Below are 470080 nucleotides of genomic sequence, written 5' to 3'. Positions count from 1 at the left end.
GATCCACTCGGACATCAACTCCCCATCTCAACCCCACCTTATGAGTTTTCCCTCCTTTTGCCATTTTTTGATGTCCGAGTGGATCGAGGTCACGATAGCTCAGGTGGTAGAGCAGCGGCGTATCTAGCCGAAGGTCGTGGGTTCGAATCCCTCTCGTGCCATTAACTTTTTTTCATCTCAACTAAAAACCTTAATTAATTGTCAGTACTTAGTGTTGACAATAAATTATTACTAAAGTATTAGTAAGACATGTACTACTACATTCAGCCTCCTCATTTAGTTTCATCTCTAGCACTAACTTACAAATTTGCTACGAGTACTAAATAAATTTCTAAGGTTTGCTTTGATGCACCAAGGTGTACAACAATATGTAAACTGCACAAAGTCACAGATATGCCCTACATAAAGGATTTTATAATATTCATTGATGATGTATCTTTTGTGAAGATTGCACACAGCGAAAATACTGAAATAAGAACAATAGAGCAGTAAAATGTACATAATATGTGTAATAAACATAAAATAGTTAAAAATGATGTAAGCAAGCAATGATGAGTGTTCCTTAGTGTGTTTTAGTCCATCACTGGATTTCATTTTAAAATTTAAGTTTAATATGTACATCAGTGAGAGGTGGTTTGGACCCTAAACTGGTCCGCCAACCAAATATTTTTTTAAGGGCTTAAAATCAAATAATTATGTTTTGATAAACCAAATTACACATTTATAATCTTGCCAACCACTTGAAAAAAATCTCATGACTATTAAGAAAGATGTAGAAAAATCATTATGATGACCATCTGTTAAGAAAATTAGGCAACCAGAAATGAGATCCATCAGATGCTACATAGCAGAAGTCCTTACCATTAAAAATGGGCTCCTGAATTTTTATTTTTTTAATAAGATGGAGAGGTTGCAGAATTCCCTCTACTGCAACCTAAGCAGATCTATTGAGCAACCCCTATAGCTTATACCTATACCTAGGAAAGTGCACTTTTCCTTATAAAACTAAGCATTTTCCTTGATGCCTCTTCACGGACCTCTTTCTGTGAGAATGTCCTACCAAAGTGGCTGTACCGTAACCGAGCCAATGCTTACATTCACAGAGCACATATGATGACTGGACTTCATAGTCTAAAAATTTTTGTGTAGCAATACTGAAGGTTAGGACTAGAAAAATAACACTAAATAAATTTTATTACTTTAACTTTATTTGGGAAAAAGGTATAATCCAAAACAATTTTAAGAATTTAAAGTCACCAAATGACTCTGTTATCACTATCACGTTTTAAATGTGACTAGAAAATAGTTTTGTCCAACAAAACACCAAATTCATTTTTGTTGTCATTTTTCTTCTAATATTGTTGAGACTATAGAGTTTCTAATGGTTTAAGATTCTACTATCGGAAAACTTTTCAATTTGTTTTGAATAAATGCAAGATGTTCATTATAATTACACAAACTTTACACAGTACCAACAATTAATCTTGATTAATTACAAGTTAAAAAATATAGGAATTTGCATAATATATTTTCATTTTATGTATTAAGACTGAGGATTGTACATGCATTAAATATAAATACTTTAAACAAAAATCCTGCAAAAATAAAAATATGACACAATACACAGATAAATATTATATTACATGTTGGCATCTAAGTTTATACAATATTTCTAAGTTTATATTTTTATACATTATATTCTTGTTTCTTGTGCGGTAGACAATGCCAATTCTTTTAATTGGCCCACTACTTTATCTAGAGTTTGCCTGTTCATTTTTACAGGTTTGAGAGTCGATACCCTCTTTGGATCGTGCCCTTTTAGTGCAGTCGCGACTCCTCCTATTTGCCGTGTGACCTCCTTCATCCATGCATCGGCTTCAAGGGCACTTTCCTGGAAAGCGTTTTTATTTAAAGAAATTTCAAGATTATGGTTTTTATGAATACGAACCTTCGGAGTGCAGCATCTCACCGACAGAGAACCCCTGTTATACGCAAACAGCATTATCGGTAGATCCGGACAGAGCTTGGTGAGCTTTTCCAATTCGCAATCTTCGCCTGTATAATGGACGACCGCTTGTTTATCCTTCTTACATTGTTCGACAAGACGGACCACTTCATTCACCTGCTCCTCCCTAAAACAATTTAAATTGCACTTTGAACTAAAGTTTTGTTTAAAACTAATTGTTATAAGTATAATTTACAAGACAAAACATTAAATTCAAATTCACTAATTTCATGGTCCGCTTGACCAATTAATACATTACAATTAATTAAGGTTTTTAGTCGAGATGAAAAAAAGTCAATGGCACGAGAGGGATTCGATCCCACGACCTTCGGCTAGATACGCCGCTGCTCTACCTTGAAAAATGGCAAAAGGAGGGAAAGCTCATAAGATGGGGTTGAAGTGGGGAGTTGATGTCCGAGTGGATCGAGGTCACGATAGCTCAAGTGGTAGAGCAGCGGCGTATCTAGCCGAAGGTGGTGGGTTCGAATCCCTCTTGTGCCATTGACTTTTTTTCATCTCGACTAAAAACCTTAATTAATTGTAATTAAATTCAAAATGTTTTGTTTTGATAACTAATCAATAATTACAATTAATTAAGGTTTTTAGTTGAGATAAAAAAGTGAATTTTCCCTCCTTTTTGCCATTTTTCAAATGTCGTGTAATCGGATTGGATTCTTGACAAAAATGAAATGGCCATGGAGAGCTTTAGTGAAGATATACTTCATTTTAATTCATTAAATTCACTAATTTTGTGGTCCGCTTGACCAATTAATATATTACTATTAATTAAGGTTTTTAGTTGAGATAAAAAATCAATGGCACGAGCGGGATTCGAACCCACGATCTTCGGTTTGATACGCCGCTGCTCTACCGCTTGAGCTATCGTGACCTCGATCCACTCGGACACCAACTTCCCACGCTTCCACGCTCGTGCCATTGACTTTTTTTATCTCAACTAGAAACCTTAATTAATTGTAATACATTAATTGGTCAAACGGACCACAAAATTAGTGAATTTAATGATTTAAAATGAAGTATACTTCACTAAAGCTCTTCGTGGCCATTTCATTTGTCATCCATAATCCAATCCGATTACACAACATTTGAAAAATGGCAAAAAGAAGGGAAAATTCAAAAGGTGCGGTTGAGATGGGAAGTTGGTGTCCGAGTGGATCAGCGGCGTATCAAGCTGAAGATCGTGGGTTCGAATCCCGCTCGTGCCATTGACTTTTTTATCTCAACTAAAAACCTTAATTAATTGTAATATATTAATTGGTCAAGCTGACCACGAAATTAGTGAATCTAATCAATAATTATAAACAATTTTATTTGAAATACTCACAGACTTTTCTTTTTAATGATCGCACTTAATTTTGAGACAATATAGTTTAACTCTATTCTACGTGACATTGGTACTAGGTTCTGATTAATTAGATCCTTTGCATTAGTAATCTCTTTGTTGATTAAACTCATCTGTAAATTATCTCCAATTTATTTAAAATAATGACAAAAGAAAAACATTTATAAATTTACCTCAGACTCACAGTTTAATTTTTGTAACCTATTCAATAGTTCTTCGGTTTTTTTATAGGCATCATCAACGTTAGGACCAGTCAGACAAGTGAATGTATACTTTCTTTTTTTCTTGTTGATATTTATAGAAGTGAAACAAAATTCAATTATATCCCTTGTATTAAGGACATTCGGCCCATAAGATAATTCTCTATATAAACAAAATTAATATAGAAAAATTCGCTGACGATTATTTAAATATATTAATACTTTGTATTTTCTCCTGAGAATTTAATGAGAGGAAAGTGTGAGCTTTCCAAACTTAATATCTGAGGTATGGCGATTCCAGATACTACATCTTTGCTTGAAATCGAAGCGACGTCGATTTTAATCCCGTCCTGAATTTCTTTATTTACAAGATATTCAAACAGCATACACTCTAAATAGTAAAATTTACAGGAGATATGTCACTACCGATTATCACTGTTATTTGAACATACCTCCTTCTGAAATATTCTCTCCGTACAAACAATACGTGACTGTTAGGTTGTGCTTGGAGTTAACAAAAAGTTGGAGATCTGCCACAAACTTCTTGTTAAGCAGTTTAGTTAGTATGTGAGATGCAGTAGTATTTCTCATGAGATTGAATCTATGATCAGTATCTATGTGTAGCGATACTGAAGATCCAATAAGGTTAACACTAAAAAAAAAACAAATTAATATAAAAAATAAACTTCATTTAGTAAAAAACATAATCCGAACCTATTTTTAGAATTTAAAGTTCCAAAGTGAAGAATGTAATCTCCCCATCTTACTACATTATCTACATTCACTTCTTCCGAATCGGTTAGTTTTATGACTCCTTTATCACTATCACCTTTTAAATGCGACCAGAAATTGGTTTTGTCCAACAAAATGCCGACGCGTTCACCCGGCTCGATAGGACTTCCTTCCAATACGGAATCGTTGTGTATTACAGCGAGCACAGTTGCTTGAATCGGTTCAAAGCGATATTTCCCATTGACAACATACGAATATTTTGCAGTTTCATCAGTCGGTTCAAAACGACTTGAAAGCGATTCGAGAGTTCTTTTGGAAATCCCTTGCAATTTGGAAGAATGGAGTGCAGCCTTGTTAATCCTTTTCAGCTCGATTATATCAGAATTTAAACGAGGCCGATCTAATTTATACCCTGCAAATTAAAATATAAGGATAATTTATTAAATAATTTAATTATTTTTTATTAATTATTAAAAATAGCAAGCATATAAAATTTTGAGCTTCTTTTGGAGCTACAAGTTGATGAACTAGTTTTGGTAGTTTATTAGTTAAAAAAAAGCTAAAATTAGTTTGGTAATTCGTAATAATTTTGATCTGCCTACTCTCACTAGTCTGATCTGACAGTAATGTTTCAACTAATTTGTACATGTAGTACTGCACCTCTTGCAAGGACAAAATTCTGACTCTTATTTGTATTTGTATGTATAAGTAATGTATAAATGGGTTGAGGTGGGAAGTTGGTGTCCGAGTGGATCGAAACGATAGCTTAAGTGGTAGAGTAGAGCGTATTTAGCCGAAGGTCATGGGTTCGAATCCTGCTCGTGACACTGTCACTGACTTTTTATCTCAAACAATACCTTACATAAAGATTAATTAATTGAAAGAGGCTATTTGGTTAATCGGACCACGAAATCTACCGGATGTAATGTATAAATTTTGTATTTTTAAGCCGTGTTCTTTGGTTAAATGAAACAGTAGAAAATATACAAAGTAGTAGTATGAATTCTATACAATTAAACCTTCTTATTAGTTTCCAGATAACAAGAAAAGTTTAATTTTTCTGTTGTTCATATTCTTTTATAGGAGAATTAGCTGTTTATATCACATTATATCAAGGGATGTATCAGTTCATAAAGAAAAGTGTCTTCAACTGTTCACTGTAAATTATTTAAAAAAATTTCTTTCCCATGGCTTCAAAATTGATAATTAGTGCATGCTTAGTGTATGAATTTAAGCTTAGTACTAAGGTAGTCAAGGCATGTTGTAAAATTTGCACTGTGGGAATGGGGGCATTGAAGATGAACCAGGTCTGTACATCTTCTGGTTAGGGATGGTTCTTTGTCTTGAGTGACAATTATTTGAGGGAAGCTGTCAAAGTTGATTCGAGTCATATCAGTAGCTTGCCAGTGTTCAACTGGAAACCAGCATAGATTTGGAATGGTGTGGAAACTGAGCAAATGGTTCCTTATAAGCTTCAATGTCTAAACATTTGCTTTTCATTGCTTACACATCACAAAGATGTTTTTCGACTGGATTATCACATACGATGATAAATGAATCCTATGCAGTAACACCAGAGTTCAAATTGATGGCTGCCACCAAATGACCCTATACCATTTATGCAAAAACCAAATATTCACCAACACAAAAGGTGTGACCCTCTGGACCGATATGGCCAAAAAGAGACGGTCTGCGTGGATCGACCTGTCCCCAAATTGAAATAAAACCCAAAAATATTCTACGGAAATAAAGTGAAGTAAAAAGAAAGTTGAATACAATCGCAAAAATTTATTTAAAATAATATATATTACGCACCCCGGACTCAATAACTTTAGAATCTACAAGCAAGCCCAGAATTACCCATCACCAAAATCAATTAGAAACCAAAAAAATATTCTGCTATACAAATAAAAATTAAATATTATTCAAAACTACTTAGCCAATATCTTGGAAACACCTCAGAATCTCCCTTGTCTCAACCACAATAAGGCGTCCAGCCTGAGGGGGGGTGCTCTCACCCCTAGCTGAGCCATTGTCCTCGTGTATCATCCCCCCTATTGTCCTTTCATTTTTTATTGGCCCTATACCCACCAGCAGGCTTAACAGTGTACCACAGTCGCTCACACTACCCCCATCTGGAACTTTGCAATGCCATTTTATATAATTAATATGACATCCCAGGATGGGCCTCGTCCAGATCAGGATTGGAGGTGGGGCTATTATCTCTTCTTTCCTTCATTTTGCCCAGCCAATTTTTACTGTACTTTCTTTTTTTTCCGCAAAATTGACTGGCTTTATGTTGTGAAAGTGTCAACCCCCAATCTGCATCAATCCCAAGGTGACAAAGGTGATTCTTTGTATTTGCTAGAGCACTACAAACTCCTACCATGTGGGCAGTCCATCCCCTTAGAAATCTACTCAAAACTGCAATGAGATCTCTTGCCTGGCCCAGAAAAAACCTCCTCTCGTGAACTGATGGTGAAATTTTCACCCGGACACAGAAGTCCTCATACAGCTAGTACAATGGAGGTGATAATGAAGCTTCGTTGGGATGTCCTACCATACCCTCCATAATCTCCGGATCTAACCCTATCTGACCTTTTCTTAGCAATGGACAATCATATGTACAATTGGGAATTTAATAACAGCTGGAAAATGAGCTGAATTTATTTTTTATGTACCAGGACACAAATTGGCATAAAAAGAGCATAATTGGGCTAGTAACTCGGGAGAAGGTTATAGATGTCAAAGGAGACCATTTCCCCCGAATAAAATATTTCTAAACTAATTTTAATTGTGACAATTATTAAACCCTTTAAAATGATTAGCCTTTTATGGAAATCTTATTTTGTTTCAAAAATAAATCCTGCTAATTCGAACATATTTCAGTTAGCAGAGAATAAATTTTTTGCTTTGCAAAATATACTTTTTGTGTATTTTTCAGTTAAATTAAATGGTATTAACATTAAGTTATTGTGGATTTGCTCAAGTTAACTCACCACCTACTGTCAGTATTTTTGGAGAAAAAAAAAAAGCCTATTTGGAAGTATGTTAGGGTTGAATAAAGTGCCTTGTAAACATTGTGATTCAAACCCGGGACCTTTTCAGTCGTAAGTTGCCATGTCAATTCTTTACCATTGTGCCTACCAACGGCTCCTTTTCACACATAAATTGTTAGATTTCCGGGTCTGCAGGGTAATGAAGTTGTAGTTTGGTCATATCCGAGCAATTCAACTCTCAAAATTTTGGTCATCAGATACACTCAAGCTGTTCACCATCTTGTTAAGTTGTTGTGTTTAACTGATTTAAAAAACATAGTATGATAGAAGACACAATGCAAAAGAAAAAATCAACATGGTTGGTAATGACCAAACATTTTCACCCTTGTCCAGTCCACCTTTCTTGTATTTTTAAATTCTTTCCTTAACCCTTTCAGGATGGTGAGTCCCTCTGAGGTACTGAGAGCAAGGCATCGCACTCTAATCTCTTCAACTAATTATTACCTTTTATTGATGCGACTTCTTCGATCAGTTGAACATTAAGGCCATACCGATCGAATAAGGCTAATGCAAGGGATGGTTCGAGACATTCTCCTTTCTTGATCTTCAGCTTTTCCAATTCTTTTAGAGCCGCAACGAGGCCAACACTCTGTACATCTGTTAGTTTTCCAAGTAAAGGATCCGTCTTGAGCAGTTGATCCCAATTACTTTTGAGTTGTGTTCGGACATCCCGCCAAAGTTCGTATTCGTCCTTCAAAATAAACTCTATCTGAAAACGATTTTAAAATAAAAAATATTTTAAAAAATGTAAAATTGAACCGATCTATTTTAACCGATCTACCTGCCTACTATTTTGGAGAATTTCAGGATAAAAATCACCAAGAGAATCTCCAACAACTTTTGTGAGATCAATCAGTAAATTAACGCCGCTATTTGGAGCAAAATAATCAGAAATTGCTAATGTTTTCCTGATCACCCTCCTCAAACTATGACTGAACATAATATAAACGAATAATAAATGACAATTTCGAAAATCTTGTAAAAATAGGTTTAAATGTATTTATATTTAATAAAACTGTACTACAATAAAAAAATAAATGTATAAAAAATAGTTCATGTTTTGTTGTATTCGACTTAAAACAGCGATTAAGGATAGGCCATGTGAGGTTGACACTTTTAGGCCAAAGAATGTGAAAGTGTCCGGAATGTATGTTCCTCTTAATTGAAGGGTGCATCTCCTTGGCTCCACATAAAAAGTGTGTAGGAATGCCACCCAATATGAAAGTCATGCATGAGCACAGTATCTGGGTCCCCCGTTCCGATTTCTAGAGGAAACAGTTGTTTTTGTTGTTTATAGTAATGTGTTCCTCGCGTGTGTTGACAGTGTAATAGGGTAGAATATTGAGCACCCCTATCAACCCTCAATTAGGTTAGTTATATAATATGTGTAGAGGGTGATGAAGGAATTTCGGGTACCCCACCACCCTAACTAAATGAATGGTAAATAGGGGAGAATGTATTTAAAAATGAGTGGGTGTGAATGAGTTTGGAACAGCATACATTGGGTACTGAAGTGACCTAGCTGTTGACAGCACCTGGAGCAAACCTCAGTGGCTCTTCGGATAATCCAAGGTCTGACCCTGAAGAGCCAACACCCGAGGTGGGTGATTTTTGAGGCCTGCAGGTAATTTATTGTAAATTACAAAACTGGAATTACCAGTTGGAGTCAATCGAGAATTCTTTAATTTTTTGTATATTTTTAAAAGGTTATTTTTAATTTAACAATTTGCTGGGAACTAGAGTGCACTTTATAGTCTATGTATAATAGTAGTAAGCTAGTTTTAAATAGTGTATAAGCAGGTGTGAAGGTGTTTCCATGAATAAGCCCCTCACACTCATGGAAGGTAGTATGATGTCTTCAAACAAACCAATTACTGAAGTGTATTAATACAAACCGTATAATAACATACAATAACATAACAGATTAAATTTATAAAATGAGGAACAATGTTAATACAAGTAATTAAAATATCTAAACATACATGTAAAGAACACATACGAAAAAATCGCATGAAAACATCTAGTATTGCATGCAATAAAATAGGTCTGTTGTGGTAATAAAATTAATAATTTCAAACTAAAAGAACATATTAATATGACTAGGGGCGTCGGTGGCCACAACGGTTTAGATGTTGATATGGCGCTTATCACTGTAAGGTGAAGGTCAGGGGGGCCGCAGTAGCCGAGTGGTTAAGGCGTCAGACTCTCGGCTAGTAGATCCTGTGTCGTGGGTTCGATCCCCATAGCCACCTCTGGACTTTTTCTGACCCCTAAGGGGACCAGTGGCCGAAATTGAAAGAAATTGACACGGCACTCATCAATGGAAGGGGCGGGATCGGATCTAGTGACCCTGAATTTGGTCCCAACCCCCTTCAAAAATGAGTTTCTTCGATGGAAGAACACCGGTACAACGGGGGCTCAAGTCCACATTTGTGTTGCAAGACCTCCTCCAAAATATGGAGCTCAGGGCTCAGGAGGGAACTCCTCCAGTCCCTGGAATTCATTGAAGAAAGGGGAGGGGAAAAAAAAGGTGAAGGTCCCGGGTTCGAATGCAGGGGCGCTGGATTATGCTTACATACTTACAAATGGGCTTTTTGTAAAAACACCGGCACCCTTCAAAAAAATAAAATAAAATTTAATATGACTACTAGATATGTACAATTAGAAAAATAATCTGGCCGACTGTTACGGGGCATAGTGTCCAAGATGATGCAGGCTGGATGGAGATTGGAAAAGAAAGAACTGGATGTTTGAATGAACGAGATGTTCCACGAAGTTGGCAGATTCTACTGACTCTCAATTCCACAGATTCGATTAATTACAAGAAGTAACTCGTAAAATGAGCTACCACAGATGTGTAATGCGGCTCTCAGTCTCAAAGAAACGTTGGAGAATAGACACCAAATGGGCAGAAGGAAAGGAATTTTTCTGCAGGGTCCCGCATACATGTTGTCTGCTCATCACACTGTTTGGCACTTCCCCCCCACTCACCATGTCGATTTATCAAAAACTCTGTACACAACTAAGCCTATGGTCAATCGCACCTTCGCACTTGCTTATACACTATTTAAAACTAGCTTAATATTATTATACATAGACTATAAAATCCATTCTAGTTTCCAGGGAATTATTAAATTAAAAATAATATTTTAAAAATAGATAAAAAATTAAAGAATTCCCGACTGACCCGCAACACCAGTGAACTGTGAGAAGTGATAGGCTCAACCCTGTACTTGGATATAAGCATATCTGTGCAGATTCGAGCTTATATAAGAAAGCAAATCGGAAGATTGCCTTACCTATAATCTGGAAACATATTATCAGCCAAAGAAATTGCTATCATACGAGAATGATCTGCTAAAATTCTGTAGTATGTGTCATTGCCATAAGTATCATCGTTACCAAATTTACCTCCATATTCATCTTTCTTTGAATACTAAAATAGTGCAATTAATATTAATAAAATTAATTAAAAAATTTAAACTGAACACATTTAAAAAAATTACTTTAGCAATATACTGAAACAAAGGTGTGAACAAATCTGTGTCATAGTTGGATGATTTATTTTGCAACAAAGCGACAAGACGTTCGAGGCCCATTCCAGTATCAACAAATGATTGTTTTAACTGAGTTAAATTGCCATCTTCATTTCTGCAATAAAAACAAATATTATTGATTAATGCTATATAATCTTCTTGACATATAATCTGCATACATGTTATCTAAACTCACCTCTGATATTGTATAAAAACTAAATTCCAGAGTTCAGTTAAATTTTCTAAATTGGCATTGACGCACTCTGATCTTAATTTAGAACCGAGATGGTCAAAATGAATCTCAGTGCTTGGACCGCACGGCCCTGTCATACCCATTTCCCAAAAATTATCTTTGATTCCGAAAGGTAAAATTCTCTCATCTGGAACACTGAGTAGGATGAATCAAACGATCGTTATTGTAACAAGGGTCTAAAAGTACCCTATTTTCCTCCAGATTTCTTTCGTCTCCAAATCGGGAGGGAGAGAAAGGCTTTCGTCTCCTCTGAAGTATGTCACATACAGCTGGCTCTTTGGAAGGGAGAAAGGTGCAGAGGTGACGAGCTTCCAAGCAGATTGGCATGCTTCCTCCTACAAGAAGTGTGTAAGCAGTACAGTGGATACATTCAATCATACTCTCGCAGCAAACCTTGAAGTAATCTCCAAATGACCAATTTCCAAGCATTTCAAAAAATGTGTGATGATAAGAGTCATGTCCTACAGCGAGTAAATCATTATGTTTCCCACCGATCCTTATGCATTTTTGACTGTTGGTCGCCCTGGCTGTTAAAGGTGGACTCAGCCCGAGAAAAACGTTTTTGAACTGAAAACAAAACAAATTTGTCTTTAAAACAATATACAAAATATCACTAAATATGGATGGAACTAGGAAGAACAAATTCCAGCTAACACCTACATCATTTAAAGGTAGGTCTAGACATGCAACACTGATGCAAAGTCATCATCATGACACATCACAACAGGATATGGTAGTCACTCATACATCATGTAACACTGAACTGTTCCATCCAACAGGTCTTGTAAAAGCATAAACCGGTGCAGAATCGAAGCAAGGAAACAAGTGGTAGGGTGTGCATTGCACTATTTTTCTGGGAAAACAACTTTCCTACCTGTGCAACAGATATATGCAATTCTGCACCATTCCATCCAACAGTCCTTTCAAAATATATTCAGGTGCAGTAGCGTGGCTAGGAATCCAGTGGTTGGACTGTTGTTTTTGCCTTTGAACAGTACCCTTACTAGAAGGGACTTTATTTCCAGCATGCTACATATCACATAAATAAGCATTGAAGTTGCCCAGGAGTAGCTTGTAGTATGACTGTCCTGACCACCAAAGCCCTTACTTGATCTGACAGGGTGCAGTATAAAATTATGTGTTCAACAGTTTGTGGATGGTTTGACCATCTTCATGTTGGTCTGTCTATTATGTTGAAGCGATGGAGATAAGCCATTCCACCATGACCATGGAGTGTCTTGAAAATGACTTGTTGACGTGTTCCAATTGTAGGAAAGAAAAGTTTCATGGTAGCGCCGTTTTCACAATTCTACCTTTCTTCATTCCATGGTGCATCGTATATGAGTCTGTACCTGATCGGTAGGATGGTTGAGTAAGCAGCCTCCTGAGCAAGCTTATCAGCTCATTCATTTCCCTCAATGGTGTGCTTTAACCCAAGCAAAATGTACCATCCATCCCAATTCCTCAGACAAACACCAGTTTTTTTCTGGCACCTTCTGAAGTGACAATTGATAGTTACCATTTCTCAACTTGCCAAGAGTGATGCAACTGTCTGTCATGATATATGCTGATCTGTTGTCAGAAGATAATTCTTCTGGGACTTCGAGTGCCTGAATCATCACTTGGTTGTTTGAACCTTTCTTACTAGAAATTCTTTTTTTCATTGGCATCCAAGTAGCTACAACATTGATGCTTTCAACTATAAGTAGTATGCAGGTCAAAATTATGTTTATTGATTTAAAATATAATTTATCATACATACTCTATGGTACAATATAGTACAAAATACAACACTTTAGAAACTATGGTGACATGTGCAGTTAAAAGCAAAATGTACTGTACCAGTCATGTTCAGACATGCAAGATTGATGCTGGCATACAGACAAGCAATGGAACCCCTGCCACTCTGATCTTACGTTCAGTTACGGTATAGGGTTGTATTACGCTATTTTGTTGCTTGTCTGAATACAGGTACATCGAGCGCCTGAATCACAGCTAAGCATTCCACATGGTTGTTTGAACCTTTCTTACTAGAAATTCTTTTTCCTAAAGATTGAGTTTAACCTAATGGTTGGGTATTGCGCTCATTGGCATCCAAGTAGCATCAACATTGATGCCTTCAACTATAAGTAGTATGCAGGTCAAAATTATGTTTATTGATTTAAAATATAATTTATCATACATACTCTATGGTGCAATATAGTACAACATACAACGCTTTAGAAACTATGGTGACATGTACAGCTAAAACTAAAATGTACTGTAACAGTCATGTTCAGACATGATAGATTGATGCTGGCATACAGACATGCAATTGTACCCATGCCACAATCTGACCTTTCGTTCAGTTAGGTTATAGGGTTGTATTATGCTATCTTGTTGCATGACTGAACACACCTTACCAGGAATAAATCCAAAGATCCTCTTACCTGGTTCATCCCGGCGTTTACAAATTCGAGTGTAGGGTCGTTGAAAGGTTTGACTGAGCTCGATTTGACGAAGTCATGACCTCGGCCGAGGAAGAAGTTGATGAAATGCCGTCTCACTTCTCGTCCGGATAGCTTTCGACTGGAATACCGGCACAGCGAGCGCCGGTCCCCCAACAGTTTCCAGCGGATATTCATCTTGATTTATTTATATTGTATCACCCAGGCGTATAATTAACTGATAATTTATTCTAGGTGATACTTTTAACATTTGGTAAGTTGTTACAAGGAGCAGACCCAGTCCCGAAGATACATTCCGGTAACTGACTCCTTATCAGTTATCACAAAGGTACTAGGTTCATCACATGGGTTCTGATATCACAATGCTATCAACCTGAAGAATGCACAATAATGTATACATCAAGAAAACAATAAAATTAACATAAAAATCATTACTTTACTTAGGTACGTTTATATTAATCATGTTTATTGCCTGAAAAGCTCTTTCACAGTAAAATCGTAACAAAATTTCAGTTTTTATACGTTTGTTATCGATAGAATCGAGCAGAATCGAACTGTGCCAATATTACGCCCGGAAAAATCGAAATTTCATTAAATAATAAAATGGGAAAATAATTGATTCAAAGTTACTGCATAAACTAACCGGTGATCTCAATGATGATGAAAAAAGGCCGACCCGTTTACTTTCGACAAGCGTTTAAATGAGACAAGATGGACAAAATAACACACGCCTAAAATGTCTCTGTGAAGCGTTTAAACCTAACTTTACCAGAATCTCTGGAGCATCAACTTTACTGTTATATAATTTCCAGCAAAAAGTAACACAACCCATTATTGGTTGAAATTCAATCGTATTTAGCTCACATGTATCGAACAAAGCACAATATAAATCACCAACATAGTTACCTGATAAACCTTTGAACCCTCACAAGTCTGTCAGCATCAACCAAATCACAGGAACTGTAAACAATTTGTGCATTATGACTTCTATACAAGGACCAGTACAAAACTCTTATGGCAAATGAGTCATTGTTTTCATAACAGCCAAGTTCCTTGGAGATCACAGCATCAATATGATCAGAGAAGTTGCGTTAATCGTTACAAATTACCATGAGATCTTAGAGTTTTCCTCCACATTTACCCTTTTTGAAAAATGAATAACTTTAATTTTTCACAATTCACCCTAGTGCAATCCAACAAATGCTTTAAGATCATCCTGAATAGCAACATAATCACAGCTTTAAATCATCAGCCATTAAAGTTACAGAGCTATTCCTGAATGTCATTAAAAAAATAAAGAACAAAATTGTACTTAAGATAGATCTCTGGGGAATGCCAGAGTCAATCTGAATTACCTCAAACAGGAAACCATTAAATCTAACTGAAAATGACTTGGTAGGCAAAGAATGAATCCAACCAAGCAAGGGATCATGCACACCTCATCGGGACAGCTCTGTAATCAATATGCACCTATTTCCACTGTCAAATGCCTTGTAAAGGTCTGCAAAAATGTGAACATCAAGTCCCGGTTCTAAATGATTCAAAATAAAATCTTTATAAAAGCAAATATTCATAAAGCCATGCTTCTTGCCTGGGGATGATTTAATAAAATCTCCAGGGGTCGGCGCAGTTCTCCTCAGTTATTCCTTTGGATACCACTTAGCAGCGCTTTCTACAGTTGTTTTCCCACCATATACTGGCCTAACGACAGGTAAAACCAAAGGGTAATTTTTTCACTTCTTTCCATAAAGGAATACCTGACGGCAACAGATCATTCTCTTTTCAAATTGCATATAAACATTATGATGAAGAAAGATTGTCATATCCAATGTTTGATCGATTGTTAAACCTGATGAACTAAGATTGTCAGATCTGACAATTTGAAAGATTGTAAGATTTGACAGTTTAGCAGACTTGTCATATCCGACATTTGAAGGATTCCTTAGGCCTGATAAATAGAATGACTGTTAGAATTGATGGATGAAAAGATTGTCAGGCCTGATGAATAGAAAGACTCAGATCCAAAGATAAATTGTCAGTCATGACAGTTTAAAAGTTTGTCAGACCTGATGAACTGAGACTGGCAGATCCGGTGGTAAGATAGATTGTCAGACCTAATGATTTCAAAGATTGCCAGATTTGACAGTTTAGTAGACTGTCAGATCTGATGGATGAAAAGATTGTCAGACCTGATGAATAGAAAGACTGTCAGATGCAACAATATGATAATTAGGCTTATGGTTTGAATGATTGTCAGAACTGATGAATAGAATTAACGTCAGATTTGATGGTTTAAAAAGATCTTCAGATACAATGTTTTGACAAAATTGTCCTACCCGACACGTGGAAAGTCAGATAAAGACTGCAATCACCTGAATGGGCTGTTAGACCCTGAGTAAAGAGGAACGTCGACTAGAGCCAAGAGGCCTAAGGCTTAGTTTAAAGTAAAATTCGTTTTTGTTGGAGCAGCGTCTGTTCAAAAGTAACTTAAGATTTAACGCTTTCGGTATAATTCTGTATTGTATGTGTACGATTTAGAGATTTAAACCGACTCCGTTGGGGTGGGAAAAGAATATCAGCGACGACGTCAGCTGAATAATAACAGTACAGAGAAGAAAAAAATTCAAAATCGTATTAAAATTCTTGGAGTTTTGTCACAAAAATCATGTTATTTGCACCAATGTAACTGGGCGAGGGGTAGCGCCTGGAACGCTGTATCGCCGGTGAGGACAAACTACAGTGGAAATCCGAAGATCTAGTCATCCCGTCGCCGGTACTCGTCCGACGTTCAGACTTCGTATCACGTTTTTTACACTAGGTCACTTATTTTTTCGATAGAGAATCGCAAATTTTTTCGTGGCTGAAGCATGGCACAAAGCAAGCTGAACGACTTGGCCGGCCGCCTGAGCCAAAATCCCAAAGGGCTCGGACTAGGCATCAAATTGCTAGCATTCGCCGGCGCCACAGCCTATGGGGTTAGCCAGTCCATGTACACAGGTATGTCCTAGCTAAAGACCCATTCATCCAACGTTAATCCTCATTCCTCCAAAAGGGTCTTTCATCTTTGGCGGAAAAAAACATAAACATTCACCTCGACACGATTTGAGCTTATGTCATAAAATATAAAAATTTTAAAATGAAAATACCCAGGATGGAGGAGTGTAGAAAAATCATATGCCTAAACGTACGTTTTGAATCTTTACAGTTGAGGGAGGACACAGAGCCATAATTTTCAGTCGGATTGGAGGGATTCAAAAGGAAGTCTATCCAGAGGGTCTACATTTCCGAGTCCCCTGGTTTCAGTATCCTATCATCTACGACATCAGGTATAAGAATAATTTAATTTTAACTGTAAAACCGTAAAAATAATGAAAAAGCAGAAATAGATCAACTGTAAAATTGAACATTGTTACACATTATTAGGAGATCGTGAGATGCAGTCTGGTGTGACGTAGGTTTTAGAACTTTTTTTTCTTTATCGTCCCGTTTCGATCTTTATTGAGGATCTTCAGGGCTTGGGATTTACAAACATAGTTTAAATTATACAAATACATGTAAGTTGTGAAAATGGATTTTTACAATGATAGAAATTTTAGGTTTGATCAAAACGCGGAACAAAAAAACAAACATAACTTTTTAGAAATGGTCATCAACAGAGATAAACACAGCATCAATTACAGAACAGACACATGTAAACTCAGTTGCAGCTATGCTAATATCATTAATCAAATTCAATATTAATACATATAACACACAAAGCATATAAAACAATCATTTCTCTCCACACATCAAACAATTCTACGTAGCCTAATTCTTCAAATTCCATAATTTGTCTCTCCTTTCCCTAATTATCCCCATCCTGAAAGGCTAAGCAGGCCCGAACAACAAATCATTACCCACTTTTCCCCATTGTCGGCTCCTTTCACCTCAAAGAAGCCGACTCCTCATATAAAAATGCCTTTATCTCTACTTCCTTCCCCACTCCTTCAAAATCAAACATATATAAACAAAAAAATTAACTTAATTAAAAATTAATCTCACTAACACCCTTAACACGACACACAGCAAAAAACAGACTACATAGAAAAAACAGACTTGATTACAAATACTTTGATTAAACCAAAAATTTCTATATTGTGTCCATCATTGTATAAATTCATTTTCACATCTTATATGTATTTGTATAATTTAAACAATGATTATTTGAAGATCGTGAGATGCGGTCTGGCGTGATCTCCAAATAATCATTAACTAACAGTCACTAAACACCACACAAATTTAAACAGTGTTTATAAATCCCAGGCCCTGAAGATGATCACAATAAAGATAGAAACGTTGGCACAATAAAGAAAATGTTTTTCTAACCCTACGTCACACCAGACCGCATCTCGCAATTTCCTAATAATCATTAATTAACGGTCACTAAATACCAGACTTTTGTTTCAATGTGGCATGGCATCGTTTGTTTAAATGATTTTCTGAAGTGACCAGTGCTGAGCACATTGACAAAATGGAATCGCAGAACATATAAAGAAAATTTGAAGAAACTTTAGGCTGTAAGGTAAATTTAGAGGAATATAACAAAGAAAAAAATGCAAATTATAAACATGGCAAATGTCTCCATTTCTAATGATAGCATGCTTTTTCTCCTGTTACAAAAAATATTTCGTATTACCGAGTGTATCAAAATGCCCAGAATCTTTCTAACCGAAGTGACCTGCTTAGGAGTCCAATAAATTCGAATTAGCAAGTTTCAAATTAACAATAGTGCAATTATATCATCAGGGTTGTTTACAGAAAGATCTTTGAGCTAAAACACGCTGGACAAAATGTGATAATATGCTGGGTTAAAGATCATGCATGTATTTATCATGACAAAACTATAGATGCATTTATGAAGGAGCCACTATATCAGATGAACTATGAATACAAACGGAAATTTTTTTTTCAACCAATTGTGTCCCACCTATGGCATAAAGACTACAGCTGACAAGTCAAGCTTTATTTCCAAGGTTTAAAACAAAACTGAGGTTGGCAAAAGGAATTCTATTTATTTTCAGAATGAAAACTTAACATGGCATGTGAAGGAGTTATGCATAAAATTGGAATATGCACATCCCCTAACTGACCATAAAATCTCGCTTCTTCTAATATTAGAATGCCCAGTCCATGAAAAATAGAGGAAATAACTATTGGATGATCTGTATAGTGACCTCAGGATATTTGTCCCAATAAGTCTTGAAACACTGTAGGCTAGTAACAGCATGACTGTTTTTTATTTAATTTATGTATTTCTTAAATCAGTTAACATTTCTTTTAAAAATAATATAGAAACAGTGGGCTCCCAGACAGTGGGGGATTGGCAGGTTTGGTCTCTGGGGGTGTGTCATCGGCATCCTTTCTCCTTCATCATCCCTCTCGGGTAGAGGGGAAAAAACTAGAAGAAAAAATTGTAGTTAAGTGGTATAATGCTGTGGAGTACCCACAAAACGTTGAAATTTAGTGAGGACATACATTCCCTTAGTTTTTACGATAAGTAAGTTCCAGTGAATATAGAAACTGTGATTTTAAAAAATTGGTGGAGTTTTGTAAGGTTTAAGTAGTCAAAATTGAAAAAAAAAATTTGCACACCATGAAAGGCCAACTTTGTCATGAGAATAAAAAACTAAAAACAAGAAAAGTTATGCCAAATGTTCTTGGTTCGGCTATGAGCCTTTATTATTTTTGCAACCTTGATATAGCTTTTTTCCATTACATACTTCCTTATCCTCAAACAAACCGATACTTCAAGATCAGGTACCTATTCTTCTTCTATTTCTGTTTTTTGTGAGAGTACTATGTTGTTAAAAATTAGGCTCTCCTGGCTGACGAGTTTAGTGAGGAAATTCAAAGCCAATTTTAACTGCCTTATCTCCAGAGGAGGCTCACAAGTGTTGCGTGTATTATTTTATCTAATTGTGTAGTTTTTTAAAATTAAGAAATGACTATCCTTTACACCAAAAAAATGTATTGTATATTTCTACACTACGTGATGTGACCAAGTTCCCCACTGTCTAGATTTTTGTTGAGTAGCATCAGTACAGTTGAAGAAAAAAGAACTTATTTCAAACTATATGTATTATTGCTGTGATATTAATTACAACATATTTATTTTAATATAAACCAATTAAACAAGATCAAAAATTCATTAGTTTTTATTTTAAAAAATTAATTTTAATGGTTTGGCAGAAAATTTATCAAAACACCAGAATACGATTTATTGTTAGAATGAATTTAACTAACAATTTATTACATTGTTTTACTCATAAAATTTATTACAGTTTTGCACATGAAATTTAACTAACAATTTATTTCATGATTTTGCTCATAAAATTTATTACACGGTTTTGCTCATAAAATTTAACTAACAGTTTATTTCATGGTTTTGTTTGTAAAAATTACATGGTTTTGTTAATAAAATTTAACTAACAATTTATTACATGGTTACCGCTGATAAAACTAGACCATTTTCGTCGATTAGCGTCAGAACCGGATGCTCATATTTTTTGTAGTTTATTTTAAACTATGTATTTGAAATTTTGTCGTTATATTAATTACAACATGGTTATTTTAATGTAAACCAAATTAAACGAGATCAAAAATTCATCGGTTTTTATAAAAATTATTTAATTTGCAGAAAATTTATTGAAACTAAGGAATAATTAGGTTGTAGTTCTACTAGGTAGATTACAGCTGATCCTATGAGTGGGATAATATTGCAGTTTTCAAAACCGTTACAATTTTATATCATTGACATTAACAAAACCATCTGAATAAATGTTTAAACTAATGACAATGCCTACTGGCTTTGTTGTTATACGATTGATTACTTTTTGTTATAGGTCTCGCCCTAGGAAAATATCATCACCGACTGGTTCAAAGGATTTACAGATGGTCAATATTTCTCTCAGGGTCCTTTCGAGACCAGATTCCATCCAGCTGCCCACTATGTACCGTCAGCTGGGTCTCGACTATGATGAAAAAGTCCTCCCATCAATCTGTAATGAAGTTCTCAAGTCCGTAGTGGCCAAATTTAACGCATCGCAACTTATTACACAACGACAACAAGCAAGTTTTATAAAGACTGTTGTTATTTTAAAGGTATTTATTGTTTGTTTGTTTTACATTACATTTTAGGTTTCATTATTAATTAGGAGGGAATTGATCGAAAGGGCAAGAGATTTCAACATAATATTGGATGATGTTTCAATAACGGAGCTCAGTTTCGGCAAAGAATACACTGCAGCTGTTGAAGCAAAACAGGTCAATTGGGGGAAAAAAAAGATATAACACAATGTTTGATTATATTTAATTAATAATTATTTTAATTAAGGTCGCCCAACAAGAAGCCCAAAGAGCAGTTTTTGTTGTGGAACGCGCCAAACAAGAACGACAACAGAAAATTCTTCAGGCTGAGGGTGAAGCACAGGCTGCCTCGATGATATCCTTTTTTTAAACATAATTGTATTGCTGGCATGTATCACAAGCTATTTTATTGGGTGTGCAGTGCAAATTTTTTTTCATTTTTAAAATGTCCATGATCTAAGCGATCTATTATTCTGCTAACCATGTTAGCTTTAGGGTGGGAAAAGCTCTACTCAAAGAGGTAGTTAAGAAAGGGATACCAAAGCTTGGTGAATGCCTTCCAAAATTTGTATGGAATTTATGGTGATACTACTACTCATGTTGTAACTTAATGTGTGGTTTGAGTTTTCGTATCACCACCTAACAAGCTTAAGAGCTATGACTAATTAATAACATGGTAAGTGATGACAAATTAACTCTACTAGAGCTCTCAAGAGATTTCAGATAGATCACACAACAATAGAAGGAAAAATCTGATCTCTGGATTACATTGTGAAACTCGATTCTTGGGTTCACCATAAATTATCCCTCAGGAACAAGGAAGAGTTTATTCCCTATTTGATCGCTGGGGTGAAAGTGGCTCCTTTATACAAAATATATTAAATGAAGGAACATTTGCAAGAAGAAAAAAACGCTGCCATTGTAGTCAAGAGCAGAATTACCTCATTGTAAAGTCCTGTTGTCTGGTAGGATATTCAAGGAATAATTTATTAGGAACTTACCACAAAGTCCTCTTTGCCCACCTAGTCTTGGGTTAGCATTGAAGTAAAAATGTCCAACCCTGATTATAGACGCATCATGTTTCACCCTGACAATGTCTGGTCTCAAACATCTGCACTCACTCAGAGTAAAATAGCCAAGTTAAGCCAGGATCACACTCGATGCAAATCCAAAGTCCATTTTTCCATTAGATTGTACCCTACCCTACTCTACGCTCTGCGATCCCCACTGTCCAGATTTTTGTCGGATCGCATCGAGTACAGTTGAAGACAAAAGAACCAGACACTTAAATTTTTATTCAAACTAGATGTACTCTCTAGACCTTGCTCCGTTATATCTTTATCTGTTCTACTCCGTAACACTTAAAATGTAGGGGGGGACTCTCGACTGGCAGACCCCGCTAGGTCATGGGTTCGATTCCCATTGTCACTCCCGGCCCGTTTTTCCATGATACCCCCCCCCCCAAAAAAAAAAAAAAAAAAATGAATAATATATTGTCTCCCAGGCTAATATGCACTAGTTCAATCATATAGATTTATTCTAGTCAAGAAAAAGTTATCATTCATTTGTAGATATAGATGTAATATTCGGGATGTAATATTACATCTATAATGCCCTTTAAGAGCTATTGTAGCCCCCGTTCTCTGCCTAAAGCACATCGGTGAGTCCTATTTCATCAAGGAACTTCAGTGGTTGAAGCTCTTCTATGGTCACATTATACATCCTAAAACATTTTCTCTGCAGTTTGTAAATAAATGTGTTGGTGTCTGTTCTGCCTCCTTGCAGAATCTGCACGTGCCATCTTGGATTGTTCCAATTTTCTTTAAGTGTCCATTTAATATGCAGTGTCCTGTTAGGATTTGCAGTCTGTTCCTGCTTCCTTTGACACATTCTGTGATTTCTTTCCTACCAAAATTGTTTAGAAGATTCTTGGATTGTCTTTGTCCATTGTTCCTTCATTTTCTTTTTGTCCTTCTGTCTGAGATATTCGTTAATAGTGTGGATTCCTATGCCACAGAAAGGTTATCATTCATTTACAAGCAGGAGATATTTATGCTACTAGAATAGTATGTTATAGAAAACAAAGGAGCTAATGCTTTGGATTAAAAATAAAATACATTTATATTTGGAAGTTAACTTTTCAGTCACCTCCAATTATATATAAATATAAATAAATANTATATATGTTTTGATGTAACTACATCATTTTATTTATTTTGAATGTCGCGAAAAAGTTCAATAAAGAAAGTTCAATTTATTGTTGTGAGCACGTTTGAAAGTATTGCAGTTCATATTTTATTGTAAATAAAAGATTATGTAATATTAGAAAAGTGTATGAGTATATCTATGAAAAGATGATTACGAAGAGTTACATGCTGGTTCATATTAAAATGATTAAGCACATATTTTCCTTAATTGTGTTTTACTTGGGAGAGGCAGTTGGAAGGAACCCCGGCTACTTAAAACTGAGGAAAATTAGGGCAGCCCAGAGCATTTCTAGGACTGTTAGTATTGTATCCGCCTACTTCTACATAAAACGTTCAATTTTGTTTAATATTTTTGTTTTGTGTTTGTGTGATTTTAGATTGCCAATTCCCAAAACAAAGTCTTCTTGAGCGGCGCCAACCTGATGTTGAACATCAGCGATCCTAATTTCGATGATATGAGTGACAAGCTTAAGAGTAAGAAATAATATACGGTTGATTTAGTAGAGTCAGTTTGAAAATATTATTTGATGAAACGGACATGCCAGATTCTTGTTCGTTTCAGTCTGAATTTGTTTAAAATTTTTACACTTTTTTGAATTAATTAAATTTTTAGCTTTCGTTACTTTTATTTTTGAAAAATATAATTTAATGAATGAAGCTAATAGTACATTAGTTGAAGGTTAAAATAGAAAATGGGCATGTCAGATGTAAATATTGTTTGTAAATAAAACCTGGCACTGAAATGTACTCTTAGTAAAATAAAATGTTAGCATTCAAATCAATTATTTGCTGCCAATCCTCAAAATCCTGATCATTTCCAAATAGCTTTAGTTAATTCAAGGTATATAGTTTTAAAAAATTTAATAGGCAAATTTAAACTACTAAAACTTTAGTGTAGATAGGAAATTTATATATGGGCATTCTGTCAGTAACATCTAGTATAAATAAATCCTTTTTGGTTTAATGTCTAACCTACCCTTGGGTGGAACGAGGGGTCAAATTCCTTCACAATATTTTTTTTTTTTTTCAAATTATTCTTAAATAAAATTACACGAGCTGTGCCAGGATTCGAACCCTGAACCACTTGCATGGCAGATTACACCCTAATGACGACTCTCCACCATGTTTTTGACCCAATTTGATATAAAACCAAATGGAGTATTTTTTATTGTAATGGATAAATTAAATGGATTCATTGTGTATCCAGTCATTAGATCCTAACAACTAAAATGAAGTAATAAAATTTTTTAACCTCGCTCGGATGTAGCTATAAGTATACATTATATCTGTTTGCCAGTTCCTATGAGTAACTTGGCAATTTTTTATTTTCCTGGGAAATAAAAAGTATTGCAAATTATAAAAGTGTAGGCAAAGAAATTATATCTAAGTACAATTTTAAGAATTAGTGTATCTAACTAATGCCTTCAAATGGTAGGAAAGTTAAGGATCACATTTGACAGATTCAATAGAAAAATTAGTTCAAGTTTTAATAGTTTTATAAGTTAAATAAATTTTGCAAATATCAAGTTTAAAAAAATTTCTTTGTGTAAAAACTTGAGTAATTTTGGTAAAGAACTATCATACATATAACAAAACGTAATTAGCTAAAAATAATCAAGTCCAGTTTATTTAAGAACACACTTTAATACAGTATAGATTGCGATCAAATATTTATTTTATTTTGTGGTGTGTTTACTCTACTCAGTTTTATTTAACCTTTGTTAACAGGTGAACCCGGCGCTGGCGATTACACTGCGAATACTTCGCTTAACTCAGGTGTTAATTACGCGGCATCTGGAGCTGCGGCTAGATTAGTTTCATAATCACCCTAGTGTCAGAAACACTGTTTACTAATAACACATGGAAATTGTGATATCTTTTTTCGATCAATAAAATTTACATTTATTACAAAATCAAGACTTTTAGCGACAAAATCAATACTTTTTGTGAATGTTTTGAACAAACTATAAATTCTTTTATTTAATTTTTTTTTTTCTTTCTACATTTTAAATGTCATATAATTGTTTTTCAGATGAAATACTCCAAAATTCGAGTGAATATGAAACTAAATCGAGGAATAACATATCTGGAGTGCATTCTGCAGCTCACGGCACTGCTGCTAGAATGGTATCCAAGTCAGATTGAACTCTCATAGATTATGGAGACTGATTAATTTATTTGGAGTTTTGTTAAATAATAAATGGTTCACCTCAGTTAAATCATCTAAGTTTAGAACAGTTATTTTTGTAATTGTTTAGTATTTGTTAGAATGATGTAAAAAAAATATTTTTCTAATGTTAGCCTTAATTTTTAATTAAAGGCAGAATTGTTTGAACATTTTTGATTAAAAAAGGATATAAAACAATTATTACAAAAAAAGTTGTTTATTTATAGTAAGAATTGGATGTTCTTAGTTTGACAGATTTCTGATTAAAAGTGAATTAATATTTAAATCGATTGCAAGGGTCCTGACCAATAAGATTGTTTACTTTCAAAAAATGAGTTCTATTTAAAAATTCGTTACTTTGATGTAATGCTTGATTCACTTCATCATTTTCGTCTTGGCAATCGTCGTCCTAAAAAATTGTTTTATTAAAGACAGTCTTAAAATTTACTCAAAATAAAATTTTCTTACGGCATATTGAGCTGGTGTTTGTTTCCACTTAAGACGACGAAAGCCGATTGCGTTTCTTTCTGCTTATGCTGGAGCATCTGTAGTGTTCCTAACGGTGTGTCAGTAGAACTCATCTGTTTCATAAGCTTAAAAAAAAAAAAATAAATAAACAACAGGGGAAAAATTCTACTAATATATTAAATTTAAAATAATAATTACCCCTTCTTGCTCATTTTTCTTCATCCTCTTTTCGACTTTATTCTTACCAGGCCCCTTTCCGTGGAACTTGTGAGAAAGATATCTGTCAAAAATTAAATGTGTTATTACAAGGCATACTGTATGTACAAAAGTAAGTAAAGTAATTCCTGTCATACAGGAGGGCTTAATGTCTATCTACCCATTGGGTGTCATGGATAAGAGGTCAAACCACTTCACAATACTTCTTTCATGCTATCAATTAAAAAACCATGGGCTGTGTATGGATTAAAACCCAGGACTGCTAGGGAGGCACTATGTTCCCTTAATTTGTAAAAGGAAGCATTGTCTTAATCAATTTAAATTTAATTTTACCTAAAAGCTTCTTTAGCTGATAATAGATGTCCTTCATCATCGATATATTCAAGTTTAATATTCGGCTTGTAACCGTCTTTCTCCTTGAAATCTAAAGTCGGACCCAGATACCTCTCCCTCCTTCCTAGTTTCTCGTCCTCGCTGAAGACAAAAATTATAATTAACAAAGCAAAAAAATAAACAATTTTGTGTGACTTACACTGAATGTGCTTTATCGTCAATTGAATAATTCTGAGCTGCTAGATGTGAAAATCGTGATGCCGAGGGCCGGTTGGCCATGTCTTTTTCAAGGTAACCCTTTGAAACGGCTAATCTGAGCGCTCCAGCAACACCCGCTCCCAAATCTGGTTCAGCGTCAAGTATGGGCGCTTCAACAGGCTTGACTTCCACAACTTTCTCATCTAAAAACCAATGTGTAAGTACAATTCCAAAGATACTATTAATTAAAATTATAACAAACAAAATTTACTCATTTCAACATCGTTCCAGCCTCCTTTGTCTTCGACAACATCCGGTTTCTTTTTTTGTTTTACTTTCTTTTCCTTCTCTCGTTCAAAATCCTAAAATCATGAGTATAAATAAATTGGGGGATTAATAACAATTCTAAAAAAAAGAAACTTGCTTAAGTACTTACAAGTAGGATATCTGGTTCTTCATCCCTATTACCAGCCATACCGTAAGTTGGAATATCTCCAAGAGTTCTACAAAACTCAGCAGTCGAATTTAAAATAATTGTCGATCCCAGTGTATCAACTGGCTCTTCTTTCACTTCCATGATTACTTCTTCTATTTTCTGTTTAAAAAAAAAATTAAATTATAACATAATAAATAAATGCAACAATAAAAAAAATTGAAATTACTGGTAATTTTGTGTTTAATTTTTCCACGGGAAGAGACTTGAGCTTCATTGCCTTCTTGACAGCCCGTTTTAAGTAGGGATCTTCTTCTTCTTCCTTGATTTTGATGATTGGTTCATCTACCTCCATGAATTCCTGGGGGCCAGTGTAAACATCTTCCTTTTCCTCGACTTTTCTTTTTCCAAGATCTTCTTGCGTCGTTGGAATAGGTTTCTCTCTTAGCAAATCGTCAGCGGTTAACTTTCGTATCTTTTTCTACAAGAGGAAAAACATTCATGTACATCTACAGGTAGATCAGGCTCTAGCTCTATCTACACTGAACAAAAACAAATACCTTCTTTTTAGGTTTTTTTATTTTAATCATTTCATCCCTAGAGAAATACTCGTTGGCTATCTTGGGCTCAGGAAGGACGAGGGATTCTAATCTCATGTTCGCTTTTTCTTTAAGCTGCCTCTTCACCATTAATTTCTTGGCTTCCAAATTTTCTTCACCTGGTTTCAATAAATTAAAATGAGAACCCAACAAATATATGGATATTTAGATATTATATATTTACAATATATCGTATGATATCTAAATATAATATATATTTAGATATTATTTATTATATATACAGATTTATTACACAAGTTCTCTTTAGTGCTTACCAATTGTGAATGCGGGCTTAATTGGTTTAGCACCCTCAATTTCTTCATCGTACTTAGTAAGAACTCCTTTAGGCTCATCCATATCCAGTTCACCCGTATCGACACCATTGTAACCAAACGGCTTTTGTTTTTTGTTGAAAAGATTCTGAAAATTATGTAAAGTTGTGGTTAGTTTTATGATAAATGTATTCTGCCAATGAAATAATGATTGGCAAATATTGTAATCAAAGGTTGAGATGCGAGAGAGTAAATTTCGGAAGGTAAATTGAAGGACAAATGTTAACTTCTTGTGAAAAGAAAAATTTTAAATTTATAATTAAAAAAATAATTGTGTTGACATAACCACAGCTTCCTTGCACAATTGTCCCTCTAGATAATTTATATTGTGTAAATTTTGTTTGTATTACCTTTTTATAACGTTCGTCATCCAACATATTTACATTGACAAGTGCATCTGTATTTTCGTCTAGTATGTCTTGATCTTTTAGAGTCAAGATTATAGCTTTGCCCTCTTGGAATGTCTCCTGAAAAAGTAATATTTTTACAATTTACGCTCTACAACAAATTAGTAAATGTATTAACGTACGATATCATGTTCGACTTTGAGCCCTTTAAGATGAGCTGCTGTGTAAGCTGCAGATTTTTCCTTCTTAATTTCTTCCTCTACTAATTCACCGATTCCAAATTCTTGATCCATTTCGTCCAACTCTTTCGCCTGAAACAAAAATTACCAAAATTGTATGGTGTATCAAAACAAACTAAATGATGAATTTCTACCTTTAATTCAGCTTTCATTCTTGCTTCTAAAAGAATTTTATTTTTGTTAACCCAAGCAGTTGCTGATTCGTCTTCGCTACCATCGTCTCCTAATGATTTCATGGCCAATAATTTTTTCTCTATTTCTCTTTTGGCTTTCCTCTCGGCGATTTTACTCCTCAATTTCTCTGTCATTTTTTTGTCCATAATATTTTCTGTACAAAAAGTCATCGATTAATTACAAGTAATTGTAAAAACCACAAAATGGGAAACGTACCAGCCGGTTTATGTACAAATTCTTCACTTTTGTCAGTCGATTTGCCTGTGGAAGATGAATCGGGCGTAGAGAGTGGTTTGAGACCAAGCTTCGCCCTGAGGGCATTGGTCTCAGCAACCGAAAGTACATTGTCACCAGATGAACTGTTAGATACGACAGGAGCAGTCGGCTGGTGGGAAGACGGTACGTCCTTTGCCTTCACGTTCTCAGGTGATGATGACTTAGTGTCCGGTTTTGAGACCTTCAAAGGTACAAAGATAACATCATCTGTTGGAACAGAAAAAACAAACAAAATATTCTATCAGTGAAAACATTTTTAAGAACAATAAACATTACACGTTTATACAAATTAACTGTGTTAATTATTTGTCATTGACTATGGAATACAGACATCTATAAAGAAAAGTGTACCATGCATGCAACATAACTGGATTATTTTTCTATTGTTACTGTATTGTTTCCTTCAAGTTTCAAAAATAAATATTTAAAAAAATAAAATCCTTAAATTTCTGCAAAAAACTATTGCAATTTTCCTTTATTAAAGAACATTAAGGAAGAGACTAATATTAAACTTTTTATGAATTTAAAGCTTAATTTAAAAATCAAAAAACAACCAAGCCAGCATAAACATAGCAAAGGCAATTTGTTCTGAAAATAATTAACATACTTTCCCCGGAATTTAAAACACAATCTATGTTAACTTGACAATCTGAAAGTCAAAAGCAAAAAATTTCTATCAAATAATTATATTTCTTGTTTTTTAATATAAGTTCTTTATATCAAATGTTTGACTGATTTGAAGTGGATTAGAACAATGATGGTTCAGATACGATATTTACATAACTAAAATTCATAGGACAACAGTAATACAGTTGATTTGCAAAATATAATCCTAGATATTATTAATGAATGTGTTAATTGATGTTTTGGCTGTGGTTCACAGCAGATATGTGTAAGTATTTTCTGTTTTTCGCCTTAATAAATAATGTTTAGATTTTGTTCAACAGAAATGGAATACTTTTTTCTAGAAGTAATAAGTTTGGTTCATTTAGGCGACAACTTTTACAGCAAATTTTGTAGCACAACACAATTAAACTGTAGCTTGTTTTTACTCATTCATATAAGCCTTGGGAAATAAGTCACTGTCTTTCAAGAAGAGACTGGTGCTGTTGAACATTGTGCCAAGAAGGGATAGGGGATAGGGGTAAAAGAGGCGGCCACAAGGCCTTCTGCACCTTGACTTGTGCTCTCGTTTTTTTTTTTTTTTTTTATAACTGGCCAAGTTCAGGTTGTTAATCAACCTTCATAGCCTTGCCAGCGGCTCCTTAGTGTAAGATATTGCTTGTGGCTTTTCCTGTTCTAGTTGCAACAATCTGCACCCACCTTCAGACCTTCACAAAAACATAAAATGTGTTCTGCCTTCCCTCCTCTTCCTGGCAGTATCTGCACAGTTCCATCGGTATTCCCAATTGGTGTATGTGCTTTCTTTAGTAGCAGTTCCATGTCAGGAGACCAACCAGAATTCTAGGTTCTGTTGCAGTTGCTATCCAGTAATTCCTTTTATAGGCTTGTGGAGGTCCTTCTCTCGGGTCTCTGCCTGGGCTGTTCCACCAGGTTTTGGACTCATTTTTGGATATATCCTCTTTTGTGTCCTAAGCCACAGTAGGGTTCAGGTCAAGAGAGTCCATGTTGGCTCCCTCTTTGGCCAACATATCAACTTTTCGTTCTCTCTATGCCCTGTAAACCCAGGGACCTATGCCAGGGTCAGGTCATAAGTGTCACTGACTTCCACCAGGGTCTGCCTGTCAGAGAAAATGGCTATCTTCCGGGAATGTATTCCTAGCTTTTTATTCCTCTAGTGCATTGTTCAATCGCTATTATTTCGGACTGGAAAACTGTAGCATAATTACCTAGGTTTACCAACGGTTCGGTCTTTTGATTCATCCCAAAGATTCTAGCCCCCATGTCCTTGTAGGTTTTGGAGATGTCAGTGTACCAGTAGGATTTTGCCTTTAGCGGTATTCCTTTGGCCCATTCTTCCCATTCTTGTATCAGTTCCTTGTACTTTTTAGTAAAATTATATTTTGGAGAAATGGCTTCGATTGGCATGCCTAATATGGCATCAGCCTGTATCCCCTCCCTTAATTTCCATTGTTTATTTACAAGGCCTACCTTTGCAGATGGTTGTCTATTTATGAGCCTGTGGGCTGCTGCTCAGGCATTTCCTTGGATTAAAATATGAAGTGGTGGGAGGTTTAACAACACCTCCAGGGCCACAGTTGGCGCTGTGCTCATGACTCCAGTGACACTGAGACAAGCTTGTCTTTGCCACTTAATATCCTGATTGCGTTGGCCTGCAAAGTCTTGGTCCACCACACCACTAGCCCTGTCAGCATTGGTCTTAAGATGCAGGTATATAGCCATAGGGTCATTTTGGGGTTTAATCCTTCCGTACCTCCCCATACAATTTTGGCTCTCTGGTTGGTTTTAGTTAAATGTTGATTCCATGTGAGTTGCTGATCTAGTGTGATTCCTATATATTTGGCATCCTTGGAAAATGGAATTGGGGTCCCGTTTATACTTGTAGTTTTTAGGCTTCCTGTTGTCCTCTTCCTTGTAAATGGAATCATTATGGCTTTGGAGGGTTAATAGATAAATCCACCCGTTAACACCACCTGACAAGTTGAGTGCTCGTTGTGTATGATCCATCACAAGGAGATTCAAAGACGAAGTATCGCTAACAGAAGAATGCCATCAACTTGGACAGCCAGCGCACTGGCTTGCAACTGCATCAGTAGTAAAGTCCAGTAGTTCGGGACTGCATTAGGGCCCTGTCTAACTTTTTGGAAAACCACAAAATTACCCTTGTCTAAGTATCAGGGCTGAGGGGAAAGAAGAGGCTGAAAAACTGGCCAAGGCAAGTTCAATGACATTCAAGGTCCTGAACCTTTTATGCATACCAAACTTCCAAAATATGGATTCATCAGAGACAATGGATTAAAAGTAAGTCCTCCGTTCAATGGGGATGTAGTCCATCACAGAAACTAACAGAAGAACTAGGTGAGATATTAGGACTAGACCAGTTAGACTACTAACTGGACACTGCAGAATCCGGAGGCATATTTATAGACTCAGATTGGTAGAAACAAGACTGTACAGATATTGACAAAACGAAGAGACAGAGGAATGTGTCCTCTTTTGGTGCATTGGTACAAAGGCTTATGTAGGCTGGGTATTGATTAGGAGTCAGATAGAAAATATAATCAACTTTGGTGATATTCAGAGCTTTTTTGACTGTGGGCAGTTCAGTGCTAAATTTGATGCAGGTAGTATTGAGGGAAAATTGATACCTTTTTTTTACTGCTGATACAAGCAGCTCTTACTACATTATTTCCTCTAGAGCCATCTGTGTAGACAAAAGTGGCTCTAGGAAGAGCACTCTTAACTTTAAAAATTCATGTTTGTAAATATGTAGAAGTAGAAGTTTAACATAATAGTAATTTTTGGTCAGCAACTGGTGCATTATGGGTTTGGGGAAATCCCAGGGAGAGAGAAAGAATGTTTTTGGACGGTGGTTTCAAAATGTGAAAGTCTCGTAGGAGGAACGATGCTCAGTTAGCACGATGTAGATCCTGTAGTTTGATTTGGACTATTCTGAGAATGGTTCATTAAAGGTAGAAGGTTGTTAAGAGGATATGGCACTGGTGATATGCTTTTCAGTAATAACTTTTACGTCCAAAAAGTCATGAGAAGTTTAGAGGGATTTCACCAGCATCAATGTAAACGCTACAAGTGGAGTTGGATTTAAAAGCACCTGTGCATCTGGTGTTCTGCACTAAGTTCAGCATTTGAAGTTCGTTCGCAGTGATTGAGCTATGTGGTACACCCATAATCAAGGCAGGATGTCAATAAGCTTTTGTAAAATATCAAAAGACTTTTTCAGCCCAATAACAAAATGTTACCATTTCATTCTACATTGTCATAATTTCATCAACTGCAAAATTTCATTATACTGCATTTTTTCTAATTTATAATAGTGATAAACAGAGGGTTCTAAAAAATGAGTCATCAGATCAGATTGGATGTCAATTTTTTTTCTTCCCCCTGAATAAGCACAAGTAGTGAAGTCCTGCTAATCAAAACAGGTGAAGAAATTTGTCAGTTCACAAAATATACACTTTTCTCTTTTTCACATAAATTTAAAAGGTGTTGCTTTTCTATTATTATGGACTTGCCCACTTTAAACTCAACTCTTAATTTGATTGCACTTTGTTACCCCAGGAGTGACGCAGATTAGGGATTGACACCAAAGCCCAGGTTGGACTTCTTTTCGCGTGAGCAACGGGGGAGACCCTGAGGGCCTTTAAGTGTTCGTGAGACATTGGCTAATAGTGAAGAGCTCCTAACCATTTTCTTAAGTTCAAATAGATAATTTTCACATGTGTGTGATCTTTTACTTTTAACTTAATTGGTTTTGAATAATATTTAATTTTTGTGTAGCAGATTTTTTTTTTTTTTTTTGGTTTCTAGTTGAATTTTGGTGATGGTTTTGGGCTAGCTTGTAGATTTCAAAGGTGATGGGTTTGGGGTGTATATTTTCTTTCAAATAAATTTTTTCAGATTGGATTCATCTTTGCCTTTATTTCACTTTAATTTCCCTAAGACTTTTTTTTTTAAATTTGGGGAGAGGTCGATCAGTGCAAAAGGTCCCCCGAACATATCAGACCAGAACATCACAACTTTCACCCTCAAATCGTGATTTATTTCGGAGAGCGGGTTGATGGACCTGTAATTTGGTCTTTTCGAATCATTTTGATCTGTCAGGAGTGTTTCAGCTTCACTGCAAGTTAGGTTTTAACTAAAAATAATAAAATTATGTAGATAAGGAGAAGCCAAATTACGTCTGATGGGTTAAAATGCTAAGTGATGACAAACTTTCACCCTCACTCAGCTATTTTTAAAACGTCCAGCTTATGTATCTGTAAACATATTCCTTAACAAACCAGTTTTAACTGTATTACAGCTACTTTTTCAATACAGTTTTTCAGCTAATCCAAATTTCTTCTAATACGGACAGTTTTAGACCCGATTAGTTAGCACTAGCAAAACTCCACTGTAATTAATTATTAGAATATAAAATGACATTCATAGTTGAGACCACGGTAGGATAGAATATTATGGTTGAAAGAAACCAGGTATTCCATGGCAGTTTAATTGATTTAGAGATGGATGTTTTGGGCTATAAAGACCATCTTCGCATTCTAAGCAAAGAATTTCTAGATATGTTTATCAGCAATCAATGGTTCATGTCACAGTTATGCATAAACTATGGGCCGATGCCACAACAGTGTGGACAACAGAAAATCTCAAATACATGGAAAAGCCTAATTAAACTTGAGTTGGAGCAAGTTACCTTGTAAGGCCAAAAAAATTTAACTGAAAAACCTATTTACTAATCTGTAATACTAACTTAACCCCCGGCTAATCGCTAAAACTGACCAATTGGATGTATTTCAACTTTGATATTCTAGGATTAATAAATACTTAAGATTGTGCATTTAATAAACCTTGTGAGCGCTGGTTGGTCACAATAAAAATAATATAAAGTACTGTCAACAGTTTCCTTATTTTCTCAACAACCGAGGTGGTGAACAGTTTAATAGTAAAAGCTGTAACAACCGTGGCCAAAAGTAAAATAGATTCTTAGTCTTTTAATTACATTCAGGGCTCCGACTGAACCCTGGATGATGTGACACGTTAAGGATGCAGGAGGCGACACATGTGCATTATTTTGGACGCAATAATCATCAAAATGTAAAATAAGTCTTTTTTTTTAAAGAGAAAAACTGAAGGAAAATAACTGTTGGAGGCTGATTAATTAGTGGACTGTATAAAAGCGATATGGAAGTGAACAGGATAGGCAGCAACAGGAAGGACTGTGGGAGGGAGCAGGGCTAGGATAAATTTTAGATTAGCAGCATTTAGGAAACAAAATGAACAATTATAATTCGCGATATTTGGTGCAAACAAACCTAATTTAGAAACTCAAGGTTTATTCTTTTTTAATATACTCTGGGGATTGAAGATAGGATCTTTTAACGTTCCTGTGGCTTTTTTTTTTAAATTCTTTCTTTAGGCATCCTTTCGGCCATGCAGTTCTTCTAAAGGGCAACCTGCCCCTACTCAAATTTAATAAGGCTGACATTTTCCGTGTATATGGGATTTTCCATTGTCCACACTGTTGTTGCATCAGCCCATAGTTATGTATAACTTTGACATGAACTGTATTGATTGCTGGTTGTCATATCTCGAAATTCTATACATGGAAGACTGAAGATGGGTTTTATAGCCCGAACGACCATCTCCAAAAAATTAAACAACTATTTCAACCTTAATCAAATAAAATAATATAGATTCCAATGAAAGTTTGGCTCTGAAATGTTGGCCCAGTTTGTCTTCTTGCGGTGAACATTGCTCATCAGCGATGGAGGATCAGCGCCAATGGTCAAATTGGCGATCAAACCAGCAGATTGCCACCAAGTGAGTCAAAACTGAATAGCACTACTTTGAACCTAACGTTTTATAGTGTTAACGTAATGGGCCAATTTACAATTAATTTTATAAGAAACTTTCCTACCTTGGGCGCCTCCACATTGTCTCCCAGCCCGAATCACGGGGAGTCTGAAAAACGGACAAAACTGCAGGCAATATTACTAGTTCAGAGCGACATCAGAACTTTTTCTTTGTTTTTTTGCTGCTTTTGACCAATTAAATAAGCAAACTTCTCGTGACACTCACCTTCAGAATTGGATGAAGAATCCCTTTTACAACTCTTCTCCCTTTTTTTGTCTTTGTGGTGCCTTTTGTGGTGTCTCCTCTTATCCTTGTCCTTATCCTTATCGTAGTCCTTCTCGAGAGACCTGGAGCGGCTCCTGTGCCTCCTTTTCCTCGATTCCTTCTTGTGCTTCTTGCCCATTTCCAAGCCCGAGAAAAGTTCCTTCAGGGAAAATCACGGGACCTGACGATAAGAAGTACTCAAGTCAACGAGGTGATTCACAACACAGAAAGCCTATGACACTCAAAAGTACAGACGAAAAACGCGATGAATGGAACGTCCAACAAACGTTTTCTAATTTCAATCGATAAATTTAAATTATCTTCAATCCATTTTCATATTGTAACTTTTTGTATTTCCTTTTTTCTTGTTAACTCACTTTCCAACAGTCTGTTCAGCCACAAAATAAAATAAAACCTGAATAGAGCGAATACGACGAATCAACGATATCAACATCACAGAACACACGTTGCGTCTAGAAAGTTGATGGAGGAGTGTAACTTCAGCACACTCACAGCGAACAATTATCAACTAACGAATTTCTGTTCGTTCAGCCAAATTTTTTAACTGCCCCACGCTCAGTTTTACTGTCAATTTTCCTCTTCTCGATCTTAATTTGTTAAGGAATGAAGGAACCGATGTCTGGGAATAGGATTTCCTAATCGTAAACTAAACGATTAGTTGAACTATGCGTTTGTAGTCACTGCTTAGTTTTCCATCCAGTTTGACGTTTGTTTTCTTGTCATTGTGATTTTACCAAGAAAATTGTTGCATGTATGATTAAAAAAAATTATTTTTGTAGCTGGTTCAACTCTGGGTGAGGAGAAAAATGAAAAGCAGTCCAGACAAATATTATTTTTTATATCATTGATAAATTTTCCACTCAGTCCTATTACACTTCATCTTATTTTTCCAATCAGGATTCATTATTAACGCTTAAATATCCCTAATAAAACTGTAAAATATTTTGTTGGATTCGTGAGGAGCGGTCAAGAATAGATAGTTTAGAAAACACCTTTTTTCATTTTTTTTTGCCGATGTTTCGACCTTTATTCGGGCCATCTTCATGGTGTGGCCTGGGTGAATTACAAAACATATGTTTATTGGAAAAAAATACAATACGGATGTAAATATAAACTTGGAACCAAGTATTTCATATTCACGTAAAGTGTGGTGCTATTCTTCTAGTGTAATATTGTTGTGAAACGTGAGTTTGTATTATTTTTACGTGAGTTTCATTATAAATAAACTTTACAGACTCTGCTCATGATAAACAAGAAGTTTTGATAAACATCAAGTCCATCGCTAAAAACAGTGGATACGACAACCGCCTAATAGATAAATTAATTTCATAGAAAGAATCTATCATTGTCAGAGATCTGATAATTCCTAGACCGACCCCCACACCAAAAATGTACCTAACACTTCCATACCAAGGCACCATTGCAAAAAAAAATAATAGGCACCACAGTGGTTGAGTGGTTATGGTGCCTGTCTAGTATTTGCTAGCGGCTCTGGATTCAAATTTCGGCACAGCCTTGAAATTTCAACTGATAATAATTTGAAGAAAAAAAAAGTATTGTAAAATGTTTTAATCCTTTGTCCACAACACCCAATGGTACCTGTACCTAATGCCTGTACAATGCGTAGACTTTTTTCCTCCTTCTTCACCACTGCCAACTAAAAGATCTATCGTGGAATTGACCTTTCTTTATTTCCAAGCCTGGAATGCCCTTAAGGTAGTTTGACATATTCTCGGATTCTTCATCTTTTTAGCCCCTTTTCAAAGAAGCTTTAATGACTCTGAGTCTATGGTTTGCACTTTGCAGTCGCAAATGACAAACCCTGACCTTTCCACCTCTAATTAAATAATTAATTTCCACCTCTAATTATATAATTCATATTTAAAAATATATTATTGTCATTATTGTTTTGTATATGGTATTGTTTTGTATATTTTTTTATATATCAACCCTCGGGGAGCCGGTGTTTTTGAAAAAGAGTCCACTTGTAAGTATGTCTGGTTCGAATGGGGCCGCTGGATTCGAACCCGGGACCTTTACCTTACAGTGATGGGCGCCTGTAAACGCCTAACCGTTGCGGCCACCCCCCCCCCTCAAAGTTATATTATGTTTTAATATTATTACTGTTATTGTTTTATTGTGTTAATATAACTCAATTTATTTCTAAAGTAGAGCCAGATAAGGGGGTAGAAAGCCCCATTTTTAAAATTAAATAAATTCTCGCCGATACACGTTCTTTCAAATGAGCGGTAATGTCGGGCGGATGGAAAGGAAATTTTTGGATAGAAAATTGTCGAATATTCTCGTATAAATTGAAGAGACGATCGAGTAAAAATATCTGCATGATATAATGGTAGTTTTTAAATTTATTATTCACCGGTTTGAAACTTTCGGACGTTATTTTCTTTGTGACGACTCGGGTTCAGTCTAATTTTTGTGGCAGTGGCTTAATAAATCAGCTGAGGGCGATTGTCGGGGGTTTTGTTGTGGCTTTTGTATTTAGTAATTTTCCGAGGAGTCGGTGTTCACTCGCGGAAATGATAAGGGCCCCGAGGAGCGGATTGGAAAAGTTTTGATCGTGTGTCCAACGGGAGGAGTCGAGCTAGATCGCTGACCACTCCAGACAAACATGAATGGGCCCTTTTACAGGAAATCGGCACAAACGTGATTCGAACGTCTCTCCAGAGGAAAAATCAACTCTCAAAACATCACAGATTCGGTTTTTTACGGCGGAAAACAATAATCAACTTAATCGACATAAATGGCCAATAATTTGACTCCGGAACAACGACAGGTACACAAAAGCTTTTTTCGATATTTAAATTTATCCTTACTTTTTAAGGGAGCAAACTGGCACAAACGGTTTGGACCAATTCAAAACCGATTTTCGACGATCGTATGCCAACTGTTTTTATACATTCATTTTCTGTTATTACGCATTTAAAGAAAGGAAAACGTTATTTTTTTGTTTTTAAGGCATATGGAAAAGCTTAGACAAAATCATTGCGAGTCAACTCTTTTCTTTAAAAAAAAAAGAAAAAGGTTATGATCTTCGTTAAGTTTTATGTCTGTTTATTGTCTTTTTCCATTGATTTTAAATACATACTTAATCCTCCTCCCGTGTACGTATTTTGGTTCGACCCACTCGGACACCAACCTCCCATCTCAACCACACCTTTTGAATTTTACCTCCTTTTTGCCATTTTTCAAATGTTATTCATTGTTCAAATTTGAACAATCATTGAATAATTTTTTCTCATGATGTTAATTAAATGTTTGAGTTGGTATCGACAAGGTTCCTCAACTTGTCACAGAGATGGTCTTGGGTCCATCGCTTCAAACGTCTTGACCCATGTCCATGTAACAACAGGAACTTTCTACCACTTGTCAGTTTTTCATTGTTGCATCGATGTACATGGAATGGTCCTAGTATGTCTTGATGGGACTGCATAAGTGTTTTAGCCTTAACTGTACCCACCATGATACTTTTCATTTCATGTATACTAATCTAAGTTGTGTATTGTAGTAAGTTGTGTTGTGAGATTTCCCCCTGTGGTCTGTGAGGTGATAAACCTATTATTAGATTGTTACCTATCATCCTGATCTATCCTAGCTGATTTTTGTAAATTTAGATGTGTAAGATGGTGAAATCTGCATTGCTTGAATTAACAAAAATCAGCGAGGGTAGGCAGACCAGGATGATAGTCTTTTTTTGCATCAATAAAACAATAATTCATGAGTGCCTAGTAACCAGAAAAGTTCTTGTGGTTTTTTATTGGTTATTGTTTTATTACCGTTAATCAATGTTTTTATATCCATAGGAGGATGAGGTGTTTAAATCACAATACCTCATGAATAAAAACTATCTTGGATAGTTAATTGTAAATAATAAAATCTTTTCTTTTTCATGGCTTCAAAACTAATAATTCATACATGCTTATTGCATTGGCCTGAGGCAAGTTGTAAAATTTGCACTGCATTTAGTGATGAAACAAACAAGCGCACTGCCCAAAAGTGGTTCAAAAGGTTTGCTTCTGGCAATTTGAGTTGAAGATGAACTGTGGACTGGTAGACCTGTCTTGAATGACGACAAATTGAGTTTATTTATCGAACATGATTTGTGTCAAACATATCAGGGGTATGCCAAAACCTCCAACGTAAATGACGAAACCATACTTAAGATGTGGAATCTGAGCAAATGGGTTCCTCATAAATTTACCTTTAAACATTGGCCTTTCATTGTTTTGATGGTACAAAATGGACATTTTTTGACCAAGAAGTTGTACCATTGGCTGTCACCAAATGACCCTGCCTCATTAATGTGAATGTAATATTCTCCAAGTGACTTTGGTGGAGTAATTTTTAAAACTTTTTGAAACACTTTTGGGTAGTGTGACCATGTATTGTCTCATCACCAAATGCTGTGGAAATTGTAATTCTTGGTATTACGCCTAACCCTTCTATATAAATAGAAATATTGATTAATGATATTAAAACAATAGCAAAATACAACTGCATGAGCTTTTCTGGTTAACCAGTATGTACAATTTTCTACTGCACACTGCATAAATTAACAGTTGTAGCTACTGGGTGAATTACAGCTGGGTATCGGGAATTAGGTGGCCCTCAAAATAGCCTAAAGAAGGATGGGTTCAAAAACTGAACAGTTCCATAAAACGGTTGTCCATCGTGTATTTGCTTGTAGGCCTCCAAATTCCTAGCTACCTGTGTATGTTTTCAACAAGAAATGAATAGAAACAGTGCAGTGTTGCACAATATGATGTGCCACAGCTACGTTCTATGATTCTAACAATGATGAGTTGCATTTTGATATTCAAATGAAGACCTTTTTTAAAGAATTTTCAGGTAGGGTATGATAATTGTTGAATTAGGGAGATTATTGTGAATTTCTTCCTTAGGTCAGTAGGATGATGCACTTGTAGTTTGATTATTTCTGACTGTTTTAGACTGCCTATCTTCACCCTTTTGGTGTGTCACAGACAGACCAAAACAATGACGATAGGCAGAACAAAAACGATCAGACATGTCCAAACTACAGTTTAATTGTTTCTTATTTTCTAATGGTTTTGGTGGAAGAGGAGTATTGTTTAGTATAAATCTGGTAATTCTGGACAAGTTTTTCATAATGAATGGTGTGGAATATGATTGAAAAGTACTCTGCAAACAATCCATGTCGTTATTAGATTTAGCCCAAGCATTTTACGGGTACAGTTCTTCAAAGATTTGTCTGTTTTGATAATCTAGTGTATTTTGGACTTGTTCAGCCCTAAGTGTGACTAGTTCTTGTTTAAAGTACGTCATTAGTTATTTCACACATCGGTGATTTGCATTGTCAGACTACGCAGACCTGCGTTTTTCACTTGGCTAGTGTGCTCAAAAAGAAATAGTCTGTTCAGTCCTTAAATTCCTAAATCGAAATGACTTGTGTTGAATAAAATTTAAACATTGTGATTTTTCTTGAAATCGAGTGTCAAGCCGTCTGCTTGCAGTTTCAAAAAATGCAAGGCTCGGAATATTTGGCATTCTTTATCTTCTTTTGTAGTACTATTATAATCAAAGCAAAAGTGTAGATTGAAAATGCTTCAAATGACATCATCATCAAAAATAACATTGAAATTTATCATGGCTTTGTTCTATCAGTTAAAAGTAGATGGAATTATGAAATTATTGCCTCATATAATAGCTACACAAAATTGACATTTATTGTTAATTATTCTTAATAGTATATAAATTTTACGTAGTAAAAAAATAAATGTTTTCTATTATTCTGTTGGCTTACATTTGAATAGAACAAAATAGTCAACAACTTTATAAGATAAAACCAATTATCAAGAGATAACATAATTATTAACATTCTGATTTAAAAAAAAAATTATGATCAGATTATTTCTCTGGCCAGTTTTAATAAGGTTTTCCCATAAATAAACTGTCCATCGTTCAATACTATTTATGATTTCCTATTTGAGATGGGGGTTTATAAAGCAAGTTTTAACAAACAGGCCCTGAACGGTTAACTTTTCCGGTTCTTTGGAGAAGTTCACATCATAATTTTGTGCCATTTTGTCTTATGTAACTAAGTGTCTATAAATGTATGATTAGAGGCTTCTAGTTCTTACAATTATCATTACAGCAGATTATTTGAGTGCTAAGGATTGTACGTATTCCAAGAATACTTGTCGGTACCTTTAAATCCATTGAATGGAAACCTTTTTATATATCAGATACAATTTTTTGGGAAAGAACAAGAGAGATGACTAAGATGGAGAATTAGAAAAGTGGACTTTCATTGTGCAGCCCTTTGGATTTTTTAACCGATTGACTCGTTTCAAACCAGTAAAATATAATTTCCTATTGTTAAATTGATTTGTCTATTTCTCATTTTCATAAAATTTAAACAACTTGTTAAATTTGTGTCTGAATTACTTACATGATAAATACCTTTTTGTATAAGTTAAGTAAATAAGAGATATTCATCAAATAACAATCAGCAATATTTGCCTATTTGCTTCATTCCTTTACAGTGTTGTAAAGTTTTATAGGCTATAAGTTTTCTTAACTTATAGAATAAATTAGCAAAAAAAAACAATTTATTCTTAATATTTTTATAGTTTTTTTAAAATTGGATTCTAAATACATAGTACCAGCCTACAGCATTTAATTTTCAATGTCAGTTAAAATAATTCAATCTTTAGCACTCATGCCATCTATATGTTTTTCCCCATACTTTTAACTTTTTTTTTAACAATAAAAGACAAATCGGTTAAAATATCTAAATTTTCAGAGAACTAGCAATTTTGTAAGAATAGCGATGGGAAAGCTGAGCCCTCTGATCCCAGAGAACCTATCAAAACCTCCGTGGAATTATCTGGTTGGGATATTATTTATCGGCTTCCTATTGATGTTCTTCATCATGCCGTTACCAAAGTTCATCGCATACACGACATTCACATTGCTCTTCAATCTAGTTGTGCTCAAGTACCACGGTCTGATCATGACAAGGCCCAGTTCCTTAGAGTAAAATGGTCACAAAGCTCAGTGAATGTCAGTCGGTTTATTTAAAAACAAGAAAAAAAATTTAAAGTGAAATACAATAATATTTAAAACAACTGCTTTGTCTTTTATTTACTTTTGTTGAGTTACACTAAGTACGTTAGTAACATAGTATTGATTTTTTGTTTTGTTTCAAAACTGTGTACTCGCACAGAAAATAAACGATAAGTAATTTTAACAAGTGAAATAAAGAGGGAATGAGTATCTTTAAAATTAAGACATTTTATTTGAAAATCGATATTCCACTCCTCATCAAATTGCAGGAATCTAGAACCCCACAAGTCTCATGGGGCTCTGGATATGCTAGAGATGATAGACTCACCCCTCAACATAAAGATTTCACAGATGTAAGTCCCTTTTTTTCCCTTATGTCTACTCATTTTGGTGTTTCTCCACGTATAATTTAATGTAATGTTTAGTTCTTTTTTTTTTTTTAACTTTTTTGAAGTCCAGAATCTTTGAGACAAAATTGATCAATAATTCAACTTCCGCACAAATTTATTTTTAGTAAGTGTAAAAAGTTCACAATTTAGGAGTTAATGCGTATGAATTTTTGATTAATATATCAATAAACTGTTCACATTTATTTCTTAAAAAAAAGTAAAAGAAAAAAAAAGGAAAAAGATGGATGTATGGTTCAGGATTATATAGCTGTTTCTATAATTAAAAAATAAATAAAACAGATAAATTAATAAATATTTCCAATGATTATCCATATCATTCTTAACATTTTAGACAATAGAGTAACTTTACTTGATGATTAATGTCTGTATTTTGGATTATGATTTGTATTATTAGCATCATTTTGTATTTTAACATAACAAAATAATAAAATATAGTCCATACATGTTTAGTAGTCATGATTGACCTTATTAATTATTCTAATTAATTATACTTTTATCTAAGGTTTTTGTTGAGATGAAAAAGTTAATGTAGAAAAAAAGAATAATTAATTTAAATTAAAATAAATGTAAATAATAAATGTTATGATAGCTAAGTGGTTAGAGCAGCGGCTTATTGAGCTGAAGGTCATGGGTTCGAATCCTGCTCATGACAATAACTTTTTCATTTCTATCGAGACCTTACATAAAAAGAATAACTAATTGAAAGAAATAATTTCGTCAATCAGACCACTAAACATAACGGATTAAAATAAATGGTCACTTTTAAAATTTTATATTTATGTGTTAAATTTGGAATTGGCCCATTTTATAATTGTAACATTTTTAACATGAATACTCTATTTTTTGTTTCCAAAAAGTTTTATATATCTTAAAGGTCCCATACACGCTCAGTTAAACTGTTAGCAAATGATTATCTAAGTGGTATATATTTCTAACCAGTGAAATGTCCTTAATTTGGGAATACTGGGACCTTAATTCTCTTTCGTAAACTGAGAGTTATTTCAGCAATCATTCAGCAGGTTTACACTTATAAGCACTCACACCACTTATAAGCTCCTATTAACCCACTCCATAATATATGTATCTCTTTTATTGTGTTTTTCATTTTTCTCCTCTTCTGTTGAAATAGCAGCTAACAGATCAAATTCTACATTCCTTTTGTCACCCATATGACCGATGATGAACAAATGCAATTAATACTGAGAAAACTGAAAGAAAAAATTGATAGGAAACTGAGCTATATATATANGGAATTGTTTCATGCCCCAGCTACCTATACTCTCTTTTGCTGTGCTTAAAGAGTGGGGTAATACCGGTTGTGGTCCGACGAACTCAGTATTTGATCCTTCCTTGGCCAGGCTGTCCGCTTGCTCTTTGCCATAGTGCCCCTTATGAGCAGGTATCCATATGAGGGTTACCCTATTCTCATACCTGGTGATAGTCCTATTAATGAGTTCAACGACGTTTTTAATGAGCTATAGGTGAATATGTGAATAGTTCAAATTGTTTTACAACCTGCATTCATTCAGGCAAACTGACAGTTTAACTAAGTGTGTATACTGTATGGTACCCATTACAAAGTTGTTTTAAAAAATACCTAGTCAGTAGGTAAGTATAGAAAAATTGCACATGAAATAATTTGTTCGCACATTAATTCAAGTAGTTCAAAAATTAAAATTGTTAGTTAGTAGTAGTTCTTCTGTTTTGCTTTCTGGTAAAATTAAATTTGTGGCTAGCACCAAATAAATTTGTAATTGTTGAAAAATATATGGTAGACCAACCCAGCAAGGATTGGCAGACCAAAATAATAGGTAATGACCAAATTACCCCACAGACCACACAGAGAAATCTTAAAATTAAACAAATTGCTATATCAAGATCTAGATGGTTTCTTTTTTTTTTTTTTTTTAAATATACAGTGTGTTGTATAAAAATACACACAAAAAGTGTGTTGTAAATAATTAAATGTAATTTAAATTGATATCTGAAGTTGTGTTCTTTAAAAAGACAAAACTATGTAATCTTAATATTCCATGTTAAACATGTTTAAGATACTAAAATCTATCCCACTGAGATTTAAGAGTTACTTACATAAAATTCAACTCATCTCATTTTATTTATTTTGATTCTTTTCTACTGTAACCATATGCTACAGTATTTAAACAAGAAGGGAACTAACTAAAAACCATGTTTATTTCCTTAAAAATACAAATTAATGAATAAATAAAATACAATCACTGCATCCAAAATTAATGAGACTTTTTAAACTGTAATTATGCAGAAATTTATTATTTTTTATTATCACAACACTCATTTAAGATTTATACCATATTGAGATTAATACATGCGCAAATAAGTAGGAGGGGCAGTAGTGAAGAAATTTCAACAGATAATAAGGAAGTAGAATTTAACTTTATAATTGAAACACATTGAACAAGAGGTGGTGTATTCTATCTATTATATTTGTTGAATTAATAGTTTATTGTATAATATAAACTCAAAAACGTTGAATTAGTCAGTTGTGTTCTTTGTGAGGTTTATATACACCTAGAAAAAAAAGCAAATTAAACTTATCTTTTATCTTTGTAATAACCTACCTAAAACAAGTGATGCTATTACAAATACAAACTAATTTGGTATTAACTATATATTTAACTTTTTGCAATCTTAGCTTGTAAAAAAATTATGAAAACGTATCTGCTTTCTGATTGACGTTTATTGAAAGTTTGTGCACAGTTTGGTCGTCCCTGATCATCGCAGTATCTCACCTTTGCTGGTGACACTTGTTGCTTTTGTGAGTATGATTTTAGTTTCGTAAACATACAGCCATAATAGGTCAGGGAAGATCAAGCTGTAGACAAACGTTTTTCCATGTTCATTATTGCTCGATTAATTTAATATAGTTATAACAAAGAACACAATTGTAAACTTATATTACCGTATATAAAATAAGTATTATTTTATAAGTTTGTATTGGTGTATAATTTTAACTAAACCGTTTTCTATGTAAGAAAAATCCATTTTATAATAATTTTTTAATGAAAGAATTTGTGTGAGTAAGTAGCATATGGATTAAAAAATCTAGAACTTTTAAATGATTTTCCATAACTCATGTGCGTTTTCAACCTTCCAGTACCCATTACAAGAAGCTGCGATAGATGCACTGCGCGAGCAGCTGCCGACTGTACTTCGCGAACCACCCTGGCACATTTTGACGTGGACTGTGATTATCGTTAGCTTATCCCTTTTTTGCAACATGCCGTACTGCTCGTTTATCCTCTACATGTTTTTCAACACTTTCTTGGCTGCAGTCCTGCTGCGTTATTTTGGAGCACTTTAACACACCTTTGTTTTTATAGCATTTAAAATTATATACTTTCAATTCTAAAAAAAGTGTGTTTTTATTTCATAACTAGTTTTTAAATGATTTGATTATTTCTTATTCATACTATATAAATATGGACATAAAGTTAAAAACAAAAAAGAACTGCACAAGAAGGATGCACAAATAAATTCGGAGACTGCAATATCAAAAATCGTATACTTGTGTTACACAAATATTTGATTAATCATTTACATTAAACTCTATGATGGCTAATTTTTATTCCATTTTTTTAGTTATACAAAGTTACTCTAGTTACCACCGTCTTCTGTTCTTATTATAATTAACAAATATCTTGGGCGCCTACTGCTGGAACCTACAGTAAAATCAAATCAAGCATCTTGACTAAGTAGTCAAGAAAGTTAAATTGAAATTGTCACTGCTTGGTGAGATAAAGTAATTAGAATATTTAAATATTGCATACATGGTTGATGGATTTAATTTGAAGGTTGAATTAATTAACACACATCAGTTTGAATTTTTTTTAAATAAATTGCAATTTACATTTACATATACATGCACTCAAAATAGAAAAAATACTTTTCATTTGACTAGAAAAATTAATCATGAACAAAAAATATACACACTTATAAATTATCTGTTTCTTTAATTATTTTTGTCATATTATAGTACAAATACATAAAACATCAATTCATGAAATAAATTACACAGTTAATAGTTACAATTAGTATTTAATTTAGAATGTCACATGCAACATTTTTTTCAAATACAATTTATTTGAATACCTGCATCTTTTGCAAAATTAAAGTTTCTAACGTTAAATATAATTATAAAGGAATCATTTAATTTACTCAAACATCATTCAAGTAACAACTGAAAATTAATGATATATTTTCACATTGCTTGGACCAAAATTTGCGAGAAACAATAAGGTTTTGGCATTTACTGAGTGTACCAAATATTATTTCAGAGATGATTTTTGTGTGACTTGGCATGGATTTTTTTTTTAATGCACTATTCTAAGCAAATTTTTAGAATTTCATACAAAACTGAGGACAGAAATCAGTAAAAGAAAATGATAATAATTTTAAAATATCATAAATTATAGAGGAACCTAGCAAATTAAGACAGCCTGGCCTGGTCTCATATTTCCAAAAGAAATTACATAAATTTGTTTTAAAAAAAATCTAGTATATCAGATAATAAAATGCTTGCAGGTTGTCCTTATAATTATATCTATTATATTTAGTGGTCTATTGACCAAAGTACTTCTTCCAATTAATTAATCTTTTTACATAAGGTTTTAGTTGAAATTAAAAAGTTAGTGTCATGAGTGGGATTCGAACCCACGACCTTTGGCTCAAGAGCAGCCAACATTACAGTTAAAGTAATTAATGTAAGTTAATGTCATTTTTTTAAGATTTTTGAAGCATAAAAAATAACACCATAGCTGCCATTGTATGTACATATAAATAATTTTTTTTGGTTTTCATTATTGAACCCTTGAACCCAGGTGGTAAATATTTCTGACATAAGTCATAATAAATTAATGTTGTACTGTCATCAGCATCCAAATTGAAACTAAATGGAAAATAAAAGAAAATAATTGAACAAAAGAGGTTTTTACTTGCTGTAAGTTTGCTAGAAATGTGAAAATATTTTTTCACCACTGTAATATTCAAGTATGAAATTCAGATTTGTTTAATGGATAAAATAGAATTTCTATGATATGTGATAAAATTCAATGTAATGTTTGCAGTTTGATAATAGAAGTCCACTCAATTTTTTGTTTTATGTCGTTTGAATGTCGTTCCCCCTTTTTGCTTTAGGCAACAAAAACGTTTCTAGAAGCTGTCAATAAACTCAGAAGGAAGAGGTCCGGCAATTCAGCCGCCGTGTCGCCTTCGACGGCGGTCAAGTTCCTGTCAGCCAGGAAATTTGAAGTATCGAGGGCGATAACACTGTTCGAACAGCATGAACTGACGAGGCAGAGGGAAGGATTGGTTGATTTGAATCCTCAAGAGGAGCCGCTGAAAAGTGAACTTGATTCTGGGAAATTTACAATTTTGGTAAGTATTCTTTAAACTTTAGGATGGAAAATAATTGGGAGATATTTTTCCACTCTTGAACTATGTTTGCTAACAGAAAATAATGCAAAAATTGAACAGAAGCAGTATTCTACTGTTTATCTTCATAAGTGCAACGATTGCATCTAGTATGTTTATTTCAATGAACAATATTTTTATTTGATTAATATATTTCATTTTGCAATAAAATATTTATTGTATCTTTTAAAACTCTACTTTTTATGCTATGTCCCCTCTTTATTATGGAAGATTTATTTTAAGGGAAATGTCGATTAGATTTTTAAATTTTTTTTGTTCTTTCAGCCCACGAGAGATTCTACTGGCGCTGCGATCGCTGTTTTTACAGCTAGGATACACTGTCCACAGACCTCAACCCACCAAACCACATTGCAGGTAATCAGACTTCTTATCCTTATATTATCAGGACTATTAATTTTATAGAAAATATTAAGACTTTTGATTTTATTTGACATAGGGTCTGGTTTACCAGTTAGATGTCGCCTTGGAGAGCGTGGATACACAAAAGGCCGGAATTGTTTTCATATATGATATGTCAGATTCCAAATATTCGCATTTCGACTATGACCTTAGCCAAAAAATTTTAACTCTTCTAAAGGTAAGCCATTTCTTTTATTAGTAATGGAAGTACAAATGTACAAAATGTACGAATGTACAAAATTTATTACCACTCCATTGGGAAATTATAGGCAACAAGCTATACATTTCAGAATGAATGCTTGGAAATTTAATTTACTTACTCATTAAATGCAGCTACTATTTTTTTGGTGGTTTAAACTATACAAATTTTGCACAACAATTATTTATTAGACCATTAAAGCATGGGATGTTTATGTTAATGTTAATGTATGACCCATTTGAAGAACATTGGTAATTCATGGAGGCTGAAATTCAAACCCACTCTTCCAGTGATAATTCCCCATGTCAATGCAACAAGAAACTCAATCAAAGCTGTTGCACCCTCCCACACTCCCGCCATTATTGCTATTGACTAAATATCACATAATACTGCAAATAATTTGCTAACCAACCTGATAATAAAAAATCAAAATCAGCAGGCAGTAGCAAAGTTTTAAAACATTTACAATGTGTAATGTATTTAAATCGATAATTGGTTTTCAATATTTAATGGCATGGATGAACTTAATGTCAAAACATTGGTTTCTTGAGTTCTCAAAGGTTCTTTATGATATTAAGAAATTAGAAGCCTTATAATGGACACACTTGATCTTATGTTATGTAACTTCCTCCTTATGTTGATATTTATTCTTGACTGAGCTTTGGGGGAAAAAGTTTAAACTAGACAAAAAATTGAGCTACATGCTCAGTTTAGTCATTTTTTCTGATCTGGATTTAGTAAACTGTCAAATAAATTGGGTCTCTAAAAATCGATTAATCGTACAAAAAACAGAGCTTATGTTATTCAGTTTATTCTTCTGATCTGGATTCAGGTAAACAGAGCATGTAAAGAAACGACTAAAATCTGAGCTGTGGCTGGCTGCTCATTTAAATCAATACTCAATGTACTCAATTCTGCCAATCTGGATTCAGCAACAACAAGCAACAAAGAACGATAAGCAACATTGACAAATAAACTAAGCGTGTGTGGGGGGACTCTAAAAATGGAGAAATTGTTCAAAAACCTCAGCTTTGGCTGATGCGTTATTTAGTTTTCTTCTGATGTGATTTTGGAAAATCTGAGCATTTATGGAACACACTCACTTGGCAAACGTGCCTTCATTCATTTAGACTACCAACCCATTAGAAGCAATTACTGAATTTCCTTAAAGGAAAAGTGTGTCACTCATTGGAAGGCATCAAACTTGTAGTAGACGTTATTTTTAAACTTTTTTAAAATTTAAAATTCATGCGTAAAAACGGAAGAGGAGTTTTATAATAAAATTAAAAACAAAAATTCTGTGGTACACTAGAAATTCCAGTTATCCTCATAATGATGACAATTAACCAAGTATGATTGGCAATATTTTGATTATTGCAAATATAAAATAAATCTACTTTTAACTCTTAATTTTTTAAAATTATATTTAAGTTTAAATGTGTCGACATGGTTTATTTGAATAGGAAGGAAGCTAGAGAAATATTCAATGGGAACATGTAAAAATATTAAAATGTTGGAATAGTAAGAGAATTTTACGGCCATGCATTAAATGTTTTAATTACTGTCCTTGTCCTATGTTATTGTATTGTGAATAGTCCTCTGGACCTTTTCTTGTTTTTCGAGACTTTATCCTGGTAAATATTGAATAGGGTAAAATTTTTAATCTAAAAAACATGATGCAGAAAGTGATTAATAAAATAAGGAAACCCATTCCAGCTTTGCTGAAAGATGCCTGAATTAAAATTGAAAGGAATGTCAATTGGTTTGTGGGGTGCTAAGCAGGAATTATCCCATTTGGGCTGAAGATAGGCCAATGGCCCAATACTTCCTAAAAATAAAAACGTCACCATTGAATTTTTTTTGTACCAATAGCCTTCATCTGTACTGATGAACGCAGCATACAATAAAACGTAATAAAATAGTTAATTTTTGAAAAATATATATACTGTGTAAATAATGTTTGGGGGATATGTACCAATATTTGTAGCTTGGTCATTTTAGTCTGTCGGACACATTTCGGCTTTTTGGGGTTGTCTACTATTTTACTTAGGTGAGTTAGTAAAAGATGAAAGGTACTTGTACTCTTCTCTGAAGATTGTGAAAAGCTGAAACATGTCTGACAGACAAAAGCATTGAAAATACTAGAAACCTTCAAACTACAAGAAGAAATTCACAAAATATATTTTTGTTAAAACAATATTAAAATACTAATAGTACCAACAAAAATTGTTTAATTGATTGTTTAAAATGTTACAAATCTTAGCCACAAGCTTAGGTATTTATGCAATAATTATGCTAATGAAACTAATGAAGAAACTCCAGCTGACTAGTGGCAATGTACCCTAATTAAATTACTAAAAATTTAATCTGTGTAAAATGTGCAATTACCAAAAATAATAAATAATGCCACACTATTTATCCACTGTTCACAAAAGGAACTAATTAAAAATATGAAATATGTCGCGCAATGTAGAATTATTAGCTTTTGAGGCTGACTGTTTAGGCCATAAAAATATTTTTGTGATACACATTAATAATTCTCGTTGTTCGTCAGATGCGTTTAGGCTTCTCAACATCTTCAGTGGTGTATTGTACATACAAAATCTTCTATTCTAAAGGTAGAACCCCGTCTTTAAATAAAACAACGAAATAAATTAATATTTGTAGTTTGGTCGTTTTCAATCTACCAGATCTCTTGTTTTGCCTTTCCTTGCTTATAACCCTGATAATATGCACTGAAGATGGCGAGAAGCACAAACGACTAAACTTCGCAGACTTCAAGAGGTATTGAATAATGCAAAAATGTGTCTGGTTTAATAGTAAAATTTTCAAACTTGCCACAATGATTCGTACTTGTTGAAAAGTTATGTGACCATCAGAAGAGCTGGGCGATCGGTAAAATCGAAATTGAGTGATCACTAGAATATTGCCCTCCCTCTGTCAAAAGTTTTCATTTTTAAAGACCCCAGTGTGATTTTGTATTTTTACACGTCTCCCTCTCCCCCGGGTTGGAGGACTTGGAACCGTCTCAAGTGCCAGGGAATTGAGAAAGAAACCCTTTAAATATAAACTGTGCTTTAATGACGTACTTTCCAACTTTATACAGCGAGATCATCCATTAAAAACCATAAACTGGCGTCCCAGTGGCGTAAACGTTGGCCGCCGAAAGGTAAAGGATTTATGAATTATTACACCTACAACCTTTGTCCAGAAGTGCTTGTATTTATGGTCTAATGTTAAATTTAACAAAGTTATTTTTAATTTCTTATATCGCTTTTAATAATCGCGACCGACGGGGGCTATGGTTTAAAAACGAAAACTATCAATAAAGAGTTCGCAGAAAATCAGACGTGCTTATTAATGCATCTCATTAATTATCTGATTAAAATTGCTCGTTGTGAAATGCATTAAATCGCAGTTTTACGCGAAGAATTATATTCAAAAACCTACTACAAACATAGTAATATTATAACTATTATTTATTGTTATAGAAAGGATCTAGAGGATAGTTGGCAATGGCCTTAATGCACAAAATAAAAATAAAATACATACAATAAGTGAAAGCACAATAAATTTTCTAAATCATACCTAATATAATATTGCTCAAGATAACAGGTTTCACATTTAACTCGCTTTTTTTAACAAAGATAAGCAGAAATAATAAATATCATGTACATGTTCCTGGTTGTTTTTACATGAAATCAAATCTGGAGTGTTTTTTAAATATTTACTACGATCGGAAACTTGGAAATGGCATTCAAAAAGGAAGCGACCTACAGTATCTAATTTTGGGTTTAAACAAATTTGGAAATAGTGGTTGGTTTTGAATTTATATTTTAACCCTTTTATAGCAAATGATGAGTTGGGGGGGGGGATAGGGTTGAAAATAATGTTTTCTCATTGTCAAGTGAAAGATGGTGATTTGCAGATTTTTTAATTATATTACCCATTTTATTCATTAGGATATTCGTCTTGTGCCTACCACATATCATTTGTTCCAATTCGAAGATTCCTAAGAGAAACTGTCCAGTGAACAGCAAACATCGTAATATGCAAAATAGAATTCTTCAGATATACAGTTTATACATTTCACTCGGAGAAAAAATTTTCTACGGGAATGTATCACCAAGGTGAAGTATTAATTACCGCCAATAAAAAATAAATGTGTGAAAAAAGAAAGAAGATGACTTTGTTACTTCATAGCGTATTTATTATACTGTTCTAAAGGAAGTATACTTTATTTTTTATTTGGAAGATTCTAATTTTTCGGTTGTTATAGATTTAGAGTATTTTAGTTTTCGTTTGGCACAGTCCGAGACCATTGTTGCTGAGCATTCTTTGCATAGTAAATTATCGACTTTTCTTGGCCGATTGATATTTTCTTCTGTTTTGATTTTCCAGTCTTTAGTGAAATATTTTCATTCCCTTCTGCGGTAAATTTAACATTGGAAAAATTGCAAAAAAATTACATGATTTAATATACTATGATGGCCTTATTTATTTAATGTTTGTGTTTTGAGTGTGGGTTTTATTAGTTGTAGGGTCTAAGTTTCCTTTTGCGATTGCGTCATATCTATTGTTTAAGGTAAAGATTGGAAACTAATTTTAAAGCGGATCCATAACAAAAAAGAATGTGTATGCAATGAAAAAACTCTTGTTTTCATGTACAGCGTGCTTTTGAGATAAATTAACTTTCATTATCAAAAGGATATCGGTATGGAGTAGGTTGAAGACACAATAAAATTGGTCTAGTTGAAACACATTGCACTAGGTTTGTAAATCATTAGCGAATAAACTTTACAAAAGAGTAAAAGATAAGCATAATACAAACGACGACACAACGAAACTAGTTTAAAATCAAGAGAAAATACAGGATGTTCGGCTACTCGTGTTACAAACTTTACCCGTAGATTCTTCATTCAAAATGGAGCCCAAAAGTCCTAATTAACTATGGTCCTGATCTCAACAGTTTCGGAGTTACTCCACTTTTTCTGATTTTTTAAGATTTCACGACCTTGCTTCAAATAAACAATGGTAACTCCAAAACTAAAAGGTTTTGGACAAATCCGTTGATACCATTGAAAATTGCGTTACATTTCTAATAAGATCAATACTAAACTTGTAAACGTTGGTGAAATAAGCGTTTTAGTAGCCAGATCTATGAAAAATAATTTTTTGTTCAATGTTGACAAACTTACTATAGAGATTCTAAAATAATATTTCCAAATATAGGGACCAGCAAATTTCAGAAAACGTACTCCATTTAATATCCTTTTTAGTTGTGTAATTGCTTTTTTAATTACTTGTTTTAAAGATTAAGAAATTGATGGTGGAAAGGAAAAAACCGTGGCTGAAGAAAGATTAATAATAATATTAAAAAAACTTAAGAAAATTTTGAATGAATTTATTAAAACGACATTAAATGGAGTACGTTTTCTGAAATTTGCTGGTCTCTAGGTTTGGAAGTCACTAGCTTTTCAACTTTTAATTTTTTTTTTTAAGTTCTCGCTACTAAAACGCTTAATTCACGAAGGTTTACAAGTTTAGCATTGATCACATCTTACTGGAAATTTATCGTAGTTTTAAATGGTATCAACGGATTGGTCTAAAACCTTTTAGGTTTGGAGTTATGATTGTTTATTTGAAGCAAGGTCGTGAAATCTCAAGAAATCAGAAAAAATGAATTAACTCCGAAAAAGTTGAGATTCGGACCATAGGAAAAGTTCTCAAGAAAGTTGAGATTAGGACTTTTTTGTTCCTTTTTAAAGTAAAGAATCTACTAGAAAAGTTTGTAACACGAGTACCCGAACACCCTGTATACACGCAAAAGACGGATTAGGAATCCACTTCAGCCATACTCGCAGAAGTATTTTTGTAACATTTTGTAAATTCACCGAAATTTCGGCAAAACATCACACAAATGCGTAGACTTCATACTCGCCATACTAGACACCAGCAAGAAAAACAGCATAATCAACGTAATGACAGACCTGAACTCATTACACGAAAGCATAAAATTCACCGCAGAAATAGAAACGAATAACAGTATAAACCTACAAGACTTAACAAACACAAAAACAAACAAACTACATTGGACATAGACAGAAAACCGACTGCAACTGACATCATACAAGTCGACTCATACCATCGCTGATACAAAGTGGCAGCAGTGAAGTACATGACAGAAGAAAAATAATACAAACTATAGCACGCAATAACGGATATAACACGAACACAATCAACAAAATCATAAAAATGCAAACAAAAAAATGGACCACATTCACATACGTTGGGAAAGAGACATACAAGCTCAATAACTTATTCAACAAATTAGGCATAAAAACAGCACTAAAAACTTCAAACAAAATAGGAAAAGTACTAAGACAAGACGGACCAACTAAAAGAAAAGAAAGAAAAAACATATTGTGCACACCAACATGCGAATGCGGAGACAAATACATCGGAAAGACTGGACAAAAATTAAAAGACAGATACAAAGAGCAAATCCAATCGTTTAGGGGCAAAGACGAAAAATCGAAATTTGCGAATGACCTAATAGAATTCAACCACAAACCATCGACAATACAAATATGAAACAACTACACAACCTACAAAAATGATGGAAAATGAACGTACTCGAAAACTAATTAATATGTAAACAACACATTCAACACTAAAAAAATCCCAAATACACAAATTAACAATATCTCTCAAACATCGGTTACATTATTTAAAATAATACACAAATTAAAAAGGAAAAGGACCATAGATAAAGGCCAACTAGAATAATTAAAAACCAGACTTGATCCATCAAACTCACCGACAAACAATTCTAATATCCACCCAGTCCCCACACCATCTACGATTTCTAAACTAAATAACACTCCACAGAAATCACACAAACTCTAAAAATGGCTAAATACCGAAAAGCTTCTAAACCAACAAAAATCAGCGAGGATAGGCAGTCCAGGATGATAACTTTCAACCAATATGTTCATCATCGTGCAGGCCACATGAGGAAATCCCACAAAACATAATAGATATATCAACTTGCGAGATTTCTTCTGGAACTTCTTGCGTGATGATCTGAGTGTGTGATGAGTTTTTAGGTATTTAACAACATTTCATTCTATCAGACGTGTCTTACCATCTTCTGTGTGGTATCAAGGATATAAGCAGGGAAAGGCAGGGGGTCAGATGCAACGCTGAATATATCGAAACATGTAACAGATAGACAACAATGATCGGAAACGAACAAACAGACAATACATAGACATCATTATTTTACATAGACTGATTTAACTCGAGTTATAACGTTTTTTTTCACGTTTTGTTTTCTTTTTTGCGTGAATCCATTTACATAACGCCTTGTTCTTCCGGTGGTTTCAAATTCAATGTATTTTTTTACAGACGGTGTTAAAATAATAATGCAAGACTGTTATTATTATGAACAAGAGAGACAGGAAATCCAGTGACATACTTTTTCCGAAATACAAAGTAAACAGTTTCTATTTATTTTAGAAGAGAAAATCACAGAAAAGTTTCTGTCATTTCTTATTTTTAAAGAAATTCATTATAAACAGTGTATTAAGCAAGTAAAAGCTATAAAACATTTCATTTAGAAAGAGTTTTAAAATTAAACTTTGTTGATGGAAACTGAAAACTTAGGTTCTTTCTTGGATTAATTCCTTTCATCCAGTGATAACTGATCTCAAGACCTTATTTATGTCGCAGAATGGATCAGCGATGCAGAAGTAAATTTATATTAATGAGAGTGATTAAAATGCCCCTTCATTTTTCATTCCTCGTCCGTACTTTGGTGATTAATAATTATTAGGCCCGATTATAGTGGTTGTATTTTGTCCACATTTGCGTTTCAGGTACATTTTTCCCCCGCGGAGCACCACAGCAACAGGTCTGTTGGGATTTCTCCTGTCTCATTGCCGAAGTGTGTTTAATTAATTCCAATCTTTATCCAATGGTTTAGCGTTATAACCATATAAATTTACATAGATGTTGCACCAAACGAGAGCAACAAGATTCCGATTAGCAATGGTACATAATGTATTAGAGTGAAGCGTGGGTTGAGGGAATCTAAGATCGATTTCGTATATCCCTGGGGAATCAATTATTTAAAACTTTTAACGAACGCATCGAGGCCAAAGTCCTCCTACCCTCGATTGATTCTGTAGGAACATGTTAATTTCGAAAATATAATATTTGGAAGCTCGTTTCTGGACCCTTGTTACCTAGCCACCTAGACGCAAACTACAAAATGGTACGGAGCTAGGATTGGTAGATTTTTTTAAAATAAAACACTCAAAGTTCGCTGTTCACTTTTTTCTGAAGCTCTTAAATCTCAGAGTCTGCCTTCATTTTCATGAAGCCCTCAAAGTCCGATGTTTGCTTTTTATGAAAAGCTCTTAACTAATCATACGCTAAATATTTCTTCAAATTATAAGAAAATGAAATTGATAGTCGATTTTGTAAAGTCGACATGAAGATGTCATTATTATTCAAGGGTTTTTGTTTTAAAATGATATTTTTAATAATATAATAATGCTATTTAAAATGCAAATTTACAAGCGTAATAATTATTTTATAGAAAATGCAGTTGCAACAGTTAATGAGGATAATGAGTGTTCCTCATGGGGTCTGTGGGGTCATCAGTCTATCCTTCAGTGTTTGATTTGTGTGCTTGTCTCTCCATGTTTACAACCCTGATGTCAGGCTCTGAAGATGACGAAAAGCGTCCAACAGAATAAAACAGCTAGGAAAGCCAGACCAAAAGTTCGGAAACTACCAAACTACAGAATCAGTATTTGAAGATGAAATTTTTGAGGTTTAGAGCCGGAATATGTCCCACATAGTTTTCGATTCAATATTCGATCCTAAACTGGAGAGGTTGGTCAAATTGTCGTTTCTTCAACAGTTTCAAACTTCTCTTTTAAGATTAATTTTGATACTAAAGTTACACCGACAGACGCAACGAGAAACCCTGCGAACTTGTGGATGGGAGGAACTTCTAACTCCGATTTATGTACCGTTATGTTGTACTTGCAAATAAAAATGATAATTTAGAGTTTTTACTTGAAAGCTGAAACAATTTTAGATTTCGATAATAAAAAAAAAAAAAAACTAAATATAACAACTTGATCTTAAAAGACAAAGTTTTTATTTTATCAATGTATTTTTTTTTTTCAATTTACTAAGAAGAATTTTTTGGGTGCTTAATTATGCTTAAGGGGCAATTTGGACACGCCGCTGTTCGATTCCAAATGCCTTCAGATAAGATTATTTAAGTGCACAAGAATTATCGTACCAAGCTTAACGAGTTGTCGTATAAATAAAACAATTTAAAAAAAAGGAAAAAAAGGTCAAAATGTTGAGCTTATGGGGGTGTTTTATGTGCGCATGGGGTGGTGGAATGCGCATGTCGCCACATATCGGCGTTTTCCACCCCTTCGCTTTTCTCCACCATTCCAAGCTCGGCATCTTCTACAAATTTACCATTGTACGTTACCGTTTTTTTATGACTATACCGTTAATAGCTGTTTTATAGATAAAAAGTCCAAACTTTACGCCTTTTAAAAACCAAACTTTCCCAACTATCAACCTACTTAGAAACTTGGTCGAATCGTTCATTTCGATAGTTTTCATGACTAAAGTGTATTGCTTTAATTACAGGGCGGATATCCAGCCAGATTGAAAAAAGTGCTTATAGTAACAGCTCCACTATGGTTTAAAGCCCCTTTCAAGATTCTAAGACTGTTCGTGAGAGAGAAACTGAGAGATAGGGTCTTCACTGTAAGTCTTCCACAGGTGAGTGCGTTCTTCTATTATTTAAAAGGTTTTAAATGGATAATCAATGCCTCATTTTCGAAATTCGTCGTAAAATTTAAAAAAATAAATCGATAACAAAAACTATACGGCATTAGTTATGACAAACAAGGGTCCTAAAAATAGACAATCTTTATGAAAATTATAACATTAATAATTACTAAAGGTAGTATATCAGTCAGTTGATATATTAAGCAAAAGTGAGTTAGTGAGTATGAGAGAGTGAAAAAAAAGTATGGGTGAAAAATGACAGGGGAAATGGAACTCGCCTGCAGCAGGAGCAGAGTAGGAGAGACAGGAATAAAAGACCTACAAAGATAGTAGCAGATTCAAAAGAAAATAAATATAGCGATGTAAAATAGAAAAAGATATGAAAACGAAGTGAGTGATATGAAAAAGTGTGAAAAGAAAGTAATTAGTAACGGTGGGAAATAGACATACATAGCTAGAGGAGTATGAACTGACAACAAGTAATCCTGTGAACTGAAAAGAGATAGAGTTGAAGAGGAAAACAAACCTCGCGTGCGCATGAGAGAAAGAAACAAGAGAAAAAAAAATTGGCGAGGAAAACTTCCGATTAGAGATCAGACCAACCTGCCGAGTTCGTGAAAGCGAGTAAGCGAGTGAGTGAGACTAGAGTAAGGGGGAGCAACGGACAGACCTACCGAGCAGATAAATAGTGTTAAGCAGAAAAAACTGACAAAACTAGCTAGGGCTTGTGTAAAAGAGAAAAAAGAAAAAAATATTGGGTTGAAATGGACGGATAAATCTCGCGAGCGCGTGAGAAAAAGACAAATAGTGTGCTAGAAAATAAAATCAAAGGTCAAAACTCTCTAGCCTAACGTATGAGAAAAAGAGAAAGGGTTAGGGGAAAAATGGGCACGTAAACATATGAGCATGTAAGAGAAAGATAGCGTTAGGGGCGAAATGCACATACAAACTTAGCGAGCTCGTGAGAGGGAGAAAAATAATTTTTTAAGTGCAAAATAGAGCACGTAGTGAAAAAGAGAGATATAGTTTTCGGGGGAAAAATAGACAAACATCGCGTGCGCGTTATAAAAGTAGAAATGTGGTGTACAGGAAAAATGAGAAACAGACCTACCGAGTACGTTAGAAAATTATAAAGAGCGTTAGGCGGAAAATTGACAAACCTAGCTAGTGCGTGAGAGAAATAGAAATTAGCTTAGGGGGAATAAACAAAGATAAATCTAGCGAGAATTAATAGCAAGACAAATAATATTAGGGCAAAAACATGGACAGACAAAGCTAGCTAACAAATGAGAAAGAAAAAGGGTTAGGGAGGAAAATGGATTGACAATTTTGCAAGTGCAAAAGAGGGAAAAATGTCATAGGGGAAAACTTTCGTTTCATAAGTTATAAAAAGAGTGATAAAAAAGAGTGAGATAAATAGTGTGAGGGAGGGGAAGGGGAGAGAGAGTGGTAAGGAAGGAAATAGGGTGAGAGAGAAAGAGAACTAAACCACAGACATTATAAAAAGAATTTTCGAAAAAAGGCGATAGGGGGTGAGAGAGAGGGAGTGAGAAAGAGAGAGGGTGAAAGAGAGAAAAAAGGGTGAGAGAGACAGAGTGAAAGAAAGAGAGAGAGAGAGAGAGTGTGAAAGAAAGAGATAGAGAGTGAAAGAGAGAGAGAGAGAGTGAGTGAAAGAGAGAGAGAGAGGAGAGAGAGAGAGGGGAGAGAGAGAGAGAAAGAGAAAGAGAGAGAGAGAGAGAGAGAAAGAGGGAGTGAGGGAAGGAGGGAGAGAAAGATAGGTGAAAGAAAGAGAGTGGTAGGAGAGAAAGGGAGAGAGAGAGAGAGATGTTGTGAGGGTGAGAAAGAGAGGGTGAAAGAAAAGAGAGAGGGAGAGAGAGAGGGATGGAGAAGGAGTGAGAAGAGGAGGAGAGGGAGTGAGAGAGGGGGCGAGAAAGAGAGGGTGAAAGAAAGAGAGAGGGAGAGAGAAAGAGAGAGATGAGGAGGAGAGGGGTGTGTGTGTGTGAGAGAGAGAGAGAGAGTAAGGGTGAAAGAAAGAGAGAGGGTGAGAGAGGGGGGTGAAAGAAAGAGAGAAATGGTGGGAGAGAGAGAGAAAAGGGGGGAGAGGTGGAGAGGGAGTGAGAGAGTGCGGGTGAAAGAAAGAGAGAGATGGTGGGAGAGAGAGAGAGAAAGAGAGAGAGTGAGATAGAGAAAGTGAGAGGGGGAGGGGGGATTGCAGCAGGATGAAGGCATGAGAGGATGTAGCAGTTAGTTATTAACTAGTTTTAGTTGGTAGTTGGGCATATTATTTTTAATAATCTAATTTGTAATTGTAATCTTTGTTTGTACATTTAAAATTTTGCTTCCAGTTAAGCTTACACATTCCACGAGAAAGCCTTCCAGTGGCTCTGGGAGGGGGTCTACAAGTGGCCCACCATGCCTGGCTGCTCTATTGCCAAATTTCCATGGCCAATAAAACTCTCGATTATAACCAATCACAAAACAACGTGAGTTGAAGTGTTACAAATTTGAACCATTGCAAATCTTTTATTTGTCTTTTTTTCTCTCACAGCTAGAAAGTTATGCAGATTCCCCTGTTGTATCCGAAGATGAGGAGATAAACTCCCATCCGAACAATGAATCCTGGCAGCCTATTACAGAATCTGCAGGTAATGCAAATGCAAGAACATTTCAAGTACATATGGATCCCCCCATTTTTGATGATTTAACAAATTTGACCATATTTCACTTGCATATTTCGCTGGATCACTCGTTGTAAATCAGTTCAGTTTAGGAAAGATGTGTACGTTTTCTTGTGAATTTTGATGCTTGTCCTATCAAATCATCTAAAGAAATAAAACACACTTTACTCAACTTTCATTAACTCATATCACATCTAATTGTAAATTTGTAGTTTAGGTTCTTTCACTAAATCCCTTTTAAATGAAAATCTGTTTCCAACTTAGCTTTTTTTGCTTTGTCTGCTTGGATTTCCTGTACAGCTTATTTAACTTGATCCAGTCTTATAAATGTGCTTATTGTAGAAAAATGGTCCATGTAAGAATGGTCATTTATCTGTTGTTTTCACAGCGTCACCTGTGGCTCCTTCGTCAGCGAGCAGTGGCTTTTCGGATGATGACAGCCTACACTGTGATAGCCCAGGAGGGCAAAGTCTTATCGAGTTCGTCGAAAAAGTCAGGTCGAAAGGTAAAGCCGGGCTTAGTATCGAATATGCTGAGATCAAAGCCAGGCCTCCTGATGGAACTTTCAATCATTCCAAGTAATTTCAAATATTTCTTGATGGGAAAAGGATAGATCATTGTATTTTTTTTGTTATATTTGCAGGATGAAACAAAATCAAGCGAAGAATAGGTACACAGATGTACTGTGTTATGACCACTCCCGTGTTTTACTCTCTGTAATCGATGATGACCCTACTTCTGATTACATAAATGCAAATTTTGTGGATGGCTACAAACAAAAAAATGCATTTATTTCTACCCAAGGTATTTTTTTAATTATTGCTTTTCTTAATTTTACTGTTTGAAACACTAATAAATCGTATATAAGGATATAGACTTTGTGGGTGTGTGTTTTAAGCATCATTGGAAAATAAAATGACAATTTTGAATTTTTTTTTTCTTTCCTCCAAAAAGCAGTGATTAAATATTTTTCACCTATTAACAAGAATATTATTTTTATTATAAAATAAATATAAAAAAGAGTTGCAAACAAGTTTTTAAAGTTAATTTTAGTTTAAATAATTGAAAAAGTGCAAAACATTTTTGTAAATTTTTAAATAATTTTAAGACTGCCATAAGATATCTCGTAATATAATTTTAAATTACTGATAAAAACTATTATCTTCATATTTTTTTAAAATTATCATAATTTTGCTTTGTCATCGCTTGATTATAAGAAAAATATAGGAAGAATATTAATAAAATGAATCTATAAATTAAAACCTAGATTGATCGAGTATTATTGCCAATAATATTTCAATACATTTTTGTTTTATTATTGAAAATATAAATTTCAACATACAAGCTTTTAAATTGTTGTTTGCATGAGTTGACTGAACAAGCAAAATTATTGGTGTTGATGAATATAACGATAAAAAATTCGAACACAATTGAACTGTGTTCAATTTATCAAAGACATATTTATGTGTGTGTTTTTTAGGACCATTACATAAAACCTGTGATGATTTTTGGAGAATGGTGTGGGAACAGGGGACTGTGGTTATAGTGATGACGACGAGGGTTGTTGAAAGGGCGAGGTATAAATGCTGGCAGTATTGGCCTCCGGATGCTGGCACGACCCAAACCTACGGCATCTTCACAGTTCAAACCATGGCGGTCGAATCTCATGCCGATTTTATTGTATCGATTATAAGTTTGGTTAATACCAAAGTAAGTTCACAATTAATTTCATCATTATATAACATTTTTATATAATATATTATTGTTTAAAACTAAATGCGAATTTTTTTTTTTAAGACTGATGAGAGAAGACACGTTGAACATTTGCAGTACATCTCTTGGCCTGATTACGGTGTACCGGAAAGCGCAGCTGCGGTGCTCAGCTTTCTCCAACTGGTCAGGAGCACTCAGGAAAAGCTGGTGAATTCGTTGGGTGACACCTGGGCAGGACATCCTAGGGGGCCACCTGTGGTTGTCCATTGTTCTGCTGGCATTGGAAGAACAGGTAAATATTGACAATAGATTATTAATTTTCATAAAACTATTAAAAGTCAGTTTAAAACATTTTTTATTCTCCTGTACTGTACTGTATTTTATAATAACAATCTATTAATATGTAGTTTTTTTTTTTTTTTTTTTTTTTTTTTTTTTTTTTTTTTTTTTTTTTTGGGAATATAGTCAGCTGAGGTCATCGCCTGCCCTCTATGTGTTTTTACTCTTTTTTTATAATGCTCGAGAATAACTATTTAACCATTGCTTTTTGGCATATTGAACTTTACTTTTTTATTCAAGGAAATTGAAACAAATATAAACACTCAGACTCCATTATGTTACCGGTTCCTCCTCAGAACGTTGACAATCGATCCTGTCTCTGGGGTACCTAGGGCTCAGTGGAGATTTTTTGCGTGGCCTCTTCTTTTCCAAAAATAAAATAATTAGCTGCCACTCTGTTTTTTCTCTTTTACTTTAAGGGAAACAGTGAACCCTCAAGGTGGAATAAAAAAGTATATATCAGTGTGCTCTATATTTTGAATAAAATAGAAAACAATAAGGAAAGTAAGTTCTCTTCTAGAATTTAAAAAAAAGAAAGAAAAAGAAATGGCCACAAAACAAAATTGCATAAAAGAAAATCAAAGTTCGAACCTCGTCCTGGTCCTTTTTCTTCTCGTTCCAGGGTGGTTCTTCCCATGCACATGCGAACTGTCAGCTCCACAATGATAAGAAAATCATTATTTTTTGTGGTCTGCTTGACCAATTAATACATTCAGTTAATTAAGGTTTTTAGTCGAGATAAAAAAGTCAGTGTCATGAGCGGGATTCGAACCCACGACCTTCGACTTGAGAAGTCACGATAGCTCAAGCAGTAGAGTAGTGGCGTATCAAGCCGAAGGTCGTGGGTTCGAATCCCGCTCGTGACACTTGACTTTTTTATCTCAACAAAAAACCTTAATTAATTGAATGATAAGAAAATGAAGTCCAAAATAATTTTTTAAAAAGTCATTTTTCACCCTTTTCTCCAACTCATCCATTCTTGTTCGAGCTTTGCTTATTCTTGGTGGCTGGGCCCCAATCCTCGCCAATGTCCCTGCTGAGTCTCCTTTGGCTCCCAAAGACCACCCATGTGTCTTTGACCTCTTGCCAACCTCGCTCTACCTTGCTGAGGGCCAGGTTGAATCTGGTTTCCCCTTTGCAAAATAAATTTTTGTTTGTTTTCCACTTGTAACAATTAAATATAACTTTAATGACTTTTTTATAATCCTTATTGTGTGTAATAATAGACATTTTGTAATTATCATATTAATGAACAAACCCAAAGTAATAAAACTTCAGGGTCATGAAACTATTATAACATATTTATTTAAAACAATTTATTTAATTTATTTGAGAGGATCCCCGCGGTAGCCGAGTGGTTAGCGTGAGAGACTCTCACGCCGCGGTCGTGGGTTCGATTCCCTCTGTCGCCTCTGGCCTTTTTTTCACGATAACCCCCCCCCCCCAATTTGAACACACATGTAAGAATTCGTCACCATGGCTAATATGCATAGATCATAACGAAAAAAAAAAGATTATTTGAATACAATTTGCTGTGCTTTTCACACGTTATCACTTAATAAAAGAGCCTCCTCCCTCCAAACAATTTATTTACAAGATGATGTCATTATTTCAGGAACATTTTGCACATTAGACATTTGCATCAGCCGTTTAGACGAAACAGGGAGTGTCGACGTTAGAAGTACTGTTGAGAGAATACGTGGGCAGAGGGCATTCTCGATTCAAATGCCCGACCAATACATATTCTGCCACCTCGCTCTCATAGAATACGCTGTTGCCAAGGGGATGATACCTCCCACCGACCTTTTTGTTAACCTGCAAGACCATGACTCGGACTAGACAATAATTGCCTAATTAAAAACCAAAAACAAAAAAAATCAGCTTGGGTTGATCTGTGCGTGACATATTTTATTTTATGTCATTTAGCTGGAACTCATACGTTACATTTTTATTTCCTTATTTATTTATGACTTATTCATAAGCAAACAAATTTTGTTTGGTTTCAAAGCCAAAGTCAACTATTTTATGAAAGTTATTAAAAGTAGTAATTGTTTTTAAAAGAAACAAACCATTTACAATTAATTGTGAAAAGATATTTTAAATCTTAATGTAAGGGGCTATGAATTCAGTGTGAACTCCTTTGGTTTTGTGTGGATTTGTATATTTAAAAATACAACCATAATTGTAAATTGTCAATAAGTTCTTAACTTATATCTTTGTATAGTTAAAAGCTGTCTCAATAATTTATTTAATTTTACTAATAAGGACAATTACAAACGAGAGAAACTTATTTTGTTACGATACTTTTTGTGATTATATTTAAGCGAAATCTCTTGTTTTATCTTTCTTTAAATAAAATAATTTAAAAAAAAGTAGCTGCAAGATATTATAATTCTCCAGAGAAACTTACTGTATTTATTATTTATTATTATATTGTAACTAAATAGGTTTGTAAATAATCATCTTATTTATGAAAAAATTCACTTTAACAATAAACACTTTTTAACATTTTATTTTATTTGTAAACCTTTCCTTGTCCATTGTTCTTCCGACCTCTCTTTAGTAAAAGAAATTGTTTGTGCAATGTTCCAAAAATTTTACAAATTGTGGCTAAAAGGCCAACAATTTAATAGGATAAGATATCAAATTTATCTAATTTTTTAGTTGAAATTTTTTGTTATGACTTTCAACAAGTGTAAACTTCAGTATATGCATACAACCATATAAACTTGTAATATTCATACAAAACAAACTAAATAGTTGAAATAAGCAAGTTTTGTTTAAATCATTATTATCCTCCAGTAGAGCAAAACTTTATTAGCACGGTTCTTAAATGAAAGAAGCAAATTAAAATAATTTTGACCTCCTTAATATTTTAAGTACTTCTATGGTGAAAATTGACATGTTTGACACCACCTCACTAACTGTAAGATTATTGTTTCTGATTAAAATAATTATGAAGTTCATAGAACAGATCTAAGACAAAAATGTTACATCACCTGGAATAACTAACTTAGACATGTAAGATTTACTGAAATTTACATGCAGAGCTGCCTTTCGAGAAAAGTTGTTTGAAAAAAGCTGTTAAAGAAGTTCGATAAAACAGTTAAATTTTATGCCTCCACTTGATGACATTTCCATTCTTGCTGGTGTTATTGTTAGATTTCTGTCAAATATGAAGTCTGGAAGGATATTCAGGAGTGTAACCTTAGTAGAGTGACCTGAATCCTTCAAAACAATGTTTTATGTAATATAACTATAAGATAAAAATGTTGAATAAATATTATTTTGTTATTAATATGGACCATGATAAAATGGAAAATATTTTTAAGAAGATGGAGAAACACCAAATTTAAAAGGTTTACGTTAGGAGATTTTTTTCACGATGAACTTTGTACTACCAAATTACAAACTTTAACACTGTATTAACTTGGCTGGATCGGCAGAGAAACTCTTGTGTATATCAAGTGCACTGTTGATATGCCCTTGGAGAACCGACTTGTAAAAGAAGGGTAATTCCCCATTAAGCATAGACTATATGAGGTTGATGTATGGCCATTTACTTTTCGGCCAAAGCCCATGTATGTCTTTGGCATGTAAAAAAAGGTTGCTTGATGTGTCGCACATTAAGGGTGCAATTCTTTGCCTCCATATAGAGTGCATGTAGGAATGCCACCTGATATGAGAATTGCACTTGAGCATGGCAACAAGTTCCCCCTGTTCTGATTCTTGGAGGAAGCGTATTGTTTTATTGCATACAGTGATAATCTTGTGTCCCCCTGTGTGTGCAGGGAGTGAATGTATTTATTAGCGTGAGTGTGTAGTGAGTAGATTGACAGTGGAATGTTGAGTACCCATTGATCCTTAATTAGGTTAGTTATGTAATAGGTTTAAAGGATGATAGAGGAATATTCAGTACTCCACTACTCTATCTGAGTGAAATGTAAATAAGAAAATGAATTTATGAGAAAGTGAGAATACGCTTGGGGGCTGAAATGACCTAGTTGTTGATTGTTCCTGGAGCACAACCTTAGTGGCTGGATGGATAAAGACTGGTTTGACCCTGTACTGCCCTCTCCCAGGCAGGAAGATTGCCGAGGTCTGTCAGTAATTTACTGTAACTTACATAAGCTGGAATTGCTAGTCGACCGCAAGAAGTTATATGTTCAACTCTCTACATATGTGCAATATGTACATACTTGCGCAGATTTGAGCATATGTAAATCAGTTATTAGAATTCATATATGATGATATGTGGTATGTTTGAGGCACATAAACAACAACCGTGCTGGGTCTGTGCCTATATCTCCATGCTTATACCCTTGACATAACAGCTTTATCATACTGAAGGTGGCATGTGCCAATATGCTCATCACCCTGCAGATCCCATGAATTTTGTTACATAACTAGCAAAAAAAAAAAAAAATTCCGATTGCAGGATAAAGTAAGTATGTATACATTTAATGTGAGTGTTTAAATCCAGACATACATAAATTTATACAGAATTTGATATTTGTTTATTATAAAAGATCAAATTTGGAAGCAATTTTAATTTGTTGTAGTTCTTGTTTGTCGTGACTATGATCTTACAATGATGACATTTAATTATGCAATTGTGACAACACTGAAATAAGTTTTATTTTTGTTTCTTGTTAGAATTAATTATAAAATAAGATTATTTGTTATAACGGTCAGTGGCTATTGAACTGACAAAATGTAATAATATTGATTTAACCCTAGAGTTTACTGGTTGCCATAGTTCGAAAGAAGTGTACGTTGAGTCTTGTTTTCAGTATCACATATTTTTTCCAATTTTCAGATAAAACATGGCACCGAAGAAAAAAGGAAAAGTAAATAAACTTGCTCGGATGTCCGAGGAAGAAAAGTTGAGATATCTTCAACACCGTGCAGCTGTCGAAGAAGAGGCAAAAAGAAGAAAAGAACACATTATTTCTTCTTACATGAAAGTCGGTTGTTTTATTACTAGACTAGACTTTACTATTTCCAAATACAATTTTTTGTTTTATGCATAATTTTTTCAAAAATATTTAGAATAAATTGAAACGTGAAGAAGCATTTACAAGGCTGAATACAGCAAAGATAAACCAGCAGTGGCGACAGACATTAAGGCAAATCAAAAATAAAGAACTACACGATGCTACTGAGGTGAATTAAATTTGTCAAACTAAATCAGTTTTAATTTTTTAATTTTCTATTTCAGACATTGAGACAAGTATTCGAGATTGCATTGAAAACTAAGAATAAGATCATTGAAAATCTTATTACAGACTTGGACAGCTCAATAAAACTTCATAACCTCGCTGTGAAAACACATTTGATAGCGATTGATAAAATTTTAGGTGAATATACGAGCTCTATTATAAATATTAAAAAGATTACTACCTGAGACAAATTTAGAAAGTTTTATTGCATAAAAGCAGCTTTGTACTTGTTTGTTTTCTTTGAGCAGATAATTTGCAATTAATAGTTAATTGAAATTTAAAAAAAGGTTTATCTCAACTGAAAACCTTAATTAATTTTAAAAAAAGGTTCAAATATATATACGAGTTGCCATGTCAATGCCTTAACTGTTGTGGCCACCAGCACTGCTACACCTGAAGTTTGAAATATATAATTAAAAATTAATAAGTATATTATATATAGTGGTCTACTGACCAAATTACTTCTTTCAATTAATTAATCTTTTGAGGTAAGGTTTTTGGTTGAAATGAAAAAGTTAGTGCCACAAACGGTAGAGCTGTCGAAGGTCGTGGGTTCGAATCCCGCTTGTGGCACTAACTTTTTAATTTCAACCAAAAACCTTACATAAAAAGATTATTTAATTAAAAGAATTAATAAATACGTTAATGTAAACTCCATCCCCAGGAATACGCATGGGAAGAATGGAGACGATTTCTTTGAACTACAGCAATTCGCACATACAAAAGATGGCTCAGGCTACTTCAGAAAGGGACAGACTTGAAAGTACTTTTGATGAAGACAAAGATAAACTACAGACGATGATACACTGGGAAGAAGTGTGCAACAACGAGAAAAATAAAAATTTGAAGAAAAAATCTCTCAATTACAAAAATGACATAATGCACCAAGTAATATATTTAAAAAAATTGTAAATAATTAATATAAGAATATTTAAAATGACTTGATATTTTAGTTGATGAGTGAAACGAGAGAATTTGAAATTCAAGGGAAACTGCAAATGAAAGACATGAAGAAAGAAGTTCAAAATGTTGTAGGCGAATACCACAAGAAATTTGCACCGTTCAAAGCCCATTACAATGAACTTCTTGAAAATGATAAAATCAGTATTAACAATTACAAAGAGAACTGCAAAATAATTGAAGATCACAAAGTAACCTGTATTATTGTAACTACTACAATAAATGTCTAATCTAATATTTTTTTAGAAAATGATAACAAAAGTTAAAAAGGAAATTGAAGCAAATGAAAAAACAAACCAGTCAGAAATCAAGAGACTTGAATTGGAGATAAAAGAAGTTAAAATGGAATATATTAATATTAAAAAAGAGTTTGGAAAGAAGGAGAACGAATTTCAAAACATGCTGAACCATTTATCCATCCACAGTAATTCAACAATAAATGTAACTAATTTATTTTATACATAAATAAATATATTAAAACCAGTTTATTTTGCTTGAATAAGATATATTTGTAAAAGTTTAAAATAAAGAAATATAAATAAATAAGTGGTAAAAATAAATTTTTACTTTATGTTATATAGAAAAATATGAAATAACAATTTATGCTTTTAGTATTTTAAGGACTTGGAAAAAGTTGTTGATTCTATAAATCATTATTTGGATCTTTGTAAAAGATATATGTATAGTCATGAACACAACGTTCCAATGGCCTCTACGGCTGTACAATGCGATGAGGTAGTGCTCAAGATTTATTATTTATCTCCTGAGGAATAAATAATTATATTTATGCTTTCAGGTGCCTCTCATTGAGTTGACACATTTCTGGAAGATATTCGGAGAATTGCAAGTCGAAGTGACGAACCTCGAAGCGTTTTATAGCAATTACCTCGAGGAGAACAATTATCTTAAGAGGCTTGTAGAGCAATATATGAATACGGTGGCCAGACCTAATACTGTCCCTAGTATGCCTCGTACGAGCCAGGAAATGCCAAAAGTCAGAGCAAAATCTAGCAGTAAATTGTATCGATCAAGTGTGACACCTACATTTACCTAATGGTTGTATTGTATAAATTTTATTGTAATATTCAGCAAATATCTTTCCTACATCATTCGATTGCTTTTTGTACTACAATTTCAATATTATAATTATTGATTAATCTTAAAAATTAAAACATTTGCTTTTTAAATATGGAAATAAAAACAATTTTTATTGATTTTTTTTCATAGTTCATACATAATATTACTAGTCTATTCATTTTTCTTATTACGTACTATATTGTATGTACTGTAATAAATTATAAATATTTCATTTTAGTTAACAACAATTTAAGCCCTTTGTAGTTCATACTCATTGTAATTGTTACTTTTCCCTTTTTCTTTTCTTTTAGGATTATAAAGTTGGTATATGCTTTTTCGTAGTTATTTCTTGTAAATATTATGTAATGAGTTTAGAAGCCTTGGAATTATTTTTGATGATCTTGTAGTTTGATCGTTGGTTTTGGCATGGTAGTAAGGATATAAGTAAGGAAAGGCAGCCCAGCAGTGAATATGACTAGAATCCACAATGCATCTGACAGTCCAAAACAGCAAGGGTAACCAGACATAACGATCTGAAAAAGCCAAACTATATTAAAAATTGTGATCACTGTTTAAATGTCATGTCAGCCCCAACTTTGTCTCGCATTCACACTCTCACTCACTCTTAAATGCATTTTTCCTATTTATATACCATTCGTACAGTTAGATTAGTAAAGTACTTGATATTCCTCCATCAATCTTTACAACTATTGTATTACTAACCTTGGATTGTTGGGGTACTCTATATTGTTTCTCTCTCAGACTACACATTCACAACAATAAATACATTTACTCCGAAGACACAAAACGGTCTGTACTGTATACAATAAAACAACCCTATTTACTCCATGAATTGAACAGGGGACAAATGCTCGCTGCCCTGCTTAATCACACTTTTTATATCATCATTTCGCTCTCTATATGGAGCCAAAGGAATGGGCATCCCTTCAATAAGTGGGGTTACATCAACCGACCTTTCTCTACATGTCAGACACATATGCAGGCTTTGGTCAAAAGTAAGTGTCCATTGGTGACCTCACACGACCTATTTTTGAGGTGAGAATGATCCCTCTGAAGCGTTAACATATTACAGGCCAAAATGTCCAGTAATCAATTTTAATTTATTGTAAATTTTGAAATCCTGATTAACTGATTGTATGTAAATCATTTTGTAAATTTAGATTTCTTAACTGTTTTTTGGAATTATATTGGCCAGTTCCCTGTCTGTTTTCACTCCTTATTTATTCCCACCTCTTATCTACTCTTCATTATAATATATATTTTTTTCTTAGGCTTAACAGTATAGTTTCTTTATTTCCTTACTAAGAAAAATAAGCAGATCTATAAAATCCTAAATATAATTTATTCTTGTTGATTACATCATTTTCTTTGCAGTCACTCGTTAAGATTTTGGATCAATAATGCATTTTTATCATGTTTTTAATGGTAAGGATTGGAATTTTGCCCTTAATTTCAACTTTAATAGTAAGTTTTTTTATATAATTTTTTTTTAATTACATAAAACCAATTTATTTTCTGGACTTTTTTGAAATTATCATAACTCACAGTGGTGCACCAACCATCTATTTTGGGTTCTTCTTTGTTTATTGTCTTGATTGAGAAGAAAGAATAACAAATAATTAAATATTTAGCCTTTTGTACAAATTTAGTTAATATGTGTGAGGAATATAAAAATACTTTTTTCTTTGTAAAACCAACAGTTTATCAATGAGCAAGCATCAGAATTAATTTGTTCTAATTCTTTTTTTAATAAAAAAAAAAAAAAAAATCAGAAAGAGGGTGTGTGTAACACATGGGGGTTGCTATTTCATGGAAATTATATTTTCCAAAGTACTTTCAATTGGGTATCAGTTTTTTATTTTTTATTTTATTTTATTTATTTATTTTTTTGTAACCTAAGATAACAATTTCAACATTTGTTAGGGATTAGTTTTATTTACAAAACTAATTTGAAATTTTTCATAAAATACTCCACATAAAACTGTGGTTGAAACATTTTGTACAATATTAAGTTTAAATAAATAACGTCGATAGATTTGAATACTGGGCTAAGAGTAGAATGTGATAACTGGCGCTTGATTCCCACGTATAAGAAGAAAAGGTGGCAAATCTTTTGTCAGAGCTTCCAACCAGGCCATGTAGATTGGCGCAGAAACGAGCCCTTTCCTCGGCATGGGCAACGACCTAAGACAAAAATCTACAGTGAGAGGCGTACTTTATCATTCTTTGACTACTTACATAACAACAAGAGTAGATTCTCTCGAATGTTTAAGGAGCAGTTCCCTTAATCTTAATTGCCTGTCAGTTTTTTCACTAAGCGTTACCAGGTCCTCGTCAGTGACTTTAAAACCTAGGAAAAACATTATACAGTTTATTTATTTAATTTAAAATAAAAAGACAGTATTGTTACCATTATCTCTTGTTCGAAAGCCTGCAATTAGGTCATGGAAAAAGCTGATAGTCTTCTTGTCAGGCTCTTCCATAATGTCATTTATCATAGTCAGGCTTTCATACGATATCCTGAATTTGGCCAAAAGCCTCGCCATACTGAAAATTAAAATTTATTTTATATATTGATCGACATTTTAATGAACGACCTTTATCATACTTGGCTTCTTCAGTTTTTAAATCATGATGACGATTGGCCAGGGCAAAAATTCTCATCTTGCAGTTTGCAAACACAGACCTTGTATGCAGAATATAAGGCAGCAATATTGTGAGACCTAAAGAAAATCGATTAAATGTTTACTTGAATTGGGTGCTACATTGGGCCACTAAATCACTTACCGCCGTCATCATACAGCCACCATACATCAACGTATCCATCCTTGTACTTTTTGTCAAAAATCCTCATATTGTCTAAGGCATTTTTTTCAAGTTTTTCCCCTCCTGGGAATCTAAAATACCAATTCATTTGATATTAAAATATGTTTTTAGTGTCTTTTCATAATGATTGAAACTTAATAAGTTTAAATAGTTAATAAATATAGTAAATATTAATTATTTATAAGTGATTGATATTACTAATAATTAATAGATTTGTTATGATTATACAACCAGAAAATTTTGTGAAATAGCAGAGTATTTAGCACAGATCAGTGAGGGGAATTTTTGATAAGAAAGACAGATTTGTTGTGGTACAATTAAAAAGAAACTTATTTTCTAGTGTTTTCTTCCTCATTGAATTTATTAATTTTGGTTGTACTTATTTCACACTATGAATCTGTAGTTTGGCTCTCTTGAAACAAACTAACTGAACTAAATTAGGGTTATAAGCAGGGAGAGGCAAATCATGGACTGAAATGGTGGCCTTATCATCCTTAATCACACCGTTAGACAGGTAGGGCCTCAGGAGGGTGTTAAGTTTAATAGCCGCTTTTCCAGAACCAAAATTTTAGTAAATTGGCAGGGGGAAACCGAGATGGCGAAAAACCAAAATGCACTGGCAGGCCAAAATGATCGGAGTCTACCAAACTACAAATAATGCTAGGACTATTTAATTATTTTGTATGTGATCTCAGAATATATAATTGAAAGGTTTTTGTTATTTGATAATATAAAATACAAAAATAAAATTGACATACTCATGAAGTATCTGCTGTTTTGCTGTAGCCTTCTTTCGTATTTTCAATATGTCAGATGGATTGCCATTGTTCATATGCTCTGTCAGCAGTGACGGTCGTTCGGTATCAGGCTTACTTCCTATCAATTAAAAATGGATTAATACTTTAAAACAGTAATCGGAGAAAAATTATTTACCTGGTATAGTCAACGAAGATTGTGATAAAACATTGCTCGCTTCCATTGCCGCTTTGTTAAGTTGGAAGCTTCCACTTGTCAAGTCCAAGTAGGAATTACTGAGATCATCCAGTGCAGACATTTGATTCGCAAGTTGATTCTCTTGTGGGCTGGTTTGCACTGAATAATCCAAACCGTCGGGAATTCTCAAAATAGCCACTGCCATTCTGTTCGCAAAAGCCTCACTAAAAACACAAAAAATAATGATATTTAAATTATACATATCTATCAATACAAATCAAATGACAATCTATTAGATAAAAATTTAAATTTTACTTAAAACTTCAGAACATTATACTATTTAAGATTTTTTTAAATTGTGTATTTTACTTTATTGAAATAATTATTAATAATATATCAAGAGAAACAGAAAAACGCACTGCATTGTGTTGAAGTACATTTCTAGATCTTCATCCTTACAGGTTTGCCAATCAGATTTGTATCCTATGAGTAGCACGTTCGGCCTCAACTTTCCAATACCAGCAATTTGCATCATGGCCTTCGCAGCATGCTCCATTTGCAAACCATCGGTCACAACAAAAAATCCTTTAATTTTTTTAACAGCCAACCAATCGTATCCAGCTTGAATTTTAGCTATGCGTGCTTTGTAGTAAAGTTTTTCCTGAAATTCCAAATACATGGTGTAAAACAAAATTACAACGTTTAGTTAGAAAATGCATACTCTGGTAATTTCCGCACAGACAAGCAATGAATTATGCTTTGTGATCAAATTCGCCAAATCGATAAGCGCAGGCCTGTTTTGCGGTGGGCCTGAAAGAACAAGGACTTGAGGCTGGTAATTCTTAACATGCTCGTTACTCGTCGCAAGCTTCTGAACGGTGAGCAGGGCTGTCTTATAGGTCTGCGCTTGTGTAGATGAACCCCAGTTTGCATCTGTAAAAAGTGCACAATGTATAAATATATTTTTAAAAAAATTGAAGTACAGTAATTTAAATATACCTGGTTTTCTGTAAACTACTATGACATAAAGGACAAAAAATACAGCAAAAGTCACAAGTGAAGTACGCCAATCAATGAGAAACATAATCAACACACACATGAAGAAACCTAAAAGCGATAGCCACATATTGTAGAACTGAAACAAAATAATTTAATTTTAAAAACTTGATACTTTTAATTTTATAGATGTTGTTACCTTAAAAGTCGGCCTCCAGCCTAAAGGTTTAATAAGTGCAGCGTGGAACGTACAGAAATTAATCAGGGCGTAAGATGCCAAATAGAAATTGGAAATGAGTGTTGCTATTATATTAAGATCGGCTGAAACAAAAATAAAATAATACAAATTGATTAGGTTGTTGAAAATAATATGAATATAATAAAAACGTATTTTTTAATTTTTAACAGAAACTGAAGGAATACATTTTCCAATATTGTTTAAAAACTGTTATTGTTAGTTAATAAATTAAATAGACAAATCAATAAAAGATTAAGCCTACTAGCAGTCAACTAATTAAAATAATAATTTTGTTGAATTGAAAATAGTATTAGTAAAAATATTTTTTTTAAATTAATCTCCTTTTTTAAATACCCTTTATGCTCTACTGTTTACTATTCTTTGAGATTGTTGCATTGTAGTTTCTATTTTCTCATTATGGGTTTAGAATAAAGTATTTGTAATAATTAATAAAGGAATAAATAATTTTGTGAATTTATTATTATAATATATTATATATATAAATTTAAAATAATATATTATATATAAATTTTTATTATTTTTATTAAGCTTTCTGTTTCTGGTTGTGTGCTGACTAAGTTAGCCGTAAACTAATATCATGTGTAGTGAATTGGACACACGAATTATCCAACTATTTATTATGCACTCTCATTTTGGCAAGTGATTGATCTCATTGATCAAGTGAGATTGATTAATTATCTTTAATATAATTTAATTTAATTGTAGTATTTAGTTAATTGAAAAATGGCAAAAAGGAGGGAAAATTCAAAAGGTGTGGTTGAGATGGGAGGTTGGTGTCCGAGTGGATCAAGGTCACGATAGCTCAAGTGGTAGAGCAGCAGCGTATCAAGCCGAAGATCATGGGTTCGAATCCCGCTCGTGCCATTGACTTTTTTATATCAACTGAAAACCTTAATTAATTGTAGTATTTAGTTTTGAGCACAAGAGCTGCTTTGCGATTTTCAAGCAAACGTGTGTCAATCTGTCTAGGATATTTGAAAAAAATTAAAAATTGTTAGAGAGAAGTTCTTTTTACAATATTTTCTTTTTAAATTGTCATGAAATGAAATTCTAAGGACTAAAACCCACATTATGAGAGTTGGATTCTCCATTGCTTAACTATGACAGTTTCTAAGTTTTCTTACATTATAGCTATTCGAAAACTGTAAATTTATAAAGTAGGAAAATTAATTTTACTCACCAATAACAACAAATGCAGAAGATATGAAGAAAGTAAGCACATATCCTCGATAAGGTTCTCCTGCTTTCCCATAGCCTTTTGAGAAGAATATCAGCCCAGGGTATATGTGATCAATGCCCAGTGCCTGTAAAAGCCTTGGTACTGAAAGTAGATTTGTAAGTGCTGTTGAAATGGTAGCAGCAAAGCAGCCTGCGTAAATAAGCCATCCCCAGACCGACATAAGTTGCATGATCTAAAATTAACACAATTTAAATAAATGTTGCTATTTAAAAACAAATAAAATATCCACATACACTGTAGTCGTTGTGTAGACCGAATTGACAGGAGTGGTCGCTAGCACAAGGAAAATTGCCCAGTGCTAAATCTGTGACATTTCCACTGGCATCCCTTAATGCAGCACCACCGGCAAAGACAACAAAAAGCGCATAGGAAAACATTGAGATGGCGAGTGAAAGTAGTGTGCCTTTTGGAATCGCTTCAGCAGGGTCCTAAAAGAAAAGAATTACTAATCACCCTCCAATGTTATAATTATTGGTACTTACTTTCAAGTCACCGGATATATTAGCTCCAGCCTGTATGCCTGTTACAGAGGGGAAAAAGATAGAGAAAACTGAGAAAAAATCTTGATTCACGTTTTCACTGAACCTGTAGTCTGAACCCCAATTGTCTTTCATAACATCAACTGAAAATGAAGCATTTAATTTAAACTTTCACAAATAGAAAGGAAAATAAAAAATTAATGTTTTTTTTTAATCTGTTGTAAATATTTGAAAGTAGAATTTATTATACATATATTATATTTGATGCAATGTCCTTAATTATGTTACATTAATTTTATAAGATATTAAGTATGCATCACCCTATACAATTTGAACAAAAAGACTTACGGCTAAATCCATGAAAGCCTTGGGCTTGAGCCTCATCTGTCCTTGGTCCAATTAGAGATCCGATCAAAAAATTAGCAATAGCTGCAAAAATGATGACGACCAAGAAGTTTTGCGCCTGAAAAATCAAATTTTGTTTTATTAGCGATGTGCTGTCATTGGAGGACTGATGCAGTCTTTTATTGTCACCTTTGTCTCCCATTCCATTCCAACGGCACAGATAATGACCATGAAGAATAGAGCGACAATACCGACTATCCTTATATCATTGACAGCGTTGTCAATTATCTTGAGTCCGTTCTCTTTCAGGAGACTGTTCAAAGAGCTGCAGAAACCGATTGTGTTCATCGAGGCAGCGACAGCATTGGCAAAAGCAAGGATGAGACCCACAGAGGCCCCGAATTCAGGACCAAGTGATCTTGAAATGATGTAATAAATACCTCCTGTAATTTTATATCACATTAATTGCACTTTTAATTTAAATCTTTCAATTTTCTAAAATTAAATTATTTAGGTGTCTAAGAAATAACCTGAACATTGTTCAGATTGAGATGTCATTCTTTAAAAATCTGAGGTCTACTAGAATTCTAATTAAATAAATTTATATTTTCATGTTTGAATGTAATATGTCATTATATGAATGCCAAGACTCTTTAAAGCAAATTTAATAGAAAAAAAAGAAACTTAATACAGCACACAATTTTCTGTTCACATGGCACTACACAACACAATAAATTGTGAAAATATTGTAATAGATTAAACACAATGTAACTTTAAAACAATAAAAATGATTAAAATAAATGCAATGGGGTTCAATTTATCATATGCAAAAGTAGCTCAACTAAAGAATGCAGATTTAAGTAGAAATGGCATGTGTATTTAAATGTTTTATTTATATGAATCAATGTAATATGAAAATGCATACCTCCTTTGACTTCTCCATTAGTGCTTATAGCAGAAAGTGACAGAGTTGTGATGATGCAGACTGTAGCGGATATCCCTATGATGACGAGTGACTGGCCTATCCCGGATTGTGAGACAACCCAGGACAACCTCAGGAAAAGCATAACACCCCATATGTTTAGTAGGCATGGTATGAGCACACCGACAATCCACCCTAACTTGACTCCGTGCCCTTCACCAATTTTGATTTCTTTCTTTTTTTTCACTGGTTCTTCTTCCTGTGAAGGATAATTTGACTTAGAAGAATATACTATATTTTTTTCTTGGTGCTGTTGGTCGGGTCTGCCATTGGATGGACCACACTGATACTCTCAATTGATCAAAGTCGACAAATTATTATAAATTATTAAAGCAATTTAATGGGCGAGAGATTTGACCCAAAAATTAAAAAAAAATATGTGTGATTTTTTCACTGTGTGGAGATAAACGTGTACTTTGGTTGTTAAACTGTTGAAATAAAGCAGATGAAAAGATATTTCAGGGGGAAAATAGATTTTATTTCACTAGCTTCAATGCTGCCTGCAGGGCCTGTATGCTTACCTCTCCCTGCTATACCTTGATGCACTGAAGATGGCGATGTGCCAAAACCAGTGAGGATAGGCATACCAAAATGATCAGAAATGACCATATTTCGGAACAATAGTTTATAAGCAGAGTCGAGGAGTTGTATATTGACAAAATATTATAAAATCAAAATAAAAAAATACTTATTATAATACAAAAAATTATATATATATATATATAAAATTATAGGGCAGTTATTATTATTGTACAGTATTTAAACATGGATTTATTAAAGACATATTGTCTTTTTATAATATTATAAAATGTGGTTTTTCTTAAAAATCATTTAAATGCGGTTTTTTATAAAAGATTTTTGTTTTATTTTTACGAAATAAAATCTTGAACGTTCGGGAATTTATACCCATCGTCAGTCAGCAACTACATATTATCTTTTTTATTTGTAAAAAATATTTTTAAAAAATTAAAAAATCACATGTAAATGTTTTTTTTAAAAGAAAAATAACATTTTATTACTATTGTATGTGGCAAGCACGTTCACTTTCCTGGTCTCCTTGCAGATAACGACAGGATAAAAAGAAGCAGCTTTTTTTCACGTGATATAAGCGCTCCATTGTATTTCTTATTGTCACTAAATATTCAGTTAATAAGCTTTTAATTTTAGTTTTAGTCGAGTGTGACGCTCAAGACGTTCTCAATGTCATTCATTTTGAGGAAGAGCTCGCGTTCGCGCCAGATCCATTTTTCGAACTGTTTCTGATAAATTTCTTGCTTGTTTGTCTTAAATGAATTTCGGAAATTAGTCTTTATTGTTATTTTATTTCTATAATAAAAGTCAAGATGAAAGCATCGTTTCGATTTCAGGGATGAAGGACCATACTGAAATCCGGTCACGACTGGAGCCATCCGGATATTTCAGGAGATAAACCAAAACCAGATTTGTCTCTTTTATTTGTACGCTGACTAATCCCGCCGATTCATTTACATTCCGTGGGCACAAGCTTATACATATTACATAATTTGGCCCGTTGTAATTCTTTCCAATCGTAAATGGTCATTTTATCAGTCGGCAAAGTTTTGGACTTATTGAGGCTTTTGTTATTCCTTTTCTTTTCAAAATTGTACAAACACCCTTGGTGTCACGCCAGCTTCCTTTTGTCTCACGGTTCTTGTTAATAAATAACGATTTATTTTCCATTCTTAACTACGCGATCTTTAAAATTGAGACTTAACGTCCTCATCTGACAGACAACAGCTGTTTTGCTAATTTTCTGCAGTTTAGGATCGGACGACTTTTTCATGGTAAATCATAAATGGCCATAAAAGGAAAACGTGCTAATCGACCCGTTCTTAATCTATTTCAAGGTTTGCGAATTTAAATCCTTATTGGCTTGGAACTGAGTCCTTTAAACATTGGCATAATTCCATAAAAACCTATCTATACCACAGGAGTCATACGAATATGAGAGAACCAGTCTGGTTGCTGACTTGACCAAGGTACAAACGGCAGTTTATCAGTAATTTTCTCTCTCTCATGAACAAATCCGTTTGAACGATGAATAAAAACGAGGAAAAAAACAGTTTGGCATCAACAAACAGTGTTAATCAGGATCTAAATTTCATCCAGATGAACTTGTAGTTTTGCCGTTTCCGATGGTCTCGGTCAGCCTATCCTCGCTGCTTTCGGCATTTCGCCTTCATCAGTAATAGGTTCTAATTTAAAACGTCTGAAACATGACAGCAAAGCAGCGAGGATAGGCAAACCAAAAAACAGGTTCATCACCCCCGCAAAAATCAAGAACAAACACAATTTAAGTACATGTGTATAAGTTGACATCATATTTGACGGATAAGTACAGTAGACTCTCATTATCCGCGGAGGGATTCGTACCATCACCGCTGATAGTAGGAAACACCTCGGAGCATTTTCTTCTATCTGCATATCAAACTTATATACACATATTTCAAGTTTTGTTTTGCACCTATGCACGATTTATTAGGTGCCTAAAAAAGATAAAATGAATAAAAGGAAATATAATGTAAATTTAAGATAAAAAAACTGGGTTAACGAGGACCTAGTATACAATCACCAAGGCAACAATCAGGATATAACATTCCTCTATGCAATTTACGTTGCTTGCAAGTTCAAATTCATTAAGATAATTATAAATTATGTTACCATACAATAAAATTAATTTTTTAACAAAATTTAACAATTGGCTACATATATGATAATTTGAAGCAATTGGTCCCAAACTTCTGCCAAAAATAAGCATATGCGAATCTGGGAGGAACGACCAAACTCAAACAAGAAAGCGTACAATTTCTTTATATTTCAGGTGGATCTTGTAAAAACTTTAACGACAGCTATCCTTTGTATATTTTATATTATTTATTGTTTGCCATTATTTTATCATATTATTTCTTGAATGACGAGCACTGAAGATGCTGAAATACATCTGACAGACCAAAATAATACGAAACGACCAAACTACAGGTTCACACCACAGACTCCAAGAGGAAATCCCAACAATAAATATCATTAATTTCACTTTAACATAATCATCTTGTTCTTTTCTTATTAATAACAAATAAAATTGGTGCTTGTCATTTGGTCGTTTTCGAACAATTGCATTTAGCAATTCGGCATCTTTACCGCTTGACAAGGATATAAGCAGGGAAAGGCAGCTTCATTGGCGGCACTGACGAGCAGATCAAAATATGTAATCGGAAGCGATTAAACTGTATGAATTAGCTTTGATCCGGTATATGTCAACTCTTCAAAAAGATCATATCATAAATCAGTCCAATAACACTGCCATTTTCTTTTTTTGAAAAAGATAGTTCTACTCACAGAAGTTTTAGGCAGCTATCCGGATTTCGAGTATTAAATACTCTCTCATCATCAGGTGAGAAACAAACAAGATTCTGAACGTGAATTGTAGAAATGTATGAAATTTATTGAAGGATTAAAATAATCGGAAGCGACCAAATTGCAGGTTCATCACACCGTAATCCTATAGGAATTTCCGTAATCAATAGGAAATTTTACAATATGCATTGATTATAATGTAACCCAACAATCTTGTCCTTTTGTTTTATATTTACATTGGCTGTTTTTAATACATTTTTAAACCATTTGGACTGGTTTGAACTTTTCTTTTGGCAGGAAATCTCGCAATGTCCTAATTGTAGATGATCGTTTCTGGTTTGGTATACCTATTCTAGCTGTTTTGGTCTGACAAACGCTTTTTATCGAGGATATAAGCAGAGAAGCAGGTGACCAAGACCCACGTCTGAAAATGGCGAGACACCGAAACGCGTCTGACAAACCAAAATGAAAACGACCAAACTACAGGTCATCACCCCGCTCTCCTAAAGATCAAATCTCACGATTCTTTTATTTGAAAGCGAGCTACTTAAAAAAATTTCCATGGACATTAAAAGAAAAATTAATGTTTGGCATCCATATGGATGGCAGTACAGACAATAACATATAGAATGATTAAAAATGAAATTGGGTACTTAATCATCCTTTCATTTTAATGAGACGTGGCTGAACTACTAAAAAGGGTTTATTATTGATTATCGTATTTAAGCCCGGACTTTTATTGCAATTAAAATTTAAACAAATTAATAATTTAAAATGCATACATTTAATTAAATCGTATAAATACACTTTTTAATTGATCTTACTCCTTGCGTTGTTTTCGTCCCTCAATGCGTTATAAAAGTAATTTGATTAATTCCGGCACAAAGAATTTTAATTGTAGGACAATTAAATTTTATAATTATATTAAATTTATAATTTTAAATAAACTACACATACGTTCCATCTGATCTTTTGTTTTCATTTAATCCGATAAGGATGATTCAATTGTAGGTCAAATAAGTCAAATTATAGTTGCAATTATTCTTAAAATTAAAGAATTATTCTGATAATAATATAATATTATATATACATTCAACATGACAATTTAAAATACCCAGAACACCGAAAAAAATCACAAAATTTTTATTGTTAAGTTACTTCAGCTTGGGATATCATTCACCTCCAGTCGGTAAAACTATCACAGAGCTATGGATATTAAATAATTTAAGTTTTTATAAGTCAGACAAACAGGCTAGAAGACGTTATTTGTCGCTAGGGTATTTGTTTTGAAAACAAATTTCATTACCAATATATCGCTCGAATTGGCTACAATAAAAATCATTCCTGTGTAAAGAAAAATTCGCAAACGTAAATTTTTGAAAGAATTGTACGTCGCCCATGGAGTCTCTCATGTGAGATTTTATAAGGTAATGAAGGTGTAGCGAATTTTAAAGTGAAAGTAAAATTTCCTGTGTTTAAAATTAGAATGAGTGCAAACAGTAAAATAATACATTGCAAAATATTTACACAGAACGTTCAAACTACCCAATAATTTTTTTCTTTGTAAACTTTAAAAAAATTTTAATTATTAATACGTCTAACTTTAAACTTGGACTAATTAAAAATTTAGGCATATGATTCCATTTACTTTATTTAATACGTTTATTGATTTATAAATAATCTGAATTTTTTAGTCAAAATCTAGACATTTTTCTTCATGTTTATTCGACTTAGCTTATGTGTGAGTCTGTGCGATTTCCTCGTAAGTTTGTCCTGTTGTCCAGTGTTGTCATTTACTGCTTATTGTTCGGATAAGTTTGTTTTCGACTGTGTTCCTGATTTTTCTCTAATGGTACGTCCATATATTTGATTATTCTGTCGTATTCTGTTGACCTGATCATCCCTAAACTATTCTTCGTATTAACATTTGATTTTTATTGCCAGGATGTTCAATCAAATCCTCGAGTCACTCGGTCCTGTCTAGACTAAGTAAAATTCAAAAATTATTCCACATGAAAGTTCCGAATTTTTTTAAACTTATTGGCATATAAATTTATAACATTTTTGTACCAAAACGAACAATTAATTGTTTATTTTTCTTATTCTCTTTGCTGTGTAAAGACAAGTCAATATTTCCCGTGCTTGCAGTTGATTTAATTAAATAATATAATATTTCAAAGTCTGTGGTAGTTTTGAACACACTTCAGATACTCAGATTAGCAAAGGTAATTTTTTTGCTCTAGCTTTTAACTTTATTCCAAGTTTGAATGAAAATTCATTTCTTTGGGTAAAGAGTTTTGTTAGATAAATTGATTTATCGTGAGATTTCCTAGAGGTATGCTAGGCGATATCCCTTTCCTATCTTTTGGTCTAAACAGTGACCTTTCATCTTTAAATTTAAATTTGTCAGATTTTCCTTCAGGTCGGCGGATAGATTAATCCATTTGGTCAGTGCGAAGCGTAAAGGTTATAAGCAGGGAGAGGCAGCCGCTCAGACCCAGCGTTGGTACGCAGACCAAAATGATCAGAACTGAACAAACAACATACAGTATTGCTTAAAACTAACTTATCGTTTAAAACTCAACTAGTAAAAAGTTAATTTGTCTATTTTATATATCACTTAGGAGTTCAATCCTAGTAGATTATTCAGATAGGATGAAAGATGTTTTGGAATTACGGAAAAAAACACAAATTACGAATTATGTGTGTAAAAACGGAGACAGTTTTGCAGTAAATAACACAACACGAAAATGTAACATACGATAACTGTCAATGACATCACTTTCAAAGATAAGTACCGTTAACATGCGGAAATTTCTTTTCCCTTTTGTTTTAAATTGTAGATTAGTTTAGAATTTTGCATGAACATAAACGTAGCAAGTATGGAGTTGTAACATTCGTTTAAATTTAATATTAATAAGAACCTTTTTTTAGGTAACAACTTATATTTAGCAAGCTTACAATAGTAAATAATAAAGTTTACTCTTTAAGGACATAATTATATTAATAGTTTAGTAAACTATTTTTGTCTTCTAAAGTTTGTTTTCTTGTTTAATAAACTTAAATTCACAAAGTGGCACCTTACAATTGCACCTTTAAAATGATATAAGATTTTAAATTGATAAATCAAGTTTTATTATTTTATCTACTTTTTTAAAGGTTGCACGTTAATTTGCACGGTTTTTGTATATTTTTTTTCGAATAGTGTACTGCTAGTGTAGTGAAAGTGAATAATTTATGTGATTTTTTTGTGAAAATTGCGAGTTCTCTTTGTGGTCTGTTACGAACCTGAAATTTGGCCTGTTATGCGTTTCGGCTGCCTTCAGCGCTTGTCATCAAGGATATAAGCAGGGTGAGGCGGACACACTGAAGATGGCGAAATGCCGAAACGCGTCTGACACCAATATAGTAGGTATAGGCGGACCTGGACGACCGTAATGAGTAAAAATTCTAATGTATAGTTAAATTTTTTTATACTCTCATCGATTCGTTTTGAACTGTGTATAGAATGTATTGAACCGAAAATAATAAAGATATTAATACGTAGGTTTTTCAAAAGGAAAAATTAATAGTGGCGTTATATTTGTATGCTCTGTTTGGGCACATCTTTTGTGGCATAGTCATGATAGAACGTATATATTATTTTTATAAATTATCATATTTTATTTTTATTCTTTAATAATTATAAAAAACCTACGCAATAATCATTGATTCATAATGTAAAACAAAAAAGAAAAGGAAAAATAAAGATATATATAAACGAAAACCTATTGCTAGTTCGTGTTTCAATTATAAAACGATAGAAGTGATTCTTTAATTCAACAGATACATTTTAATGCAATTATTACAATTTATGTTCGGACCACTCGATTATTTTGAAATACAAACATGCAAGAGAAAAACCACTATGCTGAATGTCAAAAACCGAAAAAATTGGCTCAAGGCGCGCGTTCTCGCAGACCCGTTCATGGACGAACATGCTTAATTATTTATCCATACATGAAAAAAATTAATTACATTTTTTAATTATAGATGTTATTAATTAGCTTGTTGCTTGTTACACTGGATTCTTTGCACCCGTAAACATTTGGTTATGAATAATGAAATAACGCGTTTGTAAATTTTTATTCTATGTACTGTTTTTATATAAATGAAAGGTCAAAACGCTTTGTCTACGATTGAAATTTTATCGGTCTGGAAATTCATTCTGAGGAAGACATGATTAATTAGATCTCGGGTAGTTCCTAGATATCATCTCCAGTTCAAACGTAGGTTGAAAGTAAAACAAAAGAACTAGAGAAGTGAACGTCAAGTAGGTTAAGTTAAGATTAAGTTTTGCCTAAAAAAAAAACTCAAAAATAACACGTTGATTTAAACTTAAAGTACGTTTCAATCAATTCGATCACATAGTTTAAAACTTTGTAATTATTTCAAAGGGGTCTTCGGGGTGATGAACGTATCCGATCATTCTGGTATGCCATATGATAATTCTCCCTGCTATAAACCTTCATGACACTCAATGAAGACGGCGAAAAGCCGAAATACGCCAGGCAGTTCAAAACAGCGAGGTTGGACCAAAATAATCGGAAACCAAACTACTGATTTGTACTAGTGATCACTACTGTAATGCTCTTTGTAAAAACTTGTCTCAGGTGTAAATCGAGCCTCAAATAATTGCGCTTGTTTAAAAAAAAAAATATAAAAAGATAGTTGGCACTTTGTTAAATCGGTAATTTAAGTTCAAGAGAAATTGAACAAAACTGAATTTCAAAACGCTAAATAAGTTTTTTCATGACTGTATTATTTATTTGTTTGTCGAGGGTCAAACGTTGTAAAGTGTAAAGCTATATGCATATATATGAACTTATAATCCTTATCTTTGAACAATTAAATCGAACAAATGTACGACCTATTTAGCTATTTTTGAAGTACTTTCACATCAGTTTATCGAATTGCGTTTTGCCTTGAGGTAAATTGAAGTTATCTCCGATATAATTAACATCATCCTTCAATATTATAATTTTACATTAAAGAAACAAAACGTGAAAAAGGCAAATTGAAAGTCTCAGATCCTTCGACGAACTTTAGAGGAATAAACTTCATCAGGATTTTTAAACTATCATTAATATTTAAAAGATCGTAACAGGTTCTAAGAACATTTATTTTCAATATTGGAACTTATGATTTCAAGTAGAAAATAATTAAAAATTGAATTTATAATGAACGAGATGATACACGTGTCCATTCTATATCAAAAATATCAACGAAGGGATTGAGTGTTTGCTGTCAAATATTATCTTTGATTTTTAATATAAAATTAAAAAAATGGCAAATTGATACAGTTTGAAACGATGTTCACTTGAGTTCACTCGATGTTTTATCTTCCTGTCGTCAAATTTAGACTTTAGATTAAATCTGTATAAAGATTCATGGTGTACCAATTGCATCACCTCGCTCGTACTGGGCTTTGTTCATTTTTCATATATTTTAATCAAAAATTTAGATTGGGTTTTAACTTTAGTGTAATTTTTAATAATTAAGACTTTTAAAGAATAAGAAATAATTCAAGTTGAACACTCAATAAAGAAAAAACACTGCCCAGCCATGTATTCAGTATTTTATGTATTAAGCGATATATCGTAAATTTATGCAAGTCTGTTAATTATCAGCACTACAAATCGTCAGAGGTAAACGATGTGTTATTTGCACCGATCTGTTTACAGAACAATACTGTTGGGAAAATATTTGAAATACTTGTCAATATTGTAAATTGATTTTAAATAAACGTTTTTAACAAACAGTTCAATTAGATTGACTAGACGTTTATTTCTAAGCTTCCTTTAACCCAAAGATTGTCAGAACAAGAAGAAAGCGCAAATAAGCGATTTGGTCGAACCAATTTTGAAAAATTGCGTTTTTTTAAAATACGAAACGTCAACTTGTAATCAATAGTAAATAGTTTTTCATTGTGCGTTTAGAAATTGAATGAACATATTCGTTCTTTTGGGTAATCTTCATTGACTCAATGAAGTAGAATATGATAGAAAAAATAGGGTTTTTTGGTAAAAACTATGAATAAACTAAAAACAATACTAAAAATATGAACAATGATTATATTTTTAAAATAGTTTAGAGGTAATTAAATAAAACTACCAAGACCTAAAGAAACACCAAGCAGTTGCGATTTAGATTTTGATGGAAACTAATACAGAGTACAAAGTAAAGGTTTTACTGTCAAAAATTTAAAAAGCTTCAAGATGCAGGCGAGAAAAAAAATCTTCCAGCTTCATATTTAACAAAGTTTGATCATTTCCGAATAGAATTGACACAAGTATGATTGAAAATGACCAAAATACTTGTTAATCACATACCTCAAGAGAAAATTTCACAATACCATGATTTTTTATATATCTTCCTAGTTATTTAAGGAAATAAAGTGTCCTGCCGGAATCTCATCCTTGATCTTAAGGTCCTTAATTAGCCGTACATGATAGTAGTAGCATTTTTTTGTAATAATTACCGTTTTGATGAATGTCGGTTCTCCGTGAAGTTCTCCGAGGGATGGCCTTTTGTTGCACCCTTTGATGTTGCTGTACGAGTCGAGACGTGGTAGCGCTTCGAGGGTGAGGGTGCAAAAAGAGTTCCTCTCCCTTGTCGGCCCTTTTCCCTTCACCCCTTCGTCCCCTTCATTCGCCCGATATTCGCCGTCAAGAGTGAGGCCCGGGTTTTCGTAGCCGCCCCCGGGGCTCCTGCTGACACCTTTGCTCACGTCGAACCGGCCGCTCATCTCCAGTCCAACTGACTTTCTTCCACGCGGCGATACCTGTTATCACCTTGTTGGGAGAGGGAGTGTCCCCTCCTCGCCGTCACGGTCCCGGTCAAATTGTATAAAAATGATTATTTTATTGAAAAGTAATACCAAATAATAATCCAAAAAATACTCTAGGGAGGGAGAGAGAGAGAGAGAGAGAGAGAGTGAGAGAGAGTGAGAGAGAGTGAGAGAGAGTGAGTGAGAGAGAGAGAGAGATAGGTAGATAGATAGATAAATAGGTACAGATAGAGATAGATAGATAGATAGAGCGAGCGAGCGAACGAAAACGAGAGAGAGAGAGAGAGAGAGAGAGAGAGAGAGAGAGAGAGAGAGAGATAGAGCGAGCGAGCGAACGAAAACGAGAGAGAGAGAGAGAGAGAGAGAGAGAGAGAGAGAGAGAGAGAGAGAGAGAGAGAGAGAGAGAGAGAGAGAGAGAGAGAGAGAGAGAGAGAGAGAGAGAGAGAGAGAGAGAGAGAGAGAGAGAGAGAGAGAGAGAGAGAGAGAGAGAGAGAGAGAGAGAGAGAGAGAGAGAGAGAGAGAGAGAGAGAGAGAGAGAGAGAGAGAGAGAGAGAGAGAGAGAGAGAGAGAGAGAGAGAGAGAGAGAGAGAGAGAGAGAGAGAGAGAGAGAGAGAGAGAGAGAGAGAGAGAGAGAGAGAGAGAGAGAGAGAGAGAGAGAGAGAGAGAGAGAGAGAGAGAGAGAGAGAGAGAGAGAGAGAGAGAGAGAGAGAGAGAGAGAGAGAGAGAGAGAGAGAGAGAGAGAGAGAGAGAGAGAGAGAGAGAGAGAGAGAGANTAAATTCAAAAGCCTCACTCTTGATGATACGCTCAAGAATATTCTTTATCGCTTGTCATTTACGGTAAACCTTCCTCTAGCCTTACTAATTTTAAATTGTGAAATTGGCAAGTGAAAGAGGTCTTCTCCGATCACTTTTACGTTACCAAAACAAAAACTATAAACTTAAAACAGGCTTAAAAGAACCGAAGCCGTCTTTTCTTGTCTTTCCAGTTTCTAAAATGTTTCCCCCCTTTAGGTAACCATTGAAATTCCATGTACATCCGTACATCTATTTATTATGAGTAGTACTGAAAAATTACTAGGTCAGTTTGAAAGTCAACTTATACTCAAACATACGATAATATAAATTCCATTTAAAACTTTTAATGTAAGACAACCATACACTTCTGCCCTTAGGGTTCTATCATGAAGATTACCTGTTTCTTCATATCATTACATGGTTAGGGAAAGAAAATGGAGACGGAGAGGAAGGAGAGAGAGAGAGAGAGTGAGAGAGAGAGAGAGAGAGAGGAGAGAGGAGAGAGAGAGAGAGAGAGAGAAAATATGAATGAATGAATGTTGTTTTAGTTAAAAATCTCGCAAATTTAGGTCACGAACGACCTGTCTTACAATTAACGAGTAAACGGGATAGATAGGTGGATAGATAGGTGGATAGATAGGTGGATAGATAGATAGAGAGTGAGTGAGTGAGTGAGTGAGAGATTCAGGATTGTGGATTGCAGGTAACTGATGCATCTGTAAATTATACTTAAGTTAACTCAACTTGAAACTTACGTGCTTTACGACTTAAATCAAAAAGTTTTAAGCTCAAAATGTACTAGTTTACTTAGAAGTTCAGAAAGAGTCTTATTTTGCCTTTCGCGTTTTCTAATGTGTTTTCTCCTATCAGCTCCAATTGAAATTACCTGGTAACCTGTTAAAACTGTTTTAGTAGAAGGTAATTATCCAAATCAGTATAAATTATTTTTTGACTTAATTTCATGGTTTGCTCAAGAATATTTTGTTTCCCCTTGTCGTCTACAATAAAACCTTCCACTACTCCAACTAATTTTAAATTGAAGAATATTTCGATAGAAAAATCAATATTGACTTTTAATCTATTTTTACGTATACCTATCCAAAAATCATAACAGTAATCTCAAAAATATAAGTTTTTAAAGATTTCATTTAAAATACCGAAGGCCACAGCTTTCATAGGTCGCCCAAGTATAGTTTTTGTGTCTTGCTGTCCTCTATAGAAATATACAACGCAAACTAAATTTAAATTGTGAAATTTGCAAGTCACTTGTCTTTTCTACTAATTTTATCATTACCAATCAATAAAGAGCTTTAAGCTAAAACGTACTTAGAAAGAAAAAAGAAAAGGAAGAGAAAGAAAGAAAAAGAGAGATGGATAAATAGATAGCTGAGAGAGAGAAAGGGAAAGAAAGAAAGATAGATAGATAGATAAATAGATAGATAGATAGAGCGAGCGAGCGAACGAAAACGAGAGAGAGAGAGAGAGAGAGAGGGGAAGAGAGAGAGAGAGAAAGAGAGAGAGAGAGCCTGTATAATGGTAGATATTTAAAAAAAATCTCTCTTTCTCTTAAGGCTTATGTGGTTTACAGATTAAATCAAAATAACTGGTTTTATTATATAATCAATATAATTAACATACAAAAAGCCTCAGTCCTCAAAACTTGCACCGATTTTCTTGTTTCCTCGTGTCATCTATAAAAAATCTTTCAAAATCCCAGCTAATTTTAAAGTAAGTTAACTTGAAAGTTCATTTCATTCTCTATAATTTTACCGATCCGAAGCCCGAACCATAAACCTAAAGTTTTAAGTTACAATATAAACTTATAAACTTGAAAGAACAGAAGCAATCTTGAATTTAGCGTTTTCAACATGTTTTTCTTTTGTACAGGCAGACGTTTAATTTCCTAGTTATAATTTTATTACAAACCATTTAATCAGAAAATTATATTTTTTTAAAGTTTATTTTCACTTATTTTTTTCGGTGCCGCAACGGTTTAGGCGTTAAGACGGCACCCATCACTGCAAGGTAAAGGTCCCGGGTTCGAATCCAGCGGCCCTGCATTCGAACCCGACATACTTACAAATGGGCTTTTTCCCAAAAAACACCGTCACCCTGAGGGTTGATCTGACTCTGCTCCCTCGTAAAAAATTTGTTAAAAAAAATTTAAAAAATAAAAATAAATAAATATAATTTTTTTAAAACATTTCAAAACTACAAAATCCATTCATTTCATTTTTTATCATTTTACCATCATCTTATGTTCGAACTATAAACCTAAAGTTTTAAGTTATAATACAGGAAAAAATTCTAAAATCAAGGGAAAAGATAGAATTTTTTCCGACAGTCAGGCCAGTCATTACAAAAAGAGTTATCAACATCTAGGTTGGTGGAGGAAACTGTTGAACTTATCAATAGTATCACTTCTAGGTATGAGAATAGGGTAACCCTCATTTGGATACCAGCACATAAAGGACACTAAGGCAATGAAGAGGCGGATAGCCTGGCCAAAGAAGGCTCACATACTGCGTTTGTCGGGCCGCAACCGGTATTACCCCTCTCTATAAGCACGGCGAAAGAGAGTATTAATAGCTGTGGCATGAAACAATTCCTTAAAGAATGGAATCTGTCCCTCGGACATAGGCAATCGAAGGAGTTCGTGAAGGAAATCAAACCAAAAGAATCGAAATGGATATTCTCTAACTCAAGGAAGGGAATTAGGAGGCTGGTAGGTATCCTGACGAGCCATTGTCCTTTGAGAAGACACCTCTTCGTAATGAGTATTTTACCAGACCCCTTTCTGCGTTTTGTTTTTGTGAAATAAAAGAAGAAACGGCAAAGCACTACCTCGCAGAGTGTGATAGGTATGCCATAGATTCGAAACTTTTGAAGGAGAGGACATTACCAAATCACTCCCCGAGATTAAATGGTCCAAAATCTTGGGGTTTGTGAACAAGTCCAAGAGGTTTATGCACGACACGTGCACCGACCAAGTCCCGGACCTTTTAGGGATGGGGTACGAGTCTGCCCAGGCATTTAACCCCTCGGGTCTTGGTATACAAACTTATGATAAAGTTATGAGCTTAAAAGTACAGTAACAATTTTGTATTTAGCGTTTTCAACATGTTTTTCTCTCGTATAGGCACACCATTTAATCAGAAAATTATTATTTTTTAAACTTATTTCAACTACTACTAAAGATACAAACTGCCATAGACCTTGCACCAATATTCTTTGGTTTCTCGCGTCATCTGTACAAAAATCTTTCGAAATCCCAGCTAGTTGTCAATTAAGTTAACATGAAAGTTCATTTTGCGTTTTTCAATAATTTTACCGATCCGAAGCCCGAATTATAAACTTAAAGTTGAGTTATAAACTTACGATAAAGTAATACACTTAAAAAAACCAAAACAGTCTTGTATTTAGCGTTTCTCTCGCATAGGCAGACGAGACCTGTTAATCAATTAAAAAAAAGTAATTTTATTATAAAACTTTTACATATCAATAGATATTCTTTTTGTTAACAATTTAAATTCAAAAGCCTCACTCTTGATGATACGCTCAAGAATATTCTTTATCGCTTGTCATTTACGGTAAACCTTCCTCTAGCCTTACTAATTTTAAATTGTGAAATTGGCAAGTGAAAGAGGTCTTCTCCGATCACTTTTACGTTACCAAAACAAAAACTATAAACTTAAAACAGGCTTAAAAGAACCGAAGCCGTCTTTTCTTGTCTTTCCAGTTTCTAAAATGTTTCCCCCCTTTAGGTAACCATTGAAATTCCATGTACATCCGTACATCTATTTATTATGAGTAGTACTGAAAAATTACTAGGTCAGTTTGAAAGTCAACTTATACTCAAACATACGATAATATAAATTCCATTTAAAACTTTTAATGTAAGACAACCATACACTTCTGCCCTTAGGGTTCTATCATGAAGATTACCTGTTTCTTCATATCATTACATGGTTAGGGAAAGAAAATGGAGACGGAGAGGAAGGAGAGAGAGAGAGAGAGAGAGAGAGAGAGAGAGAGAGAGAGAGAGAGAGAGTGAGAGAGAGAGAGAGAAAATATGAATGAATGAATGTTGTTTTAGTTAAAAATCTCGCAAATTTAGGTCACGAACGACCTGTCTTACAATTAACGAGTAAACGGGATAGATAGGTGGATAGATAGGTGGATAGATAGGTGGATAGATAGATAGAGAGTGAGTGAGTGAGTGAGTGAGAGATTCAGGATTGTGGATTGCAGGTAACTGATGCATCTGTAAATTATACTTAAGTTAACTCAACTTGAAACTTACGTGCTTTACGACTTAAATCAAAAAGTTTTAAGCTCAAAATGTACTAGTTTACTTAGAAGTTCAGAAAGAGTCTTATTTTGCCTTTCGCGTTTTCTAANTAGTGAGAGAGAGAGAGAGAGAGAGAGAGAGAGAATGAATGAATGTTGTTTTATTTCACAAACTCACGAAAGAAAGAAAGAATGAAAGTAAAAGATAGATAGGGATAGATATAGAGATAGATAGGTAGATAGATAGAGAGAGACAGAGTGAGTGAGAGAGAGTGGGTGAGTGTGTACGTGTGCGTTTGAAACTGTGCATTTGGTATATCTTAGGGGATGGTAACCCAGAAACTTATAACTATTATAAATGTGAGGCACGTTCAAATATTTTTTTATTTATTGAACTGAGTGTTGCGGTGCAAAGCTTATGGTAGTTAAGAACTATTTACTAGATTAATAATAAAGTGTTACGTACAGAGATAAGCGGTGTTTCGCTTAATAAGAATTCTATTGTTGTTACTTGAAACTTCAACAAGAATATTTTCAGTATTACGTCGCTTTGGAAAATTCTTAGTATTTTTTAAACGTCTTATAAATACTTTATCATTTATTTAATCGTTAATTCTTTCAAAAATGACGTTTTGCACATTTTATAAAGGCTACGTCAGCCGGCTAATTTATTTATTTAAAATCGAAAGGAGCCTTTGTGCTCGCAATTCCAATAGAATAAGACATAAATTTATGTTGAATGTGATATTGTTTTGGTGGGGAAATCTAATTGACCGATTTGCGTCTCGGCAGTCAATATTTCACACTACTCACGTCCAAATACTCAAGCTACTAAAAGATACTAAAAAGCACTTCAAAATTAAATTCAATCTGTAAATCGCAGATAATAGCTTTAATTTAATAAAAGATAAATCAGAAGCTAAATTGAAAGTAACGATAATTTTGAGATGGCTCAAGGTAACAAAATCTAGTTCTTCTGCAATATCACAATCTTGATAAATGTAATATTCCATATCGCCTTACTAACACGTTCATTAAAATAAATAAATAAATAAAAAAAATAAATAAATAAATAAAAAAAAATATATATATACTAATTGCTTTTGTTCGAACACACTATATATTTATTATAACATAATCAAATCCTTTTACAAGTGCTAAAAGCTACTTAAATTTCATGTTCATGAGAAGTTTTAAAAATACATATAAAAATGTCATATTCAATGTGAATTATAATTTGAAAATAAATTCAAATTCAAAGGACTTTTGTCCGCAGTGGCCTGGTTTGTCGTTGTTGAAAGAAATTTTATTATGTAAAACATTTGGAATTTCAATAACGTCGTGTATCAGTACCTGTCAGTTATTGGCCATTCAAAATGTGCCTTTTGAAAGTTTAAATATTTAAAACCAAATTATAACTGTCTTCTTAGTTTTGTGTCATACAAACCCCGGCAATATATTTCCTTTACCTTTATATTTCTTGAACTCCAAATATTTTTAATTAAGAATTATATAATTAAAGTGTCAACAGAATTGGAGTGTTATCGCGGGATTGATTACCCTACAATTTAATTTCTGCGAAGTAAATAGAAACACAATAATATGTCCTCGATTTTGAAAAGTTATCTTGATTAATAAAAGTGAGGCGACGTTTGTCATCCGCCGAAAGGCAGAAAATGTGGAGAAACGGAGTTGGTTCAATTAAACGACGAATAAGTGGATAATTATTATGGCAATTATTAAACTAGGAATAGACAAGAATTCGTTGTAATTGGAAATTACTGTTTACAAGGAACAACTTTTAACATTTTTACTGTTGTTTGTCGAAAAGTGGGAAATTTTTAAATTTATAATACCCTGAAATCCTCCATACGCATCTGCGTACATTTGTGTATTGTGGACACTGACATAAACATAAATCGCATTAAATTGTGTAACCATTCGTTACCGATTAAATTTCACATCAATTTAGGACAGATAATATTTATTTAAAAATCGTGAGATGCGGTCTGGTGTGATGTAGGTTTCAGAAAAACATTTTCTTTATCGTGCCAACGTTTCGATCTTTATTGGGATCATCTTCAGGGCCTGGGATTTACAAACATTGTTTACATATTACAATTGCATTTTGGGTGTGGAAAAGTGAATTTATCCACACCCAAAATGTAATTGTAATATGTAAACAATGTTTGTAAATCCCAAGCCCTGAAGATGATCTCAATAAAGATCGAAACGTTGGCATGATAAAGAAAATATTTTTCTGAAACGTACATCACACCAGACCGCATCTCACGATTTCTAAATAAATATCGATCAACGGTCACTATTCACCACACATTACCAGATAATATTTTAATTATTTTAATCCATATTTGCTTCCTAATGGACTGTATTAATTATTCCAATTAATGATTCTTTTTATGTAAGGTTTTTCATCTCAACCAAAAACCTTAAATAAAATGAAATAAATAATTTCATTAAATAATTGGGATTTTTATTATTTATTAATTAAAGATAACTTATTGATTTGTTTCAATAGATTTAAAGTTTAGTTTTAATACATGCTTGTGATTACTTATACATTTCTTTTTTGATGTAAATAAAAGTATTTCTATCATACTAAGTTTATCTTTCAGTTTACATTAATCCAGTTCGGAAGAATCAAACGTAGCCACAGCTCAGTTTTTCATTGAAATTATTTGAAGTTGGATGAGTTTGGTGTTTCACTTTTTGGAAAAGCTCAGTTTTCGTCCAGTTTCTAGGGCTCATAAATGGTTAGTTCATCTTTCAGTATGAATCAATCCAAATCGTACGAGTCAACTGATTGCATGTAGTCACACCCTGTTTTTAGTTAAGTTTCTTCGATTTTTAGGGACCATACATGTTTGTTTCATCTTTCAGCTTGCATCAATCAAATGAAGAAATCAACAAAGTGTATGTAGAACCAGTCATTTCCTCCAGTTTCTTCGTTTATTGGGCCCATATATGTTCAATCTATAATTCAATTTGCATCAATACAGATTGAAAAAAAATCAACTAACTGTATGTAGCCATAGGTCATTTTTTCGTCCAGTTTCTTGGTTTTTTTAAGACCCATATATTTTTGTTCCATCTCTTAGCTTTCATCAATCCAGATCGAAGGAATCACTAAGTGTATATAGCCAGATCAGTTTTTCCTCCGGTGTTTATTAGGCCCATATATCCTCAGTCTATTGTTCAGTTTGCATTAATATATGTAGATCGAAAAAAACTCCAAAAAACAAGTGTCTGTTTGTAGCGATAGGTCAGTTTTTTGTTCAGTTCCTCGTTTTTTAGGACCCATACTTGTTTGTTTCATCTCTCATCAACCAGATCGGAAGAATCAACTGATTGTATGTAGCAGGTTCTTCCTTTTTGATGTCCCTTACATGCTCAGTTCTCCTTTCAGTTTGCATCAATCCAGATTGAAAGAATCAACCGAGTGTATTTAGCCACGTCTCAGTTTTTCGTCGTTTCGTTGGGTTTAACATTTATACAAATCAGTTGATCTTTCAGTTTCAGTCAATGAAACGAATCGCCTAAATGTATGCAGCCACAGGTCAGTTTTTCGTCGTTTCTACGAATATAATAGCCAATACAACTGAAGGAAATGTGAACAAAAACTGGATGACGAAAATCTGATTTGTATTAACTTACATTCAGTTTACATATTCTCCCGATCTGGATTCAATCAAACCAAAGGATAAACTATGGTATTTATATCTTGTAAATAAATTTAAATTTATTTAACATATCCGTTTTTTATTTTTGTTTTACTATTTTACAATCACAGTAGTACAAAGGGTGCAGTCTCATTTTTGTGAATACCTTTTTCTCCTTTGAAAGCTACCTAATGTTTTTAATTTTTTGGAAAATTAAATATATTTAATTCAGCATTTTTACAAAGGAATAAATCCATAACTTAACCAATTTATTCAAAACTCGACAACTCAAGGCTGCCTTATCCATCATTTTGTTTGTGTTTCCTGACAAAATTTGCAAAATGGTTATATTTAATTTTGATAAAAAGCTCCTCAGCCGAGTGTGTATGGGGCCAAAGAAGACAGAATGGGATAATGTAGTTATAGAATATTTTTTTATTACTGTTTATAAATTAGTAGACGGACTGAATAAAAAAATCGTATATTATTAATTTTTTCAATGTTAAAGAGTTTATTCCAAACAGCTTTTTTCTTGTTATTAATCAAAGGCCAAAATTCAATTCAAGTATTTACCAATTGCGCACTAACAACTGATAAGATCATAAATATTACCTATGTGAGCTTGTAAATTTTTCAATTAATATATTTATTTTTATTCATTCAAACATTTATCAATTAATCGGTTAAATATCAAAATAATTTTAATTCCATAAATAAACAATCGGTATTCTTGTGTTTTGGAAGAGACCGCCTTAAAAAATTTCTTCTGATTCGGTTAAATCGTCAATTTAATGTTAGCCATGGCTCGAAAACGTTTGTCCTTTTACATTTAGTCTTATTATTATAAAAAAAATAGGCCGATTAGGACATATTCAACGAGAAGAAGGCCGATAAAAAAATCGGATATGTACCGAAGGACGGTACGCGCTTTGTTTTCGTCAGGTCCGACTCTTCATAAGCAGGCTTTTACTAATTCGCCCTTTATCGTCCGGGGGCACGTATGAATTATCGGGAATATATTCTAAGTAGGATGGCTTATTATTATATTCAAGAAGTGTAATGCGGGAAAGGTCGGCGAGTATATAGACTAGGCCGAGGTGAGCCAAACCTACGTCGATACACCGCCAGATCGGATGCACAACAATAGCTTGGTTGGCAATGATATGTGTAAATAAGGAAATTCAATCTTGCCCCGTATACTCGTGGGCTTTTATTTATTTTTCCATCGACAGAAAGGAAATTAAGTACGAGGAAACTCATCCGGCCTTGCCGAATAAATCCAATCAGAGTTATATACAATAGAACATATCGGAACTGCTACGATATAACAACAGAAGAAAGTCAGGATCGGCAATGATTCTTCCTTTAAATTGATTTATGCGTTGAGAAATCGTATGTTGAAGGTAATTATTCATGGCAAAAACAGTTTCACTCGTTAAATTGTCAAATTCCCTCTTGGGATGATCGGGGATTCCAATCCTATCTTTGCTTTTTTGGCCTGTCATCTTGCCATTTTGGGTGTATTCACCAGTATCTCTGCTTATATCCTTGATATGACGACATGAAGCCATGAAGACGCCGGAAGAAATCTGACAGATTAAAACAGGATAGACAGAAAAATGTCTCTCTCTCTCTCTCTCTCTCTCTCTCTCTCTCTCTCTCTCTCTCTCTCTCTCTTGCTCTCGCTCTCTCTTCCTCAGTGGAATCAAGAATATAAGCAGAGAGAGGCAGATGAAAAGGCTACCGCCGAAGAAGGTGAGATGTCGAAACGCGTGTGACAGAAATGATCGGGCATTCTTTTTCTCCCAGCCCATCTCACGAAGAAATCTCATAATATTCAAATCGTAGTTCGGCCGTTTACGATAATTTTGGTCTGCCTGTTACGGACGTTATGACATTTCGTTTTCTTCAGTGCACGTCATCAATGGTATAAGCAAAGAGAAGCAGGCGCACGACCACCGAATGGCTTGATGGCACACCAATCGAGCAAAGATAAAAAAACGAAAATAAACAGAAACGACCATACTACAAGTCATCAACGTTCCATGAAGACATCTCATCGTTAAATCTGACGCCAGAAACTGCCCGAACCCGCCTGACTTTTCATTTCTTCGACTCATAATCGCCTGCAACCAAAGACTGCCTAAACTGCCTAGTATAGGCAGACCAAAACGACCGGAAACGACCGAACTTTCCCTCGTGTTTACTAAACACTGGACATCCCTCGCTCATAATTAGACTTGCTAACGGCTTTATTTTATTTTATTTTTGTTCGGGTTTGGACGTTTCTAACGTGATTCGACAGTTTAAGAAGAGACACAATTGTATACTTTAACTTCCACTGATAATGAAAAGAAATCATTTTAAGACAAGCAGATTCAAGGATTTTATTTTACATTTTTCGTATTATGGTTTCGACATTATTCAACCCTTTTGTACTTGGTTTTTACTTATTCATTTTCCTCTTCGGTCGAGTGTTTTTCATAACGTATCAAAGAAGATATGAAATGCTTTGAGTGAGGATGTTTCTGAGGGATATATTTCAACGTTTTCAAGGATTCAGCAGATCAGAAAGCGGTAAGAATTTTAGATCTTCGAAGATGGCTTAAAACAAAAACGGGAATTCCGAATAGTTGTTAAAAATAAGAAATGTTAAACTTAAGAAGGTCCGCGGACCTTGGGCAATCGTTGTGCAAAACCTGGCCAATGTCGAGGAGCCGTCTTCGAGTGGCGTATTGCCAGTCTTGAACTTGCGCCGAATCGTTTATGAGGCAAATGGGCCGCAACATGAAGTCTTATGCAATTCCCAAGGCTGAGAAAGACAGAAACGGAGTACGATTTTGAAGTCTTAGAACGTAATTTCTTAAACACACCAGTTTCCATATTGATCAATTTCGCTGAACGAATCCGGTTGACCTTTGTTTTTTTCAGAGGCGATCGAATTCCAAAAGTGGTTGTCATATCCTTGTAAACTTACAAATAATGACTGAAAAATATAATTCTGATCGAAATAAGGAAAAAGCAAGCCTACGAACATTTCTTTGCACATACAATTTAAGTTGTAAAGGGGTGACACTATCTTAGGATTATGCTCGCAGTTTACTGCGGATTCTGTTGACCAATGTATCAGCGGGTTGGGCGAGTCATTTCTGATCATTTTGTCAGACGCTTCTCGGCTTCTCACCATCTTTGGTGGTGGCCTGTACGCCAGCCTTGTTAAGCCAGTCATGGTCGATAGCCTCATTCCTGAAAGAATAATGTAGATAAACAGGAATAACCCATGGCATGGGGCGCAACCTGAAAACGTAAGCTTCGTATTTTTTTCTCAATCTTTTGCGTCCTATGATTTCTGAATATCCTCTCCCAACCCTTAGTTAAAAATTGGGCTTCCAGACGCAAAATAATACCGCAGCCCAGAGAACAAACTTTAAGCACAAGTTGTCTTCGTACACTGACTAAAGAGACTGTCTATGGACGAACGGTGCACGATCAGTCTCACAGGTGAGTCGAGAACCAGATCTATATGAAAAGACATGGAACGGATATTCACGGTCTGAACTACGGGTGCAAACAATTTCCAAGTCCATAGGTTGATATTGGGTTTGGATCCGTTGGGGCTTGATGATGAGACTCATAGACTTAGTACTTGATGCTGTCGTTCAGGTGGTACTGTTATCAGAAATCTTTACCGAACTGCTAGGTTCTCCTAGGGATGGTTAACATTCCACATAAAGCGAAAGCCTGTTCCGTCCTGTATTTAATATCTTGTCTACTTGGGAGTGATGGAACGGCCCATTCTATTATCAGGTGGACGCTGGGGGTTCGGACAAAAATCATTTCAGTACTTTGAGCTTCTCGCCTTGAAAAGTAACGTGATTCCTACAAGGAAAGTATGTACTCCAGCCTTTCCCTAATTATCTACTTAGCTTGATGAATCTTTATTTTGGTTGTTTCCGATTATTTTGATTCGTCGTTTCGTCTCTTGGCCATCTTCGGTAGTGGGCCTTGCGCCTGCCTCTCCCTACTGATTATCTTGATGCAATGTACATAGGCAGTCTAACAGGCAAAAACTGTGAGGATAGATAGAACTAAATGATCGCAAAATCCCTTCTGTGTCATAGGAACCCACACTATCGATGAGTATCACAGACAGAAGGACAAAAAGAAAAAGAAGGAACAATGGAATTCACTTATTGGACACAAGCAATCCAAGAATCTCCTAACTAATTTCGGAAAAAAAGAAACTACAGGATGTGTCCAAGGAAGCAGGAATAAACTGCGAATCCTAATAGGAATAATCCAAGACGGCAGATTTAGAATGGTCAAGAGCGAGATAAAACCGTGCCAACCTCTGCCCACGCCAATTAATTGAAAATTGGGAAACAAACTACTTCCAACAAATTACGAAATATAAAAGAGACTGTTTAGACCTTGGGAAACATCCTTCCAAACTTCCTGGAGTGATGAGGTCGTACTATGCTGATTATGTATAGGGCACATAAATATGATCCACAGGCACCTCATGGAAAAATTTATACCATCAACATGCCTTTGTTACCACAATGCCACTTATAATTAACAAGACACTGCAAACTAACTGGGCATTTAAAAAAATTGATATAATCCAAGACGGCACACGCAGATTCTGCAAAGAGGCAGAGGAGACACCAACACACCTACTAACAAACTGCGGTGCTGCACTTGCCGTGACCTTAGAAGAGAACCATTGAAACCGGGCCTATTAATCAAGTTCCTTGATGAAACTCACCGATGTGCTTTAGGCAGAGAACGGGGGATAAAATAGCCTTAAAGGCGCAGTATATTACACCCCGTCTATTACATCTCTACATCTACATGATCGCAAAATACCAAACTACAGGTTCATTAATCTGAAGACTTCAGAAGAATTGTTCAAAATTCAATCTCTAGATTGAAAACGAACAACCTACAATTTGGACATGGAGAATTTCAAAACCATGGCTTAATACAATTCATTTGGTTTAGAAATAATCAATGTAAAGATAAAACAAAAGCACAATACTGTTGGGTTAAAGTAAAATTAATGGATATTGCGCGAATTTCTTCTGGGGGTGCGGGTGTACCTGTGGTTGCTATCATTTTGGTCTGTCTACACTTGCTTTTTGTGCTGCTACAAAGAAAATGACAGTAGTGTTGGTCAGAATAGCAATTCTCTTTTTGGCAAAGATAGTTCTAGGCAGAATTTTAGGCAGCTATACGGATTTCGAGTAGTAAATACTCATCATCAGCAGAATATAGGAAATGGCTCGTAAATCCACCGCCACCGCCGTTCCAATGAGCTCAATTTTGAATGTGCGAAAAATGTTAAATATTTGTTAGGTGTTTAAAATAGGAGGTAAATCAAAATCTATTATTATATTATTTATGCATTATCTCCCTGTTTGATTTTACACTTTTTATTTCAAATTTCTCCAACCAATCTAGTTCCCTCCTTTTGTTGAAACTATTTAATACTGTTGTATTTAAATTCAAATTAAAATTGTGTTTTCTTTCATACAGATGCTCCTTAAATTTAAAAAAAATTGTTCGATTTAGTATTCTTTAACTATCGTTTTAATTTCTCTGAAGTTTTGTCCTATATATTTTATATCGCAATCAAGTTACTTTGCAAACCCCGCTTTTTGACAAGTTGTCAACCTTGTCTTTAGGTTTTGAGAGGATGTTTCACTTGGAAAAAAATTCTGTTCAAATCAAATATAAATTAATTAAATTTGTCCTTTTTTGGAAACGCTACGTAGACGATATTTTATGCATATGATCGGGAACCCCTCAGGACCTAAAAGAATTCCTCCATTTAATTCCTACAATTCACGTTGGGAGACTTGTTTGTATCTCACCTGATGATGAGTGATTATTTAATACTCGAAATCCGAATAGCTGCCTAAAACTTCTGTGAGTAGTTTCCATCTTTTTATCTTTTCCAAAAAAGAAAATGGCAGTGATATTCGACTGATTTATAATATGATCTTTATGATGAATTGACCGGATCAAAGCTAATTCATATAGTTTGATTGTTTCCGATTACATATTTTGATCTGTCCGTCAGTGCCGCCATTGCAACCGCCTTTCCCTGCTTATATCCTCGTCAAGCGATGAAGATGCCGCATTGCTAAACGCATCTTGTAAACCAAATGATCGTAAATGATCAAAATACAAGCACCAATTTTATTTAAGTTTTTAATAAGAAAAGGACAAGATGATCGTGTTAAAGAGGAATTAATGGATATTGTGGGATTTCCTCTTGGAGTCTGTGGTGAGAACCTGTGTTTGGTCGTTTCTTATTATTTTGGTCTGTCAGACGCGTTTTAGCATTTTCAGTGCTCGGCATTCAAGGAATGACATGATAAAATAATGGCAAACATACAATAAATAATGTAAAATGTTCAAAGGACAGCTATCGTTAAAAGTTTTTAAAAAACCCACCTGAAATATAAAGAAATGTTATGCTTTCTTGTATGTAATTTGGTCATTCCTCCAGATTCGTATATCTTTACTTTTGGCAGAAGTTTGGTCCTAACTGCTTTAAATTAACTTAAAATGTAGTCAATGGTAAAATTTAAAAAAATTGAATGGGAACTTAATTTATAATTTACCATTAAATTCTGTAAGCGTTTGTTTCAGTTCCTTCCAATTATAAAATTGGTCTAACTGGTTTCTTCATTGTCTTTATTTTGTCTATGCTATACTTTAAGTTTATTCTTTTGTACAAAACTCTCTGAACATCTCTGAAACAATACTAAAAGCAAATTTTGACATAAGTGCCACCCTCTAAAAATGTCTCGAAGTCATCTGACAGCAAGTTTAGGCAGGCCAAAATTATCGGGAACGACCAACCTATTAGGATATGATATTTTGAGATCTGATAAGTGATAAAATTGTAGTTTGGTCGTCCCCGATCATTTGGGCCTTCTAATATCTTATATCTTTATGTTTTACATACTAAGTTCGTTTTATTTGTCAGTAAAACATGTAAGGTAAACATATCCTTCAGTGAACATTGGAAAGAAGCCGAAACACATCTGACATACCAAAATAGGGAGTTTAGGCAGACCATAATTATCAGAAACAACACAACTACAATTATTATACTGAGAAATTTCCTCTTTAAAAAAAATTCCTTTTTTGATCCCTCACAGGGTTTATGCATTTCGCCATCTTCAGTGCCCCTTCTTATTGCCGTGACGCCTCGAACAGCGACAGCTCAAAATGGTGAATTTCGGCAGGCGACACTACAATCCCTATTTTCACTTCAATTTAACATTTAATTATCAATAATTTTAAAATTCTGTTGACTTTTTGGATCCGATTATGTTTCATGATGCTTATAGGGAAAATGTTCTTAACGTAAAATTTGATCAGGAATAGTGTTTTGTAAGAAATTCTTCAGCTGTTAGAGCATATCAATTAGTAAGTAAAAGCAATTTTCATTTATTTAATTTTTTATTATTTTTTACGTTTTATTAACGCAAATATTGTAAGGTGTTGATATCACTTCAAATATCCTCATTAAAATCAATAAATGAAATAATCGTTTCATAAAAGTGAATTGACTGTGGTAAGTCAGTAATCTCAAAGTATTAGTGATTCTGCCGAAATTGTTTTCAGACAGATAAGGTTTTTCCCCCCACATAATCCGGCACTTAAGGTTTACAGCTGTTGACTTTGACCGAAGAAAGGAAAAGTTCCATTTCCAGACGGACACATCCACTCGGCAGAAACTTTTACACCGAGGCCCTTGGAACGTCGAGGCCGGAGGACGGTGAAACATCAGAGAAAAGGCCGTTTGCGGTGAGCCAAGTCGAGAAATTACTCATCACTGACAGTTTTCGATACGGTCGGGCAAAGAACAAAAAAGTGTTGAACTCGAAACGCCTCTTAAAGACAATAATTAAAAATAGAGAAATAAATAAAGATGAAAGCGGCCTTAATGATGCTTAGACAAATTGTAATAAAAACTTGCTGCTCGATCATCATGTCAGATGCTGCAAAAAATGCTGCTTCAGAACCGGTTGTTGTATCTCAACATTCCTTGCTACCTTTATTGGATTGAACTAAAATGAGCTTTTATTCAATTTGAAAAATAGGAAACACCTTCAATTTAAACAGATTTCCCCTTTTTTTTTACTTAAGGGGCTGAAGCTCAACTGTTATTGAAGGCTACGATGGGAAATAATAATTGAACAATGTGCACACTTTAAGCAATAACATTTTCCTTGAGTTTGGCGTAATTACACAGGAGAAAAAAATGTAATGTTAGCAGTCTGGCTCACACAATTTTACATGAACGAGAGGTCCTTGAATTTTGAATTTATAAATTTCTTTTATTTTATTTGTAGTACAATACAAGTACCTTCAAAAAGGTACCATGTAAAATGAGAGAAATACATTGACAGGCAAAAAATTCCACTCACTTGTAATATAACTTGATTTATATACATTTTTATATATTAATCACAGTTTCACGTTTTTAACGTTTAATAATTGAGTCTTTGTCGAAAAATTAAAAAAAAGAAGTAAATTGCTAAGGCAAATGAAATAAAAAAGCCGTACATATAAAATTTGTTTTAGATTTTTAATTAACACTTCCATATCGCGTATTTCCTCCTCTTGTTTTCATTACATCGAGACGCCTCAGCATACTTTCTACCATTTTGGAAATGCCTCTTTGCTGGAGGTTAGCCCATTCTTCACGAAGAGTCCTTTTAAGGTTGTGGAGTTATCAGGAAGTGATGGACGTGCTCTTTTGAGGTTATCCTATAAATGTTCGAGGGTTCAATGGGCTAGCCAGGCTAAGACCCTGATGTTATGCTGTTGAAGGTACCTTTGTACTGTGGGAGCGACATGTGGACGAGCATTATCGGGCATTAGATTAGGATTGTCGCTAATTTCATCGAGGATAGGCAACGCATGGTGTTCCAAAATTTCATCCACCTAGCAAGTGGCTGTCGAAGACCCTCTACGAACAACACCAACTCTTTGCGACTCTCCATTGAAATTCCCGCTCACACCATCACTGAGCTGAGTTGAAAAGGTTTGCTCTGGGAAAAATTACAGTCTTCATACCTTTCATTTCGCCTTCTCCACACTCTTTCACGCCCATCTGAAGATCGTAGGGCAAATCTACACGCATCTGTAGAAAGTTCAGCAGAACAATCGTTCAAAGACCAATGTTCTCGAGCAAATGCGAGCCGTGCAACTCTGCGTTCTGGTCAATTCTGGTCCTCTTACGGGCAAGAAGCCATTAGTCCATACTGATTTAATGTTCTTCGAGCAGTGCGTTCAGAAATTTGGATACCTCGAACTTTCTGTAGCCGGTTTCGCAAAATTATCCAAGTCAAAAAAGGGTCATCCTGTGGTTCTGTTTGTTACCGTAGGATGTCCACGACCGGGTACTTTTTGATTTCTCGAAAACGTCTAACGGCGTCTCGCAGTGTTTCGTAGGGAACTCCGATGGCAATAGCCGCATGATGAACGTCCATCATCAATGATGCAAACTAAACAGTTTATTGCTTCAGAATTCAAATGAGGCTGAATTAATATTTTAAATTCAGTAAAAAGTAAACATCGAAAAATCCTTTATCTTTGTTTTGGATTAAGGAATAAGTGTGTTTATCTCTAATTGATATTCCCAATTTAAAACATAGCTTAAAGAAATATCTATTGTAAAAAAATAAGATAAATTAAGGGCAGAATTTTCTTTTATCCAGAAATGAAAAAAAAAATCAATTGAGTGGACTTATTTGCCTGCCAGTGTTTGTACAAAATTAAAAACAAGAATGGAGAAAATACCCGTAGTACTCCAATGATAGTAAAATGTTGTCTGTTTAATTAATATTTGTGTCATTATCACTTTCACTATCATCACCATCATTTCCAAGAGGATCTCGCGGCCATCTCTTCAGTCGGCGAGGAGGGTTCGAGGGAATTCGTCGGGATGCGAAGTTTCTGATGTGCTGATTTACGGTGGTTGGGAGGATTTCGTGAAATTTGAGGCAAAGGTACTTTATACGTGTGTGATGTTTAGTGACCGTTAATCAATGATTATTTGGAGGTCGTGAGAAGCGGTCTGGTGTGACGTAGGTTTTCGATAAACATTTTCTTTATCATGCCAACGTTTCGATCTTTATTGAGATCATCTTCAGAGCTCGAAATGTTTGTTTACTGTGTTGAGACTGCCCAACACGACACAGGAATGACACATCTACACAGAAACAAACACTTTGAGCCCTGAAGATGATCTCGATAAAGATCGAAACGTTGGCATGATAAAGAAAATGTTTTACAAAAGTCACACCAGACCGCTTCTCACGATCTCCAAATAATCGGTAATTTATACATTAATCCGTGAATGATTAGAACATATAAAATATCAAATACATTTTAATGTCTCCAATAGGATTGTCTTTGTTTTTTTAGAGATACTCCTAAAGAGTTGAGAAATTCTTATAAAAAGAACTAGTGAAAATGTCGCCATTGAAATCGGAAAGATAATTAAGATCGAAAATGGTTTTTGAGAAATAACCGTGCACTCTAAACACCTCAAATGGACTTACACGTACAGCTACGAAAGTGAGTTTGTCACGTAACATTTTTAATCTTAATTATGGCGGTATCAGTGTTTCTAAATTCAATATTTATGAAGTCTTGTTTAAAAAAAAAAAATGTCACAAGCTGAAATACATTACCGAAAAATCTTTTTATAAAACTTGTTATCGATTCACTTTCATTTTGGATTCAAGTTACCTGATAGCAAAATGATTTTTTGACATCTTTGCTATGAGTTAATTTGTTTTTTGTACATATGAATCCAAGCTAGGTTTGAAAATTGCGAATTTCGTTCAGTATCTATTTAATCATTATTTTCCTATACATGTTTTCTCCTTAAAAGATGTTTTACATTCGTTATATATTCGATATTAGAGGTTAGGAGGTGAAAAATGAAGGGGTTAAATTTGCAAAAGATTAATGAATACTCTAGGTCTACTACCACTCCCATGATCATGTTATGGGAAATGTGCTATTGGTTAAGTTTGCTTAAGACTAAGTTCTACGTAGATATTTAAATCTAGTTTAGTTATAATTTAATTTATTTAAATTTGATTTGATATCTTTGATGGCCTCGTATTATTGAATTCAATTTTCTATAATAATCTTCAATAATTTTTATGTTAACGGTTGTTGTAGTGAAATTTGAGCTTGTAGATCATCGTGATTCTTTTACAAAAGTAATAACATTTCCTTATAATGCTTATCATCGTTAGCATCTAAATTACTAGTGATAAATATGACAAAGGTGCCAAGACCATCGATTAAACCATTTTGTATCTTCTATGGTTAACAGTTTCTAATTTTTCATAAATCCTATCTCTAGTTTAATTTATTAACTTACAGTAGTTATTAAAAGTGTTTACCTTTACTTTTTATCATCAAAAAAGTCCTTATCAACTAAGTTTTTATCGCTATACAAATTATCTACTATACTAAGATACCATCAATATAATTCAATTGACGTAAAATTTTATGAACTCGAAATAATGTACAAATGTGTATTCGGACTTTTGCATTCTAGGTTCCCCTGGTTTGACGGGTATAATTCCAGGATTGGTTGTTAATTTACTACTCGTGAGTCCGAAACGTTGGAAGAAACTGGAACATCAAAATTGTAAGTCTGGGTTTGTTGGTTTTTAATGTTCAAAAGTGTATTAAAATGTGTAAGTAATATTTATCTTGAGAATTTTTGTGGGCAGGAATAATTCGCGCTGTTTGTAATATGGTGTTCACACAAGTTATTTTTGCTGGCTTAAATTTAGAAAGCATCTTACACTGTTTTTGCTTATTCTTAATGAAAGTTCAGGTATCTGTGTTAGTGCTTCTCAATTTTTATTTGATTTGCCTATGACTTGTTCCATATTTATGATTATATTTTCTTTACATTTTCCTTTAGTCTGTTAGTAACAGTTTAATCTTATCTTTATGCGACTTTACATAAATAAATATCAATTCATTCACCTTCAAAATCAACAAAACACAAGTTCAAGTTAAACCTTTCATATTGCATTCAGCTGCAGCCCTTTATGCTTCAACATAAGGGTTTTTAGCCAAAATACCATCAAGGGCTTAGAAACCGCGCGGACTATTTTTTTAAATTCTCTGGGTGTCCTGAACGTGCATCCACAACATTCGGAGTCTGTATATAGTTGACTGTATGACGGAACTACATCCTCACGTAGCACAAATCTGATCGATGAATCAGAACCTTGTATTTAAAACAGTAATGTCCAACGCATGGAATCCTTTCTTTATCGCAGAAAAGGAGTCAAATTAATAATAGTCAATAAATTTGGACAATTAAGGAATAAATTTAACTCCAAACTGATTTGTTTTTCTCGGAGTGAATAAGGCCATTGTGGCAGCATGTGTAAAATGGCAGTTGGTTTTCTCGATTTCAATGTGCACACATCTAACAACAATCTTCTGGTTGTTGGTTGTAACCCTAAGCCGTGCTTGGGTTTGGAGTTTTCGTACAACATAGATTGTCGAAATCGAATAAGGAGCGAGTAAGGCTGATTTTTTCGTGTTTTTCTCATGACCCGAACGGAAAAATGCCCTAGCTTGGTGGACGGTCAATTCTTCCTTGATTTGATCCCAACTATCACACTCTTAAGGTCAGTGGTTTGTACAACAAAATACAAAATACAAAAAAAAATTATAAAGTAAATAAATACAATATAATACAAATTAACGGTTATATGGATAGTCAAAGGCCACTGAATAGTACAACAACAAAATATAATGCACAACTAAAAAAAAGATAATAAACAATAACACAACATTATTAGTACTGAAAAGTACTGTAACTGCAAGGCGGAGAGACGTGCTCAAGGCCGACGGATGATCGTCCTACGATTAATAATTTATACTTTTGATAATTTTTCAAATAAATTTGAGGTCAGGGCTCAATCAAGAACGCGGTTCGACTGTAATTTTGATCGACGTTTCAGGCATTCACAATTATATATGTTAAGCGTATAAATCAGTTATTAAGTATAAATAGCTAGTTATTATATATAGCGTTTTTAGTTAAAAGTATATAATTCCAACTTTTCTACACACTTTTCCTAGGGAATATATTTAATAACTTAAAGTAGAAAATTTAATGCAAACTCTAGAATTTATGATTTTTGAGACCTTTGACAATCGATTGAATCATTTATTGTAGGGGAAAGTTTGAGAAGAAAGAACAGGCCAGGATTTTCATTATTAGCTTTTAATTCGTCACAAAATAGCAATTGAATGATAATTAAACATGTTTAGAGGTAATAAAGTATCTGTCAGAAAAATGTTTCATTTATTACCACTTGGGTTGCTGTGGTGGGATTTGGAATTTCATAGAATATTATTTTTGATGCACTTGCAATTTTTTGAACCGCATATTGTTGTGCAGTTGCTGAAGCCACTCATAGAACTGATGAATGAATTTCATGATGAACGTGATGAATTTCACCGGAATTCAGGGATCGTTCATCGCCAACAGTGAATTGAGATCTGGCGTAAAGCTGTTTCCTTTTTTAGGCCCAAGTTTGAAGAAATTTTCGTCAGTGATTTCCATTACACAAGCCAAAATTTTACGGGCATCGGCTTTTCCACGGTTCACATCTGGTACTTGTAATCTGACTGTGACTCCTACCAGAACTGAGTTTATAACTAAGTTCGTATTTAATCGTGTTATAACTTCTCCGGTTGACCTCTCGTTATTATAGTTAACTAGTTAAAGTGTGAAATGTGAGAAAATTATACCCTCTTACTGGCCTCCTTAGTTATTATATATAATAAGTAGTTATTATATTTACATTGTAACGGAACCAAAAACAAACGAATAATAACGGATTTACTTAAGAATAGTAAACATGAAGATTACTCATTTTCTAAACAAACACCTTTTCTCCATTTTAATCCTGTTATATTCTCTTTAACCATGGAAAGACATCATCGTGAACCAGAAGTTCGCAATATTATTGTGAGAATGAGTCGTCCAGGTTCGGCTTTAATTCGTTCCCGGCTTTAACCCGATTCCGAGTGACTGGAAGTGCCAAGAAGAGGCCTGTTAGTGGATCTCAGTCCATTACGACGCTAAGAGAGGACAGAAATATTGTCATTGCTGCAAGACGGAACCTTTGCCATAATGCTCGCCAGATCCTAAATGAAGTACAAGATGTTTTGGCAAGATCTTTATCGTAATCGTTTTTGGGAAGGCCTCACATCGTATGCCCCTTTGAGACGACTTGCAGCAACAGCCCGCCACCAGCAACTCAGGGGAGTATGGTGCAGCTGGCGCCTAAAAGAGAACACCAATTGGAATGCTATTTTGTTTACTGATGAGTGGCGTTTCTGTCAGTATAGAGGATAGCAGGCGCGGAGAGCCTACCGAGAACAGGGGATGCGTACAATGCCCCATTTTGTGCTCATGTCAGTGCAGTTTGGAGGAAGCGGTGTAATGGTCTGGGCTGGGATTTATACTGGAGGGCGAGCTGGACTCCATATTGTTGAAGGCACCTCACCGCATTCGTTATGCCCAATGTATCAAGCCAGGGATCTCATTGACAGGGATTTTCGATTTCTGGATAACAATGCCAGATCTCATGGAGGCAGTTGTTCATCAATGTTTATAAAACCTGGGAAATTCCCATCTGCCACATCCCCCCTTGTCTCTAGGCTTCAATCCCATTGAGCACTGGATGCGTTGTAGAGGTTTTTCGATCACCATCCGCAGCCAGTTTTTTCTGTTTGGACATATCCTGATTTTGAGTATGTACTTTTTGTTTGTAAATTTGTAGATACTTGTAGAATCTTGTTCGTATAAGTAGGTATTTTGTCCTTAGTATGTATAACGTCTTTTATTTTGTTCGGAAAAGATAGATTTGCTTGATGTACATAGGTTTTTGATAGGTTCTGGAACCCGGGCATGCTTTATAAATTTAAACCTTTCTACCCCTCTTTAGTACCTTATACTGAAATCCTATCTATCCAGTCGCTGCTTCAGGTGAGATGCGGTAACGAGTTCTCGGAAATCAGGCCGATACAAGGCGGCATCCCTCAAGGGAGTCGGTCCCATCCTTTATATCACTATACTGATGACCTACCTGCACATCCCAAGACCATCATCACCCTAACCCGGACGATGCCGCAATTTCGTCCTCTAATTCGAATTCTATCTAAGCTACTTCCAACATCCAAGAACCCCTGATATTATCGAAGGCAGGTGCAAAATGTGAAGGGCTACACGGAATGAAGAAAAAGTGTTGTGTTCGAATTGAAAAAAAAACAGCCTTGCTCTCCAACAACAAAGAGATACCGACTTTCAAGTTCATCGACCCTAGACAGCAGGGTGATGTGGAATCCTCAAACAAGACAACCACTTACCAGAAGACTTGGAATACTACGAAGACTTCTAGGACCGAAATCCACCATTGAACTAACCGTATACAAGACAACTTCGACCGCTTTGGAGGTACAGAATGTAACTGTGGGGTTCTGCCAAGCCATACAACAGCCAACGCATCCGATCTTTCCAATCAAAAGCCCTTTTTTCGTCTCTAACTGCACGGTCCACAACGACCTCAACATTCCTTTTGTCGACGAACTCGTCTGTTTCCGATCCCAAAAGTTTCACGCCAACCTCTCGATCCAACCTAACCCTACTCCTCGAGCCCTTCCTACACATTCCCATACCTAGAACCCGCCACGTCGCCTTAATCGACGATGTCCTTTTAATTAACTAATGGTGGACGGCGTCAATCCATCAACTAAACTTGTACGCCTTCTACCCTTGGTCATTATTTTCCAAAATCCAATCATCTTTCTCTTTCGTATGATTTTTAACTTTATTTTAATACATTATACTTCCGGAGAGCGCCTCTAATGTGAAGAACGGGATTTAACTTCGACGAGCTAACAGATTTTTTGTTTACTCGTTGTTCCTTATCAGTTTCTAATAATTTTTATTCGCTGTTTTCTCGTCATTCTTAAAATATAACTTATTTATTTAAAATCTTTATACTATCCAATCTAAATAACATGTCGAAATTAATATGGAAGTCAAATAAGAATAATTCTAGAGCTATAATTTTCGATTAATTTTTTTTCATTTGAAGCGTAATACTATGTTTGTCCTTACCAATCCCATGAACTATCTTTAATTCATATGGATTTTCTGATTGGCGGAATGGTTAAAATGATCCTTCGCAACTGTAGTATTGATGAATGACCTAGTACTACCCGCATCACATACAATTATCGGTGTTTCCCATCTCAGTATTTCAAAGGTTGAATTTACGTTTTGCAAGTAATAATTTTGTGGGTCGTGGTTACCTAGGGGACCTCATAATATTTGTTACGCATTCGTAGTTATTTGATGAAGGTGTGAATTTCTTGTACTGTGTGGTTGGAACTGAGATGGGTTGTGGAAATACTCATCGGTGTCGGGTTTTCTCGTTGATAGTTTATTTGATTTGGGTGTACAAAATTATGTACTGAATAATGTTTTTGTGGGGGGAAAAATGGTGAGTGTTGTGGGCCCTTGGTTTTGGTGGAAATACATTTGCGTTTTTTATCTGCCCCAAATTTATGGTTGAGTAGCGCTGCAATTCGATGAGATCTGAAGGGTTCCAATGTTGAGTTTTAAAAAAGTTATTTAATATTGCATAAAACTTAGTCAGTACACCAGTTCCCGGTCGCGAGTGGATCTGAGTATCGAAATGGTGATTTGATGCACAGGTCAATGTTTTACCTCAGCAATTATTGAATCGACTCCAAGGATAATCAGGATGTAATGTACATAAACTTCGAGCATATAATTTTTGGCTTATCTTCAATCAATTTTTAAAATTATATAATGTCCACGAGACATAACTTTCCGTGGTAAAATAAAAGATACCATTATCATCACCTTCATTTATATGCACAGTCATCAATATTTTGGCAATATTCCTGAAATTTGTTTCCGCATCATTAAAGGATCTGCTTTATGAGAGGACAGGTTTTTCGCCTGCAAATTGTACAAGTTCAATGTTTTCATACATACTCATATACTATGCAAATCAGCCAGGACACTACCATCTGGAATTCCCGTGTTTTGCAGAACCGAGTCTACTACTTTTTAAGTGACTTTTTAAGTTTTCTGTCGATCAGGAATCTTGAAAATTTTTGCGTACGAGGCAGTATGAAAAGACCCAGGTTCATAGGTTTAATATGTTATCCACCAACCTATGCCATGGACTAGGAGTGAGACGTCCTGAATCCAAATTGAGCGTTAGGTATCAAGGGTTAAAGTGGATCAATATCAATCTCCCAAGGACTTTTATAAGTAAACAAACAGCTTTGGCCGATAACTAGATGGTTACGCCATTCTTTTTTTAACATTACACTTGTCGGTTACATGACGCAAAAGGATTTATTGATGATCCAAATTCAGTTTTATAATTGGATTGATAGAATACAAACACACAGTTAAACAGATCGATTTTGCCGTCTTGGCCTCAGCCTCCTCTTCACAAATTAGCAGAATTCAAGCGGCTCACAATGAAATACAAAAATGGAATACCATGACAAATCAGGAACAGAAATTCCTTTATTTAACCAGTGTTCCACAAACTGGCACGCCCTGCATCCCAAACTTGTAAAAGAGAACATTACCACAACTGAACTACTACTTCTTTTCTTCATTATGTTTTCCTATTATCCTTTATGGGCTAATTATTGGGCACCGCCAAAGCACACGTGAATGTGTAATTGAATTGCATAATCATACACTATATAAAGCTTAAGAAATAGGAGGAGGGATAACGCATCATGTGCAGCAATGATGGCTTAGGACAATGTTAAAAACTAGAAAAGCTGAGTCGAAAACGAGAGACTGCTATCCTGTGGAGTGTTGAAGAACTCGTAAATAGGTAAATCTCAAAGAGATAGAATATAAAAATTATGTAGACGAGATAGTCCATACTCGATATTATACGAAAAAATTATGAACTATAAACAAATGTTGAAAATCTGTTGGCTGGAGGCCGCTAACAAAGTAAGAACAAAAGAACAATAGTCCGTATGAAGCGATAAGCCAATGCCAGAATAATGCAGCCAATGAGCTGACAAATAAGCTTAAATAGCTAAGTAACTTTCAGGGAACTTAAGACATAGTACCATCTAGTTACATCCATAACTTCAAAGTTGGTTCTGATTGGAAGACCAAATTAAATTCGCGAATGAAAAAAAGGGTACCAGAACATCCAGAATTTGAGGAAAGTGGAAGAAAAGGAGGTGTCACACCGCTGGCGCGACCATTCTGAGGATAGGAATTCATGCTATCGAAAATCTTAGCATAGAGGACGAGGTGAGAGTGAAGAAACTAGGAATATCGAACTGTATATTACAAATTCTTGCGAAATTTGAAGACATTACACGATGCAATGATTCAGCAGTGGAAACAGACAGGGACTAGGACTGTTCTTGAATCCCATACTGATTGCAGACATCTGACAAAAATCAAAGTCAAGCCTCACAATGTGCAGAAGGAACCCAAACGGCCCAACTCAATTTCTTACGAACTCTCTGGAACAAGGTATGGTCTTAAAGAAGAAAGCAAATTTAGTTGCTATTGCCAAGCTTTCGACCTTGACCCAGAATGTTCATAAGTGATAAAAGTGGTCGATATTTCTAATACTGAAACCAGCATATTTTCTGAAATGTAGTGCTCCACCCCTAGTCGGTAGGGTGATGAAACTGCAGTTTGATGGTTTGCGATTTTCTCCTTTACCGTTTAGAGTCAGTAACAGTCAAATTTTTGTCTATTGTGGCGATCTCGCTAATGTATTTCTTGGAAGATTTTCGTTTCTTTAATGAAGTAGAGCAATCTTCTCAGGGGTATGGTATATGCATGCGTCAAGAACTGCATTCCCAGGTACCATAGCTATAACCTAGCTGTTGCGGGCAGTTATGTTCTATCGTTTCTTTCTCTTCTAGACACAATCACATTCACTGACAGGAAAAGATAGTTTTACTTACAAACTGGTTCTAAAAACTAGTGTTAACTATATTGTTGTTTCATAATTTGTTTTAATTAGTCTTAGCCTAACTAGTAAACTAGTTCAATGCACTAGCTAGTTCTACTCACCATTTATACCATATACTCGCTGTTTCTGATAATCGACATTCGTCAACTGTTGATAGTACCATTTTGTATGTGGTACTTTACTGGATCATGTTATGTAAATACACTCGTTAGAGTTTTTAATACCTTTCTGTTAAGTAGGATCTCCTCTTTCTCCCATTACATAGAGTGCTTTTGTCTCAAACCTGGTTTTCGCTTCCAATATTTGTTGTGTATTTTAGTTATTCCAGGCTAATGTGTACACAGTTTATGCCAAAAAATGGATTTGAGCCTATTAGATGTCCCGAGGCTCCTTTTTTGGCATGTATATCTGCTGCCTTGTTCCCTGAAATTCCCTCATCACCTGGGGAACATGACACAACCTTAGCATTTGGTTTTTTCTAGATCTTTTTTTTATATCTTTTTATCTTTTTTTTATCTCGTTTATGATATCCATGGTCAAACCTACCCAACCCGAATACATTGTCATATTTCCTATTGGGATCTGCGGGATGATACATACCTGTAGTTGTTTTCATTTTGGTCTGTCTATTCTTATTTGTTTGTGCTGCACGAAGAAGCCTTTGTAACGTTATAAAGAAAATGACAGTGTTATCCGATTGATTTATGAACTATGTAAAGAGTTGGCATATCAACGGACTGAAGGATCAAAGCAATTTCATGTTGCTTGGTCGTTTCCGATTATTTTGATATGTACATCAGGGGCGGATCTGTGCAGATGCCTCTCCCTGCTTATATCCCCGTCATGTGATTAAGATGTCGTATCTTGTAAACAAATGTTAGGAAACGATCGTACTACAAGCATTCATTTCATTTGGATAACTTACAAATAGTCGCCAATTTATATAAATATAATAATTCTCTATTCCACATTCTATTTTAATTTATAATCAAAATTATAAAAATATTTTTCAGAGAAGTTTTGAAACTTGAAAGCTTCACATTGTCACTTCGGAGTTGAAGTCTCCACCCGGTCTGGTTCGACCGCCGCGGCCTAACTTCGCCAAGATTCCATTAAAGAAGACTAATCAACCTGGATTTTTTTCGACATAAACCCATCACCCAATTTTATTATTGCTTTTAAATTAAAATAACGCTTATCTAATAGAAATTTTGTTCGAGATTCTTTCTCTCGAATTGGTCAATTGTTAGTTTCTAAACATTACAATGTAGGATGATTTACCAGCACCGGTACGTTTGTTGACACGAATGATTATCGCTGTAGGAAAAATTAACAACTGCAGTCCTTTACACTTTACAGATCGGTTCGAACGAGAACACGGTCGGTAGGGTGACGAGGTTCGTTGAACTTCTCCGTCATGTTGCCTGAGCCGAAGAGGAGGGGAAACTAAAAGTGACCTGCACGAGGATCGTAGTTATAATTACCGTCTTCCATTTATTTTCACGGGATAGATTTATTATACAATCGGGAGTCGGGTGAACCGGGGTATTCCAACAGAGATGGATCCCCCAACTGAAGAACTGTCCGTGGATCACATCGGTAACTTTTATACCAACGCTCAGCCACTGTTCAATGTTTATTCATTATATGTTTAAGATTCGGCATTCTTACTTAATTGACGAGTGGCTCTTCTTCGACAAGAAAGCACAGATTCATCATAGAACTGGATTTTGAAAAGATCAAATTGGTTTCAGACTTATTCTCTCTGTTGTCTTTTGATATACTTATCCATAGTTAAAGATGCCATTGTCAACTCCTCTGCTGCATTTTAAGCGGCAAAATTTTAGAAATGAAAGTCCCTGGAAGGTTCGAGTGATCGAGTCCTGCGTCGATCCTTGGAAAAGGACGTCGGTGGGTGTCGCACGGACTTGACAAACGAACTTGAACAATTGTAAATCCAAAAAAATGGTTTGAAATCGGCCCAGCGTGGGCGAGTGGACGTCGGCTCAAATCTGGTAGCCGTAAATCGCCCATGTCGACCTGTCCAAGGTCTGAACTTCTGGAGAAAGAAGTTCTATTTTACCGACCTTGAACCCCATGGACAGTCCGGCCGGTTCACCACCGACCCCTGCTAGCTATAACGATGTGTACAACCTTATTATGCAATTATTCAAAAATATAAATAAGAAGATAAGATTAAAAAAAATATAACTGCGTTAATTATAATTATGTAGGAAATTGAGGGATACTAACTAATGCCAAGGTTATGGATCATTAGGTGTTGCAAAATTACCCCAGGTGTTTATCAGTTGCAAACAATTTATAAATGCTATAAAGTAAAGTGTCGTATAAGCAATTCTAACATTATTGTTATATGTAGCTACAGAAACATAAAAAATTAGAATGAAGACAAAGTAGAGAAGATGTTTTCTTCGCAGTTCTCATCAGAAACATCTAAATAAAATTATCTATATGGAACAGTATCAGTTTAAAATATTAAGCCATCTCTTCTGTTTTCATATTTATTTTTTGTACACTAATAGCTGTATTTTGTGTCTTTACAAGGTTTTTCCAAAAGCAATGAATTCACTCCACTCAACCCAGAAAAGACCAACGACAATGTTTCAAAGTTATAATAGGTTGTTTCACCATCCTGACTGCTGTCGTATCAGTTGCTCTTATGGTGCACATCTACCAGGGAGAAAATACAGGAAATGTCAGTTTTTTTAAGTTTAACAATTATTTTATTAACAAAATCTCCAGTTTCGGACAGGCACGCTTGGTGGTTTGGTGGCTGACAACAAAGAATGCGCCAAAGTGGGCAAAAATCTTGAGAGAAGGTGGCAATGCTGTGAATGTAGCTGTTGGAGTTTCATTCTGCATGGGAGTTGTTCATCCGCATTTGACCGGGATCGGAGGGTATGTAAAATCGAAATAAACTTTTCACTGGAGTGTGATAAGTGAAGTATGGTTTTATTTGATTAAAAACATTATTAGCATTAAAATCAATGTTCTCTTAGTTGTTATCAGGGATGTGATCTAAGAAAGTTTAGACAACATCTCTGATAACAACTAAGTGAACATTATCTGCATAAGTTGGTCGATAAATCTACAAAACATTAAAATCAAAGTAAACCAAATAAATAAATGTTCTTTCTTGTATAATTTAATTACACTATTTTTATTGATTATAAATAATTAAAATTTTAAAAAAGAATCAAGGAGTATGATAAACTGTCTTAAGAAGCTTATTTTGTATTAAAAAATAGCTCAAAGAGAAATTTCAAATAGGTAGAGTATTTAGGAAAGCTAAGAAAGCAAGTAGCAAGTTCAATTACTTTTATGATGTGTATCAAAGTCATTTAAAATTGCATAGGTAATTTTGAACCAAGTTCCTCAATACCAACACAAGGTTCAAAAACTAATAATTTATAGCAATTGGTCATACCAAAATAGGTTGATGAAATTGATTAAAAACTACAAAACTTCAGGTTCATCTAGGCGCAGACGCAATGGGGAACTCCCTGTAAAACGTTTAGCTATAGTTCGCTGACCCTATTGTCCAAAATTTTAAAGCATTTCTATAAAATAACTTGAAAAATGTTTTCCTCCTGTGGGGTCAAATTTCTCCATCTTATATTCTGACAAAAATCAAACTAATCCCTTGATGAAATGGGTTCTTTGTGATTCCTGAACAAATTTTTGTCAAAATACAATAATTAATTAATTGATTTAACAAGTTATTAGGATATTAAATTTCTGAGCTAATTTCTCAAAACTCACACTGGATACTTGACAAAAGTACCATAATTATTATAATGTATGAAAAATTGCTTTCATTTATAAAAATAAAATATTACAACTGATAAAGCATATAAAGTCAACAGCTCTATCTATTAATTGGCAGAGAAGCTCTGACGTATCAAGAACACCATCGATGGGTGGCCCTCGGAGGAACTGAGTCGTAGAAGGATCATCCTCACCCAATTAAGAATAGGATATGCAAGGTTGACACACAGACATTTACTTTTAGGCCAAAGCCCGCATATGTGTCTGGCATGCAGAGAAAGGCTGCTTGATGAGACCCACCTAATTAAAAGTTGCAATTCCTTGGCTCCATATAAAGAGTGCGTAGGAATGCCACCCAATATGAGAATTATCCTTGAGCATGGCTGCAAATGGATCTACTGGTCTGATTCTTGGAGGAAAAGTTTTATTTTATTGTATATAGTGCTGACTGTTTTGGGTCCGAAGCGTGTGTTAAGAGGAAATGCATTTATCAGTGCGAATGTGTAGTGTGAGAGGGCCATGCAGATTTGAGCTTACACAAATCAGTAATGTATTGATTAATAAAGATGAAATTCATTATATTCAAATTGTTAATTTATTTATTATATTCAGTAACAAGACTAGATCCCCCACAACAATCCACATTTTAAATTATTAAAAACATCTGTAAAGTGTAATGAGAACTAAAAATTTAGACTACTAAATATAATGGATTTAATTAGAAACTATTTTCCTAAAGAGTTAAAAGCATCTTTGTCATTAAATGTTTGAGATTATAAAATTGTGTAAATTGGCATAAAAACAAAACAATGATACATTTAATTTTTTTAAATTTTTATTTATGCATCAACTATTCTGTAGAGATGTATTTAAGAACACAAAGTCTTTCAGGTAATATAGATTTTTTTTTCTTTTTGCCTTAGGAATGGCCTTGTGCTCATTTATGACCACAAACTAGGAAAACTAAGAGATTGTATTAATTTCAACAGGAAAGGCAGCACCAGTTCAGAAACCGTGGGGATCCCAGGTTTCATAAATGGCCTGTCTTTTGCCCATAGCAAGTTTGGAAGACTTCCCTGGAAAAAAATTCTTTCATATTCTATTGAACTTGCAAGGTGAAAAACAACTTTGTGCAACATTCTGAAATTTGTCTTTAATAAAATATATGTTTACTTTAGAACAGGATTTATAGTTACAGAAAGCTTGAAGAGTTCAGTACAACATTTGAAAACCGAAAATATCAAAACCAAACTTGGCCTGTGGCTTAATTCTCTAAAAGTGGGAAAAGTAACCACATCCAAGCCCCTTGCTGAAACTCTTGAGTTGTTGGCAGAACAAGGAGGAAACGGTGGCAAACTGGTTTAACCTTTGAAGCAAAGATTGTATATTTACTTATATATATTTTTTTAGTTTTTTACAGCGGAGCTTTTACAAAAAATCTTGCCCATGTTTTGTCGGAAGATGATATGAAAAATTACAAAGTTCTAAATAACGTATGCGCTATGGAGGAATGGAATAAATTCAAGTTATTCACTACTGGCCAAGTTACAGGAGGCCCGCTGTTGCTGAAAGCTTTGAAAAATATGAACAATGCTTCAAATCCCTATGCATCAATTAAAGCAATAAATGGTATAATTTATTTAAATTATTTATTATTTTATTTATTTTTTTAATTTTTGCATAGAAGCATTGACAACTGCAGAAAATTACACACATGGAGTTGTAGTAACTTCTGTTGACAAGGATGATAATTATGTGTGTGGTAAGGTAAGTACAAAAAATTATATATTCACTAGTTCAACTCTCTTCATTATGTATTTCTTGGTGTCACACTTTTTTTTACAAAAAACCTAAAATCTCATAAATCCTGTGGTAATTCATGGAATTAATCTAATTGTGTTGTAATTAGAATGAAATCAGTCCACCCCATAAATTACCAATTAATCACAGGATTTCTTCTGATATGTGATAATTGGTTTTACTCAATTGTTTTAGCAGATTAGGATCAGTTTTGGGCTCGCAAATATTAACACCAGGAGGGTTCGTTCTCAACGATGCTGCCAAATACGGAACGGGGAAAATGTTTACGAATGAACTTGATACACTTTCACATTCACTTGTCACTGAAGCTCAAATTTGTTCTTCAATATATGTCACAGGTGATGTTTATTATTAAAAAAAAAAAAAAAACATAGTTTACAATTTTTGTTTTTGTGCAGGTGCGAATGATTTTAGGGATTTGCTACAAACACTTTTTGATGTTGGAAGGAAATCAGGATTTGCAGACTGTTGTCGAGAGTCCGCGTATGAGAATGATCGATGATACAATATTCAGAGTTGGATCACGCTCCATCATTCCCGCCTAAAGAGATAGATCAACTTTCTAAGGCGGGAGTTATGCTAGTCCCAGCAGCCAAACCCTAACCGAGCATAAATGTGATCCACAAATTTAGAGACGGTTAAACCCGTGTGCTGATTCCAGGGGGCTTGGTCTAGGAGTAACCGTATAATTTACACATTATACAAAATTGTTGTTAAATTTACATAATCTTAAAATGTAAATATGTATATATTGTACTGGGAATAAGTCAAAAGAATGTTATGCATCATTGTGCAATAAATAATACTAATTTTGGCTCAAATTTTTCAGTTCATATCATTAATTTCATAAATTTATATTCAAACTAGATAGTTTTAAAAAACTGTTTTAACGCTCACTGGAGTAAAAATGAATTTTTATTTAACTGTATGTAGATTAACCCGTGCACAAACCACTGGTTGTGCAAACCGTTGTGGGCCAGTTGATCTAGTGTCTCTAAATAAGTGTGATTTTTTTTTAGTAGTAACTAACAATCATGCAAAAAACTAAAAATAATTAATTTTCTTGTTGTTGATTTCATATTTTTCTTTTTTATAAAATTATGTAATAACCTTATACCACTCTGGCCCTTACATCATAGGCCGCTGTACAGTAATGCAAAAGTATTTTCAAATTTTTACCATTTATTTAAACTGACATTTTTTGAGCCAAAGGCTTGCTTTTGTGAAAATGGGCGAATCTTAGTTGGACAATTTGGGGGTCATCGCGTAATGGGCACCCTCATCTTCTATCTCCTCGTAGGGTTGTCAACTTAAGTTTCAGGGTCTGACATTATTACAATTGCAAAAAGAAGAGTGCGTGCAAACAGCTTTGATCTTTCAACTCAAAATTTAATTCCCGATACAGTGGGTATTTTTTCTTGACCAGCCTCAAGAACTTCTGCCATTCTTTAACAATATTTAATTGTGTGCCTACACAAGGATATTTTTGAACCACGATAATTTCTTAGCCTCCATAGCCACTATTCTGACTTATTCAGTATATTTACTATGTAATCACGATGGAGTTTGTATGATGGAACCTCAAATTAGGCACTCTGTACAGACTAAATTTGTTGGGGTGCTGCAGAGTAGTTTTGAACAGCTTCTTGGTTCAAAACACGTGTTTGAGGAATTCCATCTACCTCCCTATATTCTTTCCCTCCCTGCACCATATTAGACTTTAGTCTAATTAGACCTGCATCAGACCCTCCCGATCACACTCAACTCATGTTTTAATTATAAAATTATTCTTTAAGGGAGTTGTGAGATTATGTTCACTCCAAAGTAGACGTATCCATGAACTACCTCAAAATTATTTTCTCTCATTGACTACTTTTCACTTCTGGCTGGTCTTCCTCCTGTTCTAAATACCACAGATTTTGGATTTGCCTAAATTCACTTTGGAGTCCCATACCATATAATCTGGTTTATCATCTGCTGGAAAAATTTGGTTGTGACGCTAAGTGACCTTGTCGTCTGCATAAGCTTGTAAGTTGAGCCTCTTTTTTCCAACTCGATCCCAAGGTTCCTCTACATCATTCATAAAGAATGAGAATAGCAAAGGGTTCAGTAGAAATCAAGTTTCACATCAGCCATTATTTCAAAATCCGTGCTTCTTCCTTCCCCGCACCATACCGAGCCCATCTTTTCTGATATCATCTCTTCTTTAGCACATATTGTTTTCTGTGAAAGATTTCCTCATTTATACAGGAGAGACTATATTCTGCAATGCAGAGGACAGATACACAAAGAAAGCCAATAGTTTTGCCTTTTTTTGGTGAAGTTCAGTTCGACGAAACTTGCTAAACAGGTTGTCCGACGTGGAGTAGCCTCACTGAAATTCTTTTAAGTTTACCTGACAAATGAAATTTCAATCATTTCAGGATGACTTGCACACAGCATTAATGTAAAGATAAGCCTCATTATTTTTGCCCACTTTTTTTAAATGGAAAGATTAACAAATTTTTAAACATTTTAGAGGCTTTTCCTGACTAAAAAATGGTGTTAAAAACCTGAATTCATCTAGCTGGTTCAAAGTCATTTTTGTATAGCTCATAAGCCAACCGTAACAGCCTAAGTCAGGGGACTTAGCCTTCTTAGTTCTTTGCCTTAGTTAAAACCAGCTAAAGTCTCTCATCATGGAGGGTTTACCCAAAAAATCATTTTTATGTTTATTTTATTATGACAATGATTTATTGCAATTATTGTGGGTCAATTAAATGAGTGTGCTCACAATATTAGGTCGGTTTTTTAAAATGTGTTTAATGATTAGTTTTATTGAACAAAATAGAAAAAAAATTATGTTAAGTAGGTATTTAATAATAAACCCGTCAAACAGTTTTACTGGACATCGTTTTAATATGAATTGATAATCCAAAAATTTAGAATAATTTGCTTACAACTAAAGGGTAAATAATATTAATAATTTATAAAAATGTATATATTTTATAGATGTTATACAAAAAGACAAAACAACTCAAAATACATTTATTTGTTTCTTGTACCTCATGTAGTTATTACATTTTAGTTATATAATTTTTTTAAATTAATTTATTATTTACAGAAAATATCAAACCCACTTATACGAAATTCCATTACATTTAACCTATTGCTTATAAATTATGCATAGTTAATTCTCTCGTATTTTAATAAACGAAATCAGAACGTGCTTATAAATGGGTAAAACAAACTTCATTTTTTTTAAATCTTAACCTTTTTTTTATTTCCTCGTTTTAACTTAACCATGGATACAGTGCAGATTATGATGTAATTTATTAGTGTACACATACAACGAGCAAATTCTAAATGCGAATTTGTTTTTAATTAAGAAAACCGGCAACTTAAGTGCTAATATCCGGTGTACTTAAAAAAACTTATTAAAGAATCTAAATACAAATAAAAAATAAATAAATAAAAATAATCCATGGGTAATCTTTGTTTATTCATCTATTGAGAAAATTGAGATCATTTCATAATCCGCAATTTCTCCTTTATTCATTAAGGCCTTTTTCAATATAATAGAAAGTGTTCTAGTTTTTATTTAATCCTTGTTCATATCATCAACTAACAATTTGGAATTACAATTTTAATTAAAATATACAGTAATTGCAGCTCTTTTGAATTTTTTTTTTTTAACAGCTAGTGGTGAATACAAATCTCATGGTCAAGTTTTCAAGTGAAGCCAAGTAAACTTTAAGGCCTAGCATTATACCGACCGATTACTCTTGATCAATTCAACAATTAATCTTATCCTTTTAAAATAATCGGCTTGCACCTTTTTAATATTTAATTAATTTCATCTGTACAGTGAATGATATATGTAAATCTTTTTTAAAAACAATTTTTAAAATATGTTAACATTAGTAGAAAACAACAAAAAATAATACAGATATTCACATCAAAACCGATTTTAATTTAGAAAGCACATCCCTAAAAACTTACTGAAATACCAAGTCTGTTACTACTATAAATCCATATTGCACCACCTATTTGTTTGGTTTTTAGTTCTCAAACAACATATAAAATTTGTTAAATTTTGTGGGGGAGTATCAATTAACAAGAGAGGGGCAGGAAATAACAGGAACAAATAAAAGAAATACACCCAATTTTAATGAATTATGGTTAACAAGTAGAAAAAAAAAGAAAAACTAAGAAACATTTTTTTAAAAAAAATCTTGATTTCTCCACCAGATGTTTTAAAATAAATTAAAAACTACAACTATAATATAAACTATTTACAATATTCTGTAAAACAAACAAGCACTAAAGATTAAGGGACAATAATTAAATTATTTACATTTTTTCACTCTCATATCGAGTTGCAAAGTAATGAGCTGATTATGTCAAAATAAGTGTTTTTCGCAGAGTAATGACTGAATGGTGTTGTAATGAGGCTCACAGATATCTGAGAGTGTTGAGGCACTTCCACTACGAAGTCATCTCCGCATTCCAACTTGTTCCGTTTGAACAACTACTTGAACTTTCGCCCAAACTGTCTGCAAATTGGAAAAATTAAAATGTAAAACTTATGCCAATAAGCTTAATTAATTTACTGAAGCTCAGCAGTCAGTTAGAATAGTTAAAAACAACTTGTATGTGTGATGAAAATTATAGTGGGGTACAATGGCACGTATGTTCATGCATTTGCAAATTAAGCAAAGTACACTGAAATAATTTTAAATTCAAATAGTCTTTAACAGGGTAACCAGCCTTTATGGGAATTTCTTGCTTCATATAATACACCACATTTATGCTATTAACATTTGTGTAAAAAAATATTAGGATGTCCGGAAAATAATGCAGGTTTATGGTTATAAAATAAAATCAATTAAATAAATGATTTTAAACATTCTTTTTTTTTACGAAGGTTCGCAACAGCAGTGTTATATCAACCCTCAGGGTGCTGGTGTTTTTGAAAAAAAGCCCATTTGTAAGTATGTCGGGTTCGAATGCAGCGGCCCTGCATTCGAACCCAGGACCTTTACCTTACAGTGATGAGCGCCATGTCAACGCCTAAACCGTTGCAGCCACCGACGCCCCTAACATTTCTTATTAATTAAAATTACTCTCAATACACAATGAATAGAATTTTGAGTCTTTATTATTAACTAATTCTGTAAACATATTTTCTAACAATTTTTGATCAATAAATTTTTGTTGCTGTAAAACGTCCAGATTTCTGAAAATTTGTTAGTTAGCAGGTGAGAGGTCTGGAGAGTGAGGCAGAACCTCATAACTAAGTTCCAACTGTTTTTGTGTTGTTACATGTGGGACAAGGGTTCTAGCATTGTCGTGTAAACAGAATCGGCCTTGTCCAAAGATGGCTTCAATAATGCCAATTTCAGGTGCATTGCTTCAACTTGAGAGCAATACATTTTGGCATTGATTGTTTCACCAGGATTCAAGAAGCTGTAGTAAATCAGCCCAAATGAAACCCACCGAAGTCACCATCGCCTTTTTTTTTAATGAATTGGAGGGTTTGGAAAATGTAGTGCTGCTTCTCCTTTGTCAAGCCATTATCCAGAACATCTGTTGTTATCATAAAGACTACACTTTTCAATCACAAGTAACAATTCTATCCGGAAAAAGTTTGTTTCTCTTGAACTAAAGAGGTGTTGTATAAACTTAAGAAGATTTTTTTGGCGGTCATTTAATGCAAGAGGAACCCTTATTTCGATCTTTTTCAACTTTCCAATTGCCTTAACGTGGTCAGCAATGGTCGATTTGCTAACTGAAAGATTATCTGTAAATTTTTGAACTATTGTTCTGGGATTTTCTTTGATCAAAGTTTGAAGAACATCATCATCAAAGGAAGAAAACCTTTCACGACACTCTTTGCCTCCAAGGTTAAAGTCTTCCTTTCAAATTTTTTTACTATCTCTCTGAACTCCTCTCACTCACACTGTCATCACCCCAAACTTCGCTAATGTTTCTGACCATTTCCGTTCTGACCGAGTTTAAATTCGTAAAACAAAATTAAGCAAAAATCACGCATTGACGTCTTAGTAATGACTAAATTATTCCCAAGTAACAAAATGTTACTGAGGTAAACAAACATTTTTGATTGGAAGAGTTAAAAAGTGTTGACATTCGTACAAAAGAATAATCTATATAAACAGTTTATTCCATAGAGGGGTAATCGAAAGAAAAAATTAAAACGTGCATTATTTTCCAAAAAATCCAATAGTAATACAGATAATCACTTCGAAAATGATTTTGATTTCAAAAGCAGATCACTAATAACTGACATACAAGCACTGTGCTGTGATGTAATATTGATTATTAAAAATTAAATGAAGTTGTGAAATAATATTATTGCAATTTTTAAATTGTTGATTTTGGCTATTCTGTTTTTCCACAATACGTTTTGTCATAAGAGCGTTATATATACTCAGTTTATCTGCCAGTTTGCTTGAATCCACATCTAAGCAATAAACTGAACAACCAACTAAACTGAGCGTTTGTAGGGACAACTTCATCCAGTTTCTTGATTTTTAGGGCCTAGACACTGTTTATCCGTTAGTTTGCTTGCATCCACATCTGAAGCATAAATTGAACAGAGTGTGTACAACCATGGCTCAATTTTTCATTCTCCATTTTTAGAGCCCATACACACTGTTTATCTGTCAGTTTGTCTGAATACACATTGAAAGAACAAACAAGTTGTAGCCACAACTCAGTTGTCTATTTTCTCCACTTTTTCCTTCATCTGTCTTTCTTGATGTTGTGGCAAATAGTGGTACGACAAAAAAAAAATTTGTATTGCTTTTTGATTGTTGCTTCCATTTTGGAAAATCAACCCAAAAAGAAGACTTTTAATGAAACTTTTCATTTAACAGGACTAAGCAATTATAACTTTTAAATAATTTTCAGCTTACCAAGTGGAACTGAGGCTCCAAAGCTCAGACCAAATGCCTGGACATTAACCGGATAGAACTGTATTCTTATTTCAGTTGTTCAACATCATTTATTGATACCGTAAAATTTCTTTCATTTTAAAACAATAAACTTAAAAATTTTTATGGGTTAATAACAAGAAATTCCCGTATCGGTGAATGAGTTCTATGGTTGTGTATGTCAACTAAAGTTCTTATTATAATTTAAAATCAATCATTTACTTGATTTGAAGAAATGACTTACCCATGTAGGTTGGTTCGAGCTTCGGAGAAAAGTTGCCATCTAGAATAAATAATAAAAAAAACTCACAAATGAAAAAACTCATAGATTCATTTGTGTTGAAGGCAAGATAAATTAATTTGGATAAATTGTCCCTAATCTTACTCAACTGACACCATGAAAATAAACTTGGCAAATTTAATTTGTTATAAATTGGTGAGAAAATAAGTTATTGATAATAATCATGTATTTAAAACATCGGAATGTTTTACTTTTGTATACTAAATGTCTAGATATAAACAATGCTCAGGCATTATTATTCAGAAATTGTGAGATGCAGTCTGGTGTAATGTAGGTTTTAGAAAAACATTTTCTTTAATGTGCCAACGTTTTGATCTACGATTGCAAAAAAACTCAAGCAAAATCCTACAGCACTCACTACCCACCATTTTGAACACCAACACAATTTCGACTTCAACAATCCAAAAATATTACACACAGAACAAAGCGAACATAAACGTAACTTTTTAGAAACGGTTTACATCAACAGAGATAAACACAGCATCAAATACAGAACAGATACATGTAAACTCAGTCGCAGCATTATTAATCAAATTCAATATCGATAACATACATTTATCATCATCACATCACACAAAACATATAATATAACATATAAAACAATCATTACATTCCACACATCAAACATTTTTGCATAGTCTAATTTTTGAACAATTTGGCTTTCCATTTCCTATTTATCCCCGTCTATAAAATCCTGAAAAGATAATCTGGCCGAACCATTACCAACGTTTTTTCCCATCGTCGGCTCTTTTCACCTCAAAGAAGCCGACTTCTTATACAAAAATGTCTTTCTATACTGACTTCCTTCCCCACCTCTTCAAAATCCAACGTATATAGACATAAAACAGCAATCTCACTGGCACTCTCAACACAACATGCAAGAATGGCACAATTACACAGAAAATAAACACTGAGTGAGTAGAAATACTTTGATTTTTTGCACTGTATAAATTCACTCTTTTCCACCTCCTACATGTTTTTGTTAAATTTAAACAATGTTTGCCAATCCCAGGCCCTGAAGATGATCTCAATAAAGATCGAAACATTGGCACAGTAAAGGAAATGTTTTTTCTGAAACCTACGTCACACCAGACCGCATCTCACGATTTCTGAATAATCATCGACTAACGGTCACTAATCACCACACAATGCTCAGGCATTCGTTCTACCGCAAATATTCATTTATCTCAGAATTTATTTTATTGCAAGTCTTTCTTAATCAAAGCACATCTGTAAAAAATTGAGAAATATTGTATCCACTTACAAATGTGGCTTAACACGTTGACTGTGTAATGCAACATGTGACAACTGTCCTTCTGGGTGCGGTGGGCACATGGTCTGTGTTCTCCTGTTTATACTTTTTAGGCAGAGTGACCATTGGAGCGGGATGCAATAGGTAATGCATCTGAAGCCAAGCAACATCATCGCCCGATATGACTTTTATCGACACAACACTCTTGTGCCCACTGTGACAAGCGATACAATACACACAATAGTACCTTTTTACACAGTTGTAATCATAAGCTCTTCAGAAAACGTACACGTTACTGGTACGTCAGCGGAAAAAAAAAAAAATTGGGTTCACCAATATAATGTTAACAATATTTTCTTCCATGCTATGTTAAATGTTGTTTTCCATGTTAAATTAGTTCTTTAATAACTTTTCAAGAATAGTTCCATAAACATGGGTACCATTCAACTAACGAAATAACAGCAGAGATGTCCTCCTGTTTAGCCGACAAGATTTACTGACAAGTCACACCTTTCTTAGCCTGGAACGATCGACAAGGTGTGTTGCTCCAACTGATTAGATCACACTGGTATGCAGATGTTGAACTGCTTATCACATAACTTGTCAAGTACTGCTCGCTCAGTGGGCACCCCAACTTAAAATCTCCCTCTAAAACCCTCAACCCAATTCTGTTCAAGGTTCCTAGGGCCACCTTAGAAAGGACAATATTGTCACTGGCTTGGTCATTTCAATTTTCAACTTGAAGTGATTTTTTATTGATTCTGTGAAAAAAAACATCATATGCTTTTCTGTTTACGTATTTGGTTATTTTAATTACTTACACATTTTGTATGATTATATAAAATAAATTCCCTAATTTTGCGGTCCGCTTGACCAATTAATATATTACAATTAATTAAGGCTTTTAGTTGAGATAAAAATTGGAGATTAATTGGTCAAGCGGACCACAAAATTAGTGAATTTAATGTTTTGAAATGAAGTATACTTCACTAAAGCTCTCCGTGGCCATTTCATTTGTCGTCGAGAATCCAATCCGATTACACGACATTTGAAAAATAGCAAAAAGGAGGGAAAATTCAAAAGGTGAGGTTGAGATAGGAAGTTGGTGTCCGAGTGGATCGAGGTTACGATAGCTCAAGTGGTAGAGCAGCGGCGTATCAAGCCGAAGATCGTGGGTTCGAATCCCGCTCGTGCCATTGACTTTTTATCTCTACTAAAAACCTTAATTAATTGTAATATAAAATACAGACAAAATTATTGTAGAAAATTGAAACTACCTTTATTCAACTAAACACCCAAATTGAACAAACCTTCCGCAAGTTGCCAACTACAAACTACTACTTAGTGCTGCAGATGACGCAACAGTTGAGCCATAGAATTTACATCACTTAGATAAGCATAATACAAATAAAAACATAATTTACATTATTTTAAAGTACCAGAAAGCTATTTTACATGATAAACTGAGTTCTGCCATAGGCAACCAAAATGGCCAAACATAAGAAGCAGTCAACGTGTTAAGATAGAACAGGAACTATTTACTATTTACACCAAGCTTTTTTTTTTTTAACTATACATAATTTTGGGGTCAAATAAATTTGGAAATGTCACTGTATGAAACCACAGTGAAAAAATGGAAAAGGTTAATCAAATTTGTGTGAACAAACAAAAACACGTAAGAAAGGAAAGGGAATGCCAAAACATAGGCATCATCCGATAGGCAAAAAAATCAACAAGCCTTTACAACAGGACAAAACCAGTACAAAAAGAGCCATCTAAGATTTGAGGTGGTTAGCAAAAAAGATAAAATTGTGATAATTAAAAAAAAAATAAAAATATATATAGCTAAAAAAGTTTTGGAATTTTAAATAAAAAATTATGTCATCTATTAAAATTTCTTTCTCTCTGGCTTCATAGTAATATTTTAAAAAATTATAAACCTTTGCTTCCTTGAGGTGCCATGTTAGCAGGAGCCCAGATTCGAACTGTGCAGTCATCAGAGGCCGAAGCCATCATCCTATGGTAAACAGGATTCCATGATACACAATTGACCGTTCTTGTGTGACCAGTTAAAGTCGCAATTGGTCTTTCTCTCTTTATATGCCAGACATACACTTTGTGATCTGAAAAAAATGTTTCTATTAATATCCCGCTATTATAAAGTACCTTAAAATTTAATACCTTCACTCCCGCTTGCAATGAAATCCTGATTGACTCCTCCAAAACACGAATGGATTGTGAAATGACCTTGTGTCACCCCTTGAAACTTCCTGATAAGAACCTTGTCCTCAAGGTCCCAAAGATGCACGCCTTGCGTTGCAACATTTAACAGTGCTAATCTGTCGCTGTCATCCACACAAAATGTCACCACGGGCTGATCTTCAAGTAGGCTGTAAATCGAAATGACACATCAGCTCTGGCAAGAACAATAACTATGAAACCCTTACATATTTGCATCAGAAAGATCATCAAAATTATATGTTCTTATTCTATGATGAGTATCGGCTGCAAGAACACTTTTTCCATCTGATCTGCACCACAGGCAATTAACTCTCACCCCTTCCCAAGAGTCTATAACATTGCCTGAAAGGTCCTAAAAAGTGAAAATTAAATAAGAAACAAATCTGTGGATTGGATGATTAATTGTTTGAAATATTAAAAAAAAAATGTCCTCATATTTTTTTTGGTCTACTGTGCACAATTTAATTCAATTGGAAATCTTAAAAATTAGATTAATTTAACAAATTATAATGGTTTTTGAACATTGTTTAATAACTGGAAGGTGTAAATAACCACAGGATACATTTTGAAAATTGTCAAAAATGTTTGAATTAAAATTTTGCTAAAATTTTATTGACAAACATTTGTTGTCCATATAGGTTTGTAAGAATGAGATAAATATTTGTGATATTTTCCATGGGATGGGATGAAGAACCTGTAATTTCGTTGTTTCCAATCTTTTTGTTGTGTTTTGTGCCTATTCTCGTTTGTTTTGTCATCTCAGGTCATCAGCAGTGTTAATCAACCAACTATAGTTTCATAATTTGGCACCTTTTGGTCATTCAGTCACCAAAAATTTCTCCAACCAAACCAGCAAGGATAGGATATTTTTGTAGATTTTTTCCCCAACAGAAATTCTAATTCGCTTGATAATCTTGATGGCAAACAAGAAACATAAGAAAAAGTAGTGTAAAAAATCACTTACACATTGGTAGAATTGACCTCTAATCCCTCCTGTTACAAATCTGGTTCCATCTTTATGCCAGGAACATGATGTGAGGGAATCATCAGGAGAGTGAGACAGTTTGACACGTAGCTCTTCAGTTTCGACGTTCCATAGCCAGAGCTCGGGGCTGTCCTCTGGGCCACAAGCGATGAGATGGGTGCCATCCGGGGACCAAGCGAGGAAGGCGACACCATACGAGTGCCCTTCCAAAGTTTTACGATGTGTACAAGTAAGTGTCTCCTATAATAATTCAATTTTGTCTTATTGGCCAGTTTACAATTAAGATTGGTTTTATACTGTAAAAAAACAAAACATACTGGGTCAACATCCCAGATGATGACTGTCGTGTCCTTGGACCCGGTTGCTAATTTGAGTCCATCTGGGGAAAAACGGCAATACCACACTTCATCGCAATGATCATTCAACACTTGGATTGTCTCACATGGGAACTGCTCCCTGTTTAATAAATCATACCAATTATTTAAAATGTTAAGTGAAGTTACCATTTGTATTAATTGTAAAATTTTTGAATTACTGGTAGATAAAATATTATTATGCAAACCTTGAACATTTGTGATCAACAAGCAATGAAATGTTTTCAAGGCCTTCTTCCATTTTTGTGTTGTGATACGGACATTTTTTCTTCTGTAGCTCAACAGCTTGAGACAATAGTGCATGTAACCTGAAATAATTTCCAATTATAGATTTTTATTATATATATTTTTTTAAATTACCTTCTTGGTGGTAGCATTATGGACGGAGGGAGAAATTGTTGTAATTTGTCCATCAGCTTTGACCTGGAGGCGTTCCCTTTTCCTTCCCAACCAGTGATACATTTAAGTTCTTCTGGACCTCCACACATCATAAAACTGAAATGACATGAAATATATAAATTAAATCTATAAAAAGTTTTAAAAAAATAGAAGATACAACCAAACCATACCTGCTTATCTCATGCACACGGTTTATATTGTACTGAAGTGGAGTGAGCTCATTCCTAAGAACATGGAGGGCATCCAAAACTCTTCTGTCCTCTAAATATTCCAAATACTTTTGCTCAAGTATTAAAAACTTCATCTCCTTAAAACCCAATTAATCAAGTGTTAACAAATTTCAAAAAGAGATGAGTTATCATACTCACTGATAAACTGTGTGTGGATTTCTCCAGCAAAGGTCTAAGCTCATTTAAGTCATTATCAGCCTATGAAAAAATAATTAATTAACAATACATAAAAAATTATTTATTTTTTCTAAATGACTCACTTTATTCCATTCCCCATCCATGACATGCTGCCTAAATTTGGCAGCTGCAGGGTGGTCTAAACGACAGCCAGATTCCCTCATGAGCATTTCAGCTGTTTGTCTAAAAGAATATACATTTATAAAAAAATACTATCCATTCTAAAATTGTGGCAAAACATTCACAGTAAATTGAACAATTGAAATAGCCATTATGTTTAAACACTATTAACTGTTTACACTTCATACAACCTTAATCAAAAAGTGGTGTTTTAAGCATGTAGAGAGAAAGAATACTGTGAGGGCATAAAAATCTCCAAACACTGGATAGAAACTGGTGGCCGTAATCTGGGTAGCAGATCGTGGGCTTTGAGGGAATTGAACTAGCTGACAAACTTGCAAATGAAGGAACATCCCTTGCACGTAAATTCTGATAACGGAACTGAACAAATGGAAAAAGGAAAAGATAACTGGACAAAAATAACATAAAGCACAAAGGAAGAAACAGATGTGGTCAAAATAAGGAAAGGTTGGGAAGGAAGTAAAAAAAAAAATGGTAGAAGAAGCAAGGTTGACTAAGCAGTAGTGTAATGTGAATAAAGAAGGGGGAGAATGTAAGAAAAAAAGGACTCATAATAGAGAACACGAGAGAAAGCCTATTAGAAAAGTTGAGAAGAAAGCGGAAAATCAATGAGATTAATACGAGGAAATTCAGGGAGGGAAAGACGTTTGTTTATTAGGAATAGTAAAATGTAATAATAGAAAGAGCACAGACAAAAATAATGATGAAGAGAAAAAGATAGGGAGTAGTTGAGGAAAAGGAAGAAGGTGAGAGAGAGTGTGAGACTGAAAGGGGGATGGGGAGGGAGAGCTAATGAGAAAAGAACGGATTGTGATAAGCAGTTACATAGTAAAAGATAATGTGTGGGGATTAGTGACCGTTAATCGATAATTATTCAGAAATCGTGAGATGTGGTCTTTATTGAGCCCTGAAGATGATCTCAATAAAGATCGAAACGTTGGCACGATAAAGAAAATGTTTTTCTGAAACCTATCACACCAGACCAGACCGCATCTCATGATTTCTGAATAAGTAAAAGATAATGAGAGTTTTGACACAGATTTAAAAGCATTGATAGAAAGGGTAAACCTTTAATCAGGAAAATCAAAAATAGAAGGAGAGAGAGAAAAAGAGAAGGTTGAGGGAGAGAGTGAGGGGGAGGTGAAAATGTTGGTGTATGCATGAGAGCGAGAAAATAAAAAAAACAATAGCATAATAGTTCTTTTTTTTTTATCATTTATACCAGTCTTCTCTGTTGACTGCAGGTTTTTCAAATTATTGTAAGGTCAAATTAGTGTAAGTAAACTGCAGTTTATTGCCATCGTTCTTTTTTCTACATTCGTAACATTAATTTAAAATATATTTTAAGTGTTACTATCAATTTGACTGAGAGAGACATAGAGGAGTGATGGAGTATTTTGTAAGAGATGGAAAAAGAGGTTGCAAGAGAGAAAGAGATTGATTAAATAAGAGAGTGATTGAGTGAGAGAAAGGGTGTGTTTTGTAAGAGGAAGGGAGAGTGGGTGTGAATGTTCGTGTTTGTGGAGATAATTGGTACGAGATAGGGAGGGAGTGAAAAAATAATATTACAATAGTTCTATTTCTAGAATCCCAACTATATCCTTTTTTTTCAGTACTAAAAATTAAAATATAAGAAGTACAGAGGAAGTGATGACGTGTTTTACAATGTGTGTATGGGGGAAATAGATAGATAGATATATAGATAGAGAAAGAGAAAGAAAAAAAAAAGAGAGAGAAAAAAAAAGAAGGAAGAAAGAGAGAGAGAGAGAGAGAGAGGAGAGAGGAGAGGAGAGGAGAGGGAAGGAGGGAGAGAGGGAGAGGGAGTGAGAGGGAGAGAGAGTGAGAGAGAGAGGAGAGAGAGGAGAGAGAGGAGAGAGGAGGAGAGAGGGGGAGGTGAAAACGTTAGTGTATAAATGAAAGTGAAAAAATAAAGAAAACAATAGCGTAATTGTTCTTTTTTATCTTTTATAATAGTCTTCTCTGTTGACTGCAGGGTTTTTTTAAATTATTGGATGTAATGCTTATCTGCAAACAACCAGTGTATGTAAACTGTAGATTATTGCCACTGTTTTTTTTCTACATTAATTTAAAATATATTTTAAGTGTTACTAACAATTTGATTGAGAGAGACACAGAGGAGTGACAGAATGTTTTGTAAGAGATGGGAAAAGAGGTTGGAGATAGATAGATAGAAAGACAGAGATAGAGAGATAGAGACAGAGGTGAGAGAGAGAGAAAGAGAGAGAAGGAGATAAAGAGAGAGAGAGAGAATGAAAATGTTGTGGGTTGTGTAAGAGGTAGAGGAGTGAGTAAATGAAGGAGTGAAGAGGAGTAAGTGTGAGTGTTGTGTATGTGGAAATTGTTGATCAAAGAGGAGCAGCAGGCGAAGTAAATAGTATTACAATTATTCTATAAGTTCAATTACATCCTTTCTTAATATAAATATATAAAGTGTTTTCTTATATATTTAATTATAAGAGAGACAGATAGAGTGTTTTATAAGAGAGAGGAAAAGAGGAATAAGAGAGTGATTGAGTGAAAGAATGTGGGTGAAAGAGAGTGTGTATGTGTGAGTATTTTAAAATGGAGGGGGAAAAGTGAATAAATGAAGGAGTGAGGGTTAATGTGTTTGTGTACGGGAGTTAGTATTATAAAGTGTTTTTTTTTGCCACAGCAGAGGTCATATAAACCCTCAGGGTGCCGGTGTTTTTGAAAAAAAAGCCCATTTGTAAGTATGTCGGTTCGAATGCAGGGCCGCTAGATTCGAACCCAGGACCTTTACCTTACAGTGATGAGCGCTGTGTCAAAGACTAAACCTTGCGGCCACCGATGCCCCCTATAAAGTGTTTACTTATAATTTTAATTATAAGAGATACAGATGGAGTGTTTTATAAGAGAGGGGAAAAGAGGGAGTAAGAGAGAACTGAGTAAGAGAGAGTGTGTGTGAGTGTATGTGCACAGAGAATGTGTTTTGTAAGAGAGAGGAAAAGGGGTGAGTAAATGAGAGAGAGAGAGAGTGAGGGGGGAGTGAGTGAGTGTTTCAGTTTAAGAGATAATTGATAAGACAGTGAGTGAAAAAAATAATTTAGCAACAGTTGTTTCCATACCAAATATTTCTTTATTTACATACCTATACAAAGGGTTTCCTAAAAATGTAATTTTTGTTACGTAAGAGAAAGGAAAAGAGGAAGTGATCGAGTGAGAGAATGTGTGGTGTGTGTGTGTGTGTGTNGAGAGTGAGAGGAGGGAGGGAGGGAGGGTAGGAGGGAGAGAGAGAGTGGGAGGGAGAGAAAGAGAGAGAAAGAGAGAGAGAGAGAGAGAGAGATAGAGAGGGAGAGGGAGACAGAGAAAGAGAGATATAGAGAGGGAGAGGGAGACAGAGAAAGAGAGAGTGATAGAAAGAGAAAGGGAGAGTGAGTGTGAATGTATTTGTGTGAGAGTATTGGTAAGAAAGAAGTGAGTGAAGAAAATATTTCAATATTCCAATTACAACCTTTTTTTTAAATATACAGACAAAAGTGTTTAATATCGATTTGCTTAATTATAAAACTATAACCGATGGAATAAATCTCTGAAAAACTAAGGAAGAAGGAAACAATACAAGGACGAACTTTGAGAACCGTTTGAGAAACGGTGAACGAGAAATAACCTATATTTAAATGAAACTTTTTCTTAATTTATAATTTAAATTTAATTGTTGATTTGGTTCGTGTTTGCCGTAATAGCTTAGAAAGCCTTCGGAGAAGGAGTGATTTCCTCAGCGACGGGCTAAAATGGAAAAAGAGGTTATGTCTAAAGTAAAACAAAGTTTTTTTTAAAATAAAATTGTACTTGTACGTTAGACGAAGGAAGGAACGTTAAAAAAACAAGTAAGATTTGTAATTTTAAAAAAAAATGGAGAGACTGATAATAAAATCGACTTTTTGTTTAATCGTGCAACTTTAATCAACGGAAAAGATGGAACGTCATTATTTTTGCGTTGAATCCGGGTTAAAATTGTAAAACAAGACAAATAGAGGAGATCCAGAAGGGAGACTAATCAGGGTGATAGATAATACGTGAAGTGTTTGCAGGAAGATTTCTGAATTTTTTTAAAGGAAAAATTGAAATGGGGGCAAATAAGGAATTTCTGCGTCTGCTTTCTTTTAAGATGGGGGTTTGATAAATTTTCTAAAATGAAATGGTCGATCTGTGGGTACTTACTGAAGGCCCATGCTCTTGAGGTGCTGGCCGATGAGCCTGACGATGTCCTGGTCTGTTTTATTGAATATCCTGTCGTTCTCAGCTCCGTTTTCCGTCTTGATGTGAACGGGGTCGCCCTTTGGCGACGGGCTGGGGTTGGACTGCTCTTCCTTGAGCAGGAGCTGGGGCGAGGGCGAAGAGCCATTCGCTTGCATCGTAGCCGTCGCTTCGACTTCAACCGAAGTCCGAGACTTCTTTCGCGGTGGCGGGTCCAAGCCGCCCTCCTCCGGGTCTCCCTGCGAGTCCAGGCTGCTATCGGGCCTCCGTCTTGAAATCCCGAGCTCCGGTCTACGCTCCCGATAGACGTGTACCGAGTCGCTCCGTCCTTCTACCTTCTCGAACCGAGTAGCATAGCCCGTCTTTTTCAACTCGGCTTACTATCACAGATGGGAGACAGCTGAGCAATGTTTGGCCCTGTGACGTCACACGCGAGTATGGATTCCTTTGTTTTCCCTCGGCCTGGCCCCTGAGACGTGAGGGCGAACCTCTTCCCTGCGCACGACAACCACGGCAGAAGAAGGCAGCCCCTCTGTCGACGACCGCGCCAATCAAAAAACGCCCACAAACCACACAGATCACTGCCCAATACAAAACACGACATACAACACTTATGACGTCATCTAAGAACACTCATTCATTAACACACCGCACAGATTAACCGTCAATCCAGTCCTCACTCATTAACTAACCTAGAAAAGTGGTGCATCAACAACTGTATGACACTGAACATTAACAATTGCAACATCTCTTTTAGCAGACTTAAATCTACACCTTACTCCATATGTAATATCTCATTGAGTAAAGTAAAAATTATCAAATTCATTAACATATACAACACACAAATTAACCGTCAATACCCTCAATCCATTCCTCAATCACTAACTAACCTAGAAAAGTGGTGCACCAACCAATATTTATTATATCTTTTTTAACAAATGCAACAACATATCTTTTAGAAGACTTAAATCTTCTAAAATTAACCCTTACTCCATAGATGTATTAGTCATGGTGTAATATACTGCGCCGTTTAAAAGCTATTGTATCCCCCGTTCTGTGCCTATAGCACACCGGTAGTTCTATTTCAACAAGGAACTTGATTAGTAGGTCCGGTTTCAATAGTTGAATTTCTTCTACAGTCACATTGTACATCCCAAAACACTTCCTCCTGTGGGCAAGTGTGACACCACAGATTGTTGTCTCATCTGCCTCTTTGCAGAATCTGCATGTGCCGTCTTGGATTATACCAATTTTCTTTAAATTTCCAGTAGTTTGCAGTTTCTTGTTAATTGTTAGCAAAGGCATTTGGTGGTATAGATTTTTCCATGAGGTGTCTGTGGGTCATATTGGTGTGCCCTATATGTAATCGGCATAATACAACCTCATCACGCCTGGAAGTTTGGAAGGATGTTTCCCAAGGTCTAAACAGTCTCTTTTATAATTAATAATTTGTTGGAAGTAGTTTGTTTCCCAATTTTCAATTAATTGGCTTGGGAATTGGTTGGCAATGGTTTTATGTCGTTATTGTCCATTCTAAGATTATTATTCGTCTCTCTCCCACTCAGAATCAGCTCAAGAATGAGAATGCTCAGAATGAGGATGTGGATTTTACTGATTGCATCGTGCACTGCCAACAGCTATTGCACTGGAAAGACCTAGGTTGGCAGCGCATGGAGTGCTAGACCTAGGTAACTACCAATACCTGGGGTAGGTGATTCTCAGGAACCATTGGCAATCTGTTGAGAAACTGGAACTATCAGAGAATCAGTGGATTCTGAGAAGTGATAGTCCCAACTCTGCAAATGTGGATAATGTGCACACCTTCTGTGGATTTGTGCATATATAAAGCAGCAATATTTTTTTCCTTATGACAGGTACCTTGGCCAAACGTCGTACAGGTGGCACAAACAGAAAACAAGGAGCACCCCAGGCCCAGCCTCACTATAATTATGTCCTTTATGTCAATTTCTACTTGTACTATGACCAGCAGGGGGGGGATGTGGATAAAAACCATTTACATCGAAATCAACATGAAAAAGTCCACTTCCCCTAGGTCACAGGGGCCTGTCCCGGACAAACCACCCCCAACACCCTGCTGACAGTCAGTTTTAAAATCTTACTTTTCATTAATTCTTACAACAAGTGTAAATGATTGGTTGATTCATATGTAAGGCATATAAGTAATAATTCATTAACAATATGTATCAATAAAGATATGTGATTTTTGTTGAATTTTATTTTTAAAATAATATTTGTTATTATTTATTTCCAAGAAATGTGCAAAGAATAATCAATAAATTATATACAATGACACTGAGTTTTAGCTAATATGATTAACATAAGGCCATAAGATAGCTTTAAAAAAAAAAAAAATATTACTATCATCATTACTTTTCTCTCTTAAATTACAACGATTTTATACAATTTATATATTTAATATTAATACTACATTACATTTTTCGTTGTTGCAAATGTATACTAGAACTGAAAATTAATTTGAATTATGGCGGGAAATTTGGAAGAAGGAGAAGAATAAACAAAAAGCTGTTGTAACAGGAATGGGGAGAAAAGGAAGAATGGGATAAAAGACTAACTTCAGAGATTGAATCGTAGGGAATCGATTCCCTTAAAAGAATCATTCTTTCCATCACAAGCTCACAATAGTCAGAATGCTCAAGCTTAGGGTGGCCAAGTATATTTTTGAACACTGCAACTCTGAGCGGACGTGCGCCAAACATTATAAATAATAAAATTATGTTAAAATTAATAACAATAGAATATTTTATTTGACAAAAGTTGTTCTATTATTAAAAAGTTTATAATTAACCAAACAGAATGCTTTTTGTAAATGTATGTAAGTTTTTAGTCGATACATTTCACGTCAAAATTTGGTTAAAATCCTGTTTCTTATTAATAAAAAAATGGTTTAAACCAATTTTGCCGTTAATATTTATTAGTAAATGTCGTGTTGTTTTTTTAAATTGATATTTGATATTGAAAGGGCATTGGTTGTGACAGGGAGGTTAAGAGGGTTGAGAAAAATCTTTTTTTCTTGAGTGTGAGTTTCGATTTTTGAGATGGCTGTTGTCGCCGATCCGAGAAAATTGCTCCTTCCAGACCCGGAAGAGAAGAAAACCGTTCTGTATGACAAATTTACACCCCTCTGCCTAGCGAGTATCTTATTCTTAGGCGTTTTAGCATCCAGACGGTTCAACAGGAAACCTGTGTTCTCTGGTATGACCTGTTCCAATCAGGCTCTTTTCTTTACACCCTCTTTTAAAAAAGGTCTCCAGACACCTGTTAATATCTAGTTTTTGAAGCATCAAAAGACAACAGTATTGTTAATCTTTGTTTATTTAGTATATACAGTAAAACTTCGTTATAACGCTCTTCTGGTCCAAGTCAAAACGCAACTAAACTGCTCAAAAATGAATAGGAAAATTGCCAGTTTTGTAGTATTTACTTTCCCTAGCATTTTTATTTTATTTCGTCTATAAATTGCATTAAAATTTATTGTTTTTTACTGAAGAAAAATTTGATTAAGGTATTTTGAAAAATAAAAAAGTTTTAATTCTATAATTTTGGTTATTGGACACAAGAATTTTTTAAAACAATTAATACCGTATATAAGGTCCTTTGATAGCTAAAACCTCTGCACCTGTGGGGCATACTGCGAATAAGGTTGTCTCTAATTTCATTAGGGATTTCACTCCATAGATGTTGCAATGCTGCACTCAGTTGTTGCAGTCAATTGGCTGTGGTAGGTGATCGAAAAACTTCTACAACGCATACGGTGCTCAGTGGGATTGAGGCCTGGAGACAAGACCAGATGGGAAATTCTCAGGTTTTATAAATATTGATGAAGAATTTTGCTTCTGTCAGGTATGGCATTGCATCCAGAAATTGAAAATCCTTTCCAATGAGATCCCTGGCTTGAGGGATTTATTCCTCAGTAATTTCTTGTATATAACGGACTGCAGTGAGGTTGCCTTCAACAATATGGAGTCCAGTTTGTCCTCCAGTGTAAATCTTGGCCCAGACCATTACACCTCCTCTTCCAAACTGCACTGAAAGGTTTTGTACGCATCTCCTGTTTTCGGTAGACTCTTTGGCACCTGCTATCACTATACTGACAAACATTACTCATCAGTAAACATAACAGCAGTCCAATTGTTCTCTTCTAGGCGCTTGCTGCTCCATATTCTCCTAAGTTGCTGGTGACGGGCTGTTGCTGCATGTCGCTTCAAAGGGGTATACGATGTGAGGCCTTCCCAAAAACGATTCGTAATTGGTAAATGCTTGCCAAAACATCTTATACTTTATTTAGTATCTGATGAGCACTATGGAATCCATCTTGCAGCAGTGACAATATCGTTGTCCTCCATTAGGTCATAGGGCACTGAGATCCATTACCAGGCCTCCTATTGCATTTCCAGTCTCTCAGAATCAGGCTAAAGCCCCAGAAATGATACTCTGAGAAACGTTAACTGCCTCTGCGATATCCACTTGCGGTGAACTCGATGACTCATTCTCACAATAATGGTTGAGATGATGTCTTTCCATGGTTAAAGAGAATGCAACTGGATTAAAACAGAAAAAAAAAGTTTTCAAAATTAGTAATCTTCATGTTTACTATTCTTAAGTAAATCTGTTGTTAAAAATGAGGATTAACATTTGTTTCTTTTTGGTTTGTATTAGCTATTTTGTTTTATCCAACTAACAAGAAAATAAATCGGTTAATTTAATTAAAATTAATATAGTAAGAATAAATTACAAATATCTCTATTCATATTTGAGCAGTTTATAACTGGTAAAACAGTATTACCGGGTAATCATAAAAACACAGCTTAAAATGAACAACATTTATTTAAAAACATATAATGTGTAATTTTTTTTTTTCTTTTGGATACCAGGGACTGGAGGAGTTCCAATCCAGGAGGCAAACACAAATGTGAACTTGAGCCCCCGTTGTACCGGTGTTCTTCCATTGAAGAAACTCAATTTTGAAGGGGGTTGGGACCAAATTCGCCGAGTGCCGTGTCAATTTCTTTCAGTTGTGGCCACCAGTCCCCTTAGGTGTCAGAAAAAGTCCAGAGGCGACGGTGGGAATCGAACCCACGACCGCAGGATCTACTAGCTGAGAGTCTGACGCCTTAACCACTCGGCTACTGCGGCCGACTGGTGGGAGAACCGAGGAAAAGAAGTGTTAGAGCCGGGAAATCTTTATAAGCAGTAGTGTAAATGCATGTTGCCAGACATTCTACACTGACAAGCAATCCAGCACCGTGACAGAAGATAGCATGTCACGTCGTATGTGCAGTGGACTTCGACTTCAAAACCCCACACGCACTCAGTTTATTTGTCAGTTTGCCTGAATCTAGATTGGAATAATATACTGAACAACTATGTATAGCCACAGTTCATTTCTTATGCAGTGTGTATCATACTCGGTTAAGTGATAGTTTGTCTGAGTTCTGATGAATTAACCGAGTGTTCAACAGTTTACTTTTCATCCAGTTTCTCCTTTTTTGTGCCCTCTTGCCCCTCAACCCATTCAGTCCTCAGTTTATTTGAATTCTGACTGGAATAATATACTGCACAATTCTAAACTATGTATAGCTACAGTTCCATTTTTGTGTCCGTTCCTCCATTTTTAAGGAACCATATATGCTCAGTTTATTTGCCAGCTTGCCTGAATCTAGATTGGAATAATATACTGAACTACATATAGCCACAGTTAATTTTTTTTTCATCATATTCAGTTAACTGTTAGTTTGCCTGAATTCCGATCGCAAGAATTAACTGAGTTAATTACTGAGAGTAGCCATAGTTCAGTTTTCTTCCAGTTTCTCCTAGCTTAGCGCCCTCGTACCCATTAACCTGAACAGTCTCAGTATATTTGAATCCAGATTGGAATAATGTACAGATCTATGTATCCTTTGTTTTTAAGGAAACATAAACACTCAGTTTGGCGGAATTCAGATAGGAAGAAGCTGAGTGCGTGAAGCCATAGTTTTTATTTTTTTTCCAAGCTCATACACAGTTTATATGCAGTTTGCTTTTTATCTTCAGTTGTCAGTTTCGCTTCGCTTGCTATTATCACAAAACTTTATTTGATGATATACGATTCCATCTCGGTAAAAACCTCAAAATACTTTTATAATCATTAGTCTCATTACATATTTTCTGATTCCTGATGAAAGTTATTAAGGCAAGTTATTTGCTGTCTGTTACAGCGAGCAGCCCTCATCTTTTTTCCAGGGGTAGAACCCATATTTTAAATTTATAATTTTATATACAACAATAATTTTAATGCCAAAGGTTGTGGGTTTGAATCCGGCTTGTGGCACTAGCTTTTTCATTTCAACTAAGACCTTCTGTAAAAAGAATAATTAATCAGACCAACTAAACAGAATGGATTTGATAATTTTAATTATGGCTCACTTGGTCATCCTTGTTTCTTTATTATTTCTGCTTTTTTGATTCTCTCACCATAGCTCCTGAAGTCCCATTCAGATAAAATATTTTTTAAACTACATTATTAATTGTAAAATATTGACATTATTTCACTATGGTTTAAAAGTATTTTATACATAAAGTTGATATTGTTATTAATTTTGAAGGTATACAACATCATATTATGGCTGTGGTCGGAGGATGGGTGGTAGGTAAAGCATTACACAACATGATGGAAAATCACAATGCAGAAAAAGATGCAATCTACAGGCATTATATCGATCTCCACCCTGATGACTTTCCCACACCACGTACGTTATCAGTACAGTATATCAGTTTAATTGAAAATTTGGCTTATGTTTTGGTTTGTTTCAGAAAGAATAAAAGTAGGCGAGAAGTTTGGGCCATGGACTCCGATTCGTTAATTCTAGTCTGGCCCAGTTCGGAAGAATGTAAAAAGGTTTCATGTTATCAATGTCTCAATAGTTAAATATTTAATTATAAATAGTTTAAATAAATTGTTTTTGCTTATACCCTAGATATAAACTTTCTTTATCCAAGATTTAAATTGCATTGTTTTGTTAAATTATTTGTCGACGTTTGTTTGCTCCAATCAGCACACCAAAACCTCTTAACTTGACAATGCAAGGGGGAAAATATTTTATCTATTCATAATTAAAACAATTTCCTATGGACAGTATTTAAAATAGCATAATGAATACCATTTTAATGATATACATATAGTAAAAACAGATATTTGTTTTTATCATTAAGACAAGACTGGTAGGATTATCACAAATTCTTTTATTATTGATTGTTAATTTGTTTAAGCTCAAATCTGCACCCGGTTATACATACATTTACAGAATTGACTATCTACTTTTTTGTAGTCCACAGGCAGTTCCAGCTTTTGTAATTTACAATAGATTACCAAAGGCCTCAAGAATCACCCAACTCTGGTGTTGACAGTCCGGGGTTATAAGTCAGTCTTGTCTATCCAGCTGCCAAGATTGGGTTCCAGGGCTATCAATAGCTAGATTATTTCAGCCCTTAACACAATCATTTCCTAAATTCAAATCCATTCACTCACTCTGAAATACACTCTTATTTATTACATACTATTCCCCCAGTAAGGGTGATCGAGTACTAGATATTCCTCCATCAGCCATTCAATTTTATAACTAATCTAATTGAGTTTTGATGGTTATTAATATCTTGTCATTGGCCCTATCACACATTCTTTCATTAAATGCATTCACTCTCAACACATGCTAGGGGCACAAAACTATCAGGATTATATGCAATAAAACAACCGTTTCCTCGAATAATCAAAACAAACCCCTCACTCACAATCTCATATAAGGTGTCAGACACATATGCTTTGGCCAAAAAGTAAGTCGCCTGGCCTAATCCTAATCGGGTGTGGATGACCCTTCTTCTATGAGTCAGGTCCTCTGAGGCCCACCTGATAATTTTAATATTATAATCGTATTATTATGTATAATTAATTATACTTTATTTAAATCTAAGGTCTTGGTTGAGATGAAAAAGCTAGTGTCACGAGCAGGATTTGAACATTATTATGTATAACTATTATCTATCATATCACATACGAATATTTAAATGATTGTATCTCCTTTTAAAAATATTTTGATGTCTTCTCAACTTAATGCATGGCTATAGACTAATTAATGCTGATAACTGCAAGGTCTTGATGTTTTTAAAGATTACTCCCTACAATCAGAATGTTATAGGGATGTTGTGGAAGTGTGGGACAATTTACGGTTGTTAGGATGTTTCACATCTTCAAGACAACAAACCATAGGAATGGATTTAACAATGATCAATCAATGTACTTTAACAACAGTAAAAAAGATTTTTCAGAAATCATGAGATGCAGTCTGGTGTGATGTAAAAAGATTTTTCAGAAATCATGAGATGCAGTCTGGTGTGATGTAGGTTTCAGAAAAACATTTTCTTTATCGTACCAACGTTTCGATCTTTATTGAGATCATCTTCAGGGCCTGGGATTTACAAACATTGTTTAAATTTAACAAATACAAATGTAAATCCCAGGCCCTGAAGAAGATCTCAATAAAGATCGAAATGTTGGCATGATAAAGAAAATGTTTTTTTGAAACCTACATCACACCAGACCGCATCTCCCGATTTCCGAATAATCATCGACTAATGGTCACTAACCACCATACACAAACAGTATAAAACTTAAATTGTTTTGAGGGGGAAAAAATATAATACAAATTATGGTTAAAATATGCTATAGCTATTAAAAATATATGGTTTAACAAAAAATGTCTAGGATCCAACCTGTTGTCACATCAATAATAAAATTCAAGTCCTGAAATCCCCAATCAAAAACAAAAATATGTAATCACATTGTAACAACCCTAAACTGTATCAAAGAAGTGGTGTGAAACATCCTAACAACAATTAAATCGATCACTCCCTGGTTTAAATACTGCATAAAGGTTAACCAAGTAGACGAGGTCTCCATGTTCTCGGAACTGGGTGTGACTTTTAACTCAAGTTCTTCAGGTTCTTTCTGGTGTGACAATAATGGACAATTACTCCTAATACTGTTCTCTGGCCGAGGGAGTACCGCAGAGTGCGTGCACAATCCTCTATCCTTTATACTGCACTTGTTCCCACTATACCTATCACCCTCCTTGTATCTTTTGCCAATTTCTATCCTCCAACCCTGATCCTGCTGTCGATTTGAAAGATCTACAAGGATATATCACTAATACAGCAGATAAAATGAATATCAATGAAAGCAAATGCATCCATGTCACATTTACACTCTAAAGGATATCTCCTCTAACAATCTATTACAACAATGTTCCTATCCCCAAATGCAATATTCGTTAACTTGGGCTCCGACTAGACTAACAATTAACATGGAATCAGCATACATGCCTGAAACGACAACACAAAGAGACATTTGGTTTACTCTACAAACTTATGGGATGATAATTCAAGCTATCAGTGAAAAACAAACTAACAATCTACAATATGCTACTACAACTGACATACGGTATATATATATTACACAGGGCGGGCGACCAGGACCCGAGGGGTTAAAAGCCTGAGTAGGCCCGTACCCCATCCCTAAAAGGTCCGGGACCTGGTCGGCTCACGAGTCCTGCATAAACCTATTGGACCTATTCACAAACCCCAGGATTGTGGACCATTTTATCCTGGGGAGTGTTTTGGTTATGTCCTCTCCTTCGAAAGTATTAAATCTTTCCCTAGCATACCTATCGCATTCTGCGAGGTGGTGTCGGGCCGTTTCTTCTTTTGTTTCGCAGAAGCGGCAGAAGGGGTTTGGTAGAGTACCCATTATGAAGAGGTGTCTTCTCAAGGGGCAATGGCCCGTTAGGATACCTATCAGCCTCCTTATTCCCCTCCTAGAGTTAGAGAATAGCCATTTCGATTCTTTAGGTTTGATTTCCTTCAGAAACTCCTTCGATTGCCTGCATCCTGGGGACATATTCCATTCCTTAAGGAATTGTTTCATGCCCCAGCTACCTATACTCTCTTTTGCTGTGCTTAAAGAGTGGGGTAATACCGGTTGTGGTCCGACGAACTCAGTATTTGATCCTTCCTTGGCCAGGCTGTCCGCCTCCTCATTGCCATAGTGCCCCTTATGAGCAGGTATCCATATGAGGGTTACCCTATTCTCATACCTGGTGATTGACATACGGTATAGAACTGTAAGGAACCGCTAAACCTTCCAATATCCACCATACGCCAATTCTTCTTTCAGTCCAAAGTCCTCAATCTAAATCTCTTTAGATAAATCTAAATCACTCTGTCTTGTCTCCAATACTACCCTCCACAACGACGTTAAAATCCCATTTATCCAAACATTAATTCCTCCATATTAAACAATATCGTGCCCAAGTCCAACAGAACCCATCCGTACAATTCCAGGTGTCACAAGAGGAAATGGCTTTGCAACCTCCGCATGAAGTTTATTTAGTGAAGTAAAATGGGAAAATAATATTGTTTATGTAAATGTAATTATGTAAATACATTTATACATCATCAAATTACATGTTGTAATCAGAAATGTGGATTGTAATAAAGTATTGAAATAAAAAAAAATTGACAAACTGAGCATGTAATACGTATAGACCCTAAAAAATGAAGAAATGTCAAAAAACCGGTACTGAGCCTGTATGGGGGAACCAAATATATTTTGAATTGATGGCACATTCTGTGTCATAGATTGTGAATTTCCAATCTGATATTCAAATTTTGCATTTTTGATCTCGGAAAATCTTGCTTATTCTTTAAGTCCACCAAGCTCATGATATTACTAAGTAGGGAGAATTGAATTATTGAATTATATGTAACAAAGTAGGAAGTTTATGGGCCAACAAATAGCTGAGGCCACTGCCAGCCCTCTACATGTTATCCTTGTTTTTCTCTTCTTTCAGGCTTATTTTGTTTTATATATAATTATTGAATTATTATTGCATCATTTTCAATTAGGTTAAAAGTTGTTTAAACAAACTTAATTGGAAATTGTACTATGAAATTTAAGCAAAAAAAAACTTAAATTTTACTTTATATTTTTTACGCATTCTAGTCTGTCCAGTTTCAATTTTATTTTAGTTGCTTGCTATAGCAGCTTTCTTTAATTATACCATCCTGGCTTGGGGACATTCTGTTTCCTCAAAAATTATTTTTTATAGACAAAGAAAGGCTATGAGTACCATGAAAATAATAGATTTTAATGTTGATTGTAAAAATCGACATGTTGGGCGGGGTCTATTATGTTGAACTGATATGGAGATATGCTTTGACCATGAATGTCTACCATGACTGCTGAGGATATGCGTCATTTTGTAAAGTTTGAAAATGACTTGCTGTCGTGTTCCAACAGTAGGAAAGAAAAGCTTCGGGCCCTTTTCACAATTTTGCCATTTTTCATTCTATTGTTCATCGTATACAAGTTTCCAGAATGATGAAAAAGCCACTTTGTTAGACCTGAATGGTAAAATGTGAAAGCTCGCTCATTTCCCTTAAGAACCATGTGTGCTTTAACCCAAGCAAAATGTACCATCCATTTCAATTCCTCAGATTAAAAAAAATTGTTTTTTCTGGTATCTTTGGGTCCTGAACACTACTTTGCAGCAAAAGAGCATCTTGCCACAAAAGAGGATACATCTTAAAATGGATCTTTAATGAGTCCAAAACCTGGTGGAATAATACGGGGTATGAGGCACGCGAAGAGATTCCTAGAAGGACCATCTGCAAAACTTACAAAAGAATTACTGCAACTGCAACTGAACTAGGATTCTGTTGGACTCCTAACAGAACTTAAGAAAGCACCGGATAGGGGTACCGACAAGAAACACTGCAGATACTGCCAGGAAGAGGAGGAGACCGCAGAACATTGAAGGTCTTTGTAGGTGCAGCTTTTTGAAACTAGGACAAGAAAAACCACAAGCAATATCCTACACTAAGAAGCTGTTGGGAAAACTATGGATTTCCTGATTAACAACCTAACGCTGGCCAGGGAATTATAAAAAAAAAGAAGGGGTATATCTATTCAGGTTGAGGTGCAGAAGGCCTTGTGGCCGCCTCTTTTATCCCTATCCTTATCTGATGTCTTCTATAAGCGGCCAGTATCAATTACCATTCCTCAATATGTCAAGAGTGATTTTTTTACAACATTTTGACAGCTGTCAGTCATGATACATATTGATCTGTTGTCAGGAGATAATATTCCCAGTACTTTGAGCATCTGAACCACAGCTAAGCATTCTTTGTTGTTTGAACAATCAGCTCTTACTAGAAATTCTTTTTGCTGCCTAGCTCTATAGCAACTACAGAACAGCCATTTCCACCATCCTTACTACTCTCTATATACATGTTCAAGGCATACTGAACATTCTCTTTCCTTTCATCAATTAGTGGTAATCTAGTAGGATGAGACCAGTTGACACAGTTTAATCTACGTTGCCTGTATTCAGTTGTCATGATGTAAATGCCACTGTCTGTGGCATGTATGCCATGATGTGTAGAACTGACTATGTGCAGGTATGTAGGAATCGACCTTTTCAGGTTTTATTTACATTTAGTTCCATGTTGTTACAAGAACACCTCTCCACAAGATTAAAGATTTTTCAGAAGGAGAGCATAAAAGTTATAGTGGTACTTCAGGTCATCAGCAAAGAGGTTAACCAAGTAAAAACAAAGAAAAATATCTAAATGCTTTCTAATGGGCATAAGTTTTCACTGGAGGTCTGCTTTTATTTTAAATATTCCGTATACAGTTCGAGTATATACACAAAGCTGGGTCTGCACCAATAAAAATTTATTCCGAATAAGACACACAGTGTAAATTTTTGTGCATATGTGAGTTTGTGTGTGTGAACTTGACAATGCAAGCTATAATTTGTCCAATATTCAGCAAACACGCTCCGAGACCTAGTTGGTTTTTAGATGAACATTAAAGTATTTGCTGTAGAAAAGAAATAATAAAGGTGGGGTGGTATGTCGATTCTCTTTTTGCAAAAGATAGTTCTCACTTTTCTGATAGTTCACCTCTTCTCTTTTATGATTTAACCATCATTTACAAAAAGTGAAGCAACGGATTTGCGCCGCATGAATTCTCTCGATGTGGACGTTTCTGCTGCAAAAGATTGTCCGCCTACCTTAGTAAGTTTGTGTACTTAATTAACAAGCACAGAGTTGTTTGTGACCTTCGAAGTGTGGATAGAGCAAAAAAAAAAAAAAAAATGCGTAGATAGCAAAAACTTGAACTTAAAAAACTTAAGTCATTCTGAGGTATTGAATGTAGGCAAACTGGAGGACAATCTTTTGCGACAGAAGCGGCCACATCGAGTCTTTATGCGGCGCAAATGCTTTTATGTTCATCAAAAAACCTATTACATCCCGGTGTGTGCGTTGAAGGTGGGATAAATTCTTGCGTGCTACCTCCCACACAGAAATTCCCGCACATGCACAAAAATTTACGCTGTGTCGTATTCGGCGTAAATTTTTATACGTGTGGACCCACCATTGAAGGTAAAAGTTTGTGTGAAAATCATTGGGTTGGGTTTTGAGGGTAGCAAGAAGCTAAATAGCAATAGCGTACGAGACTACGAGTTACGACGGCATCGGGAGTCGGGCATACCATTTTGAAAATCCCCTCCCAGCAACTGAGACGTATGTACAAAGTTGGCAGGTTGGTACCGACTTAGTTTTCATTTGGATGTGAGCAATTTTTTTCTTTCTCTGAGTTCGACTTATTGGTAATGGTTTAAAGTTGGAAATTGTACAAAAGTTGTCTCTGAAGCGATTTCAATGCCACCTTTTCCGGCTCGGGGGGAGAGATGGCATGAAGACTGGTGGCCGTTTCTTGTAGCTGCCGACGTCAGATGCTTGTTTGCTTTCTTAAATTATCACCCTTTTCCAAGGTAGTTGTTTTGTTGACAGCGTTCCTCGGTATACAACTGCGGTTCGACTCGCCTTCTCGGCCAGTGCGGACGGCTTCTCCGAAAAGGCGTGAACTGCTTCACATCCACGGGTCAGAAAGGTATGCAGCCCGACTCTAGAGTCGAGGACAGGCTATTCGCCGCCATGTATGATTTCGGTATTAGTTTACCCCTATTTACTGCTTTGTTCTCTTTTGGGGCGGATTCGCCTGTTTATTTGAGACGTTTGCCCTATTTGATATGTTTCTCATCGCCACGACGTTTTGAAAGGTATGACGGTGTAAGATGTGCGACCAGACGGAGGTGACTTACTTGCCAGACCAGGTCGTTTGGGTGAAACTTGCCAGCGTTTGGTGGCCGGCCCAGGTCGTCGACCAAGACAAGCTCGACGAAGATGTGACCGCGGGTTTGAAGAAAAAACCGCTCGTCGTCGTCAAATTTTTCAACGAGGATTACTAGTGAGTGATTTTCAATTTTTTTAATCGGTGTATTTTTACTTTTCAATACTAATTTATTCAATTTAAAAGCGATTAAATTCTCCACATTTCTAAATACGATATTACAAAATAAAATCCACAATTTTCATTGAACACATTTTATTGTACTGATTATGCCCTTTCAAGCGGTCAATAATAACCAAAACACACATATATTGTCTCATAAAAGTAATCAGAAATCACATTTTTCTTTAAAATGCACTGCTCCATAAAAAAAAGTGGTTCAATTTGAAATTTTAATATTTTTTTATGCACTTGCCTTTTCAGTAATATTAACACACATATTTTTTTATAATTCAGGTATTTATTAAAAGATTTGGTTAGTGTAAAAATAATAAATGTCACAGAAACAAAAAATAATAATTAAAAAAATCACTTTTTGTTTGAACATAAAACATATTAGGTTTTCTAGAAAATAATGCAGGTTTATGGTTATAAAATAACAACAATTAATTAAATGATTTTAACATTTTTTCTCACTGTATTTTTCCTTCTCAATTCTAATTTATTCATTTTAAAAGTCACGACATATCTAATACTATATTACAAAAGAAATCTACAATTTTTATTGTATACACATACACTGACAGGCAAAAAATTCCACCCATCTGATTTTTTTTCATTCTCTTCTCTTTCAATTTGTCTCATTATTTTTATCAATAAATATTTGTTTATGCTGTTTTAAATTGGGAATATCAATTAGAGGTAAACACACTTAATCCTTATTCCAAAACAAGGATAAAGGATTTTTCAATGTTTGATTTTTACGGAATTTAAAATGTTTATTCAGTCTCATTTGAATTCTGAAGCAATAAACTGTTTAGTTTTCATCTTTGTTGTCTTAATTTCAATTTTTAAACTTAAAAATGCCACTTAGTGCTGAGGGTGTTGCGTGTTGTGTGGCACTTATTGATGATGGACGTTCCATCAGATATGCAGCTATTTCTATCGGAGTTCCCTACGAAACACTGTGTTACACCATTAGATATTTTCGAGAGACTGAGTCCTACCATAGAAGGCTTGGTTCTGGATGTCCTAGGGCATCAGAACTACAGAATAGCCATTTTTTAACCTTGAGAATTTTGCAAAACAGTCACCTCACTGTTGTTCAAGCGATTCATCAGCTACAGGAAGTTTGAGGTTTCCAAATTTCTGAACACTGCTCGAAGAAGATTAAATCAGTTTGGATTGATGGCTTTTCGCTCTGTAAGAGGACCAGAATTGACCAGAACATACAGAGTAGCAGGGCTCGCATTTGCTCAAGAACACAGCCATCCAATCTTTGGACGATTGGTCTGCTGTACTTTTTACAGATTTGCTCTACGATCTCCAGATGGGAAGAAAGAGTCTGGAGAAGGTGAAATTAAAGGTACGAAGCCTGTAATTTTTCCCAGAGCCGACCTTGTCAATGTAGCTCAGTGATGGTGTGGGTGGGAATTTCAATGCTGAGTCGCACAGAGTTGTTTGTTGTTTGTGGAGGGTCTTTGACGGCTACATGAAATTTTGGAACATCATTCGTTGCCTGTCCTTGTTGAAATCAGCACAATCCTAATTTAACGCAAGATAATGCCCATCCACATGTCGCTCGCATAGTACATACGTCCCTCCAATAGCATAACATCACGGGGCTTCGCCTGACCAGCCCGTTCTCTAGACTTGATCCCCATCAAACATTTATGGGATAACCTTAAAAGACAAATAAGAGCACGTCCTCCTCATACACTCCATGATCATGAAAGGACTCTTTGTGAAGAATGGGCTAACCTCAAGGAAAGAGACATTTCCTGACTGGTAGAAAGTATGCCGAGGCGTCTTTGAAATGTAATTAAGGCAAGGCAAGAGGAGCAAAATATGCGATATTGAAATGTTAATTAAAATCTAAAACAAAATTAAAAGAAATTTTATGTCTTTTTTTTCATTTTTCATTTCCTTAGCAATTTATATTTTTTTAAATTTTTTATTTTATTTTTCATTTTCCTTAGCAATATACATTTTATATTATTACTATTATTTTTTACTTTTTTAAACAAAGTCTCAATTATTATACGTTAAAAAATGTGAAACTTTGATTAATACATAAAAATATATAGAAATCATGTTATATTACAAATGGGTGGAATGTTTTTCCTGTCAATGTATTTTATTGTACTGGTTTTGACCTTTCATGCAGTTAATAATCAAAAGATATAATACAGTGTCTCACTCACAAAAGTAATTGGAAATCACTTTTTTCTTTAAAAAATGCTGCTCCACAAAAAAAGTGGCACACTTTAAAATTTTAATATTTTCTTTATGTTCTTGCCTTTTCAGTAATATTAATACAGATATTTTTTATAATTCAGGTATTTATTAAAATATTTGGTTAGTGTAAATATAAAAAATGTCTCAGAAAGAAATTGATTTTTAAAATTATTTCGTGCGTTGATAAGTTCACACAAATTCCCGCACATGCACAAAAATTTACACTGTGTGACTTACTCGAAGCAAATTTTTATAGCTGTGCCAAAGCTGTTACAAGGGCACCACGAAAATTTTCTATAAAAAAATTATTTTTATATTTATTTTTTAAAAAAACCTATAAACTAAGTCCCATTTATAAAACCCTAAAAACTAACACCTTGGTTACCTCCCAATCTTAATTTGGATGTTAACGAGGCAGTGCAAATTGCTTTTATATTTTTGCTATTAAGTGCATAATCACTTTTCAAAAGTCAAGCTTTTTAAAGTTTACGTTTATACAGACCATTGTTTTCAACTTCTGGCTTTAAAATTCTGATCTGCTTAAAGCGGTGGAAATGAAAAGTTTTGGAACCACTGGTCTGATGAATGGTGAGGCAGAATTTGATAACCAGATCTAACAGTTTTCGTGTTGTCACATGTGGACTCGTGTAAACAGAATCAGTCTTTTCGTATTGATCAAAGTTTCGGTAATGTCAATTTCCAGTGCATTACTTCAATTTGAGAGAGCAGTTCATTTCAGCATAGGTTGTTTCGCCAGGATTCATGAAATTGTAGTAAATAAATCAGCCCACCAAAGTCACCATCACCTCTTTTTTATTGAGTAGGGGGGCTTTGGAAAATTTGCTGCTTCTCCTTTGTCGAGCCACTGTCCAAAACGTGTTCTGTTATCGTAGTGAATCCACTTTTCATCACAAGTAACAATTCTATCTAAAAAAAGTTGGTTTGTTTCGGTAAAGAACTGTTGTGTAAACTTCATAAATTTTTTTTTGGCGGTCGTTTAATGCATAAACAACCCAACTTTCAAGCCTTTTTATACTGTATTGACACAATTTATGAGGTTGCAAAAAGAATTTCATCTACAATTTTAAATTTACAAAGTTTTTAATTAGAAAAATACAAAAATCTACTTTTACATCTTTATTTTCTTACTTTGTACTTGTAAGTGTAGGAGTTTTATTTGAATTTCCTATGATTTTTATAGTTACCCAATAAAATTTTTAGATAAAAATGTGCTTGTGAAGTTGTGTCAAAGATAATTTATCCTAACTATAACTGTAAAATGAAGATAACACAGTGAAGATGACAAAAAATTTTTTCTCCCACTGTCCTCTGTGTAGTAGATGAAGGTTAAAATTCTTTAATAGGGTGCATTACCTCCTCTTGGTCTTATTACACACTCTAATTTTCTTAGAATGCAGATAATTAAGCATTTAACGTCTAATTGAGTAATTCATCCCAAATCTCAACTAACGTTACATACTGCTCAGCAAACCAACTCCATCCAGTCCTGTAACTATCACCTATATGCCAACGACTCCCAAATGTTTCATATCCTTCCACCCTTCCGATCTTCACTCGGCCACTCTCAAGATCCAAAAAGACTTAAACTCCATCAACGAATGGGCACATAAAAATTCCCTAGTCCTCAATCCGTCCAAATTCACCGTCATAATGATTGGGTCCAGGCAACTCCTCAATTCCCTCCCCAGCATCCCTCCTCTCATGTTAAATAACTATCCCATTCCCTTCTGCTCCTTGGTTAAAAACCTAGGAGTAGTCTTTGACCAAAACCTTTCCTGGCATCCTCACATTTCCCAAATTTCCCGCAATTGTATTCCCTCCCTCAGCATGTTTCGTCGGTCCTGGCTTCTCTTACCTTTCTCCACCCGCAAACTTTTTGTATCTTCCCTTATACTTCCCTTCCTCGATTATAGCTGTGTGGCATACGGTGGTCTCTCGGAGGGGGAACATGCGATTGAAGCGTATTATGAATTGTTGCGTAAGATTCGTGTCCAGCACCCCACAGGGGTCCTACACATCGGGGGTGTATTCCCAACTTTCTTGGCTCTTCCCTTCCTTCCGTACACAGTATTTCCTAGGTTGCTTTCTTTTCCAGTCCATCCACACTCGTCCTTACATCATCCAATCCCTCCAATTCAATTCCTCACATCTCACTCGTAAGACCCGCTCATCCCCAGTCGACCTTATCCTTCCGCAACATACAACCCATACCTTTGAAAGATCCTTTCTGACCCGAGCCCCTAAACTCTGGAACTCCCTTCCCCTTTCTATTCGTCACACTGCCTCCTTTTCCTCCTTTAAATCCCACCTGTATAATCACCTCCTCTCCCTCCAAGCAGAGACCTTACGTTAATATTTGATATTTTTGTTTAATATTCTTGTCATTTTCTCTTCTGGCCTGCCTTACTGGTATACATTGTGTCAAGATTTCTATCTCATTTAACTTTTAATTTCATAGAAGGAACTTCTTTTATTTATTTCATGTATATTATTCTTAGGGGACACCAGTCTCAGAAAAAAGTTTTTTTCTTCTTAATCACTCCTATTGAATTGCCACTGTTGGCTGGTTTCTTACGGCATGCTTCTTTCAGATACAGTGCTGGCCATGGTGTTAGCTCAATGAAAGTAACATTACGAACACATTTTTCGTATTTACTAGCTACTAATATATTGTCTGCCTAGGTGATGAATAGAGAATTGTGGATTATATATACTTAGTTGAGAGCTGTGATATTTCAGTTTGCTCACCTTCTTTACTTGAATTTGTTTCCTCTTTCTAACTTTCATTGTTAATGGATATTTTATTGAAATGTGATCATTTAAATTTAGTTAACTGTTAGCCGGATTGTAGACTAACACAAACCGTTACTGTTGGTATGTAACGGTCATATGCAAAAAAACGTAAGTTGCTTGGTGTATTTATTTTATGAATTTTTTTGTTGTAGTGAATATGTAAAGAGTCTTAACCAGATTTACCATTACAACTGCCGCAAGAAGGAAGAGTTCATAAAAAAAGGGCTAGGTTAGAATCTTATCTATAAAGTTGAATTTTACGTTATAAATAAAAATTTTAAACATACTCCTTTTTAAAGATATGTGTAGATCCAGTGGGACCAGAGATGTGCCGTCGAGCATGAAAAAATTTCCGGAGGACATTGCCATGGCTGAGACCCTCACTGGAGGTGACCCAAATATCATTTATGATCCGTGTTTTCTCCCAGAACAGTCTGTCAGTGTGGAGGAGCAGTTAGGATTCAAGAAGACGCCCAAGCCCAAAAAATCAGAGCGGTTCCTAGAAGTCAATAAAAGCACACATTTGAAAACGTTAGGCTTTCTCGGTGACGCATCGGATTCTCCTTACACCAACAAAAATCATGAAAGTTACATAAGAATTCAAAGAACTCCCTTCCAGTATAATTATCTGTATAAATGCGGCAACTGCACGTACACTTGCAACAATAAATTTCTTGTGGAAGTACATACTAGAGTTCATAGCACACATGACACGAACGGTGTCCCGCTTCGCTTTACTAAAAATGGAGATAGAATTCCATGGTCGTCTACTCCAAAGTATAAACAGAATAAAATTTTCAAGAGGAAGTATATCTCATCATCAGTGAAACGTAAAAACCAATCAGAGGACACTGGGGAAAAGAAAAGGCACAAGAAGAATAGAGTTAAAACTGATTCTAAGCAGAATAATGATGAAATTAGAGAAAATTTATTGAAGGACTGGATGGATGACTCTGGAGAAGAAACTGGTAATGTGGATGAGTCTATGCTTGACGACTCTTTAGTACAAGAAACTGACAAAACAAATGGTGATTTAGAAGAAACTACAGCTCCGAATACTGATACTAGTAATATTGGTGATACTAGTAAGTGTGATGAAAAATCAAAAGTTATTGAAAAATCACAAGAAAAATCTTGCTTTGATTTTGATGATATAGATGAATCTATTAACCTCAATTCATCAATGAAATTTGGGCAGAAGTTGCCTCGTGTGATAAGTGCTGAAAAACCGAAAAAACAAGAAATCCCGATTTTTGATGAATGTGCCGATGATAAGCAAGATCATGATGTTCTTTCTAAAGAGTTTACAGAACTGTTAGATGATACACAGGTTCCACAACTCCCTGACATCCCAAGTACATTATTTTCTTCTTCGTCCAAATCTCCTAAAAAGCATTTTTTAGATGAAACTTTGGATGAAACAAAAAAAGATACAATTTTGTCACCAAAAACCAATTCCAAGACGAGTGTTAACAGAAAAAAAGTGAAATCAACCACATTGACTGATGAAAATAATGAACAACATAGGGAGCAAAATTCTGCTGGCAAAGATGATACACTAGACAATGATAATTCTTTGGATTCAACCCTTCCTAGAAGTACTTTTGATTTTAACCTCTCTGATACTGCCTTGGATAAAGAAACAGCTAATGAAAAACCACAAAAGAGCCTTAACCTGGATTCACCACCTTTAAAAAAGCGAAGGTCCAGTGAGCAAAAACTTTTTTTAACTGAGACTGAAAAGGCCAAAGATAATACGATGACAAAAGACTGGATATCTTCTCCATTTAAAAAGCGCAAGCAAGTTGAAAATGAAAAATCTTTCGACTCGTCACTTGTTGCTGAAACAGAACAGAAATTAACTAAAGGTAAAGAAGAAGAAGAAATGAAAACATTTTTGATAGATGAAGCAAGTTTAAAAGATGATAAAACTGTAGGTTGTAAATTCCCAGACTTACAGACTGATGACTTTTTAGACAAGTCTAAAGATCCAATTGAAACGTCATTGTCAGTAAATAGTAATGAAATAACCCAACCAGAAAATGATGAATCAGAAAAAAACATGACAGACAGCCAGAAACCCAATGAGAGCACTGCAAATGATAGTCCCTTGAATATTGAGGTGAATAAAGAAGAACTAATAAATAGTGAAGTGGATGAAGCCAATAACATTTCACAGCATGAAAATAAAACTGATAAGGCTGTGAGTCTTGTGGATCCTTCGGAAATGGAACTCGACATCAATTCCATGCCAATCGTTCTGGGCGATGACTTAATTCCAGATCTCAAATCGTCTAATTTTTTAGATCCACCTACTTCTAATGAGAATGCCGAAACTAGCAGCGTGAAAAAAATAAAAATACAGTTAAAAAAAGCGAGTGATACAAAATTGCCTGGTGATTTAAGCTATATCAACGGGAAACAGGTCATAACAATCCCTGGTAAGCAGAAGAAGTTGCAAACTAAAGATACCTTACTAAACAAAAGAACCGTAAGCAGTACTGTTACGAGCAGTGTGCAGTCTATAACTGTCCCTTCTCAAATTGTCGTCAAATCACAAAAGACAGCAGGTTCCCTGATCAAGATTGGCGATCAAGATGTAAATACTTCACAGAAAATCTTACTTTTGCCCACAGATTCTACCAGTAACGGTCAGACTGTCACTCTCTCCGCAGAATCTGAGAAAATTCTTAAAACAGGAGGTTCATTACAACTTGGTACAAGAGTCATAAGCACCAAAGGGCTGCTCACTCAACAGGGCACTGCAAAGACGATAACTTTAAGTGGGAACAAGGGGAGTTATATAGTAAAAAAGGCTAATATACTTTCAAATAGGACTGTGAAAACGGCCACCTCGCCTCCTTTGTCCAAATCACAAAATATACTTGCTTCGACAGCATCGACATCAAAGCAAGTGCCAACATTGAAAAATATAATCGTCGCCCCAACTAGTAAAACGGTTGTTACAAATCCCAATGTCAAGCTTGTAACCGGGCAACCAAAATTTGTACAAATTCAGAGGCCAACTGGAGGAACGACAGCACAATTAAAAGTGGCTTCAAAAGGTTCTCAAATTGTATATATACAGAGTCCGCATTCTCTTGTATCAAAGGGCCAGACACTTGTTAAACAGACCTTGACCACGGGTCCAATTAAAACTAAGCAATTGTTCAAACCACGCCAGGCGAGTCCAAACATCCTTCAGAAGTCACCGCGAAAGACTTTACAGCATCAGCCTCAGAAAGTTGTAAAACCTGTTCAACAACAGCAGAGTGAAATGTTGAGCATTCCTGTGGTACAGAATCTTCAAAGTGAATCGAATGAACAAATGAAGATGGTTTATTTAACAGTGGACGGGACGTACCAGCCTATTGATAACTCTTCTCTGATCCCGGTGGAGGGTGGAGGAAACAACATCTTCCTCGAGACAAATTCAGGAGATGTAGATAAACTCTTCCTTTCAATTGATGGAAACGGCCAGCTAATAAATATAACAAACCCTTCTGTATCGACGACTTCACAGACGCCGCCGGGTCAAGACATTCTAGCGAAAGCTTTAGCAAACACACAGGTATTGCAAAATGAAACTTCAGACTCTCTAGATTGTACAAACGTTTTTAGCCCACAGTACCCCCCTCCTTTGACACTGTCACACAATGTACTTGAAACTTCATTTACAATTAACCAGCCTATTATGACACCACAAGAAGTTCCATCCTCGGTCACACCAAAGATGGCGGGTTTGGCTGCGAGTATTGTAACAGGCGACAAGAAAGTCAATCTCCCGCCTTCCATGCCCTTGCTCTCTGATGATCTAGAGGGGCAAACGGTTTACATCACAGACAACCCTTCCTCTAGTCAACAGTTCACTATTCAAGTGCTCAACGAGAACGAGAATGTCGTGAGCGGTACCTCGACAACAGGGCAGCTAAGCCATGTTATTTACACGACAAGTGAGCAACTACCTTCGATCGATACTCTTCAGAAGAAGGCTGAGCCACACAATTTTGACTCTGAATGTAAAAGTAACTTCCGGGTTCTGGACAGCTCAGATGTCGAGGCGAAAGACGACGATAATCTTCCAAACGTCCAAGAACATCAGCTAGTTGTCGAGCAGGTCGACTCTCTCAACGAACCTTACCTCTCAGCACCAGTAAGTATAACATGCAGTCTCAAGTAATTAAATGTAATTCATTTATGATAACAAGGTGGTTTTTTTTGCGTCATTTCGCCAAAAATAATTGCTTGTTTTTTCCCTTAGGACAAAAAAGAAGTTTAAAAAAATGTTCACATCTTGAATGCTTGCTGATTTTGCTGAAAGAGAGAAAGATTCTACGAAGTTTATCCCTCCCTTTTTTGTTTTGTACAATCATTTTGATAGAAGGGATGTTTTATATATGTACATTTTGTAAATACTTAGACAGGAATTTATTAATTATATTCAAATTAGAAGTATTTTCTTAGATACATATTGAAACTCACAAGGTTGTTACACAGAAAGAAAAAATATTGTGTAATCCCAGGTGGACCTCTTAGGGGGGGCCAATTTTATAGTTACCAAGTTAATTATAATTAATAGTGTATATAAATTAAAGTTTAAGTCTTTTAATATGAATATTATAAAAGTTGATAGGATGCAAAAGAAATTGATTAATTGAAGAAATGTTAAAAAAAAAAAAAAACTTTTTGGTGTTTTAAGTTCAAAAATATACTTAGAATTTTAAAGAAAATAATTTTTTATTTATCTGAAAAATAATGTAGCATCTATAATCTGCCTGTATTTTGAAATTTTGTAAATGTTACTTTGCTTTTAGTAGAAGTGGTTGCAAGAAACTGCCTTAACTTATCGACTACACTTCATGTTAGTTTGTTTTGTAATATATTTATTGAACTATGTTGCAATTACAAAATGTTTAAAACACAATATGCATTGTGTGTATTGCGGCTAAGTTTCTTATAATTCATTTTGGGAAAGTATTAAGTTACAGGTCGTGTATCACATAACATTTTTTCCATGTTTTCCATTATTTTATGAAAAACATTCCATGTTGTTTTCAGTTCACACAATGAAAGTACTATTTAACCAGTCTTGAGTGTAAAAGGTTGCAGTAATTTTGCACTTGAATGTCAGACACCATATTTATTTATTTTGCATTTTGTATTGCAATTATCAAGCATATGTATATCATATTATTGTACTATTACGATTAGTTTAAAAAAATAAAAATGACCATTAAAAAAAAAGTTGTGTACAATATGAATCAATGTAAGGCTTCTATTGTTAAAAAGAACCTATATAAAAAAAAACTAAAAAAAATTAAAAAAATTGATTAGATTTAATGAGTTAAATATAATTTAAAAATATATGTATATTACTTTTTCTTTATATTTTTTTTAGACTGATCTTTTTCTTTATAAATTGAAATGAAAGGTTGGAATGAAATACTGGAACTAATAACTCCTACAGCCTACAAAAAAGCAAAAGTTTTTAATTTTATTTTATAGTTGTTAGCATTTTTATAATATATTTTATCAATTTGGGAATAGCATTTGTGTTTTGCCTTTGCCTTAATAATTAGACCATTGTAAATAATGAATTGCCGCTCTCTCGGCAATCTTCCTAGTTTTTACAGTAATTAGTAAATAAAAATACAAGAGAAAGATTTGAAATCGGTTTGTGAAAAGTGTAATAATTATTTTAATCTATAAAAGATAAAAGAAATTATTTTTGTGTATGCAGTATAACATTTACACATAAGAAAAAAATGTATAGAGTATGGTGTATAGAAATAAAAATAACAGGTGGTTATTTTTTTTTTTTTTTTTAATCTCACAATCCTTTAAATAACAGAACATATAATAATAATTTGCATGTAAAACTATTATTATTAAAAGTAAATTAATCGATTAATATATTTATGCACATAATTACACTTACAAAGTAGAAAATAATTTTTATATTTACATTGTTTTTAATAAAGTGTTTAAATTATGAAGTTTATATATTACATACACACACACAAAATGAAAAAAATTGTGAGCTTGTTATTCAAATCAGTTCACATTTTCCTGGAAAAAAAAAAACAAGAAAAAAGTGATGAATTTAGACTAACAAATCCAACGATGGGATGAATTAATTGGATTAGGTTAATTAGATGTAAAACTAAATTGTGGCAGAATATTTTCTATTTACATTAATGCTCACCGAAAATTTAAAACGATATGTAACTGAAAAGTTAACTGTGTTCTTTTGCTACCTCCTGTCGACGCTGTCTTAAAGCCGCCCGAGCAAGTTTCTGCCACATGCGTCTTACAAATGAAAACATGAATTAAATCTAGTTCATTAGAAAACAATGTAAATTATTTAACCAAAATTAATCATATTTTGTTAATAAGAAAATAACGGACTGTAACGGAAGGCGTTAAATACTAAAAATTCTATTCAAAATAAAAACTTTTTTTGCTGGATTTGGTACTAAATGAAACAAAAAAATATAAATTTTTAAAGTAATCTTATAGCTGTTTCATTAAAAAAATATTCGATCCAAATTTTTGAAAACAAACTAGAAAGAGCCAGCAATATTGCAGAAATTAATAAGATTGAAACATGCACCTTGTCACTCCATATTTTTAAAATAGTAATTAAATTTAACTATTTTTTAATTTTATTTATAATTATATTGACAAATACATCGGTGTTTAATGTGGCTGTATGTTCAAGCGTAGTATCAACTTTTATTAATTATATGCACATTTAGTTTTATAAATAAATTATATTATAGAGAAATGATGCTGTTTGTGCAATCCACAATCAAATTAATTAGTCATTAATTTCAAACTAATTCCAACTATTTGAATTATTTGGTTAAAACTACAGTGCCAATGTTTAAACAAGCCCACGACATAAAACAATATTTCAACATAAATGATTAATTAAATAAAATGTGATTAAGACATTATATATGAGTGTAAGTTGTGCTAATCATAGTAGAAAGTAATGTAAGTCGGGACTGGATTTATATGTATTTGCTTTTTTTTTTTTTTTCTGAGCTTAAACCTTTTTTTAAACAAGTTTCATGTTTCTTGCTATTTAAAAGCAATTAAACAGTGTTTTATTTTACAAATTTGTAAATATTTGTTGGATTTTACGTATTTTACCTTAATTTACATATTTTGGCCTATATTTAATCAAATAAATAAAATTGTTGAAAATTAAATAAAAATGAGCAAAAACCATAAGAAGGCTTTCTGAGAAAAAAGATTTCAAGACAAAACTAAAAAAAATTGGAGGGAAGTGAAATTTCAGATATGGATTCTTTGATATTAAACATGAAAAAAGTTTTCCTTAAAGCCCTGAGTAGAGCAAAATCGTTTTTATCACATCCATCTTTTTATTTTTGGCTAGCACAATTACGCAACTGGAAACATAGTGTGTCTCACTCCACAACAACAATACTATAGTAAAAGATGGCTTCCAAAAACTAGAAAATATGGAATAAAATGAAACAAAAAGTTACAAATGTGCTTAAAAAAAGTAATAATAAAAATAATAACAATCGTGGACTTGAAATATTGGGGAAAATAGCCAAAAAATAAATCCTCTCTCACCAAGTGTAATTGCAGCCTTCAAGTGGGTCCCCATTATGTCCACAGATGTGGAATGTACTTTCATTTGGTATGAAAATATTTTATAGGTTTTTTTTAACATGGACTTTTTTTTAAGGCATAAAACCACTAAGGGTCATAGCTGCCTTAAAACAACAAACATCTTCATTTTTAAGCAAATTTTTGGTTTTTGTTTAAAAAATCAATTCCATGTGATTTAAAAAAGTTAAATTCATTATTTATTTAAACATTTATATGGATGTTTCAGGAATTTTACACCCATCATCAGATCTACATTTTTAAAATATATAAAGTAAAAACAGGAGATTATATATTATTAAAAATGTAGATGATGGATGTAAATTCCTGAAATTTTGAAATAAATGATTAAATAAGTAATGAATACTTTAATTTAAAAAAAACCTCATGAATTTTTCAAGAAAAAAATGTTTTAGCACCATATCGACATCATTTTACTTTTGAAAATTTAACAATGTAAAATAATTTTGAAGTTTAAAATTATGGTTTTATTTCTTTTTCACATTTTTTAAATATCAAATATATAATTAAACTTCCTCAATATTTAAAATAATAATAACAAAAATTACACAATTCTAATAAAAAAAGAAACAGAAATAAATGTTATATGTAATTTAAAATGGGATTTTTGCATACATTTAGCCTTCCAAATTAAGAATTTAAAAAAAATTAAAGCCTGGATGGCAATAGGATAAATTAGTTTACGAGTGAATGTTTGGAGTCAGAGCTTTATAGCACTCAGAAGAGATATAGCTAACCTAAGATAGAAGGTTTGGATGTTAGGGCGTGAAATGACCTTAGCCGTTAAAACGCCCTTTAAAATTAATAATAATAATAACAAAAATTACATGTTTATTTTCTATTTGATTACCTTGTTACATTATTCCTTTTTACACTTTATTAACTAATATGTATAAATTATAAAAATTCCTTTAAAAATGCATAACTAAATATTTTTTTTATTTTACATATTTTTCTTTTTTACTTGTGTATTGTTAAAAAATACACATGTATGTATTTTATATTTTATTTCACACATAAATCCAGCCCTTAGTTTTAAACAATTATTAGTGTTGCATTCATTGATAAATATAAAAAAAAAGTAATTAAAAAATAAAGTAAATGATTGGGAAGAAGAAAGATTCAACAAAAAATTAGTTATCAGATTTTCTATTAGTGTCTGCGAGGTGTAACTAGTAGTTTGTTTGTTTCCAATCATTTTGGTCTGCCTATGCTGGATGTTTTGGTCTTTCTCATTTTCAGTTCTTTGTCTTTGTACGTTGATGCCTTTCCATCTTTTTATCCTTAATGTGACTCAATGAAGATGGGAAGAAGCTGAAACATATTGACAGATCGAAACAGCGAGGATAAGCAGACCGAAATGATCAGAAATGACCAACTATTCTAATAAAAGTTCTAAATTTTAAGACCGATATAAAAGATAAATGACACTAGATTGTAGATATTGTTTGAATAATTAACTGGAAAAAAACCCTAATACAATAATATACATTAGAAGTTATGATTATTTAAACTAATTATTGATTAAAATATTGAAGCATGTTAAGTAAATTACCTTAAAAGCCAGCAAAACCAGTGTGAAATTCATGTTTTATATTGTAGTCAAAATAAAAAGGAGAAAGAAAATGTCAAAGTGTATATTATTTAAAATTTGAGTTGCAATAATTAAATTTGAAATTTAGCTATTATCTCCACCTGCCAGGCCATTGCTGATTTTTGTCCGTGAGGGGGACATAGACGACGCCCATCAATGGGGTCCTGATGACCTTCCCATCTGCTGTTTTATCTATCTGCTCTAGACGCTGGTCACCGTTGGCAGGGCCGATCGGCACTATGAGCCTCCCACCTGGGGCAAGCTGGTTAACAAGCTGAAATCCAACGGTTTTATAAAATAGGAACACTGGATTTAAAACTTTATAGGAAAAAGATTTACATGCTGCGGAAGTTCGGGGGATGCTGCTCCTACATGAATGGCATTATATGGAGCATCTGGTTTATATCCTTCACGTCCATCACCAACTATTAAAATATTAAAAAATCTGAATTATTTATCATGTTATTAACTAGGTAGTTTCACCATCTTTTTAAATTATTTGCCAGTTTTGGAAATGATACCAATTTCACTTTTCAACATGATGAAATATTGTCACATCATACGCCCATCGGCTAAATTATGCATTTCTCCTACCATACTTTCAAATTATAACCCAATTACATAATTAAGTCTATTTAACTCAACCACTTTATGCTAGCTCAAATTTCATTTATTTTCCAGGAGGGCAATTTTAGTGTAGCCATTAGTAGCATTAAGGAAATAAGCTGAGAGAAATAGGTACACAGAACAAGCTGTATCTGAATTTGGTGAAAAGCAAACATGCATCTTACAGACCAATACAGTGAAGATAAGCAGACCAAAAAGATTGGAAATGAACAAACTAAAGTAAAATTATGTTGGTCTATTGAGAAATTTACACAAATGCAAAAAATTGAAACAAAAACAAATCAACAACAAGAAAGCCTGGATTTTTCTGAACTTCAAGTTCACTTTGCAGCCACCCCGGAATAGGGGCTCTTTAAAAAACATTTTCTCCAAATATGAGGCACAGTTAAATTGTCTAGAGTGCAGTTATTTAAAATATGCTTACAGCATCTCCATGTACATAGTACTGATGAAGTTCACAATTGAAAATAAATATTTTATCTTCATCGGATAGGTGAGCTCATTACCTAATGTTCAATACAGAACGAATGCAAGCATTAATTCACATTTGAAGTTTTTGAAAGGATTTAAAATCAAGTGAACATGAGAAAATTGTGTTGCAATACTGAAAAAAGGAGCTACAAGTTAAGATGTTATTAATAAAAAGTGAAAACAATAAAGGCCCCAGAATGGAGCCCTGAGGGACACCTATTGATATAGGGAGAGAAGATGACTTGATGACTTATTTGTACTACATCTTATAACCTGGCCTGGGCTTAGTTATTAAAATGTGATGATACAACATGCTAAGAAACTAAATTTAAATTGAGAAGTTTTGACAAAAGAATAGTGATTAATTTGAAAGCATTTTTGAAAAAAATAAAATAGTTAGAAAAATACTAACAGGTATATGTTTTGGTATATTAATTTTTGGAAATGGCAATTAACACAACTTGGATCTAATTGTGAGAGGCAAACTCAGTTTAATATCACTTATCAATCCATTGGTTTTATTATGTTAGACATGAAACAATTAAAAAAAATGTTACTTGAAGACAACTTCTAGATTTTATTAGTTCATTAAAAAATTAATCAAACTATATATTTGTATTTTCAATCATTGCGATTTGAAGGATAGGAATTGAAAGGCAACTAAATAATGAACTATAACATATGATAAATTGAAATTTAACTATTTTGAAATATGTTGATCATTTTCATTCATGCTATTGTAATTTTAACTTTAGTTTAGAATTTTAATACAGCTGTATTAGTTAGTTGGCTATTTTTGATCAGGTTTTGGCTGTGTTGGTCTATCAGGCATGTTTTGGCTTTTCACCATTATCAATAGATTAGCAAAATGTGTGGAAGATCAATATTTAAAAAATAATCTCATCCAAGTTTCAACAAAATCGCAAAATATGAATGATATTTAAACTAAAGGCGGCCAGCAAAGTATCAAATGTAATTACCGACAAGTTTCAAGGTTCCATTTTCAAGTAGTTCAGGATGGTCCGACATGACATTCTTTTTGGAATAATCGACAAGTTCTGGGATGTGGTCAATCCCCACGACGAGTCCTCCCGGGTTGACGAGCAACGCCATGCACGTTGTCAAGTAGCCAGAGCCTGAGCCGACATCAAGCGCCTTCGCTCCAGGGACCAACCTTGACTTCAGAAGTTCTAAAGCATGGGCATGCTAAAATTATTAAAATTAATTTAAAATTTTATTCATGTTTAGTGATTTAGTTTTAAGAGTAAGAGTTGTCATTTGTTCCTCACCATATGCGGGGCGCTTATGGTCACACCGAAACCAATTCCTTGTGGTACGTCCATATAAGGATTGGTCGCCACATATTTGGCCCTGTCGACATTCGCCATGACCTTTTCAATAGCATCGCTATGAATTATTTCGTTTTCTAAAATAAAATAGATTAATTTTATGATTTAAGACAAATGTGCTGGATTTTTGTTGGCATACTCCTCAGATTTTTAACAAGATCAATGTTTGTTCTGCCATGAGACCTCCAAGCCATGGTATAACAGGCTAAGAATATGTTCAAAACCAATAACGTCTGTAGTTTGATCAATATCATGAAATCCTGCAAGACAACATTCAATAGTGAAAATGGTTACATAAACCACTAGTACAATATTATTACATTTATTAATAATTAAATTAATCGAAATGTTTATTGTATGAGTGAATTTTTGAATTGTTGGTTGGGGAGATATCAAATATGACAATACTTGAATAATAATGCCATTATAGGGGGGCATCGGTTGGTTTAGGTGTTAACATGGCGCTCATCACTGTAAGGTAAAGGTCCTGGGTACGAATCCAGCGGCATTCGAACACGACATACTTACAAATGGGTTTTTTCAAAAACACTGACACCCCAAGGATTGATATAACCTCTGCTGTTGTGAACCCATGTTAAAACAAGAAAAAATAAAACAAGTCTGGAGAATTGCCTAGTCTGGGGTCACAAGTCTGTCTTCTCCATCCTCCACTAAAGGCTCTGGAGATATCAACAGCTAGGTCATTTCAGCCTCCAATGAATTTATGTTTTTAACCAAATCACACTCACTCGAACTCGTTCTTATGTACATTTAATTTCAGTTCAATTTTCCTCCCCATTTGTGTTAATCATATTTTTCAGTCACAAAAGAATAATTTGTTGTCATGTTGATTGTCATGTCAATCACATCAACAGGTCTTTCAGGTGAACTGATAGATAAAGTGGTGTACGAGGGACACACTAGAGAGCTGGATGATAGACTTAAGCACTTAATGAATTATTTTGTATGCTTCATTTTTGGCTCTCCATGAAAGTCCTACATGACTTTAGCTTGAAGTGCTTATACTCTTCCCACCGCAAGCTATACTTCCTTGGCTTCTTCCTTTACCAAACAATATCTTCACACTCCCCTCCTTACATGATATCCTACATTTTGGCCTTTGGTACCCAATCATCGTACTCCATCTAGCTTTTCTGATCTCTTTTCTCCTTAACACAGAACTGCTTTCAGCCGTTCCTTCCTCATCCCTTCATCCATCCTCCACAATTCCCTTTCTCACTCTACCCACCGTGTCCCATCCCTTCCCACCTTTAAGGCCCACCTATTTGATTACCTCCTGACATTGCAATTTAGCACCAGAATAAAGTTTATTTTCTTCTTCTTCACCCCGAGTGACTCATCTGTTGAGTCCTTTTAAAAAGATAGTTCCTACTCACAGTAAGTTACTTTCCAATTTAGTTTTGTTCTTCATATCTGGATTCAGGCAAACTGACAGATAAATTGAGTGTATATGGTGCTCTAAAAATGGATAAACAGAACTACGGCTACAAACGCTCAGTTTGGTTAGTCGTTCAGTTTATTCTTCCGATCTGGATTCAGGCAAACTGAGTGTATATGGTGCCCTAAAAATGGATAAACGGGATAAGAAAAAGAACTGCAGCTACAAATGCTAGTTTGGTTAGTCGTTCAGTTTGTTCTTCTGATCTGGATTTAGGCAAACTGACAGATACACTGAGTGCATATGGTGCTCTAAAAATGGATTAACTGGATGAGAAAACAGAACTGCAGCTACAAATGCTAGTTTGGTTAGTCGTTCAGTTTGTTCTTCCGATCTGGATTCAGGCAAACTGACAGATAAACTGAGTGTAAATTGTGCCCTAAAAATGGATAAATGGATAAGAAAAAGAACTGCGGCTACAAACGCTAGTTTGGTTAGTCGTTCAGTTTGTTCTTCTGATCTGGATTTAGGCAAACTGACAGATACACTGAATGCATATAGTGCTCTAAAAATGGATTAACGGAATGAGAAAACAGAACTGAGGCTACAAACGCTCAGTTTGGTTAGTCGTTCAGTTTACTCGTCGATCTATTATTCAGGAAAAATGACAGATAAACTGAATATCTACATGGTACATACACATTTCTCCCGTGAATAGGGTTCTAAAGATAAGGTACATGTATAAATAGACCCATGGAAATTACTATGAATTATCACCAGATTGTGTCATCCTTCGCCTTTTCCTGATGAGAAATGAATCCATTGTTTATAGATTACTAAATATTGTAATTTCATTCTATCACTGGGTATCAACTAGTTATATAAATAAACCAATAAAAGATGGTGTTTCAAGTCAAAGAGATCGATCGATTCGCTCATCAACTGTCAATCACACAAAGCCAAAAACTAGGTCGATACAGTTTATTTTGGCAATTTATTATCGATTCTCGCAATTTTACCGTGCATAGGATGTTAAAATTAGTTTTTTAGAATATTGTGTGTCTAAAAAAAACTCCACTTCTTTCGTGTTCTGCGCGTAATAGATTTGTGTTTATTTAAACTTATTTCGGCTATTTTCCAACTTCAGTGCTGGGTTTGTGTTTTTTCAATGAATAAATTAACCAAAGGTCGATGTTTAAAATTAACTTACCAAATGTAAATAAACGAAATTTGATTTGTTTTAGACGACACTGCCTTCCGTCTGGTGAACCAGTTTGACCCGGATGCTCGGGGGAGGCATCGGATTGGCTGTCGCCAGGCAACAGGAAACTACGCTTCTTCCAGGTTCGTCAACAGCTGTTGGTATTACAGACGTCAGCTGTACGCCCGTCGTTGTCAGTACGGTCTGCGATTTTCGCATAATTTAGATAAAGTAAAATCTTTATTAAAAAGTACAAAAAAAAAAGTTGTTCTAAAAATGGAAGAAATAGATGGGTTTCAGGAGTCGATGAAAGAAAAATATGTACGGGTGAAAGAACTGATCGACATCAAACACACCAAAGATCCTGATGATGAACCTTACAGATCCAAATACCTGGCAAGGGACATCCTCAAAGAGATGGAAACTTCAATAAAAGAAAGAAACGAATGCGGGATAAAAGAGAAATCTATGTTGACGGCGGTTTACACACTTCTTGGAACAATATGCATGGATGTCGACGAACCAGTTTCTGGAGAAGAATACCTCCATAAGAGCCTCAAGTTAGTCGAAACTGAAGAGTGCAGCGATTATTTTATTCTTTCGACACTCTGCACCTTGAACCAATTGGCGCTTTTGTACTCGATGAGGCAGGAGGATGAGAAAGCCTTAGTCTATCTCGAAAGGGCGGACAATCTTTATAATGAGTACAAGGAGCTCAAAACGGTCTCCCCTCTTGGCTATCATTTCTTGTTCACCAATGACAAAGACACTTGCGATGAGAAGGGCAAGGAGATGTTCGAAAAGACCCATACGCTCACATTCTATTACATGGCACAGGTGTTTAAAGCGATGGGCAATACAATAGAATCGGCTGTCTTTTGCCACAACACGCTGAGGAGGCAGCTCGAGACGAACGACTACGATAAGATTGATTGGGCTCTCAATTCGGCCTCTCTGTCGCAGTATTTCACAGAGCAGAACGCCTTCAAAGAGGCGAGACATCACCTTGCCGCAGCCTCTTACATGCTCAGCCTTAAAAAAAAAGAACTAGATGATATTGTTGACAAAAATGAAGAATACGAAGCGAGGTAAACATTTACGATGATCTAGTTAGACATATTGTTAATAAGTTTGATTTTAATTGACAATAGTTTTTGTTGGCCTGCGAGTAGATGAATTCATGTTGAACTGATTGACAAGCTAGTAATTTTTGATTTCTTCAGTTCTTGGTTTGGATCCCAGGGCTCATGGATTTTTAATTGACATTTGTATGATAAGTTTTGTAAAATGGTTTGACCCCTTGTCCGCAACACCCAATGGTTAATTGGTTGTTAAGCTTCCCTCTATGACAATAATTACTTTGTACTGGTACTAGACTTACTTAGAACTAGAATTAGAATTACTTAGAACTATACATGCTAGCAGTTCTTGGTTTGGATCCTGGCAGAGCCCATGGAATTTTAATTGACATTTGTATGACAAGTTTTGTAAAGAGGTTTGACTCTTTGTCCGCAACACCCAATGGTTAATTGGTCGTTAGCTCCCCTATATGACAATAATTACTTTACTTTGAACTGGTAGACATGCTAGCAGTTATTGGTTTGGATTCCGGTAGGGCCCATGGATTTTTAATTGACGTTTGTATGAAAAGTATTGTAAAATGGTTTGACCCCTTGTCTGCATCACCCAACGGTTAATTGGATGTTAAGCTCCCCTGTTAGATAATAATTACTTTACTTCAATTAATTATTCTTTTTATTTAAGGCCTTGGGTTGAAAAAACTAGTGTCATGAGTAGGATTCAAACTCATGACCTTTGGCTCAATATGCCACTGCTCTAACCACTTGAGCTATCATCACTTTGATCCACTCGGACACCAACTCCCCCATCTCAACCTGACCTTTTGAATTTTCCCTCTTTTTGCCATTTTTCTTGGGTTCAAATCCCGTTCATGACATGTTAATAATTAACATAGTCAATTAGGCCATTAAACATAAATGGATTAATTACTTTACTTGGAACGGATTGACGTGCTAGAAGTTCTTGGTTCAAATACTGACAGAGCCCATGGATTTTTAATTGATACTAGTATGAAAAATGTATTGTAAAGTGGTTTCAACACCCAGTGGGTAGTCAAAAAGTTAATCCGTTAAGTTATGGTGGGAAATACTTTACTTTGAGCCAATTGACACAGATAATTTTTTATGGATCATATTATCATAAGTTGAACATAACGATGAAACGGACCTGATAAAACACACCATCAGTATTGATAAGTTCATCATACTTCATATTTAGTTTGGTCATTTTTGATATTTTTGGTCTGGCAATTCTTGATGTTTTGGCATATCAGACGTAGTTATGGAAGACGAGTGAGGATAGGCAGACCAAAATTATTTGAGCAGACCAGACAAGATCATCACCACACAGATCCCATGAGTAAATCTTATAATTTGATATTTCTTACATTAATAATTCATGTTCACTTTTTTTCTGTTTAGTCTTGAACAGTATAATCACAGGAAGAGTGATGTCTACAGATGTTGGATTAAGTACTGTTTGAGTCTACTCAGCAGATCTAAAGACAGGCTGATGGCTTCTGACGAGGATGGGGCGAACGTAATTAAAGTGACACCAGGTGAATTCCATTACTATTTATAAGTTCATCTATGTTGAGCGGACTGACCGAATTGTTAGGACATCCTACTTCTATTTGCCATGTTAAAAATCCTTGCATTTTTATTTATGAATAATTTAAAAAAATAAAAATTGTAAAGAGGACCTCTAGTCCTTGACACCTAATGGGTAGTTGGGCATTGAACAGAAATACTTTTGTACAAGTATACTTTGTATACAAGTTGATGAATTTTTGTAATTAGGTTGACGCCAATCATTTTGGTCGCCCTATCCACCCTGTTGCGGTGCATTTTGTCTTCCTGCTATCTGATAGACCAAAATAGCGAGGTTAGGTAGAACAAATTGACCAGAAATGACTAAACTACATTTTCATCGTGTCGTAGACCACCAAGAGTTAATTGCACATTTGTTAAATATGTTTTAGCCTCCCTTATCAACAAGAGATTTCCATCATTACAAATTGACGCAAATGAAAATATGGTAACAGCCGATTATCTGTTGACTTATTACGATGCAAAGCCTGTCGTCCTGTTTGCTCAAAGCTGTGTTAACAAAGCGACAGAGTATTACACCCTGGAAGACCATGCTTCCGATTATGTTCTCATAATCCAGGATTCTAGTCAACTCTATCTGTTCCTTGCCTTTTTCGAGGAGGATGAATCAAAGTAAGTTGAATTTCTAAAACTTTATTATAATTTCATTTTATTATTTATTTTATTTATTAGTTACAACTAACCCTCCCATTACATTTATCAGTTTTGCAGTTCTTTCTTAATCGTCTTGATTCAGTTGTTAAACAGTGTTTAGCATTACCTTTATATTATTAACTATCCTGGATGTATTTCTTCCACATAACAACTACACAAAACTAAAAGTTTGTCTTGGTGTTTTTCATAAAAACACCCTATACATTCTGTGTTGTTAAAGAATTTTTTTACTGTTCTTTCTTTATTTTAATGTTTAATTTTACATAATTTTAAATTTTAATTGTATTATTTTTGTGTAGTATTTAGTGACCGTTCATTAATGATTGTTAGGAGATAGTGAAATGTGGTCTTGTGTGATGTAGGTTTAGAAAAAAAAGGTTCTTTATTGTGCCAATGTTTCGATCTTTATCTAGATCATCTTCAGAGCCTGGGATTTACAAACATTGTTTGGATTACAGAAATACATTAAAATGAGAAATGAATTTATACAATAATTACAGAAATTTTAGGTTTATTCAAAGTATTTGTACTCACTCATCGTCTTTTCTGTGTAGGTGTGTTGTGGGACGTGTTACGAGTGTTAGTAAGATATAAATCTAAATAAAGATCGAAACATTAGCACATAAAAGAAAATGTTTTTCTAAACCTACATCACACAAGTCTGCATCTCACGATCTCCAAATAATCATTGTAATTATTGTTCATATGATTATTTTATTTAAGAACTCAACATTTATATTTTAAAAAATAACAAATTACTGATAGAAAAATCTTTTGTTTTTACATTTACTTGTATATAACTTGAGTTTTTATTTTTTTGCATCGAACAATTACACAGCCATGTTACAAAGAATACTTTTTAAATTCAAAGTTCAAAATTCAAGTTCAAATTATATTTTCACAGACACATCATTTAAAAACTTTATTATCAAGTTATACACACAGGGATACTTGAATAGAGCTCTACTTTCTGTAATTGGGCGATCCTGGTAGAATTTATTTCTAGCCGACGAATGTTGGCTGCAGTGAAACATTATGTGCATTAGGTCCCTCCTTTACTCTGCATGTGTCGCAATTAGGGTGTTGTTTTATGCCAAATTTGTGAAGATTCGCTGCGTAGATGACATGGTTTGTTCTTAACCGATGTATGGTGGTTATGTATTTTTTTGCCATGTCTAGTTTGTTAAACCACGGTTTTATTTTCAAAAGTGGAAATAATGTTTTATAAGCCATTCCCTTATCCGAGGCAGAATATTCAATTTGCCATTCTATTTGAATTCTTGTTTCCAATATTTGAAAAAGGTCTGTATTGCTAATAATTCCGCTGAATAAATTGATATCTCTGCCGGCAGAGGAATTGATTCCCCTTTATTGATGCTAGGGCAGAACCAGGAGCATCCAGCATTACCAGACATGAGGGATCCATCGGTATAAACAGTTAAGTGGTCATTAGATCACATTCCTGAAGATCAGCAAGCACTTGTTGATTAACCGCTACGGGATTTTGTCCGGAGTAGTCTTTTAGTATATAGCAATTAAGAGGGTTTCTAATTATTTTTAGTTCTGTAGAGATTTTTTCTTGAAATTTTGACAGAGAGGTAAAACTCGTGGTAATCGGCGGAGATTTTTTCTTTTGCCAATATTTTTTGTTAGATTCATAATGGACAAATCACAGATGCGCTGAGCAAGTAATGTTTTTTTTTCACCATTTGGCGCAACACAAACCGTCCTGCCAGTTTTTCTCTTCTATGTGAAAGTGGCTGATTGATACATTCAGCTTTGAAGACATCATTGGGGTGCTCTTAAGAGACCCATACAAGTTTTGAGAGATTTGTGCTGTATGATGTCCAATTTCTTTAATTTTGATCTAGAAGCTTGTCCGTAATAAATTGATCCAAAGTCAATTATAGATCTAATTGTTGTTTTGTAGTAAACTGATTATAGGGTTAGCATATCCTGAAATACATTTGAGTGGATTATAAAATTTTTCTGCTTTGGTCTCAATTGCAGCAATATGGCCGATCCGTGATAACTTACGATCCAAAATTAATCCAAGAAATTTGACCTCATTAACCACCAGAAATGATTTTTCAGCCAGGGTCAGAGTATCGGGAAGAGTAGATTTCATGGATATTGTAAAATAACATTTTTTTTTTTTTCTTCGCAAATAATTAATCCATTGGTGTATGTCCAGTTCAGTAAGTTTATCACCGTCGAATGCATGGCCTCTATTGCCGCTTTTGCAGATTGTGAGTAGAATAGACGCATATGTAGTCTGCCAGTTGAATAATTTTAACATTTTTGAATAATTTTTAACAAAAATGTGTTATTACATTTTCTTCATCTGCAATGTATAACAAATACAGCAGTAGGCTTAGTATACCTCCTTGGGGCAAGCCAAAACTAGCTTTCCTCGGTCCAAGAGTGATGTCATTTATTTGGACATATACGTTCCTCTCTGAGACGAGAGTGATTATGTTGTTAATAAATTTATTAGGTAAACCCATCATTTGCATTTTTTCTGCCAAAATGAACAGATTGATGGAATCAAAGGCAGCTGATATGTCCAAAAACAGTGCTAGAGTGCTTTGGTTATTAGTGAAGCGTAGTTGTATGTCTGTGACTAGTATTCCGTGGGCATCGGTGATTGAGCGTTCTTTTCTAAAACCAGTTTGTGAGTCGGGCAGTTTTTTATTGCCTTCTAGCCACCATTCTAGTCGTGCCTTTACCATTCTTTCAAATGTCTTAAGCAGACAGGAAGTAAGAGATGTAGGGCGGTATGAGTTGAATTCTGATTGAGGCTTTCCAGGTTTCAGTATAGGAATTATCAGTGTATTCTTCCATTGTTCGGGAAACTGATCTTTTCCAAAAAATTGTTCAAGAGATTTAGAAGACTTGATTGACATGTCAATGGTAAATGTGCCAACATTGAGTAATATATTTTGTCGAGTCCAGGAGAGGTATTAGAGTTATTTTTCGTTGCAGCAAAAATTCACTGATAGAAAATTTTTCAGTCAACACGGTGTAATTTTCAGAGACATTTATTTAATTGAGGGATAATTATTTTTGCACACTGGGAGGGCATATTTTATTTAGAAAGTTTGAGACCCAGCCGTCCATAATTATTAGTGGGGGCCTATGTACCAATAATTTGAGGTTAAAAAAGGATAATTTGAAATTTAAAAAGTTATTTTGAATAAAAACGTGTTGGTTTGATGGAAAAAGCTATACATGCTTACATTTCATACCCTCTCCTAATTTTTTTATTCCTTTAAAGAAAGGATTGATTAGAAATTAAAAAGGGTTAATTTGAAATGAAAGAAAAATTAGTTTGAAATGAAAAATGGTTTAATTTGAAGTTATCAAAAGGGTTAATTTGAAATTAATAAAGAGCTTATTAGGTGTAAAAAAGCTTAAATTAAAGTCAGTTTATTATATACCCTCTTTACTTTAAATACAAATATCATTGTTCTTTTAGGCAATGCAAACTGCACAAAAAGCGCAAAGATCTTTTGATGAAAACAGTTTCAGAATTAAACGAAACTTATTACTTAGATGTATGTCGTGAACTTTGGCTGGAACTGGGCTTGATATGCTCATCTATTGCTGAAATCAAGTCATTGCAGGTATTTGGATGTAAATGAGAATTCATATAACAATATATAATTTTTTAAAAATGAATTTTTAGTTTTCTCAAAACAGTTCAGCACATACAGCGACAAAATTGAACAATACTTTACAGGTTTCTTTAAACTTTTTGTTGAAATATATAAACTCTTTTATCAACAAAAGGTAAAAAAAAACAATAATAATTCTTATTGTTGCTCATATTGATGTGATATTGATTCGTAGGACTAACAAAATGCCGGATAGATTCCCGCTTGAATACGAGAGAGACGCCCTCATGGCACATTTGTGCACGGCGCAGGCTTACTCCAAGTTTGTGAACTGCGATAAGAATAAAATCATAGATTATACCAAGCAGAGTTTACATTATTACCAAGTGAGTTTGGTGTTGTTTTTTACTGTTTATTTTGTACTGACAATTTTTCCTTAGGCCATCGTTAATTATTGCAAAGAGTATCCGGATTCAACGAAGGGCTTCCAAGCAGAGTTGGGCATATGCAAGGATATGGTCACTCTCTTGCCCGTCAAAATGAATAAACTGGCTTTGCAAGGGTAGAATTCGATAAACTTTATTGGTTCAATATAACATTATGTATTTATAACTACTTATAGATTATTTATTTACATTGTTTATACGTATAGTTATTATGGATGAACATATTTAATTTTTACTACTCTCTATAGTGATAATTGTTCTTTATAATTATTGCAATATAACATTGAAAAAGACGTTGTTTTATTTCATAAATAAAATACAATAGAAAACATTATTAGCATTGAGTTTTTTAATGTTACAATATTAAGATGGTGGACCATCCCTAAACATTCCAATATTTAGTTATAAAAAAGTTACAGTGCAACAAACACAAGTAAAAACTATTGCATAATCTGTGGTAGTGTCTGTTATTTAAAGATCATGAAATGCGGTCTGGTGTGAGGTAGGTGTAGGAAAACATTTTCTTTATTATGCCAACATTTAGATCTTTATTGAGATCATATTCAGGACCTGAGATTTATTAACTTTTTTTAAATTATACAAATACATATAAGATGTGAATATAAATTTATACAATGATGTATACAAATGGAAATTTTAGGTTTAATCATAGTATTTATATGATATTAAGTGACTGTTAATTAATGATTATTTGGAGATTGTGAGATGCAGCCTGGTGTGTTGTAGGTTTAAAAAAACATTTTCTTTATCATGCCAATGTTTCGATCTTTATTGAGATCATCTTCAGGGCCTGAGATTTATAAACATTGGCTAAATTATACAAATACATGTAAGATATGAAAAAATGAATTTATACAATGCTAGAAATTTTACTCAATCAAAATATTTGTACTCAAACTGTGCGTTTTCTGTGTAGATGTGTCATTGTTGTGTATCGTGTTGAGGGTGTTAGTGAGATACTAATGTTTTGTGTTTATATATGCTTGACTTTGAAGGTGTGAGGAAGGAAGTAGGGATAGAAATTCATTTTTCTACGAGGAGTCGGCTTCTTTGAGGTGAGAGGGGATCGACGATTGAAAAAGTGGGTAATGGTTTGTCATTCAGGGTTGGTTAATCTTTCAGGATTATTATTATTATTATTTTTTAAACAAGGGTTCGTAACAGCAGAGATCAACCTCAAGGGGCCGGTGTTTTTGAAAAAAAGCCTATTTGTAAGTATGTCGGGTTCGAATGCAGGGCTGCTGGATTCGAACCGGGGCCTTTACCTTACAGTGATGAGCGTTGTGTCAACGCCTAAACAGTTGCGGCCACCGACACCCCCTTCAGGATTATTATAGATGGGATTATTAGGGAAAGGAAATATAAAATGTTGGGGATTTAGACTATGTCAATATTGTTTGATGTGTGGAGTGTAATAATTGTTGTTGTTTTGTGTTTTATATGCATGTTATTTGTGTATTATATTGGCTTAATGATATTAGCTGCGCCGGAATTTACATGTGTCTCTTCTGTAATTGATGCTGTGTTTATCCCTGTTGATGTAAACCATTTCTAAAAAGTTAGGTTTATATTTGTTTTGTTCCATGTTTAATATTTTTGGATTGTTGAAATTGTAATTGTGTTGGTGTTCAATGTGGTGGGTAGCCAGTGCTGCAGGATTTTTTTTTTTTGCAATTAGATCTCTTGTTTTACCCTCTTATATATTGGGATGTAATTCCGATATAAGTTGCCAGACAATTTATTGTTACAGGTGTGGGATTTTTAATTTTGTAAAAAGAGGTGTGAATAGTTTTATAGTTTTTGAAAGTATTTTAAAGTTATCAGAAGAAAGAAATGTGTTTAATTTGTGTGATAGGCCGTGAATGAATGCCGTGATATGCATGTTCTTTTGTCCGTGCTGGATAGAATTGATGTTGTGCTATTTGTGATAGTGGATGGTGTTAGTGTTGAGATGTAGTTGTTGATTATGTGTTTAGGGTAGTAATTATTATGTAGGATGTTTCTATACGTTTATGTCCTTGTGTTGAAAAGATTCATGGCTCAGGGTGTAATTCTATGAAGTAGCCCTTTGGTCGAAGTATACTCAGGTATAGATAATACTCAACATCACAGGTAACACATATAATGTAAAAGACGAATTTCATTCCATTAACAAAATCCACATTCCCTCACCTACTCTCTCATATCCCTAGATGTTTCATTATTTACCAACATTAAACAATGTTTATAAATCTCAGGCCCTGAAGATGTTGCAATAAAGAAACGTTTTTCTAAACCTACATCATACCACACTGCATCGTACTAAATTTTCATAATTAATGTTAATGTGAAATAGGTGGATACTGAAATTGCTACTAAAAATTTGTTTTCTCAAAATAAAATAAAATAAAAATATGGTTTCTGTCAGCCCATGAAAGATTTAAATTTACCTCATATATGTATAATAAAAAGTTAAAGCTTATAGTTAACATTTATTTATTAACTATCAAACATAATGAAGTGAACATAAGTGAAATCATCAAGCATAAAACAACATTATTATAGTAGGCAGATTAACGTGTACTAATTTTTGTCATTTATTGAAATTGTAACTAAATTATTTTGTTTTCCCAACTTTAAAAAAAAAATCTGTCAGTCCATGAAAGATCTAAATTTACCTCATATATGTGTAATAAAAGTTCAAGCTTATAGTTAACATTTATTTATTAATCATCAAAGATTATTAACGTTGGATGCAGGTGGTTGGTGTAGCCTTAAATTGATACACATGCACCGGTTCAGTTTGTGGGGTGAAATTGATTGTGTCGTTCACTTTGGAAGTAGAAATAGTTTGTGTTGGATGTTCGTCAGATGTAGGTGAAAAAACGGATTGAAACATCCAATTTAGCATATCCTTGAATGATCCTATTGTTTCGCTTAGTAAAATGTCCTTTTTTTCATTACCAGTGCTGTCATTGATGGTAGAACCTTTTTTTGAATAATATATTATAATTTCTGCATTTTCTGCACCAATTTTTAGCGGCATCTTTAACTGCTGAATTTTTTTAAGCCCAGGTGTGAATTCATGATCGGGACTAGAGATTCTTTGCTGTGCAACTGAAATTTTTGATGAACTGGGAATAAAAGAGATTGTGTCGTCATTAATTTTAAAGTTGAGACTCGCTGTTTTTTCAGTGTCGCTATCCATAACAATATTCCTATCGTTGTCACAGCTTGTACTATCGACCTGTGTAAAGTCATCTGGGTATGTTTCAGCATCAGACTCTATAGAAACAGAATGTGAATATGGACGGGCGTTACATGACGAGGACAATACAGTGTTGTTTGGTCTCTTTTTATTCTCTTGATGTGGTAATTGTGTATGTTCAACGTGTCCTAAAATTTCTGTCCCGAGAGGAAAATCTTGTTCTGATTTTGAGATTCTTAAATTTTCCTCATGATGTTTGCATTGTGAATTCATTTTATTCCAAAATAAAGATAGTTCGCTTTTATACTTTTGAATTTTGTCAGTTTGTCTTCTGTCAACCATTCTTTCATGTTGTCTTGTTCTATTCTTCTCTAAAAAGTAATTATTTTTTACACAGTCATTTACAGATGAAGAAGAATGACCATCTTTGGACAAAGAGTTAGTTGTCTCTAAATTAGATGATGTCTTACTCTGTTTTCTTAATGCTTTCTTTCTGTTGCCTGTTGGAGGGCTTCGAGTACAAGATCGTTCATTGGCTGAAATGTTTCGACTGCTAGCACCTAACCATTTCCTTTTTCTTGCAACTCGTTGGGATAGACCAGGCGAACCAGTATCCTGCATTTTGGCCAGCTGTTCTTCCTGAGGTGCAGTCTTCAATTTGTTGTCAACAAAATAACCACCTTGATCAGTTAAAGTGAATGGTGATCGTGAAATATGCAATCTACTTGGTTTACTTCCTATTTCAAATATATTGGCTTTATGGCCAATTTCCAAAGCAGACTTAGCTTTCATGCATTCCTCTTTCATACCGCTCGTTGATACAACAGTTGGAACAGACCTGGATTTAAAACGAAATAATGCTGGAGTCGAAACAAAACCTACAAAAAAAAAATAAATAAACAAACAAAGCATATAATACATATATTAAATAATAATATGGTATAAAATAATAAAACAATAACACACAGATTTACATAAATAAAGTAACGTTTCCTGTTCTAATCAGAAAATAATTTAAATAAAATAAAAATATAATTATTCATCTTACCGAGTTTATCATCTTCTTGGTTGAAATTTGGAAATTCACGAGGCTGGTTGCTTAAGATATCTGTCAGATAGGTATCTCTAGCGGCCGATTTTGAAAGATGGTATATCCTTATTGGCGATAATTGCTGTTTGTTGTCTAAAAACTCTTCCTGGGCTTTTGAAACTTCTGGATCTCCATTTCGCAACTCTAAAGTCAAAGGACAAAGTTCAGCATTTGCTGTACTCTTCTCTTCATGTATATTAATTATGTCAGAGCCTTTTGTCCTAGTAGGAAAATGAACAGTCCTTTTAAGTCGTGCCATCTGCATTCGACCTTTAATAAAATTCTTTCTATGTTTGGCTAGGAGCTGTCCTCTTGTTTTCCCTCCTGTTAAGTCCACAGTCACAAATACGTGGGATGTGAATCTACGAGGTGGTTGTTTTAGCACTGTTTGAGAATTTTGACTTACGAGTGTTACTTCTTCTGTTTGCACAAGTCGGTCACATTTACTAGTCGGCTCAAGGGATACAGTCTGAACTGAAGTGTGGTGCAATGTTCCCCAGTCTTTGCAATTTGATGCACCTTCATATTGCGTTGCTTTATTTTTGCTGTTGCATAAACTCTGATGTTGCACTTCTTGATCACTTCTATGTTTCAGACATTTTTGGGTAAGGTTTGATGTGGCAGCAGTTGTCAAGAAAGACATTTTCAATAGGTCTAATTCCACATCGGTCGACGCAATTGTCGGTGAATAATAACCTTGAGTCGCTTGACATGAATGTAAATGGTCAAAGTCAATGTAATTTGGTAGTTTCCTTTGACAAGACTTATGAGCATCTATATTCATCCTTACTAGTTCCTTCTCGTTAGCTGCATATGACAATTCTACAGTACCTCTTTGATCATTTCTACTGTTTACTAAAAGTTCCAAGTTAGATAACTGCTGTTTTTCATTAATTTGAAGCCAACTGTCTCGTTTATCCTGGTCTCCATAATTGCCAATTGTGGTTTTGGTTTTTACACTTATTGTTTGAGCAATATTGAATTGGCGTGGCGAGTGAACTGGAACTACAGGAGGAAGTGTCCCATCAGAGTCAAAACTATCTTTTTCACTCGAATCATATTGAACTGTTCTGTCAATATGATTTACTTGATTAGACAAATTTTTGGGTAAACCAGTCTGGTATTGACGAATTATTTTCAAATCAGCTTCTCTGATTTCTTTGCTTTCGCAAGCAGTCAAAATGTTGTTATGGTTCTGTTCTGATATATTTTCAAGTGGACTCTCAACAGAATCTGTGCCGAGCTTCGTTAATGCAGATCTATCACATTGCTGATCTTGCTCTACCAAATCTGCCACTATTATTGCTTCTTCCTCCTGTCCAAATGTTCTGACTGTGTTAGAGGGAATTTGAAACAATCCTTGGTGTGTAGGATTGTTTTTAGAATCAAAACTTGCATTTAGTCCTTGGACACACTTTGTGTCTTCATTTAGTAGTAGCCGTTTATTGCTAATTTGTGGTTTGTCATCTGAAATCTCTTCATTTTTAACAAATGTCTCAATCTCGTGTAATGTGGCGGTTGATGTTTCTGATCGGCACAAGTATTTACCATCACGTTTTACATAGTTCACTTTCTTTGAAGGCTTACTCTCACATTCAGTTAAAAACAAATTTATGCTTACTTGCTGATATCTCTTTTCGACTGATGTTTCGGTCATATTCAATTCTGTATCATACAACCGTTCAGAGCTACTATCATAATTTGCATTTTTTACATGGTTTTCTGGACAAGATGTGTCTTTCCTACGAATCGGTGGTAAGTACTTTTTATTCGATTGTATGAAATTTGACTGAACTGCATTTATGATATCAATAGTCTCTGTTAGCTTATCCCGAACTTGCGATAAACCATCGTGCTCTTTTACCGGATTCATTAATTTGTGCGTCTGAACTGTCTTGTTGATGGGTTGTGCTTCATGAGATTGGTTTTGTTGTCGAGTTTGATGATTTGAATTTTGTCCTGTTGAAATTCTTTTCCTTTTCTTGTCTAGCAGTTTATTCTGAGACATTTTTGTTAAGTCAGAACATGTCTTTTCAGTTGCTTTAGTATGTCCCGTCTTCTGTGTTGTACTATTACTTTGATGTTCTGATCTGGGAACATTTGTACTCTTTTGACAAGATTTATTTGATGTTCTGTCTTTTGAGTATCGTCCACTATCAATTTTTTGACTCGGGATCTGTTCATTTCTCATTATATCCGTAGCTGTGTGAGTGTTTATATTTTTACCCTTTTTGTTTGCCATCTTTTTTCTTTGTTCCTTCTTCTCTCGTTTGTACTCTAACCAAAGTGAATTTATCCCATGTAGAAATGATCGCAAAACATCTAAATTTTGCTCTTCATCTTTGTTCAATTGTTTCAGCAAGCCATTTAATCGATTGACACTGGAGGCCATACCAAAATTGCCACTTTCTTTTGATATGGTTAAATTATGAACGCGGGTAACTAAACGAGAATAAACATTTTTTAACTTCTGAATATCTGCAGCTGTTACTTCGAGTATTGATTCTGAGCAATGCTGGTCACACAATGCCATCACGCCCTTAGGATGAGTGCAACCCTTACCACCAAGATCATCCAAGTTTGGGTTTTTTGCCTCAATCCTTCCAGAATCATCCATTTTTCTCTTCATGTAATTGTTCTGGTTAGATGACATTTTGGTCACTGTATTTTTAATGGCCCTATATTTTTGCTTATTTATATAATGCTGGTTATTGCCGGTCAATACCGGTGGATAGCTGTTGGTTAAATTACTCATTTCACGTAATTCACACTTACCATTATTGTGTTTTATCGCCATAGGTAATCAAATTACAAATGATAGAAATAATAACAAGTTGAAAATCACACTCGTTAATGACTAGTGGTTTTTCTTTTTTTATTTAATAAATGCTGTCATGGAAACTGCAATGTATAATTAAAAAAACAAAAGAAAAAGAAAAAAAAAACATATGTTTTTGTATAGTACAAGAGTTAGAAAATGGTGGATTTTTGAGATATTTCATTTAGATAGTTATGAAAGTGTAATAATAATGTTAAAGAATTAATGAAAATTTGATACAAATAACAACAATAAATTTTTGTTTTTAGTTTTACAAAAACATATGATTTTGAAATTACAATATTCATCTTATTCATTGCAGTTTCCATGACAGCATTTATTATGTATATACATACACACACACACACACACACACACACACACACACACACACACACACACACACACACACACACACACATATATATATAAAACTATTACTATCTCTGTTTGCTAGTATTAATTTCAAATTGTTATTACTTCAATAAATTATAATTTAATTACCAATCACGATGAAACACAGCATTCTTTTACCACCTTTACTTAGTTTATTATCAAACATTCTATTTTATTCTCTTTAAGCAAAGGATTGACACAGTTTATACAGATTTCTCTACGGCATTTGATACAATCAATCACTATATTTTGGTCACCAAATTAAAATGTTATGCAAGGCAGTCTGTAAGAATGGTTACAGTAATACACAAGTTGTAAAACGTCATTCATTTAAATTAAAGCCTATTTCAGTTTCATCTGCGGTGTCACAGGGATAACTTGTGCCCTTCGTTATTCTTATTCTTTACAAATGACTGAAATCTATCTATCTAGTCTTTATGATAAACCATTTTTTGTGTATGCTCTCAAAAGTTTTCTGACTGTAAAATGATTTCAACTCTCCACATAAATATAAATAACTGCTAAGTAATTTTTTTAAAAATGGTTCTTGCTATACATTTACCTACATTATGTAAATTATTATTTCGACATTAACCAACCTAAAGAAAATATCCTGTGTTAAAGGCTTGGTCATTTTATTTGATAGGAAGTTACATTTTATATGTTAGTAAAACTCACCACTTAAGATTGTGGTTTATTTTTGTCTTTTAGGCTAACCCTAAAAATGGCTAATATCATGTGGTGGCTGGACTACATTGTCATTCCATGACAGCATTTATTATGTAATAAAAAAAGAAATAGAAAAACTAGTCGTTAACAACTATGAATTTCAACAACTTAATTATTATAAACATTTGCAATTTAATTATCAATTAATAAAACAGCAATGGTAAAGGGTGACATTTGAGAAATGAGTAATTTAACCAACAGCTATCCACCAGTATTGACTTGCTATAACTAGCATTATTTAAATAAGCAAAAAGATAGGAGCGTTAAAAATACAGTGAACAAAATGTCATCTAACCTGAACAATTACATGAAGAGAAAAATGGATGATTCTGGATGTATTGAGGCAAAAACCCCAAACTTGGATGACCTTTCTGGTAAGGGTTGCACTCATCCTAAGGGCGTGATGGCAATGTGTAACCGGCATTGCTCAGCATCGATACTCGAAGTAACAGATGCAGATATTGAGAAGTTAAAAAATGTTTATTCTCGTTTAGTCACCCGCATTAAAAATTTAACCATATCAAAAGAAAGTGGCAATTTTGGTATGACTTCCAGTGTCAAACGATTAAATGGCTTGCTGAAACAATTGAACAAAGAAGAGGATCAAAATTTAGATGTTTTGCGATCATTTCTACAGGGGATAAAATCATTTTGGTCAGAGTATAAACGAGAGAAGGAACAAAGAAAAAAGATGGCAAACAAAAACAATAAAAATAAAAACGCTCACACAGTTACTGATATAATGAGAAATGAACAGATCCCAAGTAAAAAAATTGATAGTGGACTATATTCAAAAGACTGAACATCAAATAATTCTCATCAAAAGAGTACAAATGTTCCCAGATCAGAACATCAAAGTAATAGTACAACACAGAAGACAAGATGTACTGAAACTCCTGAAACGAGATGTCCTGACTTGACAAAAATGTTACAGAAAAAATGTAGACTAGACAAGAAAAGGAAAAGATCTCCAACAGGACAAAAATCAACTCATCAAAATCGACAACAAAGCCAATCTCCTGAAGCCCAAGCCATCAACAGGACAGTTGAGACGCACAAATTAATGAATCCGGTAAAATAACACAATGGTTTATTACCAGTTCGGGATAAGCTGACAGAGTCTATTGCTATCATAAATGCAGTTCAGTCAAATTTCATACAATCAAATAAAAAGTACCTACCCCCAATTCGTAGGAAAGGCAAATCTTGCAAAGAAAACAATGTTAGAAATTCAAATTATGATTGTAGCTCTGAATGGTTGAGTGAAACAGAAGAATTGAATATGAAAGATGTGAGAAGATGCCACAATACTTCTGAACAGAGAGTAAATTCTAAAGGATTTCATTTGCAAGAAAACGGAGGGGACCAAACAACTGAAACATCAGTCGAAAGGAGATATAAGCAAGTAAGGACAAATTTATTTTTAACTGAATGCGAGAGTGAGCCTTCAAAGAAAGGGAACCAAGTAAAAAGTGTCGGTAAACATTTCTGCCAACCACAAACATCAACCTCCACATTACATGAGACACAGACATTTGTTAAAAATGAAGAGCTTTCAGATGACAAATCACAAATTAGCAGCAAACGGCTACTAAATGAAGACACCAAGTGTGTCCAAGGACTAAATGTAAGCTTTGATACTAAAAACAGTCCTACACACCAAGGTGTAAAACCATTGTCAACGCAAACGGAAGATGGCTTATCCTTACAAGATGAAATTAAACGACCACAAAAGTTAAAAGAAACTAAAGAGAAAACTGCTGGATTGTTTCAAATTCCCTCTAACACATTCAGGACATTTGGACAGGAGGAAGAACCAATAATAGTGGCAGATTTGTTAGAGCAATGCGATAGATCAGCATTAATGAAGCTCAGCAGAGGTTCTGTTGAGAGTATCACACTTAAAAAAATATCAAAACAGAGCTGTAAGGACTGCTTGCAAAAGCAAAGAAATTAGAGAAGCCGATTTGAAAATAATTCCTGAATACCAGATTTTACGCAAAAATTTGTCTAATCAAGTAAATCATATTGACAGAACAGTTCGATATGATTCAAGAGAAAAAGATAGTTTTGACTCTGACGGGACACTTCCTCCTGTAGTTCCAGTACACACGCCAAGCCAATTCAATACTGCTCAAACAAGAAGTATAAAAACCAAAAGCACAATTGGCAATTATGAAGACCAGGATAAATGTGACAGTTGGCTTCAAATTAACAAAAAACAGCAGTTATCTAACTTGGAACTTTTAGAAAACAGTAGAACTGATCAGAGGTAACGTGGAATTGTCATATGCAGCCAATGAGAAAGAACTAGTAAGGATGAATATAGAGGCTCATGAGTCTTGTCAAAGGAAACCACCAAATTTCATTTACTTTGACCATTTACAGTCATGTCAAGTGACTCAAGGTTATTAATCACCGACAATTGCGTCGACTGACGTTGAGTTAAACCTATTGAAAATGTTTTTCTTCACAACTGCTGCCACATCGAACCTTACCAAAAAATGTCTGAAACATAGAAGTGATCAAGAAGTGAAACATCAGAGTTTTTGCAACAGCAAAAATAAAACAACGCTATATGAAGGTGCATCAAATTGCAAAGACTGGGGAACATTGCACCACATTTCAGTTCAGACTTTATCCCTTGAGCCAACTAGTAAACGTGAACGACTTGTGCAAACAGAGGAAGTAACACTCATAAGTCAAGTCACGGTGCTAAAAAAAACCCACCTCGTAGATTAACATCCCAGGCATCTGTGACTGTGGACTTAACAGAAGGCAAAACAAGAGGACGGCCCCTAGCCAAACATAGAAAGAATTTTATTAAAGGTCGAATGCAGATGGCACGATTAAAAAGAAATGTACATTTTCCTACTAGGAGAAAAGGCTCTGACATTATTAATATGCAAGAAGCAAAGAGTTCAGCAAATGCTGAACTTGGACCTTTGACTTTAGAGGTAAAATGCATTTGAAAGAGAAAAGAAACCAAGTAGGTTACCTGTTGGACCAAACGCAGGGTTCACCGGATAACGAAGAAGATGCCCAAAGTAATGATCATTCCACCATCACTCTATCTGGACAGGTGGCAAAAAAAGGAAGGAAGGAGTAAGACTTCATATAATTTAGAAACACCATACTCTTCATCCAATGATGGCCGTTCTTTTTCACCTGTAAATGACATTGTAAACAATAATTATTTTTTAGCCAAGAACAAAATAAGACAACATGAAAGTATGCTATTTGCATATTCCTAGGGAAAAAACAGATGGATTGGAGAAATGCTAAGAACTAGAATAGCTGAAACAAATATAGGACCAGACACTATAGAAGTTAGCACAACCAAAGAATGTCCTCAAGGAGGGGTACTGTCACCTCTTGCGCCTAACTGTTGACAAACTGCTCGAGCCCTGGATCTTAAAGAGATCCTGACTGCCAGGGGAAAATTCGAGGAAACGCTCTGTGACATAATCCAAGAGGGATCACAGAACAATGGTGTAAAACTGCTGATTTAGGAATCAACTCTAATAGAACAACCATTGTCGCTTTTACATGGAAAAGGAAACTAGAGGCAAATAACACTGGTAGAAATGAAAAAAGGAGTCAAATTTTTGGGCATCACAGTAGATAAAACACTGACATTTAAGAAACATATCGGCTCTACCATCACGAAGGAGATGCAAGATTTGATGGTGTGCAGAAGAGTAGCAGGAAGGAACTGGGGATGCAGACTGGAAACTTTGCTTTGGATTTACACCATGACAGTAAGACCCATACTTATATACGGAGTTAACCTGGGCTGATAAAGTAGAACAAGTAACTAAACGAAAAGAACTCACAAAAATACAGAGACTTGCATGTATCTGCATAACGGGAGCAATGAGAAATGTCCTACAATTAGCATGGAAAAAGTACTGGGATTAATCCCCCTACACCACACGGTAATAAGGACAGCACAGAAAACCATCATTAATATTACCAAAGAGATACCTCCAACAGGAATAAAACTAAAATGGAGAGACAGCAACAAACTAAGGAAAGACCGTCTGATACTCATGGCTCCGAGAGATGACATCAACCGGATGTTTGAATTTAATCAAAACTTCCAAATACATCTAGGTACCAAAAAAGAATGTGAACGAGAGAGAAACACCTCTTTTAAGAATGGCACCATCCTTTGGTACACAGATGGATCTAGGACACAAGAAGGTACAGGGGCAGGAGCATTGGACCTGGAACCAAAGACTCATAACCCATGGGAAATACACCAGTATCTTCCAACCTGAGATTCATGCAATTGAAAGATGTGCCCAACTGAACCTGAGTAAAGGGTACATAAACAAGAACATAGCTATCATGTCAGATAGCCAAGCAGCCGTCAAAGCACTAAGCTCAAATATCATTAGTTCAAGGATGGTGCTGAACTGCAAAACCAAACTAAACATATTAGGTACGCAAAACAAAGTCATCCTCTGCTGGATCCCAGGACATAGGGGGTAGAAGGCAACGAGAAAGCGGACACCATTGCAAAGCTGAGATTTGACTGCTGACAGGACCTGAACCCTTCTGTGACATAAGAACCCACACTATTAACAAGTATCTTAAACAGAAGGGCAACAAGAAAATGAAAGAACTATGGAATTCACTCATTGGACACAGACAATCCAAGAATCTCCTAACCAATTTTGGAAGAAAAGAAATTACAGAATTTGTAGCAGGAACAAACTGCGAATCCTAAAAGGATTCCTAACAGGACACTGCAAGTTAAATGACACTTAAAGAAGATTGGAATAATCCAAGACGGTATATGCAGATTCTGCAAAGAGGCAGAAGAGACCAACACATCTAGTAACAAACTGCGGAGCTACACTAGCCCACAGGAGGAAGTATTTTGGGATGTATGATGTGACCATAGAAGAGCTTCAATCACTGAAACTGGGCCTATTAATCAAGTTTCTTGATGAAATACGACTCACCGATGTGCTTCAGGCAGAGTACGGGGGATACAATAGCTCTTAAAGGGTGCAGAATACTATACAATCTACATCTACTGCATATATTGTTTGACTTTATGTTAGAATATATAAAGCTAAAGCACAAGGAAGTTATTAAAGCACTCAATGTAACAATGCGTTCATAACATCCACAGCTCAACAACAAAGTACCATGTTATTTTCAATATGTCTGCTAAGATTACAAGCAGACTTTCTCTTAATGATGCTTTAATGACCGGCCCTGTAATTCAACAGGACTTAGTTTCAATAATACTCAGATTCCATTCTTATAAATATGTAGTAAACTGCAGATATCACCAAAATGTTTAGGGATATTAAGATTTCAGAAGAGAATTTTGGAAAAAAATGTCCTAATCAACCTCTTATAAAGTATCAGTTAAATACTGTTACCTGTGGATTTGCTCCAGCTTCGTTTCTCGCTATAAGATGTCTTCATCAAGCTGCTAGAGAACAAGAAGATTAATTCCCCTCATACATTGCAATGTATCTGGCAACGAAAACATATATAAACAATTAAAGCAATTAAAGATGCTGGTAAAAATTTAAGGTTTAGAAAATGCGGAAAATATGTTATTGATAACAAGGTTCAACCATTAAGGATGCTGTATCGATTAAAAAAAAAGGATATTTTGTTAGAAACAAAAAGAATCATTTACCAATATGCTAAAATTGATGTTTCGATGTTTTTTCATCCACTGCTGACGAACAAAGACACACTTGCTCAACCGCCAATGTGCACAACACAATAAATGTACTCTAAAAACTGAATCGCTACATGTGTACAGATTTCAAGCTATACCAGCTTCCTGTAACCACATGATTACAACTGTTGTTAAAGTAAACACATGTTTGTAATGATTTCAATTTTAAAATATTTTTTTGAGGCACAAAGATGTGTCAAAAACTTCCTTGATTCGATATAAAATAATGAGAGAATGGGATGAGTTAGGAAAGGCAATACCTAGAAAGCCAGACAGGAGCCGCCGTCACCCCTCTGCATTCCAAGCCATCTCACTCTCCTACTCTTTATTTATCAATCCAGTTTAAGTAAGAAACTCCAAACAGCTTTCTGTTGTTAGATGGGGAATCTTTAAAAATTTGGGTCACACTATTTGCAAGCCTATATTTGACACTAAGGTCTTTGTAGTTGCTACATGATGTCAGAATATGCTTGATGGTTATTGTTTTACAGCAAGTTGTGAATTCTCGGGGAAGTTCTCTAGCCGGAAGGGTAATCATGCATCGATATTGTGTCTCCTATCCTAAGCCTAGCCAATCAGTTTCTTCTTTCTGTGATCATGCTTCATTGCCGTACTCCATTGTTTACCATCTACATGTTTCGCCATTTTAAATGCCAAAGGTCTGAAATTTTTCCTTTTAGAAAAACTGCAAAATTTTCGGAAGGCTTAAAAAATAAATTCAGCTCATTTTCTGTTGGCGATTAACAAACCTAATTGCACGTATGATTTTCTAGTGCTAAGAAAATGTAAGTCTGATGGGGCTTAGTCTGGAGAGTATTGAGGGTGTGCTAGGGACTTGTCAACAATGCTTCATTTTCACCTCCTTTGTCCTTTTGGCTGTCTTGCATTGGCCTGGTGAACAATTTACACCATTTCTGTTCATGAGAGTGTTGTTTCGGGGCAAGGGCAAGAGATACTTCACTGATAGTCAGTCACGAAGCGACAATCTAGTAAAAAAAAAATCTCTACTTTGGGCTGTTAAAGCAATGAAAGGCTAATGTTTTTCATTGAAGATTGTTAGCATTGGTCAATTTATGAGGATTTGCTCAGCTTCTATGTCTCTCTAAGCTGAAGTAGCTGAAGTATGCTAGAATGAATGGTTTCATTGTATTTTGAACACTTTGGCAAATTTACAGATGATAGAAAAGAACAATAACTACAACTTATATAATTAGATATAAAATTGATGCTTGCAAATAATAATAAAATTGATAAATAATTTTTATCAACAAATCAATTAAGATATATAATTAATAATAGTAGCAAACTGATATAATTTGTTTTTCTCGATAAACCCTTAGAAAAATAAATCCTTCATAATGAAAATCAAATTGATTTTTCTTACAAAGGATTATTATAAATGTCTCTTTACACTATTTAAATAATTAAAATAAAAGTGTTAACTTTTAAGACACAAAATAAATTAATTAAACACCATCACTCTTAAAACTCATTGTAAAAAACATAAATAAATAAACTATTTAAAAAAATTAAATAATGCATAATCCGAAGGATGACATAAATTATTCTACAGCCTCTGTTCTTGTAAGCAAAAAAAACTGACAAATTAAGACCACCATGGTTAACACTGAACATCCTAGTCTGCTTCCAGTACTGGCACATCCAAATAGCCTAAAGGTTTAAATGATAAGTTTAGTAAATTATATAATTGTATATGCATCCAAAACCTGTGTCGTAAGTGAGAAGTGAAGCCCTGCCCGTGCCCATTTTGACAACCCTGGCCAATTTTTTGAGTAGATTTTCATAGAGATCAAAATTGTCTTTCTTCAGAACACTGCTTTTCCCAAAAGGCTAAAATTAATTTTAACTATAATATTAATCGTGTTTATTTTATATAAAGTTTTACCAAATCTGTCACAAACACGTCTACAGTTTGATCTCTAAATGGGATGTTTAATGCATCCCATTTAAACGCATCTATAGGGAGACCTTTCTCTTTAGTAAGGTGTGTGATGTTTGCTGAAGTTCTATTTATCGCTTTGTCATCTTTATCTCCTCCTATTTGAAAAGTGCCTGGAAAGCTTAAAGCTCCCTGTGGTTACTAGTTAAGAGTAATAGTATGTAGACAAATAACAATAATATACTTATGTTCAACACACTCAAAACGATTAAGGGGAAGAGGGGTCATCCTCACCTAATTAGCAATTTGAGGTTGATACATGGACCTTTGGATGTGTCCTACTTAACGTGTTCATTACAGCTGCCCTGCTATGGTTGTAGGGAGTGTGTGTTATACAAATGTGTTAATTGAACGGTGTTATTTCTGGGCTTCTTATAGATAGCGCATAAGAATGCCATCTGATATGAGAATTGTACTTGAGATGGGCAGCGAATATCTGTGTCCATGCTTACATTTCATACTCTCTCCTAATTTTTTTTAAATTCCTTCAAGAAGAGATTAATTTGAAATTAAAGAAAAATTAGTTTGAAATAAAAACAGATTAATTTGAAGTTAACAAAAATTAATGTGAGGTGAAGAAGAGCTACTTTGGTGTAAAAAAAAAAGATTACTTTAAAGACAGTTTATTACATATCCTCTTTACCATTAACACAAATATACAGCATTCTTTTAGGCAATGCAAACTGCATAAAAAGCAGAAAGGTCTTTTTTTGAAAAGTTTCAGAATTAAACAAAATTTATGATTTAGATGTATGTTGTGAACTTTGGTTGGAACTGGGCTTGATATGCTCAACTATTGCTAAAATCATGTCATCGCAGGTATTGGATGTAATTGAGAATTCATTAATAATGTATAATTTTTTTTTCAATGAATTTTTAGTTTTCTCAAAACAGTTCAGCAGACACAGCAACAAAGTTGAACAACACTTTACAGGTTTCTTTAAAAATCGACAAAAGGTAAAAAAATTAATAATGATTTTGGTTCTTAATTGTTGCTCATATTAATGTGATATTGATTTAAAGGACTAACAAAATGCCGGATAGATTCCCGCTTGAATATGAGAGATGCCTTTGTGGCATATTTGTGCATAGCGCAGGCTACTCTAAATTTGTGAACTGTGATAAGAATAAAATCATAGATTATATCAAGTGAGTAGGTGAGTGAGTAGTATCAAGGTGTTGTTATTTACAGTTTATTTTACATTGACCATTTTTCCTTAGGAATTTTATTTTTTCATTACAGTTTTACAAATTAAAACAGGTATAGTTGTCTATGTGGATCCTTCAGTAAGCCTATGAAGGAGTAACTACTAGTAAGTATATGAAGGAGGTGAAATCATCAAGCGAAAAACAACATTAAATAGTAGGCAGATTAACATATACTTACTAAATTTTTGTAATTTATTGAAATTGCTACTAAATTAGTAATTTGTTTCCCCAAATTAAAAAAAAATACAAATAAAAAATAAAATGGTTTCTGTCAGTGCATGAAAGATTTAAATTTACCTCATATATGTATAATAAAAGTTCAAGCTTATAGTTAACATTTATTTATTAATTATCAAAAATAATCGTTAAAGATTATTCGAGTCGGTTGCAGGTGGCTGGTGTAGCCTTAAATCGAAACACATGTACTGGTTCAGTTTTTGGGGTGAAATTGATTGTATCGTACACTTTGGAAGTAGAAATAGTTTGTGTTGGATGTTCTTCAGATGTAGGTGAAAAAACGGATTGAAACATCCAATTAGCATATCCTTGAATGATCCTATTGTTTCGCTTAGTAAAATGTCCTTTTTTTCATGACCAGTGCTGTCATCGATGGTAGAACCTTTTTTTGAATAATATATTATAATTTCTGCATTTTCTGCACCAATTTTTAGCGGCATCTTTAACTGCTGAATTTTTTTAAGCCCAGTGACTTTCGTAATTTCTTTCATTGAATCGTCTTGTCCGGGCAATGAAGATTTCAACGGTTGGTGTTGAGGTGTGGATTCACGATTGGGACTAGAGATTCTGTGCTGTGCAACTGAAATTTTTATTGAACTGGGATCATAAGAGACTGTGTCTTCATTTATTTTAATGTTGAGACTCGCTGTTCTTTCAGTGTCGTTATCCATAACAATATTCCTATCATTGTCACTGCTTGTACTATCGACCTGTGTAAAGTCATCTGGGTATGTTTCAGCTTCAGACTCTATAGAAACAGAATGTGAATATGAACGGGTATTACATGATGAGGATGATACAGTGCTGTGTGGTGTCTTTTTATTCTCTTGAGGTGATAGTTGTGTATGTCCAAGGTGCCCTAAAATTTCTGTCCCCTGACGAAAATCTTGTTCTGATTTTGAGATTCTTAAATTTTCCTCGTGATGTTTGCATTGTGGATTCATTTTATTCCAAAATAAAGATAGTTCGCTTTTATACTTTTGAATTTTGTCAGTTTGTCCTCTTACTAACATATTTTCATGTTGTCTTGTTCTGTTCTTCTCTAAAAGGTAATTATTTTTTATACTGTCATTTAAAGATGAAGAAGAATGACCATCTTTGGACAAAGAGTTAGTTGTCTCTAAATGAGATGATGTCTTACTCTGTTTTCTTAATGCTTTCTTTCTGTTGCCTGTTGGAGGGCTTCGAGTACAAGATCGTTCATTGGCTGAAATGTTTCGACTGCTGGCACCTAACCATTTCCTTTTTCTTGCAACTCGTTGGGATAGACAGGCGAACCAGTACCCTGCATTTTGGCCAGCTGTTCATCCTGAGGTGCAGTCTTCAATTTGTTGTCAACAAAATCACCACCTTGATTAGTTAACGTGAATGGTGATCGTGAAATATGCAGCAAACAGCAGTCATCAGTCGCTGGAGGTAATGAAATGGGTAATCTACTTGGTTTAGTTGCACTTTGAAATATATTGGCTTTATGGTCAATTTCCAAAGCAGACTTAGCTTTCATGCATTCCTCTTTCATTCCGCTCCTTGATACGACAGTTGGAACAGACCTGGACTTAAAACGAAATAATGCTGGAGTCGTAACAGAACCTACAAAATAAAAATAAATAAACAAACAAAGTATATAATACATATATTAAATAATAATGTGGTATAAAATAATAAAACAATAACACATAGATTTACATAAATAGAGTAACATGTTTCCCGTTCTAATCAGAAAATAATTTAAATAAAATAAAAATGTAATTATTCATCTTACCAAGTTTATCATCTTCATGGTTGAAATTTGGAAATTCACGAGGCTGGTTGCTTAAGATATCTGTCAGATAGGTATCTCTAGTGGCCGATTTTGAAGGTTGGTATATCCTTATTGGCGATAATTGCTGTTCGTTGTCTAAAAACTCTTCCTGGGCTTTTGAAAGTTCCGGATCTCCATTTTGCAACTCTAAAGTCAAAGGACAAAGTTCAGGATTTGCTGTACTCTTCTGTATATTAATAATGTCAGAGCCTTTTGTCCTAGTAGGAAAATAAACAGTCCTTTTTAGTCGTGCCATCTGCATTTGACCTTTAGTAAAATTCTTTCTATGTTTGGCTAGGGGCCGTCCTCTTGTTTTCCTTCCCGTTAAGTCCACAGTTACAAATACGTGGGATGTTAATCTACGAGGTGGTGGTTTTAGCACCGTTTGAGAATTTTGACTTACGAGTGTTACTTCCTCTGTTTGCACAAGTCGGTCACATTTACTAGTCGGCTCAAGGGATACAGTCTGAACTGAAGTGTGGTGCAATGTTCCCCAGTCTTTGCAATTTGATGCACCTTCATATTGCGTTGCTTTATTTTTGCTGTTGCATAATCTCTGATGTTTCACTTCTTGATCACTTCTTTGTTTCAGACATTTTTTGTTAAGGTTCGATGTGGCAGCAGTTGACAAGAAGGACATTTTCAATAGGTCTAATTCCACATCAGTCGAAGCGATTGTTGGTGAATAATAACCTCGAGTCGCTTGACATGAATGTAAATGGTCAAAGTCAATGTAATTTGGTGGTTTCCTTTGACAAGACTTATGAGCATCTATATTCATCCTTACTAGCTCCTTCTTGTTAGCTGTATATGACAATTCCACACTACCTCTTTGATCATTTCTACTGTTTTCTAAAAGTTCCAAGTTAGATACCTGTTGTTTTTTATTAATTTGAAGCCAACTGTCACATTTATCCTGGTCTTCATAATTACCAATTGTGGTTTTGGTGTTTGCACTTATTGTTTGAGCAGTATTGAATTGGCTTGGCATGTGTACTGGAACAACAGGAGGAAGTGTCCCATCAGAGTCAAAACTATCTTTTTCACTCGAATCATATTGAACTGTTCTGTCAATATGATTTACTTGATTAGACAAATTTCTGGGTAAACTCTTGTATTCAGGAATTATTTTCAAATCGGCTTCTCTGATTTCTTTGCTTTCGCAAGCAGTCAAAATGTTGTTATGGTTCTGTTCTGATATATTTTCAAGTGGACTCTCAACAGAATCTGTGCTGAGCTTCGTTAATGCAGATCTATCACATTGCTGATCTTGCTCTACCAAATCTGCCACTATTATTGCTTCTTCCTCCTGTCCAAATGTTCTGACTGTGTTAGAGGGAATTTGAAACAATCCTTGGTGTGTAGGATTGTTTTTAGAATCAAAACTTGCATTTAGTCCTTGGACACACTTTGTGTCTTCATTTAGTAGTAGCCGTTTACTGCTAATTTGTGGTTTGTCATCTGAAAGCTCTTCATTTTTAGCAAAAGTCTCATTCTCGTGTAATGTGGCGGTTGATGTTTCTGATTGGCACAAGTATTTACCATCATGTTTTACATAGTTCACTTTCTTTGAAGGCTTACGCTCACAGTCAGTTAAAAACAAATTTGTCCTTACTTGCTGATATCTCTTTTCAACTGATGTTTCGGTCATATTCAATTTTTCTGTATCACACAACTGTTCAGAGCTACTATCATAATTTGCATTTTTTACATGGTTTTCTGGACAAGATGTGTCTTTCCTACGAATCGGTGGTAGGTACTTTCTATTCGATTGTATGAAATTTGACTGAACTGCATTTATGATAGCAATAGACTCTGTCAGCTTATCCCGAATTTGCGATAAACCATCGTGTTCTTTTACCGGATTTATTAATTTGTGCGTCTGAACTGTCTCGTTGATGGCTTGTGCTTCACGAGATTGGTTTTGTTGTCGAGTTTGATGATTTGAATTTTGTCCAGTTGGAATTATTTTCCTTTTCTTGTCTAGCAGTTTATTCTTCGACATTTTCGTTGAGTCAGGACATGTCTTTTCAGTTGCTTCAGTATGTCCCGTCTTTTGTGTTGTATTATTACTTTGAAGTTCTGATCTGGGAACATTTGTACTCTTTTGACAAGAATTATTCGATGTTCTGTCGATGTTCTAAAAAATTTTGTTTGTATACATATGGTGGGGTTTTCTTTTTTGAGTTTAGCGAGCTGTAGCTGACAATTAGCTTTTAGTGAGAGCCAGGGAGGAAATGTAGAAACAGAGATAGTTTGTAATGCTGGAATGGTGCTGGTTTGACTGCGTAAAAATAAGGAAGTGCGTACAGGGAAATGTTTCTTTTTGTTATTATCACAGTTTTCAAGGGAGATGATGTTTTTATTTGGAAATAAATCATTCAAAGGTTGTAGTGGAGATGTTATGATTTTAACAAAAAATTTAGTGTCAAGAAACTGTCGCCTGTATGCTAATGGCAATTCTCCAGCTTCAACCTGTAGGCTATTTATCATGCTTGATTGAAAGGCCTCTGCCAATCGTAAACAAGTGTTTTGGATTGGGTTTAAACAGTTGAGCTTACTGTCTGAGGCTGAACCATATGCATTGCAGCCATAATCGATTCTAGATTGTATTATACTTTTATATAATCTTAAAAGGCTCGCACGGTCAGCTCCCCATGAAGTTGAACTTATAGTCGTTAGCAAATTCATATTTTGAAGGCAATTTGCTCTATAAGGTAAGCAATCCAATTTAGAGTCTTATCAAAAGTTAGACCGAGATATTGAGCAGTGTCAGCAAAATTAACTTTGTTTCCGAGAATGTGCAGGGCCGGTAATGTAGTAGGTCATCTTTTCAACATCGAAATCTTAAAGCCATTTTCAACAACCACTTACATCATTTAATGCATTTTGCATATAGTGTTGAAGGGTTTCAATTCAATTTCTCCCCCGTCTAAATCCACTTTGCCAAGCTGGTAATAGACCATGGTACTCAAAATACCAATGAACCCTGTTAGATATAATTTTTTCTACCAGCTTACACATCGAACATGTAAGAGATATTAAACGATAACTGGTCACCTCTTATGCAGGTTTACCTTTTTTTGAAATGTGAATAGCGATAGCTGTAGACCAGATTTTAGGAAATATACCAGAGACAAAAATTCTGTTTATTGCTTTTAGCACAGTTTGTTTATCGCTGTTTGACAGATTTTTGATGAAGGAAATGCAAATGTTATCGGGTCCCGGCGATGTATCTTTGCATGAATTTAGTGCTGTAATGAATTAGACTTCAGAGAAAGGTTTGCTCAAAGGATCGGGTTGGTTGTATGCTGCATGATGCACCACAAAAGGGATAGTCTCATGTCGTGCCTTTATTTCTTTAAATATAGTGCAATAGTTTGAAGTAGCCATAATTTTGTGAAGATGGGCAAAAGCATCAGCTATTTCTTTAGGTTCAGTTAGGAAGCCATCGTTATCATCTTTAAGGGAAGTAATGTGTGGGCTGTAACCGCGTCCTTTAATAAACATATATATAATAACATAAAATACACAGAAATAGGGGTATTGGAATTATTAAGTTCCAAAAACTTCCAGGAATTTTTTTTACTCATTCTAATGACATATTGAGCATGCTTTTTTGCCACATTATAATTTTCTAAATTTTCACTGGAAGGTTGTCTTAGTAAAATACTAAGACATTTTTTCCTATTTTTGGTCACTTGCCGACAGTCTTCATTCCACCAGGGAACTGTGACCTGCTTTATTCTTTTTTGTTTATTCCGGGGGACCGGTACTCTTGCTCCTTCCAAAAGTTTATTGTTAAGGTCATCAATTAAGGAGTCAATTTCAGAATTACCAATATCTAAATCATTTAGACTTATGTTGTGCTGAAAGAGAGACCCATCAGCCTTTTTACATTGCCAAGTGCCAGGTCCCTGATAACGATTCTTCTTTAACAAGTTATGAACGATAATCGGAAAGTGATCAGAACGATGTGTCTTTTATACTTACCCATTTCAAAATGGGTTGCAGAGTTGGGCTTGCAAGACTAAGATCTATTACTGAAGTTTTACCGGACCTAGAACAGAAATGTGTTGGAGATCCATTATTTAATAAGTTTAAGTTACATCTATCTATAATTAATTCGATGGACTTTCCTGAAGTATTCATTTTATCTCCACCCTATAATGGGTTGTGGGCATTAAAATCACAAGAAATAATGATGGGTTGTGGAAGTTGATTGAAAGCTACAAATAACTCCTCAAATGTTACGAAGTCCCCTCTAGGAAGGTAGAGGGAACAAACCATGAATTGAGGAGGGGTTAGTGTCCTGGCATCTGATTTCTAGTCCAGAATCTAAGTCAATTTGCGAGTATGTTATGTCATCTGTAATTACTAGGCCGACACTTCCACAAGCAATCTGGCCGTCACTATAATCCTTTCTAAGTAAAGAGAAATTTTTAAAGTTAATTTTATCAGAGGGCTTTAGGTTAGTTTCCTGTAAGCATGATATACAGCAATCAAACTTTGATAATAACTGTTGAAGTTCATTTCGTTTCAGTAAAGCCATCCATATTCCATTGTAATATTGATGATTCACCACATTTACCACAGCTTTTGGTGTGACAATATTTACCCAAATGCCTATATTGAAAACAAGAGTAACATTGCATTGGGTTGGGACGAAACGGGCGCAATTTGATTTGAAGAAAATCTAAGATAATTTTCTCTGGGATTTCAGGCTTCTGAAATGTAAGAAAAGCAAAGAGGTAGGGAGGGGTTTACCATTTTCAGTTTTCATCACTCTTTGTACTTTAGTTACTCTTTGAGACTCTAGCTCTGATAAAATCTCAGCTTCGGGACAATTTAATAACTCAGGAGCAAACACAACCCTTCTAGAAAAATTCAGCGAACGATGTAAAGTAAACTGTACTTTTAAGTTTTCATACGTGTTGATGTTTTGGAGATTGAAGTAATCTTTTTCACTGTTTATGTCAAGAAGGACAGATCCATTCCTTAAAAACTTCATATTTATTGCCGGGGCATAACTTCTGACAAATCGACAGACCTTAAAGGGAATGAAGTTGTTAAACGAAATATTTTCTTGATCAGACTCTAAGGACATGAGAACAAATTTTCTGCACCATTTCAGTTTGGTTTTTATAAATAAACCTTTGTCCGGGGTATCAGTTTTTAAGATGGATTCATTTATTTCCATCACAAAATTAATAATAAAACAAAATTTGAAAAATAAAATAAAACATTTCTAATTAATTTAAAAATAATTATAAAAAGAAAATTATTTGGATATGAGAGATCTATATTATACTACCTGATTTAATAAGGATGGAAGAGATAACACAATTAGATAGACCAGTCAAAGGACAAACACAGACTGAATATTAATAAATTATTAATAATTAAACAATACACTACTTATTCTGACAGCATTTATTATATATATATTTATATATTATATATATTTCTCTTTCTNATATAAAATATATATATATACTATTATATTCAAACAATAATTCTTTTAAAAATATCCTTTTAAAAATAAAAAAATAATAGCCTGTGTTAAAGGCAAGATAGATTTTATATGTTAGTAAAACTCACCACTTAAGATTGTGCATTATTTTTGTCTTTTAGGCCATCCAAAAAAAGGGATATTATCATGTGTAGGGGCTGGAGAACATTGTCATTCTTTGACAGCATTTATTACATAAAAAAAGAAAAGAAAAACCACTAGTTATTAATGAGTATGATTTTCAATTTGTTACTATTTCAATCATTTCTAATTTGATTACCACTTGCGATGAAACAACAATTGTTCACCAGCAGCCACATGCAAAATGGCGTCAACGAACACCACCGAAGATACGAGATATAATTAATAAGAAGATTGTTTGTTTTTTGGCACCAACGGGAATGGAGGATTCCCGAATGATTAGCAGATGCTAGTTAATTAAGTTAAGAATTAAATAAAGGAATAAATGAACGAAAGGAGTAATTGAAGACTTACTATTTAGTGACATTTCTGTGGCTTACAAGATGGATGATGATCGTATTGGAGCTCGACTCACTGCGTAGTAATACTGCGAAGTAAACCACATGGTGGGCTGCTCAGACTAGAAGATATATAGGCGATATGCAGCGATGATTAGCATGATGCAGCGCACTGGCCTGGTGATGGCAATGGGATGATGCAATCCAGGTGGCGATGTCAGTGAGATGATGTTGTCTTCCGGGGATAATGATGATGGTATACGGATAAAGGGAGATGAGATATTAAGGGAAAATGGCAATGATAGGTTTGGGACCATGCGGTTGGGAGATGGGATGCACGCTCCAAGAGGTGGCAGAGAAGATAGCCAAAAAGGCTGGAAGGGACGGATTTTTGAGGAAAAACAAGGGAAGCGTGTTAAGATTGGGGATTATGAGAAGATAGGGGTTGTAGATAGAGGGGTATAGTGTACGTCACAAATCAGGTGCTTTGCTGAAGGAAACGAGCCCGAACAGCAATGGTAAGTGTGAAATTCAAGAAATGAGTAATTTAACTAACAGCTATCCACTGGTGCTGACTTGCTATAACCAGCATTATTTAAATAACCAAAAAGATAGGAGCGATAAAAATACAATGAGCAAAATGTCATCTAAGCTGAAGAATTACTGAAGAGAAAAATGGACGATTCTGGAAGCATTGAGGCAAAAACCCAAACTTGGATGACCTTTCTGGTAAGGGTTGCACTTATCCTAAGGATGTGATGGCATCGTGTGATCAACATTGCTCAGCATCGATACTCGAAGTAACAACAGCAGATATTAAAAAGTTAAAAGAAGTTTATTCTCGTTTAGTGACCCTGCATTCAAAATTTAAACATATCAAAAGGAAGTGGAAACTTTAGTATGACCTCCAGTGTCGAACGATTAAATGGCTTGATGAAACGATTGAACAAAGACGAGGAGAGAAATTTAGATGTTTTGCGATCATTTCTACAGGGGGTAAATTCACTTTGGTCAGAGTATAAACGAGGGAAGAAGGTACAAAGACAAAAGATGCCAAACAAAAATGTTAAAAGAACAAAAGCTTATACATCTACAGATATAATGAATGACAAATGAAGAGATCCCGAGTAAAAAAATTCATAGTGGACTATAATCAAAAGACAGAATGTCAAATAATTCTCGTCAAAAGAGTACAAATGTACTAGTAAGTAGAAGATCAAAGTAATAGTATAACACATAAGAAATGGCAGAAATGAGACGTACTGACTTGACAAAAATGACCCAGAATAAACTGCTTGACAAGAAAAGGAAAAGAATTCCAACAGGACAAAAATCAACTCAAACAAATCGACTACAAAGCCAATCTGTTGAAGCCGAAAACCTTAAAAGGCTAGTTGAGACATACCAATTAATGAATGTTCCAAAAGAACATGATGGTTTATCACAAGTTCTGAATAAGCTCAAAAGAGACTATTGCTATCATAAATGCAGTTCAGTCAAATTTAGTACAACCGAATAAAAAGTACCTTCCACCCATTCGTAGGAAAGGCAAATCTTGTACAGAAAACAATGTTAGAAATTCAAATTATGATTGTAGCTCTGAACGGTTGTGTGATACAGAACAATTGAATAGGAAAGATGTGAGCAGATGCCACAATATTTCTGAACAGAGAGTAAATTCTAAAGGATTTCATTTGCAAGAAAATGGAGGGGACCAAACAACCGAAACATCAGTCGAAAGGAGATATAAGCAAATAAGGAGAAATTTATTGTTAACTGAATGCGAGAGTGAGCCTTTAAAGAAAGGGAACCAAGTAAAAAGTGTCGGTAAACATTTCTGCCAATCAGAAACATCAACTTCCACATTACATGAGACACAGACATTTGTTAAAAATGAAGAGCTTTCAGATGACAAATCACAAATTAGCAGCAAACAGTTACTAAATGAAGACACCAAGTATGTCCAAGGACTAAATGTAAGCTTTGATTCCAAAAACAGCCCTACACACCAAGTGTAAAACCATTGTCAACACAAACAGAAGATGGCTTATACTTACAAGATGAAATTAAACCACCACAAAAGTTAAAAGAAACTTAAGAGAAAACTGCTGGATTGTTTCAAATTCCCTCTAACACATTCAGGACATTTGGACAGGAGGAAGAACCAATAATATTGGCAGATTTGTTAGAGCAAGATCAGCAATGCGATAGATCAGCATTAACGAAGCTCAGCAGAGGTTCTGTTGAGAGTATCCCAATTAAAAAAATATAACATTTATTTATATATAATATAAATTAAAAAACAGAAACCATAACGACATTTTGACTACTTGCGAAAGCAAAGAAATCAGAGAACCTAGATCAAAAATAATTCCTGAATACAATATTTTACCCAAAAATTTGTCTAACCAAGTAAATCATATTGACAAAACGTTTCGACACGATTCAAGTGAAAAGGTTGGCTTTGACTCTGACAGGACACATCCTCCTGTAGTTCCAGTACACTCACCACACCAATTCAATACTGCTCAAACAATAAGTTTAAAAAACTAAAACCACAATTGGCAATTATGGAGACCAGGATAAATGTGACAGTTGGCTTCAAATTAATGAAAAATCTGTAAATGTCAGCATCAAAAATAATTACTTTTTAGAAAAGAACAGAACAAGACATGAAAGTATGGTGGATAGAGGACAAACTGAGAAAATTCAAGTCTAAAAGCGAACCATCTTTATTTTGGAATAAAATGAATCCACAATGCAAACAGCATGAGGAAAGTTTAAGAATCTCAAAATCAGAACAAGCTTTTCCTCTGGGGAAAAGAATTTTAGGACACCTTGAACAAGAAAAAGGAAATTGTCAGGTGCCAGCAGTCGAAACATTTCAGTCGATGAACGATCTTATACTCGAAACCCTCCATCAGGCAACAGAAAGAAAGCATTAAGAAAACAGAGTAAGACATCATCTCATTTAGAAACACCTAACTCTTTGTTCAAAGATGGTCATTCTTCTTCATCTGTAAATGACAGTGTAAAAAATAATTACCTGTTAGAGAAGAACAGAACAACAGAACATGAAAGTATGCTAGTAAGAGGACAAACTGAGAAAATTCAAAACTATAAAAGCGAACTATCTTTATTTTGGAATAAAATGAATCCACAATGCAAACATCATGAGAAAAATTTAAGAACCTCAAAATCAGAACAAGATTTTCCTCTGGGGACAGAAATTTTAGGACACTTTGAACATATACAATTACCACCTCAAGAGAATAAAAAGAGACCACACAGCATTGTATCGTCCTCGACATGTAATGCCCGTTCATATTCGCATTATATTTCTATAGTCTCGGCACACCCTCAATGGCATCAGAGGTGATGATGAATTTAGCAACTCCGAACGGCGATGTTGAAACATACCCAGATGACTTTACATAGGTCAATAGTACAAGCAGTGACAATGATAAGAATATTGTTATTGATAGCGACACCGAAAGAACAGCGAGTCTCAACTTTAAAATTAATGAAGACACGATCTCTTTGATTCCCAGTTCATCAAAAATTTCAGTTACACAGATAAGAAGCTGTAGTCCCGATCATGAATCCACACAACACCAACCATTGAAATCTTCATCACCTAGTCAAGATGATTCAATGAAAGAAATTACAAGTCACTGGGCTTAAAAAAATTCAGCAGTTAAAAATGCCGGTAAAAATTGATGGTGCAGAAAATGCAGAAATTATATTATTCAAAAAAAGGTTCTACCATCAATGACAGCACTGGTCATGAAAAAAAGGACATTTTACTAAGCGAAACAATATGATCATTCAAAGATATTCTAAATTGGATATTTCAATCCGTTTTTTTCACCTACATATGAAGAACATCCAACCCAGACTATTTCTACCCCCAAAGTGTACGACACAATCAATTTCACTCCAAAAACTGAACCGGTACATGTGTTTCGATTTAAGGCTACATCAGCCACCTCCCACCAACGTGAATAATCTTTAACGATTATTTTTGATAATTAATAAATAAATTTTGGCAATCTTCACTGCCAGGTCAAGACGATTCAATGAAAGAAATGACGAAAGTCACTAGGCTGTAACACATTCAGGACATTTGGACAGGAGGAAGAACCAATAATAAGTGGCAGATTTGGTAGAGTAAGATCAGCAATGCGATTGATCTGCATTAACGAAGCTCATCAGAGTCTGTTGAGAGTCCACTTAAAAAAATATCAAAACAGAACCAAAACATTTTGACTGCTTACGAAAGGAAAGAAATCAGAGGAGCCGATTTGAAAATAATTCCTGAATACCAGATTTTACCCAAAAATTCTAATCAAGTAAATCTTATTGACAGAACAGTTTGATACGATTCAAGTGAAAAAGATAGTTTTGACTCTGATGGGACACTTCTTCCTGTAGTTCCAGTACACACGCCAAGCTAATTCAATACTGCTCAAACAAGAAGTATAAAAACCAAAACCACAATTGGCAATTATGAAGACCAGGATAAATGTGACAGTTGGCTTCAAATTAATGAAAAACAGCAGGTATCAAACTTGGAACTTTTAGAAAACAGTAGAAATGATCAAAGAAAAATTGTGGAATTGACATATGCAGCTAATGAGAAGGAACTAGTAAGGATGAATATAGATGCTCAGGAGTCTTGTGAAAGGAAATCACCAAATTACATTGACTTTGACCATTTACATTCATGTCAAGCGGCTCAAGGTTATAATTCACTGACAATCGCCTCAACTAATGTGGAATTAGACCTATTGAAAATGTCTTTCTTCACAACTGCTGGCACATTGAACCTTACCAAAAAATGTCTGAAACATAGAAGGGATCAAGAAGAGAAACATCAGAGTTTATGCAACAGCAAAAATAAGGCAACGCAATATGAAGGTGCATCAAATTACAAAGACTGGGGAACATTGCACCACACTTCAGTTCAGACTTTATCCCTTGAGCCGACTAGTAAATGCGACCGACTTGTGCAAACAGAGGAAGTAACACTCATAAGTCAAACTTCTCAAACGGTGCTAAAACAACCACATCGTAGATTAACATCCCACGTATTTGTGACTGTGGACTTAACAAGAGGACAGCCCCTTGCCAAACATAGAAAGAATTTGATTAAAAGTCGAATGCAGATGGCATGATTAAAAAGGACTGTACATTTTCCTACTAGGACAAAAGGCTCTGACATTATTAATATACTTGAAGAGACTTTAGAGTTTAAATGTATTTTAAAGAGAAAAGAAACCAAGTAGATTACCTACTTGGACCAAATGCAGGGTTCACCAGATAACGAAGAAGAAGATTCCCAAAGTAATGATTTGTTCCACCATCACTCTATCTGGACAGGTTGCAAAAAAAGGAAGGGAAGTAGTAAGACATCATCTAATTTAGAAACACCATACTTTTCATCCAAGATGGCCGTTCTTTTTCACCTGTAAACGACATTGTAAAAAATAATTATTTTTTAGCAAAGAACAAAACAAGACAACATGAAAGTATGTTGTTTGCATATTCCTAGAAGAAATAATGAATGAAACTACCACGTAACGGGTGAGTCTGCTAAATTCATGTGAATTATAGTGGCCATTTTTTTCTGCAGTTTCTTTTATATTGTTAACCCAAATCTCAATCACAATAAATACCAATTAATAAGCACTGGTTTTTTTTTTATCATTCATTGTGAAGTAATTGTTTACATAAATTACCAAAATGCCAAAACGCATAACAGAAGTTTATATAAAAAAACTTCGTTTTCAGAGTAGTGAAGTTAAGATTAGACAACTTTTATAATTGATGCGCTATTGATAAATAATTTTTATCAACAAATCAATGAAGATACATAATTAATTAAGCCGTAGGCTTATTGTTAATAAAATAATAAAAAAATTAATTATTTAAACTCTTAAATAATTAATGCGCAACATAAGGGAAAAAAATGAGAAAATCACTTGCCGAGAGTAGCAAAGTTTCACTCCCTTTACAGTTCGCTTCAAGGCCTTAGAGTATTCCTCCTGGAATGATGAGGAAATGCAGTTAACACTGGCTGTGAAAACATAAACAGCTCTTTTCTGTACATAATTTTCTCATGTTGCAATACGGAGGAGAAATACTTCGTTGAGAGTGGAAAGACGTTAAATAAATTTATGATATTGAGTAAAAGGCGCCCGGCCAGAGAGAAAAACGCGTATGTACTGAAAAACTGGCGGAAAACAAAAGAGAAAAGCCTCACACCGTCCGCCAACTAAGCCTGTTATCATTCGACAGGCCAATCAGAGGTTGGAGGCTTAAAAACAAAGAGAACTTAATTGAATTGTAATAAGACTTTTTAATTAACTAATTTTTAACAAGAAAATATAATAAATTACGCTTCGGGGTAAACATTAATAATAGTATCAAACTGATATAATTTGATTTTTTTGATAAACCCTTAGAAAAATAAATCTTTCATAATGAAAATTATATTGAGTTTTGTTACAAAGGATTAATAGAAATGTCTCTTTACATTATTGAAGTAATTAAAATAAAAGTGCTTACTTTTAAGACACAAAATAAATTATTTAAATACCATCACTGTTAAAACTCATCGTAAAAAAACAAATAAATAAAATGTTTAAAAAAATTAAATAATGCATAATCCTAAGGATAATGTATATAAATTATAGATAATTATTGGAGATCTTCCTTCTTAAAAACGTTTAATTAAAAAGTAGTAGCTCCGCCGATATACATTCGAGGAAGCGTACACAGAATCTAATCTAATTACCCTCGGTCCATCATTAGGGGCCTTCACACGTACGCTCAAGAGTCGACGATTGAGCGGGACACTCAAATCTACGCTCAAAAGCGTCAGTGTAAATGCGGTTCAGCTTGGAGGTTTGAACGGGGCTGATGCATCATCAGCGCCGAAGTTTTGATCGCACTCCAATTGAAGGTCAGGAGCGACAATGTAATTCACAGTTTTATGTGAGGGTTGGATTGGAATCAAAAGTGGGGTTAGTCGTCGACGCCGAGTTGTTCATTACGTTCTTATACTGTCGATCTGCTTCTGTTCGCTACTGTTCTCAAAAGGTTTTCGTAATCTGGATCAAATTACCTGTTTTTATTTTTGTCTGTAGTTATTATTTAGTATGGCAGACAGCAGAAGTTGGAGTAAGGAAGTTTTATTAAACTTCATTGAATTGTACGGGGAAATGCCATGCTTGTGGAAAATAAAGTCGAAAGAATATTTGAACAAAAATTTAAAAAATGAAGGATACGATAAGCTTGCGGAATTCTGTAGGCCCATATTTCCCACTGCGAACCGGGATTTTGTTTACAAAAAAATTCAAAGTCTTCGAGGAGCATTCAGAAAGGAGTTTAAGAAAGTTGCTGATTCATGTCGTGAACTTGAGGTCTTCATAGGAACGCCCTGTTGCCAAAAATCTCAGAGCGGCTGTAAGGTGTTGTTCGGCAGAAATGCTAGGTCTCATCACTGTGTCCCTTTTCTTAATTCTTCCCCTTACTAAACTGAGAAGTAGAGACTGGACTACTAGACTATCCATTCTCAGATAATTTCTGAAATCGTCAGGGTAATTTTCTCTGAGTTCTCGAACAAGTGGTTGATCGTTGAAATCTTCCCTGAACCTCTTCACCCAAACACGACGTTTTCTTTCTAATTTCTTCCGTAGGTAGACTACACAACCAGCAGCAGCCACAGAAACAGCTTGTTTATAATGATTATCAACTATTATAGCCATTTTTATTATGTACAGTCACTTGGCGTGGAATGAAAACTTTCCAATATTTGGAAACTTAGTACGCCACTCAGGAATGACGTTAAACTGTAAGTTTACTCTTTACACGTACGTTTTTGAGCGGACGAATACAGCGTCGAGGTTTGCGTGGGGTTAAGATTGTGGCGTCTAAACACGACCCACTCCTGCGTGGCACACTCCTGGCCAACAGTTTTGCGTGCAAGCCAAGACGGGTGTTTAAAAATCTGGCGTGTGAAGTTTTAACCGCACTCAAACCTTGCATCAAGAGTGTCCCGTTCAAGAGTCGACTCTTGAGCGTACGTGTGAAGGCCCCTATTAAGTCACCTCAGGTTAAGGGGGAGAAAAATGCAAATGTGGTTAATCAACATCTGATAAGCCGAGTACATTTTTCTGTACAAGTAACTGTAACTAATATTTTTTATATATAATATATATAACTCCTCCGCCCTTAGAATAATGCTTCCCCTGGGGAGTCGTCTTTTACTTCCTTTATTGTTTGTTTATTTTTATTTACGATTTTAGTTTTTATGCATCTAATTATAAATATTGTTATAATAATGATTAAAATATAAAGGAATAATGTCCATAGACTTAGATTAACATGTACATATGGTACTTTTTTTTTGTCACAAAGTTTGGAGAAATATCATGAAGCGTAAAATGGCGAAGCTTGATGCTGAAGTTGGAGATTTGTTTTGGTCCAAAGGTGACCAAATTGACGCTTGGTTTTCAATGGTGGCTCGTCCGATAGGGTGTCCTTTGTATTTTATTTCGCTGTTGCTTGGTTTTAACAGAAATATACCTTCCAGGATTCTTGTTTCTATCGTGTTGTCTTGCGTGATCTGGATTTTCTCTGGCGTGACGAAGTGCATAAAAATTGGTTGATTTCCGGAACGAATACCACGTGGTTGTTGCTTATCTGAAGCACTGTGTATTGTTTCCGTGTAAGATGATTTCTTTTTCGCAATGACTTTGTTGATTCGATATTAGAATTTGTGGACAATGGTACACTTTGCTTTTAATACATTCGTCTGTTAAATATGTTATCTCACTACTTTTGGATTTAAGAATATATTTATTTTCTGGAATAGTTGTTACTATTTTTTGGCCAGCTTTTGTTGGAATAGGTTGTAATTTATGTAATTCAAATTTATCGTCACTACATAATGGGAATCGTAAAAAGTAGATTATTTGATTTGTTTCTATCCTACAGTCGACTTTCAACATGTTTTCAAAGTTATGATATTCTCATATTTCACTTCTAAGGGCAACTTAGTATATAATCGGTTATCCAATCTTTTTAACTCCGAAAATAATTGACGGGTGTTTATAATGCTTGGATGCATTGTTTTTAATTTGCAAAAAGTTATTGAATTTTCATTATCTTGTATCATTTCTTGTAATAATTGATAAATGATTTGTAATTGATTAAAAGTATCTTTAACTGAGGCTATTTGTTGAATATTCCTAATGTTTGTACCAGTTAAATTTATTTTACATTCTAATTCTTCTCCGTTACTCCGTAAGGTCTTTATTGTTTCGTTAAAGTTACTGATTATTCTTTCGTTAAGGGAATACATGAATTTTACTTGATGTTGAAGTGTAATTTGGTTAGAGTTGATGCGTTCTATGATTGTGTTTAATTTTTGTCTGTCCACATCATCTAGGTGTGATTCCATTTCTTGCTGTGCCAAGTCTATTGATCAGTCCTCGTCTTTTTCGATCAGTCTTTCGAGTGTACGATCAAGTTGTTCAATTTCTCTTGAGCCATAGCTTCGGTATAATTATTTTATTGAAAGGTATCATTTGTTCCAAAATTATTTTATTCGTTTTTAATATATTTGGAAATTTTTCTGTATTGGTGTTTTAAATAGTTGAATTCCGACTGTAATATTTCTATGTCATAATAATACATCAAAATGTGTTCAGACGTAATTATTCTCGTTTCTCCTAATGATATCGGTAGAATTCCGATGTGTGAGATATCTTTTATGTCAAATGAAGGTCCAGGTTCTGTAACATCGACATTTCTGGTATTAAACTGTTGTTTTTCGTGGTCTCTTCACATTAGCTAAATGAATGTTCGGTTTTATATTATGTTGGGATTTTTCTATTGTCGAAAGTTTAGTTTCCGCATCATTCAGTGTTCTACTTGCGAAGGATATACGAAGGTCGGATCCGTTTGTTTTTTGACTAAGTACAGCACCTATTGCAAAGTTGCTAGCGTCCGTGGTCAGTATAAATTCTTTAGAAAAGTCAGGAAATTGTAAAATGAGTTTATTAATTAGCATGTTTTTACTCAAATCAAAACAGTTTTTATAGTCTGGATCATTAATATCAATGGAAGAATTCTTTTTCAATCGTTTTGTCAAAGGTTTCGTTAACTTAGCAAAGTTAGGGATAAATTTTCTGTAATATCCTAAAATTCCTAAAAAATCTTTTAATTTGCCTAGTTGTTTTTGGGATTGGGTAATTTTGTATTACTTGTATTTTTTCATTATTCGGTTTTATGCAGTTAGGCGTTATGATATGCCCTAAATATCCAATCTCTCTTTTTAGGAACTCCGTTTTATCCAGTTGGATTTTGAAATTGTATTTCCTTAATTGACGGAATACTTCTTTTAATTTAGCAATGTGTTCTTGGAGATAATTATATCGTCAAGGTACACCATGCAATTGGAGATACCATTGTTGTTCATAACCCGTTGGAATGTCGGTGGCGAATTTTTTAGCCGAAACGACATTCTTAGGAACTTGTAATGTCCCCGTTCTACGTTGAATGGTGTTTTAGGGATGCTCTCAGGACTCTACCTGATGAAAGCCACTGGCCAAGTCTATTGCAGATAAATATTGACATCTCCTTAGTCTATCAATAAAGTCTGTGATATTTGGAAGTGGGTATTTATCATCGCTGGTTTTATTGTTTAATTTTCTGTAGTCTACCACAAGATGGACCTTCTCTTTTTTTTGGTATGATCCATATCGGTGAGTTCCTTGGGGTGCTAGATGGTTGTATTATGTTATGTTCTAACATTTCGTCAATTTGTCTCTTATGTGTAGGAACACGAATTGTTGCTGTAAAGTAGAAACATTTTGTACATTGCTCAATAAAGTGTTTATTTCTTCCACTTTTGTAATAAATTGGGCCAAAGTTTTGGGACTACCGTTATAAGTTGGTATAGCATTTAATATTAGTTTCAAATCTGACGAATTTGCCATTTTAAAAATTTTTTTATTACAACTTTGTGAGTTTTTATTAATATATTATTGTAATTATTATAATATTTTGCTATAAATTAATATTTACTCACAGTATGATTACAAAGTGTACCATGTCCAATTCTAGATCTTCTTTCTTCCTTAGACTGAAGTACAAGTAGGATGATGAAGTTTGAGATGGCAAATTAACCGTCGATACAGTTGGTTTCAATATTCTCTTGAACACCTTTGCCATCCTACCGACTGCATCAATTATAGATAATTATTCGAGATCTTCCTTTTTAAAAACATTTATTTAAAAAGAAGTAGCTCCGCCGATCTACATTCGAGGAAGCGTACACAGAATCTAATCTAATTATTCTTGGTCCATCATTAGGTCACCTCAGGTAAAGAGGGAGAAAAATCCAATTGTGCTTAATCAACATCAGATAAGCCGAGTGCATTTTTCTATACAAGTAATGCTATAACTAATATTGTTTATAATATAATATATAACTTTATATATATAAATAAATATAAATTATTCTCCAGCCTCTAATGTTCTTGTAAGCAAGAAAACTGACAAATTGTATTAATTATATTAATACTGAATGTCCTAGTTTGCTTCCAGTACTTGCACATCCAAATAGCCTAAAGGTTTAAATGATAAGTTTGGTAAATTGTATAATTGTATATGCATCCAAAACCTGTGTGAGTGCCTTCCTGTTGTAAGTGAGAAGTGAAGCCCTGCCCGTGCCCATTTTGACAACCCTGGCCAATTTTTTGAGCAGATTTTCATAGGGATCAAAATTGTCTTTCTTCAGGCCGCTTTTCCCAAAAGGCTAAAATTAATTTTAACTATAATATTAATCATGATTATTTTATATAAAGTCTTACCAAATCTGTCACAAACACGTCTATAGTTTGATCTCTAAACAGGGTGTTTAATGCATCTATATGTAGGGAGACTTTTCAAGGGACTCTCTTTAGTAAGGTGTGTGATGTTTGCAGAAGTTCTGTTTATCGCTTTGTCATCTTTATCTCCTCCTATTTGAAAAGTGCCTGGAAAGCGTAAAGCTCCCTGTGATAAAAAATTCTTAGTTGAGAGTAGAAGTATGTAGACAAATAACAGTAATATACTTATGTACAACACACTCAAAACGATCAGGGAGAAGAAGGGGCATCTTCACCTAATTACCATAAGCAATGTGAGGTTGATTCATGGACACTTATTCTTGGGCCCCATATGTGTCCTTATGTAGAGAAAGTTGCATGATGTGTCTCACTTAATGTGTTCGTTACAGCCGCCCTGCTTTGGTTGTAGGGAGTGTGTGTTATACAAATGTGATAATTAAACGGCGTTATTTCTGGGCTTCTTATAGATAGCCCATAAGAATGCCATCCGATATGAGAATTGTACTTGAGATTGGCACGAATATCCGTGTTCATGCTTATATTTCATACTCACTCCTAATATTTTAAAATTCTTTTCAAGAAGAGATTAATTTGAAATTAGTAAGGGTTGATTTAAAATTAAAGAAAAATTAGTTTGAAATAAAAACAGGTTAATTTGAATTTAACAAAATGGCTAATTTGAAGTTTAAAAAAAAGCTATTTGAAGTTTTAAAAAAATTAATGTGAAGTTAAGAAGAGCTACTTTGGCGTAAAAAAGGTTAATTTAAAGACAGTTTATTATGTACCCTCTTTACCATTAATACAAATATCACTGCATTCTTTTAGGCAAGGCAAACTGCACAACAAGCGCAAAGGTCTTTTGATGAAAACAGTTTCAGAATTAAACACAACTTATTATTTAGACGTATGTCGAGAACTTTTGCTGGAACTGGGCATTTTATTTTTTCATCACAGTTTTACAAATTAAAACAGGTATAACTGTTTATATGGATCCTTCAGTAACCAATAGGAAGGAGGTGAAATCATCAAGCATAAAACAACATTAAATAGTAGGCAGATTAACATACACTTACTAAATTTTTGTCATTTATTGAAATTACTACTAAATTATTTCATTTTCCCAAATTTAAAAAAAATAGAACGTTTCTGTCAGTCAATGAAAGATCTAAATTTACCTCATATATGTATAATAAAAGTTCAAGCTTATAGTAAACATTTATTTATTATCAGAAATAATCGTTAAAGATTTTTCACGTCAGTTGCAGGTGGCTGGTGTAGCCTTAAATCGAAACACATGGACCGGTTCAGTTTTTGGGGAGAAATTGATTGTGTCGTACACTTTAGGGGTAGAAATAGTCTGGGTTGGATGTTCTTCAGATGTAGGTGAAAAAACGGATTGAAACATCCAATTTAGCATATCCTTGAATGATCCTATTGTTTCGCTTAGTAAAATGTCCTTTTTTTCATGACCAGTGCTGTCATCGATGGTAGAACCTTTTTTTGAATAATATATTATAATTTCTGCATTTTCTGCACCAATTTTTAGCGGCATCTTTAACTGCTGAATTTTTTTAAGCCCAGTGACTTTCGTAATTTCTTTCATTGAATCGTCTTGTCCGGGCAATGAAGATTTCAACAGTTGGTGTTGAGGTGTGGATTCACGATCGGGACTAGAGATTCTGTGCAGTGCAACTGAAATTTTTATTGAACTGGGATCATAAGAGACTGTGTCTTCATTTATTTTAATGTTGAGACTCGCTGTTCTTTCAGTGTCCTTATCCATAACAATATTCCTATCATTGTCACTGCTAGTACTATCGACCTGTGTAAAGTCATCTGGGTATGTTTCAGCTTCAGACTCTATAGAAACAGAATGTGAATATGGACGGGTATTACATGACGAGGATGATACAGTGCTGTGTGGTGTCTTTTTATTCTCTTGAGGTGATAGTTGTGTATGTCCAAGTTGCCCTAAAATTTCTGTCCCCAGAGGAAAACGTTGTTCTGATTTTGAGATTCTTAAATTTTCCTCATGATGTTTGCATTGCGGATTCATTTTATTCCAAAATAAAGATAGTTCGCTTTTATACTTTTGAATTTTGTCAGTTTGTCCTCTTACTAGCATATTTTCATGTTGTCTTGTTCTGTTCTTCTCCAAAAGGTAATTATTTTTTATACTGTCGTTTAAAGATGAAGAAGAATGACTATCTTTGGACAAAGAGTTAGTTGTCTCTAAATGAGATGATGTCTTACTCTGTTTTCTTAATGCTTTCTTTCTGTTGCCTGTTGGAGGGCTTCGAGTACAAGATCGTTCATTGGCTGAAATGTTTCGACTGCTGGCACCTAACCATTTCCTTTTTCTTGCAACTCGTTGGGATAGACCAGGCGAACCAGTACCCTGCATTTTGGCCAGCTGTTCTTCCTGAGGTGCAGTGTTCAATTCGTTGTCAACAAAATCACCACCTTGATCAGTTAAAGTGAATGGTGATCGTAAAATATTCAGCAAACAGCAGTCGTCAGTCGCTGAAGGTAATGAAATGGGCAATCTACTTGGTTTACTTCCTATTTCAAATATATTGGCTTTATGGCCAAATTCCAAAGCAGACTTAGCTTTCATGCATTCCTCTTTCATTCCGCTCCTTGATATGACAGTTGGAACAGACCTGGATTTAAAACGAAATAATGCTGGAGTCGAAACAGAACCTACAAAAAAAAATATATAAATAAATAAATAATAAACAAACAAAGCATATAATACATATATTAAATAATAATATGGTAGAAAATAATAAAACAATAACACATAGATTTACATAAATAAAGTAACAGGTTTCCTGTTCTAATCAGAAAATAATTTAAATAAAATAAAAATATAATTATTCATCTTACCAAGTTTATCATCTTTTTGGTTGAAATTTGGAAATTCAAGAGGCTGGTTGCTTAAGATATCTGTGAGATAGGTATCTCTAGCGGCCGATTTTGATGGTTGGTATATCCTTATTGGCGATAATTGCTCTTTATTGTCCAAAAACTCTTCAGCTTTTGAAACTTCTGGATCTCCATTTCGCAACTCTAAAGTCAAAAGACAAAGTTCAGCATTTGCTGTACTCTTCTCTTCATGTATATTAATAATGTCAGAGCCTTTTGTCCTAGTAGGGAAATGTTCAGTCCTTTTTACTTGTGCCATCTTCATTCGACCTTTAATAAAATTCTTTCTACATTTGGCTAGGGGCCGTCCTCTTGTTTTTCCTCCTGTTAAGTCCACAGTCACAAATATGTGGGATGTGAATCTACGAGGTGGTTGTTTTAGCACCGTTTGAGAATTTTGACTTACGAGTGTTACTTCCTCAGTTTGCACAAGTCGGTCACATTTACTAGTCGGCTGAAGGGATACAGTCTGAACTGAAGTGTGGTACAATGTTCCCCATTCTTTGCAATTTGATGCACCTTCATATTGCGTTGCTTTATTTTTGCTGTTGCATAAACTATGATGTTGCACATCTTGATCACTTCTATGTTTCAGACATTTTTGGGTAAGGTTCGATGTGGCAGCAGTTGTCAAGAACGACATTTTCAATAGGTCTAATTCTACATCAGTGGAGGCAATTGTCGGTGAATAATAACCTCGAGTCACTTGACATGGATGTAAATGGTCTAGGTCAATGTGATTTGTGGATTTCCTTTGACAAGACTCATGAGCATCTATATTCATCGTTACTAGTTCCTTCTCGCAAGCTGCATATGACAATTCCATAGTTCCTCTTTTATCATTTCTACAGTTTTCTAAAAGTTCCAAGTTTGATACCTGCTGTTTTTCATTAATTTGAAGCCAACTGTCACATTTACCCTGGTCTTCATAATTACCAATTGAGGTTTTAGTGTTTGCACTTATTGTTTGAACAGTATTGAATTGGCTTGGCAGGTGTACTGGAACTACAGGAGGAAGTGTCCCGTCAGAGTCAAAACTAGCTTTTTCACTCGAATCATATTGAACTGTTCTGTCAATATGATTTACTTCATTACACAAAGTTTTGCATTGCTGATCTTGCTCTACCATATCTGCCACTATTATTGCTTCTTCCTCCTGTCCAAATGTTCTGAATGTGTTAGAGGGAATTTGAAACAATCCTTGGTGTGTAGGATTGTTTTTAGAATCAAAACTTGCATTTAGTCCTTGGACACACTTGGTGTCTTCATTTAGTAGTAGCCGTTTATTGCTAATTTGTGGTTTGTCATCTGAAAGCTCTTCATTTTTAGCAAAAGTCTCATTCTCGTGTAATGTGGCGGTTGATGTTTCTGATTGGCACAAGTATTTACCATCATGTTTTACATAGTTCACTTTCTTTGAAGGCTTACGCTCACAGTCAGTTAAAAACAAATTTGTCCTTACTTGCTGATATCTCTTTTCGACTGATGTTTCGGTCATATTCAATTTTTCTGTATCACACAACTGTTCAGAGCTACTATCATAATTTGCATTTTTTACATGGTTTTCTGGACAAGATGTGTCTTTCCTACGAATCGGTGGTAGGTACTTTCTATTCGATTGTATGAAATTTGACTGAACTGCATTTATGATAGCAATAGTCTCTGTTAGCTTATCCCGAACTTGCGATAAACCATCGTGTTTTTTTACCGGATTTATTAATTTGTGCGTCTGAACTGTCTTGTTGATGGCTTGTGCTTCACGAGATTGGTTTTGTTGTCGAGTTTGATGATTTGAATTTTGTCCAGTTGGAATTCTTTTCCTTTTCTTGTCTAGCAGTTTATTCTGCGACATTTTCGTTGTGTCAGGACATGTCTTTTCAGTTGCTTCAATATGTCCCGTCTTCTGTGTTGTACTATTATTTTGATGTTCTGATCTGGGAACATTTGTACTCTGTTGACAAGAATTATTTGTTGTTCTGTCTTTTGAGTATCGTCCACTATCAATTTTTTGACTTGGGATCTGTTCTTTTCTCATTATATCTGTAGCTGTGTGAGCGTTTCCATTTTTACCCTTTTTGTTTGCCATCTTTTTTCTTTGTTCCTTCTTCTCTCGTTTGTACTCTAACCAAAGTGAATTTATCCCCTGTAGAAATGATCGCAAAACATCTAAATTTTGATCCTTGTCTTTGTTCAATTGTTTCAGCAAGTCATTTAATCGTTCGACACTGGAGGTCATACCAAAATTACCACTTTCTTTTGATATTGTTAAATTTTGAACACGGGTGACTAAACGAGAATAAACATTTTTTAACTTCTCAATATCTGCATCTGTTTCTTCGAGTATCGATGCTGAGCAATGCCGGTCACACATTGCCATCACGCCCTTAGGATGAGTGCAAGCCTTACCAGAAAGGTCATTCAAGTTTGGGTTTTTTGCCTCAATACATCCAGAATCGTCCATTTTTCTCTTCATGTAATTGTTCAGGTTAGATGACATTTTGTTCACTGTATTTTTAACACTTCTATCTTTTTGCTTATGTAAATAATGCTGATTATTGCCGGTCAATACCGACGGATAGCTGTTGGTTAAATTACTCATTTCATGTAATTCACACTTACCATTGTTGTGTTTCCTCGCCATTGGTAATAAAATTACAAATGAAAGAAATAGTAACAAGTTGAAAATTACACTCGTTAATAACTAGTGGTTTTTCTTTTTTTATATAATAAATGCTGTCATGGAAACTGCAATGAATAAGATGAATATTCTAATTTCAAAATCATATGTTTTTGTAAATCTAAAAACAAAGATGTATATGTGTTATTATTTGTATCAAATTTTCATTAATTCTTTATCATTATTATTACACTTTCGTAACTACCTAAATGAAATATCTAAAAAATCCACCATTTTCTAATACTTGTACTATACAAAAACATGTTTTTTTTCTTTTTCTTTTGTTTTTTTAATTATACATTGCAGTTTCCATGACAGCATTTATTATATAAAAAAAGAAAAACCACTAGTTATTAAAGAGTGTGATTTTCAACTTGTTACTATTTCTATCATTTGTAATTTGATTACCAATGGCGAGGAAACACAACAATGGTAAGTGTGAATTACATGAAATGAGTAATTTAAACAACAGCTATCCACCAGTATTGACCGGCAATAATCAGCATTATTTAAATAAGCAAAAAGATAGGAGTGTTAAAAATACAGTGAACAAAATGTCATCTAACCTGAACAATTACACGAAGAGAAAAATGGATGATTCTGGATGTATTGAGGCAAAAACCCCAAACTTGAATGACCTTTCTGGTAAGGCTTGCACTCATCCTAAGGGCGTGATGGCAATGTGTGACCGGCATTGCTCAGCATCGATACTCGAAGAAACAGATGCAGGTATTGAGAAGTTAAAAAATGTTTATTCTCGTTTAGTCACCCGTGTTCAAAATTTAACAATATCAAAAGAAAGTGGTAATTTTGGTATGACCTCCAGTGTCGAACGATTAAATGACTTGCTGAAACAATTGAACAAAGACAAGGATCAAAATTTAGATGTTTTGCGATCATTTCTACAGGGGATAAATTCACTTTGGTTAGAGTACAAACGAGAGAAGAAGGAACAAAGAAAAAAGATGGCAAACAAAAAGGATAAAAATGGAAACGCTCACACAGCTACGGATATAATGAGAAAAGAACAGATCCCAAGTCAAAAAATTGATAGTGGACGATACTCAAAAAACAGAACATCAAATAATTCTTGTCAAAAGAGTACAAATGTTCCCAGATCAGAACATCAAAGTAATAGTACAACACAGAAGATGGGACATACTGAAGCAACTGAAAAGACATGTCCTGACTCAACAAAATTGTCACAGAATAAACTGCTAGACAAGAAAAGGAAAAGAATTCCAACTGGACGAAATTCAAATCATCAAACTCGACAACAAAACCAATCTCGTGAAGCACAAGCCATCAACAAGACAGTTCAGACGCACAAATTAATGAATCCGGTAAAAGAACACGATGGTTTATCGCAAGTTCGGGATAAGCTAACAGAGACTATTGCTATCATAAATGCAGTTCAGTCAAATTTCATACAATCGAATAGAAAGTACCTACCACCGATTCGTAGGAAAGACACATCTTGTCCAGAAAACCATGTAAAAAATGCAAATTATGATAGTAGCTCTGAACAGTTGTGTGATACAGAAAAATTGAATATGACCGAAACATCAGTCGAAAAGAGATACCAGCAAGTAAGGACAAATTTGTTTTTAACTGACCGTGAGAGTAAGCCTTCAAAGAAAGTGAACTATGTAAAGCATGATGGTAAATACTTGTGCCAATCAGAAACATCAACCGCCACGTTACACGAGATTGAGACATTTGTTAAAAATGAAGAGCTTTCAGATGACAAACCACAAATTAGCAGTAAACGGCTACTACTAAATGAAGACACAAAGTGTGTCCAAGGACTAAATGCAAGTTTTGATTCTAAAAACAATCCTACACACCAAGGATTGTTTCAAATTCCCTCTAACACATTCAGAACATTTGGACAGGAGGAAGAAGCAATAATAGTGGCAGATTTGGTAGAGCAAGATCAGCAATGTGATAGATCTGCATTAACAAAGCTCGGCACAGATTCTGGTGAGAGTCCACTTGAAAATATATCAGAACAGAGCCATAACAACATTTTGACTGCTTGCGAAAGCAAAGAAATCAGAGAAGCCGATTTGAAAATAATTCCTCAATACCAGACTTTACCCAAAAATGTGTCTAATCAAGTAAATCATATTGACAGAACAGCTCGATATGATTCAAGTGAAAAAGATAGTTTTGACTCTGATGGGACACTTCCTTCTGTAGTTCCAGTTTACTCACCGCGCCAATTCAATACTGCTCAAACAAGAGGTATAAAAACCAAAAGCACAATTGGCAATTATAAAGACCAGGATAAATGTGACAGTTGGCTTCAAATTAATGAAAAACAGCAGGTATCAAACTTGGAACTTTTAGAAAACTGTAGAAATGATCAAAGAGGAACTATGGAATTGTCATATGCAGCTCGTGAGAAGGAACTAGTAACGATGAATATAGATGCTCATGAGTCTTGTCAAAGGAAATCCACAAATCACATTGACCTAGACCATTTACATTCATGTCAAGTGACTCGAGGTTATTATTCACCGACAATTGCCTCCACTGATGTAGAATTAGACCTATTGAAAATGTCGTTCTTGACAACTGCTGCCACATCGAACCTTACCCAAAAATGTCTGAAACATAGAAGTGATCAAGATGTGCAACATCATAGTTTATGCAACAGCAAAAATAAAGCAACGCAATATGAAGGTGCATCAAATTGCAAAGAATGGGGAACATTGTACCACACTTCAGTTCAGACTGTATCCCTTGAGCCGACTAGTAAATGTGACCGACTTGTGCAAACAGAGGAAGTAACACTCGTAAGTCAAAATTCTCAAACAGTGCTAAAACAGCCACCTCGTAGATTCACATCCCACGTATTTGTGACTGTGGACTTAACAGGAGGGAAAACAAGAGGACGGCCCCTAGCCAAATGTAGAAAGAATTTTATTAAAGGTCGAATGAAGATGGCACAAGTAAAAAGGACTGAACATTTTCCTACTAGGACAAAAGGCTCTGACATTATTAATATACATGAAGAGAAGAGTACAGCAAATGCTGAGCTTTGTCTTTTGACTTTAGAGTTGCGAAATGGAGATCCAGAAGCTTCAAAAGCCCAGGAAGAGTTTTTGGAAAATAAAGAGCAATTATCGCTAATAAGGATATACCAACCTTCAAAATCGGCCGCTAGAGATACCTATCTCACAGATATCTTAAGCAACCAGCCTCGTGAATTTCCAAATTTCCACCAAGAAGATGATAAACTCGGTAAGATGAATAATTATATTTTTATTTTATTTAAATTATTTTCTGATTAGAACAGGAAACCTGTTACTTTATTTATGTAAATCTATGTGTTATTGTTTTATTATTTTCTACCATATTATTATTTAATATATGTATTATATGCTTTGTTTGTTTATTATTTATTTATTTATATATTTTTTTTTGTAGGTTCTGTTTCGACTCCAGCATTATTTCGTTTTAAATCCAGGTCTGTTCCAACTGTCATATCAAGGAGCGGAATGAAAGAGGAATGCATGAAAGCTAAGTCTGCTTTGGAATTTGGCCATAAAGCCAATATATTTGAAATAGGAAGTAAACCAAGTAGATTGCCCATTTCATTACCTTCAGCGACTGACGACTACTGTTTGCTGAATATTTTACGATCACCATTCTCGTTAACTAGTCAAGGTGGTGATTTTATTGACAACAAATTGAAGACTGAACCTCAGGAAGAACAGCTGGCCAAAATGCAGGGTACTGGTTCGCCTGGTCTATCCCGACGAGTTGCAAGAAAAAGGAAATGGTCAGGTACCAGCAGTCGAAACATTTCAGCCAATGAAAGATCTTATACTCGAAGCCCTCCAACAGGCAACAGAAAGAAAGCATTAAGAAAACAGAGTAAGACATCATCTCATTTAGAGACACCTAACTCTTTGTCCAAAGATGGTCATTCTTCTTCATCTGTAAAAAGTGTAAAAAATAATTACTTATTAGAGAAGAATAAAACAAGACATGAAAATATGGTTGACAGAGTACAAACTGAGAAAATTCAAAAGTCTAAAAGCGAACCATCTTTATTTTGGAATAAAATGAATCTGCAATGCAAACATCATGAGGAAAATTTGCGAATCTCAAAATCAGAACAAGATTTTCCTCTGGGGACAGAAATTTTAGGGCACCTTGGACACACACAACTATCACCTCAAGAGAATAAAAAGACACCACACAGCACTGTATCATCCTTGTCATGTAATACCCGTCCATATTCACAATCTGTTTCTATAGAGTCTGAAGCTGATGACTTTACACAGGTCGATAGTACAAGCAGTGACAATGATAGGAATATTGTTATGGATAACGACACTGAAAGAACAGCGAGTCTCAACATTAAAATAAATGAAGACACAGTCTCTTATGATCCCAGTTCAATAAAAATTTCACTTGCACAGCCTAGAATCTCTCGTCCCGATCGTGAATCCACACCTCAACACCAACTGTTGAAATCTTCATTGCCCGGACATGACGATTCAATGAAAGAAATTATGAAAGTCACTGGGCTTAAAAAAATTCAGCAGTTAAAGATGCCGCTAAAAATTGGTGCAGAAAATGCAGAAATTATAATATATTATTCAAAAAAAGGTTCTACCATCAATGACAGCACTGGTCATGAAAAAAAGGACATTTTACTAAGCGAAACAATAGGATCATTCAAGGATATGTTAAACTGGATGTTTCAATCCGTTTTTTCACCTACATCTGAAGAACATCCAACCCAGACTATTTCTACCCCGAAAGGGAATGACACAATCAATTTCACTCCAAAAACTGAACCAGTACATGTGTTTCAATTTAAGGCTACACCAGCCACCTGCAACCGACTCGAATAATCTTTAACGATTATTTTTGATAATTATGTAATAAATAAATGTTTACTATAAGCTTGAACTTTTATTATACATATATGAGGTAAATTTAGATCTTTCATTGACTGACAGAAACGTTCTATTTTTTTTTAAATTTGGGAAAACGAAATAATTTAGTAGTAATTTCAACAAATGACAAAAATTTAGTAAGTGTATGTTAATCTGCCTACTATTTAATGGTCTTTTATGCTTGATGATTTCACCTTCTTCTTGTCGGTTACTGAAGGATCCACATGAACAGTTATACCTGTTTTAATTTGTAAAACTGTAATGAAAGAAATGAAATGCTTTATATTCCAAAGGAAAAAATAATGCAAAATAAACTGAACTCACTTGGTATAATCTACGATTTTTTTCTTATTGCAGTTCACAAATTTAGAGTAAGCCTGCACTGTGCACAAATGTGCCATAAAGGCGTCTCTATCTATCCAGCATTTTGTTAGTCCTAAAAATCAATATCACATCAATATGAGCAGCAATTAAGAATTATTATCATTATTATTATTTTTACCTTTTGTCGATAAAAGTTTATATATTTCAACTTTTATTCAATTTTTTTATATATTTTAAAAGTTTAAAGAAACTTGTAAAGTGTTGTTCAACTTTGTTGCTGTGTCTGCTAACTGTTTTGAGAAAACTAAAAATTCATTGAAAAAAAATTATACATTAGTTAATGAATTCTCAATTACATCCGGTACCTGCAATGACTTGAACAACTATTTGAAATTAAAGAAAAATTAGTTGAAATAAAAACAGGTTAATTTGAAGTTTAAAAAAAGTTTTCCTTATCATGCCAACATTTCGATCTTTACTGAGATCATCTTCAGGGCTGAAAGTGTTTGTTTTCCGTATAGATGTGTCATTCTGTGTGTCGTGTTGCGAGGGCCAAGAGATGATCTCAATAAAGATTGAAACATTGGCATGATAAAGAAAATGTTTTTCTAAAGCGTATGTCACACCAGACCGCACCCCACGATCTCCAAATGATCATTGGCTAACGGTCACTAAACACCACACATTAAAAAAAAAAAAAAAAATTTGAAGAGCTAATTTGGTGTAAAAAAAGTTTGATTTAAAGACAGTTTATTATGTACCCTCTTTACCATTAATAGAAATATCACTGAATTCTTTTAGGCAATGCAAACTGCATAAAAAGCACAAAGATCTTTTGATGAAAGCAGTTTTAGAATTAAACAAAGTTTATAATTTAGATGTATGTCGTGAACTTTGGCTGGAACTGGGCATGATATGCTCAACTTTTAGCAATAGTTGTAAATATTTCTGCCCATGACAAAAATCAACCTCCACGTTACTCGAGACTTGAGACATTTGTTAAAAATGAAGAGCTTTCAGATGACAAAACACAAATTAGCAGCAAACAGTTACTAAATGAAGACATGAAGTGTGTCCCAGGACTAAATGTAAGCTTTGATTCTAAAAACAGTCCTACACACCAAGGCAAAACCATTGACAACACAATCAGAAGATGGCTTATCCTTACAAGATGAAATTACACCACCACAAAAATTAAAAGAAACTAAAGAGAAAGCTGCTGGATTGTTTAAAATTTCCTCTAATCAAATCAATCCTACAAAAATTCTTCATTGAGACTACTTAAAGTGGTTTAGAAAATTTCATGTTTATTCCGAAAGAGTTTATAAAGATAGTTGAGTGTGATCAGTTTTCCATACATAAGTGGTGTACAAATGACAGCATTATTAGTCAACATTCTTACAGTAAAAACAGAAACTAAATTTATCTCAAATGAAGAGGATGTCTTCAACCAAGACCACCCTTGCCATCTATCTGGTTGGATCCAGAACAAGAATTTTTACATTTTCAATTATTCTTCCTCCAGGAAAAAAAAACATACAAAGCATAGCATCCTGTTGGATACGGCTAAGGTTTTTGATCTTGATTTAAGGGACCTGTTCTTGTAAAATTCAAAATGTTTTTGCAAGTGCTTTGGTCATTAAAGACACAAGGGGATGAAACATCCCTGCAAATCAGTTAATGGAATGGGCTTCATTTAGAAAGGACCTTGAGTCAGAGACATTCATTGACCAGTTTTGACAAACTGGGATGTTCTTTATTAAATGCATGGTTTCTGTGTTGCACCAGAGAAAGATATGGACCTGTTATACGTGTAAGATGTACCAGGATAATTTATAAAACAAATCATCACAAAATCAAGGGTAGCTCTTTTTAAAAAAAATCATTCTTCCCAGACTAGCAAACTGTTGAAGGAGGTGAAAATGTCTTTAGAGTTGAAATTCGAGCTCAAATTCTTGTGGTCGGATTCTACATGCAATCAGCTAAATGTTACAGGGTCAGTGAAATCCAAGATATCCACACCTGGTTATATTTGGTGTAATGTATCTGGCAACGAAAACCCATTACATCTGAAGAACTGAAAAAATATGTTTTGGTAACTGTCTGATTGGAACAGGTATTTGAGCTTTAAAATTATCATTTATATGCACAAATTTATCAAATTATATTTGAAACAAAAGGTACGCAAATTTTTATCTGGTGATAAATGGTCTGTAGCTGAAGGTGTATGCTTCAGACATGCGCAAAGAGAAGCCTTTGCTAAAGCTATTTCCCATCTTCGTTCTCATGGGGATGTTCACTCTGAATAAGCTGCTGTAATTGAGCCCCTTTCTGGCTAAGGATAACATCATCAGGGTAGGTGGACAAATTTATAAGGCTAATATCTATAATGAGAGGCATCCTATCATACTACTTAAAGGCCATCAAGTAACTATTAATTGCAAGAGAGCATATTTCCAATGTTCATGCAGGACCTCAATTACACTTGGCTCCCTTTTGACTAAGATTTTGGCCATTGAGAGGAAGAGGTCTTGTAAGAAGAACCTGCAATGCATGTACCACTTATTTCAAGGCCAAACCTAAAGTTTTCCATCAAAAAATGGGCAATTTAACTCCTGAAGGTTGCTCGACCTTTCCTGAATACAAGAGTGGTTTTGTGCGGCCCATTTACATTTAAATCCAGTACCGTTAGGAATGCAAAACTCTAAAAGGCTTATGTACCTATCTTTATCTGCTATTGTAGCTCATTAGTGATCTAACAACAAAATGTTTCCTAGCTGCTTTGAACAGGTTTTTTGTGCAGAAAGTTCAAATTGTCAGAAAATGGAACAAATTTCATTGGAGCTGCTCGTGAGTTGAATCATTCCAACAAGACCCACATGTAGCTAGCTATTTAGCCAGTGAAAATATTATCTGGAAATTCGTACCTCTTCAAGCACCAGAATTTGATGGTTTGTGGGAAGCAGTGGTAAAATCTTATGAATTTCATTTAGAAGAGTTGTGGGAGACAAAATGTTCACTATTTCTTATATTAATAGAATCAGTCTTATACTCCCGACCTATCCTTGCATTTAGTCCTAGTCCCAATGACCGTGCACCTCTCACTCCTGGCAACTTCTTGATGAAGCTTGCAATTAATTAGATGAAGCTTCTTGAGGAAGCTAAACAATCAACACTCCCACATGATGATGTACAATGCACCAAATATTTCAATCATTTTGGAAAAGAATTCATGAATAGTTATCTAAAGGAGAAAGGACCCTCCACTGAAATAGCCATTACCAAGAATCTGTGAGATGCATCCAGAAGCTGCTGGGTTAATTAGGGTGGTTATCCTAAAATCCTGAAATGGAGTCATCAAGAGACTAATAAACAAAATTTGTCCTTTGCCAACTCAAATAGGAAGTAAAGACTCTCCAGGAGAAGAAGTTTAAAGTTGGCTTTCATTTTATTGTGTTCTCTTTTCAACCGTAATTATTGATTGTTTATTGAAACATTGAAAATAAGTATTCTAGCATACACCGTCAAAGACTTCATAAGTGAGGATTAATTTAGAAATATTTTGAGTGGTGATGCTGAAACTTACTCGGAAGAGTTTTACACTGAATATTGTTATGGATAGTGACACTGAAACATCGACTCTAAACTTTAAAACTGAAGAAGACAAAATCTCTTTAATCCTAGTTCAATAGAAATTTTGTTTGCATGGCACAGAATATCTAGTTCTGATCATGAATTCATACATCAAGATCAACAATTGAAATCTTCATCACCTGGTGGTCAAGATGATTCTTTCCATAAAATGCAATATATCAATTCAGTGAATGAAATTGTGAAAAATTCTCTTGTTATTGGCCTTGAGACAATTCAAGATTAACAACATATATAAACAATTAAAGCAATTAAAGATGCTGGTAAAAATTTAAGGTTTAGAAAATGCAGAAAATATGTTATTGATAACAAGGTTCAACCATTAAGGATGCTGTATCCATTTAAAAAAAGGAGGATATTTTGTTAGAAACAAAAAGAATCATTTACCAATATGCTAAAATTGATGTTTCGATCTGTTTTTTCATCCACTGCTGAAGAACAAAGACACACTTGCTCAACCGCCAATGTGCACAACACAATAAATGTACTCTACAAACTGAATCGCTACATGTGTACACATTTCAAGCTATACCAGCTTCCTGTAACCACATGATTAATATGGTTGTTTGATAGTTAATAAAAGGTAAACACATGTTTGTAATGATTTCAATTTTAAAATATTTTTTTGAGGCACCAAGATTTGTCTAAAACTTCCTTGATTCGATATGAAATAATGAGAGAATGGGATGAGTTAAGAAAGGCAATGCCTAGAAAGCCAGACAGGAGCCGCCATCACCCCTCTGAACTTCAAGCAATCTCACTATCCTACTCTTTATTTATCAATCCAGTTTCAGTAAGAAACTCCAAACAGCTTTCTGTTGTTAGATGGGGAATCTTTAAAAATTTGGGTCACACTATTTGCAAGCCTATATTTGACACTAAGGTCTTCGTAGTTACTACATGATGTCAGAATATGCTTGATGATTATTGTTTTACCGCAAGTTGTGAATTCTCGGGGAAGTTCTCTAGCCGGAAGGGCAATTATGCATCAATATTGTGTGTCCTATCCTAAGCCTAGCCAATCAGTTTCTTCTTTCTGTTATCATGCTTTATTGCCATACCCCATTGTTTACCATCTACATGTTACGCCATTTTAAATGTCAAAGGTCTGAAAATTTTCCTTTTAGAAAAACTGCAAAATCTTCAGAAGGCTTAAAAAATAAATTCAACTCATTTTCTGTTGGCGATTATCAAACCTACTAATTGCTGCAAATTGATGCTTGCTTCTATTGATTGCTTAAAATTGATGTGCTACTGATTAATAATTTTTTTCAACAAATCAATGAAGATATATAATTAATAATAGTTGCAAACTGGTATAATTTCTTTTTCTTGATAAACCCTTAGAAAAATAAATCTTTCATAATGTAAATTAAATTGATTTTTCTTACAAAGGTTTATTACAAATGTCTCTTTACATTATTTAAATAATTAAAATAAAAGTGCTTACTTTTAAGACACAAAATAAATTAATTAAACACCATCACTCATTGTAAAAAAACAACTAAATAAATAAAATATTTAAAACAATTAAATAATGCATAATCCTAAGGATAATATATATAAATTATTCATCAGCCTCTAATGCTCTTGTAAGCAAGAAAACTGACAAATTAAGACCACCATGGTTGACACTGAACATCCTAGTCCGCTTCCGCAGGTTTAAATGATAAGTTTGGTAAATTATATAATTGTATTTGCATTCAAAACCTGTGTGAGAGCCTTCCTGTTGTAAGTGAGAAGTGAAGCCCTGCGCCCGTACCCATTTTGACAACCCTGGCCAATTTTTTGAGCAGATTTTCATAGAGAGCAAAATTGTCTTTCTTCTGGCCGCTTCTTTTTCCAAAAGGCGAAAATTAATTTTAACTATAATATTAATCGTGATTATTTTATATAAAGTCTTACCAAATCTGTCACAAACACGTCTATAGTTTGATCTCTAAACGGGATGTTTAATGCATCCCATTTAAACGCATCTATAGGGAGACCTTTCTTTTTAGTAAGGTGTGTGATGTTTGCTGAAGTTCTATTTAACGCTTTGTTATCTTTATTTCCTCCTATTTGAAAAGTGCCTGGAAAGCGTAAGCTCCCTGTGGTAAAAAAATCCTACTTTAGTTAAGAGTAGAAGTATGTAGACAAATAACAACATACTCAAAACGATTCAGGAGAAGAGTCATCCTCACCTAATTAGCATAAGCAATGTGAGGTTGATACATGGACACTTATTCTTGGGCCCACATATGTGTCTGTATGTAGAGAAAGTTGCTTGATGTGTCCCACTTAATGTGTTCGTTACAGCCGCCCTGCTTTGGTTGTAGGGAGTGTGTGTTATACAAATGTGTTAATTGAACGGTGTTATTTCTGGGCTTCTTATAGATAGCGTATAAGAATGCCATCCGATATGAGAATTGTACTTGAGATTGGCAGCGAATATCTGTGTCCATGCTTATATTTCATACTCTCTCCTAATTTTTTAAAATTCCTTTCAAGAAGGGATTAATTTGAAATAAATAAGGGTTGATTTGAAATTAAAGAAAAATTAGTTTGAAATAAAAACAGGTTAATTTGAAGTTAACAAAATGGCTAATTTGAAGTTTAAAAGTTTCAATCTTTATTGAGACATCTTCAGGGCTAAAAGTGTTTGTTTTCCATATCATTCTTGTCTTTCGTGTTGCGAGGGCCAAGAGATGATCTCAATAAAGATTGAAACGTTGGCATGTTAAAGAAAATGTTTTTCTAAAGCGTACGTCACACCAGACCGCACCCCATGATCTCCAAATGATCATTGGCTAATGGTACCACACATTAAAAAAAAAAAATGTTGAGAGCTAATTTGGTGAAAAAAAAGGTTGATTTAAAGACAGTTTATTATATACCCCCTTTACCATTAATACAAATATCATTGCATTCTTTTAGGCAAGGCAAACTGCATAAAAAGCGCAAAGGTCTTTTGATGAAAACAGTTTCAGAACACAACTTGTAATTTAGACGTATGCCGTGAACTTTGGCTGGAACTGGGCTTGATATGCTCAGCTATTGCTAAAATTCATTCCTAAAAGGCAAAGCAGTATTGAATGTAATTGTGAATTCATTACCTTATAATTATCTTTTTTCAATGGATTTTTAGATTTTTCAAAACAGTTCAGCAACAAAGTTGAACAATACTTTACAGGTTTCTTTAAACTTTTAAAATATATAAAAAATTGAATAAAAGTTGAAATATATAAACTTTTATCGACAAAAGGTAAAAATAATAATAATGATAATAATTCTTAATTGCTGCTCATATTGATGTGATATTGATTTTTAGGACTAACAAAATGCTGGATAGATAGATAATTTATGGCACATTTGTGCCCGGCGCAGGCTTACTCTAAATTTGTGTACTGCGATAAGAATAAAATCATAGTTTATATCAAGTGAGTTTGTGTTGTTATTTACAGTTTATTTTGCATTGACCATTTTTCCTTAGGAATTTTATTTTTTCATTAGTTTTACAAATTAAAACAGGTATAACTATGTGAATCCTTCAGTAAGCCATATGAAGGAGGTGAAATCATCTAGCGTAAAACAACATTAAATAGTAGGCAGATTAACATATACTTGATATTTGTAATTTATTGAAATTGCTACTAAATTATTTTGTTTCCCCAAATTAAAAAAAAAAAATAAAAAGGTTTTTGTCAGTCCATGAAGGATATAAATTTACTTCATACGTAATAAATACGTGTAATAAAAGTTCAAGCTTATAGTTAACATTTATTTATTAATTATCAAAAATAATGGTTAAAGATTATTCGAGTCGGTTGCAGGTGGCTGGTGTAGCCTTAAATCGAAACACATGTACTGGTTCAGTTTTTGGGGTGAAATTGATTGTATCGTACACTTTGGGGGTAGAAATAATCTGGGTTGGATGTTCTTCAGATGTAGGTGAAAAAACAGATTGAAACATCCAATTTAGCATATCCTTGAATGATTCTATTGTTTCGCTTAGTAAAATGTCCTTTTTTTCATGACCAGTGCTGTCATTGATGGTAGAACCTTTTTTCGAATAATAAATTATAATTTCTGCATTTTCTGCACCAATTTTTAGCGGCATCTTTAACTGCTGAATTTTTTTAAGCCCAGCGACTTTCGTAATTTCGTTCATTGAATCGTCTTGACTGGGCAATGAAGATTTCAATGGATGGTGTTGAGGTGTGGATTCACGATCGGGACTGGAGATTCTGTGCTGTGCAACTGAAATTTTTATTGAACTGGGATCATAAGAGACTGTGTCTTCATTTATTTTAATGTTGAGACCTGCTGTTCTTTCAATGTCGCCATCCATAACAATATTCCTATCATTGTCACTGTTTGTACTATCGACCTGTGTAAAGTCATCTGGGTATGTTTCAGCTTCAGACTCTATAGAAACGGAATGTGAATATGGACGGGTATTACATGACAAGGATGATACAGTGCTGTGTGGTGTCTTTTTATTCTCTTGAGGTGATAGTTGTGTATGTCCAAGGTGTCCTAAAATTTCTGTCCCCAGACGAAAATCTTGTTCTGATTTTGAGATTCGCAAATTTTCCTCATGATGTTTGCATTGCCGATTCATTTTATTCCAAAATAAAGATGGTTCGCTTTTAGACTTTTGAATTTTCTCAGTTTGTACTCTGTCAACCATATTTTCATGTCTTGTTTTATTCTTCTCTAATAAGTAATTATTTTTTACACTTTTTACAGATGAAGAAGAATGACCATCTTTGGACAAAGAGTTAGGTGTCTCTAAATGAGATGATGTCTTACTCTGTTTTCTTAATGCTTTCTTTCTGTTGCCTGTTGGAGGGCTTCGAGTATAAGATCTTTCATTGGCTGAAATGTTTCGACTACTGGTACCTAACCATTTCCTTTTTCTTGCAACTCGTTGGGATAGACCAGGCGAACCAGTACCCTGCATTTTGGCCAGCTGTTCTTCCTGAGGTGCAGTCTTCAATTTGTTGTCAATAAAATCACCACCTTGACTAGTTAACGTGAATGGTGATTGTAAAATTTGCAGTAAACAGCAGTCGTCACTCGCTGGAGGCAATGAAATGGGCAATCTACTTGGTTTACTTCCTATTTCAAATGTATTGGCTTTATGGCCAATTTCCAAAGCAGACTTAGCTTTCATGCATTCCTCTTTCATTCCGCTCCTTGATATGACAGTTGGAACAGAACTGGCTTTAAAACGAAATAATGCTGGAGTCGAAACAGAACCTACAAAAAAAAAAAAAAAAAAAAAAAAAAAAAAAAAAAAAAAAAAAAAAAAAAAAAAAAAAAAAAAAAAAAAAAAAAAAAAAAAAAAAAAAAAAAAAAAAAAAAAAAAAAAAAAAAAAAAAAAAAAAAAAAAAAAAAAAAAAAAAAAAAAAAAAAAAAAAAAAAAAAAAAAAAAAAAAAAAAAAAAAAAAAAAAAAAAAAAAAAAAAAAAAAAAAAAAAAAAAAAAAAAAAAAAAAAAAAAAAAAAAAAAAAAAAAAAAAAAAAAAAAAAAAAAAAAAAAAAAAAAAAAAAAAAAANCAGAGCTACTATCATAATTTGCATTTTTTACATGGTTTTCTGGACAAGATGTGTCTTTCCTACGAATCGGTGGTAGGTACTTTTTATTCGATTGTATGAAATTTGACTGAACTGCATTTATGATAGCAATAGTCTCTGTTAGCTTATCCCGAACTTGCGATAAACCATCGTGTTCTTTTACCGGATTCATTAATTTGTGCGTCTGAACTGTCTTGTTGATGGCTTGTGCTTCACGAGATTGGTTTTGTTGTCGAGTTTGATGATTTGAATTTTGTCCAGTTGGAATTCTTTTCCTTTTCTTGTCTAGCAGTTTATTCTTCGACATTTTCATTGAGTCAGGACATGTCTTTTCAGTTGCTTCAATATGTCCCGTCTTCTGTGTTGTACTATTATTTTGATGTTCTGATCTGGGAACATTTGTACTCTGTTGACAAGAATTATTTGTTGTTCTGTCTTTTGAGTATCGTCCACTATCAATTTTTTGTCTTGGGGTCTGTTCATTTCTCATTATATCCGTAGCTGTGTGAGCGTTTCTGTTTTTACCCTTTTTGTTTGCCATCTTTTTTCTTTGTTCCTTCTTCTCTCGTTTGTACTCTAACCAAAGTGAATTTATCCCCTGTAGAAATGATTTCAAAACGTCTAAATTTTGATCCCCGTCTTTGTTCAATTGTTTAAGCAATCCATTTAATCGTTTGACACTGGAGGTCATACCAAAATTGCCACTTCCTTTTGATATGGTTAAATTTTGAACACGGGTGATTAAACGAGAATAAACATTTTTTAACTTTTCAATATCTGCAGCTGTTACTTCAAGCATCGATGTCGAACAATGTTGGTCGCACAATGCCATCACGTCCTTAGGATGAGTGCAACCCTTACCACCAAGGTCATCCAAGTTTGGGTTTTTTGCCTCAATCCTTCCAGAATCATCCATTTTTCTCTTCATGTAATTGTTCAGGTTAGATGACATTTTGTTCACTTTATTTTTAACGCTCCTATCTTTTTGCTTATTTAAATAATGCTGGTTATTGCCGGTCAATACCGACGGATAGCTGTTGGTTAAATTACTCATTTCATGTAATTCACACTTACCATTGTTGTGTTTCATCATGATTAATCAAATTACAGATGATAGAAATAGTAACAAGTTGAAAATCACACTCGTTAATAAGTAGTGGTTTTTCTTTTTTTATATAATAAATGCTGTCATGGAAACTCCAATGTATAATTAAAAAAACAAAAGAAAAAGAAAAAAAAACGTATGTTTTTGTATAGTACAAGTGTTGGAAAACGGTGGATTTTTGAGATATTTCATTTAGGTAGTTATGAAAGTGTAATAATAATGTTAAAGTATTAATGAAATTTTGATACAAATAACAACACATAAATTTTTGTTTTTAGATTTACAAAAACATATGATTTTGAAATTACAATATTCATCTCATTCATTTGCAGTTTCCATGACAGCATTTATTATATAATTTTCTTAACTATGATAGAGCGAATGGTGCTTATGATAAACACTTTGACAAACTTCTATGTTTGACTTCAATCTACTTCGATGGCTTCCCTCAATTCATCAGTATTGAAGATAGTACTTTTGTAATTAGAAATTGCATTGATGCTTGGTGCTGTTAAAAATTATTTTAAACAAAAAATGAATGGAGGTATGAATAGGGATTTATTTAATTAATAACAGTTGCAAACTGATATAATTTATTTGTTTTTCTTGATAAACAACCCTTAGAAAAATAAATCTTTCATAATGAAAATTAAATTGATTTTTCTTACAAACGATTATTACAAATATTTCTTTACAATATTTAAATAATTAAAATAAAACTGCTTACTTTTAATGCACAAAATAAATTAACAGAACACCACCACTGTTGAAACTCAACGTAAAAAAACAACAACAAATAAATAATGCATAATCCTAAGGATAATATATATAAATTATTCTACAGCCTCTAATGTTCTTGTAAGCAAGAAAACTGATGAATTAAGACCACCATGGTTAACACTGAATGTCCTAGTCTGCTTCCAGTACTTGCACATCCAAATAGCCTAAAGGTTTAAATGATAAGTTTGGTAAATTATATAATTGTATATGCATCCAAAACCTGTGTGAGAGCCTTCCTGTCGTAAGTGAGAAGTGAAGCCCTGCCTGTGCCCATTTTGACAACCCTGGCCAATTTTTTGAGCAGATTTTCATAGAGAGCAAAATTGTCTTTCTTCAGGCCGCTTCTTTTTCCAAAAGGCTAAAATTAATTTTAACTGTAATATTAATCGTGATTATTTTATGTAAAGTTTTACCAAATCTGTCACAAACACGTCTACAGTTTGATCTCTAAACGGGATGTTTAATGCATCCCATTTAAACGCATCTATAGGGAGACCTTTCTCTTTAGTAAGGTGTGTGATGTTTGCTGAAGTCCTATTTATCGCTTTGTCATCTTTATCTCCTCCTATTTGAAAAGTGCCTGGAAAGCTTAAAGCTCCCTGTGGTAAAAAATTCTACTTTAGTTGAGAGTAGAAGTATATAGACAAATAACAGTAATATACTCATGTACAACACACTCAAAACGATCAAGGAGAAGGGTCATCCTCACCTAATTAGCATAAGCAATGTGAGGTTGATACATAGACACTTATTCTTGGGCCCACATATGTGTCCGTATGTAGAGAAAGTTGCATGATGTGTCCCACTTAACGTGTTGTTACAGCCGCCCTGCTTATAAAGCTTGTTGAAGAGTGTTGGAGGATGTGTTTTATAAATGTATCAATAAAGGGGAAAACTCTTTGCTCCTTATATGGAGCGCTTAGGAATGCCACCCGATATGAGAATTGTAGCAAGTATCTGTGTCCCCTGTTCTGATTCTTGGAGAAAACAGGATTTTTTTATTGTAAGTAACTATTAGTGTAAATGTGTAGTGTGCGAGGGTAGATGCGGTACTCAATATTCCGCCAAAACTGATAGTAATGGGTTTATAGGGTGATGGAAGAATATCGAGTACTAGAGAGAATGTATTTAAGAGTGAGTGAGAGTGTAAATGGGTTTGGATTTAGGAACTGATTGCCTCGGGGGCTGAAATGACCTAGCTGTAATGGTAGCTCCTGTAGCTCAACCTTGGTGGCTGGACGGATAAGACATTAGTCTGTCCCCAGACTGCCAACTCCCGGGCGGGTGATTCTCAAGGTCTGCTGTTAATTCATTGTAAGGTGCAATGCTGGAATTGCCGGTGGACTGGGAGAAGGGATGGACTCAACTCTTAGATGTGAATGTACATGCAATGCAGATTTGAGCTTATATAAATCAGACCTCAGTATCACAACATGCTAATTTTGTGAAATGATATATGGTTTGTATAAAATAAGTGAACTTTTAAGTAAATTAACCTCTATTGGAATAGAGCCTCCTCCGCAAAGTGGATCTACAATAATTTCTCCTGCTGCCGGATCGGCAAGACGCATGAGGTTATAGCACATAGTAGCTCTTAATGATGTTCTTCCAAAATGTGTAATGTTCCTTCTATGAAATGATTCTTTTGTCAAGGCACTTGTGATATAACTGCTATCTGAAAATCAGACGATTACAGTACAATCGTGTTTACACCGGCTTTCACAAGTCCTTACTTTGCTCAATTACAAGGAAGATGTTAAGGTCAAACCTGGTCAAGTCCACTGTCCAATTAAAAGTGTCTTGCAATCGACCTCCAAACTCAGCAGCAGCTTCCATAGAAGAAAAGCTGTGCTGTGTCCCTGCTCGATAACAAGTCACTCGATACTTGAGAATTCCATCATCCACATATGGCTTTGGCCCTGGTCCTACTTGCTTTTTTCGCTCTTCTTGATCCTTCCTAGATTTCTTTTTTCCTATTTAAATATACTATTTTAAATGTTATATTCACTACAAACAATATTATTTTAATATTATTCACACACCCACACACCTATTCCTGCACACTTAATGGTAAAATTAGGAAAACTTGAAGCTAAGTGACAAAAAAGTTATATGGTAATCACTTTAATACCTAGTAATAATTGTTTGGGTAAAAAATAATATTACATGACAATTAATTAAGGCTTTTAGTTGAGATGAAAAAAAGTTAATGGCACAAGAGGGATTCGAACCCACAACCTTCGGCTAGATACGCCGCTGCTCTACCACCTGAGCTATCGTGACCTCGATCCACTCGGACATCAACTCCCCATCTCAACCCCACCTTATGAGTTTTTCCTCCTTTTACCATTTTTCTAATGTCGTGTAATCGGTTTGGATTCTCGACGACAATTGAAATGGCAATAAAAATAATTCTAATTTCTTTAAGTAATGGGAATATGTTATATATATAAAAAAATTGAATTGTTGTACATTCTGGACCAGAATTAATATTTAATTAATCCAAAACAAAAAAAAAAATTACCCAAATGAATTTAAACTTACCACTTCGATCTTTTTTCTTTTTATCTTTGCCTTTCTTGTAATCTTTTTTGTAATCGCTAGAATTGGTCGTATCCTCAAGAGCTGATAGATCATGTTTATTTGAATGGACATCATCATAGAATTTAGTGTCGCCACCTTTTTCATCCTTAAGTACATTTTCATCATAAAGTCTCATTAATTCAGAATCACTTCGTAAAGAATTTTCGTTGGATTCAGCCAAGTCGCCCATCAAATATTTGCTGGTTATTTGCGGAACCGTTTTATCAAGCAAGGATTCGCAGAAGTTTTCGCAAATGGTACCTGGATTGATCAAATTCTCAAGTTTTTTGTTAACTGAAGTGAAATCTATATCATCAACGTGAAATTCGCTATGACCCAATGCGGTAAGGACAGTAAAATCTGTATCATCGCATTTAATATCTGCCTCGAGTAGGCTATCAATTTCATTCATTAGAGTATGCAATTCATTTCCCGAAATGACAGGGAAATCTTTCAGATCATTGTTCAAAATTGAAGAATTGCTTTCGTCCTTCTCTTTTGATTCAACACTCGAATCACTGCTTTGGACTTCTCTGCGCGTCTCTGAAGAGCTTTCAGAACTCTCAGATGACTCTGGCTTAACTTCGGTTTTTGCATTTTTGCTAGGGAAAAGTATACCCTTATACGAGACCAATTTACTCCATGTAGTGATAAATCCAGTCCAGTCAACCACGTTTACAAGTGATTTTATTGTTTCCAAATCTTTTTCCTGGAAGAAAAAATACATTTGTTTTTTAATGTAAAATGTGAAAACAGTGTAGTCTCACTAGTATGAACTAATTGGGATCAAAACCTGTTAGGATAAGCTAACTAACTAATGATGCAGAAGCAGGAAGTAAACAGGTCTTGTTTATTGGAATATTACAGACACAATGGACATTTTAAAAAAGACTGACAAGGGTAAATGCTAGTTTTGTAGTCTTCGATCATTTTGTTTTGCTATCTTTGTTGTTTTGGTCTATCAGACATTTTAGCTTCTCACTATCTTCAGAGGTATGCTTGTGTATCAGATTTTCCCTGTTTATTTCCTAATGTTTACTCAGCTAAGTTGGTGAGAAACTATTGGGTTGTCCGGAAAATAATGCAGGATTTTGGTATTAAACAAAAAAAAAGAAACTAGTTACTTTAAAGCAATGTTCTTTAATCAAAATAATTTCCNCATACAAATGAGTAATCCTGTAAACGTAAACAGAATATTTTATATAGATTTTTTTTAATGAAAACTTAAAATCCTGCATTATTTTCCGGACAACCCGATAAATAAATAGAAATGACCAAACTATAGGTTGAATAATTTTAAGGTGCTTTAGATTCTGTTGAATGGATGCTATTACTTAAACTCAAAAGGAAAGATTGATTGTGAGACATCTTTAGAATCCTTTCTAGTTAGTTTGAAGACAGGGAAGCAGAAATTATAACTAAGTACACCACCTCAAGGTGAAATATGACAAAGAGCTATCCTCAAGGGTCAGTTTTGGGTTTTTTCTGGAAGACTGTTGAAAGACTTGAAAAATTGGAAACTGATTTCACCACTTATGTCGATAAACTAGAACCTTCAGCTAACACAAAAGGAGAGCTCGAAGAAAAGACCAAAAGCATTACAGCTGAAATAGCAAAATAATGTAAAAAGGACCATCTCCCCTGATAAGTGATAAGTGCCATTCACTAACGGCAAGAAGTAAGCTCACTTGTCCACCCGATCTAAAAAGAGAGGGTGAACATATTAAGCCAAGCAAAAAAGTGAAATACGTCAGGATAAAGATAGGAGAAAAGTTAAACCCTACAAACCTACTCCCCATGTATTAAAAAGAAGAGAGATCACCCAACAAGAGAAGGGTATATTCTATAAACTGAGCAGAAGAGCAAAAATGAATTGGGGGCTGAGCACAAAAGCCTTATCAATGGTGCAAAAAACTACCTGCCGATATGTACAGAAATGGCAACAGTGACAAAAACCAAAAGCAGTACTAGAAACATGCTTGAGCAGAACCAAAGGATAGCCATTCAGGGTACAGGACAACATCCACACTCCTTACATCAAGTTTACGCCCAATCCATTGATATTGTCCTTCAAAGCAAGGTAGCAACTTAGGCAAATCAAGGATGGAAAAGCCAAACTTGCCAGATGTTGAAGATTGACTGACTTTTAAATACTTCCCTACGTAGTAAAGAGAAGGTAAAAACAAAATGGGAACTATCCAATTTTCATACAATGCCAATGCTAACAGGTCACAGTAATTTTACAGCACGCTTTGATAAAAATATACAACAGCCCGTTATGCTCAGTATTCAAGATGAAAGATGATGTAAGGCACAGATTACTCTCCTGCACTCTTAAACAGAGAGAAATGGAAAAGCAAAATGCTTTATTCCCAGCAAATTTGACCACCAGATTTGAGGGGGTTTATAAAAGAGAAAAGTCTATTCAACTTCTTTAAATCTTCAGTGTGGACATCATGGGTGGCCCTGCTTAATTCTATGATTTGGATAAATATATTCAACTCATTCATGTATGTAAATGTGTATTTTTTATTATAATTATTAATTTATTCGTAATTATTTATGTAACTATTTATTTGTTAATATTTATACAGAAAATTATTAACAAGTGGGTGCACAAGTTCGGTTAATCCAGATTAGTGCCCTTTGCATTATTTTGATGAGGATATTAACAAGAGGAGACCCCTTTAGAATAGAAATTTAATCGCATAAACAAATGTAAAAAAAAGTTTAGACAGGTAGGGCTGAGTAAGATGTTAAATTTAAAAGTTCCTTTTTCAGATAAATTTTTTTACTAAAATGGCACATATGGTATCTAGTAAGACCAGTTTTAATAAATAAATTAAATTTTAAAAAATTGGTGCATTCCACTGGTATAAGGTCACCCTAAGGTATAGCTGGTGGGTAGGGGAAAAAATAAAAGGTCGTTTTGGTGAAAAGATTAAGCAGCTCTCGTTGCTCTTATAAAAAGTATGCCGAATTAGCATTTGCAAAACTAATTTTGAATAAGCACGAAGATTAATTGATAGTGAAAAAATTTTCAGCTGGGTTATTTGAGGAAAGACAGAAATCCAGTGATTATTGAAAGGCACCAACAAAATTAACATAATTTTCCCAACCTTTAAGGGCAACCATCTATCTACATGGATAGGCCACATCAACGAAAAGTGGACACAGAGGGAGGAGATAAAGGCAGATGCACTACTATGCCAATTGATGCCACTACTTCCAAATACAACTTTGCCAACAACTATAAGTACTAATACCAGAAAAGTAGGCTGAAGGATACCTCTGAAGGCCAATGACTTCTGTTAAACTAATGGCTCAAAAACATATAGGACACAGGAACCTGAGTCCAGTCTGAAACCAGAGGAATTGAAAACTGCGCCAGAGAAATAAAAAGGCTAGAACACATTCCAGGAAGATAACCATTTTTTCCTACTGTCAGGCAATACTTGTTTTAGCCTCAAGGAGAAGGCGAAATGTATATGAAATTGTATGGAATCTTTGGCAGAAATTACACAAATGACCTGACCCTGGTATTCGGGACATAGAGGCAATTAGAGGGCAGATATGTTGGAAAAAAAAGAAGCCAATATGTATTCTATATGGCCACCTATATGTGGCACAACCACCCTGGCACAACAAAAAAAAAAAAGGATACATGCAAAAATGGATCCTTGATGAGTACAAAACCAGTGGAACAACACCCCCAGACACGAGGTGTGCGAAGAGATTCAGACAAGGGCCATGCTAGACTTACAAAGGAATTACTGGAGGGTAACTGCAGGATTACCAGGATTCTGTTCGAACTCCTGTTAGATATTGCCAGGAGGAAGAAGAGAAGACTGCAGAACACATTTTATGTTTCTGTGAGGGTTTATGTAGGTGTAGATTCTTGCAACTAAGAGCATGCTGCAAGCATGATCCTACACTAAGGACCCATTGGCAAGGCTATGGAGGTTGATTAATAACCTGAAGCTAGCCTGTGATTTATAAAATTGGCGGAGGTGGTTATAAAATAAACTAAGGTCGAGGTGCAAAAGACCTTGTGACCTCCTTTTCCCTATCCCCCATCCCCCTATGCTAATATTAAACATCTGATACACTTACAAAGATCACACAAGACAAGTTATTATAATTATAATAAAATATAGGATAATAATGCAAATATCTGTTATATCTTTACTACTTACTTTGTTTCCTTGGAAGCCTATATTATCTATGTATTCACCAACAAGGAAAAGGTTGTCAATTGATTTAAGAGAGAATACCTACATAAAAACAGAAAAATATATAAAATCACATCTGAGGAAGTGTAAATCAATAAGCTTATATATATTATTATATTATTAATTTTAAAATAAGATTTTAAACGTTGGAGGGATGTCAATCATCACTTTTCTTATAATGAAAAATATTTCATTATTAATCTTTTGATATTGATTGTTGGAAATTTGTAGATAATATTAAACAGACAATTAAAGAAACAAAAGAAAAATTTTTACGTAAAACATTTCATTTTTCTGTATCCTGTAAATAATATAAAAACATTTTATTGTTTCCTGGGTCAAGAAATATTCTAATGGCATTGCTGAATGCCCATGCAACTAATAGGTGAGGTGCTTGAATTAAAGTTGATATTTTGTAAAATAAAACTAGTAATGAATGAATGAAACAAGACGAAGCAAGTATATCAACTTTACAGTTAATATAGATGGTCCTACTCGTGAATTGAGTTTGCAGTGATCCAGATTTCGAGCATCTCAAGCATTAGATGTTCATCATCACACTGAAAGAAATCTACAAGTCTACAATCTTCACGGAAAATGCATTTGTAGACTTCCTCACCAGTTTGTGAGTAGAACCATCCTTTTCAACTATTGGTATTTTTTGTTCTTATATTATTTAAAAAAAAGAGGTTAAGATGATGTTTGAAACTGTTCTCGAACATTATTTAACATGTAGTAGACTCTTATTCGTGCTTTCATTCCTTTGTGGTTGCACCCCTAGTTGAGTTCTAGCAGAGAAAGGGAATTTGTTTGAAACAAATCTACCACAAAAGAGGATAAAGAAGAGGATAACATAGAAGAAAAACAGGAATGGACAATAGGAAAAATTTTGTATTTGCTATCCCTGATGTTTTCCATCGACCCTCGCATTGTCCATTTGTTGAAGAGATGCTACAAACTGGGATATCTCGGCAAAACAGTCGTTGTTTTCTGGGTACCTGGATACCTAGGTCTGGAGGGCAACAAAAAGGTGGATGAGGTAGGTAAGGTTTTCCAACCTCTGTACTTAACCACCACAATCTGGCCCCTTGATCTAAAAACAAATAAAAGAAGGTAGCAGCATCAGTGGGCCGGGTCGGTAGAGAGACCCTCACGAATTAAGAGCACTGTCAATAGGTGGAGGATTGGACTTGTAGAAGAAGGGTCATCCTCACCTGATTAAGAAGAGGCCATGCGAGGTTTAGAGATCTACTTTGGAGCCAAAGCTGGCATATGTGTCTGGCATGCAGAGAAAGTTTGCTCAATGTCTCCCACCCAATTGAAGGGTACTCCTTGGCACCATGTAGAGAACGTGAAGGAATACCACCCGACATGAAAATTGTACTTGAAGAGCATGGCAGTATCAGGATCCCCTGATCCTTTTCTTGGAGGAAACAGGGTTGTAGATGTAAAGGGTGAGGGAGGAATATTGAGTACTCTATTACCAATTGAGAGAATGGTATGGAAACAGGAAAGAATGAGTGAATGGGTTTAGATCTAGGAACTGCTTGCATTGGATGCTGAATTGACATAGCTGTTTACAACACCCAAAGCTCACCCTTGGTGATTGGACGGACAAGACTGAGGTCTGACCTTATACTGCCAAAATCTGAGGAAAATGTAAATTACAAAAACTGGAATTGTCAGTGGACTGTGAGGATAGGCTCAACTCTGTACATGTGCTGAGCTTATATAAATCCACATCCAGCATCTAAAAAATCAGACAAAGCATCCTTCTATAACAATGTTCTTTGACAAAGCTAGCAATAGCAAAGTTCGCTGATTTATCACAGTGGAATTTAATGAAACTTTTTTATAAAGTTTATCATTTTTAGGCTCCTAAGTATTTTTTCTCGTTTGTTTTGATATGGTGCAAAGGTGCATACCTGCTATATGTATGTACATATTGTTTTCCTGTGTGGAATGCATACATTGTACTTTGCTTATTGAATAAAACCCTGAAATATGTGTACGTAAGTTCATACATACCACTGACACATGAAACAAAGTGTCTGATTGGTATGCAGACAGAAGAAAATACTTTGAAGCCTGAGATGCAGAACCATGGTGATGTTTGGTACCTATCCTCCGCAGATAAAGAGTGTACTGCTTTTAGTTTGGTTGTTTCCGATCATCCTGGTCTGCATACCCTTGCTGTTTTGGTATGTCGGATGCATTTAGGTTTTTGCCATCTTCAAAGGGGAGTTTGTGCACCTTCCTCTCCCTGCTTCTAGCCTTGATGCCATGCACTGAAGATGTTGAGAAGCTCAAATCTGACAGACCAAACCTGCAAGGATAGGCAGACAGGAAACCACCCAAGGACAATCATCACCCCGGGATCTCATCAATGCGTTTAAAATTTACAGATTAACTTTCTATTAATTGAGCTGCGTTTGGAGAAAATTTTACGGGCAGGAGAGCTTTGACGAACCTTGTGGAAATTGTCCAGGGAGACGTTAAAATAAATCCTGCCCTTTGTCGCCTTGCAGACAGCCAGGGGGTCGCACTTTTCCTTGCACTCGTCTACTGCAAGGAACTCAAAACCTGTGATAACGGTCGCCTCGATGGTCAGCACTTCAGGATTGCCTCTTGACGCTTTCATCAAAGAGTCGAGGTCCACCTGTCTGTAAACAGCCATTGCTGCGATTTTTGGCTTTGTTCAAAAGAACAAAGCAACTGACAATGAGAAGAAAAAGCTTTTGTTCCGATGTTGATCACGTGTCGACAGGAAAAGAAGATTTAACTTTTTAAACGCCAACTGCCAAGTTTGATAAACCTTATCCTGCAGGGTCTCAGCAACAGTCTGCTGCAAACACACCTAGGAGAATTTGAACACTCCTCTGATTCAACACAAATGATGTCACGACAGGAGATCAAGTGGAATGAACTATTAAACTTTAAAAACAAAAAAACAGCTGCCACTGATTCATGATACAACCCAAATGATACAAGACATACACGTGATAAAAAAAAGTGTCAACCTGATCATTTTTTTGGGTTCTATTATCGCTTGCAGTGCACTCATAAAACTTTTTTTCTTGCCATCTTCAGTGACTCAATAAACTAAAAGGGTTGCTACCAAAGCAGGTAGATATTATCAGTTCCTACCTAATTGACTGACTGTTTAGGGTCAAACAAGATCAATATTTTCAAAATTAAAAATGCAGGAGTGCCACAAGCTAGCATATTAGGCCCACTTCTTTACTTGTTATAAACCAGTGATTTTCTGAAAATAGATGGAGTAAAAATTGCAACGTTTGCAGATGGCACAGCGATGATATCAGTTAATATCAAACCATAATAGGTTACATATTAGATGTAAAAGGTGATGGAGGAATATCGATTCTTCACAACCTTAATTGAGTGGATAGTGTGTAAATAAGAAAGAATGCATTTATGTGTGAATGGGCTTGGATTTAGAAACGTAGTGCATTAGGGGCTGAAATGACCGAGCTGTCGTCTCCTCCAGGAGCCCAATCTCAGTGGGTGGATGGATAAGACTGAGGTCTGATCCCAAACTACCATACTGGGAGGATGATTATTGAGGCCTGCTGGTAATTTATTGTAAATCACAAAGGCTGGAATTGCCAGTGGACTTCAAGAAGTGATAGGCCAATTCTATTCACACATGTATGTATTTGTTGCATGTGCAGATTTGAGTTTATGTACATCAGTAGTCAGTGAATTCATTTTTAATCGTGACAAGGTTATATTTAAGTCTCAGGATCTTAAGTTTCTCTAGTAGTAAGTATCTATAACCTATTTGACCTAGTAAGAACCTATTTGACACATTTTCCAATAAATTGATTTCCTATAGTATTAGAATAGTATAGTGTATGTGAAATCCCAGTACTGTACATCAGTGAACAATACTTAATGGAACAATATAATTTAACGAAAAACAATAATGAGAATGGAATAAGTCTGAGATTTTCACCTATGATTTGGGTAAGAGACCTTTCCTCTCAAGTCCTAAAGTCTATGTGGACATATGGTATTCAACTGTGGGGTTGTACCAAACACAACAATATCAAAATAATACAAACACTCCAAAATAAAATCTTACGGAACATGGTCACTGCACCTTGGCACATAAGGAGTAGGGATTACATAGGGATCTTAAGATCCCTTAGGTCATGGCGGAAATACAAAGATTTGCTGTCAAAAGCAGTCTCTGGTGGAAGCAACCAAACTCCTACATAACCGATACACCATCAGAAGGTTAAAATGAACAAAGCCATATGAACTAGTGCAGTTAAAAATTAATGAATCCTTATAAATAAAACAACAACAAATTAATTAAACACCCTGTCCATATAATTATAACGACTAGGAATTATACAGAAATAAAAATAATGTAACAAAGCATTATAACTACATACATAGTACATTTTTAGCTTTTTTAAGTAAATAAAATTATTATGCATTAAGTAACTGACTTTTAATGAGGAAAGGCATTAAATAAGTCAACAGTATTGCATATGTTGTTACATCTTATTAACATGCAATGCACCGGGGAGTGTAATGAAAAATTTGTTCCTTTATATTCAATAAAAATATTTCATAATTTCTGAGATGGCAAGGAGGTACATGAAATTGGAGTTTACCAAGGATTTCTGGGAAATCTATACAATTATTAATTTGAAAATAAAAATACTTTCTTGTGCAGGTAAGATCAGAATTATGAGAGTTTTTCAATATGACAGTTTAATTTGAAATGTAATGGATTAAGGAATTTATTTTGAACAGTTTGAAGAAGTTTTATGTCAGTGTTATAGTGCGAGATGATTGAGGCATATTGAATAGTAAGTCGAACAAGTGAATTATATAGATGGACATAGCAAGAAGGATTTTTGAACTGATAGGTATTTCCAATGATGAGTCCAAGCATTTTAAAGGAGAGATTTTTGATTTCTTGTAAATGTAGCTTAAAGGTAAGATTATTATCAAAGATGACACCAAGATCTCTAATACAAGTTACTCTGGTTAGCAAGCTTACACAGTTATAACAACTTGGTTAACAATCATACCTTTGCAGTCAATAGGAAATAGGTTGTGCTGTGCGTTCTTAGAGTAGACTGCCATCTTTATACTGCTATAACTTCAATCATGATTTTCTTTGACATTTAGGCAGCACTTAAGGCCTTAGCTCCATGCAAGTTAAAGGTAAAAGCATATGGCATTGTGGGAGTGATACAAATGACCTAATCCTGGCATGGGTCCCTGGGCATTCAGGGCAAAGAGGCAATGAGAAAGTGAACATGTTGGCCAAGAAAGGAGCCAATATAATTTCTCTAGGCCTTGTAGCCTAGCATCTTACTACACACATCCAAAAATGGATACTTTAGAGGCCAAAGATCAGCCATGAATATGCAGAATAACAGTGAACTCAGTGAGTCACCCTGCAATACACCCCTTGTGATCTCAATGTTCTTTGTCCAATGTAGGCTTTTTCATACATGCATTTTAAGGCCACTATTACATTTATAATTTGGTTGTTTCTCATCAATTTGTTCTGCATAACCTCACTGTTTTTGTCGATAGATACATTTTGTCTTCTTGCTTTCTGACAAGCAAACCGGCAAGGATAGGTATACCAAAATGATTTAACAAAGAAATTTATACATTAACACAAAACATCACACATATGCACACACTTTCCTGATCTAAGTATAATATTTAAACAATGGTTTAAATGATTTATTGTTCTATAACAAATCATGAAATATATTAATTCCTTCTAATTATTACAGCATTTTGGCAGACCTATAATAAAATATTAATTATGTATTTAATGCAAATGAAACAATATTTAAGAAAATAAAAAAATACTGACAGTATAAACTGTTCGTTGGGGATTTTTCTGCCACAGATATTTCTTGCTTGACTGTCGATTCAGAATACATTCTTTCTTGCAATGCTTCTAGTTGTTTGAATAATTTTTTGTCTTCTAGCCCACACTGAAAAATAAAAATGTATTATTGCATGCTTTCAGGATGCAAAACACGCTCGGTACCCTTCTGGCTTCTAGAAGACATTGTACGTATAAAAATAGTGAATGCCTTTGAAGAAAGATCAATGCTAAGTATGTCCAGACAATTGCTTGATTCGGGTCAAGTGCATTTGCTTCAAGAAGAGCAATTTCGGATTTTTCAAAATCTTCCATCTTACCTTACAGATAATTATTATCACGTTTCGTATGTTTGTACATTAGTTGATGTTATTTATACCAAGTAATAAGAAATTCCTAGACCAGTCCAAGCCAAAGGAGTATGATATGTTTTCAACACTTCTAAAAAGAATTCTTTCGCCTTTTCTGAACAACCCCTCTCTATATAATCAAATCCAACTCTTAAAAAAAAAAAAAAAAATTAAAATTTTTGTTTTTAACAGTGGGAAGTTCATTATTTACCTGATTAGCATGAATGGGACAGCTGAGTAATCTTTAAGACATTTCTGTGCCTCGATGAATGCTTTTCTTGCTTGATCGCTGTTCCCGAGGTTATAATAGTTGAATCCAATGAGAGACCATACTTTGTAATTCTAAAAGTCATGCATTTATCAATCCCTTCACATGTAATAAAACCTTAACATTTTTACTTCTATGTTAGTTTCCTCGATGAGTTGTGCAAGATGAACAAGACTATCTTGAAAGCGGCCCTGAATAAAATGACACACGGCGAGATAATAATAAAAACAGACGTCCTTTTTGTCTACAGAATCCAAGTACTCGGCAAGGCACATTTCTGCAAACTGAGCTTCTGTTGAAAAGGGCTTGGATAAATTTGTGAAAACAGTTTACCTCAAACAGATTGTAGGACAGCAGAAATTTAGCAGTCTCTAAGAATACATTAAAACAATTGCAGAGATCTATGTACCATGTTATTCTAGGAATATTGGGTTGCCATTCTTTTTTCAATGGAAATTCGCTCATATACCTTACTCCTTTTGTAGTAACAAAGTAAAATTTAGTACCAGAAGGGAAAAACATATTTTAAATTTTGCTTACCTAATACAAAAGTAATGTCTGCACCTTCAAAGAGCTCAATATGCTTGTAAAACACATGATAAGTGATCCAAGCTTGCCAAAAGGTCGGGTAGAACTTGACACATGAATAGAAGAACTTTTCAGCTTCCTCGTATTCTCCCATTACGGTTAGCAAGATTGCATATGCTAAAAGTCTAAATTTATGTTAAAGGCACTCTGCATCGACATCCAATTACAAACCCCATCCTGTGTCTTGGGTAGATGGCTAGCACTTCTTTCATAGACTCTATTGCCAGGTAGACATCGCCGAATCTTAGGGCCATGACACCATAGTCAAACCAGTAGTCAGGATTTCTGAAGCCATTCATTTCTAACCTCTTAAAATAACTTATTATTAAAATTCTTATTTGAAATTTTTTGGTTTTACCTTTGCTAGGTAGTATCTAGCTTTTGGAAATTGTAGCTGTTCACCAGCCTCCACAGCATAGAGCAAGAGCTCATCCATGTCGGGCTTACTGTAGTGCACAATTTTTTCAATGCGGCCTTTGTCTGACTGAAGTAAGGTGTTTATAACTTGGTGAATTTTGTCTACAATTTTAAAATATAAATTGGCCATATATTCCTGTAAGAATTTTGCATTTGAAAATTAATGTTTCCTTATTTCAAATTGTAACGTTATACTTTTCTTTCGAGTGAAGTCAGATTATCTTGTGGTGTTCCTAAAACATTGTGAATGTAATTGTTTACACTCGTTCTTAGAGTCTCGTGAATAATTTTCATGGCGCCCGAGTGGCCGAGGTGGCCCCAGAAATCCATTTCTTTATAATATGACACTTCAGAATACTGTTTGCAGTGCCTCAACATATAAAAATCTTCCATTTCTCTTTTAATTAGGAAAATTATGAACTTGGTGGCTTTTGCAAAATGGTCCATAGGTACTACATTACTATTTAAAGTATTATCATTAATTTTCTCAGTAGCAAGTTGTGGCATTCTGGGAGGAAAAATATATTTATATATAAAAACTTAAAATGTAAATTAATGACAAGAATATACACGTACGACATTTCCCAACCCAAGCTTTCTTTTTCTGGAATCAGGGGTTTCATCAAGCTAATTTCAACTATGATAAAACAGGTGGTTCCTGGGATGGAGAACTCATCAGTTTCTTCATATGCGTTGGGAATCTGAAATGTAATGATTTTACCTCATTAGATATAACAGTTTAATGCCAGCACTTTTATTATAAACAGTATGTTTTGTGTTAATGTACAATTGCAGTGAAAGAATTTAATTTAAAAAAAAGTAGAAAGTCCTCTTACATTAGCTCCCACCAAATGATTTTTCAAAATTGGTTCTTTTGCATTCCATTTTTGCTTATAATCAACTGAACTGATTCTCTGAACAGGCGCAGCAATTCTAGCTGATGTAACTATACAAAAAAAGATCACAGTTAAAAACATGCATAGAGGGAGACGGAATATGTTGTTACCCCCAGGAATCAAAAGTTTAGATATGTCCAAGAAGGCGACAAAATGTCCAACATCCACATTATCAGTCGATTCCAAGAGTTTACGGAGCTTGGTGTTTCGCCGTTGAGAGCTTATGGAGACGCGGGACATCTTCCTGTAGCTAAACAGCGAGCTCTGGGATCCTATGGTTTTGCCCGTTATCCCCTTCAAGTCTACTGTCCCACTCATATTGAACAGTATCTCTACCGGCAGGCACCTGTACCTAAAAAGTGCATAGGCATTAAATATCAGAAGCACAATTTATCTAATAGACGGACTGTATCAGGTTGTGGATGAAGACGTCCTCAGTCTCTGGTGTCATGTAAATACGCCGCATAATATTCCAATTTATACGCGGTTGATGCTTCTCGATGTTTTTCTGCAAATCGATGCCCATATTGTTCATTATGCCATCGTAGCCCGTAGGAATCCTTACAATTAAATAATTTTTATAATTAGATATTTTTATTTATTAGGTTTATAACTACTATAAAATTTCAATTAAATATGCATTATTCTTTTTATGGAGATATTTTTTATTCCTTTTTAAGCAATGCTGTTATGAATAGAACAAATAGATTTGCCTATATTTTTTAGTAAAATAAAAAGCTATATAACAATTTAAAAAAAAAAATTACTAAATGAGGTAATTTTAACTAAAATTACACCATTCATTTTAATTCCATTATATTTCTTGGTCTGATTGGTGAAATAACTTCTTTCAATTAATTAATCTTTTTATGTAAGGTATTGGTTGAAATGGACATGGGTTCGAATCCTGCTCGTGACACTAACTTTTCATTTCAACCAGTACCTTACGTAAAAAGGTTAATTAATTCATTTTAATGTTAGGTCATGATAGCTCAAGTGGTTAGAGCAGCGGCGTATCGAGCCGAAGGTCTTGGGTTCGAATCCTGCTCGTGACACTTTTTTTAACTTTTTCATTTCAACCAAAACCTTACATAAAAATGTTAATTAATTGTAAGAAGTAATTTGGTCAATCAGACCAATAAATATAATGGATTTAATTAATTTTAATGCCAAAAGTTAGAATCATCAATACTTAAAAGAGAATCTTTACCAAATAAAATATCAAGATTGGTAAATTCTTGATTATAAAAACGAACCTTTTTTTTTTTTTTTTAATATCAAATAAAAGATTTAATCAGTTCAGTTAATCAGAATTCATTTTATCTCTTGCATAACAAGAGCACTGCCAGTAAGTGGCCCTCAGGAGACCTGATTCGTAGAAGAAGGGTCAGTCTCATCGATTAAGAATAGGCCATGCAAAATTTACACACGGACACTTACTTTTGGGACAAAACCCGAGTATGTGCCCAGCATGCAGAGAAAGGATGCTCGATATTATCCCACTTAATTGAAGGGTGCCATAGAGGCCATAGAGGCATTCCTAGGCTGCATATAGAGAACGTGTAGGAATGCCACTCGATATGAGAATGTACATGGCAACAATTTTCTGGGTTCCCCATTCAGATTCTTGGAGAAAACAGGGTTGCTTTATTGTATATAGTACTGATAGTTTTGTTTACCTAGCATGTGTTGAGAGTGAATGTATTTACTGGCGTGAATGTGTAGTGTGAGAGGGCCAATGGTGGAATATTGAATATTCCATCAACCATCAAATAGGTTATATATTAGATGTAAAAGGGGATCGATTCTCCACCACCTTAACTGAGTGGATAGTGTGTAAATAAGAAATATGTGTGAATGGGCTAGGATTTAGAAACGTAGTGCATTAGGGGCTGAGATGACCTAGCTGTCATCTACTCCAGGAGCCCAATCTCAGTGGGTGGATGGATAAGACTGAAGTATAACCCTAAACTACCAATACTGGGTAGGTGATTCTTGAGGCCTGCTGGTAATTTATTGTAAATCACAAAGGCTGGAATTGCCAGTGGACTTCAAGAAGTGATAGGCCAATTCTGCTCACACATGTATGTATGGGTTGCATGTGCAGATTTGAGTGTATGTACATCAGTAGTCAGTGAATTCATTTTTAATTGTGACAAGATTATATTTAAGTCTCAGGATCTTAAGTTTCTCTAGTAGTAAGTATCAAGAACCTATTTGACATATTTTCCAATAAATTGATTTCCTATAGTAATAGAGTAGTATAGTGTATATGAAATCCCAGTACTGTATACCAATGGACAATACAATGAAACAATATAATTTAACGAAAAACAATAATGAGAATGGAATAAGTCTGAGAGTTTCACCTATGATTTGAGTAAGAGCCCTTTCCTCTCAATATGTTTGCCAATCCATACCATTTCTTTTTGTAGTCAATGTTAACCGACGATGAAATAATGCCTGGTTCAAAATGGTAGAGTGTGAAAGCCCTCTCTTCCTGAAACAATTCACCAATCAAAAATTGTTATTTAGAGAGCGAGACAGTGCTTACAGAATTTGTTGGAACATTATGGGGTAATGGCATAGTGGCAGTTATGGTTGATAATTCATTAACTGATAGCTTTTCAACGTCGTAGTTGTAGAGAGCTTCTACAGTATACATGAGGACATTGTGAAGTGGTGGCAAGTCTTTTGTGAAGTTGTTCTCATCAGAGACTCTGATGCTGAGAACCATTCTCGAATTGATGGGTCTCATTCTAAGTGGGAGGGTGCGGTATCTCATTGGCCTTTCCAAAAGAAGCTCCTCTTCAATAACCAATTGCCCTGAAAAAATATTCCAGAACATCCCAAATGAAAAGAGTAAATTTTTCCGTTACCTTTAACAAGGGGAAGAAGGTCTAAGGTACACTCTCCGAGCGTGCAAGGAAGGACTGTGCTCTCCTCTCCCTTGAATCTCTTTATCTGCCTCTTCTCCAATTCTTTCAACTCTTCTTCGGTCAGTGACGGACTTCTTGGCGTCGCCGTCATCAGTTCTAGTTTGTTTCTAAAGCGCATTGAACGACTGTAGGACTTGGCCGAGAAATAGTTCACCTTGTTTAGTTGGCCATGTCGTAATTTCGTCAGGACTATCAGCAGTGGCTCACTTATCAACTGGTCCATCATCTCTGCATTGATCTTACGTATCTTGAACTTGAAATTAAAATCTATTCTATACGTCCCAGGGCTGCGTATTATGAAATTAGGAGTCGTCGTCAGCAGCCGCTGCTTGAAAAAAATAGTCAGGTTTACCTCAATAGGGTACCGCTTAGATACCTAGAAAAAACAAACATTTCAAACAAACAAGCATTTCAAATTTTCTAACAACCATGTGTGACAGTTAGGAAATTGATGAGTACAGGTTGAAAAAAAAAGAAATAAGATAAAAAGAAATAGGAAATAAATTATTGTTGTTTATTGAAAGTTTCAAGGCAAGGACAAATAGACGAGCCTTTTCTTGTCATAACAAATAATCTGATTATTAGCTCATAACCCATAACACAAAACTTTCTAAAGTTGGATTTGGTTTTCAATTCATCAAATGATGATGTTTGCACATGAATCCAATGTTAAGATGTGCAACACACATTAAAAAAAAATCTTTTATAATTTGCTTCCAGAACAAAATAAATAAACCATATATCTTTCAATTAATTATTCTTTTATGCACGGTCTTGGTTGAAATGAAAAAGTTAGTGTAACAAGAGGGATTCGAACCCACGACCTTCAGCTCAATACGCCGCTGCTCTTACTGCTTGAGCTATCAAGACTTCAATCTACTCAAACACCAACTCCCCATCTCAACCTACAACGTTTTGGATTTTCCCTCTTTTTGCCATTTTTTCAGTTTTGGTGTCTTACATAAAAGATTAATTAATCGAAAAAATAAATAAACTTGAAAGCATTTGGATTTGATTTGGACCATTTCTAACTTTAATTAATTGTGAATTCTATTTTCCTCAACAGTTTCTATATTATTAGAGTTCTTCTTGAGAGCTGAACAGGTCATGAACCTGTAATCTGGCCGATTCCGTTTATCTGCAGTGTATAGCATTAAGGTATAAGCAGGGAGAGGCAGGCGCACAAATGGCGAGAAGCCGAAACTCCCCTGGCAGACTAATTAAATTAAACAAAAATTCGTATGCCATTAATTCAGTGCTGTATACTTAAAATATTTCAAAATAAACCTCTAAAATAAAAAACGGTCATTGGTTTGTTCGTAACTGATAATTTTCTGTTTGGTCGCCGATCTTCAGTGGTGTTTGTGCACGTGCCTCTCCCTGCTTATAACCCCTGACGCAGCGAGAGAAGCCCAAACGCGTGGGGTTAAACTTACAGTTTCTAAATATACAGACAAAATCATAATAATCATAATATTTTTATTATTACGGCCAAAAAGAGAAACTTATATTATTATTAAATAGCTATCGCTGAATCCATGTAGGAATAACAAACTCTAATCTCATAAAATTTGTGTCAATTTTATAAAAATCAATATGGATTTTTTCCAATTTTCCAAACTTTCGAAGAGACAACTGTTCAAATTGAAAAATCAAATTTCATAAAATTAGGATTTATTTAAAACAAATCATCGTGAACACATTGCGACACGATATGGGAAGAAGCTTACCACGTTTTTGATCGTCAAGATGTCAAAATCGAGGCTGTGAGAAGAGCTCGACGGTTCGTTTGGTGTGCTAAAATTATTATTATTATTATTATTATTATTGATGCTGTTTACACTTGACCTCCGAGTACTCTTCTTTTTTGAGGTCTTGCTGCCTCCCATGCTGAGTCTCGAAGTTTCCATTGTTTCCTCCTGCTGCGCCGTTTCTTCCTCAACAAACAACTATCCGGCAACGATTAAATAACTATGTATAAATATTTCTATAATATAAATGTCGATTTTCAATGAAATGCTTGTTTTATGTTGATTGTTATTGCCATATGTTAAAATCTCGTCAAATCGCAATGTTTTCATCTTATGTTAAATAGTTTAATTTGTTACATTGAGAAAACCATCATTATAACAACTTTAGCAAAAAAAGTTTAAAATACTCAAGGTTTATTAAAAATTCAGCAGGTGCTGTTAGTTATTTAATAATAATAATTAAGTGTGTATATCATGTCACTTTTCACAAGGTGAAACTTGAAAAATTGACGGTTGCCTTACAAGTGTTGAGCACAACTATTAAATAATAAGTAAAATACTGTTTTTAAAATTTTTTAAAATTAATTAATTAAAAAACAACAGATTTTATAAAAATCGCACATTCAGCAACAGTCTCATTGAGACTCTTAAATTAAAATAGTAGCACGTTATTTTGCCAAAACCGTTGCAGTACATTCACCAAACGACAAAGGATCTGGAAACGCAATAATTTGCCGGACGAAATGAAAATATAACAAACTGTTAAATTAAACTTAATTTTACGATATACCGCCATAGATTAAACTGAAGCCAAATACCAGAACCTAGAAAAGGACAATGGCATGGAGAAAACGCACAGATACGACTACTCAATAAACTTCACGAAAATGCAAAAGTTTAAAAGAGAAAAAGATAGATAGAAAGATAGATAGAGATAGATAGTTAGATCGATAGATAGATAGATAGAGATAGACAGATAGACAGATAGATAGATAGATAGATAGAGATAGAGAGATAGATAGATAGATAGATAGATAGATAGATAGATAGATAGATAGAGAGAGAGAGAGAGAGAGAGAGAGAGAGAGAGAGAGAGAGAGAGAGAGAGAGAGAGAGAGAGAGAGAGACATAGACATAGATAGATAGACATCTTCAGTGGTAAATATGCAAGTACAAATATTTGATAAAAATAGCTGTGAGATTCTCTGGAGGTATACCACCAGGTGGAAACGTTGAACCTGTAGTGCGTGCCATCAGGGGTGTAAGAAAGATGATATTTGAAAATTAAAATTATTGCACCTTCATCGATCCAATTTTTTTCTGAAAAGGCGATGACATTGTAGGGATTAAAAGAGAGAAAGAGACCCTATTTACTAGGAAGCTCATGATCCAGATACTTTTCTAGTTCAAAGAAAAAATTGTAAATTAATCTATTTAAAGTTAATCCAGCTAATATTATATTATTTCCTAGAGTGCAGGCTATCTTTTAAATAAATTTCTAGTATTTTAAGAAAGAGTAATTGGATCGTCCCAGAATTGTGTATCAGTTTAGATCCAGTTACTTCCCGTTTTGTTATTAGGGGCATTGAAGCTTTTTCAAAATGAAAATACATTTAAAACCGAACATTCAGCATGAAAAGGATCCAGGCTCTCTACATTTCAATTTTCGTCCTTTTACTGATAATAGACCTCGTACTGGGCAATGCGACGACATACAAGGGGTTGGTGCAATTCTTCGACATGCCCAAGGTAACAAACTTTACTGTTTTGGTTTAAAAAGTTGAAAATATTAGCTTCTTTATTATTATTATTTTTAGTATCCAAAGGCCAGGGAGGATTTGAAGAAAGCGAAATTCGCCAGCACGGATCTGCTTCAAGCAGTATTCTTCTAGTTTTTAAAATTTAATCTAATTGTTTTTATGCGTTATAAATTATTTTTTATGATGGAATATTTTGCAGAAAAATGAGTAACATTAATTTTAGTTCTTTGATCGTTTCCAATCATCTCGGCCCGCCTATCTTAGCTTCTTCTTCTAGCACGTCATCATCTTCACTGGTCAATTTACTCTCTTATTAATTTGAGTTCCTTTTATACGTGTTTGAAAAATGAAAGGGCTTTTTTCAATGAAGAAGAATGATTTAAACGACCAAACTACAATAAGTTTTTAATTTTATAATTTAAAAAAAAATCTAATGGTTGTACAGTATTTTCGTGATAAAAATAAATAAAATATAAAAAAAAATCTAGCCTACTTTCTTCCGTATCGGGTCGATCTCCTCCTAGTTCAACGATGCTCTTCGACGATTCTCTAAGTGGCTCTCAGGATTTCTTGGTTTGTAAAAACCCAAAAGAACAACGAACAACCATTTAAGGCTCTTCCCCAGCCTCTACCTGCTTATTTCCTTGATGGCACTAAGATGCGAAATGCTGAAACCCCTCTGAACCAAAACAGCGAGATAGGAGGACGAGAACGATTGCTATCTACCAAACTACAACGTCCATCACCTCGTAGACTTAAAAAAATTTTCTTTCAAATCTTGATTTATTTTTCTCCTGATAATAGTGATAAGGTGCAACGTATATTTATACAGTTTTATTGCTTGTTACCCTTTATACATTTGTGTTACCTCATTTTTATTATTCCCTATGGTTGAGCTATAAATCAATAGCTGCTTGACGAACAGTAATGAAAATGGACTTTCATAGGGTTGCCACTCCTCGATATGCTGACCCTAGAGTCACCTACTTAGTTATGCTGCTGGGTTGCAGTTTCCCCTTAAGCCCAGGTGATCGTCGCTTCTAACCAACAGCTTTCGACAGCTAGGTAATTTCAGCCCCCAATGCAAAATTAAATCTAGCTTAAAACTAACTAACTTCTATTACACCGTCGCACAAATAAATACATTCTCACTTTGTACATAAACTCCGCTAATCAAAATGAAAATCCCATTAAATGGACCTCCAGTACACCAAAAACATCCTTTAGGGTGCGATCAGTGAAAAGATAATTTTTAACTGACTAATTATGGATTACAGACGAACAAATTTGAATTTAGCTTGAATAATTTTGATTAACACAAACATTTCAATAGAAACTTGAAGTTGTACAGATAGTAAAAGTTTTCTAACGCCACTGATGTTCCGTTTTGAATTTTTTAAATTTTACATGTCTAAGTTTATCGGTTTGGCAATTGTGCCTATGTTTTGAGTGTTATTGTTGATTTTAAGTATGCTGGGTTGCCTCGTATTTCGGATTTTCGTTTGGAATCAATGTAATAATTCAACAGCAACAGCAATGTGTGGTGATTAGTGACCGTTAGTCGTTGATTATTCGGAAATCGTGAGATGCGGTCTGGTGTGACGTAGGTTTCAGAAATACATTTTCTTTATCGTGCCAACGTTTCGATCTTTATTGAGATCATCTTCAGGGCTCAAAATGTTTGTTTTCTGCACAATTGTGCCATTGTGTCGTGTTGAGAGTGCCGGCACCGCATCTCACGATTTCCGAATAAGCAACCGCAATGAAGATGACGAAATGCTGGGACACGTCTGACGGACCACAACTACGAGAATAGAACAAAACGATCGGACAAAAACTACAATGGGTGGTGGTTCTTGGTTTGCGAGTCGGTGAACACATGTTAAACTGACCGACACATGATCACTATATTGGGCCGGTTCTTCACTGAAGATGGTAGAGCGAACAGATTCTTCAACCCGCAGACCCCATTACAGTCTCCCAAAAATAAAGTTGGTGAAGTTCAGTACGTCATATGAAGGAGAAAGATGATGTTGAAAATAATGACCAAGGGTAGAGGGTCATTTGGGTATTAGGGTTATGCTTAGTCGATTGCCCTCTACCCTTGGTCATCAACTTATATCAACATATATCAAAACATATTTAAAATAACTCAAAATAAAATGTATATAACAATCACAAACACAGTAATAACACTAATAGAATCATTAGTTTGATCGTTTTTATGTTGGCCTTCAGACGCGGCAATTTATTAGGGATATATGCAGGGAGAGGCACACAAATCCATCAAAGATGATCGGCGAGAAGCAGAATCCGTCTGACAGGCTAAAACAGGGCGAATAAGGCCAAACTGCAGGTCACACTCTCATCACCTCGCAGACCTCAAGAAGAAATCACACAAGCTATACGGCCATTAAAATTTTTTGACAGAAACGAGTTTCACCCAGGTCATAACCAATAACAGCCAAGCTTCGTCTGCGTCTTACCCAAGCTTTCACTTCGCACATACTAGGGAGAAATTTTCACCAAACTAGGAAAAGACTTATGTTCCGACGGTTATTTGTTGAATCTCGGCCAACGTTTTTCTTCTTCATTGTTAATTTTTTGTTTGTTTCATTAGTAACATTTACATAATCGAAAATTGTTGTAGGATGTACAAAATAAACAAATAAATATAAACGAAAAGTTTATTTATAACGCATGATCTGCCTTTTATTGTACCTTCCAAACTAAGGAGTCTTAGTCCATATACCCTCCGAAGTCTATACATCCAAATGTCATTGACTAGCAAATTAAATTTTTTGAAATAATATTTATTTGAATCATGCACATAAATTATATGCATTACAAATTGTGCTCAATGGTATAATATCCCGGGCGAAACACTGGTACAAGCCAACGTTGGTACTCCGTTTGGTATCGGGTTCAGACGAGGTGGTCTCGGGGCCATCGTCGTTTGAGACGTGGAGAGCTCTTGGGATGGGATGAAGTGGAGAGGATAAGGATGGGGGCAGTAGCGTAAGGATGGGCTGAAAGATTAGAGTAAAACTTGAGGAAGGGTCATTGTGGATAGTGATATTGGAGATAAATAAGGAGTTTAGAGAATTCTTCTGAGGACTTTTGATTTGGAATCTTGGATTCGTTGGATGTTAGATGGTTGCTGGTAACCCACAGTTTCCCTCCGTACAAATAGCTCGAAGTAATGTTTGCTAGAGAATTAGTTTGTTCTTTCGTCAAGTCTGATTTCGATCCTACAAATCTTCGTTGCTGTACAAATCGTCTATTTAGTTCTTGTCGCTTGAATCTTGCGTGAGGATTTCACGTCAGTTTACTGCCTAAGTGCAGCCCTAACTATTTTACTCGTGCAAATGGGTTTTTATTGTTAACGTATAGACTTGTGCAAGGCTGTTTGTTTAGCGTGATCGTAAATTGGATTTCATTTTCATTTTTCACCTTTTGCATCATTCTTCAATGAGCTCAAGATGCTCCTGGATTTTCGAGGTTTCTTGGATAGGATTGAGTTAAGAGATAAAATTGCATTATCGTCCACGTAGGCTGTAAGTATGGTGTTGGGATGTATCATCAGCAGTATAAATTGTATATAGGATGGGGCTTAGAATGCTCCCTTGTGGGACAGCGGCCTGGATCGGTCTGACTTCCGAAAACTCGTTACCTCATCTCACTCTGAAGCAGCGGTCGTTTAGATAAGATTTTAGGATTTGGTAATAAAGAGTAGGTAGGAACTGCTTAAGTTGAAGAGAAATCTGGAGGTGCCAGACCATGTCGAAAGCTTGGGACATGTCTAACAATGCACCTGAGCAGTACTCTCAGTTCCCTAAAGCGGAGAAAATAGTGTAGAGTAAAATAGGATTTAAATACCTATAGACGAATATAAGTATAAAACGAATTTTTTGATAGATCCAACAATTTTTAACCAAAACTATATTTTCTTTGATTTTCATAAATATAATATGTTTACCATAGATTGCCAAACGATACAGCTTATGCAGTTGAAGCTGAGACGTTTTGTTTAAAAAATAAGTTAAAATTTAAGGTGAGGGATAAGTAAATTATATTAAAAAATCAAGAAGTTTTGAAGGATGAGTCATAATGAAAAATGTCTAAATTATAAATAGTTTACTATTAAATTATAAAATCCAATGTCTGTATAATTTTATGATTAATTCATAATATGAATTTCTTAAGTTACTCAACTGGTTAACGGAAGAAAACAGCATGTGAGATGTCTCGGCTGGCGAAGCGGCCTTGTTTGAGCAGCAATCGTCCTTTCGGAGACTAAACACAGAACATTCCAAAATTAATTGTTTTAAAGTTTCTCATTGGTTTTATTGTCGTACCCTCCGGGAGTCGAAAAATGGAAGCAGCAGCTTGTAAGTTGCGGAGGCGTAGATCAAAAATACGTAGAGCAGGAGCCAACCTGAGATCCTCATCGTTACAATTTCTCTGCCAATAGACGTCAGGAGAACTCAACCAGATCTGTATATACCGTGTTTATCTTCGTGATAAAATTAAGAAGATTGTCATTACTCACTGACAAGGAGCGATATCACTGGTGACACGGTAAATCGGTGACTAAGTATCATACGCTTAGATGATGAAATATTGTAACTCGTTTCGTACGAAACCGATTGACATTAATTGGCTTAGCAGTTCGTATTAAAAATTTCTATCATTCAATAAGCTTTAAATAATACTTTACAATATATCAATGAAAGTTACAAAAATATTTATCAACTGTCAATACAATGGAAAGTTAGATTACCACAACTTAGGCTGTCCTACCTGGTGTCAGAAGCATTTCAGATCTTCGACTTATCATGTGAACGTATATGTAATTTGTCTTTTATCCATTCATAGCCCATTGCCACATTGTGGCCACAACTCAGTTTTTCGTCCAGTTTCTTCCACACTCGCCCAGGTTATCTTGCCAATTTGCCTGAACCCATATAAAAAGAATAAAACTGAAAGTTTACGAAAGTGAGAGTTTGTAGGCACAGGTTTTGTCTAGTTTCCCCGTTGTTTGGGTACCAGGCTAGCTCAGGTTAACTGCGAGTTGGCTTGAAGCCATATGGGAAGGATAAAACAACGTTTAACGAAATTGAGAGTTTGTGTCCATAGAACAGTTTTCCTCCAGTTTCTCCATTTTGTTCCTCTGTTAGCATAGACCCTGAAAAAGTCTCATCATGCTCAGCTAAACTTTCAGTTTGCCATATCTTACCACGTCCGTTCGTTTCGGTATTTGACTTATGTTGAAACGAGGGAACAGTTCGTTCAGGTACTTCCTTCTTTCTTGAGCAATTTTTATTTTTCTCCAATGTTCAGCGGGTTCCAAGTGGCACAAAATGCTTTTTCTTGCCACTTATCGTACAATTTTCATGACACCAACAGCAAACAGAATTACCAAGACGAAGTAAAGAGAAACTATTTTATTATAAGTATACATTATTAGTTTGAAGGAAGTGACAACTTACTTTATCTTTCTGCTTTTTGCCGGTGTAAACACATGGCCTGCGGATCTGGTAGCATCCTAACCGAATTCAAAAACCACCGAATTAAAAACGATATTAGCGTACCTCCGAATTGGATTAAGATAAATTACTCAGTTGTGTGGGATTGTATTTAAGTAGAGTGCCTTCCAAAAAGGACCATCGCAGAAATTGACGGTAGTACTACTAAATCTAGAACGTGTTAGGACTAGAATAATTGCCGAATTGTTGACTGGACACTGCGGATCCGGAGGCATATGAATAGATCGGGGCTGCAGGACAAACCTGTACAAATTCATAAGAAACAGTGGGACACACACGAAGGCTTTTAAGCAGGCTAAGATCTTACTCCTTGAAGAGAAAAAGCCGGCATTGAAAGATAGACACTCGAGTCCTTAACAAAGCTACTAGCTTTATGAGGAGCTCTAGATAATAGTAGAGATGCAGAAAAGACCAATACCGGTCACGGTGCGTAGGTCGTGTAGATGCCGACTTTTTAACCTTCCACCTTCGAATTCTTATTTGGAGCATTGGAATGGCTCAACTTCAAGAAACCTAAGTAACGACCCTTCAAAAACAAAGACAACCCTTCACGAATGCCGTATGTTATTGAAAATGAAACATCAAGTTAAAAATGGAATCAAGCGGTTTAGAAGCAGCACAAGAAACTTCTAAAAGTGGAACAACTAAAGTACATTAACAACAACCTTCCGTTTGCTGGTGTTTTGATGATTCAGCAGAGATTCTACTGGCCAGGAATGGCAAAAAGCCTCTGCAGACGCTGTCAGATCGTCGCAGAATCAAGTCTAAACAGTGGCAAATAATACCATTAATAATACCATGTTAATAACAATAATACCACCTTAATCTTTTCCACTCAGGACTAAATTTTTATAGTGGATCTAAAAAATAGTGTGCTCCACTAATTTTAAGGCAGAATGTCTGTCGTCGTTCCTGTCTACTGTCCGCTGATTTCAGCGAATTATTTCTTATAGCTCTAGCCATTTTTATTCGGGTCCTTATCTCATTTTTAGGGTTGCACTGCTCATTAACTAGGGCACCAAGGTACATATATGACGTCTATTTGCCAAATGTTTTATTTTAAGAACCTTGGTTTTGGAAAATCCAGCGTTAGGCCATAGAGTTCATCGTGCTGAACGATGGAATTGCGGATAATTTATGTTGTCAGCCAGCACTACTGTGTCGTCCACATATCGTATGTTATTCCGGTATGTCCTAATGATGCTTTTTGTATGGAAATCGTTGAGGCCTTCATTAAATACAGTTCCCGAGTATAGGTTAAAAAGCAAGGACGAAAGAATACAGCCATGCCTAACTCCTTTCCCGTTTTTCATGGGATCTCTCAAGAGGTATCTTGCTCGACTGTAACTTGAGCTTTTTGAATCTAATATATTTCGTACATTAGCCGAAACTCCTTCTGTCGATTACGGTGGTTCTTAAAATTTCGAATGGTTTGTGGAGCTTAACACAATGCGTTTGAATAAAATCGTAGTAAAAATAAAAGTAAAAACATGGTGATAAGAAGGTCTTTGGATAGAATTTTTACGATTATGGTAGTCTGATTAGTAAAACTTCAGATTTCGAAAAAAAAGTAACACTGATGATTGCGAGAAGACGAAACGCGTTTGACAAATCAAAGAACCGAGGACAGGAAGACCAGGATCACCGAAAACCACCAAATTATAGGTTAACTAACCCGCAGACCTCAACGATAAATCTCATGAAAATTATTGTGTTCATAACATGTTTAATTTTATTTTGTTAATATTTCTGTACTTTTATTCTTATTATTTTATTAGAGTTTTACTAGGGTTATGTCGGTATGTCGTTGCAGATTCTTGCAACTAGGAGAGGAAAAGACGCTGGAAAGGCTATGGAGGTAGATTAATGTAAGTAACGTGAAGCTGGCCAGTGAGTTATAAAAATAGACGAGCACAATAGGCCTACTCAGGTCGAGGTGCAGAAGACCTTATGGCCTCTTCTATCCTTGTTTTTCACTATTTGTAGTTTGGTCGTTTTCAATCATTTCGTTCTGCATTCTATTCGGCTAGAACTTCTCCGGGTTTTCGGAGATAAAAACAGTTTGACAAACATTTTCCTGCTTTCGCGGCCAACCACTCCCGGCTTATAACCTTGATTCTTTCATTTTTGCACGAAAACAGGGAAGGGCAAAACACAATGGGAAATCTCACGAGTTTCACCATTTTCCCGGAAAAGAAACGAGATTGTGTCGCGTCAGGCACGTCTTTTAATGTGTTCTAATTATTTTCCGATATCTCTACTTCCTTTTAATCATTCAATCCAATATATCTACAAGGTTATGCAACCAATTAATTCCCTTGCCATGGTTTGTTAACGTGACACAATCGTTTGTCGAAAATTGCACGGCTTATGGAACCTAGTTCGCAGCAATCTAAACGCATTAATTTAAGATAAAATTAATAGCTGTGTTCCTGGCAAATTGAGAACAGAAACACGAAAGTAGTCCAAATAAGGGAAAGATATAATTTTAGTATCTCGTGCTTCTCCACTAGTTCAGCACTAGTTTTAGAACGCTTTCATTGTTCTTAGAAGTGATAATGAAGTTCATCAGCTCCCTTTACATCTCGCTATTGTTTCTCTTAGTCTTCGTTTCCTGCGCTTATGGGGAGAAAGGGTCAGGATCATTACACCAGGTCATCCTGTTCTTTTTTGAAAACCCAACGGTGAAATTTCTATTTCTAAGGTGATTGGATAAATATTATAATGCACATTATCTATTTTTACAGATTCCAGAATATCGGACCCAACTAAAGAGAGCAAAATTCATTCGTATTCGTAAGGAAGATTGGGTGTAAAGTTGTAATATTATTAATATTAGGATATTTTAGTACGTATTATATAAAAATAATTTGTAACCCATGTAAGAACGAATTCAATAAAAATATTTGTTTAGTCGATATTATTTATTTTCCTTTATAATAAACTCAATCTAATTCTGCCCAACAAGATTCGATTTTTCTCGGAGTGAATATCATTTCTTGAATTTTTTCTGTTTTGACAACATATTCAAAGTTTTTCGGCCCTTCCATGGCTGCCGGAAGGGGGTGAGATGGAGATTTTTCTTTAAACATTTATTTATTTATTTCATCATGCTCTGCTTACAGCACTACATTAAATTACATGTCTTCTTTGTGAACAGATACAAAATACATAAAATATTTATTTATTTCAACTATAGAGACTAGTTATCTCAAAATTTAAATATTTCCGATATGATTTTTTTTTAACTGTAGGAAATTTTCTGGTCGAAGAAGCGCCGAACATGAGATCACCGGGCACCCTAAATCTCCGTAAGTTTCATTAACTGTGCTTCGCCAGTAATATGCTGCCACACTCGAACAGCAGGTAATAGACTTCTGATCCGAACCCGATCACATGAACACGTCGTGCTTGATATTTTGCACTTATACAAATAAGCTCATCTTGGTGCCTGGACTTGTGTTGTACGCATTTAAGGTGTCCAAACTAAGGCCGTCCGCTATAGTAGGGAAGAATTCTTTTATTAACCTCCCCTTTAAGAACTCAGTTTTCCTCCCTCTTTACCATGTTAAGTTCCTACATTCTCCTTTGCAGGTACGTCATATGAAAATGGTGATACGCCAGCGCTTCAGCTAGTTCACTGATGCTTGTATGAACCTTTATCCACAAAAGGAGATACAGTAATGAGGCTGGACTAAGTAATAATAGTTTTTCAAATAGTTTTTTAGTAATTTTTCAAATGTCGTGTAATCGGTTTGGATTCTCGACGACAATTGAAATGGCGACGGAGAGCTTTAGTGGTAAAAGGAGGGAAAACTCATAAGGTGGGGTTGAGATGGGGAGTTGATGTCCGAGTGGATCGAGGTCACCATAGCTCAGGTGGTAGAGCAGCTGCGTATCTAGCCGAAGGTCGTGGGTTCGAATCCTTCTCGTGCCATTAACTGTTTTCAACTCAACTAAAAACCTTAATTAATTAATTGTCATACATTAAGTATTAATTTTTTTTAACATTAAGTGTTACTAAGGTAAATTTTTGTTCGTCCGTTTGTTTGGTTTTTTCTATTATTTTTACAATTGAAACCCGTAGTTTCACTTTTGGTCGACCTAAGATAATGTCCGCTTCGAGCGGAGGAAATTCGGTTCTCCCGGGACGGAGACGAGAAATTACAGAATTCATGGATGGAAGTATTGAACCCAGATCGATGGTAACAATCCGGGTTCTGATAAACTCAGATTGACCCTTAATGTTAACGACTCCGAAAAACAGGGACGTTTATTTTCGAAGACTAACAAGGGACAAGGATGCAGCAAGCAAACAGATTAATGGTCAGACGGACGGTTTCGCAAAATTGCGTGCAATGTCTCTCGGTAAATTGATTTATAAAATCACCCTAAGATTTGCCATGAAGTTTCAAGTAAAGATAGATCAGGGCAAAACAGAGTTAGGGTAATTTTAAGTCCTACCAGGGGGCAAATCATCTGGTTGAATCCAAGTTTTAAAAATTAATAACATAAAAGCATACATCCTTTCTCTTGGTAAGGGAGGGTGTAGTAAGAGAAGTTGATCCGGGGCTCAGCGACACGGAACTTTTACAGTCTATCAAAACGGATAGCCAAAGTATAAAAATTTTAAATGTTCGGAGATTCAAAAGGAAAATAGATAAGCTCAAACCCGCTACTGAAACCGGCACTTTGATAAACATGGCGGGCACAGTGCTGATTAAGTTCAAGGGTCAGGCTCTGCCCGAGCACGTTACAATACATTACGCGAGATGGAAGCCGTTTGTAAAAAATGTTGTCCTATGTTTCAAATGCCTACGTTATGTACATGTAAAAGAACATTGCAAGGATGTTTTACGCTGTGCTCATTGTCACGGCAATCATGCAAAAAAGGTCATTGCAATGGCGTCCACTCGGTCTTCTCTCAAAGGAAATGTCCAGAATATGAAAAACATTAAAAGAATTAAAACCATAATGGCAGTTGTTAACCAACATAATGGTAGTTGAAAACCTGTCTTACAGTGATGCATTTCAGGTAGTAGACAAAAAATCATATGCAGGGCCGCCACTGTCCCACTCTTAAAGACAATTCTTCATTCCCTACATGAAAAGGGATGAAAGGGGGCTCCTCCATCCTTGCCCGCAACGTCCAACATGATGGGAGGATAATAAATTAAATAAAATGGCATAAGTTACTATGGGAGGCAATAAGGAAAGAGCGAAAGAAAGAAAAAAAGAAAGGACTTACAGACCTTTATACGTCCGATACCAACTCCGCAAACCCAACTGCCTTTTTCTTATCTTATCACCTTGGTGGGACACCTCTCACCATTTTATTATTTGATACAATGAACACTCGGAAGAGAAGAATTTCCTCCTCCCCTGGTGAAGTCATGGCTCAAACCCCAAAAAGACTTTACAGTCCGCTAACTCCAACCCCAAAAGATACCCCAGGAGGGCTCATCCCCTTTAATCCGTATCGTTCCAAAGAAAATGATGACGAGAAAAGTCTAAATTTCGCTCTTATTTGTGAATCGGTACTGCGCGTTGTAAATATAATTAGAGAGGCACAAAATGGTAACATACTAGTGTCCACAAATTTAAATGAAATTATAAAAAACAGTGTTATGAGCCTACCGATATTTCAGAAATTGGATGCTCTGTACCAAAATAAACACAGTTGAATATCCAAAAACTAACTGTGTCTTAACAAAAAGGAGAAAATTAATAACGATAACCTCAATGCTCAGTAAATATAATTCTCACAATTATCGGTTGAAAATTGTTTTTAACAAAATGTTCCACTTTATTACTCTTATTGATTATTATGTTTTACATGATAAGTTCCTACGGTTCCTCCCAAGTATATTTATATTGCTTGCAGTGTTAGCACGGTCAATTATCTCAAAAAAAGGAAGCCTCGAAGTCCTAGTAGATGAGAAGAAGGTCAATTTGGTTCTTCTATCGGAGACTTGGTTGTCCCTCACCGTCGTTTGCAAATTTCGAGGTTTTCATTTCCACAGAAAAGACAGAAGGGATGGATATGGTGGAATAGGTATCTTGATAGACAAACATCTTCAGTTCCTGGATTTCAAAATCACCTATACTGAGCTCCAGCATTTTGCAATTGGAAATTCTACGGGGTAACTCAGCACCTCTCACTGTGGTCTCTGTCTACGTGCCCCACTCGGAAAACTTCCTCAATTGAAATGAAATCAGTTCTTCTCCAGCCGTGACCCCGGGCAAGGACTCTTCGTGAAGAATGGGCTAACCTCCAGCAAAGAGACATTTCCAGACTGGTAGAAAGTATGCCGAGGTATCTTCGAGATGTAATTAAGGCAAGAAGAGGAAATACGCGATATTGAAATGTTAATTAAAAATGTAATTAAAACAAATTTTATACGCCTATAAATATTTACGATGTATTCAAATGAGGCTTAATAAACATTTTAAATTCCGTAAAAAGTTAATATTGAAAAATCCTTTATCCATGTTTTGTATTAAGGATTAAGTTTGTTTACCTCTCATTGATATTCACAATTTAAAACATAGCATAAACAAATATTTATTGGTCTTTTATCGAAAAAATGAAAAAAAAATCCACTTGGGTGGAATTTTTTTCCTTTCAGTTTGTTAAGAATTTGTTACTTCAAACTAGGCAAGGAATCAAGGTCAGATAGCCCAGGTGGTTTTACCCTTTAGAAAAAAAAATACTTGCACAGCTTTTCGAATCTAGTTCGCTGTAATCTCAACTCATTAATTAAAGATAAAATTAATAGCTGTGTTCCTGCCAAATTGAGAACAAAAACACGAAAATTGTCCGAATAAGGGAAAGATATATTTAAGTAACCCATGCTTCTCCGCTAGTTCAGCATCAGTTTTAGACGAGAACGCTTCCATCATTCAAAAGAGAGATAATGAAGTTCATCAGCTCCCTTTACATCTCGCTATTGTTTCTCTTAGTCTTCGTTTCCTGCGCTTACGGGGAGAAAGGGTCAGGATTATTACACCAGATCATCCTGTACATTTTTGAAAACCCGATGGTGAAATTTCTATTTCTAAGGTGGTTGGATAAATATTATAATGCAAATTATCTATTTATACAGATTCCAGAATATCGGACCCAACTAAAGAGAGCAAAATTCATTCGTATTCGTAAGGAAGATTGGGTGTAAAGTTGTAATATTATTAATATTAGGATATTTTAGTACGTATTATATAAAAATAATTTGTAACCCATGTAAGAACGAATTCAATAAAAATATTTGTTTAGTCGATATTATTTATTTTCCTTTATAATAAACTCAATCTAATTCTGCCCAACAAGATTTTTCTCGGAGTGAATATCATGATAATAACTGCTTGAATTAGCAGGGGTGGCTGGGATTTCTGTTTTGACAACATATTCAAAGTGGAAAATGTTTTCCGGCCCTTCCATGGCTGCCGGAAAGGGGGTGAGATGGAGAGAGTTTTCTTTAAAAATTTATTTATTTATTTCATCATGCTCTGTTTACAGCACTACATGAAATTACATGTCTCATTTGTGAACAGATATAAAATACATAAAATATTTATTTATTTATTTCAACTATAGAGACTAGTTATCTCAAAATTTAAATATTTCCGATATAGGCTCTCGGGATTTCTAGGGTTGTAAAATCCCAAAAGAAGGACAAACAACCATTTAAGTATCTTCAACAGCCTCTCCCTGCTTATATCCTTGATACTGCACTTCATTTTTACTCCAAAACAGAGAGGTATCAAACAGCAGGTAGATCAGACTCATGACGAATCTTACTTTAGAAAAATTTTAAGAGATTTGCATAGATTAGCCAAAAAATGACAGACCTCCTCGATAATCGATCCAGGTGTCTGGATGAATTGTTTTAGTTCCTTAAAACATCCAACCTACATCGGAAAATTTAACAGGTGAAAACAATATATGTCACGTCAAATAAAATAACAACCTCAGTGTAAAAGTAATCCGAAAATTAGTCTTTTTCAGATCTGATTTATCTTGCTACATTAATTTGCCTTTTATATCTACTATAGGTAAAAATAGTATTAATTAGTAATTAGTACTAATTAAGTAGTAGTAATTAGTAAATAGTATTAGTATTAATAAGTAGTAATGTAGACTGACAAGCAAAAAATTCCACCCACTTTAATTAACTTGATTTGTATACATTATTATATATTAATCAAAGGTTCACGTTTTTTAACGTTTAATAATTGAGTCTTTGTTTAAAAAAGTAAAAAAAAAAAATGTAAATAACTAAGAAAATGAAAAAAGACATATAAAATTTGTTTTAATCAGATTTTTAATTAACATTTCAATATCGCGTATTTCCTCTTCTTGCCTTAATTACATCTCGAAGACCCCTCGGGATAGTTTCTACCAGTCCAGAAATGTATCTTTGCTGGAGGATAGCCCATTCTTCACGAAGAGCCCTTTCAAGATCGTGGAGTGTATCAGGAAGGACGTGCTCTTATTCGACTTTTGAGGTTATCCCATAAATGTCCGATGGGGTTCAAGACTGGAGAACAGGCTGGCCAGGCTAAGACCCTGATGTTACGCTGTTGAACTAATGCTTGTATTATGCGAGCGACATGTGGACGGGCATTATCGTGAATTAGAATAGGATTATCGCTGATTTCATGTAGGATAGGCAACGCATGTTGTTCCAAAATTTCATCCACATAGCGAGTAGCCGTCAAAGACCCTCAACGAACAATAACCAACTTTTGCGTCTCTCCATTGAAATTCCTGCTACGCCATCACTGAGATAGTTTGAAAAGGTTGGCTCTGGGTAAAATTACAAGCTTCGTTACCTTTTATTTCGCCTTCTCTACATTCTTTCACGCCCATCTGGAAATCGAAGAGCATATCTACAATCATCTGTAAGCAGTACAGCAGACCAATCGTCCAAAGATCAATGGCTATGTTCTCGAGCAAATGTTAAGCCGTGCAACACTGTGTTCTGGTCATTTCTGGTCCTCTTACGAGCAAGAAGCCATCAGTCCATACTGATTTAATCTCCTTCGAGCAGTGTGTTCAGAAATTTGGATACCTCGAACTTCCTGTAGCCGGTTTCGCTAAATTCTCAAAGTGAAAAAACGGTCATCAACATACTTGCACAGCAATCTAGTTCGCTGCAATCTCAACGCATTAATTAAAGATAAAATTAATAGCTGTGTTCCTGCCAAATTGAGAACAAAAAATTGTCCAAATAAGGGAAATATATAATTTAAGTAGTCCGCGCTTCTCCGCTAGTTCAGCACCAGTTTTAGTCGAGAACGCTTCCATTATTCAAAAGAGAGATAATGAAGTTCATCAACTTCCTTTACATCTCGCTATTGTTTCTCTTAGTCTTCCTTTGCTGCTCTTATGGAACTTACGCAACCAGACACCAGCTCATCGTGTATATATTTAAAAACACGGTGAAATTTCTATTTTTAAGGTAGTTTGATAAATACTAAAATACAAATTATCTGTTTTACAGATTCCAGAATATCGGAGCAAACTAAAGAAAGAAAAATTCATTCATATTTTAAAGGAAGATTAGATGTAAACTAACATTAGGATATTTTAGTACTTACTATTTAAAAATAATTTATTGCCCGTGTAAGAACGAATTCAATAAAAATATTTATTTAATCGATCTTATTTATTTTTGTTGATAATAAAATCAATCTGGTTCAACCAAACAAGATTCGACTTTTCTCGGAGTGAATATCATTAGATAATCGCTTGTATTAGCAGGGGTGGCTGGGATTTCTGTCTTGACGACGTACGTAGAGTCGAAAATGTTTTCAGGCCCTTCCAGGAGGTTGTCGTTCAAGCAGAGCGTGGTTCTGCGCATATCCTCGAGCTTCTGGATTATGTCAGGATCTTTCAATCCGTGCTGTAAAAGGGAGACACAGGATTAATAACCTTCGCCGTGTCCAAGATGTGAGATCTTCACCCTTTTAGCCTGGAATATGCATTGGGAGTAGCGTTCGTAATTGATCTTGTGCAGGTTGACCAAAGCCAGGTACGCCCATATCTCGGGGTACTGCGGGTCCATCTTGTTCGCTTCGGCCAAAGCTATTTCCGCATTTTCAAACTCCCCCAACTAGAAGTGTTTTTTTGCGAGATAACAAGGCTTAAGAAAAAATGTGTGCTCATACCGACAAAAAGGTGATCCCCAGGCCCAACCAGTTTCCTGGCGTTCTCTGGATGACGGCGGCTCTCTTGAAAGCATCCTTCGCCTCTTGGAATGCTTCATTTTTCAGATGAAAATAACCCATTCTAAAATTTTTGCAAATCAATTACGGTTATTACATCCACACAGGTAAAAGTGATGTTAGAAATTGAACGTTATAGAAAATAGCTGCAAGATAACAATAACAGATGAACATACATTCTTGAAGATTATTTTAATTTTTTTTGTGTAATTAGTTTGTTATTTTTACATGTAAATAGTTTTTGTTATTTATCACTTGAACGCAGATAAAAAAAGGACTTTTATGTAATCAAAGAATATCATTTTATGAAGAACACCCAGTGGAAGATTGGATAGCGATGAAGGATAGTATTTGAACTTCGATGATTGTAAGTACACACACACTCTCACACGCACACATACCTGTTGTAGCTTAGACCCAATTTCGAATAATCTTTAGCGATGTTTACTGCGAAATTGTACGCGTCCATGGCGTTTTTTTCGTCACCGAGACGATAGTAGCTATGCCCAAGGAGGCTCCAGACAGCTTCCTCCTATAGTCAGAACAGTTTTCACAAGCGTCGTTTCATTAGAAAAATTAATTACCTCCCACTTTAATTTAGACGCTTTATCCAGGTGTTCTATGCTTTCCTCATAGTTTCCTAAAAAGTAGTGCGTGACGCCTAGGTAGTAGTGGCACTGGAATGCGCTATTTTCAGACTTTTCCAGCTCTTCCATTAAGCATATGGAGGCGAACTCCGGCAGTTTGTATTTTAGAAAACCGATGGCGGCGTTTATGTACAATCTATCGGCGCTCCTGTACTGGGGGGTCCAGCTTAGAAAGTACTCACACCTATCGTCAGGGATGCTTTCCATATCGACCATCGCTTCGAACCCTTTGATGAAATTGATGCTGGCTCCTTCCTCGTTTTCGAGGAGAAGGTGGAATATGTGAAATCCGACCCAACCGAGGAAAAAGCGAGGGTGGTTCTCGACAAGCGAGCTGAAGTATAGTTCGGCCTGTTCTGTATTGCCCGACATGGCCATTTGTGCTGCGTACAGCAGCAAGCCGTGTTTATCCTTTCGGTCGATGTTTAACAACTGCTTCAAACCGACTTGCGCTTCGCTTCTGTCATCGAAATACAAAGCAATCGCTACGTAATCTCGCCACCAAGACGTCGTGGGCTCTCCATTTACCTCTACGATCTAAGAAGAAACATGTTCATAACTGTCTAACAATACCTACTACACACCTACTGTTTTCTGCAGTATATTCGCCCTTCTTTGATTCAGCTCCTCACAAGCTTCCGCGACGTAAAGCCGGATGTTATCTTCAGAAGGATTCTCAACATAAGTTTTGTTAGGTTTAAAAACGGTGTGGGCATCGAGACCGTTGATTACAGCATTGACTTTCTCCATGAGTTTTTTATAGGTAGTCATTGCGTAAGCCTTAAAGGACAGCCATGTGATTTAATAATTTAATCTTTTAATTTTTTTACCTTCAATTGTCTTTCTGTAAAGTTTTCATCGACTGGACCGACAACGGTCACGGCAAAATCTGTGACTAGCTCCTGCACCTCCGGCTGCACTTTAGCAAGCGTGCCACTGTCATTTAAGTGCTTCCAGAATTCCGCCTCGTCAAAATAGTCTCCGCGCCTTCCTAGTTTAATGTTGTTGTTAACGTAGACCTACAACAGAGCAAATGCGGAACCTGCTGGGTGAACGAACTAAAAACATGTTTACTTTGTGCTCTTCTTGTACAATGTCCATTAGGTCGAATATCCCGTTGTTAAACGCTTTTAATCGTTTTGGGGCTACAGGCGGTTCTTTTTCGATTTTTTCCGGTAATATTTTTTTTATCCTGAAACAATTATTGGACTGTAAATGGCTGGAAAATTTGCCTTGTATTTTACTTGTATGTAGACGTCAGGGAAATGTAATTGTTGCCTTGAACCACACCCTTGTAGAAATATAGCTCATATGTGTATTAGTACATGATTATTCCGTCGTTTTCGATCGTTCTAGTTTGCCTGTCCTCAGACTATCCATGCGTGGCATCTAGGATAAAAGCAGGTAAAGACCCACCAGATGAATGCCGAAACGCCTGACGGCCAAACCGAAGATAGGCAGATCTAAAAGATCGGAGTGACCTAACTATTGATTTGTCACCCCACCTTATGAAGAAATTTGAAAATTTATGACCCACTAAGAAGATCCACCCTCGAATCTCGTGTCAGTGGAAATCTGTTGCCTAGAGGAGCCATACGAATTTTTCGTTTGTCTGAAGCACCCTCCTTTTTGAGAACTACCTAATTGGAGCTAATGTAAGTCTTATTACTTACTCATCGTCTAACTCTTTTGTCGTCTTCTTTTCTACAAATGGTTTCAGAAGACTGACTTCAACAATAACAAATATCTTCTTCCCATACGGCGTAAATACTGGTACAGAGGGCACTATTTCATGAATCGGTTCTTCTACTGGGGGTTCTCCCTAAAACAGGAATGAAATATATATCGCAAGCAGATGTCATATAAAGCAACAATAGCAGAATTGTCCTGAAATCATCGCATTACTTCGGGATTCACTGCGGACGGTTCTGTATCGGTTTGGTTATCCTTCTTTTGGACTGCTTCATTACCCTTCTTGCCGCCAGCTATGCTCTTCCTCCCTCCTCCCGCTACGCTTTTTCTTCCGCCTCCAGAAACGCTCTTTCTTCCGCCTCCAGAAACGCTCTTTCTTCCGCCTCCAGCAACGCTTTTCCTCCCGCCACCGGTTGTGCTCTTCTTCCGACCAGCACCGGCTACGCTCTTTCTGGCACCTCCTGTTGTGCTCTTCTTCCTACCACCCCCGGCTACGCTCTTCCTAGCGGCTCCTGTTGTGCTTTTTTTTCTTCCACCCCCGGCAACGCTCTTTCTAGAACTGTGCCTTTTGCCGGCTATGCCGTCTTTTACCTCCTCTTTCGCAGATGTTTTGTTTTCCACTCGCGGCTTTAACACTACCCACCTTTGGTTGAATTCCGTTTGTTGAAACATCAATAGCGGACAGGCCACTCTTGTCGAGGTGACTGAAATAAAAACAAAATAGTTATTGATAATTACGTTTAATTGTGTAAACTCATGTATCATACCTCCTGGATAAAGTAAATTTGATATGTCTGCATACGCTATAAAGGTCGGTATTTCTTTTTCATCCTCTTGTTTTGTTTTATGGATTTCTTTAGAGGCTGACTTTCCTACTGGCGATTTTCCTGTTACTGACTTCCTTGAAAGGGATTTTCGCGATATTGACTTTTTGGCGGACTGCCTTCTTGCAACTGACTTTCTGGAAACCTTGGACGATATGGATTTCTTCGCGATTGACTTTTTCGCAAGCGACTTCCTGGTCAATGATTTTTTAGGCTCGCCTTTTTCCGTTGCTACTGTTGTATTCCTCTGAAACGCTTTTATATCGATTCTTTTCATGATAGGCATAGAGCCTGGCGGGTTGATTCTAAATTCGATTGGCCATACGCGATACCTTGATAATATAACATTAATCGTAAGGAATATAAGTTGAGTTTATTTACTCTTACTTCTTTACCGCCTCGTAAAAATACGCTTCTGACTCTTTACTGAGGTAAGTTCTTCTCATTTCATTCCAGTTTAATCTCGGCGAATTACCGTTGATGACAGATTTCAAGTTGCAGTTGGGCACGCAGTTTTTAATGTCATACACTCCGTCTCCCAGTCTGTATTTTGAAAGAGTCGGAGGCCCATACAAAGGCGGTCCTATCGTCGACCACTTTTTGAAGCGTACGGTACTGTTAGTTTCCTCTAGGCCTTCTGCGTAGAATTCGTGCCGTTTTATGACGACATCTTCATCCTGGAATGTTTTCAATTCGGTCAGTTCGATTAAGTGATTAACTGCGGTACCTTACGTTATGCTCCGGGGGATAAAGAAACGGTATTGTAGCACGGAAAACCGAATTGGGATCCGTGTCGGGCAATATACAGTTTTGGATCGTCTCGATAGTGAACATGACTGAATTCGCCAAAGGTGGAACATCATCGTTGAAGTTATCGACATTGACAGCCATGACTTTTATCCTAGGGATCAACAACATCGGTGGATGCACTACTGTCGTGGGCTCGGCCGTATTCATCAAGCTATCCTTGTTCTGCAATTCATCTTTTTTTTTCTTTAATTCTTGGATTGATTTCTGATCTAATGAACCACCCCGCATTGGGGCGGCTGGCTTCTCAGAAGACTCAAGAAGTATCACTTCAAACTGGTGTTTTTCTCCTGGTGCAAAATAGTTGAAATTTATATTAAGTACTGAGTACTGAATAATTTAGACGGATATTACCTTTAATAAGTGGTAGGATATCGAGATTTCCTTCACCAAGGAGTAGGGGTAATTTTACATCACTACCTCCGCCCCCGCCAGCTTTGCCTGGGCTTTGTGCCACTTTAACACCTTGTTTCCCACTTTCCCCTTTGGTAGATGCTCTACGGGCGACGGACTTTCTACTACTCTGCCTCCTGCTGCCACCACCACCCTTGGCGCTCTGCCTCCTGCTTCCACCCTTGGCGCTCTGCCTCCTGCTGCCACCCTTCGCACTCTGTCTCCTGCTGCCCGCTTTGGAACTCTGCCTTCTCCCACCACCACCTTTAGCACTCTGCCTCCTGGTGCTGCCTTTAGCGCTTTGTCTCCTTTTATGCGTACTTCCATCTCCTTTAGTGTTCATTTCAGAACTTGTTTGAGCTCTGCTCACTTTCCTGGCTATCGCAGTGACTTAAACAAATTACACAACATAAGATCAAATTGTTATAACGGCTGTAGCAATTCTAAATCACTCTGGCTTGCTAAGCTGGAGGAAGTGCTTTAGCATGTACATCGTAACAGTAGATGAAATTCGACCACAGAAATCGGCTCTAATAATTGATTTTTGATAAACTAGGTCTCAATATGCTATAAGTATAGAACGGAGGATACAATAACTCTTAAAGGGCGCAATATACTACACGCACCCTGAATGATCCCTCTACATCTACATGGGCTAAGTTTTAGCATTGTTAGATCCATCTCTATGGGTTAGAAGGTCTGGCGTTCCTGATCATTCTGGTCTGACAGACGAGTTTTGGCTTCTGGAGGCGAGTGCATCGACACACCGAAAGACCAAACAGCAGCTATTAAAATTAGCTATTAATTGTAATAATTGACACATGGATGATGATGTACTGTTTGCAGATTCTTGAAGAGAGACACATCACCTATTGGTGGAATGTTCTGAATATTGCCCTTTAAATGAAATGCAAGTAAATGTTTCCAAAACTAAAGCATTAGTGTTCCAAAGATCACCAAAATGTAAACAACTTAGACTTTATTTTGAATAAAACCTCGTGAATTATTTAAATTCTTATACTTATTTATGGTATTCCATTTAGTTGTACTGGTCCCTGGAAATCTTAAAAGAGGTTACACTTGCAAAAAAATCCTCATAAGATCTGATAGCCAAGTAGCCATTAAAGCATTAGCATGTAAAAGAATCACATCAAAATTAGTGAATGCATCCAAAATATCCAAAACCTGGGGAAACACAACAACCTGATGATATCTTGGGTGCCAGGGCACAAAGGGGTTTTGGGTAACAAGAAGCAGACAGACTGGCCAGAGGAGGATCTGCAAGACCATACAAGGCCCCGAACCTATACTTCGAACCACAAAAACAAATATAGAATCTTCCATCGCAGAATAGATCTAAACAAAACAAAAAGAGAAGTGGATAAACTCTAGCGGCGCTAGACATAGTAAACTTATGATGAAACAACCCTCACCAAGACTGGCAAAAGCGTTGCTGCAATTGGAGAGGGCTGAACTCAGAGGAATGATAGGACTATTAACCGGTCACTGGCATCTGAAAAAACATGTACACAACATGGGTATATACAACAATGATCCCATTTGCAGATTATGTAATGAGGAGGAGGAAACAGCCACCCGTATCATCTTCGATTGCGAAGCAACAGCTCAATGGAGATTTAACCTAACGTACGGAAAAAACTTAGGGAATCAAATTTCAGCAGCGACAGTCAATGACCTGATACTTCTAAGGAGATGGATTGAGTCTATTGCACTGAACTAAGAAACTAGGAAGGTACAATAAGCCAAAAGGCTGCAGTACCGGGGAGCACAAACGCAAAAGCTTCCTAGTATCCTTTTTTACCATACCATACCATGAACAGGTAAATTCAACAAAGCAATAAACAGTGCTCTAGGCAAAGGGTCATGGGCTCTAGAGAGAACGTTTTAATAAGAGATAGATCAAATTTTATGTCAACCAAACAAAGACTGTTTGATTCCATTTGGCAGCATCTGCCCTCTATGGTGCAGAGTTACTAGGTGACATTAGTGTACTCAATAAATTCAAAATAAGGTTTTTTAAACAACTTTATCTACTGCCTCGAAACACCTCTGTCTACTTTATAAATGCTGAATTTGGCCTTGAGGACTTAGTATTCAAATATTGCAAAGAATATTAAATTGGTGGACAAAGATATTCAAGCAGATAAAGATATTCTACAAGGTTGTTCTCTTTTAGGACGGTCATTTGGTTATGCACTCAAAAACATTACTTTATCATCACAAAAAATATCATGGTGGCTGGTTATCACAATTACAAGATTTGTTGCTTCTAGGTTGCGAATCAGTTTTTACTTATTGTCCTAATGCTTAACTACAAAAAAGACAAAAAATCAAATTATTGAAAACTGGAAAAAAGCATATTTATTTTTTAAACCTCGAGCTTTGCTTAATTTCACAGTATTACCTTTTTTAACAAAAATATTTTCTTTATATCTTTGTGAAAACTACTTGCTCGAAAATATATCTACTGCGATACAAAGGTTATTGGTTTAATTAAGACTTTCAGTAAATACAGAATTAAGGTTTTTCCAACGAAGGGACTTTGTATAAAATAATCACTCCACAGAGTGGCTCTGTATGTAATCTGAACTTAAAGGAAACATCGGTGCATTTAATTTTTATTAGCCCCATTTACAAATTTTTGAGCGAAAAATATGCCGCTAAGTACTACTTAAATCGTCCATCTGTTTTACAACCTAAAGACCAACTATTGTTACTACTTAAAATTTCAAATAAAAGCCAAATTAATGACTTATTTTATTTTCCCATGCGAATATTAAAGTTAGCGTTAGAAGAATAATGTCTCTTATCTTTATTTATTTTATCATTTATTTGTGAATGATAATAACTGCTTTTGATCACTTATGTATTTTATTATGAAACATACGTTATTTATTACATCTTGAAATGATAGATGAATTCGTTATTTGTTGCTTATTTCTTTTTGTTAAAAGTTTTAAAAATCTTATTTAAAATGAGTAAAAATGTATTAAAAAAGTACATTATATGTACAATGTAATTATTGTGAAAATATAATAAAAATCTGTTTATCTATTAATTGCATATTTGATAGGATTTTATGTAGTATTTTAACTGTAAAGAAAGGGAAAAAAATTAGACTAACTATCAATATACCAATGCATTGATTCCACTTTTAAGTTAAAAATTGATTTATCATTTTTGTAGTTGGGATGAAAAATTTATGTCACGAGCGGGATTCGATCCCACGATCTTTGGCTCAATACGCCGCTGTTCGAACTAAACTGCTCAAAAATGAATAGAGACATTTGTAATTTATTCTTATTCTATTAAATTTTGATTAAACTAACGGATATATTCTTTGTAGGGTTCCAATCTTCGTAGCGGGGGGGGGTGGATGGTCGCAAGGTTTAGTCTTTGACACGGCGCTCGTCACTGTAAGGTAAAGGTTCCGGGTTCGAATCCAGCGGCTCTGCATTCGAACTCAACATACTTACAAATGGGCTTTTTTTCAAAAACACCGGCACCCTGAAGGTTTATATGACCTCTGCTATTGCGAACCCTCGAAAAAAAAATATATATAGCAGATAAATAAAATCTTCGTAGAGGTCATTAGGCAGGTGAAAAAAAGAAGACTAAATGCTGGGTTCACTATGCTTTCGGCACCTTATAACAAAATTACAACAGTGTTAATTGTATGTTACTGTGTATTTATGTGAATTTGTAATAAAATAGACCTTGATGATGGCATTTACTCTTCTTTTTTTCACCTGTCTAGTGACCTCTACGAAGATTGAACCCTACATAGATTATCCGCAGGTGATCAACAAACATCATATCTTCGATATATTCTTGTTAGTTGGATAAAACAAAATAGAAAATACAAACCAAAAACAAAGAAATATTAATCCTCTTTTTTAATAACGGATTTACTTAAGAATATTAAACATGAAGATTACTCATTTTCTAAACACCTTTTTTTCATCTTTTCTCCATTTTAAACCAGTTTATTCTCTTTAACCATGGAAAGACATCTTGAACCAGAAGTTCGCAGTATTATTGTAAGGATCTCAGAGCGCGGTTCATCCTTTTTGAACACTTTCCATAGTGCCCGCCAGATCGTAAATGAAGTGCAAGATGTTTCGGCAAGGCCTTTATCAACACAAACTATTCGTAATCGTTTGTGGGAAGCATCAAGATCGAATGACTTTTTGAGATGACCTGCAGCAACAGCTCGCCACCAGCAACTCAGGAGAATATGGTGCAGCAAGAGCCTAGAAGAGAACACCAACTGGAATACTGTTACGTTTACTGATGAGTCGCGTTTCTGACTGTATAGTGATAGCAGGCGCCAAATAGTCTATCGAGAAAAAGGGATGCGAACAATGCCCCAGTTCGTGCTCTGTTCCAGTTTGGAACAGGCGATGAATTGGCTGTGTTGGGATTTATACTGGAGGACAAACTGGGCTCCATATTTTTCAAGGCAACCTCACCGCAGTCTTTTATGTACAAGAAATTATCGAGGAATACATCCGCAAACCAGGGATCTCAATGGCAGGAGTTTTCGATTTCCGGATGACAATGCCAAACCTCATACAGGCAGAGTTGTTCATCAATGTTTTGAAAACCTGGGCATTTCCATTCTGCCCCTTCCCCCATTGTTTCCAGACCTCAATCCCAGTTTGCATATGTGGAATGCGTTGCAGAGATGGCGTTTCGATCACCATCGGCACCCTGCTAACTGCAAAACTGAGACAGCGTCGCAACATCTATGGAGTGAAATTCCTTATGAAATTAGTGACAATCGTATTAAAAGTATGCCTAATAGGTGCACAGAAGTTTTAGCCCTTATTTAAATTTTCCTTCAATAAAAAAAGAATAATTTCTAATAAATTTTAATGCAATTTATAATAAAAATAAAACAAAAATGTTAGGAAAAGTAAATATATACTACAAAATTGGCAATACCCCTATTCATTTTTGAGCAGTTTACTTGAGCTGTAGTGTCTTTGATCCCCCTGGACACCAACTCATCATCTGAACGTACAATTTTTTTTTTCAAATTTTCCTCTTTTTGCCATATATTAAAATTTCTTGTAATCATTTCGATTTTAGACGGCACATGAATTGCCCACGGGGAGCTGTTAGCGAAGTGTAGTTAACTGTATTAATCTATTCTTTTTAATTGGTTACATTTTACCAAAGTAAATTGATTTATAAGTTTTATTTAGTAGTAGTTGGAGTTGGCGGCCCGGAGGACCAAATTCACGATAGCTCAAGTGGTAGGGAGTATTGACCCGAAGGTCGTGGGTTCGAGTCTCGCTCGTGACAAGTTTCCATCTCAATCACACTTTATATAAAAATTGTAAATAAATTTAAATCATTACTTTAGTTCAATAGGGCTAACTAGAAAACATATGGTTATAGTTAAAACTTTTGTCATAGACTTACAGACAAATGGGATCCTCATTAGTTCGTCAACGTCTGAAAGCGTTTTCCCAGGTATGCGGAACATGATTTCCTCGTTGATGTCGAAATCGCTTCTAGATTTCACAACTGTCGAAACGGAGCCGATGAGTTCGTTGTTGAACTGCATCAATATATTGACTTCTGCCGGGTAAGTCGGCAGTATCTAAGAAAAGGATTGATCAAATGTGAAGCTACACAGGTGAAGGAAGAGGCCGTGGGACCAAGGACCAAAAACTCACAACGTTCTCGATAGACTGCACGATGAACTTGAGGAAGTTGGTCTCGCATTTTTCCTCCTCTGTGATTGGGCCAGATTGCTTTTTGTATTTCCCTTGCTTCTTCGCATTCGTTTTCGATATCCGCCTAGCCACAGATCCGCGTTTCGCCGATGCCCTCCTGGCCACAGATCCCCTCTTCGCGGATGCCCGTCTCTTCGCCGACTGGCGCCTCGTCGTTTTAGGCTGGCCAGCGTCCTCCTTTTCGCCCATTTCACCAAAACACTAACCTAAAAAGATTAACAAAATTCGAGTATAAATATAATGGTAACATATGAGTTTGCCATAGCTGTTTTGTTTTCATGATTGATTCGTTATCTTTAATCGAAAATAATTCAATACACAGACAAAAACCCACAGCGACAGATAACTCCGATCATTTTTGTCTTCCTATGCTGCTGGATCATAGTATGTTCCTCTCCCTCTTACAACCTTGATGCCACGCACTGAAAATTACAAAATGCCGAAACCAGTTTGACAGATTAAAACAGAGAGGATTAGGAGACCAAATTGATCAGAATAGACCAAACTATAGATTACAATAGTGTGTCAAGTATTTATTTTCGTTTTCTTAAACTTTATTGAGTAAAACACATTACAGTTGTGATGGTACCCTAAATATAAAATAGCACTTGAAACATGTAGTGAAAACGAACTCCCAGCGGCGTTCCTCACTTTAAGATTATTAATAAATTCGGTAACAGGTTGCAATAATTAATTATTTGAGGATGGTGCAAGGTCGGTGTGTCTTCATTTTCAATCGTCTTTGTGATCTTAGAGTTGGTTGGCTCTGGTTAATTTCTTGCATCAGTTGGTTGGGGTGCGCCTTGATGGACCGGTAGTGTCGATTGTAGGTGTTCTTGACCACCGTTTTGAATGGAATGTTCAAAGTCTTTGTGGTTAGTTTCGTTCTGAACATACTACGGAGCATTTGTTATTAACCGGGTATACGGTTCTTAAAAGTTTGCACCGTTTTAAGTTGTGAATAGATATGAGAATATGGTGCAATCGTATTGCCATATAGGCTTATGATCATTATGAGTCGCTTTACGTGGAGAGGGATGGTTTACTGGCGAGATTTTTTAGTGCGTACATTCGATGCCGAGTCCATGCGACGTTTTTTAAATGTGTTTCCCATGTTAACTTTTGGTCCAGGTGTAGCCCTACATATCGCGGCGGTATTGTTTAGATGTTACGGGTTCTCCCTGAAACAAAATTACTTCTCTGATACGAGGCGATGGCAAGTGAAACTTGTGACTTTGTAGCGGTAAGAGAACATTCAGTGTAGGTGTTCGGGTGCGTCTCCGTCACCGAAGCGCCCGATTTGTATACACTGTACCCCTCTATCTACAACCCCTATCTTCTGGAAGTCCACCAATCATAACACACTTCCCTCCTTTTCCTCAAAAACCCATCCCTTCCGGCCTTTTTTGGGCTCCTCTTCTCCGTCAGCTATCGGAGCGAGCACATCTCCTATCGTCCTGTCATCTCCCCTAAGTGTTGCACGATAGTAATTAACCACCGTGTAAGATCGCCCGGCTATTGATTTGCTCTAAACATTTATCGCCACGCGAATGTTCGCGTATTGACATTAGAATCGCCCCATCCTTTGATGGTCACAAACCTATCATCGCCATTTTCCCTTAATATCTCATCTCCCTTTATCCATCTATCATCATCATAATCCCACGAACGAATCATCCATCATTATCCCCGGAAGACTCTATCATCTCACTAGCATTGCCGCCTGGATTGTATCATCTCGTTACCATCGCCACTTGGATTTCACCATCCATCATCATCATCGACGCTGCTGGAACCAGGCCGTGCTTTGGCCTAGTCATCGCCGATATCGCAAGACCTTCACCGCTTTCCGGCCTTCATCGCCTTCAGGTTTCCAATACGATCATCGGCCATCTTGTAAGCCATAGAAATTTCATTAAACAGTGAGTCTTCAATTACTCATTTCGTTCATTATTTATTCCTTCATTTAACCATTCCTAAACTAACATCTATTCAATCGGGAATCTTCCATTCCCGTTGGTGCCGAAACAATCTTCTTATTAATTTCAACTCCTATCTCCGGCGGTGTTCGTCGGCGCCATTTTGTGTTTGGCTGCTGGCGAACAGTAGGGGAAGGTTGGGTTGCAAAAATACAATAAACCAGAGATATATTCTTAAACATTTATGTATATGGTAACGAAGGAACAGTTGAACAATGGAGGCAAGTCGGCCACAACTATAAATGGGACACAATAGGACTTACCCGAAACAGTGGTTGCCAATGCTTCCACGTCATCCAGCGTCTTCCAGAATCTTCTTCCTACAGTTTCCTGGGTCCTCGAAAGTCGATTCTATTCGACTTGTCGCAATGGTTGGTCCTTGCTGGCTGAGTACCCTCACATACAGTGTGGCTGCATGACTGCTCTGAAGTGGGTCATCGAGTTATCTGACTTTGCTTTCCAAATCATAGCCTTTTATAACGGTTTCCCGATCACAGTTGGAGAAGAAAGGAAAAGTAAAACTACTGGGCTAGATCGTCGACTTTCTTCGTGCGAGGGCTCGCTGCGCAATAAATTATCAGGAGTTTCTGTTACTTAGCCTTCTGATCCATGGATGAACATCGGGCAAAGAGTGTACAATGCCCACCCGGGTGACGCCCCAAATTTATAGTGTCCTACAGCTGGATGAACTGTGTCCGTGACAACCTTACCGTAACTTTACAATTACCAAAAATTAACTTAGTAATTTATATTATGAGGTATCCTATTGGGGGGAGGGGTCCTCGGGGTTATGAACCGATGGGTTTTGGCATATTCAGACCATCTTGGGGGGCCAGTCGTCGTTAGGCTTGTCAGCATATTCTGGTGGGTCTGTATGTTTACTTTTTCGTTGGGTCCCTTTTTATACACACTCATTCCACCTTTCACGAATGTACAAAAGGGGTTAATATAATATTTAGCCTATTAATAATTAATTAACGTTTTCAGTTGAGATAAAAAAGTCAATGGCACGAGCGGGATTCGAACCCACGATCTTCGGCTTGATACGCCGCTGCTCTGAAAACCTTAATTAATTGTAAGATATTAATTGGTAAAGCGGACCACGAAACTAGTGAATTTAACCTATTATTTAACTTATTTATCCCTAACTTATGCTAAGGCTTACAATGGTACAAATAAAGTATGGTACATATTCTTTGGTCTTTTTCTTTTCTATATTATTTTCGAAAATAGAGTCCATGACATCCCCGAACGCGATCCATTGTGGGTGTCGATGAGGTGCTAACATTCCGCCATCGACCCTCTCTCTTTCTCATTCACACAGCCACACAACTATATTCATGCACACTTACATTATGTACAGTGCATAACATACAATACATTATATATAGTATTTACATTCTAAAGATGGGGAAATGTTTCCCTTAAAAATTGAGACAGGGGACCCAGTGACACTCAAGGACTGGCTTACATCGGATGTCATGCCTACTTGGTCTGTGTAGGGGCCTAGGCGTGCACTCTTCGACCAAGTGTGAACCATTGAGCAACCTTTTTCTACAAGCGAGGCTCCTACACCAAAATAAGGTGACCGTGTGTCAATCGGGTGTGGCCAATCATCAAACGGCCCAGTCGTTCTCTTGATACGGAAGAGCTCGGATCGGGCACATGTCGCTGCCAACGTTCTTTTATTGCGTTTTTTACTGTAAGTAAGCCTCACAGGGCCGGATCTCGGTGGTTCGGTTTGAAGGTCTAGACGTCCCAGCTTTTGCCGTTTCATCAGCACGTTCGTTGCCCTCCAGCTCGACGTGTACCCAGACAACTACAAGCTTTTTACGGGTCGCTCCAACCCAGCATACCTCTCAAATAAGAGCATGACGAGAAATCCACCGTGAATCTGTCACGAATAGCCGAAACTGCGCTCAGGGAGTCGGTACTTCGTCACGATTCGCCCCGAACGAGTAATGTCGCATCACATCCGCCCTATACACGCTATTATAGTGCCATGGAATAATCATAATGTCCTGTTACCAATTTCCAAAGGTGCAAGGTTTTTTTCTGTAAACAGAACTGATACCTTTTGGGGACGTTTCGGTATCTTTTATGTCATAGTCATTCGATGAATTTCTTTCATTTTCATAGAATCTAGAAAATTCATAGATTTCAAAAATAAAAACGATATAACTAAGATAACTGAGTGCTGGGTTTAGATGACAATCTGCCAGACTGGGTGAGGTTGGTTGGCTGCTTGGACTCTTCCATTTGATTTGGATTCGAGTTGATTGCCTTTTCTATTAAATCAACCCCTTTTATACCAGTTTCCTAACGAGGGTACGGGAGGAACGAAAAGCAAAACTTATGCTATGTTTTTCTGGCATCCTAATGTTTTATAAGAGACCCTCATAACCTATTCTTTGGTTTTTAACATGTACCCAATAAACACCATTAGATACTTTTTTTTTTAGATGTATTCAACCAATGAGCAGCGACGCGCCTATTTTCAAAGATACTACACCATCGGAAAAATGTCCAATATGAACAAAATACACTGAAAATTCTTCCGAATGTCCATCTGTTTTTCCACTAATGTTTTCATCTCGACTTTAATAAATACCAAAGCCACCTTAAGGGCTTGGTGGCTCAATCATAATAATGTGCATAAAAAATAGTTTTTTTTTCGGAATTTAACTTCTATCTTTCAAATTTAAGTACTATATATTGTAGAACTTTGCCCCCAACACTTCACCGGGTTTAAGTTCAATCAGAAGAGAGCTCGCGGATTTCTAAATTATAATCCCACACTGGGAGGATTTCCGATTCCAGGATCTTGGAGGGGGCTTTTTAAGGAGGGGAGCCTGTATGTTGGAGAGTAGTCTTACCAGGGTCATGACAACGTAGAACATCATGCTACCAACTTATGCCATCATCTTTCTAGAGATTATAGTTCTAGGTAAGCATAAATTCAAATTTGATCAATGTCTCTCTTTCATCAAGAAACGTCAAAAATTTGGTTACATTCGCATACTTCCTCGGACAAAATGCCAGTTTTAAGTTGATTTTTTTTAAAATATTCAATACAGACTTGAAAACTTTTAAAGGTTTTCTAAGTAGGTCGGATTTGTATATTGTTGGAATAACAGAACAACGACGACCACCACAAACCTAAGAGGTGCGCGTTTCGAACTGTTGATAGTCTATGTTCAGGTTCTCACCTCGGAGTGAAAGGGGATCGACTTCACTTTCTATTCTCCTGTAACGGAATCAAAACGCATTTTCGACTTACGCATTTTTCGAGACAACGTTCCAGTAACGTTGAAGCTGCCGAAACGATTTTTCAAAACAGTCTTTTGAGACCGTTTTTTAATAATTGACTCTCTACCAGTGAAGTGTCCAACGACCACAATCGCTCTTATTTTGTCCAAACGAGGAATGTTCAATTTTATATCCAAAAAGGAAAAAAGGAAGGATAATACCACATATCATAGATAAATGTAATACTTTAGAATATTGTAATAGTTTAAATATGGCCGGTATGACTCTTAGAATTTATATAATGGACATTGCGTTATGCCATAATAAAATTTACAAATTACGTTACGCCTTTTAATTCCAGCGGATCGACCAGATTGTGGAAGGGGATTTTTAACTACCATCTCAACCAACCGGTTGGTTTTTTTCAGATGAAAATAGGTCAAGATAAATTAAATTTACGTTAGTATTCTTATTACATATATAGCCAGCATATTTAGTCGTCTGACCTCTTCGAAAAAGGACAAAAATGTGTAATAAAACTAATTTTTTAATTACATTTTATATCGAGAAATAAAGCTAGTCAAACTAAGAGAAATTGCAATACATAAGTGGTTTTATAATATTTTTTCTGTAAGTAGAAAAGGATTTTCATCTATTCATCTATTTCCTAGCCACGGGCATAAGGTTCCTTTGTTATTGTTCCCAATCGATAAATGAAACTGTAAAAATCTTTGTACGGTCACTAACCCTTTCGTCAAGGAAAAGCACACAGGATGTCATCTACGATACATGTCCAGTTTACATTAAAGATGGCAGACCGTTGTTCCTAGTCGGCATTTTTGAACGTCTTTAGCATTTCAAAGAGAATTAAAGTTTTAAAATCCTCCCTGAGTCTTACATTTCACTTAATCTCTACCTACATTACATTCGAGATCAGGCAGGTCAGGATGATCTAACATGGTCAATAATTAATTGGATAAAATATATATTTCATTTGTAATAATACTTCTTATGTTAATTATAAGTAACGATGTTTTCTTATATTTTGACCTCAACAGTTAATCTTATGATTCTTCCTTCTTGAAGGTGGGATAATAGGTCATCTTTATTTTTCTTAATTTTCAATTCGTGTCTGTCCAATGAGGTGTTGTTTTTATTTTTATTATGAAAGTTTGTCATTATATTGGTTATTGCCGCCCTAACTTCCCCTTTAATAGATGACCTATTATCCCACCTTCAAGAAGGAAGAATCATAAGGTTAATTATAAGTAAACTTCTAGATTCTATGGACATTTAGTTTCGTAAACATCTTACAAAATAATCTATATCTTTGGGAAAACACGTTGGAAAGTCTCCTCCCCCTAAAGGCTCAGTAATTTATTTCATTATAACGTATTATTTGACGACCTGTGCAAAACAACCCTTTTATCTCATTTGAAACTCAATTATATTATCGTTCACAATTAGGCAGAAGTGAATTTTAACCCAGATGCATATCTTCGTTTTGCTAGTTAATTACTTATCCCAGGCATCCGTGATTTTCTTGTGGAAACAATTACCCACAATGTGAAAGTCACTTTGAGGGATGGCTGCCCGCATGGGACAATGGATTCCCGTTCTCAGCCAGATTGCCTCACTCTTACGTCTTTGGAAAAGCGCCGTTCACATTCTTGGTGGATGATTCGAACATTATGGGATTTAAAACTGCAATAGCAGAAAAGATCTACGTGCCTAAACAAAAGCGAAAGAACAACTCCATTATGCGTGTGTAATTAGGACGGTTCCGATCACGGTCCGTCAGAAGCGTTTCATTTTCTTGCCATCTTCAGTGCGGTTCTGTAGACAAAAGCTGCAGAGTTTGAATACATTTCAGTGAAGGTGTAGAAGCATTGGTGGTAATGTGAAGACAGAAATGTCGGGATTCAGTTTACGTTAGATTGCTTGTCAGAACTCTAAAGATCAAGATCGTAAGTCCAGTTGGAGTGGGTCCAGGTGATAAACCAGTTTTGGTCGTCTTCGATTATTTTCATTGATCCACAACCTTTTTTTTCTATCTTCGCTGTTTTTTTTTTGCCTGTCAGACGTCACACTTCTCGCCGTCTTCACTGCGTCGGTTTTAGGACTGAAGGTCTGACTGTAGCAGTAGTGTGAAAAAAAGATGTAGAAGCATTGGTAATGTCGAGAAGTACATTTGACCAAAATGTTGCAAGTTGTTTAAAGGTCAAGTATGGCATGAGCTTTTGGCGGAAATGTTGGTAGTACTCTAAAAGTCAAATGTATAAATCCAGGGTCTAATAATGGTCTTGTGCTAATTTTATGATCTAACTTCAACTTTGTTTTCCTACCAGGCTGAATAGAATTTCCAGTATTTCATTCTTTTCTTTTCAAATAACATCATAAATGTTCTACACGTCTTGCACACGATTCGTTGCCTTTATTGCTTGTGGATCCAAAACTATCAGAGAAGAATGTTCAGACTAACATACACCAAAAACCAAGTGAGACTTTCTCTTATGGTCTGCGAGGTAAGGAACATATAGTTTGGTCATTTTCGGTCTAAAGGATATAAGTAGGTAAAGGTCATTTCCCATTATTTTCATTGGTTCACATAATTTGGACTTGCTGTTTTGGCCCGGCATTTCACAAATTCTGTCAGACTGAAATTTCGAATATAGACAGACCAACACGATCGGAAACGTACTTTTCGCCCCGGGGATCCCAAGAGGAAATCTTGCCATATGGACCTGCTTTCGAATTTCTCTGATTAATTTCGCCTATTCCATCTTTATTTAAAAGTTATTTATTTGTAGCCTATACAGATTTGTATGTATTACAAATGTGATCACCAAACACTTTTTACACTGTCATAGCGCTAACACTAATGCCAGCTTTGCACACCGAGGACGCCTGCCATGAGAAACCGCCAATGCTGGCTCTTAGTAAGAAGGATTGAGGGGCAAGGAGGGTTCTCGGTATGGGAATGTGGGCTTGAGCAGTAGGGTTAGGATGGATCGAGAGGCTGATGTGAAAGTTTTTGAACCGGGAAAGGATCAGTTCATCGCCAAAAGGAATCTTGAGGTCGTCGTAGATAGTGTATTAAAGAGCTTTGACGATCTGAGGACATTTGATTGGAAGGATTGTAGGCGATCGATGTTGGATGCCTTGATGATAACCCACAATTCCACTAGGTATGTCCAAAATGGTCGCAGTAAAGACTTGTATAAAGTTAGTTTAGTTTTGACCAGATTCAAGACTATAAGCCGACGTAGTTATCCAGTTCGTCTGTTAATTTGTTGTTTCTTAAGTGTTATGTGGGGATTCCATGACATTCTGCTGTCTAGGTATAGTCCGAAGTATTTGATTTGAATGGTAGTTTCATTGTTGTTGATGTTCAAGACTGAACTGCAAGACTGTTTTTGGAATGTGAACTGAGTCCATTTTACTCCATTCAGTCTTAACCTCCTCTTTTTGAACCAGTCTTCGATAACCTCAAGGTGTTCTTGGATGCTGGAGGTTGCTTGGATAGGATTCGAATTAGCAGAAAAAATTGCGGTATCGTCTCCGTAGGTGGTGATGATGGTATTGTGGTGGACTGGATGCGCTGGATATTGGGTGGCTTAGCAGTACCCCACAGTTCCACTCCACTATGTCCGTATTGGTCTTAGTAAAGTCTTGTACAGTGTTAGCTTTGTCTTAGTTGTCAAAGTCGATTTTGCTCATAGAAGTCTTCATGGGTGTTAAAGTCTTTTTTAAGTTGTCTTTTTATCTTGTGAGGAAATTCCACGTCAATCTTCTGTTTAGATGTAGCCCTAAGTATTTGACTTGAATGGAAATTGGTATCTCTTGTGATGATGGTATTAGGGTAGGTCAGCAGTATAGTGAAATAAAGGATGGGACCAAAACTGCTCCCTTGTTGCGGACTGATTTCCGAGAACTCTTTGCCGCACCTCACTCTGAAGCAGCGGTCGGTACATAGGATTTAAGGATAAGGTTATAAGGAGGTTGGAGGTTTTTAAGTTTATAAAGCATACTGGGTGCCAGACCCTATCAAAAGCCTATGCTACATCTAAGAATGCACCAAGCAATACTTTTTATTCTCAAAAGCAGAGGAGATGAGTCGACAACTCCGAAGCCTTTTTGGATCGTGGAATGATGTGGACGGAAGCCTAATTAGTGAGAATGATTTTATGAGTATCTAAGATGTCCCATCTTATGTTCTTTCACACTCTTATCGATTACCATTAAATAAATAAGAATGTCATCTTCAATCTCAAAAGCTCAATACAATGGTGATAGAAATGTTAAAAATATAGCACAAGGTATTTATAATGTACTAGTAAAGCTAGTATATACTAATACAGACATACAGGAAGTGAACTTTTGGCACATTTATACAAGATCGTGACGCTTTCTGAATACAAAAGAAGCCTTATTACTGTCGAGCGGTTTTCTGGCCGGTCTGTCATGACCGCTCCGTCCTCATCTTATGAAAGAAACGTCACCTTGTGAAAGCCAAGTAAAACGAGGATAAAGAGAAATTCGTTAAACGATGTCTACAATTCGACGGCATCCTTGAAGACTTTTAACTCTTTGCGGGATGATTAAACGATAAGAAATAAACAAAAAATGAAGCGGGGAGATTCAGATACTGTACGCAGATTTCCATTTTTTCCCCTTTCAACTGCTTAATAAACGATTCGAGATTTTTTTTTACGTTTCCCAAGAGTCGAAAGTAAGATGAAATATGCTATCTGTCATGACCTTAGTAAAAGCAGGCGCGAAGCTTATTTTAAACCCGAAACATTATGAAATTCTACCGGTTCTACCATCCGAAAGTTATTTTCATACGTCCATATTTTTATTTAACGACCGTTTGTAATAATTTTGAATAAAATTCGTGCGCGTTAAATAATACTTATAAAATCCCCAAGATTTACCTAGGAAAATCCCCTGTTAATTCCATGTTCCATGACAAATTATGGGGATTCAACCGGTTAGAAACAATAATTAAGCTTAAAGTCTTACCATTTATGTATTATTGTTATGTATTTATATATCAAATACGAGACAATAATTAAATAATTAAAATTAAGCAACTTAATACTTTTTAAAAGGATAGTTCCTACTCACAGTAAGTTGTTTTGCAACGATCCGGATTTTGAGCCTTTTAGCTCATCATCAGGTTGTAGAAGTCCTTCAATCTGATGATGAGCTAAAAGGCTCGAAATCCGGAACGTTGCGAAACAACTTACTGTGAGTAGGAACTATCCTTCTAAAAAGTATTGAACACCACACTTACTCCATCATATATCATTTTTATTAAGCAACTTATGTATTATTTTTGTTATTAATATAATCAAATATATCAAGTAGCATTATAAGCTCTTCTTGAAATATCTTCTGGGTTGGGATCGTAACCCGTGTCCTGAGACTCTTTGATAGTCAAATAATCAATAGTATTTTAACTTAAAAAAAAGTTAAACACTACCAGGACCTGCATAACGGATACATAAAAATGGTAGACACTAGGTTAGTTCCTCTCAAGATTAGTAGGTAATCATGCTTTCATTTTATTTATTTATTTATTTTTTGAAATCTTGAAAATATTTTGATTTTGTACAACTATGAAGTCGACAACCATATCTTTGTACTTTTCACCCTGAGAAAGAGACTTTCTCTTTAGTAAATAGTGCCACGCTACAGAAGCTACTTCAAGTACATAGATGAGAGTCCTTGATCCGCGGTACTACGAAATGAGCTTTGTAAGTAATTGCCCGCGGATACAATTCCAAAAATACAACCCGGAAAAGGAAATGAAATTCTATCGGCTGTAGGTATTTTGATGTAAATTTGAACAAACCCTGAGATTTAAAAAAATTCTGTGTGAAATCAGTTCAACCTATGACAGATCTTAGTATATAATGATGGTACAAAGGGTTTTATATATAGTCGATTCTGTTGAGGACGGTGTTTTGTGCCCCAGGAAAGAAATATAAATAAGCATTTAAAGCCGAGTTGGCAGAACGAGTAGGGAAAAAAACGGGTTGAGACATGAAGGTTGTCTGGTTCTCGATACGACACATAACTGTTTTTGAAGTCCACATCCGGGCGTTGCCTGGTTTTGCAAGGGAAAATACAATTGACCAAAAAGAAAAAGAAAATCACCCTTCGCTTTTTTACGAAACCAACGTGAAATATAAACTGTACCAAGGATGGTCGAAAGGGGTAATTATTTGTCGTGCTGTACGACGGAACCTTGACCGAAAAACGGCAATTATTGGTGTAATGACAGCCGACCTGTACTCAGAGAAAAGTCAGAGACAATTTGTAATGTTTAACTGGAAATGTGAAAATATATGATTTTTTCGGGATCTAAGAGTCGTATTAAATATTTAATTGATGTAGAGCAGGCCTTTTATCGAGACTGACACTCGGGCTTGCTTTCCAAACTGAAGAACATCCTCCATCATGCGGACTCTCTCACAGTGAGATTTTGCCGAGTCCGACAGGGAATTCTCACCTTAAGTACGCATTAGGACGGGTGTTCCTCAGGGAAGTATTCTTGGTCCTTCTCTATTTTCAATATATACTGATGATATAGCGATTCTAACACCCAACACTTACGACAACATCTGAATGAATTAACAGTATCAGTCACGAAGTAGAGAATGAAAATAAACCTAACGAAAAGTGTACAGATAAATTTTACCCTGCTTAAAAGTATCTGTCCTCTGGTGAGCATATCGAACTTCATTGCCTACCACTGACCTCGTGCGTTTTCTTGGACTTTTCTTGGATAAACAACTGACTTGTTGTCACACAAGATTGAAAAGAAAAAAAAACGTTATAAAAACTAAAATGACTACTTGACTCACGATCAAAATTAAACATTGAAAACAAGTTTTTAGTTTTCAAGACAATGAGACCCCTCTAGACATACGTTTGTGAAGTCTGGAGCTCAACCAAAGATCCCAATTCCCAACATCTCCAATCATTTCTCCTTTGAAATTCTACATCAAATTATAAATGCTGCTTTTTATGTTGCAAATCATACTACTCACCACCACATCCCGCTTGTACATGACCTCATCAAAATCACTATGAAAAATTTCAACAATCCCTGAGAATCCAGAATAATCTACTAGCATAACATTTATCACTTCCAACCCTACCAGAAAATCCTCCAATACGATTAAAGCGAAAGTGGCCCTGAGACCTTCTCTCTGAATGAAGATTTATAAAGTATCACTATGAAGGAGTGTTGTCAGAGGGCAACTTATCCTACACGTGACTCAAACGGCAAATTCATCATATGTAAAAAAAAGAAAAAGAATGAGAAGTGTGATTGATATTACAAAACCAGTAACATCAGCCAAGGTTGATGGACTAGGCATCTGATGCGCAGAAAAGGTGCGGATCCTATCATAGATGATGAATTTTCATTAAAGAAAAAAAGAAACATTTATTAGAAAATTGTTTATTAGTTACCATCTTCGTCTGACTATCCTTGCTGATTTTTGTTAATTCAGACGTGTTTCGGCACTTCGCTATCTTTAGTTTTTGGATGATTTCGACCTGTGGCCTGTTGGGTGATATACCTGAAATTTGGTCGCTTATGATTCTGGCCTGCCTAATCTCTTCAGAATGGTTACGAGTGCCTGCCTCTACCTGCTTATAACCTTGATTCAAATAAATTAACCAACATTTAAAATAGTGAAATTTCCTCCTATGGTCTGCAAATAATAAACCTATTGTTTGATAGCTACCTATTATCCTGGTCTACCTATCCTCGCTGACTTTTCTTTGTTCAGACACATTTCGGCATTTTGCCATCTTCAATGTTTGGGTGATTTCTGTAGACTTCTGTATTACTCCTGAACTCCATAGAAATCGCCCAAACAGTCCGGTAATTATTAGTAAAAATAGTTATTCATATTTTGTTCTTCTCTTCATTCCTTAGTAACTAGTCAAAAGAAAGAAGAAAAAAAAGACGACATCGAGTTCGTCTGCCCTGAAGAAGCTGGAAATGGGAATTTTGCCGATCCTGCTACATGCAGACGATTCTACCAGGTAATTTATATAATAAATAGTAATAATGATAATAAAGTATGAACATTAACAAATGGAAAATTTGTTTATAGTGCGTTGACAACTATCCTTACCTAAACCGATGCCCATCGGGTCTTTATTTCGACGATGTTAACAAATTGTGCACTTTTAAGGCGGAAGCACGTTGTGGACCGCTTCCAACAAGTAAGTCATCTCTACATCCATTATTTTAGTTTAAGTTTTATTTGTAATGCCGGTTTTACGTTATTTTGCTTATATTACAACCCAAGAAATAAAACATTATTTTTGGTATTTCTTATCATGCTTATATACACTCAAAAACAAAAACTGGACACTCCTATTAATTTTCCATAATAACTAGGTATAAATATTAATAATTGACTTAAAACGTCACAGCATTAATAATATGTTGTTTTCCTTAATAAAGCATTCTACTCATTTTACATTCTTTAGATTAAAAATAAAGAAAATCAGATCAATTTCACCCTTTCCAGAGCCAACTTGTCAAACAAGTTAATTGGTTTTTAAATTATTTTCTTTGATTAAACAATAAATATGAGTAAAAAGTTAATTATTAATTTATTCTTAAAAACTCGGTTTTAAGTTGAGAAGATCTCGCCAAGCAGGTGATTTGACCAATGTTGCGTTTGTTAAAGTCCTGGGTGTGCCACATGCTACCATCCACGGTGGTTTACATTGGTTTAGTGCCACTGGAAGTTGCAAGCTAAGAGAAGATAGTTGTTGACCAATATGCACGATGGCTGGAGAGAATATTTTGATTGCTTTTAACGCTCTAAGGAACTGTCAATTAATAGCTTCCTTGATAGGTAGACAACTACAAATGGTCCATAATATCAGGGTGAGCTCTAAAACAGTCATTAAAAGGCTCCATGAGAATGTCCTGCATCAGGTTCTCTACTACTGGAGAGGTATCGAATAGAAAGGCAAATTCGCAAATCAGCATGCAGCAGCAACATTCGAACAATGAAGAAGGGACTGTTCTCTTTACAGATGAGTGCCGGTTTGGTTTATGGCAATCACATGACTGCGACCATTGAAGTGGTGAAGATGTGGAGAATGCTTTGCTTGATATTCCTCGGCCTTTTCCAAGACTGTTATACCAACATCAATGGAATCAACATCCATGCTCATACCAAACTGATTATCATACAGAATGTATCTTTGACTGCACTAAGGTACATTGAGGAAGATCTTCTGGAAGCTGTGGCCCTTTCGCTCCATTTATTGGGGCTACCTCATGCTAATGCATGATAATGCTCAACCCCCGTGGCTCGAGTTGTTGCCCATCGCTTGGAGGATGTAGGTATCACCACAATGAATTGGCCAGCATGTTCTCCTTACATGAATCATACAGAACACTTATGGGACGTAGTAAAGAGTTGGGTTTCAACAAGTGTTGAACAATTTCAAACTGCTCTTGTTGAAGTATGGGATTCTGTTCTACAAAACAAAATCTGGTCACTTATTTACTTGATGCCTAAGAGCCTTAAGGCCCTCTACGAGGCCAGAGGAGATAATCATGTTATTAAGAGCAAAACCTGTTGTGAAGATCCCCAGAAGGGAATCTTAAATGGGGTTGTAAAAATTTAAGTTTGTTATAAATATTAAAATTAGACGTAGAAATAGTTTAGCTAATTGTTGGGAAAGCGTATTGTGCCGGGGTGAGTAATCGGAGGTGGCCTGGAATCGCAGGAGCCGACGCAGTCTTTCTTGAGAACTCCAGACGCAGTCTTTCTTGAGAACTCCAGACGCAGCTAAAAAAAAAGCTGGCGAAATAATAACAGCTGATGTTTTCGATTGAGAATTTCGATCCCGGGGCAATCACCCTAGAAAAATTGGCTGTTGTGCTGACGAGTGGCCTTATTTCCCAGCTCTCAGGATTAGCTGATGTGCCCGGACTCATCCGAAATAGCTCAATGACCTGGGGAGGACAAAGGGGGAAGCATAGCAGTATTTTTGAATGCAACTGTTCCCCACCTCCTCCCTGAACGGATTGATATAAAAAGGACAATCAGAGAGTGGAATTGAGAGAATCCGGGTGGAGTCCAAAGAGAGAATCCGGGTGGAGTCCGAAGAGAGTCCAGAGAGAGAATCCGGGTGGAGTCCGAAGAGAGTTCATAGTTGAGTCAGTCGGAGTGTCCGGTGGAATGACAAGTGAGTCTGTCAAACAGAGTCAAAAGGGGAACTGGTGCAGCAAATTAGTCAGCGTAGTTCGCAGGATCCATACCACCGAACCGACGAAACCGATAACAAATTTTGTCAATTGGTTTGCGGAAGATTTGGAGAACAGTTGGGCGATTTCGGGCTACTGTTAGTCTACAATCCCAATAATTAAGCCCCTAGTATTAAGGTTTCGTTAAAGAGAGTAAAAGCATTAGTTATATCTAGAATTAGTCTTCCAGTAATAAGTTTGTATATGAATTGTTTAATAGGAAATAAGGGTTGCTATTTATAAGAAGGGTTAGGGCGTTATTCACTAGTTGATTATACATATTGGGAATTGTACAGTTATATCAAATAAAGGGACCTGGTTGTTCAGTCTGAATTGGTGTATCTTTCCCCTAAACCTCCTTCTCCAGAGTTAGAAGTAAGTAAGTAAAGGGTGTTCACCCGTCAAGCCGGGCAACCTGACAAATCTTACCCCTAAAAGGCTTGACGGGCCTAGAGTGGAGTAGGTCGCTACCCTCTTGGAGCACCCTAGTGAGTGACGGTATTTGAACGAGCCACAAGCCACGAGCCGCACGCACGAAAAAAGGGAAACCGCTCATCACACCTGGAATAAATTGTTAGTTAAATTTTAATCTATCACTAAACAATTTTCCAGTGTTTTGGTGAATTTTCTGTCAAACCATCATAATTAAATAATTTTTACTACAACCCATGAATTCCTGATCTCAAATTATTTGGTTTAACTAAAATAAGTATTTTGTTACTACTGTAACAATAGAAATGCATAAAGTTTGAAATAAACAACAAAATATGAGTGCCTGGTTTTTGTATTTGAGAGTATAATTTATTTAAAGTTTATTAAATATTGATTAAAAATGTATATATTGAAAGAGGTTTTGAGTTTTTAACACTTTCCAATTTACAGTTGGGGCAGTTCCAATTATTTTAACCTGCCTGCTGCTTTGGTCTGCCATATATGTTTAGGCTTTTCAACATGCAAATCGTCAGATCCACTATTAGAGTAAACAGGATAGGCAGACCAAAATAATCAGAAATAACCAAACTACCGATAGAGGAATCTCATACTTTAACTGTAATTAAGTTGTAATATTTTTAGCTCCGGCTCCAAGCACCGAGCCGCCTGTAGACTTGGCTGAGAAGTGCGATTTATCTCAATGCCAGCTGCCGTACTGCTTTTGTTCACGAGATGGGACGCTTATCCCTGGCGGCCTGGATCCTGAAAAGGTAACATGTCCACGATGAGAATTAAGCCGTTTGTTAAACAAGATCTGATTTTAGACACCTCAAATGATCCTGCTGACATTCGACGGTGCAGTGAACTTGAACAACTTCGACCACTACAAAAGGGTCTTCTCTGAAAACCGTCAGAACCCCAATGGATGCCCCATCAAAGGGACTTTCTTCATCTCCCACGAGTATTGCAATTATAACATGGTCCAGGAGCTGGCCCACGAAGGCCATGAAATTGGAACGGAGACAATTTCGTAAGAGAAGATTTATATACATTTCAAGGAATGTTGTATATTTATTGCCAATGTACAGTACAATTCCAACTAATTATTCTTTTCTTCTAAGATTTTTATTGAGATGAAAAATTAGTGTCATGAGAGGGTATCGAACCCATGACTTTCGGCTCAATACACCACTGCTCTAACCTTTCTGCCAGAGGGGATCGAAGTCATGATAGTTCAAGTGGTTACAGCAGTGGCCGAAGGTCGTGGGTTCGAATCCCGCTCGTGTCACTAATTTTTCATCTCAACAAAAACTTTAGATGAATAGAATAATTAATTGGAATAATTAATATGGTCAATTATGGCCACTAAACAAATATGGATTAGTACAGTATAATATGTATTAATTCCCAAAGCCCAAAACTAATTATAGTATAATAAACAGTAGATAATTTCAACTGGCAAAATATATTTAATTATTGTTACTGTTCAGAAATAAAATGATTCTGACAGATCTGCTCAAGAGACTGGTAGAACATCAAATAGAGACCATCGCATATGCGGACGACCTGGCAGTAATTATTAAGGCTAACACGAAAATTGAAATAGAACGTAAAGGGAACGCTACTGCTGCCATGGTGCTGGACTGGTGCAAGTCAGTTAAGCTGAGTGTAGCACCGGAGAAGACTGAAATGTTGATGCTTAAAGGGAAATTGAACACCCGATCACCTCCGGTCATCAGGATGCAGGGTGTTACAATTAGAGCACCTACTGTAGTAAACTACCTCGGCATAAAACTGACAGCTGGAGTAAGAACTTGAAGCAAATGCCCTAGCGACATACGAGAAGCTACCAGCGAGAATGGCCGCGATTAAGGCAATGAGCGGTGCTACCTGGGGGTCGTCGTACAGAAGTAGACAAATATTAATAATCGACTCGGTGATCCTTTATGCTGCCCCTGCGTGGACACATAGTCTACGGTCAGATGGCTGGAAAACCATTGAAAGGGCACAAAGAATATCATTGCTAGCGATTACCCAAGCATATCATACAGTATCCACCGATGCGCGCCTTGTAATAGCAGGTCAATCGCCAATCGAATTACGAGCGAGAAGTGCTTGTGCAAAGTGGGAACTGCAAAACAGTATAACCCCATGCATACCTGTATGCAGTGAACAAGAAGCAGCAAATTGGGTTCTAGAGCAGTGGCAACAAAGATGGGACAATAGCTTGAAAGGCAGATATACTTATAAAATATTCCCAAACGTAGCAGAGCGAATGATCAAAATAGATCATTACATGGCACAAGTATTAAGCGGTCATGGGGACTTCGCGGAGAAGCTGAATAGCTTCAATATCCGCGAATCACCCCTTTGCGATTGTGGAGAGCCGGAGTCTGTGGAACATGTAGTGTTCAAGTGCAGAAAATATAAAGATGCCTGCAGAAAATGGTTAAATAAAATTGGAGAAAACAGGGCAAACACAGATACGCTAGCAAGAGCAATGATAGCAAAAAACAAATTTCGCTCTACCTGTGAAATGGTAAGAACCATCATGAAGAGTAAGAAATGGCCAGTAGCAAATGGAGTCGAAGAAACACCATGAATGCGGCCATATAGCCTTCCCATCAATCCCGACCAGGCACCTCCCCGTGGGCCATCCTGGGCACGGCATCTTGGCCGTGGCTGACGCCTGGGATGGGAAGGCCGGACCACTAGAGCAATAGACAAAAAAACAAAAGAAAAAATCTGGTTAGAACCCTAATTGGGCAAAGGAACAGAAATACATGGAAGGAGCTCTAGTGGGTGGATGTTGAGGAAAGAGCTTTGACCGGTGGTTTTTGAATGGTGGGATATCTTGTGGAGGAAAAATGTCAGAACAGATCCTCCAAAAATTGGATGTCTAGGACTTTGAATTGATTCATTGGGTAGTGGAGGATTTCCATAAGCCCCACATCTCAATTCAGTCCAAATCAGAATACTGGGTGTTGTGCAAGTACAAGTGGTTGGTCTGTTGTGTATACAAGTTGTCTGAGCTGTTCATATCTTTTGTTCATTTCTTGTCTTAATTCTATGTGGGCTATTCAAGTAAAACAAAGGTAGCAGACTTAGTTGTTTATGTGCACTGGTGGGCAGGTGTCAGAACTCAATATGAACATGAACATAAAATTTGTTGGACATTAAGCTTGATATGGTTTAATGAATGCATCAGTCGGTTAGTGAGGTCAATAAGTTCTTAAATAGCTTCTGTTGCTAGGCTAGGGTCGGAGTGTGTGGATACAATCACAGTGACTTCTATGTTATAGTTTGTGTGTTTGATTGTGTGGATATATCAGAAGTGTAGAGTGTGTAGAGGATTGGTCCGTGGATTGTCGGCTTTTATTAGCATGATGGCTTGAAAAATCAGAGCTGATTTTCAGTTTAAACCAGTGGTCAGATAGGATGGACTTTAGGACATTGCTTTCCTGTATACTCGGTCATCCTTAAAAGGACAATGAGGATCTTTAATGTCTTTACCTAGCCTTTAAGACTTTAGAACAGTAGAGTAAAGAGGAAATTTTTTAAATTGAAATGGAGATTGGGGTACCACACTTAGTTGAATGCTTTGGTAAGGTCCAGAAATAGAGCTGAGCAAAATTTCTTAAAATAGTTATACTTATTTAAAATTGTGTCTGTTGAAATTATCTATTTTTGAATGTTAATATGTGGGGTTTTTGTGGTCACCTAATTAAACTAAAAATATTTTTTAAAACCTTGAAACATAAACCATGAAAGTATTCATAAGAAAATAACTTTTTTATGCATAGATCCATTTTCCCAGTACATATATTGATGATGATGAATATGTAAACAAGAAGTGGCGTTTTTATGTCCCCAAGCAGTACATATATTAGAAATCAACTTCCATATTTATAGAATATAATATAAAATTTATAATCATAACCTATAAGCATAATTGATTTATTATAAAGTAAAAAATAAAATATAATGCTAAGATTAAAACTCTCAGTTTGCAGAATGGTCTCCAAGACAAAGGATATGAAGAATGGGTCGGCGAAATGATCGGGATGCGAGAAATTCTTAGGCATTTTGCAAACATATCTAGAAGTGAAATCGTTGGTATGAGGGCACCGTTCTTAAAACCAGGAAGGAATACGCAATACCAGGTTTGTTTTTTCATATGTTACCTATAGTTGTATGAAATAAAATGTGTTCAAATTATTTTATTACTAAGAAAGTCAACTTATCTTCAGTTATAACTGTATAACATACTGTCACTGCTACTGTTGGCATATAATACCTGGGAATGTACTGGTAAAACTCTGATGTGAAAGCACACACAAAATGACAGGGCATGAACCACATGATGCAAATTTAAACTTTAGAAACTAACTTAACCTCTAAAAAAAATTGTTTCTGAAGTCTGAGCTTAGCTGGCTTTGTTTTCGATATTTCAATGGAGTATCATTGTATATGTTTCCAACGGGGGTAAGTGTAAAAGTTTTCCAAGCTGAAATCATAGCAATTGAAAACTGCATTAGAGAAATAAAAAGAATAGGAACACATTGCAGGAAGATTTTCATTGACAGTATGGTGGTACTTAGGGCCTAAGGAATTCCTGGCATAAGTTTGTGGATACCATTGACCATTGTCCATGGCAAGGGTCCCTGGGCATTTGGGACATAAAGGTAATTAGAAAGTGGGCATGTTAGCCCACAAAGGCTCCAAAACTTACCACTTGGCCACAAAAAAGGATATATTCAAAAATGAATTTTTTTTTTATGGTATTTCAATTACGAGGTTATATCAACCCATGGGGTCGCTGGTTGTAAGCATGTAAGCCAATTTATAAGAATGTCGGATTTGAATGCAGGGCTGCTGGATTAGAACCCAGGACTTTACCTTACAGTGCTGATCACCATGTCGACGCCTAAACAATTGCGACCAACAACGCCCTACAATGGATCCTTCATGAGTCCAGAACTAACACCTCAGGAATGAGTCACGCAAAAGATTCATAGAAGGGCCATCTGAAAGACTTACATAAGAATTACTAGGAAGTAACCACAACAAAATCAGGATTATGGTTGGACTCCTGACTGGGCAATCAGAAGAAATACTTTACGGATGCTACCAGGGACTAAACCGAGGAGCCCATAGAATACACTTTGAGCTTTTGTGGGGGTAAACAAGATCCTTCAATAAGGAGCTGCTGGAAAGTTATGGAGGTTGACTAACAGCCTGAAGCTGATCAGTGAGTTATAAAAAAAAAGAGGAACACAATAAATGTACTCAGGTTGAGGTCCTATCTCATCTTCTCTACCTGGAAATCCTCCCCATCTACAGAAGTGCTACTGAATGGTCACCAGAGAGTAGCTTCTCTTGTTATGTGACCCAAATGATATTTATACAGATTACTATTTTATTACCAAATTAACTTATTTCAACTAGGATTGTAGGTGTAAAATAAATATTATGGGTTGATTCCTATGTTTGCATATGTGTAATGAATAATTAAAAGTATATATGGTTTGTTAAAATCTACACATGAGATAACCTTTTTAGATCTCTTTTCGTATTTATTAAATGTTTTATCTTTCATTTATGTCTGTTATATTCAACGATGTATGTCAAAAGTATAATTTAACAAAAACATTACAAACTATTAACTAATCATTAGCTCAAGATAAAATTATTAGCTTAAGATAAAAAATTTAACGATATTGGGTTGTGGGATGTGCAGTCAATACAGAAAACAAGCTTAGTGCTCAATTCTTTAATTTTGCTAACGTTTCGAATGATTTACATGATTTTTTTAATGATTTACTTTATTCCAGTGTGGTCTTGAAAAAGAATATAAATCATTTGAAACGTTGGCGAAATTAAAGAATTGAGCACTACGCTTGTTTTCTGTATTGTCTGCACATCCCACAACCAAACATCATTAAATTTTTTATCTTAAGCTAATGATTAATTAATAGTTTGTAATGTATTTGTTAAATTATACTTTTATATTACATTGCAGATTGCCTAGTTCTTATAGTAATAATTGTAACCTTGATAAAATCTGAATAGCTTTATTAAATATTAGTTATAGATGCAGTCTGATATTTCAATGGCTAACTAGAATTAAATCTAGAAGTATTCCTTGGATTGAAATCGTTATTCAATTTGATTTGAGATGAAAAAGCTAGTCAAGAGTGGGATTCGAATATCCTCAATTTGCCGCTGCTCTAACCATTTTAGCTGTCGCGATTTCAATCCATTTGGACACCAATTCTTCATTTCAACCTGCAATCTATAGAATTTTCCCTTTTTCATGTCATTAGCATTTTATCTTAACCAAGACCTTATATAAAATGTAAAATTTAATTTAAATAACTAATACAATTGATTATGACTCTAAATACATATATGAATGTAATTTAATTTTTTTTTAAATTTGATATATTTTGTACTTGTTTTCTAGGTTATTGAAGACTTTGGTTTCATTTATGACAGCTCTGTGGGAATCCCACCCTATAAAGTCCCGATCTGGCCTTATACTTTAGACTACAAGATCCCTCATGAATGCAAATCTGGGACATGCCCCACAAAATCATTTCCAGGTATGTTGCTGATGAAGTTTTCCTTCTCTGAAGTTCACAAAACATGTTGTCCTAGGCATCTGGGAAGTTCCATTAAATGCCCATTTTGTTGAGACATACGAGGGTGGCCATTGCCCGTACCTAGACCAATGTGTGCTCCATAATCACGATGCCACCGAGGTCTTTGAATGGCTCAGGGAAGATTTTGAACGCTACTACAACCAAAACCGGGCACCTTATATGATGCCGTTCCACACCAACTGGTTCCAGATCAAGGAGCTGGAAAATGGCCTTCATAAATTTATTGACTGGGCTAGCAACCTGTAATATTTTTCACAAATTGTTTAAACAAATGGATATCTATTTTTTAAATTTCTAATTTTATTTTAGAGAGGATGTTTGGTTTGTGACTGTTACTCAAGCATTGACTTGGGCTACAGATCCAAAATCTACAAAAGAGTTGAGCACATACGAACCTTGGAAATGCAACAAAAAGGAAAATCTTCCTCCAAAGCCGTGCAATCTACCTAACAAATGTGCTCTCTCTTTCAAGCCCCCAGAGGCCAACTTCACAAGTACAAGGTTTGTTTTCTCATAGAATGAAAAGATCATAATTTCAACCAATACTTAATTTTTTTAGGTATTTAACAACATGCAGAGAGTGTCCTAACAAGTACCCATGGCTCGGCGACTCCGAGGGTACAGGAATCGCTGGAAGGGATGTCTACCAAAGGGAAAACTAATCATCTCAATATTCTAAATAAAAGGCTGCAGTTTTAAATGTTTCAAAATGAGGAAACAGTCGTATTTCTCATAACAAACCATGAAGACTTGTAATGTACAGGTGATGTCGTGTATATACAATATTAAACAAATATCATCTGTATTCTTGTTTTATATTTGTACCTTATAAAATAATAATAAATAATAAAGTATTGTAATTCACACTGTGTCTAGTACAAATTAAAATTCACGATCAAACTGAAATATTAACATTCAAGAATTGACTCCTTGAAATATGATAAAGGTTGCGCAAAAAATATAAAAAATTGAACTAACAGAAGGTTGGTTACAAATAAATAAATTAGTTGGAACAGGTAATTTGTATTTTTAATATTTCCAAGATTAATTGTTTATATTTTCACAATATATGTCAATTCAAAACATTAGTTGTGAATATTATCAATGAGGAACGAAGAAATAAAATCTTGTGTCTAACTAGCGATGAACTAGTGTTAGAAAATACTGGAGCTTATTTTTCAACATTGGTAACTATAAAAAAATTATATTGCAATTAAATTAATCTATTATTTACTTTTGAGTTTGTCCAATTAATGAAAGTAATTATTTTAATTATTATGCAAAGTATGGTTGAGATGAAAAATTACTATTTTAATCCATATATATTTAGTAGTCATAATTGACAGTATTAATTATTTTAACAAATTGAAGAATGGGATCAGGTATGCCTTCCTCTTAATAATCTCTCCTTAACAAAAATAAAATCAGCACATTCAGATACTTCGTTCATTTTTGTTCTTATATTTTTACTTTATACTTTTGTGACAAATTCTAGTCATGGCTATGATTTACTTAATATAGTAAAATATTTATTTAGTAATACATAATAACTTAATATAGTATAAAGTAAAAACATAAGAATAAAAAATGACCGAAGTACCTGAGTGTGTGCCATTTTTATTTGTTTTTTTTAAAGTAAGTTTCCAGCCCGGCTTAATAAAAAGCTGAAAACTTGGTAAAAAAGATAATACTACTTCATTTTGGACCACATACCTGATTCGAATCATCAATTTGTTAATTATTACTGGTTGATAATTTTCTATGCTATTAATTATTTTAATTAATATATACTTTTTAATGAGGATATTTCAACTACAAGATTAAATGAATCCTAGGGGTGGTGTTTTTGAAAAAAAAAAAAAATAGCCCATTTGTAAGTATGTAGGGTTCAAATGCAGGGCTGCTGGATTTGAACCCAGTACCTTTACTTTAAAGTGATGAGCACCTTAAATCTTGAGGAACATGTGGTGCCATTTGTTTCATTTATTGGCGAACAATTTTTGTTTATGCAAGATAATGCAAGGCAACAGTTATTATGCAGAACTTTTGAGATGTGAACATTCACACCTTAAGACCGTATTCCTGATTTGAACCCCAATGAGTACTTTTGGGGCGAGCTTGGCCATTGGGTAAAATGAAAAAGTAACCCACCTACCGCCTTAGCGTTAATTGAGATGTGGGCTGAAATTCCTCAAGAAGTGATTAAAAGTTTAATTATGAGCATGCTGAGAAGTTTAGAGGTTGTTATAAAAGCAAGAAGAGGTAATAGACCAAAGTACCACACAAAAAAATCAAAATTTCAAAGTGCGCCACTTTTTTATGGAGCAGTGTATGTATAATAATTGTAAAAATACTTCATTGTTGCATGTAAAGTACCCAGAAAGAAATTTTTCTCAGACTAAAATTTATGTTAAATTATTAATTCCTAATCTTTAGTTAATTTTTTTTTAAAGTAACTAATTGTAGAGCATTATCGGTTGTTATGTTTATGTTTTAATGGCAGTTAATTAAATTGTTAATTGTGTGAAGATTGAAAGTTTATGAGCTGTCACATGCTCGAAGCCTTAAGTTCTCTTGTTATGAAAAAGTCAAAAGGCACGGAATTCATTGTTATTATTGATGTTATACTAATTTCCTAAAGTCAGACTAGCTGTTGTACATTATACTAAGATTTTATCTGGTATTTATTGTATCTTTCACCAATAGATGACCATATGCCACAATTGGGCCAATTACCAATTTATAATGCACAATAACACACTTTTTAACCAGGCATCCCTAACCACTTTTGGTTTCAGGCACAGCTATTTACTTAAGTTCTTTCTGATGCTTAGATATATATGTCTCGTTGTGAATTCCAGATTAGTTTTCTGTCCTAATGGGCACTTATACTGTCGATGATCTGCAGTTTTAAATAAGGGTGTCTAAAAACCCGTATATACTTTCTGAATGGTACTGAAGATGTTTTGCTAGGGTTAATTTTGATGGCTTTAAAACATCAAAAATGAAGGTGACCTAAGTTATCTGTACACCATTTTGCAAAGATGCCTTCAGAACAGCAGATCATCAGAGAGAGAGAGAGAGAGAGAGAGAGAGAGAGAGAGAGAGAGAGGGAGAGAGAGAGAGAAGGAAAGCGAGAGTGAGAGAGAGTGAGAGGGAGAGGGAGAGAGAGAGAGGACACAATTCCAACCTAGGGACCAGGGGTTGTCCTACCATTACATAACCGTATCGGCAAATTTAGTGGCGATGGTATATTTTTAGATTCGCTAATCTTAACAAAATTGACAACTTGTGAGATTTCTTAATGAGTTATGCGAGGTGATGAACCTGTAGTCAGGTCGTATCCTTTGGCCTTCCTATTATCTCTGTTTTGTTCTATCAGACTTAACCTTTTTGCCATCCTCAGTAATAATTCTGTCGCTAGAAAAGGCAATGGCATTACACATCGTGACCCCTAAGGGACGGTAAAGTGATTTTCGTCAGGAAAATCGGCACCCATGGCGATAGTCACCCATCCTAACAATCCCGGTATGGCGGACATAATAAAAGCCATCCTTCTACCGTATCGGTACAGGTCCAACAATAGGACCGACAACGAAACAGCCCACGATCATGGAAAGTGGTGGAATGCTTCCTTAAAAAAAACTAAAACCAACAATAATTTCAACACAAGTGCAATTGTACGACCTCTAAAAAGTGTTTACAAATTGTATCTAAAGCCTGTAGTTTGGCCGTGCCCGTTCAGTTTGGTCTGCCCAACCAGCTTGAGCTGGTTTTTAACTGCCAGTCGCTTGTCACTCGGCCATTTTCAATTGGTGTACTTGCCTCTCCCTGCTTAAATCCTTAATGTGACACACTGTCCAAATAAACGAACAAAATTCAGCTTTCTTTCGTATCTTTGCTCAATTGACTGCTCGAAGTCATGGAAAGGTGAAGAATGCATCCTGAAAATACAACAAAAATTGTTTCCTCTGCGTGATACGGGCTGTATTGCCGAGTTTCTTCAGCTTCCAGACGACATTTAGCCAGTTTTTTTAACGAAAAATCGTTACAGAGAGATATGCTAACGACATGGCATTAGCAACCAAAATGCGAAGTTCTATAATATTTAAGCAAATCTACGAACCCAGAAGTTAAAAAAAAAAATCAATTCTAGTTTCAACTCAAGATCTCGCCTTCAGTGCTTGTCCTGGAGAATATAAACAGGGAGATGCAATGGCACAAAATCGCCGATGAAAATGGCGATATGTCGAAATGAATCTGAGTCATCATCACTTCACAAACGTTATTATAAATCTCACAAGATGATCTGTTTATAAATTTATATATGAATACTTTACAACCTATTTAGTATATCAAACATCAATACTGTCTACGGAAATTAATATAAATAATATACGTATAAGACAACAATCCGTTTATCTTCCAACTGAATGTTTGCAGCTATCTGAAATGTGTCATAGCACACACGATTTCTTCAGAGCGAATTGTGAAAATTTAAATTCTGAGAAATGCTACAGACGATTGTTTTTCTTTAGCAAAAGGGAAAGAGCGAAATGTATAACGGAATAATTGAGCCTTTTGCCCTGATGTAATCTTATCTACGAAAGACGTGAGATCGCCCACGGGTTCGGCATTCGGTTATCAATCCGCAAACTCGAAAGCCGATCCGATTATTATATCATTTGAACACCTCGGACAAACAATATTTTAGGAAAAATCATCAAAATTCTACGGTTTTCCGTGCAGTCGGATCATCACAGTGTACATCACCATTTCAAATTCGATGTTTCCAAAAAATATGACTATTGTAGTTCTTGCTATTTTCCTTACTTTTTAAAATCGATGCTGGATTTAACGAAACAACGGGGTTTAAGAGAGGTGTTAGATACAAGTAGTAAACGAAGAAAAAATTTATAAATGTCCGATTCAACGGTAAAAGCAAATACAAGGGAAAATCACTATAATTTACAAACGTTTGATAAGCTGATTAAACTTTCTTTGGGGCGATAAAATAGTAGGAAACGGGGTTTCATCAGTGAGGTTCCTCTCGTCGAAGAGGCCGGCCGAAAAATCACTCCATGCAGGATGAACCTATCCACCCCAACTCAGGTATTTATGTCTTACTTCTCTATTTACTATTTTTTACTTTGTCTATTATATCAATTACAACGTCTACGGATAGAGTTCAAATGGAAAAATGTCTAGAAAGTAGATTATTCAAATTTTGTTGCCTCCTTCCTGTAAAATTCAATCAACCATTGACATTTTTCCATCGAGCTATTTGATTTGAACGATTAATCACCTAACAAATTTTTGAAATAAGTAGTCAATTAGTAAAAAGGGGATTTGCATTAATCGTATTTATTTTCATAAAATAATACGCCTTGGCTCCTTACAAGGAGCGAATAGGCATGGCACCTGACGTAAAGACAGTCCTTGGGTATGAGAGTGGGTTGTTGGGTCCCCTAGCCCGATTTTTAAAGGAAACGGGTGTTTCTCCATCTGTAAATATTATACACAATTATTGTGCAGCTCTAAAGTCCGTTGTATATATTTGTTTGTGCGAGGGCAGATGGCGGAATATCGAGTACTCCCCCGGCCCTTATGGTGCTTTGGAGGATGTTATGAGTCCATTGTCGGTAGCCGCAAAAGAAGTAGTAGTAAGAAGTAAAACGTAATTAGTTTATAGTTAAAAAAAACAAACTATTTAATTATGCAGGATGAAAGGTTATACCACCCTAGGTTTCAGCTGTTTTTGGCCTGCGTCTTGCAATTTGAAAGATCAATAGTAATCCCACAGACAAAAGAATATTATATAAATAAAAAAAAGAGCGTTTACACCGATAATAATCAAGGTTGATTCATTAGCCGTGTTGCTCTCACGCAACGCATTAATCTCACATTAAGTAAAAAAACTCAGTAGTCAGATTTCTTCTTGGGATCGTGTATTTTGGTCGATTCCTTTCATTCTGATCAGACGTATTCTGGCTTGTCGCCATCTTGAGTGGTGGCTCTGATTTATGTTATTCGAGTTCCTATAAATTCGTGAAAGATAACTATACATAAAAACTTCTCCCCGATTTAATGGTCATCTAGGGATATAAGCAGGGAGAGGCAGGAAAACCCACTGAAAATGGCGGTTGAAATGATTTTTTTTTGTATAAATACTCAATTAATTGTACACAATTTTTTTCGAAATGAAAAATTGTGTACAATTAATTGAGTATTTATATGTTTAATAGAAGCTGATAAAATTTAGTATGATTTTTTTTTGGTTAAGCGTGAGGTTTTTAGGTCTGCTTGAATGTTATACCGCTTCGCCCTTTGGGCGCCAATATCATGTCGGTTTCTATCAATCTCTCACGATTTCCGTCAAAATATTGGCTAAAGGTTGTCTGGAAACTAAAGAAACTCGGTAATACTGCCAAACTCAGAAGATATATTTTATTGTATTTTCAGCAGGCATTCTTTACCTAGCCATGATAGCGGGCAGTCAAATTATGGATAGATACGATAAAAGGAGCTTTGCTGGTTTATTTGGGCAGTGCGTGACGTTAAGGGTATAAGCAGGGAGAGGCAGGCGCACCAGCGGAAAATGGTGTCTGTCTTAAAAACCACCGTGAGCGGGCAGAAGAAACTGAACGGGCACAACTTATATCGACTTTAGAAAACTTTTGTTTGCGGCCTTCCTACGCTTGTTTAGTCTGTTATGACAAGTTTCGGTACTTCTTCATATTCAGTGGTGGGTTTGTGCCTTTCTCTGCTTACCATTTCCATGCTTGACGACCAAAACTTGGTTGTTTTTAATTTAAACTAACTTCTGGATTTTTAGGTTGGATTGAGTCTTATAGCACTTGGCAATTTGGTAGCTAATGGCATGTCAGTTTCCTACCCATCAGTCGCAATTCCCGCCATAAAATTAGCTAAAGGTCGACTAGAGCCTAACGAAGCTTCATGGATCGGTAAAACAGCTAATATCATTGTGAATGCGGAAAATATATATTTTTTTTTTTCAGGAAGTATTCCACAGCTTTCCATGATCGTGGGCTGTTTCGTTGTGGGCCCTATTGTAGATAGATACGGTAGAAGGATGGCTTTTATTATGTCCGCCATACCGGGATTGTTAGGATGGGTGACTATCGCCCTGGGTGCCGATCTTGTTTGGGTATACATCGGAAGGCTCCTGACAGGCGTTTCCATGGGATTCAGCACAGTCACCACTTCTGTTTTCCTGGCGGAAATCACCTCACCGGCCCTCAGAGGACCGATCACGATGGGTAAGGCCATAGCTTTTTCTACCGGCCTCACGTTTATGTACGTAATCGGATGGATATTTCAGGTTCGTCTTTCATATCGTTAGTCTAGTTATGCCATTTTTAACAGGGTGTTTTGACATTTAGGGCGACTGGCGTATCGTTGCTATCGTGGCAGCCCTCGTCCCTTCATTGACACTCATTATGATTTTGAAGTACCTCCCTGAATCAAAAATATGGGAAGAACAGAGTCCTTGTTCGAACATATCGTATAAAAAGTTCTTCACCGAGTACAGGAAAAGACCTGAAGTTTATATACCTTTCAACATAATGAATATTCTCCTTATTCTCAGACAACTCTCAGGTACCAGTGTCATCTTGGCGTATGCCGTGAGTTTTGTGATAACGGACCGTATCGGCGTTTGGGATTGTAATCGGTATTCTGTTGCAGAATGACTTTTTGATAAAAACAGGCGTTCATAGCGGAAAAGCCAACCAGGTTTCTGTCGCTATCGGGTTTACGAGGATCATATTCGGCCTGGTCGCCGCCTGGCTGTCCAAGCGATTCGGTCGCAGGAAACCCGTCACCTTCTCTGGGACAATAATGGCCCTCACAATATTGGGACTTTCGCTTTATCTTCGGAGGAGCCAGGATCTCAGCCAGCCAATCCTTATAGTCGGCTTCGTCGTTTTCGTAGGTTCGTCTACAATATTCACCGGCATCATGCAAAGCATCGTTGGCGAGGTGTTTCCATCCGACGTCAGAGGGGTGAGACCAACAACTAAATTCATAGTTAATCATAAACAGACATAACAATTAATTTTTAACATACTTCGTTGTGAGTGTAACACCTTTGCTTCTTGGTGAAAAATTACTAAACTTATGAAAGAAGATATAAACTTACAATCGATATATCTTAAACAGACCCGATTCAGTTACATTTTTAGAAATTGTTTTTTTTTTAGATGTGCAGCGGTTTGACATCCTGCACGACTTACACAACAGCATTCGTAGCGTTGCAGAGCTTTCCCTGGCTCTCCTCGGGCCTGGATGGAGGTCAATTGTTAATGGTATTCGCCACATTTTGCGTTGTTTCGGCCATCGCAACTATAGCACTTTTACCCGAAACAAACGGAAAGACACTCGAGGAAATACGGCAAATTTTTGCAAAAAACGGTAAGCGGTGATAAAAGTTTTTGCGTAACCGGCTTGTACAAATTATGCTACAACTTGAATCTCCATAGTCAATAAACGTCAAATTTCTCGAATTCTCAAATATATATCAACATAATATCAACTGTCCCAGTTGATGATTGAGGATGTGTTGGGTATTGCTGTTATCATTCTGCAGTTGTTGGTTAGAGAATTGTGGCACGTGAAGTCTGTTGTAGTATGCCATATCAATCTGCAAAGAGGTATTATGGTATTTCCACGTTCCGTCTGTGAAGTGATGGACATGTAGTCTGGTACTTTGTTCAGCAATGAGGTCCGTGATCCCTCTCACTGCTTATACCTTTAATACTTCCCAAAAACCGTTTCTGACAGTACCAGACTGCCTGGGTAGACAGGCAAATAAACGTATAGTTGCCATTGCTTTATCTGCCGTAACATTAGCTACATGTTCATCTCTCCACAGATTTTCATTAGAAATGAACTTGTTCAAATGAGGTAGATTGAATACAACTTTGATATTTGGGATTCGAGAGATTTGAATGGTGAAACGAGTTTTCAATTTAACGAAATTTTTAATTTATGTTTCAGTTGAACCGGTTGAAACGAATTTACCTTTGAATCCCTCTATGAGAGCAGAGACTACTTCATGAAACAAATTGAAATATTCCAAAGCATCCTTGATACTCAGGAAATTGTACATAGAACAAATGTTTTGATTTTAATAAATGAACTGTTACACGTTTTCACATTCCTTCCTAATTTCTAATCTAGCTAGAAATTAAACGTTAACAAGTCAATCTAATTATTGGTTTATGTATTTACATACGTATTTGTCTCTTAGTATTGTCTCATGCTTGTAATTACCTCATTTTGGAATCTTATTTGGCCGAAAGCTGCTTCTGAATAAGCGTCTCACAAGGGAGCATTCTTACTCCCGTCCTGCCTACCATTTTACTGGTGAGATGTAATACACGGTCAAACCACCATTTTTTCTTCCAACTCACATTCAAGCAACCTCTAACAATCAAGAACATTTTCTTTCCATTGAATATCATCAAGGAGCCACTAACCTTCTTTACTAATAAGGTACTCATGATTTTATCTAGCCGACAAACTCATTTGGAATCTCTACACAGAAGAAAACAACTCAACACAAGTCAACTAACAGTTTGGACATGTTTAACCGTTGGGTTTGTCGAGTGATCCAATATCTAGCACATTTTTTCCGACCAAAGTCTTCAGGCATATTATCAACGTTTCTTACTAAGTCACTAACCTAACCTTACTACCTACAACGACCCGGAATTTTTTTAAACGAATTATTCCGATTCTTAATATTCCAACCATCGATTTATCCAGGTTCTAAAATCCTCTACACTTTCTTATCCGGTAACCCTCAAAGCAACCTTAAACGCAACCTGTGTTGTGTGGTGATTAGTGGTTGTTAATCGATATTTATTTAAAAAATCGTGAGATGCGGTCTGGTGTGATGTAGGTTTCAGAAAAACATTCTCTTTATCGTGCCAACGTATCGATCTTTATTGAGACTCTTATTGTAACTCTCGACACGACACGCAAGAATGGCACAATTGCACAGAAGACAAACACTTTGAGCCCTGAAGATGATCTCAATAAAGATCGAAACGTTGGCACGATAAAGAAAATGTTTTTCTGAAACCTACATCACACCAGACCGCATCTCACGATTTCTAAATAAACAACCTTAAACGTTGGCATCGAAATTTCCTTGTCCTCTAAGCCACTAGGTCTTTTCTCTCTCTCCCTCTCTCTCTCTTTCTCTCGCTATTCTCTCTAGATAAGGGTTGCAAAAACATTTTAACAGAATAACAGAAACAAATTATGCCAATATATTAGGTAGAATGTACATTAGACATTACATACATAGACAACTCCACGTATATATGCTTCAATAAAATACTTTCGTTTTGTGGTAACTGAGAAGAACTTTTGTATTAACTGATCACGCGATGATTTTGGTGCTGGTGAGGTGGTTGTGGTTGACTGAATGAATACTGTTTATAGACTCCGGCAGGGGCCCGTATTTCTTGACTTTGGAATGACCCTGTATGACGAAAGTCATCGGAGGCGGGGGTGTAGTCGTCGTGCTTGTCGTCGAAGTCTGCCTCGTAATAAAATTCGTAAAGAAAAACGAGTTAGAAGTGGTGGTAGTCGGTGGTGGCGAAGTTGAGGTAATGGATATAATCGTTGTCGTCGGCGTGGCTTCGTAGTGCGACGATATCTGAGGCCATCCTGCTACTTGGCTGACCTCGCTCACCCTGCTCGGTGGAGGCTCCAGGGACAAGGAAGGTGCTTTGAGCCAGTAACGGACGTGTTGGACGTGCGGAGGGTTGTAGACGTGAGTGGGATCGATGAGAGGGTCGCCCTGACCCACCGGACGCCAATCACCGCAGCTTAAACCACCTAAAAAAATAAACATTTTGTTTACTTATACTTTATAAAACATTTAAATATTACGTTCTCAATTGTAGTGTCGCAAGTACCAGCCGATGTTCCAGTGGAAAAATAACTGCATTATCTGTTTCTGAGCTTGAGATGTCAACTTTCGACCTATTTCAATGGCCCCTCTTCACTACGAGCCATGACAGGCCGGGGCATTGGTCACTAAACTGGACACCCTGCCACGCTGGCCATGTGCTTGACTCCTACTCACTGGTCCAATAGATTGTCTCGAAACTACGTTTCTGAGCTTTGACTGCAGAGGATTTGAGAACCTTCCATTGGTAGTCAGGATGTAGCATCAAGGATATACACGAATGCTCTAATCACGGTATGGTCTTGATGAAAAAGCAAATTCATTTTTTACCGCCAAGCTTTCGACCTATTTTAATGGCTCCTCTACACTACGAGCCATGACAGGCCGGGGCATAGGTCACTAAAATGGACACCATGCCACGCTGGCCATGTGCTTGGCTCCTACTGGACCTACCCTCGACCCAACATTGGGCCAGCATGGTCTCAATGGCCTATAATTTTTTCTGTGACTTGATGATCACTGCTGCATCTTTGTGTTTGGCTAGGGTGTATAATTGCTATGTACATGTTAATGAGCAACTGGTAAGAGACCACAAACAATGCCAATGCAGGCCCAGTATGTGGACACGTCACCTACACGCATTTTATTCGAGTATGTTGCCCACCTTTTATGGGTTTAGTGAGACTGAGTCTAAAGCCAATCTGACAAAGTTAAGATTGTTTTGCCCTGATGATGGCCTTAAAATAGGTCGAAAGCTTGGCAGTAATAACTAACTTTGATTTTTTAGACTTTACCGTGATCCAGATCCGTGAGTAGAATATTGGCCGATACATCTAAATCAAGGATATAAGCGAAGAGAGGCAGGCGCTCAAACCCATTGATGCAGATGGGGAGACCATTTGGTCTTAACATAATAGTTTTGTGATAATTGACAATTTTTTCACTACTAATAACCAGAGAATGGTACAAAATTTAACTGCAGACTGGTTTTTTAATTTTTTTTTAATTTTAGCTATTAGGCCATGATATGTTTTTAAGTTTTCAGTTATGTTTAATAATCATAAATAGGCGATTGTATTTGAAAAAATGTAGTTACAGATCTTCTTGTCATCCGTTTCACTGAATACATTCGAGATGAAAGTCGATGGTCCTTTCGTCAGCAATACAAACAATCATCATTGATTAAAAAAATTGTTAATCACAGACTTAACTCGCCAAGAAACAACAGATAACGGTAAGCGAGTTTCTTCAGACTCATTTCAAGTCTAAGCGCCGATGCACTTTCTACACTTAACATATATGGAATCCTAAACGAATACTTAATTCTTCACTGTTATATTGATGTTTCATGACAAAAATATAATTGATGACACATGACGTTGCAGCAGTCGATCACGGGTACATTACACGATCGATATTATTGATATTTCAGTTTGTACTCATCTTGCCAAGAACCGTGGCTGTTGAATATTTGGTCATAGTTGCTTGGAATGTTTTCGATTTTCGAATCTCAGTTTCTTATCAGTCTATTCCGACAATAAATCAAAACGCTCTACACTAGGTCAATATTACAGTCAATACGATAAGGCGTCCTTGACAAACCGTGACAATGTGGATCAGAGGGGCATCCCGGCCGAAGAAGACAAGTAGAGCACCCGCCGCCAATACGTGAGCTGTGACTCAATCCGGCAGTTTCACCGCACTACATTTGCCGGCCGATGACCGGTCTTACTACAGCAATTAGCGTTTTCATCGGAATATCACGACTTCCTGCCTCATCAATAAGTCTTTCGGATATCGAAAAAATTTATGTTCTGCAGATATGCATTCACTTAAAGATTATCGTATTTTCATGTCATCAATGGTTGCTTAAAGAGAGAGATGTAAAAAAAAGCGTGATTTTTATAAACGACAGCGGACATGACAGAGGACAGATACTAACATGGAATGCCAAAGGTTCTTCCCGGGTTGGCCGGTATAAAATTGAATTAAAAAATCTCTCAAAATATATGGTATACAGACAGTCAAAGGATAAAGAAAAAAAGTTTAATTTATGTATTATCATCCCTTTACCGTGATATTTTTCCTATTTGCTGGACGTTTCCGATCATTTTGGTGTAACATAACCTTATCGCTCCTTGCCGTAGTCAGCAATGATTGGCTCCTGTCTCTACCTGCTTAAATCCTTGATAGCATGCTCAGAAGATGAAGATGAAACACAAGAACAAATCATCGAGAACAGGCAAACGACCAAATGAGAGATAGATCTTGGCAGACAAAAGCGGTTGTCAAACCCACGAGTAAAGGCGACAACAAGCCGAAACGCTGACAGACCAAACCAGCGCGGATAGACCAAAATGATCAGAAAACTCCAACCTACATTATTGATATAGCACAATTGATTTTAGAAACTTCAGCGAATAAACATACAATTGTAAGGCATTAAGGGTATAAGTAGGGAGAGTCGGCTCTCAAACCCACCGCTGAATTCGGTAGGAAGTCGATATGTGTCTAACAGACCAAAACAGCGAGATTTGGCAGGCCAAAATGATCGGAAAACACCAAGATACATTATGGATATTGTATAGTAAATTGTGAGATCGATAATGGATATTAAATTGTGAGACATCAAGGATATAAGCAGGGAAAGGCGGCTCCAAACCTATCGCTGAAGAGAGCAAGAAGGCGAAATGCGTCAGACAGAGCAAAACAGAGAAGGTTGGCAACCAAGTTGATTGGAACAAAGCTTGTAGTTTCTTCTAAAGTAGTTCCTTGAAAAGTAATCATTAAATACTGAAGCATCAAGAATATAAGAAGGTAGAGCTCTCCAATTGACGACTGAAGATATGTGTGAATCCGAAACGAACATACAGGACAAAACAGTAAAGAGAGCCAGACCAAAAATGATCGGAAACAGCCATAGTACAGATTATGTGCTATGCAGATCCGAAAAGGATATCCTACATAATATTTGTGCTGACATTCATCTAAGTTCCTTGAAAAAGTATGTATTTTTTCTCGGTGTTCCAAACTATACTCGTTATTGTTCCTTTATAAATAAAATTTTCTATGAATGAAACACCATAAATACTTGTACAATAATATAGCATACTGCAGATTTTGTAAATAATGATACATTGGATTAGGATGGAGTTGATCATATGAGGTCATCATCAAAGCACAATTCCGATTTTTCCTTGCCAAGCATTTAGAATATATTATTCTATCATCAGTACGGTTTGAGTTGATAGAGTTATTCTACTCCTAACTGAAATTTCGTCTGCTGTGTAATTAAAATTCGACTGAAATTGAAATCAGTGTCAACAGGCCGAAATGCAACGTGCGTACGAAAGAGAAACTCCACGAATCGAAAGTGGTCGTTTTGCCCTGTAAAATATTTAAAGGGGCGACAATTGAGTGCTACTTTGATTACAAAATTGGAGTATTGGTTAGGAATTCGCTATGCATGGGGGCCGAGTTCATAAAAATTGTATTTTGGCATTTATCGTTAGACGAATGTTTCAAGTCAAAAGGATTGAATGTACTAACTTTGTCAAATTAAAGCCTTCGGAACGTGAATTTGTAAATAAACTACATATTTCGGCAAATATGCTGATTTAACAGCTTGAATAATAACTTTAAACTTAAAAACTTTTAAGTTTTTCATTTTTTTAAGCCAAAAATACAAGACCGAGAGCCTGTTTCATTTAATTGTGATATACAACTTTTGTATATTATATGTTGTGTATTATATTTATTAAGTTATAGATTGGTTTAAAATGAAAATTGTGAGCTTTCTTCTTGAGGTGTGCTGGGTAATGAATAGTATTGGTCCGTCAGAGGCGTGTAAGCGTTTTACCATCTTCAAGGGTGGGTTTGCGCACCTGTCTCTCCCTGCTTATATCCTTGATATGAAACGCATCTGACAGAAATCATCGGAAACAACCAAACAAGAGATATGCCTTGTTTATTAATGCAAATAAACTTCGAATCTTAAGGAATCAAGAGTATAAACAGGGAGAGGCAAGCACACAAACGCACTAATGCGGCTGACTAACCAACTTAGGATAAATAGACTAAAATGAACAGAAACGACCAAGTTACATTATAGATATTGCACAATATGTTGGCAGCTGTAGCGAATAAACACTAAATTGTACGGAATAAAGGATATAAGCAGGGAAACGCAGGCGCACAAACCAACCACTGAACGTGGCGAGATGATCAAACGCGTCTGAATAACCAAGATATTAAGGAAATAAGCATAAAGAGGCTGGCCTACACTCTAACCACTGAAGATGGCTAGAAGCCGAAAAACATCTGACAGGTCAAAACATCGAGGATAGATAGACCAAAATGATCTGAAACTACCATGTTACATTATAAACATTGCAAAAATGATCTTAGCAACTGAAGTATATAAACATTTATTTGTAGTACATTAAGGATATAAGTAGGGAAAGGCTGTCCAACAAACCGGACCACTGAAGATCGTGACATGATTAACCGCGTCTATCAAAAACATTTAGAATAGACAGACCAAAATGAACAGAAATGACCAAGCTACATTAGAAAATGGAACAATATATGGTCCTATCAACTGCAGCCAAAAAAGATGGGAAAGGCTGGCGCACAAACCGAGCACTGAAGATGGCGAGAAGATGAAATCCGTCTGAGTAACCAATTTAGGATAGATAGACCAAAATGAACAGAAATGACCAAGTTACAGTATAGATATTGCACAATAAACGATCTTGGCAGGTGCAGCGAATAAACACTAAATTGTAAGGCATAAAGGATATAAGTAGGGAAAGGCTGGCCTACAAACCGAGCACTGAATAAGGCTAGAAGATGAAATCCGTCTGAGTAACCAATTTAGAATAGATAGACCAAAATGAACATAAATGACCAAGTTAAATTTTAGAAATTGCACAATAAACGATCTTGGCAGGTGCAGCGAATAAATACTAAATTGTAAGGAATAAAGTGTATATGCAGGGAAAGGCTGGCGCACAAACCAACCTCTGAACATGACGAGAAGACTAAGCATATCTGACAGACCAGAATAGTCGGAAACGACCAAACTAAAATGGAAATATCAGTAAAATCAACACCGTTTTACCCTCACTTCTAAATTGTTCTTCAAAAGGTCACTAGTCAAAAAAACTTCAATTGTTTCAATATAATTTTTATCAGCTTATATTTAACTTAGTATTGAATAATGAGAGATAAGACCTATTTGAAAAACACTGTTCATAAGCTTTCGTCGAATACGAAAAAACCTATAATAACGCAAAATTATATAATTATTATTTGAAGTACGTCTTGTCAAAAAATAAACAATCTTCATTATCAAGAAATATGTTTGATTGGTTGAAGATTTGCAAAAAGCGTGCAAATTCACACAATTGGCCATAACGTGTAGAATCAGCTAATTGAAATTGATCCAATATTTGTAAACAAGTCCTGTTCATAAGGCATATTTGGTCGAAACAAATTGACTCGTTAACGTTTTGATTAATTGAAATATTTCGAGTGGGATTGATACAAAAGTCAAATTATGAGCGTGTGATTTATTAAAAAAGTCAAGAATTATTAATTTTTTATAATTGAAATTATTGTACAAGGAAGATTGACTACTAAAGGTAGCAGAGTACGTGTTTTTTTTTCTTTATTTCCATCGGACGGACGATGTGTGAAATGTAAAATCGATTTGAAACTTTATTAACATAAAATGTGTACAGGGTAGAAAGAAAAGCTCAACTTACAGAATGTGGTCAACAATAGGAAAATTATAGCTGTGTGCATGCCGTGTCTAGTGTTCAAGTGTTTCAAGAGCTCCTTCTTGTAGACTTTCCCTCCCAATCACTCCCACCAATGACATCTTTCTCTTCCTCGACCGTCCTCGGTCCTGGTTTGTAAAGAAAAATTTACGTTTTTTAAAATTAAAAATTTGTTAAAAAACCAAACGGATTTGAGAAATTTTTAATAAAGAGCGTTAATCTCTATCTAAGAATTTGAAAATAAAATGGCGGTGTCTTAACACGTAGGAAATGTGGACAATGGAACTATTTGATTCAAAAACTATTCCAAATGATTGTACACATTCTTTTCATTTTGCGTGTTATAGATATCACTTTTTCGAGAATGTGTGATATCGAAACTCACAAAACTAAGTAGAATTTATAAAACTTCATTGTATTCTATGTTGGCCCCTTCCTCGTCGGTACATTAGTGAGTTAGATTATGATGATTCGATGCTGATTTTTACTTTTTGGCTTAGTTTTTCTCATCGAATTCACGTCGACAAGCAATTCATAAAAACCAACATGCACTTGGTTGTAACGTACTTTTTGTCGTTGTAACATTTAGACATGACCAATTTGTATTTTATTTTATCAGATAATTTTATATTTTAGTTTCGGATTAATTTGATCTGCCTATCTTGTCTGTTTTGGCCTGACAGGAACGTTTCGACTTCTAGAAATCTTCATTGAGTCTGCCTTTCCCTGCTTATATCCTTGATGAGTCAAAATGTAATGTTTACGATACAATATCTATAATGTATCATGGTCGTTTCTGATCAAATGAACTTCGGTTTCTCCCATCTTCAGTGGTTAGTTTATAGGCCTCTCCCGCTTTTACCCTTGATGCTTTACAATGTTATGTTTATTTGCTGCAGTGGTTATATATTGTCCCAAATCAATAATGTAGCATGGTAGTTTCCGATCATTTTGTTCTATTTGTCCTAACTTGGTCTGTCAGACGCATTTTGGCTTCTATATATTATCATTTGATTGTGTGCGCGCCTGTCCTTGCTTATACCCTTGATGCCTTACAATTTAATGCTTACTGTCCAATATCTACAATGTTGGTTGTTTGACCATTTTTGTCTACTTATCTTCACTGTTGTGGCGTATTTTGTCTTCTAACCGTCTTCAGTAGGGGGCTTGTTCAAGCGCCTCTCCCTGCTTATATCCTTGATGTCATGAAGTACCTTCTTATACTTTAATTTCACTGGTATAAATGTTTATTGTGATATGGTAGAATTATATTTTATTTCTCATTGTGATTTCAATAATAATCTTTACTTTTTTCACTGTAATTATTAAGGTGGAGTTTAATAATTAAATTCTTGAGAATTCCTTGTGAGGTATGTAGGGGAACTGTATTTGTCCTTACCGGTCATTTTGGCCAGCAAATCTTGCTGGGGGCGTTCTGTCACAGGCATTTCAGCAATTCGCCATCTTCAGTAATGAAAGAAAGCTTTACCCACCATGACACTCGATGGATAAAGAAGTTATCAATCTCTGGTATGTCAGAAGTAATAAAAAGCCAGCTCCCACCACATCTATCTACAATTTGACTGACAACGAAAGAGCATGATCATGGAAAGCTAGGAGCACACTGAAGGTGGTGAAACACGTACATTTGTGTGCCTCCCTCTCCCTGCTTATATCCTTGATGCCTCACAACAATTGAAAATGACCAAGCTACAAGTTCGTCACTCTGCAGACCACAAAAGGAAAACTCACAAGATGATTTTGTGTTAAATTATACACATAATAGTTGATTAAAGATAGAGAATTTACGATTTCCCAGCAAAATAATGAAAATCTGTAATAAAACACTTGTTCACTTTTTAATAGTCATTTGTTTTCTTTCCAAGTAGATATTCACATTTTACTTTCAGTTTACACGAGAAATTAGATTAGTGTTTATTTATGAGCTCAAACTCGGTCATTCTTCTGCCCAAGCTGCACTGAATATCAATCAGGTTAATATTAGTCACAGAAAGAGACTTATAACGAAAGTATGTGCATATTGTCCGTGGCTATGTAAAGTTTTCTCCTGGCAGTACGACCAACTCCGTGGAAGACCTTATGGAAGTTTAAGAAGTTCTTCATCTAAAATCCAAATGGCTGGTTAGAGATGTATGCTGTATATACATGCATGTGCAGATTTGAGCTTATATAAATCAGTTATCAGTTTGAATCAAGCATAAATTTAAGAAGTACCAGCACCTATTATTCGTAGTTAAAAGAAGTTGGCTTGCAACGCTTTCGGAATTTTTCCTCAACACAGGAATCAATAAATTATGATTTAAATTATTTATGGGATGTAGAAAAATGTTATTTTAATATTTTAATCAATGGTAAAATTTAAATAAATAAGCTTTAATATTTTAAAACAACACTGACATAACCCAGAAAATTAGACAACATGTAGTTGTATTTAAACAGCTATTTCAATCAAGATTTAAATTTTTTTTAAAGAAACTTTTAACCTATCAAATTAAAACATTTTTTTACTTATTATAAATCTTCAGATAACAATTCTGTGAAATAATAATTCTGTGAGTGAATCATCATTTATAAAATGTCAATCTGCATCTTCACCCCACTGTTACCATTTCTGTTGAAAAACAATGTATTAATTTTTATTTAAAAATAATAAGCCCCACCTTTTCGAACCAAAACAGTGACAACATCTTGGTCTGGTTTCACGATATTTGAATTCATCATGATCATGATGGCACAAAATAATAATGAATCCATTCATCATTTCTGACATTGTTAAGTCATTTGGACTACTGTGAATAAATATTGATGTCATATTCTTATAAGGACCACAAAAATGTACACAAATAACAAAAACTTTTGATTTGTATTTATTTACATAGATAAAATATCACAATATTCTCTTATAAACTAATGACTAAAAATTCACAAAAAAATTGTTAGCTTTAATTATATTTAGTCAAGAATTACATGATATAAAGTGATTATATATAAAATCATATATTGACATAACGATTGTTATTATTACATATCAAATATTAATCCTTAAAAATATATCACAATAAATACATAAGAGGGCGATACTATTATCAAAATGATTAATTATAAAATACTCCTTTATAAATTGTAGTTTGAATCTTTGGTATAAATTAGACTAATACAATTAAAATCCATTTTAGACTGAGATTAAAAGAAGAAATGTCAGAAGAATGTATTCGATCTGATGTTTACTCCCTGCATTTGAACCTGAAACCAGGGAAAAGACATTATTATACAGTATTATAAGTATACATAAAGGGTCTTAGCAAAACAGTGATTGTTGTTGTCTGTGAGGGTAATGAAAGGTGGACGAGGTGGTTAAAGCCAGGACATCCTAACCTCCAGACTTAACCACTACACTCCAGTCCCTTAACACCAAATATGCAATAAATAAACATGCTTAAAATAATGTTTCAATGCTAGTGGGCCAGCTCAGCAGAGATGTTCTTGTGAATCAAGAGCATTGTCAACAGGTGGCCCTTGGAGGACCTGACTCATAGAAGACAGGTCATTCTCACCCAATTAAGGTCCTTTTTGCCTTTTTTCAAATGTCGTGTAATCGGATTGGATTCTCGGTGACATGATATTTGAAAAATGACAAAAAGTAGGGGAAACTCAAAAGGTGGGGTTGAGATAGGAAGTTGGTTTCTGAGTGGATCGAGGTCATGATAGCTCAAGTGGTACAGCAACGGCGTATCTAGCCGAAGATCGTGGGTTCAAATCCCGCTCGTGCCATTGACTTTTTTATCTCAACTAAAAACCTTAATTAGTTGTTGCTCAGTATGTTCCACCTTATTGAAGAGTGCAATTGCTTGGCTCAATACAAAGAGTGCATAGGAATGCAGCCGATATGAGAATCATGTTGGAGCATGGCAGCAAGGAATTGTTCCTAATTTGGGAGGAAACAGGGCTGTTTTATTGTGTACAAGACTGATTGTTTTGGGTCCCTAGGGTGTGTTGAGAGTTAATGTGTATTGGGAGAAGGCTGATAGCAGCATATTGAGTACCCCATCGAGCCTCAATTAGGTTAGATGTAATAGGTGTAAAGGGTGATGAAGGAATATTGAGTACTTGTTTACCCTAACTGAGTAAATCGTGAATAGGAAATAATGTATTTACGAGTGAGTGAGAGTATGAATGGGCTTGGATTTAGAGCAGATTGCATTGGGGGATGAAACGGCCTAATTGTTGATAGCTCCTGGAGCTCAACCTCTTGGGATAAAACCTATCCCCAACTGCCAGCACCCGAGGCGGGTGATTCTTGAGGCCTGCTGGTAATTTATTGCAAATTAAAAAAGTTGGAGTTGCCAGAGGGCAGCAATAAGTGATAGGTTCAACTCTGTATACACATGCATGTACAGACTTGAGCTTATATAAATCAGTAATCAGTAATTACAAGAATACATCATATTGCTCAGGTTTCACCATTTTACATTTGTTAGATTATAACCCAGTGATCCTATAACAAATAGTAAATAAACTTTGTAAAGTGTAACTTGAAAAACAACTGACAGACAAAATGAAAACCCTAGGACAAATGGAGTCACAGCTAGTGAACAAACATCTGTGCTAACAAACATAAGTTGAAGGTGTAAAAAGAATTTGGTGATACAATATCGGTGGTTTGTGTGGTGAAATTACCCATAATTCGAGGAAGTCTAGATTGATGCTTCCTCGGTTCAAGAGGGTCTCGGAGGTCAATGTGTGGCCCAGTCTCTCTTGAATTCCAGTATAGCGTGTCGATGGATGAGGTGCACTTCATTTTTAGTTCGCCATTGTCAAAATGCCGTTCTTCGGCTGTGTACTCTAGAAGCAGGTCCACTCGTTTCAGCCCATTGCCTTCATCGTGGACAAAAGGTCCACTTAGATATGATGAGTTAACCTAAAAAAAAACAAATAAGCAATTGAATTCAAAATTAATTCAATTTTTGCTAATTTTCACAATAATTTTTTGAAATTGGAATAACATAAATAAGTAGGACTAAACGTTATGACTTACATGCAAACCGTTTATGTACCAGTTGAGATGAGGAGGAGGCGAGGAAGGTCCTGCAGAACAGACCAAGCTAATTTTGTCCCCTGGTCTGTATTTGTCCTTGGCTCCTTGAATGACTGGTCCAGATTTTGGCAAAGCTGAAGAACAAACACAGATCAAATTAAAACCATATTTGTTAGTTTTTAAAATGGATTACTCACATACTACTGAAAGGTCTTTATAGTGAGCCTTGGTGTCAAAGTGAGGTGCCTCACCAGATACCTCGCAACGGTATCGGCCAGAGGATTCCAGATCGGTCTGTGTCAGGGTGACAATACTCGAATTGGATTTACTTAGCTAAAACAAAATTTAGTATTCGTAGTATTTGTACATCATCAAATCTAAAATCAAACCTATAAAAATTTGGACAATGATTTGACCAATGTTTGACCCAAAAATTGGGGGATGAAAGAGAGGTCTAAACAATAAATCTTTCTATTCTGAGCTTTGCCCATTAAAACTGAGGTCATCAATCAATATTTGGTCTTTCTGACAGTATCCTTCAATTGGGAAGATAACGTGATTAGACTAACTTTCCTTAGATGATGTATTTGTTTGGATGATATGTTCAACAAGTCGAGTTAAACCACTAAGTTCAGTCTTGATTAAATATATTATAAATTAAATTACAATTCTGTTATATCTAACTTAATAAAAGAGTTTAGGAATAATACAATATGCAACACATACAATTGTCAAATGTATAAAAACTGCAAATCTAACCTGTACAAATATTCAGAGGTTATGAACTTAGTACAATAAGAAAAAACTTAATTTGCACCATTACTCAATAATTGGCCCAGTCTTAAATGAATACACTCAAAAATGTTTTGGCAAAATCTGTTAACTTTATCAAAAATAATAGGAATTATGCAACAATGTAAATGTATATTTATAAAGCTTTGATAGATTGTGCAAGCTATCTAAAACTTTTAACCTGCCCTTTTTGATCATTTTGGTCATGTGGGTTTCAGCAAGTTTCAAAGAATGTATGTATCTAAAATCGATGGCATCAAGGATATAAGCAGGGAGGGATATTGCGAAAACTCAACCTGAAGAAGGTGAAACACACTGAGAGTCCTAAACAGCAATGATAAACCTGAATCACAAGAGAGGAAAAAGTAAAATCACAGGGTTTCAACAATAACACAGTCCATAGAAATGGAGCTGCTGGAATGTTAAAAATTAAACTATTTAAATAATAATCCATGCATGTAACTTTTGAATTATTTTCACTTGATGCACATCTGCAGGATGGTTAACCTGTAGTTTGGTAGTTGCTGACCATTTTGGTCTACCAGACGTGTTTCGACATTATTTTCAATGCATGATGATAGGGTTATTAGCAGGGAGAGGTAAATCAATGGATTGTGGGTGATCGGAAATATTTGTGTATGGGACCTTCAATTTAATTTATTATTAGATATTTTTTGTAGATTTCATTTTTCCGATGAATAATAAATGAAGATGGCGAGAAGCCGAATCATACCAAAAGGAAAAACAGCAAGCATATGCGAGCCAAAATGATCAGAAATGCATTAACTTTTGAACAATTGTGAGATTTTCACCTGATGCAGATTTACAGGATGATCTAACTTTAATTAGGTAGTTGCTAACCATTTTTTGTCTACCAGACGGATTTCGGCATTTCACCATCTTCAGTGCATGACGATAGGGTTATAAGAAGGGAGAGACTAATCTACATGGATCAGACTTATGTGATCAAAAATATTTGTGTTTGCTTTCATTTATTTGTGGCTACTTTTTAAATTTAGTTTTGCAGATACATAACTATTGAAGATGGCGAGAAGCTGAAACGCATTTAATAGGCATAAATAGCAAGGATAGGCTGGCCAAAATGATTTGAAACGATTAATTTTTGAACTATTGTAAGATTTTCATTTGATAGACATCTGCGGGGTGGACTTGTAGTTTGGTAGTTGCTGATAATTTTGGTCTACCGGACGCGTTTCGGATTTCGCCATCAGTGCATGGCGGCAGGGAGAGGCTTAATCTACATGGAAGACTTGGGTGGCCGGAAATGTCTGTGGGACCTTCAAATGTTTTCCTTTATTATTGGATAGATTTTAAATTTGGCTTTGCAGATAGATAATCAATGAAGATGGCGAGAAGCCGAAACGCGCCTAACACGCGAAAAACAACGTTAGGCGGATCAAAATCACCGGAAACGACTTAATTTTGGACTATTCAATGTTGTCTAAGTTAGAAATCAATCAGATAATAATAAAAATTGTATAGATTGCGTTAATGTATAATTTCGATGACTCTCCCTCAGTCTCTTATACATTTTTATTACATGAACAAAAATTAATAGGAATCGAACCATGAGTTAACCCCCGGTGTGAGAAAGCACCCCACCAGTTCCGTGAGGTATTAATTTAGCATTTTGATCCTAATCGGAATGTCATGCTTTTTATAAATGGGGTTGATTCACAACGTGTAAATAAACCACCAGCATGAAGTAGGGTGACTCACGCATGCCAGATGATTATCCACCCTTTAGTTTAATATAGAAAACAACACAACGGTTTTTACCTTGACTGTCCGTCCAAAGGGCGAACCGTGCCCAGTTCCTCAGAGGCCACTTATTTCAGCAGAATTAAGCCTGTTTTTCTAATAAAGCGACCACTATAATTACTCCTTTGATCTATGCCGGTTTAATTGAAAGTAAAAATTCTTTTACAGGGAGAGGCGAATTAACCCATATTTAACAATGGTACAAGAACCAATTAGTATTAATCGTCTGCGCATATCCAATTAAATAGTAAAAAATTATAGCTATAGATGTAACTTTATGGTCAGAATCATCTTTAAATAGTTTATTACTGTGTTTAACACCGTGGTTGATAATATCAAGCTGAGTTTTAATGTACGATCGATTCTCAATAGAACAGTTCGTATCATCATAGTTTAATTGTCAAAAGTGCTGCAAGATAGGCCACAAAAAGAAAGCTGTTATCCTCTTTTCTATAATTTTCATTTCCATATTTCAGTAAAGGATTAATTTAACAGTATGATTGTTATAGGATGGTGCATATTGTGTACGATTTCCTCTTGAAGTCTGCGGAGTGAAGAACATTCGGCATTTTTCAGATTTATGTCTGAATATCATCGCTGGTCTGTCGTCTCGACATTTCGCCTTCTTCAGTGGTAGGCCCTGAACCATACCACGAACTGAGTTTGTCGAAAAGCGAAGGACGAGGCAGACCAGAATGATCGGATACGACCAAACTGCAGGCCGATCATCTTGAAATTAAATTTTACCAAAATTATAACTTCGATATTTGCTAGGTACTACTAATACACCTAAATTCCTCCTAATCTGGAGGAGATCAACCCTGACTGCTCTCTAGAAGGCCAAATCCTGAAAATGAAACTTAAATACTTTGGCCACCAAATGAGAAGAAATGACTCACTGGAGAAGAGCCTAATGCTGGGTAAGATTGAGGGCAAAAGAAGAAGGGGGCGACAGAGAATGAGGTGGATGGTCGGAGTCACTGAAGCAGTCGGTGTGAGCTTAAACGGACTCCGGAAGATGGTGGAGGACAGGAAGGCCTGGAGGAGCATTGTACGGATCACGACTTCGCAACTAACAACAACAACTAATACACCTAAGCGAATATCTAGGCTGACACAATTGCTTTATGTGTACAAAATAAATTATGATTGTCATTCATTGGTTCCATATAAAGAGCGTCTAGGTGAGATACGAGAATTGTGCTTGAGCATGGCAGTGGGACCAATGTTACGATTTTTGGAAGAAAGAGGGGTATTCTTTAGTAAATTTGCAAGTGAGAAGTAAAAGTAAATATTTATTAGCGTGAATATGTAGTGTGATCATTATTTACTTGAATCGCCGAAGACTGTGTTGATACACGGACACTTAATTTAGGGCCAATCCGGCATATGTCTCCCATGTAAAGGTTACTCCATGTGTACCTCTAATTAAAGGGCATCATTCTAGTATTGGTTCTCTATAGAGAACTAGGATGAAAGACCTATACAGGAATTGTGCATGGTCTCGGCAGTGAGACCCATTTTCTGATTTATGGAACAAGTAGGGCTGTTTTTCAGCCATCGCTAACCAACCATCGCAGGTTATCGAATGTGAAATGAACCGAGTTTGACACACGTACACTTAATGTTAGGCCAAACCCGGCGTATGTGTACAATATAATTGTTGTTCCAAGTGTATCACGTAACTAAAGGATGCCATTCTAACGTTGACTCTACATAAAGAGTGAGTAGGATAAGCTAATCTATACGAGAATTGTGCATGGTCATGGCAGCGAGTCTTTGGGGCCCGTTGTCCGCATTTGTAGAACTAACAGCTGATGTTTTCTGTAATTTCTAACTAATAATTGGATTTTGTAATAAATGTATCGCCAGATTTATAGTATTTATTAGCGTAAATGAGTAGTGTGATTATTAGTTTTGTATACGAACCCCCGAAGATTGTACCGAAATTGACACATGGTCACTAAATTGTGGGCCAAACCCTGGGTGTTGTTCCTTCCATATGTACCACGTAATTAAAGGGCATCGTTCTATCATTGACTCTATATAGGGAGCGAGTAGAGATAGTCACCCTTACTAAATAGTGTATGGCGAGTCTCTTCTCTTGTCCAAAAGTTTTGAAGAAATAGAGCTGTAATAATTGTATTTGTGATAAATATATCGCAAGAGTATTTATTTGCGTGAATGAGTTGTTTGATCCTTAGTTTCGTATATGAACCGCCGAAGAGCGTACCGAGGTTGACAAAACGGATACTTAATTTTGGGCCCCTCGTATGTGTCCCGTATTAGGAGGGTCCCACGGTTACTCCAAGTGTACCAAGTAATTAAGGGGTGTCGTTATATCATTAGCTCTATATATAGAGAGGATTGTGTTTGGGCGCGACTGAGATTTTTTGAATAATCAGTGGCAGTATGTTTTATATTTGCATGTAAGATTTTGTTGAATGTATCGCGAAATTGAATGTACTAGCGTGAATTTTTAACGTATGAGAGTGCTCGACCCTCAGTTAGATTAGATGTATAGAGTGATGGATGGATATCAAATGCTCCATCGGCCTTTTTGAGTAGACAGAAGAAAGGAACAAATCGATTCACATAAATAAACATTTTCCTTGAAATAAAGACAGGCTGCTTGGCTTAGTGGTTATGCACTCATTTCAATATTTTTCTTATAACTTAACAGTGCCTAAATTTATTCATTAATTTTTCAGCTACAAGCATTTTTCTCTGCAGCATTATCTAAGGAACCCTGTCCAATTAGCTCCATTAATCAAATTCAAGGATTAGTGTGTACGATTTGTTGGACACCAAGAATCTCATATCTTAGGGGCTGAATTCAGACAAAACTGGTATACATTTTCAAACTCCCACTACACAAAGTGCAATTATTTTCAACACTGTTCAGTTTATAGGCATTCAATTTCAGTACTCCTCCCCTAGTTATAAAAAGCTTTTTCAGATCGTTCAAGCGATTTTCAGATAATTTTTCTCTTTAAGATCGAACTTGAGTGCTTGGCCTATTACCAATCTCTCTTCCTTCTTAAATGACTTTAAATCCTTAATTACCCCACTCAAATCCCTTCTTACAACCCTTGTATCCGAATTACTTCCTAAACTTTCCCGCTGGTCCCTCCGAGGACCCTCATAGTTCTTCTCTGGAATTCGAATGGATTACTAAAACACAAGCCAGAACTGGAAACACTAATAAACGATAGAAAAATTGACTCATTACTGCTAATAGAAACACAATAATTTTACATAAACGGACACTGCTTAAAACACCTCACACAAGACAAAGACCCCAAAGACGGCAATCCTAGTCAAAAATAATATCTCTAATGACCATCATCTTTCTGAAGCAACGACTCTTACCGACATAGGTCAATTTCTATTTCACTTCCCAATTTCCTATCATTTTGTCAGCAGTGTACTGCACTCACTCAGACGTCATATATTATCCCCGATTTGATGCTATTTTCCAACAACTAGGTTCCAAATAACGTCGGGGGCTACTTTAACGCCAAACACCGGCATGGGGCAGCAGGACCACAAATTACAATCCCCTCAACAACGTTCTAGTTCTGCTCAATTAAACTGACTTATTTACTAATCAACCGATCTACTGGCCCACTGATCAAAACCGCTGTCCCGACTTGCTGGATTTTTTCGCGACATCTGGTAAAGATTCCTTCTTTCCTTTCATCCAGTCTTTATACGATCTGTCCTGAGACCACTCTCCTTTGTTCTTCACTAACGCCACTACTACTGTTCATAAAGCTTCCAGACCTTCCTTAACTATCAACCCAGTAAATGGGAAACTTTTCAAATGTCCAAATACCGATCATCCCAGTTATACCTCGAATTCTTATCCACACAAGACAATACATCCCTCTGGCAAGCACTACTAGGTTACCAAACTCTATCAAGTATCTTCAATTAGATGTCTGAACGATACCTTGGCCAGGTCATACGCAGAAAACTGCAAGCTCCTCCTTTCCGTAGTATTTACTCCCCATCCCGATCTGACTTGAATCGCTGAATTCCTTGACTCGCTTCTCCCTCTCGCTGTATCAATTTATCCATCCCACCGACACCATGTCACAGATTTTCGGCCTTCCCCAAAGGAAATCTCCAGGCCACAATCCTATTGTCACTAAAATCCTCTCAAATTTACCCAAAAAGCAATAGTGTACGTTACAACTATTTACGCAATATTTCGCACGTCCTTTTTCATCCAGTGCAAAACTACCTTTAATAATCCCAATACTAAAACCGCCCAAATATCCCTGTGGCCCATCTTCTTATAGAGCAACAAGCCTCTTTCCTATTTTATCCGAAATCTTTGAACGTCTCCTCCTTAAAGGACTAATTCCCATATTCGACTGTGAAAACTTAATTCCCAACCATCAATTTGTACTCTGACCTCCTTCATTCTACTGTTCAGCAGTGATTCAGACTGTCGACACGATATCCTCGGCACTCGAATAAAAAGAAAATTGCTCAGCCGTATACGGAATAACATTACGGAAGCATTCGACTGTCGCACCCCGGCCTCGTTTACAAGCTATCCTCCTTCACGCCTACTATCTCGAAGTCCTTCCTCTACTAACAATGGTTTAAAGGGAGAATCGTCACTGATTTTTCACCTATCACTCCAATCAAAACTGGCGTTCCGCGGGAAATGTCCTAGGTCCAATCCTCTACAGTCTACACCATCTACACTGCTGACATATCTGCACACGAAACATACAATTCACAACCTATCGGACTACACCGCAATCCTATCTCCACACTCCAATACTATCCTAGCCACAGAAACAATCAAACATCTGAACCTCATTACCGACTGGTGCACTCCGGGGCGAATCAGGTTGAACGAACAAAAAGCCAACAAGTCATACGCCCAAACCTACCCACCAGTGAACATTAACCATCGAACCACAACCGCTACATCCTGATTGAAACGACAAGAACATAACCATAGATATGAAAGACTCAGACACCTTCTGGGACCAAAAACAACACTAAACATACATAACCAACTAACCGCTTACAAAACACTCATCAGACCGATTTGAACTTACGGAGTTGAACTGTTGAGCTCGGCCAAATCCTCCAACACTAAACGAATTCAATCCTGTCTAAGTACTCCGCCGTATTCTCAACGCTCCCATCTACGTTACCAATCAAATGATCAGTAAAGACCTTAAAATTCCACTTGTGAAGAATCTGATCCGAACTTAATTCCTCAATTTAGACTTAGCCAGTTTAACGTCTCACGCTTATAATCCTATGTCGAAAAAGCCAGTATGAAGAAAAGGCCGGAGTAGAATTTGCAATACCATATATAGGCTCTGAACCTATTCTTGGGATAATAAAAATAAACATAAAATCCTTCATCGCAGAATGGCTAACAAAAAGAGGAGAAGTAGATAAAATTCTGGAAGTGCTGAACACAGAAGCTTATAAAATATAATAAAACAGCCCTTACCAAGACTTACCAGGCAAACTCACTCCCACAATTAAAGAGGGGTAAACTAACAAGAGTGACAGGACTTTACCTAGTCCTACCGGAAGCACCGATCAAAACATCCACACAACATGGGCATATTCAGTTATGATTTCTAGATTATACAATGAGGAGGAAGATACAGCCACCCATATCATCTTTGAATGTGAAGCAACCGTTCAATGGATATATAACCTAGGAGACAAAGAAAATCCATGGAAAGGATGTACAATGACAGTCAATGACCTAATACTTCTTAATGGAAGATTCGATCGGATTGCACTAAACCAATGAGGATGGTACAATAAGCCAAAGACAGCAGTGTTTGGGGAACAAAAAAACCCTCTTCCTCGAATGCACATTAAACATCGTCTTCAACACCACTCGGTTCCGAAGCCAGCAGAATGTCATCAGCTTATGGGATTTAATAAATTGTATGTACGAAAGGAAGGAAATTATTTAAGACTGAGTGATGTTAGTGTGCTTCGGGTAAAAAGTGAAGCGTTTGAGGGGTGAAATAGCCAATCATCTGTTTGCTGTATTCATAAGTTCCAGGTCTCCCTACAAAATCAGAGTAGGTGATGTCCAATTCCGAATTATGCGATGTTTTATCAAACCAACAATCTATTTTAATTACAACTGGCTTGGCTATAATAAAAGCTGGTGAAAGTAGGAGAAGAAAGCAGCGGTGAAGTGATAAAACCCAGGTGCAGACGATTATTTGCCAGCAGAACAAGCATCACGACCAAATTTTCTACCCGCTACATATATTTCAATAAATAAACGCATGAAACGAGATAAATAGCGGATTTAGTGCTGGTTAATATTGATTCCTTCCTTATAGCGGAAGAATAAATCTCATGAGAACTCCTGAAACGGCTCCGTACGAGACAGAGCTACAATGAAATGGCCGTACATTCTCAACCAGAATAAATTGACGACTTCACAAATCACAGCCAGACACAAATTGCAAACCACGTTTTCAAAAGTTGACATTTTACAGTATACAAAAAACACGTGTTAAGCGAATAACACATACTTAAGACTTCGTTTGTTCTAAAAAAACGGGTATTCAAATTAAACAGAAACAACTCTTTATTGTTGAAGTCACGCTTTTACGCGCATACAATTCTGCCTCTTAACTCCTTTTGGTGTTCAAAAACAATTTTACAAAAAAGGGCGAACCGAGCCATTAAGATGGGATAAATTGAAGGGACGTGGGGACCGCGGAGGCCGACTCGCATTTGCCACGGTTCTGGGTTCGAATCCCGGCCTAGCCCATAATTTTAATTGATAATAGTAAAAAAAAGTGTTGTAAATTGATTTGACGCCTTGTACACAACACCCAATGGCTTTTGGATGTTAAGACTGTATGACATAGATGGACATATATGTCGAATATGAAATTTATGTTTTAATGTTTTTTATTTGGTGTTGTATCAATGATACTATTTAGCTTACAATAACTAAGTAGATCGTTCCTTGAAAATTCAGTTACAAAGGTATACAGAAGTATTAATTTTATTAGTTACAAAGCTTTCGATGTAGAGTCTGTAGTGCCACCTGACTTGCTACGGTTATTATGGATGCGATTCTGACGAAATTTTGCTGTGACGAGTTAATCCGAACTTGTTTTCCAATGTTTTCGTCCAATGTGTTTACTTTAGCAGCGAAGTGCATGTCAGAACACGCACGATGTCGTCATAACCATTCGAGCGTTCAAACCAGTTTGATTTTTTCGTGCGTTCTGACATTCAATTTAGACATTTTGGTATTTCACCATGGATAAACTGAACAGTCTTGTTTTTGAGAATCGGTGTTTGTGGGACATGAACGACAAAAAATATCACAACAGAGATATTTTTCGGCTAAAGTGGGAGAAAGTTGCTCAAGAAATCAACCCTAGCAATAAGCCATATTTGGTTAGTGGTCATAAATGACTGTATTAATTATTCTGATGAATAATTCTTTTTATTTAAGGTTTTTGGTTAAGATGAAAAAGCTAGTACCGCGAGCGGGATTCGAACCTACGACTTTCGGCTCAATACATCGCTGCTCTGCCACTTGACGTGCTATTCGATCCCGTCGGAAACCAACTCATCTCAACCTACAACCGTTCGAATTTTCTCGCTTTTTGCCATTTTTCAACTTTCATTTTAATTAATATGGTCAATTATGACCGTTAAAAATACATGGATTAATATCCATTTTTTAAGGGACTAGCAATAAGTTTGAAACTCTCCCTTCTCGTCTCTTGTGGAAAATAATTAGTTAACATGATCTGTCTTCCCACCCAGCTTGATGTACGGACTTTCAAGAAAATAAAACTCATTAAGTTCGTACATCTTGCTGGGAGGCAGAAACGTTCTGACTTTCAGAAAACGCGCACATGTAACCATCTTGTTCTGACGAGGATTTCTGACGTACTCGGCAGATTTAGCATCCATAGTAACCATAGACTTAGCATTTTGTAAGTTATATCACAGCCTCTGTACAAGGTGAACAAAAAAAAAGGACGAAATTCGTATCAAAAGTGTCAATTAAATCAGAAAACATCCAAGTAATGACATAACTAAACTCACATCGACGTAAACCCCCGGCACCGGGAACACTTGGACCGAAGGTACTTCCTGAGGGTGAACTCTGTAGAACTCTTGTCCTGATTTGTACCACTTGACTGAATAAAGTGTATCGCCTCGCAGTTCGAACAGGCAACCGAGACGAGCGTCCTGGCCCATCATCACATACCGGGGTACAATGACTTGCTTCAAAAATATGCCGGAACCTGAAAAAAGAGTTATGCTTTAAAATTATCGTATTGAAAACCAAAGTTCCCACTTGAAACTTTCAAAGGTTAACGAATTAGAAATAAATATTTGAGATCTAAAATCATGGAAGGTACTGTAGTATGGCCGCAGGTGGTTATAATCAGGTTCTACGTATATAAGTTACGTTACAAACACGTGTCTGTGTGTGAACAATATTTATATAGCCGAAGGTCGTGGGTTCGAATCCCGCACGTGACGCTAACTTTTCATTTCACCAAGACTGAATAATATAAATAATAACAAGTACGTTGTAAAACAATCTTCACTGAAACAGAATGTTTTGAGGTAGCCGTGGTTTTAAGTAGAATGATGTCCTCTGGCCCAGGTTTAAATCTAATCATCGTTGACAAATCGGGGGTACAAATGGTTGTAAGTGTACTTCCGGGACCTGATCGAACTTATAACCTTGGTTACCTTATAATCCTCTTTGATATCTACATTTAGAATTTTTGAGGATCTGGCGATTCCCAAGAAACCTGAGCGGTTTTACCGCACCCTGTATTTAGACTGGACTAGATCTCATCATCACTTAAAATGGAGTAAGCCGCAAACAGTAGCTACAAGCAGCAATAGTACCTCAATAGTAGTCAACCCTTGCATCCATTGCATTATCATCAGCCGAGGTGGTTGCCAGCAACACGAAGCCCTTTGCTCGCTACGGACATCGGCTAGAGCAACATCTGGCTCAACTACACAAGCCATCTAATTCCAACAGCTCCTTTAAACATCCTTCAAGTGCCGCTAAAAAACTCACTCACTGAAACGATGAGTTCAGTTTTGTTGCTATGTAAACTATACGAAATGACAATCAATTATTTTTAATTTAAAACTCAATCAGTACGCGTACTGAACAACAAAGCGTCTCCCATTAAGTCACCGACGGATTTTGACTTGTTGATTATTTTAACTAGGCAAAAGGTTGCTATGAAGCATGATGTTAAGACTCCACGCTACTGCTCAACCTGCGATTGATGTGGCCTATGACCCTCTCAGTCGTTACGATGCTGTTGCGTTTGCATGTAGCGTCAAAATATGACACTGAATGATGTTAAGTTACGCTATGTTGTTGCATGTCTTGACCCACATTGAGGAATCCCGTAATACGTGCGACCTAGCAGTTGACTTTTAGGTGATTGTGCTTGTTAGCCGTTCATAAAATATAATCCCGAATGCACCGCGTTTTCTCTATTCACCTAAATCCTAGTACGCACTGAGATTCTTTGAATCTATTCATGTTGTGGGGCTGCAACGCAACAATGAATCTACGCAGCCCCGACTCTGCTCTACGACAAAGAACCGTGTCCAGACCAAGGTTCAGTACAGAAAATGACGGAGAAACTAGCTCTCAGGACCCATGCTCTTGTTTGCATTGTACGTAGAGCATCCAATCGGAAGTGCATTAAAAAACTGTCCTTTTAAAGTGTGCCTTTTTTCAATTTCAGCGACGGAAACATTGAATTTTGGGGTTAAACCGTTCAACGTTTGGCTTTTCAATTCCCGATTTCTCTATTCCGTGAATGATACATTCCACAAACACCGATGGGAATGCATGTCTTCAATAAACAGTAAAGTCAACTCGGTTCTCCACAACATACCTTTATACCACACAGTATCAAAATCTTCAAGAAAACATTCACTAGAACGTCAACTAAACAAATGAAGCAAGAGCGCTTGTTCCGATTCACGTCCGCACTGGCAAATGTTGAGCAACATTGAGTCAAAGAATCCCACCTCGGATGGGATTCAAAAAAGACCGAAAATGCTAGCCCGCAACACACCAGATTCGTCGCAACAATGAGTCGGGGCAGCCCGGACTCAGGTTAGAAGCAGCCGAGACTCTCCGAAGATTCAAAGAGTCGACTCAAAGAATCCTAGTGCGTACTACGCCGGAAGGTTGTCAAAAATGTTTTTGGACGGGAAATAAAAAAAAACACTGTTTAAGCAGTTCTGTTCAGGAATGCTAAGATGACGCCACTCCATGATGCAACCTATGCAACGTGGTGTCTAAACTGAATGATGTTGCGATACGCTACGTCGTTGCATGCTTAGGTTTGTACCTTTAGGATTGTACAGTTCATGAAGTGTTTAAATAAAGAGTAAGCTTTCGAAAAAAAATTATTAGCATTATTAGGCTCCTACAAGTTGCATTACTAGGTACACCCGCTGATCCATCTTCACGTAAGCCATCTCTTCGTGCGAGATTGGGCAGAGTGGAACGCCTGGTGTTTTTTTTAAATACACCTATGTGTCAATTTGTCTCAAGTTTGTACGCCTTGACGGGCAGTATTGCCTTTGCACTGATAAATCCTTTCATATTAGACTAGATATGTAGGCAAATTAGAGGGTTAACGCTTACAGATACGAAACTTATTTACATGTCAAATAAGGTGTCCTGCGTTGAAGCTTAATTGATAGATAAAGAATTGTCTCACTTTCCCCACATTAATTAATATTTTTATGTTACATGTATGTTACAGACTATGGTAGATTATTTTTACAAAACGATATATCGGGATCCCATAAATACAAGCCAAAAATGACTCCGGTTCGTGGGACCAGCAGCGATAATCGTGGGAAATAAATTGTGAGGAGCTTCAAAGGCATGCGGGGTGATGGGTTCGTAGTTCCGTCGTTTCTAATCATTTTGGTGGATTATGTTTGTAAACAAAATATATATTTATCAAATCCATTCTAAAGGGGTAATTCTTTCGCGTTAATAAATGAAAATTTACGAAATAAATTGTATTTTGGTCATTAGCTATCATTCTGGTCAAATTGATACGAACATCAAATCACCCCGACTAAATAAAAAATTATTAAAAAATTATTGTTCAATTTCTGTCATCATTAGATAGATCGTTATTAGTATAGAAAATTAACAAATTTTTATTATCCAAATCCTATTATTTGTGATAAAAAATATATTTAATTTTGGACCAGTTTGGTTTGCGTTGGAGTATTGTACTATAGTGGGTACATTTATCCTTATTGGATTTGAGAGAATTCCTTTTGAGGTCGGTGGGATGATAAGCTTTAGTTTGTTTCAGAACATTTTTGGCTTCTCGATATTTTCAGAGGGGGTTTTTGTGCATAGTCGTTGAAGAACTAGTTGGTGTAGACATCCAACCGAAGACAAGTCGGTCCGTTCTGTTTAGCCTCTCCCTGCTTATAACCCTTACGAGGGACCCGATTAAACAGTTACAGCTAGGACATTTTCTTCAAAATGTATAGGATTTACATCTATAAATATTTATATACACTAAAATCTTAACCTTCAAGGCATGAAAACTCGGCAAAAATGAAAAAATGCATGGTTTTGTTTAGGTCGATCCTTCCTACTTCTAGCCATGAAGTCAAGGACAGATCTTTGTTTTCTGCCTATCGTGTGTTTCGGTTCGTCTTTGTCTTCAGCGGTGTGATTGTGCGCCTACATCTCCCTACTTATACTCTTGATGTCACGCCCTGAAGATGTCTAATGGTCGAAACGCCTCTGACAAGCCAAAACGATAGAAAATCGACCAAATTATAAAAACTGAAACCAAATTTGCATATTCATGCTGAACTGATTGCCATCAGATAAGAACTAGACAACTAGCCTATTAAGTCGATTTTATTAACAAAGTTTAATTAATTATTATTAAGCACTAGTTATTAAAGAACGAACGAGGTCCGCTTAGGCGAATTAAATTATTATCAAGTGTTGAAACTCGTAAATTAATTTAACACCGTGCTTATCTTATTTTTCCTTTTGTCTTTTTGCAAAAGACCAGGACTCAGGGACGACTAATTTAGGAAATAATACGATAAACCCTTTTATTTCAAAGACAACGCCTTTTGTTTTGTCCGTAACTCGCACAACTCCAGGAAAGGATTTTTTCCAGCTATCTTCTCTTTCAGAAAACGTGTTAATTTGTTTTGCACTTAAGCAATTTTTATGCGAAACAATTATCGGCAAATAAAAACTGTTTGGTATATTTAGTTTACTGGCAATACCATTATGAATATAACGAGCCCATTGATAAAAAGTTAGATTTCATACGCCATGTGGCACGGATCAAAGACTTGAAAATGCGGGTGAGAAGGTGCGGGTTTAGAAAAAAATTTTTGCCCCTAAACCGGACCCGTTTCGAATAATCATTTTCCTCGCGCTTCCTTTAGAAAGAAAGATGAATTTCTAAAAAAATTTCAGTTTTGATTCGGTTACAATAAGCTGGACGTGGGAAAGCGGAAATCAATCGCCTCGTTCAATCTTTATTTTTATGTAGTGAGTATTAGTTAATTATCACTGATATTTTATTGTATAACACGCGACCAGGTTGTTTTAACGAGGCTTGTTACGTTTTGGGCAGTTTAAATGATCCATTATAATTTGCAATCAATCCCTGGCATCAAGAATTTAAGCAAGAAGAATTCGAACAAAACAGACCAAAACGATGGGAACTGAACACCCCACAAAGAAAGCGCACAATTAATATTTTGCTCAAGAGTAGGGGACAATAGATCATTAAGTGAACAAAACGCATAAGTTCTATCCATTTCTTCTCTCCTTAAAGTCCGAATGTTGTCGATAAAAGCGTTTTCGTCCTTTTAAAATAGTTGCCTTTATTATTTATTTGTTGGTTTATAAGTTTTTTAAAAAGTTTTATGATTTTTTGTTAACTTCTTGAAATGTCTCAGCGTTATCTGGTTTCATCTCAAATTGGTTTATTAATGTAAATAGAGACACTTAGACGTCTCATTAAATTGTATATAAACATCTCAATATGAAATTACGCCCATCTGAGGATTTGAGGCCAACTCTCACCTCATCTGTAATGAGAACTCGTCCCCAATCTTCCTATGTCCAATTCTCATGTTTCAGTACGATTGATGCCTGGCCATTTTCTGAGCTGTCGTTAGAAGAGGTCCACGAGAAGATTGCCAGGTATGGTATGCTATGGTATGGTGAAAAAGGATACTAGGAAGCGGGGTTGCACTCCCCAGGCACTGCAGCCTTCTGGCTTATTGTACCTTCCTAGTTCCTTAGTTCAGTCAATAGACTCAATCCTTCTTCTTAGATGTATCAGGTCATTGACTGTCGCTGGTGCAATTTGATTCCCTAAGTTTTTTCCGTACGTGTTAAATCTCCATTGAGCTGTAGCTTCGCATTCGGAGATGATATGAGTGGCTGGTACATAATCTGCAAATGGGATCATCGCTGTATATATCCATGTTGTGGAGATGTTTTCTCAGATGGCAGTGACCGCTCCTCTGAGTTTAGCCCTCTCCAATTGCAGCAGTGCTTTTGCCAGTCTTGGTGAGGGTTGTTTCATCATAAGTTTACTATGTCTAGCACAGCTTGAGTTTATCCACTTCTCTTTTTGTTTTGTTTGGATCCATTCTGCGATGGAGGATTCTATATTTTGCCAGGACCTGAGGTTATTTTCATTGGGCCTTTTTCTTACAGTCCTGAAGGAAATCGCAGTCGTACTCATTGCTTACGTTGGCCAAAATGTGTTCGATTGGGTTCAAATCTGGTCTTCGAGCTGGCCTCACCAATTCCAACCTCATTCGCAATTCATGCACTATAGGGCCTGGCAGTATCCTGCATTAGCAAAAATTTCTCACAGAAGTGGGGGTATCTGGCATTACATGTTCTTCGATTATTTCTTGTAAGTACCTCTGTGAAGTTAAAACAACCAATTCGGTGCGGGCGTCCAAGAAAACGCCATCCCAGAATATCAATGACCCACCCTAGAATGCCATCTGAGGAACTATACAGCATGGGGCGTATCTTTCTCCTGAGCGACTCCATGTGAAATTAGACCCATCTGAAGATTTGAGGCCTACTCTCACCTCTCCTGTAAAGAGAACTCATTCGCAATCTTCTCATGTCCAATTCATATGCTCCCTTGCGAATTGAAGAATGATCATTTTTGAGCTGTCGTAAGAAGAGGTCCACGAGCAGATTGCCGGGCCCTGAGGTTATTTTCATTGGGCCTTCTTCTTACAGTCATGGAGGAAATCGAAACATTTCGGACCTATGTTTTCAGATTCTTATCAATTTTCCATAAGCCTGCGGTTTCATTGAGCCTGATGATGGATGAATATATCGTCTATCTCGTCTGAAGACCTTGCTCGACCCCGTTCATGAAGTGTGTATGTCTCTGTTTCTCTGAAGCGCCGAAGAACCCTTCCTACTGTAAAGTGCTTTGCACTCAGTCTCTGACGACTTCTTGCTGGCGTAATCTACCTATAATAATGTTATGTCCCTCACACTGCATACTCACTCATATGCTTGACTGGGGCCATTGGAAAGGGTTTTAGAATAAGATTAATATCAAATGAAATCAACGAAGGAAAAAGATTAACTGAAAGCGATCTTTAGGCCAGCAAAATGGAAAGGTATATGCTACTTTTTGTGCAAATGGGATTGATGGGCACAAAAGTAAACAAAGGCAATAAACAAAGGATCATTTACTTTTGATTTTGACTACGATAGCTTCTAATTACCTGAATGTAATGTAGAAAGATAATGGATTTAATTTTAAACTAAAAAAATGAGTATGTTAAATTTGTCCAACAGTGTATATTCCACTCGACCCTGCCTTCTCCTGCTTTTATCTTTGACGCCAAGTACTGAAGATAGCGAAAAGACAAAACTACCTGGAAGACGTGAACAGAGAGGATAGACAAACGCGTTTTGGTATTTCGCCATCTTCGGTCCATTGCATCAAGGAGCAGGAGTGTAGCAGGGAGAAACGGAGGAAAAACGTAACGCTCAATATGATGAAAAATCCGCATGTGGCAGAAATTCCATAGGAGAAAACTAGAAAAAAAATTCTTATTTAATGAAAACAAAAAATGTATTATTTTAATGACTGGTCAATTTCGTCTTGAGCGATATATTTTATAGTCGCTGATAACATCTACTGCGAGTAGCTTTCTAAAATTCCTGCTACATCAACTTTATTATTAATATGATTCATCAATTCTGGTAGTTTATTAGAAGCGGATTTTAAGCAGAAACGCAACTACTGAAGATGACGAGCTGTCAAAACGCGTCTGACTGATCCAAAATTTGAATAGATACGTAATCGACGAAGGAAAAATATTAACTGAAAGCGATTTTAGGCGTAGCAGAATGGAAGGGCATAAAGGTCGATTCACGCATATCAGTGTCGTGACGGCCCTTATTCCGGCCACTGTGATCATAGAGAGATAGATCATAGAGCTCTCTGATTGGCCAGTATTTTATCCGTGCCTTGAAGTGGACTTGAGTGGCCAAAATGGCAATGTGTTTCGGATGATGAACTTTTGATAGTCGCACTGATTTTAGATGAAGATGAGGAACCACAAGCGAGAAAACGGAATTGGGTTCATCAAGCATAGAAAAGTAAGGGGCAGAAGGGGATTTTGCTACATTTTACAAAGAATTAGTGGACGATGGAGAAAATTTTTGCTTGCTGTTTAATTTAAAACTTAAGACAAACTTCTTAATACATTAAGAAATACGATACGGAGTAAAAGTGGAACACTACAAAATTTAGATTTTACAGGGAAGCAACGCAACGACAGATGCATTTCGAGAAATATTCACTGATTATTTTAATTCTGATGCTGGATCTCTCCCGTGGTTATCAAATACCCATTTTTTCCTATTTTCCATCCGAGGGTATTCTTGAAATCTGATTCAAACAGCTCAGGATTATTTCGTACCGACTCAATGAGTTTTTCGTCGTTTCTGTTGTACGGCCGTGAAAACTGAAAAACATCGTCAACAAGAAATCGACGATCACGGTCCGGTGACAACGGCAGCACTGTTGGCAATTGGCACCGCCACGGTCGCGCGCCGGGTGGTGAAAACAAAGCCATTCAATTTCCAAGAAGTATATTTTCAAACCTGCCGGTGGAGGAAAATGCCGGTCACGGCACTGTGACTTTAATGATGAGTGTGAATCGACAAAATAGATTAATCAGTACAAAAGTAAACAAAGCATTATTCACTGTTTATTTTGACTACGATAGCTCCTAATTACCTGTAATTAAGGTAGAAATATAATGGATTTTTAACTAAAAAATTAAGCGGTGTGTTAAATTTGTCCATCAGTGTAATTGGATTATCCACATAAATCCGCATTCCGTACTTGAGCTTTTTAGGCATTCTCTCTGTTCAAATCCTATTCTTAACCCAACCGTCTAAACGTATAGGAGATGCTAATAAACGAGGACATTGTTTTTTGTTTCTGGCGGTCGGCTTCCGGCGGAAGAACAGCGGTCCGGAACTGGACAAAGGCCGGAAACTTGAGTTTCATTACGGGATATCGATTCCCGCAACACGCTGCAATTTCTCAGGAGTGAGGATAATCCAATCCGGAACTGGGCTGATCCGAACTCCTTGTTATTCGCATCGTGTACGAAGGGGAGGGTGACGCTTCGGATCGCTTTACTTCCGCCGCGATATGATTTATGGAGGAAAATTAACCTTTATTCAGAGATTTGAGAACTGGAGAAAAACCGGCAGGCGAGGATCGGAATATATGTGCTTTTTTTTCACCGCGTGCTTGTATCAGTCTGATTTTTTCGGCCACACTCTTGCAGGGATTGCGGTGTATCTATTGCCTAGATCAATAAAATGCACAAACACTGCTGGCAATGTTAAAAACTACTGTAGAAGCAAATTCATATTTATAGATTATATTTGAAATGGCATACAATTGCCAAAACATCTTGAATTAATTTGAAATAATTTACATACATCACCCTTTGTTCTGGAACGGCAACATGTTTGTAAATAAATGAACTAATAATTAATTTTGCAAGTATAGAGTAAAATTATATTTTTTGCGTTTAATATGCGTTTGAACTAAATTGCAACAACACTGACAAAACGGTTAATGAGGTTTTATAACATATCATATTACTTACTATTCAACTTTTTCAATGTTTAAAATTGTCTATATTTTAATTTGTGTCATTTCCGATCATTTTAATACCCTACCTTCGCATGTATGATACGTCAGCTGGCATCTTATCATTTTCAGACATTGGCATCAAGGATATAAGCAGGGAGCGGCAGTCGTGCAATTTCATCGCTGCTGTAACATTATCTGACCGAATCGCTTTATAAAACATCACTTGGCTTAATACCGAAGTTTAAAATGTATATAAAAATATTTCCAGTTATCATTTTGGTCTACCTATCTTCACAAATTTGGTCTATCAGACGGCATCTCGTCATTCCAGAGTGTAGTATCAAGGTAATAAGCAGGGAGAGGCAGCCGTGCAATCCCACCACTGTTGTAACATTATTTGACTTCGTCATTTTATAAAACATCATTTTCCTTAATAGCGAAGATTAAACTGTATAAAAATATTGGTCTTTTCCGATCAGTTATCATTTTGGTCTACCTATCTTCACAAATTTGGTCTATCAGACGGCACCTCCTCATTCTAGAGTGTAGTATCAAGGTAATAAGGGGGAGAGGGAGGAGTGCAATTCTACCACTGTTATAACATTATTTGAACTAGTCGTTTTATAAAAAACCACTTTTTTATACGTAGTGAAATTGTTTTAAGCTTAAAATTGTCTATAGAAAAATTCGTATTTTGACCAGACACGTTTAGTCTTTATGATTAGCGTTTGGTTTTGTCCACTTGCCTCTCCCTACTTATATCCTCGATAACACGTACTAAATATGTATCTATCTAACCTAATTCGTCACAAAACCCTGGGCGATTTTTTTATTAGTTAAAAAACATATTTTACCCATTTTAAAATGTAACGTGTTTAAAATTCTATCGGATTAAATGTTTTTCCTCCTCAAAAATCCGACATTATTCTCTGGTTTGTAACCTAATGAAAAAAGTGCCAGTCCTGGACTACGGAAAAACGTTCTGATAAAAGCTTAAATTATGAGATTTCCTTTCCTTATCCTCTTGGGTCTGCGAGAAATGAACCAGAATTTTGGTTGTTAGGGTTAAAAGCAGAGGGAGGCGAACGTTCAGAACCAATCGCGCAGAACTGTTGCAAATAAACAAATCCATTAGGCAGACCAGAGTAATCCCGAACAAGGGCAAATTTCTTGATATGTAAGGGTTCATCGAAAATAAATTTTGAAACAGTTAATTCTTGAAATATTTTTTTTCAAACGAAACAATATCGTTCGATAAATAATATAAATACTTGTGATTGTGATGAATAATAAATATAAGTGGAATATGTACGAGGTGACCTCAGATAACAGTGGTTATCTTCTACTGGCTGTTTCAAATAATGTACTTTAATTAAATAAATAATAAATTATTGCAACAACTAATTCATTTCACAGCGACATGATTTAGTAATAAATTTTTACTAGGAGTCTTTAGATTTATGCTTCAAACAAACAGAAGGCGCCTGGTGCAACAAGTTTACATTTATATTGATAAAACTATTAACAATTATTGTAACCAAGTTTTAAATTTTTGGCAAGAATGGCGTGCACGATCACACCACTGAAGATGATGAGAAGCTGAATAGTATCTGACAGACCACAACATAGAAGAAAGTACGACCATAGACCAAGTTTATAAATTCGCAGACATAATGAGAAACCACAGAAATCATTATATCTTTGTTGTGAATAAGGTGCACAAAAAAAATCGTTCATACCACTTTTACATAAAACCAAGGTTCTATGTCGTCGATGATATTTGCCAAAAATGTTTTAATCTAGGACAGATAGTCTGCCAAACTTTCGCCTATATTAGACCTACATCAGGTATAAGAAATATGTTGATATATAAAAACAATAAATAATCATGAGTCAATAGGTAAAGAGTACGTCTATTTTCAATGATAAAAAATTGCTAATTGAATTGGCTTGGCAATTGATAAATATTTCACAGCTGACTGAGCACAATCACATTACCCATTCTAAATATATAAAAAATATATATAAAAATAAATAAAAATACAAAAATTAAAGGGTGATTGATAATTTATGAATTGTAGCAAAAACGAGAAGTGTTTGGCAAAGATTGCGTAGCATCCTTGATACAAGCAGGGAGAGGCAAGTCGACCCATCACTGAAGTCTTGATTTTAATGAAATCTACTTAATTTTTAGTGGTTTTGACGTGTTAACTTAATCAAATACATCAGCGGTGAGAGTAGCCAGACTATTTTAAAAGCTCAGTAGTATTTCCTGTAAAAACTGGTAATTTGTAGGTTGGCCGTTTCCCATTATCAAACCAGGATGGCCTGTCCTCGCCGTTTCGGTCTGCCGGGCGCGTTTCGGCATTTCGCCATACACAGTTGTCGGTTTTTTTACTTGTTTTAAAATACCCACAAAGACAAAAACCGGACATTTCTATTTATTTATTTTCCATAATAACTCGGTATACAAATTTAATAGTTAAAACGTAAACACATTGTTACTGTGTTATTTATTTTTATAAACATATATGTTACTAACATATAACTACTACTTAACGTTATATATGTTACTACTCCTTTAGGTTAAATATAAAGAAAATCACATCAATTTCGACCTTTCCAGCCAATTTCGAGTGAGTTGGCCACTGGTGGTGTTCTATCATGGTTTACAGCTCTTTAGGGCCGCTGGAAGTCTCGATCGAAAGAAGGTAGTGGTCGACCGCGACGTACACAATTGCTGTTACCGCACAGAACAGATAGAACCGTCATTCACCTTGATAGGTAGTCAACTCCAAATGGTCCGAAACACTCGAGATGCGTTAAGGGAGTTTCTGGTTTGAGAGTGGGCCGCGAACGGCGGGTGCTGCATCAGAGGTACGCGAGTTAGGGTAGCACATCCTGTCTAAATAAATAGTTTTCATGTATATACGGACGGGGGAGGGTGCATAACTATCTGAATTGTGGGGCGGCGTATTTTCGTTCGAAGTTCAAGCCCAGCTGCATGGGTAAGGACTCGCAGTGGCTTAGTGATGAGACCCCTGGCGGGTACCTAGAGAAGAGATTCGTCGCCGTGAAGCGTAGTACTTGCGTATGATCTCCGAATTACCTCCCGACTTCGTGGGAAACGGATGTATCGAATAGCCGAGAGGGCTATGACTACGGCGTCCCTCGAATGCGTGAGGAAAGGTGGCCGATAAAATCGAAACCGCGGCCGGAGCGTATCCGGAGGCTTCGACGCTAGCGGACGCCCTCACCCAGGGAGATAGAGCTGTCTATCTAGGGAGTGCGTGGGAGACTTGGCCGATGCATTTCGACCACTTTTTGGGTATCCCTTTATGCGCAGCACTGGTTAAGTGCACAAAGTTAACCCACCCCCACGGAAGGGGCAAGCGGGAGAAGTCAACATGTCTATCGATTAGTCTGTGGATTTGTGGGCTTCTACACCGAACCTCACGGAAACAGCAGTTCTTCCGTGCGCGGAAGTGAGTCGTTCCTAACTTGAGAATCTAAACGTGTGATAAGACCTGACGGCTAGGTGTGCACGCTAAAGAACCTCAATGTTCCTTGACTTGCGACGCCAGTGGGTCCGAAACACTAAGCCCTAAAACAGTCATCAGAGGGCTTCGTGAGAATAACCATGCTTCTAGACATCCCGAATCAGGTTATCCACAACTCGAGAGGCATCGAGGCGACTATTCTCTACTTCACTTCGACCCTTGAACAATGTTGGCCAGAGAACCGCATGTAGCTCGAATTGTCACCCATTACTTGGAGATGTAAGAATTACCGAAGTGCATTGGCACGTTCTCCTGAAATGGACTGGAGAAAGGAGACAATGTTGAAACTGAGTCGGCCATCAGGGACATTTGAGATTGCCTGTAAAAACTTAAACATGTCAATCTTTAGATTTGTCCTGATGATGACCTTAAAATTGGTCGAAAGTTTGGCAGTAACGACTGAATTTGTTTCCTTCTTCAAGTCCATACCTTGATCCAGTGTTCGTAAGCGAAAAAGTGGTCGATACTTCTAATATTGAAAATCAACGCCCATGCTTGTACCAACATGATTATTATACAGAATGAATCTTTGGCTGCACTAACGTACATTCAGGAAGTCCTTCTGAGATAATAATTATCATAATAACTATAATTCTTATAATTTAATAGTAATTTTTTTCTATTAATTATTCTTTAATGTACGGCCTTGTTTGAGACAAAAAAGTCAGTGTCACGAGCGGGATTCGAACCCACGGCATTCGGCTAAATGCTAAATACGCCGCTGCGCTACCACTTGAGCTATCGTAACGTCCCGCTCGTGACACTGACTTTTTATGGAAGTCACGATAGCTCAAATTGTAGAGCAGGAGCGTATTTAGCCAAAGGTCGTGGGTTCGAATCCCGCTCGTGACACTGACTTTTTTATCTCAACCAAGACCTTACATAAAAAGAATAATAAATTGAAAGAAGTAACTTGGTCGATTGATTACTAAAACGTAAATGGATTAATTATAATTATAATTTTTATTAAAAACACGAATTTCTACTAAAAGCTGTGATGACAGGTCTGCACAGCCCTAACAAAAAATTAATAAATAAACTAGATATTTATTGCGGGTGAAGCCGAAGTGTGTTATCGATATCAGCCTTTCCGCGGTGTTAGCCCATTTACGTGGTTACATATCACCGTGCCCGTTAGAATCTTTTGTGTTATGGGATGACGAGGGCCGATATCGCGAGCTTTTCGACTTTATTTATTATTTCCTTTAGAAGGCTTTGTGATGGAAAAATTCCAGGCTTGCGGTATGCGAGTGCAAGGAGTTAGTATATCCTTAATTTTCTTGACATAGAACTGCCTTTGTATCACGTACGTACAATATTAAAATTAAGGGATATCATAAAAATTCCTTAAAAATGGAACTTGCATTGTAAATTAAAATTTATGGAGGAATGGAAGGGGAAAAAAAACCACTAACTGGCTTCCGAGTTGGAAAATGTATCTGTAAATGAGGAACAGGAAATGAAAATAAACGAGACTCCCAAAGTTTATGCTTTGTTATTGCATTGTTGTAATTTGATCGTCAAGAAAGTAGTGTTGATCAAAATTAATGAAATATTACGCCTGCTTGTTAACTCTACAAGAAAACAATAACAGTTTATGACTTTCGTATTCGAAATTAAGATCCCAGAGGGCATGCCCGATTCAGATTGTGTCTTTTGGTAATTTGTAAGTTTATGCTGGTGAGGTGATGTTTGCGAGTTGAATAGCCTATAGTTTGGTCGTGGCATTATGGTTAAAAGCTTTGATAGGAAGGAGCCTAGATTCACAAATAAGGAAAGAGAAATGCCAAAACGGTTAACAGACCTAAACCACGATCATAGGCATAGTATTGAGGGTTTGTGTGCCTGTCTCACCCTTCCTTTAACATGATGCCACGAAGAGACTGCCAGGAGCGAGGATAGGCAGGAAAACTGAACGTAAACGTCCAAACTACATGGCCATAACCCCAGACGTCAGCAAGAATATATAAAAAAAATTGTTTTACAGCTGCATCCAGAATAATGTGTAGTTATTATTTTCTAAAAAGAAAATTTTAGATCATCCCTGACATAAAATAAGAGTGGTTTGGAATTTGAACCTGTATTAGAGTTATAGTAGTAAAAAACAATTTAAAATAAATAAACAAGTTTGAATTTTCTGCAAAGATTGCGCGGCGTCTAAGATAGCAGTAGCAGCTCAGAACTTCTAACAGATCAAAAATTGGATCATATTCAGGCCAATATGCTCGGAAACGAACATACTTCATGTTGATCACCTAGCAGGCTGTTTAAGCCATAACTGAAGAAGGTGAAATTCAGCATCTGAAAGACATATCTACAATGATACGATGGCATTGCCTCTCCCTCCTTATAACCTTTTACCATAGATTGATTATCAGGCGAATACAGTGGGAATAGGATGACCAAAATGACGGAAAAAACCAAACTCTAATCTCGCAGACTTCAACAAGAAATATCTTCAAATAATATTTCGCAGCAGTGTTCAGAAGAACGTGTAAACAGTAAAAACAGAAAATTCTAGATTCTTGACAGAAAATAATTTTGGCTTGAAATTTGTATGACTATCGAGAAATTAAAGTAATAAAACATTTAATAATAAATGTAAGCAAGTTTAAGTTTCTGGCAATTGCTTGTCCTCTAGGATATAAGCAGGGAGAGGTAGGCGCTCAGAACTTCTAACAGATCAAAAATTAGATCATGTTAAGACCAATATGCTCGGAAACCAAATTTCATGTTGATCACCTAGGAGGCGGTAAATCCAAAAATATTGTTTCACCGCTGTGTCAAGAAAACTTCTAGATAATCTCTGTTGACATGGGCCAACAGTGAGGATAGGCGGACAATGATGAGAGTGAACGCCAAAGTACAAATAATATAAAAGACAAGGAACGCAAAACTTTTTGATACATTATTTTTTTCCACCTATAAGCAGGGAGAAGTAGGCGCACAAACCCTCCTCCAAATAGTATGGCGTTAAGCCGAAAAAGTCTGACAAAAAAAAGAATTCAAAACGTGTTATCAAGGTTATAAGAAGGTATAGGCGGCGGTGATTTATCTGTCTTTGCTTGCTTGTTAACTGGGTCTTCGACGACTAATTGTAAGTAATGTAACGCAAAAGAAGAAGACACAAGATGACAAAAAACCAAAACGTGTCTAGCAGACCAAAACAACTCAAACCAAAATATTCGAAACAATCAACATTCAGGTTCTTCTCCCTGCAGAGACTCAAGAGCAAGTCACAAAACTGGAAGTAGTTCACTTTTAAAAGGATCAAACTACAGGTTTCACACTGGGAACGATGCAATGTTCAAAAATAACCAAACTACAATATTTTGTTGCATCAGGGTTATAAACAGGGAGAGGCGGAGTGGCTTATCTTCGTTTGCTTATCAATCACACCACCATGGCCGACGATTAATTATTGTAAGAAATGTAACACCAAAATTCAGGTTCTTCACCCTGCAGAGACTCAAGAGCAAGTCACAAAATTGGAAGTAGTTCACTTTTAAAAGGATCAACCTACAGGTTTCACACTGGGAACGATGCAATGTTCAAAAATAACCAAACTATTATATTTTGTGGCATCAGGGTTATAAACAGGGAGAGGCGGAGTGGCATATTTTCATTTGCTTATCATTCACACCACCATAACCGACGACTAAATATTTTAAGTAATGTAACACCAAAATTCAGGTTCTTCACCCTGCAGAGACTCAAGAGGAAGTCTCAAAATTGGAAATAATTCTCTTTTAAAAGGATCAAACTGTAGGATTCATAAAGGGAAAGCAAGGCATCATTTGTGTAAATAGAGGTAGGCAAACTAGCGAGCATCAGTTGTGGATGTTCAAAAATAACCAAACTACAATTTTTTATTTATTAAGGGTGATTTAAAATGATGGGCTTTAGGTAGTTGGAAGGTATAAGGTTTCACTTTTGTAATTTAGTGATATCAGGGTTATAAATAGGGAGAGGAAGGAGGCTTGTCTTCATTCGCTTATCAATCACACCAGCATGATCGACGACTAATTCTAAGTAATGTTACACCAAAAGTCAGGTACTTCACCCAAAAGAGCCAAACTACAGGATTATTACTTATTGTTTTAAATAAGGCTATAATTGGTATTGTTTACATTTGTTTTATAACGATCAGTAGTGGCTAAATCACAAAATAATCAAAATTCCGAAGCTTTTTTACTCTAAAGTTGGGTTGAAGTGAGAGTCGTCCCAAAAATATATATTTAAAAAATAAATGTACGACCCATTAATTTTCAATAGCCCTTGCCATCCTGGAATCAATCGTTTAGGGAAATTTTCCAGTCGTTAGACGTTTTCCTTGCCTTTTTTTAAAGAGATAAATTGTATGAGTTCAAATAAAATGGAATCAACAATTACCAATTTAAAGGAGGAAAGGACATTAAAACTCCCACCCCTCATTAAATCGCTAATTACCCTTCAGACAAATTTCCTTTTGATACAACCGACCATGATCAATATTTCAGTCGCTCTATCATTAATTTATCGATTTAACATTTAGCGATGAGACATTAGAAGTGTTGAATATTGTCATACCTAAGAATCTACAATTTAACAGCAAGTTTATCGTGAGAAAGGATTTTCAAATGGCTTTCAATTGTGTAGAATGTAATTTGTTAAATAAATAAAATTGTAAGGTATGCAGTGGATTTAAAAGGGTAAAAAAAGAAGAGAATTCATGAAAAAAATCCAATAGAATAAAAAAAAAAGAGTTTACCAGGAGAAGTATTTTAACAATGTTTTCACAACAGTACCATTACGTTAATTTATTACTTTTTTTAAATCAATTAATAAATAAATTATGTGATGGAGGTATTCCGAACGTTGTTAGATAAATAAAATATAAAAGAATTGGAACGCCATTACTAAAGGTATGATCGGAAATAATTCATCCTCGAGGGCAGCATAAAAGGTTAAAAGGTTTTCTCTCCGTTGTTAGAATAATTTATTCATTTACTTGTTTATGCTAACAGTGCGTATACTTTAAATTGTGATGCTTAACATTTTTGTTGTTAAATAAAATAAAATTTATAATTTTTGACTGTTGAGTGGTATTTTTTATTTTATTCACCATTCTGTTTTAGATGTTCTTTTTTCCTTTTCATTCATTTATTTCTTTTTATCTTTAATTGAAAAAAATTTAAGAGACTCAATTATCTCAATATAACGTCTAATATTAATTGATATAATGTTCTTTTTATTAGAAGCATTAATTTAATTCCATTTTATGACTTTCTTAACAAACAAAAAACGACAATGCTGGTAATCGAGGGGAAAAACGCTTATGATCCGCTCCTAATAAACAAAGAAATTATGAATCGTATGAATGAATATAAAGTCGATGTTTCTGAAATTCCAGAAGCCTGAAGTCAAACACAAACTGAAATTGCCTCAATTGTTCAGTCTATTGTTCGAGAAAGCGTAGTTGCCTGACTGGAAATTCTGCGAAGAAAATCGTGTATTTATAAAATGTAACAATTTTGAAAAGTATTGTTGTCTCAACATTGCCACAAATAAAAAATATCGTATGTGTAATTGTAAATCAATTTTAAGTACTTGCCCAGAAGCATAATAAATTCCAAAAAATGTTCCTAACATTCTTTCACTAATATGGCAATAGAAATAATAAAAGTTTAAAAGCATATATGTTGACAAAGTTTTAATATTTTTGCATCAATAAGCAAAAATTAGTTACAATAAAAAAAAGTCCAAACGTTATATTATAAGATTTCTTCTGTTAGGCGCGTTTAGTCGTTTCACAATCGTCAGTAGTTCGTTTTTCCTCCTGCCTCTCCCTGCTTATAACCTTGGTACCATTCACTGAATTTCTATGCAAATCTGTTTGTTAAGTTTAAAAATTTTAGGTACTTGCCCAGAAGCATAATAAATTCCAAAAAATGTTCCTAATATTCTTTCACTAATATGGCAATAGAAATTATAAAATTTTAAAAGCATATATTTTGACAATGTTTTAATATTTTTGCATCAATAAGCAAAAATTAGTTACAATAAAAAAAATCCAGGCGTTTTATTATAAGATTTCTTCTGTCAGGCGCGATTAGTCGTTTCACAATCGTCAGTAGTTCGTTTTTCCTCCTGCCTCTCCCTGCTTATAACCTTGATAACATTCACTGAATTTCTATGTAAATCTGTTTGTTAAGTTTAAAATTGATCAGATAAGAAGTTTGGTCGTTTCCGTTCATTTTGAACTGTCTGTCTTGTCTGTTTTGATTTGTCAGATTACTTGGCAACATAATCTGATCATAATAACCTACCAGGACTAATTATTAAAATATAAATTATGAGATCGATGAACGGAAACAAACTTACAAAAGATTTACAAAAACTTAGGTATTACCCAGCATGAAGGATATAAGCGGGGAAAAACAGGCGTGCCGGCCCACCGCTTTTATAAAGCATTTAACGACGTTAAAAACATCGACTTTATTAAATATTAAACTGTTAAAAATAAATTAACTATAAACGTTTAAATGAATTTTCGGTTGAGGCCCGTCTGTTTTCGCTCTTTTGGACTATCACACTGCCACAATCGGTGCGTGACAATGCAGAGGGACCAGGGAAAAACGTTTATTAACCGTTCCTAATGAACTGCCAGAACTTGTGAATCATTTGAATAATAAAATTGGAGTAACTGGGATTTCAGATGCCTCCCCCAAAAATACGAATTTAAAATTACTTCAATTGTTTAGTTTATGGATCGAGAAAACGTAGTTGGGCCTAGTCTGTTAGGAAATCCTGCAATAAATGAATATTTCAAATAAATTATTTTTTATGTAAGGTCTTGGTTGAGATAAAAAAGTCAGTGTCACGAGCGGGATTCGAACCCACGAGACCTTAGGTTAAATTCACCGAGGTAGAGTAGCGGCGTATTTAGCCGAAGGTCGTGGGTTCGAATCCCGCTCTTGACACTGACTTTTTTATCTCAACCAAGACCTTACATAAAAAGAATAATTAATTGAAAGAAGTAACTTGGTCAATTATTATTAATGGATTTCAAATAAATTGGAAAAAATGCAATGCTCTCCAAATATGGGAAGATATGCAAAAAATAGAGAAATATGCACAAAATGCAAAAAATATTTCAAATAATTAAACACTTGGTAAATAATTAATTAAATAAATAATCGGTGTTTTTAGTTAAAGAAATAACCAGAAACCTTCCAATCAAATCAAAAAGGTGTATTTGCAAACTAGGTTTCACTACTGGTACCATACATTTTGACAAATTTGAACATGATTGCGTCGAATGCTTGAATGTACAACGAAAAATAATTCACATCTTTACATTTTGAGATTTTCACTGGTAGACGCGTTTCGGGCTCTCGCTTTAGTATGTGGATCAAGGATATAAGTAGGGAGAGGCAGGCGCTATTTTGGTTTCCCACCATCTACAGCGGTGATCTGTTTGATTCCTGTTTAGACGGGTCTCTTTTGTAAATTGGTGAAAGGTGGAAGCAGCGAGCTAGTCGTTGGGCTATTTTCCTTTTTCAATTTGTCAAATGACCTAAATGGTCGGTGTGAGCTGTCGGTGATTTATGTATTGATGATTCTTTTTTCGTGTTGTGTTCGTTTAATGCTAAATTTGTGTATGTTATACTGTAATTTCAAACTTGTATATTCTTGAAGGTTCGCGGTGGTTTTGTGAGAGGTTGGACGATTAGTTCTCGTCGTTGTCCCTTACTGATTTTATGTTCTTTGCATTTGTCTTTTATTTTTTATACTGTCTCTCAAGTGTATTTTATTAAATTAATTATTTTTTGTTATTAGTCTAAACTTGTTTTCTCTGTGTAATGTAATTGTGTTACCTTTAGAGCTGGTTGTGCTTTTTGTTTATGAGTTCGTTGACTTGCTATGTTTATCTTTGTATTTTTCTTTGGTTAGTGGTTCTGTTTGTAGTCAATTGGGGTGGTTGCGAGAGGGTTGATTCTGCTCGTACGATGTCAGTTGCTTAACTACGATAAGGTCCAAAATTATTATTTTATTGTTTGCTTTCCTAATTTGACAAATGAACAGCTCGATATCATTTTATTCACCAAGAACAGAACTAATAAACATCAGTACATATCTCGTGATGATTGAAATTCGGCAAACATTTTTTTAAAGTATGACATTTGGTGAGCGCCGAAAACCATTAAATGTCTAATTTTTAAACGAAAAAAATGCATACCACGTGCAGCAGAGCTGACAGAAGGGCTATTAACCATTAAATTAGTCATCTGTCCGTTCCGCCCCCACCTGGAGCTGGACACCCGTGACTCCGGCCACCCCACGGCCGAACAGAAAGCACAATATTTAAACACGGCTCATTCCAGCCTGCACGGCCCTAAATTAATCGTTCGATCTAAAATGATTATTTATTATACGTTTCCGCTAAGGCTGATAACGATAATAAGAAACGAAATACTAGATTTAAAAGGTACACCTTTTGTCAATTATTCGATCCTCTTGGTATTGCTTAACAACGGTAATAATAACCATTCCTTTCGTTCCGACAAAAGAGGATATCATTGTGATTAAAGCAGAGATCGTACTACAAAAGGTTTTGTATATTATTTACTAGTGGATAATTATGAGATTTCCTCTTGAGGCCTTCGAGGTGATGGACCTCTAGTGCTTTGATGGTTTATCGCGCATTAACACGATCAAAACGCTAATGACTCATGCATAATTGCAATGATAGAATTCTCTTATTCCATTAGTGGATTGTTCGATACCCTTAATAACTTCCTTTATACTAACCGTAATCGATTAAATTCACGACGAAATGATAGAGTCAGCTGCTTTTCCACGTCTCGCCATCTCAGGGCAAGGTTTGTGCGAGTTTCCCCGTTGTTTAAGCTTGATAGACTTTTGGCTTCTTGTCTTATTTAGTGGTGTGTTTGTGCTTTATTTTATTTACAGTCAATCGTCGAAGAAACTGGTGTGGTTAACAAGCAAAGGAAACAGGGATGATCACCGGCGAATTGCTTCCCCCTGCTTTAACACTGATACCATTACCTTAAAAAAGGAACTCTTTACACCTTTCACCTACTTAAAACAACTCCTAATAAATAATAATAATTATTATTTTTGAACATCCATGTCTGATCTTCCCTCGTTGCTCTCTGCTTATGATCGTGTGGTCACTGCTTATGATCGGGTGGGTCTTCTGATCCGCCCTGTTTTTGTAATAAACGGTAAGCCAAAACCTCAACCGGTGCCAAAATCAGCTGCGAGAAACTATCTTGAATAATTAATTGATTTTGAGGACACTTTTGTCGCCTGCCGGTGATGAAAATGTTTTTCAAAAATTTTGTCTTATTTGGTCTCTTTTTTAGTTTGCTAGAAGCATTTGAGATTCTCGCTTTCTAGAATTTGACAATACCGATTGGAGAAAAATAACACATCGACCCGCCACTGGACTGCGTCAAAAACCCAGTTGGGGTTAACAAGCTAGTGAAACTGGGGATCACCGCCGCTTTGCCTCTCCCTGTTTATAACCCTGATACCACAACTTATTAAAAGGACGCAATAACATGGTGCCTCATACCGACTACTTTGATCTCCCTAGGCGCGTTTCAGCTTCTGGCCATGGTCGTTATAAACGTATGCCAAAACCTCAACTGGTGTCAACAATCAGCTGTAAGATGAATCTTGATAATACATCAATTTTCATGGATCCAGTGGGTTATGAACTTGTAGTTTGGTCGTTTCCGATCATTTTGATTTGAATTCCTCGCTATTTCAGTCATCAAGAAGCATTTTGGTTCAGGTTTTGTGCCTATTTGTCCTTATATCCTGAACGTCACGAAATGAAGATGGTGAAATGCCGAAGCTCATCAAACAGTACGAAAAATCGACAATAGACAGACCGAAATGAACGGAAACGACTAAACTACAAATTCTTACAAGGTCAATTTTAAAATTAGAAAAAGTTGAATAAAACTTAAAATTGATTATTTATAAATCGTCGTTAAATGCTTAGTCAAACAGGATCGTAACAATGGTGGGTTCGCCTCTCCCTGCTTATAACCATGATCCCGGGCACTACTTTACCTTCTTTGTAAATCTGTTGTTTCCGATAATCGATTTTATTATTTATCAGTTCTGGTAGATTAGAAAGATCGGATCATAAGAGTTCCCCCTTCACAATAGCATTGTCACTTACTGATGATGGCGAGTAGTCTGCTGACCAAAACAGCGAACATAGGCAAACCAAAATTATTGAAAACGCCGTTACTGTATATATATATATATATATATATATATCAGTTTAGTTTTTATAGTTAATTAACACTTACCAATTTAATAATTAAAAAACTGATATTTTTATAAAACTTGCTCTGCAAAACAATGCTGTAAAATTAGTGGTTTGACATGCTTGCCTCGCCCTTCTTATAACCTCGCTCGCTAAACTTCATGGCACGTTTGGTTATTGCCGATCATCTGTTTTCTTATTCATATGATCAGTTATGGTAGATTATTAGGATCGGATCATAAGCTTTTCTCCCATTCGCAACAACATTGTCACGCACTGATGATGGCGATTAGTCTCACAAACGAAACCTGAAATGGTAACGTAGACCAAAATGATTTGAAATTCTTACACAGTCAACTTTAAACTTAGAAATAAATAGATATAAAAAAATAAATTGATGTTTTATAAAAGTTCAGTTGTGGGCTCGCGCGCTGGCCTATTCCTGCTTATACCCTTGATGTTAAACACTAAAAATGAGAAAAAACCGAAACCCTAGTGTCATCAAAACAGTGAAGATAGTCTGAATGATTGGAAACGAACAAAATACAAATTTTTTATAGACAAATATACACTTAGAATAAGTCGAATATAAAAAGTTTTATAACAAGTCGTTAAATACAAAAGTGGTAACGACCGAACTATAATGAATAACTGATTAGTAACTCGTCTTTTTTTGCCTCACGACAAAGCTCAAAATTAGATTTACCTGAATACAAAACGATCAACATTATAGATTTTTTTTTATATTAATACAGAAAAAAAACTTCATAAAGTAAATTATTCAAGAAGCTAGCTGTCAGGGATGACCCGGATTATCTTGCCACAGTATCCGCGCGGTTGCGTCGGTCGTTTTTTACCGGAAGAGGTAGGAGATCGTATTTACTGTCAGGGAAAATTGGAATTGTAAATTTTCCCGTCCAGGTGTACACTTATTGAATAATTTCCGGGATTAAGCCCTTCTCTGACCGGCTACCAGGAACAAAAACAAACCAAAAGCGGCTTCCATCAAAACCAACGATCACAATGTTAGTTAATTTTAATTCTTTCTTAATTTGCATGTCTAACAGTGATAAAATGGGAAACGATGGGATGAAACAACCACTTGAATTCCAACGTTGCTGCACCGCGGAACCTGACCTAACGCTGGTTGTCCTCGAATTATTTACGATGCGCTTGTGATCAGCGAGATCACACGGACCCATCCATCCTTACTCGGCGACGAAGTGCAGATAGTGAAAATTTAATGTTTACATTTTTTATCCAAATAAACGTGTTTTGATGGTTTATCGCTCAAAAAGGTGACCTAAACGCCAATGACTCATGTATAATTGCAACGACACAATTCTCTTATTCCGTTCCATTAGAAGATTATTCGATATTCATAATCACTTCCGTTTTAGTAACAAGTGCTAAGTTAAATTTCCGTTGATGTGATTAACAGGCACGCAAGCACGACAGGGCTGATCATCGCCGCTTTATAGCACTAACTTATAAAAAAAGATGTTATGAACTTTAGTCGTTTCCGATCGTTTGGGTTTGAATTCCTCGCCTTTTTAGACGGCTAGACGCATTTTGGGAGCCTGCGGGTTATGAACTTGAAGTTTGGTCGAATATGATTTTCTGTCGATTTTTTTTTTAACAATTAAAACTAGTTACAATTTCATTCCAAATTGAACTTTTACTTTAGAAGCAAACAACGATGTGCATATGAATAATTACTTTTCAAACTCAATTTGATAATTAAATACGTGATATAATTTAATTAATAATTATTTTGAGTGGATCCAATTGAACTCTCTGAAAACTCATCGTTTTACAAACCCAATGTGATAGGATCGCGTTTTATTTTGAACACTACCAATGTTTTTATTTTTATTTTTTTGATTCGAGATCGAAATTTTTCTGGATCGTGCGTCATTTTCACGTCACGGACTGGTTTCCAGGTCCTCGGAGGGTAAATCGATCAGGGCTGTGACGAACGACGGCGATATTCATTATTTCCTGAATCAAGAGGGTGACTGACGCAAAAAAGTGGAAACAAAAGGATAACGGGAAGAATATTCAATTTTTCAGTATTCTTTTCGCTAACATCGACATTTTTTTTGTTCGTGTAGAGCCATGATTGTGACACATATCTTTTGACATGTCCAGCATAATCTTCCGGAATAAATTTCATCCCTTTTTCTCTTTGGATCAATACAATCGGATGAACACTATAAAAAGTCCATAGGTCTGTTATTATAAGTGTAAATGAACCATCAAATTTATAACCATTTCTGATACACGAAGGTTAAAAAATTTTATTCTTCTGACATCTCAACTAATTTTAGTGAAGAAGATCTCGTGAAACTAAAATGTTATGCAGGTTTGCTTCACTAACTATACATTGTATAAATTCGCAAACGGGCCTCAAAATTATTTTCGGAACCATCTAAAACTTAATTTGCCTTAATTCTTGCCGACAAATTAACTTATATAACAAAACATAACAAACTTGGTACAATCATACAATGGTTAAATTAGTCGACATGAACTTTTATCATTGCCTGAGAATAATCCACCTGGGCTTCAAAAATTTCGAGATTTTCTCCATGGGATCTTCTGTTGATGAATTTGTCGTCTGTCAGACGCGTGGCTCAAGTTCGTGGCATCAAGGTTATAAGTAGGGAGTATCAGGCGCAAAGACACCCTGAACACGCCTATCGGCTTTTCGTAATATTCGTTTGGTGGTGCTCCCTTTCTGTCTTGATGACACACAGTAAGATGTGGATATGCCGAATGTCGTCTGACAAACCAAAGCAGCGAGGATTGATAGGCCAAAATAATTGAAAAGGAGCAAACTTCCAGGTTCGTCAAGATTATTTTTGATGTAGTTCATTGTTGTTCAGGTAAAAAGCTTCATTGGTTGCACTCGTTTAGTCTCAATCCGTTACCTTCAGATATGTGGCATCTAGGATGCAGTCCACATCCTTAACAGTCCGCCCATCCTGTTTTTCAGTACCAGGGTCTTTTATATCAATGACACAAGCAGGGAGAGTCAGTCGCACAGACATACAACTGAACGTGACATAATGCCGTAATTAGTAGCATGAACAAAGAATTATAGTGATAATACAATTAATGATAAATCTAAATCGGTTTAGAGTATTTGGCGAGGATTGCGTGGTATCAAGGCCTCAAGGGTAAGCAGAGAAAAGCAGGCGCGCAGGTATATAATTGAATGTGGTAAAACGCGTTAATTTGTAGCAGGAACAAAAAATTAAAACGATAAACCAACGAATGGTAAATGGAAACCAGTTCGAAGTACTTCGGAAGGATTGCGTGTATCAAGCATACAAGCTAGGAGATGCAGGTGCTGAGACCTAAAATTGAAGGTGACAACATGCGAAAACTTGTAGCAAGAACAAAGAATTATAATGATAAAACAATTAATAATAAATGTAAACCAGTTTGAATTATTTGGCAATGATTGCGTGGTATCAAGGGCATAAGCAAGAAGAGGCAGGCTGCCAGACCTACAACTGAAGGTGACAAAATGCGGAAATTTTTAGCAAGAACTAAGAAGTATAGTGGTAAAACAATAATAAACGTAAACCAGTGTGACGTATTTGCAAGGATTACGTGAGATCAAGGATATAAGCAGGGAGAGGCATGCCCAACACAAGATTTACGATAAGCCGAAACGCGTCTGACAGACCAGAATGATCGGAAATTACCTAATTACAGATTATCAAAAAAGCATAAATAGAACTACAAGAAAGTATTAAAAGTTATTAAGAATATTGATACGGATTTATTACGATTTTTCGAAAAATGCTAAGCGTTGAAGGATTCCTAACAAATTCTTCTTGAAGAGAACTTGCTGATGGAAGCAAGTGGAAAATGGGACAGTAATCGCGGTAGTGTCTTTACAATTAAAGGGGACGTTAAATTGCTAACCAAACGGGATAGTTAGCTGAACTTAGTTCAAGAGATGCGCACCTTGCCGCAGTTTCCCTTCCCACATTGCAGCCTGAGGGGGTGGTGTTATGCCCGGGCCGGCCATTTACCCCGGAGGCCTACCGATATACTTTCGGGTCTTCATGTGGAAGAAACAATTGAGAAATATCTCTCAATTATCTCCCTCTTTGCTCTTTGGAATCTCATTGAAGAAAATTGCCCCTTTAACTCCACACAGACGAACTCAATCTTATCGAATCATGTGGTATGCAATAAAGAACGCTTTTCAATCAGCACTAAATTGGACTTTCACCTGATTCGATATTGTCTTTATACGATGCAATACCTCCAGATAAAAGCCATAAAAACATCAACATATCCCAGATGAGCAGGCTAGTTATTGACAATAGATGACTATAGATCCTTTAAAAGTGGTAAAATGGAACAGCAAATATCAACTAATGACAATTCTATATAATCAACGCAATAACTGAATATGTCATAATCGAACTGTTATAGAACAGATAAATGTCAAAGTCCATCCATACCAACTTAATCCATTTTTTTACGCTTTTGACTTCTTGCCGTCTTTGGTGGTAGGTTTATGCGCCACGATGTCCCGAAATGAAGATAACCGGGATAAGCGGACTAAATTTATTGGTAACGACCAAAGTTCATCACCCAGCAGATTTCAAAAGAAAATCTAACTTCTTTTCTCAGCCTCTCCCTACTTATATCCTTGATGCAATGCAGTTAAGATGGCGAAATATTACAGTATCATTGCTTCAGTCTTTACCTAACTATTTAAATTTACAATTTATTTAAACTCGAAGTCGTTCTTCCCACATTAGCGATATGAAATTCTAATTTATAGGCAATTATTACCTAGTAGGGATATTTCCAATTTTGTAGTATTTACTTTCCCTCCCTAAGATTTTTATTTTATTTTTATTATAAACGGCATTAAAATGTATTAGAAATTATAACGTTTTTACTGAAGGAATATTTAATTAAAGGATTTCAAAAACATATCGAACCAAAAGGTTTGAATTACATAATTTTGTTTATTGGTCGAAAAAATTTAAAAAAAATTAATATCGAGTATAATGTCCTCTGTTTGGCATGCTGTTAATAAGGTTGTCCTAATTTCATAAGGAATTTCACTTCACAGATGTTGCAACGCTGCACTCAGTTGTTGCAGGTCACATGTGCTCAATAGAATTGAGGTCTGGAGACAGTGGAGGAAGGGGCAGATGGGAAATGGCCAGGTTTTCTACACATCGATGAACAACTCTGCCTATATGCGATCTGGCATTGTCATCCAGAAATTGAAAACCGCTGCCATTGAGATCCCTGGTTTGAGGGACGTATTCCTAGATAATTTCTTGGACATAAAAGACTGCGGTGAGGTTGCCTTCGACCATATGGTGTGCAGTTGGTTCTCCAGTGTAAATCCCAGCCCAGACCATTACACCGCTTCCTCTAAGCTGCACTGAAGGGAGCTCGAACTGGGACATTGTACGCATCCCCTGTTCTCGATAGACTCTTGGGCACCGGCTATCACTCTACTGACAGAAACGCGACTCATCAGTAAACATCACAGCAGTTCAATTGTCTCTTCTAGGCGCTCGATGCACCATTTCTTCTGAATTGCTGGTGGCGGACTGTTGTTGCAGGTCGTCTCAAAGGTCCATACATTGTGAAGCCAACTTCCCATAAACGTTTACGAATCGTTCGTCTTGGTAAAGGCCTTGCCAAAACATCTTGTCCTTTATTTAGGATCTGACAAGCACTATGGAAAGGGTTCCATCTTGCAGCAATGACAATATTGTTGTCCTCCTCTAGCGTCTTAATGTGCTGAGTTCCAGTACCAGGCCACCTATCGGCACTTGCAGTCTCTCGGAATCGGGTTAAAGCCCAGGAGACTGCCTCTGCCGGTGACCTCGATAGACTCATTCTCACAATAAACCATCTGGGTCAAAGTGATGCCTTTCCATGGTTAAAGGGAATAAAACTGGATTAAAACGAAGAAAATACGAGAAAAGGTGTTTGTTTAGAAAATGAGTAATCTTCATGTTTACTAGTCTTAAGTAAATCCGTTATTAAAAATAAGGATTAACATTTCTTTGTTTTTGGTTTGTATTTTTTATTTGGTTTGATCCAACTAACAAGAATATATTGGTTAATATAATTAAAATTAATAGAATAAGAATAAATTACAAATAATTAAGGTTTTTAGTTGAGATGAAAAAAAGTTAATGGCACGAGAGGGATTCGAACCCACGACCTTCGGCTAGATACGCCGCTGCTCTACCACCTGAGCTATCGTGACCTCGATCCTCCTTTTTCATCTCAACTAAAAACCTTAATTAANGAGAGGGATTCGAACCCACGACCTTCGGCTAGATACGCCGCTGCTCTACCACCTGAGCTATCGTGACCTCGATCCACTCGGACATCAACTCCCCATCTCAACCCCATCTTTTGAGTTTTCCCTCCTTTTTCCATTTTTCAAATGTCGTGTAATCAGTTTGGATTCTCGACGACAATTGAAATGGCGACGGAGAGATTTAGTGAAGTGTACTTCATTTTAATTCATTAAATTCACTATTTTCGTGATCCGCTTGACCAATTAATACTTTACATTTAATTAAGATTTTTAGTTGAGATGAGTCGAGGTCACGATAGCTCAGGTGGTAGAGCAGCGGCGTATCTAGCCGAAGGTCGTGGGTTCGAATCCCTCTCGTGCCATTACCTTTTTTTCATCTTAACTAAAAACCTTAATTAATTGTAAAGTATTAATTGGTCAAGCGGACCACGAAAATAGAGAAGTTAATAAATTACAAACATCTCTATTCATTTTTGAGCAGTTTATTTGGTTAAGATGGCCGACTAAATTTTTCTCGAACAGATAACGTTTTAGAAACACTAAAAATTACCTATCCTATACTGTGGAAGGCGCACTTATCCCTTGATATTTAATATTTTGATTAAATTAGCAAGTACTTGTTATAATTAAAACTCCAACAATACATTATGATCTTCAGTGGTGTGTAGCAGGTGTAGATGAAATTTTCTTAAATTTTAAGTTAAACTACCACAGAAAAACCGTATTAAAAACCGTTATGGTAGTTTTTTAATGTGAAAAAGACCACAAGCTTAAGCCTAACAACAATTCAATTGTTTTTCTTGTGGCAGTGTTCTGATTTTATGCCAAGACGAGCGAGAGCTTAAAAGTAACCGGTGCGTGGTTAATAACGCGAAAAGGCAGCTGCCACCAGGTGCCGGTTCCGACAACAGTTCCCACTTTTCTAAGTGCGTTATCGCCTCCTGGTTATATCGTAATGAATTTGTGATATATCCTGGCTCGAGCCACGCAAGCACACGAAGGAAAACAATTTAGTTGATGAATTCCCCTTGAAACCTATTCTCTGTGAGCAAAATTGACAAAATTCTATTTTATTAAAGCTCAATTGGATATTATTTCAAAATAATAAAGGCCTAGTTCATCTGACATTTGCCCTACCAGATCGGAATAATAAACTGCATTATTAACTAAACTGAACCCCAGCTCGGTTTTTCGTCCAGTTTCTCCACTTTTATATCTCAGTTCATTTTTCAGTTTAACTAAATCCAGACCGGAAGAATAAACTGAATATTTAATTAAATAGCTCAGTTTTCCATTTTTAGTGTCTTAAGCGTACAGTTGTTAAAAATATAAATGTTTGAAACTAGATCGGAAAGGTAGATGCCATATTAGACATGCCAATCGATACCACTACTCCAAAATACAATTTTCCTAAAAAGTACAATGTACTGGCACCAGAACGGCCGAAGGAACATCGCTAAAGGCAAACCTACTGGTACACTGACGGCTTCAAAACCGACAAGGGCACGGAGCTGGAGTTTTCGGGGTGAATCCAAAGTGACTTAGATAAATATACTACAGTATTCCAGTATGAAATTATCGCGATTGAACAGGAATACATTGGCCATCTTATCAGACAGTCAGGCCTTAGCATCATGCGAGGTGAAAATAAAGAGTGTTTAGTACTGCATGGACGCCCTGACGGAAGTCAGCGACACTACCATTGGACCCTGGACATTACGGGGATAGAGGTAAGGGAAAAGTTGGCAAGTTGGCCAAAGAGGAAGCCAACATGGACTCTCTAGGTCCTGGACCCAACTGTGGCTTAGCAACTTGCCACAAAAGAGAATACATCTTAAAATGGATCCTTCATGTGACCAAAACCTGATAGAACTATACCACAGGTATGAGGCACGCGAAGAGAAGGGCCATTCGCAAGGAATTACTGGAAGGCAACCGAACCGAACCAGGATTCATGTTGGACCTCTGACAGGGCACTGCCGTACAGACAGAAGAAACACTGTGCAGATACTGCCAGAAATAGGAGGAGACGGCATAACACCTTTTATGTTTCTGTGAAGATCTATGTATGTGCAGGTTCTTGCAAGTAGGAAGGGACAACAACAAGAAAGATCTTACACTAAGGAGCCACTGGCAAAGCAATGGAGGTTGATTAACAAGCCAGTGGGTTATAAAAACCAGGGGAGCACAATAGATCTACTCAGATCAAGGTGCAGGAAGCCTATGTCCTATATGGATTTTTTATTAGCGAGATGACTATTTTCACCATGTTAAATGTAGTATGCTGTCCATGTGCTTCATAATCTTAAACCCAAAACGCTTTTACAATAGTTTTTTCATGTTAATCATTTTCTGCAATCTTGGGAAAGCCCTGATGGCACTATAAGTTGCCGAAAGCTTGGTGAACCCAACAATTAGACTTCTTCTTTCTTCACCTGTCTAATGACCTCCATGAAGATTGAAACTCCACATAGATTATCTGCAGGTCGATCAACAAACATCATACCATCTTTACTTGTTAAGGGCGGTTTGGATCAGACAGTCACTCAAAGCTTGATAAGATCACATTCGTATTAGCTTATTTCCCTAGCAGTTAACAATATCATGGTGATTACGATTGATAGATGGATAACCGTGGCGTACAATTACCGATAAGAAAACGTTCCGATATTTTTATAGAAATGAAAAAGAGCTTATTTGGCATATTAGACAAAATATAGTTATGTGGTCTGCATGTGGATCGGCACCAGTACTTCCTGAAAAAAAACTTCTCTACTTGTTAAGGGCGGATCGAAGCAGTCAGTGACTCAAAGCTTGATAAGTTGGTATAGGTTGGGAAATGAACAATATCATGTTTAGGGTGATTACGATTGATACCCCAGTTGGATAACCGTATCGCACAATTACCGACCAGAAAAAAAGACGTGTAAGGAGAAAAATGGTGAATCAGAAATTTCCGTTTTAACAACTACGATTACAAGCCAGGTGGACTTGAAGTATCAACTAACAGAGTTATCTCTGTGCGCCTCCGTTTTATAACTTTATCGTACTTATCTTTCTATTCACTACATGTAACAGTCACGGTCAACATAAAAATTGTAATGAATTTGGGAAAAATCATATTTCAGCGGACTGCAGACGGTTCCGTTTCTTCGTTGGTAGATTTTGAATACATTAACATACTTATTTAACAAGTAAAAAAGGAGCTTCCGCTCCAGCGGAGTTGAGTTAATATCGTATGAATATTTTCCATAATTTTTTCTTTAAATTAGAACGGTTTAATCAGGTAGTCCTCAGGTATTTTCTTTGTGAAATTGTAGACTACGCTAATCAATATTTGATGAATTGCACAAATGTTTCCAATAGACGCAACCGCCTTTTCTGATCCGAAAACGAACCCTCACAACAATGGACTATTTAACATCGTAGATTTACCACAGTCAAATGATCAAAGTCGGCCTGAATTTAACAAAATGCTGGTTTTGTCGTACGTAGGTGGCCTTGTATTCAGCCAGTGACTGCAAGAAAAGATGAGATGAAAATAGCCTACCGATTTGTCTTTGTAGTTGGCTCTCCGCCTATTTTATAAATCTGACCCAGTGTCTAAAATTAATTTGAGCCGGGTTAACTTTTGCCATAAAACGTAAACCTCGTAAAAATTAATAAATTAACACGGGTTCGAAACTTGCCCTGGACCCCAGAATTTGGCGGGAGTGACAAAACTATAGTTTTCGAATTAACGGAATACCGGCGAAAGTAATTATTATGTGCCAAGTGTAGTTTGACTAAGTACTTCTCAACTTGTTTGTCTTGTCCTGCTACAAATTCCAAGCCATCCTTACCTCAAGTCAAGAAAGAGGGTTATGTACAATTTTCTTTTTCGACTCCGTACTGGGAAAATAAATATGGATAGATCGTTGAGGACTGCGAGGTGATGAACCTGTAGTTTACGATTGTATCCTATCCTCCGGTTTGTCAGACTGGTCAAGCTTTTCGTAATATTCTGTGAGTGCGAAACACATCCAATACACGTTCATTACCCTAAAGACCTCAAGAATATTTACCTAACAATTAGTTTCCTTACTTGTGGGGTCAATTCTTTTTACTTTTCTGTCACAACCGTTTGTGAAACAAATCGCAATTTTCAAACTGACATCAATAATTGATCACATTAAATTCATTAATTTCGTGGTCCGCTTGACCAATTAATATATTACAATTAATAAGGTTTTTAGTTGAGATAAAAAAGTCAATGGCACGAGCGGGATTCGAACCCACGATCTTCGGCTAGATACGCCGCTGCTCTACCACTTGAGCAATCGTGACCTCGATCCACTCGGACACTAACTTCCCATCTCAACCCCACCTTTTGAATTTTCCCTCATTTTTGCCATTTTTCAGTTTAGTGCCAGGGAAGTTAGTGCCCAAGTGGATCGAGGTCACGATTGCTCAAGTGGTAGAGCAGCGGCGTATCTACCCGAAGATCGTGGGTTCGAATCCCGCTCGTGCCATTGACTTCTTTATTTTAATTAAAAAACCATAATTAATTGTAATTGATCACATTATTGGTTTACTTCATTTGACCAAAACTGCCAACATCTTCAGTGCTATGACACTTGATCTTGCAGAATTAGCCAAATTATTTTATCATTCAACCGATAGATAACGCATTCCATTTTGTTAACAGTACGTGCTCCTTTTATAAATCATTTTCCCGCGTACGCCATATGTACATAGTGCACATTGACTCTTGCTTAATCATTTTAATATTTCATCGTTGAAGGAATGATTTCGAAGGTTGAAAGAATATGAAAAGTTTGAGTTGCACTGAGAGTAATGCTAAAACATGAATGATGTTGAAGTTCAAGATGCTCTAGCGGAGCCCTGTGCGGATACTGACCAGCAGAAAGTACCAGGAGTAAAGGTAGACAGAGTACAAATTAAACAAGACAAGTAGAAGTGGAAGAAGAAAAGGTCTGTGCTCAACTATGGGCTTAATACCAGATGAATAATAGTGAAGTTTCCTCGTGAGGACTAAAAGTTACCTGTAGTTTGGTTCGCCTAAGGATTAAGAAAAAGTCCTCGGTTTAATGGGAACGTATTCCAGTCAAAGGCGTGGGAAAACGGTCATTAAAGGACTATAGCAGAAACTAATGGCAAAACTAGGACTATGGCGATAGTAGGACTGCTGGCTGAACACTGGAGACTTCGGTGACGTTTGTAAAGACTTGGAGGAGAATAAACAAGCTCGTGCCGGTATTGTTTGAATGAAGAAGTAACAGCAGAACATCCTCTTTTCGTACGAAGGCTTAAAATTTCTACTCCTGGGCGAAGAAAGGTTAAGGCTTGGAGGATGCTTAAGCCCCTAACAAAAGTTTGGGATCTGGTAAAGAAAAGTCCTAAGCTTGACGACGGCTCTAGATAATGATGGTGATTGCACTTTAGGCCAATACTGATCACGGTGCACTTTCTAAAGAAGCCCACTTTTTAACGCTTTTGGTCACTATTCCTTGAGGTGGTCAGTCAATCGCGTATGAATCAACCTTTGTCGGATTAACTACTATTTAGCCAATGGTCGATGCTGACGAGAAACTGGCATAACCTACTGCGGTATGACCCTCGAGTCCATAGAATTAGGTCAATTATTGTAATTGTGAGATTTCCGCTTCTGAGGTCTGCGGGATGATGAACCTAGTCTGGTCGTTTCCGAACGTTCTTTTGGATAGAGCTTTTCGCCGTATTCAGAGGGGTATTTTTTCAAATGCCTCTCCTTGTTTATAACCTAGATGCATCGTACAAATCAAAATGCCGAATCGAGTCTGCCTATGCCAGTTTATGGGTCGCTTTCCCTGCTTATAATCTTGTGCCATTGAAGATGGCGAGAAGGCGAAACGTATCTGACTGACCAACTGGCGAGGATAGACAGACCAAAGGTTGAAGGGAGTCGTCCTTTTTAGGACCTTGCACATCGCAACCAACATTGGTCTATACTGTCCATTATTATCTAGAGATCTCCATTAAGCTTGAAGCTTTTTATTGCCTACCCGCGCTGTTCTGGTCAGTAAGACGCGTTTCTTCTTTACATCATTTTCAGTGGTGGGTCTGTGCGACTTCCTTGCTTAAAAACCAAGCACTGAAGTTGACGATAAACAAAAACTCGTCTGACAGCAAAACTGCGGAAATAGGCAAATGAAAACGGTCGGAAATGAGCAAAATACGTAAGCATTTTTATTTTGACTTTTTAATTATTATACTAAATAACTTTTTTTTAGCTGTCTGTGGTACTAACTTTGGCAGTTTCGTGTATTATAGTTCTTACAGTTTGTGCCTGTGTGGCGGTACGTATCTGCATGTTGTGTGTTTATTTTGGTGTTTTGAACACCCATTGAAGCTTTATGTGCTAGTTATGCTGTTGTTGGGTTCAATATTTTTTAGGTAGGTGTGTGTATATTTAATAACTCAGTATTTAGATAATATATGACAACAGTTTAGCTGACTAAACTCACCCACAATGTCAAAAAAGGGGTAGTCTGATTAAAAGCCGTAAAAACGCGAAAAAATAATAATGGCTACATTACAAACTTGTAAACGGACACACATAAAAACAGACATCAAACGAACATTACATACACGAGGGAAAATATGTACAAACTAACTGATATATTTAAAAAATAAGACATGTGTCGGTACTTCTGGGCGAAATAAATACTCTCAACCAAGACCTTACATGGAAAGAATAGTTAATTGAAATATGCAACTTGGTCAATTGGCTGCTAAAACGTAAATGAATTAATAAAGAAATAAGTTGATGAGACTTAGTTGAGCACTGGTATTACGGACGTCTCTCATTACATCCCGATGAGTGTCGCACTTCATAATGTGTTAAAATCCGTACATTTTCAGTAAATGCTAGCGGGCGGGCCGGATTTAAATATATAAGGAAAGATAAATGGTTATCCCCTAGGTAATGTTTTTGGAGGGCGTTGAAAATTTATTGAGTAGGATTAGCTAGTCTAGAGTGTTTCATGAAGTTTACACTCGCATGGGAAACATTACGTGAATTAAACACATATTTGGATATGTCATATTTGGCTTTCTCCTGCTCCAGAGGTTAAACTCTGTTTGCCCCAAAGGTTTGCACCTCCTGAAAATCCACAACTTTATCAAATATTGCAAATCAAACTAAAGCCCAAGGCTCGACCTGGAAAATCTAAAATCTCAAAATGCAGCTATTTACACGAAAATTCATAATTCTTCGTAGGAAGCGTAAATGACATTCTATTAGGTTTCGTGGTCCGATTGACCGAATAAATTCTTTTCAATTAATTAATATTTAATTAAGGTTTTAGTTGAGATAAACCTTGTGTCCGAGTGGATCGAAGTCACTATAGCTCAGGTGGTAGAACAGCGGCGTAATTAGCCGAAGGTTGTGTGTTCGAATCCCGCTCGTGACACTGACTTTTTTTTATCTCAACCAAAACCTTAATTAAAGATTAATTAATTGAAAAGATGTTAATTCGTTCATCGGACCACGAAACCTAATCGATATAATAAGCAAAATGAAGTCTACTTCACTAATGCTCTCCGTGGCCATTTCATTTGTCGCCGAGAATCAAATAGATTACACGACATTTGAAAAATGGCAAAAAGGAGGAAAATTCAATCGGAAACCGGGTTGAGGTGGGAAGTTAGTGTCCGAGTGAATTGAAGTCACGATAGCTCAAGTGGTAGAGCAAAGGCGTATTTAGCCGAAGGTCGTGGGTTCGAATCCCGCTCGTGACACTAGCTTTTTCATTTCCATAATTAAAGATTAATAAGTGATAATATTAAATATTGATAATTGATCATGGAAATGACCTTAGATTACGATAAGAAGTTAACAACCATACAATTTTTAAAATTTTTGTTATTACACTGCATAAATTAGACCACATAAATCGACGATTTTGATCTATGGCTGGGAAATGGTTCTTTAAGCCTTGTTCCTAACAGTAAAATAATACACAATAATCTTAGCTTATTGTGATCCCAAGTTTATTTCGACTCGTAGTTACGTAAGTTCAGAGGGGAAACCGAGTCGTGCTCCATCTGTCTTTTAGCCGAAGAATAGGACTTGGTAATCCTCCTTTATTCGGATTGGGCTCAATATAATCTTTACAATGCTTCAGCCATTGAATATGAGCCCCGATGGAAATAATTAAGACTATTTCCAAAGATTTCGAGATTGGTTTGTTGTAGAAAAAAAGGTTTAATATGACTCTGTTTCTATCGAAGAATATTGCCAATAAGCATTTCTATTTATCTGAATATTTCATTAAATTTATATTAATTAGGTTTTAATAGTTTTGTTTTAGAGTAAATATACCTTTTAATTCTCAACACATATTAGGAATATGGCCAGATACACAAGATTGGATGGTATACGGCATCGTATTTAGGAGCTGATTTTAATCAGAGACCCAATTACTGAAGATGGCGGAAAGGGAAAACACGCCCGACAGGAGAAAAGAGCGAGGATAGACTGACGTGTTCAGGTATTTCGCCATCTTCAGTCCGTGGCATCAGGGATATAAGCAGTGGCCGATAAGTCGATCTATGAATATGGTAACATGCCTTGGAAAATGGAAAAATTCTCACAATATTTATTTATTTTCGAAAAAACTTGAAAATTTCTTTCTTATTCAATGAAAACGAAAAATGTATTACCGTGGTTTTATGGTGGACCGGGACAATGTGGGAAGGCGTCGGGTAGCGTCGCATAGCGTTGCATCGGGTAAAGTGAACGCACCCGATGCAACACCATGCGACGCTACCCGATGCTACCCGACGCCTAGCCACATTTTGGAAGGGTGTGCACATCTATGCGAAGTCACGTACAGTCACACAGCGTGTATCACAATAATCACTATCACAATCGCAACGCCTCTTTCGTTTTTAATGCACTATTTTGAGTAAAACTTTGTAATAAATTGTTAGTTTAACTTTATGAGCACAACCATGTAATAAATTGTTTGTTAAACTTAATTGTTTTAAATAAAGTTATTCCGGTGTTTTCGTAAATTTTCTTCCTAATCATCATAATTAAATAATTTTCGTTTAATTTGGTTTACATTAAAATAGGAATTTTGTAATTAATATAACTACAAAATTACATATACTTAGTTTGAAATAAACTACAAAAAATATGAGTGCCCTGTCCTAAAACTACTCGACGAAAATGGTGTAATTGTATGAGCAAAACCAGGAAATAAATTGTTAGTTAAATTCATTATATCAAAAAATGGTATTCCGGTGTTTTGATCAATTTTCTACCAAACCATTAAAATCAATTTTTTTACATAAAAGCTAATGAATTTTTGATCTCGGTTGATTTGGTTTATATTAAAATAAGTTTGTTGTAATTAATATAACGACAATAATACATTTAGTTTGAATAAAAATATGAGTGTCAGGTTCTTTTGCCTTCGACTGTACTCGATGCTACCCGACGAAAATCTGGACAGTGGGGATCGCAGAGCGTAGAGTAGGGTAGCGTTGCATACCATCGGACAGAGGTGCACGGGGGTAATATAATCTTATGGAAAAATGGACTTTGGATTTGCGTTGCATCGGGTAAGTGTGTTCCCGGCTTTAATGTTCCGCCTATTCGCGGTTGTTTGCTTCAATGAACAACTGAACGCTGCCAATAGGCAACATTTCATTTTAACTCTAAATATGATGACAAAGGTTGCAAAACCTTGGTAAACATGAAAACTCACTGATTCGTAAAAAGCGAATTGTACTTTTATTGTTTGCTTGTTGCATCCATTTTATTCTATTAGTGATGGCGACATAGACACAGGTTTATAATATTGGGTTGTCCGGAAAATAATGCAGGATTTTAAGTTTTCATTAAAAAAAATCTATATAAAATATTCTGTTTACGTTTACAGGATTACTCATTTGTATGAATGTCAACACTTATTAATCCTCTTCCAAATGATATTGTTTGTTTACCTCTGTAGCATTCCGCTACTTGGAAATAATTCAGTCATCCTTATAATGTCAAAGCGAGAATTTCGTACGATTTTCTTTTACGAGTTTAAACTCGGCCGAAGCGGAGCCCAAACGGCTAGAAACATTAACCAAGTCTGGGGCGAGGGTTGTGTTAATGAGTGCACTGTGCAAAGGTGGTTTAAAAAATTTCGGGAGGGAGATTTCAGCCTTGAAGATGAAGAAGGTCGTGGAAGGCCTTCCTCTCTTAATGATGATGTTCTGCGATCAGTGGTGGAAGAAAACCCCAAAACAACTGTTCGAGAACTTGCAGAGCAACTCAAAGTCAGTAAAACGACCGTCGCTGACCACCTCAAGGCGATTGGAAAAGTGAAAAAACTCGAAAATTGGGTTCCACACTCATTAAACGATCGCCAAAAAAATCAGCGCTTTGATGTTTGTGCATCACTTCTTTGTCGAAACAAAAATGACCCATTTCTGGCCAGAATTGTTACATGTGACGAAAAGTGGATTCTCTACGATAACACTAGACGTTCTGGACAGTGGCTCGACAAAGGAGAAGCTCCAATACATTTTCCAAAGCCCCCAACTCATCAAAAAAAGGTAATGGTTACGGTATGGTGGGCTTCATTTGGTTTAATACACTACAGCTTCTTAAATCCTGGCGAAACCATCAATGCTGAATCATACTGTAACCAAATTAATACCATGCATCAGAAATTGGCAGTAATGAAGCCCTCTTTGGTCAATCGGAAAGGGCCCATTTTGTTGCATGACAACGCTCGACCACATGTGTCACGTGTAACGTCACAAAAATTATTGGAGCTTGGCTATGAAACTTTGCCTCACCCACCCTACTCTCCGGACCTCTCGCCTACTGACTACCATTTTTTTAGACACCTGGACCACTACTTACAACACATAATATTCAAAAATCAAACGGAACTGGAAAATGCATTTATTGACTTTATCAATTCTAAAAATTCTGAATTCTACTCAGACGGAATTAATAAGTTACCAACACGTTGGGAGAAATGTATTGAGAGTATGGGAAATTATTTTGATTAAAGAACATTGCTTTAAAGTAACTAGTTTCTTTTTTTTTGTTTAATACCAAAATCCTGCATTATTTTCCGGACAACCCAATATATTCAAAAGACTTCAATGAATAGGACAATAAAGCACTGTGCGCATAAAAAAAATTGTATAGCAAAAAAAGGTAATTTAGAAACCATTGGCATTTTAATAATCAAATTGGTTTAAAATTGTAAATATTTCGTACTTTCCATATTTCCCTACACAGCCGACACATTAATTGTTTATTTTCTTTTTATCACATTGAAGTGATGAATAAACTTGTTTATTTTGAAAACGGCCCTGTCAAAAGAACAAAACCCATAATAATTGAATTGAGCTAAAGTCAATAACGTCAACGATCAAAATGAATAATAATAACAATTGATTAATCATGAATTTTGGGATCGTGACCATCAATTACATACCGAAACGGCCCTCTCCGTTATCTAATTTTCCCTCTGTGCACAATTTATTACGAATCGTTAAACCGAAACAATCGGAGAAAAAGGCAAAACTTTAACCGTTGTTTTATTCGGAAAGGGGAAAATACATTTAATTATGCCCGCTTTTGCTCCAGTGTGCAGTTTCATTTGTTACACGATTCATCTTGTTCGAAACGTGGGCCTTTTCGGCTAAAATAATACAAGAGAGAGTCAAACGGTTTGGGTTTCTTTTTTTTTGCAACTTGATTGGCTTTTCTTCTTAATCCAATTTCAAAGTTTTACCCTTGGAGGCTAATTTTCAATTCTAATGAAAAGGCTTCTTTAAGCGATCAAGAAAAAGGGTTTTGCGATCGAAGAAAAATGTTAATTATAGAGACGATCCTAACTGTGAACAAAGCTGAAGGGCTTGTTGTGATATAATTTAGGGCTGTTATTTCCATGCCTCGGCAATCTTGTGACAACAACCGAACTGACCCTGGGTCTGTCACCACGTTCAACCCAAGAATAAACGGTTGTATAAAACTTGATCGGCGTGAAAACGAACAAAGGGATCAAAGGGAAAAGAGAACACTGTCAAAAACAATTGCTGATGGACAAAATAAACGCACCACCCTTAAATTTTAATGTATTCAGGATTATTCATATTTTGCATACCAAAAATGAACTTTGTTTTAAAAATAAGGCATTTAAAAAGAAAATATTTATACACTCTGTTCTAAAACAACAAGTATTGAGTAAAGAATATATTAAAAAAACAACAGACGACTCAGCAATCAATACAAATCCATTATGTTTTAGTGTTTTAGGGTATTAATACACCAAATTACTTCTTTCAATTAATCATTCTTTTTATGTAAGGTCTCGCTTGAGATGAAAAGGCTAGTGTAACGAGCGGGATTCGAACCCACGACCTTCGGCTCAATACGTTGATGCTCTAACCACTTGAACTATCGTGACTTCGATCCATTCGGACACCAACTCCCCATCTCAACCTACAACCTTTCGAATTTTCCCTCTTTTCTGCCATTTTTCAAATATCGTGTGATCAGGGTTCGCTTCTCAGCGAAAATACAAATTTAAAAAGAATTTTTTTGTCCCTTTTAATACCGTATTTCCACATCTAGCACGAATCACGTCCGTTAAACGCAGCTGTAGTCTTTGGAGAGATTTCAGATAAAATCCTGAGGAATTCTTTCCCATTCATCAACAACAGCGGTTCCAACTTTTCTAGGATGCTAGGACCTGGGTTTCGCAGTCGTACTCATTGCTTACGTTGGTCCAAAATGTGTTTGATTGGATTCAAATCTGGTCTTCGAGTTGGTTTCACCTATTCCAACCTCATTCGCAATTCGTGCACTATGGGGCTTGGCAGTATTCTGCATTAGCAAGAATTTCTCATCGCAGTAGGGTTATCTGGCACTACAGAAGTCAAAACAACCAATTCGGTGCGGGCGTCCAAGAAAACGCCACCTCAGAACATCAATGACCCACCCTGGAATGCCACCTGAGGAACCATACAGCATGGGGCGTATCTTTCCCCGGGGCGACTCAACGAGACTCGTGAGTCATCAAATTTACAAACACAGGCTGGCAAGCAGGTGCTCAGATCCATACGTTTTGTTGTATGAATGTAAAAAAAAAGGTCGCATTTACCTCAGAAACATTCATAGTCAAGACCCTTCTTTTCCGTTTCTTCAGTGCGTTGCGTCACGTGGTGAAAGGTGCATTGAATCAGCTGGTTTGATGTGGGATAGTAAACAACGTCGCTTTCACCGCAGAATTGTTTCTTTTTGACCATTGCTAGACTTTTCTCCATATTCAGATGTAAGTGCAACTGCCACTCCGTGCTTATAACCTAGATGATGCCACACTCCTAAGAAGGAGAATGCGCAAATACTTCGCCCTATCCTTATTTTGAGTTGACAGACGTTTTTCTTCTGTTCGCTTACTTCAGTGAGTTGCATAAAGTTTAAGCAGAAAAAGTCAGGCGCACTGCCCAGTCAGTTTGTTGTGTGACAATAACGTCGCTTTTATCCCAGTATTATCGTTTTCATCATCGGGATACATTTTTGAACTTAATTTGACTTAAAATGGCTTAAAGCCGTCTAGCAAATGGTGTATATTTAGTGCGCGCCATCTAGGTTATGTTATATAGGTTATGTTAGGCGGTCACTTAAACCCACCTTTGGACAATATCGTCTGAAATCCTTTCCCTCACCCGGTTTATAACCCTGATGATACACCCTGAAGAAGACGAATAAAACAAAATAATAGAAACGTTCAAACTACAGGTTCATCACTTCGTAGACCCCAAGAAGAAAACCTGTTTTGTGTTTAAACTGCCCAGGATTTGTAGTAGCTGGTATTTAAGATATTTCTCTTGAAAATAGATCTGTTGGCACTCTATTAAACAAATGTATAATTTGAATGTAAAATATCTCGATTTTATGCTGTTCATTTTAACGATAATCAGGATTAAGTTATTTCTTTTTTCTAAACCTGCACAATTTCATCAGTGAAAATTAAATTTCTAGAATTTCTTTCTAGTATAATTTAATATTTTGTACCAGCGTGAAATTAATTTTCTCTTAGTCATGGTACGTTTGAGATTAAAATAAAGGCCTTAAATACTGCAAGAGCATAATTTCTTGTTTATCACCCTCCTGGAACAAATCTGGGGTCATACAGGGCAGCATGCACAGGCTTAATTATAGCGAACAACAGACAACGGTTATCCCTAGATAAAAGGTTCCCTAACTCATCATGCAGATCCAAAAAATAGTGAAAATTTGGAAGTAAATCAGTACTTTCAAGGTAATTAAAAATGATAGATGATCGGAAAAAATTATCAACTATTTTCCAGTTTGATGGGAAATTTTTACCTGTCTTATCATACAGTTCTCATACTCCAAATTGGTTACAAATTCTAAATCATTGTTTGAATATTTCAGAAATGTAACAAAGAAGTTACGTATGTGGTTGATTTAATTGCTGATCAAGGTGAAAGATTGGAGGGATTCAAGGTAAACGCTCAGGAAGTTAGAAAGAATCAGGCTATGAGGATGTGAAGCTGCAAATGGGAAAGGTTGTTGAAGGCCGAGAAAACTCGAAAAAAAATTAAAATTGTATTTCAAGATGAAGAAATGATATCGACGTCTAAAAAGGCGAACGGAAGTTAATCGCTGAAAATAATTAATAATATCAATAAATAAATACTCCTGGAAGAAACTTCGGTCGGTAGAATCGTGTCATGATGGTTAGTTGAGTGAGTTCATCAAGACATTTTATCATAGTACACTAATTTTCGTGGTCCGCTTGACCAATTTGAAAAATGGCAAAAAGGAGGGAAAAATTCAAAATGTGGGGTTGAGATAGGAGGGTGTCCGAATGGATTGAGATCACGATAGCTCAAGTGGTGGAGCAGAGGCGAATCTAGCCGAAGATCGTGGGTTCGAATCCCGCTCTTGACACTTTCGCTTTTTTATCTCAACTAAAAACCTTAATTAATTGAAACTTTTCTTACAACGTCGCAAAATCAAGAGTGAAAAAAAAGTCATAGGCAAAAGGTTGCGTTTTAGTAACTGCTTTTGGTTTTCCTCCTTGCCAAATCTACGTACACTGAGTTGATCCAAGTTAATTTTTCCTATATACACTTTTCATATGCAGTATGATAAAGAATTATCATAAAGAAAACCGTTAGTTTGTACTGAAAAACTGTTTATAGTTTGTAGTTGAAAAATAGTATGTTTTCTTTACTTTCACATCAAAGGAAGTTATTGGATTGCTTGGGCCCAGTTAGTTCCTATTGTTTCCTCACCCTCACCTTGTCTACCTTCGTTCCTGGTTGATACCATGCCACAAAAGAGTTCAGGGCATTTTCCTGAAAGGGCTACAACTAGAACCCTGCTACGAATCCGTTTTGCATACCTAAGCTATTTAATTTGGTTGCAATGGTGATATTTCAGTTTGTTGGTCTGTTGGATTCATAGTCAAAACTTTTTTTGTGTGCTCTTTTAGGAGTGAATTGAACACAGGACTTAATTGCATGAACTTCGAGTTAAAAGATTCAGTTGTACTGTCTGTTAGAATAAAAAGCCTGTGCCCATATACCTTCTTCCATCCAGGTACTCTAACTAAAGGTGGCCATTCACGATCACTCCAAATGGAACCGCGCCAAGCCGTACTGCTCCATTTGGAGTGCCTGAAATTTGAGGGGGCATTCACGACCGCTCCACAGCCAGTCGCTCCGAACGTCAACCAGGGAATTACCTTTTCAAAATGGGTGACGATCTCTTGTGCTACTTTTCTGTTTATTTACATATTAAAAGCAAAAAATCGAAGAGGAAATGGTGTAAGAAGTGGCTCCTGAACAGAAGCCATAATATCCACATAATTTGATGAAAGATCATTCCCTTGAACCCGCTGATTGGATGAACTATTTAAGAATGGATGAAACGTCTTATTTATCCATTATATTTAGTGTTCTATTGACCAAATTACTTCTTTCAACTATTTAATCTTTTTTGTAAGGTTTTGGTTGAAATGGAAAAGCTAGTGCCACGAGCGGGATCTGAATCCATGGCCTTCGGCTAATTACGCCGCTGCTCTACCACTCGAGCTATCGTGACTTTGATCCTCTCCGACACCAAAAAATGGCAAAAAGAGAGAAGATTCGAAAGGTTGTAGGTTGAGATGGGGAGTTGGTGCCCGAGTGGATCGAACTATCGAAGTCAGGATAGCTCAAGTGGTTAGCGCAGCGGCGTATTTAGCCGAATGTCGTGGATTCGAATCCCCTCGTGACACCATTTTTTCATTTCAACCAAAAAAAAGATTAACGACTTATTTATATTTACTCCAGCTTGTTACCCCCTTGATGAAAAAACAAAAGACAGTCATGAAAGAAATCATCACTACATGAAAGGTTGGCAACCACATTACGATTTCTCGCTGCAGGGATGAACTACAAAGAACTTAAGTTCTCTACTACGATTTCGGATCATTGTTGGGGGTTTTCAATACCGCATCTCTCATTGCATTTGTATCCTTTGTTTTGAAAACGTCGACCAACTGGTTGAGGATCGAATTTCTTTTATTCCTATCGTGGTAATATAATCATTGTCCATCACTTTCATAAACATGGTAAACTTTCATACAATTCAATCACCTCAACAATAAAATCTCGATTGGATGTCATTACCAATAAAGAATAAACGTTTTCGCTTTTTGAGAATGTACGTTTTGTATGTATGTATGTATGTTTTGAGATGTTTACTCAGTGACAGAAAGACGGAGACTGCCCCAAAAAATCGAGGAACAGACCTTTCTTGGCCGTGGATTTTTCTCCACTCTCCATTTATGATGCTTACCTTGGTCTGGAAGTTTTGATAGAATTAAAAACTATACTGTCTATGTCGTCTCGTGGAACCAAGCGCATTGGATATTCTTTCATTAGGGTCTTTTCTCCATGCTTTTAAGTTTTCATGTAATCATCACTTGTCATTTAGACGTCTCTTCTCCTCATATCCTTATTAAATTGTAATATTGAATTGAATATTCTACGAATATTGATATTGATTAGTAGAGCATTGAAAAATTGTCTTACGGTTTATCCTATCATCGCTGTTTTGATCAACCAGACGTGTTTGGCTTCCCACCATCTTCAGTAGTGGGCAGATTCTCGCTGCCTCTCCCCGCTTATAAATCTGAGGCCACTACCTAATAAAAGTGATCCGACTAAAGAGCGCTCACATAATTTACTGAAGATGATGAGAAGCTGAAAGCGTTGACAGACTAAAATGATCGGAAAGACCTGGAAGAGCTTAAAAATCGCCCAAACTATTTCCCATTTTGGTCTATCGACGCGTTTAGGTTTCACAGTTTCTTCAGTGATGGGTTTTAAGTTATTTCACAATCGTCATAGACCTAGCTGATGTTATCGAAGGGAAGCAAAAACAGCCTGACACCCTCTGCTATGCCTTTTCCCGCTTATATCCCAGACACCACAGTACTACATAAAACGGATCTAACTAAAGTGACACGACTTTTTTTATCATTTTCCTCAAAATTTATAGGTTTTTTTATCTCTATACATTACAATATGTTTATACAATTAGGTAATAAGCTGCTTAAATAACTAACTAAAATAAATGCATTTTTTAAATAATTAATTTGCCCTCCTAAAACGTGAAAAAGTTAATCCAGCTTATTCGTTAATGTGTTTTAGGCAAGTCAATTAAAACAATTTGATGGGCCAGAGCTTAATTATTTTTATATGTCCGTAGAGGTGATTACGTGGTTATAACTTTAATCTTAAAAGAACCCCGTAAACCATTTGTTCCAAAACGACTGATATTTTCTTTATAAGGAGAGTAATTTGTAAATTGCATAACGATACTAACTCCCAATTTTTGGAAAAGAGGTAGATGTGAAGGTTAATAATAAATTCATTATTTCTCATTACAGCTCTGGAACATAACATGTAAAACGTTTTAAGTGATTAGCCTGGAAGAATAGCCACTGTAAAAATTGCAAAAGACGGGAGTGAAAAAAAAGGGAAACACGTTAAACAGAGAAATTTTATGAATTACTTAAAACTCATTCATTTACATGTAAAAGATTACGTTTCAAATAAACTTGACTGTGAGTGAATTATCCTAGTTTTGTACTAAGAGATTTAATTAATAAAAGGCTTGCTTGGGGGAAAAAAAGTAAATGGGCTCTTTTGTTCTTATAATGATATTGATGATTATATATAATAACACTCATAATTATAATGTTTATGACGATGATGGTCACATTGTGTCCAGGTAAGTGGTCGGGGAATACGAGTGAAGGCCCTTTTCTTTGAGATCGACTATGCATATCTCCTCGAACACGATAGAGCACATTCTTTCTTACTAGTGTTCCACCTCGTGGGAATATTGAGGATATAGGCCATTAGAAGATGACCTCATTTTCTACCAAGCAGGTGCGCTGACGATGTGATACACGACACATGTGGACAAGACTGGCAACCTTCGGCGAAATAGAAGTCTCATAACCACCGTAGTCGAACAGGATCAACCACTTGTTTGATCATAAGTTGAGAGAGTCGTACATCGACGCCGAATAGACCGTCACTACAGCTACAAAAAATGTTTAAATTTGTTTCCTGACAACCTTTGATAGACTTACTAGATTTCGATGTCTCAGGGTTATTTTGGGGTAAGCCATCGTTCTGAAAACTTGACGTTTCTATGAGAAAAAGATCTGAATGGTGCATGAACGGACAACAGGTCGATTCTGGCTCGGAACTACAAGGTACTCATACCAAAAAGGAATACCTCTTGTGGCCAATTCCTACTGTTAAACTGACAGCTCAAGAACGGATTTAGGCCGGAGTCCATAAGATGAATCCGGAAAGACTTTAAACTTAGGTAAATACATTACGATGTTTCAGTCTGAAATCACAGCAATCGATCACTGCGCCAGAGAAATAAATGGTAGGACACCCCCCCCCCCACAAGAAATGCTAGGCATTTTTCCGACGGTCAGGCGGCACTTAAGCCGTAGCCTCATGCGAGGTAAAGACAAAAAGCGTATGGAATTGTATGGAACCCCTGGCAGAAGTCAGTGATACCAATCACCTGATCCTGGCATGGTTCCTTAGGCATTCGGTACATAGAGGTCATTGCCTAGAAAGTGGACATATCCAAAAAAGAGGAACTATCTAAGCACTAAGTCCAAAACTTGGTGGAGCAACATCCCCAGGCAAATGAAGAGATTCATAGAAGGGACTTACTAAGCAATTACTGGAAGGTAAACGCAACAGAACCTGAATTCTGCTTGGACTCATAGAAGAAACACTGTCCAGATACTCCCTGGAAGAAGAAGAGATCCAGAACACGTTTTGTGATTTAGTGACGTTCTATTTAGGTTTAGATTCTTGCAACTAGGAAAGCAAAAGCCGCAAGCAATCTAAGGAGCCGTTGGGAAGGCTAGTAGTAGGTTGGTTACTATTATAAAATGGAGACATCTAGGACTTTTCATCTAAACTTTAGAAGAATTCTTGTAATTAGCCATAAAAACCATTTTTTCTGCCCAGTATATAACAGATTTGCATGACTTACTAAATAGTTTATAATAGAAAGAGGCAGTCGTTCCCGCGCAGGTGAGCTGCTTTATCACATAGACAGAGTCAGAGTTTATTGCAAAAAAAATCCTTTCTTTTATACTGTCGTGTAAATGAAAGTGAAAGCGGTGAAGTTAAAACCGAAAATTTATCAAACTTCCTGAACTCCAGCCCAAGGAGACAAGTAATCAAGGCGAAACGAACTCAAGAAAACTTCCATCTCCGACTTAACATGAAAACCGACTTCGGAAGGATGATATAAAATCTGGTTTTAACATCAAACCGATGAGAAAATCCCAGTTGTGACATACTGTCGAATACGACAGGAATGAAAACTTTTCAATAATTTCACACGTTCAAAACCAAAATGGTTAAAACACTTTAAACATCGTAGAATTTTTTTTAAACGAAATATAAGAATCTGATTAAATAAAAAGAAATGAATGGAAAAATCCAATATAAAAGGAATACAAATTTCAAATGCTTTGATTTCCTCTTAGTTGTAAACAAATTTACTTGCGTATTTTGGCCGTTTTCCATCATTTTGGTCTGACAGAGGCGTGTAGGCATTTCATCATCCCAAGTAATGGGTTGTACGCTAGCCTCTCCCTGCTTATAACCCTGATGCTACGCACTGAACAATACGAAAAGCTATTGCCTAATTGTTAAATTCCTTTTCCGATGTTGGCAAACTATTTTGATCTATCGTTCCACTGAGTGTGATTTCTGTTTAGTCGAATATCCTTTTATAATTCATGAATGTGTCAGAAGTGAATCAGTTTTAAGGGATATCACTGAGTTTCTCGCCATTTTCAGCGTGCGACATCAAGGATATAAGCAGGGAGAGGCAAAACAGCGTGAATCATACTTGCTCGGAAACCACCAAACTACAAATTTTTATTACTAATGACTGTTTAGGTTTAAATTATTTGTAGATACATAATTATTGTATTTCCATACATAACTGACTCATTGAAGATGATGAGAAATTGAAACGCATCTGACAAGCTAAACAACAATAGGGCAGGTAGACCGAAATGTTCGGAAACCGCCGAACTACAAATGTTTATTATTAATGATTGTTTTACTTTCTGATTTTGAAAGTACATAATTTCGTTCCTTGCAGATCCGAAGCACTGAAGATAACGAGAAGCCGAAACGATGCTACAGACTAAAACAGCGAGAACAGGCAGATCGAAATGATCGGAAACGTCTAAACTACAAACATTTATTACAAAAGGCTGTTCTACTTTCATATTTAGATGTGCAATTGGGTTGCTGTGCATAACCAACTCACTGATGACGACGAGAAGCCGAAACGAAGCTGATAGACCAAAAATAGCGAGAGCAGGAAGACCGAAATAACAAAAACCAAAAAAAATGTTTATAACTAATGACTGTTTTACATTCAGATTGCTTGTGGTACAGAATTTGTTCCTTTGCATAACCCGCTCACTGAAGATGACGAGAAACCCAAACGATCTGGCCAGACAAAAACAGAGAGATCAGGCAGACCAAACTGATCGGAAACGACCAAACTACAAATATTTATCACTAAAGGCTATTTTAGTCTAGATTTTATAGGTGCTACCTTAATTCCTTAATGATGCATAATGCTTCCATGCACAGCCGACGCACTGAAGATGACGAGAAGCCGAAATGTTTTTAACAAACAAACAAAAAGAAAAAGTTAGACAGGTAGACCGAAATGATGGGAAATGACCAAACTAGAAACGTATTATTAAAGGTTGTTTTACTTTCAGATTTTGCAGGTTCATCAACTTTTTGCACCCAAAATTGACACAGTGAAGATGACGAGAATCCGAAACTCCAGAATGATCGACCAAATTACGGGTTATTCATCCTACAGAACCGAACTCGAAATTTTAATTGTAATTCTGCCGTAACATTGGATATTTTATCTCTATGGCCGAACAAAATTATGCACGTATTTTGCTGAAGAGACAAAGAAGAGATAGTCACACAACTGACAAGATTGCACACTACTGATCGTATTTAGCATATTTAAACAGTATAAATGCTCCAATGTTCCTACATGGCAATATTTTAATAATTTGGATAAATAAATATTGTATTATTTTCTAAGAAATTTAGACTAGTATTTATTCAAGATTAAATTCATATAGATAAAAGAGAGTGGTTCGTCTTATGTCACCATTTATTATTAAGAAATCGACCTCAATTAGTTTTAAAATTTGGGATGTAAAAATTTCCTGATTTTTTAATGGTCATCATTTATAAAGAAAAACAAAAACCGTTATTTGAACACCCAAGATATATTTTTATAAAATTGAATTGTATCTAAACATAAAGGTTTAAATATAAACTACCATATCACGACGAATTTATTTGAAAACAGGATGAGTGCAATTTGGTAAGGCTTGTTACCACAAATGGTTTCGGTATTGTTTCAAGATTGTTCCTTAATCTATTCCGGCCGAATTTTTTCTTTCCAACTCTTCTCATTTTAAACAGATAAACTAAACTGACAACTTTAATATTTTGGATTTCTTATCGTAACTTTGGAGTAGAGAAGAACTTATCTTGACCTCATCTTCCTTTATAAACTTGTGAATAATCAGATCGCGTCTCCTTATTTACTTTCCAAATTAAACTCTAATGTTCCCCGCCCCCGGAAACATAAAATATTCTTCATTGGAGAGCCCTTGAGACAAATTGCATAAAAGTAAGCCCCATCAATAGTTTTATGCGCACAGCTTATCCACACTACCACCTCTCATACGAAGATAATATTAGCATTTTTAAAAGTTAATTAATTTCTGCACTCAAGATATAAACGTTTAGATCAGTTTAGGTAATATTTGCATTTTCATTTTATGTATGTCTCATTATCGTTCTGTTCATTTAATAATTAAAATTGTATACGTATTACTTATGCTAAATTTCTATCTTGTATAGTTACCATTGATATTATTATCTTTTTAATAGTTGTTATTAATTATTTATTAATAGATATTAATTTTCTTTTTCAGTTATGTTTTGTTTGTATTCTAACGATTGTGTTAATTGCATATATTTACAGCTGTTTTTTTTAATAATTCATACTTTCAATTATTTGTTATTATATTGTAATTCTAGTTCAGTTGTTTCTTTAGATCAACTCTTTATGTTTTACAATGAATCTTTCAATAGCTCTCCTAAGTACATGTATCTGTAACTAGAGTATAATTTTAATAGGTTTTGCCTGTAAAATATATAAATTAATAAGTTCTAAATTTATAATTACTGAAAATTATCATTGTGGAAATGTGCTATTTGCATTCAGACAATAGTGATAACTAATTATACTTTTAATCTAAGGCCTTGGTCGAGATTAAAAGTATAATTAATTAAATTACTTAATACGATCAATTATGACTAGGAAATACATGGATGAATATAATAGTGATAATCATGGAATCTTAAAAGCGTTCAATTTGATCCTCCATTACACTCAAGCTAAATTGAGATAATGTCAAATTTTGAATGACGTTCTCCACCCTATTGTGCTTCAGATAGAGTTTAATGCAAATATTGGATTTAAAAGGAGTCTTTGCAGTAGTCGTCTTTGCAATTGTTTAAATCCAGAATTTATTCAATTTTGTAATGCCTTTTAAGGAAAATGCGATTGGTTTGAAATTTATACGAATAATCTTTCTTGTCCTTTCCCTTGGCTTCAATTAATTCTGAAATAATTACCTTGTTTAACAATGGCGAAAAGATAGAGGATGGCGATGGGTGTTCTGCCGTCCATAACTACGATCCATTCCTCGGGAACTCAACTGACGTGCTCACTGACCAAAGGCAGCATGAGAACTCGGAAGCAGAAGCCAGAAGCGGGCCACCTTTGACTTATGAGACGGGCGGCAGCCGCTTGGCTGCGCCTGGCTTCGGCCCAGCCCTGCAATCTACCAGGAAACCCTAAAAGATAGAACTGTCACAGTATAATAATATGTTTTAGTTAAGAATAATTACGAATTTACATAGCAAAAAAATTTATACAAACGCATACTACTTTGATATCCGTCAGCCGGAGAGTAATAATAATTAATAAAAAGAATACAGTAGAAAAATAGCGACATACATATTATATTATGTACAAACAAGAATTACATTAAATATAATATTACGTTTAATTAACAATTAAATTAAATTGGATCAACATTGCATTCAAATATTTAAAAAAATATTTAAAATAAAAACATACTGACAGGCAAAAAATTCAACCGATTTGTAATATAACTTGATTTGTATACAGGGTGAATTGCTACTCGTGCTACAAACTTCTCCAGTAGATTCTTCACCCTAAAATGAACAAAAAAGTTCATATTGTCCATGGTCCGATTCTCAACCATTTCAGAGTAATTTCGCTTTTTATCGATTTTGAAAGATATCACGTCCTGGCGTCGGAAAATCGTGATATCTTTTAATCTAAACATTTCTCTTAAAATCTATAAGCACCGTTGAAATCCCCGTTAATTTTTAGAGAGAATCAAAATCATAATTCCATTGAAATTTTTTAATTTAATTTAATGCCCATTTAGTATGTAATGCTTAAGAAGTTTACAAACAGCTAGAAGGTCAAGGAAGAAAGACCCAAACGTTTTGCCACCTTCATCTTCTTATTGAAAAATTAACGGGGATTTCAACGGTGCTTATAGATTTTAAGAGAAATGTTTAGATTAAAAGATATCACGATTTTCCGACGCCAGGACGTGATATCTTTCAAAATCGATAAAAAGCGAAATTACTCTGAAATGGTTGAGAATCGGACCATGGTCAATATGAACTTTTTTGTTCATTTTAGGGTCAAGAATCTACTGGTGAAGTTTGTAGCACGAGTAGCAAGTCACTCTCAAACATTAGCAATCCTTGAACCACCATTTTTTCTCTTTTTGTCATCAACATCTTGGTCTCACAACCACTAAATAAGAAAATGACGAGTGCGTTGGAAGCGTTATTAAATCAGGTAGTTTTCCTCAAATTTGCTGCCTTCTGAGACTAAAATTAGAAACTCTGGATTACTTTATACACTTTCCGATTTACACAATTTTCCACTCTTTTTGTAGTTCTGGCTGAAATAAAACACAAAAAATTAGCCCAAACATTTTGCCACCGTCATCTTCTTATTGAAAAATTAACGGGAATTTCAACGGTGCTATTAGATTTTCAGAGAAATGTTTAGATTAAAAGATATCACGATTTTCCGACGCCAGGACGTGATATCTTTCAAAATCGATAAAAAGCGAAATTACTCTGAAATGGTTGAGAATCGGACCATGGACAATATGAACTTTTTTGTTCATTTTAGGGTGAAGAATCTACTGGAGAAGTTTGTAGCACGAGTAGCAATTCACCCTGTATATTTTTATGTATTAATCAAAATTTCGCGTTTTTTAACGTTTAATAATTAAGTTTTTGTCTAAAAAAGTAAAAAAAAAAAAAAAAAGTAAATTGCTAAGGAGAATGAAAAATAAAAACAAGATGACCAGATAATTTTTTTTTTCATTTTGTTTTGGATTTTTAATTAACATATGAATATCGCGTATTTTCTCCTCTTGGCTTAATCACATCTCGAAGACGCCGCGGCATGGTTTCTACCAGTCTTTGCTGGAGGTTAGCCCAATCTTCAAGAAAAGTCCTTTTAAGATCGTGGAGTGAGTTAGGAAGTGATGGACGTGCTCTTATTCGTCTTTTGAGGTTATCCCATAAATGTTCGATGGGATTCAAGCCTAGAGAACGGGCTGGCCAGGCTAAGACCCTGACGTTATGCTGTTGAAGGTACGTTTGTAGTTTGTACTATGCGAGCGACATGTGGACGGGCATTATCGTCCATTAGAATAGGATTGTAGCTGATTCCATCGAGGATAGGCAACGCATGATGTTCCAAAATTTCATCCACGTAGCGAGTGGCCGTCAAAGACCCTCAACGAACAACAACCAACTCTCTGCGACTATCCGTTGAAATTCCTGCTCACACCATCACTGAGATACTTTGAAAAAGTTGGCTCTGGGAAAAATTACAGGCTTCGTTACCTTTCATTTCGCCTTCTCCACATTCTTTCACGCCCATCTGGAGATAGTAGAGCAAATCTAAACTCATCTGTAAAAAGTACAGTAAACCGAAATCTGTAAATCGTACAAAGACGCTGGGTTCTCGAGCAAATGCTAACCGTACAACTCTTTGTGTTCGGGTCAATTCTGGTCCTTTTACGGGGTGAAACCCATCAGTCCATACTGATTTAATCTTCTTCCAGCAGTGCGTTCAAAAATTTGGACATCTCGATGAATGATGAATCGCTTGAACGACAGTAAGGTGCCCGTTTCGCAAAAAAGGTTATCCTGTGGTTCTATTACCCTAGGGCATCCAGAACCTGGCTTGCTATGGTAGGCCACAGTTTCTCGAAAAGTCTAATGTCATCTCGCAGGGTTTCGTTGGGAGCTACGATGACAATAGCCGCATACCTGATGGAACGTCCATCTTCAATAAGTGCCACACCACGCACAACATCCTCAGCACTAAGTGGCATTTTTAAGTGTTTATCTCTAATTGATATTCCCAATTTAAACATAGCATAAACAAATATTTATTGGTAAAAGAAATGAGACATATTAAGGGCAGAATTTTCTTTTATCGAGAAAAAAATCAATTGGGTGGAATTTTTTACCTGTCATTCATCAGCACAGCCTGAAAAGATGGCCGCGAGATCTCCTAGGAAGTGATGTTGATGATAGTGAAAGTGATAATAACAAAGAGATTAATTAAACAGACAACATTCTAGTATCATTGGAAATGATAAAAATTACCATTGGGTATTTTCTCCACTCGTCTTCTCAATTGCGTATATATTTGTTTTCTTATTGTTGCAAGTTATCTACTTGAAGGTAGTTATAAGCTACTACAAATTTTTCAAAAATAATAGAAAAGTGATGATACATGAGAGAAGGGGTTTGCAAATGTTATTTATAAAATTATTCAAGTTTTCTGCAATGTTAAGTTGTAATTATTTGATCCGCACTAATGGATCAACAAATCATGATAATGTGTTATGGCTGTCCTTCTGACAAACCAGTTTTAAATGAGAAACCATTCCTAAGAAAAAAATTACCTAAACCATTAGAAGAAAATTCATGTAATTTTGTAATCTTAAGAAAAAACGATAATTTATGGGTTATGAGTGGTCAATTCCTCTTCCGTCTGTTCATCTCTCGCAAATACAGACAAATTAGAAATGAAAGTGAAAGTTTGCGAATGTAACGTATCGTTGATCACGTCATAATAATCTTGTAGTATGGCCGTTTCGGATCCGTTTCTGCTTTAGCCTGTTAAGCGCGTTTTTTGCATTTCGCCATGGTCAGGGAAATAAACAGGGAGAGGCAAAGCAGTGATGGTCAAGTGTATCGATGACACCAGCTGGGTCTTCACTTATAACTTTCGACAGATTGGGATAACAAAAAAAATACAGAATCCATCGCACAATGGATCCAAATGAAACAAAAGGAGAAGTGCATAAACTCTAGTTACAAAAGGTTACTTTTACGGAAAAATTTACATATATGTACTAGATGGAAAAATTTTAGACACGGCCAAGCGCTCCTGCCCAATGAGCCTTGAGGAGCCGAGAAAAAAAAATATGTTTCAAGTTTTAAGTAATTAAGCAATAAATATCAACTTTGTTTCTAGAGTAAAAAAATTAATCCACTTTGCTCAGGGTTCAGAAATTGATATATGTATTTCGATATATTAAAAAACATATATAATTTTTGGACTGAAAGGGCGCAGAAAGACAGACGGACATCTCGGAGAGTGGACCATTCGACAGGATTTTCTTCCGAATCTGTCATTAGTGGGATAAAAAGGTAATCCAGGTCTTCACAGTTAACATTTCAAAACAACGTTTATTAACTACTTAGGGATGGATGATTAACTATTTCAAAACTACAAAGGAGAGCCGAAACCAGACACTCCCCATCCAAAGCTCGCTCACTCCATAAAACTGTAACAAAGGGCTAGCACACTGACCATTGTCTAAACTGTAACTGATTCGATACTAACTGACCGATGTGGACTAAACTCCACTCAACTACTGAGTACTGACTCACTAAATACTAGCGACTACCCTGTTTGTAGCAAACCTTTCCAGAGGCTCTTCGTGGGGCCTTGTTCTCTGTGGCAGCCACTACCCTCGGGCTTCATTTATCATTTCATGAGCTTTCCTTTGTAGGACTCAGGCTTTCGACAGGGTCTGGCATCCAGGCATACTTTTTAAACATAAGCGCTTCCTACCCTTTCATTATTATCTTTTACTGAAATCCTACCTAACTGGTGAGGCAATGAATCTCGGAAGTCAAACAGATACAGGCCGGTGTACCGCAAGGTAGTATCCTTGGTCCTATCCTATATATCATTTATACTGCTGACCTACCAATACATCCTGATACTATTATCACCACCTACGCGGACTACGCCGCAATCCTATCGTCTAACTCGAATCCTGTACAAGGTACCTCCAACACCCAGGAACACCTTGAGCTTATCGAAGACTGGTGTAAAAAATGGAAGACCAGACTGAACGAAAAAACGCACTCAGTGTACTTTTACGCTGAAAAAGAAGTCTTGCCATCCATTGTACATCAACAACAAAGAGATACCAGTTTCCACTCAAGTCAAATCCCTGGTACTTTATCTCGACAGCAGACTGACGTGCAATCCCCACACAACACTTAAAAACAACAACTTAATACAAGACTTGGACTATTTCGAAGACTTGTAAGACCGAAATCGACTTTGACAATTAACACAAAGCTAACACTGTACTAGACTTTACTAAGACATACGGAGCGGAACTGTGGGTACTGCCAAGTCTTCCAATATCCAGCGCATGCAGTCCTTCCAATTGAAAGTCCTTAGCCAAATTGTCAAAGCACCTTATTATGTCACTAACCTCACTATCCTAACACAATATGTATATACTACATACAAAGACCTCAACATTCCTTTTGTCAACGAACTAATACGGTCCAGATCCCAAACCTTCCACACCAACCTTTTGAATCACCCTAACCATACTGCTCGAGCCCTCTCCACTAATTTCCATCCTGACAACCCAACACGTCGCTTGAACTGACGGTGACCACAGGACCTCCTTGACATCTAATCGTACACACTGAGTGCCTACAATCGCTGGTTCCTCAAAGCACGTGTTCTACTGGCATTAGTGCTAGTGTGCTGTGTGATACATTAATCATATGTACAAATTTGTATAGTATACTATCATGTATAGATAACAAATAAATTTTAGAAAAAACCTTTCTAGGGAATTTTCGAGCATCCAAAGAAGACATGAAATGTGTTGCTTCGACTTTTACTTATCTTCAATACAGTTAATCAATAATTTACTCAATTAACTATTAATTAGTTACACAACTCTTGACATTTACATGTTTAAATTTTTGAAAAACGTCTTTTCTTTGCTCCTAAGGCACATTGGCAAAAACAGCCGGACATACCTACATTTTTCGTCTAGCATCATCAACAAAAGTTTTCATAGATATCTGTGGGCATCCGGCCAGGAGGACCAATCTTGTAGAGTAGAGTAACCCTTCTTACTTAAAGGGTAGTCCTCAATGCTCTATGGGGGCTGGTTCGCCTAAAACTCTGATATTAACTGTAGAATCACCGTTCCCTCCCTCTCCTTGGTAAGGAATTTGAAAAAGTTTTAAGTTATGGAAGTTCCGAAGTACTTCGTTGGCTTATAAGCATAACGTATAAATTAGAGTAGTATTCTGTTTATTTATGAATGTTATAAATATTTTTAAACATAATAAGATAACTCTAGCTCAGCATGAGTTTTATGACAATAAGATTCATTTATAGAAGTCGAGCTGAGTTCTGGGAAAGAATCCTATTCCCACACACTTTTCGTTCTGTCCTTTGCACTGACACCATTATTAATGTCACGGTTCTATTATTAAAAAATTGTTTTATTTTTTAAAATCTGGTTATTCAGAAAATAAATTTTGTTTTTAAAAATGGAACTTCTTGCATGATGATCGTAACTTATTTTGATACACAAACACATAATAAACACAGAATACAAAGTAATATTTCATCAGGAAGCAAGGAAAGGGCAAATACAAACTTTTTCAACATACAACGGGCACAACATTTCCAAAATGTGCAAATTCACGAGTCATTTAGCAATAATTACTGGGGGGGGGGGTCATTTGACACCATTTACTTGAAACGTACAAGTTTTTGAATATAAAATCGAAACTAATAAAATTAGTAGTTTATTACTATAATCATTATAATAAAATGCTTAACAAAATAAATGCTAATGTAAATATAGAAATAATTCCAAACGCAAATACTTCTGAAACCAGGCCTAGATGGTGGGCGTCGAACCTAAACAATGTCACAGGAGATTTCATACATTCACAACTGCTTCCTGAAGGTCGACCGGCCCACAGACAATAGCTGAAGATGGCGTGAAATGTGTAAATAACACTTTGGAAGACTAATCTGTTATCTCTAAAAAAAAACACGTCTTAAACGCTTCTGTTATTAATGTTAAATAACTTGATAAATAACGAAACAATTCAATGGGCACAGATTAATTATGAGAACAAAAATCAACTTGGCGTAGGGGATTTTCGGCGATCGTGAATAAAAGATATTTAAAGTTAGTTTATTTTAAAGGAATTTTAAACATTTCCAATTAAAACAATGGTTGAAGCAAGGGTTTAAAAATATTAATAATATATGAACAGAAAAGGGTTTCCTGCGTTTAGACAAATTTTAACGATAACCCCACTTTTATAACCAAGACGATGACTGGCATATCCTGGGGTGGTGTGAATGAACGTGTAAATGAATTTTATTAGCGTGAATGGCAGGGTTCATCACCAGTTACCTCTAATAATGTCGAGTACTCTTGGCTAGTGAGAATGAATTTGTGTATGTAATTTATTAGCGTGAATGGCAGGGATTATTATCCCAATTACCTCGAATTATATCGAGTACTCTGGGGTAGTGTGAATATTAACCAGACTATCGCGTTTTTTTATCTTTTTTTTATGTATTAGCCACAATTGACGAGGCCCTGACTTTGCAGCAATAGAATAAAGAAAAGTGAGAGTTGGTTATATTATGAAACATCATAACATGGCTGGAGAAACAGTAAAAGAAATTAGCAGGTTTAAAACGCGAGAAGAATAAGAAGAATGCAAAGATTAGAAACAGAGGGTTGGCAATGACCATTGCATTTTGCCGGCCCTAAAACCAAAATAAAAAATGACGACATTAATGATAATGATTAATTTGGATACTAGGATGTTGTGGTTTACTCATTGCCAACCTCAAGCATTGCAGCGTTCTGGCTTATTGTACTTTTTAGTTCCTGAGTTGTCTGTCGATTCGAAGATGATATTGGTGGCTGTTCCTTCCTCGTCATTACATAACCTACAAATGGCAAGAACTGAATATGCCCAAGACGTTTTCCCAGATGCCAGTGACTATGATGACATCTGGGGTCGTGCGAATGAATGTATGAATGTATTTATTAGCGTGAATGGCAGGGCTTATCCCCAATTGCCCATGTTGGGTATATATTTTCTCAGATGCCAGTGACCAATAGTTCTATCACTCCCCTGAGTCTAGGACTCTCTCCAACTGAAGCAGTGAGTTTGCCTGTCCTGGTAAGGCTCATTAACTCTTTTTAATAGAGCATTAAAAATTCTTGGGGGATGGTATAAAATATATAGCGAAATTTCTTTGTAATATAAAATAATCTGACTCTCAAAAGTTTGTATGAAAATTAATTCAAATTAAAATGTATATAAAATTAAATATAAAAGAAATGCTTCCTATAATTTGAGAATTTTTTAAATAAAAAAGTGTGATATAAACAAATACAAGTTATATAAAAAAGTAAAATAATTATTTTATAGACCAATATGTTATACTTAATAAATTTGGAATTAATAGAAAAATCATTCGTTTTTATATTTAATTTTATATACCTTTTAATTTGTTTTATGTGAAATTTTATAAGAATTCATTTTGTATTTTTTTAAATTCTCCAATTTAAAAAAAATGTATTTTTATATTTAATTTTATATAATTATAAATGCTAATTGTAATTAATTTTCATATGGTCTAATTATAGTTCAATTATTTTAAATTAAAAAAAAAAGGATCTAATAGGAATTTTACTTTACGTGGTTATATTTCGTAGGACCTAAGTTTTTTAATGCTTTAAAAATATGTTTATTTGAAATTAAAAGGAGATAATTTGAAGTTAAAAAGTTAGTTTTAAATTGAAAAATGTTAATTTGTAATTAAAAAGGATTAATTTAACGTAAAAAGCTATATTACAAAAAATGAACAATAAAACATCCGTAGCCACCCCTTGATGGTTGATTGGTTTGTTATGATTTTAACTAGTTACTTTAACAGTTATGTAGGAACAATAAAATTTAATAATAAAACAATTCAAAGACCGTTGGGGACAGCAATGGTTTAAGCGTTGACACGGCGCTCATCAATGTAAGGTAAAGGTCCTGGGTTCGAATCCAGCAGCCCTGTATTTGAATCCGACATACTTACAAATAGGTTTAAAAAATTAATTAATAAATAAACTAAAAATAAATAAAAATGAAAAACACCGACATACATTTTTGTAGTTGAAATACCATCGTTACAATAGAAAAAAATAGAAGTCGAAATTGAAGGTTTACAAATGCAAATTTTATACTGGTTGTGTTTTTCTAATTGCTTACTATAATTATTGGATTTTAAACTTTGTAGTTTCATGCCAATATTATAACATGTATCCCCAGTAAAGGTTAATTGACTTGTGCCTATAGCATGTTGATAGAAGTTTGATATTCGCCCTTTGCTGCTGATAAATATTGATTAATTATTTTTAATTGTACAGGTTTCAGACTATTGACCTTATAATTATACATAATTGATCATATTGTACTGTTTAGATGCGTTCCGAAGAAACGTGCAATGATACTTAATGACCACGTAATTTGTGCTTTGAATCAAGTTTTAAATGGGATGGAATTAAATGAAGCCTTGACTTTCTAAGAAAAAAGATACATTATTAGAGGAAGATTAATGTAAATTTTTGATTTTAGGTATTAAAAAAAAGAAATGAAAATTTAAATAATTTTTTAAATGATTTCGACAATTGGTCTTCTGATTGTGAGAGTACAAATACAGGTAAATTCAAAGCCAAAAGTGAACGTTTACAAATAAAACATTTCTTTATATCATTTATGTCTTTATTTTCTAAGTGTTTGCTAGACAGAATGCTTTATTTACATTACTAATATATATTTACAATTTATTTACAAGTTATATAACCATATGAATGGCCACAGGTCATTAATGATCACTTCTATGCATTGCTCATCCTCTAAAACGTTCAGCAAAATGGAGAATAGTACTGGACTAAGAACGCATCCTTATTTACCCCCTTTCACGGGCTGTCCTCACACCTCTTCTTGTCCAAATTCGAATAGTTGGTTCGTAATATATTTTGTAGTTTGGTAATGATTAAAGTGTTTCTATAATTAGTATATTAATTTTATATTCTAAAACGTATTCGGTTAATGGTGTAAAATTAGCAACTAATAGTTGTCGATTGACTCGTGGCAATGAGTCTGTACAAATTGCAAGTTTTGCGCCTGTAGTAATGTTTCTTAAAGTTTAATTTGCACTTTCTCAGCTTTCTGATCAATTATATATTTGGTTTCTTTTGGCAGTGGTTTGTAATCCATTTTTCATCGCACCATATGACAAACAATGCACCTCCTTCTTAAATGGGCTCTGGTGCAATTAATTTTCTAATATTTCTTGGTAAACAGTAATATAATTCCAATTTCTTAATGCAAGACTGTTAATAAACGAATTCCGTAAAAAAATCATTCCGTGTTTAAACAAATAAAGCTGCAAAATCGACTGAATAGAATAAAATTGTATTAGGTACATTCCTATATTAAAAACGAAATAAACAAAATATTTGTAAAGGTTAAAAAGAAGCTACATGCTATATTATTAGAGGCAATATCATACCAGTACATCAGAGAAATTTTATTTTGATGGTCGGTGGAGCAAGGCAAACCCAAGTGTTCCGTAGCTTAAATATTTCTTTATTTTGTTTCAGGCTCATCGGCCCATCCTCAGCAGCTTCACTGTGTTGTGGCTTTCAATCTAATTTTCCGTGTCTTAGTAGGTAGTGTCTTTAAACCAGTATTAAATGGAAAACTAATTTGATTTATGTCACAACTGGACTTCCTAATTAAAAATTTATTAAATCCTCAGTAAAGCATTATATAATTTTTTACTCTGAAGAATGAAAAAAAGAAAAACCCTATCATTTAAAAGTAGGTTCGAATAGATTCGAGAATTTCTCTTACGATTAAGAAAATTAAAGCAATCTCATACAATTTTTTTTTAATTTAAACCTAGTCTATACACGGGCACTATCAACACGACACGCAAGGATAGCACAATTACACAGAAGACAAACACTTTGAGCCCTGAAGATGATCTCAATAAAAGATCGAAACGTTGGCACGATAAAGGAAATGTTTTTCTGAAACCTACATCACACCCGACCGCATCTCATCTCTCATGTCTGAATAACTAGTCTATACATATTAGCACATAGAACTAATTGGATCACAATATGTTTCACAGTCACATCACTAAAACTAATGCCAGCGCTACATCCTGAGGACAGGTGCCATGAGAAGTCAACCAATGCTGGCGCTCAGTGCAGGATTAAAGTTCATTGAGGTCTCGAAATTAAGGCGACGGGTGCGGAATGTGCAGAGAAGCCTCAAGCAGTAGGGTTAGGATGGATTGAGAGGTTGGTGTGAACATGTCACCTATTGAAATACATCCCAATCACTAAGGATCAAGACGAATTTCTTCCCCATTTGCCTGACTAGCGCCAGAACGAGAAGTTCAATGGACTGAAATGATTTCAGACCGAACTTCCCAGCGTGCACCAAACGATGGACCGTTCCATCACTCCCGAGTGTAGGTAGGGGCTCTTCGTTTTAAATATATTACTAAACACACCTAGGTAAACCCAGCCGTTCAGTAAAGGTTTGTGATAAATAGCACCACCTAAACGATCGTATCACACCCTAAGTACCCTCTATTAGTCTCGCCAACCAATCGCTGCGAATCAAACCCAATAGTAAGCTATGGTTTGGGAATTACTTGCACCCGCAGTTCAGACGGTCATGCTCATACAGGATCTGGTTCACGGATCCACCTATGAGACTATCGCGCACTGGCCGTTCGCGCGCTGACGAGTCTTTCGCTAGTGTACGAAGACAGCTACTTTAGAGAGTTTGCCATGTTCTCTGGGTTACACCATTATTTTGCGCCTGGAATGAGGGGGAGTATTCAGGAGTCAACATAGAATAATTGAGAAGGGGTTGCCCGTGAATTACTTACCTTTTCAGGTTGTGCCCCATACCACGGGTCATTACTCTTGATCCTCCGATCGTGATGGCCTACATTATTCTTTAAGGGAATAGGCTATCGACCATGACTGGCTTCAAAGCTTCCCCTTTTTTTAGAGGCGAAAGGTTCCGATGGTTCGTAGGCTCACCTTCGTGTTGCGCCCACACCCCAGTCGAAGGTCCACCCGCTCTAGCTATATTTGCTACTCTCCATGGGATGAACAGGTGGTTTACCTCCCTTAGTTCGATCCCTCAAAGGATACCTTAACCGTGTCTTTTTATGGAAAGGCAGGAGGTCAGATAAGAACGGGAGAGGTTTATGTATGTGGTCCGTGTCATCTCATCGTGCGTCATCCCCGGCAGATGTACACCATTAATTAGGGCAAAGAAGGCGTGATCTTCGCATTCTATGATTTCGTACGCTTTCTGCTTTCGATACACCATTTCCATTCGACGCTTACAGTGATTAAATGTACTCAGTGACGGTGAGTGAACCCCCACGAGTTTTGTCAGTATGTGGTTGATGATGTTGGCGTATACTATGGAGAGTATGCATAAATCTAAAAGCGAATGTTTTCTGATTAATGGTGGAAAATTAATGAAAAACGATTGACTTGAGATTGCACATGACGGAAGTTGAATGTCAGTAGCATTTATCGGAAAGTTTTGACCTTTCTCCGCTTCCCTCAGGAAATATTTGTTTCGCCCGTTTCGGAACAGGTTTGGAGACTATTGACCTTATAGGTAATTAACCATACTGTACTCGGTTTGCCGATTGTGTCCTACGCTTCCCAGGCTGGGGTTTCCAGCGCTATGAAATAAATGAATCCCTAAATCGCTATTTTATCCGTAAAATTTATCACCTCCCTTCTTTCACACCTAACGACATGATCTACCCCAGACAGTAGAAATTTTGTTTCAATTTACATTAAATTTACAGACATCCTATGTCTGCAGGGTCCTAAATCCTAACTACTACATTCCCAAGAATACTGCGCTGGAAATAATAAGGTCAAAATATCATGGTTCTCTTCCTGGAATACCTTGGCTCAACAATTTCAGCTGAATGGCAATTTTCCCCTGGATAATTTTAAAGAGTGGCCACTTTTACACTCAAAATTGATTAACCATATCCGCACCTCTCATACAATGAAATGTCTCCTTCATACTCAAAATTCCTCTAGGTTTTTGCTGTATAAGGACCTTAATATCAACCAACATTTCTCGAACATAGCGCAAATTTCTAAAATCCCATCCTTTCCGCGCTAGCTCGCTGGTTTTTCAAAGTTAGGTGCGAGTTACGTTATCTTAATTATAATCCCACAAGAGTCAATAGTTCCGATAAGTGTTCTCTCTGCAACAGGCAGGCTTGAGAAGATTGTTTTAATTTTCTAGCATAATGTCCAGTTTTAGTGGAATTCCGAGCAAGGCTTGCCTCACGTTGACAAGAGAGCACTATTAAATAACCCCGAGTCCTTAGTAGTAGTCCTTTAGTAAAGTTTGCAGTGGTAGTAAAGTCTGGAGCTACAGGAAAATACTAGTTGTTTATTTCAATTTTTTTTGCATACGGCCAATGTCCCATGTTGCCAGCGACACCGGTGGGTACCCGACCCGCGCGAGCCGACTAAAGCCACCCCCTGGAAGAGACCAAGAGCGCCCACCCAGATTTTTTTTTTTTACAATTGGGAACTCCGCCCTCTCTTAAAGGTGCATTGGGAGAGTATAGATAAAAACCACTTACATCGCTTTACAGCGCTGTGGAAAAGTCCACATCCTCCCCGCAACCCGGGGTAAAAGGCGCCCTGAGCACTCCTCTCCTCCACCCGATGGCCGCGCGGACAGGCCTCCCGGAGATTGATTATTGTTTGAATAGTCTGTATATCTATTCCGCTTTCTTGCAGGAAGTCAAAAATAAGTTTGTATATAACACCAATACTTGTTGCCAACAAGGTTTCATAGCTGAACGGCTTAATCACCTCCCTCCGCAGGAAGATCCGTCTTAACAGATTCTCTCTTTCTGTCTCATATTCAGGACAGAAAAAGACAATGGCTTCTCTGCTTCATCACATATGGAGCAATTTGGCGACGGCCTAAGACCAATTCGATGCAGGTAAGATCCACAAATGCCGTGATTTGTTCTTAAGCGTGTTGAGGCAGAAAAAAATTTTTTGTTTCCGTACTCTGTCGAAAACCATGGCGCGATATTTATTTCCGGGAACAATGATCGATAAAATGACCCCGCTGAACCACTGTTGTACCAAATGCTCCAGGCTTTTATCCATTTATTAATCAGGGACGTTTGGTGTCAGACTTTGGCAATTTGATGTCAATAAAATCACCGTACTTTGTTGCTCGTTTAGCTAACAAGTCCAGTCTTTATACCGCAATGCCCCCTACTCCAGCAAAAGACTACAGTTTTATTTTGCGATTTGAAGTTAAACGCCTTGTCTATTACTTCCGTTATTAAATAATCGCAATTGGCGTTTGGGTGTAAGTTTTCTATTTGGGCGATGACACTTTTGCAGTCTGTTATAATGCAAAATTTGGTGTCATCTAGCGTCGTCAGATAATCAAGGGCTCTAATCAATTATTTCAATTATTAAATGTTTATTGTATATATCAGGGACACCCTGGTTATTTGTATGTTCAAATATACATAGATATGTTGTTATTTTAGTTTATTTATATAGTTTTTTTTCTCTCTTTTGTTTATTCCATGAGAAGAAATGTGTGTTTATTAAAAATTTATGGTCCGAATCCCGCAGATTTTTTTTTTTAATAGTTATCTGCCATTTTTTTCTCTCTGGTCCATACTGTGCTATGGGGTGTTTTGAATAAAAAATGAATCCATTAGGTTAATGAAGGTCATGGGTTCGAATCCCGCTCGTGACACTGACTTTTTTATCTCAACCAATACCTTAGATAAAGATTAATTAATTGAAAGATGTTATTTGGTCTATCGGACCACGAAATCTAATGAGTTTATTGTATATATCAGAGACACCCTGGTTATTTCTATGTGCATAAGTGTATGTAAAAATATGTAGATATGTTGTTATTTTAGTTTTCTTATATCATTTTTTTCTGTCTTTTGTTTATTCCTTGAGAAAAAATGTGATGTTTGTTTGTTAAAAATTTATACTCCGACTCCGGCAGACGGTTGGTAACCATTGCCGTTATGTGCAATTTTTCTTTTGTTTATCTAATAAAGTACTTTTTTCATTCATTCATACTGTGCTATGTTGGGCCTAACTGAATAGGAGATATTTTATTATTTTTTGAACAGTGATGGGGTGTTTTGAATAAAAAAAATGAATGTCAAGAAGTCGCTAGTCTTCTTTGTACCACTAGCTACAAAATTGAAACCGTCGCCTAGACAACCAAAACTTGGTAAACCTTTATATTAATGCTTAAAAGGTCAGAAACTTTGCTTTTTTACTAAAACTAAGAAAATAGCTTAAAAGATCCCCTTGAAAAGTGCTTAAACCCTCTTTTGTATGAAAAGTGGGTCGATCGGCGTTTTGGCCATCGTGAGTTACGACACATGGCGTTGCGATAAAACGCATCTCTGCTGATTTACACTGCTCCAAATAAGCCAAAACGAGGAGGGAGACATGACAGAACATCAACACGGGAAGGTGGGGAGCCGAGCTCTCACAAGCGAAGCATTCACCTAGGAGCCAGTCAAACGCAATGAGACCCACGGTGGACATCGAGTTCTCAGATCTAAGCTACACTGCCGGTAAATTACCTTTAGTACATTTAACGATTGTAGCTGAAATTTCAATTTCGAAATATTTAACGATTAAGCGTAACGCGATTAATCTCTTCTGGCTCTATATAAATTTTAAACGTTCAAGATGATATTTTGTATATTGTGTGAGATTAACAAAATCAAATTGTCAAATAAGTGCGAAGCCTAGCAGAAAGTGACACAGTCTGATCGTCTTTAGCCACGTGTGAAAAAATTTCGTGAAGTGATTTTTCGGTATTTCTCCACTTACAGTGATTATATATTCAAAATGTCATAAATCAAAGTACTGGCTTTGTACTTTTCGCTCGCACAGCGAGAATCAGCGGACCAATCGGCCAAACTGCAGAAACACATCCGACTTGCGGGCCACAGAAAATTTTAGCATTGCACGTTTGCAATCTCTCTATATAATAACTTTCAACTGGCACTTTAGCATTACAAATAGACACAACATGTAATGTTGAAAGAAGTAAACCGTTATTTTCGAAACAATGAACTTGTTATTAGGCATTTAATAAAACTAATCGTATTCGATAGAGGCATTCAATACCTTTGAACGAAGTATTTAATAATTAGTTTGTTTATAAAATGATTCATCATTTTTTTATTTTTAAAAAAGTGTACAGCACGAAATATATTTCTCAAGAACAAGTCGATTTTATCGTTCGTTTTATCGTTCTTCCTTGCAGGATGTTGTGTTGCATTTTTGTTTTTAAAAAAGTGCTAATGCCATTTATAGATTTTTTTTATACAAAACATAATTATAGAAACAAATTTAAAACAGGATTATTTTTTCAATATTTTTAATATGCATTTTTTTTAGTTGCTTACCTTGATTTGTTGATATATTTAGTATCATGTTTTTCTGAGTTTTACCATTTCCGAGTCATTCAACTATGTTGAGTTTACATTGAGTTAATTAAAATTTAATTCGGTACATTAATTAAATTTTACTGGATTAGGTTATTCTCTATCTGACATGCAACTTTACATGTTTTTTGATAGTTCAAATTTTAAAAAAGTGCTTAGCAGTAATTAATGCAAGGAAATAATTTATTATTATTTCTCGGTTATTCTCGGGGTTTGTCCGCCTTTCGTCTGCCTCACCCTGCTTATAACTTTAACATCACTCGCCATCTGCCAAAACACAAAACCGTAGGGATAGACTTGCCAAAATAATCAAAAACTACCAATCTTCAGGTTCATCACCACCCAAATCTCAAAAGGAAACGTCGTAGCAGACCTGGATTTGTTTGTTACATACATTGATACATAATTTGTTCGCGTTAATGCCCCACCACAGAAGAAGGTGAGAAAACTAGCCCAAAATAAACTAAATCGTATTGGAAGTTTTCGTCCTTTGCCTATGAGGTAATAAACCTGAAAATTAAGCTTTTTGAGTTCTTGGGATGTCGCTGCAGACTAGGCTCTGCAGCGGGGCTATGAGCGCCTACCTCTCCCTGCTTATACCCTTGATCCAAAGATATGTATTACCAATATTAAAACTTGCTAAATTTTCTCTCGACATCTGCGGGGATTAAACTTATCGTTTGGTTTTTCCGATTATTTTGGTCAGGTATTCTCTCTAGTTTGGTTTGTCTGAGGCGTTTCGGTACTTTGCTATTTTCAATTTTCACCATCAGTGTTATAAGCAAGAGAGAGGCAAAGCAGCAGACAGCAGACCTGGTAGATCGGAAAAGACCAAACTACAAACTATTTATTTGTTTATTTCGTACTTGTGATAAGGAGTAAATTTATTTTTACATATATAATTTATTTGGATTCATAACTCACCACAGAAGATGGTGAGAAGCCATCACCAAGTAACTAAGTCGTATTGGGAGATTTCTTCCTGTTGTCTGCGAGGTGAAAAACCTGAAGTTTAGTCGCTTCAGATTTTGTCCTGTCTCTTCAAATTGGGTACGATCGCCTGCTTACATACCTGCGACTCACTGAAGGTGGCGAGAAGTCTCGTCCGACAAATAGGCTGGCCAAAACGATCAGAAACGACCAAACTGCAGACTATCACCACGCAAACCTCAAAAGGAAACGTCATAATATTTCATTATTTTTATTATTATTTTATTACTTATTGAATCGTGCTTTTGCCTAGATAAAGGGTTTTTGTCAGATTTTCATATACAATTTAAAAAAATCAAAAATGAACTGAAAATATCAGTTTTACTGTTAAAAAAGTGTTGTGTTTTCTCAGTTCTGTTTTCCCTGTATTCGCTATATTATATTTAAAATATGTTTTAAGGTTAAATTAAACTTTTTTTTCATAGTGATTATTTGATTAGTAAAATAATTGGTATTTATTTGTATTATCAGAAAATAATGTGCATTCCTTGTAAAACGCATAACAGCAAATACTTTTTTGTGTTAGTGATATTTTTTCAGAATGGAATCTTTTTACCGCTTTCAAATTTAATGTCTTTATTTGTCATTTCATGATCTTTTATGTCCTGAAAGGCCAACAGTTCAAACAAGAATACATAACTGTACTCTAAAACTGGCTCCTTCCTAATAATGAAATTCTCAACTCAACGGCTCTTATTTGTTTGGTGACTAAGCGAAAATTAGAGATAACGTCTTGGACATGCTACCTCATATGTCTATTCATCTGACTGACGATTACCTTCATCTGAGTAAAAGCGCAATTAGCTAAATAAAAAGTTCGGATCAATGAAATGTAATTCCGCCTGTACAGGACGATGCGATGTCAAACAACCCTGAAATTTTACGTTCCAAGGGTCAGAGAACTTTACGGTTAAACTTTAATTAATTACACTTTTTATCTGAGGTCTTGGTTGAGATGAAAAAGCTAGTGACACGATTTGGATTCCCTCGACCTTTGGCACAAAACGCCGCTGCTCTAACCACTTGAGCTACCATGACTTCGATCCAGTCGAGTGGTCGGACACCACCTCCCCATCACAACCTTTTTAATTGTTCCTCTTTTTGTCGTATTTGCAAATATCGTGTAACCAGGATGCGATTCTCGGCGACTGCACCCTATACAAGGGGTCGACGACGACCTAATCCATCATGATTCATCGACAAGTCAAAATCGATTTTTGGACCGTAGGATGAATACGAGAGAGACGCTATTCCGAAACTGCAAGAAGTACGGACGGCATGGATTTGGCAGTAAAAACGGATTAGTCATTGAACGTTCTTCCATCGATCATTGGTCAACTCTACTCGCTATTCGCAATCCAATGAATATGTTGGAATTATTATTAATAATTATAAGACAATTAATTAAGGTTTTTAGTTGAGATGAAAAAAAGTTAATGGCACGAGAGGGATTCGAACCCACGACCTTCGGCTAGATACGCCGCTGCTCTACCACCTGAGCTATCGTGACCTCGATCCACTCGGACACCAACCTCCCATCTCAACCTCCCGCTCGTGCCATTGACTTTTTTATCTCAACTGAAAACCTTAATTAATTGTAAGATATTAATTGGTCAAGCGGACCACGAAACTAGTGAATTTAATAAGTTTAAAATGATTTATACTTCACTAAAGCTCTCCGTGGCCATTTCATTTGTCGCCGAGAATCAAATTGATTACACGACATTTGAAAAATGGCAAAAAGGAAGGAAAATTCAAAAGGTGTGGTTGAGATGGGAGGTTGGTGTCCGAGTGGATCGAGGTCACGATAGCTCAAGTGGTAGAGCAGCGGCGTATCAAGCCGAAGATCGTGGGTTCGAATCCCGCTCGTGCCATTGACTTTTTATCTCAACTAAAACCTTAATTAATTGTAAAAACTATTGCTAACTATTGGTATATAAACAAAAACACATCGTACAGTCCAAAAAGAAATCCCCCGTTACTTCTTAGGTGCCAGGGATATAAGCAGGGAGATTCAGGCACTCGTACATACCACAGGATGAAAACCTGCAATACCGCTTAGTTTACTTGGTGAAAGATCTAATTTATAACTCAGTCACAAACCTAACTACAAGATACTTCTAAGACAGATTTGTACCTGCGTAATTAAAATACAATGTATCGACGAACAAATCAAATTCATTTAAAATCATCTATTCGAAAATGTGTTCTGTGGACCTGCCTCTCCCTGCTTATAGTCTTGATACCTAAGGGGTGATGAACTTGTAATTTCTTCCTTTCTTCCCCCATGTAACCCTGGGGTGCCGAGGTTTTTGAAAAAAAAGCACGATTGTAAGTATGCCAGTTTCGAATTCAGAACCTCTGAGAATCGAACTCGGAACCCTTACAGTCATGAATCGACGTCTCAACACCTTTGATGAGGCCACGGACGCCCCTAACTTCCTTAATTTGATCTTTAACTGACCATTTTGGTGTGTCCTTCCGCTTGCTTCAGTCTATAAAACGCGTTTTATGCCCATCTTGTCTGCTTATATCCTACCTAAGGAACAATGAACCTGTCGGTTATAGTCGGTTCCAATCTGCTGTTAGTCTTTCCGCACTGTTTTGGTCTCTGAGAGGCGTTTAGGTTTCTCACCTATCTCTCCCTGCTTATATCCTTGATTGATACTCTAGGGGTATTAAGAGAACTTCTCTTAGAACCTGCGAGATGATTGACCTGTAATTTTGTCTTTTCCGATCATGTTGGTATCCTATTTAGGCTTGCTTGCTATTTAGGCCGTTCAGGGAGTTTTTTCATCTGGATATAAGCAAGGAGAGGCCAAGCAGCTGAGAACAGACCTGGACGATCGGGAAAGGTCAAACTACAAATATTCATTTGTTTATTACTGATTTTTAATTAGGAGATTTATTTTTTAAATACAAAAATGTTTCATATATATAACCAACCAATGAAGATGAAGAGAAGCCATCATCAAGTAAACTAATTGGTATTCGTATATTTCGTCCTGCGAGGTGATAAACCTGAAATTTGGTCGCTTAAGATTTTGTCCTGCCTATTCTCTTCAGGGAGGTATGAGCGCCTGCCTTTCCTTGCTTATAACCTTGATCGAAATAAGTTAACCAAGTAAGTTAAATTAAAAATGGCTAAATGTTTTCTCGGAATTTGCAGGGTGTTGAATAGTTTGGTCGTTTCCTATCATTTTGGGCAAGCTATTCACGCTGGTCTGGCTTGTCAAACGCGTTTCGGACTTGGGTATTTTCAGTGTTCATCATCAGGGATATAAACAGGGTGAGGCTAAAGAGGAAAAAGTATCCTTGGATGATCGGGAAAGATCAAATTACATTCATTTGTTTATTATAAGTAGATTTATTTGTGTTGATAATGTGTTCGCATACATAATCCACCACTGAAGATGATGGAAAGCCATCGCCAAGTAGGCCAAGCGGTATTGGAAGATTTCGTCCTATAATCTGCGAGGTAATAAACCCGAAATTTGGTCTCTTAAGATATAGGCCTGCTTAATCTCTTCAGAGTGGGTATGAGCGCCTGCTTATATTACTATGACGCTCTGAAGACTGCGAGAAGCCGAGACGTGACAGACCTAAAACAGCAGTAAGCATACCAAATTTTCGGAAACGACAAACTTAATGTGATCAGTATTGATTTGATGTTTTCCTAAATTTTATAAAATTTTGTTGAATTAATTTTACAATAAACGCGTAACCATGTAAAATCCAAATTCATTGTGGTATCAGGCGTAGTAAGGTCACTGAAACCAGACAGATTGCTACTAATGGCTAAATTAATTTCGACCATATCTCGGGAATCATTTTCATTTGATATAATATCAGTATTGATGATTCACTCGGCCGGGGGAATTCATAAAAGAAAGAAACAACCGGCTTTAAAAGGCTAATGTCAAAACCAAATTTCCAGTGGTCATATTTACAAGGAAAACACGACGTGAAACCCTACAGAATATATTAACTTAAATAATAATTCTACGAACATTAGCGAATAAAAGAACCAATTAATTGGCATTGCAGATATAATAAAGAGTTAATTTGTAAGAGGAATCTGTTGTTTTGGAGGTCGAAATGAGGCAATAGCAGATCTTGTTTTTCGTAAAAAAATAGTTCGATTTTTGTAATCCCAATACGGCGTAGTGTTATTTGCGCGCTTCCTTTCTCAGACAATCTTCAGCGGATGTCTTTCCGTATCCAGTCCTCGTCCTTCAGGACTCACTAGTGAAAGTAGAAAAGCTGCTCCGGCATTGTTTACCACCTGCCCTATTGTACATCTTTATCATTTATCTTAATTATGTTTTAAACGCGACAATTATAATTATTAAAATCCAAGAATATTGTTGGTCAAATCATTATGGATAAGATTTATAGCAGGAAAAGTTGTTTTTCATCTAAATATACTTCTGCAAGGATTCGTCCCACAGTGTGATAATAGTCTTTCACACGATTTTCATTAATTGTCCTTTGTTGAAAATATTCTGTTTACTTTGTCGTGAACGATTTAATATATCTCGGCCTTCAACGTCGAACTTTATCATTTGGGTAAGTCGTGCGGCCGGTTGGAGCTGGAAATGACGAGCCAGAAATCGAGAATATTAATCGTCGACCTTCTGCCCCGCTTTTCTCGTAAAGGTTGAACGTGTGAAATGTAACCCATTCGAATTGATGTTATTATTCCTGTATTTATTGCGGAATAAGTTACACTAATGAAGTAACTTCTTGTCAGCTATTCACTTACACATATCTCGTTGATTCTTATATAAGGTTTCAAGTAACCTGTTATTGTGAGTATAATGAGCTGTTTAGTAACCTGCTTCGAAAATTCTTGATATGAGACTGCAGCAAACTTTGCGAGAATGTTGTAAATCTTTGGCATTAGTCTGTTCGAGACTTTAGTAACAATTCTACAAATCACTGTAGGAAAAGGAGTATAGTGCACAATATATAAAATTCCACAAGATTCCATTATATGGTTTTTAAAATTAAAAGTTAAAATAAGGTAAACTAATTCCGGCTCAACGGCACCGGCTAAACGTGTGTCCTCCAGGGGGGCATCATATGGCCCTTCCTATTCACGAAGCATTTCTGTTTCTGTAACTTACGTGCACTTTTGTTGACGATTCAGTCATGCTGTCGTCTGAGCTTGATCCTTTCATAGCTGGACGAACCAACAGTCTAGATTTCGAAAAAAATGGAAGATAATAAATGAAACCACACACATATAACAATATTTTTAACAACATGGAGCTTATCTCGAAGGATGAGCTAATCCCCTACCGCAGCTGGGCAGTGCGAGCTGAGCTACGAAAGGACGAGGAAGGACTCTCTCTCTCAATTTTGTTTGAAGACACCTGCTCTTTTTGTGTAAATGGCAAGGAGTTAGTTGCGTATGTCAAAGATCCCATATTTTTATTTTTATTTTTTTCAAATCTGAATACATTTTTTTTTTTTTAAGGCTTTGTTATAATTTATTTGGATCAGGTCCCAATTTTTGTCTTTTCCGTTTAATTTAATTGAGTTTGTGGCACAAATATTTTTTCTTATTTTTATTTTACACTCGCAAGGAAACGAGTTTGCATCGTGTGAAGGGGATTCACGATAACGCGTTATACACGTAACCATTCCATTCCAAAACCATATCGAGCCTACAATATTTTTTTGGTCTGTAGGACTAATATATCTAGTTACTACCTAGTCTAACTATGTAGTTATAGTTTTCACTGTAAATACTCTCGATCTGGAAAATACCAGATTTATCCATATTGCGATTTTGGTAATTTCCGAATATTTCATCATTTTAGTGTCTCTATCTTCGATTTGGTCTATCAGATTGCTTCGCCTCGTATTCAGAGGGTACCAAGGATATAATTAGGGAGAGAGGTAGGCGCGCAATCCCATCACAACATTATTTGACGAAGTTGTTTTATAAAACATCACCTAATTTTTAATACTGAACTTTTCTCAGTTTTAAATTGTTTACATAAGAATCTTGTTGTATAATTTGGTGGTTTTCGATAATTTCGGAAGGACTATACTCACTGGTTTGGCCCTCACCGGGTATACGATTTCCGGAATCGTGTGTATCAGTACTTTCCTTTCCCTGCTTATACCCTTGAAACCAAAGGATTATTGGGAGATTTCTTTATTATGTCTGCGGGGCTAAGAACCTGTGAAGTGAATTTGGGCTTTTCCGATCATTTTTGTTTGTCTTTATGAGCTGTTTCAGTCTGTCATAGGCGTTTAGGTATCTAGGCGTCTTGACGTCGTGGATCTAGGCACTTGCCTCTCCCTGCTTATATCCTTAATACGTTCGGAGTATGGGGAGATTTGCTCAAGATGTCCGCGGGATTATGATTATTTGGTATTTTCCTAGCTTTTAGTTTGCCTTTCCGTTCTGTTTCAGTCTGACATGGGCGTTTAGTTTTCTAGACAAATTCACGTCGTGGGTCTAAACACTTGCCTTTCCCTGCTTATATCCTCGATGCCAAATAAGTATTGGGAGAATTCTTATGGTGTATGTGAGAATGAAACTTTAATTTTGTCTTTCCTAATCGCTTGTTTGTATTTCCGTGCTGTTTTAGCCTAATATAGGCGCTTAGGTTTCTGGGCATCTTCAGTCGTAAGTCCAAGAACTTTTCTATCCCTGCTTATATCCCTGATACTTAACGAATGTTAGAAGATTTCTTCTTGGATTTTGAAAGGCTATGGTAATTTGTTTTTATTGATCATATTGGTCTGCTTATTCGCACCGTTTTTGCCTATATTCCAACAGTGGAGTCAAAATGCAGGCGCACGAACACATAAAGTGAAGATTATGCAAGGATTTTGTTGGTTTGGTCGTTTCCGGCTATTTATATCTGCGCGTCTTGGCTGTTTCGTTCAAGGAGAGGCAGAGCCACAAACCACGTCTGAAGATGATAATAGCATGGATAAGCTGTACAAAATAATCGGTAATGGCCAAATTGCAGGTTCTACACGTCGCAAAACCCCAGAGGGAATTTTCCATATGACTTATGAAATCAACTATAGATTCGACGAAAAAATTCAATCCAAAAATATATTGGGAAACAATAAAAACTCCTTTCTACTGAAACAATCCACAATGATCTGACATGTTTGTAATTTATATTATTAGGTTTCAACGAAAAATTAAATATTCATCGTAATGAACTGGTCTAACAGCTTTCCTGCCTACTGGTCCTGGAAATCCCATTCGTCGTTTGAAATAATTACGCCCGAGATATCTGAGAAATTGTCTGACCCAATACCTAGATTGACTTAGCATTCATACCATATGCCTTCTGATTTTGGGTTTATGATTATAAAAGAAATCTTCTCATAGAAATATTCACTTTTTATCATCTTAAAGGTTTTTACACAAAATTATCTTATAAGAACGTCGTTATTATATAAGAATGACTGAAACTTTAGATTTCTTTTATGTTTCGAAACTGCGAAAACAGCTAATTTGCCAATCTACATCTTATAAACTTGAAATCATTAAATACGAAAGATATTAGCGGAGTGAGGTGATAAAAAATCAAAACATAAGGTAATTTCTGTCGCTTTTCAGTTAGCCGAATAAACATAATTATAATGAAACAAGTTATGTTAGAATAAATATTTTTTATTCAATTTAAAAGAAATTTAATAATGCAACCAATCGCCTTTTCTCAGTTAATGGTTAGGCAATATTATGTCTCATTGTTGTTATCAAATGTTATCACCAATCAGCAAACCATTAGAATATTTCATAAGGTCCGAAAAGGACTTGCTTCACAGATGAGTTATGAGGCTTTTTCTTGTTCTTGCGAGTCTCCGTTTCTGCAACGTCATGGTGAAATCGTTCCGCAACAACTTGACCAAAACTGTTTCCAAGACTTCCCTGTTGGATGGGAGAAAATAAATAAATCCAACATTTCCCTTTTTTTTTAAATTACGATATAGTTCGATATCTACCATTATCTTATTGCACAATAAACACTGTTGAGATGCTCAATGACCTCATGAACAACAATTTTTTTTTCTAGTAGTTATGTCCTCCTGTATGGCAGGAATACTTCACCTTAATAACTGATGATGATGAAAGGAGACTAGGAAGTGGGATTTATGTAAACAATGAAGCTAGGAGAGGCAGGCGTATAAACCCAACTTTATTGATGTTTATTGATATAGATTAAAAACACTATAATTTAAAGAAAATATCCTAGCTTGTTTAGTCGGGTCAGGTTTGCAAGTTCGAGGGAGCGGGATATAAGGTGGGAGAGGCAGCACCGGGGATCTGCCGGTCACCTCTCACCTGTAGATCACGCCAGCTGGGCCTAGGGATGAAAAAAGTGAAATGGCACAAAAACCCACTAAATGAAAGACACTAACATAACAAATCTGTGTAATTAGGCAGACTAAACGATCGAAAATGAACAAACTACTGGTCACAACGCAAGAGGAAATTTTACATAGTTGTTTGCTCAAACATATTCCTAGGATTTTGAAGAATCTATCTTAAATTTAAATATTAACGTCGGCCCTGATTAAACCCCCATTGCTGATCTTTAAAAATAAAAATAATAACGAACGAAACGAACGGAGGGAAAACATAATTCGGTTAATCCTTTTCACTGCATAGACAGCATTTTCGACACACCTTGCATATTTTTTACTCCTCCTTTGTCAATTGTGTCATGAAGATCGTCAACGTTGACAAAACGTTTTTCTATCAAGGCTTCGTTTGTATTATTAATAAATCAACCGTTTGAAATTATTCTCTTCTTCGAAAATGTGCAGTTATTAGGTCGATTTCTTTGACTATTGTATAACAGTTTATAAAGACAAAAATAGGAAAAAAATATATTGGCAACAAGATTTCGAAAACGACGGGGATAAATAAATAAAAAGTTTTATTGCCGCAAAGTACATGGTTATGTTAACTAAAATACATCATTTAGAAATTGCCTGCACGTAATATATGCTGATTGAAAATTCAAGAATTCCTCCATACTATAAAAATCCTTCTATCTATGCTAAAAAGGAAGGATTGTTATCACAATTATTAACATAAATGAAATCACGTTTATAAAACACATTTCTACTATTACTTCATGTGCTTTTTATTAGGTGGAAATCGTTTTCCCTTCTAGTTTCATACCCATGAACATGCGAATTCCTGACCAGCATACGTTTACGCTTAATAGCAGAAATTGCTAAGGAGAGAAGATATAAGCATGCCAGTGCCAGGATTCTTAATTTTTTAAAACTTTCTACATGAGCCGAGACAGACATAACACAAATAATTGGTTTTTAAATTTGGAAAACCTTTGTGAGCAACGTGTGTCACTAAAAAATCGGCCCGTAAATGAAGATTGGCTGAAAACAGTATAAACCACTCTGCTTACATTCGCACATGTTGACCAGAAAAGTTGCCATATGATTTCTCCAGGAACCCTCCTATGGTCTACCATCCTTCTGCGAAAAAGGATGCAGCCAAAATGGATCTTTAATGGGACCAAAACCCCCAGGAACGAGGCACGCGAAAAGATTCATAGAAGGGCCATCCGCAAGACCTACAAAAGGAATTACCTTAAGGTAACCGCAGCAGAACCGGGTTGGACTCCTGATAGGACACTGCTAAGAAGGCTCATGCACCGGATAGGGCAGACATAGGAGTGCACAGGCAGAAGAAATGTACAGATACAGCCAGGAAGAAAAGGAGACTGCAGAAGTTTTATGTTTGTATGAGTGTCTGTTTTATGTAGGTGTACATGCTTAAATCTAGGACCAAAGGCCTGTGGCAAGGCTGAGGAGGTTGAAGGTGAATTTTAAAAAAATTAGAAGAGCATAACAGATCTACTCAGGGCGAGGTGCGGAAGGACTTGTACCGCTTCTTTTATCCTTCCACTTATCCCTACATTGTACTTGTCGATTGACTAAGCATCCTTATACCAAAACCAAGTCTGCCACGTTTAGGTCGCATTTGGAATATATGTTCCTCCTATGTTAACTCGCTGTCAAGGACAACACCCAACTCTGCGAGCCTGATCCTGTCGAGACTTAAGACTGTAAGACCATTCTTGGAAGTCCAAGCCACGATACATCGGAAGTGCTTCCCGTGACGATTAAGGAGACGTCGTCCGCCAACAGATAAAAATGTACACCATCAGCGCTCTGAACGAAGTCAATATATATTAAAAATAAGAGAGGGCCAAGTATGGAACCAATGGTACTCCGAAAAACGTGTCTTAATTGAATTTTGTTATATGATGCCTGCGAGATTATTAGCAACACCTCGAATTCCAATATTTTCCAACCGTGCGCAGTAAACAGTAATGGTCGACCAAGTCGAAAAGAAAAGATCCAAGAATATTCCCACTACTTTGAATTTATAGACTGTGCTAGCAATTATTGCTCCTTTCTTCCTAGGGAGCACCTTGGGTCGAAAATGATTTTTTAAACCCGAATTGATTTTCGATTTTTTGGATAAACTCAGGCCATTTATTGTAGAGTACCCTTTCGATGACCTTGTCAAACACCGACAGCAAAGCGATTGGCCTGTAATTGGACATATCCGACTTGTTTCCTTTTCTGAAAACTGGGATGATCTTCGCAATTTTTAGCACTGCTGGGTGTCTGTAGAGAAGGTGCTATTCACCATATCAACCAATTGGGTCAGCTCAGATGCACATTCATGATGAAATATATTTTGGCCTCATCGAGCCCTGCGTAATGCCCTTTTTTTAAGAGTTTTAATACGCTATGAAATTATGACCATGTGCAAAATGTTGGTTGGAGATCAAAGAAGTTTGAGGTTTCAGAATATATGAGACAAATTTATAGTAAGCATTCGAAATTTGAGGTTAGACTCGTCTGTATCACCAACCATGTTATCTGGTACCATCTGTTTAGTTGCAGATTTGGTTTATTAACCTGTCAATCACTACCAGACTGATTTACTTTTATTATCTAGTTGTTTAGCAGTCATTTCTGAATATGTGCCAATATTATATACTCCCTGGCATAATCGAAACACAATGGCCATTATAAAACTAGACAACCTTTTTTAAATTGTGATTTTTTTCCGATAGCTGAGAACGCAGTGAGACCTCAAGGTGATCCCCATGTCCCAAAAAATTTATAAGATGGTTATACATGTGTCTAATAAATTACCGGAATGCAAGAATATCCGGTCTTGGACTTTTAAATACCCTTCGTTGTGGACACTGACCTTCGTTTGGGAAAGACGTTCAAGGCTAGTGTTACGGCTACAAAACACCGATACGTTTCCTTGATTATCGGTTTACTTTTATTTTAACAAAAAATTATTTAAATAAGAGGGCTTAATTTTTAAGTTGTGGAAAATCTAAATAATTACAACTAATCAGATACGGCGTCTAATATCTCTCCGGACTAATCGGATAGGGATATTAATCGATCAGGTATCTTCTCAAAATAAGAATTTGCAGGTAGAAACGACCAATAAAAAGGAGGATGTAGATAGAACACTAAAATTAAATACAGTCAAAACAAATTGCACGTGATGTTCCATGTATACGTAAAAAGTACTTTAGTTAATGATGAAAATAAGGACATTCCTCGATTATGATTTATTTGTCAATCACCCAAAAATAAGAGACGAAACCCTTAGTATATACAAAGCAGGTCAAAATAGAATCAGCTTGTACTCAAATCGAATCAGGGGGCCAATGTCCTGGTATGGAATGATTAGAGGGGTTGAAACTAGGGGTGAAATTAGGGATGCCACATGTGCCATAGTAAATAGTGATAACGGCTCGCAGATAGTAGGAATTAATAGATTTAAGAAAAAAGTCGATAAATTAAAAGTCGTAAATATTTTAACTGTAAACTCAGTCGCAACTACGCCAATATCATTAATCAAATTCAATTTAGATAACATACATATATCATCACATGACATTCCACACATCAGACATTTTTACATAGTCTAATTTTTCAANCCCTGAAGATGATCTCAATAAAGATCGAAACGTTGGCACGATAAAGAAAATGTTTTTCTGAAACCTACATCACACCAGACCGCATCTCACGATTTCTAAATAATAAAAGATAACCTAACACCGACCGGAAAAGTGGAATCATTTAGATGGCAAACACTTTGAAAACGTATGTATAAATTTCGTTAGATCTACAGTCGAACCATACATCAAGAATTTGTTTACGTGCTACTAAAGCTTGCGATATGGACACATTTAAGACTTTTAGACCACTGCAAGGGGCACATTAAGATGTGCCGTTTGTTCAGGCCCACATCAAAGAAAAATAGTGCGATAAAATTCTAACAGTTCCTACATGCTTACATTGCCGGGGTTCACCTCTCAAAAGAGGAATGCGCAGAATTTAAGAAAACAAAAATCATGATGACGGTTGAACCTTACCTTACAACTCATTAAATTCACTAGTTTTCGTGGTCCGTTTGACCAGTAATTAATATCTTTTCAATTAATTAAGGTTTTTAGTTGAGATAAAAAATCAGTGTCACGAGCGGGATTCGAACTCACGATCTTCGGCTAGATACGCCTCTGCTCTACCACTTGAGCTATCGTGACCCCGATCCACTCGGACACTAACTTCCCATCTCAACCCCACCTTTTGAATTTTTCCTTCTTTTTGAGGAATTAATTTAATTTGAATTAACTGAAAGATATTAATTGGTCAAGCGGACAACGAAAACTAGTGAATTTAATAAGTTGAATGAAGTATACTTCACCAAAGCTCTCCGTGGCCATTTCATTTGTCGCCAAGAATCAAATAGATTACACGACATGTGAAAAATGACAAAAAGGAGGGAAAATTCGAAAAGGTGGGGTTGAGATGGGAAGTTGGTGTCCGAGTGGATCGAGGTCACGACAGCTCAAGTGGTAGAGTAGCGGCGTATCTTGCCGAAGATCGTGAGTTCGAATCCCGCTCGTGACACTGACTTTTTTATCTCAACTAAAAACTTTAATTAATTGAAACTTATCTTACAACGTCGCAAAATCAAGAGTGAAACAATAGGCAAAAGTTGTCTCTGAGACCTGAACTTCAAGATAAACTGAGCTTTCCTTCTCTCCGTAAAGAAAAACCTCCTTCTACCCGGAATAAGTTCAAAAAAAAATCCTTCCTCCTCATAAGAACAAACAGAGCACAGTAGCAAAAGATAGACCTTTAATCCTAAAAAGATTCAGGGTTGTTTGATTTCCCACAATCCGTATGACCCCTGGAAGTTAACATTAATGAAAAATCGGTTCATTTTAATTTAATTTTTGGAACAACACCAAATATAACAAATATTAAAGAAAAACTAATTTAAATAAAATAATACAATTTTTAAGCCATGATTCGTTATCTATAATTCAAAGGAATACCAGATCGCCTGTGGCTAACAAAGAAAATCTAGAAATATTTCTACACAATAAAAATATTGTTGTTATCAGTGTTGCAGAAACGTGGTTTCATCCTAGACGAATTTACACATTTAGAGGGTATAATATACTTAGAAACGACAGGACAGACGGCAAACCAGGAGTTGCGCTATTAATAATAATATCACTTTTAAAAGACTAAAAATTACAAGAAATGACGTGTTTATGCACAGTAGCAACCATTCCATTAAAAAATGATGCAGATAGAAATCACACACCGAAGATAGAAAGAAATCACAACGTGACAGACGAAAACAACGATGATAGACTCACCAAAATGATCAGAAATGACTTTACTCTTGGCTAATTTATTTGGGATAAAGAATATAAGCAGGGAGAGGCAAGTGCACAAACCTAGCACCTAGCATATAGATAGATTAATACTGTATTTCAGCAATAGCTATTACAAGGGGGAGCCAAATGGCAATAAGATATACACATAATTAAAGATATCTTCCAACCTAAATTGACATGACACTATTTACAAAAGTAATTAATAATAATAATAATAGTAGCATGTAAGAACTAATCAAAATACATTATCAATTATATGGCGCTTAACTTAAAATCAATAATTTCATGACGCAACAATAAAACATCATTGATTGACAATAAAAGCTCACAATTTAAGTGCTTCATAAACAAAATTGAACACATCAATTGCCTGATTGTTTGCTCCAAATTTTAGCAAGAACTCAAGTTTGTCTAAATTGTTACTATTTACACATGTATCTATGTACTTCTTTAAATTAAAGGATCTTTGAGGTTGGTAAATTGGACAATTTAAAAATATATGTTCCAAGTTTTCCTCTTCAAACAATTTACACAAAGAGCATATTGATTGTGGATCAATTACATATTTGAGCCCATAAAAAAAAAAAATGATTTCCTGAGCCTGATGAGACAGCCTTAGTTGTATAAGTAATCTTTGCTTATTTATTGACAAATTTAGTTGTCAATAATTTTCACATTTATACAAGGAGCTGATTTTTCTATAAAAATGGTTAAATTTTGAGTTTAGCACCTTTTCTATGTCTATTGAGTAAAGATTATTTTTCAACTTCGACAAAAAACTTTCTTTTTCGCGTTTTAGACATTCAGGGTCGCAAAGGCACATCTTGTTACAACCTAAAAATAATTAAACTCAACTGTTGCTTTGTAAGGACGTACTGACTACCTTTGTTAAAAACACCAGTGGATAAGGCAGGGATCGAACCCGCGACCGTCAACGAAAGAGTGGTACCACATCTCTCACATCAACGATCCCACAGCACCTAGCATATATTCATAAAAATTCTGTCATTTTAAATATAATACTAACCTGCAGAGAGATTTCCACTTAAGGAACTCTTTAAAAATAATTGTTTTCTCCAAGCTGTTGAAATTACATAAAACGATTATTCGGAGATCGTGAGATGCGGTCTGGTGTGACGTAGGTTTTAGAAAAACATTTTCTTTATCGTGTCAACGTTTCGATCTTTATTGAGATCATCTTCAGGGCTCAAAGTGTTTGTTTTCGGTGTAGAAACGTCCCAACGCACAGGGCACTCTCAACAAGACAGACAAGAATGGCACATCTACACGGAAAACAAACACTTTGAGCCCTGAAGATGATCTCAATAAAGATCGAAACGTTGGCACGATAAAGAAAATGGTTTTCTAAAACCTACGTCACACCAGATCGCATCTCAAGATCTCCAAATAATAATTCCGTATAATGTGCCTCAAAATACTGTCTCAAGGAGTGAGTGGAAAAAAAGTCTTCGCAATTCCATTCCCAGCAGTAATTAACTGGTTCAATAATCAAGTAGTAAGTTATTGGGTTTTTGGGCCACTAAAGATCCAACCATGCAATGCAACGAATACCTGAACAAAATTTATTCGGTAGATTCAAGTACATGTGAGAAATTTCGAGCTACCTTTGGGCCAATGGAACATCTAATCATGAGCTGCTCAGCTTAGCCAGGAAAGGTATCCAAAAAGTATCTTACTCTGCCTATCAATTATACATCATAAATTCAAAAAATATAAACGTATATGCCTCTTTGTTGAATTTTTGAAAGCTAATAATCTAGCAGTGGCATCTAAGCTCTCGGCGGAGTGGTCTTGGATCGGGTCGGAAGGAAGAGGTTCTCGCCGTTTTCCGAATAAGGTCAGCCCCGGATGGTCGTAAAGATGTGGATGGTACCACGTGCTCATCTTCGTTCAGGAGTCCATAACAACAAAAAAGTGGTCAATGTGGTGCCTAGCGGCGATGTGTTGCGGCCCTTGGGCCGGTTGGAGGTTCATTTCGTTCCAACGGTAGCATTTGACCTCACATTAATATTAAATAATAAAATGCTCGTGGCTGCGACTACATGGTTGATGCTAAAAAACACCCTTGAAGCGTGTAAGGTCTCTTTGTGACCTTTTATGTCGGTTTATTTTGTCCCCGAATTATAAGGTGTATGTTTTGAAAGGCGATCATTATTATAACAAAAAATGACGACTGAAAAAAGTCAATTTATACAAGCCGTCTAAAATTATCGCATTTAATTAATTAGCCTTTAAAGTAATTAATTATTCAGAATCATGGTGTTCATTTCAATGGTGATATAAAAAAATAGGCACCTGCTTTATTAAACTAAACAACCAACTTACTTTCAGTACATCTGTTAAAATATTTATTTGGAAGATGATATTATCTTCATTCCTTAAACGTTTTCATACATTTCCTTGATATTGAACTAATTGTAAAAACGAATATTGCAAAAATTCTACGAGGTTTGTCCTAGAAAAACACTTTTCCAATCATTTCTGTACTAGATCTGCCCTCTTAATGTTATCGAATCTGATCCGGTTCAGGAACTCTAAACCGTGAGCAAGTGAGAGGAGTTCGTTTCAGAAAAGACAGGAAGGCAAACTGGACCCAGAGTAGTTTTCTTCGTTTACAATTTTAGGGTCGTTACTCGATCCCGATCATCAGTCACGTTTTCCCCTTTCACCGATAGCCAGGGTTTTTCCAACAAGTTGTTTTTCCGATTTTCAATCAATTTCTCTAATAACAAAGATTTCGTCAAACATAATTTACTGTAGAAACAACATCAATCAGGATATCAATTAATTGAACGTTATTTTTAGCCGATTCAATGTTATTTCGAGGTTGGACACAAATTGGAGTTTTTCCAGGCAATTATTAGACATTACGTTACTGCTCAAAATCGAAAGAAAAAATAGAAACGTTTTTTTGTAACGTCTTAATTGAAAAATTACGTGGTTACGGCATGTAGTACATCAGTTTTGTGTTGTTTTCAATGAGTCTGTCTAAAAATGCCCGGATTTAATGGACCGTTAAATAAAGACAGAATACATAATTGAGACTAAATAAGTGCATCCAATCTAACTTTTTCCCAAAACAAATGGAACCGTGAATAATAAGCGTGGGATTATTTAAAGCCTATGGATTGATGGACTTGTGGTTAGGTCGTTACCGATTATTTCATTTGGCGTGATAGAGTCGTTTAGGCCATATGCAGAAGTAGATCAGTCCAGCAAGAAGCCGAAACGCGTATGACAGACCAGTCCGCAGAACAAAATATTCAGAAACCTTGACTATTTTCGTCTGCTAAAAGTTTCAGTACATATTAAGTGTGCGACATGAAGGGTATGAGAAGGGAACGAGACGCAAGGACGCACTGAATATGGCGAGATGCTGAAACGCTTCTTTATTGTATCTGTGTGTCTGCTTAAATCCTCTATACCACGCACTGATTACAGTAAGATGCGCCTTAAGTGTGTCTGTTCTGTCTCCCCATACTTACATCCTTGCCATACACGAAATATAGAAAGAGCTGCCGAAAACCTATCTTCCGTATATACTGCTCGACCGCTCTTGAAGCCTTGACGCCACGATCTGAAGATAATAAGAAGCCGAAACGAGTCTGACAAACTGGTCCGCAGAGTAAAATGATCAGCAACGATCAAACAACAAGCAGTTTTGGTCGGTCAAACCAGTTTCGGCATTTAGTCATCTTCAAGTGGCATTGAGGTTATAAGTAGGGAGAGAGGACTACGGACACACTGAATACGGCGAGATGGCGTAACGTTCTTTGACGGGTGTGCTCTGCCTACACTTACTTACATCCTTGACGCCACACACGAAAGATAGAGATCTGCCGAAACTCATCTTCAGTGTATCTACTTATCTTGATTTTAGCACCTGCTTCTTCCTACTCATATATTTGATGCCATGCACTAAAGAAGATAAATAGCAAAATAGCATCTTAAATGTGTAATGATGTTCTGCCGTGTATTAATTAGGTGTATCAGTGTATTTGTTTCTCTTTCCTTATATCCTTAAGGTCATGCACCTATGGTGACAAAAGTCTAGAAGCATCTTCGGTTTCGCCTGTCCATCGTAACGTCTTTTACACCTAGTGCTAAAGATGACGAAAAGCCGAAAAGCATGTTCGATATCTGTGTGACTACTCCCCCTGCTTAATTCCTTGATGACACTCTTTAAAGTTGGCTTAGAGCCAATGCTCCTCTTCTGTGAGTCTGTGCGCCTGCTGCTCCCTGATGAAATCCATGATGTCATTTAAAGATGATTGAAATAGCATCTTCAGGTTGTCTTTGCGTCTGTTTATCCCTACTTGAATCCTTGATGCTACGCTCTGAACATGGAGAATAGCCAAAACTCTTCATTGATAGCACTCTCTGGATATCAGCAGATACGAATCTTCAGTGTGGCTTTTCGCCTGCTCATTCCTACTTATATCTTTGATGCCACGATTTAAAGTTGGCGTACACCCAAAACTTCTATGCATCTGTGAGCTTGTTTCTTCCTGGTTATGTCATTCGTGCTCGCAATAAATTTACGAAAAGTCGAAATGAATCGTAAGTACGTCTTTGCGCTTACTTCTCCCTATCTATATCCGTGAAGTTACGCTCTGAACATAGCGAATAGCCAAAATTTCTCATTTGTGAACCTGCGAGCTTGCTTAATCCCTGCTAATATCATTGATTGAACGGACTGGAGATATATATCAGCAGATACGTATCTCCGGGGTGGCTTTGCGCCTTTTTATCCCTACTTATATCTTTAATGCCACGCTTTAAAGTTGGTGTACACACAAAACTTCTATGGATCTGCGAGCTTGTTTCTTCCTTGTTATATCATTCGTGCTCGCAATAAATTTACGAAAAGTCGAAATGAATCTTCAGTACGTCTTTGCGCTTACTTCTCCCTACTTATATCCTTGATGCCACGCTCTGAACATGGCGAATTGGCAAAATTCTTCATTTGTGTACCTGCGAGCTTGCTTAATCCCTGCTAATATCATTGGTTGACCGTACTGGAGATATATATCAGCAGATACGTATCTCCTGGGTAGCTTTGCACCTTCTTATCCCTACTTATATCTTTGATGCCACACTTTAAAGTTGGCGTACACCCAAAACTTCTATGCATCTGCGAGCTTGTTTCTTCCTGGTTATATCATTCGTGCTCGCAATAAATATGGCGGAAATGAATCTTCAGTACGTCTGCGCCTACTTCTCCCTATCCATATCCTTGGTGCCACGCTCTAGACGAATAGCAAAACCTCCTCATTTGTGTCCTGTGTGCTTGTTTCTGCTGCATAATACAGGTGCCACACACTGAAAACGGCGAGAAGCCAAAACGTCTTTTAAGTGTCAGAGCTTTACTTTTTCCTTACTTATATTCATGATGCCATGCTCTGAAGATGGCAGATAGCCAAAGCGCAGCTTCCGTGCCTTTGCCTTTTTCCTGCTTATGTCACTGATTCCACGCACTGAAGATGCGAGAAACCGAAACACGCCTGACAAACCAAAACAGACAGGAAACTGCTACGTTACAATGAACATGCCCTTGGACTTGTGGGCGAGGACGTCGTTGAATAGGTTGGGCCGGAAGGAAGTCGAGGAGAAAGTCGCATCTATTTATTCACATTATAACGATATTTTCTTCCCCGTCATCTTCTTTGTGAAAGACTGCCGTGAAGTCGCGTACTGGCTTTTTTACCATTCTGTACGCCGACGGTGACACAACTGACAGCACTGACCTATTTCTCAACGTCCGTCACATACGAAATTCATCGATTACGGTTATCTTCTTGGGCAATCACATCGGAATTAATTTATGCACACAGACATCTATGTAATTAATCATTAACGCCTTGGCTTCTACGTTCAAGATGAATTTTCTTGATGTATGAGATTTGACAAGTTGGGTCAGATGGAAATTGAAAAATAAAAATATCTAGTCGTTCAAAATCCTCCTGTTGTTACACATCGCGTCACTCCCCGGTTCCGGCATGTTGATCATTTCCGCTCGTGCTGATTTTATCATGAGGAATTATAGTTGAAGCAGCTCAATTTTAAGAGCTGGAATCAGTCGAACCCTGACCTTTCGAAGGCCTCAGAAATACGTCCGGTTTGAAAGCGTTGAAATTTTTACATATTTTTTATATAACACTTATTCAACCGTACAAAAAATTCTCAATCGGGTTCACGTTTTTCAAATCTTGATCGGCCAAGGTCCAGGCCGAGTGTCTAGTGTACAAGGTTATTCGTATTAGGGAAAGAACTCTATTAGTTTTATATCATTACATCTTTAGAAAATAAATAATCAATTCATTGAAACTTTTATTTTTAAATAATACATTTTTTGTGCCTCGGTCTTGCTTGACTCATAAACTGGGAAATACAGAATTTCAAATATCAAAATATTCGTTATTTGTTCTATAAACTACGTTCCCCTTTAATTCATTTAATTAGGTAATTTATTGACCAAATTACTTCTTTCAATTAATTAATCTTTTTATGTAAGGTTTTGGTTGAAATGAAAAAGTTAGTGCCATGAGCGGGATTCGAACCCACGACCTTCGGCTAAATTCGACGCTGCTCTAACCTCTTGAGCTATGGTGACGTTCCCCTTTAAGTTAGATTTAGATCTTATTCGCATTGAGATATACATACAGGTGTGCCAAACTGTAAGACTCCTTTCACGTTGTAAAAGAGATTTATTTAAATCATTTTTTTTTTCGCTTTTTGACACTAATAAAATCATGTATGGCCATTTCTCTTAATGTGAGTGGTCACACATTAAAACTTATATTGGTGGACAAATCTTTACGATTATTTTTTATTTATATTTTCATCTTTATTTAATTTATAAATATGATATGCATTTTTTAAAATTAAAGACATGGTGGGTTATCTGATCCGTCAAGAGTAGTCTACCAATTATTTAAAATTAAAATTAACTTTCAATTAATTAAGGTTTTTAGTTGAGATAAAAAAAGTCAATGGCACGAGCGGGATTCGAACCCACGATCTTCGGCTAGATACGCCGCTGCTCTACCACTTGTGCTGTTGTGACCTCGATCCACTCGAACACAAACTTCCCAACTCAACCTACCTTTTGAATCCCGCTCGTGACACTGACTTTTTTATCTCAACTAAAAAGCTTAATTAATTGAAAGATATTAATTGGTCAAGCGGACCGCGAAAACTAGTGAATTAAAATAAACGTATGTTTGACTAGCTTGTCATTCATCAGTAAATGAAAAAATTCGGGAACATGTTAATTTTTACACTTTTTACGAAAAATTTCAAATTGGTCCTGGAGTTCAAAGGAAATGGTCCTGGAACGGCGCCCTATAGCAATGGAGAGAGTGACCGGTTTTTTTTCCATGAGCACGTAAAAAAACCACGTTTTTTGCCCAAAAATCACGAATAACGCGAAAACTGTTGAGAAATCGGGCAAAAAGTGGAAGCGGACCAACCGAAAGTTTATTTTAAAATTTCCTATCGATTGCTACACGGCGTCGATCCAGGACGATTTCCTTGTTCCAAAGCTCAATTTGACATTTTTCGTAAAAAGTACAAAAATTAACATGTTCCCGAATTTTTGAATTGACTGATGAATGACTAAACTAGGAAAACATTTAAAAATGCCATCTTATTCGGCGTAAAATTTTATAAAAAAATGTGATCTCACTCACTTAAATAAATTTTATCTTATCCCATTCACTTAGGGAGATGGAGTACTCCATATTCCTCCATCATTCTTTACGCCATATAACACAATTGGGGGTAGATGAGGTACTCAATATTCCGTCGGTCCTTTCACACTACACATTCACGCTAATAAATACATTAACTCACAACTCACATTAGAATGACAACATTATCACCACTATGAACCAATAAAACAACCTCCCGGAACAGGAGATTCAGATACTTGCTGCCGTGCTCAACCACAATTCTTATATCAGGTGGTATTCCTACGCGCTCACTATATAGAACCAAAGAATTGCACCCTTCAATTTAGTAGGACACACTACTCGCTTCGGCGGTACATATTCTAAATTTAAAACTAGTCATTTATTATTGATTTATTCAAAGAGGAAACCCGTAAAAAATTGAATTTCAAAAATATATTATAATGTATTAATTGTACAATGAACTAAAACGATTCATCACCATTATTAAAAGTTATGACTGCTTAAAAAAAAACTCGGTCATATTCCTGAAGTGGAGGGCTTAAACGGACGGAGTCAAGAACTGCTTTACTATATTTTTGCCGATTTAATCAAAAATATAATTCCAAAGGCTATGCCGGGATTTGAACCCAGAACGGTTACCATATCAGAAAAGTGCCGAACCACCTAATCACCTGTCCATTGCGGTCTCTACACTCCAGAATTCATATAATTCCCATTCAACTTGGTCAAATTAAGTTTTAATAATCGTTACGATTATTTCGGTTTTACCATACATAAACCTATTGTTTCAATACGTTATGCAAAGCAAAACTGCCACAACACCTGTGAAATGGGAAGTAAAAGTCCGTGATGAATACAGCAGAAGAATTCCACATCCCAAAAGGACAAATTCAGAAAAAGTCGCTTCCCAGATCCATTTTTTGAAAAAAACCCTCAGAACAAAAGTTGTACAACGTAAAATTTGCGAAAACACGTCAGTTCAATATTTATGCATTCTTGAAAATTGGGAGAAAGAGTGATTGGTTTTTTCCAAGACGTAAAATTGCGTAAAAATTGCGAACAACTAGAAAATGGTTGAAAAATCGGGCAAAAAGTGAAAGCTGCCCAAAGCTTATTAAAATTTCCTATCGATTGCTATAGGGCGTCGCTCTAGGACGATTTCCTTGCTTCACATCTCAATTTTCAATTGGCTAAAGCTACGAAAACATTTAAAAAGCCATCTTGTTCAGAGTAAATGTTCTAAAAAATGACGCATAGCCCAGGTCTGTGACTGTGAAAGGCTGAGAAAATATGCGTTTTCAAATTTGGCCATTTTATCGTGCAAAAACCAGGTCGTCTGTTTTTTTGATGGGCAGTGTGGTTTCCTCCACCCCCCCCCCTATCGTTTAAATGCATTCCCACTTACTCGCCAACTAACACCTCTGCACCCATCCACTCCAATATAATTTCGGTCAGTCTAGGGCAAACAAAGAAAAAATGGTGCATATTTTCATTTGTAAGGTAATTACAAAGAGGACATGACTCTAGGGGACTCGCCATATGGAAGTTTGCTTAATTTGATCGTTCCGATCAAAACCACACGTTGATATCTAAATAATGATGGTTAGGGATGCTACTGAGGTAAACAAACGTTTCTGTTTGGAAGAAGATTAAAAACTGGTCACATTCGTACAAAAGAATAAGGCATGAAACGTAAACAGTAAAAACCTGCATTATTTTCCGGGCAACCCAAAAATATCTGTAGCTTGGATTTATATTCTTCTGTTTTTATTTGACCAGTGCACTCTATGGGTAAAATATTATAATTTGCCACTTTTGTAACAAATTGTTACAATTAAATGTTTTGTCTTTTTTTCTCTAGGGTGCAACTTATTTGGTCTCTAATATTCACTGACACTTTTGTAACTTTTCTAAATTTTCTCTTAAATATTTATTAATATTTAATTTTCGTTAGCATAAACGAACAAACCAGGCGCGTAGCTAAGGAAAGATTAAGCGCAAAGATTTTTTTTCTACTTTTAAAAGCTTTACAGCTTTCTCCAGCTCAGAATTAAATGCCATAGTTGATTACATCCTGGAAAAAACGCATGTACAACATTCTCAAGTCTACTTGATTCCTTAGTTTCTAAATTACAAAGCATATTTTTCAAAGTTTTATAATTTCTTCATCAATGTGATTACCACACCTTAACTTATCGTCAAGTTATAACCTTAAGAATTTAACATTATTTTCTAATCCCGTTAGAGAAAAACTTATAAACAGATTTTTTTTTCAACATTTAAAACCAAGAAATTGTAGTGAAAATAATCATCTGTTATCTGCTTATCTTATCACAGTTGAATGTGAAACTTGTATCATCAGCAAATTGAAATAGCTTAATATTAACATAAACTCTATTTACAAAGCTGCTTAAATCGTTTACGTATATGTTGAAAATATGTGGTCCTAGTATTGATCCCCGAGGTACGCCTACTGACAGTGTTATTGTTAACTTTTACAATTTGTTGTCTATTTTAAAGGAAACTGTAATAAAATTCAATCTCAGTATCCTTAACACCATATCGCTGAAGCCTCTGTAAGAGCAAGTCGTGATTTAATGTGGACAAAAGCTTGGGGCAAATCGCATTTTTTTATTTTATATATTTTCATAAATCTACAGTTGTACAGAATGCAACAAGTTCCAGGCCCCGCCTAAAGACAAATTTGGAAGGAAAAATGGTTTCATTTTTATCCAACAAGTTGTTCATTCGTATTTTACAAGCGCTTATCAAATGAACCAAATTGCTTCATTTATTGTTTTTAGGAGGTTTGTGTACAATCCACAAGCACCAGCAGTCTGATTTTTTAGTATTTTTATCAACAGAGGTCATTGGTGATAAAAACAGTAAATGAGGAAGCCGAGTGTTAAGTTTTTGGTTTAGCACACGTTTTAGCTCTTCCAACAGGATTTTTCTATGAAGAATTTATTTAAAGTTTCAGGATATATGTCTATCTTATTGTGTGAGCTTGTCTTTGTTCGTTTATTAATAATCGACCAGAAAGATTTTGACACATTAGATGATAGTTTTATAAGTATTTCATTACCTAATATTTTTACATATCGATTTGAGTTAGTTGTAGGCGATGTGTCTTTGTATTTCTTACTTTCTATTACTTTTTAAACTACCAAATCGAGGTGACAACTTTGATACTCTTAACCATTAGAATTTGTTTAAGCAGATTTCAATAAAATTTAAAATTGAGGTTACTCTGAATATTAACTTGAGTTTTTATTTCTAAACATCATTTGGATCGCATAACCTTTCGGTTCCTATATGGCATGTTTTCATTGTTGGGAATTTAAAACGATGAGAGACAATTGATTTAGACATTGCGAGATTTCAATCACGGAGTGGATGAGCTGATCGGCCTTCGGTTCATGTAACAATACAGGTTTCTCCGTTGGTCCGATAAAGACAATTATAAATAGATCTTACAGGAAACACCACAAGTGGAGACAATTTTTTGAGATCGTCTTTGCGTTTACAAACAGTATTGATAAAATTTCATAGTAAGCCACACGAACTACGATCATGATTATTAGATCGATTAATGGAATGATGTGTATCAGAGGATCTTTTGTCAAAAGGAATTTTGAGGTGGAAATGGAGAGTGAAGTTGGATACTAGCTATATACCACTTTTTTTACGAGGGTTCGCAACAGCAGAGGTCATATAAAGCCTCGGAGTGCCGGTGTTTTGAAAAAAAGTTCATTTGTAAGTATGTAGCGGCCCTGGATTCGAACCCGGGACCTTTGCCTTACTGTGATGAGCGCCGTGTCAACGCCTAAACCGTTGCGGCTACCGACGCCTCCCTCCTCGAATGGTTATTGATGACCCCTAGAGTCATCTACAGACCTAGCTATTAGCACCTGCTTGCTGATTTAATTTTTGTGGATTGTAATTTGTTGTTCATTCTTTCCATATAAAACAAAAGCAGACTTCTTGTATTTTACTACTCAGTGAACAGAAAATAGTCCTAGCCTCCTACCTTTCCTCGTGGTCAAAGTGCAAATTTTTTGCAATGTGGGGCCATTGAGATACAGGCTGTGGTGATCCTACAACCAGAGCTGGAAAATAGGTGTCACAGTGCTGTTATGTTGCGTTGTAGAAGTCTACCAACTCTTGGATCTTAATATCTATGGGAACTACCCCAGCCAGGACATATGCCGTTTCGTAGTATACCCCCCTAAAGCCTTTTATTATAAGTCTTCTTTGAACTCTGCGGAATTTTCTTAAGTTGCATCCTTTTGATAATGCTGCTAAAGTGCGGCATAAGTTAGAATAGGAAGAATGGCACCTGAATTATTTTCAGGGCATCAGCACCTATACCTCAATGAATTTCGCCGATCGGGTTAAAATATTTACGAATTGCCATGCTTTCTGATGTAAACAAGGTGACTGACGATACGTAGCGAAAATTTCATGAGGTGTTTCTACTCACCAGATGCATAAAAACACTTCCTATAAACCCTGGCCAAACTCAACGGTAAACAAGTAATTTCAGGTTTTCGGTTTTTTTATTTTTCGACTTAGGTCTACTAATTTTGCATCATGTTAATCGTGATCCCGAAACAGTCGTGCGTATTGGTGTTTCAAATGGAAAGTTTGGGATACCTTCCGTCGGGAAGGATTGTACCCTTACCATTTTACGAGGGTGGTTGATGTAGATGAGGAAAAAATCAACTCACTACTAGTGGTCATTTCGTTTCAAACTTTGCACCCTCGTAAAATGATAAGGATACAATCCTTCCCGACGGAAGATATCCCAACCTATCGATTGTGAAACATCATCAACGCACGTGAACTGGTTTCGGGATCACGATTAACAGGATGCAAAATTTCCTCATCTACATCCATTCACTGGTTGTCTTCCCTTGTTCTTCGTGTGAAAGAACCAATTTCACTCAGACTTCGATGAAATAGTTGAAAGGTGCGATCTGCTGAAACGTCGCGATGTGTAAAACGAGGTTGGTACTGTCCTTGCAGCAGTAGCATTACCATTGCAGTAACCTAAATGAAGTGCATATCAGCAAGATATTCGTTAGAAAACAAAGACATAATTTAAATCACCAACCTGAAGACGTTGTCAGCTGATATCATAAAGCAAACTGATAGAACTGAACAATAAAGAAATGACACGAAACTCAAGAGCCAAACGGATTTCCTTGAAAAATTGAGCGTGCCCCCTTCATCAACGCGTTTTTTTTGTTTTTTTTTCACCAACAAAATGCAAAATTTTGGGGCCTTCCAGAAGCGCAATCCAAAAACGTGGGTATACCGCTGAAGCTAATCGAATGGGGAACTTTTGAGAGAATTTGCAAAGGTCTAGGAGTTTGTAGTTGTTAACAGTTACCAATCCAACATTTTCAAAAAATTCCAAATTTCAACATTTTTGTTTTTTTACTGAATTTTTTCATCAATTCTGCAATGGAAATAAGTTTTCTTACGGCAAATTTAACGTCCTTTCAGATGGCACAAGCCAGATTTTTCTAGAGTCAGTAATTCTAAAGTTTATACAATTTAGTGAACCTAAGTCGAAAAATTAAAAAAAAAACTAAAACCTAAAATTACTTCTTTACCGTTGAAATTTAGATATAGGGGTTTATAGGAAGTTTTTTGTTGCAAATGGTGACTTGAAACACCTTCTGAGTTTTTCATTTTTTGAAATGTTTGGCCTTATCGCCAGTTACCTTGTATAGGCAATATGTTTATTCCAAGAGCACTTTTTTTTATCAAATATTTTAATTCTACCATTTCTAATCGTTTCCCCATTAGTTATATTTTAATCCTCCATCTACGGTTTTTGTGTAATTTTTAAAGCTTTTCTGGATTTAAAAAGATATTGCATACGGACCATCGTTCCACCAACATCAGCTGCCATTTTGCCTTTTGATAGATGCTTCTGAAAAATGAAAAGCAGGACGAAAAAAGAAGACCATGTTTTGTTGGTTGATTGAAAGTAACATACTTGGTAATGTAAACCTATGAAAAATTGTCCTATGCTCCCATTCAAACGGAAACAAAAAAGAAATCCACTATTTTTTATCCAAAACCGTTTTGTAGACTATTGTCTAGATACCAAATTCGCTCCACTTAGAAAACAAACGTGAACAAGGCCTCAAATAGGCAACAAGGCCCGAGAAACAATGGACGATTGTGTTTAAACAGAATTTAACAATATGAATAATTCGTCATAGGTCGAATTTATTCGTGAACACCTTGATTTTCATGCTCCCTCTGCGGAAACGGGAAGCCCGTGGAATATTCCGTCTCACAGGACACGTCATGATTACTACCGCGATCTCCTCACCCGATCACCTTTACGTTCTGCGGTTTTTAATCTAGCAAATTCTTCTCTATTCCGGTTTCCAACTTAACTGACGGACGAAAATGTTTTAAGTGGAACGTGTGGCAATTTCGGCCCTTAGTCTCTCTCTCTCTCTCTCTCTCTCTCTCTCTCTCTGGCCTCTGGCGCATTATTATCAATTATTTATGGTTCACACCTGGAATAAAGCGTACATCCATGCCCTGTACAGTAATTATAGTAAAACATTCTGCCAATATTAGACATTCAAATTACGTCTACTTTTCCATCAGGCTCCATTTTGTTGACCGAACAAATTGATCATGTTGACTCATGGTGCTACTGAACATTTTTCCCTCTTGGAACTAGCAAACCCAGCATTGCATCTGTGCAGATTACTCAGAAAAACACACAATCTTCACTTCCTTACCAAACTAATTTTTAAAAATTTTTGGCCATTTTTAGATTAATAGAGTAGTTTAACATTCAATAAGGATCAGGCTGGTTTAAATTGAAAAGTCGAAAGCTTGGCAGGGATACAAAATAAATTATAATTCAATGATTTTTTTGTTCATTTATCAGATTCAAAACCTCTCATATTGGAAATTTTCTATAGTTAATACCTCATGGATTTATATACAGTTTTATATTTAACACCGACCATTGATGTCTTTTTTTCTTTTTTTTAACGAGGGTTCGCAACAGCAGAGGTCATATAAACCCCTAGGGTGCCAGTGTTTATGAAAAAAAAATCCCATTTGTATGTCCGGTTCGAATGCAGGGCCGCTGGATTCGAACCCGGGACCTTTACCTTGATGGGCGCCGTGTCAATGCCTAAACCGTTGCGGCCACCGACGCCCAAATGGAACGTATTCCAGTCAAAGGCATGCGAAAACGGTCATTAAAGGACTATAGCAGAAACCAATGGCAAAACTAGGACTATGGCGATAATAGGACTGCTGACTGAACACTTCAGACTTCGGTGACGTATGTAAAGACTTGGAGGAGCATAAACAAGCCCGTGCCGGTATTGTTTGAATGAAGAAGAAACAGCAGAACATCCTCTTTTCTTACAAAGGCTTAAAGTTTCTACTCCTAGGAGAGGAAAAGTTAAGGCTTGGAAGATGCTTAAGCCCTTAACAAAAGTTTAGGATCTGGTAAAGTCGTAAGCTTGACGACGGCTCTAAATAATAATGGTGATTGCACTTTAGGCCAATACTGATCACGGTGCACTTTCTAAAGAAGCCCACTTTTTAACGCTTTTGGTCACTATTCCTCGCTGTGGTCAGTCAGACGCGTATGAAACAACCTTTGTCGGATTAACTACTATTTAGCCTATGGGATTTAATTGATTTACTCGATGCTGACGAGAAACTGGCATAACCTACTGTTGTATGACCCTCGAGTCCATAGAATTAGGTCAATTATTGTCATCGTGAGATTTCCGCTTCTGAGGTCTGCGGGACGATGTACCTAGTATGGTCGTTTCCAAGCATTCTTTTGGATAGAGCTTTTCGCCGTATTCAGGGGTGGATTTTTTCAACTGCCTCTCCTTGTTTATAACCTAGATGCACCGTACAAATCGAAATGCCGAAACTAGTCGGCCTATGTCAGTTTATGGGTCCGCCTTCCCAGCTTATAATCTAGTAAAGAAAAGTCCTAAACTTAACGACGGCTCTAGAGATAATTATAATGATTGTGACACTATAGGCCAATATTGGTCACGGTTCATTTTCTAAAGAAGCCTAGTTTTTTTAATTCTCTTGGTAAAATGGTAAGCATATCCTCGCTGTGGTCAGCCAGACGCGTATGAAACAGCCTTTGTCGGTTTAACTACTATTTCACAATTTTTCACTGTTTTACATTATTATGTTTAGATAAAAACATAACAGGTGTAGTGAATTTTTGTTTCAAACTGACAGTAAAATCAATACATCAAAGGATGTAGCTTATGGGAAATTCACTCATACTTCAAAGAGACATCCAAAGGAAACTCATCAAAGTGAAACAAGTCCAAAGTATTAATTAAGAAAACGTTTTGTAAATATCAGGGTTCAAGAGAAATTGGTTTGAAAATAAAACATAAATGCTAGTTGTTTAAAGAGAAACTCTGCCTGGTTAGTGACAGTGGTCAAATAACATGTTCCGCGAGGAAAGATCTTCGAACTCAATTTGAAGTTTTAATTTCTAAAATTATATTGTATTAGTAACAAATAAGTGGATTTTTTTTTATATTTAAAACGAGATTATTCTCTGACGTTAATTTTCATATCCAGTATTTTATTTTTGATAAAATAAGTATCGTACTTTTTGACAACCAGAAAGCGAAATGGTCGAAATTCTTCAGTGAAAACGATACCTTTGGGGATCGGAACAAGACGGAGAAGATGTGATGTAAATATTCTTGCTTTCACTTTCCAGAATCGCTTTCTCCAGTGTCTATTTCCAAGGTGAAGTTGCTCAAAGGTACTTTCTTTCCCCTCGTTATTTCTTATTTACCATTCGGTAAAAACATATTCTTTTGAGATATTGAAATATTTCGGACGCTGTATTGAGTTGATTATTTTTATAAAATGGGCTTTACAGTTATACTGTTTTCTGATTTCCCAGTAGTTAGGTGAGTTACCTATTTAGGAATAAATTTGGTTTATGTATTATTATATATATATATATTTTTTTAATAAATGCTCGGGGCCCTACTTGATAATTTGCATAACAAATTGATTTAATCCCTAAGGTTTTCATGGACTGCAGGGTCATATTTTATTTCCTGATTTATATTTAAATCTGCACACGTACATACACATACGAGTACAGAGTGGAGCCAATCATTTCCCGCAGCCAACCGGCAATTCCAACTTATGTAAGTTACAATAAATTATCGGCAGGCCCCGAGAATCACCAACGTAACCGGTAATGGCGGTCTGGAGTTAGAGCTCAGCCGCATCCATCCAGATGCCGAGGTTCTTCCAGGCGTTATCAATAGCGAGGTCATTTCAGCCCCCAATTCATGCAGTTCCTAAATCCGAACCCATTCACTCTTAAATACGTTATTTCTTATTTACATACCACTTAGGGCAGTGGAGTATTCGAAATTCCTCCATCACTACACTTTATAACTTGTTAATTGGGGTTGATGGGGCATTCAATATTCCATAGGTTCTCTCACGCATTCGCGCTAATAAATGCATGAACTCTCAACGCACATAGGGTACACAAAAATATCAGCACTGTATACAATAAAACAACCCTGTTTCCTCCAAGAATTCCACGGGATTCAGATGCTGCCTGCTCAACCATAATTCTTATATCGGGTGGTATTCCTACGCGCGTACTATATAGAACCAATGAATTGCACCCTTCAATTAGGTAGGATTCACTACTCGCTTCGGCTATATAACTACACAATTGGGGGTAGATGAGGTACTCAATATTCCATCGGCCCTCTCACACTACACATTCGCGCTAATAAATACATTAACTCACAACGCACACTAGAATCAACAATATCAGCACTATAAACCAATAAAACAACCCTGTTTCCTCCCGAAACAGGGGATTCAGATACTCGCTGCCGTGTTCAATCACAATTCTTATGTAGGGAGGTATTCCTACGCGCTCACTATATAGAACCAAAGAATTGCACCCTTCAATTTGGAAGGACACACTAGTCGCTTCGGCGGTACATATACTAAAATTAAAACTAGTCATTTATTATTGATTTATTCAAAGAGGAAACCCGTAAAAAATTGAATTTCGAGAATATCTTGAATATCTTCAGTGAGGTCACAACAGAAACGTCAAACTCTTTAAGTCTTTGCCAAGCTTTCGACAATTATATCGTCATCATCAGGGCCTATTTATTTTGCTAAAATAAATAGGCCCTGATGATGATATAATCGTCGAAAGCTCGGCAAAGACTTAAAGAGTTTGTCGTTTCTGTTGTGACCTCACTGAAGATCCTTTTGTTCAAGTTGTTCAACAAGCAGGTCGATACATCATTTCATCTTTAATTTCGAGAATATATTATAATGAATTATTGTACAATGAAATAAAACGATTCATCACGATCATTAAAAGTTATGAGTGCTTAAAAAAAGCACGGTCATATTCCTATCAAGTAGGAGGGCTTTACACACCAGAATTCTTATAATTCCCGTCCAACATAGCCAACTTTCCAATTGTTGCAACACTATTTCGAGATTTTACTTCAGTATTTATTATTTATCTGCTGATTCAAAAATTCAATTCGTTCTTTATTATTTCCAACCGCGTTACAATGAAAAATTGACACACAAAAAAAGTAAAATGTCTGATTATGGAACTAAAATTGCAAATAAAAACCGGTTCTTTTGGATAGTTGTTTATTTCTTTATGTTTCAACTTAGAACAAATAGCAGATTGTAGTTTGGAAGTTATCGGGTCAAAAGCTGAAAAGATTTTGAGAGAGACGATATTTCGAAACTGCCAGAAAGATGGCATAATCTAACAAAGAAAACCGATAATTTTAGTCTAGCTATCCTCGGTGTTTTGATATACCTTTTTTCCCTTATCTTTTTTTAATGAAAACTTAAATTGTAAGTTTTTATCTCAACCAATACCTTACATAAAGATTAATTAATTGAAAGAAGTTATTTGGTCAATCGGACCACGAAATATAATGGATTAAATTGTAAGCTTTCCACTTGAGGTCTGCCTCTGATGTGATGAAACCGATTTTGGTCTATATCCTCGTTGTTTTGATCTATCACATGGACTTCGACTTCTCGCCATCATCGGAGGTGGGTTGTTCTGTTTTTTCTAATAAAACCCTAAATTGTAAGATTTCCTCTTGAGGTCTGCCAATACGGGTATTGAAACCGAATTTGGTCTAGCTATCCTCGATGTTTTGAGCTGTCAATGGCGTTTCGTCTTCTCGCCATCCTCGGTGGTTGGTTGTGTTATTTTACTTATTTGACGAAGAACTAACTGGTGTGATAGACAGGGTGATCTTTTTGCTTGTCTATAACCCTAATGCCACGAACTTCCAAAACCAACCCGACCAAATAGAAATCACAACCTGTCTGACAGACGAAACTACGATGATATACCCACCAAAATGATCAAAAATGTCTTTACTATTGAGTAATTTATTTGGGATGAAGGATATAAGCAGGGAGAGGCAGGTGCACAAACCTAGCACCTAGCATATATTTATAAAAATTCTGTCAATTTTAAATATAATACTAACCTACAAAGAGATTTCCACTTAAGGAACTCTTTAAAAAGAATTGTTTTGTCGAAGCTGTTAAAAGTACATAAAACTTTTGTTTGGCTGTTTCTGATCATTTTTATCTGCCTGACGGACCTTTTGAAAGCATTTTGGCTTCTCGTCATCTTCAATGCATGGTATTAAGGTTATAAGCTGAGGCATTCTGTGGGCATATCAAAATGATCTTGATCTGTAAAGGCCTAACTACAGTTCCAACACATTACAGATGTAAAAAGGAAACTAGCAATTTCCACCAACTATTGATTAATTTATTTGGTTCAAGGATATAAGCAGGGAGTGGCAAGCACACAAACCTAGCATTGAATATGACTGTTGATATTGATAAAAGTTCAATCAATTGTAAATAATGTCCTAGGGGTACCGTTTAGCCAGGTACATTTTGTAAGTACCTGGCATTTGGGTTATAAGCAGGGAGAGGCTAAGCAGAGGTGATCAGCTCTTTGTCTTCCCTTATCTGTCAATCATTCAACTGGGTTTTCGATAGTGTGATAGTATAAAAACCCACTCTGAAAAGGGCGAGAAGCCAACGTGCATCTGGTAAACCAAACCAGCAAGAATAGCCTGACCAAAATGACCTGAGATTACTAAACTACAGATTCGTCACTCCACAGGTGATAAGAGGAAATTTCAAAAATTAACAGATGGCCAGTGCACATACAAATGAGAGTAGTGTAGAATTAATTTTACAAATAGACTTGCACCTAATCGACAAAAATTAATAGTTATCTCGAAATTAATCTCTGAGGTGAATATCAGAAATTATGTAATAAAAGCCACCTTGTTACATAAATGGCAAACATGCCTAACTAATCATATAAGTTTTGGAATTCCTCAGTTTTACTCACTGAAGTTCTAAAAAATTATCTATATTGTAGATTTGTACAGGAAAATTGCATAAAAGACCTTTTTTTATTTTAATATATTTCTAACTTTTTAATTTCTAAATATTAATGCGAATTCTAAGAAATCAAATTTGAAAATGATTTGAAAATCTAAGATGGGACTTCAAATTTTTTGTTACTTACTTTCCCTTTGTGTAATTTTCAGGGAGGCGGCGAATAATGAAAGGAGTTTCTGGTAGCTTCAGGGCCGGCCAACTGACTGCCATCATGGGTCCGTCTGGAGCTGGAAAATCGACCCTCATGAACATTCTTGCCGGATATGTGTAAGATGTGATTATTTGGCTTATATTTCAAGGAGAGGGCTTAACAAGAATGACATACTGTTACAAATAGTATTTGGAACTAGCTGGGTGAGGGTGGAAGATTCCTTTAGTTTTTCCCTATCGCTTTCGAGCTATTATTTCCATTGATTAAAATTAAAATCATCATCAATTTCTTCTTATATTTGTTAATCTCAGACAATAATTATCCATTTATATTCCAGAACTGTAGGCGTTAATGGTATAATCACCACAAATGGAGAGCCAAGAAATTTGGCAAATTTCAACAAAATGTCGGTGTACATAATGCAAGAAGATTTGCTTCAGCCTTACTTGACCGTGCGAGAAAGCATGGAGTTGGCGGCGCGATTGAAACTCGGCAGCAAATACAGCTCGGAGCAAATTTTTCAAGTTGTATGTACAATCTCTTCTAATTGTAGATGATCAAGCAGTTAATTTTTTTTTCTTGTTTCAGGTGGATGATCTGTTAACCACCCTTGGCCTGTGCAAATGTGCAGACAACTGGACAAACCGGTTATCAGGAGGACAAAGAAAAAGAGTCTCAGTTGCTCTTGAAATTGTCCATAACCCCCCAGTTATATTTTTGGATGAGCCCACCACGTTAGTATGCACAAATTGACAATTTTCTTACTAAATGCAGACTGTATAAAATGTTTATTCCTTATTGCAAAACATGATTGTATTGTCTGCATGTTGCTGAACATCTGTTTGCTGCTTTTTAGTGTTAGACAATCTTGGTGCGTATTCTTGCTGTAAGTGTCTGTAACGCACTTTTCTGTATTTCACCATCTTCCATGATTCTACTAATTATTGCCAGTTTCATCTATGAACAGAAAAACAACTCCACCTTAAAGGGTAAAGGTCTGTTAAACAGAGTCAGGTGAAATATGGTGAACTGCTGAAACTTACAGTATGCTGTCAACACATACAGCGAGGTTAACCACTGAGGACAGTCCTATTTTTAATATATTCTGTCACAAACTTGTTTTTTGTTTTAGAGGGTTGGATATTGTGACTATAAATCAAACAGTGCAACTTCTCCGTCTACTTGCAAAGCAGGGCCGGACTGTCGTTTGCACTATTCACCAGCCGTCAGCCTCTTTGTTCCATTTGTTTGACCGAGTCTACATGTTAGCGAGAGGGAAGTGCATCTACCAAGGTGTACCGGGGCAACTTGTGCCTTTTCTGTCGTCGACTAACCTCGAATGCCCTCAGAATTACAATCCTGCTGATTACAGTATGCAGTCAAGATATTTGTCAAATTTTGTTTAAAAATAATCAGTTGTTTTTCAGTACTGGAAGTCCTACAGGTGGACATAATTGACAAACTCTGTGAATCAATACAGAATGGAAAAGTTGTTAAAGCAGCACCTCTGGCCCTTTGTGAAATAGGTTAATTTTTCCTCCCCTAGGCCATTCCCATTAAATTTTTAAGTTTTATTTCTTTTGCAGAACTTGCTGAAAAGACCAAAGTGGGTATTCATAAAAAATCAGATTTCCTGACATTTCCCAACTCATTCTGGACACAGTTCGTTCTTATATTTAGTCGTATGATATTGCAGAAGAAAAGACATGTTGTACGTATATATTTTTCCTATGTAAAATGCATCTTCTATGAGAAATCATTTTGTAATTTGGAGATTTCTGATCATTTTGGTTTGCCTATTCTTGCCGTTGTTGGTCTTTCAGATGTGTTTCAGCTCATCATCTTCAACAGTGGGTTTTTATTAGTTGAATGACAGGCAAGTGATGAAAATCTGTTCTTTGCAATTGTAGTCAACACCATAAACTTATAAAAAGAACTTGACATTGACGATGGCTAGTTGCAGAACGCATCTGATGTACTCTAACAGCAAAGAAAATCTTATTGAATGATCAGAAATGACCAAACTACATTTTTTCATCCTCAGATCCAAAAGAGGAAATATCACAAGAAATTATGTTTCAGGCAGGGCTGTGGCTCCAATTTATCCATCATTTATTTTCTGGCCTGATTATTGGCTTGATATTCAGAGGAGTAGGAAACGATGCTAGTCGACCTTTTGACAACTTTAAATTTATACTTTGTGTTTCTGTATTTTTTATGTACACACACTGCATGACACCGATTCTAACATGTAGGTCAAATCAAACAATCTTAATATTACAACAAACTTTATTTTTATTTTTATTTTTATTTTTAGATCCATTAGAGATAAAAATAATGAAAAGAGAATTTTTCAACCGATGGTATAGCTTGAAGGCTTATTATTTAGCGAAAACCCTTTCAACGTTGCCGTTAATCATTTCCCTTGGTTTTGTCTTTACTTGCATTGTGTACGTCATGTCGGATCAGCCTTTGGAGCTGAAGCGGTTTTCTTGGTTTTCACTCAACTGCGGATTGATCGCGCTCACATCCGAAGGCCTCGGGATTTTAATCGGCTTTACATTCAAGTGCAAGGTCTGTCTATTTATTAATAATTCATTGGGCCTTGTCAAATAAAATGTTGTTACAGAATGGTACAGTAGTGGGTCCATCTGTCATGGCGCCAATCCTGATGATAGCCATGCATGGGATGGGATGGGGTCAGAAAATCACCGACGTTATGAAAGTTATAATGAAATTCAGCTATCTGAGGTTCTCATTGGTCAGCATGATTACAGCATTGTATCTCGATAACAGGTAATTTTAGCCAAGTTAATCGATTATTAATTTTATTTGGCTTCACCCCTCTCGCTTTTTCCCTTTCACTCCCACTCTACTTTCTACAACCCAATTTTTTAAGCAGGTAGGAATTAATGAGTATGTTATTTCATTTCTACCATGTCACCAAATTCAGTGGATTAATTTTACTGCCTTATCCTTTTCTTAACTTTCACTGCACCATTTCAATGTTAGAGGTTCACAAATGTTAACTTGATAACTCTGTATGCTGGGCTTGACAGTTGTTCAAATTACATCCAGGCATCACCAGAAAAAAATGAACTCACAATCAGTCCTTAATTGGGTGTGACTAACCACAGCTAAGGTTTTTTTTTCCCAGTTTCTCATATTTTTGAGGTCCCAATATGCACTCATTTTATCTGTGTTTACTGAATCCAGATAGAAGAAAACTGAGTGATAAACTGACCTGAGCATGGGTAGTCATAGCTCAGTTTTTTATTTTTAGGGGCCCATATTCAGTTGGTTTATCTGTCAGTTTAACTGAATCCAGATCAGAAAAAACTGAGCAATTAACCACACTGAGCTTGGGTAGCCATAGCTCCATTTTTAGGGCTTCATATCTGCTTAGTTTACCTGAATCCAGACCAGAAAAACTGAGCGATTAACTGAACTGTACTTCGGTACCCAAAGCTCATTTTCCATTTTTAGGGCTCCATATCCGATTTGTGTACTGTCAGTTAACCTAAATCCAGATCAGCAAACTGAGCGATTAACCACACTGAGCTCGGGTAGCCATAGCTCCATTTTTAGGGCTCCATATCCTCTTATTTACTGTCAGTTAACCTGAATCCAGACCAGAAAAACTGAGTGATTAACCACACTGAGCTTTTGTTAGCCATGGTTCCATCTTTAGGGCTCCATATCTGCTTAGTTCATCTGCCAATTTACCTGAATCCAAATGAGAAGAAAACTGAAGAATCAACTGAGTGGAGCTCGGGTAGCCAAAGCTCAGTATTCTAGTTTTAAGGCCCCATATTCAGTTAGTTTATCTGTCAGTTTACCTGAATCCAGATCAGAAAAACTGAGCAATTAACCGCACTGAGCTTGGGTAGAGTTTACCTGAATCCAGATGAGAAGAAAACTGAACAATTAACTGAGTGGAGCTTGGGTAGCCAGAAAAAACTGAGCGACTAACCACACTGACCTTGGGTAGCCATAGTTCCATTTTTAGGGCTCCTTATCTGCCTAGTTCTTCTGTTAGTTTAGCTGAATCCAGATCAGAAGAAAAACTGAGCAATTATCCGAATGGAGTTTGGTTAGCCAAAGCTGAGTATTCTAGTTTTAAGGCCCCATATTCAGTTAGGTTATCTGTCAGTCCACCTGAATCCAGATCAAAAAAAAAAACTGACCAATTAACCGCACTGAGCTTGAGTAGAGTTTACCTGAATCCAGATGAGAAGAAAACTGAACAATTAACTGAATGGAGCTTGGGTAGCCAGAAAAAACTGAGCGACTAACCACACTGACCTTGGGTAGCCATAGTTCCATTTTTAGGGCTCCATATCTGCTTAGTTCAGAAGAAAAACAACCATTAATTGAAGCTTGTGAAGTCACAGCTCAGTTTCTCCATTTTTTTTTCAGTTGTGTCAGTTTTTCTAGATGTTTCACGATCTTGACGTCACACATAGAAACTGACAATTCAACCGGGTGTGTATGGCACCCTTAATGAAAAACAATATTGGTTGTTATGGTATAAAATGAAACAAAATTGGTCATATGTAATTAATATTTTTATGCACAAATATGTTTCTCTTTGAAATTCTATAAATGTACAGTTCAATACAAATATATACATGTATATTTTTTAATGAGTTTACAATTAAAATGGATTATTAAGATTAGGAAGAAATTTTTTTAAAGCAATTTGAAAAGCAATAGATATTTTAATTTTTAGTTAACAATTCAACAAGCAATTTTAAAGTTATTTTATTTTGTTAAATAGGGTCATGGAATGTAAGGACAAATCCGAACCATACTGCCACTATGGTAATGCAAAACTGCTGGTGCGAGATCTAGCCATGGATGGTGGGCAACCTGCACCGCAAATAATCGGTGTCATCAGCTATCTGGTTCTATTCCGAATCCTCGCTTACCTGGCGTTGCGCTACCGTTGCAGCACTGAATATTCAAATAAGATCTTTCTATATCTCACCAAGATCTTAAAGAGAAGGTGAAACATCACCTGTGTTGCATTTTTTCTGTGATCGCACCCCTCGCCTGACGGACGGTGCCTAAATCTGTATATATAAAATTATAATCAACTATTACCCTTCCCTTACAATCAATTTTGTTTGTTCAGTACTTAATTATTATTTTTAATACGTACTGGTTAAAATTTGTCTTAGTTTTTCAAACGCCTGAATACTTTAAGGAAAAAGAAAACATGAATTGTTTCAGGTTTAGTGCCATTCTATAAAGCTCAATTTTTAAAAAGCTCAACAGAAAAATAAATTTGTTGTGTATTATGAGATCTGTTAAAGTTGTAAAATTTAGTAAATACATTTTCTAGTGTTTTATTGTTATTAACTAGCCTTTGTTAATTTTTTTACTGTGAAAAGATATTTACAAATTAATTTATTTGTAAACAAAAAAGTACAAAAGTACAATTTTTGTATTTAATCTTATCAAATTATTAATCACACATTCTATGATGTTTTAATTTTGAACATCTAATTTTTATTTATTATACCAAATATTTTAAAATGTCAATATTAGCAATAAAAAAATGTAAATCTCATACTAAACATAGTTTATTAATATTATTTATTTATTTGCGAGCTATACTCTATTATTACTTTTCTATTTTCAACTTTATATCTGAAAACTGAAAAATAAAATTCAAACAATTTGTTCATATTAAAAGTCATTATATTGGCTTAGCCCACTTTTTATTTATTTATTTTTTAAGCATGTACAAATCTGTTGTAATTCATTATATTTACATTACATAAGCCTGAATCATAAAAGCTGTACTCCCATCAAAGAGATTCAAAATTTAAATGGTTTCCCATTCCCTCATTTTTGTTACATATGTAAAATACAATTTACAAAATATGAAATTTGTGAATCTTTAGTAAATATCACACCAACACCCAACACTTCGTGCAATATTTTAATATTAATTATGACATTAACTTTTTAAAAATTTGATATTCCTACATCACATTTTTTTTGCATCTCCACAGCTATTATTACTGAGCTGATGCACTATCCAGCATATTCCAGTCTTATAAAAAAATGAAAAAAAAAAGCTGGATCGAGTTTAATTTAATAAAGGCTTTAATCATAAAACATTTGGTCGTTGATCCTTCAACCTACGCAGGTGATGGTAGTTCGGAAGAACTTTGGTAAGAAAATCAAGCTGGAGGGTCTGTGGCTTAAACAAAAAAAAAATTAATATAAATTTAAATAATATTCAAACGTACTCAAATAATTAATATTAATTCTAACCGGAGGCCTATCGCCCGCGATGGTCCTGTTGTACTGACTTCCAGTAATGATTACGTTATCGGGCAATTTTTCCTTATAGACAAGTCTGACTCCGGCTCCAATTATGCATCCGTTGCCGACTTCGATGTCCGGCCCAACGTAACATTTAGCTTCGAATACGTTGTTATCACCGATTACTTTCGCCTTTATATTACAGCCTACTTCAAATATATTATGAGAACCTATCATTAAGGTGTTCGGCCTGTCGTTTTCCTTGGGCCTGCACAAAAATAGTAATGGTTTAGTTCACAAAAAGTCTTAAGTCTTCAGCATTTGTACATTATGCAAAATTATAAAGCACACTAGAAAAAAAAAGTCTAATAGAGTTAGGACAAATACGAAAGGACAAAAGCACAGTAAAAAAAGTAAGATTTATGTAAATTAACAGAATATTAAATAACTGTTTTCTATAACCCAATAAATTAGCTAATAACAAGGTGTCTATGTCTAATAAAAATACAAATGAAATTATTTTAATACCAATAAGTCCTGCTTTGAATAATTTTAGTTTGGTCAATTGAATAAAAGAAAAAATAAAGTAATTCCTGTCATATAGGAGGGTTTAATGTACTTTATGATACTAGTTTTCAAAGAAAAATCCAAGGTCTATGCCAGGATTTGAACCCAGAGCTACTAACTTTAACAACTAGGCCACTGCAGTACCTTGGTCAATGGAATAATTCTTTTTATAATAACAACCTTTAATGCAAATTATACACAGAACAATCAGGGAATTTTTTGTTTACTTGTGCTCAATGATGCATTGCTCCTCGACTATGTTGTTCTCTCCCATGATGACCGGGCCACCTTCTGCGATGATGGATGCCTTCGGGTGGATCACGGACCTCGGGCCAATTGAAATGTTTCCTACTAGTTTTGTTTCGAGACATACGACCGCCCCTTGGGCCAACCGTACACTGTGAAATAATTACAAACTATTATTTTCCATCTGTTTTCAAATAAATTTTATTTTGTTACATTTTTTATTATATTATATCTGCAATAAGGAGATTTAAAAAAAAACACAAGTGGCATGAATTTGGGCAACCCATCAATAACCAAAATTAGGCAGCTTAATCGACTGTATGGCATGAACTTAATGGATAACTATGTATACAGTTGGATGCCTGGCCATGACGCATCAATTTTATAGAGGGAGTTGGAATGAAGAGATAATTTGGAGTGGAATTTGAGCTTTTTTTTGCTTTATTTGATTCATTAGTCAAGATACGGAGAATATGGTTACTAATAAAGGTAGGAGTACCAGTAATCATGCAGAGGAGTTTTGACTGGAAGGATTGGATCCTGTTAAGGTTGGAATTTTTTATACAAGTGATAAGTCTTGAGCGTATGTATAGCTACATGGATTTTATGTCAACCTTTTATCCATGTATTTTATTCAAGTATTTGACACAATCTGTTGCAGGAAGTGGAATTTAATTAAGATAACAGGAGGGTAGAGTTGCATTTAAGAGTAAAGGGCACATATTGAGATTTATTTTCATTTGTTTTTATTCTTCATTTACGGAACAACGGTTCTAAGGTAAGGCCTTGGAGGGAGCAAACTGCTAGATAGAATGTAGTTTGAAGAAAGAAAGACTGCTGTATCGTGACTATAAGTAAAGGTTAGAATGTTGAGGGAAGTCTGACATGTATATGCTTAGAAGTATCGGACCTAGGATGTTCCCATAAGGAACACCAGAGTGGAATATATCAGATTGGTTGAGATTCAGTAGGTAACATGGAAGAAACTATCAGGTAGGATTTCAGGATGAAATAATATGCACTAGAAAGGATTGATTTGAGTTGAACACATAGGAGGCACCAGGGCAGAATAATTATTAATACAAATAAATAAACCATTGATTAATAACATTTAGCCCAGAACTAAGGACAGTTTCACACCAGAAATAAAATTAGGGATTAATAAAATCTCAAATTTGAGTTTTTAATACCTATTCCAATTAGCAATTGACATTTTGGTCGCCTACCCTTGCAAGGTGGATCTGTTGGCATTTCGCCTTCAGTGTCTATCCATTTCGGCTTCTTCACACAGGGAAATCTCACAATGAATACTTTGTTGAACTTGATGGTGTTGAACCCTGTAGTTTGGTCATTCCGATCATTTTGGTCTATATTTCCCTGCTGTTATGATCTGTTAGGTGTTTCGGCATTGCACCACCTTTGGTGTGTGGCATCAAGGATATAAGCAGGGAGAGGCAGACTAAAATAATCAGAAATAAGCAAATTACAAGTCAGTATGTATTTACAACTTCAATTTACTAGTCCAGTTTTAGATTGATAATTAAATTGAGATAATTATTGTATCTTATCAATATGGACACCTATTAGAGTGAATTTCACCGTGAAATCATAAAATCTAAATGCCTGATGCGTCATAATAATAAAAAAGATATTTTACTTTCAGATTGCTTGCAATAAGATGCTTACAAAAATTATTTAAATGTAGTATTGATATATCTTTTAATTTAGATTTACTATACTGTCAAGACTGGTTGCTCTTAAACTATTGTGAAAAATTATTGATCTGAGAGCCAGAGAGTTAACCAAATAAATTTTTTATTTTAGTTATTAATTTCCGATGTTGTTGTTTTTTGTTTTTTTCAAAAATTACAGGCCATCACGCCAGGTTACTGGAATGTGTCTTTATAAAATAAAACCAATACAGATTTAATATCTATAGTAATCCTTTACTCTCATTTAATAATGTTCATTTAATAAATTCTATCTTTTAAGGATTGGTATGATTTTAAAATTTGGTCGTTACTGAACATTCTGGTATGCCTACTCTTGCTGGATTGTTCTGTTGACCTCTTCAGTGTGTCTGTTCAGAATTCAGACAGGCACCGAACAGATTGCAAAACGCTGACCCACCCAGCGAAGACAGGCTATATACTACAGGTTCATCACCCCGCAGACTTCAACTTCAACAAAATATTCATTGTGAATGCCTCCATGTTGTCTACATGTCAATGAACCTGAAATACATAGACAGAGCACACTGAAAAAAGCAATATGGCGACAGAACCATCCAGCGAGAATAGGCAGACCGGAATGATAGAGTCACAACCAAATTTCAAGTATCGCCTTGCAGACAACATGGAGAAATTGCACAATTTGTATGATTGTTTTATTATTTAATAAGAATGGTAATTTCTATAAAATTCATTGACTAATTCATCAAAAATTTCATTATGAAATTTGGAAATTTAATTAAGCCAATTGTTATCATGACTTTTGTCAACCATACCATCAACAGTTTCAGTTGCTCCATTCTGGAAAGAAATATTATTTTCATATTCCATTTTGAACTATTTTCTAGGAAATAATTTTTACTTCCAAAATAGTTAATATATTTCATATGAGGACATCCTTTCAAAACGGCTTCATAAATGCTCAATTTATTTGTAAATTTGATGCTATGCCTGAATGATCCACTTTAATAACTGTACAGTTCTTATCTGTGAAATGTCTTATATAAACTTATGAATTATAAGCTCTGGGAAGTCTTTTCACTTTGGTCTATTGACTTTATTGAAAAAGGAGAGGCTCCTTTCATTTATAGAAACGTCAAAAACTTCTGTGATGTGAGATTATTCAAGCAGGTTTACATCAGCAGATACGATCCTCATATATTTCTTTTTTTTTCACTTCAACCAGAGGTGGTAAAACATAGGCAAAATGCTTTAAACACTACACAACACCACCACACTAAAACCATAAAATAAAACTGACACAAATGAAGGAAAAAATTATAAAACAGGCAGAACAACTGAGGTGTTGTTACACACACTCAGTTACTTCTGTTCATGATTCAAGCAAACTGACAGACAAACCCAGTTAATGGGCCCATCTGTTTTATTTTGTTAGTAACCTGTTTGGACACCGTACTATCTAAATTATCAAAATTTATTCAATCTGTATAAAACAAATTAAAAAAAAAAAAAAACTCTTACAAACTCAATCTTTCTCCGAACTCTGCCTACCCTGGAATCTGCTCTGAATTTAAACTTTTCGAACTGGCGGAAGGATTGATTGGCGGATTACTTTGATATTGTTTTTGTATTTAAATTATTAAACATTGATAGTCCTTCTCTCCTCTCTCCCTTAGTCCCTTAGCACATTCTCAAAGCCACAAACTATTTTATGTGTGGTGTTTAGTAGCCGTTACACAAGAAGAACGAAGAACATAGGATTCTATGAACAGATTTCATCTACATATGAACACCAAGTAAAGAGTATTCTGAAAGGCATCGCCAACAATGAGAAGATGCATCGTCTATCAATCAGAGAACTTTTTTTGCTGAAATACAGTCAGCACAAGGCCCTGAAGATGATCTCAATAAAGATTGAAACATTGGCACGATAAAGAAAATGTTTTTCTAAAACCTACGTCACACCAGACCGCATCTCACCATCTCCACCAAATAAACTATTTTATATCAAATTCCAAAGCTCTAACTACATGCACCGCATGATGATCAAAAATGACAACACCTGCAATAGACTTCATCAATAGGTCTGTGCAATCTGTGAAAAACCAAATCTTACAACCCTACTCTAGTTGAATTTTCTTACCAATTTATATATTTTTTAAATACTTTTATATTTCATACTATTTATTTCAATTTATTTCATTTGCAGGTTTACCTGAGCCTTGCACTCGAGTCTTATATTTACAAAGAGCACTATTTTAATTAAATATGTATAAATATTGTAGTTTCAATTGCCTTTCAGCTTTATTTTGTTTCCTTTGCCTTAACTTACTTAATAATTATGTATTTTTATTTTTGTTGTTGTTCAGTTTACTCTTTGAATTGTACTTTTATATTTATCATTTATATTTACCATTTATAATATTACGATGTTTATATGTCCTTATTCTTTTTGTGTGTATATATATTTTATTTTTATTTTATTAAATAAATAAATAAACTTTAAATTACTCCAAGTTTAGCTTTAGATAAGCACACATATAGGATACATAAAACTGTCGATAAAAAATAATAACTACCTTCCTTGGTGCGATGTCATTCTATAATTTATATAATCCTATGAGCCCTACAATATTTCATATGCTCTCAGAACTGACACACAGCATAATACTCCAGAACCTTCCGGTGAAACATAAAAACATGGCTAGGGACTAGTCGATATAACGATACTTGAAAGTTTCTGTGATGCCATGCTGTAAACATCGATTCCGGCCCATATCGGTGCCCGGTATAGTTTGGATTATGAAAATAGTTGAGATTTCGTCTTGAGGTCTGTTGGGTGATGATTTTGTAGTTTGTTTTCCGGTTCTTTTCGATCACTTAGGTCCGTCAAGCGCGTTTTAGCTTCTTGATATCTGTAGTGTACGGTATCAAGGGTATAAGCAGGGAGAGGCAGGTGAACGGACTGAAGTAGTAATAAAAAACAAACGGGGCAGGACAAAGCGGCTGATAAACTAACCATGAAGGGGGTCCTCAGTAGACCATTAGGGCAAGAATTTTTCAGTAAAATTCCGAATTGCCACAAAAATAAACAATTGCTGAATTGATAATGAAAACTAATTACCTGTGGAACTACATCCCTTGACAGGGAGGCGAAAGACTTGGTCGCCAGACAGGCAAATGAATAGCCCCATTACTGAAGATTGAGAGAAGCCTAAAGTCTTAAAAAAAAGTGTCTGAATTACTTTTCTGCAAAAACATTCCAAAAATGTAAAAATGAAAACATACATAGAGAGAAAGAAACTGCAGAACTTAATTATAATTACATATAAAACTCCTAAGGTTTTTTTGAAGACTTAAGCATACCATCTTTACACATTGTCATCCAGGAGCAAGACTGGTTGCATATTAGTTTATGCAAGCACAGGATCCTATAAACCACTTCCATGATACCAAATAATTAATACTAAAAGATATCAGGGGGCATAGTTCACTCTCAAGGCACAGTGTATTTACATTGTGGACCCGGCCTCGTCAGTGGGTCCATAGTGAGGTTGGAGCACACCAAGCCAGTGAGTGAATTTAAACATATCTAGTTTGGGTTAAGTCTGTCTAACCTTCACCTGATTTTTTTTAAACTTATATAGAAGCAGAGAAAATATAATTTATTTTCAGTGACTTTAAACCAATCATTCCCCCCAATTCTTTACTGGAAAAGGTAATTTGGCTCATTTGGGACTTGGGCCCTCACTGAGAGGAACTTCAAAAGGATATATTTTATTATTATTATTATTTTATTTGCACTCCACACATATTCGTACGTATTACAAACATGATTAAAAAATGTTTTTTCACACGGTCACTAACACACCCGAAGGACACATGCCATGAGAAACTAGCCAATGCTGCACTCAGTGTTAGAGGGCAAGGAGGTCACAAGATGGTTGATTAAGGTGACGTGGCGGGTTCTCAAGGTGGGATTGTATAGGAAAGCCTCGAACAGTACAGTTAGGTTTGATTGAGGAGTTGGTTGAAACTTTTGGAATCGGGAACAGATCAGTTCGTTGATAAAAGAAATGTTGAGGTCGTTGTGGGTAGTGAGGTTAATGATGCAATAAAGAGCTTTGACAATTTGTCTGAGGTCTTTTGATTGGATGCGTTCGATGTTGGATGGCAGAACCCACTATGTATGTACAAAGTGGTCATAGTAAAATCTTGTGTAAGTATAGTTTATTTTTGACGTCAAGGCAGTTTTGGTCCTGGAAGTCTTTGTAGTTGTCCAAGTCTTCTGTTGAGTTGTTGCCTTAAGTTTTGTATGGGGATTCCAGGTCAGTCTGCTGTCTAGGTACGTCCTAAATATTTACCTGAATAGAAGTTGGTATCTCTTTGTTTATGTACAATAGAGGGCAAGAGTGTTTTCTCAATGTGAACGTAATTGAGTACATTTTTCTTCATTCAGTCTTGTCCTTCACCTTTTGCACCAGTCTTCGATAAGCTCAAGGTATTCATGGATGTTGGAGGTAGCTTGGATAGTTTTGAGGTAGAGGATAAAGTTGTATCATTTGCATAAGTGGTGATGATGGTATTAGGTAATAGGTAGGTCAGTAGTATAAATGATATAAAGGATGGGGCCGAGTATATTCCCTTGTGAGATGCCGGCTTGTATCACTTCACTCTGAAGCAGTGGTCTGTTGGATCAGGATTGGTAGGATTTCAGGTTAAGATAATAAGGAGTGGGTAGTTATCATTTAACTTTATAAAGCATGCCTGGGTGCCAGACCGTATTAAACCTGTGCTACATGTTATACTAATTTCCAAAGAAGTACCAAATTGAAAAACCAAAAAGGGCAACTTGGAAAGAAGGACTATCAGTCTCTCTGATTTTATTTGGTATATGAGATGCTCAAAAACCAAAAAGGGCACTGGAGTCAGTATGAAAGAAACTTAGTTAAAATGCCAATTTCCCTCAGAAAATTTGCAGTTTTTCAGGCTCGTGGCAATTAACCTCTGTTCAAAAGAAATAAAAGGCTGAGGTTAGGAGGACTTGGAATGACAGACGTGTTTCGCACGGAGAGGCAGACAAACAGACCCATTATTGAAGATGGAATCATGCCGGTCTGACATACTTTCATTTCTGAAAAATTTACGAATACAGCCAGAAGAGTGGAAAACCCCACAATAAATGGAGAGAAAGAAACTGCAGAATCTCAGAAATATTAATCCAGCCAAAACTGTGATGTGAACAAAAGTCCTTGTATAAGTAATTATTTATGAAACACAAGGAGTTTTGTTCACATCACATTAATATGGAGTTCCATAACATTAGCACTAGTTAAAACTCCTAATCAAGATCCTTCAAAGAAGCCTCATACCTAACACCAACTGGAAATATTAATCATACTCTTATAATATAATTAATTAAATGTCATATGCAAAATAAATTGCAAGAAATTAGATGGTTGATAAGGATTACATAAGATTAACCTCTACAGAACTCATGTTTATATAGAAATCGATCTCTACAGTCACGCTGAAAAGAGATTAATTCATACAAAAGTGGATCGAAACATGGTAAAGGATCTCAAAATCTGACAGCTGGTGGCTATTTTCTTCATAGTATTAATATTAATAAATTGATAAAGTACATGCATAAGCAGAACAAAGGGTCTTAATGTAGATGGAAGGTGATCCACCAGAAGGAAGGGAACTTAAAGATCTCCATGGTCAATAAAAACTTATCGAGTTTCTAACTTCTCGCTATCGTCAGAGGTCAGTCCATGTTTATTTTACTTAGGCTACCCTTTTTTATACATTCACAAGCTATATAGGTTAACCTGGATACCCATGAAACAACCACTAAAAAAACAAAAAAAGATCTGCCTATCCTCACTGGGTCGGCTTGTCAGGTGCATTTCACTATTTTCAGTGTGTCTATGTGATGATGTGGTCAAGTCTATTTTATAGCATCAAGGAGGGGGGACACTGATAATGGCAAAATGCTGTAACACATCTGACAAACTAATCCAGCGAGGGTAGGCAAACCAAGATGATTTGTAAGGACCAAACTGTACTAATTTTTTTTTTAATTTGACTACATCTCACCATTTCGGGAAGTTTCATTATGGAACTAGCTTCTGACATATCAATATTATTGGAAATTACCAAAATTCAGGTCTGTCGCCCCAGTATGCGATAGGAAATCTCGTAAAATTATTTTCTCGGTTGTTTCATTTACTGTTTTATAAAAATAAATGGAACAGTTCATTTCATCTAACCCCTTTTCACAATAATGTCGTTGATTATTAAATTGATTTCAATTTTCTGTAGAAATGAAGACAAGTGTACCATCCACGTTTTCATATCAAAATAACTGACACAGCTGCTACAAACTTCCGTTTTACTTTCATTGCTGACAATAACAAATTACAAACTCTGTTACATTGCAAATTTATTCTAAAATAATTTCAGCGAGATTCCCACTGGAGAGATGGTGTTCTCTAATTCTACATTTGGTCATTTTGGTGTCAATTGCTCAAGCTTTTGCCACCTTCGGTGGTGAGTATGTGTCCCTGCCTCTCCCTGCTTATTTCCTTGACACTACTTGGTACTTAAGGTGGCGAATTCCATCTGTTCATTTTATTTTTTAAACATTACTTGTATTGAACCACACTTCAGCACTACTGCTAGTTTTAATAATGAATATACTCTCTTATAAATGTTTTTAATTTTTTAAAAGCAACAATTAATCTGCTTTCATGTTTATACAAATAGTTTAATAAATATGATAAACATCAGTAAGAAATATTGAAAAACAATATAAATACATATAAAAATATATATTTCAATTGAAAACCCAGATATTACTTTTAAAAAATATTTAGTGTTACTTATGCATAGGAATATGTAATTCACATTTGTCAAAGAATTTTTTTTTCAGTTTTGCAATGAGAAAGTGTTTTTAATAATCATATAAAATCTAAAATTGGAAATATCTTTGCTTTATAAAGGTAAATTTAAATTTTCCTATTTAATGATGAAATGATTTTAACGCAGACCCAGGTTATGAAATTATATAATGAATGATTTACCACAGGCAATTTTAATAGAAAATTTTTGTAACCCTAAAACCAAGAAAAAAAGTTTGCAAATTGGTACAATAATAGCGAATATATTTATGTTAAATAAGTTTATTTTTACAATTGGGGCTAACAGTATCTTTCTTTTTCTTTCTTTTTTCCTTTGATGTCAGAAGTGTCACTTCAATGAGTTTATCAATTAACAGCTTCCTCCGCAATTCTTCAGGTTCAATTTTATTGTTTGTTCGCTTCGGCGTGTCCGTCATTTTGGATTTGTTTTTCGGTTGGCTTTTACTCTTTTCTGTACATTTCTTAGTACTGGTTTGACTGGATTTTCTTTTAGCCGTTTTACCTTTATTACCAAGATTACCTTTATTACCAGCTACTTGCGAATCGATGAGAAGTGAAATATTTTTAACAGATAAATAATTATTTTTTGTCCCATTTTTTCCTGGTTCGCTTCTCTTAGGAGACGACTTTTCTTTCCTCCTAGGTGTACCTACTTCTTCCTTAGAATCATTAATGCTCCTATTGTCTATTTTTGGCCGCTTTCCTTCAGAGCTTTCCTCATCACTGCTTAGGCATATCGGTTCATCGGCTGGGTCAAACGGTTGCTTGCAGGACTGGTGAAGCTTGTTCCAGACAGTGTTTATCAACCTGTCATCGTAATAACATGTAAAGTTGGCCTTTACAAACTCCTAAAGATACAAAAAAAATTATTTTTTCCATTACTGTAACGGAACATCGAAACCTTTACTGACAACAAATTTTTCCTTTTCAAATGGAACCTGGTGGCTGAACTGTTCTAAATTCTTGTAGAAGTTGAGCTGTAGAAGTACGTTCGTCAGAGGTTTTTCTACCACATCAACAATTTCAATCTCATCACTGTAAGATAAAAATATGTATATAAAAACATTTAAAATATTATTTTTTAATTATATTTTAGTTACCTTTCTAAGGATGCTTTATTTTCCATTAAAATTGTGTTTGGTGTTAAAATCACACCTGAAATAAATTTAATGAATTTCAATGTGTAAAGCAACAGAAACCGATTTACAATCATAAATTGCGCAACAAAATCAATTCCTCGATTGACTGTAATCAAAACCCAGCATTGTTTGAAACACTGGACAAACTAGATAAACCGTCAGTTTTCCTCGCTTTTAGTGTTTTATCTCTTGGTAGCTCTTGAAGAGGAGAAAAATGAAAAACAAGTTAAAACTAGCAGAGTATGAACCAAGGAATAGTTGGGTAAGAGCTTTGCTGGTTGTGTAAACCTGTTTGATTTTTTTTAACAAAAGAAAGGAAGCTTTTGCAAATGCAAGATTTTTTATTCAAAGACGTGACTGATGAGCTGGCGACTAACCAGAGGGAGTGAAGTCAGAGCTGAAAATTTTGAGACTTAGCAATGTTTTTTTTTTTTTTTTTTTTGGGCGAACAACATGAAATCATTTCAGCCCCCTCTCAATATTCCGCCATCAATCATCTCATTTTTTTTTTTTTTTTGGTGGTTATTGGTATATTGATGTCACAAAGTATGTCACCAACTTTTTGGGTCTGAGCGATTACCTGAGTTCAGGTTGTCAGTTTTCCATAGAACTGAAGTAACTACACAGTTATATCATAATAAAAATCTGACATTTGGCCTGAGATCTCTTACTCCTTAGTTGTCTCGTCGCCAGTTCGTTCAGGTAATCATTTGGTCATGCCTTTGAATGGAAAATCTTGTGATTGCCACACAGCTTTTCTGCATTTATTGAAAAGTACAGACTAAGACAGTGTGTTTTGTAATTTTTAGTCTTACATGTCTAGAGATGTTTTCAAACCATTCTTTGGTTCATTCTGCTTTATTAGGTCTGCTTTCTACTTTCATCCGCTAGAGTTGACCTCACTACCAAAAAGCCAAATACTAATTTGATTTGACATCCATGCCACCCAGTTATTTGACACAAGCACATCAATGATGGCAAGGAAAACTGTCACAACTGGAGGAAAAAATTATGGAGTTGAAGAGAAATTTAACTGTTATTTCGTTCAGTTTTATTGAATCTGGATTCATGCTAAACTGAGCATATATGGGGGGGGGGGGTACTTGAATTGGAGATGATTGCTGATTAAATTACCTGTGGCTACACCAAACTGAGCATGAGAGCCCTCAAAATGAAGAAACTGACTGAAAAAACTGAGGTGATGCTTCACAAACTCCGTTACTTCTTCCAGTCTGGACAAACTGTCAGATAAACCGAGTATCTATGGGCCCTACAAATAGAGAAACACTCAAAAAAACATGCTCAGGATAGTTCAGTTTATATTTACGATCAGGATTCTGGTAAACTAACATAAACACTAAGCGGTATCGTGTCCTTAAGATCGTACAAACCCTGAAAGAGCAACAGAATAAATAATTTCAGAATAATTAATTACAGAAATAATAATTAGGAACTACAAATGGTCAAGTAAAATCATATATTTACAAATGAGAACATTTATGTAAAATCCAAAGGTCGATGAAAATCAAAACAGCGATCAAATGATTACCTTTCTTGTATTTTAGCTGTTGTTTTCTTTTCGTTTGTGCAATTTTGCGATCCGTCGAATTACTGACATATTAAATATTCAAAGGAAATTCTATCTTCTTAAAAAAAGAAAGAAAATTAAAATATACTGTTCAAAGGGTTCTTCAAAAATCAACAAGAAGGTTGCACTGTTTGCAGTCAGCAAACTTACGATTCCAACAATCGATCATACAATCGAAAAGAATCGATATAATCGATTCGCACTAGATTTTTATTCAAGAGTGTACTTCTAAAAAAGAAAAAGAAAACTGGTTCATTTTATAAAAATTTGATTAACAAATAATTTAAAAAGGAAGAATAATTTTTAGTTATATCATAATATTTAGTTGGTCGTTTCCATTTTCCTTAATTTAGGTCGTGTTTCTGCCTTTCCCTGCTTATATCCTTATATACAGGGTGAATTGCTACTCGTGCTACAAACTTCTCCAGTAGATTCTTCACCCTAAAATGAACAAAAAAGTTCATATTGTCCATGGTCCGATTCTCAACCATTTCAGAGTAATTTCGCTTTTTATCGATTTTGAAAGATATCACGTCCTGGCGTCGGAAAATCGTGATATCTTTTAATCTAAACATTTCTCTTAAAATCTATAAGCACCGTTGAAATCCCCGTTAATTTTTAGAGAGAATCAAAATCATAATTCCATTGAAATTTTTTAATTTAATTTAATGCCCATTTAGTATGTAATGCTTAAGAAGTTTACAAACAGCTAGAAGGTCAAGGAAGAAAGACCCAAACGTTTTGCCACCTTCATCTTCTTATTGAAAAATTAACGGGGATTTCAACGGTGCTTATAGATTTTAAGAGAAATGTTTAGATTAAAAGATATCACGATTTTCCGACGCCAGGACGTGATATCTTTCAAAATCGATAAAAAGCGAAATTACTCTGAAATGGTTGAGAATCGGACCATGGTCAATATGAACTTTTTTGTTCATTTTAGGGTCAAGAATCTACTGGTGAAGTTTGTAGCACGAGTAGCAAGTCACTCTCAAACATTAGCAATCCTTGAACCACCATTTTTTCTCTTTTTGTCATCAACATCTTGGTCTCACAACCACTAAATAAGAAAATGACGAGTGCGTTGGAAGCGTTATTAAATCAGGTAGTTTTCCTCAAATTTGCTGCCTTCTGAGACTAAAATTAGAAACTCTGGATTACTTTATACACTTTCCGATTTACACAATTTTCCACTCTTTTTGTAGTTCTGGCTGAAATAAAACACAAAAAATTAGCCCAAACATTTTGCCACCGTCATCTTCTTATTGAAAAATTAACGGGAATTTCAACGGTGCTATTAGATTTTCAGAGAAATGTTTAGATTAAAAGATATCACGATTTTCCGACGCCAGGACGTGATATCTTTCAAAATCGATAAAAAGCGAAATTACTCTGAAATGGTTGAGAATCGGACCATGGACAATATGAACTTTTTTGTTCATTTTAGGGTGAAGAATCTACTGGAGAAGTTTGTAGCACGAGTAGCAATTCACCCTGTATATATCCTAGATGCTCAGCACTGAAGATGGAGAGAAAGACTTACCAGAATGATCAAAAACGGCCAAATAAAGATTCATTCAGACCTCAATAGGCAATCTCACAAGCATTATTTTTGTTTAATCTGTAATTATCTAACCTTTGTATTTAATTAGAAATCGTGAGATGCGGTCTGGTGACTGGTGTGATGTAGATTTCAGAAAAACATTTTCTTTATCGTGCCAACGTTTCGATCTTTATTGAGATCATCTTCAGGGCTTTTCTGAAACCTACATCACACCAGACCGCATCTCACGATTTCTAAATAAATATCGATTAACGGTCACTAATCACTATGTTCATATACATGTAGTAAAATCGAAATGACAGGAAACTATTCTAAGAGGAAGTCCCTCCCTACTCAACTCTTCTTATCTTCCTTGGTTTATTCTTCCAATCTGTATTCAGGTGGGTCCCTAAAAATGGAGGAACTGACGAAAAACTAAGCCTTAGCTACAAACGCTCAGTTTAGTTAGTAGTTCAGTTTGTTCTTCCAATGTGCATTTTACTTAGGGGACACGAAAAATTGAGAAACTGAACGAAAAACAGTTCTGGTTACAAACGCTCAGTTATTTCTTTCCATCTGGACTCAGGCAAACTGACAGATAAAGTGAGCATTTATGGGTCCTTAAAAACTAGACGAACTTGATTAAGAACTGAGTTGTGGTTACAAAAGCTCAGTTTAGTTAGACGTCCACTTTGTTCTTCAGACCTGTATTCAGATAAACTGAGCAGCTATGGTACCCTAAAAAATGGTGGTACTGGATAAAAACTGTTGTCGCTACAAAAGCTCAGTTTAGTTAGTCGTTCACTTTCTTCTTCAGATCTGTATTCAGATAAACTGAGCGTCTATGGAACCAACAAATCGGAGAAACTAGACGAAAAACTAAGCTGTTCACGCAAACGACAGTTAGACTAGTCTATGGGTCCCTAGAAATGGAAAACTGGACTGTGGCTAAAACGCTCCGACACTAAAAATGGAGTAACTGACGAAAAACTAAGCCTTAGCTACAAACGCTCAGTTTCGTTAGTAGTTCAGTTTGTTCTTCCAATGTGGATTTTACATACGGATCACCAAAAATGGAGGGACTGAACGTAAAACTGAGCTGCGGTTGCAAACGCTCAGTTACTTCTTCCGATTTGGATTCAGGCAAGCTGACAAATAAACCGAGTGACTATGGGTCCACCAAACTGAGGTTGTAGCTATCGTTTAGTTTGCCCTTCAGTAAAACTGACAGTAAAATGCCGACTTATATTTTAATGTAAACATCCAATCTGGTTTTATCACATTGACTTTTACGCATCAGTCGCAAATTAACTGATTTGCCTATTATGTATGCCTATGTATAGTATATATAATTCGCCTCCACACCAGTTCCTATGATCAACGGATGAAGAATCTTTTCCTTCCACGCTACATATTGACATTTTTAAACCAAGCACTTATATGTAATTGATCAGGCGGAAATTCGGCTAAAATCGGGGGGGAAATGACCAGATAGGGAGAGTGTGAGGACAATGCGGCAGGCAGGAGATTTCAGCAAACAACCTATGCCATTTGCAAACATTGCCTGCGCGTAAAGGGGCCTGAATACATCAAGCGATTGGAAAAAATTACAAAAACAAATGTGTTGAGTACCTGAGTGGAATGAACTGTCATACAGGCAAGAAGGGGACTTCGTAGATAAATAAACTACAAACTAAAAATTAAGAAGGTCTGCTGAAAACAGTGAAGTAAGGTCACTAGAGTAACTATGCGGGGGGGACATAACCATTTCATGTACTATGACTTATACTGGGATTGTATTGGAAGAAAATAACTTGAACGTTTTTATATAAGAAATGATTGTAGGCGTTGTCGCGAAAGAAAAGATAATTCGAATTAGTTTAGTGTTGTTTCGGAAAAATACGAAAAGAGATAAAATAATCAAAGATGAGTCCTCCTTGAAATGGAAACTCAACGGAAGCTCTCACTCCCATTAATTCATGCCACGCAGTTCTGAAATTCTTCACTTCGCCAATCAGTTCCGGATGGTACCTCGAAGGGTCCCACCCTCAAAAGCAGAACATTTTACCGGATATTTCGCAACTTTGTCTCCAATCGGCCCAAAGGGTGGCTCGAAGGCCAGACCATATTTGGAAACCGGTCCGTTTCGGATGACTCAGGGGCGAAGCACGTTAGTCAGGTGTAGACATCTTCCGACACGAAAGGGCCTTGCAAGGACGAATGAAACCAATAACGAACCACCTGTGGACAACAAGAAAACAAACTGTGGACAAAGACGGTCCCTGTGAATAGGCAAAGGACAACAATAAAATGCTTCCCTTAAAAATGCCATAAAATCGTAGGAAGAGAAAAAGCATACTTTTTCATTATGTCCTATGTTCAGTTTCATTCGATAGCATTATAGTTCATTAATATCCTAGTTTAGTCGTCAGTAGTAGTATCAGGTAGTATAGCATTCTTTCGATGTAAGGTCTTGGTTGAGATAAAAAAGTCAGCGTCACGAGCGGGTCTCTGACTTTTTTTATCACAACCAAGACCTTACATAGAAAGAAAAATTAATTGAAAGAATTAACTTGGTCAATTGTCCACTAAAACGTAAAATGGATTAATAATAAGTTAATAAGGATATGGATTAATAAGTAAAAGATCACTTCAAACAGCTCCCCGTGACCACTTCATAAGTCGCTGAGAAACCAATCCTGATTACATATTTGAAAATGGCAAAAAAGAGGGAAAATTTGTACGGCTGTAGGTTGAGATGGAGAGTTGGTGTCCGAGAGGATCGAAGTCACGATAGTGGTAGAGTAGCAGCGTATTTACGCTAAGGTCGTGGGTTCGAATCCCTCTCGTGACGCTGACTTTTTTATCTCAACCAAAACCTTACATAGAAAGAATAATTAATTTAAAGAAATAACTTGGTCAATTGACCACTAAAACGTAAAATGAATTATATTTATGTGTGCCTATTTATTTGTAATGTTATATATTGTATAGTCCGTCCCGCGATATGATAATCGTGCAACTTTTCACGATTTAAAACAGTTTTATCGAACTCAGTTTAGAGAATGCAAACAGTCAAAATATTAATGTCAGTCGAGAGGCGGGATCTATTGGAGGCATGCTTGGCATTAAGGTTATAA

At 35.6% G+C, this 470080-nt stretch overlaps 25 protein-coding genes and 1 long non-coding RNA gene across 53 annotated transcripts; 12 read left to right on the top strand and 14 right to left on the bottom strand.

Annotated features, from left to right (window-relative positions):
* Window positions 1-1622: 1622 nt before the first annotated feature.
* On the bottom strand, window positions 1623-14455 carry LOC106670268 (alanine--tRNA ligase, mitochondrial). 2 transcript variants are annotated; one of them, XM_014400448.2, is made up of 17 exons: window positions 14236-14454; window positions 14028-14146; window positions 13575-13965; window positions 11539-11712; window positions 11332-11480; window positions 11089-11280; window positions 10863-11007; window positions 10656-10792; window positions 8138-8288; window positions 7801-8065; window positions 4280-4709; window positions 4018-4217; window positions 3788-3956; window positions 3539-3728; window positions 3348-3478; window positions 1949-2132; window positions 1623-1891 (listed from the first exon to the last, which is right to left on the bottom strand). In XM_014400448.2, exons 3-17 carry the CDS (start codon window positions 13767-13769, stop codon window positions 1694-1696), a joined length of 2910 nt encoding a protein of 969 aa, XP_014255934.1. In that variant the 5' UTR covers window positions 13770-13965; window positions 14028-14146; window positions 14236-14454; the 3' UTR covers window positions 1623-1693. The 2 variants fall into 2 exon arrangements, with proteins under 2 accessions (XP_014255934.1, XP_024080978.1); XM_024225210.1 differs by having other exon boundaries at window positions 14028-14455.
* Window positions 14456-16186: 1731 nt separating this feature from the next.
* On the top strand, window positions 16187-25143 carry LOC106670240 (prohibitin-2). The gene is made up of 10 exons (XM_014400384.2): window positions 16187-16365; window positions 16431-16589; window positions 16798-16918; window positions 20474-20699; window positions 20769-20894; window positions 20965-21072; window positions 23144-23221; window positions 23302-23398; window positions 24653-24700; window positions 24957-25143. The coding sequence occupies exons 2-10, from the start codon at window positions 16460-16462 to the stop codon at window positions 25067-25069; spliced, it is 1047 nt and encodes a 348-aa protein (XP_014255870.1). The 5' UTR covers window positions 16187-16365; window positions 16431-16459; the 3' UTR covers window positions 25070-25143.
* Window positions 25144-25289: 146 nt separating this feature from the next.
* LOC106670238 (U4/U6.U5 tri-snRNP-associated protein 1) lies at window positions 25290-35962 on the bottom strand. Its single transcript, XM_014400380.2, has 15 exons — window positions 35445-35962; window positions 28647-28913; window positions 28391-28584; window positions 28200-28328; window positions 28021-28137; window positions 27614-27758; window positions 27300-27457; window positions 26969-27220; window positions 26743-26901; window positions 26578-26668; window positions 26308-26509; window positions 26109-26249; window positions 25758-25839; window positions 25560-25684; window positions 25290-25500 (listed from the first exon to the last, which is right to left on the bottom strand). Exons 1-15 carry the CDS (start codon window positions 35620-35622, stop codon window positions 25467-25469), a joined length of 2274 nt encoding a protein of 757 aa, XP_014255866.1. The 5' UTR covers window positions 35623-35962; the 3' UTR covers window positions 25290-25466.
* A 1978-nt stretch (window positions 35963-37940) lies between these two features.
* On the top strand, window positions 37941-65513 carry LOC106670239 (tyrosine-protein phosphatase non-receptor type 9-like). Its single transcript, XM_014400382.2, has 12 exons — window positions 37941-38298; window positions 48152-48391; window positions 48713-48802; window positions 48885-49025; window positions 58734-58868; window positions 61223-61360; window positions 61426-61522; window positions 61944-62133; window positions 62199-62359; window positions 63036-63265; window positions 63353-63560; window positions 65223-65513. The coding sequence occupies exons 1-12, from the start codon at window positions 38266-38268 to the stop codon at window positions 65444-65446; spliced, it is 1887 nt and encodes a 628-aa protein (XP_014255868.1). The 5' UTR covers window positions 37941-38265; the 3' UTR covers window positions 65447-65513.
* Window positions 65514-67585: 2072 nt separating this feature from the next.
* On the top strand, window positions 67586-72655 carry LOC106670232 (coiled-coil domain-containing protein 65). 2 transcript variants are annotated; one of them, XM_024225211.1, is made up of 9 exons: window positions 67586-67826; window positions 68427-68574; window positions 68660-68773; window positions 68829-68967; window positions 69494-69717; window positions 69783-69980; window positions 70036-70230; window positions 70402-70524; window positions 70586-72655. In XM_024225211.1, exons 2-9 carry the CDS (start codon window positions 68434-68436, stop codon window positions 70841-70843), a joined length of 1392 nt encoding a protein of 463 aa, XP_024080979.1. In that variant the 5' UTR covers window positions 67586-67826; window positions 68427-68433; the 3' UTR covers window positions 70844-72655. The 2 variants fall into 2 exon arrangements, with proteins under 2 accessions (XP_024080979.1, XP_014255856.1); XM_014400370.2 differs by lacking the exon at window positions 67586-67826 and having other exon boundaries at window positions 68373-68574.
* On the bottom strand, window positions 72640-89143 carry LOC106670273 (bumetanide-sensitive sodium-(potassium)-chloride cotransporter). The gene is made up of 18 exons (XM_014400456.2): window positions 88843-89143; window positions 78891-79146; window positions 78155-78408; window positions 77969-78083; window positions 77624-77763; window positions 77375-77569; window positions 77082-77313; window positions 75842-75963; window positions 75646-75781; window positions 75368-75579; window positions 75066-75307; window positions 74647-74870; window positions 74472-74589; window positions 73675-73784; window positions 73496-73610; window positions 73298-73434; window positions 73126-73237; window positions 72640-73071 (listed from the first exon to the last, which is right to left on the bottom strand). The coding sequence occupies exons 1-18, from the start codon at window positions 89107-89109 to the stop codon at window positions 72936-72938; spliced, it is 3123 nt and encodes a 1040-aa protein (XP_014255942.1). The 5' UTR covers window positions 89110-89143; the 3' UTR covers window positions 72640-72935.
* Window positions 89144-105311: 16168 nt separating this feature from the next.
* LOC106670235 (glutathione hydrolase proenzyme-like) lies at window positions 105312-123447 on the top strand. Of its 9 annotated transcripts, XM_024225205.1 has the most exons (10): window positions 108383-108524; window positions 109525-109617; window positions 119585-119735; window positions 119783-119938; window positions 121732-121923; window positions 121987-122156; window positions 122219-122437; window positions 122493-122575; window positions 122804-122967; window positions 123028-123447. In XM_024225205.1, the coding sequence occupies exons 4-9, from the start codon at window positions 119901-119903 to the stop codon at window positions 122900-122902; spliced, it is 801 nt and encodes a 266-aa protein (XP_024080973.1). In that variant the 5' UTR covers window positions 108383-108524; window positions 109525-109617; window positions 119585-119735; window positions 119783-119900; the 3' UTR covers window positions 122903-122967; window positions 123028-123447. The 9 variants fall into 9 exon arrangements, 7 of the variants coding, with proteins under 7 accessions (XP_024080967.1, XP_024080973.1, XP_024080972.1 ...); XM_024225199.1 differs by lacking the exon at window positions 108383-108524 and adding an exon at window positions 105312-105362 and having other exon boundaries at window positions 119585-119938; XR_002909906.1 differs by having other exon boundaries at window positions 119585-119938; window positions 120927-121923; window positions 122001-122156; window positions 122807-122967.
* A 2761-nt stretch (window positions 123448-126208) lies between these two features.
* LOC106670254 (WD repeat-containing protein 26) lies at window positions 126209-140477 on the bottom strand. Of its 2 annotated transcripts, XM_014400425.2 has the most exons (13): window positions 139868-140476; window positions 135607-135706; window positions 135485-135544; window positions 135287-135423; window positions 135078-135212; window positions 134906-135025; window positions 134661-134799; window positions 134323-134583; window positions 133565-133710; window positions 133299-133507; window positions 133058-133240; window positions 129809-129847; window positions 126209-127164 (listed from the first exon to the last, which is right to left on the bottom strand). In XM_014400425.2, exons 1-13 carry the CDS (start codon window positions 140059-140061, stop codon window positions 127097-127099), a joined length of 1791 nt encoding a protein of 596 aa, XP_014255911.1. In that variant the 5' UTR covers window positions 140062-140476; the 3' UTR covers window positions 126209-127096. The 2 variants fall into 2 exon arrangements, with proteins under 2 accessions (XP_014255911.1, XP_014255912.1); XM_014400426.2 differs by lacking the exon at window positions 129809-129847 and having other exon boundaries at window positions 139868-140477.
* Window positions 140478-142904: 2427 nt separating this feature from the next.
* On the top strand, window positions 142905-146897 carry LOC106670228. Its single transcript, XM_014400365.2, has 3 exons — window positions 142905-143137; window positions 146527-146670; window positions 146735-146897. Exons 1-3 carry the CDS (start codon window positions 142981-142983, stop codon window positions 146782-146784), a joined length of 351 nt encoding a protein of 116 aa, XP_014255851.1. The 5' UTR covers window positions 142905-142980; the 3' UTR covers window positions 146785-146897.
* A 6837-nt stretch (window positions 146898-153734) lies between these two features.
* Window positions 153735-164487, top strand: LOC106670223. Its single transcript, XM_014400342.2, has 5 exons — window positions 153735-153932; window positions 154102-154289; window positions 159536-159612; window positions 159683-163536; window positions 163645-164487. Exons 2-5 carry the CDS (start codon window positions 154117-154119, stop codon window positions 163660-163662), a joined length of 4122 nt encoding a protein of 1373 aa, XP_014255828.1. The 5' UTR covers window positions 153735-153932; window positions 154102-154116; the 3' UTR covers window positions 163663-164487.
* An 862-nt stretch (window positions 164488-165349) lies between these two features.
* Window positions 165350-173851, bottom strand: LOC106670227 (protein-L-isoaspartate(D-aspartate) O-methyltransferase). Of its 6 annotated transcripts, XM_014400363.2 has the most exons (8): window positions 173699-173851; window positions 171229-171349; window positions 171030-171166; window positions 170721-170946; window positions 168982-169067; window positions 168744-168916; window positions 165589-165692; window positions 165350-165452 (listed from the first exon to the last, which is right to left on the bottom strand). In XM_014400363.2, exons 2-7 carry the CDS (start codon window positions 171341-171343, stop codon window positions 165620-165622), a joined length of 810 nt encoding a protein of 269 aa, XP_014255849.1. In that variant the 5' UTR covers window positions 171344-171349; window positions 173699-173851; the 3' UTR covers window positions 165350-165452; window positions 165589-165619. The 6 variants fall into 6 exon arrangements, with proteins under 6 accessions (XP_014255849.1, XP_014255850.1, XP_014255848.1 ...); XM_014400364.2 differs by lacking the exon at window positions 165589-165692; XM_014400362.2 differs by lacking the exon at window positions 165350-165452 and having other exon boundaries at window positions 165466-165692.
* Window positions 173852-173871: 20 nt separating this feature from the next.
* LOC106670226 (KIF1-binding protein homolog) lies at window positions 173872-181387 on the top strand. 2 transcript variants are annotated; one of them, XM_014400355.2, is made up of 7 exons: window positions 173872-174777; window positions 176191-176327; window positions 176751-176991; window positions 180512-180659; window positions 180722-180825; window positions 180886-181036; window positions 181091-181387. In XM_014400355.2, exons 1-7 carry the CDS (start codon window positions 173966-173968, stop codon window positions 181214-181216), a joined length of 1719 nt encoding a protein of 572 aa, XP_014255841.1. In that variant the 5' UTR covers window positions 173872-173965; the 3' UTR covers window positions 181217-181387. The 2 variants fall into 2 exon arrangements, with proteins under 2 accessions (XP_014255841.1, XP_014255844.1); XM_014400358.2 differs by lacking the exons at window positions 180512-180659; window positions 180722-180825.
* A 2415-nt stretch (window positions 181388-183802) lies between these two features.
* On the bottom strand, window positions 183803-228130 carry LOC106670224. Of its 3 annotated transcripts, XM_014400350.1 has the most exons (9): window positions 228046-228130; window positions 206265-209676; window positions 204251-204317; window positions 200219-202344; window positions 199598-200046; window positions 194740-194836; window positions 192336-192505; window positions 185353-185538; window positions 183803-185182 (listed from the first exon to the last, which is right to left on the bottom strand). In XM_014400350.1, exons 4-5 carry the CDS (start codon window positions 202260-202262, stop codon window positions 199688-199690), a joined length of 2403 nt encoding a protein of 800 aa, XP_014255836.1. In that variant the 5' UTR covers window positions 202263-202344; window positions 204251-204317; window positions 206265-209676; window positions 228046-228130; the 3' UTR covers window positions 183803-185182; window positions 185353-185538; window positions 192336-192505; window positions 194740-194836; window positions 199598-199687. The 3 variants fall into 3 exon arrangements, with proteins under 3 accessions (XP_014255836.1, XP_014255829.1, XP_024080977.1); XM_014400343.2 differs by lacking the exons at window positions 204251-204317; window positions 206265-209676; window positions 228046-228130 and adding an exon at window positions 222209-223782 and having other exon boundaries at window positions 200219-201539; XM_024225209.1 differs by lacking the exons at window positions 183803-185182; window positions 185353-185538; window positions 192336-192505; ... (1 more) ...; window positions 206265-209676; window positions 228046-228130 and adding an exon at window positions 222211-223782 and having other exon boundaries at window positions 194738-194836; window positions 200219-201541.
* On the bottom strand, window positions 183840-188565 carry LOC112126329. Its single transcript, XM_024225193.1, has 3 exons — window positions 186660-188565; window positions 185353-186500; window positions 183840-185182 (listed from the first exon to the last, which is right to left on the bottom strand). Exons 1-3 carry the CDS (start codon window positions 188189-188191, stop codon window positions 183840-183842), a joined length of 4023 nt encoding a protein of 1340 aa, XP_024080961.1. The 5' UTR covers window positions 188192-188565.
* LOC106670219 lies at window positions 224079-228630 on the top strand. Its single transcript, XM_014400337.2, has 2 exons — window positions 224079-227005; window positions 227192-228630. The coding sequence occupies exons 1-2, from the start codon at window positions 224167-224169 to the stop codon at window positions 228628-228630; spliced, it is 4278 nt and encodes a 1425-aa protein (XP_014255823.1). The 5' UTR covers window positions 224079-224166.
* Window positions 228631-235457: 6827 nt separating this feature from the next.
* On the top strand, window positions 235458-236226 carry LOC112126330. The gene is made up of 3 exons (XR_002909908.1): window positions 235458-235498; window positions 235567-235894; window positions 235961-236226. It is a non-coding gene; the product is annotated as an uncharacterized LOC112126330 (long non-coding RNA).
* A 3788-nt stretch (window positions 236227-240014) lies between these two features.
* Window positions 240015-249880, bottom strand: LOC106670225 (THUMP domain-containing protein 3-like). The gene is made up of 8 exons (XM_014400354.2): window positions 249381-249880; window positions 246875-246952; window positions 242640-243387; window positions 241829-242068; window positions 241592-241770; window positions 240509-240694; window positions 240316-240453; window positions 240015-240259 (listed from the first exon to the last, which is right to left on the bottom strand). Exons 1-8 carry the CDS (start codon window positions 249585-249587, stop codon window positions 240149-240151), a joined length of 1887 nt encoding a protein of 628 aa, XP_014255840.1. The 5' UTR covers window positions 249588-249880; the 3' UTR covers window positions 240015-240148.
* A 2755-nt stretch (window positions 249881-252635) lies between these two features.
* Window positions 252636-260346, bottom strand: LOC106670280 (cilia- and flagella-associated protein 70-like). 6 transcript variants are annotated; one of them, XM_024225207.1, is made up of 20 exons: window positions 260107-260325; window positions 259989-260055; window positions 258199-258634; window positions 257874-258145; window positions 257689-257819; window positions 255727-255879; window positions 255430-255671; window positions 255260-255369; window positions 255000-255124; window positions 254619-254931; window positions 254365-254559; window positions 254178-254314; window positions 253959-254131; window positions 253752-253894; window positions 253550-253702; window positions 253362-253492; window positions 253180-253300; window positions 252966-253115; window positions 252786-252909; window positions 252636-252715 (listed from the first exon to the last, which is right to left on the bottom strand). In XM_024225207.1, exons 1-20 carry the CDS (start codon window positions 260166-260168, stop codon window positions 252690-252692), a joined length of 3264 nt encoding a protein of 1087 aa, XP_024080975.1. In that variant the 5' UTR covers window positions 260169-260325; the 3' UTR covers window positions 252636-252689. The 6 variants fall into 6 exon arrangements, 4 of the variants coding, with proteins under 4 accessions (XP_024080975.1, XP_014255950.1, XP_014255949.1 ...); XM_014400464.2 differs by having other exon boundaries at window positions 260117-260324; XM_014400463.1 differs by having other exon boundaries at window positions 259989-260346.
* A 16636-nt stretch (window positions 260347-276982) lies between these two features.
* On the bottom strand, window positions 276983-289607 carry LOC106670266. The gene is made up of 16 exons (XM_014400443.2): window positions 287617-289607; window positions 287360-287540; window positions 281870-282298; window positions 281441-281805; window positions 281096-281385; window positions 280652-281040; window positions 280098-280588; window positions 279866-280014; window positions 279267-279384; window positions 279023-279211; window positions 278781-278972; window positions 278130-278729; window positions 277947-278077; window positions 277489-277609; window positions 277284-277433; window positions 276983-277223 (listed from the first exon to the last, which is right to left on the bottom strand). The coding sequence occupies exons 1-16, from the start codon at window positions 287863-287865 to the stop codon at window positions 277008-277010; spliced, it is 4260 nt and encodes a 1419-aa protein (XP_014255929.1). The 5' UTR covers window positions 287866-289607; the 3' UTR covers window positions 276983-277007.
* Window positions 289608-292498: 2891 nt separating this feature from the next.
* Window positions 292499-311109, top strand: LOC106670276. Its single transcript, XM_014400460.2, has 10 exons — window positions 292499-292602; window positions 300865-300974; window positions 301046-301157; window positions 304282-304409; window positions 304464-304669; window positions 307646-307802; window positions 310106-310244; window positions 310300-310546; window positions 310614-310805; window positions 310864-311109. Exons 1-10 carry the CDS (start codon window positions 292557-292559, stop codon window positions 310964-310966), a joined length of 1440 nt encoding a protein of 479 aa, XP_014255946.1. The 5' UTR covers window positions 292499-292556; the 3' UTR covers window positions 310967-311109.
* Window positions 311110-314937: 3828 nt separating this feature from the next.
* Window positions 314938-319480, top strand: LOC106670286 (solute carrier family 2, facilitated glucose transporter member 8-like). Of its 3 annotated transcripts, XM_024225194.1 has the most exons (8): window positions 314938-315416; window positions 316767-317049; window positions 317140-317269; window positions 317324-317646; window positions 317708-317950; window positions 318012-318329; window positions 318527-318737; window positions 319323-319480. In XM_024225194.1, the coding sequence occupies exons 2-8, from the start codon at window positions 317017-317019 to the stop codon at window positions 319382-319384; spliced, it is 1320 nt and encodes a 439-aa protein (XP_024080962.1). In that variant the 5' UTR covers window positions 314938-315416; window positions 316767-317016; the 3' UTR covers window positions 319385-319480. The 3 variants fall into 3 exon arrangements, with proteins under 3 accessions (XP_024080962.1, XP_014255959.1, XP_024080963.1); XM_014400473.2 differs by lacking the exon at window positions 316767-317049 and having other exon boundaries at window positions 314939-315416; XM_024225195.1 differs by lacking the exons at window positions 316767-317049; window positions 317140-317269 and having other exon boundaries at window positions 314939-315416.
* A 1099-nt stretch (window positions 319481-320579) lies between these two features.
* LOC106670231 lies at window positions 320580-327101 on the bottom strand. Its single transcript, XM_014400369.2, has 2 exons — window positions 327018-327101; window positions 320580-321176 (listed from the first exon to the last, which is right to left on the bottom strand). The coding sequence occupies exons 1-2, from the start codon at window positions 327055-327057 to the stop codon at window positions 320716-320718; spliced, it is 501 nt and encodes a 166-aa protein (XP_014255855.1). The 5' UTR covers window positions 327058-327101; the 3' UTR covers window positions 320580-320715.
* A 2876-nt stretch (window positions 327102-329977) lies between these two features.
* LOC106670281 lies at window positions 329978-395540 on the bottom strand. Its single transcript, XM_014400467.2, has 6 exons — window positions 395416-395540; window positions 342754-342956; window positions 332286-332421; window positions 332089-332222; window positions 331731-331971; window positions 329978-330296 (listed from the first exon to the last, which is right to left on the bottom strand). The coding sequence occupies exons 1-6, from the start codon at window positions 395468-395470 to the stop codon at window positions 330226-330228; spliced, it is 840 nt and encodes a 279-aa protein (XP_014255953.1). The 5' UTR covers window positions 395471-395540; the 3' UTR covers window positions 329978-330225.
* A 15311-nt stretch (window positions 395541-410851) lies between these two features.
* Window positions 410852-453037, top strand: LOC106670261 (ATP-binding cassette sub-family G member 1-like). Its single transcript, XM_014400439.2, has 11 exons — window positions 410852-410953; window positions 446960-447077; window positions 447299-447488; window positions 447550-447695; window positions 448094-448332; window positions 448389-448487; window positions 448548-448672; window positions 449044-449212; window positions 449279-449535; window positions 449591-449757; window positions 451742-453037. Exons 1-11 carry the CDS (start codon window positions 410905-410907, stop codon window positions 451971-451973), a joined length of 1791 nt encoding a protein of 596 aa, XP_014255925.1. The 5' UTR covers window positions 410852-410904; the 3' UTR covers window positions 451974-453037.
* On the bottom strand, window positions 452692-458634 carry LOC106670262 (dynactin subunit 6). Its single transcript, XM_014400440.2, has 4 exons — window positions 458324-458634; window positions 454035-454205; window positions 453250-453508; window positions 452692-453175 (listed from the first exon to the last, which is right to left on the bottom strand). Exons 1-4 carry the CDS (start codon window positions 458341-458343, stop codon window positions 453083-453085), a joined length of 543 nt encoding a protein of 180 aa, XP_014255926.1. The 5' UTR covers window positions 458344-458634; the 3' UTR covers window positions 452692-453082.
* A 4258-nt stretch (window positions 458635-462892) lies between these two features.
* On the bottom strand, window positions 462893-465535 carry LOC106670288. 2 transcript variants are annotated; one of them, XM_014400474.2, is made up of 6 exons: window positions 465359-465535; window positions 465160-465201; window positions 464944-465079; window positions 463771-463825; window positions 463582-463705; window positions 462893-463518 (listed from the first exon to the last, which is right to left on the bottom strand). In XM_014400474.2, the coding sequence occupies exons 4-6, from the start codon at window positions 463794-463796 to the stop codon at window positions 462922-462924; spliced, it is 747 nt and encodes a 248-aa protein (XP_014255960.1). In that variant the 5' UTR covers window positions 463797-463825; window positions 464944-465079; window positions 465160-465201; window positions 465359-465535; the 3' UTR covers window positions 462893-462921. The 2 variants fall into 2 exon arrangements, with proteins under 2 accessions (XP_014255960.1, XP_014255961.1); XM_014400475.2 differs by lacking the exons at window positions 464944-465079; window positions 465160-465201.
* Between the last annotated feature and the right edge of the window lie 4545 nt (window positions 465536-470080).

This window comes from Cimex lectularius, unplaced genomic scaffold (genome assembly GCF_000648675.2).
Source record: "Cimex lectularius strain Harlan isolate CLEC.00 unplaced genomic scaffold, Clec_2.1 scaffold94, whole genome shotgun sequence".
Classification (NCBI taxonomy): domain Eukaryota; kingdom Metazoa; phylum Arthropoda; class Insecta; order Hemiptera; family Cimicidae; genus Cimex; species Cimex lectularius.
Note: the sequence above shows the minus strand (reverse complement) of the source record. Positions and strands in the feature narration are given on the sequence as shown.

Bases quoted from the DNA above. Each gene is read 5' to 3' on its own strand.
- LOC106670268 (XM_024225210.1), bottom strand. From the start codon at position 13,769: ATGAATATCCGCTGGAAACTGTTGGGGGACCGGCGCTCGCTGTGCCGG. The intron at 11,008-11,088 runs GTGAGTTTAGAT...TTTTTATTGCAG, and splicing joins GTTTTTATACAATATCAGAG to AAATGAAGATGGCAATTTAA. The intron at 4,710-7,800 runs GTAATAATTAGT...TTTAATTTGCAG, and splicing joins AGAAGTCGCATCAATAAAAG to GGTATAAATTAGATCGGCCT.
- LOC106670240 (XM_014400384.2), top strand. From the start codon at position 16,460: ATGGCACAAAGCAAGCTGAACGACTTGGCCGGCCGCCTGAGCCAAAAT. The intron at 23,222-23,301 runs GTTAGTATTGTA...GTGTGATTTTAG, and splicing joins CCCAGAGCATTTCTAGGACT to ATTGCCAATTCCCAAAACAA. The intron at 23,399-24,652 runs GTAAGAAATAAT...CTTTGTTAACAG, and splicing joins TATGAGTGACAAGCTTAAGA to GTGAACCCGGCGCTGGCGAT.
- LOC106670238 (XM_014400380.2), bottom strand. From the start codon at position 35,622: ATGGGCAAGAAGCACAAGAAGGAATCGAGGAAAAGGAGGCACAGGAGC. The intron at 26,250-26,307 runs GTAAGTCACACA...TTTTGTCTTCAG, and splicing joins GACGATAAAGCACATTCAGT to CGAGGACGAGAAACTAGGAA. The intron at 25,685-25,757 runs GTAATTATTATT...TTTTTTTTTAAG, and splicing joins AGAAAAATGAGCAAGAAGGG to CTTATGAAACAGATGAGTTC.
- LOC106670239 (XM_014400382.2), top strand. From the start codon at position 38,266: ATGGCCAATAATTTGACTCCGGAACAACGACAG. The intron at 38,299-48,151 runs GTACACAAAAGC...TTTTTGCTTTAG, and splicing joins TGACTCCGGAACAACGACAG to GCAACAAAAACGTTTCTAGA. The intron at 63,266-63,352 runs GTAAGTTCACAA...TTTTTTTTTAAG, and splicing joins TAAGTTTGGTTAATACCAAA to ACTGATGAGAGAAGACACGT.
- LOC106670232 (XM_024225211.1), top strand. From the start codon at position 68,434: ATGGCACCGAAGAAAAAAGGAAAAGTAAATAAACTTGCTCGGATGTCC. The intron at 68,968-69,493 runs GTGAATATACGA...CTCCATCCCCAG, and splicing joins AGCGATTGATAAAATTTTAG to GAATACGCATGGGAAGAATG. The intron at 70,525-70,585 runs GTAGTGCTCAAG...TTATGCTTTCAG, and splicing joins CGGCTGTACAATGCGATGAG to GTGCCTCTCATTGAGTTGAC.
- LOC106670273 (XM_014400456.2), bottom strand. From the start codon at position 89,109: ATGAGCGGCCGGTTCGACGTGAGCAAAGGTGTCAGCAGGAGCCCCGGG. The intron at 79,147-88,842 runs GTAATTATTACA...TATCCTTCACAG, and splicing joins AACCGACATTCATCAAAACG to GAAGAAGAACCAGTGAAAAA. The intron at 73,072-73,125 runs GTAAGTAGTCAA...TTTTTGTCTTAG, and splicing joins GAATCTACTCTTGTTGTTAT to GTCGTTGCCCATGCCGAGGA.
- LOC106670235 (XM_024225199.1), top strand. From the start codon at position 119,700: ATGGTGCACATCTACCAGGGAGAAAATACAGGAAATGTCAGTTTTTTT. The intron at 119,939-121,731 runs GTATGTAAAATC...TTTTTGCCTTAG, and splicing joins CATTTGACCGGGATCGGAGG to GAATGGCCTTGTGCTCATTT. The intron at 122,438-122,492 runs GTATAATTTATT...ATTTTTGCATAG, and splicing joins ATCAATTAAAGCAATAAATG to AAGCATTGACAACTGCAGAA.
- LOC106670254 (XM_014400425.2), bottom strand. From the start codon at position 140,061: ATGCAAGCGAATGGCTCTTCGCCCTCGCCCCAGCTCCTGCTCAAGGAA. The intron at 134,584-134,660 runs GTATGTTTTGTT...GAATTATTATAG, and splicing joins TCATCTGGGATGTTGACCCA to GAGACACTTACTTGTACACA. The intron at 129,848-133,057 runs GTTTATAATTTT...TATTTATTCTAG, and splicing joins GGCACCTCAAGGAAGCAAAG to ATGGCAACTTTTCTCCGAAG.
- LOC106670228 (XM_014400365.2), top strand. From the start codon at position 142,981: ATGGCTGTTGTCGCCGATCCGAGAAAATTGCTCCTTCCAGACCCGGAA. The intron at 143,138-146,526 runs GTATGACCTGTT...TTAATTTTGAAG, and splicing joins CAGGAAACCTGTGTTCTCTG to GTATACAACATCATATTATG. The intron at 146,671-146,734 runs GTACGTTATCAG...GGTTTGTTTCAG, and splicing joins TGATGACTTTCCCACACCAC to AAAGAATAAAAGTAGGCGAG.
- LOC106670223 (XM_014400342.2), top strand. From the start codon at position 154,117: ATGTGCGACCAGACGGAGGTGACTTACTTGCCAGACCAGGTCGTTTGG. The intron at 154,290-159,535 runs GTGAGTGATTTT...TTTTTGTTGTAG, and splicing joins TTTTTCAACGAGGATTACTA to TGAATATGTAAAGAGTCTTA. The intron at 159,613-159,682 runs GTTAGAATCTTA...TCCTTTTTAAAG, and splicing joins GTTCATAAAAAAAGGGCTAG to ATATGTGTAGATCCAGTGGG.
- LOC106670227 (XM_014400359.2), bottom strand. From the start codon at position 171,343: ATGATATTGATCAAACTACAGACGTTATTGGTTTTGAACATATTCTTA. The intron at 170,947-171,029 runs GTGAGGAACAAA...TAATAATTTTAG, and splicing joins CCATAAGCGCCCCGCATATG to CATGCCCATGCTTTAGAACT. The intron at 168,917-168,981 runs GTAAATCTTTTT...GTTGGATTTCAG, and splicing joins CCCCCGAACTTCCGCAGCAT to CTTGTTAACCAGCTTGCCCC.
- LOC106670226 (XM_014400355.2), top strand. From the start codon at position 173,966: ATGGAAGAAATAGATGGGTTTCAGGAGTCGATGAAAGAAAAATATGTA. The intron at 174,778-176,190 runs GTAAACATTTAC...TTTTCTGTTTAG, and splicing joins AATGAAGAATACGAAGCGAG to TCTTGAACAGTATAATCACA. The intron at 181,037-181,090 runs GTGAGTTTGGTG...ATTTTTCCTTAG, and splicing joins AGAGTTTACATTATTACCAA to GCCATCGTTAATTATTGCAA.
- LOC112126329 (XM_024225193.1), bottom strand. From the start codon at position 188,191: ATGGCGATAAAACACAATAATGGTAAGTGTGAATTACGTGAAATGAGT. The intron at 186,501-186,659 runs TGATAGATCTGC...GACTGGTTTACC, and splicing joins GTAGAGCAAGATCAGCAATG to CAAAAATTTGTCTAATCAAG. The intron at 185,183-185,352 runs GTAAGATGAATA...TTTTTTTTGTAG, and splicing joins CCAAGAAGATGATAAACTCG to GTTTTGTTTCGACTCCAGCA.
- LOC106670224 (XM_014400343.2), bottom strand. From the start codon at position 223,720: ATGGCGAGGAAACACAACAATGGTAAGTGTGAATTACATGAAATGAGT. The intron at 201,540-222,208 runs ATGGTAGAGCAA...ATAGTGGCAGAT, and splicing joins AAGCAATAATAGTGGCAGAT to TTGGTAGAGCAAGATCAGCA. The intron at 200,047-200,218 runs GTAAGATGAATA...TTTATTTTGTAG, and splicing joins CCATGAAGATGATAAACTTG to GTTCTGTTACGACTCCAGCA.
- LOC106670219 (XM_014400337.2), top strand. From the start codon at position 224,167: ATGGCGAGGAAACACAACAATGGTAAGTGTGAATTACATGAAATGAGT. The intron at 227,006-227,191 runs GTAAGATGAATA...TTTTTTTTGTAG, and splicing joins CCAAGAAGATGATAAACTCG to GTTCTGTTTCGACTCCAGCA.
- LOC106670225 (XM_014400354.2), bottom strand. From the start codon at position 249,587: ATGGCTGTTTACAGACAGGTGGACCTCGACTCTTTGATGAAAGCGTCA. The intron at 246,953-249,380 runs GTTCGTCAAAGC...GTTTTTATGTAG, and splicing joins CCCTGGACAATTTCCACAAG to GTATTCTCTCTTAAATCAAT. The intron at 242,069-242,639 runs GTAAGTTTAAAT...ATATTTAAATAG, and splicing joins AAAGAAAAAAGATCGAAGTG to GAAAAAAGAAATCTAGGAAG.
- LOC106670280 (XM_014400463.1), bottom strand. From the start codon at position 260,168: ATGGAAACTTCGAGACTCAGCATGGGAGGCAGCAAGACCTCAAAAAAG. The intron at 255,125-255,259 runs GTAAGAGGACTT...ATTACATTTCAG, and splicing joins ATCATTTGGTGGGAGCTAAT to ATTCCCAACGCATATGAAGA. The intron at 252,910-252,965 runs GTACCGAGCGTG...TTTATTTTTCAG, and splicing joins GTCTTCTAGAAGCCAGAAGG to TGTGGGCTAGAAGACAAAAA.
- LOC106670266 (XM_014400443.2), bottom strand. From the start codon at position 287,865: ATGGGCGAAAAGGAGGACGCTGGCCAGCCTAAAACGACGAGGCGCCAG. The intron at 282,299-287,359 runs GTAAGTCTATGA...AATTTGTTTAAG, and splicing joins AATGAGGATCCCATTTGTCT to TCACTGCGATAGCCAGGAAA. The intron at 278,973-279,022 runs GTAAAAAAATTA...CTGTCCTTTAAG, and splicing joins TTACAGAAAGACAATTGAAG to GCTTACGCAATGACTACCTA.
- LOC106670276 (XM_014400460.2), top strand. From the start codon at position 292,557: ATGCTACCAACTTATGCCATCATCTTTCTAGAGATTATAGTTCTAG. The intron at 300,975-301,045 runs GTAATTTATATA...ATTTGTTTATAG, and splicing joins CATGCAGACGATTCTACCAG to TGCGTTGACAACTATCCTTA. The intron at 304,670-307,645 runs GTAAGAGAAGAT...TAAAACTCTCAG, and splicing joins ATTGGAACGGAGACAATTTC to TTTGCAGAATGGTCTCCAAG.
- LOC106670286 (XM_024225194.1), top strand. From the start codon at position 317,017: ATGACAAGTTTCGGTACTTCTTCATATTCAGTG. The intron at 317,270-317,323 runs GTAAAACAGCTA...TTTTTTTTTCAG, and splicing joins TAACGAAGCTTCATGGATCG to GAAGTATTCCACAGCTTTCC. The intron at 318,738-319,322 runs GTAAGCGGTGAT...TTTATGTTTCAG, and splicing joins GCAAATTTTTGCAAAAAACG to TTGAACCGGTTGAAACGAAT.
- LOC106670231 (XM_014400369.2), bottom strand. From the start codon at position 327,057: ATGCACACAGCTATAATTTTCCTATTGTTGACCACATTCT. The intron at 321,177-327,017 runs GTAAGTTGAGCT...TTATTTTTTTAG, and splicing joins CCTATTGTTGACCACATTCT to GTGGTTTAAGCTGCGGTGAT.
- LOC106670281 (XM_014400467.2), bottom strand. From the start codon at position 395,470: ATGGACGGCAGAACACCCATCGCCATCCTCTATCTTTTCGCCATTGTT. The intron at 342,957-395,415 runs GTAATTATTTCA...CTCTTTTTTCAG, and splicing joins TTTCGCCATTGTTAAACAAG to GTTCCGGCATATTTTTGAAG. The intron at 332,422-342,753 runs GTGAGTTTAGTT...ATTTTGTTTTAG, and splicing joins TGCCGGGGGTTTACGTCGAT to CTAAGTAAATCCAATTCGAG.
- LOC106670261 (XM_014400439.2), top strand. From the start codon at position 410,905: ATGAGACCCACGGTGGACATCGAGTTCTCAGATCTAAGCTACACTGCC. The intron at 447,489-447,549 runs GTATGTACAATC...TTCTTGTTTCAG, and splicing joins CGGAGCAAATTTTTCAAGTT to GTGGATGATCTGTTAACCAC. The intron at 449,536-449,590 runs GTCTGTCTATTT...ATGTTGTTACAG, and splicing joins GCTTTACATTCAAGTGCAAG to AATGGTACAGTAGTGGGTCC.
- LOC106670262 (XM_014400440.2), bottom strand. From the start codon at position 458,343: ATGACATCGCACCAAGGAAG. The intron at 453,509-454,034 runs GTAAACAAAAAA...ATTTTTGTGCAG, and splicing joins CAATGCATCATTGAGCACAA to GCCCAAGGAAAACGACAGGC. The intron at 453,176-453,249 runs GTTAGAATTAAT...TTTTTGTTTAAG, and splicing joins TCGCGGGCGATAGGCCTCCG to CCACAGACCCTCCAGCTTGA.
- LOC106670288 (XM_014400474.2), bottom strand. From the start codon at position 463,796: ATGGAAAATAAAGCATCCTTAGAAAG. The intron at 463,706-463,770 runs GTAACTAAAATA...TTTATCTTACAG, and splicing joins AATAAAGCATCCTTAGAAAG to TGATGAGATTGAAATTGTTG. The intron at 463,519-463,581 runs GTCAGTAAAGGT...TTGTATCTTTAG, and splicing joins TTGAAAAGGAAAAATTTGTT to GAGTTTGTAAAGGCCAACTT.